The 541,811-nt window shown below is 40.2% G+C and overlaps 81 protein-coding genes and 3 long non-coding RNA genes across 186 annotated transcripts in view; 38 read left to right on the forward strand and 46 right to left on the reverse strand.

The window, feature by feature from the left end:
• Chm (lysine acetyltransferase chameau) overlaps window positions 1-18,419 on the reverse strand; it is a 29,628-nt gene extending 11,209 nt beyond the window's left edge. For 2 of the 5 annotated variants that reach the window (XM_078181519.1, XM_078181523.1), the window contains exons 1-9: window positions 18,214-18,419; window positions 17,610-18,075; window positions 17,286-17,531; window positions 16,954-17,217; window positions 16,689-16,871; window positions 15,467-15,824; window positions 15,096-15,390; window positions 14,782-15,026; window positions 14,515-14,701 (exon numbers count right to left, since the gene is read on the reverse strand). In XM_078181519.1, coding sequence (XP_078037645.1) covers window positions 14,515-14,701; window positions 14,782-15,026; window positions 15,096-15,390; window positions 15,467-15,824; window positions 16,689-16,871; window positions 16,954-17,217; window positions 17,286-17,531; window positions 17,610-18,075; window positions 18,214-18,231 — 2,262 coding nt within the window. In that variant the 5' untranslated portion in view covers window positions 18,232-18,419. The remainder of the gene's footprint in view (window positions 1-14,514; window positions 14,702-14,781; window positions 15,027-15,095; window positions 15,391-15,466; window positions 15,825-16,688; window positions 16,872-16,953; window positions 17,218-17,285; window positions 17,532-17,609; window positions 18,076-18,213) is intronic. The other 3 variants (XM_078181520.1, XM_078181521.1, XM_078181522.1) reach the window with 3 other exon arrangements.
• A 1,740-nt stretch (window positions 18,420-20,159) lies between these two features.
• Window positions 20,160-36,229, forward strand: Bark (C-type lectin domain-containing protein bark beetle). The gene is made up of 25 exons (XM_078181518.1): window positions 20,160-21,905; window positions 24,877-25,046; window positions 25,130-25,323; window positions 25,398-25,572; window positions 25,653-25,822; window positions 25,902-26,390; window positions 26,473-26,858; window positions 26,934-27,586; window positions 27,663-28,119; window positions 28,207-29,025; window positions 29,110-29,355; window positions 29,422-30,362; window positions 30,426-30,883; window positions 30,946-31,142; window positions 31,222-31,620; window positions 31,698-31,975; window positions 32,041-32,294; window positions 32,375-32,586; window positions 32,667-32,791; window positions 32,857-33,087; window positions 33,157-33,282; window positions 33,365-33,623; window positions 33,703-33,904; window positions 33,973-34,220; window positions 34,287-36,229. The coding sequence occupies exons 1-25, from the start codon at window positions 21,531-21,533 to the stop codon at window positions 35,079-35,081; spliced, it is 8,859 nt and encodes a 2,952-aa protein (XP_078037644.1). The 5' UTR covers window positions 20,160-21,530; the 3' UTR covers window positions 35,082-36,229.
• Window positions 36,230-36,276: 47 nt separating this feature from the next.
• On the reverse strand, window positions 36,277-66,211 carry LOC144470426 (RNA-binding protein fusilli-like). 2 transcript variants are annotated; one of them, XM_078181525.1, is made up of 12 exons: window positions 64,632-65,918; window positions 55,776-55,970; window positions 55,173-55,401; window positions 51,701-51,790; window positions 49,968-50,022; window positions 49,780-49,890; window positions 49,075-49,345; window positions 48,771-48,986; window positions 48,453-48,680; window positions 48,135-48,336; window positions 40,029-40,231; window positions 36,277-39,849 (listed from the first exon to the last, which is right to left on the reverse strand). In XM_078181525.1, the coding sequence occupies exons 1-12, from the start codon at window positions 64,773-64,775 to the stop codon at window positions 39,670-39,672; spliced, it is 2,124 nt and encodes a 707-aa protein (XP_078037651.1). In that variant the 5' UTR covers window positions 64,776-65,918; the 3' UTR covers window positions 36,277-39,669. The 2 variants fall into 2 exon arrangements, with proteins under 2 accessions (XP_078037651.1, XP_078037650.1); XM_078181524.1 differs by lacking the exons at window positions 36,277-39,849; window positions 40,029-40,231 and having other exon boundaries at window positions 42,507-48,336; window positions 64,632-66,211.
• Window positions 66,212-67,879: 1,668 nt separating this feature from the next.
• On the forward strand, window positions 67,880-70,890 carry LOC144470433 (uncharacterized). 2 transcript variants are annotated; one of them, XR_013494124.1, is made up of 4 exons: window positions 67,880-67,975; window positions 68,161-69,577; window positions 69,682-69,977; window positions 70,069-70,890. It is a non-coding gene; the product is annotated as an uncharacterized LOC144470433 (long non-coding RNA). The 2 variants fall into 2 exon arrangements; XR_013494123.1 differs by having other exon boundaries at window positions 67,886-69,577; window positions 70,069-70,880.
• Window positions 70,891-70,894: 4 nt separating this feature from the next.
• Pig-b (phosphatidylinositol glycan anchor biosynthesis class B) lies at window positions 70,895-74,460 on the reverse strand. 2 transcript variants are annotated; one of them, XM_078181530.1, is made up of 3 exons: window positions 74,183-74,460; window positions 71,690-74,101; window positions 70,895-71,609 (listed from the first exon to the last, which is right to left on the reverse strand). In XM_078181530.1, the coding sequence occupies exon 2, from the start codon at window positions 74,096-74,098 to the stop codon at window positions 72,629-72,631; it is 1,470 nt and encodes a 489-aa protein (XP_078037656.1). In that variant the 5' UTR covers window positions 74,099-74,101; window positions 74,183-74,460; the 3' UTR covers window positions 70,895-71,609; window positions 71,690-72,628. The 2 variants fall into 2 exon arrangements, with proteins under 2 accessions (XP_078037656.1, XP_078037655.1); XM_078181529.1 differs by having other exon boundaries at window positions 71,690-74,460.
• A 53-nt stretch (window positions 74,461-74,513) lies between these two features.
• On the forward strand, window positions 74,514-78,139 carry LOC144470427 (E3 SUMO-protein ligase ZBED1). 3 transcript variants are annotated; one of them, XM_078181527.1, is made up of 5 exons: window positions 74,528-75,246; window positions 75,355-76,185; window positions 76,279-76,694; window positions 76,772-76,926; window positions 77,007-78,139. In XM_078181527.1, the coding sequence occupies exons 1-5, from the start codon at window positions 74,902-74,904 to the stop codon at window positions 77,327-77,329; spliced, it is 2,070 nt and encodes a 689-aa protein (XP_078037653.1). In that variant the 5' UTR covers window positions 74,528-74,901; the 3' UTR covers window positions 77,330-78,139. The 3 variants fall into 3 exon arrangements, with proteins under 3 accessions (XP_078037654.1, XP_078037653.1, XP_078037652.1); XM_078181526.1 differs by having other exon boundaries at window positions 74,529-76,185; XM_078181528.1 differs by lacking the exon at window positions 77,007-78,139 and having other exon boundaries at window positions 74,514-76,185; window positions 76,750-76,857.
• On the reverse strand, window positions 74,807-79,224 carry LOC144470431 (transmembrane protein 138). 2 transcript variants are annotated; one of them, XM_078181536.1, is made up of 5 exons: window positions 79,043-79,224; window positions 78,900-78,972; window positions 78,627-78,801; window positions 78,418-78,551; window positions 74,807-75,183 (listed from the first exon to the last, which is right to left on the reverse strand). In XM_078181536.1, exons 1-4 carry the CDS (start codon window positions 79,174-79,176, stop codon window positions 78,445-78,447), a joined length of 489 nt encoding a protein of 162 aa, XP_078037662.1. In that variant the 5' UTR covers window positions 79,177-79,224; the 3' UTR covers window positions 74,807-75,183; window positions 78,418-78,444. The 2 variants fall into 2 exon arrangements, with proteins under 2 accessions (XP_078037662.1, XP_078037663.1); XM_078181537.1 differs by lacking the exon at window positions 74,807-75,183 and adding an exon at window positions 78,252-78,353.
• Window positions 79,225-79,428: 204 nt separating this feature from the next.
• On the forward strand, window positions 79,429-81,175 carry LOC144470429 (XK-related protein 6). 2 transcript variants are annotated; one of them, XM_078181532.1, is made up of 4 exons: window positions 79,429-79,969; window positions 80,051-80,372; window positions 80,466-80,621; window positions 80,685-81,175. In XM_078181532.1, the coding sequence occupies exons 1-4, from the start codon at window positions 79,664-79,666 to the stop codon at window positions 81,167-81,169; spliced, it is 1,269 nt and encodes a 422-aa protein (XP_078037658.1). In that variant the 5' UTR covers window positions 79,429-79,663; the 3' UTR covers window positions 81,170-81,175. The 2 variants fall into 2 exon arrangements, with proteins under 2 accessions (XP_078037658.1, XP_078037657.1); XM_078181531.1 differs by having other exon boundaries at window positions 80,051-80,621.
• A 921-nt stretch (window positions 81,176-82,096) lies between these two features.
• Window positions 82,097-83,266, reverse strand: Robl (dynein light chain roadblock). The gene is made up of 4 exons (XM_078181538.1): window positions 83,125-83,266; window positions 82,920-83,018; window positions 82,772-82,850; window positions 82,097-82,697 (listed from the first exon to the last, which is right to left on the reverse strand). Exons 2-4 carry the CDS (start codon window positions 82,920-82,922, stop codon window positions 82,486-82,488), a joined length of 294 nt encoding a protein of 97 aa, XP_078037664.1. The 5' UTR covers window positions 82,923-83,018; window positions 83,125-83,266; the 3' UTR covers window positions 82,097-82,485.
• On the reverse strand, window positions 83,197-87,283 carry Naxe (NAD(P)HX epimerase). 4 transcript variants are annotated; one of them, XR_013494122.1, is made up of 5 exons: window positions 86,257-86,624; window positions 85,722-86,047; window positions 85,278-85,655; window positions 84,238-85,208; window positions 83,578-83,689 (listed from the first exon to the last, which is right to left on the reverse strand). XR_013494122.1 is itself a non-coding variant. In XM_078181533.1 (5 exons), the coding sequence occupies exons 2-5, from the start codon at window positions 86,342-86,344 to the stop codon at window positions 84,843-84,845; spliced, it is 1,158 nt and encodes a 385-aa protein (XP_078037659.1). In that variant the 5' UTR covers window positions 86,345-86,494; window positions 87,266-87,283; the 3' UTR covers window positions 84,076-84,842. The 4 variants fall into 4 exon arrangements, 3 of the variants coding, with proteins under 3 accessions (XP_078037660.1, XP_078037661.1, XP_078037659.1); XM_078181533.1 differs by lacking the exon at window positions 83,578-83,689 and adding an exon at window positions 87,266-87,283 and having other exon boundaries at window positions 84,076-85,208; window positions 86,257-86,494; XM_078181534.1 differs by lacking the exons at window positions 85,278-85,655; window positions 85,722-86,047; window positions 86,257-86,624 and having other exon boundaries at window positions 83,197-84,080; window positions 84,238-84,844.
• A 1,898-nt stretch (window positions 87,284-89,181) lies between these two features.
• LOC144470274 (alkylglycerol monooxygenase) lies at window positions 89,182-95,477 on the forward strand. Its single transcript, XM_078181227.1, has 9 exons — window positions 89,182-89,466; window positions 90,090-90,214; window positions 90,841-90,992; window positions 91,083-91,186; window positions 91,936-92,098; window positions 92,584-92,735; window positions 93,399-93,533; window positions 93,956-94,066; window positions 94,404-95,477. The coding sequence occupies exons 1-9, from the start codon at window positions 89,341-89,343 to the stop codon at window positions 94,662-94,664; spliced, it is 1,329 nt and encodes a 442-aa protein (XP_078037353.1). The 5' UTR covers window positions 89,182-89,340; the 3' UTR covers window positions 94,665-95,477.
• Window positions 95,478-96,439: 962 nt separating this feature from the next.
• Window positions 96,440-122,206, reverse strand: LOC144470273 (uncharacterized). Of its 3 annotated transcripts, none has more exons than XM_078181224.1 (29): window positions 121,975-122,206; window positions 118,512-118,613; window positions 117,962-118,094; window positions 117,733-117,896; window positions 117,460-117,615; window positions 117,248-117,376; window positions 116,893-117,090; window positions 116,465-116,761; window positions 115,763-115,960; window positions 115,207-115,353; window positions 114,231-114,380; window positions 113,924-114,064; window positions 113,701-113,856; window positions 113,346-113,642; window positions 113,085-113,277; window positions 112,902-113,021; window positions 112,741-112,825; window positions 112,614-112,631; window positions 112,316-112,540; window positions 112,101-112,246; window positions 111,824-112,032; window positions 111,542-111,746; window positions 111,284-111,473; window positions 111,068-111,206; window positions 110,265-110,544; window positions 110,004-110,153; window positions 99,202-105,629; window positions 97,488-98,913; window positions 96,440-97,091 (listed from the first exon to the last, which is right to left on the reverse strand). In XM_078181224.1, exons 1-28 carry the CDS (start codon window positions 122,080-122,082, stop codon window positions 97,501-97,503), a joined length of 12,177 nt encoding a protein of 4,058 aa, XP_078037350.1. In that variant the 5' UTR covers window positions 122,083-122,206; the 3' UTR covers window positions 96,440-97,091; window positions 97,488-97,500. The 3 variants fall into 3 exon arrangements, with proteins under 3 accessions (XP_078037350.1, XP_078037352.1, XP_078037351.1); XM_078181226.1 differs by lacking the exon at window positions 121,975-122,206 and adding an exon at window positions 119,638-119,862; XM_078181225.1 differs by lacking the exon at window positions 112,614-112,631.
• Window positions 105,626-109,334, reverse strand: LOC144470277 (uncharacterized). The gene is made up of 2 exons (XM_078181232.1): window positions 109,245-109,334; window positions 105,626-108,799 (listed from the first exon to the last, which is right to left on the reverse strand). Exon 2 carries the CDS (start codon window positions 108,724-108,726, stop codon window positions 107,719-107,721), a length of 1,008 nt encoding a protein of 335 aa, XP_078037358.1. The 5' UTR covers window positions 108,727-108,799; window positions 109,245-109,334; the 3' UTR covers window positions 105,626-107,718.
• Window positions 122,207-122,393: 187 nt separating the features above from the next.
• On the reverse strand, window positions 122,394-125,426 carry LOC144470275 (bifunctional peptidase and arginyl-hydroxylase JMJD5). 4 transcript variants are annotated; one of them, XM_078181228.1, is made up of 9 exons: window positions 125,312-125,426; window positions 125,225-125,240; window positions 124,385-124,547; window positions 124,008-124,152; window positions 123,751-123,928; window positions 123,512-123,676; window positions 123,215-123,432; window positions 122,992-123,144; window positions 122,394-122,826 (listed from the first exon to the last, which is right to left on the reverse strand). In XM_078181228.1, the coding sequence occupies exons 3-9, from the start codon at window positions 124,519-124,521 to the stop codon at window positions 122,569-122,571; spliced, it is 1,254 nt and encodes a 417-aa protein (XP_078037354.1). In that variant the 5' UTR covers window positions 124,522-124,547; window positions 125,225-125,240; window positions 125,312-125,426; the 3' UTR covers window positions 122,394-122,568. The 4 variants fall into 4 exon arrangements, with proteins under 4 accessions (XP_078037354.1, XP_078037355.1, XP_078037356.1 ...); XM_078181229.1 differs by lacking the exon at window positions 125,225-125,240 and having other exon boundaries at window positions 125,312-125,408; XM_078181230.1 differs by lacking the exons at window positions 125,225-125,240; window positions 125,312-125,426 and adding an exon at window positions 125,272-125,283.
• On the reverse strand, window positions 124,108-125,231 carry Alg14 (ALG14, UDP-N-acetylglucosaminyltransferase subunit). The gene is made up of 2 exons (XM_078181233.1): window positions 124,600-125,231; window positions 124,108-124,152 (listed from the first exon to the last, which is right to left on the reverse strand). The coding sequence occupies exons 1-2, from the start codon at window positions 125,224-125,226 to the stop codon at window positions 124,108-124,110; spliced, it is 672 nt and encodes a 223-aa protein (XP_078037359.1). The 5' UTR covers window positions 125,227-125,231.
• Window positions 125,427-126,031: 605 nt separating the features above from the next.
• Window positions 126,032-131,688, forward strand: LOC144469641 (uncharacterized). The gene is made up of 2 exons (XM_078180107.1): window positions 126,032-126,132; window positions 126,284-131,688. Exon 2 carries the CDS (start codon window positions 126,381-126,383, stop codon window positions 131,217-131,219), a length of 4,839 nt encoding a protein of 1,612 aa, XP_078036233.1. The 5' UTR covers window positions 126,032-126,132; window positions 126,284-126,380; the 3' UTR covers window positions 131,220-131,688.
• On the forward strand, window positions 126,401-134,979 carry Tango10 (transport and golgi organization 10). Of its 2 annotated transcripts, none has more exons than XM_078180114.1 (4): window positions 126,401-126,527; window positions 132,658-132,917; window positions 132,987-133,127; window positions 133,238-134,979. In XM_078180114.1, the coding sequence occupies exons 2-4, from the start codon at window positions 132,819-132,821 to the stop codon at window positions 134,495-134,497; spliced, it is 1,500 nt and encodes a 499-aa protein (XP_078036240.1). In that variant the 5' UTR covers window positions 126,401-126,527; window positions 132,658-132,818; the 3' UTR covers window positions 134,498-134,979. The 2 variants fall into 2 exon arrangements, with proteins under 2 accessions (XP_078036240.1, XP_078036239.1); XM_078180113.1 differs by lacking the exon at window positions 126,401-126,527 and adding an exon at window positions 132,144-132,396.
• A 1,026-nt stretch (window positions 134,980-136,005) lies between these two features.
• LOC144469642 (uncharacterized) lies at window positions 136,006-143,761 on the forward strand. Of its 4 annotated transcripts, XM_078180111.1 has the most exons (8): window positions 136,006-136,369; window positions 136,827-137,054; window positions 137,256-137,391; window positions 137,481-139,473; window positions 139,560-139,618; window positions 139,723-139,791; window positions 139,875-139,993; window positions 141,467-143,761. In XM_078180111.1, exons 1-8 carry the CDS (start codon window positions 136,283-136,285, stop codon window positions 141,470-141,472), a joined length of 2,697 nt encoding a protein of 898 aa, XP_078036237.1. In that variant the 5' UTR covers window positions 136,006-136,282; the 3' UTR covers window positions 141,473-143,761. The 4 variants fall into 4 exon arrangements, with proteins under 4 accessions (XP_078036237.1, XP_078036234.1, XP_078036235.1 ...); XM_078180108.1 differs by having other exon boundaries at window positions 139,875-143,761; XM_078180109.1 differs by having other exon boundaries at window positions 139,878-143,761.
• Window positions 143,762-144,446: 685 nt separating this feature from the next.
• On the forward strand, window positions 144,447-158,139 carry LOC144470555 (solute carrier family 35 member F3). Of its 3 annotated transcripts, XM_078181848.1 has the most exons (13): window positions 144,447-144,677; window positions 144,759-144,934; window positions 145,886-146,031; window positions 147,674-147,912; window positions 147,982-148,131; window positions 148,195-148,542; window positions 148,622-148,750; window positions 148,848-149,037; window positions 149,116-149,205; window positions 149,281-149,410; window positions 151,804-151,833; window positions 153,191-153,636; window positions 155,349-158,139. In XM_078181848.1, the coding sequence occupies exons 2-12, from the start codon at window positions 144,870-144,872 to the stop codon at window positions 153,630-153,632; spliced, it is 1,959 nt and encodes a 652-aa protein (XP_078037974.1). In that variant the 5' UTR covers window positions 144,447-144,677; window positions 144,759-144,869; the 3' UTR covers window positions 153,633-153,636; window positions 155,349-158,139. The 3 variants fall into 3 exon arrangements, with proteins under 3 accessions (XP_078037974.1, XP_078037973.1, XP_078037972.1); XM_078181847.1 differs by lacking the exons at window positions 151,804-151,833; window positions 153,191-153,636; XM_078181846.1 differs by lacking the exons at window positions 151,804-151,833; window positions 155,349-158,139 and having other exon boundaries at window positions 153,191-155,194.
• A 52-nt stretch (window positions 158,140-158,191) lies between these two features.
• On the reverse strand, window positions 158,192-159,994 carry Gfzf (GST-containing FLYWCH zinc-finger protein). Its single transcript, XM_078181850.1, has 6 exons — window positions 159,722-159,994; window positions 159,419-159,561; window positions 159,283-159,341; window positions 159,042-159,183; window positions 158,783-158,900; window positions 158,192-158,697 (listed from the first exon to the last, which is right to left on the reverse strand). The coding sequence occupies exons 2-6, from the start codon at window positions 159,551-159,553 to the stop codon at window positions 158,462-158,464; spliced, it is 690 nt and encodes a 229-aa protein (XP_078037976.1). The 5' UTR covers window positions 159,554-159,561; window positions 159,722-159,994; the 3' UTR covers window positions 158,192-158,461.
• A 271-nt stretch (window positions 159,995-160,265) lies between these two features.
• Window positions 160,266-163,158, forward strand: Pit (probable ATP-dependent RNA helicase pitchoune). The gene is made up of 10 exons (XM_078181849.1): window positions 160,266-160,488; window positions 160,574-160,666; window positions 160,730-160,801; window positions 160,877-161,137; window positions 161,201-161,515; window positions 161,589-161,890; window positions 161,958-162,110; window positions 162,200-162,370; window positions 162,483-162,660; window positions 162,893-163,158. The coding sequence occupies exons 1-10, from the start codon at window positions 160,392-160,394 to the stop codon at window positions 163,051-163,053; spliced, it is 1,803 nt and encodes a 600-aa protein (XP_078037975.1). The 5' UTR covers window positions 160,266-160,391; the 3' UTR covers window positions 163,054-163,158.
• Window positions 163,159-167,140: 3,982 nt separating this feature from the next.
• How (protein held out wings) lies at window positions 167,141-198,404 on the forward strand. Of its 9 annotated transcripts, none has more exons than XM_078180958.1 (8): window positions 167,141-168,272; window positions 183,181-183,314; window positions 183,400-183,516; window positions 184,348-184,491; window positions 184,809-184,908; window positions 185,138-185,458; window positions 191,120-191,251; window positions 194,529-198,404. In XM_078180958.1, the coding sequence occupies exons 1-7, from the start codon at window positions 168,146-168,148 to the stop codon at window positions 191,203-191,205; spliced, it is 1,029 nt and encodes a 342-aa protein (XP_078037084.1). In that variant the 5' UTR covers window positions 167,141-168,145; the 3' UTR covers window positions 191,206-191,251; window positions 194,529-198,404. The 9 variants fall into 9 exon arrangements, with proteins under 9 accessions (XP_078037084.1, XP_078037085.1, XP_078037089.1 ...); XM_078180959.1 differs by having other exon boundaries at window positions 184,348-184,488; window positions 184,806-184,908; XM_078180963.1 differs by having other exon boundaries at window positions 184,348-184,488; window positions 184,806-184,908; window positions 185,156-185,458.
• A 378-nt stretch (window positions 198,405-198,782) lies between these two features.
• Window positions 198,783-205,902, reverse strand: Angel (protein angel). 4 transcript variants are annotated; one of them, XM_078180951.1, is made up of 7 exons: window positions 205,790-205,902; window positions 205,494-205,671; window positions 201,143-201,503; window positions 200,863-201,041; window positions 200,291-200,664; window positions 199,941-200,187; window positions 198,783-199,799 (listed from the first exon to the last, which is right to left on the reverse strand). In XM_078180951.1, the coding sequence occupies exons 2-7, from the start codon at window positions 205,575-205,577 to the stop codon at window positions 199,404-199,406; spliced, it is 1,641 nt and encodes a 546-aa protein (XP_078037077.1). In that variant the 5' UTR covers window positions 205,578-205,671; window positions 205,790-205,902; the 3' UTR covers window positions 198,783-199,403. The 4 variants fall into 4 exon arrangements, with proteins under 4 accessions (XP_078037077.1, XP_078037078.1, XP_078037076.1 ...); XM_078180952.1 differs by lacking the exons at window positions 205,494-205,671; window positions 205,790-205,902 and adding exons at window positions 204,833-204,912; window positions 205,251-205,400; XM_078180950.1 differs by having other exon boundaries at window positions 205,494-205,902.
• Window positions 202,520-206,379, forward strand: LOC144470119 (uncharacterized). Of its 5 annotated transcripts, none has more exons than XR_013494074.1 (4): window positions 202,520-202,794; window positions 202,861-202,954; window positions 203,040-203,186; window positions 203,265-204,525. It is a non-coding gene; the product is annotated as an uncharacterized LOC144470119 (long non-coding RNA). The 5 variants fall into 5 exon arrangements; XR_013494076.1 differs by having other exon boundaries at window positions 202,861-202,912; window positions 203,040-203,207; XR_013494077.1 differs by adding an exon at window positions 204,560-206,379 and having other exon boundaries at window positions 202,536-202,794; window positions 202,861-202,912; window positions 203,040-203,430.
• An 86-nt stretch (window positions 206,380-206,465) lies between these two features.
• Lamp1 (lysosome-associated membrane glycoprotein 1) lies at window positions 206,466-209,296 on the reverse strand. 3 transcript variants are annotated; one of them, XM_078180954.1, is made up of 6 exons: window positions 209,010-209,296; window positions 208,647-208,714; window positions 207,695-208,239; window positions 207,392-207,611; window positions 207,121-207,309; window positions 206,466-207,029 (listed from the first exon to the last, which is right to left on the reverse strand). In XM_078180954.1, exons 1-6 carry the CDS (start codon window positions 209,021-209,023, stop codon window positions 206,890-206,892), a joined length of 1,176 nt encoding a protein of 391 aa, XP_078037080.1. In that variant the 5' UTR covers window positions 209,024-209,296; the 3' UTR covers window positions 206,466-206,889. The 3 variants fall into 3 exon arrangements, with proteins under 3 accessions (XP_078037080.1, XP_078037082.1, XP_078037081.1); XM_078180956.1 differs by having other exon boundaries at window positions 209,026-209,295; XM_078180955.1 differs by lacking the exon at window positions 209,010-209,296 and adding an exon at window positions 208,774-208,939.
• Window positions 209,297-209,812: 516 nt separating this feature from the next.
• Window positions 209,813-213,731, forward strand: Th1 (negative elongation factor complex member TH1). 2 transcript variants are annotated; one of them, XM_078181050.1, is made up of 12 exons: window positions 209,813-210,260; window positions 210,530-210,713; window positions 210,800-211,019; window positions 211,111-211,218; window positions 211,297-211,446; window positions 211,523-211,653; window positions 211,727-211,914; window positions 212,001-212,253; window positions 212,330-212,540; window positions 212,617-212,757; window positions 212,822-212,951; window positions 213,026-213,731. In XM_078181050.1, the coding sequence occupies exons 2-12, from the start codon at window positions 210,535-210,537 to the stop codon at window positions 213,058-213,060; spliced, it is 1,746 nt and encodes a 581-aa protein (XP_078037176.1). In that variant the 5' UTR covers window positions 209,813-210,260; window positions 210,530-210,534; the 3' UTR covers window positions 213,061-213,731. The 2 variants fall into 2 exon arrangements, with proteins under 2 accessions (XP_078037176.1, XP_078037175.1); XM_078181049.1 differs by having other exon boundaries at window positions 209,814-210,260; window positions 212,822-213,731.
• LOC144470169 (protein stunted) lies at window positions 213,111-214,274 on the reverse strand. Of its 2 annotated transcripts, XM_078181051.1 has the most exons (4): window positions 214,106-214,274; window positions 213,870-214,000; window positions 213,628-213,653; window positions 213,111-213,279 (listed from the first exon to the last, which is right to left on the reverse strand). In XM_078181051.1, exons 1-3 carry the CDS (start codon window positions 214,132-214,134, stop codon window positions 213,640-213,642), a joined length of 174 nt encoding a protein of 57 aa, XP_078037177.1. In that variant the 5' UTR covers window positions 214,135-214,274; the 3' UTR covers window positions 213,111-213,279; window positions 213,628-213,639. The 2 variants fall into 2 exon arrangements, with proteins under 2 accessions (XP_078037177.1, XP_078037179.1); XM_078181053.1 differs by lacking the exon at window positions 213,628-213,653 and having other exon boundaries at window positions 214,106-214,268.
• Window positions 214,275-214,649: 375 nt separating this feature from the next.
• On the forward strand, window positions 214,650-217,586 carry LOC144470612 (E3 ubiquitin-protein ligase ZNRF2). Of its 2 annotated transcripts, none has more exons than XM_078181966.1 (5): window positions 214,650-214,931; window positions 214,989-215,434; window positions 216,519-216,614; window positions 216,693-216,798; window positions 217,130-217,586. In XM_078181966.1, the coding sequence occupies exons 2-5, from the start codon at window positions 215,056-215,058 to the stop codon at window positions 217,185-217,187; spliced, it is 639 nt and encodes a 212-aa protein (XP_078038092.1). In that variant the 5' UTR covers window positions 214,650-214,931; window positions 214,989-215,055; the 3' UTR covers window positions 217,188-217,586. The 2 variants fall into 2 exon arrangements, with proteins under 2 accessions (XP_078038092.1, XP_078038093.1); XM_078181967.1 differs by having other exon boundaries at window positions 214,650-214,923.
• A 1,790-nt stretch (window positions 217,587-219,376) lies between these two features.
• Crag (DENN domain-containing protein Crag) lies at window positions 219,377-227,993 on the forward strand. Of its 2 annotated transcripts, XM_078181963.1 has the most exons (21): window positions 219,398-219,723; window positions 220,393-220,557; window positions 220,643-220,801; window positions 220,887-221,220; window positions 221,291-221,893; window positions 221,959-222,542; window positions 222,619-222,859; window positions 222,928-223,198; window positions 223,489-223,580; window positions 223,650-223,900; window positions 223,971-224,138; window positions 224,209-224,337; window positions 224,417-224,666; window positions 224,744-224,891; window positions 224,960-225,160; window positions 225,235-225,465; window positions 225,537-225,781; window positions 225,856-226,111; window positions 226,459-226,860; window positions 226,947-227,119; window positions 227,222-227,993. In XM_078181963.1, the coding sequence occupies exons 4-21, from the start codon at window positions 220,893-220,895 to the stop codon at window positions 227,356-227,358; spliced, it is 4,710 nt and encodes a 1,569-aa protein (XP_078038089.1). In that variant the 5' UTR covers window positions 219,398-219,723; window positions 220,393-220,557; window positions 220,643-220,801; window positions 220,887-220,892; the 3' UTR covers window positions 227,359-227,993. The 2 variants fall into 2 exon arrangements, with proteins under 2 accessions (XP_078038090.1, XP_078038089.1); XM_078181964.1 differs by lacking the exons at window positions 226,947-227,119; window positions 227,222-227,993 and having other exon boundaries at window positions 219,377-219,723; window positions 225,856-226,121; window positions 226,459-226,592.
• Window positions 227,994-228,980: 987 nt separating this feature from the next.
• Morula (anaphase promoting complex subunit morula) lies at window positions 228,981-232,152 on the reverse strand. Its single transcript, XM_078181965.1, has 8 exons — window positions 231,792-232,152; window positions 231,272-231,707; window positions 230,958-231,199; window positions 230,700-230,880; window positions 230,406-230,631; window positions 230,144-230,328; window positions 229,531-230,076; window positions 228,981-229,440 (listed from the first exon to the last, which is right to left on the reverse strand). The coding sequence occupies exons 1-8, from the start codon at window positions 231,864-231,866 to the stop codon at window positions 229,001-229,003; spliced, it is 2,331 nt and encodes a 776-aa protein (XP_078038091.1). The 5' UTR covers window positions 231,867-232,152; the 3' UTR covers window positions 228,981-229,000.
• Window positions 232,153-232,316: 164 nt separating this feature from the next.
• On the forward strand, window positions 232,317-233,280 carry Hoip (NHP2-like protein 1 hoip). Its single transcript, XM_078180582.1, has 2 exons — window positions 232,317-232,538; window positions 232,740-233,280. The coding sequence occupies exons 1-2, from the start codon at window positions 232,536-232,538 to the stop codon at window positions 233,118-233,120; spliced, it is 384 nt and encodes a 127-aa protein (XP_078036708.1). The 5' UTR covers window positions 232,317-232,535; the 3' UTR covers window positions 233,121-233,280.
• LOC144469877 (chitobiosyldiphosphodolichol beta-mannosyltransferase) lies at window positions 233,270-235,865 on the reverse strand. Its single transcript, XM_078180580.1, has 6 exons — window positions 234,955-235,865; window positions 234,495-234,837; window positions 234,182-234,429; window positions 233,942-234,115; window positions 233,753-233,867; window positions 233,270-233,667 (listed from the first exon to the last, which is right to left on the reverse strand). The coding sequence occupies exons 1-6, from the start codon at window positions 235,229-235,231 to the stop codon at window positions 233,457-233,459; spliced, it is 1,368 nt and encodes a 455-aa protein (XP_078036706.1). The 5' UTR covers window positions 235,232-235,865; the 3' UTR covers window positions 233,270-233,456.
• On the forward strand, window positions 235,817-236,846 carry LOC144469963 (uncharacterized). Its single transcript, XM_078180716.1, has 3 exons — window positions 235,817-236,145; window positions 236,198-236,573; window positions 236,641-236,846. Exons 1-3 carry the CDS (start codon window positions 235,817-235,819, stop codon window positions 236,821-236,823), a joined length of 888 nt encoding a protein of 295 aa, XP_078036842.1. The 3' UTR covers window positions 236,824-236,846.
• A 405-nt stretch (window positions 236,847-237,251) lies between these two features.
• Window positions 237,252-241,253, reverse strand: LOC144469878 (glucose-induced degradation protein 4 homolog). The gene is made up of 4 exons (XM_078180581.1): window positions 241,009-241,253; window positions 240,257-240,424; window positions 239,939-240,171; window positions 237,252-239,749 (listed from the first exon to the last, which is right to left on the reverse strand). The coding sequence occupies exons 1-4, from the start codon at window positions 241,153-241,155 to the stop codon at window positions 239,686-239,688; spliced, it is 612 nt and encodes a 203-aa protein (XP_078036707.1). The 5' UTR covers window positions 241,156-241,253; the 3' UTR covers window positions 237,252-239,685.
• A 681-nt stretch (window positions 241,254-241,934) lies between these two features.
• Window positions 241,935-247,798, forward strand: Inc (BTB/POZ domain-containing protein inc). 2 transcript variants are annotated; one of them, XM_078180119.1, is made up of 4 exons: window positions 241,935-242,133; window positions 242,317-242,613; window positions 242,750-242,878; window positions 244,289-247,798. In XM_078180119.1, exons 1-4 carry the CDS (start codon window positions 241,942-241,944, stop codon window positions 244,316-244,318), a joined length of 648 nt encoding a protein of 215 aa, XP_078036245.1. In that variant the 5' UTR covers window positions 241,935-241,941; the 3' UTR covers window positions 244,319-247,798. The 2 variants fall into 2 exon arrangements, with proteins under 2 accessions (XP_078036245.1, XP_078036244.1); XM_078180118.1 differs by lacking the exon at window positions 244,289-247,798 and having other exon boundaries at window positions 242,750-243,841.
• Window positions 247,799-248,148: 350 nt separating this feature from the next.
• Window positions 248,149-249,318, reverse strand: Lamtor2 (Late endosomal/lysosomal adaptor, MAPK and MTOR activator 2). Of its 2 annotated transcripts, none has more exons than XM_078180121.1 (4): window positions 249,233-249,318; window positions 248,926-249,003; window positions 248,658-248,820; window positions 248,149-248,431 (listed from the first exon to the last, which is right to left on the reverse strand). In XM_078180121.1, exons 1-4 carry the CDS (start codon window positions 249,280-249,282, stop codon window positions 248,282-248,284), a joined length of 441 nt encoding a protein of 146 aa, XP_078036247.1. In that variant the 5' UTR covers window positions 249,283-249,318; the 3' UTR covers window positions 248,149-248,281. The 2 variants fall into 2 exon arrangements, with proteins under 2 accessions (XP_078036247.1, XP_078036248.1); XM_078180122.1 differs by having other exon boundaries at window positions 249,196-249,241.
• Window positions 249,210-259,427, reverse strand: LOC144469644 (uncharacterized). 3 transcript variants are annotated; one of them, XM_078180115.1, is made up of 8 exons: window positions 258,503-259,427; window positions 257,338-257,592; window positions 257,071-257,263; window positions 256,715-256,928; window positions 256,495-256,649; window positions 253,755-256,376; window positions 249,416-252,941; window positions 249,210-249,332 (listed from the first exon to the last, which is right to left on the reverse strand). In XM_078180115.1, exons 1-6 carry the CDS (start codon window positions 258,841-258,843, stop codon window positions 253,812-253,814), a joined length of 3,723 nt encoding a protein of 1,240 aa, XP_078036241.1. In that variant the 5' UTR covers window positions 258,844-259,427; the 3' UTR covers window positions 249,210-249,332; window positions 249,416-252,941; window positions 253,755-253,811. The 3 variants fall into 3 exon arrangements, with proteins under 3 accessions (XP_078036241.1, XP_078036243.1, XP_078036242.1); XM_078180117.1 differs by having other exon boundaries at window positions 249,328-252,941; window positions 256,495-256,637; XM_078180116.1 differs by lacking the exons at window positions 249,210-249,332; window positions 249,416-252,941 and having other exon boundaries at window positions 252,956-256,376.
• Window positions 259,428-259,866: 439 nt separating this feature from the next.
• LOC144470631 (presequence protease, mitochondrial) lies at window positions 259,867-264,003 on the forward strand. 4 transcript variants are annotated; one of them, XM_078182021.1, is made up of 4 exons: window positions 259,867-260,078; window positions 260,280-260,434; window positions 260,531-263,712; window positions 263,869-264,003. In XM_078182021.1, exon 3 carries the CDS (start codon window positions 260,553-260,555, stop codon window positions 263,661-263,663), a length of 3,111 nt encoding a protein of 1,036 aa, XP_078038147.1. In that variant the 5' UTR covers window positions 259,867-260,078; window positions 260,280-260,434; window positions 260,531-260,552; the 3' UTR covers window positions 263,664-263,712; window positions 263,869-264,003. The 4 variants fall into 4 exon arrangements, with proteins under 4 accessions (XP_078038147.1, XP_078038144.1, XP_078038145.1 ...); XM_078182018.1 differs by lacking the exon at window positions 263,869-264,003 and having other exon boundaries at window positions 260,531-263,842; XM_078182019.1 differs by lacking the exons at window positions 260,280-260,434; window positions 263,869-264,003 and having other exon boundaries at window positions 260,531-263,842.
• LOC144470632 (methyltransferase-like protein 25B) lies at window positions 263,869-265,594 on the forward strand. 2 transcript variants are annotated; one of them, XM_078182022.1, is made up of 5 exons: window positions 263,869-264,075; window positions 264,143-264,361; window positions 264,444-265,026; window positions 265,105-265,239; window positions 265,316-265,594. In XM_078182022.1, the coding sequence occupies exons 1-5, from the start codon at window positions 263,869-263,871 to the stop codon at window positions 265,561-265,563; spliced, it is 1,392 nt and encodes a 463-aa protein (XP_078038148.1). In that variant the 3' UTR covers window positions 265,564-265,594. The 2 variants fall into 2 exon arrangements, with proteins under 2 accessions (XP_078038148.1, XP_078038149.1); XM_078182023.1 differs by having other exon boundaries at window positions 263,909-264,079.
• A 96-nt stretch (window positions 265,595-265,690) lies between these two features.
• Window positions 265,691-268,142, reverse strand: Med8 (mediator complex subunit 8). 2 transcript variants are annotated; one of them, XM_078182028.1, is made up of 6 exons: window positions 267,804-268,142; window positions 267,495-267,666; window positions 267,153-267,398; window positions 266,245-266,415; window positions 266,039-266,156; window positions 265,691-265,952 (listed from the first exon to the last, which is right to left on the reverse strand). In XM_078182028.1, exons 2-6 carry the CDS (start codon window positions 267,657-267,659, stop codon window positions 265,876-265,878), a joined length of 777 nt encoding a protein of 258 aa, XP_078038154.1. In that variant the 5' UTR covers window positions 267,660-267,666; window positions 267,804-268,142; the 3' UTR covers window positions 265,691-265,875. The 2 variants fall into 2 exon arrangements, with proteins under 2 accessions (XP_078038154.1, XP_078038153.1); XM_078182027.1 differs by having other exon boundaries at window positions 267,787-268,140.
• Window positions 268,143-269,167: 1,025 nt separating this feature from the next.
• On the reverse strand, window positions 269,168-271,853 carry Rab40 (RAS oncogene family member Rab40). Its single transcript, XM_078182026.1, has 4 exons — window positions 271,332-271,853; window positions 270,858-271,051; window positions 270,560-270,782; window positions 269,168-270,480 (listed from the first exon to the last, which is right to left on the reverse strand). Exons 1-4 carry the CDS (start codon window positions 271,489-271,491, stop codon window positions 270,179-270,181), a joined length of 879 nt encoding a protein of 292 aa, XP_078038152.1. The 5' UTR covers window positions 271,492-271,853; the 3' UTR covers window positions 269,168-270,178.
• A 417-nt stretch (window positions 271,854-272,270) lies between these two features.
• Window positions 272,271-273,721, forward strand: LOC144470637 (coiled-coil domain-containing protein 25). The gene is made up of 5 exons (XM_078182029.1): window positions 272,271-272,396; window positions 272,513-272,560; window positions 272,629-272,720; window positions 272,921-273,303; window positions 273,371-273,721. The coding sequence occupies exons 1-5, from the start codon at window positions 272,372-272,374 to the stop codon at window positions 273,450-273,452; spliced, it is 630 nt and encodes a 209-aa protein (XP_078038155.1). The 5' UTR covers window positions 272,271-272,371; the 3' UTR covers window positions 273,453-273,721.
• An 83-nt stretch (window positions 273,722-273,804) lies between these two features.
• Window positions 273,805-275,992, reverse strand: Tgt (tRNA-guanine transglycosylase). 2 transcript variants are annotated; one of them, XM_078182025.1, is made up of 8 exons: window positions 275,911-275,992; window positions 275,337-275,517; window positions 275,182-275,271; window positions 274,948-275,104; window positions 274,736-274,868; window positions 274,505-274,666; window positions 274,266-274,434; window positions 273,805-274,170 (listed from the first exon to the last, which is right to left on the reverse strand). In XM_078182025.1, the coding sequence occupies exons 2-8, from the start codon at window positions 275,508-275,510 to the stop codon at window positions 273,826-273,828; spliced, it is 1,230 nt and encodes a 409-aa protein (XP_078038151.1). In that variant the 5' UTR covers window positions 275,511-275,517; window positions 275,911-275,992; the 3' UTR covers window positions 273,805-273,825. The 2 variants fall into 2 exon arrangements, with proteins under 2 accessions (XP_078038151.1, XP_078038150.1); XM_078182024.1 differs by lacking the exon at window positions 275,911-275,992 and adding an exon at window positions 275,644-275,904.
• A 183-nt stretch (window positions 275,993-276,175) lies between these two features.
• On the forward strand, window positions 276,176-280,296 carry Elg1 (enhanced level of genomic instability 1). Its single transcript, XM_078181327.1, has 5 exons — window positions 276,176-277,136; window positions 277,218-277,531; window positions 277,736-278,837; window positions 278,910-279,327; window positions 279,398-280,296. The coding sequence occupies exons 1-5, from the start codon at window positions 276,280-276,282 to the stop codon at window positions 280,145-280,147; spliced, it is 3,441 nt and encodes a 1,146-aa protein (XP_078037453.1). The 5' UTR covers window positions 276,176-276,279; the 3' UTR covers window positions 280,148-280,296.
• A 115-nt stretch (window positions 280,297-280,411) lies between these two features.
• Eif3l (eukaryotic translation initiation factor 3 subunit L) lies at window positions 280,412-282,370 on the reverse strand. The gene is made up of 3 exons (XM_078181330.1): window positions 282,232-282,370; window positions 280,691-282,151; window positions 280,412-280,602 (listed from the first exon to the last, which is right to left on the reverse strand). Exons 1-3 carry the CDS (start codon window positions 282,250-282,252, stop codon window positions 280,468-280,470), a joined length of 1,617 nt encoding a protein of 538 aa, XP_078037456.1. The 5' UTR covers window positions 282,253-282,370; the 3' UTR covers window positions 280,412-280,467.
• Window positions 282,371-282,765: 395 nt separating this feature from the next.
• Window positions 282,766-284,915, forward strand: LOC144470333 (developmentally-regulated GTP-binding protein 2). Its single transcript, XM_078181333.1, has 5 exons — window positions 282,766-282,929; window positions 283,389-283,696; window positions 283,802-284,232; window positions 284,362-284,563; window positions 284,636-284,915. The coding sequence occupies exons 1-5, from the start codon at window positions 282,866-282,868 to the stop codon at window positions 284,720-284,722; spliced, it is 1,092 nt and encodes a 363-aa protein (XP_078037459.1). The 5' UTR covers window positions 282,766-282,865; the 3' UTR covers window positions 284,723-284,915.
• Window positions 284,916-285,203: 288 nt separating this feature from the next.
• On the reverse strand, window positions 285,204-286,705 carry LOC144470334 (glycine N-acyltransferase-like protein 3). Its single transcript, XM_078181334.1, has 4 exons — window positions 286,471-286,705; window positions 286,111-286,227; window positions 285,793-286,043; window positions 285,204-285,721 (listed from the first exon to the last, which is right to left on the reverse strand). The coding sequence occupies exons 1-4, from the start codon at window positions 286,570-286,572 to the stop codon at window positions 285,277-285,279; spliced, it is 915 nt and encodes a 304-aa protein (XP_078037460.1). The 5' UTR covers window positions 286,573-286,705; the 3' UTR covers window positions 285,204-285,276.
• Window positions 286,706-286,984: 279 nt separating this feature from the next.
• LOC144470328 (sorting nexin-14) lies at window positions 286,985-291,077 on the reverse strand. The gene is made up of 10 exons (XM_078181328.1): window positions 290,590-291,077; window positions 290,362-290,513; window positions 290,010-290,253; window positions 289,526-289,915; window positions 289,058-289,370; window positions 288,801-288,956; window positions 288,603-288,727; window positions 288,477-288,538; window positions 287,561-288,405; window positions 286,985-287,477 (listed from the first exon to the last, which is right to left on the reverse strand). Exons 2-10 carry the CDS (start codon window positions 290,466-290,468, stop codon window positions 287,062-287,064), a joined length of 2,658 nt encoding a protein of 885 aa, XP_078037454.1. The 5' UTR covers window positions 290,469-290,513; window positions 290,590-291,077; the 3' UTR covers window positions 286,985-287,061.
• A 172-nt stretch (window positions 291,078-291,249) lies between these two features.
• Window positions 291,250-294,332, forward strand: LOC144470329 (uncharacterized protein KIAA2013 homolog). Its single transcript, XM_078181329.1, has 7 exons — window positions 291,250-292,039; window positions 292,117-292,588; window positions 292,817-293,054; window positions 293,124-293,362; window positions 293,427-293,654; window positions 293,812-294,086; window positions 294,145-294,332. The coding sequence occupies exons 1-7, from the start codon at window positions 291,859-291,861 to the stop codon at window positions 294,330-294,332; spliced, it is 1,821 nt and encodes a 606-aa protein (XP_078037455.1). The 5' UTR covers window positions 291,250-291,858.
• A 35-nt stretch (window positions 294,333-294,367) lies between these two features.
• Window positions 294,368-297,032, reverse strand: Morgue (modifier of rpr and grim, ubiquitously expressed). Of its 2 annotated transcripts, XM_078181332.1 has the most exons (6): window positions 296,831-297,032; window positions 296,429-296,598; window positions 296,162-296,287; window positions 295,017-296,056; window positions 294,772-294,943; window positions 294,368-294,700 (listed from the first exon to the last, which is right to left on the reverse strand). In XM_078181332.1, the coding sequence occupies exons 2-6, from the start codon at window positions 296,573-296,575 to the stop codon at window positions 294,584-294,586; spliced, it is 1,602 nt and encodes a 533-aa protein (XP_078037458.1). In that variant the 5' UTR covers window positions 296,576-296,598; window positions 296,831-297,032; the 3' UTR covers window positions 294,368-294,583. The 2 variants fall into 2 exon arrangements, with proteins under 2 accessions (XP_078037458.1, XP_078037457.1); XM_078181331.1 differs by having other exon boundaries at window positions 296,429-297,032.
• A 521-nt stretch (window positions 297,033-297,553) lies between these two features.
• Window positions 297,554-303,198, forward strand: Reptor (repressed by TOR). 2 transcript variants are annotated; one of them, XM_078181683.1, is made up of 6 exons: window positions 297,554-298,095; window positions 298,170-298,809; window positions 298,940-299,365; window positions 299,446-299,943; window positions 300,031-300,153; window positions 300,354-303,198. In XM_078181683.1, the coding sequence occupies exons 2-6, from the start codon at window positions 298,182-298,184 to the stop codon at window positions 300,446-300,448; spliced, it is 1,770 nt and encodes a 589-aa protein (XP_078037809.1). In that variant the 5' UTR covers window positions 297,554-298,095; window positions 298,170-298,181; the 3' UTR covers window positions 300,449-303,198. The 2 variants fall into 2 exon arrangements, with proteins under 2 accessions (XP_078037809.1, XP_078037810.1); XM_078181684.1 differs by having other exon boundaries at window positions 298,216-298,809.
• A 186-nt stretch (window positions 303,199-303,384) lies between these two features.
• Window positions 303,385-308,435, reverse strand: LOC144470480 (protein SPT2 homolog). 2 transcript variants are annotated; one of them, XM_078181685.1, is made up of 8 exons: window positions 308,152-308,435; window positions 307,535-308,051; window positions 307,289-307,435; window positions 307,064-307,193; window positions 305,000-305,157; window positions 303,956-304,916; window positions 303,662-303,886; window positions 303,385-303,582 (listed from the first exon to the last, which is right to left on the reverse strand). In XM_078181685.1, exons 2-8 carry the CDS (start codon window positions 307,586-307,588, stop codon window positions 303,503-303,505), a joined length of 1,755 nt encoding a protein of 584 aa, XP_078037811.1. In that variant the 5' UTR covers window positions 307,589-308,051; window positions 308,152-308,435; the 3' UTR covers window positions 303,385-303,502. The 2 variants fall into 2 exon arrangements, with proteins under 2 accessions (XP_078037811.1, XP_078037812.1); XM_078181686.1 differs by lacking the exon at window positions 308,152-308,435 and having other exon boundaries at window positions 307,535-308,118.
• A 36-nt stretch (window positions 308,436-308,471) lies between these two features.
• Window positions 308,472-309,624, reverse strand: LOC144470492 (uncharacterized). Its single transcript, XM_078181702.1, has 4 exons — window positions 309,091-309,624; window positions 308,928-309,029; window positions 308,712-308,859; window positions 308,472-308,611 (listed from the first exon to the last, which is right to left on the reverse strand). Exons 2-4 carry the CDS (start codon window positions 308,952-308,954, stop codon window positions 308,601-308,603), a joined length of 186 nt encoding a protein of 61 aa, XP_078037828.1. The 5' UTR covers window positions 308,955-309,029; window positions 309,091-309,624; the 3' UTR covers window positions 308,472-308,600.
• Window positions 309,625-309,696: 72 nt separating this feature from the next.
• Window positions 309,697-313,961, forward strand: LOC144470481 (fatty-acid amide hydrolase 2). 2 transcript variants are annotated; one of them, XM_078181688.1, is made up of 10 exons: window positions 309,697-310,123; window positions 310,252-310,460; window positions 310,539-310,765; window positions 310,887-311,216; window positions 311,283-311,575; window positions 311,663-311,758; window positions 311,827-311,985; window positions 312,062-312,244; window positions 312,322-312,415; window positions 313,821-313,961. In XM_078181688.1, exons 1-9 carry the CDS (start codon window positions 310,100-310,102, stop codon window positions 312,409-312,411), a joined length of 1,611 nt encoding a protein of 536 aa, XP_078037814.1. In that variant the 5' UTR covers window positions 309,697-310,099; the 3' UTR covers window positions 312,412-312,415; window positions 313,821-313,961. The 2 variants fall into 2 exon arrangements, with proteins under 2 accessions (XP_078037814.1, XP_078037813.1); XM_078181687.1 differs by lacking the exon at window positions 313,821-313,961 and having other exon boundaries at window positions 309,698-310,123; window positions 312,322-312,652.
• Regnase-1 (zinc finger CCCH-type containing protein regnase 1) lies at window positions 312,710-318,156 on the reverse strand. 2 transcript variants are annotated; one of them, XM_078181680.1, is made up of 9 exons: window positions 318,020-318,156; window positions 317,712-317,778; window positions 315,590-315,721; window positions 315,400-315,505; window positions 314,871-315,339; window positions 314,499-314,784; window positions 314,109-314,424; window positions 313,778-314,024; window positions 312,710-313,696 (listed from the first exon to the last, which is right to left on the reverse strand). In XM_078181680.1, the coding sequence occupies exons 2-9, from the start codon at window positions 317,727-317,729 to the stop codon at window positions 313,321-313,323; spliced, it is 1,950 nt and encodes a 649-aa protein (XP_078037806.1). In that variant the 5' UTR covers window positions 317,730-317,778; window positions 318,020-318,156; the 3' UTR covers window positions 312,710-313,320. The 2 variants fall into 2 exon arrangements, with proteins under 2 accessions (XP_078037806.1, XP_078037807.1); XM_078181681.1 differs by lacking the exon at window positions 318,020-318,156 and having other exon boundaries at window positions 312,710-312,988; window positions 317,712-317,912.
• Window positions 318,157-318,175: 19 nt separating this feature from the next.
• On the forward strand, window positions 318,176-325,104 carry Usp16-45 (ubiquitin specific protease 16/45). Of its 7 annotated transcripts, none has more exons than XM_078181663.1 (17): window positions 318,176-318,315; window positions 318,696-318,816; window positions 318,991-319,389; window positions 319,493-319,592; window positions 319,866-319,999; window positions 320,076-320,266; window positions 320,376-320,532; window positions 320,598-320,765; window positions 320,841-321,062; window positions 321,177-321,439; window positions 321,572-321,789; window positions 321,868-322,111; window positions 322,205-322,513; window positions 322,599-322,830; window positions 322,905-323,171; window positions 323,377-323,555; window positions 323,873-325,104. In XM_078181663.1, exons 4-17 carry the CDS (start codon window positions 319,505-319,507, stop codon window positions 323,943-323,945), a joined length of 2,745 nt encoding a protein of 914 aa, XP_078037789.1. In that variant the 5' UTR covers window positions 318,176-318,315; window positions 318,696-318,816; window positions 318,991-319,389; window positions 319,493-319,504; the 3' UTR covers window positions 323,946-325,104. The 7 variants fall into 7 exon arrangements, with proteins under 7 accessions (XP_078037789.1, XP_078037791.1, XP_078037792.1 ...); XM_078181665.1 differs by having other exon boundaries at window positions 318,991-319,336; window positions 319,431-319,592; XM_078181666.1 differs by having other exon boundaries at window positions 318,991-319,326; window positions 319,431-319,592.
• On the reverse strand, window positions 325,073-329,008 carry LOC144470482 (protein TAPT1 homolog). Its single transcript, XM_078181690.1, has 7 exons — window positions 328,586-329,008; window positions 328,265-328,419; window positions 328,100-328,197; window positions 327,679-328,010; window positions 327,448-327,545; window positions 327,153-327,368; window positions 325,073-327,079 (listed from the first exon to the last, which is right to left on the reverse strand). The coding sequence occupies exons 1-7, from the start codon at window positions 328,722-328,724 to the stop codon at window positions 326,558-326,560; spliced, it is 1,560 nt and encodes a 519-aa protein (XP_078037816.1). The 5' UTR covers window positions 328,725-329,008; the 3' UTR covers window positions 325,073-326,557.
• A 226-nt stretch (window positions 329,009-329,234) lies between these two features.
• Window positions 329,235-335,732, reverse strand: Retm (real-time). 3 transcript variants are annotated; one of them, XM_078181670.1, is made up of 17 exons: window positions 335,554-335,732; window positions 335,337-335,458; window positions 333,451-333,600; window positions 333,240-333,371; window positions 333,010-333,138; window positions 332,830-332,933; window positions 332,674-332,750; window positions 332,146-332,448; window positions 331,788-331,876; window positions 331,569-331,706; window positions 331,211-331,331; window positions 330,996-331,120; window positions 330,759-330,827; window positions 330,037-330,286; window positions 329,850-329,965; window positions 329,643-329,785; window positions 329,235-329,556 (listed from the first exon to the last, which is right to left on the reverse strand). In XM_078181670.1, the coding sequence occupies exons 2-17, from the start codon at window positions 335,397-335,399 to the stop codon at window positions 329,487-329,489; spliced, it is 2,079 nt and encodes a 692-aa protein (XP_078037796.1). In that variant the 5' UTR covers window positions 335,400-335,458; window positions 335,554-335,732; the 3' UTR covers window positions 329,235-329,486. The 3 variants fall into 3 exon arrangements, with proteins under 3 accessions (XP_078037796.1, XP_078037797.1, XP_078037798.1); XM_078181671.1 differs by having other exon boundaries at window positions 335,337-335,473; XM_078181672.1 differs by lacking the exon at window positions 330,759-330,827 and having other exon boundaries at window positions 335,554-335,729.
• A 180-nt stretch (window positions 335,733-335,912) lies between these two features.
• On the forward strand, window positions 335,913-338,049 carry LOC144470490 (calcium and integrin-binding protein 1). The gene is made up of 6 exons (XM_078181700.1): window positions 335,913-336,195; window positions 336,290-336,511; window positions 336,573-336,607; window positions 336,703-336,950; window positions 337,149-337,347; window positions 337,426-338,049. The coding sequence occupies exons 2-6, from the start codon at window positions 336,461-336,463 to the stop codon at window positions 337,445-337,447; spliced, it is 555 nt and encodes a 184-aa protein (XP_078037826.1). The 5' UTR covers window positions 335,913-336,195; window positions 336,290-336,460; the 3' UTR covers window positions 337,448-338,049.
• A 177-nt stretch (window positions 338,050-338,226) lies between these two features.
• Window positions 338,227-344,313, reverse strand: LOC144470491 (uncharacterized). Its single transcript, XM_078181701.1, has 4 exons — window positions 344,088-344,313; window positions 342,616-342,750; window positions 340,336-340,646; window positions 338,227-339,925 (listed from the first exon to the last, which is right to left on the reverse strand). The coding sequence occupies exons 1-4, from the start codon at window positions 344,169-344,171 to the stop codon at window positions 339,655-339,657; spliced, it is 801 nt and encodes a 266-aa protein (XP_078037827.1). The 5' UTR covers window positions 344,172-344,313; the 3' UTR covers window positions 338,227-339,654.
• Window positions 344,314-366,977: 22,664 nt separating this feature from the next.
• On the reverse strand, window positions 366,978-368,611 carry Ppt1 (Palmitoyl-protein thioesterase 1). The gene is made up of 8 exons (XM_078181705.1): window positions 368,604-368,611; window positions 368,386-368,501; window positions 368,207-368,316; window positions 368,014-368,141; window positions 367,773-367,931; window positions 367,578-367,695; window positions 367,325-367,483; window positions 366,978-367,245 (listed from the first exon to the last, which is right to left on the reverse strand). The coding sequence occupies exons 2-8, from the start codon at window positions 368,489-368,491 to the stop codon at window positions 367,120-367,122; spliced, it is 906 nt and encodes a 301-aa protein (XP_078037831.1). The 5' UTR covers window positions 368,492-368,501; window positions 368,604-368,611; the 3' UTR covers window positions 366,978-367,119.
• A 915-nt stretch (window positions 368,612-369,526) lies between these two features.
• On the forward strand, window positions 369,527-371,383 carry LOC144470485 (alpha-2-macroglobulin receptor-associated protein). The gene is made up of 7 exons (XM_078181695.1): window positions 369,527-369,857; window positions 369,940-370,084; window positions 370,156-370,326; window positions 370,389-370,499; window positions 370,584-370,695; window positions 370,766-370,922; window positions 371,007-371,383. Exons 1-7 carry the CDS (start codon window positions 369,657-369,659, stop codon window positions 371,208-371,210), a joined length of 1,101 nt encoding a protein of 366 aa, XP_078037821.1. The 5' UTR covers window positions 369,527-369,656; the 3' UTR covers window positions 371,211-371,383.
• Window positions 371,384-371,494: 111 nt separating this feature from the next.
• Window positions 371,495-373,331, forward strand: Dnali1 (Putative inner dynein arm light chain, axonemal Dnali1). The gene is made up of 6 exons (XM_078181706.1): window positions 371,495-371,673; window positions 371,752-371,907; window positions 371,979-372,111; window positions 372,201-372,346; window positions 372,404-372,601; window positions 372,661-373,331. The coding sequence occupies exons 1-6, from the start codon at window positions 371,581-371,583 to the stop codon at window positions 372,694-372,696; spliced, it is 762 nt and encodes a 253-aa protein (XP_078037832.1). The 5' UTR covers window positions 371,495-371,580; the 3' UTR covers window positions 372,697-373,331.
• Window positions 373,133-411,568, reverse strand: Scrib (scribble planar cell polarity protein). Of its 4 annotated transcripts, XM_078181653.1 has the most exons (34): window positions 411,137-411,568; window positions 410,084-410,201; window positions 392,566-392,644; window positions 392,387-392,476; window positions 392,160-392,280; window positions 391,561-391,853; window positions 391,337-391,470; window positions 391,151-391,262; window positions 390,899-391,065; window positions 390,707-390,819; window positions 390,374-390,484; window positions 390,088-390,303; window positions 389,771-390,016; window positions 389,598-389,682; window positions 388,972-389,136; window positions 388,705-388,880; window positions 388,501-388,638; window positions 388,258-388,413; window positions 388,093-388,173; window positions 387,144-387,932; window positions 386,078-386,185; window positions 385,842-386,021; window positions 384,886-385,044; window positions 384,441-384,821; window positions 384,206-384,358; window positions 380,111-380,536; window positions 379,555-379,666; window positions 379,420-379,476; window positions 379,224-379,341; window positions 377,504-377,609; window positions 377,073-377,186; window positions 376,798-376,926; window positions 376,342-376,545; window positions 373,134-375,473 (listed from the first exon to the last, which is right to left on the reverse strand). In XM_078181653.1, the coding sequence occupies exons 1-34, from the start codon at window positions 411,296-411,298 to the stop codon at window positions 375,210-375,212; spliced, it is 6,063 nt and encodes a 2,020-aa protein (XP_078037779.1). In that variant the 5' UTR covers window positions 411,299-411,568; the 3' UTR covers window positions 373,134-375,209. The 4 variants fall into 4 exon arrangements, with proteins under 4 accessions (XP_078037778.1, XP_078037781.1, XP_078037780.1 ...); XM_078181652.1 differs by having other exon boundaries at window positions 373,133-375,473; window positions 388,501-388,880; XM_078181655.1 differs by lacking the exon at window positions 411,137-411,568 and adding an exon at window positions 392,832-393,065 and having other exon boundaries at window positions 373,133-375,473; window positions 388,501-388,880; window positions 410,084-410,203.
• Window positions 393,122-399,999, forward strand: LOC144470495 (uncharacterized). 2 transcript variants are annotated; one of them, XR_013494133.1, is made up of 4 exons: window positions 393,122-393,361; window positions 393,463-394,169; window positions 394,874-395,228; window positions 396,328-399,999. It is a non-coding gene; the product is annotated as an uncharacterized LOC144470495 (long non-coding RNA). The 2 variants fall into 2 exon arrangements; XR_013494132.1 differs by having other exon boundaries at window positions 393,122-394,169.
• A 477-nt stretch (window positions 411,569-412,045) lies between the features above and the next one.
• Pex11c (peroxisomal biogenesis factor 11c) lies at window positions 412,046-413,547 on the forward strand. Its single transcript, XM_078181698.1, has 4 exons — window positions 412,046-412,358; window positions 412,474-412,710; window positions 412,811-412,989; window positions 413,055-413,547. The coding sequence occupies exons 2-4, from the start codon at window positions 412,480-412,482 to the stop codon at window positions 413,305-413,307; spliced, it is 663 nt and encodes a 220-aa protein (XP_078037824.1). The 5' UTR covers window positions 412,046-412,358; window positions 412,474-412,479; the 3' UTR covers window positions 413,308-413,547.
• A 1,411-nt stretch (window positions 413,548-414,958) lies between these two features.
• Window positions 414,959-423,236, reverse strand: Orb (polyadenylation element binding protein orb). Of its 4 annotated transcripts, none has more exons than XM_078181677.1 (12): window positions 422,839-423,236; window positions 420,269-420,584; window positions 419,836-419,996; window positions 418,032-418,291; window positions 417,832-417,958; window positions 417,551-417,740; window positions 417,237-417,481; window positions 417,064-417,156; window positions 416,830-416,995; window positions 416,639-416,766; window positions 416,494-416,574; window positions 414,959-416,392 (listed from the first exon to the last, which is right to left on the reverse strand). In XM_078181677.1, exons 1-12 carry the CDS (start codon window positions 422,857-422,859, stop codon window positions 416,219-416,221), a joined length of 1,962 nt encoding a protein of 653 aa, XP_078037803.1. In that variant the 5' UTR covers window positions 422,860-423,236; the 3' UTR covers window positions 414,959-416,218. The 4 variants fall into 4 exon arrangements, with proteins under 4 accessions (XP_078037803.1, XP_078037805.1, XP_078037801.1 ...); XM_078181679.1 differs by lacking the exon at window positions 422,839-423,236 and adding an exon at window positions 421,106-421,197 and having other exon boundaries at window positions 417,868-417,958; XM_078181675.1 differs by lacking the exon at window positions 422,839-423,236 and adding an exon at window positions 421,106-421,197.
• Window positions 423,237-423,516: 280 nt separating this feature from the next.
• Window positions 423,517-426,761, reverse strand: Cdc16 (cell division cycle protein 16). 2 transcript variants are annotated; one of them, XM_078181674.1, is made up of 11 exons: window positions 426,432-426,761; window positions 426,203-426,355; window positions 425,965-426,125; window positions 425,712-425,871; window positions 425,347-425,599; window positions 425,203-425,282; window positions 425,052-425,141; window positions 424,675-424,984; window positions 424,351-424,513; window positions 424,084-424,276; window positions 423,517-424,004 (listed from the first exon to the last, which is right to left on the reverse strand). In XM_078181674.1, the coding sequence occupies exons 2-11, from the start codon at window positions 426,282-426,284 to the stop codon at window positions 423,712-423,714; spliced, it is 1,785 nt and encodes a 594-aa protein (XP_078037800.1). In that variant the 5' UTR covers window positions 426,285-426,355; window positions 426,432-426,761; the 3' UTR covers window positions 423,517-423,711. The 2 variants fall into 2 exon arrangements, with proteins under 2 accessions (XP_078037800.1, XP_078037799.1); XM_078181673.1 differs by having other exon boundaries at window positions 423,518-424,004; window positions 425,965-426,129.
• Window positions 426,762-427,070: 309 nt separating this feature from the next.
• Window positions 427,071-430,922, forward strand: Med17 (mediator complex subunit 17). The gene is made up of 8 exons (XM_078181682.1): window positions 427,071-427,173; window positions 427,355-427,534; window positions 427,607-427,923; window positions 428,003-428,215; window positions 428,284-428,489; window positions 428,548-429,120; window positions 429,195-429,343; window positions 429,419-430,922. Exons 1-8 carry the CDS (start codon window positions 427,085-427,087, stop codon window positions 429,627-429,629), a joined length of 1,938 nt encoding a protein of 645 aa, XP_078037808.1. The 5' UTR covers window positions 427,071-427,084; the 3' UTR covers window positions 429,630-430,922.
• Window positions 430,590-432,108, reverse strand: Aph-1 (gamma-secretase subunit Aph-1). Its single transcript, XM_078181697.1, has 2 exons — window positions 431,415-432,108; window positions 430,590-431,205 (listed from the first exon to the last, which is right to left on the reverse strand). Exons 1-2 carry the CDS (start codon window positions 431,645-431,647, stop codon window positions 430,722-430,724), a joined length of 717 nt encoding a protein of 238 aa, XP_078037823.1. The 5' UTR covers window positions 431,648-432,108; the 3' UTR covers window positions 430,590-430,721.
• Window positions 432,109-432,917: 809 nt separating this feature from the next.
• Window positions 432,918-437,762, reverse strand: Alix (programmed cell death 6-interacting protein-like protein AliX). Its single transcript, XM_078181669.1, has 16 exons — window positions 437,529-437,762; window positions 437,203-437,420; window positions 436,763-436,878; window positions 436,378-436,505; window positions 436,016-436,294; window positions 435,838-435,939; window positions 435,531-435,753; window positions 435,330-435,453; window positions 435,092-435,269; window positions 434,866-435,027; window positions 434,654-434,797; window positions 434,359-434,574; window positions 434,133-434,282; window positions 433,912-434,053; window positions 433,654-433,842; window positions 432,918-433,560 (listed from the first exon to the last, which is right to left on the reverse strand). The coding sequence occupies exons 2-16, from the start codon at window positions 437,406-437,408 to the stop codon at window positions 433,454-433,456; spliced, it is 2,466 nt and encodes an 821-aa protein (XP_078037795.1). The 5' UTR covers window positions 437,409-437,420; window positions 437,529-437,762; the 3' UTR covers window positions 432,918-433,453.
• Window positions 437,763-437,906: 144 nt separating this feature from the next.
• Mdh1 (malate dehydrogenase 1) lies at window positions 437,907-440,300 on the forward strand. The gene is made up of 6 exons (XM_078181696.1): window positions 437,907-437,923; window positions 438,129-438,250; window positions 438,571-438,766; window positions 439,033-439,355; window positions 439,437-439,814; window positions 439,887-440,300. Exons 2-6 carry the CDS (start codon window positions 438,248-438,250, stop codon window positions 439,986-439,988), a joined length of 1,002 nt encoding a protein of 333 aa, XP_078037822.1. The 5' UTR covers window positions 437,907-437,923; window positions 438,129-438,247; the 3' UTR covers window positions 439,989-440,300.
• Window positions 440,208-453,731, reverse strand: Ufd4 (ubiquitin fusion-degradation 4-like). Of its 7 annotated transcripts, XM_078181645.1 has the most exons (23): window positions 453,695-453,731; window positions 453,472-453,565; window positions 453,014-453,337; window positions 452,335-452,380; window positions 452,107-452,246; window positions 451,800-452,034; window positions 451,392-451,732; window positions 450,273-451,326; window positions 448,615-449,011; window positions 448,307-448,342; window positions 447,826-448,089; window positions 446,295-447,755; window positions 445,938-446,224; window positions 445,531-445,791; window positions 445,237-445,435; window positions 444,921-445,121; window positions 444,500-444,756; window positions 444,219-444,383; window positions 443,912-444,127; window positions 443,589-443,833; window positions 442,947-443,517; window positions 441,821-442,863; window positions 440,208-441,753 (listed from the first exon to the last, which is right to left on the reverse strand). In XM_078181645.1, the coding sequence occupies exons 5-23, from the start codon at window positions 452,244-452,246 to the stop codon at window positions 441,471-441,473; spliced, it is 7,656 nt and encodes a 2,551-aa protein (XP_078037771.1). In that variant the 5' UTR covers window positions 452,335-452,380; window positions 453,014-453,337; window positions 453,472-453,565; window positions 453,695-453,731; the 3' UTR covers window positions 440,208-441,470. The 7 variants fall into 7 exon arrangements, with proteins under 7 accessions (XP_078037771.1, XP_078037772.1, XP_078037770.1 ...); XM_078181646.1 differs by having other exon boundaries at window positions 444,500-444,747; window positions 453,472-453,714; XM_078181644.1 differs by having other exon boundaries at window positions 453,472-453,713.
• Window positions 453,732-454,104: 373 nt separating this feature from the next.
• Window positions 454,105-456,575, reverse strand: LOC144470483 (uncharacterized). The gene is made up of 5 exons (XM_078181691.1): window positions 456,441-456,575; window positions 456,105-456,312; window positions 455,171-456,023; window positions 454,665-455,099; window positions 454,105-454,606 (listed from the first exon to the last, which is right to left on the reverse strand). The coding sequence occupies exons 2-5, from the start codon at window positions 456,231-456,233 to the stop codon at window positions 454,569-454,571; spliced, it is 1,455 nt and encodes a 484-aa protein (XP_078037817.1). The 5' UTR covers window positions 456,234-456,312; window positions 456,441-456,575; the 3' UTR covers window positions 454,105-454,568.
• Window positions 456,576-456,601: 26 nt separating this feature from the next.
• On the reverse strand, window positions 456,602-487,384 carry Toc (toucan). Of its 2 annotated transcripts, XM_078181656.1 has the most exons (11): window positions 487,027-487,317; window positions 476,313-476,526; window positions 475,943-476,045; window positions 474,821-475,637; window positions 473,945-474,384; window positions 473,772-473,881; window positions 467,917-468,042; window positions 465,604-465,693; window positions 461,628-461,785; window positions 461,054-461,228; window positions 456,602-460,086 (listed from the first exon to the last, which is right to left on the reverse strand). In XM_078181656.1, exons 1-11 carry the CDS (start codon window positions 487,033-487,035, stop codon window positions 458,912-458,914), a joined length of 3,417 nt encoding a protein of 1,138 aa, XP_078037782.1. In that variant the 5' UTR covers window positions 487,036-487,317; the 3' UTR covers window positions 456,602-458,911. The 2 variants fall into 2 exon arrangements, with proteins under 2 accessions (XP_078037782.1, XP_078037783.1); XM_078181657.1 differs by lacking the exon at window positions 465,604-465,693 and having other exon boundaries at window positions 487,027-487,384.
• A 1,578-nt stretch (window positions 487,385-488,962) lies between these two features.
• Window positions 488,963-495,843, reverse strand: Mad (mothers against decapentaplegic homolog 1). 8 transcript variants are annotated; one of them, XR_013494129.1, is made up of 5 exons: window positions 495,704-495,843; window positions 494,040-495,354; window positions 493,869-493,967; window positions 492,531-493,782; window positions 488,963-492,381 (listed from the first exon to the last, which is right to left on the reverse strand). XR_013494129.1 is itself a non-coding variant. In XM_078181692.1 (4 exons), the coding sequence occupies exons 2-4, from the start codon at window positions 495,284-495,286 to the stop codon at window positions 493,716-493,718; spliced, it is 1,413 nt and encodes a 470-aa protein (XP_078037818.1). In that variant the 5' UTR covers window positions 495,287-495,354; window positions 495,704-495,843; the 3' UTR covers window positions 488,963-493,715. The 8 variants fall into 8 exon arrangements, 3 of the variants coding, with proteins under 3 accessions (XP_078037818.1, XP_078037819.1, XP_078037820.1); XR_013494127.1 differs by having other exon boundaries at window positions 488,964-491,372; window positions 491,990-493,782; XR_013494130.1 differs by having other exon boundaries at window positions 488,965-492,115; window positions 493,666-493,782.
• An 818-nt stretch (window positions 495,844-496,661) lies between these two features.
• Ints8 (integrator complex subunit 8) lies at window positions 496,662-500,806 on the reverse strand. 3 transcript variants are annotated; one of them, XM_078181659.1, is made up of 13 exons: window positions 500,611-500,805; window positions 500,111-500,528; window positions 499,789-500,026; window positions 499,476-499,712; window positions 499,161-499,406; window positions 498,821-499,070; window positions 498,326-498,736; window positions 498,007-498,261; window positions 497,691-497,940; window positions 497,512-497,630; window positions 497,092-497,441; window positions 496,913-497,019; window positions 496,662-496,818 (listed from the first exon to the last, which is right to left on the reverse strand). In XM_078181659.1, exons 1-13 carry the CDS (start codon window positions 500,729-500,731, stop codon window positions 496,806-496,808), a joined length of 3,015 nt encoding a protein of 1,004 aa, XP_078037785.1. In that variant the 5' UTR covers window positions 500,732-500,805; the 3' UTR covers window positions 496,662-496,805. The 3 variants fall into 3 exon arrangements, with proteins under 3 accessions (XP_078037785.1, XP_078037784.1, XP_078037786.1); XM_078181658.1 differs by lacking the exon at window positions 496,662-496,818 and having other exon boundaries at window positions 496,822-497,019; XM_078181660.1 differs by lacking the exons at window positions 496,662-496,818; window positions 496,913-497,019; window positions 497,092-497,441 and having other exon boundaries at window positions 497,528-497,584; window positions 500,611-500,806.
• Window positions 500,807-503,015: 2,209 nt separating this feature from the next.
• Window positions 503,016-506,020, forward strand: Ccdc85 (coiled-coil domain-containing protein 85). Its single transcript, XM_078180576.1, has 4 exons — window positions 503,016-504,586; window positions 504,921-505,293; window positions 505,374-505,639; window positions 505,712-506,020. The coding sequence occupies exons 1-4, from the start codon at window positions 503,999-504,001 to the stop codon at window positions 505,754-505,756; spliced, it is 1,272 nt and encodes a 423-aa protein (XP_078036702.1). The 5' UTR covers window positions 503,016-503,998; the 3' UTR covers window positions 505,757-506,020.
• Window positions 506,021-506,138: 118 nt separating this feature from the next.
• Window positions 506,139-511,409, reverse strand: LOC144470148 (PR domain zinc finger protein 10). Of its 3 annotated transcripts, none has more exons than XM_078181013.1 (11): window positions 511,245-511,409; window positions 510,759-511,161; window positions 510,369-510,698; window positions 509,981-510,307; window positions 509,701-509,910; window positions 509,155-509,643; window positions 508,817-509,081; window positions 508,608-508,749; window positions 508,348-508,539; window positions 508,088-508,279; window positions 506,139-508,017 (listed from the first exon to the last, which is right to left on the reverse strand). In XM_078181013.1, exons 1-11 carry the CDS (start codon window positions 511,407-511,409, stop codon window positions 507,742-507,744), a joined length of 2,991 nt encoding a protein of 996 aa, XP_078037139.1. In that variant the 3' UTR covers window positions 506,139-507,741. The 3 variants fall into 3 exon arrangements, with proteins under 3 accessions (XP_078037139.1, XP_078037140.1, XP_078037141.1); XM_078181014.1 differs by having other exon boundaries at window positions 506,140-508,017; window positions 508,348-508,536; XM_078181015.1 differs by lacking the exon at window positions 511,245-511,409 and having other exon boundaries at window positions 506,140-508,017; window positions 510,759-510,947; window positions 511,013-511,145.
• A 17-nt stretch (window positions 511,410-511,426) lies between these two features.
• On the forward strand, window positions 511,427-514,989 carry LOC144470149 (uncharacterized). 5 transcript variants are annotated; one of them, XM_078181016.1, is made up of 6 exons: window positions 511,427-511,812; window positions 512,057-512,532; window positions 512,594-512,792; window positions 512,851-513,635; window positions 513,692-513,890; window positions 513,964-514,989. In XM_078181016.1, exons 2-6 carry the CDS (start codon window positions 512,327-512,329, stop codon window positions 514,606-514,608), a joined length of 2,034 nt encoding a protein of 677 aa, XP_078037142.1. In that variant the 5' UTR covers window positions 511,427-511,812; window positions 512,057-512,326; the 3' UTR covers window positions 514,609-514,989. The 5 variants fall into 5 exon arrangements, with proteins under 5 accessions (XP_078037142.1, XP_078037144.1, XP_078037145.1 ...); XM_078181018.1 differs by lacking the exon at window positions 511,427-511,812 and having other exon boundaries at window positions 511,900-512,207; window positions 512,390-512,532; XM_078181019.1 differs by lacking the exon at window positions 511,427-511,812 and having other exon boundaries at window positions 511,900-512,207; window positions 512,390-512,532; window positions 512,607-512,792.
• A 104-nt stretch (window positions 514,990-515,093) lies between these two features.
• On the reverse strand, window positions 515,094-517,245 carry Gabpi (zinc finger DHHC-type palmitoyltransferase GABPI). The gene is made up of 4 exons (XM_078181021.1): window positions 516,835-517,245; window positions 515,898-516,760; window positions 515,650-515,826; window positions 515,094-515,296 (listed from the first exon to the last, which is right to left on the reverse strand). The coding sequence occupies exons 2-4, from the start codon at window positions 516,425-516,427 to the stop codon at window positions 515,104-515,106; spliced, it is 900 nt and encodes a 299-aa protein (XP_078037147.1). The 5' UTR covers window positions 516,428-516,760; window positions 516,835-517,245; the 3' UTR covers window positions 515,094-515,103.
• A 3,079-nt stretch (window positions 517,246-520,324) lies between these two features.
• On the forward strand, window positions 520,325-534,149 carry Mv (lysosomal-trafficking regulator mauve). 4 transcript variants are annotated; one of them, XM_078181012.1, is made up of 25 exons: window positions 520,325-520,392; window positions 520,477-520,715; window positions 521,617-521,702; window positions 522,195-524,815; window positions 524,892-524,957; window positions 525,177-525,331; window positions 525,422-525,663; window positions 525,739-525,908; window positions 525,976-526,494; window positions 526,783-526,923; window positions 526,998-527,307; window positions 527,374-527,528; window positions 527,600-527,821; window positions 527,907-528,103; window positions 528,187-528,636; window positions 528,714-529,148; window positions 529,215-529,415; window positions 529,499-529,759; window positions 529,822-532,428; window positions 532,487-532,673; window positions 532,732-532,896; window positions 532,985-533,121; window positions 533,197-533,259; window positions 533,340-533,432; window positions 533,500-533,635. In XM_078181012.1, exons 1-24 carry the CDS (start codon window positions 520,335-520,337, stop codon window positions 533,394-533,396), a joined length of 9,744 nt encoding a protein of 3,247 aa, XP_078037138.1. In that variant the 5' UTR covers window positions 520,325-520,334; the 3' UTR covers window positions 533,397-533,432; window positions 533,500-533,635. The 4 variants fall into 4 exon arrangements, with proteins under 4 accessions (XP_078037138.1, XP_078037135.1, XP_078037136.1 ...); XM_078181009.1 differs by having other exon boundaries at window positions 533,197-533,432; window positions 533,500-534,149; XM_078181010.1 differs by having other exon boundaries at window positions 527,940-528,103; window positions 533,197-533,432; window positions 533,500-534,149.
• Window positions 534,150-534,415: 266 nt separating this feature from the next.
• Window positions 534,416-535,577, reverse strand: LOC144470152 (ankyrin repeat domain-containing protein 49). Its single transcript, XM_078181023.1, has 3 exons — window positions 535,044-535,577; window positions 534,815-534,975; window positions 534,416-534,753 (listed from the first exon to the last, which is right to left on the reverse strand). The coding sequence occupies exons 1-3, from the start codon at window positions 535,189-535,191 to the stop codon at window positions 534,418-534,420; spliced, it is 645 nt and encodes a 214-aa protein (XP_078037149.1). The 5' UTR covers window positions 535,192-535,577; the 3' UTR covers window positions 534,416-534,417.
• The window catches only part of Rsph9 (Radial spoke head protein 9), a 30,996-nt gene continuing 24,540 nt past the window's right edge, over window positions 535,356-541,811 (forward strand). Inside the window, exons 1-4 of the mRNA XM_078181026.1 lie at window positions 535,356-535,582; window positions 535,648-535,813; window positions 535,908-536,196; window positions 536,909-537,127. Of these exons, the coding sequence (XP_078037152.1) occupies window positions 535,356-535,582; window positions 535,648-535,813; window positions 535,908-536,196; window positions 536,909-537,000 (774 nt within the window). The 3' untranslated portion in view covers window positions 537,001-537,127. The remainder of the gene's footprint in view (window positions 535,583-535,647; window positions 535,814-535,907; window positions 536,197-536,908; window positions 537,128-541,811) is intronic.

Below are 541,811 nucleotides of genomic sequence, written 5' to 3' on the forward strand. Positions count from 1 at the left end.
TGATTAAGCGGCGGCTCGGGCCTCGCCAAAATCGAAACATTCGAATTATCGCAGCATCCTCTTGGACCGGCTGCGGTGCAACTTAATTATTCCGTCTACTATACGGGAATAGCTGTGTTCGTCTGTGACGTCGCGCCACCAAATATATATGTATATGAAAACGTATACGAAAACATGAATATGTTGGTAGATTTAATTACCCGGTAAAGCGTTAAACAATATCGTGTACTCTATTTACGATTCTAATCGACTCGTGTGCTGCGATGGATTTTAGTTCTGTTCCCGAATAAATCAATGAATAAAATATAATTCATTTCGGCTCGATCCTCGACCATCGTTGGGACCATAACAGGGAGGAACTCGACATAACTTTCCGTCTTTCGAAACCGACGAATCTCGACGAATCTCGGCGAATCTCGACGAATCTGCGCGAGGCCGAGCAACCATCGATCGTCGTCGGGGCGTCCCTCGGTCCCGCATCGAGAACGGACCCGGCACAACTCGGACACCCGGTATTTCCGGCCGCGGCTGCGAGCTTGCTGCCTTGTTGCTAACTGGCGAGTGGGGCAGCAACGGTCCGAAGGACACACAACCGAGTCCTCGCGAGCGTGTTCGCGCGACCATGTGCGTCTCTCTGTTCGCCGGTGGAAGGAAAACGAGCCGTGGAGAACGCCGAGAACCGAGACCGATCGCTGAGACCCGAAGACAGGCTCTCTCTCTCTCTCTCTCTCTCTCTCTCTCTCTCTTTCTCTCTCTCTCTCTGTCTACCAGTGGAAAAGTCGTGTGCGGTTGCTACGACGCGTCCGCGAATTTGTCCGTCACGCCGATTTTTCGAAAAGTCGTCCGGTCTCGCGACGAGCCGAGAGAAACGAGGGGCAATTGGAAGGTGACCGATGAGAGAGAGAGAGAGAGAGAGAGAGAGAGAGAGAGAGAGAGAGAAGAGAAGAGAATCTGGGCCCCGCGACGTCCTTGGGCCACTAGTCTCCGCTTCGTTCAGGGACGTCTCGACCTCCCCACCTAGCGCGACCAAGAAAGGTCCTCGTGCCTCGCTTTTCCTTGCCGATTACTCCACTTTCTTTTCCACGGTAGACCACATTTATCCGAACCATGTTTACCTAAATTACATTTACCTACACACCATTTATTTGAATGACAATTGCAATTTAATTAAATCGGCAAGTAGCCGATGGAAAGAGCGGCGTCTGTCGCGTTACTTCTTCCCCCCCGCGAGGAAAACGCGCATTGGTCCGGTGTTCCGCGATTCGCTTCGCGTTTTCGCCACGAGTACGTAATTCGAAAATCGGACCTGTCGTCCAGCGACGGACGAAACATCCGGGGCTCTCTCGGCAGATATAGTCGGGCGTAATCGATACCTGGTCTCTCTCGTCGCTGCTCTTGTCTCCTTTCGGCGTAGTTTAACGATCGCGGTAGCCAGCGGCAACCGAGTCGCGCGACAAACGCATCGATCGACTCTCGATTTCGACGAACCGGCGAATGGACCACTGAGAGAAGCTGCCTCCTGTTCGCGGTATCCTCCGCGAGGCAGCGCGAGGCACGGCGAGGCACGGCGAGGCACGGCGAGCCTCTAAAAGAGAGTAGAATAATCGACGGAGCCTCCGAGAGAGCCTCGATCGGCCCGAAAACGATCGTAAAGTCGGTCGTAAAAGGTTCTGGGTGCCGATCGGTCGGCGGCATCCTTTTCCGTGTATCGTCGCGCCATAAAGCTCGCTAGGCGATGATACGCCAACATCTGGCCGAACCGAGCGAGTGCTCTGCTGTAGCTCTCTAGCACAGGCCTCCGTTCTATCTATCTATCTCCTGCGGTCTACACGCTCGCGATTCTTTGCAGCGGCCGTAAATGCGACGAACGAGCGAGGTCGCGGCGGTGTGTGACATTTCGACGAGCTGTAGGAGGACTTCGTTCCGTAATTGAATGTTTTTAGAATGCGTTCAGGCTTTCCCTTCAATTTTAAAGCAATGGAACAAATATTATTCTCAATAGTATTTCGCAGGCCGAGAGATTCTAGTTCGTTTCGTTTTCTATTTCATTAATCGTTAGAATGTCAAGATAATTAGAATGTAGAAAGTTGCGCGGACAATTTTCTTTCGTGTAAAAAGCCGAGCGGAGGCGAACGGGTGTCTTCTTTGGACGACTGCGCGAACAACGCGAATCAATCGTCTCCGGCTCGTTCCGTCGAACGTCTCGACGACGACGATCGACGACGTGTTTCCCCGCTGTCGATCGATTATTACAATAGGCCCCGGTATAATTGGCCACATCGCTGCACGGAAGAGAAAAGCAGCGATAAAATGTCAGGTTTATCGTTTCGCCACAATAATTTCTCTTCCTCGGGTGACACGACATCCTAATATTTCTGCGTTCGTCGAGTCCGACGACGGCGACTTTTGGTCAGCAAAATCGGATAAATGTGCCGTCGCACGGCGTGCACAACTGCGCACGGATTCTCCGGATCGGCTTCGAGAGTCTCGAAGCAGAGGCCGAGCGAGCGGCTCGCGGAGGATTGATCGGAGCGATTCTGATTTGGAACTTTTTCAAAAGTATCAAATATTTCATCGACGATACGTAATCCGAATATAATTATATTGTTACGCGACTCTATTTTCTGCAAGAGGGTGTGTACAGAAAGAACAATTTAGCAGGTAATAGGTTGACTCTGGGCAGTCGTATCCAGTTTACACGTAGGTGTCATGCCCAGAATTAATTTTAAAAAACGTACAGTCACAAGTAATATTTGCAAGATCAATTTTGATTAACTCCTTTGCAGAGTTTAGATGCGTGCAGCGCGATGATCTGGTTCGATGCTGCGTAGAAATGAAAGCAGACAAACAAATGGCTTCGGCAGTCGAGAGAGTAGACATAATACGACCGCGAAGGCTCGACTCCTCGCAATCTTGTCGGATCTCGGCGCGGTGTGAGCGCCGCCTAAAGGTTATACGGCTCCTCGCGCGACGGTCACTTCTATATTTAGATGCACCGAGTTTCCTCCTCCACTTTCTTTCTACCGAACAAAGCGTTCCTCTCGATCTACGGGGTGTCCGGCGAGTTTCTTACGGGTCCGCGGAGACTCGTCCGCCCTCGAGAAGTAGTTCCTCCCGGCGCCGATAATCAGCGTCCGGCACTCTCCTTCCCGGCTCGCCGCCGACCGTATTCTAATAGGAAAGAGCGAAAGAACGAAAGAACGAACGAAAGAACTCGCCCCTCGGAATTCCTGGCTGCGCGTCCAGACGAAGGGCGCGTCTCGAGGGACGCTGGAAATTTATCAATGGCGGGCGTGCTCGAGAACCCGAGAACTTGGGAGGGTCGCGCAAGGATTATCCTCGCGTTTCCCAAAGACTTCCCGAGGCTTCCGAAACTCGGGGAGAAATTGTCACCGGTCCCTCGATCAGTCAGTCTCTCTCGAGCGCCCCGGACCTTCCCGACGCAGACATTTCGACGCGGACTTATCGAACTTCTAACCTGGCCGTATATCATGCGTTCGTATCGGTGATCGATTTCACGCGTTCGCCGACGCGAATTTGGCCTTTTCTTTTTTTTTTCATTGCGTAGCAAAAATAAGTCGATGCTGTTATATTCAAATTTGTAAGCAGAATTGCCATGCTTTGTGGCATGTGTTATATGTACCGAGTTATATGTACTCGGTGTACCTGGTAGCAATTCCCGCGATCATGAACTGTTACACGAACAGTTACGTATTGAACATGATCGCGCGCGCACGTTACTCGGATTCTTCGACTGTTGCTAACGAAATAACTCTCGACTAAGGTTACATTCAAAGTATCGCTCGGCTAAATTTCGATTCGAAGAATTGATTCCACATGTATTACCTCGAATATTGTTTACTAAAATGTTATCCTGAGAACCGACTCGAAATAAATTCCATATAAAATTGTACATCGAAACGTTCTTCGAGCAACGTCCAATCCTGGTTCGAGAGAACGTCGAAACGCTTGCAACGCGTCTAGAAGAAGCCTAGCGGGAGCCGATCGAAACCCTTCGAACATTTGCGTTCTCTAGGATTCCATCTTCCTCTTCGTAGACCGAAGAAATCGTAGACCGATCGAAATGCGGTCTTCCTGGAAGGAGGCTGCAGAATCGCCGGGGAAGCCCTGTCGCGGTCTTCCCACGCGGATCCTGGACACTCCTACCGTAGGATTTCGCGGCTGGCGAACAATAGCCTTTTGTGCATTCGCGTCGCGTCGAGTCGCGTCGCGTCGCGCCACGTCGAAGGGAAACCTCTCTCCGCAGTCGATACATGGGATCGATGGTTACGGCTGGCCACGCATCGTGTGTCCGTTAACTCCGTGTCGTAGACAAAACGCGATCGATGTGTTCGCGTTTTAATCCCATCCGTGCTTGCTAGAACACGGACGTTACCATAGCTACGTTCCCCGCGCGTAATCGACGGACGAGAGAGAGAGAAAGAGAGATGCAGAGGGAGAGAGAGAGAGGGAGAGAGGACTGCGTCGAATTAATAACGAAATCGAGTTTTACGATCGACAGCCCGGATACCCCGTTTCAGCCCTTGGCGGGCCTTGCCGCTCGGGGCGGAGAGAGAAGAGGTCAAGGTCCGTGAAAAGAATCGAGCAGCCCTCTGCGGCTGTTCCCGGTCGGCCGTTCCCCAAGCCGAGAATCGCGAGCTTCTATTCCGTCTTGGTGGCGGAAGGGCGACGAACTCTCTTTCGCCTCGGCTACCATAGCGTAGACTGTAGTTCGTAGACTGTAGACTCTCAACTTCGAGCCGCACCGAGGTTCTCCGAGCCGCTCCGAGCCGGCAGGAAGCTCACCAGCCACGTGGATTTTTCGTGGCCGTGAGGAGTCGCGAGGGGAACGCGATCCTCTCTCTCTCCCTCTCTCTCTCTCTCTCTCTCTATCGCTCTCCGGGCGCGCTCGAGCAACGAAGGTGGCGTCGAGGGAAACTGGAAACCGTCGGTGTACGCTTGCGGCTCTCTGTCACGAGACACGAGACACGGGATAACGAGTCGCCGAGACATCGTGGTCGAGTAGAGCCGGCAGAGAAAGAGAGAGAGAGAGAGAGAGAGCGGAGAGACACGGTCGAGTAAAACTCGCGGGGATTCGTTGGAACGCGCAACGAGTCGGAGCGAGCTGGAGCGAGCCGGAGCGAGCCGCAAGCGGACCGAAGGCCGCGGCTAGGCCGTGGCTTGGGCTAGACGATGATACCCTACCCCAACTTCTACGGAGAGCCTGTGTATTCGGCGGGATTTGCTCGTGTGAACAGGACTGTCTGGCATCGATCGCTCGCCGCCCGCCCGGTCTCGCCGTGCCGAGCTTTTCCAGGGAGGAATCGAGAGGAACGGGGCGCAACGGTTGGGACGGGCCGCGGGGGACGGAACAGGGGATTTAGGGGAAGTTCGACCGGGCGGGGACAAAGGTGGACGGAGGTGGAGAAAGAGAAAGAGAGAGAGAGAGGGGCCAGGGTTGGGCGAGCCTACCCCAACCTCTTCTCCAAGAGGCCGCCGCGTATCGTATCGACGACCTCTACTACTACTACTACTATTACTGCTACTACTGCTACTACTACTACTACTACTGATACTACTACTACGTACTCCGCGTTACTCTACGTCATCCCTTTCCTTTTCTACCCCCCGAACACCCCGCGCCAAAGCTCCCCGACGCCGACGCCGACGCCGACGCCGACGCCGACACCGATGCCGACGTCTCCAACTCCTGCTCTCTTCCACCCTTGCAATCCCTTTCGCGCCGGCTCCCATCCACCGTCTGCACTCTCTCCGTCCTCTCGCCGCTCGCTCGCTCGCTCTGTCGAGCGACGCGTCTGCAGGATATTTTTAAGGAAAATTGACCGACCCTCCCTTCCGACTGCCTTTCTTGCCTCGCAGTTTCCTCTCCGCTCGCCGCTCCGCGCCTGTCTCGAACTTTTCTTCCCTTCATCCTCTGCGCTTCGGCAACCAGCCCGAGGAATTTGTTAATAAATAAATTCGACTTCTCGGAGAGAGACCGTCGCCTCTCTCGTCGACGACCACCACCGAACGAACCATTCTCCTTTCCAAAGAGGGTGGAGACCCGATTTTTCGATCCGCGAGCCACCGAATCCCGGAACTTTGATCTCGGAATGCTCCCGCGGTCCTCTTTCCCTTTTCCCTCTTTCCTCTTGCTCTCGGTGTCGAGAGCTTTGAATCGCAAAAATAGCAGGACGTTTCGAGTCCCGAGAACTCTCGATGCTTTCCGAGTGTCTCGAGGGTTTTTCGAGCGCTCCGTCCCGACTCCTCCTCCTCCCCTTTCCGCGAGATCGCCTCGCCTTTGTCCTCGAGATCGCGTCTCGTTATCCTCCGATGTACGTATCGGGTCCTCGAATTTTTGCCGCGACGATAAATAGATTCATCCCCGAAATCAGATTTCTCCGCGCTCAAAGAGAGGAGATCCCTCCTCCTCCTCCTCCTCGCGACGTCTTTCCACGCGACGCGGCTGAAACGAAACGCCTCGGGGGTTCAACTATTTACGCGACGCGTATGTTGCCCTTTAACGATTTTTAAAAGAACCCCGAGCCAATTCCGCCTCGCTAAATTTCCGTCTTTCAATTCCGCTCACCTCCTCCCCCGCCGTTCTCTCGCTCTTCTTTTTTGTCTACTTGCTCTCGAATATTCGAATTGGTTTATCCAAAGCTCCGGCGCGCGCGCGCGCGCGCGTTCAATCCTTTTTCTCTCGAGTTTTCGGCAGCAAACCCGAGAAGCTCGGGATAAACGGCCGCCATAGAATTTTCAGAACCGGAATTCCTCTCGACGGATCCTCCTGGGTCCCGGTTCCCGGTTGCCGGTGCGTTACCCTTCCCGTCGCCCGAGACCCTCCGCCGCTCTCTGTCTGCTCTCTAACGCTGCCATTCTTCCCTTTTATCCGTCTTGGTGCACGGTTTGCTGGATCCTCCTCGCCTCCTCGCTCTCGGAGATATATAAACGTTCCGTCAGTCCTGCCTATTTATTACGTTACACGCGTATCGGGCCATCGTTCCCCGACTCCTCTCGACCAACCTCGAGATACGCCTCTCTCTCTCTCTCTCTTTCGTCCTCTCGATCCTTTCACGAGTTCTTCTTTTTTTTAACCCCTTGCCGTAGCATTTTCTTTATAGTTACAACAATCAGAAGTTTCTCGACTGCAATTATTTTTAAGAAAAAAAAAAGGACTATATAGATTTATTGCAAGTATACTATATTTGTGTAAATATTTAAATACTAATGACAAGAAATCAGAACTTTATTTAGACTAAAAAGAACGGACGAGTCTTCTTTGTAAAATTGGGGAAAATGCCGCTTGTTGAAAGATGATTTTGCTCGACATTTAATTGCATTTTAACGCGAGTATTACATCGAATTTTTGTACCAATAAATTCCCAAGTGTCTTGGAATTTTGTCCAACAGTCTCTCTCTCTCTCTCTCTATTTTTCTGTCTCTTTCTCTGTTGGTCTCTTCGGCGCTCCCCTCGACACCGCGCTTCGTTCCTGGAAGCCAGGCTCGTTCCATTTCTGCATGCATTATTCAGTAGCATATACAGTGGAACGGTTCGTGACGGGCTAACTGGCGCGGCGCACCACCGGAAGTTAGTCAAACGAGCAGGCCCGAGTGCCCGTGGATCGTCGCGTCTCCACGGATACACCGTCTGCTGATTTCAAACGGCCTTCTCCGATCGAATCATCCTTTGCCTCCCCCTCCTCCCCCTCCTTCTACTCCTTATACTTCTACTCGATTCATCTTCCTGCTCGGCTCGTTTCTTTCGTCGGAACGAGCTCCGCGAAAAATCCCGCCGAGAGGACACGCGGAACAGAGACCGACCCGTCGACAATTATTAACGACTATAACTCGACGATTGTTGCAACTGGATTTATAATGATCGGACTACAATTAATACGATTAAATGGTTTACCGATTTGTAAACCGTTGTACGTTCCTGCGACTAAACTTTAACCAGCTGCAATTATACGATTATATCCCGCCGCGTTTTAATGACGCGACCGTTATACAATCGTTGATCGTTATAATTGTTGCTCACGCACGACCAACACTTTTAATAACACTCTTCTTTTTCTACACATTTTTCATCCAGGCACGCGAACGCTGAGACATCTGCCTTACATTAGAATGCAGCCAATTTTGATTCTACATAAAAAGTCACTGTAGAAAATCTGACCAATATTAACCCTTTGCGTTCGGATGTCTCGCGAGAGAAGACTTTTGCCTCTGATTATTATAATATACATAAATATACCGCTTTCAATCCCAAGAATTATCGTCTTACAAAATCTGTGGCAATTCGATCTATCATCGAATTATACCTAAACAATCGAGTGCGAAGGGTTAAGAAATCCTTTGCATTCCGACTGTTAAAAACGACACGGGAACTCGTTCTGGCCGATTCCCAGGATAAAGTATACTCTTTCATCCGTATCGCTGGAGCAGGAAAAGAGCGGGGCATTGTGGTGTAGGTGCCGGTGTTCGACACGCGTGTCGTGTTCCCCGAGGAATCGCCGTTCCGAGCCGGCCGGCCAGCCGGCAAGCGCTCTTTTCTCGCGGCGCGCGGAGCGGAGGCTCGACGAGTCGACGGGTAGCGGCGCCGCCGCCGCCTCGTTGCATCGTCCTGTGCCCGATTCGACCGGGATCCCCTCTGAAATACTCGCGTAAGAGGATACCCGCTGTCCTCTCGTTCTCTCGCCGAGGAGGAAGGAACTCTCTCGCGGTCGTGTGCCGGGGCCCCACCGATCGAACGAGAGAGAGAGAGAGAGAGAGAGAGAGAGAGACCTTCGTCGTTGGTCGTTGCCGGCAACGAACGGGCACGCCGCCACGCGTCCTCGTCGTCGCCGAGCTAATTGCCGTCGTGCTTTCCTGCTTCGAGGCGGTGTCGAGTTCCCGTTCTCGTTCCCGGTCCCAGATGTTCCCCGGAACCTCTTTGTTCTCCGGCGCTTTCTCCGCAGCCCTTTCCTTGCCCACCGAATCTCGTCTCGGTCTTCTCCTCCGCATCTCTCCGCGAAATCTCTGTTGTCAACGTTGTCAATGAGATTGAGAAAACGTCGAGCATTTTTGCTTAGAAGCCGAGGGACTACTTTCCAGAGAAATGACTGCACGCAGTCGACGTCGTCGTTCGGCCCGCACGCAATCGGATGACGCAACCAATCGGAGGCCATGGTGTCTTTAGATCCTACTTTCGAGGATTCAAATCGATCCTCTCGATCGCCCCGACCGCGATTCCTGATGTCCGACGCGTGTGCGAGAGAAAGAGAGTGGAAGAGGCAGACCGTGACCCGGAGAGCGAGAGAGTCTCGTAAAGGAGCTATCAAAAATTCTGGTTTCGCTATAAACAGGCTCGACGAGGTCCCGATCCTTCGCCCGGGCAGAACGCGCAAGGATTTCAGGAGCAGGACAGGGCACCGTTGTTGGCCGCGTGTCTCGGGCCCGACGGATCCGACGGCCCCGACGGCCCCGAGAACCGGTTCCGGCCGGATTTCACGCGACAAGGCTCCTTCTCCTTTTTCGGGGGAGATCCGAGCGGGACCCGCGGACGGTGTCGCGGTATGATTGCCGGGCCCCCATTATCGGGTCCCGTCGTAAACATCGATTACAAGCGGACGAATCGAACGTATTTCATGCTCGCCGCCGCCAGGACCCGACGCCTGCTGCCCCGGCCGAAGCTGGCACTTACGGTGGAAACGTATTATCAATGTCGCGCAAACAATTTAATCGCATCGTGTTTGAATTGTATCGTAATTTAGTCGCACTGTATTTCAATTGTATTTTTGATTGTTTTTAGAAGCTCCTTCGCCCTGAAGAAATGATATTTTACTTGAATTATATTCTACCTCAATTGCATCGTGTTTGGATTATGTCGCAGATGAATTACACCGCACTCGAAATTATTCCAAAGGAATAAAGCGGCCTCTCGGCCTATGAAAAACGTGCGGAGGCCGCGACCCGCCTCTCGCTCAACCATCCTCTCGCCCCTTTCAACCAGGGCTGCGACTAGGAAATTTGCAAGTCCGATCGCGTCTAATACAGGGGGACAGCCGGGTTGTTCGCGACCAAACTATTTTTCTAGCATACTCTTTTCTAGAGTATGGAAAGCTTCGCGTTTAGTTTCTTTCGCGGGGGGAAAGCATTCCGACTTTTCGAAAGTCGCGGCACTTCCTTCGTGGTTCCCGTTACAAGTCGCACCGGAAGGTGGAAACGTCGTTCACGGTACGTCCTATCCAGGTGTTTGCTCTCACTGGCTTTGAATTGATAAAACTTCTTCGCGAAGAAGAGAGAGAGAGAGAGAGAGAGAGAGGGCGAGAGAGAGAGAGACGGAAATTTTAGAATTACAGGTTATTTGGTACGTGATTTCGTGAGGCTTTCTCGAAAGGACGACTGTCCCCTCGATCTCGTACGGGCGTGGAATCGTTCAAGGTCGCGGCTAGGATCGCTCAAGGTTGCCGTTCGCAGACACACTCTCTCTCTCTCTCTCTCTGCATCTCTCTCTCTCTCTCTCCCTCGTGCGAATATAACGCGCGGCGCTGCCGACGCGACGCGACGCGACGCGTCGCAGGGTGAGCGCCGCGCTCGGGTTCAACGGCCGGATTACTCAAGGTCAACGGCCGCCTCGCCCGGGTCAACGATCTCCAGGCTCAATGCCAACGTCCGGATTATTCGAGGTCAAGCGGAGGAGACCGCAAGACGCGCGAGGAAGCGGCCCCGTGTACGCGTCGATCGATCGGCTGTGCTCCGCGGCGCAACGCGGCGCGTCTCGTCATCCCCTCTGCCGAGAGAGGGAGAGAGAGAGAGAGAGAGAGAGAGAGAGAGAGGGGGGAGCCTTCTGGAACACACCTTCCCGAACGCCAGGAGGTTGCAGCGCTGGGAAAAGATCGTTCGAAGGTTGTCGAAATGATCGATCCTGCCTCCGGCTCCGCCGAAACCCGCGAGAAGAAAGAGCGCCGTCGTTTCCACCCCCGTCGCGGATCAACGGACTCGAGAGGCAGGTCTCGCCCAGATGCCGAGCCTCGGAATAGTAGGAAATATCGGCAAAGACACCCGGTTGGTGTCTCAGGGGTGGAACGGATCCAACAGCGACGCTCTTCCCAGGTCCCCGGGGGTGGGAAGGATCAAAGTAACGCGACGCGGTCTAGTCAAAATTCTCTATACCGCACAATAATTGTTGGAGATCGTTGGGAATATATTTTCTAGATTTCGTCTAGAATTGTTGCGATTCGACTGTGGAGCTTTAAAATAAAAGTTGTCCGCAGCAACTGAATCGTGCAAGGGTGTAACTAATTTTCACATCGTCAAAGCATAAATTGAAAAAATTGTTAGAAACGTTACCATTGCACGACTTGCGAGACGTTGCTTATCTCCGCTTTAACACTTCCCTTCCTATCGCCGTCACCTTTCTTTCGCATTTTATTTAACTATAATTATTGGACAATTTCCGAAAGCGTCGCGTTTTTCCTTATAGTCGCTGATTTATTTCGTCTTTTGATAATCTCTTAACAATCTCTGCTAACGCAAAACTGCGACCTCGGATTCTTGTCGGAAAAATTCTATTCGTTCGCTTCTGTCCCATAAATAAATGTTAATAGCAATGATAATAATAATGATAATTACTATTATTTTAGAAAAACGGCGAGCAAAAAAGACACGGACTGACTCGGCCATTGCCGAGGCATCATCGGCGGCGAGCATGCGGGGGGGTTGAAGAGACGGAGACGAAGGAGCAGAGATCGCGGTCCAAGAAAACCGTCGTCGACGGCAACGGGGAAAAAGACGGGAGAAGACGTGCGCCAGAGGCGGAGCAAGAGGAGTAGGAGGAAATAATAACGACCCCGACGTCGCAGTGCCGCAGAAAGGTTGACGACCCGATATGCCAGGCGACGCCCTCTCTCCCCTGTCGGCCTGCTATCCCCTCCTTCGCGACCTCTGCAACCACCATCCCCTGCAGCAGCCACCGCCACCCTCGCCACCCTCGCCAACTCCCACTCGGTCTAGCCATCCACCTGGCACTGCACGTCGTGAGCGCATAGCGTGCGTACGCTAGACCCACCCCGACTCTCTCTCTCTCTCTCCCTCTCTCTCATTCTATCTCTGCGTCGCCATCGCCACCGCACCACCGCCACCACCACCACCACCACCACCATTGCTAGCAGCAGCAGCAGCAGCAGTACCACCACAGTCACCCCACGACAGTCTGGCCAGGGTCGGGGTCATTGAACGTCTATAAAGATTTTGACTCTGCGTTACCGCTGAAGCCGACGCCACTGCGGATGCAGCCTGCGTCGCCCTCTGAGGGGTACGCCCTTCCTTCCTTCCTTCCTTCCCTCCCTTCCTCCCTCCCACCCATCACGCCCTTCCTTGCTTTCTTCCTTCCGCACGCAAGGTGCGCGCCGGGTTCCCGCCGCCTTCTAAGAAAACGAGAGCCTGGCCCTTCCTGCAAATTCAGAACCGGAGGATCGATATCGAAATTATCGAGTTCTCCTGGATTTTCGAGCGTTCGCAGCGCTGCGGGACGCGCAGCACTCCGCAGGACTCGGGGACGATGAACTCACCACCCCGTTCTCTCTTGCTGCTCGCCACCCCGAATTATTTTGGCGATCGAGCGGAATTTTCCGTTTCCGCGATCTAACGACCGTGCAACCGGTCGATCGCTTCAGCCCCAATGATCGTCACCGTCTTCGAAATCTAAAGTTCGCGAATGCGGTGAGCGTACGCTTTACTGCGGTATCTGTTTAACCCCCGTCGCGTCCGGGCTCTTTCAGAGGCGGCGGGTAATCGCTCTGCAGTTTGTTTGATCATACTAATATAATAGTAATAATAGTAGCAATCGTAATGATAGTAATAGCAACAAGATTTTCGTTCGAGCTGCACCTATACGAAAGGACCCAATTATGGGGCTCCGAGGGAACGCCCAAGCGGGGGTGCTGCGAGGGTTAATCTGATTCGGTGAAATGCCGCAGCGAAGCGTACGCGGCCGCAATAAACGTGTGTACACTCGTGGTAGTAAAGTGCCGTCGCGATGCTTCGAACGCCGGGTGACACGGCCCTGGGAATCGGTTCTCTCTCGCCGTCAGTCGTCCGCCCCGTCGTTCCTCGCGCGAAGAGGCAAAAGCACAGCTCCGTCGTCTCGCCCCTTCCCGAGCGGATAAGAACGCTTTCTCGAAGGAGAGCAAAGTGCCGGGGCGAGGACAAAGGGGCCACGCGGAGGAGGGGGCCGAACGTTTGCCTCGAAACCGACGGAAATTTTCGTCGGCGCCCAACCCCTGGAGCCTGCCCCCTTCTCTTCTCGAGAGAAAGCCGAGGCCCGGCGGGTCTGGATTTGCCGCGTCTTGCGCCAGGGTCAGAGGTCGTTGAACGTCGGTAAAGATTTCGACTCGGGCGATGCTGTTTCGCGGTAAATAGGCGTGTGCGTAAAGGTCTGCCGCGTTTCTCCCACCGGCCGGACCCGCCACCGGAGGGTGGAGAGGACTCGACTCGACTCGACTCGACTCGACTCGGAGATGGAAGACGACGTGCCCTCCGCGCGCACACACACACCCCCCTGTGCCACGTATAGTCTATGTAATCCGGGCACGGCGCGTGGATGCCATTGCCAGCCGCGGTAAACCGCAAAATAGGAGGAAAAATGGCCTTGCGCCCATCCCCCGTGAATATATTGGGTCATCCGGTAACCACGACCCTCTCGAAGGCCACAGGTTCGTTGCGGAACTCGTTCTGTTCGAACGAAAGCCTCACGGACCAGGAATCGTTGATTAGAAATCGATGGAGGATCACCAGAGCCGGATTACTACGGGGAGACCGAGCGCTGTGCTTCTCTGTCCATTTCCAAGCACGATTAATCGTACAGGTAGTCCTACAATTTTCCGGTCGTAAATAGCTCTGCTATATTCATCGGTTAAGACATACTAAATTTTGTCAGTCTTCTATTGCCTTTAACGTATATTCTGTAGTCTCAGATTTATCAACAGAAGGTTTATTCTGTTGGTCAATTTTAAATTGTTCGAAGATCATAAAAAAATGCGCCTAAATATTACTTGTCCCTGCAGAGAGTTTCAACGAGCATTTTTAAAACAGGCTGTTGGCAGGTTTCACAAAATTTCTGAACTGTATGTACGCTATCCCTGTTACGTTCGAATCGCCGAGATTGTCGAGATACTTTCAAACATTTTAACATTATTCTCCAGCGTTGTTCGCGAGACGCCTAGCATGGCGAACGCAGGCCCCGTTTACGCAAGTGCCGGCGAGCGACGCGAGCAAACAAGCGGTCTCGCACGTACGCGCGCGCGTGCCTCGCATTAATATCTCCTCCGCTAGGTTGTCGCAACGAGGACCGCGCCAATAAGAAACGCCCCGAGAAGCCCTTCCTTTGCTTTGCGCCGTCCATCTCGCTCGTTTCTTCTTGGAACCCTTCGGCTCTACGGCGGCCCTGAATTCGAGCGACGTTCCATTCAGGGCCACCCTGGTGTACTCGTCCGCGGTTTGCGAGTCGAAAAAGAAAAGGTCAAGGCTCACCTTGCTGAAATAGCCGACCGTGTGGCATCCCTCGGCGTCCCCGATCGTCATCACGTAGAAAAGGAACGGCTCGACGTCGTAGTACAGCGTTTTGTGATCCAAAAAGAACTTGGCCAGCAAACAGAGATTCTGACAGTATTGTTTGTATCGCTTCCCATCGACCTCCCACACGCCTATCTTGTCTTTCCTGCAACAGGAAATATTTAATAGCGGCGATGATCGCGGGCGAACCCGATGATGTTGGACAACGTACGATTCGACACGAACCTATAGACCTCGTGACCCGGAGGATGCCTCCACAGACACTTCTCTCTGTGCCGCCTCAACACCTGGCGACTCTTCGCGTATCGTAAACAGTACTCGCATAAGTAGAGCTTCGGAGCGCGGCTAAACTCCTCGGGATACGGACTCTGGTACCACACCTCCATCTCCCATTTGCCCATCTCGATCACCCGCGTACCACCGACGTTTCTTCCCTCGCCGTCATAGTCCAGCTCTTTCAGTTCTTTCTCCTGAAAGTTACGCAAAATGTATCATCGCGTGTCCGATGATCGATCGCGCGCGATAGCCTGGATACCTACGATCTTCTCGCTGGCAATCGCCTGCGCCTCCATGAACAATTTCAGGTCGTAGTCCGGCGTGAGATTGGTCAAACGCGGTTGCCGATCCTTCTCGTTTCCTTGGAGGTCGTTCTCGTTGTCTGTTTCGTTGCCGTCGCCGACGCTTCCCTTCCATTTGTTTCTGAGCTCTCTGACTTTCAGCTGATAGTTGCGCTGCTCCGTCGTCTGATGCACACCCTTCGGCGACTTCTTCGCCAGACACGAGACAGCCTTCTTTCGCTCGTCCTCGCGCTTCTTTCTGTCCTTGTAGAACTCCCTGGAAAATACGGGGGCGCGTTTTAAAAGAACCGGTCGTTCGCTCTCTGTAGAAATATTCGAGGTCGGCTACTTACACGCAAGCCTGCGGCGTAGTGTTGTGGTACAAGGGACAAGCCTCCAGAGTAAAGTGTGACTCGAGTTTCCCGGAGAGATGACCTCTGGAGTCGCACGCCGGTGTCAAAGGGCACTCTCTCTCCTTCGTGACCCTTGCACGAGCGTAACTCCCTTGGCCGGATCTGCCGCCGGTGGCATTGTTGGAGCCGCTGTTTTGCGGCGGCCGATTCGTACCGGACGCGTGCCTGGCTTGAGTGCTAGGCCCCGCTCGTTTAACCGGCGATTTGCTGGCACTCCTCTTGCTCTCGGCTACTCTCGATAAATCACACCGGATCAGCGGAATTTGCAGGACACGCTTACACGCTACCGTTTCCGTACCTGAGAACCATACTGCCGCCGTAAGCAAAAAGACTGTATCTGCATCTTAGGACACCTTGGACACATGCTTTTCTGTTCTTTTTTGTTACAATGCCATGGACCACAAGATTCCCTACGGACGTCGATATCACGTGATATATAATTATATATGCGTATGTACATAGTTATTCATACATGTCCAATCCATCCATCCAGAACCGCAAATACTGCTTTTTTGTGTTAAGGAGGCAGCATAGAGTCCTAAATCCGTCGCCTGCAGAAATTTATGTCTCTCTAACCGCCTCTTTTATCGTGAAAACTCGTGTCTATGCCTCTCTATTCTCCAGCGATCTGCAGGATGTCTCGATAAATTTCTGACGCGGCCGTTCGATCTTCAGAAAGCGAGCGCGGAAACTGCGATATTCTCTCCCGTACAAGACTTCGTTCAAGAACGAGCAGCCTGCCTGGTTGCCCTTGTATCCGATCTCAACTATAGTTTCCTCTTGATTTTTTAATTTCTCACAAGGAATCGTCTTTGCTCGGGTTATATCACGATTGTTCGAACATCCTGCATTTCGACCGCAAAACGAACGTGCGCTAATCGCTATGATGAAACGGTGGCATTACAATTTACCTACAGCATCTAAACTAATCAGGTATCACCTCTGTTTCAGCGAAGGGTTGGCAGGAGGGACTGAACTCATTCGAAAAGAACGTCTAACGTCCAAAACAATCTTGTACAGTGTAGAAAAATCAATTCGAAATTAAAAGAAATGTAATAGGTAAATAATAACCAAAGTGTTCAAGTACCATACATAAGTAACAGAAAGAAATGAAATTTCCAAAGGAAGGATTCAGAAGCGAGGTGCTGTATTGCGTTCGTACCTGCGTCGGACTCCGAATCACTGGCAACCTTTGCTTGTAGTTGAAGCAACTTGCTGCCTTTACGAGTTTGCAGTTTCCGCTTGCCTTTCGTTGTCGCCTTCGAAGGGATGGTCGTCTCTCCGTGCTCGTCAATTTCTTTCTCGCTGGCGGACGCATCGGCTTCGTCTTCGCTTTTCACCGTGTCTGCAGTGAAAATACGGGTAAGTATTTTCGAGGCGAATGATTAATTTTCGGCGAACTCCCGAGTAGTCAGAGAAGTCAGTACTTTGCCGTTTCGTACACTTCTGCGGTTTCACAGGTGCAACCGCTGCAGATGGTCGCTTTGGCAAAACGCTGGTCGTTGGAGTCACCGTTGCGCTTGGCTGACTATCTTTCTTCTTTATCTGGGGCTGGGGACTTGCTATACTCTCGGAGGACTCAGAGTCCGTGCTGCTATCCGACGAACCAGAGGAGCCTGATCCCGCGGAACAGCTTTTCGAACTCGCGGAACTATCCGACTTCTGCGGTTGTACAGCTTTCGTCAATAGACCTAAGAAAATAACACTGTTATTTCCGAGAACTATTGTGGAATTGCGATCAACATGTGTTGCTACCGACTAGATCTACTTGGAGCAGGTGTTTTCTGTTTCGCGTCGTTCGCTTTTGCCTTGGGTTGCTGAGCTTTCGTATACTTGGCAGAATTACTCGCCGACTTGGTCACGGTTGTCTTCGCAGGAATACCACTATCGCTTTCACTGCTGTTCTCGGGACTAAAGATACTCTTCTTCTTCAATTTCTTTTGCACGGGTTCGGACGTTGCTTTTGTCGATTTGTCTATCGTTTTTCCATTGGCGTTCGAAGATACTAAAAATTATTATAAGTTTACCAATAATGTGTAATAATATTTTCACAATAGTGGTTCCATTTTAATAGTGTACATACCAGTAGGTTTGTTCGGTTTATTGCCAGCCGGTTTAGGGTTTGGTACATTTTTCTGCTGAATGGAAGCAGCCGTAGGCTTAACAGGTGGTCTTTGCTGTTTAATGACAGGAGCAACCGTAGCTGTAGCTTTAGGTTTGGCTGGTGGCTTCCGCTTTGCTGATTTTACTTTGGATGGCGATTCTTCAGACTCCGAAGAATAGACCACCGATCTACTCTTTGGTAACACCCTCTCCTTGCCTTTTGCTTCGGACGATGCAACAGAAACTGTTTCAGCTTTAGACTTGCCATGTCGGTTCGCAAGAAAGGTTGGTTTTTTCTTTGTTCTTTCTGTGTCGGAAACTTTTTGGCTATTGACAGAGCTACTGGAGTTCTCTGAATCCGATGAGCTAGATTCGCTACCGGAACTGGAGGAACTGCTGGATGATGAACCAGAACTCGTTGTTGAAGTAGATTCTGAACTGGTTGTCTAGCATTAAAATATTAGAATGTAACTTGATAATCATTAAAACATATAGTTCACTTTTGTTATCAGAGTAAGAAGCGCGTTTGAAAGTAGAAACGTCGACGAGTGTTCTATCAAATAACCTGTGTAACGTTTACGTACCTTCCGTTTCGGAGTCATTTTCGTAGTGCTATCTTTTAAAGAAATGCAAAATACTATTTAGTATCATTTCCGTAACAACTTCTGGACTGTTCTACAGCCTGCTTGTTGCAAATTCTACGTAGTGTTTCCAAATCTTTTAAAGAAACGTAACTCCATTTCGTACGATCCCGTATTTAAACACATCAAAACAATAGATCAAGCAAAGACACAATTCTCTGTTTTCACGTTACAAAACATTATGACACAGAAAAATCCCGTGATTAACCGTGTAGAAACTAGAATAAAATCCCCAGGATATCTTCATTCACACTAATGCACTTCATGGACGAGTTGATTCAGCTTTCTGTCAATGGATGACGCCACCAGTCTTTGACCTGTGGTGACTACCTCTACCATTCGCCAGCAGATGGATTTCTTTCCGGCAGCTACCTAAGACCGCATCCCTATTTCTATATACAGTAGATTCTTCTGAACAATCCCATATATTTGGTTTAGCATTTCACGCCCTCATTTTGCTATAATTAATGATTATCGGAGATCCTACATTCTACATTATTGCCATTCAAAAATGTAAGTTTATGGACCGTGGCGCACTAGCACCGCGTTGCGGTAGAATGCCAGAACTAAAACGTACTTTTTATTCAATCTAGGCTTCCAAAAAAACACTGATTGTTGCTAAATGGGTGCACGAAATGATAAACCAAATACATAGGGTTGTTCAGGAGAATGTGCTGCATCGAATTCTATGTAATGAAAACGTATAAAAACTTTGTTAAATATTATAATTTGTTGTTCAAGGTTTACTAATTTCTTTGTTTATTTATTATGTTTTGCAGTACTTTTGTTTATTGTTTTTGTACAGCAACGATGCAGTAGAGTCTCCCGCACAATCCGCTGTTCTTGGTTTGTTTATTTATGTCCTAATTATGGCACAATTAATGTTATTCTGGAATTTTTAGGTCTTTGTTAGGCCCGACGTTGATACGTACTACTTACGAGAAAAATTCCGAAAATTTCCGCCGAGAAGTGCGACAAAAGTATCAGGAGGACATGATGTGCGAGGTGTTTTTCAGGAGGTAATATCTGTCTTGTCGTTGAGTTGTACTACTTGGAATATTTTAAAAATTTTGCCTAGTCTGACGTTGGCTTGTACTAGTTGCGAGAATATTGTAGCAAATTTTCGAGAAACTTTAGTAGTATAAATCAATCACAAGCCAGACAAAGCAATTTGAAATACTTGTCTGCATTTTTTCGTGACACAAGTAGTTTAAATCAATGTAATGTCAGATGGGCTGAGGAAAGGGGTGAGTAGGTATTAAGATAAACGGTGTACTTATATATATAAATAAAAAAACATTAATTTCCTGTTTTATAATACTTTTATTTTATTTTCACACAGTACAGCCCTTATTCTAATTTATAAATAATTTACAATAACGGTTTGTTACATCGAGATCATTTCTTTGCACTTCTTTTCCTGCGTTTAAAGGAAATCTGAAAGTATCTATTTTGTGATAAAAATTCTATATACTTCGTGTGCGTTTTTTCTAAGGCTTAAGCTTATGCTTCAGTCGTGCAAACTATCGCTCGTTAAAGCAACGGTCGGTAAAGTGCACTGCCAACCTAACCGTTTCCTCACAGATGGTGTCACAGGTACTTTGTTTAAAAACCTCAGAGCTGACAATTAAATGATCCAAGTTCTCTCGATCTCTCATATAAAAAACATAACCTGACAAAAATTACATCACTTTTACAAACTGCCATTCCTCTTACATATCAACCACCGAATTGGTCGCGTTAAATATACAAAATACATCCGTTTAGCGTCCAGCAATCGTATCAGATACACAGCCCCCTCATCGATTCTTCGATCGATCACGACATTCTAAAAACGACAGTTCATAGAAAATAATATCGCCGTAGCGTCGACGCACTACGTACACTATCGAAACGAATCGTATACGATCGGAAACGATAAGCCGCCTCGAATTCTACCGCTCCTACTCTCCGAGCGAGTTAGAGAAAAAGAGAGAGGGAGGGAGAGAGAGAGAGAGAGAGAGGAGAGGCAGGTATTCCAGGTCGTACTCACCTGTTTCACAACCTGCGTGACGTATAGCGTGCCCTGTCACGTGACGCGCCTTACCTTCGAGCGTTAGCTGGCAGCGTACAATATACAGCAGCGCAGAGTGTAGAGTAACAATAGCAGTGGCCTGTGGTAGCCACGGTAGTGTGGACGACGCGAGACAAGGCGAAGCAAGGCAAAAGACGATAGGGACGCTAGCCGAGTCAGTGAAACCGCGCCCAACGTGACGCCAGGTGGCTCATTGTGTTCCATCGTATTCACCGCAGCGAGCAACGTCCGTTTTCCGTCCGTTCAACGAGAATTCCGCGGCAGATCTCGGTGACCGTTGGTCATTGCTGTACGAACGATCCGGCGACCATAGTGAACGTTCTCCGATCCTTTGCGCAACGTCCACCGTAAACCGCGAGAGACAGCATCATAGATCGTCGAAGGAACAGCAAGATCCACTGGCGGAACGGGTCCTATACCGAGCGGAGCGTGAAAATGAACGGTGTGTTCGCAATCGCGGTTGCAAGAGGGTCTCCCGACGGAAGAGCAGCAGCAGCAGCAGCAGCAACAGCAACGTTAGCGACGCAGCCGAGTCGCTACAGTCGAGCTGGGATCTCTCGCGCGTGAAACAGCTACGCCAAGAGAGGAAAGGTTAACGTTCGAATTTCAAATAGAGTCTGCAGAACCGCGTCTGCGTACCAATCGTGCGACGCTCCTGGGAAATATCGCGAACGCATCGACACCGTGATCGATGGATCCTCGGTCGACGCTTCGACGGGCTTCGTAACGAGTCGGACGAGTCGTCGAGCGATCGAGCGATCGAGCAACGTGGACAGCACTCTCTCGAATAAACAGAAAGAAGTTATTTTTCTCGTCTCTGTTGTGCCGCGGCGATTCGACCGTTTCGTCGCAGTCAACTGGTCGAGGAAAACTCGTTGGACGCGTCGATGGCAGCGAATGTCGCAGCCGCGACGGGAAGACGTTCAGTGAAAGTGTACGCTCGATCGGTGGTCGCATCGTCGCGTGACGCATCCGAGCAGCCAGCAAGCGAATCGGGATCGCGCGGTCCGATCTCGGGGTTCGCGCTGAAATCGCGTTATCTTTCGCGAACGAAGCCGACCGTAGATTCGATCCAGTAACTAAATGTTGCAGCAAGTGTCACGGGAGTGCGGGAACCTCGCTGGGTGCGCTGGCAGTTCGTTGCTCCTTCGAGGATCGCCGATCCGCGATCCTTGCGCCGCTCTCGATGGCTAAGCGATTCCGGAGGATCGAGCTGCCGTGCGCGGTGGATGCGACGAAAATGATAGGTGCGTGGCTGTTGTTGACCGTCTTCGGTGTCGCCGTCGGACAATCGGGCGAAGGGTTCGATCGGTCTTCCATTTATTATACCGAGCCGACTTTCGTCGACGCCAGCGACGACAATGCGATCGGGGGACTGACAGAGCTAAGAGGCGGCCGCATCGTCAGAGGGCAGCGACTGCTGGAGAGATCCAAGAGCCCTTACCTGGTTCGAGAAGATCTGTTCGTCGAACGGGACGGCGAGCTGGTGATCGAACCCGGGGTCGAGGTCAGATTCGGCCCTATGATTGGAATCACCGTTCGCGGCGTCCTCACCGCGAATGTAAGTAACCGGCGCGAAGTAACGCTGAACGGAATTCGTGACTCGTGCAAAACGAATTACTCATCGGTTCGTGGAACCTACGATTTTCCTGGTGGTAGGAACGATGAAATACGACGAGCGTTGTCGGGGTGAATTCCGCGCGGATCGGGAGCGATAGTTTGGACGAATTTTTAGATACGTTCTCGTCCGGACATTTTTATGCAATTTAACTTAAACGAAAGCTGGAAGTGTCTATTCTAAGATTGGGTATATTATGTTGCGACAGAATTACGATATCTTTTTTGAAAATTGAAAATAATCTGACCTTTAACATCATGGGGTTTACAAGATTTCTCACGCGTGTTCTCGTAGAGCAATTTCTATGCAACTTGGCTCAAATGAAAGCTGAAAGCGTATACTTTAAGAGACAGTCTATGCCGAAGTTGTATATAACGTGTCTTTTACGTCGATGATCACTTTCGACGTTCGACCCGCGTTTCCGAACGATATTAGTAGGTAGATGTACACCCGGAAGTTCGAAGGTGAGCCACGAATTGTATCTTGTGTATCACCGGGGAACAATAGAGAACCGTCGCTGAAAAGAAAGCTGCAATAAAACCCGAGTTGGCGCACAGCGGGGCGGCAATTGGAGCAAAGAGAGCGGGTCTATCGTGGACAGAGTACGAAATATGTACAGATTTCGTTTCCCCAAGAGACGTTTTCGAGCGGGCACAGTCGCTACGATTAACTCGCGGGAAGAGGAGCGGGTTTCGGATACGAGCGGCGGTGTATGCCAACGTTGAATGAACGTGACTCATCCGGACGACGTACGATTGTGCACGTGTTACTACTACGGAGGCATGCCAGAAGCCGAGGAACGACGCCAGCAATATAGCTTTGCGGAATGTTTCGCCACTGCTCTTCCGACTCGACGGAATATTTCGTCGCGACTTACCGCAGAGACAAAGGCCTGGCTTTTTTACGTCCTACCTAATCGTCGTGTCACGATTTCACAATAGTTTCCCAGCGCGACTATGAACCCGCTACGGTATCGCAGCGATGTAAAAGTTTCCTAGGAATCGATATCACCATGGCACCGATAAGCGATAAGACGGCATCTAGCCCGCGCTGACTCGACGCACCTGACTATCCCAAACAAGACAACGCCGCGAGCGAGCGAGCGTTCTACTCTGCGCGACGAGTAACTGCGAGAGGCCAGATTTATCGGAAACGATCCGAGCGACTCGGACGATAATCAAATTTCTCCGGAGCGTGTTCAATTCCCGTGGAAATCTCATCCGGCCGGACCGTCCGCACGGCCCGCGGTAACACAATATTGGCGTTAAAGCCGCATTTCCGGTGGAACCGTAATCACCGCGGCTCTCGAATACCCTTCGGCTCGTTCCGTCTGCCGTTGCGCGCTACTTATCGTTGCTCCCTCGTTCGGACCCGTTCGAAACAGCCGCTTCGAAACCACGGCTGGTCATCTTCCATGGCGTAGGCCGCGGGGCTGGCTCGAGTCGATGCTAAAAAAGGTTGCACGATTTGCAAGCACCGCGAGCGCGGCCAATTAACGCGGTACCGTTGCTCGTTCCGCGATGCCGCGACGCCGCGAATGAAAGTAAACACGCGGTGGGAACGAGCCATGTATCGGCATCGGATCGCCGCGGCGCGCGGTTCTCCTTCCTCCCGCGCTCGACAACGACGCGACCGACGAGACTCCGTGACCGAGGGGGAGAACAACGTTAAACTGTTGGAACGGGATGCGACCCTGCCGGACGAAAAGATACAAAAGGGACTCGCGAAGCGCGTGTTCGAAAGGTGCGTCGAATCACCGGAAATTCCAGGAACACGCAACCCGTTCACCGATGATTGTTGCTTTATCGTGGCCTGCCTGCGCCCTCCGCTGATGTCCGTCTACACGCACCGATGACCACTGCGCGACGCGTGTCATTAATATCCCGATGGTTAACCACCCATGTATGCCACGAATTCATATGTAAAAGCTATTTTCAGGGAACTGTCGTCGGAATGCGCTGGAATCGCGAACTCTCGTGCTACCTGTACGGATCGAATGTAGATTTTCCAAGGGTCGTGTCTCATACGAGGTCGCTGCTTCCATGGACCATGTTACGAAGAAAGAGAGAGAGAGAGAGAGAGAGGGGGGGGAGGGGGAGGGAAGAATAGTAATCGCAGCGGACCGCGAGGGAATTTTCTAATCAGCGAGAGCCCTCTCTTCTTGTCAGGAGCCGGCTAATGACTCGATTAAGAACGGGATGCGAACAACATGCACAGCGTTAAAGCCGTGAACGAGTGAATCAGCTCACGGCGCACCGCCTCCGCTCGCTGAGCTCGGGTCACGGATCAAACGGCGGTTCTTGGCCTGTAACTGTTAACCTTCGACCCCGCTAATCCGCTTACTCTCGGGACGAGACAAGACCTCCTTCCTCGCGGGGAGAAAATTGGAATGATCGTATCATCGTTGGTCGGCTCGCGACTAATTCCGTTTGATGGCCACGGTAGGCCAGGGATGTTCAACTCGCGGCCCTCGGGAGCATCGGGCCATGTCGCAACGGTCCCGGCCCCTTGGAGATGCGCTCCACTTCGCAGAAACCGCGCCGGTGTGCTGCGAACGCTTCGGGGAGTCGGGGGCTAGACCAGCTAGGCCGCTGCCCTCCTCTTGCACGATCATTTACGCGTTCGGCAACGCTGTTAAACTTTTCGACGATCATTCCCCATCGAATGTACAGTGTCCAAACATTTCTGATGTCGCTATAGATATATTAGACGAACGCTACATTGCGCAGAAATGAATTTCAAAGAAGCGAGCAACGTGCGTTGAAAATACATGCTTGGAGCTTTAAAATGGGCCAAGGTAGACTCGTCGATGACAATTCTTGAAAATATAATACAGCGACGATCTCTTTTTACATTCGAGATGATTACATCTGACATAACGTAGGGGTGAAACGTGTCTCGCGTGCGATTTCAGGGACAGCAGCAATCGCCGATCTTGCTGACAGCAGCGGAGGCGAACAATCGGATTCATCCCGTCGAGTCGCCGTCGACGATTCGACTCAGCGATGGCCCTACTCCGTTCGAAGGCCGACTGGAGCTGTTTCATCGGGACGAGTGGCGAGCAGTCTGCACGAATTCGCGAAAGTAATAACGATTCTTCCGCTAGAAGTCCTCTCGACTGCCCTAGCCACCGATTAACTCTATGTACACACTTTTGTCACGCGCAGCTGGACGCGAGCCGATCTAGAGACGGCGTGCAGGCAGCTGGGTTTCCAAGGAGGACGATGGTGGTCCTGGATGGACAGACAATGGCCTGCGAAACCGCGGCTGCTTTACGAGCAGCCCGGTTGCAGGGGCACCGAGAACTCTCTGACGGACTGCGAGAGGTGGTCGGACAGACAACTCGGCGGAGGGGTTTGCGGTATTAAAATTGTTATTCGCGAGCCTTGGTTAAACCTAATCCCGGAAGATCCTAGAGTGTTCGCGTAATTTCAGATTACCACCCTGATCTCGGTATCGCGTGCGCGCCTCGCCACGACGGTGCTACCAAGGCGATCAAACACTGGCGAGGAATTCGCTTCGAGGAGGCGCTCTACGATAATCCTCTGACCCTGGAGAACACTCTCTACGTGCGCAAGTCAAAGTCGTTGCTGCGGAACGTGGTAATCGAGTGAGCATCGATCGAGTAATCGTGTAATCGAGCAACAAAACTCTGCGACATTGTCCGCTAATGTTGTAATTCGTTAAAAGGCAGGCGGGAACAGGCCGGGAGTATAATGTTACCGCCGCGATCGATGTGGTGGGTGTCCCGCCGCAGATGGAGTCGATTTCGGTGCTTCACGCAGCCTTTACCGGCATTAATGTCACCACGCCGAACGCCCCCGTCCTCATAAACAATTGTACCATTCAAAACAATAGAGGTAAACTCCTCGGCTGCCTCACACTATAATTGAGATGGTCCGTCTGTTTTAGAAACGAATGCATCTCGTCCTTTTCTAGGATACGGGATTTACGTGAACAGCTCGTCGGGAATGGCGCATATCCGAGACTGCTCCGTGTTGGAGAACGGCGCCGACGGGATCAAGTACGTTCACTACGACGAGAGGCTCGACGAGAAACTAGATCGTACCGAAGTCTTCGATCTGTGCACGTTCCCAACGACAGCCAGCCAAACGTTCCCCGTTTTAATATCCATGGAGCAGAGCAAATACGCGCCCAACAAAAAACTTTGTCCGCAGCACATATTCACGCGACCGGGACACATACTAACGATGCACTTTCTGCAAATGAAGACCGAGAAGAACAACAGCGCGACCATAGAGGTTTACGACGGTAACAGCGACGCGGAGAAACTGCTGGCCAGAGTGAGAGTAAAGAATGGCACCTTGCCGCAGAGCGTGTCGACCACTCGGCATAATTTGTACGTCAAGTTCATCGCCCAGCCGCGCACCAACTCGCTCATCTTTGTGAGACTGATGTCGGGTCACAGTATGTTTCTCAACGATCTAGTTGCTTTTACTTATTCCGTTGCTGCTGCTTTCTGAGAGGGAGATCGATTTGTTGTTTTCAGAGAAAACGTACGATCTGGATGTGACTGGTAGCGTGGTAGCCAGCAACAATGGCAGAGGAATCGTGGTGGAGAGACTACGATCGGCTCTACATATCCACGAGACTTCTGTGTCCAGCAACAAGCACGTGGCCGGTGTGCACGTGTTGGGCGGTGCCGCGGATGTTAATATCACGGGTAGCCGTATATCCTTCAACGTTGGAGACGGCGTCAACATCACTCACACGGGGGGCAATCATAACGTTTCTCGAACCAGCATTTCCTCCAATCGTGGCTACGGTTTCGCGTTGTGGTTAAACGATAGCTCGACCACCGAGTACATCAACTTCAATCAGACCACCGTGGTGGAGTACTCGCAGATATTTAGGAACAAGGATATCGGTATTCTCGTGAGTATCCACCGCGCGGTAATCCTTTCGTTCGTCCAAGCTGACATTGCGCAATGTAACTTTATCGCCGTGTAGGTTGGCAACGCGACCGGCGATTCCTACGTGAACGTGACGGGCAATTGGTTCAACAACAGCGCCGAGGTGGCTCTGCAAGTGGAATCCAGTTGGAGACAGAACGAGGGACTTCTGCGACTTCAAATCGGTCACAATTCCTTCGTGCAGAACGCAAAGTTCGGTATCAAACTGAGTCCTGCCTTGAACTTGCACGGGACCATCGAGTACAATCACTTCAGAGAGCAGGCTAGCGGCTGTATACTGATCAAGAATCCTCTGTACGAGGAGTTTAATGTCTTGCCCGCCGACATCACCGTGAGGCACAACGAATTTTATTGGAATCGCGGCGCCTTTGTGGTCAGCATCGGTCTCTCGCCGTACAGCGACGCGCAAAAACTATTGTTCACGAGGAACTTCTTGCGCGACAATCGTGTCCGCGAGCTCTACGATAATGGTAACGCTGCGAGGTCGCGATTGATACCGCGGTCTCGGGTAGCAGCTGTTGCGGTTGTCTCGTCCAGCAACGTCCAAGTGTTCAGGAATATTCTGCACAATCCGGAATCTAGGTACGAGATTGGCTCTCACCTGGAAGACCAATCCAAGATCATCAATTGCACGTACAATTGGCTAGGATTCCCGGAAGAGTATAAAATATTCGACAGGCTGTTTCACAGGTCAGTTTTCGTTACACTTACAGGTGTTCGTTTCCATTCGGTCTCCGATATCCAACAGAGTTTCGTCTTATTGCAGGAAAGACAGGTACAACCTCGCCAAGATCGAGTATCTGCCGTACTTGTTGCACAGCAGCAATCCAGGCGCCAACTTTATCATCTCGAACCCGACGTTTGTTCCTCGCTTCGTCACGCCTGGAACAAATTTAGTTGGCGGTGAAGTGGACGGCCAGGAGTTGTTGAGTTCGGGGGAGTACATTGTCGAGCGCGACATCAACATACGGCCCGGTGGAAAATTGGTCCTTCAACCGGGCGTTACCTTGCGGTTCCCTCCGGCTGTAGGAATGATGGTAGCTGGCAGACTGGATGCCCGTGGGAAACGGCCGAGCGATATTTTGTTCACATTGAAGGAGGAGATCGTCGTAGAGGCCGACAACAACGACACGCTAACCGACGGAAGCCCTGTCGAGAAGAACGAGATGGAACCACCCGTGCGACTGCTGGGAGGGAAGACCAGTCTGGAAGGGAGATTACAGGTACATATTATTATATCATCGAAGATTGAGAGGCGCTAGTTCTAAGCTATTGGTGGTGTGTTGATCGCGTACCGTCTGCTTGACAAGGTGAAAGTTGGTGACAAATGGGGAACGGTCTGTAACTATGCCTGGACGATCCGTGACGCAGCACTCGTGTGCCATCAGCTCGGTCTTACTCTGGACCCAGACAATTGGCTCTTGGAACGTTCTCAGATCCCCAACGCGGGGATCAACGAGGACATCGTGCTCAGCAACGTCAGGTGCACCGAAGACGACAACGATATCTCAAAGTGTCGCGCGGAGACTCGGCCAAACTTTGAGAACTCTTGCAGCCATGAAAACGACGTTGGCGTCAAGTGCTCGGAGGCTGCTTGGGCAGGTTTGAGATTGGGTCCCTTGGCTCAGAGAAGCGACCTACAGTTCGTGACCATCGAGAAAGCAGGCTTGCTCGATTACGCGACCAACTCTTTCAAGCCAGCTCTGCAGATTGACTTTGCGAAGCACTCATTGGACAATGTCAGAGTGATCGGGAATCTGCAGGACGGCTTGGGAGTACTCTATTCCGACATTTATTCCGCGGACGCTATCAACACCGTGAGAAACAGCGAGTTCTCTCAGAACGGCGGCAGTGGTATCAGCTTCAAACAGCTGGGGATGAAGGTAGTCAACTCCAGAATGGAGCACAACATGATCGCTGGAATAAGACACAATCCGGCGCTCTCCGCTGTCCAACAAAGAGAATTCGCTGGGTGGTTCTTGCGCGTGCCGGACACGGTCGACTCCTCGTACAATCCGATCACGATACCTGATCAAATGGGAGACATAGAACTAAGCACGGAAGAAACCAAGTACATGATCACGGCTAAGGTCGTCGGGGAACCCGTCAGACAACGCATCAACATCAAAGTAAGCGCGCGCGCGAGAAACGATATTTCGTTGTTTCTTTTTCCTTCCGAGGCTGTCCTAATCCGAATTCTATGATGTTCACAGTGCAGGCCAGGCTACGTGATCGGTATCCAGCTTCTGAATCCGATCGAGAACAGGAGCACCGAACAAATCGTCATACACGATTCCCAGTATGACGATCCGAACAGAGACGTTTGGCATGTGCGAAGAGACTTGGCCGTGTTCCCTGTTACGTCTAGTTCGTTCACCGTCATTCTGAAGTACGATAGCGGAACTAACGCGCTGGGTGGAGCCGTGATGGTTCTCACAGCTCTTCGGGCACCAGTGCAGGTATTTGTTCAAGCACCAAGCGCAGCGTTTCGTCGCGGTAACTAAGTCGTCGTCTTTTATTCGCAGGACATAAAGAGTAGAATCGTGAGAGGGCCGATTCCCACACTTCTAGTCACCAACTCTAAGATCAAGAACAATAAGAGAGGCATCCTCGCGTCGTTCTACAATAGATACTTGGACGAGATCGGCGACCACTTCCTGCGGAAGGCCAACGAATCGATAAACCTGGTCGGATGCGAGATCTCCCATAATCAAGAGGAAGCTATCTACGTTCACACTCCGTATTGGAACATCTATCAGAGCAATCTCTCGGAGATCGCCATCCATATCAACGAGAGCCTGATCACCGACAATGGGAAGGGCATATATCAGTTCAATCGGGACGCGAGATACTCGAACAATCTTTTCCATTGGATCATGCAGGACAGCACCGTCGAAAGGAACCGAAGGGGCGGATTCGAGGTGCTGTTGCCGGACGTCTGGCAGTATAACGAGAACTTTACGCACAGCCTGTATTTCGGCAACAACACCTGGAGAAACAACGACCAGTTCTGCTTCGTGGTGGACGGACATTACGCCACGTTGAACATGTCCCACAATCGATTTCAAGAGAACAGGTGCAAAACCGGGCTGATCTCTGTGCGCGGGATGGAGAAGAAGATGCAGATCGACAATAATCGGATCGAGAGCAACGCCGGGGTGTACATGGTGGAGTTCAAGGCAGTCAGCCAGTCCGAGATCTTGGGAGACGTGGACGCTCGGTTCTATTACAACGAGATCAAACGGAACAGCTACGATTTGGCTGGAATGGGGCCTCGTCGCACGGACGATAGTCCAAGTTACGTGGTTGGGTTCCACGGGATCCAGAAGGTACAGATTAATAGGAACCTGTTCGGTCAGAACTCCCTGGACTACGAGCTACTGGCTGGCATCAGAACGGCCAAGATCAACAACGAAGTCGACGTTACTGAAAATTGGTGGGGAACTTCCGATGATATCGACATAAGGTAAGGAAATCCAACGCTGAGATTAGGAAGGAGAAGTTCAACAACTATGCTGATCATTTTTAGAAAAAGGATATTCGACTTCGACGACTGGAATGACCACGCGGTGGCAAAATATAGACCCTTCCTGACCAGCGACGCCTTCGAGTCCTCCGTCTCTGCTTCCTGGCAGGTTGCCAGGGAAGTTAACCTGGACAACTTGGGCGGTCGCATAGAGGAGAACTTATCTATACACGCGAGAGACAGACCGTACGTGGTAAGGTCGGATATCACAGTGATGCCGGAAGCTACTCTACACATTTATCCAGACGTGGTGATGGAATTTGCGCCCAACGTCGGGATCTTAGTCTTGGGCACCTTGAAGGCTGTAGGTGTGCCCGGTCACGAGATTATAATGAAACCGATGGAGCGGAACGTGACGGACTCCCCGAGGCCGACCACGATGTCCGGAAACGTTGTCTCCATGTCGGAGGAGACTATACGCCTGTGCAAAGATGGACGGTGTTCATCCTTGTACAACGAAGGTAATTAGAACTCGCTTTCGATTGGTAGAACAGTTTACTATTGACTCGAATGATTCTCGTAGGGTTCCTGGAGTTCTTCAACAAGACAACCTTGCAGTGGATACCTCTGTGCGACGCCAGGTTCACCGAGAGGAACGCGCAAGTGGTCTGCCGCCAATTAGGCCACGACACGCTCAACGTTTACGTGTCCTACGATCGCAGATATGAGCTGCATCCTGGATCTCTGATTCGCGTTTGGTCCTGGCCAGAACCGCTTCAGGTAGAACATCGTTAACAAACGATGAAACCGACCATCCGTATTCGGTCCTTCTGGAAGATGACGTCTCTTGTTTTCACAGTGCACCGGCAAAGAGGAGAAACTAGAAGACTGCCAAATCAGATTGAACGGTCAACTGTACGGTCACCGACACGAATGTCCCTGGGACAGCCAATTCGTGTTCATAAGCTGCGGGAAACGAAATCTGGACGATGCCCACGACTACTGGGGTGGCATCCGCATTGCCAACAGCGAATTCGAACATCATTTGTACGAGCACCGAATCCACGATGTTGTCACGCACGAAACGATCAGACGCGTCGAATCTATATTGAGACACGTCAACATCACAGGTGCTGGGATCTTGCATTACGAGAAATCGGCTGCTCTACAAACGATCATGAAGTCGCCGACGATAACGCATATCAACGTCACTCGCAGCGCTTATCACGGCATCAACGTGATATCACCGACTCACACCGTTAGCATTTCAGATCTTACTTTCATTCGACCGATCCGCGATGCGTCTATTTCTTAAACGATCCGTTTCTCTTCCAGGTGGAATTGCTGTTCAATTCCGTGGAGAATGTGCTCGGCAATGGTGTGAACCTGCTCTCTATAACGGGGGAGGGACGCGAGGCCGACGAGAGCTCGTTTACGCCTATCAAGGACTTGAACATACCCTATCATTTGTTCAGCATGATCGACATATGCGACACCACCAAGGAGATCACGTTGGAAGAACGGGTGCTGGTCTATTACAAATATGACAATCATCCTGTGAATTGCGTCAAGATCTTCCGCAGCGCTTACCGAGTGAAACCTTTTGGATTTAGGTTCGTTTCGCTACGAAATCGAACGATGTCAACTTACAGACTCTAGAGTTCCGTCGCTTTCACAGGCTTCTACAGTTCAATCTTTTCAACTCCACCGGGAAACCGGGACGCGTCGATAGAATTACTCTGTACGACGGAGATATCTATAACGTCACTGCCAAGAAAATAGGCCAGCTGGAAGCGAATAGCCCGGACGAGAAAAAGCTGTTCAAGACGCAGGGAACCAGCCTCAGCATAAGACTGTTCGCCAATGGTGCAAGTAGCGTACACGGTTTCATCGCGGAAGTAGTTACCCTGCCCATCTCTGCCATCGGATTTAGTGAGTCGCACGGGAATCAGCTATCAGCAATCCGTTAATCACGTTTATGTTATATTATCAATATCCCTTTCTCTACTCAGATCGCGACGTACAGCACAATATATCTTACTCCGTGATATCAAACTGTCGCGAAGGCGCGATCAAATATGCCAGCGCGGGCGAAGTGAACGCGATAATGACTCTAGAGAGGAATCAATTCGCGAACAACTGCGAGAAACTCTACGGCAACTTTTCCACCTGCAAGTCTGCCCTCTGGCTGGACGTCCAGAACACTCAGTCCTTGTTCTTCAGAGTCAGTAATCGAATATCAAAAACATACCGAACTGTTGTTCAACTGTGTTTGATCATGATTCTAATCGGTTACCTTTCCAGAATAATTTAGTCCGACGAAATCAAGGTGGCCTTTCTATTCGAGCCGATTCGAGAGGCTCGGCGACTTCTCTGAAGGGATGGATACACAATAATCTGTTCGCGGAAAACTTCAACAAACCTGCACTGTATGTAGTAACGAGCAACTCGGTTGTCGAACGAGTATTAAATGCTTGTTATTAAATACTTTTAGATACGTGGAAGGTCGTCAAAGTAGCCCGTACCAAGAGGTCACCATATTCAGAAACTACTTCACAAAGAACAACGCCCCGTACGACAACAATATCGTGTTGAAGCAGGTGGTCAGCAATATGACGCTTAATTATTTGCACGGCAATCTCGGCGCGCATCTTCTAGAAATCTCCGGGTTCGAACGAGTCAGACTGCCCATTTACCAGAGCACGTCTCACAATGGATTCTACAAGTGAGCGTCTCTCAATCAACGTTTCGCGTAAAGTGTTTGGAATTGCTTATCAAACGATCAATGTTTCAGAAATTATGCGGTTGATCGAAATGGACGTAGCACCATAGTGGCCGGCACTCCCGGCCAGCAGTACGTCGACAACGTGTTCTTTAACCCAGACAACGACTACGAGATGCTCACTACGAATCGATCGCAGTTTGTATCATTTTTCACGTATCCTGTATACCGTTCGAACAATTCGATAGACCAACTAAACGCGTCACGTTCGACTGTACAGGCAATTGGAGATGTGGAGGGCTCACGTGGACGCGAGACACAACTGGTGGGGCTACAACGAGTCTCTGCCGGTGGCCGGAAGGATCAGAGATCAAGGAGACTCCCTCGAGTTACTCAAGGTCGATTACCAGCCTTTCCACATGAGCAACAAATCCGTTCTGAACGGAAAGTGCCCGCCAGCCTGGGACCTTGTGGGCGACACTTGCTACATCTATATCGGTGCACCCATGGACTTCTTTAGCGCCCGCGACTTTTGTAGAGTGAGCCTAATATCATTGCAGCACTATTTGCTGAGCGTTTTCGAATTTTTCTAACGTTGACTTCCTCGGAATCCTCCAGTCGGTGAACGCGTCGATGCCGTTCGTTATGGGCGACTACCTTGAACTATGGCAATTCCTCCGGAAGCAACAGGATCGCTACGATTTCTCAGATCGCGCCTGGGTACAACAATTGGATAGAGTGGACCAGTGCACGACATTCACGTATCAGACGATAGAGATCGATCACTGTGCTCAGCCGAGCCCGTTCATTTGTGAGATCGGTGCGTTGTTCGAGACGAGAACACCTTGTATTTGGAAAACCTCTAAACATTCTTGGTAACCATTGTAGATCCGAAAGTGAACATTGATCCTCTATCCTGGAGGAAGGACATCGTGGCTGTAGCTGTACTGGGAGCTGCCGGCGTAGCTCTAGCATTACTAACGGCAGCTATTGCGCTTTGGGTGTCTAAATCGAAGAGAAGAAACATAGAGAGATTAGAGAGGCGAAACTCTATCAGACAGTCCTTACACTCGCTGAGATCGGTTGGCTCTACGTCTGGATTCACCGAGCTTGCCTATCGTCGCAAACCTATTGCGGTAGTAATAATCCTCAGAGTCTCCAATGTCGAAAAATCAAAATCTACTTACTTAATACCTTTTCAGACCAAACACTCTACGGACACCCTGAACTCCAAGTCCTTGGACTACAAGAGAATGCTCAACGGTGGGAGCATAGACTCGATGGACAAGTCCCAGCTGAACTCCTCGATGGAGGACAACCAGAGCTACGACGTCTACGAAGCCCACAACCCAAGATACTCGCCAAGCACCAGCGACTTCAAGACCACTGCCCCAAAGTACGGAATCCCTCAGAGTGGTAGCAATCCGGTATTCGACCTCACTTACCGCAACGAAGGCTTCCGGAATCATTCGACCTTTACCTCGAGAAGCACGAACGACTGGCCCGTAGAGTCTAACACCGAGACAACCACGGACGAGACCCCTGTCGCGGACGCCACTCATGAGAGTTCGTACATGAACAACGCGTCCACCCTGCCGCTGCATTCGAGTCTGGTGCTGACGGACTCTATCAGCGAATTGAAACGAGACATAGAAGCGTCTGCTGCCTACGGCCCCATGGACTACGAAGTCAGACGCAACTATGACAACGCGCCGCTGACACCCAGCCAATCTTCGGAACCTGTGCCTGAATACGCATCGGACTTCAATCCTCCTATACCTCCTCATCCCTACCATCATTACGACGAGAGCAGGCCCCGAAGCGAGGCGCTGTTAGAGACTAATCTGGACAACGGGGAAGAGAAACCGTTGAGGTCGAAGAGCGAGGCATTGCTCGAGACCAATCTAGATTCGTTCATGGCCAACGAGCCCACGGAACTGACGCAACTGTCAGCCACAGCGAGGAGCAAGAGCCAACCCTTAGAGACGGCTATGTAAATTGCTTCTGTTCTACCTATAAGAGACTTGAGGCGGAGACCCACTGTGCTGACTCGGATCACGCAGGAAGAAGACTTAAACAAACCCACCGAGTTACACACTTAAAAACAGTGGACCGTAAAGAGGACAATCGGTGCAATAATAAATTGCCAAGTCTCTGACGTTATGGTACTTGCTTGCACACGACTTACAGCTAGTAGCTTTCTTGGAAACTACATCTCCATGTTCGACTGGCGTGCAATGCCAATGTGAGATTTTTTAAATGAATATAACCGAGCGTATCTGCAAAGTTGTACCTAATTATGTAGTATAATACCGCAAAAGATATCTCGCGTAGACTAGGCAGACTTAGTTCGAGTAACCTGTACAGCAAGCATTGGTAAATGATTTGTCTCGCGGAGCAATTGAAACCGCATAATTTATAGATTTGATGGTTGGCGTAGTCTTAAGGAAATATACTTATCTTTCAATCGAATCGAACGATTTCAGATATTTGTCACAAATGTGTGGTGTTACACTGCCAAACTAGCGGAGAGTTTGTATGCGTTTTGTGAGCTGTACTCACGTTGTGATAGATGTCTAGATTGTGGGTGATCTCACCGAAAACGCCTTGATTAAATACATTACACGTATTCTAACAGATTAATCCGTTCATAATGTGTAAGCTCACGATGCAATCGACAGTGCCTCTTCAGGCCCGCAATATTTGCGTATTTAGCGAACGCAATTTCATACCATAATTTTTATATCAGTGTTAGGAGATAAATTGTAAGGAAAGTTGAGTACGATTGTGATCAGGGAACGATGGCTCAACGAACGCGTGTGTTCTACTGCGAATTTATTCTTCCAAAGAAGGACTGTTCGATCTGTGACAACATTATATTAATTTAATGTATGAATTGCGAATATCTTTATACATACATATATATATATATATATACATAGAAATATATTTATACGTTTTCACAAATCGAAAAACCAGAGAAATCGTTTTTCGTAAATAAATAAAATTGAAATATTCGTTTTTGAAATGTTACACGTCCGTACTGTAAATTGTACATTGTTCGCGACGAAGCTAATAAACGAATCGTATCAATTCGAAAAACCAAAAGTTTCGTAATTATTTCTTTCGAAATGTGTATGTACATAGATTCAACACAACGAAAGGATTCCGCGAATAAATCATAGTAGACTGTTTTAAAACAATATCGAATATATTAATATTAATATCGTTAATAACATTATTAAATATCCGGGTCAGATTACTATTCATCGTAGCCGTGTTTCGTAGATCGGTAAAACGATCCATCGACAACGGAATTTCATCTATATTCACATAGACGAAACATCAGCGTTCTTTATATATATTTTATTTTTTGTAAATAAAGCTCTCTGTGTGGTCGCGACGTGCCTCACGTACATCTAAAACGGCTATGTCGCCGTTACATAAATTTTTCATCTAAATATGCTGAATCTTATAAAAAATAAGCCTGCGGATATGTATATATTTACTATATACAACTTTGTGCGAAAAAAGTCACGCCGAGATCGCATTGCCAGAGACTTCCGTCAACGACGGCATCGTTTCTATTTGATTAGCGGAACACATTCAAATATCTTTTTCAATATTCAAGTTCATCCCGTCATTTAAGGCAGTTTAAACGATTTCGAGACATCGATCGGCAACAATACGCACCGGTTAGAAAACAATGCGAACCATGCTGTATCCCGCTCGCAAAAATTTCGAATAGAAACGACAACCGATTTACCGTATTGTCCCCTTCGATGTTCAATCGTACACGAGAGGCTTGTTTTCGTTTTTGATTCCCCATTGCACACATTATAACAAAAATAAAATGGTCAGGGAGGTTATTATTGCACCAATTGTGCGAAACAGCACATACGATCGTGTTGCTTGTTCGCTCACAGCTTAAACTTCAACGTACGCTTATCGCAGTTAGGAAAGTAACTTGAACGAACGAACGAAATCATCTACTTACTTTCTTCGTCGACGCAATAAGCACATCGAACAGCAGGTCGAACGTGATCGAACGTCGCGGGGTCACTCGGACGATTTTTGGCGCGTACGTTCAACGATATACAACTTCAGGTACGTTTGAATCGAGAATTCAACGATCGCGCGACATACACAGCGTTGTGATCAACTTCAGCGCGCGCAGCTACGTTGGCGCCACTGCAATTAAACGCGCGTCGTTCAAATTTGAAACGTACGGTGACAATCTTGTTTTCATTGTCGCTTTAAACACTTTGCAACTGCGTATCGAACGTGAACGATTCGAAGCTTACTTCGACAACTAACAGTTAATAATATTCTCGGATATCGCGTGTACACGCCGCTGTACACTCACGTTATCTCCTGTATACGTGTAACATGTTCGCAGGAATTCTAATGTACTTTTTACCAGGAGTAGTTCTTATTCTCTATCGATAGAACAACGCCCTGGCTTTTCAGACGCTACGAATTACAGCTAGAAATTGCACCTTTGTACACGAGCGCCTTTTACAGGAACAGAAACAGCGAGACGAGGACATTGTTCACCTCGACTCGATTTTTTAGCTGGAGTACGTTGGACTCGACGACGCCTGTTCGTACTAGATAATTACAGCTAATGATAACTCGTCTCCACCTCCGTATAGAATATTCGAATTTCCTTATTTTTCAACTACAAGACTAGTCTCCGTTATTTAAATAATTGCTCCTGATCTAATAATGAGAACTGAAGACTAAGAATCAACTACATGCATAGCGTGTGAGTATAGCACTAGGAGAGGCGAGAGCGAAGTAACTGACTGAAGAGAAACACGGCGGGAAACGCTCTAGAAACGATCTGTTTTACAATAAGTACTTACAATGTAATTACGTGATTGAGCGATCAGTTAATCTCTGGCGTTCGCACTCGACCTGACAGTTTACCAACCGTAAACACGTCCTAGCAATTTGCGTAGAGTGCTCAACGATTCTTGGCACTGGCATATCGCGAATTATTGAACACCCTGTATCGTACGGTCGCAACTGTTCAAGAACTTGTATCTTGAAACACGTATCGAGATACATAAACGAAATCAATCATCGCAATTACGAACCAACGACAACATCGGATCCACAGAACGGGCCGAAGCAACGAATCTTTTGTTTCCGGGTTCACAATTTTTGTAAAAACTGTTAAATAAATTAATTGCATTAATTCTTGGAAAAACTTACAGATTTGTCGTTTCGGTCGTCCGATAATTCCGGAGTTAAATCGGATTCGCTAGATGAAGTAACACGATAAACGGAAGACGTTCGTAATGTTTGCTGTTAGACGATTCGCAGCCTAAAACATGGAAGCCGACGAACCGGGAGCTAACGGTCGGATGACAATTTACAGTCGAATCGATAGCCCTACATTTAAAATAAAAAGTCTACGTAGATCAAATAGACGATAATAAAAGTACCGTTCGCATAACGATTCGGTCACAATAGGGTATATATTAGATTTCATATTAAAACTTTTTCAGTTAAATTAAGTAAACTTCTTACAGATAAAATCGCTGTCGCGCGTTTATTCGTATCAACGACGACGACTGTACGATTCGAAAGGAGCGATGGCTCGACACTCGGACCGTTTCAAACTGTAACTTTGTACAAATTAAAAGCTAAGTAGTCGCCACGTATGTAAGATTAAGTAATCGAGTACCGAGTACGAGCCGTGTGTGTCGCGTTAATTTAAAAAATTAATCTATCTCTAACGATATTTAAAACTTACGCCGAGCTCATTTGCTACGTTCTACGCTTCTATGAATTTTATACTCCAATAGGCCGGGAACTTTGCGACGTGAACGCACTGCTCTAAAAGTACGATTAATTTCTACTACTGTCTTGTCTACTGTCATGATACCCTTTTCCTGGTTACACCTTCGGTTTGAAGAACGTAGAATCTAGAATCTAGATCCGTCTATGGTGTACAGTGGACATCGTACTGATTTCAATATTAGTCCAACTACTGGTCTTCGAACGAATCAAATGAGCCGAGTATACGCATTATCGATAAGATCACCGCGACGGCCGATCGACTGCCTGCTCGCGTCTCGAATTGAAATCTCGAGGAACGAGGGCGGAGGGGGACCAGGCGCAATAGAGACCCGGAAACAACGACCATCGTGGCGTGTGGGTGTGGGATGCTAAGAAGAAGAAGAACGTGCTGCTTGCGCGTTCCGTTTTAGAACACCCGAAACAAACGAGAAAGAAACAAAGTCACTGCGCGCTATTGTGCTACGTCGACTTGCATCTGTCTCTAGACTAGAAAGAAACGTGCCACCCGGTGACACGGTGGATTTGCATGCAGGGGGTTGCAGCGTTCTTCGAAGACGAGGAAAGTAAAATCATGTCGCGCTGGATACACCTTTCCAGGCCTCGTCAACGATTCTAGCGTACGCTAATTCGGTAGAAAACGAAGAAGAACAGATAAAGTAGGAGACGCAAGTTAAGTTTTTGTCGTGCGAGGCTAAAGGTTTACACGGTTGATTCGACTTGATTCGATGATCGGGAGAGATGTTCCCGCGTCTTGCTAGCCCGACACCGCGATCATCAGACCATGAATACTTCGACGAACGGACTGCACTCCGCTTGCGGGGGCGCAGGAACAGGTATGCGTTTCTCCAGCTCCATTCGTGGAAGGAACGCCTCGATACGCGTTTCCGGCGTGGGCGTGGTAGCTCCAGGAACTGTCGCCCCTGGCCCCAGCTGAAGACACTCGGCAGGAGTCAACTGAAAGTCGAAAATGCTGCTTTAGAAGAGCGAACGGATTCTCGAGAACTTGGATCGCCACTGGGACGTTTTCGATACCTTCGATGATATTTGCCAAGAAATGCTCTAGCAAGCCGCTTGCAGCGAAATCCGAGCAAACCCATAACGAGAACGGAGGAAAGAAATAACGATACACTTACCAACGCTGCCTGCTGCGGAATGGCCGCGATTCCGCCGACATTAGCCGGATTGTAATAATTAGTGGGGCTGACTGGCGGCGAAGGGTATGGCCAATAAAATATCGGTGTCGGATAGGGGGCTGCAAACTGCGGCGGTCCACGTGGTAGCATCGCAGCTGTAGGCGGAAATATCGCGACCGGTGGCGGTGGCAACATCGTGCCCCCTAAAGGGTATAACAAAGAAGACAATCAACCTTCATGGTCCAGCTGAACCACATCGATTCGATTCTAGAACAAGATTCGTCGAAACCAAACCATCCCGAAGGCTCCTCCTCGACCCGATCTTGTTCGCGTCCCGGGGGAACCTTTGGGACTCGGTCAAGAGTTTACGACCACGACGATAAAAAAAGAAAGACAACCCTTTCAAACTTCGAACCCCTCCTCGAGATGCTTCTAATTAGTAACCACGAGCCTTTCATTTATTGACCGAGTATTCTTGACCGAAGGGCGCGCGAACGGAATTTTCCTCTTTCGTATTAATAGACTCCCAAATTACAAAAATAAGGCCTGATGTAATAATAAACACCCATAGATTCTAATGTATGTACAAAACGTAAGAAAAGTGCCCAAACTATGTAACCACACCACGATCCGTGGTCGATGACATCGTGCAGAGAGAATGGAGTAAGAAAAATTCCGAGATCGTACTTGACCGTTTTCTATTTTCCGACCGTGTTCTGTTTCATTCTCCTACCAGTTTTCTTTCTCGTTAGTGATATACAATGTATAGATCGGACGCCATGATCATTCCTTCGCGAGTTCCCGCAACCTGCACGATTTCACGATTAATACGACGGTTTTCTACGGTCCGTGTGAAACCACCCTCGCAAGACGAAGAAAATGAATTCTGCAGTTTTCTGCGAGTCGCGTGTCGTTCTCTTTTGAAAAACAATGTTCCCATAATTTGACGGTCGATGCGTTTTCGGTTCACTCGGATCGTAGAGCAGCCCGTCGTCCAAAGGAATAATGATTTGGACTTGGCCTACCTGGAAGCACAGAAGTTAGTATTTGTAGATCCCGCTACCAAACAGCAATCGACACTGCACCATTGTAACACGATATATACGTATGTTTTATATATAATATATATAAATATGTAGCACCAACTTGCGATTTCGCCCCCTCTGCCAAATCACCAAAAATTCACTCAGACTTTCCCTCTCTCTCCCCCTCTCTCTCTCTCTCTTTCTCCCTATCTCTTTCATTCTCTCATTTCTCTCTCACCTTTCTCTCACTCTCCACCTCTCTCTTTCTCTTGCTCTCTCTCTCTCTTCCCCCCTCCCTCTCTCAGCAGTAATTAAGAGGAAACAGATGCGTGCGTCTCCAGTGCGACATAAAATGAAACAGATCCGAAAATTAGAAGATTTTTGAAAGATCACAAAGATTCGTTTAGACTCGCACGTAGATTCGCAGCATCGATAAAAATTAAAAGACGCGCTGGGGGAGAGGTACAAGCTAGGGAGATCAAGGAGAACCGGTCACGTTCGGTTACAATTGAAATGTTAAGAAAAAAAAATAACAAAAAACAAAGGCAACATAGTCGTTTGAAAGCGGTGTAAACGCGAGCCATCGCAACGAGAGAGACACAACAGAGTACTGATCCGTATAGCCCGGCCGTAAATTAGATGACAATGTGAACTAAATGCTCGGCAACAATGTTAGATCTAATCGCAGGCTTAGCTAGACGCTGTGTTAATGTCGACATAAAAATTGTTAGCTATCCGCGGATCCGTGACCGTTTGTTTGGACGGGGTGGAGGAACTGGAGGAAGATGACGGATCAACCCAACAATCGGGGGAAGGTTTAACATGAAAATAGGCAGTAGGCTGGAAAATACAGCTACAGCAACAAAATAAAAGAGAGAGAGAGAGAGAGAGAGAGAGAGAATGTGTGTTTGTGTGTGTGAGAGAGAGAGAGGTTGAGAGAGCGACAAAGAACCTATAACATGTGAGCAAGAGAAATTGAGACAGAGAGAATTAAAGAGAAAGAGAGAGACTAGAAAAGAGAGACACAGAGATAGTAAGAGAGAGGGAAGCAAGAGTTACGACACAGAAATCTCCAACTTGATCTGTAGACACCAAAGATACCTGCGAGCCCAGTGAAAAAAAAATGTATAGAACGTAACAGGGATACGGTGGTCGTAATTTTCGGACGCCCCATAGGAGATCCCATCCGACGATAGTCGTCTCATCCGTTTCCTCGGGATCTCGATTCTAACCACGAGGTAAAAACACCGTTCCGAAAGGCAGACAGAATGTTCCTGCTATCGAGGGATGTCGAAATATTATCAGCAACAGGAAGAAACAAAACTAAAAATAGAACAACGTTTATCGATCTGCTCGAATAACCGAGATATCGTCGGGAAAATTACCACCACCCAGGCGAGGATAATATAATCAAGGGGTAATAGTCCACCAACCCGGCAAGCAAAAAGATATGTATGTCCACAAGGCACATTTATTAAACATGATCACCATCGAATATAAATCGTCGATATACAGAAAAAAAAGTGTATACAAGGGGTAAAAAAAAAAAGATCAGTAAACATTACTTCTGTACGTGTGTCCGTGTTTTGCGCGTGTAAATATATTGCGTCCGTGTAACATGTATCAGTGTGTCTAAGGTATGCGCGTGTGTGTCAAAGTGTATTTTCTATCAATCCCAGTTGGATGAAACGCAATCGGGGCAGGAGGAAATTTAAAAAAAAAGACATTATCGTATGTATGATTTGAGAGGGAAAAAAAAAAAAAAAAAAACAGAAAAAAGAACAACTAGATAGGCAAAAGGGTGGTTAAGGGGAAAAGTGTCGCACAGAATTGAACCGGTCCCGTTTCACATCGCGGTACGCGAGATCGTTAATTCACTTGCAAAGATTCACTCTCGCCGGGACAGTCGCGATCTGCAGTTGTCGTCGCGGTCCTCTCGGCCCCTTGTCTGACCCGCGATCGACGCACCCTCGAGATTCGATCGAAAGGCTAAACGAGATCAAACGTTCGCGACAGCCTGTGCGGCGGGGGCCCGCGCGAGTGCCTCGAGGGGACGCTCTCGAGCGGGACAAGGGGCCCGTTTCCATTTACCATGCGCGAACAAGTCCCTGACCACGATATACTAAAAAGAAAAGGTGTTCTTCCGATCGACAAATTGAAGATCGCGCCGTCACAGAGCGGTGCCAGCCTCCGAGCAGATATAGCGACAACAACGTAACCGACGAAATCACAGAACCGACGACAATGAGTTAAGAATGTAAATTTGCGAGAGGGACGACACTGTCAGTCACCGAGGTTAGCTGTTCACTATTAATAAAGAGAATAAAATGAAATCAAATCAGATCAAATCGAATAAAATTGAAAATAAAAATGGAGAAAAAAAAAATTAGAGAAACCAGACGACACACATCCCCACGCAATAATAATGGAGGGAGGAGAAAAATGCCACGGCCATCATCGAATGTATCAGCAAATATTTTGGAGTTAGTACGGAGGAGGAGATGCGGTGTACCATCAAATTGCTACTCCGATAATAATCACTCTCCTCCTTTCGTCACCGAGCCACACACACGCGCACACACACTCTTCCCCTTTCTCTCCCTTGATAGCCTGCGGGATACGTGTATAATACGGCTCGTGTGTGTGTGTGAGTGCCCAGCGAAAGCCAATGGCAGGTAGCACACGATCGGACGGTCTTGCGCGACGGTGCGCGAACTTTGGCTAATAGCATTGTGCTTTTATTTTATTTTGTCTTGTTTACTCTTTTTAATATGTTCGCGAACGTACCGTAGCTCGGATGTTCGAGCACCGGCGCATAATCCCGCCCATTCGATGTGTCTCGTTCATCGAGGTAGGCGCGTCTTGCCGTACGGTCCCGCCAGTGATCTGTGACGAAAGTGCAGCGGAGTTCCGTCCACGCGTACACCGACCTATCTTCGCCGATAAACGGAGCTCCGCCGTATTTCGAAGTAAATATCTCGACGCGACGGACGAAGGCGTCGACGATCCACGAACTTACGGAAAAAATGGATCGCGCGACGCCCGCGGTCCAGTCGCGATACATTCGACTCGCGTCCGAAGGACTCACCAATGTACGCCCCAACGCGCAGCACTCTCAAACCGGGCAATTGTTTGCCAAAGAAACAATTTTTCAATCTAAATTTTCATAAAAAAATCTTCTATATCTCGACGTTCAAGCATCAAAGATTTATAAAAGACGGTAGAGTATGATAGATATTAAAATTTCTTTATGACATCACACAAACCTTACAGTTGCAACTTTAAAGTCTATATTAATTTGATCGAATTGAAAGAGACGTTTATAATTTGATTGGCCAAACATTACCGCGTTCTAGAGCACTGCGCAACGGAGGGATGCGAAACGAGGGATCCACGGACCCGACCGTCTGTTATGCTTCGGTACATTTATCACTAGACTGCGGACTTGACGCACTTCTGACACAAAATGAGTAGCACAATTTCAAGCAACAAACAAATAAGCAAATCGTTCTCATTGCACGAGTCTCAAATATCTTACGATCATTGGAAAAAGAAATAAATTCTGACGCGATTTCCGTCCTTTGCGACGAACGCAAACAAATCTTTATCAGGGAGATCCGCAGTCCAATAATCACCGTTATATGGTGTCCGCATATAATTAAGCGGATCCCGCGTCTCGCGTCGCCACCGCGGATCTAGTTTCTAAGATGTCTATTAATGCTAGATGAAGCCGACTCAGGAAGCATAATCCCGACGGTAAATGTATCGGCAGGCATATCCGATTTTCGAGTCGCGTCTGCATGATGGTGGCCGGAGACGGTTGGAGCTTCCGGTTTCGTTGACCGGTTCTCGGAAGTCGCGGCCGCCTCCGTCACTTTTGTAACGACAAAACAGGACCTAGGCTACCAGCTGGAATCGTTCGACGACCGAACATTTCGCTCGAAGAACTCTTTTTGAAAGATTCTCCAACATGGTTGTCCTCGTCGAATTATTGCACTTCTACGAAAGTTGTCGTGTGTCGTCATCGCTACTAGATCGAACATTCGGGAACCGATCGAACGTTTCCGGCTGGTAGAGCGTGTACCAAGGTATACTACTGCTCGACTCTATCTATATGCGATACGCTAATCCCGCATCCTGTCAAACCGAGAGCAGAACTGTAGGTGTGGGTGTGGGTGTACGTGTACGTGTGAGTGTACGTTTGCGGGATCGAGGGATCGGGAGCTGGTGGAAGACGGCTCTGGAGTAGAAGTCTGGAACAGGAGAAAGGATCGTTTCAATAGTCTGGGAGGGGGGGAAGAGACGATCGAGAGATTGGAACGAACGTGTCCAATCCTTTCTCGGATCATCTTCCATCCGGACGATAAACTCGCGTTCGTAAGGACAACGAAGTCCGACGCGCGACGACCGAATACTCGGGCGCCATTCGAGAGCGGGATCGAACGAAACGGAAGACGAAATCGACACAGTCGCGTAATCGTCCGGCAACGGATGACGGTCGACAAAAAGAAAGATTGTTACAGGTACTTGTACGCACGTCCCTCCACAAAACATGCAAATTAGTCATCTCTATACCCGTGGATTTCGGACCGCCGAGGCAACAACGATCGTTCGAACGTTGTTGCCCCGTTGTACGTGTACGAAGTAAAGAGGAGAGACAAACTTGAAGAAGAAAAAAAATAAAAGAGGAGAAGGAAGGAGCACAGGGATACGCGTGGCAAGGAGAAATTGTGATCACCGATAGCACTTCGCTGGTTACGCGATCGCGCCGGAATCGAAACCGATTTTCAAACTCCATCGTCTTGGTTCTCTGACATCGTGGAGGATGTCAGTGCCGAACGCGGGTCTACACAGCCTAGGAAAAGAAGAACGCGGCTGGAAGATCTTCCCGGGCATGGCAGTGTTCGATCGGAACAACATTTAACGAGCTCTTGCCTGTCCACACGCTCGACACCGATTCGTCTTTTATCCGATTTCTCACCAATTATCACAAATTCGAGCCGTGGAGAAGCGTCGCGGGTGAAATGATCCCCCGACACTGATAGGGGAACGTACGGTTACTTAGTAAGTACTTTTTGATAATCGACCGCGACTTGTCGGAGAGTCTCTCAGACCCCAAAGTCGAATCACAATCACGCGTCTGTCGGCGAAACGGAAGGGTTTCTACAAAGTAATGAAAGATGAACTTCGAGCCCTGAATATCCTATTCGTCAAAGTATTACCTGGCTCCTGATCGAGCCTTTCGACGATCTCTGGGTAGAATATAGATCTGTGAAATGGACCGTAAAATTTGTCGATGCCAGGTCGAGTGCCATTACACATCGTCCAAGCTTATCTCCTTTCGTTTCCGTTTGTATATTAAGGCTATGCGTAAAGTAGATGCCGCGTAATTACGGAGAAGCTACCCTCCGTCGGATCGGAGCTTAAAAACTCGTTAACATTGGATGGAATGTCCATTGCTTACTCGCTAATAAAAATATTTCTAGCAAAATATATAAATTGTTCTTATATGTGTACACATACATATGTATAGATAAACATGTGGACATACGTCTTTATATATATGTATATGTATACATATATAGGTGTGTATGTTTCTGTATCTACACTCAGATACTTTGTATATTTATATATAAATTTATATGTATATATTTACATATGCATATAAATCGCGCAACGACCTCCGAAAAAGAAATCTAAAAGAGGAAGAGACCCCCTCGTTCGAGTTTCAAGGCACTTTGTTGCGCATCGCGACGATAAGGCGAGGCAACAAAAAGAAGACAACGAATTTTCGGTCGTCGGAGAACCTTTGGAAACCAGAAAGGAAAAAATATATATATATATAAGAATATAACACGTAAGACACTCTAAGTACTGTTGCTCGTCGATAAGTATCAAAATGGAAAACGAGTATGAGAAAAGAGCAACCGGCGCTCGCGACTACATCGCCTGACAGACAGTTCTACGTATAATTGCATGTAATTAAAATTTTCCAACTTCTAAAGAGACAAATAATGCTCTAGAAAAAGAATCGGTGAGACCGACAGAGGCGTTTGTCAGCGATAAAGTCGACCGAGTCACCGTGCACTTTCCAGTCGCGGTAGGAGAGAGTTCAAAACCTCTTAAACGACAGTATCATGCGGAATGTCTTTAGATAACTACAATGAGTAAAGTTATGTACCGCAAAAACGTATCTATTCTCTGAACATGTTGAACTGCCTGGCTATACGAAACGGGAGACGTTCGACAAACGTCTATTTTTTCGGAGAGAAAGAAATTCTGAAGAAACTAGTCCCGTCAGAGAAAAGAGCCGATCTAGGCGACATTGAACAATATGTATAACGTTAGTATATAAATGAGCACGCGTTCGACGGCTAAGATTTCGGGTGCGATTGGTATCCGCGGATCGATCAAAGCTGCGGATAAAATTGAGCAGGATAAGGCAAGCCCGGCGCGGTGGCCGGTGTTTGGGCAAACGCGGTCGCGGGTGTGTGCCAGGTGGCCCGTTTCGCGACAGTGCCAGGTGAATCCGGTGGGAATGCAGACTCCCAAGTGCGTTTTAGACCCATGATAGCGGCATGATTGATGGGTGCCGCTTGGACGATGGGCGTCAGGAGACTGTGAGGCGTCGGAGCCCTCAGTATTGGGATTCTGGATGGGACATTGAACAAGAGGAACGGCGTGTGCGTCGGCGGTTGAGCGTGGAGTGCGGCCGCGGCCGCGGCGGCGGCTGCTGCGGCCGGGGGAGTCATCGCGTACGCTGGGATTTGATGCTGAGGATTTGGTCCGGGCAAGGCCAGTGTTTTAGTCGTAACCGACGATGTCGGAGACGGAGTGGTGGATGTGGGCGGCGGATTCGAGGCCAAGGCCATCAGCCAAAAGTCCTGATTTCGAATCGCCTGCGCCTGAGCCTGGGCTTGAGCTTGCGCCTGTGCTTGCGCCTGAGCCTGTACTAACGCGTGAATGTCCCACAAGGGAGGCTGCGCCGTCGGCACCGGCACCGGCACCGGCGTCGGCGGTGGTGGATGCGGGTGCGGATGCGGATGCGTCAATGTCGCGGGAGTTTGTGTGGTCAACGTACCGGGTGATAGCAGAGCCTTGGTCGACGGCGGCGTTACCGCGCCTGTCAATACCAGATTCATATCGTCCCCGCTGCACTGGAACACTTCGATGTATCGTTGCTTCTTCCCATAGATCATGTACCGGTGATGTCGCTGCGACGCGCACGCGAACGCCGAGCTCTCGCTGTCCATCTGGATGAACGCCTCGCCGGAAGGCTGACCCTGAAAACCAGATCTATTAGTCGACTCGTCTTCTGCACAGCATCGAAAAACGTTTCACCAGCCCTGAGTGTATGTTATGAAACACTGTCGGTACAGAGGTACATGCATCCACTCACTTGAGCATTGTATACCATATGAACACCTTGGTAGACGATATTTTTTGAATGTTCACCCATGAACTCTAGAATGTGCTCAACCAGAGCCTCGTAAGGAAGGCCGCGCAACCGCACGCAATCCTTGCGCGTGCCAGACGTGATGATATGCTGAGGAAGAATAGGAGGAAGCTGCGGAATCGGCGGGGTTGGTAGCACCACCTGTTTCGGGTCGATCGCCCTGTTCAGAACCTAGAATCGATATGCAAATCAACAGTTATTTTCGCTTCTGTCCGGGCTCTTGATTCACTCTACCCGCATCGTTCGAACCGACGCACACACCTGTTGAACCTCCGCGATTGTGCTTCGAAACAGCTCGATATACCGGGTACCGATGCAATCTCTGTGCTTGCTTAGAGCCTTCACGGCATCCTCTTCTTTCGCAAACAAAACGAACGCGTCGCCGGTCGCTCTGCCGTCGGGTTTTTTCACAAACAGCACTCCGTCTTCGCCATCCAAGACGTGGCATGGCTTTTGTCCGGACAAGAAGAAGTCGAGCTGTGAAAAAGAATCGTGAATCAGTCAAAGATAGAAGAGATAACCACAAGCAAATATTTCATCCACAAGGTATTAACTTTCGACTCACCACTTGCTTGGCGACGCAATCGTACGGCAGGCCTCTCATTCTGACAATGACCTGAGCTCCCCTGGATAAAAATGCGTGAGCTTCTCCGCTCGTGCCGCCAGCGACGCCGACAAAGTCCTCCCCGGAAGCCTTGTACACCTCGATGTACCGTCCTCCCATATGGTGTTTATGTCTCTTCAACGCCATGTCTCTGTGTTCTTTGTTAACGAATCGGATCAACGCTTCACCGTTCCGTCTTCCCATAGGACTCAAACACAACGCTACACCGCCCCTGGAATGCAACAGAACGTTTCAATCGAATGGGAAACACCGCCGTGCGCGCTTCTGGGGATCGTTAAACGACGGATAATCGAAACGAGAGTTACAACCACAACGACCATGGGAGTCGTTACATTATACAGCGAGATCCGTGACCCAAGATTGCGCTTATCATTGCATAAGACATAAACAAGCGAATCTTTTTCGAAAAGATTGTTTACTAATTCTCGGCCAGGGTAAACAACGCAAGCATCTCGTTAAACTTCGCGGCGTTCGCACATCAGGATTCGGCTATGCTAGCAAGGCGGGGGTGGTGACTATTTACACGACAAATATGGATGTTTACCTTTTTGAAACGGATCCCAGTAGCTTGTACACAAATACAGTTGTTACAATTAAATCTTCGATAACGATAACACGGCACAGCCGCGAACAAGTTCTACTTACTTGGCAACATTTAGGCCACGAAAAAATTTTGCTATGTCCTGGTCGGACGATTGCCAAGGTAGACCACGTGCTCTCACTACACAGCCGTTATCCACTTCTTCATCTTTTGAGCTGCAAAGAGAATCGGCCGATTATTATCTCGCAGATCGATTTCGAGTGATTTCAAATTGATCGATAATAAAACTCACCATATACCAGGTTCTAAAACAATGTTAACTACTTCGGGGGTTTGAAAGACGTGACCTACAACAAAAACATCCCAGTATTAATAGTATGGACAGAGATTCCTCGCGAACAATTTTCGCTCGTCTTTCGTTCGATCCTCCCGTTCGAATCGATTCTCCCGCGAAAAGTAACGGTCGTTCCGGTGTATCTCGACTGTGACCGCTTACGCGTTTCCGGTGTAACCGTATACACCCGGTGGTTTCACTCGAATTTCTCGCGACCAAGCGAATTGTAGACGATTTGCCAACTCGTCGCGAAACTCGCGTGTCCTTATACCTTCCGCGGGATCGCGTGGCAGTTGCGTTGCGCGCCACTTATTTTCGCTACACGGCGTCGATGCCGAAAAAAAAGTATAACGAGGCAACATTTAAATTTATCTCGCGTTATCAGATATATTTTATCGGCGGATTAAGAGCGAAAGTAAAACGAAAATCTATCTGGCGTCGACCGTTGCGTCGGCCGGGTTTGAAAACGATGCGCGAGGATGAGCACCGCTGTGATAAGAAGTACATTATGGCCGTCGCTGCTTATAACGTTACACAGCTTGACCCACGACTCATAAACCATGAACACGCATAAGAGACCAATGCGCGGACCCGAGACGTGTCGCCCGTCGTCCTCTCTTTTCTCCCGTTCCGTTCTCTTGTTCCGGCCCTATTCTTTCGTCGATTCGCCTTTCGTTATTCGCGTGCGATAAACGGCAAAGATTCGTATCATCCCGGCGAAAAATGCTCCGCGGAACAGTTAACGTTATCCATACAAGAAAACCGGCTTTCGATCGGACCTGTTCGAACGCGTTCGAATGTTTAGGATATTACGAAAATATTCCAACGGATCGTTAGCATATCCCGTTCGATTACTTTGTCTCGTAAAATGAAATACTTAAAAAGAAATCCGACGATCGAATTAGTCGGGTATCGATACAACATTGTCTGCTTCACTCGACAGACGATTCGAAAAATATTCGAATGCCCCGTACAATGTGCAGAGTGCGAGCTGTAGCTTCCACGAAAAATGTTGCCTTGAAGAGAGTCACGTGACTCGTCGTGCTACGGCTGAAAAAGGACAGATTCATAGTCCATCCACGTGCCGGTCGCGGAGAGCGAAGAAGCTTTACGGACACGGGAGTGAATAATCTAACTTCGGATTCCGTATTCGTACGTTTTACCGTTCGTGCAACAATTTTCAAACAAAACTGTGGAAGCCACGTTGCATAGAATACAGACTGTGGCGCGCAGGTGAAAAGTTATCCATTTACGATCGAAGCGAATCGCCGAACTTACAGTCAGTCACGAAAGTCTTGGTACACCCCTTAAAATTATTATTCCAAATTTACTAGATCTACTCCTTCATATTTTAGTGTACGAACACCTTTGGGACATACATTTTTTTAGAAAAATCATTTTAGGGGGTGTACGAAGACTTTCGTGACAGACTGTATTTTCGTTACACGCGAATCCCGTATTAGCAATGGACCTTAATCTTTCGACAACCGGGCCAGTCGTTTTCTTCTCCAACACACGCCAGAATTTTTTAATTACAAAAGACTCTTGCTATCGGTCGCACGACGTAGATTAGATATCAATTCCTTTTTTTCTTTTCTCTCGCTCGCACTCTTCTCGTTTTCATCACACAGCGTCATTATCACGAAGGAAGATCGTGAATGTATCCATCCCGTTCTCGAAAAGACACCTACCATCTTTAATCATTCTCTGTATCACGCTGATCATGTCCTGCATCTCCTTCACGTGATAATCGTTCTCCGTATCCGACGGCAAACCAAAATCTGATCGTCGCTGGTCAAGGATAAACAAGTGTGTTCGTAAAGCGATCGACGATACCGTGACGAAATAATATTCGATGCCCGGAGATTCTGATAATCGATGAGAATCTTTTACATAAGCGGGCAAGGTGTACCGTGATATCGAACGAGTCTCTAAACATTATCGAGCTCGTTATCGATTCCATGAACATCGATGCTGAAAATTGATCCGGATTCATGGCCCAATCAGAAATTTTATCTCGCCTAGCTGCTAGTTCGAATCAAACGATGATGAGCCGATCGAAATAATTCGCGTGTCGAAAGAAATTGCGCGCGATAAGTCTGCTGAACGTGCAGAAAAATTGTCAAGATGAATGCCAGCTACGCATCAAGGATGAGTAGCTGGAATACCAAGAAATCGAACGAACTTGCTGCGCGCGTAATTATCCGTATATCTCGTTCGGACTGTTACCAATATCTCCGCCGCCAGGTTGACCTTTAAACTGTGTTCCGCGCGTGATAAGACTGCGTTGTCCACTCGTTGGGTCTTTCTTAAGTCAACTTCGATTGATATTCGTGCCGCGAACATTTCAATTTCGCCCAATTTCAATTCTACCCTCGGAATCCTCTCCTGCACTCCGCCAAAATCTCGAAACATTGCACTTTTCCCGTGAACCCTGTCCACGATATTTAAATACTTCCCATAGACGTACAGTGGACTATTATTGTTCGGACAACGACAATGGAAACAGGCTCCGCTAGGAAAATACAAAATACATTTATAGACATTGCCAATATCTCGATAAAGCACAGTTACGGCGTACATTGTATTTGAAAGAATTTCCATTCGAAACTGTCTGCTGGTAATTTGGTTACGAAAGGAGGAACTGAGAACCGCTACTTTAAAAATACCGTTTGGGAAAGTGGCATTATTGTATCATGTATGCATTATTCCCGGTTTGTTTACAATAACCGGGGACATTAACCCTTTATAGGACAGAAAGATTGATACGCGACAAGCATTTATGTAGCCGCTGAGAACACGGTTAATTAAGACGCTAAGAAGGATTAATTGATATTCCATCTTTTCGTCTTAGTCGTGTGCCATGGGTGCACCGGTCAATGGTAACAGACCGACGGGGAGGGGAGCAGGGAGGGTTCAAATTGAATACGAAACTAGAGATTATAGGCCCCGAACAACCACGAGGCAAATCGGGAACTCGACTCGGCATTGGCGTCGATCGATATTCAACGCGTGTTGTATCACAGCGGCCACAGGTGGTTTCGTTTTGTTCACGGCAAATATGATACACACGCGTCGGGGATCGAACGATTATAATACCATATTCTCGACGCGAGAAGTCTGATGTCGCGGTTGGATTTAATCCACGGACAGGTAGCCATTTGCATTCGCGCTAGAGAACGTTTCCTCTTTCGGATGAAATCTCACCCACGGTACACGCACGTTCCATGCAAATGCGAGGATTCAAAAGGTAACGGAGACTGCGTGGACGTTGTCGACGAACGAGTTTGCTCTCTCGACACCTTACCGAGGAAATATTTGTTTGGAGACGATCGTCCTCGCTGTCGCGGCTCACTTTCAGAACCCCTAAACAGGACCACGTCAAGCCGCCCCTGACCCGTTGACACTCGACACTCGAACGGCACTTGGAATTCCGTTCGAATTCGGCCGTTTCCACCAGTTTTCAACGAGGCTCGAAAGTTGCTCTTCCCGCGGGTTACGCAAAGAGAGAAATAAGTCGGGTCGCGTGTCTCCAGAGGTGTGCACCTCTGGAAAGGTTAAGATTCCAGGTGGAAAAGTCGTTTGAAATCTTTGCGCGGCAACGTACACGCGAACGACGGCTCCGCGATGATAACACGTATGCAAAACAGTTGAAACACAAAGGATCGTCGCGGAGCATCGGCCACGACCGGGAAATATTTCCAGTACGAGCGTGTAGCACCGCCTGCCGATCAATTACACCATGTGTGTATGCGGTAACACCAAAATAATATCACGACGACGGAGATTTTTCCAAGAAGGTTACGGGAAGAAAGCCGTTCGCGTGGAAAATCGAACGGAATCGTGCCCTTCGAACGCTTGCGCGTACGTGGTCGAAACGAGAATACGAAAATATGAACATACCTCCGTTCAAGTTGGAATCTGCGCGGCGTTCGAGGTAACGCTGAGAACGCAGGGTGGTTCTCTCGCCGTCCGTTGACGACGAACGTTGTGGAAAGGAACAAAATAGTCGCACAGAGCTCACTCCGGTCCTCGTACTGGGAAACAGACTCGTAAAGGCACGTGACGCGAGTCGGGTCGACGTCGATGTACACGATGTCGCGTACTACTGCGGCGGGAGCGTAATTAACGTGACACGCACACCCTCGGCTCTCGACTCGTCTGCAGACTGACTTTGGATTGTTTGATACGTTGGGATTCGACTTCTGTCGCGCCGCCTAACGGCCGCGCGCGCCTTGGAATTCTCGGTCGGGGCATAGTCGTCGCAACAGCAGACGGCCTTAAGGCGGCCGCGTGCTATCAAAAACCGAAGCTTCGACTTTGATCGGTCGAAACGTAACCCGGCGACGGAGATCCGGCCAAGGGGACGCCGAAAACAGCCACGTTAACAACGACGCGCGCACGCAACGATATTCATCGAATTATTAATCGCGGTACGGTCCTCGTCTTTCCGACGGATTTTTCGGGATCGAGAAACAACGGTATCCACAGGGGGCCCCTCGAGCGGTTTGTCCCTCTAGTACTGTATTCCGGGTGCAGAGGGCACGCGTACCGATGTTTATGGTCGGGGGTGAGACGAGAGTGGGGGCAACGTAGATCGGGCGGAGAAGATCCCTGAATTGACAATCCTATTGTTATGATTCTTTTTATGTTCCCTCCAGTCGAAAAAATGACCCTTCGAGCGACCATCGTCAGCTTCACGTGTACGCGAAGTAACTTATTAAACCTTTGGAGTCGGAGACAGTCCGAAATAATAACGTACGCATCGTTTCTGTTTAACGTACTCGTTCTAGAGTCGGTAGTTTTTTTTTTTTAATACGGAAATTATCAGAAATTAAAACGGTCAAACAATAGTAATTAGTAGACTGCTGATTTATGACATTTACGTATTAGAATTGTATAGTTGCAAGTTAAGACAATAAAATGATTAAGAGAACTCAAAGCTATATTATTTTGACTCCGATAAAACTATTCAAGAAATGCAATTCATGCAGACTATTTTTATCTTTCTGCAGAAAAATCCACAGACTAGTAATTATACTCTGGGTCTCGACAGACCCGAGCATCGCTGTGTTAATGTCGTAAACGATTGCTCGCGTTCCCTTAAAAATTGTTAGTTGTGCACGCGCTCGAAAGCCGAAGCCGAGACTCGTAAAAGGATACATTCCAACATCTCCTGTATTCCAAAGGTCGAGAGCTCCCCGTGGGTGGAATAACAGGCGACGAATTCTTTGCGGAGATCGTGGAACTGGTTGTAGTGTTCCGGCAGCTCGATGTCTTTGTTGCAGGCTTCTGGGTGGAGGCATTGTCTCAGAGGCGCTTGTCCGTCCACGACGAATCGCGGCGAAGAACCGGACGTCACGCAGGACATCGACGACCACCATGCCTCGAACTTTCGTCAAAAATTGTAATCTTTATAGGTCACTTCCTGTTCAAACTTTGAATTATTTGTACGGCCCAAAACGCGACCTTACCGCTGACCAGTTAGGCTACACCGTGGGGCTACCCCCGATGGGACACAGACGTTCGTTTTAACTCGCTGCGTAATTAGCGATGCATATTCCAAACAATATTATACGATCGCTATACGTGATACTTTTTCATTTGAACAAACTTTTTTATAGTTTATTTTGCAGAACTATGAGACGTCAAACTGACGTATGCCGTCAGGGGACACTCGTTTACAAATGAGGAAATAAATGAAGAAATAAATATAGAAATGGGTGAAGAAATAAATAGAGAAAAGAACGTGCTTATAGCGATTACCTGCTCGATGACCTGCTCGAGGGGGATTCCGTATTCCCGAACTGCTTTCTCGGTTAACGCTGGCGCGTGAGCCAGCGCCGCTTCGCTGATGACGCCGCTACTTCCGGCGACCGCCGGATTGTCGCTGCCAGTGCCAGGCGTGCAGCTCTCGTCCATTACCATGGGCCGTACGATAGACTGTTGCCTTCCCAGCACCTGTAATCATCGAAATAAATGGTCAGAAAACGTTCGAACTGATCCGGGAGACGAGGTTCGATCGTGCCACCTCGCAAACATCATTCCGAGGCTTCGGGCAGCCGGTAACGGTTCACATACGGCCGGTAATCGGCTCGCGCCGCGCACCCTACAACCGCGCCGACATCCCAGTCGACGTGGTTGCGCGCCCACAGGGGCAACAGGGGCAAAGCGCACGGAACTCGCGCGTTCATTTCGAACGTATTCGTAGACCATTGCCCGTCGCTTTGCAGCCAATTTACGGAAATTGATATCGTCGAATGAATACACAATACGTCCATTGTATGCAGTAAACGTAGTTTAATTAAAAAATGTAAAAGGGTCTCGCACATAATCCGATTCCAGGATCGCATACCGCGTTCGAGTAGTGTGTAATCACGATGATCTGAATCGCGAGGGACACATGGACGGTCTCTTATTGCTGTCGTGTGCGCGCGCGCACGCTAGACGATGTCGTGCAAGAAACGTTAATAAGCAGGTTCCCTGACGCGGGGTTAACGGATCAAGGTAGTTCAGTAGAGACGAGAGTGCCACCTGCGACGGACTTGAATTATCTTTGGCAACGTGTCGATAAAGTCTCGTGGCGTAACTCGCGGCGTACACACACACACACACACACACACCCGGGACAGTCGGCGCTCCATTACGTAAATTCCGAATGATTGCTCGACAATTTAGCCATGATACTGTTTTGATAACAGTCGAGCGCGCACGAGCCTGTTCGACGATACGTCGCGCGCGGCGTCGTGACACGAAAGGACGCCGAATTTTTCTTCCGGTTTCGAGACCAACGGAATCGTAAAACGATTATCACGGAAACGTGTGCCGAGAGTCGACGGTTTTAGTCGACGTTCCTGGAAAATTGCGGACCGATTGAACGCGCGCTTCGACCGTCGCGGCAACAATCTGGCAACGCGTTACGCGGCGATATTGAAGCGTATCGTTGAATAAAATTTCATCGGAGAAATATCGCGTTGCTAGAATTCGAGAAATCGACAACGAGTCGGGCGTAGAAACGAATTTCCAAATTCGAGAAAATAATTCCGCCGCTTACGTACCGGTGACACGACACAGGTCGAGGTGTTAAATTACCGTGCAGACTGCCAAACGATAATTAAGTACTGCCAAAGGAAATAAAACGTAGCGAACGCTAAGTGACCGTGCACGAACGATACAGGAAAGACAGAGGAACGTTAACGAAGTTTTTCTTCTATTTTACTTTCGATCTAATATAAAGGAGTCTACGGCAGGCGTACCGCGTTTCCGTTTCAGTTCCATGCCTGTAAGTGGCACTGTAAAAACGCGAATTTACATAACGATCGCCGATTTAATAGCAACGGAAGCGGAACGTGCAACTTTATGATTATAATGGCCGAACCGGACATTGCTAGTTGCAAATAAAATTGGTCGGAGCTCGAACTAACACCGTTCGTTGTCGCTCGGAAGCAGAACCTGTCCCTTCGATCGGGCTTCCGCTAACCCGACAACGACAGAAATCGCGGAGTACAGAAATCATTACATTAATTTTCGTGCAACGTCCGAGAAATCGTTGCGCGTCTTGCGGAACTGTTATTATGACTAGACTAAATTATCTAAATTAAATAAACCATATAATAGTTATACTTTAAATAGTATGAATTTTACTAGAATGTTGCAAAGAAGATTGGAAGACTGCAAAGGGTTAATATACCCGGCGAAGTAGGAAATACTGTAACAGACTGTTAAAAACTCTTGGCCGTCTGTTCATTGTTCCGTTACTTCACCTGCTCCTTTTTCTCGTAAACGCATAAAGATTGGCCGCATAATTGCGGGCATCGTCTCGAGTTTCCTACCGAGAAACGGTCCACGGCGCCGAAGAAATAATACCGGAGTCCCTCCGGCTGGCAAACGATCGTCGATACCTGTCCGCGGGTCACTCGGACATCGTCCACGGAGTAAGGACGGGCGGCATGTCGTAAAGCTCTGCCGTGATCGCCCGCTAGGTGGGCGGAGGTGCGACCGAAAGAGCGTCGTAAATTTCCAGGGGGTAGTTCGACCGATTCTCGATCCTCGGAAAGGCGAGGATCGAGAAAGATCGAGGCGGGAGACCGCGCAGTCCGTGTCCGAACCGAAAAAGATCCTTCATCGTCGCCGTCGTCGCCGTCGTCGTCGTTGCCTTCGACATCGTCCGTCCATATTTACTTGAGCTCGTACTTGTGCATATTCATCGAAGAAAACCATTTCGGGCACGGAAGTTTACGCGTGTCGCAGGAAGCGGGTAATCGTTCGCCGTTGCCCGATAAAAAGCCGGACAAAGAAATTGTAGAGCAGGGGGCGCACGAGGAGGGATTAAAATAGTGCGCGGCGGCCACGAAAGTCGTCGGCAAGACGAGCCGGAATGTAAAACGACGAGCTCATAAATTGCAAATCGAAGTCGGACGCAAACACGGGACACGACCAATGGCCAGGAGAACGAGGACTTCCGCGGCGTGCCGAGGAGAGCGGGCCGCGGTAATGCACGGAAGAGGGCAAAGGTCGCGAGTTACGTATCTTGCTCGGTCGCCCTCGTCGAGGACGTCGACAACGACGACGACGACGACGAACGGATAACGCGATCGACGCTACGCTACGTCCAATGTTACAAACTCCTCTGCGATATCCTGAAATTTCGCATTTTTTCACGCTTTTGGCTCTTAGCGTCAGCCGAGAGAGCTCGCCTCTCATTGTCCGATGTTTCCCGTTCATAACTCGTCAACGATTCCTCGTAGACGATTAGTGCAAAGGAGAAAGTCGGTAGAACCGCGCGCTTACCCAAAGCGAACTATGCTCTCGCTCGCGACGTTCTACGGCGAACCGCCGCGGCGCGGAGATGGATGCATGGTTTTTATCGATGGGCTCCCGTATGCGGCCCGCTCCGATACCTTGAAAGTTCATCGTGCCAGTTTCCGCAAGAACTAGAAACAGCTACGTAGTTATGCGTTCCCTTTTTTTTCTTCTCTTTGCGACGATGCAAAAACCTCGCTCAGGATTGCGTCCGTAGTCTCGAGATTTTTCTCGTCGAGAAAACGACGTTCTATACGGTCTGCTGGAATTCTGACGTCGTTAGTTAAATCGTCCCGACCAGCGTCGTCGACGCGGTATAATTTTACGACTCTTCCGTTTTTATTTCAACGTCGAACACCTACCGTGGTGTCGGTCAAGGTACTACCGCTTCCAAATTTCTCGCTGCGATCAAAATAGCAACAAGTCTGGATGACTCGGATCCGGTGATTTTTATGAAGCAACGCGCGTCGGTTGGTTCGGTGTCAAGTGAAAAAAAAGAAGCTAAAAGTTCTGCAAACATCGTGTCACGTGTTGCAATTCGAAACGATTAGATTTAAGAAATTAATTCGAACTATCCTGGAAAGCGGCAAATTAACAGTCAAGGCCGGCAATATTAACCCGGCCTTACGCGTCGCGGGTCCGCCGCAAGGAATTTCTAAAGAATCCCGGGTCCGGCGAAACGGTTCGGTGAAATATCAATTTGCGAGGCTCCATCCGGCTCTTTGATTTCCGTCCCCGAGGCTCGATTCGGTGCATCATGGGCGCAGCGATTTCAAAGCCCGTTGCTCGCGTCGCGACGGCATCCTGAAATCCTTTTCCCACCGAATACATTAAATCCTAGCGGTATCCGAGCCGGCGCGATAGAGGACGGGTGAGCCGCACAAAGAGGGGTGGGGCAGGGGGAGGCACGACGAAAAAGAAAAGACTCCGAATGGACGGGGGAAGGCCGGCATGGGGCGGCCGGACGCGAATAATAGACTGCGCGCGTAATAATCCGAGGCTGCCGAGGAAACCGAAGAAGATGGAAAAGAGGAGCGGAAAGAGAACGAGCCGAGTAATTGGACGGTCGACGTGCGTTACCGTGTCCGCGCCGTGTTTGCGGAACAAAGTGGACGTTCCCGCAAATATTGACTCGTTTCCCCGACGGAATAACATGGCGGCGCGATCGCGAACGTCGCGGACTTCTCCTAGTCGAAAATCGGAGCTTCCGCCACACGACTTGGTCGCGTTTGCACGCTTCTACGAAGCTTTAGTTTTTAATTGCGTGGGAGTCGTCGAGCCGCAGCTCGCCCGCGGCCATTTTACTGGAGGTCCCCGCCCGTAGGAGGCGTCGAGAGCGACGGGGCGTCGAAGCTCGTATTCCCTGCGATTCGGTCGAACCCCGGGGCACGTTTCTCCTTTCGCCGCCGATTTCTCACGCGCATGTGTCTCCAGATGCGACCCTGTCGTCACCGAAATTATTTCACCGTTCCTTCGAAGCTCGAGGCTCGATGCTTTCATTCAATCTCCTGTATTTTATTCCGCTCTACTTCACTTTATTCCCGTCTTTTATTTCTCCCACTTTATTTCATTTGATTTTGTTCCCTCGTTTCATTTTATCTGTTTTATTTTATTGCATGGTGTGGGTTGTACAAAAAGATAGGCCACTCGTGATCCGTAAGGAGATCGAAAAGTTCTTTCCCGACACTCGAAAAAATATTGAGATCATCGGTAGCAGTCTGTAGAAGAAAAGTGTTTATTTCGCAAGTTTCTATGTTCTAACTCGTACCAAAGTGATTACTAGCCAGCTTGTGTTCGAAACAGTTTTCTACCTGGTCGTAGGAAACGTCTGAAAAATCGTGGTTTGTTTTGAAACTGGATACGAGCGGTCAGCGACGAGCGAGCACACCGTTTCGCTGCTTACCCAGGTGTCAAAATACCGATGCCATCTATTTGTTCAAATTATTCTGCACGCCAGGTTTGCAAGAGTTCGCCGCGGCCTCGCAGCCTTCGATTGTTACTTATACGACGCGCTGCTTGCAAACGGCTGAAGAAATTATAGAAATTTTACTAGGAATTCGCTGCAGCCGATATACAAAAAATCATGCTTGAAATATAATGCCTGATATTCTATATAAACGGTGTGTAAAAAGTTCCAATTCGCTTTGGATATCGTAACGTCGCATTTCAATGGGCGTTAAATTTGAGAGATCGAATTTTAGCCAGAGAAAGCGGGTTTCCGGGCCGCACCGTGTGGACCGTCGGACACCTGAGCCGCGTGATCCGATTAAAAGGTGACGACGAACGACGATGCAATTTGTCCACCCTTCTACCCCAAACCGAAGGAGACCGCGGCCGAAAACTGAGAGCTCTCTCCGCAGGGCGCCGATGCGACAAAGGGTGCGCACCCCTCCGACTCTTGAGCAACTTCGGTGGCTCGTAATTCTTTGATACCGGCTCCTCTTCTGGTTCGAGAGAGGATGCCACCAAACGCGAAGACAAAAGCGATGGCAAAAGAGAAGGCAAACGCTTGACGTAGGGTCGCGGCGACGGCCATGTTTCTCGGCCGACGGGACCGCAGAAGCGTTTCGTATCCGGAATTCATTTTCTCCGGCGGCAATTCTCCGTCCTCGGAAATTACTGGCATTATCCGCTCTCGTCGTCGATCCCCGTTTTTCCGCGGTTCGGCGCGACCGAAGCCGCGCCACGTCGCTCGCCGTTTCTCGCGACTTCGACCGCGCGCGGTCTTTTGCTTTCCACGAGTCAACGTCCGTGGTTTTCGCACGCCGAGGAACGTGGATACGCGGAGAGATCTGCGTCGTGCGGAGAAAGAAAACCGGTTGCAATTTGCGTGGCCATTTTCGCAAAATCACCTCGCCGGTTGCTACACCGTGCCGTACTAACAACCACGATCTGGGGAAACGCGTGGCGATAACAACGTAGAGAGACATCGTAGACCGTTGATGTTGTATTTATTTCTGGCGCACGTAGACACCGAATCTACTTTATCAATTTTTATCTCGCTGCTCGATTCGCGTATAACGCAGCTTCCAGAAGGGAAACTCGCGGCGAGACCAAACAACGAATAGAAACGCATTTTCTTTAGAAGGAGTCCGAACGGTATCCGGGAGAGCCAGCGTTCCGTCCGATATTCCGCCGCGAATCTCGTTCATTTCATTATTATCGCAGGGAATTAAAAGTGAAAGCGTTCGGTCGTTCCCAGCGATCGGATCTGTTCCAACGAAAACGAGGAAACGGGAAAATCCGAAGGGAAGGAGCTTCCATGATTTTCCACTCGACGGAACCGGCAAACTGGAAACTTTCGTTAACGCTTCCTGTTTACCTTCCGCGATGCGCATCGATTTTGCCCATAAATTTTCATCGCGTTACAGACCCCAGGCGAACAATCGCGTACATTTTTATTGAATTTCTATACATGGTAATGGGAGGTGGACAAGAGTTTTGTATTCCGCATTAAGAGGTCCGCGCGGTCTGGTGCAAATGTCAGGGTTCGATCGAGTGTGACTGTCACCGGTCGGATCGGCCAGGGATCAATTGACATATTTCTAGTTAAAGTTATTCGGAGACTGGCTACGGTAGGTGAGAACGACGTGGAAGAGAGTACCCCGGTTGTATCGGCGCGATTTCCACGAGATCCTCGCGAGGCGAGAGGAGAGCTCGCCGACGCGGCTCGACTCGGCGGCTCGACTCGGCGGCCATTGTCCCCGATCGGGCTCGATCGGAGATAGTCAGGTATGTGACTCGAGGGGGAAAAGGAAACGACCGTCCAGCTGGAACTCGGGCGCACTCGTGCAAGGCGATTCACAACAAAGAATAAAGAGAAGCCTGGGGGGACGCACCTGTTGCCGCGGCGGACGCTGCGCGATTTAAAGAAACGCGGTAGGAGAACGTCGAGGAGAAAATTCGTATTGTCGCGCGCGCGCGCGCGCGCGGACCTGCCCCGGTATCTTGGAACAACGTAGGACAGCATTTTAGAAACACAGAAATCCGACGGCGAGAGAATCTTTGTTTGCTCGGCCAGAGACAATTCGAGTCCTCTCGCCGCAATTTCACCGGGACTTCCGGGTGAATGCTAGGAGACGTCCTTCTAGAAATGATTTCAGCGAACGCGGTTTTGCTGCCTGTTTGTTTGTCCAGCGTGCGGCCGTACGTAAACGCGTCGGTCCCCCACGATAAGAGTGTCTTCAAGGCTGAGAACCTTCTCCGAAGACACGTCCGAGTCCTTGGAGGATATTGCTGGGTAGCTTATAATTCCCGGTAGATTATACTTTCTGCTAATGACCGGTTGCGGGGTCTAACGCGAGGACTCTGTTCGTAGGTGCGCACGCGAAAACCGAGCGGACAACTCCGGTCGCGTTTACACGAGTATTATTCCGATACAACGAGCGTGTCCCGGGAAAGCGAGATCGCGTCAAAAACTTCATCGAATATGGATTACGCTCGGCGTACACGAGAATAATCTGAATCGTTTACCGACGGCAAACAAATCACTCTTAAACGCTCTCCTCGGAAAAAAGTGCTACGCAATTATGATCAATCAGACGCGCACGTACTTCTCGATCCGTCCGAGATAATCGGACGTCGATCGGTGAATCGGTGCGCAGGAGGACTTCCGTTTAAATAAGTCGTCGAACTGTTCCCCCGAAGGATTTCGCGTCACACGCCGGGACAGCTAACGGCGGAGAACTGGAATGATCGTTGCTCGTTAACGAGGATCATGGAACGCGTTCGGTGAAGAATTTCGACCGTCGTGAATCAACGCGCGCGAGAGAGAGACGCGGCGTCGTCCATGGCGCCGGATAATCTCGTCGGCGAAGCTGGAGGTAATGGACGACCTTTCGAGGGCGCGATGCGCCGCCTCCACCGGACAATTCGAGAAACAATGGCAGCCGGGGACACGCAGAGACAGAGCCAAGCACGCTGTGGCAGCGGGACTCGGCCTCGGATTGACAGCCAACGCTCCTCGCTTCGTTCAATGAATTGCTGGATCGTTCCCGATAGTTTCCATAGTTTCATTGGTTCGACTCCCGGACACGCAACACAACAGCCAACACAATGCGTTTACGCCCGTGAATGGGCATCGGCGATCCTCGACGAGCCATTAACCGTGACTCTAGCGCTGCTTCAGCTCGTTACACCGGAAGTATATTTCGACGCAATTGCTTCGAGCGTGTGCGAGCATCGAAACAAACATCGAAAATGCGAGCATAAAAATCAGCAATAGAATGCACGGTTCACCGGCGTGAATCAAGACTTTTTCCCTGTACTCTGTGCGTGAATCATTTCGCGTGGACATTGCCCCGCGATCGCCGATGGACGCGCGCACGAGCATATTCGTGTCGAAAATCTGGTCGACGATCGGTCGAATTTAATCAACCGATTCGTCGCGGATGCTTCTACGCGTACGCGACCACTCTTGTCACGTGACCGTGATTTCAAAAAACGCGCGATTCCGCGTTCCTTGTTTTCCCTGGGTCGCGCACGAAATTATTACGCGGATTGATATCTTAATAGCTGCTGCTATCCGCGCCTCTAGCGTGACTTTGGAATTAAATCAACAACTACTACGTTCCAGAAAGTAATCCGATTAACGATCAACGATTGCAAGTAATCTATACGGTTATTACAAGCAATCCGTAATGGTTTATAACAACTAACGAGGCGTAATCGTCGATCGTTGATCGAATCACCTGTTCGTCGACTCTGTTCTGTTCTGGAACTTGGTTTTGAATCTCTGAAGGAAGCTCTCTTACTTGCGGAGCGAGCATCGCGATGCTCTCGTTTCGATTATTACTGCGAACTGATTTGAATAGCGTGTACCTTGTTCTGCAAGACATCGACGAGCACGTAGATCAGCAGCGTGATTTCCTCTTCGTCGGAGCCGAGAGCGTTGCCCTGGAGACCGGCGGTGGCCACGTAAAGAGCGACCAGGTGAGTCGGCCCCCTCGCGCCCGTGGTCTGCATCTTGTCCGGCCGAGTTTCGGTACCCGTCGTTCCTCCGTGTCAACACTGAATTATATTCCCACTAGAGCAGCAGCAACGCGACACCAAAAACCGAACGTTTGACGCCCGTTTTCGACAGAGACTTTCTTTTCCAGCACTTTTCACGAACGAGGGGACGAACGGGCCACCGTGTTCTGGATAATACCTGTGTGTGCTCCCACACCGGCTACGCACACTTTCAACAATTCACTGACTCCTGGGGTTCTGTGGGCCGATGCGCGGCATGTCGTGTACACACCTCCGTTCGTTGTCCTGGCGATGATACTGGTCGATTGTTCCTTCTCTTGGAGGTTATGGGTCGGCGAACCGATACCGATACCGATGTCGCATCGACTCCAATTCCGATTCCGAGAGATCCCGACGGTACACCGTGCGAACCGCGCCTGTGTCTAGGAGCAGCACGGATTCCGCGCGCCGCCACGTTCCCGAAGATTTCGCACGTTTAATTCGCGAACGACCAGCACCCGCGAGGCGAATCGTTTCTCCGCGGATCGGATTGTCTTTCTGACGACGGCGAGCCGTCGCGAATGGCTTCGGCTTCGTGCAACACTGGCCAACAACCGGCCGACCGTTGCGCGCACACGTCGTCGTTGCCTCACCTGGCGACTGCGCATCGAACCCGGCCCCTCGTTGGCTAGAGAGACCCCACTCTCCGAAGGTGTCTCTCTTCTACCTCTCTCTCCCTCTTCCTCGTTTACTTTATCTCTCTCGCGCCTCCGTGAACTCGAGCTGTCCCGTGGTTGCGACAAAGACCGTCCGTGTTAGGTTAGGAACGGGCCCGACGAAGAGACAGAGACAGCGGCGGGGAGAGAAAAAACGCGGAAACTCGACGATAACGGCACGAGCACGGGTACCACAGGCACGGTTCTTAAATTCGAGAAACTTCTCTGCTGCACGATCCGACGGATTCGACACCGATAGACCAAGAACGTATGTCCTCACCCGTGTCGCCTCAGTGTCCCGCGTCCTGTCGGTTTCGGTGAAAACGTAACACAGCCAGGTCGAAAGAGGCGAAGGGAAAGGCAGGTCGGAGAGCCGGAGCGGATCGGCGACGCACTGGCCAGGTGCGCAGACATTCCACTCGCCTTGCGGTACGCTCACCCCGCTACCCGACCATTATTTTCCACTCGGAGCGCCACGTTTTACCTCTTCATGGCGGACCCTTCGATCCTCGATACGAATACGCCGCCGACGACGATATCGGCGGACCCTCGTCCCCGGGAAAATGCGTTTTGATTCGAACGCCACAGCCGGATGCATCCGGTCGTCGGGTTAGACGGAGCGCCGTTCGGAATAGAAACTCCACGAAAATATTCTTGTATCCGCAGAACGACCACGACCTGATCTGTTTCACACGGAACCTCCCGGGAACCGTTAGAAATCAGTTGCGCGTGTTTGTCTGGGAAATTCTCGGTCAGAGTGGCGGAGTCGAACAAGGAACAACTGGAACGTTGTCGCCGGGGACGATTGGAACGATTCGATTACGAGGCAGCCCCGTATCGATATCGGAAACGACGTTCCGTTCACGGTTAGTTTAACGCACGCCCGGAACTTCCCTTATTCGAATTAAGTAATTCCGGGACACGGATAAACGCAGCCTTTCGCACGGTTGTGCGTTCACCTTTTCGATACGAGCGTTGAAACGTCCAATCGATAGCGATTCAAAGACGGACGAGTAATTGTAAGGCTGTTCCGTTCATTCGCCGTCGACGAAACAGGAACAGTGACTCTGTTTGTCGATGTGCACGACACATCTGCCATTTCGCAGACGGTCGACCGATCGACAAACTGCTTCGTTACGATTTTAACCTAAATCGTGAAACGCGTGTTCTTACGTGGATCGATTTCTACTTCCGATTCCCGGTGTACACTGTGCGAGGAAGAACGAGCGTACGCTTTGGGTTGCCAACGGCAAATGCTTCCGTTCCGTGTGAAAAGATTCGCGACATTAAAGCGTAAACAGCGTTCAATACGATTGCGGAACGTAAACATCGGTGATTCGGTATTATCGCGTAACGATAAGGACAATGTGTAGGTACCGTTGCATGGTGGCGAGAAACGTCGCACGATTTCAGCGCGTCCAAGGCGGTAGACGCTGCGAGTCTGCGGTTCCCGCACTCTCCGGCTTCACCTGTTACGATAACGCTGATAAGTTCGATCGCTAACCCACGTGAAATGACTCCAATCGCCTTTTATTTCAGCTCGATTCGAGACGATCGCGCGACTTTCTATCAATGATGCCGAGGGTATCCGCGGACCACTTCCGGTTTGCAGAATCAATCAGAAGAGCCGCATCCTCGCGAGCCTAAGAAGAAATTGCTTGTCGGTAGATTCGAGTGCTGTCCTATTGGGCCGATCGATTTCGGGATCGATGATGCTGATGAATTGTTTCAGGTGTCGGAAACGGTCCGCGATATATGCTGGAACAAGGAGTCAACGCCAGGCGTGCGCTGCTGCCGAAGGAAAGGAAAATGGCGACTACCTCGCGCGCTCCCTTTGAACAGAAGGAGGCTCTAACAAGTTGTAAGAGATCACAGGTTCTTACCGTCGCTTGTGCCCCCGTTTCGGTGCTCCCTCCATAACGTGATCACGGCCTTGATAGCGTGCGTGCACGAGCATGCTTGTTCCACTGTTACGTTCCTTTTTCTCTCTCTCTCTCTCTCTTTCTTTCTTTCTTTCTTTCTCTCGTTCCTCCCCATTACGACCGGTCAGCTTTTGGAAAATGCTTCCTGCAGTTAAGCTGCACGCAAAACGAGCAAGGCAGACGATCGCCAGGAAACCGCTTCAATCGCGTTTAACGATTTCGAAGCTGATCGAAGCAATTCCATCCGACTGCACACGCGTGCAAGGTAATACAGCTTCCAGAAATGAACAAAAGAGCAGTGGCGTCGTCGTGAGGTACTAGAGAATACCGGGCTCTCCTTTTATACTTATTGTTAGTCCATTAAACGCGAAGAACTATTTAAATCGTTCGAGCGATTCTCTATGTTGTTTTTCATCCGCAGACTCTTGCTCGCGGTTGCATTCACCGCGGGGCAAAACAACTCATTCGAGGAGCGGAAAGTGGCCCGGTCGTTGGATTGAAATCTCCAGCGAGAAAGGTTTTCAGATGAATAATCGGGCAAGAGAATAGCTTGGACAATCGTGCGCTAAAATTTTGGGTGGGTTTGACTACAAAGAATATACGACGACCATTGCCGGATGGTTGATCCGATGGCGGAACGAAACTGTATCTATCTGTTTTCGAAGAGGAAAATGATTCGGGAGATTTCGAAATAACAGAAATATGGGTACGTCGAGAGCGGTCACCGGGCCTGGTTTGTAATATGCGTTTCATGGTTTTCAGGCGTCTTAGGAAGGAGAGCGAAGGAGGGCGAAAGAGAGCGGAGGAAAGCCGACGAGCAACAGGTTGCCACGATCTTGGGCAAGGTGGGGGGGAGAAACGAGAAGAGAACCCTTCGGAGAGACAGAGAAACTGAAAACAGGCAACCAAGTGGGAAAGCGATCGTCGCCGGGATTTGGTTGGAATATCCGTGAAGCGAAATGCTTAGCGGTACGCAAGAGCCGACGCGCGACGGTGTCACGACAGAGGGACCGGATTGGTCGGTCACCTGTTGCCTGCCAACTGTGATTGGTTGGCCTCGGCGCCGCGTAACGACTGTCGGAGGAGGACAAGTGCATCATCCGCTGGTCTACGATGGACCAAGATCGAGAATGGACATCGTACGGATGCCGATTTCGTCTTTTGGACGCCGCGAAAACATACCGATACAACCGTATACGCAACTGTTCGTGTGACCGCGTACTTACACACGTATCGCATTATTTGTCCTTCCTCGTGATCGGGTTAGCCGCGCAACACGATTATGAAATACGTGTTTACCGTTTTTGTAAGCTCGTTACTCCGCGTTATAATTACCCGACACCCGCAAAGAGCGTAACGTCGGCTTTCGTCAACCGAATGACTTCTCTAGCGACTACATATCGTCAGCTTCCGCGTTGTTCCGTACGACATTTATCAAGCACTCGATATCTTTGAACGCGTGTTCGTTTCGTCGAGACCGTGTACGCTCCCAGAAAAATCTGGTATTGAGATTATCGAGGTGTGTGAAACGCTCATCTTACTTTCACATTCCTTCGAGATTCTAGATTAAAGACTTTAGATTTTAGATTGCGAAGAACCATGCGAAAGATTAACAGGTGACGGCGGTCGCAGGCGTGTGCCAGTTGCGAAATTAGGTGGCTAAGGACCATCCGGGAACAGGTGTAGCTGATAGGGAGAACGGCGAGAAACCGCGCCAACAACCGAGACCAAAGTCTCCGCCGGGAGAGCAAAGTCTGCATCATCGACAGTGTAAGGAAAGCCGGTTTACGATGTCGGACTCTGAACCTTCCGTGTCATATTGATTCTGTATACTGTATAAGTGTATACGTAGGAGCCAGAGTCGCGTTGCTGTAAAGTAGACACGACGACACGAGTCTTTAAGTACCACGCGCATGCATAATGCCTAGCTTTTTATGCCGATCGTTGCTTCCTTTTTTAATTCTCGCAGAAACGAGGAATAATTCGCACGATACCAAAGATATTTGACTTTTCGAGACGCTCTGGATTTTAAAGGGAAACCAAGATGGCGGTTCGAGAGCCACGAAAGCAACGCACGCGTAGAGCCTTCCAACGGGTTTTATCGTGCAACCAATCTGCAAGTTAATAATAAGGATAATGATTGCCATTCGACGGGAAAGATACACGAGATAAGGCGAAGGTAAAGCGATGCGCGTTAAATGAAAAGCACTATACTATACTATAGTATCGAATACGAAGAAAATTCAAACAGAGTAACAGAAAGCAGATTATGATTTCTTGTAGGATTGTAGCTGTTTGTCCAGGAGAAATACGAGAAACAACGAATAAGGAGGATTGCTACGGATGTCGGCAACGTTTCGAAATATATAAGTTGAACGTGCGCGTTTTCTGGGTTCGCCGGAAAGACGATCGTGCATAATCAATGTACGGAATACCAAACAGCCGATTTGGCTGACGATGCAAGGTCACCCGGGAACATCGGCTTCGAAACATGCGAGCGTTCGACGATGTTTCGCTAGGGTCGTCTATCCAGTTGCCGAACACTTCGAGCAGTGTTAATATAACCTGGCCTTCTCAACGTATTGTAGAATGCTTTCGATCTCTCGCTCGCCTTGAGACGGTACCATTGAAAGATGCTCGCGATCGACAAGGTATTATTTTTGATTTCAGGAGACATTTTCTCGTCGAGCGAGGGCGGAAGAGCAAAAGAAGGAAGAGCGCGACGTGAGGACAGAGGGGAGAAACGTTCTTCGAGGTAGAAACACCTGTCGGACACCTGGTTCTCAAGGGATCCCGAAACCGTCTAAAACCACGACCTAGCGCTGAACAATAGAGCAGGATGATCGTTCTAGAACATCGCCGATTTGGAATGCAAAAATTATTTCTAAAGAAGATGTATCGCGTACACGTGCGTAATTGTGGATGCATTAACGTTAAGTTGCTGCATAAATTGACCCACTGGCAATCATCAACATGCAATTATAATATCTGTCACAGGGACGTAAGAACGTACACGGTCAAAGAGGTTCTCTGGCCTTTTTCTTTCGTTTTTTTTCGTACAAAACAGATGATTGTCGTCGTTGACCAAATACTCATGGAAAATAAATGTCACAGGTTCGGCACGGTTTGAGAGCGAGAGAGAGAGAGAATGTTAGATCCGCTGGAATAATTTACAAATATTTCGACGTGTAATGCCGCTCGAGTTCGCGATGAACGATCCGTTTCGGATGCTCTTTCACGATAGAAGGAAGGGGAGCGGATTCACCGTTGCGCAGAACTTTCTCTCGAACGAGGATTATACTCGTGGTGCCTTTCGTGCACGTAGCCATGCTACGTAACTTTCAAACCGTCGCAAATCACGCTGCTCCTTCCGCGAATGGTTTCCATTATGTTCGAATGGTCGCCCGAGTCTAATTTGGTCGATGCTGGAAAACAGAGTGAATTCCTTTATATTTATATCTATTTTTAATTATGCTTGCAACGTCGCAAGGCTTCCACCAAGACAAGGAGCGCAAATCATCTCTGCGTAAATTGTTCCCACAAATCTGCAGTGCGACGTACGGTGGCTTACTTGCGAGGAACAAATGGAAAACTTTGGTAATACGGTTTCGCTAATACGAAAAAACCGGCACCGAGGGAAGACCAGATAGAGGAAGGAACACGGGAGAAGGAAGACGAGAGAGAAGACAAGCTGGTCGCTGACCCGCTCGGAACGTTGACTCCATGTAGCCAGTCCCCTCTTTATATTTCCTTCCATCCCGCTTGCACCATCTCCGCTGTGTACCTTCGATTACAGCCACCAGCCACCAGTTACCTTACCTTACTTTACCTTGCGTTACTTTACCACGTCCGCCTTTCTTTCACCCGACCGATCGCAACCATTATATTCCAGACTTAGCATCTCTCTGGGATCTGTCCGTTGCTTTCCCGTCCCTCTCCACTCTTCATCCGCATTCTCGCCGCATGTTTTTCTCGTTGCAACCAACGCGACGCGTTCGACGATCGGGCATAATTCCATCTACTATTTATTTCGGAGCTCGAAGAGAACCGGAAGCAAGCCGGATTAGAATCTCAATCGGCAAAGCCACAACTTTCTTGTAGACTCTGCCGATCATTCGCCTTTTGATTCCAACTATGTACAGAAAGCAAGGCTTTTTTCCTCGCATTCATTCTCCAACCGGCGAGAATAAATATTGCGTAAAAGTGCACACCTACGAGACAATGGACAACGTTAATAACGATCGCGATTTGATAGATCGGTATTAAGTAGCAGAGTCGGGCGAGTATGTACCGTTAGAATCGCAATCGTTCTCACAGCGTCTCCGAGATCCGAACCTTGGTGATAACGGTACGGGTTCGTTCCTCAACGAATTTTCGCTTCGTAGCAAAGACCATTGCTCGGCATTGTCTATTAATCATTGTCGCCGAAGCTTTCCCGTAGAAATGGAAAATCGACAATGGCCTCGCGAAAGCTCTCGTTCTCTCTACCAGAGAACCGTGTGCGTTTGCTTTTCTCTCATGCGATCTCGAAGTTGATATAGGCATAGCTACGGAAGTATAGAAGTAATGTTAAAGTGTAGACTATAGAGTACGCGCTGCCACCATCGTGGTTGGCCACCACCTCTCTATCGTGTCGGTCTTCCACTCCGCAAACTACCCGACGGGATCTCGACTCCTCCCGCCGCCGTTGCTCAATTATTTCCGTCATTAAGACCGCCTTCTTGAGCCATGTATCTACGAGAGTCACTCCCAATGTACCAATCGATATTTCTCGCGAAAAATTGAAGAAAACGTCTCATTTTCCTTTTCTCGTGGCCTGTTCGCGACGATGAACATTGGTAAATGTAATCTGTGCTCCACAGAAGGTGATATTGCATACCAGAGCGCCTGATTACGTTTTCACAATTAGTTGGATGTATTATCATTACAGATCTTAGTCTTTTCTTGTTTTTAAACGTTTTACCATATCTATCGGTTGATCTTTGAACACGCTAAGATAATGGAACAAAGTTCGTATAAATATGTCACTGGTAGCACATTTAGCGCAGATGCGTTTGCTCGTCAAGGAGATTGCTTTTCAACTAGATTGGGCCAATTGATTTTACTGGTTGGAACAATCGCAGTCGGTGGAAGCTTGGATGATAACATACCGGTAATTCGTGAATGCATTTTTCAAACGAATGAAATGTAGAAAGCGTTTTTTTTTTCTTACAATTCGGATGTGATAGTTTTATTTGCGTTTATATACATGAATATACCTTCCATAATTCGACTGAGGAAAATGTGAATAGAACACCTCGTAAGCGAGTCGATAATTGTCTAAGAATTGTCTTATATCTGACGACACTTTGTCGAATGTTATTACATGACTAGGAATTGATGTATTTTCTTTCTCGTTGTAACGATGACTAAGCCATCGCGTTGGATTAGCGAAAAATAAATCTGCCTCGTCAACGTAGTTTGTCGTATGACGAAAATTCGGCTCACAAGTTAATATTGTTGTTGATACGTTTACATGTAAATGACTGTACAATGGTGTAGCGTGACAGGGTGTTAGAAACAGTATGTCAGTCTTGTCGTTCGTGGCGGTAATTTCTTTGCGAAGAATATTCATTACATCTAACGATCCACGTTGGTGTATCATGGAGAAGTAAAAGCCGGGAACGATATTGCTAATTAGTAACAAAGCAACGAATATTTTTCTCCCTGTCCTGGCAGATTTTTCGTTTAAACGAAATGTACAGGAAGTACATATGTATATTAGCATTGGTAACAGAGGCAATAAAAATCTGAACTCTTTGTGAGGCAGTAAAGAATATACAAGGATCGTCCAACCGATCGTGAATAACATAACCGTCTGACGATGAAAACATGCTGGATGTTTCATTATCTGCCAAATGCATAATAAAAAGACAATGTAATACAATCCCAAAAGTATTGGTAGACCACAGAAAATGTACCAAAGTAAATGATTGGTCCCATAAAAATCTCCTATCTTGTACAGAACGTTTACACGGAAGAACTCCCAAGGAGAAACAACTAAAGTGTTATAGAAGAAACTATCTAGCAGAATTGAGCTTGTGCAACAAATGATGGTTATAGCACTATATTGACCGATCAACGTTAACCTCTTTGAGCTAGTGCAGAAATGATAAATGCACAGAGGTAACCATAAAACAGCTGCAGTGGGTCTCATTGCGCATAAGAACCCAACAATCCATAGAAAGTTTATGTTTCTAATGTAACTGTCACGCCATGGAAACATAGATAATGCTATCATAGTAAACGCAGTTTCTATTGTATTTATAAGTGTTCTTGTGGCGCAATAATACCAATACCAATTTATACATAAGCTATACAAAGTCCATTTGTTTTGTGTCCATTCGTAAAACCTGTACTCTCCGTAAGCACTAACGATTGCTTGGATGATTCGAGGCACTGTTATCAAGATTGTTGCATAATCTAAGGATGCCAGTGCCAATATTCGATAAATAACAGACACCAGAAATGGATATATGTAGTTGCGAATGTTTAAAGTCCACTCCCACGTCAAATATCCATATCCAAATGCTAAGCGATGAGCGACTTCCAGCGATTGCCAATACTCATCCGGTACGTGAGCAGTTTGAACGAGAAAAGTAGAACTTAACCTCCATAGTATTAGCAACGACAATGTTTTATACTTCTTGGGCAAATACATTTCCTATATTTGTAGTAACGTACGTGAATTCTTCCGCTATCCTTGCTTAAAAACCTTTTGTTGATAATTACATAAATTGCATACAAACGATAGTCGGTTCAAAAGTATTTGTATTTCGGCGAGCCAAGACAGGTCGAAGCGTGACAATATATTGTTATTCTTAGATAAGCCATCGATACGAAGAGTCACGTGCAACGCATAAGTTCTTTCTGTTGTACATTCTCGTAATCCTCTAATTCCACGAGACGACTTCTTTTTGTTCGAACAAAATGTTTCACGTTCTATTTAAATAGATATGTGTAGACCGTACGCAGCACAATATGTACATGAAGCGTGTAGCGCGAATTCGAGTAATCGATACAGATGGAGCCACGTCGAAACCGCAACCATTTTGTGGGATCGATTAGTTGAGAGCTCTCCGTAGCGATATTTCTTTGAACAAGTGAACCAAAGTCGATAGCATCGTAACGAGAAGTGGTCGATAACCGATCGTGCATCGTTCTTTTCGAAACGAGAAATTGAAGTTCGATATCTGTGAAATAATTCGTCAAACGCCGCTTTGAGATATCGGATTCTTCGCGGTAAATTCGTTATACCTTAGCAACCACGAGTTAGGCGAAGATATTCTAAAACGCAAGCATGCATCGTTCGAAGCGGTTGCATTTGAAATTATGCAACAAAAATCCACCATTTTGATGAGAAACAAACGCAATGAAGTAGTAAACACAGATGAAATACTGAAATATCTGTACTTTAAGGGTAAGATAAGGCACACCGGCACGTATGTATTTTGATTGACAATCATGGAAAGTAAATCGATTATATTGCCGAGCAACGGAAAATCTAGCATACCAGATGATTCCAAGAGCGAAATGCAAATGGTATTAGCTAAAATGATGGAAGAAAAGCATACTTATACTTACAAGAAATTAGTTGTGCCTATGTCGATGAGGAGTATTTATTGGAAATTCTTTGGGTTTCCAGCTACCGACGACGGAGATATCCTCACTAAAGTTAAAATCGTTTGCATACTATGCAAAACTCAAATCGCGTATAACCGTAACACCAGTAACTTGCGTATGCACCTGCAAAACAAGCATGCACAAGAGCTGTTAGAACTGGAAGCTACTAATCCACCGCGTAGACAGGTACTTTCACAAGAAACTAAAGATCGGAGGGCTCAAAAGAGATTATTAAAGGCAGGTTTAACCTCTGCACAACATATTTACACTACTAATGCCGATGGTACTGTGCAGATAGATGGGGACATTCAGTTTGTTACAGACCCAAATATAAGTTTATCTAATATCGAGGATGACATTGCAATTGGTCAACCATTACGTGTTATGATCAAAAGTGGTTCCAATATTGCAAACAACAGTCAAAATGTGGCCTTTCTTATGCCAGAGGAAAACCCTATTAATCAATCGAGTATCGATGGCAAAACTGTGTCCGATGCTATAGCAGAATTTATTATAATGGATTTACAATTACCAGAGGTCGTGGAAGGTAGGGGGTTTCAAAGACTAGTTGCAACTTTAAGGTCACCTTGCGAAATTCCAAGTAAAAATAAGCTAGAAGAAGAACTTATACCAAAAATTTATGACACCTTCCGCGAATCTGTGGCTGCCACTCTGTCTTGTATTAGTACAGAAGTAGGCTTGACTATTGAGGAATGGAGATCAAATTCAGATGAACGTTTTGTTACTATCTCTGTTTACTATCAGAATTCTGGCGAACCGGTCTTAGAATGTAAAGTCTTGAGTACAGTTCATGCGCCTTTGGATTGGGAAGAATCTCAATGGGGCAGTACAATAGATTCTTTGCTGCTCGACTGGGATTTGAAAATTGAAAGGATAACTGCAGTAGTAATAGCTACATCCAGAACAGAACTATTGTCCGCATTAACAAATCGAGGATTAACGTTAGTTCCTTGTTTGCTTTATACTTTACAAGTATGTGCTCAGGCTTGTTTTGAAAATCCAGATGTTGCTTCTATATTATCTAAATGCAGAGCAGCTATAGGAGCTATCATAAGTCACCCAGCTGCATCTGCAGCTCTAGCTATGCAAGAGCAATTGTTGGAGGTAAATTTCAGATTGTATCACACATAGTTGCTCAAAAAGTAATCGATAATATATGGTAATTTAATTAAAATTTTTTTTCATACATTGTTGCAGTTGGATGAAAATACGATGCTCATGGATTATCCATCCGTTTGGACATCAACGTACAACATGCTCGAGCAAATGGTACTGCGTCGTAATATCGTAACATCGATCTTGGAAAGTTTGGAAGGCGTTGATCAAGAGATGGTCGATCTAACAAATGAACAGTGGAAAATTGTAGAAGATCTTGTAAATGTTCTTGAACCGTTCAAAGTTACTATTATGACGCTCAGTGAGGAGAAAATGCCTTTGATATCTTTACTAAAGCCATTGCTTTGGCAACTCGTATCTTCCCACTTGAAAGTGAAAGAAACTGACAGCGATATAGCGAGATCTTTCAAGGAATCGTTGTCCGACATGCTTTGCGATAGATACGCAGATTACAACGTTACTCTCTTACTTCAAATAGCTACTACACTGGATCCAAGGTTGCTATAAATTTTTACTTACACGTCTTTGTACTGTTAGTTTTACTTTAAATAGTCTTTTTGTTGGTTTACTTTAGGTTTAAACAACTTCCATATGCCACTGAAGAAGACAAGAACTTAGTTGCAACTCCGATTAAGGAAATGCTGACGAAATTAATACAGGAAGAATCTGGTGATGGTGCAAGTATTAAAATCGAAGAAGAGCCACCAAATAAAAAGAGTCGATTGTCCGGTATGTATGATTGTTACAGATAAAATATTAATTTCAATATATCGAATCATCTGTGTAAATAACGACTGAATTATCCGTAGGCATGGAACTTTTACTTGGAGGTTTATGCTCAACAAAAAGTGGAATGCCTGCCGAAGAGAAAGCGGACCTTGAACTTGTACAATACCATTCGGAAGCCACAGCGCCACTCGATTGTTGTCCTCTTCAGTGGTGGGCTAAAATTTCTGCAAAATGTCCAAATTTGGGAAAGTTAGCTTGCAGGTACAACTGTGTGCCCGCATGTTGTGCACCGCCTATTAGAATTCCCGCGGAAGTACAAGTTTTGTATGATACAAGGCGAGCTGCCATACCTTCTCATTTAATAGATAAATTGCTCTTTCTTCATGGCAATCATACAGTTTGAGAAGAATATTAAATTCTGTTGGGACTATCTCTAAAATACCAACATGTGATATATCAAGCAATCATTAAAATGTTGATCATTTTTTGCATGATGAAATTCTAAGCGTACTATGAAAATAACAAACTCAGGCAACCATTAATTTGCAGCATATTTTTTGCTGCTACAATACGTTAAGCTAATTTTATTTTGCATACAATCGATTGAAGTAATCTATCGAGCATTCGTTTTAGAGAAAAAGAGATAACTGGAAGCGATTTTATGAGCATACTTTGTTGCTAAAAAAGTTTTTACCAAAGTTTACAATAGAATTTTGCCATCTATTCTCTGTCTTGTTAAGTTTTCGACTATTAGTTTCTCAAAAGTGTTAGATTCAAAAAGTGTTGTACAGAAATTTAAATGAATTAAAGGGTGTAATAAGTTTATTTAAGGAAATAAACGAATACTTAAAGTATTGGTAAGTTATTGGTATCGTCAATCTAATTGTATATTCAACGATACCTCCTGTTTAAAAACATTATAAAAGTGAGCATTATAACGAGTGAAACTGCAAATACATAGTGAATTACCATAACATTTTATCTTCGCATTACTGCACTAAAAAGATGTTACTAACTTGTATTTAGAAACAAATTATTAGTACAAATGCAGCATTTTATATCATGAATAATAGAAATTATATCATGATCAAAATCTATATTATAATTAATAAATGACTTGCGTTTCAGTACTTGAATGTATGTAATATTGTATATAATGTGTTATCTATGCTTAATATTAATTTAAATATGATATCCATATTTATAAACACTGTATAAAGTTTTAGACTTTATTTTTGTAAAATGTAGACACGATTGTAAAAAGTAATTTACAATAATAATTTTTATACTGTACATACAAACATACATACATGTATATATACATGGATTATTCTTACAATGGATTAAACAATGAACATCATATTTATCAAACAGAATTGTTCTTGCATCATTTTCACTACAACAATTCCATGTTATTCAATAAGTAACTAATCCAGAAAAAAATATTTCAATTATATGCATGTTTCAATGATTTGTATTCTTATTACTTACAATATTGAGCTTAATTACAGAAGCAGATTATGGAAGATTTAATTGGTTTTGCATCCATATGAAAGTCTCGTAGAACCTAGGATCTGCAATTCTGAGAGATGCTCTCTTATAGAAATAGTAATAGAAAACTGCAACTATAAGAGAATTAAATGTAAAATAGCGTTAAAATCGGTATAGTAGATATATTGTTAATAGCATGGTTTAATTACCTCCTCTATGCAACGAATATAGAACATGAAAATTTTTAGTCCAATGATATGTGAGGGATGATGACCAATACATTTTGATATCCCATGTATGAAGAGATATGCTCAATATCATATACATAATACATAGGATTAATGTTATGCGAAATTTTGTGTACAGCAACTGTATTAATCCTACCTGTATCAAATATCGTGTCATTAACCTTTTGTTACAACAATACATTTTTAAAAAATTAAAAATTTATTTTTCATTGTAATTTTCTTTTAAACGATTACCTGGAAGATATAAGTGGAAAAGAAATTAACCAATAGTATCGTCAATGTCACAACAAGGCAAAAATCTTGGACGCTTAAATAAGAAAAAATGTTATACACGTAAAAGAAACGTGATAATAAATTAGACAAGAAAAAATACCTACACATAAAGAATTAATAAAGTAATTGGATTTTGTTGACAGAAGCCAGCGAACGAATTAACGAAAATATCGTAAAACAGTATCAAGTACTGCACAATTACAGTCATCAAATATTTTTTTGTATTTAGTGAACTCATTTATCACAACGAATAAAATTGACTTATATGATATACTTTCGTCATACATGTAGACAAGTAGAGGCACATATCCTTATTGTATCATATATACAGTGTAACTGCTGCTATGACAACGAAAATAATGTTGTTATGATCACACTTAGTGTGATGTTATTGACATATACGTTGTCATTGTGACTGTGACACAAATTCTACATAGGGCAACGCGTGAATCGACAGCTGACATGTTGTTTACGAAACACGATACAACTTGTCTCCTGAAACACAACAAACCGTATCTGGGTGTTAATTAGAAATACACAAGTGTATTTTTCGAAGCCTAGACTATCATGGAATAAATATACAACAGTATGATAGTTACAAGTAAACGTCGAGGTTATGAACGTAAAATTGATAAGTGGTTGATAAGAGCGATCTGTATAAACAATAACTCTTGACGTTTAATTATCATACCCACAATTATTTAATTAGGAAACAACGAGTGACAATGGATATTGGAAATAATAACCGTGTATATACACAACAATTAATCGCTATGTTTCCTGTATTGGAACTAGACAACGACAATGTAGATTTTCCTTTAAAGAATCCAAGTATATCTTGGTTGGACATTGTTTTCCTTGTATCCTCAATTCTTATGCACGTTGTAGACATGGGATTTGATATAAATCTTGTTGTAAGATATTTACTAGCTGGAAAGACAACATACTTTATATGGACAACTACATTTATTTTTGTACCATCGCTTATAAATGTAATAATCAGTAGAAGAATGCAATGCCAAGATGACCAGGTTATTATTATTATTATTACGTTGTGTTATCCACTAAATTTCTATTTTAATAATGTTGAAATAATTATTGTTTTCCCCTAGAAAAATTCTGTCCAAAATCATACTGAATCCAAGTGCATACATTCCATGTTAACAAGAAAGTTGTATTGTATTGTAGTTGTTGCATTTCAATTAGCACCAGTACTTCGTTACTACAGGATACTGATATATACTCTGAAGGCTTATAGATTTCAAAAACAAGGAAACAGAAATGCTCAAAGAAGATACTACATAAAAATGCTCAAAGAAGATCAAGATGTTGCTCTATTGAGAGTATTTGAATGCTTTTTAGAAGCAGCACCGCAACAAGTTTTACAATTGACTATATTATTGAAGGATTACCATAACAAGATTAACTTTGAATGTACTGTTTTGGAAATATTTATACATAAAAAACAGATATCATTTTGGGAAGACCCACATATAAAATTAAAATTTCTCTTTGTATTCATTACAGTTATTCACCAAGTGGCTACTATCCTTAGTTCGCTTGCAAGCATGGGTTGGGCCATGGCTAGTTATCATCGTAGTATTAGATTAGTACAACAAGACAAATTCAATATCGGAATCACAGGAACTGTTTTGCAGTTTCTATGGCACTTTTGCACAACAGGTACTTAAAAGATTGTCGTATAAAAAACCTTTGGAAATCGTCATTTTTAATCAAATGTTTCAGTTTCAAGGATATTATCGCTAACCGTTGCTGCGAGCATTTTGCCAATACATACAGCGATTGCTTGCATTTTACATTGGATAGGTATGAGCTGCTGGATCATCATAGATTCACGTGGTATATTAGAGTTTTGTAGAAACCATAATCGTGCACCGCATTGTCCTCCAAAACTAAAAGAACGCATATACTCTGTGATATTATCCTTTATAATCGGCGTTGTTCACGTGTTTATATATCTACATGCTGTAGACGGCAGCACATTTTTCAAACACGTATTCTTTTATATGATTTGTTTCTTTGAAAATACGACAGCAACCGTTTTCTGGATATACGTGTCGTCAAATGAAGTGAAACAGGCTTGGTATTTCAATGTACTCATTATTTTTTGTATTGTACCATTCTTGGTGGGTATAACGGCCATGATTGTTTATTACTGCGTCTTTCATCCGTCTATAAAACGTTCAAATCCCATAAATACACCACTGTAGCCTAATACTGAGCCATTTGGTAGTATAATTTAATTTTGTTGAAAAAATATGTACCGTGCGTTTGCCAAAAGAAGGCACAGCACGTTTACATTTCCACTTCTGTTGTTGTCGCTTCCCTCCTATGATTGCAGGTAGTAATGGTCTACTGGCCGAAAACAGCAAATCGTGCTGTTGATATTCGACATCATCTTCGGCTAATAGCTAATTACTACCAGCAATCAAAGGGGGGATAGAGGGCTGCAGCAGAAGTGGGAATGTAAACGTGCTGTGCCTTCTTTTGGCGAACGCACAGGACATAACATTTAGTTTATTACTTGTTACCATATTGTACAGAACTGCCTTTTACTTCCAAATAGCATTTGTACAATTTATAATGTAATATTTTTCATCATTTTCACATATTTATATATTCCAATATTAAGCTCAAATTATATTCTTGCCTATTGACATGTAAAAAGCTAAATACTATTTTTTAATAATGCAGTCTAGTAGAATATTATTTGTTTTAGAATACTACATAGAAAAATGAATTCATAAATATTTATACTCATAATTAAAACAAGTCTTTATTTAATACAATGAACTTCTAAACACTGCCACATTTAACGAGGCTGATGAAGTTACCTGACTAGGAAATAAATGGTTTATACTATTCTTACTGTGCTCTCTTGTACATCACTTATATTTTAAAACTCATGAAAATCATAGTTTTTAAGTATCAATCGATAAAAAAAATTTCTAACAATACTGACTAAATATTGTGTTAGTTTCTTCAATTTTTCTATTGTAATATTTATTGTTTTATATACTCTATTAATCAACAGAATTATCTTTATTGCATCTGTATGTATCAATTTCATTAGAAATATATCCCTAATTGTAGTTGTATGAATAATTAGGTAAACTAAATAACTCTACGACTAAAGATACTTTTTAAATAAATATTTAATTATATTCAATTTTCTCGTCATAAAAATTTATTGAGACAAGAAGACGAAGTATTAATTATATAATAGATAAACTTTGTATAACAAACTGTCTGTATTAAATAAAAATTTGAAGCTACTATAAATGTAATTATTTGATAATAACTTCTTTCTTCAATGAATGCACAATGGAGAAATGAATTTGATTAGTCAATAACACGCATAAAGCACATTCTTCAAGGCCATTTTAAAAATAAAAATAAAATATTGTTTTTGCTTAGACAGCAACAAGAAAATAGTTCAAATTAAAATGGAATGTGCTGTATAAAATAATTTAGCAACACGTAGTGAAATATATATTTTGGTATTTGTTAGTTCTTTTTTTATATGTCAATCCACTGGATTTTGTATTACTATAAGTATAAATTCTTTATCCGGTGCAACCATAATTTCATGTTTCTTACTACGAATACGCAGGAATGTTAGGTCATTAGTTGGATCTAGATCCCTTACTACAGACCGTGCTTTGTCTGAGAGTTGGCTTATTAAACCTGCATATTGAACTGTTGTAGTATTATCCAATGTAGACTTGATTGGTATACCTGAGTATTAGAATCACATTAAAAGCTGTCCAACAGTTAAATAGTATAAATTGTTGACACGAGATTATATTTACCTTCTGCATTGACGACAATCGTTCCCACGACTCCTTTATGCGATTGAATACGTTTCATAGTTTCCTCCACCTCTTGTGCCTGAAACAAACATCGCGTATTAGTTCGATAAAGTTTAAGAATGCTGAACATAATTCGTTACTAACGTACCATTTTACAATATTAGTAGTTTATATTTGATACAACGTAGCAATTAGAGTATTTTATGAATTTGGTAGCAGGAAATTGTTAGCTGAATCGTATCGCCTACTAAACATTCATTAAAAATACACGATATTTTATTGTATTCGTACATATGCATGTATTGTGTGTAAAATGACAAGCGTAGAATAACCGGTGTATGGTAGTAACTTACAGTTGTTAAGTTTCAAGCGCCACCTAGGTACACAGAAACATCATGGCGGGGAATTTAAATCGCGCTATTCACTTTTCCATTACGTAACTTGTATATTATACATTACAATACAATCAAAAGTATTGCTTACAAAATTATAAAATAGTTGTACTTATTTTATAAAATGCAAAGGAATAATTAAATCGGTTCCCTGATACTCTGGTAAATTAAGACCGTATTCAATCTCTAACTTTTTGGGTACAAATCGGCCACCTAAATAATGATATTTTCCTTGAAACTTTGTAGCACACATCTTTGGTGCTGTCAATGACACAAGCATTTCTGGTTTTATTCCATCACTTGCGGGTGGTCCATTTTCAACGTCCCAACCTGATGGTATATCTATACTACAAATGGGTATAGTTGTATTTACCATCAGCTGGACAATTGGAACAAACAATTCCCTTACAGGTGGTTTAAAACTGAATCCAAACAAAGCATCTACTATAAGGTCAAATTCAGATAACCTCGTTTGGATAAAATCTTCCAAATTGCTCTCCATCAATGGAATATCATTTTCAGTGCACTGAAACAATAAATTTTGATACAGCGTATTATCTGTTCTTTTAGGATAATAGATCTCTGGATTATATCCAAATTGTTTCAAGTGTCTAGCACAGACAAGTCCATCGCCACCATTATTTCCTGGTCCACAACAGACGAGAATTTTTTTGTCAGAATTTTTTAATGACGTATAATTGTGAGCAATGGCAAATGCACAACTCTGTCCAGCAAGTTCCATTAATTGATCCACGCTGAATTTATACTTTCCAAATAAATCCTTATCAATATTGATACTCTCCTGCTGGTTCAAATACTTAACCATGGTGGTATAAAATACTCTTCCGAAATCAAAAACAAACGTATTGCTGGACAATATGGGCTTTATATAACTTTTAATGCACGATATCATTTATCTGTTTTAATAAACAGAAACGTACAGTCAGTATGGAACCCTTATGGAACTAATGTTATAACCTCTTTCAGTTAGTAACGTTACAACTTATAATCTCTAATAACAAAATGTTATTGAACGATAAAGGTGTTTCTTACAGTATAATAAATGTCTAATACCTCAGCGAAAGTTACGCATGTTTTAATTTATTTTATAATATTTTGGAGTATTTTTATTCTCAATTATTACGTGTTTGTAGACCACTAACGTATCGTGTACAACTGAATCGGCGATCACTCAATGACTTTTTACTTAACTTATTTATGCAAGAAATTTTTTTACACGTAATTATAAGATTATTTAGTATTCTATGTACATATTATGTATTATCAATTTTTCGAAAATTTGTATACAAAATATTATAATTTAATTGCAACCACTATTATAAAAATAATACATATACGTATGTGTGAATTTTTCAAAAATTACATAAAAGAAATTGAATGTTACTAAAGTAATGAGACCTACTCCCGCATACTTTTCTTACTCCCTAAACTGATGATTACTGGATCGTTAGCCAATCAGGGTAAAGAAAATTTTTATATCGACCCTCGCTAACGAACCATGCTGTATGTAGTTGGTAAAGGTACAGGACTAAGATCAATTACTGTAATTTAATTTTTACAATGCGTACTTACATACATAATATGAGGAATAGAACGTCTTATAGTTCATTAAAGCACCTTATGTGCTAACAAATAAACAAGCATTTAAACAAAAATTGTTAAGAACAAAATCCAACAGAATTAGTTTTGAATTTATTAATATATGTCATAAGTTGTTTAAATATTTCTTTTACCATTCTATCCGGTCTCCATTTAGCACTATATGGGAACTCGAAAATTTCACTGTATGGATCACGTGTGTTATTCATATGGTATATTGACACTATAGTTACTATAGGTTTATGTGGAGGAAAACTAGGTGGCAATTTAGTATCTATCATAAAATGAAAGTCCTGGTCAGATAATAATAATGATATAGATTGGAAGCTACAGGCATCGTATTCTATAAGAGAAAATCGTTGATAGTTCAACATTGCTGCAATAAAGAGCCTTCTGCTTTCAAGAATCTGAACCAATGATTTTACCTGAAATAAATATTTATATTAGTAAAAATAGAAGAATGATGTAAAATTTATTCTATAAAAATTGCGTACCTTCTCTTCAATGTACTTCTTTGTCTCTAATACATAATGTGTTAGAGGTTTGTCTATTGGATAATGTGGTAACTCCAAAGTTGATGTTCCATCGAGAACTTGTTCCAAGTATTTAGAAAAATGAATCTGTCGCATAATACGGTTCCAATTTGGTCCATAAAATGTTACAAGGAGCATTGCTATGTCATTTTGCGATTGGAAAGGTCGATCTATCAATTGGGATACATCTATCGACAAGCTTAACAAAAATGTAGCTTCCATAGGTTTGGAACCAAATGGCAGCAACATCACTTCAACATCTTCTTGTGCTATGCTCGGTGAACTCATTAACATATCATATTCTCCTTTTAACCTGTCCTGCTTCTGAAGTAACTGTACCTACAGCAAAAGAGACTTTCAAATATAATTGATACAATGTGTAATCAAGGATGGATTATTACGAACCTGATGCTGCTTATAACATAATAAAAGTTCCATAAGGACATTTAACAATGCATTCTGATCATTGACATTCCATTTTGCAAGACTGGGCAGTCTAGCAGATAAAGTATCAATGTTCATGTCCATTAAGAAAGTATCATCATTGAAGAGAAAATCAGGACCCATTTCAGGACATTGCGAATCAAAAAATACATTCCATGTTAGAGTCTGTTTTGCGTATGGAATAGATAGTTTAAAATGATCTGCTTCTGCTTTGTCGCAACTCGATGATATAGTTTCTATTTGGATTGCCCTAGATAATCTTCTACTGGACTGTTCTCCAGATATTTCTTTAAAAGAAAAATATAAAATGTCAAAATGCATATTATTAGACTGTGAACATTTATGTAAATATAGATATCAATAGACACTGAAATTCAAGAGTGGTTTACTTTATTGACTAAAGAACTAAATAAGGGACTACGAAATGGAAATTTTCATAAATATTTACAATTTAATAACACACGATACAGTTTACTTAATTAAATAATAGACTTACCGAGTTCGTTAGCTTCTAAAACACGTTTCAAAAGCGGCTCAATATATGAATCTATACGGCCTAAAAGCATATACTGTTGGTTCGACATTTTAATATTTGTGAACGATCATAGCAATTGTTACGTATATGTTGCATTCAATTGTCAAATGCAGCCTTAGTCAAAACTGATTATGTATAGGTTACATTTGTTCATAACTGCACCTCTCCTGGCAACTGTGTCCTTCAATTATTCTTAAATCTAACAAAGTTTAACTTTAGGAGACTGAAAATATCAATTTTCTTTAACAAAACATGATCTTTAATTGTTGGTATTACTTTTAACAACACTACTTATTTAAAACTTCTGAAATGAAACACGCCAAGGAGTGGTGGCGCCATCCGTGAGAAAATGCAGAGACTATTCGTCAAGCGTTTGACCAATAGTTTCAGCGCTTTCATCATCGATGGCGTCACAAGGCAAAAGCGGCTGTAACCTGTATTACCATGTTTAATCGTCTGTCGATAAATTTGCCTACCAGTTTGAGCGTTCCGCCCCTACATGAATTGGCACATTGCACACACTCTTATATATGTAGTAAAACGAGTAGGATTAAAAAATTTATTTTCTTTCCAATCGATGTCTCTCGCAGCTTGAATCCACTGACGAAATAAATGTCGTTGAAAGAAGAAGCTTTAAATAACAAATGAACGAATCTATTTGCCGCAATTAAAATCAATATCCGTGTTGAATTTTGACTAACAGAGATAAATTACGATACTATCGATAGAACGTTTTATTTGTTCCTTTCGAATGAAAAATGATTTAGCGAAATGAATGGTGCATTGAGCAAGACGGTAGATAGACGACAACGGATAGGAACAATCGCACAATTACATAATGGACGACAAACTCGATACTACAGCGAAACAATAAATTGTTTGAACATTCGTTAAACGCGAAAAGAAACCGTTTAAGCGCAACAGTGACATGAAAAGCCTATCTTGTGGCGCATTAAGTCGGCTGATTTACATTTTGTTTCTTCTTCTTATCTGGTTTTTTAGGGTCATGCTCTCGTTCCACCAAATAATTCGCCATTAAAACTGATCGCGCGTAACTAGACTGCGGATTTTTATGCGCGTTATGATTTTTAAACATTGTTTTTACCGATCCCAAGATACAGGGGCTACACATAAACGTTGATCTCGTTCTTTGATCATTTTAATGACTCGGAAACGATGCAGCGATATATTTCACAGTTCTTCGAATACTTTATACACTGGAGTACGTTCCGTCTATATTAATTTCTGCCCGAAATGCATAACGATTGGTTTCTATGTATGTGTCGCAGTCGACGAGGAGAATTTTTATTTCGCATGAAGATTCGCGGTCCGACGATAATGTGTGGAAAATAATGTATCAGGACGGAATAACAAAAGCGCGTGGAATAAAGATTTTGGAATCTCATTAGAATTATTTCAATTAGAACAATTAAACGTGTGCGTTATGAAACACCCCGCGTGTGTCCGCCGACAATGCGCTCGCTCTCTGACATACCACGATGCCGAAGGTTCGCACATTTAGCCAGTGGCGTATCACGCCGACACGCGATCCCGCGAACTTCTTGTTCTCTTATCGATCCCATTCGCGGTATAATCGAGCAGCCGGGACGAGAATCAAGAGAAAGAGGGAGAGGGAGAGGGAGAGGGAGAGGCGAACCCGCGCACCTAATCTGCAAGCGATTCAACGTATGAACACGCGCGTTCTTCTTCGCATCGCGCACAAATTTCTTAAGCGAGTTTTCGCACATTCTGCACGCGATTTTTCGAAAATCGATTCGATCGTTCGGGCAGCGTGAAATTATTATTGCATTAGCCCCTTGCACGGTTTCGTTCGAGACTCCACTCGTCTTGCTGCGCCGGACATGTATCCTGGCGGCTATAGCCGGCCGCAACGCGTCGGTTTCGGTCAAATTTTGGGATCGCTAATTTTGGAATTATCTGAAAATTCGCGGCTGTGGCGCGGCTCGATGTACGTAGAAGAACCGTAAATATGAATACACAGTTGTTATCGGTACGACGCAAGAGTGTTATCGATTATTTAACGAAGAAGTTGAGTAACGATAACGCGTTTACTGTATGCCGAGCGATTAAGTCGCTCGCCACAGAAAGATCCACGCCTCGACGAGCTATTAGGTGAGTGCGGAAGATCGACGATCGAAAGCGTACCTTTTTCAACTAGGAGCGATACTCTGTAGCCTAGATCAATTTTCATTCGGCGATGTCACGAATATGGTGCAAATGAAATTGTATTCTCGCTCATCTTTATCTCTCGACTGTTATCCGAATTATTAAATCATTAAATTGAGAAACGAAACACGGTCGTTTCATTGGAAATTAATTCATGACTTGTAGTAATTAGAACGATCACTAGTCGCACGTGTTTTCGGCTCGTATTTTTAGCGCCTTGAATATTACGCCATTAATATTACATTTCAATGAAATATTCGACGATTCGGTAAACTAATTGCAACTCTTTTCCATAAACTGGCAAGATTCCGACTTTTTCAAAAATGCAATGATATTAAATTGGAAAAAATAAAAATTTGCTAGTTGATGGATCAAGCGTAAGATGCTTTTTACAGCGGTGGAGAGACAGCTGTGCCCCCCGGTTAATTAACGAAGAAATTAATCGGACGGCGCGGCATGTTCCCCGTTGACCAGAGATCGTGCAACGACGAGCGACGAGCGACGAGCGACGAGCGACGAGCGTCGCGCGTCGTTGTCATTGCGGTTGTCGTCTTCATTGTCGCGCCATTATCACATACGGCCGTGAAAGAGACATCGCGCGCGCATACTCACGTGTCCTCGAGAGGATCCGACGCGACGCGACGCGAACTCACATATGTATATAAACGATGCGTGAACGGCGTGCACGGATGATTAACAACAGTGTCCGATGGTGTCGGCATAGTACGGCGTGTCCGTAGACGGCTACTCCTCATTGTCTATTTCTTTTGTCGTTGTTTCGCATGATCGCAGGAGAGCAACGGCGGCGCGATCCGAAACCGGCGAGCAGAAACCGCGCGCTTTAGGTCAGTGCAGAAAATGAACGTCTCGCGAGTCGATCTGATCCTCGGCCCACTCTGGAACGCCGGCAAGCTCTTCTACCTTGTCAACCCTTGTGAAACGATATTCGAGTTTCCAGGACAAGTGCCGGACTATCAACCGCAGGTAATTCAACGTGTCTTAATTGGAACGCGACGATCGCTGGACCCCGGATTTTTACGGGGCACAGAATTGAAATACGCGCGCAATGAATTGAAACGAGCTAAGATTACATTGAAATGCTCATTCAAATGATTATTAAAATGTCTGAGAAAAAGAGATTACTCGTCTCTGTGGCTCTTATCGCGGTGTAACGGTTATACATATATACTACGCTCGCGCAGACGAAACATCATCGCGGCGATCGAATAATGTTGTTAAAGAACGATTTTAGATTAGATCACGGTGATCGACGGGCTTGATTAATTATTATGAAGAAAACGTGAAAGTTATTTGTGCCGCGCGACTCGATCAAAGTGACTATTATTTATTCCTGGGCGATTCGCGTGTTTCGTCGCGCGGCTCGACTTTGATCGTTCGCTCGTGCTCCGGAAGACTCCGCGGCGGTCCATCCGTCCCGCCGGCGACGACAATCGCCATTATCTCCGCGCATTTTTCGTTAGATAGCGATGCATTTTGCACCGTTGCGCCTCGCGTTCTTGCATCGGTGCACCGGACTTCGCGCTCGTCTCAAAGTTCGGCGATTCTGATATATCAATCGAGCGAATTGGCCGGACGTTTTGCTGCAGGTATGGCTGCCGTTCTTCGTGCTGATCGTTCTGGAACAGCTGATACTGGCTTCGAAGAGGAAAAAGTTTCGTTTGAACGATCAAGTTACGTCCCTGTCTCATTGGTTGTTTCACGAGAGTGGCCGGTAAGCATAGGTAAATGACCCGGTGAACGTAGCTTCGATATTGCTCGATTTTAATCTGCTATATTGTGCCTAAATCGCATGCATGATTCATCATTGGATCGACGACGACGCACGGCTCGACGCGTTCACGCGGAAATAATACCGATCATCTTGCCGACGATTTTTACGCGAAATCATCTTTTTGATCTTGACGTCTTCCTCGGCGACGCGCTCCACTTACATATTTCTTGGTTGCGCAAGAACACCGTGCATCGCTTATCGGTTTATCGACGCTTTGTCGCAAAAATTGAAATTTCACCGAACCTCGTCGCGACAACGTGCGTGCATCATCGTTCAACGCGAATTGCTGTCTATTTCTGTGCGCGGTTATTTCTTCCGAGTATTTCTAGCCGGTGCAATGCCCCTTGTCTTTCAATTCCTACGCGATAAAAATAGTCGTAGAACGCGAATCTCATCGCAGTTGAAATAGATCGCAGGCCAAATAGATCAATTACGGTCGTCCATCCTCGTCGGAAGGACATTTTGATATACGAAGGATATTTTGATATACGTGTGTATAAAATTTGAGTAATTTGTTTGCGATCTCGAGAGATTTAATGGTATGGTTTCCGGGATGTGGATTGCAGCATCTTGTCCCGCGGCGCCGAGTATTACACGTACATCGTGATCCACGAGAAATACCATTTGTGGAGCTTGCCATGGGACTCGGCGTGGACCTGGTGGATCACCGCGGTCGGCGTGGACTTTTGTTACTATTGGGTTCACCGGAGTAACCACGGTTAAATTCCTATCTCGCAAACCATGTGTGTGAAAGTAGACAGGTGGTTCGTAGGCGACGAATTGATTAGTGTTTCTCGCCCGTTTGCAGAGGTGCACTTTTTATGGAGTCACCATCAGGTGCATCACAGCAGCGAAGAGTTCACTCTCGCGGTTGGTCTGCGGCAGTCCGTTTTGCAACACTGGTGTAATTTCGTGAGTATCGCCTCGTGTTACCGTCCGTTCCATTTATACGTATGTAGTGGTATATATTTATACATATATGTACCGCGATACAGCCGTGTACGCTACGTGTAGACGAGATTACGGCTGCGGGTATCTGCTGCGGCCACCGCAACCCCACAACTGCGGGCGCAATCCTACGCGATCCCCCCTTCGCGCGTCCAATGTTACTTCGACAAAAATGCGATCTTTTAGCGCGGCTTTTCATGTCAATATCGCCAGATTATTTATTCAGCTTCTGTGACCTCGATTACGCAATTTTTTCATTTTTCTTCGTTAACAGCGTAATTTGTAATTTCGAAACGATTTTATCGAGATTTTATCGAGATTTTATCGCGATAATTTTATCGAATTTTCCAGCTGAATTATTTGTTCGACTCGACTAATTAAGCATTCGATTGTCCCGGAAACAGAAATGCCTTTTAGAGATTGGCGGACGTGGAATGCTCGAACGCTCATTAAAACCGCATTTGAATTAACCTCGTTAGTATAATTATCGGTGGCGGGCTTTCGATAGAAAATAATAAGGAGCTCGTTCAATGCAATTGCGTCGTCGGTTAGAAAATTGTCATCTCGATTGATCGTCGAGATCACAATCGGGAGGCCTTTATAAATCCCTAATTGCGCGTCTCGGCCGTAGTAAACGTAAACGTAAACGTAAACGTAAACGAACAAGATTATGGCTACGTAATCTTCCGACGGGATCTGTAAAATGATTACAGATGTTCTACTTACCCCTCGCCTTTGTTCTACCGCCGTCGCATTTCATCGTTCACAACCAATTCAACTTGATTTACCAATTATGGATTCACACGACAGTGATCGACGATCTCGGCCCCTTAGAATTCATATTCAACACCCCGAAACATCATCGTGTGCACCACGGTAAGCGATCCAACCCCGATGATTCTTTGTTACCTGTGCAATGTGTCACGCGCCGCACTCGGCTGCATCTGTTTCCGCGGCTGTCTTCCCACACGATCGCGATTCGTGTATACATATATTTCTATATTTCTGTATTTGAATAGCTTAACATATCATTATTTTTATATTTCTATATTTCTATATTTCTACATTAATATAATGGTATACTGCATAGTTGAAAAAAGACGGCTACCATGCTATGCGTATCTTCACGCATGCGAATTCTTAACGGCGCCGATTAATTAAAAACGATTTCGAACATGTTATAAAATGGCAGGCGCGTCCAGTAAATATCGGTGGTTCCGATTAAATACCACGAGAGCTATTACCTGAAAGGTCGCGGGACGACCACGTTGATCGAACACAAGTTCACGTCGCAACGGATAATTGTAATCAATTATGTAATTCGGTATGGTGTCTAACGATTCATTTCGCTTGGCTTGCAGGCTGCAATTTGTACTGCCTGGACAAGAATTACGGTGGCGTTCTGATCGTATGGGATAAGCTGTTCGGTACGTTCGCGGAGGAGAGGAAAAAGGAGGAGATAATTTACGGGCTGGTTGTCAGTCCTGAATCGTTTAATCCCCTGTATTTGCAGGTGAGCAGCGGCAGCATCCCGGCAACCGTTCTTTCTTATATTAACCTCGCGCATAATGATCGCCATATCGGACCGCCTGTATCCATCCATCCATCCATCCATCCATCCATCCCTCCATCCATCCGCTCGATCGACACGCATAATCGTTCCGTTACATAAAGTTTGAATCGCTTATGCAAATCCCGTCGGGTTTCAATTGACATTAACAACCGAACGGCTCGAGTCGTGTTGTAATCGGGATTCGCCGTTCGATTTGCAATAATTAGCTCGTACATCAAGTGCCTATAGTAGTTACCCGACGCCTCGTTGCATTACAAAATAATTGCATGTTCCCCGCTATTCTCCTCTTTTTCTTCTTCGTCGTCGTCGTTCTTCTTCTTCTTTTGTTTTTCTTCCTCGCGGAACATTCGTTTGAAATTTCTCTGTAAAGGCGGTTCGATGCGATCGATTCCTTTCGAGCCACGATTTCCTGGGTTACTTCGGGTTAACTGTGTAGTTTCTATTTATTATCTTTATATTTTACAATTTTTGCAAATTTTTCTTTTCAATTTTAATTTTTTGCTCATTATTTTGCATTCCATTGTTATCGGACTGAAAATGGCTAGGTCAAATACCGCGCGACGTAAATACCGAATTTGCGCGATTATGCGTATATTTTTGCAGACATTTTACAGCATGCGATTGATAGAGAAAAGCTTGCAAATGGAATCACTTACCGACAAGTTGGCGGTCGTTTGGAAAGGGCCCAGTTGGTTCCCAGGCGGTCCTCGCTTGGGCCTCGACGAGCGTAAGATAAACGTGAGTGTACCTATCTCTTCCTTCGACCATTTACGATCAATTCAAAATAATTACGACAATTGAGGATATAATTTTTATATATAATTTATATAAATGATTTCGTCTAATCGAATTCACATATTCTTACCGCGTCGGCGAATCGTTGGATCACGAACAGCATTGATTCGTCGAAAGGTCGACTAACAGAAAGTGGACAATTGGTTAGACGTTGTCGCTTCGTTGATAACACGGGGGTAAACTTGCGCGTGACAACGAACTCGCGTGAGAAGTGCCGGTTTTAAGTGTCGCGATCGAACAAACCGGTTTCAACCTCGCGAAGCGTCCTTCCCATTATCCGGGAGCGCACTGACTTGTCTCCGCCGCGTCATAATCACCGCTCAGGTATCAGTAATTTTCAACGAACGCGTTTTTGCCCCGTCCAGGTCACGTCCAGGACCCTGTACGATAAGCCCGTGCCTGCCTGGCAGAGTATCTACGCAGTTCTACATTTCTGCGTGGCTCTTTTTTGTCACCTGCAGTTGTACGATGCCGAGGTAAACAATTGAACGTTTCGACACGATTCTTACATCGATCGATAGACTGCGGCGCGGATTTACACATTTATACCTACACGTATTCGGATTTCGAAAATGCAATAGGATGTATAACGTAACAATATCTGATCGCATTTTTATTTTCTTGTTACGTTGAATATATTTTCGAAGATCGAATGCGATACTTTTATCCGAACAATTCAAACAATTTTTCGAAGAACAATTAGCTCCTCGTTGAAAAAGATCTAACGTGTCGAGGAGAAAGGAAAAAAAAAGTGAAACCGGAGGACCGGGGTTTGTATAAAATAGAGTCTAGAGAAGAGCGTGATTTTTCCAGGAATCGACGAAGACAATGTCGACCGGCATGACGATCGCGAATAATCTGGTCGCGTTGACAACGATCGGGCTGCTGTTCGATAAATCGAAGTACGCTGGCGTGATGGAACTGATCCGATGCATCGTTTATTTAAGTTATTCAACGGTATATAATTCAATAAATGTATACATATATTCTGCACACGTTGCATCCTGTTGCGTTTGGGTATTATATTTCCTTAGCGAAATAAGATCGTGCCTAAGAACTGTGAGAACGGAATAGAAATATGCTGCTGTAACCGCTAACACGCCGAACAGAGAACAGTTTCTGTGTAATCGATATATTATTGTCTTCTTGCCGCATAATAATAATTTTACAGAGAATCCGACAAGTATCCGTACATTGTGTTTAACAGTGTCATTGTGCGATCCCGACATGGGATATTGTAAAATGTCAAAATCGGATCCGATCGACTTACCTACCGCATTTACTTACCGATCCTCGGGCAACCCTCGAACAGTTCGTAAATGATCGTAGTCAACCGATCGCAACGAGATCTCCGAGCCGATTTCGACACCGAACACGCGTGTGGACGGTGAACGCGGCGAGCTCCGCAGCGGAGCCGCCATTTTGTCGGGCTCTCGTGGTCGCGACGTTCGCGCTATTCTCAACGAAGAACGATGGACTTTTTAACCCCGAGTAATTTTGCTTTGCTGGATAAATATATACGTATATTCGAATGATCTAGAAACGATTCGTGGTAATCCTCGGTAATCGTGAAATGAAGAATTTCGGATCCGCCATATTGTCGGCCTCGAAGCGGTGTTCTATTTTCCGACGATTCTTAAAAGAACACTATACGGTTGTATATATGTATGTATATATTGTACAACTGGTCGAGGGTTGCCCGGTGAAAGCAAACAAATACGATCAATGACAGGGGCAGCGATAGAACGACGCGTTTGCTTATAAACGTCCCACAGGTGTTTATTAATCAGTAAATGTATTATTTCATGTCGATTTCATCGTTGGAGTGTCTCCGAAACAAATCGATCGAGAAATAGAGCTAATAAATATAGAGTATCGGCTAAACAAGCAATTGACTAGATCTTTGTTATGTGGTACAACAATGTGACCGAATACGATGTTACTCTTGAACAACTTTACACAGTATACGTACACCGGCGTCACCCGTCTCTTAATGTAATCCGAATCGAATTTACGGAATGTCTCTCTCTCTCCTCGCGTTCGAACGGAAACCGCTCTTTTTACTTTTAAATAACAACGAAGCTTTTAACAGAAACGAAATTAGTCGAGCTGGAACCGAACAGCACGCAGCGAGCGTCGATTTCACTTAATATACGGGGCTCGGCTAAAAGAAAACGGCCGGTCTCTCCTCTCGCAGCGAAATCATAAAGCAACGAAAGCTTTCGATCGGAACAATTAATTAACCGTCGTCTCGAAAGAAGCGGAAAGGCACGCGACATCGTTTTCGTGGATTCGTTCGATTCGTGTAGTACGGCGTATTTATTACAGCGAGCGATAAAGAAGTTATTGCCATTCTGAAAAGGGAACCGAAAGGCACGCAACGTCGACAGTATCATTTATCCAGTCATAGTTTTGCCCGGCAATGAAAAACGGAACTGACGGAACCGGAACGAACGCGGCGCGAGGCTCGTCCGCGTAGAAAACGCGCGCGGAATGTCCCCTAACAGTGCGCCACCCTTACATTAAGTACAGAAAAGTTGTGTGACTCCTCCAACTGAACTGTTAGTAGTCGTCGTCGTCGTCGTCGTCTTAAAATCTTAAATATTACAATTTGCGTATAAAATTCTTCTATTCAATTTAATATAAATTTGTTTCCTTTCCTCGTCCCGTGAACACGATCGTAATCAATAATCAACGGATGCTGGGAGAATAGAATCGATACTCGACAAACGTTAACACCCCACGGAAAAGCGTACTCACGAACACACACTGACATTACTTTACTTTACTTTGCGTTACCTTTACTTCGACTCTGCCGAAAACGGAAGAAAACCACTCTCTTTCTTTCTCTCTCTCTCGCTCTCTCTCGCTCTCGATACGTACCACGCGTCACATTCGTTTTTTGCATACCTTTGCCTTTTTCTTCACGTTTTTATATAACACTTCGTTATCATACAAATACGGGATACGCGAGTAACATTGTACAATTCGAGAGAAAAATGTTCAACTTAGACGTAATAACATTCATCGATCGCGACAGATAAAACAGAATAAAACGATCAAGCATGACCGTAGAGATTTTCGTCGATCGATCGAACAAAATCGAATAGAGCAGAGTTGAAACGAGTCGATCCAGAATTTACGAAACACTCGAGCGCTGTTCATTGGGTTCTTCCTTCTTCTTCTCTTCCTCGTTTCTGATTTTCCTCTTCGTCCGTCTTCTCCCCCTTCTCGTTCTTCTCCTCCTCTTCCGTTTGCTTTCTTTTCGATAACAACCTTATACTTTAAGGATTATAAATATCTTACTTAAGCATTAATAAGGTAAACGTCCCTTAGAAGATATATTGCACAAAACGAAGACAAAATGCGTACTCGATATAACTTGTAAAAATTCTCGTATGTATGTTGTACACAGAAAGCAGTTTTAAGGTGTTTCGATAATACGTCTCGTTGTGACCGTAGCCGATCCTGTGACAAATTAACCGTGTGATGGTCCGCTATCTGCAAGCAAACAACCGTCGTTAAAAATATCCCTGCCGGATCTCTTATCTCCGTTCTGTCGTATCTTCCAATCTTCCAAATTAACTTGGCTACTTTAATCAACGAGGATCGAAGTGTCACCCTTCCGAAGCTACACTTCCGATATTTAAATTTACAAATCGATTGTAACATATCTTAGAACATCGTTGTTATATCGTTACTACAATATCGTCGTACAATATAGTACCGAGAATGCTAACCTGTAAAATGCTAATCTTTTAATTACAAGAAAAAGAAATGTTCGATGTTTTAGCCTTTAGATGGTTCTTATGACCAAGGGTTCCCTCCCGTTAATAAATAAATAATAATAACAATAATATTGAGGAAGAATGTGCAATGATCAAGAATATAACCTACCTACGAAAATATCCTATGTCCCAGAACTCGGTGTAGTCCTCGTTTTATCAGTTCTGACGTTGCTGTCGCTGTCCGGTCCCTGATCCAACGAATTATCCGAGGGCGGTTCTTCCGCAGGGTCCGGCTCGACCCTGGCGGCCTCCGCGGTCTGCGGCTCGACGAGAGGCATGTCGAGCGAGTCGGACGAGATGCGCCTGAGATTATTGGCGTAACCGACGACGTCCTGCTGGGTCTCTTTGCCGTCGCGGACGTTGTTCAGCGAATCCGAGCTCAGGGAGGGAAAGTCGAGGGTGGTCTTCATTTCCAACGAGTCGGAGCTTCTGCAGAGCGGATGATGCATCTTGTCCATGTTGTCCTCTAGCTCGAGCGAGTCGGTGCTGGTCTCCATGACGTTCGTTTCTTTAGGATCCTTGGCCTCTTCCTGTTTCAAGGGGAGTTGAGAAGCCGAGGGAAGAGAAGGAGGAGGAGGAGGAGGTCCGGTCTTCTCCGTGTCCATGATCTCGATCTGCGAGATGTCCTCGGTGGTGTCGTCCTGTCTGTCGAATCTCTCAACGTTGGTCTGCGCGATGCGGATGATCTCGTCAATCTCCTTGATTCTCTTCTCGTAGTCGTCCGATCCGGACGTGCTGGGGTTGAAGGAGCCGGCCGTGCTGGTGTCGACCCTAGCTCTGAGGCTCTCCAGCTTGTACTTGTTCTCCGGACTCTCGTGCTCCAGCAGATCCTCCTCCTCCCTGGCCCTAAGCTCTATCAGATGGGCCTCCCTGCAGGCCTTCTCAAGGCCCTCGAAGTCCTTCAACGACGAGAGGGAAACGTCGTCGCCGTGGCCCGACCGACTGGCCGTGTATCTCCTCGGAAGACTGCCATTGTTAACCGAGTCGTGCGAGCCGCACTGCTGCAGTTTCTTCGAGTTCTCCGCGGCCACCGCGCTCTCCAGGTGCTCGAACTCCTGCAGCGAGCTGAGGGAAACGTTATCGTGGTCCGACGGCCTCACGAAGTACTTCTTCCCAGCGAGGACGTCGTAATCCGGCGTGCTCCCGAGGCTGCCGCGCATGCTGCCCACGCTCCCGATCGACTCCTTGTGACTGCCCAGGCTCCCGAATCGGCTGCTGCCCGCCTCGAAGTCCGTAATCTCCTCCTCCTTGATGTCCTCCAACGGGCCCCGGTCGTACTCGATGTCGTAGACCCTCGGGTCCTGGTGGAACTGCATCTCGATCCATTTCTTGCCGCCCTCGTACTGCTCCTCGTCCGAGTACGACTGCGAGTACTGGTCCTCGTTCGACGCCTGCGGAGGACTCTCCTCCGATTCGAAGTCGAACAAATCGTCCTTCTTCACGGGCTGGCTGCTGCTGCTGCTCGATACCTGCCCTTCCTCCTTCGTCTCCGTGATCAGGTGCTCCAACTCACGGTCGAAGTTCTTGCTGGTGACCTGCGGTGGAGTTAGGCGAAACGTAAGTCGGAAGGTTCATCGATGATCGAAGTCGCTCACTACGTATGTTAATGACTCAATGATCGGAAAAGTCTCACAAATGTATTAAATAAATCTGCGCGTAGACAGGATTAAACAAGTTTCGCGGATAGTATTGTATCAACATCATGAATAAATTGAATGAAATTAAACTAGATTCAACCAACTTGGATTAAATTAAATTGAATTAAATTGAATTAAATTAAATTGAATGAAATTAAAATGCAACGATTCGTCTGATCCGCTGACCTGCGGCAAGGAGCTGATCCTGATGCTCTTGCCCTCGGAGTCGAACTCTTCGGCTTCACGGCCGACCTCCTCGACGACGAAAAAGTCGTCGATAATATCCGGCTTGTCGACCACCTCGAACGAGTCGCTGTCGGGGGACCGCCGATCCAGCTTCTCCTTTCCTACCACCGTGCTGATGGACACCCCGGAAGCCGAGGAGGTGGACATGCTGGTCTGATGGGCCATCGACGGGGTCGACGCCTGCATGGAGAGCTCGGGGCTCTCGGTGGACGGTGCTCTCTTCAGCTCGGGAAAGTCGGTCGCCTGACTGTCCGACACGGTCTCCAGGTCCTTCTCCAAGGTGTCCGGGTCGGAGACCTTCCTCTCCGGGGTGATTGCCGGTTGGACAGAGCTGACTTGCGTGCAGACGCTCTGCACGCCGTCCTCGGAGACCCTGGCGGTCATGATGTCGACGGAGATCGGACGGACGTCGGACTGCGGTGCCGTGGCCGTCGACGTGGCGGAGTCCACCACACCTTTGGCCGGGAGTTCTCCATCGTTGGTCGCCGGTTCGGCACGGTCGTCGGGCGCGGCATCTCCTTCGAGCACCTGCGGGAAGATCATCTCCGAGGATCGCTTCATGCGGTAAGGTATGTGGCTGTCGATCTTGTCGGTGGATTCATCGACGGGTATGTTGTCGCTGCTCGAGGAGTCCGACTGTTCCGTCCGCTCGTCCTCGAGGCCGAGCTTCGCGTCGTCGGCGTCCTCCTTGTCGTCGGCCTCGGAGGCCACCAGAGTCTCGGACATCTCGCTGGTGCTGTCGATGCTGCCCAGGTGGCCGGAGCTGAGGGACGCGAGTGACTTCATAGACTCCCTGGAGCTCATGGTGGTGGCCGCGGTGTGGTATTCCTGGGAGGTGGGCTTCGAGGAGGAATCCACCGACATCGCGGCCGTCTCGTACTCGGAGACTGTCGCCGAGGCGACTCCGCCCGAGTGAAGAGCCTCCATGTCCGAGGAGCTGGGCCTGCTGCCGCTGCCCTGTTCGTAGTCGCAGGATTGGTAGTTGCTGCTGTCGCCGGAGCTGGAGCCGATGTCCGCGTCGCTGTCGGAGGTGACCCTCTTCGAGACCCGGCTCGGCTTATGCCGCCTCCTAAGCACAGGCCTTGGCAATGCCAGCGACGAGCTCTCGTCCTTGTTGTCCACGTCGGAGCCGGACCTGCTGGCGAGTAGGGGGCTGGGACGCTCCTCCTCCTCGTCCCTGGAGTCGTCGTGGACGGTTCCCGCCGAGTCCGACCTCTCCGTGACGATCACCGGCGTCGGCTCCCTGCCCAGGATCGGCTCCTCGAAGCTGCTGAACGGCGAGTCGTACACCGATTTCGGCTCCGTCCCGTCCTTCGACTCCGACCGTGCCGGCTCCTCTGGCGGCTGCAGCTGCGACGGTTGCGGCGAATCGCTGCTCTTGGTCGTCTCCTGGTCTCGGTCCGGAGACGGCGGCTTGTACAACAGCGGCAGGTCGTTTTGTATCGACTCTGGCTGCAGCATGAACTGGAACTCGGACGGCGAGTCCTTGATCTGTATCACCGTCTCGCTGTTCTCGCTGAGCTCCTCGATCAGGTCTTGCTTCGCGGCCTCCAGCGACTCCTTCACCTCTGCGATCTCCTTGTTCACTACCTGGTCCAGGACGGTGATCGCGTAACGGGCGCTTAAATCGACGTTAGGGTAATAGTCTTTTTTAATCTTCAAGGCACATGTTGTATCGGAAGGAACTGTGGACGATCTGCCGCCGGACTTGTCGTGCTTCTCCGTCGTCTTTTCTATATGCCTCTTGTACTCGTCGCCGGACGACTTCATCTTCGACACGTACGTCTCCGCCCACTCCTTCAGCTCGTCCTCCTTCGTCTTATCTTCCGGGCCGGTCGTCTCATCGCCAGGCTTCTCTTTCTCTTCGGGCTTCTTCTCCGTCGACTCCATCAACGGCGTCGACTTCTCCAGCTTTAGCTCGACGTCCGGCTTTGGAACCGGTCTGCTGTCTACTACCTTCTTCGGAGCTTCTTCAGACTTGGACTCCTCGATCTCCTCGCTCTTTTGCTCCTTGATCTCCTCGCTCTTTTGCTCCTTCTCGCTGACCTCCTCCGAGCCCTTCTCGGCGCTCTCCTCGACCTTGTCCTCCGCCGCGGGAACCCCCTCCTTCTTCTCCCGCTGACCAGAGGAGTCCTCGTCGATCGTAGCCTTTTCGTCGTTCTCTCGCTGCAGCATGTCGACCAGCTCCTGGAGGCTGACGTCCAGCTTATTCTCCACCATTTCGCTGTCAAAGTCCTGCTCCGATTTGCCGCCGGTCTTCCCATCTGTCTCCTTCGCGGACTCTATCACGCTGACCTCCTCGGAGGACTTGGTGGCGGACTCCTGTTCGAGGTCCACGGAACCGTCCTGCGAGGTCAGCCGCTGCTTCCGCATCGACTCGTACTCCTCCAGCTCCTGGTTGAAGATCTGGGATGGCTGCAGCGTCTCCGAGATCTCGATCTTTTTCTCACCGATCATCCAGCTGACCGGCTTGATCTCCAGCTCTTGGACCTTCAGCTTCGGCGACATCATCGGAGGGCTGTCGATCTCGAAGCTGTCCGTTCTCTTCGGCTCCTTCAGCTTCTCCAGGGAGAGGCCCTCTTGGACCAGCGACGAGTCTACGTTGGTGTCCTCGGACACGGTAACGTCCCGGGACCTGGCCGTCTTCTCGAACGAGTCGATGTCGCGCAGGGAGGATATCCCTCTGCTGGTCTGCTCGGAAATCTTATGCTCGTCGGTCTCCAGAGAAGGAACGTCCACAGAGTCCTGCCTGGACTGACTGTCGGCCGCGGGCTCCAGAATCTCCAACACTCTGGCGCCGGAAGCCTCGCACGCTACCTTGTCGTGCAGCTCCGCGTCTTTCCCGGATCGGTCCTGCTTCTCCGACTGGCTCAAGGTCAACTTGGACAGGTCCTCCAGCTCGTTCGTGTCCACGTCCATGGTCTCCTCGAAGTCGATCTGCTCGGACATGCTGCTCGGGCTCATGGTGATGTCCCTGTCCAGCTGCCTGGCCTGCGAGGACGACAACGGGTAGCTCTCTTCCTTCTCCTCGTCCTTCGAGATCTCCTCGCTGATGCTGTCTCTGGTCGAACTCTTCTCGAACGACTCCTCTTGGAAGGAGGCCCTGGTCCTGTCCGCCTCCTTCTCCGCCTGCTTCTTAAGGATGTTCTCGAATCGCAGCGTCTGCTTGTCGGCCAATTTCTCGTCAACGGTCTCCGGGCCACCCTCGATCATCTCCTCGAGCTGGGTCAGCAAACCTTGTAGCCTGGTCTCGGCCGACTTGGCTGCCGCCTCCTCCTCGATCTCCTGGATCAACGTCTCCGCGATCGTCCGCGCTTCGATCTCCTTGAACTTTTGCATCTGCAGCTCCTCCAGGCTCCGCATCTCCGGCTCCGGCGCGACCGTCTCCTCCCGTTGCTTTTTCGAGGCCTTCGGCTCGAACTCGGTCACCTCGAAGCTCTCCTTGGTCTCCTTGTGCGACTCTGCGTGCGCCAGTTTCTCCACTCGGGGCGACTCCTGCACCGGCTCCTCGATCACTTTCACGTCGTCGCCGGTCGCGTCCGAGACCTCCTTCTTGATCCTGATCGCCACGTCCGCGTCGCTCTCCCTCGTCGAGCTGCTGCCTGCTTCGTGCGTTGTCACTCCCTCCTCGTCGGACAGCTTCTTGAACGTTTTCTCTTCCTTGGTTCTCGCCTGGGACTCCGACGCGGACGCGTCGATCACCTCCTCCTTCTCCGTCAGGTTCATCGACATCCTCTGTACCGCCACCTTGTCCAGCTCCTCCCGCTTGCTTTTCTTCTCCTCCACGGTCTCCGTCGGCGACTCCTTCTTCAACTGGGACTCCGACGACTTCTTCTTCTCGATCTGCTCCTTCTCCTCGTGCGTGATCAGCTTGTCCGTGCCGGTCAGGATCTCCGACGACTTCACCTCCTTCTTCTCGAGCATGCTCGACGACTTCTGGTCGATCTTCGACGTCACCGTCGAATAGTCCGGCTTGCCGTTCCCCTCGAACATACGGAACGCCTCCTGCGCGTCGCCGAACGTCTTCGAGAACGTCTGGGTCTCGCTCTTCGTGCTCGAGTGCTGCTCCAGCTTTGACGTCACCTCCTCGCTCAACTTCTTCTCCGTGATCGTGTACGTGCCGCTCTCCTTCCTCATGTGCGTGTCCTTCCTCTCGCCCGGCTTCGTCTCCACCACTCGCTTTGGAATCTGCGACTCGAACTCCTTCTTCTTCGACGCCACTGCCGCCTCCGGCTTCTCCGGGCTCGCGTCCTTCGTCACCTCCTTGCCGACCGGCTTCGCGTCGACCGGTGACAGCTTCACTTTGGTCTCCTTCTTGCTCTTGTCCATCATCATCGACGTTGAAATCGGAATTCGCGACTCCTTCTTCGTTTGCTTCACCTCCATCACCTCCTCCTCCTCCTCCGCCTCCGCCTCCCCCGTCTTCTCAGGCTCTTTGATCTCGCCAACTGCCACCGCCGCCCTCCCCGCCTCCTCCTGCAACTGCATCGCTCGGATCTCGTCCGCGCTGATCATCTCGAACAGCTCCGTGGCATCCGTCTCCTGGGTCACGTCGCTTATCGTCTGCATCTTCCCAGTCTCGTCGCCTATCTGCACAGACTTCGTCACTTGCTCCTGAACCAGCGACCCGTCCTTCTGCACTTTGTAGATGATCGTCGTCTCCTCCGTGATGATCCGTTTACCTCCGGATCGTGCTTTGATCACTTCTTGCGTCGTTATCGACGGCTCCACGGCTCTCTCCTCCTTCACGATCTTCTCCACTTTGGTCTCCGAAACTACTTCCTCCATCTCCTTCCCCGTTACTTTGTCCTCCGGTTTTCTCGTTTCTTTTATTACCTCTTTCTTCTGATCCACTATTGCTTCCTCTCCCATTTCTACAAATTCCTCCGGTGGTTTCTCTACAATCGATTTCTCTTTCACTTCGTGGACTACCTCTTGCTTCCTTTCTACAGTTACCTCTACAAGTTCCTCTTTCATCATTTCTTTACCTTCTTCTTTCTTTGGAGCTTCCTTTGCTGACTCCTCTTTTACAATTTCTTTAACCTCTTCTTTCTCTGGCGCTTCCTTTGCTGGCTCCTCTTTTACAATTTCTTTCACTTCTTCTTTCTTTGGTGCCTCCTTGTCAGGCTCCCCTTTAACAATTTCTTTCACTTCTTTTTTCTCGGCAACCATCACAGTCTCCATCTTAACAATCTCCTCTTCTTGTTTCCTCTCTACAACCTCCACAGTTTCCTTTTCAACAATCTTCTGTACCTCTTTTTGTTTCTTCTCAGCTTCCTTCACAGACTTCTCCTCGATCTTCGTCACCTCTTCTTCTCGTTCCTTGGAAACTTCCTTCACCACCTGAACAATCTCTTCTACCTTCTCCTGCTTTTTCTCCTCGACTACTGTCGTCCGCTCTTCCATCTCCTCCTGTTTCTTCTTGGATTCCTTCTCAGCATCTTCCTGCCTTTTCCTCGCCGCAGTCTCTAGCTCTATCTTCGCCTCCTCCACCTGTTTCCCCTCCGCCAACGAAGATTCCTCCTTAAAAGCCCTCTCGGCATCCTCCCTTCTCACTGCGACCTCCTTCACCACCTCCAGCTTCTTCCCCACCTCCTCGAGCCTCCTGTCAACCTCTTTCCTCTCCTCCTCCTTCCTTTCCTCCTTCATCTGCTCCTGCAGCTTAGTCGTGACCTGCTCCTCCCTCGACACAGCTATCTCCTTTCGAGTCATCTGGATGTCTCTGTCCTCCTCGACCTTCACAAAATCCTTCGTCAACCTGACAACCTCCCGATCCTCCTTCTCCTCAGCAGTCTTTCGTTTCTCCGGCTGGTCGATCTTCTCTTTGGTCTCGTCGTAGGTCTCGACGTCCTCGGCTGTCTCCTCCTTCTCTGCTGCGTCGTCGTCCGACCTTCCGACGGTCTTCTCCTTCTCGGACTTTCCGGGGAGCTGCTGGGTCTTCGCGGGTATCTTCGAGATCTCCTTCTGTATCTGCTCCTCGAAGTAATGAGCCTTCTCGGCGACGGAGCACTCGGATATGTCCGGAACGTTCAGGTCCTCCATCGTCTCCGATTTCTCGATCTGGGGGACGGCGTCGGTGGTGCCGTCGGTGGCGCCGTCGGTGGGGACGTTCTGCGTCACGTAGAGGCTGTCGCTCTCGTTCACCGTCAGCTCGGACGTCCTCGAGACGTCCGACTCGGACCGCTGGTAGCTCTCGCGCTTCCGCGATATGTCCTCCCAGAACTTCCTCTTCTCCGAGTAGGTCTGCCTCTCGACAGTGGGAGAGAGATCCTGCTCATGGCCGACTACTTTACTGGGATAACTAGCATCTACAGATTCTAGGGGAGAAGCCGCTTTTTGCGCAAGGGATTCATGAATAGTAACAGCATCTAGAACAACCAAGAATTATGCTCACGTTACGATTTTATTCAGCGTCCTCGGTCGGTTACAGAGAATATTTACAATCACAGCTGCGGCGAGCTCGACAGGACTAGGCGGTCGGACTATAGTTATCTGACCGCGGCTCCTCATGCTCTCGCGGCCGTTAATATCCTCTTTACCGAACTCCGCGCGTCGGTAGCCGAACGATTAGGCTGACGGCGACCACAAGTCGAAACGGACTGCAGGATAAACGTGATTAGAGAATTATGCACGGTCGTGCGGAACCTTGATGGACTTTGTTCGATTGTTCGAGAGGTCTTCGTGGTTCGATCTCATAATTCGGGACAAGCGCGAAGATCTCGTTCGAACGGAGGACGGTTGGTCGGTTGCGCCGTCAATACCGATGACACAGCGGTTGTGCCATTGACTGCTACGAGCGCGAACAGCTATGATTACTGGACGTTTAATTTCGCGATCGTACTGAACCACGATGGCCTTGAAACTCAACGATTCTAGTTTTAGTTGAAAATTGTTAGTACACATTCGAGCATGAGGAGACGCAGTACGTTTTCAACGAATACACACACCTCTACCTCCGTTAGAATCTTCGTCAAGTTAACATCGAAGATAAACTCTGTTGCTGTGCACACAACAATTTGCTCTCAGACGACACATTATGTCAAGAAGGTTAATTAATGAGATATATCAATTATCCCTTGAACAGTGTAACATGCATGCGGTAAGTGTAAGCGAAAAATATATATTTATTTTTCTCTCCCTCTCTCTCTATATATATATATATGTATATATATATTTATGTGTGTAAATATATAGACATATATTTGTTATAGATATATATTTTTATATTCATATATCTGCGTGTACGTGTGTGTATGCTGCGTGTGAGCTAAAACATTGTTATCGAGATAGATCTAAGTCCCTTCAGATTCTACGAAGGTTGTTGTTATTTTTATAGTAACGTCCTTAGATTACTCTATATAGTTTCCATCGACATTTATATATTAATATCCCATACGGTTGTCTATGATAATGTTCAGGACGGCAGTTTTCTCTGCAAGTACAAGTACAGAAAATTGTGTTAATCATCAATCGTCGACCATCGGAGCGTGGTTGTTTGTTCTTTAAACAAATATTACGTTCTATTTCCAAATTCTCTGTTTTTGTCGACAGCGACTCTTTTGTTCGTTTTCTGTATATATATATATTTTTAATCGTCTCTTTTGCTCTCCGACGTTCGCTGTCGTTTCCAAATTAGTTTCAAAGAAGAAAACAGACATCTCATTCAAAGCACGGTGCAAAAAGAAAGCAAAAACATATGGCGGTCGATCTGTGGTGGTGGTGGTGGTGGTGGTAGTATGGTAGATCTTGTCGGTGTGTGTCGTAATCGAAACGATTCGTTAGTATTTCAGGTGTGTTAGTTTGCGAGAACTGTGAATGCTCGTCGCAGAGATAAATCATGTTTCACCTTGATAAAATGGCACTGCATCGACGATACTTCCTCTTCGGATTCCAGGCTCCTCTTCCCTTCGTTTCTCAGTATGTATGTCTGAATTAAATCGATACTTACGTGTTCGCATATATTATACTCGGTTTCGCGTAGTCGCTTATTCGAACCGTTTTCAATTAATTAATTAGACTTCCCCTACGCCCCCTGGTATTAGTCTAATAAATAAAACTTGCCTTCAAGCGACTCGATCACTGCTTTAATAGTTTCTACACGGTTCGACTGACAATAGAAAAATATATTCCCCGCGGACTATATATTTAGAAACCTGCCCCCGGCTCTTGCGCGATCCTCTCGACGATCCTCCATCCAGAATGGTCGCGTTCCAAGGAGATAAATCTCGCAGAATAGAAATGAACCTCTCGAGCATTTTTGCGGGATCGTCCGAGCGTAGAGAGAAACAGCTCGAAACAGCCAACAAGCTACCAAATGAAACAACAATCAGCTAACAATAATTACACGTTATCCACCCGCGTTTCAAAGACAGAGTCGTTGTCCAAGCAAGTCTCATCCTGTTGCAACGAAACGCAACTCGATCGATACCCCAACCGTTTCGCGGCGCCCTAAATCGCCTACTCGACCTGTTCAACGTCCTCGACGTCGGTATGGCAGTCGCTAGTCCCGTCGTCACTGACATCCTTAACGACCAACCGATCCGTCTTGCTAATGTTCTTCATAACGATCTGCGAGGCAGCGAGCACGTCGAGGTCGTCCAGAAGCTCTTTCTGATTGCAGCAAGCCTCCTCCATGAGCTCCTCGTCGGACACGACCATGTCCTCCTCGTCAGTGTTCGGCATGACCATGATCTCGGGCGTATTGCTGTGCACCTGTTCCCTGTAATCTTCTTCGAGATACATCCTGTTCCTAACCTCCACCGAAAAAGGTCCGTCTCCCTCCTTGGTGGTGATGGTCTCTCCGCTATACTCGCAGAAGATATCGGATCTGGGCTTCACGAAGATGATCGCCTGGACCTCTTCGTCACCCTCGATGTCCTCCAGGTCCGTCTCGGCCGGATAAGAGTTCTCGACGACCTTCAGATTGCTCAGACTCTCGGCCGCCTCGGTCTCGGTCTCGCTCGGATAGATCTCGTCGACGTCCGTCAGACTCTCGACAAAGTTGTTGCACTGCAGCGTGTCCTTGCCGTCCGTATCCAGGTCCGGTTGAGAGTCCCGACCGAGATCCTGCTTCTCCTCGATCTCCTCCGCCGTGATCGAGATCACGGGGCCCTGCTGAGCCTCGGTCACGTGTCTCGACAATCGTCCCGGCGGTGCTATGGTGGTCAGCTCACCTTCGGAGTCCGTGTCCGAGAAGTGCAGCGACGCGTTGCTTACCATGGCGTTCAACTTCCGGCGAGTCGACCTCGCTTTCCGCTTCGCCTTCGTTCCCGTCGCGCTGTCCTTTGGCTTCGAAGGACTCGCAGGGAGTTGGTTCGAGGGACTGCTCGGGGGTTGCATCGAGGGACTCGGCGTGCGTTGCTTCGCGTTCGAACACTTGCTGCTACAGAGCTCCAACGAGTCCTCGCTCTCCGGAGACTTATCCGGGGCGGTGTCACCGTTCGTTTGTGGATCCTCGCTCTCCATTATAGGGGGTGTTCGCGATTATTAAAAGTTGCCTTTAGCGCAGTCTAGCAAATAATTTAAACAAAACCTGAAACTGAAGAGCCAGACAGAAATAAAGAAACTGAGGAGGCGGGGCAACCTTTTCGCTGCTGAACACAGGAGATCCTGAACAAGTTGTCGACGCAGGATGTCCTTACGGTGAAATTGTTTCGTACGGTTATTAGCTGGTTGGATGTAGAAAGCTTGAAACCATGAGGAGATACCTTGTTTTTATAATAATATTAATTCCCCGTGATCTCGTCCACCAACAAATGACAATTTCGATGGAATGTTTGGACCAAACTGAACCCAGAACCATTCGAAAAGAGACATTAAATCTGCATTTATGTACCTTGAATATTTGGGTAATTCACGTTTAGCGAGGAGTTTGTACAATGGTTCTGCCATAGTGCAATCGGTGCAGCGAAAAGGTTAACGAGAGAAAGCGAAAGTAAACGATAGAGAAACGATAGACTCGGTCCAAAGTAAAAGAAACTCACGTCTGCGTGATAATGGCGGTGCTAACGCTGACAAGGCGACAGCGTTTTGCGGTAGGTTGTGACAGTGTTTTGCGAGAGGATGTCCAGCGAAGGCTCGTAGCGAACTAAACGTGTCAGTCGCATTTCTTTTTCGTTCAGTTCGGCCGTTTGTTGATACTATTATGCGTAATTAAGTTAAAGAAGCCATAGCGAATCGCTCGAGCCGTAAGCAGATTTGTATGTTTTTCATTTCGCCGTTATCGAAAGTCAAATTGCAATGCGATATGTCGACGATGATGATATTCTGATGATAATCGTGTTAGCGATCGTGTTCACGCATGGTGTCGCGTCTAGATCATCGACGATCCGCTGGACCTTATACTATCTTCGTTTCTGTTCACAGTTGTTCGTTACGCAATTATCGATCGGGATTATCGGGGTAATTGATATTCAATATCTGTCGTCGCATGTCTGTGTGCATGGGGTTTTCGTTTTTGCACTCTGTGCTTTGAATTTTTGACTAAACATTAGTGTAGCCGGGGATCGTGTTCGCACGATCGAGACCAAAGACGTTTGCGATTCTCTTGATCGACGCTCTTGTAAATAGTTGACTTGTCTATTTTACTTCTACTAATCGGCTTGGACAGCTTTGCCGGTCGAGCCTTGACCCTTGGTTTACGTTTTATCGCTGCAAATTTCTTTCGGCGTTGGATCGGTTCTTTGGTCACCGCTCGTTCGACAAAGCTGTACATAATTTTGATACATTGATAGACAACATACCTGTTCGTTCCTTTTGCAGAGTGTCCGTAATGAATTTCTTTTCGGATGGTGAGGTCTCTTGAAGGTCATCGGATTTCTCAGTTTGCTCGCCTTTGTACTTTGATTCGTACGTGTCCAGTTTCTGATTTATGATATTCGAATCCTCGTATTCTGCAACAGAGAACGACAACGTTATTTCAGAGTCTGTTCCAGCAGCGATCATGCAACGTGAATTAATGTTCTGAATGGTCAAATGTTAATAGGACAACGGTAGCTATTCACCTTTCAGCTTCTTCGTGTCGTCGAGTTTCGTGGTGCTTTCTGGAAGAACGATATTTAACACGCAAATTGGTTGCTGAGGTGGTTCACCTTTGGCGATCTTGGGCTCTCGCATGAACAGCATTCTAGCCACAGGGTCCAGCATGGGATCCTTAACTTTGACATGGAAGGACAGTCGGTTCTGACGGAAGGCTTTGAAAGTGAACTTCAACTGTACTCCGGACTTTGTCACCGGTACCAGATTACCGCTAAACTCAATGTACAGATCTTTTCCGTCGAGGGCCTGCAAGCACCGCCATTGTTACAATTAATTTTTCAATTAATAAAATGATTACTGATGCGCGAACAGCTCGAACATGAATTTACTGTGGATATTTCAATGAAAATGACCGATTTTTCCACGTTGCATGCGCATAAATATCCGCGGTCTACCACATTAGATCAACTGTTATGTCGTTCCTTGATTCATGCGTGTGATACTCCGATCAGGTTTCATTTGTGTGGTGCAAAACCACGGACATCGGATGATTTCCAGGCGTAAAAACGCACGAAACATATACGAAGATGAACAGGAAGTACATATGTGCGATCGTGATCAGTTACATTTTAATTATAACGATTTGAAAATGACAGAACGTGTGCAGGAATGTCGTGATGGAAATGAACAAGGAACAGAAAAAAAATCATAGTTTCTATTGTAAAAAAAATAAGGATGACGTACTTGAAAGAATAATCGAAACAAAATATCTTTTATTGCATGCTAATAAATGAACCATGGTAAATATTATGTGATAAACAATAATTACTTCGACGTCGCGGCTTTTTACAATTTCGACGAACTCCTCTTGCCTTTCCAAAGTGTGCATGCCTTCTTTCCCGTCTGTCATGCACAGTATTCTGAGCGTTGCCTCGAATATGTCTGTTCGTTTCGTGTAAATTACAAAACTGCAAGGAAACAAATTAGTTTTCAACATAGACACGCGTCTATCTAATCTTGCAATTCGATTGTTGGCGCCACTCACTTGATTATGTACGGCACGTATAAAGACTCCTCGTACAATTCTGTGGCCATTTTTGAAACTGCGCCTATATTTCGACAGTCCATCAACCAAAATCTGGCAGACACTGTCGTGGTGAACGATACTCTGTCGTTCATAAACGTCAATGGTGTTGAACCAGTGACGTCTTCCCACTGTGACTCACTTGTACCACCTGAATTATGTTAATTTAGTCAATGTAGATCTTAATTACCATTCCTATGCATTCCTTCGACAATTTACCTGCAATGCTACAAAGCAAACGCAGCGTCGGCGTCTCGCCCCCGTACTGATTAATCATTCCCTTGTTCGCAGCCTCCGGCACCGGTATAGTGAGGGTGATTGGTTTATGGAATTTACGTCTTCTGGGTTCTATCGTTATAACAGGAGAAACAGCGACACAATTGCCAAGCAGTTTCGCAGTAAGTTCTGCAGGAATCACGTGTGCCTAACGGAGAAGACAAAATTCTATAATAATTGTTTCCACATTGAGATATGCTATTGACCTTACAAAATCATATTTACCTGCAGTCCAACTTTAATTTTCTTGGTCAGTGCCCCAGGTGGAAAGACTGCTTGAACGTGGTTGGCCACGCTAGATATCAAAATGCCACCCTCAGCACCGATTACATGAACTTCCTGTTTAATTCTTGTCACCGTAGCAAAATACTGAGGGAAATCTGTCGTTATTATGCGAGTGATTCTTCCCGAATGGGTGGCACTCATTTGGGTATCTGAGAAATTCAATTTATAGATGCATCGAAAAGATTAATGCGCTTTTGATATTAAAGTATATAATTACCATATGGAGTATTCAACAATGTGTCATCATTGTCGACTGAGTTATCATGCTCTTTCCAAGTTTCTCCATTTTCACTCCTAAGGATGATAATCTCTCTCCCCTTGCCTTGAATAGATGCAAAGTGTGGTATGTCGATCAGAACAGGTCTGAAACAAAAGTTAACCAATTTAGAAAACTTCTTCGTAACATCCGACACAATTAAGAGAATGATTTACCCAAGGAATGTTACGCCGACTGGTCCCATTTCGATTATGCGAGTCGCCAATGCCTCTCCTTCCATCAAAGGAGGAGGATTTGCTACCTTGCTAGGCTTTACCAGTCTACAAGTGACACGGATCGGCATTGTTGCTCTACGAGGTGGAACAATAATGCGCACACCACTGTGTCTGCATCCCCTCATTGCACCTCCACGTGCATCCACCAAGAAGCTAACTAAAAATCTGTGAAATTAACATTTTTAACACAGTGATTTCATTTCCTCAATTATACTCATTCTAAATCCAATTTACTTACGATCTGAAATGCAGTCGGCTAAAAGTAGAAATATTTTTATGTCAATATTAGTTCTCAAGCGAAACGTTATGTTCCTAGCGCAATGCAGAACTTATTAATCGCATTATAATTAGTAGTGTATAGTTACCCCAGATTGTAGCCCTCCGTGTCGAAATTCTCTGCCAAACAGTAGTTATTGCTTTGAGTGAACTCTTGTTTCCCTTCTTTCGTAACTAACGAAACAGCATTCATTAAAATGCGTCCAACTAATCCCAATATCCTCTATTAATTTATCGAAATAAACGTTACCTTGTCTATGGATTGGATCGTCTCTTGTAACATCAATAGGAAGAGAATCATCTCTCAAACTTTTCATTAAGTCCGCAGTTAGGTAGCGATACGGTTGCTCGCTAATTAGTGCATCTGATCCTGGACAAGAAATATACGAATTAATTCAATCTATTGAAATGACAATTAAAAATTTGTTGCTACCTCCTTCGTCGTCGGAATCGGACATAAAGCTGGTTTCCTGTAGACTTTCTGGTGCAATCACTCTGTACTTCTCAACACAATTCACATTGTCTGGTACTTTAATTATCAGAGTATCATATGGCAATCCTTTCAGCACTTCCGTGACAGATATGTATCCCAGTTTCTGAGCTATGTTCAACGCGCTTAAACCGTCCTGAAAATATAATTTTTGTTTCTTTGTGTGCTTTAAAATTGCTATAATTTTCGGAACATTCTACTCACATTAGTCCGTGCTTTGTGAGATGCATTACCCTCTAGCAAAGCGGTAACGATGTGAGCATGACCTTGCTGAGCAGCCTGATGAAGAGGCGTATAGCTCTGATTAGTTTTTACATTAATGTCTGCATTATGTTTCAACAGGAACCGAATCATTGAAAGATTTCCAAAATGCGCAGCTACATGAATTGGCCGGTAGCCAGTTTCAGTTTCACTTTCAACATTTGCGTTATTTTTCACCAGAATTGAAGCCACCCTGATGAAGTCCTCTTGTGCACATAGATGCAGGGCAGTCAGACCATTCTAACAAGAAAGAGCATTAATTACTACAGGTTCTGGCTTCTAACAAATGATAAATTACCTTGGACTTATGATTAGGATCTGCTCCATGTTCAATTAACAAGTTTGTCATGTCATAGTGACCTTTCTGTGCACTAAGATGCAACGGAGTAAATCCAGCCTTTGATTCAGCATTCGCATTGGCTCCATTTTCCAAAAGAGTGGAAGCTATGTCCATCTGAAAATTATGGAATTGATGTATTAACAATTTATTGATACAACTTCATTTGATAAAATTAAATTACCTGGTTTTTATGAGCAGCAATGTGCAAAGGTGTATGTCCATTTTGTGAAGCAATATGCGGCGACGCACCCTTCTCTAGCAACAAATTAGCTACGTTCGGATGATCATAGTGGCACGCCAGGTGTAGAGGTGAGATGTCATTCTGAAACAGTTCGCATCCCCAATTTTAAAATACTAGTTAGTTCAATAGACATATTTTCAGTAATTTCAAAATAAATTGAATCGGACTGCCGTTCTCTTGCAATAGAAGCAGTCATAGTCAGACACGAACGTAAAATTAAAAAAATATATACATGGATTGTACAAACCTTTCCTTGGACATCTAACACGCTATTCCTCTGCAAGAGTATCTTTGCGACACTCATGTTGCCATACTTAGCCGCTATATGCAAAGGAGTAAAACCATTCTTAGTTGTAGCGTTAAGGGAAGCGTCATTCTCCACAAGGATAGCGGCCACCTGCATAGAAAAATATTCATTCAAATATATTTGCACAATTGTTAATAATATAAACAAACAAGGACTCGAGTGAAAATGACAGTCTTTCTTTTTCAAATCGTATCACACCAGAATAATTTCATCGTACTTTCGGGAATACTAATGAGAATTTAACATTACATGGTGTTAGTTTAATTACCCAGTCACTGGAAAAAAATGTTAAGATGTGTTAATGAAATCTACAAGTGAAAGAACTGATTATAAAAAAATATATAGCTTACCTTCGACAGATAAAAATTATAAAGCTCGTGAACACTACTCTTACGTTTTACTTTTTACAGGATACAACGAAATGATAATTAACACACGATTCTCCTACACACAGTTTTCACGAAAGTCGCACAATTAAACTAAGTTTGTTACAAACGTATTATATAAATCATTTTATTTGACCATAAAAGATGGGAAATCATTTGAGGGCACAAATAATAACGAGAGGGTCATTAATTTCAAAAAAACATGCAAAACTGTAAAACGGAAGTAAGGCAACATAAATAGTAATCAATATGACGAAACGTTTTATTAAAATTTCATACATGTAAAGAACTTAAAGGTAAATTATAATGAACGTAAATAAAAACTTCAAGACGTGAGATGATACTGCGAATGATAATGGCGTGAAGGAATTTCACAGGAATAAATAATAATATATGATAACGAGAAAATAATAAACATTTACGTATCGTAGTGGCTATATAAGGTATTCGCGTAGTCTCGTCCAAAATAAATAGATTTCGTTTTGCGTGCAGATATAGGCCGCTATTTCTGAAATTTCTTTGTACATTACCTCCTCCTGGCCCTCCTTCGATGCTATATGTAAAGCTGTGTACATATCTTTCGTGGTGGTGTCGACAACTGCACCATGTTGTAGTAGCAACATAACAATATCAATATTTCCTAATCGCGATGCTATATGCAGTGGCGTTTGTTGCTCCTGAAAATTACATACAACCAGGCTAAATAAAGTCAATGGTATCCTTACTATGAAATAATTACCCTAACTAGGGTAATAAATAAAGCTAAATAAAGACTCAAGTAAGACTGGTTAATAGACTGTACATACGATAAATAACTGGGCAAATGTTTATTCCTATGTGCATATTATTTATAATTGATCAGTAAATGATCAATAAGTGATCTGTAAGGTATTCAATTTTCTAAGGACTGTACAAACATACAAAAATATACCTGGGAATTTGATTGAGAAATTATGTTTGACAATTGAAAAGATATTACAGGTGTTAGATATCAATGGTGTTTTGCAATATTAATTCAACGAAGAATAATGAAACTGTTGACTCAGAGACTCACGTATCTTCTGGCTAGATGGTTCATAGACTTACCCGCGCACGAGCATCGACCTCAGCTCCGTTTCTTAACAAAATTCGAATAATGTCTGTCTGATTAGCCCTAGCTGCCAGGTGCAGTGGTGTCTCGCCCCTAACGGTGGGCACGTCCGGATTGGCTTCGTGTTGCAGCAGAAATATCACGATATTCATACATCCCATAAAACTGGCCACATGCAATGGAGTAAGTCCAGACTGTAAAATATAGACATGTCTCATTAACACAATAGAAAGCAAGATTCCTCCTCCGGAACATATACATCCAGGGAACACAAACACTAAAACATGTACCACACATAAAAATAACCATCTGTTATCGAGCAAGACAGTATTTATTAACCAGTCTTTAAAGAAAGAAAAATAATTCATCGGTGCCTCTTAAGACCATTTAATTGATTTTTTATGTTCCGAGTTATCACATGAGTATTTTAGACAAGCATTTAGTAATGCAATGAAAAATGGTACTTTAAGGGACCCTGAAGGACAGAAAGGAAATTCGCACATGGATACAATGACAATTACACACATGCTCAATGATTATCCTCCACATGCTGATCACACTGTTAGTTACAAAGTAGTTTGAATATCGCCAGATGTGTTTCCTTCAAAGGAGACGCTTTGACAGGATAATGATCAAGAACACATGATCTCATGCAAAACTAAAAGAGACACAGTTTACTGTCTGGTATATCCGATTACCTCGGTCGTAGATTCGATTGAAGCTCCGTGTTTTAATAACAGTTCGACAACCTTGATTTTATTCTTCTTGCACGCGATATGCAACGGTGTGAAGCCGTTTAATGCGCGTGCATTCGGGTCGGCTTTTCGATCGAGGAGCAATTTAGCAACCCTAACATGCCCGCAATGTGCGGCGACATGAAGAGATGTTAAATAATCGATTGTTACTTCGTCCACCGGGGCTCGGTGATACAGTAACACCCTTGCTGCGTCCACATGATCCCCTTGCGATGCCATGTGCAGCGGCGCGAGACCATTCTACCAAAAATATAATTGATAATGTAGTGTCAAGGCTGAGAAGACTAAGCATCAAACTTTTATTACAACAAACTTTCATCGTTTGTCTCCTCGTCTGTCAGTCCGTTAAATCTTGACAATGTTATACTTACTTTCGTACGCGCGCTGATAGGCGCGGAGTGTTCAAGAAGCGTGATGATCACTTGTTCATGTCCAGATCTAGCTGCACAATGAAGCGGCGTTAAGCCGTCCCTAGTTTTCGCATCGATTTGTGCAGAATTTTCTAATAATACTTTAACCATATTGTTTTTGCCCCATTTCGCTGCGACGTGTAACGGGCTTATATTGTGCTATAACAAGAGAAGAGAAAGTCTTTATTATCCAGTCTTGTTTAAGACTGTTGTACAATTTCTACAACCATGTTATCTCTTTGCACTGTAAAACTAAGCTTTACTGACAAAAATATCTGCCATTATTCGTTGAGAATAGGAGTCCATGGGACAATACCTTTGCTAAATAATTCACATCAGCGCCACGCTTAATTAACAAACGAGCTATCTCCTCGTATCCATAATGAGAGGCGATATGTAAAGGTGTGAAACCACTTTTTGAAGTGACGTCTGGTTTGTGGTCATTCTAAGAAGGAAATGGTTTCGTATGAATATTGAAATGACGAGTATTGAAGTGGTAAGACTTCATTGAATGAATTGATTTGTCACCTGTAATAACAAATCCGCGGCTTTGCAATCGTTCTTTTTAGCAGCGATATGCAACGCCGGTAATCTGACTTTTCCTTTCGAATCATTTTCGAGGAGCACGCTGACAACTTTGTCGTGACCTTGCTGCATCGCCACAGCCAGAGGCGTGAATCCATCCTAAAAATAATTCGGAAAGCTTGAAAAATTGTAGAATTTTTATTTGCCGATTCATGAGGCTCGATTGTTTATTTTATCGATGTACCGAGCGCTCCAAACATTCTCAAAAACATTTACCTCGGTGGCGAGGCTCTGATTGGCTCCATTGCTCAGCAAAACTTTGACGACGTGGTCATGATTCTCTTGAGCTGCCATGTACAAAGGCGTGAAACCGTTCTGCGATTGAATATTAACTGCAGCTCCATATTGGATAAGAATATTAACTATTTCCTCTTGGCCAGCTGGAAACGAATCACCCAAAACATTAATTGAATAATTTTTTAATTATTTCTATTATCATAGTTACCTAAGGAAGCTATGTGCAACGCTGTGTTGCCTTTTTTGGTAGCTGCATCAACCTTGGCGCCCCTTTTCAATAATTCGGTTACTATCTCGACATGGCCATCCTTCGATGCTAAATGTAAAGCATTTAAACCGTTCTGAAACATCGAATTCTTATTTAGCTTCTGGTTAGCCCTTTACCATTCTAATACTCAAGATTTATTCAGATGAAGATCCCCCGTGTCCATGGGTATCATTATTCTCCATATATTCCAAAATTGGAACGTTGATAAATATTAATGGCATCGAATAAATTTAAAAAACCTCCCCAAAACTTCTCGGGGCTTTGGTAATTAACAGAGACAGATTACCGCGGTTTTTGATACCGTCGATTCAATTCGATTCAATTGGCTCGCGTGTCTGTCCATCACCGGCTATATCTACTCGACACAAAGTTTCCAGACAACACACGGTAATATTTCACTTAAAACTCGCCTAATAGCACGATACGGAGAAGGAGAATAATAAACGAGTCGGAGCATTTACCCGTTTGATAATTCTCATTTGTTACTCACCGAGTTGGCTGTGTTAATGTCTAGGTCGGTGTCGAGGAATTCGACTACTTTCTCAAGGTTTCCAGACCGAGCAGCGCGAAGGAATGCTGTCGTGTCGTCAGCCTGTGCCGAAAACAAAACGAATTAATCAAGAACCCCAGACTCCCGCAACCCCATTGCATTAAACACCCCGCGTACCATCTTCGATTCAATCCTCCACAGTCCAAACCCTACCCAGCCCTAGAATCAAACCTTCTGTTCCGAATGTGATCGCAGAATTACTGTGAACTCACGCTGGAGGGTTCGAATAAACCACCCCCAAAAATATCGCTTTCAATGTCCCGCTGGACAGAAGGACACCGTGTTCTGCGCCTAGGTTGTTCGCAGAGACGAATAATCTCCTTCTGTTTGCGGATAGGATCGTGTTTATAGACGAGCCATGAAGAGTCGCGATTACGGTGCAACGCTTGAAAACGCGGTATCTACACAGGTCCCGGCAAGTGCAATCTACGCTTAAGAATTTGTCGGAGGGAAGACGGTATAGTTCAGAACGTTTCAACATTAGCACTATCGCGGAGCACTCTGCTGGCTAATCTTGAACAGCACATTACAAAATCATCGATAATATTGCATAGGGTGGTTTTCGTAAACACGTCTCTGCGATAAAAAGAGAAATAATCCACGGTAAGAACCGTACGCATCGTAGCCACGTAATCGCCTCGATTGTTCGCACGAAATCCGCGGTCGAGAGACGATCAATCAGGATCGCGATTTCGAAAATCAGCGGTCGGATCGACGGCGATTGATGATCGCTGCAGCATTCGTACGGCAGCAGCCGGCTTATGAAACCTCGTCTTTCGTGCACTATATCTCGTAATCATCCCCTCCCGCAAGGTACCCGGTCTAGAACGCGACTGGAGAGAGAGATGGCCGGATAGACGGGGTGGTCGATTTATCGAGGAGAAGAAACTCGCCTAACTCCTGTACATCTGACATTTCGTGTGCCGGTGTTCCTGCAGGGAGATCGATAGGGTCTCGGAGACCCTATCCTCTCGTTCTGAGCTCACACCCTTCGATCGGGCCGGGGGAGAGGAAGCGCCGGCTATCAGAAATCCGGCGGAAACCATGCAGAGAATCGCAGGCCTACCTGGCTCGTGTTGTCCGTGACCATCGTGCTATCTGTTCGGCTGGTGGACCACCCGGACCCCTCTTCTCGATTAGGTTCACCTGTCCAGCCACCGCCGGACACGCAGATTGTTACCCGAGTTTTTGTTGTTCCTCTGTCCCTAGGCTCGCACCGCGATAATCACCACCATTCATGCGTTCCTCGAGTAACGCCGAACGCAAACAGGAGTATAGGAGCCGCCCCCGTATGCCGGCCAAGGCGCAGAATCGAGCGGCAACGATTACGAGAAAAACAGGGGTTGTATCGTTGCCTCCTTTACTCGGCCCCTCTCTTCTTTCTCTCTCTCTCTCTCTCTCCCTCTCCTCCCCCGTACGCCCGTCCTATGCACCTGTCCTTATTCCATCGGCAGACCAGCGAACCGGTGCCGCGGTTATCAGAGGGGGTGCGCAAGCGCCTCGCGATCAAAGGGGATGCACGGGGTGCATTCTATTCGTCTGGTGTAGGAACCCCCTTCACCGGAAATCCACGTAAGATTAACCACACCGCACGAAACTTACCGGCGGAGTAAATCAACTATTCTAGGCAAACAAAAAATCGGCTAATGCAACTGCATCAACCTAGACTGCGGAGCTTGTGTAGTCGCGAGTGGACTGTGGGGTTTATGCGGTCTGGAGACCTTCTCCCTTCTGCACCTTGTGCCTTGAACTTTTGAACGAAACACTTCGTGAAAACGGCTCGTCTTCGCATGATCGAGACACCGTGCATTTTAAGCGGTTTCTTGATCGATGCTTTTGCGGATAATTATCTTGGCTCCTCTACTTATTCAATTAAGCCATCGCGCGCCGGAAAGCTCATTGTAAAGGCTTCGTACGCGATTTGCTAAATACGAATTCGTTTCTTGCAAATCCGAACAGATTTTTCAGTGGAAAATTTTTTCCATGAATGGATCTACCATGGATTTGAAGGCTGAAGCTTCCCCTTTACAAAAACGCCTTGAAACTTGGTGTATGATTTTTTTTAGCCATTTTACGGAACAGAAACGAGAAACAACTTTATCGTGTAAAGCCTTGGTGCACCTTTTGTAGCAGTTTTCGTTCGAAATTCGATAAAGCGACGAAAAAAAATCGTAGAAGAAAGTTTAAGTGTTTGTTATAAAGGGGTGGCTTCGTTCTTCAAATACATATCAGATATAGTCGCGAAACAAATTTTCCAACGCTTCTACAGGCGTTTTAGTGCGTAACGTTTTCATGAAACAGCAGGAAAATAAACGATGCGTAGCGAAAATAGAAGCTTCGAGCTTTAATATGAGTTCAGGTTGATTATTTGAATTTTCTTGCTGATGTGCCAATTATCGCAGCCGTTTTATCGGATTTCTATTGTTTATTATTTTTCTATAAAAATACAGATTCGTATAAAGTTCTAGCGATGACCCGGCGCTATTTCTTATCATTAACTTTTCTTCCACCAATGCACAGTGATGTTGGATAAGTCGTGCTGAGCTTGAATTAATTAGTGATCGATTTAATTAATTGATTAATCGATTAAATAGCATAAAGTTGAATTCGTTATTCGAATTGTTAAAGAAAATTGGATTTGAAAGTTTGTCGAACGCGCTCTGATAACTGCAGGTTGAACAGCTGTGGTATAATTGGCAGAAGTTTAGGGGAGGAAATGAGTCAGAAATGCTTCAAGTGTTCAAAGTTGATGTATCTTGAATTTTACTCGAACTCTTTAAAGTCTTCTCAACCCCCTGCTAATTGCAAAAGCTGTATTAAGCCGCGAGTCAAAAGCACGATGGTATTCAATAATTAAATCTCAATTTTCTTGGAAAGTTCTAATTTATTTTATAATTACAGTTGTTTAAAAATTCTAAGCTCCAATTTATCTCGCTTTAAAAGTTGAAACCGGAAGGGCTGCACGATTAAATTAATGTGCTGTTTATGTAAATTTCTAAAAATATTTATGAACTTCTAAAACACTGGAATTTAGCCAATATTACGACATGTGTAAATACTGTATCATAGTAACTGACACTCTATTTTATCGCATTGGATGCACTATCAAATCTCACCCACAAAGTCTATTTAATATTTTCTTGTTATGTCACAGCGTGGAAAAATATTTCGATCACCATAACTTTGTATTCGCGTAGGGACTACACGAGTCGTACAAACTACAACGGTTTTTAAGTTGTAATTTTTGTTCAAAAATTTTCGTTAAATGTTACATTCACTTGACATGACTATAAATGTAGGGAAAAAACATTGTTTTAAATATGTATGCGAGTGTCGATACGAAATCGCGACTCCGCGGATGTATGAGAAATTTTATTCACAATATTATAGCACACATTTTTACCTGGAGCCTAATAATCGGCGGAAATGCTTCCTCTGTCGTCATTCCCAAATAATAACTGTGTGTTTCGTTTGACAGACTTTGCATATACGTATATTTTCTACACCCCATACTGAAAACGTAGGTCAAGTGTTATTTATAGCGTTGTGTTTTATTCTCATACACGCTTTTGTGCTACATTTGCTTTAGCCGTTTGTATATACCCCTACTTTATTTAAATCACCTGAACCCGCTGATAACATTTAATTGTCACCAGAAATTCCTGTTCGATTTCTAATGTCAATTTCATTCTTAAAAGTACCTATTTTTGGAACTGTAATTAATTCTTTATTAAAAAAAAAAAAAAAATAGTTCAAACACGCACAATACAATGATGATCAACAATTCTCAGTGATTAATAACTAAAAGTTAACAAATTTTTTTCAGTAAAAGATTAGATCCCATATGAACGCATTAAATTCACAAATATATTTTATTGTGATATGTTTATTTTAATTATTTTATTTGACCACGGTATCACAGATCACTTACTAAGACTACTTATGTGTAATAATTCTTTATTTATTTACTTCATTTCATTTCATTTACCAACTATGCTTAATTCCACCAAAAGCTTATTGAAAAGCTTGGTGTTAAAGCAGTTACATGATGCCACCATCTTGGAGGAATATAAAGCATTTCTCCAGGTTTTAAGTAACATACAAACCCCATGGATTTTTTAAAATTTGGCCACTGCTTATAGCTCGGATTTAAAGGATCTACTTGAGAAGTATTGTTAAGTAATCGTGTATCGTATGGATACAGATTAGATGAATCTTTTGGATCATACAAGATAACTCTTTTATATCCAAATACCTAAAAAGAATGCAACAATATAAAAAAAGTTTAGCTTCATGCCATGATACTTTTCGTCCACACAAATTTTTGATGTTGTAGATTGTTGAGCATACATAAATGATTAGATGCAAAAATTGATGTAGAAGATTCAATTTAATTTATAGAAAGCTACTAATTTCCTACCTGGCACAGAAGATTATTTTTCGGATCAAAGTGCAATGGTGAGACAGTTCCACTGGGTCCAAACCATGCATTAATGTCTGGTTGTTCCACTTCATCGTTGTCCGTGAAATTACAATACTCAGGTATAGCAAAATCATCTTTCAATTCAGGAATCTGTGATTATCATTGTATGATGTTAGGATTAAGATAGCTTCTCAATAAATTTATAGAAGTATGCAAAAACCTGTTCAAAAAGTTGATGTTGTGCCAAATATCCAATTTTATCGTGTTTCGATAATATATGATTTTGTAAGAATTCAGAAAACAGAACAAGTTGCTGAGTCCAGTCTTCGTCTGTGTAACGTGATCCAATTTCAATTGGTACTGTTCGATGTCCTGCTACTCTACTTAAATAATTGATATTTTGCCATTGTTCCAAAGCTTTCCAATGATTAATGCAATCTGGAATTAAAAGATAACACACCTACTATCAGAACAAAATTATTGTCAATAAATTATTTTAAATACATATGTCAATCACCTTTTAGAAGTGCTGGAACTTTGAATCTAAAGATTTCGTTATAGAATAATTCCATTGATGGTTCATTGTATTCAGGGATACTTTTGAATCCAGGAAGAGTAACATCAACTATACTTTCAAAGCCACCAATTAATTCCTTAAGAGAGGAGTTCTTCAATAATTGTGCTGAAAGTATTACAATGAATAAATATTAATGATTTTATGGCCAATTCATTTTATTAGTTTAGTATAATACTTACATGGACTACAATTATTTAACTGTGATGCAATTGTTGGTAACAAGTCAGGCATATTAAGAAGCGGTGAACCCAACAAAATACCTTTGTCTATTTGTTGAACAATACTTTTTAACAATGTCATGTTATTTGAGAATTTTTTGTCACCATTCTCATGATATTGAATCTCAAGTAGTACAGCCTATTAATTGATAATTTCAACTTGAATCTTAATATATATCGTACAACTATCTTCTACAGAACTTTAACTATTAAAATACCTTTAAAATAGTACATAATGAATAACAATATCGGTATTCTATTGGAACATACTTCCAATAACCAGCATTTAATATTTCCCATGTTTTGTCCAAACATGCTTCAATTAAAATTAGTGAACTGTTTATCCACTTTTTTGATAAATCTCTGTTACAGAAAGAAGTATAATTATGTATACATATCAGCATTTGAAAACCATAATTTTACTAACAAGGGAATTTTTAAATATTTAATATAATGTACAATTTTTCCTATCCTGTCTTTCAAATGATTTTGTTAGAGGCACAGAGAACAGCCGAATGTGTATTCATTATGTATGTAATCTCAAATCTAAAAATTAACTTAATCTCTGTTATACATATATATAAAAAGGCTTTACGTTTTATTCTCACTGAATTCTTTCAGTCTTATTACTATCGGCAATAAATGTATTTTCATTTCAATGGGTAAAGAATCCGTTACACTTTCCATTAACTCCCATGGAACGAGTCTTGCGACAAACATATCTTTATACATGATCCAAAGATAACGAAGGTATAACACTAGACAGAAAAGTGAAAAATAATCTTTATATTAAAATTAGTTTACTCATACATAAATTGTTTTGTTGTACATAGGTTTACTTAATGATGGCCACTGAACAAGTAGATAATCAGCTATATAATACAAAATTTTCCCACTTAAAGATAATGTATGCACCCTGCAAAAACTTTCAATAAATACTATCGTAGTTCGTGTAATAAAAAACACTTTAAATAGAAATATAATGATACACAAAGGGACACAAGTGCCTGGGCCATTGCACAAAAGTAATTCGGGGCGTTCTGTCCACAAAAGTGGTATCGACTCTAATGTTGCCTGCAATGTAGTATAAACCGACGTATAGTACGACTGTTTAATTTCTCTGCTCCTTTGGATCTTTATTATTTTGTAATCTGTATTATCTTTCTCTAAATCCTGCACTTTCTCTACACTTATTACATCCGTATCAGCATGGACATAGATTCTTGGTGAAAAGTTCTTAAACTCCAAGTATCTAAGAATTCTTATCATTTCTGCAGTATGACCACCAGACCCCAATACTATTAATGTTTTCACATTTTTAACAGAAGCAATATGCGTTCGCTCTGTCGTAAATGTCCGAAATATCATGAAACAGATTCTCGTGAGGATCATAAGGCAAATAATTGTAAAAATATAAATACAATGAATTGCATACATTTCTCCAATATAACCTGCAAAAATGACGACGGAACAATAACTTACAGCATTTAAATAATCAACCAACTGAATCGACTGTTCTTACCCGGTGAAACACCTGTGACGTAGTTAATGCGGTAGCGAAATATGGATAATACAATGATGAAATATTAGCAATGAAACATCGAAACGTTCAATTAAATAGATTCTGTTAATTATATTTGATTTTGCGGCACAATTCTTACGTAAAATACATTTTTTTCATACGATACGCATTTAAACTAAATTTCAAAGCACGAAAAGTTATTCCGCCTCTTCTCCGATTGGCTGCTAACACAATATTACGACTACGCGGCTATAAAACAAAATGGATGATGACGAAACAGTGAAGTAGCGCGCGTGCGCATGCGTACGCAAGTTGCCACGTATGAATTCAATTACCCTAATAAAAATACTTTTTCGATTTACCTTAATTATAAAATGTATAAACGATAAATATACTTTAAACTCTAAATACAAATGAATAATTTACCAATAGACGTATATGATTTTAAAAAATATGCTTGATGTCTGCAGCAAAAAAATTTACTCACGAACATACTATGTTTCAATCCTTATTTTATTAATAGAACAATGTAGCTTAAAGAAGTGGCAATAGTTTAATTAAATACAAATCAAAAGCAATTAAATATTGCCTGAAGTTCGCGTGAAAGATCGCGTGGAGGACTTCTGTCTGTGTTAAAATAGATACATAGATGGGATATTGTTTGTCACAGCATTTCATGAATTACATATATAATTTGTACAGCATTATGTGCAATGGCGTGTACGTTCATCTTCTACTATAGGTTCATCCATCTTAATTGTAAAACTCTAACTCATAACCTGTCTGTACAAGCACACAAGCGCATAATATTTCTTTGTGATGTAAGTGTGAATTAGAAGATGTAAAATTTTGATTTTGCAAACAATTACGTATTATATTTATATTACGTTTAAGGAAAATTATGTATTGGTAACTTACATATAATAATATTCATTTATAAGCACTAGTAAAACAACAAATATGTTATTTTAGATTCGTTGTACACAAAGCAGAGGAATCATGTGAATGATTTCTAAGAAATTCAAAGTACTACTACTTAAGTTTGTACACTGTTGATAACAAATTCAGAATGACAAAATTTCTGAAATCGAAATTTGATAACCAATTGGAGGCACATCGAATACATGAGAAGAAGTTGGATTTAGCTAAACATAAGAAGAATTTATATAAACCTACAAATCATACTAGAACCAATATACTTCAAGAACAGGATGCTGTAAGTTTAAATAACAAATTTGTATCGAATGATAACATTATGAACTCAAAGAGAAACAAGAAAGGAGAATCAATTCAAACGGCTATGAGTTTAAGATCAAAACAGAATGAAAATAGTTCAAGACCAATTCAATTATCTAATACAGTTGAGGCTAATTATTGCAAGGATTTTAATTGTTTTTCACAATCTGTAGTTTATTCGTCTCCTTCCCATTGTAATTCAATATTAATTGATAACAATATAAGCACTGATTCATCAAATGACGTTGCTATAAAAACGTTAAAGTTAAGGCAGACACATTTCAATACTTCAATGAAAAAGCAAAGCAGTAGAATTCCACAAAATCAAAGTAACGCTAACATAGTACATACACGAATTGTGGAACCATTACTTGGGTATTCTCAAAAAGGGAAGAATATTACAGCAGCTATGAAGGAGTTTAAAAGTATGAGAATAGCTCATACAACTAATATTTGTGAAGATTTAGAACCTTCATATAGACAGCTCAGAAGTAGTTTAATACAAACAGAGGGTGCATTTCACCAGAAGAATTTACAGACTGATAATACTCAATTAAGTGTCTTCTTAAAACCTTACACATCTGACCTTACACATCTGGAGAATAATTGTAAGGAAAAGACTGACATAATTGTTCCTAATTTCACACATAATAGGGCAGTAGTGCAGACCTATGTCAATATAACAAAACATAATGACGATATAAACTCGTTGTCTGCAAAGAAAGGTTTATTGGAAAATCCACTGGAAAATCGTATGAAAACAAGATCAATGAGACAAGCAAAGAACATAAGGAACCACACTGACCAGAAATCTCAAGAGATCACATCTACATTTTCTTCTGAGAGAAAAAGGAAAAAATCAGACGAAGAGAAACATGTAATCGAAGTTAAAGAAGAAACCATAGTCCAACGGAATTTACAAATGACAACACATTATCATAGTAAATCTGATACATTCTCGTGTAATTTACATGGTAATAACCCTTCCTGTGATAGAGCCATTCAAGGTAACGAAAATCATTCAATATTAAATACAAAGCAACAAAAATTACGTTCCCTTCTGAGGAAAAATAAACGAAAACCACGTTTGGAACTATGTAAAAAAAGGAATATCGAAGAAACTATTTTACAGACTAATTTTCAAAATTTGGTTGATTCCAATTTGAAGGACGATTGTGACTTCTCTATGGAAGTTAACAAGAAAAATGAATGCAAAATTAATAAGTCTATTGAAATTGGGAAAACTAAAACAAACGTCCATAGGAGTATAAAAAGGAAAGAAATAATAAAATCAGAGTGTCATATTGATGTAAAGAAAAAAGGGCAGCATGCATTTAATTCCTCAAACAAATGTGAACATAGTACGTTTGAAACAACGCAAAAAACATTAGTTTCGAGAAAAATAAATAAAGGAAAATTAATAGGATCATTTAAGAATGTTACACAAGCAAGTAATGGTAATATTAAGATAATTAAGAACTTAAAAAATAATAGGGAATTAATAATACCGTTAGTAAAGTTAGAGTACCTCTCTGTTTCTGAAATAACTCGACTAATACGTCCTTCAGGGTGTGCTGAAAATAAAATAAATAATTCAAGAAGAAAAGAAGTGCAATATACAGTAAAAGATATTAGAAAGCAAAGATGCACTATTCGTAAGCAGTATAAAGTTACCAAAGTAAAAAAGAATGATAAATTAAATAAGGTACACAATAGCACGAAAAAATGTAAAGACCAAAGGGCAGATGATTTACATAAGAGTAAAGAAGAAGGCATGTGTCCAGCTCAGGATGATAATAATTTTACTACGATAGATCAACTTACAACAAAAAGATTAGAAGAACAAGTGGGAGGATACAAGGATAATAATACATCAAGTTTGTCTTGTGCAAAGGAGCACTTTACAAGCACAGCAGTGTATCAACCATACATTAAAAATGAATTATCAGTAATTAAAACTAAAAAATCAGTCTTGAATAAGGAGTGTTCATATTTTAATGACTTTATTGGACAAGAAAATAACATAAAGAATCAAAGTTCAGAGTTAGAAGAAAACGAATGTGAGATATCAACAAATAATGAAGTTGATAAAGCAGAAACATTGCAAGATAATAATTCCCATTTACAGACTAATGAGTTATTAGAAAATATTTATAAATTCTATTTAAAAAACAAAATAAAATGTATAAATGATTTAGAGAAAAAAGATTTGGAGAAGTATACAAGGGAAGAATGTCGAATGCCAACCATTATAGCAATTTGTGTGAAATGTAAAGAGGTTCTTAATCTTCTGCAACAGTTTTCAGCTAAAACAAATTTTACAAGGGATGAACCATTACAAATTGAATGTATACTTTGCAATGTGCATATGCATTCTCTATCACATTTTCAACAGCATTTAATGGATATACATTTACAATGCAACAGAAATGAGTTTTTGCACACAAAAAAGCGATATATAGTTGATATCATCCATTTTAATATGGATAAGGAAAACAGTGGATACAAGAAATACAAATGTTGTTGTTGTTTGAAAGTATTTGATCATCGAGGTACTTTCAAGCGACACGTCACCTATATGCATAATACTTCATGCCAATTCTTAGATAAAGTAAAGAAAGGTGAACGTGTAGAAATCAATGTTTTAAACAAAAGTCAAGTAAAAAACAATGTGATACAAGAACAGAAACAATCAGAAGAAGATACTAAATTGTATAAACATTGCTGTGAAATTTGTTCTAAAAGGTATCAGAAAAAACATTCATTGCTCTTACACATGCATAAACATGCAGTGGATTCTAATAATTCTAAGAACGATAGGAAAGAATTAGAAGAAATTTTGCAAGATAACAATATGAGTAGAATCGAAAATAATGTACATCTACTAGGAGCATTTAATAAAGAATTAAATGATCATTCTAACAATACATTAAGTTCAGTTGTCATGAATAAGGACCTAAAGGAAACAAATTGCAACACCACAGTAGAAGAAATCATTCCTGAAAAATTTAACAATTCTAATAATAACAATGCATTTGGATTGTGGAGAACAGGTGGAAAAAGACAAGAATTTATGAAAAAATTAAAAAGGGATACTGTGCAGCAAGAAGAAATACAATGTAAACTATGTAATAAGAAATTTAATACCTTTGACCTATTAAAAGAACACACGTTCCTCCTGCATGATTTTGTTTTGGAGGATCAAGAAGTACCAAATCTGCCTGTCTCCTATTTCAGCGATAGTAACGATGCAGATCAAAATGAATCTATATCAGATGATGAGAATTTAATAAATGGACATAACATTCCTAAACAAAATATACTGGAAATACCTACGAAAGAGGAGAACAAAATATACGAAAACATAATGTGCAAAATGCTTAATGACTGCAGCATAAATAAAAGAAAACAATGGCATTGTAATTTGTGCAAGAAAAACTTTCTATCACATAAAAGCTATGCATGCCACAGATATTACATTCACAAAGATGTATCTGTTATCCATGTCTGTGATAATTGCAACAAAGTTCTTACTTCTGTTAGAATGGTGAACATTCATATATGTACAGGTCGCAAGATCACATCCTGGAATTGCAAAAGATGTAATCAAAACTTTATTAATGGCATACGTCTAATGCAACATAATGTAAGTTATCACTTTGAGACAGCAGGACCATATACATGCAACTCTTGTGAATTAAGTTTTCTTACAAAATATATGCTAGAAAAACATGTGCCAGTACACTCATTGATTAACAGCTGTAATAATGTAAATAATTTTATAGATGCATCTGTGAGTTCACAAAATAATCTACTTCATAACTTAAGTACCACAAGTAGTAATGCTGAAAGCGATATTAGTAATTATTTTGGAAACGATGATGATCATGCTACAGAAAATAATATATCTACTACATCTTATACAAAACACTTAAATGAGTCTACAGAAACAGATGATATATTCACAAACAAGTTTATCAGCTCTTTGGAGTCCAATACAGAAGAAACGTTCAAATGTAAAGAATGCGATATAATGTGTCATACAAAAAAAGAAATGAAGTTCCATTTACAAGAGTTGCATGATATTGATGTAGATGTGTGTGAACTTTGCAACCACCTCTATGTCGCTAATGAACTATTGAAGCATCTAATAAATTTCCACATTGTTACGTGCGATTTTGATTTGAGGAAAAACAATACCAATGTACAATTAATGTACAATAGAGTAGAAGACCTTCAACAAAACATAGTAAAACTTCTAGGGTTAAGACGTCTTATTACTCTTTACGAGTACCAAAGATTTAATAATACTACTAAAGGTGATTGTTTTAATTGTGCAACATGTGTTACGAAATTTACAAGTACACAATCCTACAAAATACATTATTTAAAATGTCATGACACAACATGTTTGATATGTAACATTGAATTCAAACACCAGTATCAAGCATTTGAACATAAAATCAAAATTCATGCATCAGCTGAATCATGTCTTTGGTTAATAGAAAAGCTAACTGCAATTATTTTACAATGTAACAAAAATGGAAGTTCTCTAGACGATGTTATTGTACAATATAGTAAAAAAAGAATACACGATAATGAAATATGCAATAATAAACTCGAAGAATTAAATGATAAACAAGTCGAGTACGAATTAAGTGTAATTATTTAAAATTATTGCTACAAATGTAAATAAAAAAAATATGATTAGAGTATACTTGTGAATGTTGTACAGAAATAACATATCTACTGCATATTTTCACGAGAACGGATATTGAGTTGTTTGATGACAAATTAGATTATAAATTAACAAACTGTTTGTTACTGCATTAGGATGTATTCAATTGATTCGTATACTTATATGTAAAGTCTAAGGAAAATTAAGAGAGGTACTGGATATTATTTATGATTTTTATTTCCTTATATAGTGCCATATGATATATAATTCTTTTTAATTCCTGTCTCTGATGTCGTTTGAAGCATTTACCTCAAAGTGCTCTTTATGCTTTAAGTGGTAACTTAGTACATGGGAAATGCCTTATAAAAAAGTAGGAAGTAACAATTTTAAAATCTTTGATCAGTTTGATACCATATGTATTAAAAGTGTTTTATTTGTGAAATTATTATCTTGTACTGTATCAGTTAAATAATATTACTTATTATTTTTATTTTCAGTGTTTATTAAAAAAATTATCTAATTTATCGTATAATTTAGTTAATATAAGTTCCTAATGATAAATCAAGTATATTGTGACAGTTTGTGACAATTTTCTTTTGAAGTAACCGAGTGTAAATGGATAATAAACTTTTGTAACATTTATAACTCCGTTTGACTTTTTCAATCTTTTATCAACGCCCATTTTTTATCGTAATATATTTCTTACCTTCTTTTAATTTATCTTGAACTTCATCGTATGGATATTGCATATGATATCTGTCGAAACTATTATATGTTCGTCACTATTTCAAATTCAAAACTTCCCGTAATGCGGGAGATTAGGGGTGGTAATAGTCGAAAGAAAGCTGCGCAAAGAGGAAGAGGTCGCCACTTTACGTTTCAAGATTCTATATCGGGAGTCATTGCTACAATGCTAAATGTGTGCTTGCATGTATACTTACACAACTGACTTTCAAATCAGCCCGATTTTTATTTCAAGATAATATAATACATGTATCTGCAGTTTAATTGCTAATTAAAAGATGAAAATAGTATTTAGAAAAATTACGTGATAAAGGAAAGTAGTAGTTCTGTAACAACGAATAATCTTATATTTCCGTTACTGAATATGAGACTACATGATAAGGATCATTTTCCAATTTACTTACATCGTCGAATTTCACATTAATTGGTAAACATATTCTTAATTAATTACAATAAATAATACCTATCATATACACTTCAGAACCATGGCACTTTTTGACATTTTAGACTGTTTTTTTCATTGAAAAAGTTATCATCAACCAAATTTGTCCTACACTTGTCATACACAATTTAATATATCAAATACATAAATTATTAATATTTCTATAATGTTTAACCGATATTTTATTAGCCAGTGGAAAAACATTGATTATACCGTTATTACATATTTATATCTTCTTTATTACAGTTATCCTGTTGTGAAAATTTGATGCATCAATGGAAAGCATGTTAAGGATGTATATTAACATCATATTGTTGGACAGCTCATGCAATTATGTAAAATACTAAATAGCAGCAGTGATAAGCGAAGGAGACATGTGCAAACATAACAAAGTACTTGTTAGGTGAATGACTGATTTTTTTAAAATGGATATATTTAAGAAAACAGAAGAGACAACCACCATACCAGAAAATGTTGAACAAATGGAAAATTCAGATTCAATAGAGGTTTTTATAATGTTTTTAATAAGTTATAGTTTTCTAGGAGAAAGATAATGTAATAATGTGTTTACTTAGGTTGATAACTCGCGTACAGTGCTATTGAAAATAGCAACACTATATGCAGAACGTCTAATGAATGATATTTGTCTTGTTGTGGATGGTATTGAGTATCCAGCACATCGTCTTATACTTTGCGCATCTAGCGATGTTTTCCAAGTAAGTGTCCAAATGTTTTAAATACAACAATGATATCTGTTCTCATAGATTTTCTGTTTCTAAGCTCATACATGTCTTTAATGGGCTGTTTGCTATTTCCTTTAACATAGGTAATGTTAATGAGCCCACAATGGAGTGAATCTCAAGAGAGTAGAGTTACACTCCAAGAAACACCACAGTGTGCATCTATATTTAGCGAATTTTTACGATATTTTTACACTGGTCAAATAAGAATCAATTGTGGAGTTGTTCTACCAATATTGTCCTTAGCAGATAAGTACAACGTCAGAGATTTAATATCACTATGCCTCGATTATATGCAAAATCACATAGCATTAGCTGCCATGCATTGCACTCTAGCATCATGGTTACAGTACACCTCCTACTGTGGTCATTGCAATATTACTCAAGCGTGTCAAAATTTTATTAAATGGAACTTGGAATTGGTGTTCAGGACTGCAGATTTCGGGAACATCGATTTAGATAATTTGGTATTGTTGTTGCATCAAAGTAGTCTAGTGATAAAGGATGAGTTGACATTGTACAAGTGCCTAGAATCTTGGTTGGATCATCAAGCAGCTCGTTTGCAAACGCAAATGTCGAGCAAGGAGTATGAGGTGACGATAAAACAATTAGTGATAGCTGTGATGACTCCTGTTAGATTTCCAATGATGTCTCCTCGACAACTAGCAGAACTATTATTAGCTCCATTGACGCGGAAATATAAAGAATTCTTTGTAGAACGATTATCCATCGGAATGTCGTTTCATTCGAATCAGGTGGATAGAATTAGAGAGGTGTCTTTAAACGAAGAGGACGGTGCATTGCTTTTCGAGCCAAGATTATATACAGTGGATACTTGCAGTTCGTTGCTCACAATAGAAAACTTTCATAGTTTACCATTTTATCACACAAGAACTCTCGTATTCTCAAGTCATTCATGCTTGGCAGAATATGCCGGTGATCGTGTTTGCGAATGGGTCGTCGACATTTATCCGAAAGGTGTTTGGTTTAAGAAATTCTTTTTAATAGTGTGGCAAGGAACGGTCGAGATGCCAGAACACATTAAACGATCAGTTAGATTGTCCTTTACGTGCAAGGAACCACCATTGGACCGCAACATTGACATGCGTGTAAAAATAGGCGTATTAATTTATGGTCTGCAAGACGGTGTCGAACATATTACAAGAGTAACCGAAGTCATACATAGATTTAGTCAAAACGAACGTGTTCTAAACTTAGATGATCTTTTACCATTCGAGGAACTCAATCCACAACTGGGTTCTCTGCCAGATACTTTGTCTCCTTATGTAGTAGGGCCAAACAAAGACATGTTCAAATTACACATTGTAATATCTCCAGCTAATTAAGGGTATCATTTTATTAGTGTTTCTAATATTTAGCTTTACGTTCATTGTTACACTTACTTTCATTTCACTTCTAGTAAACCAAAAATTGTATTATTCCGTATTTGAAAAATCATTAAACTTTTTATAAAAGTTTAAAGAACAATGTTATCTATACAACTGATATTGTTTATAATTTAGTCTTTTTTGTTCGAAAATGAAGTGACTTTCGAACATTACATAAGAATTAAATTTTTTACATGGAATGTTATAAATACATAATAAGCAGAATGTAATAAAGCATTATCTACTACAAAAGAAAAAGAAAGAACACTGTGGAACAACATCGTTTACAGTAGGTACTCTTATGCGGTTGTGCAAATACATTATTTTATTATACGATATTAAATTTAAGATATTTTACTAGTATTGTTACAAAGAAATATTTCCAATTACCATTGTGTACAAGACATCAGTGTAATATATTTGACTTATGCGATTAACAATTTACGACTGAAAGAAAGAATGAAAATGCATTTTTTATGACCAGATGTATTTCTCATCTAAAACAGTAGTTTGACTTGAAGTTTTTCTATTTTTGGTATTTTAAAGTTATTTTATAAGAGAGCCATAAATCTTAATAAAAGATTTTACAATTTATAAAGGCAAATCGAAAATAGTCGTATCTGAACCTTTCCGTTAACGTTTACGTTAATAATATAGAAATCTGTGGGTTTTGGGAAAGTCTGAAAAACATGTATTCGTTTACTAAAAAGTAGTATATAAATTTTAAATGAGGCTGCTTGCTATTTATTGTGGGCGAATGTTTTCTATTTAAATTAATTTGATTTCTGATAGCAATTCATACAAATCGATTACCGATATAACAACCACGTGCACGTGGCGCTGCGATCTGTCTCATTGTGGTCATAGAACTTTGCGTTATAGATAGGACTGTTAGCCATTGCAAGAACGTAGTATACTAATTGCACTACAGGCAGAACTCCTGCAAAACAATGTATTGTTTCTATGAATGTTTAAACCTTGAATTTTAAAGCTTCCCGCGATAAGTACCTATATCTATTTCATTTATTAAAGTTAAAACATCATGCCGATATAATGAACGCACACCATTAGAATAAATTAACAAACTAATATTTGACTAGTCTGACGAGATTTTCCTAATATGTGATGAACAAGTAATAGTTGAATATATTAATTAACTACTAGAGAAAATTCTAAAAATATAACAGATATTAACCACTCATGTTTTTCGGTAACTTTCGGCCCTCTATGAAATGAGTTATGTTCTACCAATCGGATATCTTTAGTGAATGCATCTTTCATCACAGAGGGCGAGATGGCTACTTTATGTCTTTCGGATCTTACGAATAAATGTTATGCTCGCTACTTTAGTCAATTTAAATGATCTTCTAAATTTAGTTATTGATTAATACTGTAACAGACATAATATAATTCGTGAAGAAATATGATTCATCGAAAAAATATATAGGATAGTACGTATTATTTATTATTAAGAAATGTAATATGTACTAATCATAAAACTAGTAATTCGTTGCGCATCTTATGTGACGCTGTAGTTCGAGGACCTTTGATTTTATGGATACCTACGCCATTTTTATTTATGTGTGGTGGGGGGCAACAAAGTGTGCAGCATTATCCGTGAAATTTACAATTATTAAAAACTTGAGCGAAAAAAATACTTGTTTTCTGTAATGTAGCAACAACGTAAAATGTAGTTACCTCTGAGGTAAATCGTATAGTAACGAAATTATAATACAGTTATTCATGCAATTGTTGGACTTTTGTGTTGTTAGTGATAATTACAAGTTTTTATACAATTGTAATTCGGATAAAATGGAATATCGCCAAAAGGTAAGCAAAAACGCAATGTTGCAATACAGAAATCTACGTACATGTTTTATTGCCAAGCGATTAATATAATATCCTATACGTGATATAATGCTGTCACAAATTATGCATAGAATTCGTTTTGAAGTAATCTAAAAATTTGTTTTACATGTTTGTTTTTACAGTGTCCTTAGTTTCTCATGTGATACTATAAAATACCGTTATGTGTTCGTGTAATTATCTTTCTATGAACATTGAAACAAAAAACGCAGTACTATAAACATAAAATTATTTTTTCATTAAAATATTAGACCCGAAGGTCTATTTCAATATAGAATTTCATTTATTTATATAAATCTTACCATATTATTATTCTTTATATTGACTTCTAAATATATCCACCTATTATAGGTGTGTATTATACACAAATTTGTAATCAATAGAAATAGGTCATTTTATTTTCTGTTTTACAATATTACAGCAAAGTACAAAAAATGATGATGAAGATGATGAAGATTTGGAAGCACTAAGGTTGGCTGCTCTTCAATCTTTAAGGGCTAAAGATTCTGTACATTATAAGAAGCAATCTCTATCACAAATACAGAAAGTAATCCCTGAAATTACACAAACATCTCGGTCGCCATTTAAAGGTCAACGAGCTCCAAGGAGAGGATACTTTCCTAATCAATTACAAAAGCGGCAGAATGGTGTAAGTACTCAATAAATTTGTCATTCTGTATATAATTATGTCTAACTCACTTTATTTGTTAACCATTCAAGTGTATTGTGTGTAATTAATGCATTCATTAAGAATTAAATAATGAATGTAAATAGATATTTAAGTAGTGAAATGATAACACGTATGCGCATGCATATGTATATGTATACATATAAACATTTTGAATTACAGAATTTGTATTACCAAAGTCCACGAAATCCAAACTTGATAGCAATAGTTCCTGTAGATGAACCTTCTCTACTCCAACAGACTGATTCAGCCTGTCCTGTAGATGAGGCCACGCCATGTGTTAAATCTCATTCAATAGGTAAGTGGAACATTAAGTTTTCAAACATTATTTGCAATTGTTGTGCTTTTTCAATGTAAAATGATTGCACAATTGAATAATATTTTCAGAAGTATCAAAATTTCATCGCTTCAAAGACAGTGGGAGTGGTTCAGATGATGAGGACAACAAAGATCAAATAAACACAAATTCAATAAAGGTGATCAGTGGAACAACTGACACACAAGTTGAACAATCTTCTACAGCAGTGGAGAGTCCTGTAGAAACTGCGGAAAGCTCGAAGAAAACAGAGGAGGATCAAGATGATACAAATGACGACGACGATGACATTCTATTGATGGCTGATCTTGAAGAGGAGGATAGTTTAGAACGTTTGATGGATGAAATGGAACGAGAAATGAATGTTGATAAACCATCTGAAAGAAAAGAAAAGAAAGGCAACAAAAAGGGAAGCAAGGATGTTTCGAAAAAAGAGGAGGCAAGTAGGATTGTAAATCAGAAAAGCAGGACAGAGGATAGTAACAGTAATAGCAGTAGAAAAGAGTGTTATAGTCCACCTGTACCAATTTCGAGTTTAAAGAATGAGAGACGATCCATGTCTCCTCACACAAACCGAATTTTACAGAAACGTAGATCCTTATCACCGAGGTCACGATCGCGAAAGAAATCACCAAGACGATCACCCAGACGATCGCCTATTAAACAAACAAAGAAATCTCAACGAGAGATAACTAGGTACAGGTCACCGCGAAAGTCACCGGTGCGATACTCACCACGTTCACGTTCGCCAAAGCTATCGCCACGGTCCAGATCACCACGACTGTCTCCTCGTCGATCGCCCAACAGGTCCCCAATAAGAAGGTCACCGATAAAGAAATCATCGTCGAGAGGAAGATCACCGAGACATTCGCCACATTCTAAATCTCCCAGACCGATACGTTCGCCTAAAGCGTCGGTCGCGAAATCACCGAGACTAGCTCGGTCACGCTCTCCTAAATATTCTCCGTTAAAGCTATCTCCGCAATCTAAGTCACCTTTAAGATCAAGATCGCCAAAACTGTCTCCAAGACGATCATCGCCTTGCAGAAGGACGCCGCCCAAATCAAAATCACCTGGACTATCGCCTAGAAGAGGCTTCTCGCGTCTGATGTCGCCAAAGTTATCGCCACGAAGAGTTTCACCGAGGACTAGATCGCCCAGATTGTCGCCGCACACGTCGCCATGGTCATCTCCTAGAAACTCTCCTCGCCTCTCCCCTAGAAGAAGGAGATCTCCCAGATGGTCGCCTAAGGAACCATCTCGCAAACACAGGCCGCGATCAGTCAGTTTAGATGATGCTACTAGCCCGTTATACGCGAAAGAGTCGTCCCCAGCTCTAAAGAGTAGAATATCTCCTGAGATGAATCGTGTAAAGATCAAGCAGAAGGAAGAGTGTCTGGAAAAAGCTGTTGTGGTTGAAAAAGAAACTGTCGAACCGATCAATGATCCTGTACTGGAAGCAAGGCGAAGAAAATTTGAATGCTCGAAGCCTATTGATCCATTACTTGCGAACAAAAAGATTAAATTAAGTAAACAAGAGAACACAATCAAGAAACCAGAACTCCTTGAAGGAGAACAACAGTCTGGGAATTTGAGGAAGGCAAACAAGTCTCCAGAGGATTATGACATGCAGGAGACAGATTTATGTTTAGATACACATTACGATTTCGAAGACTTTGAGGAAAGTATGGAAAATACTTCTCCCATAGCTATCACGAGTACAGTGAATTCGTGTATCGACTTAGAGACACAAAAGATCGAGAAAGAGAGGTCATCAAAAAAGAAGAAGAAACGCGACAAGGAGCTGTATCAAGTAGGAAAATTGAAAAGTGAACTTCCATTGTCTGAACGAATTGGAAAAGACAAAAAGTGTAAAAAACGCAAGGACGTTATCTCAGATGGACCAAGCGATGATATGGATGCAATCTTCGAGGACATCACGGTCGATGAAGAAAGTGATTTAAGAACAGAGCTCAGTAGAAGGCGAGCAGAAAGATTAAACAGAACAGTACCGATTCAGTCTGCGAGATTAGTACAATCTGCTTTTAAAGGCGTTGTTAATGAGTAAGTAATTGAATTTTTTTCATAAAATATTGGTTGTTTGTTTTTAATTTTGTTAAATAAACTGATTATTTTCTTTTATTTTCCAGAGTTGTTAAAAGCAATGCAAAAACGAATCAGCGACACTTAATTAAATCAGATGATAAATGTAAGTAATATATGTATTGAAATATATGTTTTTTATATTTAAATTTGTCTTGATTTTAATTGTGAAGTATTCTTGGATTATCATCATAGAGATTTCTTTTACAGCTAGCCAAAAAGAAGTTCGGAGGGTAACAGTTCTACATCGTTCAATACCTGAATTGCATGATTCAGAAGGTGTGTATATGCTACATTATGTAACTGTAAACTAATTTTAATTAATAGTAATGTCATATGTAATCATTCCTGTTTGCTTACAGAAGAAACTACTCTCGATTCAAAGGTGCCTGTGCGTTTTAGATTGGGACTCGGGAAACAAGTGCAAGATACCAGAGAATCTAAAATCTCACGGAAAGCATCCAAGAGGCAGGGTCGCAAGGTAAAACACAAAGTCAATTTGACTCTAACAAATATTGAAAATGCTTTATAATAATAACGATTGCAACTTACAATGTATACACAATTTACGTATTTTAATTTTCTTATAAGAACAATATGTACATATGGTTCTGATATTGTGATACTTTAAGTAACTAGGAACGTAATTTATCTGAATATTTTTTATTTTATTACACCAATTGCCTACAATAATTTAAACAATTTGAATAATTGTTGAACTCTCGCATACTTAAAAATATATTTTCAAAACGTAAATCAGCTGAGTGTATATAAAAACGCTATTATATAAAAAATAATGAAATTATACTAGAACTTTTCTTGAAGATAAGAAAAATGACAAGAATTATACAATTTTATTTTATATCATATTTAAATGACGATCTAAAACATTATTCCTTTGTCTTTTCTCTTTGGAAATATTGCATAATGTTAGACAATTCTTGGATAATTTTTCAGAGAAATTGTAAGAATGTGTGTTATTGAAATAATCGATTAATGTGTTTAGTCTGCACAAAATAGAAAGCGATTTGGAAATTTTTTCCTTATGGTTCTCATTGCTCATTTATTTCACATTTTTATAGTTACGTATTTTTTTATATTCATTAATTGTGAAGGTATGGATGAGGTACAATTTAAGAGATTAATGCTATACAGACTCTCCCTTGTTATCATAAGTGTTCTTGAAAGATACCCCTATTGATCCACCTTTTATTTTAAACAATCTCAATACTCCATCAGTGAAAAGTCCATAAAAAGTACCATGCAAACAAACTTACTTTCTAACGAATTAGCAATTAACAAATAGTTATCATGGTCTGCTTTGAAGTCTGTAACTTCAAACTATTTCAATTACTATTTTTCTTACAAGGAGAGGGCTGAAGGTGTCACCTTGATTTTTTAATGAACTTTGCACAGACATAGTTAGTAAAACATTGAAACTAGTGATGCATTTTGTTAGGCAAACAATTCATAGTTTAAGGACTGTATAGTTTAAAGTATGGGTTAGGTGAGTGATGATTTTAGGAAACGATCAAAGTTTCTTTGAGGCATAATTTTTTATTTTTCGTTCTTCAATTAGATATGTACAACATCTATTGAAAAATTCTTGTTGCGCTGAAGGACCTCTCTTTGTTAAAGAGAAGTACTGTGTTGACCCATTATTATCTCTAGCATTTATATCCTGAACAATTTTGTTCCAAAGAATTAATTACACCAAATGTGTGCGCGACAGTCGAGAGAACAAAAACGTTCTAGTTTAACGGTGTTTCTTGTGTTCAATGTTCCTACAAAAGGTGTCATAGAAAGTCGAATTCTAACAATTTTATATTAGTTTTAAGTTTGAAAGAGAATAGATGAAACGTAAAACACGTAACAATTACTAGGTTTAGAGTTTTCAAATCAGTATATTAATTGCTAGGAAGGGGGAAACATTATCTGTGTTTTTTTTGTTTAGGAATAGAGTAAACGTGTGTTCTCCAGATTACATACATATTTATACGAAGAGAGTGCATAGCTGTTCATCTTACCTTCTATTTTATTGTCAGCCTAGGAAGATAAAAAGTCCATGAAAATGTGTATTCTATTATGGATTACACGTATATTACATAATATGGAGAAGTATCTATTATTATTTGAAGTGTGACCTAGCAAACAAGGAAAAAAGTAAGATTTTAGAATCCAATATTAAGTAAATTTCAGAAATACTTTATGTATGATTGTATTTAATTATTCATTGTTAAGCGCTGTCGTAGATAGTTAATTACATGTGTTTATATTAAATCATTTGTTGTGTAATTGTAAATAATTTACATCAGTCACTCATTTAATAAATAAGAATCATTAATAATCCCAAAGTTATCTTCTGTAAACCTAAGCATATTTATTGCTTTATGCAGATCTGTATAAACAAAGATCGGTCAAATAGGAATATTATTGTTAACGAATAGGAATATTATTGTTAACGAGCGCATGGAAATCGAAAAGATAAGAGAGATATGTATATTGTGTAAAGTAAATTAATATTATTAAGGCACCGAATATGTACTGTATAAAGTAGACGATAGAGAAAACAAGAGTGATATTACTAAAATATATTTTTTACATTGTACCGTTTAAGAAGTAAGAGGCATCAATTTTTTATGATTATAGACGAACGCAGTGTGCTTTAACAGAACTTTTCGTCGTCTAATTGTTCTATTTGAGATCAGACTCGCATAATGTAAACAATATATTATTGATTCTGACAGAGAGTATAATCGTGCAAAAATTTAGATGCTATATCTACAATTTACAATGGTACAGTTTCTGAGAATTCACTAATCGGGGTCATGTATAATACTAATTTCAGAACATTGTGATAATGTTTTTATTTATTCCTTTTTTTGGGAACCCTTATCAATACTTTTTGTATCTCCTTGTATTTTGATTCATACTTTCTTGATATTTAGGGTTTTATGAAGTAACTACGGACTATAATTAGACCTACATCTACTTTTATTCTTTTAACAAGTAGTCTGTAAAATGCGTATCAAGTACATCACCAATTTATATTACCAATACGTTCGTATAGCAACCAGTACATGAACAAGTATAAACTTAGATTATTTCAAATAATATATTTGATACATACAGTGGTATGCTGCATAGTATTTATGAGAGTGTAAATGTTACTTTTAATTCAATAAAAAAGAAAAACACACACACATATTTATACGAGCTTCTTTTGATAGAAATTTTTATATCAAACAATTACAAAAATATTTTCAACAAATTCGAGATATATGATATATTAATAAATATAGGGAGCTATCTTTTAAATCAAACTATATGCATATTATGATTTATGTTTAGTTCTCATATTGCAGAGATTATCCTTAAGCGTTTATTAGGACAACATTATAATGCTTTGTGTTAGTGAAATTACAATTGCCGTAATTTTTCTCTTATATGCTTTAATGCATCCATTACAAATACCAACTCTGAGAGTTGACCATGCACCACTTTTTAAGTAGACACAATATTGTTGAATAGCTGAAAAGACTTAAAACTGTTGACTTTATCTATCATTAAAAATGTGATATCCAGAAAGACTTTTACTGCCTTATTAAGAATAAGTGTGCCATTTATTATAGAATAACACAGTTTTTTTTAGAAATCGAACGGGATCGAAAATGTAATAAATTTTATAAACTGTTCACAATCTCGGTATAAAATGCACAAAGAAATATACGAAAATATAAACCTCTGTGCTATACTCTTCTACTGGTGTTATTCTATAATAAAACTGGTTATTCCGTACATTTAATAGTTACTGTTATAATGTTTGATTTATTTGAACTAATTTTGTACATAATGCAGTAAATACAGATGGAAGAACAAGTAAGAGAACACAATATTTTTAAGTAGGATACAGGGAGTGTTACAAGGAAAATTGAAACAAATGTTTACATATTTTTATTTCAATATTAGCTGTATTTTTTAGTTAGGCCTGCTATTAATAGTACATAAAATTTATGCAATGCGATTATATTTGACCATCTGTAATTTACTGTGTAAATTATTATTCTGTACAACTGTACTATTTATACGATTGTGTATTTGTACTTAAAATTTTTTTACAAAGTAACACAAATAGGCATAGATCGTGTAGAGATAACGGAACAAGAACCTCAAGTATTAATATGAAACAATTTCAATAATATTTAGTTAGTATATTATTTAAAACAAATAAAATCTCTTATTTCAGAAAAATAAAATATTTTTGTCGTAACCAAGTGGTCTTATTATTTATCGCCCTGATAGTGATCTAGAAACAATTTATTGTGCTTACAAAAATAAATTCTCATTTTTATAGTTATAAGAGATACAAACAGTGTTTTTGTAATAATAAATAGCTGTTATTTTCAGGTAAATTGGTTTAATCATAATCTCATCGTCGCAATATGAAAATAATTCTATTTTCGAAACAGTGGAAGAAAGTCAATAATTTATTACAGTATTGATGCTAATTGGCGTGTACTTGAAGTACACTAACATCTTAAGCTTGTGTAATGGATTTATCCCTACTTTCACCTATTTTACTTGTGCAACCCCTTGCGCCTGTTAATCAACAGCCGATAAAAGAAAAAAAATATTATCAGTTTAATCGAAAAAGTTTCAAATATTCAAACATTACTCTTCAAATATATTCCTCCATTTTGAAAATTTGATTTTTGTGTAGTTTCCGCATAAGAATAACTGAAAATTTCGAAAATAAAACAGGTAGCAGATACAAGGAATGAAGAAAAGAAGCTCCGAATATTTTTAAATATATAATTGCGGTATTTTTAGGCACGTATTCGGGTTATTTAAATATAAATTTACATATTGAACGCTCTTTTGGAATATAATGAAGCAGGTGGAAAACAAATAGGGCGCAGTCGCAACTAGGGCGTTCTAAAAGGTGGTAGTACGAAGTTTACTGGCAATCAATGGCGAAACATGTTACACGTTAAATCACGGGAAATTAGTTAAGAATTCCAATATGTTCGTGATCAATTTTTCACGGAACAATGAGACTCGTGACACGATGTAGTATTTTCACTTTACCGTAGTACAACTGAACAGTTCAAACGAATTGTTGGCACATGAAGAGGCGATGCTTCACCGTGTTTATTTCAAAAGTGGTAATTTTTGTTAACAGTGCTACAGAAATATTATGCTGACAATTATTCCATGAAATTTTAATAACCCGTTGAATTTTGAAGCATTTGAATTTGCAGAACTGATGGGGCGGTGAACGATCGAGTATAGAAATCGAACGACAATAAAATTGCTATGACAGTGCATGTGATGCAAAACTTGGTAAACAGTTAACAATGAATACATCGAATCTGAAGCATGTCGTAACCTTCGACGAAAGATGTAAGGAAGGTAAGTCAAGGTACACAACTTCAACAGCTCATATTCTTATTCGATTAGTTTCTTAATTTGCTTACTTCGTAAAATATACAATTAGAACTTTCACGTTGATCGTTGACAAGAATTGTTGTCATGGCAGGTGTCTGCAGACCAGTACACTTACCATAAAAGCAAAACATTTGAAAATGTTGTATGTCTATTTTGCAGGTGTATTTAACATTCTTTTTATTGTTGCAACCATAGTTCAGTAAAGAAAGTGTTGTAAAATGTAAACACAATGTCTAAAGAATATACTTAGAAATTGACCACTCTGAGAATAAGCTTGAGTAGTTATGGGAACTGCATCTTTTGATTCCTGTGTCCATGATTACTTTTTATACAGTATAGGAAATAATATAAATAACAGTGCTCTAATGATTTGTAAATTGGTATTTTGGTGTTCAAAGGAACTCTCCTATTCTCAGAATAGTCTGATTTTACTGAGATGAATGCTGTTGCTTATATGTGAAAGCTACTCTAGTTGCAGAGCTAAACAATTGATATTTATTAGATATACAGGGTGTCTCAGATAAGTTAGGAATCCCTTAAATATCTGCATTATTTATTCAGACACCCTATACTTGTTGTAATAATTTCATTATCCTGTAGATAATGCAGCATTGTATAATTATTTCTGATTTTCTAAGTATATTAGGTATATTAATCGCTTCAATGCCCTTTAAAAGTACAAGCCTAGGTGAATCACAAAGATCATTTCATTTTCATTAGGCTAAACTCTTAAATTCTTAAATTTGTTTTGATGGTACTTTATATTGAAACAAATGTCTCTGTTCCTATTATGAAATACATTATCAATACTTTATATTGATGCACATTTCTTCTATATTATAAACTTTTTTGCACAGTGTAAAATAGAGCTAAGCTATACATTTGTCCATGTATACTGAAAAAAATGTTACCACATCTTTTAAAGAACAAACTTAAGCATGGGTAGCAGAGGAGTCGGGGACATTCCAACAATATTTCATCCTCAACAAACTCATACTTCAAATATCATTCTTGGTGACAATCAGCAGAACTATGGTCTTCAAAGCGGCCAAGTTACTCATGATAATTCTGGTAAGCATGCGATAATAAGTACTTAAACTCTATACTGAATTATATCAACAATTCGAATTATTTAAACACTAAATACACACACCATTTGATGAAAACAATATTTTAGCATTTATTCATTTTTTAGACATATTTTAAATAATTAAGTCACAAGTATTTTATGGATAGATCTCTACCATACATAAGGTACTTAACACTTCTCCATTGTTCCTTCTTCCAAGATTAGGCCCCATTACACAAAGCACACAGAAGAGGATCACTGCACAAAAGACTGAAGAGAGCACAGTATCTTCTTATGCACTTCTACTATATATATGTACACTTGTCTGTAACAGCATTAACATTGAAGAAGAAAAGCCTATGGATATAGGAAATGGAAAGGCGCACGTTTCTTATCTCCCATCACTCAATTCCATTTTCAGAGTGGGTCTATTATACAGTGAGCCTGTTTGTGTATTCAAGTATATGCTTGGAGGCAACAATTCAGTGAGGCAGACTCATTGTCTAAATTACAATTGAAGATATTGCTGTAGGTTGGTATTCCGACCCTGGAAAATCAGATGGCCTTGCTGACACCTCACTGTATTGTTAACCACGATTATACAAGTAATTATACAAAGCATATGACGCTGTATTCTATACTATAATTTCTCGCTATCAATTTTAGCGCTGGTAATGACAAGTGTCAGCAGTTTTGCCTTTACCTATGATCGAGCGCATCGCAGACCGCCCGTGCTCGCCAGGACTTAATGTCAAATGACCGTACTCATATGATTAAATCTCATTCTACGAACTATTTTCATTTCTTATTATTGTAATATATTGTATAATACGTTGTATAATACTGTTGCTTTTATTACAGACTTGCAAACAAGATCGAAGGATCGCTAAGTCTAGGGTGAAATATTGTCGAAGTTCAATCTGTTCTAACGCATCAAATTTGATAGCATAAGTTATGACAAACTAAATATTGACAATTTCTCACCGACGTCTCAGGGGTCCTTTACCTTTGGCCATTACTCTTTATTGACTTGTTTGTTGTGAATGTAGAGTTTCGTATTCGCATCCGCAGTTTACTAATCTCATTGAATAGTATTATTATAGTATTAATAGTAATATTATGCTTTGACATGTCTATGGGTCGTAGATCAGTCGCAGTAGAGTAATAAACACAATAGCTCAGGTAAAAGACTTTCCGTCCTCCGCAGTTGCGATTTCGCTGTTGAATGTTGTAGAACATTCTTGCCACGTTCGTTGATCTACATTTGCATCCACAGTTCCGCAATTGCCTGCGTAAGTTTCTGTAAATATCTCATCGCTTGCGTGTCGTTTGTTCTGAATTTAAAACCAAAACCTTGTACAGTTTCTGTATAAAACAGAAAATGATTTGTTATCGTCGATCTAACAGTATAAATATTTTCAGCAAGCCGAGTGTAACGTTTGTAAAAATAGATAATGCATTACGTGCGCCTTTTCAACGTTCATTCTTTGAAATTAAAGATGTCGATTATTTGTTTCTTTTATATGTTTTACGATTGACAAACGAAGCGTGCTACAAAGTAATTTTACTCAAGATGTTTCTAAACTATTTGTTATTCCTATCAGTCCTCAAATATCGTCTTGACTAATCGATTTCATTATTTAGGATGTGATCAACAACAAGGATGCAGTGTCAGCAGTGGTTGCGGCGATTCTGCACCGAGTTGTCGTACTTTGGAGACAAGTGGAAGTGGAGGAATCGCTGAAGGAACTGCAAGCAACCAAGGCCACATCAGTCAAATACAAGTGCAGCAGCATATGTCTGCACCTTCTGTTACCTATCAACAAAGATCTAATTCTCTGTCAGCTTGCTATGCTTCCTGTTGCGCAGAGTCCGCGAAAAAGGTTCATCAATTTTTAACCTAACATTAATTTAAACTATTACAGCTACTCACCATGGTATTATGATTACAGATATACTTTGGAGTATGTGTAACCATATGCGTCACAGCAAGCTGGGTCGGTGCGACGCATTGTATTAAATATTTATATTTCAACAAACTTGAGAGTCCCAGCTACCTATTATCCTCGAACTCGTCAGTGACAGGGCTACATCAGCAGCATGTATGTTCGTTCACCCTTTTCTTCTTTCGATTAAACTGTTTCTGATATATTTCATTGCTTCAGACGGTCCCATACAACGCACCCTTCTTCACAACATGGTTCTGCACGAACTGGGAAATCCTCTACTATCCCATTTACTTCATTTGCCAAGCGGCAAGAATCAAATGCAATACTCCATCCGAAATCATCGCAGAAAACTTGCGTGGATTCCGTGACAAAGGGTTCACCGGGGGACGTTTCTTGAGTAGATGTAGCTTATTCTGTGGACTTTGGGTGGTTACCAATTACATGTACATTTATTCACTCAGGATATTGTTAGCTACCGATGTGATGGCTCTTTTTGCGACAAACGTGTCTTGCGTTTATTTGTTATCATGGGTTATTCTTCACGAGCAATTCGTTGGCGTAAGGGTTAGTATCGTTGACTACAAAAGTCTGTTACACAGGTAATGATTACTTTGTATTTAATATGTTCTAAACACGTTTGCAGATAGTAGCAGTAATCTTGTGCAACACTGGGATTGCACTTTTCGCGTACATGGATGGAATAACTGGAAGTCCAACCTTAGGAGGTGTGGTTCTAGCAACGTCCGCAGCAGCTGGTTCTGCTGTTTACAAGGTAGTCATCAGCATTACATTGATATTAATATTACAGTGTTGTCACTGTATTGTGGTTGTGTAATTTATTTAAAAAATTTTAAATAATGATCAATTAGGTGCTGTTCAAGAAAGTTCTAGGAGAAACAACATTTGGACAAATGTCTCTGTTCTTTTCACTTATCGGATTGTGCAACGCGATGCTGTTATGGCCAATTTGTTTGGCTCTGTACTTTACGGGGGTCGAAAGCGTGCATTGGGAACGGCTACCATGGACAGCATTACTTCTAGCTAGCATTCTTCATTTAGGTGCATCTTTAAACAATTTCTTTTAACACTTTCAACATATATTTGCAACTTTTATATTTGATACTTTTATCCTTTCAGTTGCAAATATGCTTGGCAATTTCAGTATTGCGCTGACATATGACCTGTTCATCACCCTGGGTTTAATCACAGCTGTACCTGTATCTGCTGGTATGTAGATTAATAGAAATAATTTAGTTGCTTACTAATAAGAGACAGTAATTGATTAGTGTTTGTATGTTACAGCGCTAGATGTTGTTTTATATGGAGCCCATTTTGTGGGTATGAAACTAGCAGGGATGATTTTCATAGCAGTCGGCTTCTTCCTTGTGATGTTCCCGGACAATTGGCCCGATTATATAACCAGATTACTTCGGTATGTTCTTTGAATACACTTTGCAAATATCTTTTATGGTATGTTTTCTAACTTTAAATTAATTTCTTTCTTAGTCTTTAGTTTCGTAGTAAGTTTGCTAATGTTTTACCTATGACTACGTATAATACACGCGACGTGTAATCGCATCATACGCACGCGAGCGCACATTTACACTTCAACTGGCATCTAAAACCGGCAGCAGTCTTTTTTATCTCGCATAGAAATTGAGATGTAACCTTGACAAAAATTTTATTACAATTAGAGAATGTTTTTATAACAATAGTAAATTATACAATATATTCAGAGTCTAATATTCAGTTTCTATGAATAAAAGTGATATTAGATGGCCGGTTTTAAATGTATGCGTGTACGTATATCTACATAAAGGGTGGGTATCCAGAATGAGTACACTGGGACATCTGCATTGCATTTACAATTCTGAGACTATGTCAGAAATCAATATCGAGAGATTTTCCAACTTGCAGCTTGGACTAGAAAAGATGAAACATGGTATCTTTGCAGTCAAATGTTTGTAACTTGGATTTATTTCCAAAGAAAAAGGAAATATTTTATATTAAATAAGTTTTAATATCAATTCTTCCATGTTTTATCTTTGAGACACTACAACTTTTCTTAATGTTCTCTCTTCGTAAGTTAAAAGTAAAGCATTAAAACTCATACTTCTAGATGCTGCACAATGTATTATATTCACACGAATCTATTACATTTATACCTTCTTCTTTCTACTTTTGCAAGATTACCGAACTACTGTTTATCTTGTTTTGCACTAAATTAGTACTACTGTGTAGCTCACCGACGTAGTATATGCTTGATACACAAGATTCTCCATAAATGTACATATAAATCCTAATACCTGTACATATCATTAACTATAACTTCTTTAAAGTTTTCTAAAGTTGCATATAAGTCTGTAACATGAATTGAAAATATTCTACTTGAACGAGAATACTTGTGGTGGTCTCTAAGATTACAATTAGGATAAAACTATTTAGTAAATATATTGCTATATTTAGAAAAAAAATATTGCCTTCTCTTTTCTAAACTATGTCTTGACCAAAAGCAACGCGTTTAGGTCGATACAAAAAGTTGAAGAGTTAGGATAATAGAAGGGGTTGCTTTTCGCTTTAAAGTACGATAAACATTATTTGTGACTTGTGGTTGTCACTTTTCTGATATTCTGAAATCATTTTTGTGAGGCTAATTTTAGGGAAATTTCGAAATCTTCTTTTTTGTCAGTTAATTAACGTTAATTAGGAAAAGGTGGCAACCCAACTTGTCACAGTTCATTTGAAGTTTTTCTGTTTTTGTTGCATAGAAGGTGTTCAAAGCAGATTGTAGAAATTTTGTTTGGCATTTAGTGATACTTCGTGTGTGTTCCTCTAGGTCGCTAAAATAAAACACCAGCATTCATGTTGTTTTACAGGATGCCTGGAATATGCAAGAAGTTTAAAGTATAGCTAAATGAGTACTGAATAGTTCGAATTGAAAAGAAAAAGATAGCGAGAACACATTCAAAAGTTCTACTATACAGGTCTTTATGAGTCTAAGCTAATTGAACTACATGTTACTAGGATCACAAAATCAATTAAACTATAAACGAGAATCTAGGCAACTTATCTTAATGAGTTTAGTGTAAGAACAAGTTCACATTTGATATTATCATTATTATTCAACGATATCTGCATATTCTTCAAATTGTTCATGATCAGCCATAACCAACATTCAACGCGAGACATTAAATAATTCAGTGCACATTGTTTAAATTCTCTTTTATACAAATTGACTTACATATTCAATTCGTCGTTATGTATCAGTTTAATAGGTAGAACAAAATTTTGTTGAAATATACGATTTTAAACAAACTTTTTGTTATATTATTAGAAGGGTTTCTTATACTTAAGAAGGCAATTAAACAAGTAGTAGATATACATTCCTATTTAGAAATATTAAGGCACCAAGAATTGGATAAAAAGAGAAACAGGTATCCCCATACCAACGAGCAAACAGTGAAAAGTTCACGAAATTGTTCCTAAACATAATCACAGTTCAGTGCATCCACTAAACTGATGAATTCGCATCGATTAAAACATCCTGAGCAAACTCTTGGCAGCATTCTCGAGCTCAAGACTGGTACACAATCTTTTTTTAATTATTGAAATTTCTTGTCTCATTTTGTTAGCCCGAAATCTATTAAAGTTTGACGCGAAATTCAGACGGTATCACAGATATAATTGTGTCTGAGCCTGAAAACCATTAAAATAAATGGGAGAGTAACAAAATTGCTTGAGCTGCTTATTGTGTTGTGTGTGGATCGACGTCAACACTCCATCACTCGCTTCCCAACAATCAGGATGCATTATATGCTGTTACAGAAACATAGTCCTCATGAGTCACAATTCAAGGTAAGAGAATACATCGCTATCCTCTTGTTGGTCGCGTAAAAAATTTATCCATTTTCTTTTTTATCCACTTCAAAAATATTTATACAATTGTTATGGGAAAGAATTACTATTCATTAAGTAGTGGAATAATTTTTATTTTTATGCTTCACAAGTTCCATTCGTACCAAAATTTCTCATTGTTATTTATAATTGGAAAAATCTTTTAAAATGTTTCTATGCTTCATGTTTCAGATAGTCCTAATCAAAATTTTAAACAATTTTCCGAACATTGTTCAGGATGAATTTTTTACGAACGAGAAACAAGAAAGTGTGAAAAAGTTGCATGAATTTCTACTTTGCTGTGTCAATTTTGTGTCTGCGTGGATACACAACGAAACTAAATGTATCAGCTTTGATTCGTGCTAATTAAAACGAGCATGACTTCTCTTGCTTTGGCGCGCGCGTGCGCGCGCACACACACACGAATACACATATCTACACACACCCCGATGTTGATTTAGATTTATAAATAGATGTGCCACAAATTTACGACGGTAATCAATCGTTATTTTCATTTAAGATTAGGGCATTCGATATTTGCATCACGAATTTTTAAAGATTAGTACAAGCCGCTGCAGAATAGCATCGTTCTTCCAATTGATCTTAAAGTAATTATTGTTTAAACGAAGACAGATGTTATATATACGAGTACATGTGCTTTTAGATAGTCGTGGTACAACCACAGGGGATGTGTTTCTTGTAGAAATTGAATTGAGGAATGTGAAATTGAATTTGTTCATACACAGACTAATAATTCTGCAACGAATCAAAATTTCCATTTCAAAAAATTACTGTACATTCGCAAGATGCTCATTCAAAATTCCTCAAAATTGGAAATCTGTATCTTCAATACTTTCTTTTCAAAAAATTCTCAAATGTGATCAGCTCGCCAAAGATTGTAACATTAAAAATTGATTTCTAAAGAATAAGTAGTCTAGTATGAAAAAACAGTATTCCGCATTTCCTTTCAATTTCTTCAGGAATTATCATGCCCTTCGTAGTTGTACCCTAACTATCGAAGAATCCGGAAAAGACGAAGAAACACGTATTGAAGCCGAGAGAAAAGTGTGGGCAGGAATAATAAGAGAGAAACAGGCGCGTTGATTAATTAACGGGCTGATAATAAGCACGGTTAGAGGCGTCGGTTGCTAATTATCAATCCGGCAAGCAATAACGCCTCACGACGCGACGCCGCAGAAAATAAGAGAAAGAAAAAGGAAGCTGCAGAGAGACGGGTCCTTGCGGGGGCACACTAATGATCATCATGGTGATACAACACGGTGATACTTATGAAAGTCCTGGGGTTGATCATATGCAGTACCACGGGCACCCAGCAGCACAGGAGCAATGTTGCTAGAAGTCGGTGTTCCTCGATGCAGCAACGACAATACCGGTTGAGAAGCTACGGGGTATCTTCGGCCCATGGTGACGGGCAAATGCTGCTACCGATTAACAACATTAACAGGAATCAGAGTAACGGGAGCCAAGGTGAACAACCAACTACAACGTCGATGACGACGATGACCACGACCTCGACGACAACCTCCACCACCACCACCACCTTGAACCTAACACACCGGCACAATAACTCGTCCCAACAGAACAACACGGTTTTCGAACCCCAACCTCGACGTCTCCCTAGTTCCATTTCGTTCACGACCACGACCTCGACCCCGATATCGACCCCAATCGCGATCTCAACCTTCACCACGACGAAAAGTCATCAACGTTCCCATCTTCCTGGCCTACAGAGGCAATAACAAGGTATGAGTGTACATTTAGGACAAGATAGAAGCCGACCTCTGCGTACGGTACACAGATGAATCCCGATCTTTACCACTGGAGATTGCTGACTCTTGGAATCGAAACTTTTGTTTTTCGAATTATAGCTACAAGATCTTTCTGCAAATGAATATTGCTCTAAAGAGATCCCTTTCGAAATAGTTTTCACTCCGATTCACGGAAACAGCAATTTCGAACGGTGTAACTTTTTGCTGACTTCGGTGATAATCGAACTTGTTTTCTTTGAACTTGTTGCAGCATTAATGATAAAGCAATGCTTTTCAACCGAAGGAGAACGCTTAAATTTCGTTTTTAACGATCCAAGAAATTGTTTCCGAGTAATGAAGGTGTTTAAGCGTTCTTTTTCATTTTAAATGTTCTTCAGTGAGTAATTATGTTACTACGAATTCGCAACTCTTTCAATGTCTTCGAGATATACAGGTCAGTTCCCCCAAAAAACGATCTTTCTGTTTTTCGTACCATAGATGTACAAATTAATCCGTGTCTTAGTTTGAAGATCTTGTAATGGTGGAGATAATACTGAGTTTAGGTTGAATATCTCTGTGTTTTATACAGATAACGATAACAGAAGTATACATTAGTAACGTTTATTATGACCGATAAACTATATAACGTTGAACGATGGTAGAGTATGTTGAATTGTTGGCGGGTTAATTAACTTTGATTTTCTACAGTAGATCGTACCCAATTATACTTGTAGAAGCAAGAACAATATCGTCAAAATTAATAAATAAAAGTCGGAAAAATAAAAATCGATACAGCAGCATTCGACTGAATTGAAAGATCGCAGCAAAACCGAATTGCTTTTACAAGAGGAACGGAAGTAGTGTACAGAACTAGAAGAGGCCTTCTAAAATTGTACTTAATTTATTATTCTTAGTAGATATACAATCCTTGTGTCTTAGATTCGCCAATATTGAATTGCTGATTTTTAGTGCTACCTTGCGTTTCCGATTTTAATCAAATCGAGTATCTTTTGTACGAAATATACATATATATATTAATTATGCATTTGTTATCGCTAGTACGTATACAGTATGCCTGCGTTTAAGGAATGACTTTAGAAATTGTTTAACGATGTAACTTGACCGACTGTTTATTCGTAGCTTAATCATTAAGTCCGTTTAGCATTCTCCTATTACGTATACCTATATTATACATACATAACTATTCGGGTGTCGAGCAATTATTTTCTATTGATTATTTTCCATTTCGTACTTGGAATGAAGCACTGTGACCAGTGTCATGCTGCTCTGTGTCTCGTCAAATTATGCGTGTTGCTGTACTCGAATCAAAAAAGTGGAAAAACTCTAGAAAGCTACATAGATTCTATACATCTTACTAATCTGGCTCTTCTACTTCTAAGTTATCTCAGTCAAACTACAGTAATTTATTGTCTTCTTTTGATTCGGGAATGGTTTGATTTGTAACTCAAAACGGTCTAAGCAATTTCTGGATTATCGCGTAAATTTAGTAATGAATGGACAATTTATTTATCAATAATCGAAGCCGAATTCTATAATGATATATCCAGAAATTACTGAGGCAGTCTCAGAAGGAATTCCTCTGACTAACACTGAAAATGTGAGGCAATGTGATTATTATCTGCATGCGGTCAAAATTCCACTAGTGGAACATTTGAGTAGCATAATTGACCTGAGATCTAATTGCAGATGGAGTAGAAGACATGGGCACGGTGTATCGGGTGGTACCCAACGTGATGTGATCGATTATCGGACCGGCTACATAAAATCCCATCTTCGTTCACCCTCGGGAAGAGTTAGGTGACTAAGTGACTGGTGGACTATGCAGACAGTCGCGATGCAACATAGAAAATGTCAAAAGAAATTACGGAAGATCAGTAAAACCAGCAAGAAGTCGCGTCAATATGAATGTAGAATCATCCTAAATCTAATTGCGTCACTTCACATATTCGTTCTACAATATACTCATGTCTACTAGTCACAGTTACGCAGAGCATAATTCCACTGGAAACCTGATCACTTTACTTATGACACTGCTGACGGTATTTCAGATCCCTCCTGTCGTGCATTAACACTTTCCTATAACAATATTCTTAACGAGACAGAATAATGCTGTTATATTTTTAACAACATGCAAGTACCAGGCAATTAAAGTGACTCGTTTTTAAACTTTGATTAATGCCAGATTACCAGGGAAGTCAAAATTCTCAATTCAGATTTCTGATCTTGCAAATTTGTTTTTATGAAAATTTATTCAGTAAATTGAGTCATTCTTGTGCAGACTACTTTACAAGTGAATGGAAACCTTAATTTATGTAATACAATCAGACCCAGTCAGTTTGATCTCTTTGTACTTGTAATGTTAGACTATAGTTATAATGTTTTTAACGATATACGAGTCCCGAACAGTTACAGAGACTCGTTTTTAAAATTCTTTATTCTAAGAATACAATATTTACTGAGGGACGCTATTTCAATCAACAATTACAAAATAACAAATTCGAAATGTACAGTAGGTCTAGCATTGAATGTTAAAGTATTTAAAGTAACATGATCTACTATACCTGGCAAAAACTGTGTGTGGTTCAAACTATTTTTTGCCAGAGGTCGTAGTACAGACATTTGATAGGTAAAGTGTTAACACGATTGTTACAGACTTTTCAAACTTTACATAACATTGTCGATCAAAGTAATCTTTCCAAGACACATTACAAAATGGCGACGTACTGTACAATAAAAATCGTCTGATTTAGAGATTAACTATTTTACTCCCGTTAATGTTAAACATATCTTTAGAATCAGGTTCATGCCTGTTTTTAGATTCTCTATTATTGTAAAAATTCGAATCTTTACTATTATTCGTTTTACTTCAGCATTTAATAATATATCAACACTTTAACACTTATATTTTTTAATTACCTAATGCTATGTAGCGTAACAGATTGTTACAACGAATCCTGCATTGTTCGTTGGGGTATGACAAATCCTAGAACCGACTCTATCTAATTAAATGTACTTATTAATTTATTTATTCAACTGAAACAGTTAAAAGTGAATTTTCTTCGAGACGCTATCGCGTACATATAACACGCAATAACTATTATAGATAATCTTTTGAATGGTAGCGAGGCTATATTTCTGTGAGTATTTAAATTATAGGTTGAAAGGGTAGAATTACTTCTGGTGTTCTTTGTATTACGCATATAATTGTACCGAGCGCAATTGTCACCGTTGATAGGGAAATTAAGTTACGAATTTTCTAATTGCGTGACATTTGGACACATTTTTGCCGAACTGTATACTTGGTAGAAGAAATTTTCCTACGATTTCACTAAATTCATGCAACAGAGTCTCCCGTATCCGAATCAATAGTGGAACAAAAGTGTTCGTGATAACAGAACAATCAATTAATTGTCTTTATTCAAATAGAGACAAGTGAAGACTGACCGTTTGTTTGTCTGAGAAGAGTCTGAAAAACTCGTTTAGACTGCAGATGATAGAAAGACAGTCATATGTAAGAAATGCAGTATTATTTTTACTTGGATATTAGTGTGTTTAAGAAATGCATTCTGAAAGTGATTTTTCAAATTCTCTTTTCAGAACGTACCCGAACGTTTTATATGATCCCTGAAGGTACAAAAATATTTTTAAAACAATTACTCCGCGATCATTCGGTTTTTATTTGTATGATTTTATATTTTTAGAAGCCGCGAGAATATTTCGTGAATTTTGTAAACGATTTAGGGGGTACATTATTTTTAATTCGTAAAAAATAGTTAGGATAGTTTGATAGTGCTGGGAAGCTGAGTTCAAAGTTTGAAAAAGTTGCGCTTAAAAATGTATAGATTTATCCTCAAATTTCTTTTATAATCTGTTTCTTGTTAAAATAATCTTTTTCTCTCTATGATATGGTGAAGAAAATTCGTATACTATGAAAGTATACCATGAATTTTAATATGACATTGTTTCAAAGCTTAAAATAATATTCGGATACAAGAGGAGCTTACTAGAATTTTTTTGTACAGTCTTAGATCTCAGGTGCAGGTGTTAATGCTTGGAACTGCCTATCAATCTTTCTATGCTATTAGAATCAATTGTTAAAACTACTCATATCGTAGACTGTAAAAAAATGTTCATCTTCTCATGGCGACACTGTATTTCTACCACCAAGTATACTTTTAACAATCTCGCAAGTCAATTACACACATAGAATCGATTTTCGTTCATCGTGTACCTGTGTCAAACGCTGCTCATCGTGCCCCCGTGCACACACTGTCAAATTTTTTTATAATTTCCAAAGAGGGAGTTGAATGAACCGTGCGTTCCCTTTCTATGGGTACGACACCTGTTCATTCTTTCTTTTAGAGTTACACGTAGAAATATCGCGACTACAGCGACAGACTTTGTTGAGATCGACTTTGAAATTCAATTTCAAAGTGTAATTAAAATAAGGCAATAATATATCACTGATAATCATCAGTATCCTCTTGTTCTTATTGATAATTTATTATCATATTATTTGTATTCATGTATATTTTATTTAGTTTTTTATTTACTTTTTCAGTTCAACAAATAAGTGCATGAATGAAAAATTTTATATGCTATAATATGGAGGTACAAAATGTATGTTTACTTTTTAACTACAGTATTCATCCATATTTTTATTTTTTTTTTTTTTTTTTTTATTTATTGTTTCCTTTTCAATTCTTTACTATACAAATGAAGATTTAAGTGTGCTACGGTATCAAGGTATATACGTTCATGTTTTTTCAAAACATGAAATCTTGCGCGATTAAAAAAGCTTAGCTTTTGCGAACAGGGTGTATCGGATGATCTATATCAGGCATGATTGGTGGATTTTTCTCGAAATCTCGAATCTCTTCCATGCCTGATTCGGCAATCTTCCATAACTCCGGATGCTTTATTTTGAAATTATTGTACCATTTTTGTATACGGGGCCATTGATCCAATTTGAAATCGATTGCTTCTAGACACAGGGTGGCGGTTATCAGTGGGAAATCAGCGATGGTCAATGTGTCTGTAAAAATAGTTATTTGTTCACGTATAGTATACTAGAAAATAATAATTAACATATAGAAATTTCTGTAATTAAGCAAACTGACTTCCTGCAGCATATTGGGAATTTTCACGTTTCAGATACGTTTCGAAAGCATCTATAGCAATTGTCATTTTCTTTAACCCTAAGGGAGTTCTTTTGTAATCGAAAAATATTGGAGCCATCTGTAATAAGACATTTAATAACAATTTGTAAATATTTCTAACAAAATTAAATTAAATGGTCACTGAATATTCTCGAGAAATTATCCAATTTTAAACCATTGTAATCATTTAATTTAATTTATGTTTGTCATAGACACGTACTACATATTCAGAAATGTTGCGATAATACATAGCCAAATTGAAGCACAAACGATGATTGACAATCGCTCTTGCCTTTGCATCTTTTGGATACAGTTTACCATCTGTATCGTACTTATCGCCCAGGTATTGCAAAATAGCATTGCTGATGCGTACATGCACAAAGAAATTGTATAAAATATCATGATTTATTTCAAATTTTATATCATTACTACATCAATGGACTAAAATGTTTTAAAAATACCTTTCACCCATTACCAAATCACCATCAACCAAAACAGGTATTTCCTTTTGCGGATTTAACTGTAAGAGAATCATTATAGAAATTATTGTTATGTGTTACTTTTCAAGTTAGAGAACTTAAATAATGATAGTTATACTTTTTCGTATTCTTCTGTCATGTGTTCGCCTTTACCAAAATCAATAGACACCAATTCATAGTCGATATTTAAAGCTTTTAATGCTTGGCGACATGCTAGAGACGGCGGTCCATCGGAAACTGAATAGAGCTTCATTGTTTAAACTGGAATATTAGAGTTTTCATGTAAAATGTAATTCTGAAGGAAAAAAACATTTTATATGATAGATCGACTTATTTCTCGTATAATATGATATGTTGTGAATTAATTATAAAATATATGTGAGTAAAATTGAATATGATAAAAACTTTATATAGTGCTTACTTATAAGACAAAGATTTTAATATATCTGGCAAGAAACAACTTGTGCAGTGTTCACAATAAGACTGAAACTGAGGTATTTGCCTATCTACCTGAAATATTATCCGATGTTCCTTTCACTTCAGTTATTCCTCAAGGCTTGCTAGTGACCTCGATTTATATGTGCAGTAGATGTGGCGATTCAAACTTATTTGCAGGATAAGATAATGAATATCCGAACTATTATTTTGCGGGATAGCGGTCGATAATATTTCGACTTATCAAAATGATCTTGAATTTGCTTTGAAACCAAAATTGCTTTATCTTATCTTAAAGTAGATACTTTCAGCTTTAATTAAGCTATGTAACGTTAAAAAAATTGGCTTGAAAATGCAATAAAAACTCGACTTGAAATTTTGCTTAAAAATCGCCCTGTAGTTACAATACGCAAAAATTTTAAATTTCCCGCGAGCATGTATTTTCAAATTGATTTGAATTTAAAATGCTTCTCATTTGTTCCACCAGATGGCGAAATTTTTCGTTTTCATTATTTGAATACAATTTTTCATGGATTTCATCTCGCTACTTTGTGTATTGAGGTTAGATCACTGTACCACATGGACGAAACCCGTATTGTTAAGGATTACTTTTGAATTGTTGCGAGTAGTTATATTTGTTTGTAAGTAACATAAGAATGTCTGTGCCTGAGAAAGTTCTGATGCGAAAAATAAGAAAAAGAGAGAAGAGGAAGCTACAGATATTGAAGGACCGAGAAAAGCAAGTGCGAAATGGTAAATTCAAATGTTGTGGGTCTCGTTTTATTATATTTAATCATTTGTTGAAGCAATTTAAATTATTAGCTCATTCTTCTGACAGAAGATGAAAATGAAATGCAGAATGTCACAGAAGATGAATTGGACCTTTCAAATGGATTGGATCAACATTCTACAAATGACGCTCCCATAAAAAGTAAGTCAAAAAGGACCCTTTTAAATCTCAACAATCAAATTACAAGTTCATGTTATATTTTAGAAAAGAGTAAGAAAACCAAGGCTGATGTGCCTTCAAATACAGATGAAAATGAAAATAATAAAACTGTTGATTGTAAGTATAATGCAACTAATATTTAAGTAAAAGACATTAAGCATATGCATAATTCATTTTATTGTTCCTTGTTAGTACCTGGATCAGCAATAGGTTTTGAGGTAACAAATGACACGAATTTCAAAGTATTAGAAACATTGGTATGCGAGAGTACTTTAAAAGCAATCCATGATATGGGTTTCACAAATATGACTGAAATTCAAGCAAAAGCGATACCACCATTGTTAGAAGGCAGGGATTTAGTAGGTGCTGCTAAAACAGGATCTGGAAAGACTTTAGCATTTTTAATACCAGCAATTGAGCTAATTTATAAATTGAAATTCATGCCCCGTAATGGTACGTAAATGATAGAGGCAGCTGAATTATTTTCTATTTATTCAATTGTATCTGTATTTATAGGTACAGGTTGTGTTATTATATCTCCAACGCGAGAACTATCCATGCAAACGTTTGGAGTTTTAAAAGAGTTAATGAAATATCACTATCATACGTATGGTTTGTTAATGGGTGGTGCAAATAGGCAAACTGAAGCTCAGAAACTTTCAAAAGGAATTAACATTGTCGTGGCAACACCAGGTAGATTGTTGGATCACCTGCAGAATACACCAGACTTTTTGTTTAAAAATCTTCAGTGTCTAGTTATTGATGAAGCTGACCGTATTTTGGACATTGGGTTTGAAGAAGAACTCAAGCAAATTATAAATATTTTACCAAGTTAGTTATTATATCACAGCAGAATAAGCAGAATTTTATACTGTTAAGGATTATCAACTTATTATGTTTACAGAAAAGAGGCAAACGATGTTGTTCAGCGCTACACAAACGAAGAAAACAGAAATGTTAACAACTTTAGCACTGAGAAAAGAACCGGTTTATGTTGGCGTTGATGACGATAAGGATAAAGCAACGGTTGAAGGTTTGGAACAAGGATACGTGTGTTGCCCTAGCGAGAAAAGATTCTTGCTATTATTTACTTTCTTGAAAAAGAATCGAAAGAAAAAAGTAATGGTTTTCTTTAGCTCCTGTATGTCAGTCAAGTATCATCACGAGCTTTTGAACTACATCGATTTACCAGTATTAAGTATACATGTAAGTGTATAGAAATGGTTAACAGATATGGAAATGTAAGATATTGCTACGAATTTCTTTTTCTTAGGGAAAACAAAAGCAGACGAAGAGAACGACAACATTCTTCCAATTTTGTAATGCGACTTCCGGTATACTTCTTTGTACTGATGTAGCAGCACGTGGTCTTGATATTCCTGCCGTCGATTGGATCGTTCAGTACGATCCACCTGATGATCCCAAGGTTAATTATCAAAAATAGATCGAAGCTTACAATGGAGAAATGTATTTATAGAATATTTCAGTAATACGTTGTTGTAAATATCATTTCAGGAATATATCCATCGGGTTGGTAGAACTGCCCGAGGTGAAGGCAGCAGTGGACATGCCTTATTAATTTTGAGACCAGAAGAACTCGGTTTTCTTCGTTATCTTAAACAAGCAAAGGTTCCGGTAAACGAATTCGATTTTTCATGGAATAAAATTGCTGATATTCAACTACAGGTAAAATGTTAATTTTTCTTGAAAATTTATTTAGACTGAGATCGCAGGGTATGTTGTTGTTCAATTGTTTTATACAATTTTTATGAATGAATTGTTGATGATTCTCTTTCAGCTTGAAAAATTAATTGCGAAAAATTACTTTTTGAACATGTCAGCGAAAGAGGCATTTAAAGCGTACGTAAGAGCGTACGACTCACATCATTTGAAACAGATTTTCGACATTGAAACATTGGATTTGGCAAAAGTTGCGAAGTCCTTTGGTTTCCTTGTTCCACCAGCCATAGACCTGAGTATCCTTTTTAAAAAAAAGTTTTCTAGATAATCGAGCGGATATCGTTAAGCTTAGAGTTGTCGATCTTCATTTATTCAATATGGCCGATTGGCAAGTGTCGTAGATTGTGTCTATCTCGTTCGTGGATTGATAATTGTTTCCTGTGTAATCTCCTTCGATAAAATCACGTAATGGAGATTAACAATACTGTAAGTACAAGTCTCGTTTTCCTTAACATTATTTTCTCGCAGAAGTGTCAGTGAGCAAGAATTCACGACCTCGGAAGAGAATAACCGGAGGCGGTTATGGTTACTTTAAAGGCATGAATAATCCGGGTTCAGAAAAACAGTTGCATCGCAGCAGGACATTCCGTCAGAAAAAATCATCTGACAATCGACAATTTGCTAGATAATTAAATTTATCACATGTTTAAAGAAGCGAACGTTTTAACATAACAGAAATTGTAAAGTACATTACACAAAAAATAAATTGACTGTGTGCTTATTCTTTCTAACAATCCTGTAGTTATTATTGCTATTGGTGCAGTGCAATCGGAGGCAGATATTAGTTATTAGAAGTTATCAATGGATATCTTACGAATATAACACGCATAATGAAGGTAGTACAATCTATTTCCCTCTAAAACTTCAATTTGAATAATACCGCCGTGATTTTTGTGATAGCGCCATCACGTTTCAAAAGGTTATAATAATCGACAAGTTGTTTCGGCGTTTTGTCGTAGATGGCGGAACAAGTGACTTAAATTACTTTTAGAAAAGTCACATAGTAAGTTTATATTGTGATGCAATTATTACACATAATTATAAATAATATTTAACATTCGATTCTGAAATATTTTAGGTACAAATAAATTCGCGTTATCCTTGAATGATTGAAATAATTTAATATAATTACTATACAGTAATATTCGACATTACATTTTGAGGATACTAACGAAAGCAATCGAAATTCAAAATTGTTGGACTTTAACCGAATATTATCCTCGATCCATCAGGCACACAATACCCACTGCCTAGCCCTCATCAAGAATAGATCGCCGCCAATGAAAATCCAAAAGAGATAAATGAAGCACAGTGTCATTAATCCAATTAAAGTTCAATCCGTCTTCAAAAATACTATAACACATACGATTCGACTAACGAGACAAACACCTCTTAGTTTGAAGGACTTAATAAAAGCCTATTAACCTTTTGAGGACCAACGTCGCCATGTTGACGACATCAGGATCTAATTCACGAAGTAGCGACCAAACAATTTAATTGTCATTAATTATCATTACTAACAAACATCAGTATTTTTGTTTTCATTAAAATTTAGAACCTCGATATATAATCTAGTCCGAGAATACTGTTACATATTTTAAGAAATCCTGGAATGATTAATAGGCTCCTTAGCTTTTAACAATTTTCTTTCGTAGAATAATCAAACGAAAATATCGAAGAAAGTAATCGTAATTTATTGGATAATTAAACAAGTCGTTAGAAAGTTCCAAATTTGATTTATTGCTTAATTATCAGAGGACTGTAGTTAGGGAAAGGTGTGCCGCGAATCGTCTATTAATTGGAAAAACGTATCAAGACGACTACTTTATAGCACGCGACACCTACGTTGCTTCTCTGTAGGACCATGTATGGCGCATGTTGTATGACGTCAACGCTATTTTACATTAACCAATATACGTGGGTAGTCGCGTTGAATATGGCGCGAACGTAAATGTTCGTGGGAGAATACTAAGGCGAGAACCTATAGAATTCGTCGCAGCGTTCGATCGATGTCTTTTCGAGTTCCTATCGGTAGTGTACAAAAATTGATAATGTCTCGAAACCTGTCCAAACATGGTCAAACACCTCCGTAGTGTGTTCGAGTTGCAAAATTACGAATAGTATAAAACTCGCAACGATTTATAATCACATACAATTTTTATTTTCCATTAGAATCGTCATCGATCTCATCCAGTGCAACGATTAAACCGTAGCGATAATTGGTGCAGAAAATTGTAATTTTCTATAAAGATTCGCAATACCGTCGGTATCGAGTTCAACCATGAATAGCAAAGTTAAGAATGTTTACCGTTACGGTACCGTTAATTACCGTCGGTCAAATTTCCGTGATGCGCTGCGGAAGTTATTTCGGACCGAACCCGACCCCGCGAACATATGGTTTTGTAACACCACATAGCCTAATTTTCTGCACAAGCACGCCAAGTTTCGCGCGATTTCTTCCAGTCGTTTTTGCGCAACAACTGAAATTTTCGGCTGATTCGTACGGAAACCTCCCGCGACGAGGTTTCAAAGCGACGACGACGACGACGACGACATCGAAAGTTTCGAAAGAACCGCACGGTTTACGAAGGAAACAGAAGCCACGACTACGAGGCGAAAGCCCACGGCGGAAAAGAATGTGCAACGAACATGCACGTGGGTTTAATCGTTGCACCAAGCGTCGTTCACCGGCAGCGAGTTTGCTTCGAGTTTAGAGGGATCGCGGGTTCTTTCTGAACAAGAACAATTCGAGCGCGATGTGTCTAATTCGTTGCAATATGTTTCGAAAATACTGTCTAAGAATAGTGGGATACTGAAAATAGTAGACCTAACTAGCAGCCTGAAATATGAAATTTTGAGTCATGCACCGGATTATGTCATACGGATTCGCGTTGCAACACCATTTTTCGAATTCGCTTTAGCTTTTCGCGCCGTTTTAAGGAGATGAATTATGTGTTTCCGATCGATAAAAGCGAGTAGTTATTGTATGCATTAGCGTTTGATTATCGTGTATCCTTCGACGCCTGCTTTTAATTTGCAACGCGACACAGAAGGAAAATAAAAGTAGGTGAAATCATCAATTATGCATGCCGAGGCGCGTTGTTTCCAGATCGGAACGAAATTGATTGACGCCAAGTAACAAGAGTATCGTGATTCTTTTTTATTCTTTTTGAATTTCTTTCGAATATCCCCGTCGGGCGGTCGAGCAACTACTAAATTAATAACTGCGATTAGGAGACATATTTTAACCTTCCGCTTATCGAAAATGAGGTTCGCCTAAAAAAAAAGGCAAAGAGAACGCGAGTATGCACCATCTGAATATGTATAAATATCTGCGTTTTACGGACGCTGTTTATTCCTTTTGCTTGTTTCGTGGAAGACGATTTCGTTATCTTTCTTTTGGCGCCGCGATACAGTAACCCGATTGCACAACAATAAATTGAAAATGGAGAATCTTGCTTGTAAAATTAACGCTCATGGTTGAAACGGGGGAAAAATCATTGTTGTCCAGTAATTCGGTTATTTATACCGCGGATGAGTCAGGAATAGAATCGTTTCGTTTCGATATCGGTGATCTCCAAATTCGGTGACGCCGAGCCTATCTCATTATAATTTCGCAAATATTCTCTTGGTCGTTTCTATCGCGACTTCCTCACAGACACGTTCCTCAGTGTTCAGAGATAAATATGTTCTGTGAGTCGCGTAAAAACTGTAATAAAAACTACACTTTGTAGTCGATTTATCGGCAGCAGAATCTCCCCCGCAAGCCATTGTTTCTGTTTATTTATAAGCCAGCCGAGCAACGTCTTTATTAGCGAGTTAGAATGCACGGTGGCATCGGTGCATACGCTTGACAATTCGCGACTCGTTAAAAAGATTCCGACGTCGCTGCAGTGCAAATATAAATCATTACAATTGCGCGTAAAACGTATTATTCAAATTTATTGCAACACCGTAGGCAACCGTAAGCAAACACTGACGACAGAAGCAGTCACGTTATTAGTGGACCAACGGAGAGATTTATCAACTTGCGAATTAGCCGCGTTCGGACGCATTTATTGCGTTTTCCCGTTAAACGTTCGGACGAGTTGATCTCGCCTTGTACGATCTCTGTCCGGTGTACTTTTCGACGCCGATGTTCATTCGGATGATCGATCTCCGAAATTTTGCAAAAGATCGTAGGGCCCGTTTGCCGAAATAAATGTACCAATCCTGCTATTCGCATTTACTGTTACTCTAGAGAAAATAATGCAAAACGATCGCTGATGACTCCTTGATGCGGAGTCAAGGCATCGAGGATAAAAATAATATATTTATTCTGTTCGAAATTCGCCTAACCATTGAAGATGATATAGTCAGCTATAGAGCTAGTCGGATCTCAGGAGTGCGTCGATTTCGTAGATTCTGATCCGCGACGGCCGGGGATCGAGTTGATGGATGTGATTTTCGGCTTCAGGGTGACTCTAAAAATGTAAGATGCAGGGCACGGCTATGGCCTCGCGCGTCCCTGAATTATCCAACTTGTATGCGACGATGGTATGGCGTGTAGCTCCGTATTCGCGCGTACGCAGAGGCCGTATATGGTAGTGGGCGGTAGAAGCGCGCCGATAGAGGCACGCAAGAACTAATACGTGGGAGACGCATGCGCGTTACGAAAGCTGCGCGCTGAGTTCGACGCGGCGTGTCTTCGGGCGGCTTTGTCGCGGCGACACATGCACGGGCGGTGCAGTACAGCCGAGAATCCCGCAGCGCGTGTTTGTTTTTAATTTTCGCGAGCCACGATATCCGATCAAATAGAATTTTCTTCGACAATAGAATTTCCGACTCGTGAGAGAGGCCTGTACCCTCTCTAGTTTTTCTTTTCTCTCCCTCTCTCTTTCTCTTTCTCTCTCTCTTTCTTTCTGTCTTCTATTCTCTCTTCTTCTCTATTTCTCTCTTTCTCTCCGTTTCTTCTCTCTTTCTCAGTTGTCTAATTCTTTTGCCTTTCCCTCTCCCTGTTTGTTTTTTTCCGTTTCTCTTCTCCTCTCTCTCTCTCTCTTCCCTTTCTCTTCTTTTTCCCCATCCTCCTCTCCTTCTCCTTCTCTTCCTCCTCCACCCTCTCCTACTCTGTTGCCAGTCCTTTCTGTTTCTGTCGCTCACGCTTTCCTCTCTCTGTCACTCTTAGCCCGTGTCTCCCCTACTCCCCAGCCCCTCTCTTCCTCTTCCTCCTTCTCCCGATCGTCGTTTTTCTCCTCCTCCTGCCGCTCACACATAGTATACTGACTCCGCTATTTCTAAAAACGTAACGCAATCGTGGCGACGTATGCGAGGAGCGCGCCAGAGAGTAACCACGAGTGAGGAGGCGCGACGTACGAATATATCGAGTTATATATTATATCGAGAAATTGTGCGAGTATACGGGAATCGAAGTGAATAACACGGCAGTGAAGAACGGGGAAGAATCGACGTAAAACGTTGTGCCAAAACTGAACGTGAAAAGAACGAAGAGTTGTATTGGATTTTAATCGCAACGCCGTCTCCCTCTTGCTCATTTACTTTTAACTCACTCTCTCTCTCTTTCTCTTCTCTGTATCTATTTCTTTCTGTCTCACTGTCTATTATATCTCTCACTCTCTGTCTTTCTTCTCGTCTCCCTTGATCTGCGAGAAAATATTTTTGGATCACCTCCAACCTATCTACTATTTTTCGCGTGACCGCCATAGGAGTAATCAAGTAATTGCAATGTGTGATAATACTAACACGACGACGCAGAGTATAGCGGACTACTTGTCACAGTTACTAAAAGACAGAAAGCAGTTAGCTGCTTTCCCTAATGTCTTCATACATGTAGAGCGCCTACTAGACGAAGGTAAGCAACCATTAATCCACTAATCTCTCTCTCTCTCTCTCTATCTATTTATCTATCTATCTAGCTATTTCTTCTCTTCTATTCGCTTCTCTCTATCTATCTCTGTATAATTTTTTCGGAGTAATGCATCTGACTTGGTTCCGTGACACGCCTTAGCGTAGTTTGCATGATTAACGCCTATATAGAGACGCCGTCGAGTCCTCGGTTGAAGCATGTCTCTTCTCTATGACCGCGAAACTTTCGCCACAGTTCGTGGAGATCGCAAGAGTCGACATACGCGTGCACATTCACGCACGAGTGTGTGTGAGTGTGTCTGGTATCTCAAGCGAGCGCACGCGCGCGCGCGCGCGAGAGAGCGGTGCCAGTGAGAAAAAGGGAACGAAACAGAAGCGGAACGTTAAGGAATACCGTGTGTGCTGGTATCACGATGGGAGAGGAGATCTCGTTGCCCTCGTAGTTTGCCATAATCGGCAACGGACTGTCTTCCAGCACGGCCCATGTTCTGTGTTCGCGTCGACGTCGTCTTCTTCGTGTCGACGTTTGTCTGTTTGCCTCTGTGTGTCTCTCTCTTTTTCTCTCTCCCTCTCTCTCTCGGCCTCTCCGTACGTCACGTGCCGCGCGTCCCGGTGCCCACTTCTCTTCTCTCCGAGTTATTTCATATTTCGCGAATATCCCACGCTCCTGCGTCGTCCATGGAAAAAAATTCATTCGACGAATCTCCACACGATATTCGGTTCGACTGCGTCCCGTCGCGTAACGATAGCCCGCCCTCGCGTTGCTCGAAACCTATCCCGTGTACCGAGATTACGTTTCACGGAGATTATTCTGTACACAAGTCTTTACTTTTGTTCTCTTGTAATGTGGGAAGATAGACGGCAATTGTTAGGACATAAACCGTTCACTTAAAACGGTCAGTTCCGGCGGTGGTTAGGTCGAAAAGGGAATCCGTCGTTTAACCCTTCAATCGGTTTCCTATTAACTGTTTTCCTAATCGCCTCGAAACATACAAGATCACTGTAGACACGTTCACTAGAAATTTGAATAGTAATATTTTCATTTGTAAGAGGACAGATTAATAGAGAACAATGGCAATATTAAATGAAAATGGAAACAAATTTATGACATAATGTTAGATACGAAGAAATTGCAAGAGAATGTGTAAGTATTAGAATAATTTCTCTTGTTCAACATTTAGACAAATTTTATACGATCTCCGAACATTTAAATAAATTCTATCTAAATAAATCCAGTTACATTCAATATTCGTTTAAGGTATTAAATGAATTCGGTATCGTCGCCTGCACTGAATTGTAATTGAAGTTCAAGTCAAAGCGTCTTCCCGCCGTTTGTATTCCGTAATACTAACCTTAAGTTACAAGACGAACAACATAACCCTGCGAAACGGTGCGGAACGCGATGGCGTCTGACGAACAACTCATCCGGTGTCGCATTCTTTTCGTCTTCGAAAAAACTTGTAGAGAGTGATTTGGAAAGCACCGGAATGGTATGTCTGTTTCTTCCTTTCTTTTCCCTTTGTTTCGCCATCTTTTAACTCTCGGTAATTTGTTCCGATTGATTTTGTAACGAGTCATGGAGTTTCGTTCGCTCGAAAAACGTGCGTCAATCTCATTAGCTAATGTAGAGAAAATCGTCGGTTTCGAGGGGTATGAGATATTCGGAGGTGATTTTTATCGTTTTGCGGTGAGACATAGACTCGGTTGGAATTGCCGCGTACCGCACGAGGGAACAAGATACGAAACGAAAACGTCGTCGTAATCGGACAGATTGCCGGTGGAACAAATCGGGAGCCGTTGTTCCAACAGAAACAAAATCGCGTTCCAAGCAATCGGCATTGTCCATCTGGTATTCGATGTTTTGTTATTTTTCTCGGTTATTCATAATTCGTCGACGATTCTTTCGCGTCGCCTGTGTTCGCGATAGAGGCATCGCGGGAACCATTTTGCTTTGCCGTCTATTTTTAGGAATATTTGTACATACGAGAGCGCGCGCCGACTCGCTGGCAAAGAAAAATTCCGTATTATCTGTGCGCGGCTCATTAGTAATTGCAGAGATTTAATCATGTTTTTTTTTTACCGGACAATGTGTCTTGCACGAAAAGTATGAACGAAAATTGACTGAAGAGTTTGCTGAACCGGTGCGGCTGACGACGCCGTCGGCACGTGTATGTTTCGATTAATCGAAAGCCAGACAAATTCGCGAACAGATTTCGCATGAATTATCGATGGAGACGAGCGACGATTCTGCTAGCGAATTAATTCGAGGACGTTCGACGAAGCTGAACAAGCTCGTTAACGAATTACTTTAGCAAATGGTATTCTCGGCGGGCGTAAAACTGTTTACGAAGCATCCCGGGTTCTCTTATCGCTGCTAGAATACCTGTTGTTTACATTCGATGACGATAACTTCATTATTCGCGGTACAACGAACGAGGGAAAACACCTACATTGGGGCGAACATGTTCGTCCGGTCTGCGTTAGATTCGATTATTCTTGTTTTTTGGAAATCGGGTGAAAGCTTATTCGTATTTTTGTTGCGTTTGTTATTCGCGATACACGGACCGGGCGGGAGTGGTTTATAGTGTTTCACAAGAAATGTGTCAAATGACGTTTACGAGCGGAACCGGTTTTACGAAAGCTCTCGGACCTCTCGCATTCTTGTGGACATAGTCCTGTTGATGCGATGAATTTTATTTTACCTTTTCTCACCAGTCGAATACGTGGACATCTTGTTGTTTAACAAACGGAACCCGTCGTTGAAAATTGCTCACTTTCGACCACCGCGATTTTCCATGTTAGTTAATCGAACGTTTGCCGGATCATTTTATCCAGTTGAAATCGAAACGGAATTTTCCGCCTTCGCAACAGCCGAAGAGAGACAGACAGAGGGAGAGAGAGAGAGACCGTATGCTTCTTCAACCGAGAGAAAAGCCATAAGCGATCGGGCATTTTCCAGCGACGGTGCACGGTGTTTTGCAATGCGTGCATTCCTGCATAAATACGTTCGTTAGACAGTCCCTTCGAGTCGCGTAAGCGGCATTGAGCGGCTTCGGGAACAATGATGACAGAAAACTTAACGAACGAGCGATGGTGCGTTCGGAAAATAACTTTTGAATTTCCCGCGGCACGCATGCTCTGTAACATTCGCGGTCTCTTTTCAATTTTAAAAATTGCTCGGTCTACGGTGACCCGAAGGGAACAGAAAAGTATGAATTTGAATGTTTACTATTTCATGATTCGCTTGTTTCGACGAGAAACGAGACTCTAGCGTGGGAACAAGGGGGATTATTCATCGCGGCGGCATCGTTGATGATAGTTCGAAGCGTATGCGATTGTGTACGGGCAGGTCTATTTTGAACACGACGTAGCAAGTTTTCTCAGTGACCTAGTAGCGTGAATAGAACTCGTTGTCAAGCACGTCCTTTCGAAACTGTCTAGCGAAAACTTGGACAGACACGAGGTCTAGTTTTCTTCTGCTACTGGGTCGTTGCGCCTAATCGGCTTCGAATTCGAAACGGATTAAATTATGCTCCACGGAGACTCCTCGAAGCTGTTCGTTTATAACTGTTCGAATAGTCATCCGGCATCCTCGATTCAGAATACGCCCTACGAAGTGGCTGCAATGATGCGTGACTGAAGGGGAGGGTCAACGAATGTCCACGGAATTTTAAACCCGTATTCGAACAGTGTTCTTTTATCAGTCTTCTATACTTCATTTTTCCATTAATAGATACTTAAACGACATAAAGTAATAAATACGTAATTAATATGAAATTAATAGGTACCTAAATAACGTAAATTTCTAGCCTCTCTCAAGCAGACACTAATTATTCCAAAATATCTCGAGCGATCTAGGATCAAACATCTCTACAGTCTTTTTCCTCTACGTATATTAATGTGTTATAATCATCGACTTTAAAACAGTACAACGTATGAGATATGAAAAATTGGTCCTTGAGATGCGTGGAGGTTCGATCGGATACGAGTAGAGTCAAGGAATCAACAGGTTCGGCATTAGCATAAACGGACCTGCAGGGATTCTAAAGGTTTCCCTTTTCACTGCGAGCCCTTTATCCCCCTGTCCTTTGTCCTGGAGGGTGCACCTTGCGAAGGGCTGTTCCGAAAGGGCACAGCGAACGTGGTGGGATCATCTGGTGCAGCAGAGGGAGCAGGGAATTCGAGAATGTAACACTAAACATAGCTGTGTTTTTCCTCCCTCGTATTTATAAATCGGTGTCCCTATTGTTTTCACAGTGTCCTCGAATCGGAGACCCATCAGTCATGGTCGGCCAGAGATCGAGTGCGGTCGGGTGCAAGAAATTACGCTGACGCGGGAATGCTATATCAGTAGGAAAAATTGCACTTCTCGCAACCGGAAGTCTTTTGCTACGACAAGTTGTTTTCGAATAGCAAAGCGCAGGAAAATAGAATCGGTAAACCAAGCAAATTTTCATTTATGCAACAGCTTTCTTTTGGCATCGGTCTGTTTCGGGAAATATTAATATATTGATGGCTCGGTTATTGACAAGCTACTCATTATAATGATTCGTGAAAGAATCGAACTCGAATCGTGGGGGGGGGGGGGGCGATAATGATCGCGACTTTTTCGAAAATACCAGAGGAAACCGGCCATCGATTATGGGATTATCGGACACTTCAGCTGATAACTTCAAGTGGAAAACTAGCACTTAACGTCAACTCGAACTCTAATCGATTGAAACATTTCAGATTAACGCAGTAGCTCGAGCTTGTATTCCTTGAAGATTAGATGCAGCGGGGGATTAGGCTGCTTTCCGAATTGCATATTAGAGGGGGGAAACATTGCAAAGCGATTAAGTGGCGTATCAATTAATTGGTAGAATTTGATAATGCATAACTAAAGTATTTGGTGCATAATCCGAGAAAGTATTGTAGCGTCAGCTGCAGGTGCAATATCTGTATGAATCTTAGAACAAACACACGCACGCACGCACACCTGTTCATCGAACAGCTGATATCTCTAGGTCGTGAATCTATTTAAATGCGTCTGCCGTATTATATAATATTTCTGTAGCCGGGCTTCCGCGTGAACGCATTTTTATGTAACACGCTACAAAACTATTTACATCGCTCTTTCTCTCAGCTTTCGTTTTTCATAAAAATCGTCCCACATTGCCAGGCCGTTCGGCGAGACACGCGGCTTGAAAGATCAAATAAAGAAAAGTTGTTCCAACAGAAGTATTAAAAGGATTGTGAAAATAATCCTGGAAACTGTAAAAGTATTCAAAGGATTTATCCGTAGGCAGGAGTGATTATCGAAGCTATTCAATGTCTGAGAAAATTGTCTTCAGGGGCGGAACAGTTGAAGGGGCTACCTGAGAAATTCTTAACTCGCCGAGGATCGTAGAAGATATGAATTATTGATACTAAGAGAGATTTATAAAGTTAGTAGAGTTCTTAGAAAACTGCCCTCGGCGATGTAGTAATTAAAGAAGCTACCTAAAGGAATCATTAAAAAATATAGATTATTTCTGCGAACACGGAACATAATTCTGAAAGTCGCCAGACATTATTCCAGACCATTTGATTCGTAATTGAAAAATATTGTAGATACTAATGTGACGTTCGAGGAAAATATTTTCAACGTTACGAAACGCGGCTTAGGAAAAATGATCGTCGTTCGCGAAGGAAACTATTGTAAGTCGTTGGAGGTGTTGAAAATTCGGATTGTTGGTTCGAGATCATCATTGTGGTTCGGGTTATCGTTTCTGACTGGTATCAGCTTAAGTAGCAAGGCGGCAGCAGCAATAGCGACAGCAGTGACGACAAAGGCGGGTAGCGGCCGCATTCCTTCTTTCCTCTTCATGCCTCTTCGCTTCTCTACCTTTTACTTGACTGGGTTGGTTACACATAGCCGTTAGCGATCAAGCCTGACACTGTATGCGTGGCAGTTACATACACGCTCGCGGATCCGTGTACACACGGACACACCGGTCGGAGTGGTGTATCTACCAGTGATTCTTGCCGTAGCCGACTTACATTACAGCGTAAACGGTAAGAATTAGTGGAATTCTGTTTACTTGCCGTGCGCGAAAGCAAATAATATCTGTTCGAGTGGCTAATAGTTGTTCCCGGTGGAACAGTTATACAGGAAACGCTCGTTTGGAATTGAACGGAGGTGTGTGTACGTGCGACTGTCCTGGCGCGCGAACGCGTAATATTCCACGGTTTTCCTTGCTCGCCGTGAAATCCGCGGAATGAGCCACCGTCGTTGGTTACGATCCTCCATCGATTTTAATAGATCGTTGCTTTTTTTTGACTATTAATTTTGATAAAACGATTCTATTACTTTTTCTTTCTATTCTATATCATACTATTACGTTGAAACAGAACTTTGTTCAAATATTAATTGATATTATTGGCTCGGTATCGAGGAAGTTCTACTTCGTTCAGATTTCATCCGACACGTTTGCCGATTTAATATATTTCGAGAGATTTTCGCGATAGATCGTGGTTCTAGAAAAAATCTGGCACACTGATTGTATCAGGAGAAAATAGTATGTTTAATTGTATATGTGGAATATGTGGAATGAAATATGTAGGCGATGAATAGTTGGTATTCGCCGTAACCACCAGAGGACACGCTAATTCGTTGAATTACCGTGGCTCATTAGTATCGTTACTCACGCAATTTGTAAATTATTGTTGTCACTAAATATTAATTACCGCGCCGAGGTACGTTACACATACACTTTGCATACATGAATTTCTCGGGAGACCTCCTCGCGTAACCTCGAGCACAATTTCGACTTTGGCGATTCGATGCCGCTGATCGTATTTACACGACTCGGATTTGTTTCGCGACATAACAGAGAGATTTACTTGGTATCATCGTTTCAGTTTTTTCCAGAAATTAGAAATGTTAGCGCCTATTAATTAATACTTCGGAAAACGAATCGTTCTTAACATTCATTGGAGGGGTATAAATTAATGACGCATTTCGAGGTGGAAAGAGAACCATTTAAATGGTGAAATATAGAAGAGAATTTAATCTCTACTGTCATAATTAGAACATTCGCAACGTCGTCACCTATTTCTTGGAAACAGTATAAATCGGTAATGCGTATCGTCGTCCCGAAAGGGTCGTTTAATGGTAAATACCGGGGTAGAGGAGAGTCCGATCCTGTCGAATTGTTGTGCAGTGTTGCCCGGTACGTAGTCGGTGCACTAGCAAAGACGTTTCTCTGTTTCTAAATAAGGAAATGCCTTACGCATCCCCACTTCGGTGGTCTCTCTCTCTCTCTCTCTCTCTCTTTTTCTCTTTCTCTTTCTCTTCGCCATGGTCGACACACTGTATGTATGGTTTTCGTCTACGTCGCCACGAGGAGAGGCCTCTGTGATGCCGGCACTCTCACAACGCACACGGACAGCCCACCAAGAGAGGTATCCTGCAAGCAAGGCTGCCATATATAGATTCCTCGGCTAACTGTTAATGTTCAACGTTCCTATATGGACATTAGTCATATGTCGCGGTCATTCCAAATCAATGATGATCCACACACCGTTCGGAGGACTTCGGATTTACATACTTCTTTCTCCCTTTAATATTTGTTTCCTACGGTTGCGTTACCTAAGTCGTGGGCGTCCCTTTACAAATTGCAACTGTATTTACTCGTTCCTTTTTCTCTCTGCTGGGTCAAGATGATCGTCGATCGTTTCGTCAGATGTTTTTCCAACTTATAATGTTTAGTTAATCATAGTGTAGCTACTATACTCAAACATATCTTGCCAGAGTTTTCTGCTTCGTTTTGGAGAAGCAACGACTATTACAGATTTGAAATTTGTCGTAACCCGCTCGATGCGTAGACTGTTGGAAGGAATTTGCTTTTCGGCGAAGCGAGTAGGAAATGTCGCAAGTTTTCACAATTTGGGGATATGCTGGCGATGCATTCGGCACGTAGAAAACGCAGTACGCTGTAGTTTGGAGCGAGGGTAGAAAATGGGAATTTCGAAGCAAGGGAAAAGTGTTACGGGACTTCTTGTGGTGGCCCTTGGGAGCTTATAGGGGCCGTTGACCGGATTGACCTGCAGTTCGCTCCATGCCGCACGGCATCCACCAACGGGCGGGCTCGTGCCACTTCAGCTTCGTTCCATTCTCGTCGTTTTCTCTCTCTCTTTCTCCCTCTCCTTCCCTCTCTCCATCTCTCTTTCTCTCCCTTGCTCGCCCGCCCGCTCTCTCTCTCTCTTTCCCTCTTTCCACCGACCTCTCTCTCACTTTCTTTCCCGTCATCTCTTTCTCCGTGGTCCCGGTGTTTTGCACGGTTGTATCTTCGCATGTCCGCAAACGCCTCGAGAGCCCCGTTGCATAGCGTTGCCATAACGTTGCTATAGCGTTGCACCGCGCGGGCTTTGGGTTTTCTAGCTCTTATGAAAACCTTTCCCGTCGTCGGCCCGGATTCATTTTCTATTTTTCCCGATGCGGCTCATCGGCATTCTGATCACGTCGGCCCTTGGGCTTGTTACCTCCTCAGCAACGCTGACACGCGGTTTCTCTTCGAGTCAGCCGTGACTCTGAAAGACAGAAGACTCGTTCGAACACGCTGCAATCTTTTCCTCTTCCTCACAGATTTAGAAACAATTCTTTCTGCATACTTTCTGAGCAAGCACAGTTAACAATGTTCAATGCGCCCTTTCCTAAAAATGTTCTTTACAAATTGTATTAAATTATAGACGCTTGAAGATAATAAAAGCCACTTCGAGAATGTCTTTCTTTTTTCAATAATTCTGTTAGTAAGAAACAGTTTCCTACAAGTATTAACAATTGCAGCTAACCACTGTTACAGTAAATGCATAAAATCGGCAACCTAGATCTCTCCGGAGCAAGAAATATTTTTAAGGAACGACGCTCAGGATTGCCATGGAAGCCTGAACCTTTCTAATCATAGAAAGCCGAGGGGAGGTCTCGGGCCCACTGCGTTCGAATATTAAAAATATATTTCTGAGAATATCATTGGAAAATATTTAAAATTGCTCTCGTCGAAAAGAAACCCGGAGGATTAATTGTTGTTCTTCTGACTCGGATTCTTCTGTCAGTCTTTATCCTCTTTAGTCCTCGAGCATTTTTACCCCATCCTTTAGTCTCTTCTCCCTTTCTCTCTCTCTCTCTCCCTTTCTTTCTTGTTTCTTTCTCGGTCTCTCCGGTTTGCCTCTCGTTCGGTTTTGAGGCTGACGCTTCAGGCTTCGAAAAGTAAGTAGGGTGAAAGGAATTCTCTCCACCATCCTCCGTTTCCAAGCAGCACCTCTTCTTCTCTTTATCATTCTTTCTGTTTGCCTTGAGTTGGCCGCGCGCTCGCGCACTCCGTAAACCCTCCGCTCATTATACCGGAGCATAGCCGCATATACCCTTATGCTCTTCGACTCGGTTTTACTTGATCGAATTTACTTCAACTTACGACCGGAGAGCCGGTCGGTCGTTCGACTTTCACGGCATCGCAACTTCCACACATCACCCACTGACCGTCATTTCTTTCTGCAAAAATCCGCCAAACCTGTGTCGAGATTCTTCTTGCGATATTGTTCGCTGCATCCAGCAGCTTCGATTTGGCTCTGCTCCTTCGAAAATCGATACAGCGAATTATCAACGGTAAACTTAATAGATCGATCTGCGTCGCCTCAGGAAAGTAATCAGATTAATCCAACGGTTTTACTCAGATTAACGTAGTCTCTCGTTAGTCCGGTTCTAATCTATCGTGACTTCCAACGCTGTGATATGATTATAACGCTAATGCGGCATCGATTAAAATTCGATTGGACTTCTCGAGTGCGGCATTAGATCGCCGCTTAACGTTATCGTCGAAGCAGATTATCGACGCGACAGACAATAAAATCATTTTTCCACGAACGCCGGTGAAAACGAAGATAAGCATCGTTTTGTTTTCACGTTGACGACGTCGCAACCTTATCGTGGACAGACTGCTCTCCTCTTCTGTTCGATCAGAGATCGAGTTTGATTGAAATTATCGATCACGCGCGCAACTGTACATTCGTCCTAATTTATATTCGCCTATTCCCTTACCGTTTCCTGTGATGTGCTGCTTCTAACAGGTTCGTTCGATGTAACCAATTAATTGTTCGCATCGGTTTCGAGAGACGATATAATTCGACCCGGGATTATTTCGAGGAGAAAGAGAAAGAGAGGGAGAGAAAGATAGGGAGATCGCATATGAATGAAAATTGCGATGTCGCGGTTCCGAGTAGCCTAATCGGCAGATCATGGGGGGCGGCTGCATCTAAATTTCCGGCGGATTCGCGGCTATCCTATATTGACGACCGTTGCCAAAAGTGTCGGCTGGTCAGGGTCACTTTCCGGCTTTGAATGACGTCAAAACCGTTTGCCTCCTCTCGTACGGTTAGCTCCGGACCGAGCCGGTGTCGTCTTCGGCCGATGTAGGAACGAAGAAACGATGGTTTACACTCATCAATCCGTTCCGGACGCTCCCCGTGATATCGCGTTTCCAATTTTAGCCGAACGTGCACCCCTCCGGCCCCGAAGCACTGCGCTGAGATCCGAGTGACTCGGCAGACGAGAAATAGACGACGACATTTTTTTCGGTTCCCCTTCGCCTGCCCCGCGTTCACAAAATTAGGGGACCGGTCCTATGGGTGACCTAACCCTCCGCGGCAAGCCTCTGAACTCCGCACGCTTTTCCTGCAGCCTCGATTTTCTTTCCTGATGGCTGCAACACGAAATGCCTACGGCAGAACCTGTGAATCATCTTGCGTAGCTTCTTTCCAGTGTGTGACATGTTCTGACGATTTTTATAAATGACATGATATAAAAGACATGACATCGATTATCTGTTGATAACTTTTTCCAATCGTTTAAACAATTTACAGATCGCATATTAAATGTTAGATTTAAGCGAAAGAAGTAACTTTTATATCAAGATATTTCTCTGTCTTTCGCAATTCGTTAATTATACCAGTAAAGTAAAAGCTAGCTGAATATTTAGGGATTAATTTCCACCCCTTCCGTAAGGAATGTTCGATAATGTTTGTAGGATATCTTCGCGAGTATTGATGCAAGCGATTCAAGTTTTACGCGTATAAAAATGTGGCGCGCGGATAATTGGCTGAATGATAGAGTGTCAAGTAGGTAACTATTCAGCCACGGTGATTCAAGTTAGAATAGGTGAGACGAGGAAGAATCGTTTTGATTCCTCCGACAACTGTCTCGCTGCATAGCTGCATTTCACGTCTCTCTGCCTGCGACGTAACATAAGATGCGTCTCCGCAAGGCCGATCGTTTGTGTTAAATAGATTTGAGTCGTGCAGTTCGCTTTGCGACGATCCTCTTGCCACGCCGCGATAAACATACCAAACGTTATATCTACATAGACATATGCATACACATATCGGCAAACAAAGCGTGGTCGCGTATTAATCCCGCCCCCGAATGTTCCCTAATCTTTCGGGTAAAAAAGTCCGCAGTCTAATTAGGGCCACCGCGGCCCGTTCCCGTTCGATCGGCCACGGGAAACCAGTTTTCAGCATACTTTCCAAAATATACAGTGAGTCAGAAGATCATTGGCAGCGTCGCAAACTCGGCACCGTTTAACTGAGACCGTTCCAACATTTGTTTATCCCTGAACAAGCGCACGAGCTAGAAAGAATGACGGAAAAGTTTATCGCGGGATCGAGAGATACCGACGCAACGAACATGACGAATTAGGCTCGCGACCGAGGCTAACAACAAAATCACTCGACGGTGACGTCGTCCGATTTTAAACGATGACGATTACATTGCCAACATTTATACAAATCGCTAATTACGAATCATAATCACCGTAAACAGCGGCTCGAAGCGATTGGAGCGACACCTCCGAAGTGGTCACTCGACCTTCGGACATTGATAAATCGACACCAAAAAATCGTGGATCGATTTTTAAGGAGTCTCCGTAAACAGGAAGCTTCTGGCTTCGAATTGGCGTAGGTTTTACTTTCGTGAAATATTCCTCGAAGTTTCTGCAGTCGTTCGAATTCCGTCGAGTCCAAACACTTTGAGAAAAGAAAAAACACGGTAACGCGAAGCTACGTAGATACGATAAAAGAAGGAGAGGAACTATACTCTTTGAAACGAGCCTAGTTCGATCGTCTCGCGAGATTTTTTGCCAAGTTACGAGCAGTCGAATATTTGGAATTCTTGGGTGACTTCGTTTGTAAACACGGATGACCTAGAGGGGAAGGCTGATTTTATCTGGAAAATGGATCGCGCCGTAGATAAAGCGATTTACGGCTCAGTCGTATCACGATCGTTGAACCGTGCGTTTCGGAAATTCCGATGTCTCGAGCATTAACGATTGCGTGAAAAATTCTAACGGAGTTGAAATCGCGAATTTGTTGTAAGAACGTTTCGGCCGGCAGTGTTCAATCTTTATAAAGACAGAGTTTACGTTTTCTGGGGTTTTATTCGCGGGAAACGGCGCAGCGCGGCGCGGCGTTTGAAAAATGCCTCGCTGTAGAACGTTCCAATTTCTCGCTATTTTTGACTGTCGTATCGGTGGATGCGTGTAACACAGATTTTAGTAGACACAATTTAACGTTAGTATTAAATTTCTTGGGCACCGCTTTATAAATATATCCATGTGACTCACTGCGTGAAAATAAGTTTTGAATTGCTTAAGAGGCGTGGCCAACGAGCTATAACGTCAATTTATGCCGTATTCGATTAAACAGCAACCTGAAACCGACTTGCGCTTATTCCAGTACATGAATTAACATACTCGTCGCGTACTTCAAACTATTTTTTTTTTGTCTTATTTTTCCATTGTGAGACGGAAGAATGTGTAATCATTTCCTTGGGACGCGCGAGGATTGTCTCCGTCTCATTCTAATTTTCAGTGATTCAGTCGATTAGTTCATTTATCGCTATGCTCGGAGCAGTCTCCTCTAAGAAAATTCTAGAACGATTTGTTTGCTGCAAAAAAAACCGTCCTTGTTGCTTATTTTTTTGCTCTTCCGTTTGTTTTTGTTTTTTACTGTAACCGATTGCCGCGACAAAAAATTGTAAACAGCCAGAAACGATCTCTATATACGCGTTGCATTGAGCGCAGTTCAATGCGGTCAGGCATTGCGATTCAGATTAGTTTACAATATACGGGGACGTTAAAAGAGCTAATTTAAATTGCACGTTTTGTGGAGAGCTCTCGGTAGATCATCGAATGGTATATCAGTCGGCTGGAAAAGGACTGGTTGGTTGGATTTTCGAATCGCAGCGAATCTCGCGTCCGAGCCTCCAAAGAATAAAATCTCTTTCTTCGAGCACGTGATCTATGTCACGGATTGTAGTCTTCGTGATTACGACAGCGGTGATGTCATAAATGCTGCACCTATACTAACCGATCCAACATCATTGCCCATGCTTAGATAGATCTATGTATACCGTTGCGACATAAGCCAGCTTTTTACACCATAGACCCTTAGCTGGCATTTCATCTTATTCCGCTGTGTTTTTGCTCACCGGGGTGCAACCAGGCTACATGTTTTATTTAAATTAATCGAGTGACCACCAGGCCAAGACCTACGATCTTGGTTATTTCCAAGATCCAAACATTAATTTGATCGATTATTTCGATTCGCTCGAATATACACAAAGGATTTTCGTATTATTCGAACAACGTAAAAATGTAATACGATTGTTTATTTAGCTATTTTCACGGAAAATGATAGAAAACGATTTAATCGTACACGCCGTAAAAAGGTGAATCGATGCATCGGCTTCGTTGTAAATATTACTAGATCGATGAGCATTGTTAAGAACTGCGAGTAGAAGCTAAATGATTCATGAAACCGTGATTCATAAATCCATTCAGTCGCTAGGAATGCTGGAGATCTCTTTGATCGATGCATGTTAGATGCTTGAAACAGTTTATCGATCGTAATCGTCGCTAATTATCGTCGGCCGTTCGTAACGAAAACAATTATATTAATGTATATAAAAAAGCCTGCGTTGATAACGGGTTCGAAGTAAAAATAAAAGCGACGCGTGACGAGAAACGATTCAAGAAAGCGAAGAACGCGCAAGACGGCTGATGTCAGCCATAATGAGCAATGTTGCTAAAACTGGACATGAGACTGTGTTCTTTCCGCTCGCGTGAGAGAGAAGGAGAACTTCTCTCTCTCTCTCTCTCTCTCTCTCTCTCTCTCTCTCTTTTCTCTCGTGCGATCATACGAGACAATAATTTCTTTAAGGACACCAGTTTCTTCGTGAAAATAAAACTGGATGGAGTCTTAAGGATTTTTCAGACCCACCAGTCTGTTAGATTAATAATAATGCTGATCGAACCCGCGGTGTTTTAGCAGTCGTGTCAGTGTAAACAAGATTTCTAGACCAGTTTGGCTTGTTTCGAGCGCGCGTTCCATTAATTCATGATTCGATCGCGGCGCTTATGCGATTTTCTAAAACTCTGGCACAGCGAAAACGCGTTTCGCTAAAGGTCTCCTTCGAAGCGAAAATTATCGGGGAAACATCACGGTGAAATGAAACGTAAAATATTCGCAGGGGCAAATAATATCGTCGTCGGATTGCTCGGCGGAGAAGGTCGTAAAAATCGCGAGGGTTTAGAAAGTTAGGCGAACAGGAATCGGCGTCTTCGACTGCCGGAAGTCTACTCGACTATGCCAAGTACTTGAACCATGGCTCCGTTCCCACATTGCTGCCATTTTCTGCGAAACGGAAAGGTTCGACTAGAAACCAGGACATGGTTTATTGTTGCCCGATTCACCGTTTCGAAATTGTAACATATCTTCCACGCACACGAGATTTTCGTTGGCTCTCTTTTTCTCTCTGCGTTCTATCCGACGCTGTACAACCGCCTCGACTACAGAATTTCCGTTCATTTTTTTTGTTGCAGAAATCGCGAAGGTGCGGGCGAGTCTATTTCAAATCAGTGGCGTCAAGAAAGAACCGCTGGTTTTGCCAGAACCGGAGGGCGAGATCACAACGTTGACAGAGAAAGTTTATGTACCTGTTAAAGAACACCCAGACGTAAGTTTCGTACACGTTTCGGGACACGGTTCCCCGTATTACGCTGCAGAGTAAAAGTACAGTTGGTTGATGATTCTGTTTGCAGTTTAACTTTGTCGGGAGAATTCTTGGACCACGCGGGATGACGGCTAAGCAATTGGAGCAAGAAACAGGATGCAAAATTATGGTGCGGGGTAAAGGATCCATGAGGGACAAGAAGAAGGTAAGCCACCGTCGTTGAGGATTCAACGAGATCATCTGAAATATGTAGAAAGCCTAATTGTATGAGAGCATTTCAATTTATTGTGGACGTAAGGTGTTCTTACTTCTCTGTGGAGAATGGTTTCTGCAACGTTCGGGTCTCGGTAATATTTTCTATGCAGTTGTCCCACTTCCAAGAGTTAAGGAATTATTCAAAATTGTTGATGGTCGATCTTATTTTCATTGTTTTTCATGGGAATAGATCCGCGTTTCTTAGGGGTTCATACTGATTACAATCCATCTGGAATTGATGGTCCAGGGTATTTTTAGAGAAGCGAGAGTGCAAGCTGTGGGGGTCGGTTTTTTGTTTCAACAAGCTGCAGGAACATATATGTCGGGGTTACACATTGAATTGCAAGCCACAAAAAGCTCGGTAAATAGGCGATCAAGAATTATTTTGAGAAGCCCGTGGCATACATATTCTTGGGAGAAAGAGAAACATGTATCGAATGATATCTTTTCCTGGTAGATTCCATAACATTTCCATCTATTTTGATTCTTCCCTGTTCTTTTTCAAGCTGCATATGACGAAAGAAAGAAAATGTTATCGTAAGTACATGTGAGAAAAAAAGTTACAATAGTTATTTCTGTGGACAAACGTAGAGAAGATTGTGCTCCTTTCTGTGTACAATCGAGTTCAGTCCCCAGAATGTTGTCGTTGTATGTTTTCCTTTTTTTTTCTTCTAAGTAGGAGAAATGTTAGACACTGTAGTAAACAACTCTATTAAGTCATTTTTTGAGACTATGTATCTATATAATATAGGATACTAATTCATTCGTATTGATTCTCTAGGAGGAGTTAAACCGAGGTAAACCAAACTGGGAGCACCTAACGGATGAACTGCATGTTTTATTAACAGTCGATGATACTGAAAATCGTGCCACATTAAAACTTGCCAGAGCTGTGGAGGAAGTCAAGAAACTCCTTGTTCCCGTGGTGAGAAAGTTCCTATTATTAAATACTATAACCAATTTCCAGTATCGTTCTACGCTTCTCTCAGAATTCTGACGTCCAATGCAAATTGTGTTTTCCGTTTCTTTTTTTTATATTACTAACAATCTTCTTCTCAATTATTGTTATTTGAATTGACAATGTTTAGATTAATCTATTAATAATGTAATGCTCGAAAATTAAAGACTTTAAATAACAACTTTATAGAACAGATTTCAAATAAAGTAGTAGTTTTTGTATTTAAAGGGTTTACACAGTCAGCGTCATATGTATTTCTTACCAATCCTGTTGATTGTTAGCAGGCTGATGGGGAGGATGAACTGAAAAAGCGACAATTGATGGAGCTCGCTATCATAAATGGTACCTACCGGGATTCCAACACGAAAGTGGCTGCTGTTACAGGTACATATCTAAAAGTATATACCCCTGTCTTCGAAGAAAAAATTAGTATATACTTGTCAAAAATGATAGAGATCGACATAACATTTTGCAATTCCTTAAATAAAATATTTCGAAAATCACTTTGTCGTTAACATCCTAAATTGAAACTTTACTTTTAATTTGATCACGCAGTAATTGTTAGGATCTAGTTAGGAGGGCGAATTTTGACAATGGTATAATTTAGGGGTAGACCTATTGAACGTTTCAGCTTGCGACGAGGAATGGAGACGCGTCGCCGCCGCTGCAGCAGAAACGCAGCGGCTTCTACCCGGTTTGGCCACTCCGATGAGGACACCAAGTGCGCCACTGGGTGCCCCATTAATCCTGTCACCACGGATATCGGTGCCAACGACTGCAGCCTCTCTTCTGAACGGTTCGGGTCCACCGGGTTCCCTTCTCTCGGCTGGTGACCCCCATGGATTGATCTACACACCGTACGCTGACTACGCCAACTACGCAGCCCTGGCAGGATCACCTCTGCTCACGGAGTACACAACTGCTGATCATTCTGGTGGGTTGTTTGCTCGCTGATCTTAGTTGCAAGATCGTTCTCCATGAGTATTCTCTCTCTCCTTTTGACAAAACACACACACATTTTTTACCCCCCAATTCTTCTGCTTTTTGATCTCCCCCTTGTTCTTTCAGCACTAAAGAAACAGAAAATCAGAATGTGTGCGAGAAAGAGAGACAAATGAAGCAATTACATGTTCACGGTTCTTTTCTATTGAATGTTTTTTTGTGGAGAAATTAGTTTCTATTAGAATTCCGTGGAGCGATCTTCTTCTCTTTTTTTTTATTTTATACATTCGGTACGTCCGATTGCCCATCATAATTTAAGGGGAAAACAAAATTGTGCAGTTATGCACACACGAGAGTACATTACTTCTGTAGAGAAGCAGAAGGATTTTTCTACAGATGAGCTACTTATTTATTAACGGATTATTAATAAGCAGAAATTTATTTATCATCATGTGATAAAAAGAAAAAAAGAACGTTTGCCAGAGAATCATTATATGATCAAACAGTACGTGGAATGTTGAAGCAGGCTTGAGCATAAATCAAATAATACGACTCATTATTTGGCTGTTTAACCAAACAGTTTCTTTTACTTTTTATTTTGTATTTGAGAGAATTTTTACGTTGCAAATACTTTTTTTTTTTTAAAGAGAAGAAGCTGGGATTTATTAAAAATGGAATGTGCCCAAGCCTGTGTTGCAGTTGATGTTAAAACAAATGTTCTCCACAGTCAAACAGTATCTCGATCTTAATGATAGTCCCAGTGATCTGGTCGCATGTGTGACTGGTTGTTGTTACTGTTATTATTAATATGGATATCATTATTTTTATTATGATAAGGTATTAATTATACTACCGTTATTATTATTGTTTTCGTTGTCATTATCAAGATTATTCGATTCGTTACTTCTTTCGCTATTAGCTTATTGTTTTTTCTATCGAAAGTATCATGATCATCGTCGTCGTCGTTGTCATCGTTGCTCATCCTCATTATCATCACCGTTCTGTCATCGTTATTACTCGAAATTCTTTATTAGAAAAGCATAAAGGCAGAATACCACTTAACATAATAAACTTAATAGTTACTCTTTTGACATTAGATGATTACGATCAAATTCGAATGACTCGATAGTTATTAAAGCAGCAATATTAGTGTTCACTCCGTTTAGTACGATATTATTCTAGTGTCCATATTAAGAGAGTCAGATCAGTCATTTACTAGTCGTGTCAGTGCTGATAATTATTTAATGGTAATTGTAATTGATATTAATATAAATACGTATTTATGAAACAACAAATTTGCACATTAAGAAGTAGAAGTTTTTTGTATAATATAAAAAACGAAAAGGACGATATGTAAATGGGAAAAATCTTATAATTTGAAAGTAAAGAGATTATTTCTTTGTTAGATAAACAAGAAATACCAAACATATCGAATCATTTGTCAATATTACTTATTGTAAATTGAAACGGTATTCGTACAGAAGTATTAGATTTAACTTTCTCTGGTTTGCATTTCTGCAATAAGGTGGCAAATAGAAATTATCGGACCGTAGAGTACATACGAAAGTACTATCGTATATAATAACCTTCAGAAGTATACAAGACAAATCTCTTTATTTCTTGCATAGCTTGGTTACTCTATGATCAATTTTCTCCATACATTTGTTACCATTACTCAGAAAGTATACATTTTTTTCTGTGTTCATCGAATAAGCATGGTATGTTTGAAAAAACAGAGAAATGTTTATGCATCGTTCGTATAAAAAATATAAATATAATGATGAACGCTTTCATAGAAAGATGAATATCTTATCGTAGTAATTTTTTGTATATAAAAAAAGATGAAATGATAGATTTCGTGAAATATAAAATAAATAAACAACTGAATATTTTCTTCGTACATTATGTACAGAAGAGATTCGGATTGTTTGTTACTTAATAATTAACTTTCTCTCTCGAACGTACCATCACTTATTGCATTTTCTTTGGTGCATTCACATGTTAGTACATTTAGTGGCATAAACATTATACGTAATCGTTGTATTTAGTGAATATATCTGCAGGGTAAGAAATAAGGGTTGAAATAAGCTGATTTCTCGCGAAAGCAAACAAGTCTTAATTGTTTAATGTATCTTTTCCTTTTTTTATTTATTTGACTTCTCAGTATTTTATAAATCTATCAAACAGAAATTTTAGGAGATTGAGCAGTATGTACAATTGTTATTATCTCAGGAGTGGAAATTATTACATACAATTTTGGCGGGGTACGCAGCAGTATTCGAATGAGTATTTTATCCACGTTTACTCATTTTTTTTCTGTGGAAAATATTGATATTAATCACGATGGTGCACCATGCTTTCTGTATGTTTTAAAAATATGAGAAATTCGCTTATTTCGAATCGCGGAAAGTAGTGAATTTTCGTAGCAGATTTTAGAATTAGTTGAGACGATGTTCACGTTGAAAAAAAACGAACAATTTTTATGCCATAAGTAAACTCACGCGTTACATTTGCAGTTGGTGTCATATTTATTTATTAAATTTTTCTATTATCGATAAATTTAAGTAAAGCTAAGGCGAGCGCGTAATAAATTTATACAAAGACTTATTGTACGTAAATTTAGTATGGTTTATGATACACATCAATGTGTGTGTGTGTGATTAGATCTTCTTCAATCCGGTCGCAGAAATATTGGGACAGCTTTGTCGCCCGATCATCCTAAAAAATTGTTTAGGAAACGTTTACTTTCTCAACGGTTTCTTGAAAAACAGTTTCAATTATTTTTGGCATTGGTTTTAATGTTCTTTATGATTCAGGTTAAAATTGACTTTAATCGCGGCGTTGATTGATTCTTTGCAGTTCTTTGCGAAATTTCCCATTAATTTATAATTAAACAAAGCTTTCCCGACACTGCGCACGCATATTGTAAATCACCAGTGTCAAATGTAATTTCCTGCTATAAGGAAGGAAATTGTTTAAGTGTCTCTGATATTTTTATATTTTACGATAATTATAAAATTACTCCTCGTATAAATACTCATATTTATAGCAGTATATTTTTTAAATACATAAATTCAGGAATATACAGATCAATATTTTAAAAGAATATATAGTAGAGAATACGAGAAAGCATTGAAATAGTGAACAAATTGAGTATACCTTGACACGTTAGACAAGGATGTCTGTAAAACTGTACAAAAATATTTTCTACGTATCTTTGCCACGAGGAATGAAACGTTAATATATTTAAACTTATCAGTCGTTTCGTTTTCTTTTTTTGTACATCACACGGATAATTTTATAAGTTAAAGATAAATATTTTTATATGCTTTTATCTTCTTGGTACTGTTGTTCAGTGAAAATAGTAGAAAGTCTAGTGGAAAAAGGACGTGCTACTCCTAGCAAATGGTTTCTGTCGTTTCTGTGTCAGTTCTGGTATCAATGTAAGTGTAAAATATTTAATATCAATGTATTAAATCTCGGTGAGGAGGAATAGGCGCCACTGAATGCATAAAGTTTAATTTAACGTTAAAAGTTAACGATAAATAGCCACACGAACAAATAACAAATATTAGAGCAAGACACACAGCCAACGACTACAACAGTCGAGGCTCAGAAATTCATCGAAAAGTAGAAATCGAGAAACCTCATCTGCAAGTCTTGTGCTATTTAATGACAGCTCGAGGTTTATCGAGTCTTAAATATTGTGGAGTCAGTGAAATAAAACATTGCTCTCTCTCTCTCTCCAGACAGCGGTCACAGAACACAGAAGCCATTCTCGTTTCTTCTCGGGACTTATTAATTTATCTCGAAAGACTCTTGAGGGGTTGAACAATTTTCTATTTAGGATTAATTAAATCGAAAGGATTTCTCGAAGGATTTTACAATTAGCTTGGCGAAGATATGTCCGACTAACGAGCTCGTTAGAGTTGTACAGATAGGAAAATCTTTAGGGACCAAGTGGATCATTTTCTTATAGATAAACAATGGCCCACAAATTGTGCGTGCAATGCATTTAATTGCATCAATCTTTCGATTAAATTAAACAAAAAAGGAATACGAAATTGGTGGGTTGTTTAATACAAAAAAAATGACTGGCAGGAACCTTATAGTAATATCCTGCATGTATAATCTTCAAGTCATTTTTTTACATAGCAAATGTTTCATTCGAGTAAAGAAATCATAGCATAGTTTCCTGTGAAAGGAAAATTTGTTGATCACAGAGTTTACTTTAAACGCGTGCAATTATCCGACGTTAAAATAATTACTGGCTGTTAGAAAAAACCTGGTTGCAATGTGCGATCACTATTGTGAGCCATTGTGTCTGCAGCGCTAAGCATTTTACCTCGTATCGAGTATAGTAAGCCACTGGAAACGCAGAATACAATTCTGTATTTTTTCTATTATATCTCTCGTTTAAGTATTAACGACGTTATGAATGTTCATAGTCAGTCACAGGCAAGTTGGAATATTATTCTTCGAACTAGCGTAGAGAAAACAGCAACTGTGTTCTGATATAGAAATATAATTATTTAATTGTTACCGGTAGCGTTTATATCGAAACGGGAATACAATGTACAAAAGAAACATGATCCCCGCGATCTTTTGCTGATACAACGTGCTTAAACGAGTTCGAGATATACGATGAAAGATATTACGAACGATATTAGAATGTAGTTATTTAAGCAAAGTACAGCAGTGAAGAATGAATTGTAAATAATGGCTTACGCACACAGTAGTCCTTAGGAATAGAATTTTAATTTATATAATTTAGTTCGGAACGAAGATTTGTGCGTTTTCGAAAGTCTGAATCTCTTTGATGATTAATCAGTTGTGAAATATATATAATGTGGAAATCGGGAACGGCTGAATCTTTGATCCGATCTACGATGGATGTGTACCGTGTATTTAAATAGTATTATTATGCAAGGTATTCACATTACTGCATCCTTCTCATTATAACTACTTTGTACGACGTTTAGAATTAATATATTACCGATTTCTATACGATTATAAAACTGGTACGTTTAAAAATATTCATAATTATTCCAAGCCTGAAGGGGGGCAGGATTCGAAAATGCGAACTGATAAATGCGGAATAATAAAAATTGTTATTCTACCAACAGACTCTCCACTCTCATTCGAACAATTGACAGCACGATTTAATTATTGTTTTATTGTTTTTTTTCAGTGAATTCGTATAGTGTTTGCATGCGTGAATGTAAGAACAAAAACGCATGGAACCAATATCTCTGTGCTAGGAAAAGTCAGATCTACCTCTGTATACGCGTACGGGTAACCCCCATGTAACATAGCGTTACGTTCGAGTCGATTACCAATCGACAATTAAACATTTTAAATAGTAATCATGTTTCCTCCAGAGTCTGTTTAATAAATTCTATAATTGTTATCAAAATGCAATAAGAATTATGTCGTGAAGGAAAAAAGGGGTTGGTGGGTCGTTTGAGCAGTTGAGGTTTGAACAGGGTGAAAACTGCAAGAGTATGGGGGTTGCCTATACGCTGACTTGTATTAATCGGATCTATTGTTGTTTATAGCGATAGTTAAGTGAGACGTTTCCAAGGAGTGGAAAATTAAATGATACTTGTGGACATGTGCAGATGAGTTATTGACGTTTGTATGTTGGGGACAGGTGCGGCAGCAGCAGCTGCGAAACAGCGTAGGCACCTGGGTCAGATTCGCGAGCACCCTTATCAAAGGGCTGGTGCTTTGTCGTGAATTCGGAGAGCGCAATCACTATACCTGTACGCGCCTCCGCACAGAGGTCAGTTTTCTATAACCATTCAACTTTTTCATTCTTTACAGAGACACTCGGTTGACCGGTAGCTACCGCGTGCCCTTTGTCGTAGGGGTTGCAAACAAAATAACGAAAATCTGCGGTAGCTATGCGAATGCGCAAAGTCTGCGTCAAAGATCTAATTATAACAGCGTTTCGGTTCTCATAAATGGATCCCGGATGTTTATGCATTTCTGGCAACGAGAAGCGCAGGAGACCAAAAATTCTAATAACAGTTAACCCATTACATGTGTTAAATTGTTATTAAAATTTCGTGACTGTTTTTCTTGTTCATAAATTGCTGGCCTAAAATTAGGGATTTGCGTAAACATATGTAGTATAGTTACTAGAGCTGAAACGGTGTTATAATTAGACTGCGGGTCTCGTGCATTCCGCAAAGTCATTTCCATTTTTCTTCAGCATTTCGCAGAAATATATCGTTTATTAATATTTCTTTTATCAGAATATATTTAAATATTTATGATTTTCGGAACCGTTTCAACCCTTGTTCGATTCGAAAACGTCCTCCTTTCGAAATTTGAACATTTGGTTTTTTCCATTTGTGCTTCGAGAACGATGGCTCGACTTGAAAGGGCGAAAGACAACCATGATTTACTTCTCTTTTTACAGATGAATATATGTGTATTGCTTTTCCATATACAAACTATATGGGACAAAGAAATATGTGTATATTTAAATGTAACACTTTAAAATTTCAGTATTGTGTTCACTCCCCGCAATTAGGTGCATCGAAAGTGCATACACACAGTCATTACAACCACGTTTTCTCTCCGTTGGTAGTAAGAGAGTTCTCTTTTTTTCGAACGATCACGCGAAAACGTGAGCTTTTGCAGCAAGAACAAGGTACGGGTGCGCACCTACCTAATTTCGACACGACTCTATTATATAGCCTCTCAATGATACATTAATTATCGAGAGTCACGATTTGCATAACAGAGCTTTTCCAACAATGACGAATGTCGTCTCAATTGGAAAAGTGGAAACAATTTTGTATGCAACGTGTATAAACCCAATAAAATGAAAACAAAGTAAAAAGAACCCATTAAACGATGTATTTAAAATGCAGGAAGATTCGAGTATCTAGAATCTAGATAAACAAAAGGAATTCGTTTAGAATGAAAATTCCTGTTCTCCGTGCAGTATAATGCGCTCTCTCTCTCTCTCTCTCTCTCTCTCTCTCTCTCTCTCTCTCTCTCTCTCTCTCTCACCCTCACTCTCACTCCCTCGAGAGAATTGCATTCGCAGAATTTCTTTTTTAGCAACTTGTGCCTGTGGAACACGTATTTAATTAATTTGCCTTTTTTATGCGTGTAATGTATGCGCGCGTGCGTGATGTATACATATATAAATATATATCTACTTTAAATAAATGCAGCTATTGAAGCATTAAAAACAAGTGTTTTTTTTATTTCAAATAAAAAAAGGTAAACAGGGGTGGTACAGTAATACGATGCGAAGGTTCGAAACAGTGTGTATACATATACATATATATCTTATTTTATATATTATATATATATATATATACACAAATCTATAACAAAATGATTTCCAAACTTCGGATGTCTCTCTTCCATGTGTATCCAGGATTATCATTAGCATAACTCGAAGTACAGTATTAATTTGTCTAAAAAAAAAAGAACAGTAAAAAGAGTTAAACAACTATACCCAGATATTCACATGCATATCGTAATTCAGTTGTGGCTTTCTTCTTAGTATCCATGGAGAGATTAATCAACTAATTTTAATCGTAATTAAAAACATTTCTCTGATCGTTCCGTATGATTTTTCAGGAATTTATTCTCTTTGTTTGTAATGTTCGCTTCTTTTTCACCCAGTAACACAACGTGTTCAAGTTCAAAAAGAGAAAAAGAAAATTGTAAAGTACTTATAAAAATCGTTCCTGAAGTTTCATCCTGTCCTTCTTTATGTATCACCACTAACAATTACCACACACACATAATTTATATAATTGACGCCTTTGTTAAACACGCATTTTATTATCTTTTTTTTACTTATTGTATAACTTGCGTACCTATTGTATTTATTATATAACTATGCATTGTCTTTACGAAACTAACAAAAATGCTCCACATGGCCAAGTTGACACTAACTTAACGTTTCTATAATAATATATACATGTATATTTATATATATATGTATATATATATTGTACACTATATTTAATGTTTCGTCGAGGAATAATAAGAGAAATAATAATAATAATAATAAGTATGCATAAGGGTGACTTTAAGTTAAATGCCTGAAACACATCAAATTAAAACGACAAATAACTTTTTCACGGAGATGTCATTTCGCTTCTATGATCGTTAGGATAATTAATTGTCAAAACTAAACTGATTCCCAGTAATAGCGTTGCCATTAAGTTATGCATTTAATGTTAAGTCAAACGTATGTACAATATCACTTTATATTTAACTCTGCTGTACATGGTGGCAGGTGCACACCCAAGCTATCTAAAAGAACAAGAATGTACTTAACTTTGTTATTATCACTATTTTTAAATCTGCTTGTTTGTACTCATTCGTGTCTTTCGATAACTATTACACATTATACGTATAGTGTTATAGAATTCTGTCCATCTATTCTCGTGGGTATCCTACATGCGGGGAGGATACATAATCTCATGAAACTTTAAATCGGAATAGTTTAACCCTCTAATCATTCAGTTATCATTATATTCACTGATTAACAAGGCTGTGTTAATAGAATTCAAGGATTGTCTTTTCATTAGATTCTTTACTGTAAATTGTTCAATTTACCATAGAAAAACTGCATGGTAAAAAGTGAATCTCTCCGAGAAACCACTTAAACTGTAGCAGAAGGTTAACAATTGATTTCTAATTAGAGGGTTAACGATAGGCTAACGACCACATCAGTCGAAGCCCGAACAATATAAGAAAGAAATATTTCAAAACACTATATTGATAAAACAGGGTGTGAAGCAGTTGCTCAGTGTTCGTTTATTCATCGCGATCTCGGTATTGAATATTTGATTATATCATTGAATCTATATGAAAAATCATACGATTAACTTATCGATCATGTAGTTAAAAATATCAAATGCATTTCTAAGCTAAAGCATTGCTTCCCACTAACTAGGTTTCTCTCGACTATTGTACTATTCAGAGACTTGATATTAACATGAATCAATCATAATTAAATCAACTAACAAACTGTTTTTTTCTTTTCTTTCTTTTTAACATTGGTTGCCCATGGCCTATAGGCTTGGAGTGCTAACAATGGAATCCACTCGCCCAGTGCTAACACCTGGACTCTGGAACAACATCCGCGTTCGATTGATTCACCAACCAGATGACCACCTTCGTCGTTCGCATCACCAGCCCTGTTCGTCAAGTTATTATCCATCCTGTATCCTTTCCGTGCTTTGAGAAATTGTGAATTTCGATTTGCGAATTCTTCCAATTTGGGGCAAAAATATTTTACTCACTGTTCAGGTGAGCAAATCCGTCGTACCAAAATTATTCTATAGAAAGTAAACGAAAGCGATGCGGCGTCACAGTACAGTAAAAGCCGGAAACGTGTTCTCGGAACGATTATTTTAATTGAAAAAAAAAAAAAGAAAATAAAAACAAAAAATAATGGAATTCTCAATTTGTATATGCAACAGTCTCGAGAGAGCCTCGTATTTAAAAGAGATTTATATACATATGTTAACGTTACTCTTTTTAGTTTTACTTGTGTGTTAGTTTGGATATGAAAAAAAACTTTCATAGTATTAACAAGATATCAACATAATTTATTACTATTAATTCTTTTGCCCCCATCACGTGTAACAATTACTTTGGTGTTTTGTAAGTACAGAGTTACTCAAACCGTTTACTTACGTCTAAAGCACTCTTATTGGTTTCTCATAGAATCTTCTTTTGCAACTAAGGAAAATGTTTCGACTTTCTAACATTAGAATGTTAACTTATTTATTGTTCAGATACAAACTTTATTGCCCCTTATATCTCTGTAAGAAAGTGGACTTTTCTCAAGGTGTGATATAATCAGAAAACGCAGCGTATTATCGAGAAACAACAGGAAATCTGTCTTTTGCTATGTGTTGAATACTCATTTAGATGCGAGGTACCCAACGTTGACTAAATAAAAGAATTCTGACAATAAACGAAAGCATAAAAGGATAAGCCAGTCCTTTGGTAAGTTTCATTTTTAAATCGCTGGAACAATTCATTTGACTTGTTTTTCCTCCAGGCTACTTTATTAATCAATTTAGTGTTAAAGTGTGTAAAAAGCAAGTCGTAGCGTTATCGTATTCTACAGTAGTATTCGAAACGGTTCAATTAGTTGAAACAATTCGTTCATTAAATAGATGTTCATACAGTTCAGCAATAGATTATAGCACAGGTACTTATTTTAATACAGGTATAATAACTAGGGTATACATAGCTAAAGATTTATTCTTAAACAAGAGTGGAAAATAGGAGGGTTGCTTTACCAATTAAATTAATTTGTTTCTTTTCTGTTGTATCACACCTTCTGCACTCTGAGTGAGCAAGATTTTAAGATTATGCCAGACTAAGTTCAACGATTTTTACATATATACACATAAATGTATATATCATATATATGATGAAAGTAATTTTGAGTTTGTCTCATTGTGTCTGGACAGATTAATGTTTTTAGTACTTATATTGATAGAAAACATCAGAATGAAGAGGAAATAAGACGAGAAATTAAAATAGTTTAATGTATTTTGTACAATTAATAGAATAACATGTTCATATATGTAATAGGTGCAATATGAAGTTTAAAAAATTGTTTTCATTTTGATATTTTTTATGCGAAAGTGAAATTAATATTAAGTCTATTACCATTTAAGATGGGAAAACAAATAATTAAAAATGATATTTTTCTTCGCAACATTTTTAATGTTACATAAGAGCGAAATATTTACATACAGTTTTATATTTTATGATCGATGAGATAATGTAAAGTAAATATTAAAAATGTTAGATACAAAATTTAAATGTAAGTTATATGATTGGGCAGCAGGTCCAGTCGAGTATAGAATTTTAATAGAATTATAGTAGTGAAATATTGCAATAATTTTATTAAGTTTACAACATATACGAATTCAACACATGCAATCAAATGAATGTTAAACAAATCAAAACCATCGAATTAATTAATTAAGTTTTACATACTTATTCTTTCTTTCTTTTTAACGTATTACATTGTTACATGACTAAAAAGAATCTCTAATCACGTAACAAAGAAATGTCGTTCGAATGTTCTACAATCTGAGAATCTTGTTATACGATAATTATCATGGTGCAATTAACAAACAGAAAAATAAAATCATCCATTGACTATTCTCGATTTTGTTAGTTTAAACGAATTCTTGCAAAAGTTTATTTTTTTATATAAGACATATATGTATAGGATATAAATGGTTATTAATGAACTGTTAACTCAGAAAATTCTATTGCTACGAGATGCAACAATTTCTTTAACACAAATATTTTATTTTTATGTCTCTTGTTGCAAAATCGAGAAGCTATTTGTATTTACTTATTATACATACACTATACATAGAATAATCGTCTAGATCTAATCGAGAATATATGCGAGATTGATTTATTTACAAATGAATATAATAATTAGATATGTTATATACACACACACGCGGGCGCGCGCGCGCGCGCGAAGTTTGTTTTGTTTATTCTCTGAATTCGCCATATGTACATGTAATAATACGGACGATTTTGTTATATCACTTTGTGTATATTTAATAGATCTGTTGAAAGCAATTGTCTGAAAGCAGTTCTTGCTTTTTCAGCAAGCACTATCTAATTATTTCTCTTCGTTATTTAAGGACAGGTAACTATTATTTTATGTACATAAATTGTATCTCATAATATAATTGTATTTAGAATGATCTGAATCTACTTATGTTTGTAGCTTAAAGTAGCGTTAGGCATATTTTAATACCATATATTAGGTTCAAATATATATATAAGAAAAATACAAATATTTATAACGTTTGCAGAAGGGGGAAAGTCAGGAATCTAAGTTAATTTTGTTGAACATTTAGTGCAATAACGATTTATGCAATCTTTCTCGTATATGTAATAAGTTACTTACGGTAGCATACAGATTCCCGTGTGCCCTTCAAAATTAATATAATGTTAATTAAATTTATGAACTTAACACGCGAATCTTGTTCAATTTGATTTAAATTTTTCACGTCAAATAATTAGACTTTTATGATCCGAAAATATAAAAATCCGTTCTTTCAATAAAGTATTAATGAAATACCGTATCAGAGTAGACGATTGTTAACAGATTAATATTTTTACATAAAAATAATATCGCGTTATTGAATAATATACATATATAAAAAAATTTATATTACACATTGCTCTGCCCAATAACGAAATAATTCACAATTTCAACCTGCTAATGATTTCTATGGTAATCAAATTTAATAATCGTACATTGATTCAGAAATTACGAAAAATAATTGCTATACTTGCAGCACAAAGCGTAGTGTTTGAGTTTCAGTGCAACATTTATTAATTGTAACAGATAGATGTATATGTTTGAATAACATACCGTGTATTATATTATAAAATGTAATTTCTCTATGATTTATATATACCAAATATTTTTAATGTGTACCTTAAAGTCTGCAAAATTGACGATCGAGCTTCTGGTTTTCCCTGACGCTAACAAATTATAGCATGAATATTCATGCATAAGGTGATGAATACTCTTCACATTTTTTTGTACTGTACACAAGTTTTAAATACATACTTATAATTTACATGTAATGAAATATACTTAAGTCGATATCAAACTAATTGGGCGCCTGTTGTAGATCATTACGCGGAGCATCTCATTATAGGCAGTTACCTCACAGACACTGTACGCTAGAATCTTCTTCGTATGATATTCAGTATCAGGTAATTAATTTTGACATCGACTTTGAATCAAACTTACAATAACAAACAAATGATAAGAAAGTATAACACAGACTATACTAATGTATTTAATTTTTCAACAATCGATATGCACAGATCATTGTAAAAATGTAATCATAACAATAAAGCAAAATAACTGTTGTTTCATTTCACTCAGAGAGATCACAGATTCGAAAAGGGACTAAGCGTACTTCACATTTGTAACGCTATTATCTTTTAATTAGTGTATACGTATGTGTTAAACGATCAACGTCCGTCTATATTTACATTAATTAAAACTTCGTATAAATACGAGATATAGCAGTACACTTAAAAACAAATGCATGTACTATAAAACATGAGGAACATTTCGTATAAAATCAGAATTGTTTTGCCAAGTATATTAAACGTTTTGTAAACATAAAAGCAGCATTCAAATAAATGTCCCATAATCCATGTTCGCCTTTTCGTGATAGTAAAAAAGTTTTCGTTATAGTTGCCCAAATTTCATTAAACGGAAGATGGAGAATGATAACAAGAAACACGTAGACTCCGTTCTAACCCTTCTACCTTTATTAACTTTCACATCACAGATAATACAAAAAGTTTATTACAATTAATTTTCATCTGTCTAATTACATGTAATGAAAATTTCTTTTGAGCTGTTGAAGTGTAATCTGCTTTTGTAAAGGGAAGAATGCAATCTAATAAATATTCGATGTATGTTAATTTCAAAGTGTATTACAAATCTATTTCTTAAAAATGTCTTCTATATATATATACAATATATATGTATATTACAAGAACGGAAACCTAAATGGGGTATTAAAAACCTATGATTCGTGGAAAGGTAATAGTAACAATTATCATACTTATAGTATAACAACTTTGATTTAAATAATTATCGTCTAAATTTTAAGGCGACAGTTCCATTTATAAATTATATATTATGTAGTCTACGATTGTAAGAGATTGGAAACAGTAATTAACATTTGACAACAATGTTTTCTCTTAAAAAAAAAAAGTGGAGATAATTTCTCATTGCTCTGAAACATAAACTTTGCGTTTTACTTTGATACGATCTGATACAAGAATTCATTGTTATCTGCAACTTATAAGAGATGTTTGTGATTTTTACATTTATATGCAACGTAATCACCGAAATCATTTTTCTAGAGTTTCGACTTGCACACTTTAAAGGTTGCCCCTAAACAAAGATGGTCACTGCCAACTGCGAAATTAGGTATGGTAGGCAACATATTGCATTCCTCCACTGTAGGTAATCGGTAAGTCTCTAACGGCTCCATATTGCTATAGAAAATGTAGTCAACCGTGATCCATGACCCTTGGTTGGTCGTCGCTTCCTGCTCCCCTCGATTATTTCGGTGTTTATATACACTTGAGAAATGAAACGGATGCGTCAAGGTACCGGAAGAGAATTTTGCCTGATAGCCTCGTACAACCTCGATGACTTGATGATCTGATGTGTCAGCGTTCACTTCACCACATACACTGGAACTGTTGCCCATTAAATTCTCTTCCAAGTCCATCTTCTCGCTATTCTCTAACTGCAAACAATTAAAATGGATCATTGCAAAATTGTGAGAGTTACTCAAAGCCTACAGAAAAATAAATGGTCATTCCCTTGCCTGATGGTATGACAAATTAATTGTGATTTCCAGGCAAAGAATGAAACATTACGAACCTACCATAACTTTAGCAGAGCCTTCTCCTCGTAGCCGTTTCTTCAATATATTATAATGTTGGCAATTATCCGTGATGCATAATCGGGATGGTATCAAAGAATTGGATAGCGACCGAAACATCGTATGCTTAAGGTTCTTTCCTTTTCCTTCGTACTCGAAGACCCCTTCTGTAAGAAACTTGTAGACCCCAGAATATGGTACTAAGTTAAAATCTCCTGCCAGTATGATTGGCAAGTATTTAGCACCAGTCCTATGGAACAAATACAATAAACAGTTAAATCGTTTGGAGAACTAATAGTGTGAGCTGAATGTGTATTATTAGCAACTTCGAGCGTCAATGAAGAGACACTTACAGTGTATTTCCCAGAAAAGCTATTCTCTCAATTTCGGAAAGCAATAGTTGCGTTTGTCCCAATCTCACGTCGTTTCTCTTGGGATTATAAAGTAAGTGTGTGGTGGCGATTACAAACTGTGTATCAGGACTATCCTTAACTGCTAGTTTAGCAATGATCCCGACATTGTCTCTGCTCAAGAGCTCTATGCCCGACTGGTAGAGCTCGACTTTCGCGTAATCCAGAAGTACAAACTGATCTGCTCGATACAAAAATAGTAGACCGTCTCTCTTGTCGTTTGTTCTCCTCTTATAAATGTAATTGTAACCCAGATCTTTGAACGGAACCAGGAACTCATCCAGGTGATCCTGTTGCACCTCTTGCAGGCAGATTACCTAAAACAGAGATTCTCATGAAATATTACGGTATATTGTTTGACTGTCACATATAAATTCAACAGAGAACCAACGAGTCAGCTGCCAACGTTCGATATTTCAAACCTCGACATGGAAACAGACTTTTATTCTGATTCGAAAGTACGACGAAGATCTTAGGCGATTAAAACAATAGCGAGTAATCTCTAGAAGACTAACATTAGCCTGAGCTCCTAAAATTTCTTGCAAGAGAAGCTGCCTCCTAATCCTCCAAGATAGTGCCCGTTTGTCGTGGCCCTTGTACAGAAATGGATAAGTTTCCAGCAGACATTGTGCTAAAATGTTGAAAGATAGTAGTCTCAGAATAAAGAACTCCTCGGAATTAGAGGCCAGCTTCTCTGGAAAAAGGGTACACCAAAGAAGATATCAGTCATAACGGGAACAAAAGAAAACAAATGATTAAGATCGAACGAAACAAAGAAGAATGAGGAGAGCTCACCTTTCTTGAATCGCGTCCACTGTCTCATCGCTTTGTACCTTTGCCTGTCCACCCGATACTTATCTTTTAGCGACATTTGCGAGTTGAAGCAAGCCTCCTCTGTTTCGAAACTCTGCGGATCGTCGAAGGCGGTTTCCACATTAAAGTTCAATGACGATTCGCAGCTAGCGTTGGCACTGTAGTAAGCCTCCAATAATGAATCCATCGTCGTTTGATGATTAAATTGATAATTTGCCACGGTTCCCATCAAATTCCGGCCGGGTCGTTCCCTTGGCAACCGGAAGCTGTTTTCATCTCGCAGATGCACTTGTCTGCTGGCTACTCCAACGGCGGTTGTACACGGGACGTTGTCATAGTAACTCTGCAAGCACGATCCTTGGTCAATAAACAGGATCGAATCGTTCGCCAGGCGTACGTCTTTTCTTTAAAAAGAAAACACTAGCACTGTATTATGCCGATGGAGAAGACGAAGAAGAAGAAGAAGAACTAAAAGAGGGAATGACGACGCTCTCGAACGATCGTGAACCGACCGTCGACAGAACAATCGGTGCTCTGCGTACGGAATATTCAACGTATTAATGTGACAATTATAATATATGCTCTACGATGGTAATTTAAGTAGCCTTATGTAACAATGTTCGCACGTCGTGCAGCAATATTACCCGATAAGATGGACTTTTAAATAACTTTTCTTGCTGTAAAGCTTGATTCGCGGAGGATCGTCGTGTTCCAGCGATTTCTGGAAAAATTCTTTTTAGAAATCAGGAACTTTGCCTCTTGCCTCGCACGAGAACAGCTGTGCGATATTGTTCTTTGATAAAGCACGCTGGCAGATCATTTTTAACTATGTATACGCAACGAAGCTGATTCCAGAGACTCTGAACCGTCGATTTTTTTTTGAACGACTCTTAAACCCAGAGAAGGCGCCGACATTTTGTAATTATTTACATTTAATTTCATCGAGTTCCGTGACCCAAAGAATTTATTTTTAAATATAAACAAAGAGTATTTACAACTGACGTGGCCAATTGTTGACGATTGTTCGATTGGATGGAATGGATGACAAAGACTCTCAGAGTGTAATCGATCTGTTTATTGTACCACGCTCTGCTGCCTTGCGCGCACTTACTTAATATTCGCAAAAGAATATTAACATTGGAAGTAATATTTGTCCTCTGTTCTTCCGACTACCGAAAATCATTCTCAATGATGATCTTTCTATTACGTTCTTTGACAATCCCCAGTTACGATGTCCGAAGGTGGATCGGTTCTTACATCAACGTTTACCGTTGTTTGTATCGAGAGTCACACAATCAGGTGATCATGATTTAAATACCACGCTTCTCAGGACTAGGTAATAATCTTTAATCGCACGGTGTCTGGCGATCACGGTGCCAGTAGAAATCAAGGAACCGAGAATCGCGGCGTTTGAAGTGTAACTTTGCCAGATAAACGGAGTCATCCTTGGTGACTAAATGGTTCGAAACCGAGTTACGCAGTTATCTTGGAATGTTCGGATACGAGGACAAACGGGAACAGTACTATTTAGGAATTGATTTGCCATCGAGACCGAGCCAGCCTAATCCGAAAATTCTAATCAACAAATTTGATCGAATTCAAAGAATCTTTCATCCACGATTCCTGCTGAAAAGGTAAGCGAAAATGTACCATTGTTAGTTAAACTTCACTGATTCATTTCTAATTCGTGTACTTTTCAGGTGTATGCTGCAACCAGCCGGGTTTCACCGTTACTGCGAGAAATTCTGTATGGTATGCGAAATGTATCAACTTCAAAACAAGTTCAAACTAAATGTATATACGATGAAAAACGTGAATGAGAACACCGTAATTTGTTACATAAATATCCAAATTTAAATCTAACTTGACAATTGTTTAGGTGTATCTTCCATCTGCAAGAACGAATGTATCTGTGTGCTGGTGAGTCATGAAATTCATGGCCGATGAGACGTCGTGAAAAAATCACGGTACAAAGATAAAGAAGCGGAAGATGAATATTTCAATAACAATGAATTTCAACAGAGCTGTATGAAGCGCCACTTTTCTTGTAAGTTCGATACGATACTTTTTATGTTAATAATCATTGGAAAATTCTGTTTTCAAGGTGGCAGAATTCACTGTGCCTCGAGGAAACGCAACAGATCATTCTCAGAATACAATCACTGGAACTGAAAACAATTTGTTATGTGTAGAAAAAAGTTGTGAAATTACTTTTTTCTTTTGATTGGATTTGAACGTTCGACGACCACATGCCCTTCGAACATTGTTGTGTATGACTATTGTTTACTAGTTCTACTTGAGATCAATATTTATCGTGCTGCATTACTTATTCTACTTAATGTCGAACCACGTAATTGATAGAAATTAATTGGTGAAGCAATTCAAGTATCTTTAATGTTTCTGCGAATACAAATTGTTGTCGCGTAATTAGCAGAAGTAGAATAAAGTAACTTAGTAGAAGTAGATGTTATTAAGTATTCACTGGGAGTTTAAACGCAATGAAAACTTAGTTTGACTGATGATTGTCGGAAAATCCCATAGAAATACCCTAGAATCCAACCAAATGCATCAAAAAGAGATTGTTAATGAAATTTTTCCAAATACTGCGCTACGTACCAAAACGATCTTTTATTTTTATAGTTGTATATCTTATCCGGTATTTGACGGTCGACCTACCGCACTCGTTATGAAAATTAATGAAGATAGTCTTCGACTAATTATCAATTTAACGTCAGGTCACGTGTGTTGTACGAACAGTATTAACAGGGAAAAAAATTTCGACATTGGGTGTGTTGTTTTATCATGCATTCGTCTCCAGTTTACCAAGATAAGATAATGCAGACCACCGAGCGTAAATCATGATTTTATCAATGTTTATGCGGATTATAAATGAAAGAGAGAACCTGCAGAAATATGGGACTATTTGAATCACCAAAATTATCGGAAGCTCGTTTCGAAACGTACAAAAATATCAAAATAGTTGTTCCTAATAATTTTTGGAATTGTTGATGGAAAATCCCAATTAATCCGCGTCTCTTCCCCACTTCAAATTTTTATTTGTCATAGTTTACATTGTTGGAATATCATGTCACCTGAAGGTAGACGAAAAATAATATGTCTGCATTGTCTTTTTAATTATAGGTATGTGAATAAAACATTCAACGAGAAAAAGAGAATAGAAAAATCAAATTACACGAATGTTCAGCCTATTAAAGTCTTTGTGTCGTTAATGGTACAAGGCAATGCTATTTTTATAGCAACAAATCAGCCAATAAATCTTTAGACTTCATTTTTTACAAACTTGTAACATTTTTAATATTGAAGCAAAAATGATTGAACAATTAACGATATTTCACTTTACTAGAACAAATTATGAAACAGATATTTTTCAAATTTCAGATTCTCTAAGTTATTGTTTCGATACTATTGGCGATCCTAACCTCTATTGGAGCTTGCTTGCAATACAGAAATTATTCTGAAGCTGTTATTGTTACGTTTAAAATGATGAACATAAAAAGAAAGAAATAAAGACCTGCACATTCCATTACATAATATTGAAAATGAAAAAAGTCAAACTTGACATAATCACTGTTTCTCGAAGATAATTTTCTGTACAAATATTTTTAACCTAAACTATCAGAAAGTATTAAAGTTCAAGTTAGTAAAACGTACCTTTAGCTTGTAAAATTTGTCAGATGCTGTAAAGACATTCACGTACGCGTCGAATGATTTCAATTTCAGTTTGATCAATTCTATTAAAAAATAACGTTGCACATTTATATTATATTTATAATTTTATCATTTTATACTTGCATAAATTCTTCGTATACTTCATTACTTTATTTAACTATATACTAGGACAATTCAACATTAATTTTGAAGTTCTTCAATTCAACTAGTTTTATTATTATTCATAATTTTCTTTACATGAACGCATTATCAATCGTGCATGATTCCACAATTAACACATAAACAGTCCGCTTGCAAATTTTTAATAAGAGAAGAGATGTTCAAGTATTGAAATATTATATGCAATACATAAAAACTCCAAATCATAAATATACACACGAACACGCAAACACGCACAAACCTGAAATTCACAATTATCCACTATGCAATTAAAAGTATTCACAAGCTACTCGTTAAAATTCGAAACGTAGAACGTAGCGAATTTAAACCATCAAAGTTCATTGCGTATAAATCAACGAGAATGTTTAAAAAAAAAATTGACAAAACTGCGGAGAATTACTATATCAACGTCGTTGCGCAATGTAGAATCACACATGATAAATAAAAAAAAAAGAAAATAAGAAAGGGAATAATTAACGTTTACCTTAGCTTCACGACTGCAGGTTTTAAAAGAGATGTCAAGACTCGTGGTGTGAATTTTCCGTAACAACCTGCTTGCTGTATTCATTTATTTACAAAGCAGTAGAGATATTAATACATGACTGTACGCAGGTGCATAGGTTAGGTTATGTCACCCGTTGTCAGTAAAGGTAGGAACATCCCTGTAACCGAACACAGAGATAACGTCTTCACTATGCACAATAGGCGGTCTCTACAATGATTTGCTAACAAATTCTATAGTCATACGGACGGTCTCGACATTTATAATTTCATAGTTACCTTCGAAACAAACAAATGTCATGGCAGACAACATTACACGCTTATAGTAAAAATAATGTATATGTACATATATCCTTATCAGCAATGAACTAATTTACCAGAAATACTCGATGATCGTGCGTTTAGTATCTGTGAAGTAGATCTTCTCGCGAACACAGTACAAATAAATATTCCGAATTCTTTACGCAGGGAATGAAAACAAAATGTATTCAGGAATGATAATGATTGACATAACTGTTAAATATATTGTAATTTATTAGCAACCAAGCTCTTTATTCATAAAGACAGGCTTATACTTAAAAACCGGACACTATTTTATAGTATAATATTCCTTCTTTCCCTAGAAGTATTAGTGTTATTTACTACTAAAAAAGAAAGATAATGTAAAATATATTATACATATGTTGACGAATAAACGATGCAGTTCATATATATGGAAAGTTGACTTCTTACAAATTAATAGATTTTCAGCAGCGAATTTGATATTTCTCTGAATCGATTTAATTCTCATTAAAGTATTATCACAGTAAAACGTATATACTTTGTTCAGTTTATATATTATATCAATTGTGTCGAATTCGCGAACCGAGGTCAGTATTGAAAAATACAGACAGCAAGTTTAGTCATTCAAAAACGCTTAAACATAACTCATACTAATTATAACTCAATCTACGAATAGTTTCGAATTACAGTGTTTATTTCCTAAAAAATATTTTTATCATGTCCGACGAGCAATCTTATTACACAATATAACATAAATGAAAGAACGTATGTTGCAAACATTAATCACAATCCTAAACGAGAAAGGCATATGGACCGAGAATGCTTTCATTGGATATATCGGGCAACAATATATCAATGTTAAAGTATCATTATTACAAAATTCCCTGTACACATAATTAACTAAAAGAAAGACAAATTCCACGAAACAAAACCGTTGTCGCTGGTACACTCGATTCAAAGTTCTTTCATTCGGAAGAGAAGTCTTAATCGAAACAATTTCATATCAAGAAAAAAGCAGTAATTTGTTTGGTATTAACATGCAGTACATAAACATAGATATCGACGTAATAAAGAAGAGATAAAAAATAATAGAAAAATTACATGCTATGGTATCCGGAACTTTGGTTTCGTCGACGTCCAATCAAGTACGTGATTAACACTCCAATCACTAATAATGCAAGTGCGCAGCCAACCGCTATCGGTATAATGTCGGGTGTGACAAATTCGCAATCCTTAGCTGCAATATGCAAAATTTAATAGAATATTAGTACGTGAATAAATACAATGAAAATTGACCAATTACTTTCCTTTGAGATTTTATAACATACCTAAACCGAAATTTGTGGAATTATCTGTTTTAAACGCCTGGAACTGTAATCCTATTAGTCTAATGATGCCAATGTCTTGGGTGGTATTAGTCAACTTCAACTTCAATTCCTGTTTCTCTAAACATCTATAGGAATTTGTTAATGCAGCTGCATAGGTGGTTGGCTCATGTACCAGGACCATAGACGTATCTGGTAAAAAGAAGAAAATGCATAATGTGTATCTGACAACACACGAGTTCAGTAAATATTCAATAAAGTCATAAGGTCTCACTCAATGTTGAGTCTGGAAAATCTGTCTGTGGAAGAACAACCTCCATACGGCGAAGGGAATAGTGTTTTGTAGTCTCATTTTTGGTGAAGTTCAGCATCAAATTACCAGCAATTTCCTTATTAGACCAAGTCAACTTGAGCACTTGTTCAAGCTTGCCACATGTTCCACTTACTTTGGTGGTTGCATTGTCAACTGGCATATCAAATGATATAGAGGAATTCTGAAATTATTATTGTATATATTGCAGTCACTGCAGACAAGCTTAGTCCACACTAAATAAATAAATTCTCTTTGTGTACAAACCATATTTTTGTTCTTTGGATAAGTAATATTGAACTGTACAGACATCTGAATCACGATGCAGGTTACATTGTTTTCACTTACTACCCATTTTCTAGGATTTAGAGGGGGTGATGGAGTGGTAGGCACCACTGGGTTGACTGTTGTAACTGGTACACTTGTAGTGCTAGTAGTAGTTGGAGTTGTTGGAGTTGGGGTAGTTGTAGTAGTAGTAGAAGAAGTAGTAGAAGAAGAAGTAGTAGTATTTGGAGCTGCAGTTGTGGAAATTGTGGATGGTACAGTAGTTGATTGATTTGTGGTTGGAACAGGTTTAACAGTGGTAGTATCTGTAGGTTTGGCAAGGTTCACAGGAGTTTCAAAAGCAGCTTTAGGTGATTCTTGAGACTTCTTATCAGCATGTACTATGGGTTCTAATACAGGTGTCTCATGTATCAATGCCTTATGGGCCATAAATTCTTCTAAACTCTGTTCACCATTGTTGCTTTGAGATACACCAGCAACAGGAGCAGAGTTATTTTTTATGGTCGTAACATCCCCCTGTTTCTCACCTATTGTAAAGACGACACACGCAAACAATAAACTTAAATTCAGAAATAAGTAATAAGTGACTGGTATACTAACAGCAAGACACTAATCAAAAGGATTTCAAAGATAACTACATTTAAAAAAAACATAAATCGTTGATATATGAATATTTTAACCTTTGTTCCTTTGTGTTAATAAAATTTTTTTAAAACAAAAAAATGTACGATACAGATAAAAAGTGGTTATTAAACAATATAGAGACCAATAAGCAGACTATAAATAATCGAAAAAATACAAAATATGTGAAACCGAAGTTCAGCACGCGTTTACGAATAGAAAGCGTACAGAAGTTTTTGTATATTGCGTCTTATCGGCAGGCTTAGCTGTTATTTAAGAAAGGCAAGGATTTGAAATGTTTGAAAAATCATACCCAAAACGTAAAGCGTTGTAAAGCAGAAGAGTAGTAAAAACTTCGACATCATCGTGAGTTCCGGTTTGCTGGAAACAAGCAGAAATTAACGAAAGCTTTAACTTCGTAATCGTCGTAAAATGCAAACCTCGATTGCAAATTGAGAAAATATTTGCAAGTTCGCCGCGTATGACATAAAACGTAAGGGGAAGTTCAATGAAACTCCGTTCTCTTAAAATGTCGTTCACAAATAGACTTTACTTCAACTGGTACTGGTACTGGTACTGGTCCGATACACCACGATGGAGCACACACACACACACATGCATCTATCTATCCATACGTGCATTCATAGTACATATACACATATATATATATACATACGGATACATATTCATACTTTTCCGCCCCACTCTGCTCCGATATCAAGAGACTCCCAAGAAAAATGAAAGCTTTTTCTTCCGTGAAATGGTAGTGCGCAGCGTTCAGCTCGTATGTGGTAAAGTTAGTAATAAGTTCCTTTGACAGTTGTTCTTTGAATATTTATTGTAACTGTCGGACAAAAAGGAAAAACGATGTAATCATGCAGAGGATGTTTGTAACAAATTGATTAGAATCTTTAAAAAATTAAATTCTCTATCTATCGCTATTCTATGGTATTAAACCATTACGCACGGATTAGCCTCTTTGTGTAATGTTATAGAGGCGAAACTGACGTTTTAAAACAAACTAACAGTGCGCACGCGTCAACGAATAATCTTGTATGATTCAAATGAGTACACGCATACTAGTTTCTATTACTATGAGTATAGCACAGAATCAAACAAATATTTTTACCATCTCTATTAATGTTTAGTTTGTGATATTGGTTTGTAAATTTTGTAAATATTTCAAACTGTATATACTTTGAATTTGGAAATGACTGCAAACGATTGCAACGTTTTTGATGAAAAAGAAATAAAGCTCAGTTTCGTACAGCGCCAATTAAAGCGTGGCAAGACGCTGAAATTGTTTGTAAAACAGCTAAAATCAACTGTTGGTAATTTTGTTAACAGTTTGAACATTTCGCCGCTGCACCAGTTGGCGTTGTACAAACATCGAACTTTAATTTTTTCCCCGAAAGAGGCGCTTCCGTCATTCACATGCATAAAACGAATGGTAAAGCAAAAATTAGCACAGACCTAATTCAACCTTCTATATTACCCACATATATTTATTTGAACGATCCACTTGAGAAATACCTGTCATCAAATCTAGATTTATTTCAGTATATTCATGAATGTCATTACGCTCTGAAAGAAAATTAATTTTAATTGGAATTTAGAGAAATTTCTTTGTTACGTTTATTTTAATGATACATACATGAATGTAATGGATTATTAAATGTATCCAGTTTGCATTTAGATGTATTAATTAGTTAGACGCGACGCAAATGGTACCTACCTATATACATACATTCTAATGAAAAGTGCGGAATGAGAGGTTATAATATCATTGTGTAGTGTAGACAAGCAGAGAGAAGCTTAGCTTCAGTTTGTTATCTTTACATGTTTATGTGACCCATTAAATACAGACAATTTCTAAAACGTAAAATTCTTTTTATTTGTTCATTCAATTTATTAGAAATAAACACAAGTAAGTAACCAATATTACAAAATATTATGGTACAGTTTATCGCAACTTAACCTAATCGTAGGATCTGCTCATAAATACGTCGTAGTACCTGTATTATCTACGTTAATATTTGTTATTCTTTACGTTTACATGAATTTTATGTACATAAAAAAATAAATAAATGTTATTTACTTAAGTAAAAAATAAATTTGATTTGTTTTTAAGTAAAAATTTGTGTGTGTCTTGTACTTGATAAAATGTATGTAGTGTGCAACTGTATAATATTTCAGCAACAATGGAATCTGATTATGATGAAAATCACGGAGGTTGGACAGACGAAATGGCTAGGACAAACGAAGATTGTGGTGGAGAAGATAGCTTCGATAATCCCCAAGAAATTTTGAATGAATGTTTAGATAAATTTAAAACTCCTGATTATATTATGGAACCTGGTATATTTATGCAACTCAAAAGGTATGTCGTATTTTATGAAACATCGTATTTCCTGTAGCGTATTATATATGTATATATTATTTTACATATTTTGTATAATTTTATAGATACTTTCAAGCTGGTGGTAATCCTGAACAAGTAATAGAATTATTATCAAAAAATTACACTGCCTGTGCTCAAATGGCAAATCTCCTAGCAGAATGGCTAATTCTTGCTGGAGTAAAAGTGTCAGATGTTCAAGCAATGGTAGAAAATAATTTGAAGGATATGATATTGAAAACTTTTGATCCTAAAAAGGCAGACAAAATTTTCACAGAGGAGGGTGAAGTATGTATTTATTAATTTGAAACACTTAACTGTAAGCCAATGTTATTATTAAGTCTACAAAACGTTTAAAAACGAATATCGTTTCTGCTAGACTCCTGCCTGGTTGACCGAGATGATTCAGCATCCCACCTGGCGATCCCTTATTTATAGGCTTGCAGAAGAATATCCCGATTGCTTGATGTTGAATTTTACTATAAAGGTGAACACCTTCTATGATAATTTCAATTAAGACTACATTTAATTGTCACCCTTTATCGTTGAATCTTTTGTTTTCTAGCTTATATCTGATGCAGGATTTCAAGGTGAAATTACAAGCATTTCAACAGCAGCACAACAAATCGAAGTATTTTCACGAGTTCTAAAAACTGCAATCGCTGGCTTTCTACAAAATACAGAAGATTGGCAATCCAGCATCCAGGAATGCGCGGTGAGCAATACAGTCGAACAAAGTTATCATTTAGCGATTCTACAAAAATGTCTACATACGATTTTTCTGTTAGTAGAAAATGGTATGTCATGGACAGCATACTTACGTTTATAGCCAAGTATTGTTACAAATTCTGGCGCAAGAATCACGTGGTGGATTCATGATGAAAAGGCTTTCTCAAGAGATCACAAAATGTGCTCAACAAAAGTAAGAAAAAACGATTGAACATAGTAAACTGTAAAAGAGGTAATTATCATATATTTCTCTTGATTAATTACAGCCACCACGATGTTACGCCAATAACAATGGCATTAAATGGAGCTTCGAGTAGTCCTAGCGCGTGTCAAGCATTGGCATCTATGTTATCGCGGAATACTTTAAATCCTGCCGACATTAGTGTATTATATCGAAATTATTCCACTGCCGAACCACCTCCGATAGAATTACTTCGAAATCCACAATTTCTAGGTAAGAATGTACTTTTTCAATTCTACTTGTATTATTAAAAAAAAACATGGAGTACATCATAAAAGATATTTTTCTATTTATTGCAGAATTATTGGTTGACGCCCTTTTCAAACCCAGCGTGAAAATCAATCCTGAACATAAGCCAAAGTATATTTATTTATTGGCTTACGCAGCTAGCGTGTGCGATATACCTGCTAAAAAAGGCCATGCACGCAAATTAAACAAAGATGATTTAAAAACAACTATTCAGGCTATTGAGAAAGTGCATAATATTTGCAACATTAATAAGGGATCCACTGAATTGGTAGCCGAATTACATACTTTATATCAGTGCATAAGGTACGATTAATTAAGGGTTTTGGTATTATTAATATAAGTGTAGGCATAAATTCTTTAACCTTATATTTTTATTTAGATTTCCTGTCGTAAGTGTAGGTGTAATAAGGTGGGTAGAATGCACTGTAACAGAACCATCGTACTTCAAATTATGCACAGAACACTGTCCCGTGCACCTTGCATTGCTAGATGAGGTAGTTGTCTGCCATCCGCTATTGCATCCGAAAGTGCTGCAACTTCTTGTACAGTTGTTTGAAAGTAAACAGGATGAATTAGAGATTCTTGTACAGGTATGAATATTCGAAAAAGGAATTTTTGTCAATTAAGGAATAGTTACCGAGACATTCATATTTTAATTTTACACAGTTGGAAATGAAAAAGATGTTAATTGACAGAATGGTCAATTTATTGAGCAAAGGTTGTGTAGTACCTGTTGTATGTTATATTAAACAATGTTGGCAACGAGGAGATACAGACGTTTCCTTAATTAGATATTTCGTTACAGAGGTATGAATGTCTTTATAATAAATGCACATATATTACAGTTGCATTGACAACATTTTATTTGTAGGTTTTGGAAGCAATTGCTCCACCATATACAGCTGAATTCGTTCACTTGTTTTTACCAATGGTAGAAGATGAAGAAATTACAGGAACAATGCGTGGCGACAGCGATAACGATCTTGTTTCAGAATTTATCGGTAAATGTCGTCTGACTAAATATTACAAATTACAAAACAAAACTGTTTTAAGTCTAACAATGTTTTGTTTTCAGTACACTGTAAAGCACATTGTCCTACCATAAGGTGATGCATCTTAATAGATAAAGGTAGGACGAATTGGAAAAAAGAACTTGCAACTTCAAGAGAAATATTTTTACTTCAGATGAGCATGTCTGGAATTACCATACATATGTTACTACTTTGTTAAACTCCGCTATCTTTTCTTTCATATGTTATGTATGTGGATGTGTGAACCTAGGAAAAGGATGACTTCCTCTCATCTGTGATATCCCAATTTAGACTTTTTCTGCAACAAACACATATAGTGTCAACAAAATGTAATTTGTGTAAATTATTACATTTCCTGCATTTGTTAATAAAGAGAAACTAAAACGGTTTACTTTTTCTAGTGGTACAATATTGTTAAATGACATGCTCTGGCAAAATTGTTAGTTGTCTCACAAAAAATGTTACACTCTCTCTCTCATAGTCAATTATAACTTGACTGTTCTAAAAAAAAAAGCTAAGAATATCAATGATATCTAGACTGTTTTAGTCACATAAAGTTTTCATAAAATAGTAATTATGCACTTCTGCAAACAGAATTAATTTCACACAGTTGTCAATCATCTATCACACAGGACTATAAACTTACAAGTTCTTGTAACTATTGCCTTTCAGCTGTAATAAAACATTTTCTTGTAGTAAATCGCTTATATGAGGAACTAAATTTATTTAAATGGAATGTGTATATAAAAATTAATTCCAAAAGTTGAAAGAAACTTCATTGCTGATTCTTTAAGGTTACCCATGAGGTATATATAATGAATAAACCTCGATTAAAAATTATATACGAAAATGAACTGGGTTCTATAAAATGTTTCCAGTTATACTTACTAACTGGTTTACCATCTTTCCATGCAGTAAATTTTATGTTTGCATCATCGCGTTTCGCAGCTTCTGCCCTAACATCAGACTTCAGGGCTTGCCTAACAAGCCTTGCAGCAATTTGCGAATAATTGATGTAACTACAATAAAAATTTAATAAGAAATACGCGTAGAAGTTATATAACATACTTCTAATAACATTAATATTTCTTAACAGTAAGTGCATTTCAGTAGAATTTTCTTACTTTAAACCTGCTTGTCTCCACGCAGCCATTTCTAAGTTTCGTTTTAATTTGAAACAAAGACAATTTTAATTTATCTTTACCAGAACGTGCTGATAGACAACCCAACTCACTTTGAGTTGCTCCGAGACGGGATGTCTGAAATCTGAAGTTCAACGCAATGAAGTTTTCTACTACACAGAATAATGATCTTTGTAGAAGCGAAACTCCCGTGAAAGTTTGTGTTCATTGTTCGGATGTGCACTGGGCAACTGTCATTTCGTATCGCCTTTAACAAGATATTCTAAGTCTATGGATTAAAATATTTCGAACATAGACGCTTAGCAATACAAGATAGACAATCTTACTTGAATTGTTTCAGATTTAGGCGAGAACATGCGAAGGGTGTTGAACTGGGAAACAATTTTCGATTGGTTGAACACTGCAGCACCCTACGATCAACCAGTTGGAATACTATATTTCTATTTTACTCGACCAATCAGAAAGACATATTAAACGAACTGCTCTCGATGCGCTCGGTGAGTAGTGAACGAATCAAACGAATCGAGACCACGCAGCGTAAATTCATAATGGATATCTAGCAGCTGATTACTGACTTCTAGGAAGTTTTTCACAAGATGTCGGGGGGTATTTTGCGTGACAAGCCGCTGGTATGCTTTCGGACGATATGACTTGCTCATTGTGGTGCATGTCTGCAAAATTCCGGCCTACGTTAAATCCTAGAGTGTTGTAACATTACTGACGTGAAGATTCATAAATTTCGAACCAGCCTTCCGAACGTAAAAACTGAGAAGAACCTGGAGACTGTCTCTGCAAGAATTGTGTCAGTGTGTGTATTACTGCCAACTCCAATATTTGGAATACTAATTTCTCTTCTGATTACCAGGCAGAATTTCCTATTACGCGAGAACTCAGTTCTATTGAAACAAACTATTAAACTATTTCATATTGGGATGGGAGCTAAACCAAGCACTGTAACACAATCCGCTGGAGGCAATGGACAATCCTCTACTGGAGAGAATGAGACAACAATGCAGAGTTATTCTGTGCTGCGCTCTCTACCTGGAGGTGTTACCATGTTGCAACATCAACATCAGCAAGGCAATCAGTCTCAGACTTCTCGAGTATCTGGGGATAGTAGGCAACGTGCTCGTTCATTGAGTTCAGTGCCAGACCTCTCGTCAGGAGAACAAAGTAGTCTTGCTTCCTCCGTTGGTGTTGGAGTTGGCCAAGCACTTGGTCTACCACAACTTGATTCAGATGATGCCGATGAAGATGGTGGACGCGTCTATGCTGCCCATAGCTTGCCTTCTCATATTTGGTCTCTCAACGGTAAGTTTAATAGATCAAACTTACTATGGAACTTAAACTGGTTTATTTATCTTTGTATAAAAAGTTAAATTATACTCAAGAAACATTGTATTCTGTTATGTTTATAAACATATAATGTTTTATTCATATATATATATAGAGAGAGAGAGAGAGAGAGAGAGAAAGAGAGATAGATTGAGAGGGAGATATGGGTATGAAACTTATATACAAAGGCACACATACAATTATAAAAATATAAGAATATATACATGCCGCGCGCGCGTCTATATGTGTATACACGCTCATAAAGTATAAAAATTTACAACATTGATATTACGTATTGATTTTTAATATAGTAATATCAAAGATTTTATTATTGATTACATAACAGTGTTGAGCACGTATATATGTACATTTTAGGGTGTGTGTGCGTGTGTGCGTGTATGTATGTATGCATACATACATGTGTTTTATCTACATATGTACAGATATCATAATAAGATGAAACGTCATTTTCAGTATTTTAAATAGAAAAAAAGGTAGTTCATTTGAATGTTTATCTGCATATATTGTGAATGTTACAATAATTATCGAATCCTTTTAAATTGATTAAGTGCATAGAACAAGTTATATGTAAAAGTACTTTACGAGTCACGTACATAATCGGATTCAGAATGACGAAAAGTTAGGTTATGTTATGATCACGTTTTATTGAAAAGCTTTAAATTAATTGCGAGCAAAAGGCGGCGGACATTTGTTTGGCGCATGTTGTCTTCTAGTTGTCCCGGTAACCACATGTAAATCAATCGTGATCAAACGTAGTTGCGTAAATTTTAAATCACGATCGTGAAAAGTGTAAATTTAAAATAATGACGTTTTAAGATCTAAACAAAATTTTACTATTTGGGATGGAAGGGGTCAAGTTACGCCGATTTTATTATGGGAATTATAATAAGTTCTTGCTTAAATGAGTCTGAGACTGAAGTTGTACCAACTAATCAAGTGAGAAGAATTCTTTATGGTATAGTTCCTACTAATTTTATGATTTATCACTTCTTACCAAGCTTGAAGCTCCTATCTGTGAATAATATGTTTTACTTTAAAGGTCTACAGTGTCCTGTATGCTCCAAATTTATTCTACCGGATGATATAGAATGTCACCTGGTCATGTGCCTGACCAAACCACGTCTTAGTTACAATGGTGAGCTTGTACTTTTATTATTGCAATGTGACATGCAGGAAAGGAAATTAACGTAATGCCTTTTGCATTGTATTGTAGAAGATGTATTGTCTGATGAGAAAGGCGAGTGTGTTATCTGTCTCGAAGATTTACAACCTGGTGATGTTATAGCCCGTTTACCATGCCTTTGTATATATCATAAAAAGTAAGTATAATTGAAATTTTAAACATTGTCAACCTAGATTGTACATATTCCATATATTAGTATACCTACTTTCTTCTCTATCTTTAAAAAAAAAAACACGATAACAGTTTTACTGAAGCCCATAGCTATACAGAAATGTATGTCTGTAGGTAGAAATGTCTCCTCCTTCAGTTTTATAAAGTATTATTAAAATTCTGGCAAGTAGGAGAAACTTTATGTTCTAATATGTATAAACAGGTCTATTGCAAATTCATTTCAATGTTATTCTATAATTAATTATACGATTCTGCGTATATTTTGAAATCAACCATATATAATTGGTATATTTCAGCTGCATTGATAAATGGTTTCAAGTGAATCGTAGTTGCCCTGAGCATCCTGGGGATTGATTTATACCCATTGAATATGGAAGAGCACAATGCAACATGTTGCTGGCCCAGAAGACTCTCATTTTGATGGGAATAAAATGGGAGGAAACAGCAAAGATTTGAAAAAAGCTAGTCAAGATGGCTGCTAGTCCACTGTGGTGGTTGGTGCGTGTGTTTGTTCGACTGAATGACACATACTCAATTTGAATATGAGAACAGACATTTAATTAAATCCTTGATTATATTACTTGTAAGCAGGGGACTTAAAAATCGCCATAAGATTCAACGACACAATGCTATTACTTATACTTATCTGTAATTAATCTATTAGTGCTCTATAAGCTTATTATCAATTGTACCATATTTATAAATTTTACTTAGTTCTACATCTTGAAGTCGAATTAGAGTTAAGCAAGATGATCTGCATTGTTATTGGTTATTTCACCTTTTTTGGAAAAGGGGGTAGAATGAATGTTAGTCGAAGGGCCTGTATAATAATTAGGCAACATCTATTTTAAACGAGTTAATTATATTTTTAATGATTTAATTATGAATCTAATGTTTCATTTTTGTTGTCTGTTGGGGAATGAATACAAGAAAGGATATTTTTGATACTTTCATAAAAGGAAGAGTCGGATATATAAAGGTTTTACGAAATGGACTTTTAATGGTAATGCTGTTGAAGCTGTAACAACAATAAAAGTGTACATTTGAATTTCTTTATTAGAATTTATAGTTTGTGATCAATTTCTTTTACTTTTTTAGAGAAAAAAAATCGACGTTCTCCAATCATGGAATGTATACTTGCTATTAGTTGGAAATTAGTTATTTTATAATTAATATCTTTTTTATATGGTAAGCATTAACATAACTCATGGTAGTTTTTGTAACAGAAATAAACGTGGTCTGTCAATTCTCCAGTAATATACGCATTGTATATATCTGAATTAGACTTGTATTACAGATTACAGATCGTAACAAAAGTCTAATAAAGTGACAAAATTTCAAACCAAATACAACTGCAAAAATGAATCAAGCATTCAATATGTTAAATATAATAATACGATGAAATAAATACATAAATTCTGTATTAATAAAAATATTAAATTTACTACTGTTTTTAAAATTATGAATAGTGAGTGATATTATATTTTTGTTTACAAATCATTTTATTTAAGAACATGAATTCCTATGTAACTAACTACTAATGAAGGTTTTCTCCATTCAGACAGAAAGACTTTTTAGTTAATGGTGTAGGTATCCACGTGATGTTTTTGTTGCTGTGTGGAGTCGTTGATCATCGTGATGCGAGGAGTTGATCACTTACGGCATTTAATTAGGACCTGTAACAGACCGACCAGGAGAGTATGAACGGGATAATCGAGTGTAAGCAAAATAGAGTATCATAAAATAGGCCATTGTTGCCGATGTAAGCGCACAGAATTAGTAATCATTAGTGGAAATAAAAATTTGTCTATGTTTCATTATATTATAAAGATGTGTTAGTTATTGACTACGATCTAAACAAATTCATTACCGCGGTTAACTTGTGTACATTAAAATTTATCTCTCATAATGCAAATAACATAAATCCCTCATATTTTACTTTTACTGTACATTATTATATTTTGCCATCTTTTATCTCTCCAGTGTTACGTTTCATGTAACAATGCGATTATAAAATTTAATTTTTATTGCATTAAAAAGAAAATATCGCAAACCAGAAAGAATGTTACAACGCGTAAGCCTGAATTGTTAGGTAGGAATATTAAACCGGCCCATTAGATATATAGAGACTTGGTTAAACGTGGCCTCTTATCAATATAAACGTTTGAAGTCCCATAAACAAGAATGTTCTCCAAGCCGCCCTTCACGTGCCCTTCAATCAGTATGTTTATCAAGGATAATGCAGAGAACTGTTATATCGAGATTCTCTTGAAATTACTAATACTGTTATTGTCATTTGCGTTCGTATATTTAGATTTATTCTGACATTTTCAATGAGCAAATAAACACAATGTATAGAACAAACGAATTTCATAGGCGTATGTACAATGTATATATATATATATATATGTATATATGCATGGAAGGAGTATACATACATATATGTACGTATATGTATTAATTAAATGCATTCATTTCCATGGTATCCAACATTATAAACTGTTATTCTCTATATTTTTAAAAATTCATAAGCAATAAATAATGTATTAGAGATAAAACAAGTATCCTTACAATAATCTGTATTCATCGAAAAAAAATTATGGTCTTTGTGTTAAAAGTATGCGTAGATTAATTAAAGCACAGTGATCCAAAAACTGATTGTGCACAATGAAATACTAGGTAGGCTATTCATACATTTACTTATTACAAAAATGTCTGAATAATTTATTAGTAATTATGCAATAAACGTTGAAAGTATCACGCGTTATTATACTAGGGAACCGAATGATAAAAACTGATGGAAGTTAAAACAGTTTAAGAAACACGAGTAGACGCGTTACATGTTGCATATGAGAGCTTAACTTTGGAATATGTACATACATATATATAAGTTAGTTATATTTATTTTTTAACTATACGCTTGGTTACAACTTTTTTTAAACTTGATATGTATGGTCATGACATTTACTAATATGTTCTGCAATCGTATTTTTCAAGAGTTAGTATAAGTATAAGGAACAATTATATATGCATCGTGAAAGTTAAAATAATAAATTCAATTTACTTATGGTAGAAAATGTTTAGGCTGTTTATAGTTTGAAAAATTTTCTACTTGCTTAATTTTTAACTGTATACAATGTGCTACATGTTTTATTTTTAACGGAATAGTTTTTATTCTGGTCATGTGAACAAAAAACAGTTAACGACCGAAACACATTGGTTTTCAATTGAGAATATCTGTGACATTTTCATAATGCTGTTCGCGATTGAAGTAAATGCACAGAATATAGTTGGCATGACACATAACCTAGAAACACTTAACTTTCAAAACGATTTGTGGAAAAGGTTTTGATGTCATTATTAAGAGATTTAAACCATCAGTGAATTAGTGCAAGTGATAGTAACGTTGGCTTCGTTTCGTTCGTTTTATTCTACGCTCTCGTACGCTGTCCATTCATTTCCCTTTGAAGAATAACTATTCATCTTATAAGTTTTTCTATTTACAAGAAAAGTTACGAACAATATAAATCACGGTACATGTTTGATTGTGCATTTTCAGAAGGCACACTTTCGGTAAAGTAATCGCGAGGAGTGTAAATATATCGCTGTTGTTGTGAAGAAATTCAGTTTAATGCATCTATCAAATAATAACCTTGATAAGTACGAAATTAAAAAATTCCATTGAGAAGATATTAATGTTTCAGACTAGCTTGTCCTGTCAAAGGTAATTTAATCATGTCTTTATGTTTACCGCTCTGTTTCTTTTCCAAGTGTGTACATAAGTTATACTAATTAAATACGGATTTCAGCTGATTGTAGGATGCTTTTACAAAACAATTTAATTAAGGATTATTATTTTTGTAAAATCGTTAGGAAACGAAAGTAACAGATATTATTTTAAAATATATGAGAGGAGTTTTGCAGAAGATTATTTCAATACCATGTGAAGAAGTTTTTGGTTAAAGTTGGTAATTTTCTTTGTATATTATATGTTATTATATACCGTAAACATTGATTTATTTGTTCTAACACTTATAATTTCTGTATGTCTAGATAGTCATGGATGAAAGGAGGGTAGCAGATTATTTTGTTATTGCTGGTTTGCCCGGTCAAGATAGTGATTTTGAAAATGATAACGAAACTCAAGAGAAATTGGAAGATTGGTACCAAGAGGGAACACATGTCAAAGACATGCACATGAAACCTCCGATCACTGATCTTGCCATTATATTCCCAGCATTAGGTGAACAGTGTCCAGAAGGATATACTTTGTTAGAACATACTGTTTCAGGTTTATCGGCTGATTTAAACCATGGTAGCTTAAGAACAAATGAATGTTATTTATGTTATCGCAGAGGAAGAGACAAACCTCCTTTAGTTGATATAGGTAAGCCAAGAGATACAATATAATAAAATTCAATTCAAAGTATATACTCAACAAGAAATATTAATACCAGGTGTTATATATGATGGCAAAGAACGTATAATGCAAGATGCAAAAATGGTGTTGGAAACTCCTAATGGACATTTAGCAAATGTGAACAATTCAACATCAAAAATTTTTGTCACATATAGACGGGCGAGTCATAAAATGTCCTGCAACTCTTTAGTTGTGACAGATATATGCGTGATCTTGATGAACAAAGGAGAAACACCGCCGCATGCTTTCTGCATTATCAATAAGAACTTGAACAAAGGCATGTTAGGCAGTGATGTATATTTGTGTTACAAAAAGTCCATGAATCGCGCGAATCTGATATCATTTAAGCCGGCCGTGCTTTACAAATATCCGATGTGCGATTACAATAGTTTCGTTTTTCCAAATTCTGTGGCAATGTTCTGCTTACCGATGGGAGCGACAATAGAATGTTGGCCAAAGATGGTCAGCAAACCGAAACCAGTGTTCTCGACATTTGTTTTAACTGTTGCCGATGCGGCGCAGAAAATATACGGTTCGGCAATAACGTTTTACGAGGAGATTGAATTGGAAATGGAAATTTCCAATTCGAAAGAGAATCAACAGTTGCCGGATATCCTCGCGGAGAATATTCAGAATTCTGGTAGGGAAATATACATCCGTTCAATCTGTAAAGTTATGTTTTGTCAACTGTATTTTTTGTTCTAGTTGACCATACAGAAATCGATAAGGAACAGTCGCAAGTAAAAGCGCTTAAGCGGACTGGAATACTTAAGAAGCTTACCCAACTGCAATTGGAGAAGCTGCAGTTGACGGATCCCGCTTCTCAGTCGTTGAATATCAGTAAATCGATATGCATTCTCTCTCACTGGCCATTCTTCGATACCTTCGAGAAATTTTTAGTTTTTCTACATAGCATGGTCAATAACAAACCGCAGAACGTTCCTATTGAGAAATATATAGCATATTTTTTGTACGACATACCGTTCCCGAGCCCGCAGAGACCAAGAATCCTTGTACAATTAAGAAGCACCAACAACAGATTAATTTTAACGCAACCGGAAGACTTAGCGTTGCCTAGGTCCGGCGCTAGTTTCCGGCAATTACTCACTAATTTAGGGCCTGACAATTGCTTACTTATATTGCTGTTAATATTAACCGAGCAGAAGATACTTGTACATTCATTACGTCCTGATGTACTTACATCGGTCAGTGAAGCTATCGCAATGATATTATTTCCATTTAAATGGCAATGTCCGTACATACCATTGTGTCCATTAGGTTTAGCAGAGGTGAATTATATACTTATATCGACAATTTGCAGACAGGTGTTAATGTACAATATAAGAACGTGTTTTGAAATTATAGGTACTGCATGCTCCGTTACCGTTCTTAATCGGTGTGGATTCTAGATTCTTTGATCTATACGATCCACCTTCTGACGTTAATTGCGTTAATCTGGATACGAATAACATAGCAATCTGTGACGACAAGAAATACCTGAACGTGAAATTGCTGCCCAAGAAGGCAGCTAGACAACTTCGAAATTGTCTGGAGCATCTCTATTCAAAACTGATCTCTTTGGGAAAAAGTTATTCATCTATGAAAGGTGTATACATCACTTTCGTACATTCTCTGTTCCTATTGCATTCTCACATGTTTTTCTTTTCCTTTCAGATTTAGATGACGAAGAGTTCAGTGTCGATAAAGAATTTCAACAGAAGCGGAAAGAGCAGGCTTTGGAACTTGAAATCCAAGATGCTTTTTTAAGATTTACAGCGACCATACTAAAAGGATATCGTGCTTTCTTATTGCCCATTACAAAAGCTCCAACGGTTGGCTCAACGGATCCGACTAGTTTATTTAATATACAAGCGTTTCTCAGAAGTCGAGACAAAGCTCACGCGAAATTTTATAGCATGTTAGTGAAGACACAAATGTTTATAAGGTACTACATTTGTTCTTCAATTGTTGAAATACCGGTTTCTTCGTCACGTACTCTTATATTACTGTATCACGCATTGCAAAGTTTGAGACATGAATCAGATGTTGATATTAGTATAAGATATCGTATTCAATTTCTCGTTATTTGTAAAAGTGATGATACTAAATGTAGCCTTAGTGACAACACGATATCTGTGTTACACCGATTAGTAATGTCGATATCTGATTCACACATGTCTAAACATTGCAACGGATGGGAGCATGTAATTGAATTAAAACATGTTACTTTTTTAGGTTTATAGAAGAAACGAGTTTCGTATCCGATATGGATATGGCTGGTTTAGCGTTTTTCGACGAATGCACCGAACGTGTCGAGGATGAAAATGGTAAAAATGAATCCAACACTTTTCTTTGTTTTCTTTCTCGTCGCTTAATATTTTTGTAACAATGTTTAGTACCACTTTTGGAATTGGACGAATCTCAACATAGCGAACGAACAGTATTTATACCTCCACCAGAAGCTGGTCCGAATCAAGCCCCGCTCATTTATCGCACATTCAAATTGAATCCCGACTTAATAAGGCCACAGAAACATTTCAACATGAAGAACGCGAATTTAAGTGCCTTCGGTATAATACCAGGGAGTCCTATGGCACGTAGAACGAAACACGAAATTAAGGTGGCACAGAGGATGGCGCGCAAGCAGGTATGACTTATTTGTTTCATCATTCTCTCACTTTTTAGATTTCATTCACAAATAATATTTGATTTCTTAGGCAGCAAAACCAGATCGGTGGGGCAGATGCCTGCTCGGAACCTGTTACAGTCTTTGGTTTCTACATTTACCCGCAATGTTGCAAGTGTCTACTCAGCCAGCGACAATTTTGCATCAGGCATACGATTTATTAGTTAAAATGAAGTTACACCTTGATCCTATCGAAGAGGTGAGTTTAGCGAGTTTATAAACTATCCTTAAATCTGTTCACAGAACTTTATAAGAAATTTGGGTTGCAGGTCTGTTATAGAGCTATGATGCAACTTTGTGGTGTTTATGGACAGCCTGTCTTAGCTGTAAAATTATTATTTCATATGAAACGCAGCGGTGTTCAGCCAAACGCTCTCACATACGGATTTTATAACAAGGTTCGTTACTGTTATGGACAACGTTGTTTTTGTTTTTCAATTTCATTGATTGATAATAAGTTATCAATACAAATTTTAGGCTGTATTAGAAGCAACTTGGCCATCCGACATGACCAACTCCAGCCAATTGATGTGGAATAAACTTAGAAATGCCATAGTTGGAGCCGCGTTGTTTAAGAGAGCTGGTAAACGTAGTGCCAGACGAAGGTTGAGCTCGAATGCAGATTTGTTAACTGTGGATGGTAAAACCGCGAATATGGAACATGCATTTTCTAGGTCTAGTCTTGACAGTTCTCATTCTCAAGACACAGAAGCTGCACACAGCGACTGTAAGCATCGATTAGTTTGGCCTAATGTGTCTTGTATTGTCAAGACGATTCACTGTATCATTTTACTGTATTCACAGCTACGAAAGGAAGTTCCACTTCGGATTTACCAGAATACGGACCATTTGAAATAAAAAAGCTTCCACGACAGAACAGTATAGTAAAAGACTCTGCGGCGTTAAACGCCATACAAATAGAGGAACTAAATAATTTACCTATGACGCAAAGGTAGCTTTATTGTTCTTTTTTCCCTAATTGCTCGAGACTGTTTAAAACATGGTCTGAATCTACTCCAGGTTGATTCCGAGCTTAGAATCACCATTGAAGAGTCCTATACGCACACCAGTCACCGAAAATGATCCGTTGGGTGCCCTAATTAATGACGAGACGCCGATCGTCTCGCCTTCAGAAGAGAACGATTCGAATTGCTCAACGTGTACTCTAACTGTTTTTAATAATGTCGAAGAGAGACCGGGAGGACCACTTTTATTTCGAAGGTAAGTTTATTCATCGGCTCTCTTTAAATTTAACTTACTTTTCTCCTGAATATAACACGTTGATTTTGTTTTAGCAATGTCTTGCCACGTAGTGCAACATTTCATCAATCTATAGACGAAACAACCGGTGCCGCAATCGGTGGTCATCTACAAAGAAGCGAAACAATGCCCCATTCTGTGGCGCAACAAGGAGAACAAGATAAAGAGAGGGAAAGGCTGGTAGAGTTGAGCAGCCTTTGGTCTCAAAAGGACAGTGTTACCTCCAGTTTATCCAGCCTGGGATCTAGTTTGAAGCTTAGTTTCAAGTATATTACTTCAATCTATAACAATCACGCTGTAATTTAATTTTGGTAGTTTAACAAAACACTCCTTTCAGCACCACAAGTTTAACAGGAAAGAAGTCCAACGAGCTGATACTTGGTGGTTTGAATAGTTTAAAATCGGCCGCCACGACAGTGGTGAAAAAGTTTGACGTAATTAAAGAAGCTATTTCTGCGACCAGCACACCTGTGAAACTTAAAGAACGTGATTATAGAATGACGCATGGAGCGTCGCACGAATCGCTGGATTCAATGACCGATGGATCTGTGCAAGATCGGAATGAAGCCCTGAAAACGGCTGGTCTGTGCAATTTTACACTTTATTAAGAGATAAAAGTATTCAAATAATTAATGAAACGAATTTTCATTAAACAGGTGACGGAAATCTAGATCCTTATGCTTTGGATGACTTGGAATGTTTATATTCGAAAGGGTCAAGAGAGCTCGACGAACGAATCGCTGTTGAACTCGTACTATCTAGCGCAAGCCGATGTCATCAGTGCGCTTCCATACTTTACGACGAAGAGATCATGGCTGGTTGGCAACCGGAGGACTCGAATTTAAACACTGTCTGCCAATATTGTGACAAAGCAACAGTACCTTTGCTGACTATAACGATATTAGATTATAGGTAATGAAAGGTACAGTATAATGTCTCTATAAGTGTCGTAGGTCCTACTTTACTAACTGCCGTGTGTTCGTTACGAATCAAGACTTGTATCAAAGATAGATGACAGTAATTCATTTCTAAATTGTATAACTTTGTTGCAATTTAGTCAGAAACCTGCGACATTTATAGGGGCAATACAGGTATACAGAGTGATTCGTGGTAATAAAAACTACTAAATATATCTGTTGATCGTTGGATCAGACGAACGATGACAGAGCTATTTTATCGTTTTTGTTCATAGCGATTCACTTCATGTATATGCGAATCTATATCGTGCGGTTGTAAAATTTGTGTAAAATTTGTTAAAGATGCGAAGAAAACGAAAGGAAAAACGATCCTCTAATGGGAGCACTAGTTGAACTTTTGGACAAACCAAAAGAATTATTGGAACCCACCACAGTGCCATACTTGAACCCTTTAGTTCTAAGGAAGGAGTTAGAAAGTGTCTTAAGTCAAGAAGGTGATACATGTCTTACAAAGCATAAGTTCATCGAAGAACATCCAATTGTGTATTGGAATCTTATATGGTACTTTGAACGAATTAATTTAACGAGTCACTTGCCAGATCTATGGTTAAGTAACGATAAGAAACACGAACAAATAAACTATGGTGCAGTAGGTGTTAAAACCATGTGGGACAACGAGAGACTTCATATGGATCGTCTACCTATGTACCTCCAATCGAAATCCAACGTTGCAGAGGATAAAACGTAAACTGGACTATTTATGTTTAGGTTTAACATTTAAACATTTCGTTTGAAATGTATACATATCGTTTGATTTTCATTTATAACAGGTTAATACAGTCAGTGATCGCGCACGTTCGTCGAAATGATCTAGCGGATCCGATTAAAAGAGTGGCCTTAGAAAGAAGCAGAAATCAAGCACTTGACCAACCTCTATTTTCTATATATCGTGATATCTTGTTTTTGGCATTTACTGTCTTGGGTAGAGGGAATATTGATCAAGGTATACAATTATTGCTTTTACAATTACTGAATGATGTCCATATAGATTTTTCCTGTCTAGGATTAATTCTGAACAGGTGTTAAAAGTTCGCTTGTGTTACAGGTGTTTTCGACAGAGAATATAATTTATCATTAGAGAGATTATCAGAAGGTGAGGAGAAACTGTTGTGTAAACAAGATGCTCCACCCTCGATGATGTCAGTGTGTTGCAGACATTATTTTAAGCAACTGAGCGTGTAAAAATAAAAGAGTAAAAGGTATAAAAAATGGTGTAATATATTGTGAAAATCAATAGAACATTCTGGAGAAACATTACAGGTTTATCTGTTCAAGTCTGATTTCGATATTCGTAGCGAATCGATTTTCTTTTTTAGACGAACATTTGTGCGATCATTTTCCACGAAAAGTCTCGTGAGGGCACATGATATATCTCATGAATTCGCTTAACAAATACGAATTATACACTTTTTTTCATATTTGAAGTATGCAATTTACTATAAATAATTTTTTTATTTAGAAAGTAGGCTGCGCATATAGTTTCTTATGGCAATATGTGAATACCTACTTAGTTGTATCTATCAACGTGATATTAATTATTTTTCAGTACCAAAGAAACTGACTTGATCATAAAGCTGTATATTCGATTTCTTTTTAATATGAAACATATGAGTGTATGCGGTACACAAGTATCGGAACACGAATATTCTAATTGGTGATAATTCCAATAATGTTCACTTTGTAATTACACGGATTAAATGACTACGGTTGCGTTACGATACACAGAGGGTAGCGACAGGACTATTTACGACTATGTAACATTAACAACAAAAAAAAAGACAATATTCATTTTCTTATATTTTATTTGGAACAATTTAAATAGTTTATGACTAATAGTTAAATGATTTACGCGTTCACGATGAAAAGTGCTTGATACTATAACATCGACACTCGTTTATTACATTGTAGTGCTACGTGTACAAAGAAGATTATATTACAGACTATTTTTACAAATCTGTTGCATTAAAAAAAAGAAATAGTAATTATTCATCTAGTTCTTTATTTTCAATTCATGAATATTCATTTTATTTTTGCAAGCTTTGATATTTAATAACACAAAATCGTATTTCTGTAGGCTAGTCAAACGGAGCAACAATTCAAATGATTTGCATGGGGAAAGGATTCTCTTGAAAAATTTTCGAAAGTATTCTACACTTTAAAATTTAGGAAAATTATATAACAGGAAACTTGATTTGTATAGTACTCGTATTTCTAAAAATGTTTGGTTTGTGGACCGATGTTTGTTAAATTTGTTATTATTGTTGTGTTTAGAATACAATTGCAAATTTTTCCACGGGTGTTTGGCTATACTGTAAAAAAATTCAATGTGATTCAGAGAATTCTAACATTTTATTATTTTCGTACATTTTTAACAGTACCCGCTTGGAAAATAATGTAAAACAATTATCAATTAATAAATGCGATTTTTTAATTATGTACAGACACGAACGCTTACTTTGACTTTAATTTAAGCATCATTAACGATGATCCGACGTTCTCAATTCGCATGATTTGTTACGATGACTGCGGAACAAAAAAAATATTGTTTTTCTGTTGCGTATATAAATTGTACTATAGATCGTTCGTTAAAAATCATAGCAACGAAATATGCATATACAAATTAATGAAACCATGCTATGCACTTTTCACTATGAACTCTGTAAAAAGTGTACTACTGTATATTCGTTCATTATTATATTATGAATATAAGATACAAATAAAAGTCAGTCATGGTATTTTATATAAATGTGTTTCCTTATGTTATGTTTGTTTGTAGAATAGTTCCACAACGGGCACGAAAGAAGATTAGTACGAATAAATTATTCTATGCTTTTGGTAAACGATATAAACCGCCAGAGAACAATAGCTGGTGTTCTCTGACCTTTCTATCAAGAAATTGTCTTAATTCAAGTAAACCACATTCCATCGATCCTGGGCCTTGAGACGCAAACATTTTCAACATTTGATGAATTCTTTCCAAGGGCATCGAGTCTAAGTTGGTCAACATTCCAACGATGTAGGACCAGAATACTTGCAGCTCCTCTTCCCTCTGATCGCTTGCGGATGCCATTACACTTTCAACCTCTTCTTCTTCAACGACGTCTGTTAAAGACCTACTTTTTGTGGAACTTTCCTCTTGCAGTATGAAAACATCGTTTGAACTTTCTTTCAATATTCCCTGGGAAACCCAGAACGTTATTTTCCTTCTGAGCACTGTAGCGGGAGCGTGCATTACTTCTGCCAATTCTTCTAAAGTCCACTCTTCTGTAAAAAAGAGAACAGTTTTGATTGTGCAGTTATAAATATTTTCAAAGAATGAACATTCCAAATTAATAATTAGTTAATATTTCTTACTCTTATCTTGAAAATGTAAGATTATCGTGGCGTGTATCGGTGTCACATTAATTTCTAATTTCCTGTCTTTTAATTCAATCTCTAATGTAACGTTTCCAAGATGAGGCTTCCAACAAAGTGTTCTATTTCCTTTCAAGGTTTCAAACGCCTTCACATATTTGTTTAACTGGGTCTGTACAATTTTCGGCAATTCTAATTTCCAGTTCTCCTTGAACGGCGGCCAAAATTGTGCTGACAATATCAAAGCAGACGTAGGAAACTCTTCCTTCTCCAACGTATAGCTGGTATCCGATTGTATATGCCCGTCTATTCTCTTAGAATCGTATACATCTTTCAACATAACTTCGCAGAAGTGAAGTTGATTCTCTCCGAAACGCCTTTTCAACAATTCTAAGTGGCGGATCTCTCGTTCAGTGTGGTAATTTAATTGAGACAATAATCTGTCTGCTAATAGCGTGCGATATTCGTTCACGAATAAATCCTGACTGCCGTACACGCTCACCAACGTTGAGATTATATCAGAGACTCGACGTTGCGCTGATTTTGCTGTAAAAGTATATCGTTTAGAATTCGATAGAAATGACATAATCTCTCTGTCTATATTTAAATGTACCGGGATCAGCATCGACAGGATCAGGCATCCATTTATCCCAATCTTCATCTTCTTCTTCATCAGAGTAATCGTCTAGCTGTAATGTTTCACCTTTCACTAATTCATCTGCTAGATCGCTCGACGAATCGTCGACCAAGTCGTTTACGACGCAGCGCACAGTATCTTCCCTTGTTCTCAAATAAACTCTGTATCAAATGTAAAATATTTGTTTTCTAAGTTAATTTATTATATAGCTGTGCTACGTAATGCTAACGATAAATACTTGATTGGTTCTGTTATTGTTTCGAGGAGAACTCCTGTAGGATCCAGCTGTTTTAATGCCCTTATAGCTGCGATATAGGCGGTTAATATATCTGGTGTATTCACGCCAGGATGCAATAATCTCGTTGTCAAAGCATCCTGTAAACTGTCGATTAAAACTTTTCTTAAATCGGTTCGTTCCAAGCAAACGCGCAAGTCGTCTATCGCTGGTTGAGAATCAGGATACTCTGAACATAAGGGTAATCTAAGTACATGCATGTAAATTGTATTATGTACGTAATGTATAGAAGAATACCTATTATAATATCAAAAAGCTGCTCAATTCGGAATCTCGTATACGTTTCATACAGAAAGTGAGACAGCTTTTGTTTAAATTTATTTATAGCATTCTGAGTTTGGTCGCTCAAGGAAATGATTTTTGAGAAACCACCAGAGTATACTCTTATCAACCAACTCATAACGATCGTTTCAAGCCACTGTAAATTTAAATTTTAAATAACATGCCTGCTTCAAAGTTTACACACAAGTATTTCACATAGATCATATTTATTACGTTTTCGAGCGACTCTATCTGTGATACATCAAACGTTTTATCGCATGATTGATTCACGTGATTCTTGATGTGTATATGTATCAACGATGTTAGAACATTTCCTGCTAGTCTTTCCAATAATTCTAATTCGATCAACTTTCGATTTGTTTCATGAAACATAATTACTATCTGTTGACAATGACACTTTTCTACTTCCTGGTAGCAGCCAGTACATTGAAGGTAATCACTGCTGGCAGTAGTCACTGAAACAATGGATAATACAGCAACAGAGAACACAGTACTACAATAGATAAATAAATGTATATATTAATTACCTTGCGTTGAATTGTCTGTGCAACAGAATACATTAAATGCAATCTTATAGAATTGTTCTACTACATACTCATAACCAAGTGGAATTTGACTTAATAATGTAGATCTCACAATTAATTTAAATCTACTTGGTACATCGCTTCCTCTTGTTGTGGAACAAATTGATTCTTCTTGTACAAGGTACTCTAATCTTTTTAACAGTGGTAAAAATTCTGTCATATGTGTATACAGTCCATCTACCGCACTTTTGAATCGTTCAAAACCTTCTTGCTTGTCAACATTGCATGTAAATTTTTGCCAAAATGCAGGTGCAATGGTTTGCCGCATGTGATATTTTATTTGAGAAATCACCATATCTTCAACAAAATGCTTCAAGTTTAGCGCTTTTATATCTTCAACTATTTTCGTGAATTCTTCATCCATGCATTCATTTTGAAGCTGTAAAAATGCATTGTTATAATTTTGTTAAATTTCCATTAACATATAATGAATATGACGGAAATTAATAAAGCGTTAGCGAACCTTTTCATTCAGAATGGGAAATGCATACTGTATTTGAGAGATGATCTTAGCTTCATTTCTCTCGCATTTATCCATGTTACCAAAAATAAGTCAACTCTCCGTGAACATAAAAAAATAATCATGATATTTTCAAGACTACCTTTTAAAACATAACCATTACAATGCTGCTTTAGACAGCTACAATAATATCATCATATAGTTTTTCTTGCAATTAATCAGTCATTAACAGTTATTCAGATCTGCCTCATAGAATAACCTGAAATAATTTGACGGGGTTACAGTAAACAATTAATATTTACTTTTTTTCGCTGCTTGCTAATATAACCATTTTTCATTAGCAATCGGTAATGCAGAACATGTCACGACGTGTTTACATATATGGATCCTAACTCTGTGCCAGAACTTTCTCCACGCCCTCTATTAGAATGGACCAGTCAGCTAGGGAACTACGTAAGACCGCAACACGGAAATTTCGTTTTCATTTGACAGCAACACATCATGCCTTTTAGTTCACTTGTTTCACCGTCACGTGGTTATAGTGTTCCGATGCTTGGATCTTCCTGATAAATATTTTTATATATGTACAGTAATGCCGGCATTTTGTACATTCTTCTCCGATCCTCCTAGGCATTAGTGGCCGGACTCCTCCGTGAAGCGATTTTATTAAATAATCGCGGAGAGGTTGCTGATTCTTGTAATAATATAATTTCTTCATTATTCTAGCCGTAATTTTATTTTTCCAGAATGGTAAGTACTAACTGAATAATATAATTATCAATGGGTACTTTTGAGGTTGTGACTTACACGTGGTTTCTTGTTTGTGTATATACTATATATCGTCGTGATAAACAGAAACTCTGATGATACCGAGTTAACCTGAATATTACAGATTTGAACGTTCTAATAAAGAATGAAATTTAATTGCTTTTTTTTTTATTATTTTTATAGACTGATGAAGTCAATCCAAGAGCTTACCCATTGGCGGATGCAACATTAACCGCAAAAATCCTTAATTTGGTACAGCAAGCAATGAATTACAAACAATTGAGAAAAGGAGCAAACGAGGCCACGAAAACATTAAATCGTGGTCTCTCAGAATTCATTGTAATGGCTGCAGATGCTGAACCGTTGGAGATTCTATTGCATTTACCATTGTTGTGTGAAGATAAGAATGTACCATATGTATTTGTAAGAAGCAAACAAGCTTTAGGTCGAGCTTGTGGTGTGTCTAGACCTGTTGTTGCTTGTTCTGTAACTGTTAACGAAGGTTCGCAGTTGAAACCACAAATTCAAGCAGTACAACAAGAAATTGAACGACTTTTAGTTTAAGTTCTTTGTACCTGATTTAAGAACTTTCTTTAAAAATGAACTATATATAGCCTATATTTTCTCATAATTTGAAAATAATCTTAGGGAACTAAACTACATGTAGTTCATGTAATATCATAAATGTAACAAATGAATAAATATAAATATAATTGCAACAAAAGTGAAATTAATTATTATTAATATTTACAACGTTATATACACAATAATAATAAGTAATCGCATTTTAAAATACATAAGAAATAGCTAAAATCCTTATACTATATTTCCATAAATCTATACAATTGTGTATTGTATAAGTATTTTCAAATCTTTTATATAAAACTGTTATTGCATTACTTATTGGAATGAAGGTAACGCATTGAAGATCCAATTATCATGCCATCGATTTTTCTGAAACTCGTGAAGATTTAATTTGAATATTTCGTTTAATCCATTTTGAACGTCACTGTATGGGAAGTTTTCAAACCACGTTTTTAACCGTGTTGCTAATTCCTTATAACTTGAAAAGATCATTCCATTTTCATTATGTTTAACAAGTTCTGATAAACTAAAAATTAAAAACAGTGTCTTTAAAGATATGTTAAAAATTTCATTATATTGTAAATTATAATAATACCACTACAGTTCCACACCTATTGAAATCGTATGCAAAGACTGGTAGTTCACATCCAAACATATCGACAACTTTCATAGGTAAATCCAAACCACTGGACGAAGTATGAAGAGAAATTCCTAAATCTGCACTAGCTGCAACAAACCATATAGTTTCCAAAAAATGTCTACAATGTAAATATTCGAGTACTTGTACCACATTCTATTACCTAACATTTTTGGATAATCTTCAGTTGCAAGCCATGGGGTCAGAATTGTAACATGTTTCCACATCTTCAATTTTATAATGGCCATATAAAATTCTTTCAGCTGCCCTTTGCCAGTTATTACACAAATTAAATCAGGAAGAGTGTAGATGTTTTCTTCAACTGCATTTTCGTACTCTGAAACATAATATAAATGCGTTTCATTAGATATTGTTACCATCTGAGATGCAATATGTAAAATACCTTCTAATGCATTTAGTAATATAGAGAAGTCTTCATCTTCGGTCCAACTTGTGCTAGACACAATTAAGCCAGGCCTTTCAGGTTTCAAATGTACCTCATCCGATCTATATTCTGTAAATATAGTAGAGTTTTCGTCCGGACCTTTAAAAACATTGTATGTTTTGCTTAAGCTTAATAAAAATTGATGTTTCTCTGCTAATGATATGGGATGGAATTTATCTATTGGACGGTCATACAATACTGTAGCCCTAAATAAAAAAAGATGATTAAACAGGATATGTGAAAGTAAAAAATTATAAGTGTAATTACTAACTTGATTCCCCATTTCACTTTTAAATCTTCCTTCAAAGCTCCAGAAACACAAAAGTTATTTTGTGCCTTAGAACCAAAAAATATTTCAATGGCCTTTGCAATCTTTACCAGTAGATGGTCATTTCGTAAATTTAATGCCATTATAGTATAAGCATAATTGTGCCAATCCACAATAAATTGAGAATTTACTGCAACACAATAAAACCAACAAACTGGAATTGTTGGTACTGCGGGTGGATTTTGCATCAATACGTGAGTGGATATAGGTTTTTTAAATAAAACCCAACAGAGAGTGATAGTCTGCCACAAAGTTTTTATCAAGTACCGCACAAGGTTGGGAATATCTGAAATTATAAAATACCTAATTAGAAACTCCTACTATTTTTAAGTAATCATTTTATTGCGCAAGTGCAATCTTGTAGAGAAATATAACTATTAAAGTAAAGTGAAAGATAACATACTGTTGCCCACAGACGGTGGAGGTGGAAGATAATAAATACATGCACGAGGACTTTCTTCGATCTCTTTTAATGGGCTCGCGCCAGAATAACCTACAAAATCTACTGTGAAACCTTCTTTTATCAATGACAGCACATGATATTGCATTCTAGGACTTCTGCCTAAATCTCCAAGAACAACAACACAAATATTTTTGTTTACTTTGTGTTTCTTTATGTATAACTTTCGCATCACAAATAAGGTTAAAGAAAGTGCACACAAAAAATAGATCACAATCATTTTCAGGTCAAGTTACAATTGAAAATGCTATTGTTTGCGGTCACGAAATATATACTTTCTTTCATAAGAAAAGTAAATTTCATACACAAGTTTCCGAATTTGAATTGGACATATTACATAGTGTTGAAATGTTACACGTCGTAAATGCATACGTGGCGCTGTGTTCGTATTTACAAAATATTGTAGTACGGCACAAATTACTGCAATGTTTTTCTCTTTTTAAATAATGTTTCAGCACACATGATCGGGTCGATTAATTTATCGTATGATATGTCTATTATTTACATTTTCATCAACCTAATTTTATAGAAAATTAAGTATTTATAAATATTAAGTTTGTTTAGACGGCGTACGAATATGCTATGTAACTTTTTGTAATATATATATACACGTATTACACTTGAATACATAAATGCACAGGGTATATGACCGAACATTCAATTGTTCAATAACAAAGTATAATATATAGTGAGATGTAAATTTATTTTAACATTACATTTTTTCATGGTTCTTTAATTTTTTTGTATACAATCCCCGCACGAGTTTATTGAATATTTATTGATAAAAATATTTAATTTTAAAAAGATGACAACGATTAACGAAGGATCAATTAATAGCAACGATATTGTTGATTTCTGGCAAGGAAATGTCTGTGTCCCTCAACAGTTGATAGAAGCAAATGAATTATTAAATTCAATTAATAATAGATTAGAAGATTGTGCTTTGGAATGGCAAGCCGAAATATCTCGCAAACAATGGGAAATATTTAATTCTAATACCATTGAATACAATATGCCTGACAAATCATTGTTGAAACGAACATATTTTAATGAAAAAATATTTGATGAAGCTTTTCAGCACGTACTTTCTTCTAATAAAACTTTTACAAAATATTTAAAGGACTTTATTGGCAAGTAAATCGAACGTATAGGAACTATCTGTAGTTACGATAAAAATCTTTGAAAGACGAATTATCGAACCTTTCGTTGTGCTTGTAGCTCTTTTGCGAGGCGAAGAATCGATTTTTAATGCAAAAGAAATTTGGAACGAGCAAAGTCAATCCTGTAACACGGTCGAAAATCGGAACAAGATAAATGATGGAAAGATCGAGCCATTGTATTTTCCTTTATTGAGAAACCAACACTTAAATGGGACAAGGAAAACCAATAATAATCTCGTTGAAAATACATTAATGGTTCAAAATTCGTTTGCTGATGTAATTAAAGCTAAAGTGAATTTTGATACAAAATTCTTAGGGTTTGAAGCTGTATTACATAAGATTATTTCATTAACAACATCAACCAATACATCTTACATCTGTCGATATTGTTTGAAAATTTTGGTAAATAAAATATATATCATTTTGAATTCTATTAATATTATAACAATGCAATCAATTTTACATCTAGAAAAATGGCAGGAGAAAGAAGAGTATGACTCTTGTACAAAGACATCAAACCATTTCAAGATCAGAACGTGTAACTAGATCTGCAAAACCATTATCCGAGAAAAAGGAAATAAAAGAATCCACCCTATCAACTGGTAATACTGATAACCAGCTATCACTTAAAGTAAATACAAACTTTTTCTGAGCGTATACTTGCATTTTTCACAAATAATTATATTTGTATCTTCTTTTCGAGCATTTAGAATTTTTATTAAATAGTATACGTCATCTTGAGTAATTAAAATGTCATATTTTTTCGAAACTTACAGCCATCGACAGATGTAAAATTAACGATAAAGATGCTATCATGAGGTGTATGTAGACTTTCTGTAACATTATTTACCATTAATATATTTGATTCTACCAGTAAAATCTTACAGAACGAATTATTTGTAATACGTCATCGCTTTTTGCATTACAGTTTTGTTAATACCCTACAAAATTGATGTATACAGAAATACAACAATTTTATACATTTCTCACTTTCTTAAAGTTATATTTTTATTTTATTGAAAATAGGTGTAATGGTCGCTTTAATATTGCGAAGTTGTAAATTAAAATATCAACACCGACTGGTATTTACATTACTTTATTATTACATACGACCTTGTAATTCTGGTCACAATGTTTGGTTCTTATATTTTCATGACTCTGACCATTCATAATAAATTTTACAGATTTGTTACATTATGGTGTTTACTATATCCTGCCCGAAAAAACAAACAAATAGGGTACAAATGATTTCGTTCTCAATCTTTTACAGAGAGTCACATTATCTACCGCTATCATTCAGTTGTCTAGAATGAAATTATTAAGTGAACAGATAGAGGAGAAATGTTCATGTTTCGACTGACTGACTGACCACTCACCAATGTTGTTTATTAGTATAATTAAATTTATATGTTAGTCGCGAACTTGATAAAATACGAACAATATAGTTTTATTATCACTGTTTGCTACAAGAAACACAGTGAAAAAATTTTACTCTACGTTTGTTAAGTGTGTAGAATCATTTTATTTTTTGATTGTATAACGATTTTCGCAACACTCCATATATGATATTTAATAAGCAATCAACAACTCAACAGTAGTCCACATAATTCTAGTAGCTATTGTTACTTCATTACTATTAACCCATACTTCATTTTGGTATTAAAGTAACTACAATATACATAACACGTAATAGAAGTATTATTATGAAAGTTTTCAAATATTCTTCTCACTTACATGTTAGAATGGAAGCAAGTATACAAAAAGTATCGATTACTTTTCCTAAAATTTATGTTATGCATGAGGATACTACCAAAAATTAGTCGATACATATGAATTTATATATTAAATTCACCAGGCATTACAAATCCGTATTTTAAAAAGTAATACAATGTACTACAAAAAAGTTACAACAAAGTAATACTATGTACTTTAGTCAAATAAAATGTAGTTCTCACTCGTGTCAATTATAACACATACATAATTGGAACATTTTAATTTAATAAACTACTATTTTATAATTGCATTTTGTTAGGTAAACAAAAATGTAACAGATAATGTTAAGAGATTCAAAGCATCTTAGTACAAAAGTTATTTAATACATACATTATACACAATGTTTATATATTTTAGAATAAATATGTATGCCTGTTCTATACATTATACAATAGACAAAATTAATTTCTAATAATGGACAAGTTCTGCTATATTGGTAACATTAAGTATTTTATAATGATTTTAATTTTAAAATAATGATGTTTATGTTCTTAATAGGAGATTTGTTATAATCCCTTGCAGGAGAGAAAAATAATGTTTAATCTCTTACAATATAAAAATCTTTTAGAGTACATCTATATGTTAATTACACTTTAACTTTCTATGTCAGTTTAGATTAGCCTCGTTCTTAAAATCATTAGACTACTTTATATCAATTACTGATTCAATGTTTCATCGCTGTTACATTGATATTAACAAGTCTATGAACGGTCAACGTTTAAATATTTATAGAATGTTTTTTTAATAACCTGTTAAAAGCATACAGTTCACGAAAAATATTACAGAGGAAAGACTGTTAAGTTTACTGTATTGTTGCGAGCAAGAACTTGTGATAAGAACTTAGTGAATGAAAATAGTGGAGACGAGTTTTCCACTGTGTAACACTCTTCTAAGGCAGAACAAGTTATCATCACCTACGATTTCTTTAATAATTACACTGACATTAGAACGAAACATCAACATCAGATAGAAATATATCATGAAATTATATTAAAATTCCTGTCATGTTTCCATTTGATTATTTTCTCTTATATAATTATACCATTTCATTCGGCATCCTTCTATTTATTAAGGCAGACAGATCTCATAAATTAAAAAATGTTGATTCCCACTAAAAATACCTTATTATGCTTAAATCTATACATATAAAAAATTTACATATGATATAGAATCCAAATTAGTAAATAAACAGAAAATTATTGATTCTTTTCATTTTTACACTTTTGAATTGGAGCGTGTGTAAACTTTGATTATTTCATTCATAAAACTACAAACAATGATATATGTCAAATTATAAAAAGCACAAATATTTCTTGTAAATCTAAAAATCAAATTGCAATTTTACAAAATACAAGAATGTCAAATAATAAACAACATTGATTTTAATTGATAAAAGGCATCAATTAATTTATTTTGATAAAACATCTTACAATGAATACTAATAACTAATTTATAATCAAGCGTATCTTTCTGAGGCACTGCAATCCTCTTCAACCTGTTAACTGTAATTTTTTTTCTTCAAAGCATGTCTAATATGTATAGGAAATAAGCAGCATATCATGGTATCAATGTAAGAAAAATAGGTGAAATACTTTATTGTCAAGTATCTCGATTAAGATGGTCAATTTAAAGAAATATTTAAATTGAGAAACTAATTCGGAGATTAGAATATTTATGAGATCTGTGTGCTAGGAAGAAAAAATATGAATTTCGGGTAACAGTCGGGCAAAGACTATCAGTTTCACCTAAACTCATAGATCTGTATACTATGCTCTGGAACATGTTTTAAATTCAGAGACTGATACCTGAAATAATGAAAATTTTGTTGAAAAATATCTCTAGACATTAAACGAATACATTTCTGTATATAATAAAGTTTTAATATAAACGTAGTTATAGATGAAAATAAATATATGGACATGTGAAAATAATAGATGTTGCAACTGCAAATGTACTTAGTATATTCATTACTGAGTTATATAAAAGAATATTACCATTCGGAACTACGATGATAATAAAAACCATCAATTGTAGCAGCAGATTTTTGGAAGCAAATATAATAAAATCCTGCAAATGAGGCACCACTGATATCTTGAACAGTATGATCGGGAACCAAGAAATGTTCTTTCCATCTCATGAAAACAAAATCGGTTCCTTTCACAGATTCATAATCAAATGTGTCTGAATTAAAAGTTTTGGCATACTGACAAAATGATTCAAATTTGCTCTGGAATTATTAGTAAACAAATCACACATAACGATAATGGAAATTAATAGAAATTTAAAGTGGAACATGTAAAAACGATACAAACCCAATGTTTTTTATCAACATCTTCATCTGCATCCCATTTACGAGTCAGGAAGGGATATTTTTTTGATATAATTTCACCATCAAAAAATGTTGTTAGAGATGGATATTCTTCTGTGAGATTCTTAATTTTAAGATAACCACAGAGATAACTATTTTCCTCGTCAACGTGCTGCAAAAAAAAAACAGGTGTTTTTAATTTTAATTACATATAAACAATATATTTGTACGCGTACAATTTATAATAATAATCTAAACATGACTCAGCTAAACACAACACAAAAGAGTTGACTTAGATCTTTGAAAGCTTTATCATTAGACTTCTTCGCGACTATCGGTATCTTTTGGATAAGAACCTTCAAAAATGTGTGAACAGCAAAATAAATTTTTCGCGATATATTAAAAGGCTGAGAAATCCAAAGTTAATCGCCGAGACGATCAACTGGCATGCTTTTTTTTTTCTTCTCACTAGCATTGCTTTTACATTGATTAAAATGGTAAGGGGTACTTGACCAAGTTTAAACGTTCGGGCTTTAGAGTCGGAAGTAACATTCTGGAAAATGTCTTTGCAGGTTATACGAAACATCGAATAGTTTGTAAGTGCGAACAATGCAATTAATTGTAACATAAATCTATAACGCAATTGGGAAGAAGAAGAACCCGAGATCAATCATCGAACGGTAAAGACAGATGCGGGAGGTACAACAGCAATTTCGGATAGTTATGGTGCAATTTCCAGAATGTCGAGGAACTAACCTGCAAAACTACTTCTACGTCGTAACTGTTGCCTTTCGATGTTTGAGAGCCTTGGAACCGCGAACCGTTGTAAAGCAAAGATTTTGTGACACCCGGCTGCTTCGAGTTTGCGGGCGGTGGGGGGACAACGTCAACTTTCACCGGCATTCTCAGCTCGAGCAAACGTTCTTAAACTTTGCCCTCGTTGGGCGACAAACTCTTCATCACAAGACCTTCGCAATGACTGCCGGTAATTTTCAGGATGTAGATGTATTTATACGAAGCCTCGAATCCAGACACACTCGCACTCCTAATTTCCATGCGAATAATTCATCGAACGGATCTCGAAACAACTCGCTCTGTAATTATATTTACACGACCGAGATCCTATTTCGAAAAATTCGAAGACCACTGTTTCCTCGTCGAATAAACAATAATATTTTTCATTTGTTCCTCATTCGCTCTTTTAATATCGATGCCATGGACATGCGAGACTATCGTTGTATGTATTTTACCGGATATACGGACATTTGTCACTTCAAAAAATTTCAATATTTACTTTCGTCGAATTTTTTTCAAGTTCTTACACTGCGTTTTCATTTCTTCGTTGTCATCGAGCTTCTGCTGTTTGTAGTATACGAATTCAAATGCTTCCGTAATTAGAAAACAGAAATGATCAGAAGTTTTGAACAGCAATCTCTGAATTGGTAATTTTGTTTGCTTTCCCGCCGAACGCGTCATATTTATAACAGTTTCACTAGCTTTCTAAATGAAATTAAAGTATACTAATAGTTGGATTGTATCAATTAAATCCGATCGAAAAGAAACATTGTGAAATCATTTTTTTGTTTGAAAATAGAACATTAAGATATTGATTTGATTCGTTACAGACCCTATAATACTGTTGTAATGCATACAATATATGTACGTATGTAGTGGAGTTTCGAAGCAAGTATGGCGGATGTCACAGGCATGAATTCGTACGAAATGACAGAGAATCATGTTCAAAAGTGGTGTAATAACCAGTGGGTTCGATTGAACGTTGGTGGAACGTATTTTTTAACAGCGAAAACTACACTAGCCAGAGACCCCAATTCGTTTCTTTACAGATTGTGTCAAGAAGATTCTGATCTTATCTCGGACAAGGTTAGTTTGATGTTTCAAGATAACCGCGAAGTTTAAAATTATTACTATTCGTATGCCAGCATTTTTTGTTTACTGCATACCTATATTCTTATTTATGAAGTTAATTGCAATTGAACGTGACAATATTTAAGGGAAAGCAAATACCTTGTAGGAACGTTTATTATCTGATTTATTCCAATGCAGGACGAAACTGGAGCATATTTAATAGACCGTGATCCCACATACTTCAATCCAGTTTTGAACTACTTGCGTCATGGAAAATTAGTGATTAATAAAGATTTAACGGAAGAAGGTGTATTAGAAGAAGCAGAGTTCTATAATATCACAGAATTAATTCGGCTAGTCAAAGAAAGAATTATATTAAGAGATACCAAACCATTAAGAGATTCAAAGAAATATGTTTATAGAGTCCTCCAATGCCAAGAGGATGAATTAACACAAATGGTATCGACAATGTCCGATGGATGGAAATTTGAACAGGTATATTTTCCATTTCTAACTCCAGAAAATGAATACTTTGCAAAATTATTAGATTAATTTGTCTTGTGTCGAATCTATCAATGAATAACTTGTATTTATCTAAAAAATTATAATAATGTAACTTTATCTGTTTTAGTTAATCAACACAGGGTCACATTACAATTATGGAAGTGATATTCAAGATGAGTTTCTATGCGTGGTTAGTCGTGAATATGGGGCCAGTCAACTAAATAGCAAGGAACAAGAATCAACGGATCGTGTTAAGGTATCACTATCGCATTCAAGTCATTCACGTCACTATTTGAACCAAAACAATTATCGATAAGCTTCTTATGATTTGACTAAATACTTATATAGTACTGATTTTATTCCTTTTTTTCTTAATTATATTGTAGTCTCTAATGTAAATTCATGTTAGAAATGTCAATATTTAAATATTCATATTTTTCTTGTATCAGAGGTTCTAATTATAATAATTACATGTAAGAAATCTTATAATGTGTTATCTGTAAAACTCAGAGTTCAGAAATATTTGAATCTTAGATTTTAGGAACCTCCGATACGTATCAGTATTACCATATTTCACCATTATATTTATTTTTATGAATCTCATTGATTCATTTGTAATGAACTGGATTTATATTTTTATCTCAATATAAGTTACAGTCTGTCTCGTTACAAATGAATTGAATGAAATATTACATTAGTATAGATCAAGTCACAAATTGTTAATATTTTATTATTAGTACTACCAAAGATCACTTAGTGAAAGACATAGATCTTAAAATTGTGGTAACGATCTTCTATAAGTCACGCTTCTTTATTCATTTTATTTCCTTGCATACCTGTATGCAAATACTAATTTATATAAACCATGATAAATTACAAATAACATTTTTGTAATTTAAAAAATTAAAAGAGCGCCTTATAGTCGATTCAAAATGCGCACTCAACTATTATTAAGTAATTTACATTGTAGTGTTCAAATCAAACTTACAAGTATTTTTATTTTTCATTTTTTATAACTTTTTGTAATCTGATCCAAACGATACTGTACTATTATCGATAATTAATTCTACTTTAATTATCGAAGCATTTTTATATTAGTTTTGTGTCAATTCAGGGGCCAATTCGCATGAGCATGTTCCGCCTCTGATGTTTGCTATATGTACCATACCGTTATTTTTGTATCGCATGCTGTTCATCGAATAAAGAATTGTTTCTTTCATTGGTTTGGTTACTTTCTACCCTATGTCCTGCATGATTCGTTATTGCATGTTTGAAATACTTCACGTGTATTTCGTCCCTTTGTTCTACAAATATTAGTGATAGTAAAAATTGTAAAGTAATGGACTCTTAAATATTAATAAAAAGGGGACTATGAATGAAATAATGTAGAATTATTTGGAAGTAATAATCTTTGTATAAAAGTGTTCTTATAAGTACAGCGAAAATATTTGAGTATAACATTTATTGAAATAAAAACTATATAACAAAATGCAGAGGCTGGACAATGCTACAATTCGTTCATTTATAGACTTTATGAACAAACTTGTACACAACAGAAAGGAAGAAATAATATACACCGATTAACTTCATAGAACTTAGATATATAATTTTAATATAAAATCTTCGATATATTATTTTAAGTTTCAATCATTAAATTGTATTTTAGGTTCTGCAGCAGAAGGGTTCTCGCATGTAATCTCTAAATCCGTCCTTTTCTTTCCTTACTTCGTTTAATTAAATCAACTGTGCAGCGACAAGATGAAGACTGCTTTTGTTTCTACATTTATGTATTTAAGTTCATATAAATCTTCATTATATCATTTTCCTATACAATGGTAATACAAACAACAGATAATATGCAAAGGTATGATACCTATTGTAGATATGTAGCTATAATGCAAGAACGTGCGATAAAGCTTTAAGAACTGAAAGTACCACATACTAATGCATACGCATCTTTTTTTCTTGGATTTTTTATTAACATTCAACGGAAATAGACGCGGATTGCAGTGGCACAAGTAGTAATTAGTAATTCGATATGGGATCATATACTAAATAATAATGGAGAATCTAATGCTACAAGTAACATTTTCTATCCCATTACAAAAATTTAATGATCATCTTTGTAAGAGAAGTATATATTACACAGAAGTAATAACTTGTACAATTTTCAACATTAACTGCTGTTGTGGGAATTGTTGTTTAAAATGACAAAAGTTATGTTTCAGTTTCATTGAATAGTTTAAGAGACAATAGCATTCATAGGGCAATCTTTTCATACAAATTTCTACACTCAATATATAGATTCTATTTTTAGGAATAAATAGTTTATTATTTTGTATCTAATTGTACAGAAATACGTTTTATTTTAATTCTGTCTTTATCATAATATATAAACTAAATTACTTACCTCCGCACTGCCGTTATAAAACATAAAATAATATTTATATATATGAATAGTATGATAATTTTAATTATCTGGGACGAAACATATAAAATTCATTTTCTACAAAAGCAATTAATTATATTGTTTAAAAAATAACGACAATGTATAAAAGTGAAAAAACATGAATATGAAACTTCTACAAACGATTTACGAATTGTACGAAAGATAATAAGAAGTACTTTGATCTACTTGATAGTAATTTTTTAAATGCATTTGATTTTTGTTGCACTATATTTTGTCATGAAAATGCAATCAGAATAATACATTTTTAAACTATCCGTGGATGTATTTTACTTTCTTTACCTCTATTTCTGTGAATTTGCTTATATACATATCCATGGGGAACATGGTTCATATTCGGATAAGATTTTGTTTTTCTAAATAAATTAAATCAAGTTGTAATATATTTATCGTTTTTGCAGACTCCAAAGTAAAAGTACATTATAATAGACATAACATAGGTTGTCAATTGTTGAAGGCCTATTAAAAAAAGTGTTGTAGACAATATATTCATATTGAAAAGAATTAATTATGAGAGAAAAAATTATATGAGACATTGAATTGTCATAAATGCAGTGAGAATTATATAATATTTAATATATAATATGTTATAATATATGATGTAATACGATTAATATTATATATTATGTATCATATACTATATGTTACATACCGTCTGCACAAGTATGCATGATAATATTGTGGAAAAAATTTTGTTTTTTAAAAACATAAACCACTTTGATGATATTATTAAGAAATTAAATTTTTACACTAGCATAATATACTTTTGAATGAAATTATATTAAGCGAGTAAGTAGAACTCACAGATAGGAACATTAGAATTATATGTATAAATAGAAACGTTCAGTGTGTTAATTGGCATATATTTACCATTTTTTATACCGAAAATCGATAAACATTAAGACCAATATCAATTGTTTCCTGCAATATACAGAGTTACTAATATCAATGAAATACGATATGGTTCTGCATTGTAAATTCGAATTATTAATCTAATTAATACATTAAATAAAATTGTCGTAATTAAGTGTAGAAATGTAATAACTATCTGTATGTGAAAAAATTTGTACTTTCATAGATAAATTTCTAAATTTATTAATTCATTAATATGTATTGTTAATAGGAACAATTAAAATTATACAAGATGTACGAAAAAAAGCTGGTTAAAACATTATACGAGCATATATTATGTACGTGTAAAATTAAAGAATTATATTTTTTACATGGTGTAATTTATTATTTAATTTATTGAGTATGGGTATTCCGATGGAGATCCTTATATTTAGATCGTAATAAATTTCATTTTTTTCAAACATTGTAACAGTTCGTGTTTCGTAATGTATTTCTAAATTTCAAACGGTATCAATTATACTTAATACGTTGAATTCATGCAAAAAGTTTTAGCCAACTTTTTCAAGTTCTTTGTACAAATTCGTAAATAAATTTTTAATACAAATGACATTTTTAAGTCAGATAAAAAAAAGCAAGGATAGCAGGAGGAAATGTATAAAAATGGATGACATAAATGTGAATTTATTATATATATTCTTCATTTATGTAAGAATCCTATTAAAAGAACAATGGCAACTAAGTTGAGTTCAAAACTGGTAGAACTCTCATTTAAAAGATATAATCAATATTGTGTCAATATCAATTTTTTCAAGATGTCCGATATATTCGACTACGATCGTATTTCGGATATCTTTTTTTAACAAAAGGATTCGAATTCAATATTTTATACGTTCCTACAAAGGTCACGTAGCTTTGACGAGGTGTTAGTATTATTTATAAATGGAATGAATAGTATATATTTGTTATTGTTTATATGTATGTAGGTATATGTATTAACGGGAGAAGATAATAATTTGTTATTAAAAGTATACTTATTTTTAGACTTATTTCGAGGACTACGGATGTGTATTACTATTGAATTCTTAAACGTTTATCTATATATATATATATATATATATATATAAACAAACATTTCTTCTACGTATGTATTCTTTTAATAGGCATTTTTTGTAAGACTGTATTATTTATATATATGTACGTACCAGGGAATCGAATTCGAAATAGAAAAAAGATCGGACCAAAATCAGTAATTGTATTCATAGTACTATAATTAATTTGTTTATATATTATAACTCCGTGTGCATAATTCGATTTCCTGCTGATAAATTCATTATCTTTCATAAAAAAAAGTAACAAATGCAAAAAAATTTTAATGAATTTTCTTTTATAATAATGATCAAAATTCCTTGAAATCAAATTTTGATTTTGGTTCTCTAATGTAATATACAATATTTTCTCATATAATATTTTAGTGATCGACAAAGATAATGGATCAAAAGACATTATGTTTAATTAATTTTACAAATAAATTTGGATACTTCCAACTACATGTATAAAGATAAAGGCTATGCTTGAAAAGTATTTAAAACAAAATTTTGACTTGAGTACTATAGAGATATCAAACTTATTATTATTACAGTTACATATAATGATATGCTAATCCAGCTGTTATATAAATATATGTATACATATGTGTGTGAAACTTTATTAATAGTATAAATTTTATAATAATACATAATACACGATATACTATATTATTACAGTGTTTTAGTTCATTTTGTGATAATAAAATACATACGATTGTAATTGATGGACATGTAAATTTTATGTATCAAAGCAAGTTTTGGACGTGAATGAAATAACAGATGTTATTATTACATTTCTCTTCTTTTATTACTGTCTTATTCTTTCTACATTAAATAAATAGAATAAAATTAATTAAGTATGTCATTAACCCTTTCGAAAACACAATGGTGACATCACAGAAATTATAACGTCATCAAGGATATAACGATATACGCCACCTAGAGTAAAACTATATAGCCTAAGTGAAGTTAGGAAACTAGACACTAGGTTAGTTCTTTTTACATTATTTTGTTGACAGCAATAATTTTAAATGCTATCAGATTTGTACTCCTAGACAATCCATCTGATTTATGAGCTTAGAATTCATGATATTCAGGTTTTGAAACCAATAAACGACCCTCTGATTTATTAAAAATATATTATTTCAAGGGTAGTACAAATCATAAATTTTTACAAAAAATTATAAGTGTTAGAATATACAGTTATCATATTATGACACAGTTGATGCAAAATGTTCTTACGTAAGTATGATATTCAAGGCATATTGGCTATTGTTTTTAATGGTTGATCAAGATATCTTGCTAGGGCTTGTGCCTTTTCTCTTAATAAACCAAATCCAACATTTTCTTTGGCGTACAAACATAACAACAAGTTTGCTACTTCAGTGATTACAACTTTTCCCTCCTACAAAACATTTATTTGATTAGTGAGTAATCAACGTAAGTGGATTATATATAATGATCAATATAATTTAATATTCTTCAATTGCAAAAGTTTCTTTGTTGGAAACAATTTTTGAAATGTTGGAATGTATAACTTTAAACAATTACATGAGCTCATTGTAGCACTGTGTCTTACTTAAATAGTTCAATCTATATATTGAGTATGTAGCAAAATATTTAATAATTACCACACAATCCATTAGCACAAATTGCAATTCATCTTCCTTAAATGCATTTCGTCCATTTTTCTCATACGCTGACCAAATATTACTTGTAATTGCAGCTGTTACCCTTGCATCTTTATCCCCATATCCACTATAAGCTAATAAACCACCGTCTCTGTTCAATAAGCTGAAATTATTTCAATAATTATTGAACAGTGCAGAAAAAAGACAAGTTATTTACAATACTTGCAACAATGATCAGAAAAGAGTGTTCGTAACATGTGATACTTACAAAGTATTTTCTACTCCACCTGTATTTGCTTGGCTAAGTACTTGTGTAAGAGCTTTTGGTTTCAACATGATTTCACAGCTAACAGATATAAAACTTCTTTTATTATAAATAACAATTATTATATTGCTCTTGATTAATTCTATTAGGACTTCAATATAAATTGGTTAGAAAACGAGAAGATTGTCGAATACAATAACAATTGTTAAATAGTATTCCAATCTACTCCATGGTATTCTATGGTGCGAAATGCAATTTCACACGCATACGCACCCAAATGTCAAAATAGTTATCAACTCCGTTTCACTACCTGAAAGTTATCAGTCGAAAGCAGATTTCTTTCATGCTATAGTATTCCATGATTGCTTCGCAGCGCCAAATAGTTCACGCATCTAGATGCAAGTACATATCTAGTGTCGATAAAAACAAACACTTTTATTATTTGCCGACAAAAATAATTATAAATAAATAAATTATTTTGCATATATCGAACCTCTTCATTCATTAAAATGTATATAAAAGACATACAATATTTATTTTATACGATCGATCTTACTACTGAAAAAAATTAACAAAAAATTATGATTAATCGATTGATGAAATTAATCGTTGGTCGCAAATATGTATAAACGATGATAATATAAAAACGGATCTGCTTTTAACTATGTATAGGTACTATTTGCAGATTTAGCGAAGCAGAAGAATTCGGAGCAACCGGAGCCATTTTGTTTTTGCCCCTATTTACTGCAACCATTCTTACTTTGCAGTTGCACCATTATGTAATAGCTGGTAGGGGTGTGAACGCGATGTTAAGAGATGATAATTTTTAAATACATTATATAACATGTCGATGCTACCCTTCCTTTATTTTAATTACGTTAAAAAGAACGAATTCTAACTTGCCAAGAAAACTTGCTTTGCGAAAAAGAAATTACATAAATGTATTTCGATTTTATGAAAAATTAAATGGGATCGGTATTAGCACATTTTTAATGTAAAACTTATATCTTCAACAAGATTTTGTTAGTCTATTGAAATTGTTTTCCGTTGGATAAAATGAAAATGATGAGATTTTTATTTTCCATACAATTGTGATTGCAACTAGTCGTCGAACGCTAATACTACTGATTTTCTTATTTTACTCACTTTTATAGTCTGCCGTCGTCATCAATGTCCTTAGCAGAATCTTATTGCAGACAATGTATACGTGATATCAGGCGTATAAATGCATACATGTATAACGGGAAGTCGTTTTAACACGAAAGTTAAGGACATATGAAAAAATTGATACATAAAAATATTCTGTGTGAAAGGGCCGCCTTAAACGTGTAAGAATTTTATCAAATGTCTTCAACTTTCCAGGATAATTGCTTCTACGTTACTTTATACTAATCACACTCTATACATTTACCAAGGACGAATCAGAGGATTTGTTCAAAGGTAAATCGTAATAGTACAGTGCCCCTTTGTTAGCACACGAAATAATGTCGGATCTTTGATGGGCGTCCTACTATGTACCCAGAAACTTAGGGTCGTGACCTAACAAAGAAATACTGTACTGAGACAACCTGCGAAATGAGAAATAGAGAAAAAGTAACAATTTTAAGGGATCTAACCATATTTTATGCAAACTTTGAGCAACATTTTTAATAAATATTTAATGGATATTACTTTCCCGAAAGAATCTTCATTTTCTTGAAATTCTCACGGTAAACATTTCCATGAATATCTCAACGTGTTTCGTAGAGATACTTGGGACACCCTGATACACACACGCAAGCACGTACTGTCGATGCAACAAATACAATGATTCTCGGAAAAATTTAGTCTGATTCGAGGATTAACTTTCAAGCTCTACCTGTCATGAAGGTCACTTTGAACACGACCCTGCAAGCGATATGAACTACATTCTTGAAGCGGTAAGCATTTTCGGCAGTTGTCAACTATGGAAGATGGTAACTATAAGAAAGTCAAGATATTTGTTTCACTGACAGTAGTCACGCACGTACACGCACACTGTTCTTGGCATTTTTATTATGATTAAAACTTTCCTAAAAAGCAACTGTCCTTCAGTTCATCTTATAATTTCGTGATGTACCGGGCTATTGATGTTTATCATAAAAAAAAAGAAAATTTTCTTGCTAAATTTAGTAAATGTCCTCCGAAGATTAGTATGTCTATTCACAGTATCCATTGAAAGATTAATTATGGATATGCTATGAAATTGAAAAGCATTATACATGCTTACCACTATCTAGACTCACGGGGTACTGAATTCATCGGATTCTCACAAATAGTTGCTGATTTAGTTACAGTATGTAAAATGGCAATAAAAAAGTGTTATCAGCAATGTAATGCCTTATGTTTTATATTGTATAGGGAATAGCATGAACCAAATGCCTTCGTAACATTATAGCTCCTCCTATAATGCTAGAGTAACTAGTTAAATATAAATAAGGATTCAATTTTGCAAAAATACAAACGTCAAATGAAGTCGTTTTTATTGTCATAATAATTACTCGCGGAATCTTCTAATTAATGTTATTAATACGAAAACAAGAATTCGATTCATGCCATTTGTACGTCACTAGTAACTGTTTAAAAAAAAAAAAAGAAAGATAAAAGGACAAGATTTCACAAAAATTATACTATGTAACATTTTACATTGTTTTGCGGTAGTTTGGAAGTAAATTACGTTTACTATTCTATATTTTATAAAAATGTAATACTTTACAATGTGAAACGCATCATTAAGACTTCGACCTAAAAAAATAATTTTAAACAAGAAGATATTTCCTATAATGTATCTACCTTTTCTAGCTTCGTTAGGTAGCTAATTATAATGTGTATAAGTAAAAGTCAATTAAATAACTATCCAATTGATAAAATTTCCAATTAAAAGCGCCATAGAAAAATATAAATTGGCGGTATTCTTACAATTTTTAATTTCTTTGATGAACAAAGTACTATGAGCAAAGTAAAAACCACGCTATAGTATTTTATATAACAATTATATAGCACTATTATCGATGTAGAATCCAGTACAAAATCGAAGTATACAACTTAAACGTCTTTAAGTGTATATTTTGTTTAAAGTAAAACAGAAGTTTTCAAACATTTAATTATGTAAGTTCTGCATTCGAACGATGCAGTTAACATGATGCTAAATTTAACAACGTAGAAAGAAATCTACAGCTGTACGAGAACCGAGTCCAAATTTTGAAGAAAATATGACAAAATGTTCACGATTCGATAAATAACGATAAATAATTTTTGTAGTTTGAATACTTCTGATTTAAATGTTGAAACGTTTTGTTAAGCAAACACAAGCTTCACAATTTATTGAGATATAAAATAAAATAAAATATTTACGCACACATATATTCGTAGTTTGACTTTCTGATGTTCAGAAGAGTATTACATACTGGGTTCAATGCCGAATTTGTTATGTAAAAGGAAGCTCACCCATGGCCAGCAGGTGATCAAAGTATTTCTTAGAATAACAAAGTCGCAATAACGCGTTCTCAAATGACTTAGAAACAAATGTTTCAAAACGATGAATATAAAGTATTTCTATAAAATCAACTTCCACTTATTCGAATCTCAAATGCATCTCATAGCAACGACTGCTCCATTTTGAGCAACATCCTCATCATTTGTTTACACTTGCTAACTTAATGTTCCACCAAAGACGCTTATAGCTCCACTGGAGACATTACACATTTTTTTTTTAGTTTTGCTAATGGCAAATTCAAGAAATATATTTCAGAGATTTACATTTACATCACAGTGTTCTTTTTTTTCTTTACTTACTTAAAAAACTTAGCGACACAAATCTGAAGTGAATAAAATTGGCAGTTACTCACTTTGTTTTCTGCTCTTTATAGATTAAATTGAATTGTACACTTATTATCTGCTTCGAAATTATTTATAATTTACTGGTCAAGCTTTGTAATATTTTTTCATTTGTACCTGATTTTTTTCCATCATAAGCTGCTTTCATCATACTTTTTATGGTACTGCAATTAAGATAAATTGATAATATTAGTTTCAAATGACAATTTTCTTTTATATACATATGTATATATGCGTGTACATACAGAATGCTTCATTTACCGTACGCGTCTTCATATCCTCAATAACTTTTGACAAAAGAAAGATATGTTTAAAGCCAATCTTCTTTTGTCAAACGTAACGAAGATGTTGAGGCGAGCAAGATAAATGGAATAAACTGTATAGTAAAACGATTAATATTTTAATTAAATTTAATATTCCGAGGTACAAAGCCATGTAAATTATCATGATTGAAACTACGCACGGAAGAAAGTTATGCTGTTATCAAATTTTGCTGTTACATTCCTAGCGGATATAAAATAAATATTTATTGTAAATAGGTTCAAATCAGTATATGATTATTTAATCGCTGTAATATTAGTTACTCGATTTAAGCACAAGAAAGTAAGACGTATTTGTGAAAGTTATACAGAGTGCGTCGATATAAATAATCATTTTAAATAGCTTGGACAATAAAAAAGTTGTAGATATATTTGTTGAAATAAGAATCACAGTGCGTACGAACGACCGTTGTGATGATATCGATTTATAAAGTCAAAGTCAATATAGCGGTAACGACTTCTTCCTGCGATACGATTTCTACTAAACAAATTGTTCTATCGCTCCAATAATGTCCAAAGACAGAAACTTCATATTGGTTCAGCCTGTACCCCGTTGGCATAACACTTTGCATATTCAACTGCAGTACTTATGCAAAGAATTATATCAGCGTCGAATAAAGTCCTACAAACATACAACTTAAGAGTTATGTTTCCAACCTTTGGTAGATCACTATGTAAATTCTCAAGATCCATGTAATATTTCTGCCTGTGCTTTCAACGATTAGGCTCTGTCACTTCATTAAATAAAGGAGTTAATGAATCATCGTCCTGCAACCCATCGAAATTACCAAGCGGATCCAAATCGTTTGTCTCGGTGTCTGTTTCTCCAAGAAAGTTAGCTTCGAGCAGATCCACAACGTTCCTACACAAACTGCTAGAGGCAGTTTCGTTCACTGTTTCATTATGTAAGTTCAAAGAGTTCAAAGTAGGACTGGAAAGCATCGGTTCATTGGTCTCTTGATAAATTTCTTGCGATTGGACTGTATGCAACGGCGTCGAGGGATATGATCTTGATCCGTTGCTGTCTTCTGTGTAAGATGATGTGTACGTGGATACTGGCACAGGCAATGGTGTGTTAGGATAGGAGCGTGAATGTATCATTTTCTGTAAGTCTCCGCCAACAGGGATATCGTGCACATTAGACGGGTCCAACACATCTTCTTCCGACAAGTTCAAGTTTGAATTTGGTAAAGTATCTAACACAATTGCATTGTTCTCTATCAAGCTCTCTTCGGCAGTTTGGTCTGGTAGAATTTGTAAGCTCTGTGCTCCCTCCTCGTCTAGAATGTTCAATATGTTCGTGATGTTCTCAGGTGTTATCTCTTTGTCACTCATCAAAAAATGTTGATCATCCGACATGAAATTTGGATCTACGTCGTCAAGCAAATACGTCGAAGTTCCTTCCGATGGGCCGATTGACCCAAAGTCGGTAAATTCACTAGGTACTGGTGTAGGCGCTATAGAGCTGTTCGTAGAAGGATTAAAGCTCTGACTTTGAAACGTTGACATGCAATGTTGCGTCGAGATTGGTGACATTAACGCCGGATTGACCATTCTATGTAACGGAACAGACTGCGACCGATACAGTTCATTGGTAAACTGCTTGTTGCCGTGGAACAATTCACTGATTTCCTGGTCGGGTTGATTCTTTTGATACACATTCTTGATCTCTTGCAAGTTTTCTTGACTCGGATAGTTGATGAGTAGTTGCTTTTGCGGTGCTAGATCAGAAGACAAGAATGCGGCACACTGCTGTCCTTGTGTTTCCACTTTCGAAGTAACAGAAATTTGTGGTGTACTGCTGCCGACCTGCACTTCCGAAGATTTCGTCGAAATTAATGGTACTTGCGGTGTGGACGCTTGCCTAACTAATTCTGGACCACTCGTAGGAACAACAAAAGTATCGTTCTTACTAATATAAGGCATGCTGCAAGAGACAGAACGCGACAGCGACTTGTGAACACGAGCTCTAGAACTGCCTGCTTGCAAATTACTTCTCGAGCGTGGCACAGGTGTGTTCCGCGGTGACACAAATGGACTAGCATTCGCGGAATTCGATTTGGAAGTACGGCCATTGATGGGTGAGTGTGGACCAGGCGATATAGGTGTGAAATTAAATATTCTACGACGTGTGTTTGGACTCTGTGGTACCGTATTCATGATAACATTCGAATCTTGTATGTGCTCCACGACATTCGTCTCGAAACTGACCCTACGTCTAGTATTGCTTTGATTCGAATGATTCAGCAGCGTTGGTAGTATTAAATTATGTTTCTGAGTGATCTCACGTTTTTCAACGTTCTGCCGAATAATGGCAGAGGGTATTATATCTAAAGGCGTGTGCAGAGTGCCAGATTTCAAGTTCTGCTGTAATATTAGTCTTAGTTGCGACACTTTATCAGATCTTGATATTTGTTCATCGGTAGCTATAGTATTGGCTTCCACGTCTGAACTTGACGAGCTACTTTGTTGAAAATACTGTAGTAATTCCTCCTCTTGCTCTTGGGAATTGTTACCTCCGTTCAAATAATCGACCAAGGTATCGGAATTCATCGAACGAAGCTTCTCGGTTTTACCTATGAGATTTGTATTTTCCTGCAACAATCGAATTTGATCTTTCGTTAAGATTGTAGATTCTTCGGCTGCATTCGAATTACGTTCAAAACTGCTAGGGCAACCGTTCACTTTAACACAACTCTTTGAACATACTGACAGTTCAATATCACAGTTTTTAGCGGACTGGTTACTAACAGCCTCGCTGACATTAAACTTGCTAGATTTCAGATTACCAGTTACTGTCACCGAGAGTTTCTCAGGCTGTTGTACAGGTGTGAGTTTAGGCAACAACATATTGGAATGTTCGACATTCTCTTGCGTTTGCTGTTCTGTGAGTTTTGTTTGTTTCTCTGGGCTGGTATCTGATTGTTGGTTCAATATAATTGGATTGGCACGCTTTCTGGAATTTTTCGGCTTGACATCTCGCTGTGTATTTACGCAGTTGGTCATCACTACACTAGAGTTGCTATTATTCTGTATGTCTTCGATCGATTGTACCACTACATTATCACAGTTGGATTCCAGGGAGATGTTACATGGCTGACTATTAGTTTTAAGAACCCTTTTCTGCCGGCCGGTTACTACGGCAGACAAATTGAACTTCGCTGATGCATTGTGTCCACTCGATATATTTGTACCTTGTGATGACTGAATGGACTTTGTTTTCTTATTTCCTTTGTTTGCGCCTGATTTATTATCAACAGTCTTCTCTTTGTTCTGATTCTGTAAACATTTATACAGCGTTACAATGGTTCATTGTGTCAAATTTAATCATATTCTGCTAGCCTTTTCAATCGTGTATCAAAAAATATTCAGCTTACTTTCATCAAATATTTTATACCTGGATAACAGCATCAAAACGATGATGTTTTTGATCCCTTATATGCTCCCGCTGCTGTAACTTTCGTTGTAATTGTAATTGTGCTTCCCGAAGTTTTCCAGATTTCGTAGACAAAGGAGTTACATGTACTTCTGTACTGGACTCTAAACGTGTCACTTTATTATTAAATTATGCTCGATATATGATACACTTTTGACAAAGTGAACAATTAATAACACACCTTTATTTGTAGATGCATTGGAGTCTCCTGAAGGACATAATATACATACAGCAGCCAATGATCGTGTATCAACACAAAAATTATCAACAAGATGACGTGCTAAGGCACTCAGAGTTGGAAATTTTAAATTCAACGAGTTTTCTGCCCATTCTCTAATCACTGTAGATGCAGCTCCCAGCATTTCTTCTGTAATGTTTTCATCTACCTCATCACCCTAAAAGTTTAAGCATTTACTTAGAAAGATTTGCTGCTGTAGAAACCTTTGTAAAGTATGTTTTCAATCTACGTAGCAGATCCAATAGGTTTTCCATTACAGGAATTATTTTGTATGTCTTAAGTGTAGTTTTATGCCTTACAGTTTGAGATCCAGCTATGTTAGGCAATGTTGGTGAATCCAATTTAACTCTTTTGCGCATTCCAGCATAACAATAACGTGAATTGCCTCTTGTGCCAAGTCTGCGGGGTCGAACTTGAGGATATACTTGTTTCATTACTTTTCCAAAGTCAGCAGTTGATAAGGGTTTCATAAAATTACGCATACAGTACATGCTGTGAAAAAATTCCAAAATAGGAAGTAACATTACTTGTGCATGTGTAATACAGTTTACTACACTAATACTTACTTATATTCATCATAAACTTCTTGCTTTGGTAAAGAGACATCAGGGTCTTCTTCCAAATGTGTTTTAATCCACATGATTGTTTGATGAATTTCATAACGATTACCCAATGGATTTAATGGTTGTCTCAATGGATCTATAGTTCCCCCAGTATTGGTCAGTGATAGCGGAAGTTTCAGGTACAGTAACAGTTTTTCTTCTATTTTGAGTTGTTCAATTTGTGAAAAGATATTCTGAATGCGTGTTTTCGATTCTTCACTATGTATAAGAACCAATGTACAATTAGGAAAACTGATATTTCACACACCTTTAATAATACATTTATTCTTATAATATAATACATTATAGTGCAACTATTCTTAAAACATAAATTAATTAAAATCATTTATAAAACATATTTCTTTCTTACAATTTAAGGGAACTCGAGATACTTTTAACTCTAAACAATCCTGAAATCTTGCAAAACTTAAAATAAAATGTATGACAGCCATACATTGTTTTACTTGTTGAAGATTGTTATTACATTTTTAATCTTACATATTTACAATTATTATATGTATATATAAGAAACAAACTTTAACAAATAAAGTATTAATGTATTAGTGAAAACAGAGAGAAAATGTTTGAACCATAAGCATTCTAGGTAGAACAGGCATATTGACCAGTTTGCACAGAAGATTATATTAATTTATATTATAACTTTTTGAATTGTTCCTTCAAGTTTCTTTCGTTGCAGAACAACATACATCGACTGTGAACAAGCGATCATCGTAATATCCATTTAAAGATGATCAAATTTCTGAGAAGCAAAACTTTCATTTACAGAGATCTGAATGTTCCCTGAGGTAAAGAAAACTTCTATTTCAATGTATACAGATTTTTTTCTCAGCAAAGTGGAGGGAAATAAAGAAAATCGTTGCCTTCTAGAGGTTTTCCAGTTCTGAAAATTTCCGACATCGAGATTTTATTGCATTATTGTGGGAATAGATTTTTAACAGATGTAGGCACAAATAAATGTGAAAAATCATTTATAATTTTCGTTAGAAAAGCTGACGGAGGCTGCACTGAGCTTTCGAATAGCAGTGTGCATTCGAGTGTCGTTGAAAAGAGGGGGAGAACGAGAGAACGAGAGAAAGCAAATGGAAGAGGGGAATAATTTTAAGCTTACCCGATACTGTCTTCAAGCATAAAACGAATTTTTTCGTGTTTGGCAGTCGTGTCATGATTCGCCAGGGCCGTGAACTTGGCCGCGATGATGTCTTGAAGTGGGTCACCGTCGTGGAAGCCGTTTGAAAGCCTACCGGCAGCCGGGCGCTGGCTTGGCTGTGGTTGCTTGTTATTATCGCCGACACAGACGTTGACGCTGCCGTCACCATTCTCGACACTAACATCGCTCCGTTCCTTTTTGATCCGCCTGCCGTCGAACGCTTTCTCGTCGGCGTTAAACTCAATTCTCGCGGATGGTTTGCTGACGCAGGGCTCCGTTTGGTCATGGTTATCAGTACTCATCGTACTCCGTCACCGGAGGCGTTCGAATTATGTATATAGAAACGTGTTAGCTCCCGCAGGACGCGAGTACCCTACCATTTTGTCAGAGTCAGCTGGACTACTTGTTAGCATTGCACTCCCGGCGATTATACATGAGCGCCATTCGGGGCCTTCCACTCGCGCGAACCGACGAGTTGCCGAAGCGCATACAATAGACGAATAACCACGAATCTGTCATACCGATTTCAAGCGCTACAACTCAACTGTCCCGAATCTTATCGGAATGCACTCACGCGCTGTTCATGGCTAATTGAAATCGTTGGATCTGTGGACGGTCTACCAGTCACAAAAATGCAAGAAGTGCGCGTTCTTCGATCGTCATAGATCTTGCGGCTCGTCTCATGGATGCATCGCTTCGTATCGCTTTCTCGAACGTGTCGTTGACGCGTTTCCACTGGATCGACAGTCTTGAAAAAAATCCGACGATCATTGGTCACCTGCGTATTTTAATCTAAACTGCTTGTAATGCGCTCACTTGGCCATTGAATTACGGCCTCCTTCGTGGCGCTGCCGAAGGTAGCGTTCCCATCTAGGCTGAGATTATTTCGTGGCGCGAACAAATTCAAACTGTCCGAATGTATCTCAGAGTCGTTGTTGAATAACAGAAACTATGCTAATAAACGACGTGAATAATGTTGAATAGTTTTCTATAGCGGAAGTTTTTTAAGATGTTTAATACAAGAAAATGTAGTCAAGTTCATTAACGACTAGACATATGTACACCACGAAATATGATAACATAGATGAGAATACTATACATCAGAATGTCCCACAAAACGAAAGGATAAAGTGGATATTCACGAAAATAATACGCGTATAATTTTGTAATTGCAAAACCATATTTATGTACATGCTTCATTAATGTATAATGATATTGTTGACAAAATTGGACATTAATTTAAAGAATTTCTAAAAATATAATTGTAATACTTTTCACTGTATCAACCAATAATTACACACATTATCGTATCTTCTCGAAGACAATTAAACAGGCAGAATCTCAACGAACGACAACTGAATTTTTTTATTTTATTACACAAGAAGTACACAAAGTATTATAATTATATTTTCAGAAATTCTTTAAATTAATGCAATTGTTTCATATGCGATGATAGTATTATGCGAGTTAAGGAAAAGACATCGCATTCAAAAAACAATTGTTTTCTGTCAAGATAAGTGCACGTGCAATTATATAGGTACAGTGCAAATTTAATTTTTATTATATTGTTTTATAGTTAAGAAATACCACTAGTATTAAATTCTGCAATAATTACTGCTAGTTATTAACAAACTCCAACAAATCTTTATATTTAATATTCATGTTAATGTTCATTAAATATTTGTCCGTGATATAATTATTTACAACGTGACTGAAGTATAAAAGAAAGAAATTACAGGTTCGTATTTCGTAAATATTTTTTAAATATCAATTTCTATAAATGTGCAGAACATATAATTTGTTGATATTTCAATTGGTTACTAAGAACAGCCAAGTATTGATTTGTGTCATCTAGCTGTGTAAAGAAAAAGTTTATACAAAATTCAAATAGAGGTTAGCGGCTAAAAATTTACTATTGAATATATTATCGGATTTATTATAATCACATATTATAATATTATAATCATATTGTTATTTATTTTTTCACAGGTATTATAAAAACTGTAGAACAATGTTGAGGATCCCAAATTTATCTAGAAAGTTTTGTTCCCATCCATTGGGACTACAAACATTTTCAAAATATCGCAACAGTAATTTTGTAAGAAGCATAACAACTGGTTCTACACATTATAAATTAAATACATCTCCTCAAGAATCTAATAAATTTCAAGAAGGGCAGATTATTAACGGTTTCATAGTGGATGAAATTGCAAATGTGGATGAAATACAATTAACTGCAGTGCGATTAACTCATTTGGGTACTGGAGCTGATTATTTGCATTTAGCCAGAGATGATACTAACAATGTCTTTTCTGTTGGATTCCGCACAACTCCAAAGGATTCTACAGGATTACCTCACATTTTGGAACACATCACTCTTTGTGGCAGTGAAAGATATCCATGTAGAGATCCATTCTTTAGAATGCTAAGAAGATCATTAGCTACCTTTATGAATGCTATGACAGGGCCTGATTATACTATATATCCATTCTCTACACAGAACTTGAAGGATTACCAAAATTTACAGTCCGTATATCTGGACTCAGTATTTAAACCAAATTTGCGAGAGCTTGATTTTAGACAAGAAGGTTGGAGATTGGAACATACAGATGTTAATGATAAAAATTCGCCAATAATATTCAAAGGAGTAGTTTTTAATGAGATGAAAGGCGTTTTCAACGAAAATCAATCTATATTAGCCGAACGATTATTGAACAGCATCCTACCTAGTCATACATACTCAGTAATTTCTGGAGGGGACCCTCTTGTAATTCCTCATCTAAGACACATTGATTTGATCAATTTCCACAAAACCTATTATCATCCATCAAATAGTAGATTCTATTCATATGGCAACTTTCCTTTAGAAGATCATTTAAAATTTATTAACGACCGATATTTATTTTTATCAACTAAAATTGATAGATCTATGTCAGTAGTTCCTTCAGAGAAACGTTGGGAACAAGCAAGAAAAGAACATATTTCATGCAGACCAGATCCTATGGCTGCAAATCCTGATCGGCAAGGCACTATAGCTATTGGTTACTTGTGCAATGATATAATTGACATACAACAAACTTTCGAGATGCATGTTTTATCTCAGCTTCTTTTGAGTGGTCCAAATTCGGAATTTTATAAATCGTTGGTGGAATCAAATTTAGGAGTTGCTTTTGGGCCAATGACTGGTTATGATGCTCACTGTAAAGACACAATGTTTGCTTTGAGTTTACTCGGTGTTCAGAAAGAAAATTTTGAAAAAATAGAAAAAGTCTTTCATGAAACTGTGCAAGACGTTGTTGAAAAGGGTTTTGAAAAAAATCGAATCGAAGCTGTTTTACACAGCATTGAACTTCACATAAAACATCAAACTTCTAATTTTGGATTGCAATTACTTTTCAATTTAACACCGCTATGGAATCACGATGGCGATCTAATAAGATCGATGAGAATTAATGAGGCAATTAGAAATTTCCGACAAAAAATGGAAAGAAATCCCAATTATCTTCAAGAATTCGTGAAAACATACTTAGTAGATAACGCTCATAGAATTACTTTAACAATGCTTCCGGATCAACAATACGATCACGAAAAAACGACCGCCGAACGCGAATTGTTAGAATTCAAATTAAAGCAACTTTCCAAGGAAGATTTAGATCGGGTTTACGTTGAGGGACAAGAATTACTTCAAGAACAACAAAAGAAGGAGGATCTAACTGTTCTTCCTACTTTAAAAATTGAGGATATAAAAACGGATGTAGAACGATGTAACTTTAACGATACAATAGTAGCTGATGTTCCATTACAAGTAGCTATTGAACCAACGAATAACGTTTGTTATTATCGTGGAATTCTAAATACACAAGGGCTAAGCGCAGAATTGAAGAGTTTATTACCGATTTTTAATAACATCATCACGAAAATGGGAACAGTAAACTATGATTACAGAAATTTCGATGAGATAATACGATTGAAAACTGGAGGTTTAAATTTTATGAGCCATGTTGTAGAACACAAGAGTCATTTATCACAATACGAGGAAGGGGTAATAATAGAGTCGTATTGTCTAGACCGTAATGTAAATGATATGTGGAAATTATGGTTGGAAGTGTTCAACAATGTGAAATTATCCGATCTCCGGAGATTTGAAACACTTATTAAAACATCTGCAGCAAATTTAGTAAATGGGATTGCGGACTCTGGGCACGCTTATGCTATGAGCACTGCAGCAAGTTTAGTTTCACCAGTTACAAAATTCAAAGAAACCATATCAGGATTACAATATGTTTCTAGAATGAAAAAGATTGCTCAACTGCAGGACTTAAGTTTCATATTCCAGAAAATGCAAGAGATATCTGAACAACTTTTAAATAAACATCACTTACGGTCAGCCATAAATTTATCTGAGACTAACAAGGATGGTATTTTAAATAGTATTGAAGAATTTTATAAATCGTTGAAGGGTACATCTAAGGATCCATATATATACACACATGATCAGAACATCGAAACAGGAGATAGTGCTATTCATTATGTATTACCATATACAGTAAATTACGCAGCAAAAGCAATATTAACTGTGCCATATACAGATTCCGATTATGCACCGTTACAAGTCCTCTCTAAATTAATATCTTCAATTTATTTACATCCAGAGATTCGCGAAAAGGGTGGCGCTTATGGCGGTGGTGCTAAAATATCATCTGATGGAGTCTTTACATTTTACTCTTACAGAGATCCTAATTCTACTCGCACGTTAGACTTATTCGATAAAACGTATGATTTTGTATCAAAGTACTCGATTTCACAAAGTGATATTGATGAAGCAAAATTAGGTGTATTCCAACGTATCGATGTTCCAATTCCTCCAAGTAATCGTGGCATGATTAAATTCACACATAATATTACGGATGATGATATTCAAAACTATCGACAACAACTTAAAGCTGTGACTAAAGATCAACTCATGTACGTTGCCGAAAAATACTTAGAACCTGGTCAAAAGAATATTAGAGTGGGACGCGCATTAATTGGGCCAGATAATCCGGATTTATTGAATAGGCATTCGGAAAATTGGACAATTCAAAATCAAGATGAAGATGCTCAAGCGAGAGCAGTGGAGTGAACATTTTGTGAAGATATTTGTCGATTTATTGTTACGTGTATATTGTAGGGTAATGTTAAGATACGTTAATTGGATAATGTAATTTGCGTACAAAATAAATTATATAAAAATTGAATCGTAATACTGCAAATATTGTATAAATTCCATCTCGAGTTAACATGTAAAAATCGACATAAAAAATTTGTTATTTATTTTTTTATAATAGATGGCGCATGTAGATAAATGCACGGAAAATAAATATTTCCTGGACGCACTGAATTTGTTTTTCGAAACACAATGGCTTCACAATACGCCGGTTACGGACTTATTAACGAAGGGATTAGTTGATTCATTTCCAAAGGAGTGGTTGAATGTTTTAGAAATGTTAGAGAATCAAGAACTTAATGACTTTGTTGTGGAAAAGAAGACAAATGTTGGTAAATAAATAATATTGACACATGAATTTATTTCATCGATATGTCAAGTATTTAATTTTTCAGGCACACTGGCCAAATGAATTGAAAGCCTTCGTCGAAAAATGCAAATGTACTGACCGATTGCCAACCTCGGGTATCGCGTTACTTACAAAATTGCCAAAAGAATTTCAATTAGGGCTTAATAATAAAAAACAACACGAAATAGTACATATGGCACATTTAGTACATATGCAATGTGCACCACTTAAAATCAAAGTGATCGTCGATCTTGGCGCTGGTCTGGTAAGATAGATGTATATTTATAAAATTAATAAAATGTACATATTTATAGCTTTTAGTGTTACGTTTAACATATATATTGCAGGGGTATGTTTGCCAACTTCTCTATCGTCTGTATGGCTACAAAGTTCTGGGATTAGAAAAGAATCAGGAAACTGTTAACAATGCAAAACGCAGACAAGCCAAAATGTATCCTGAATCATTGGAACACGTTAAATATCGTTGTTGCGATTTAACATGCAATTCGATTGTAACGATCGAAACAATTTTAAAAAATGAATTTCAAGAAGACTCGAATGTATGTTTAATTGGTCTGCACGCTTGCGGAGATCTTAGCATCAGTGCATCAAAAATATTTCGTGATATGGATACAGCTCGGATCTTTATTATGATATCCTGCTGCTACCATAAACTTTCAATGTCGGAAGACACAGATACGAATACATTAGCTAAAAAGCAATACTTTAATAACTTTCCATTGTCCACTTGCTTCCAAAGCGTAATTGATGACAGTAATTTTGATATCGGTTGTTTTTTAAGACAACCATTTTTAAGATTGGCATGTCAAGAATCTGCAGAAAGATGGACGAATATGACCACTGAAAGTCATAACAAACACTCCTTCTATGTACTTGCAAGAGCGCTTCTTCAATTATATGCCGCTCAAAGTATACATGTGTACTTTTTTTCTATTAAATTCATTAGTACAACGTACGATAAATATTTATTTATAAAATATTTTTCAGACCGTTTTTCAATTAAAAAACGTACTCAAAAAGGAACAAGAAAGTCACAGTGTTTGAATTTCGAAACTTACGTTAAGGACTCATTGAACAGATATACTTTTCAATCACAAAAGGAAACAAACCTCGAAGAAGAAGGTAATTTGTATATAGATTTTTAAATATTTTTGAATTAGACTACCCTTGAATAATACGAATAATTTACTTTCTATAGATATGCAATTTAGCACAGAAATGCACGAAAAAAATATTATGAAACTATGGGAAATGCATTGCGACAAGCTAAAGATGGTAGAACTTTATACTGCTCTACAATTAGTACTACAAGCATCAGCGGAGTCCCTTCTTCTTCAGGACAGATTATGCTGGATGCGAGAACAGAAATTAGAAGCAACAGTTATTTCAGTTACTAATAAACGACTATCTCCACGATCGTATGCAATCGTTTCGTGGAAAAACTGAGAAATACATTTAAATTTCTTTCACCAGTAAACATATCTTGTTATTTTTCCCAAGAAATGTATAAAATACAAATATTTTTGTAAAATTGACACATTTCTGCCTACAGACAAACAATCTTTATATACGCATATTTGTTTTATTACAAATATTATACATTTCATCTGAAGTATAATTAGAGATGAAAATTTCAATAATACAATAAATATTGTTCAAGAAAAATGTTTTCCGAAGACTTGCAATATTTTGCAGATACAACAAATATTCAAATTATTATAGTTTTAACCATCTGAAGGATAAATTCATTAGAATACATTACCTATATGGATGAATTTGTGATGCTGCTTTAATGTTAGTTTTAATTGCACTTGGAGCTTTATTCATTTGTCCCACTGTAAATACAGAACATGTATTCAGTACCATACAAATGTAACTTATCATCAAGGAAAATTATAGCATGAATTGAATTGTATCTTACTAGGTGGATTTCCTAAAGATCCTTGTCCTGAAGCTTGTTGTTGATTTCCTGGTCTCCCTACCATCATTCCACTGGCTACAGAATTAACACCAGATTGAACCATTTGGACAGTGTCAGACTGTAAAAACGAAAAAATATATTAGAAAAGTTACATATGAATACATAGTTATTTATAAACATAATAAAGAAGTACACACGAGATTTACCTTCAAACTTTTACCCATACCAACTGCTGCTACAAGAGCATGAGTATCTGCTGTACTACTAGTCTGAGCTTGAGTTGCTCTAGATCCAGCTTCGCTTTCCCATTCTTCTCGTGCTTTGTTTGCTATATCCCATATATGGCTAATAACTTTGGTGTATTGTGCCACTTGTTTCTGAAAATTTATACAATTCAAAATATAGCATAAACAACACAAAACATTTTAAGTGTTCCACTCGCTAAATGGACCGATTATAAAATTATTACATTAAAACTACTAGGGGCAATTATTCTTCTGCTGTACAAATATTAGACATAAATATACACAAAATATTCGGCAATTATTTCCTCTAATAGCTTCAAATTAATTGGTACATTCTTTCTGTTGTATTCAAAATAAAGTTATAATTTATAATGGTATGAAAGATAATGTTTCTACTCGATAGAAATTATTTTTCAAGAGAAAATGTATAGTTTATAAATGTAGAACTGTAGGTACAGAACGTATGATCAAGAATAATCTTAAAGTATTGAAACTATTTTATATGGTATGTAAAATGATGTTTTTCTTAGTTTCAGTCCAAAGCGAATGGAACTAATAGAAGCTGAAAGCTAGCTGATAGTAGCTTACATTGCAGTCCTAGTTGTTGTATAGTTAGCACATTAACAGAGAAATAGAACATCTTAAGTTATCCTTAAGCTTCTACAATAAGACAATACAGATGTACAATTGTATCCATGACTCTTAAAAGTGTTTCAAACAAGAGTATTAAAATCTGAATCTAGAGTACATTTTATTGGATCTTTATGGTTAAGTGTGTTATTACGAAAGATAACGAGATTTGTAAAAATTATTTTGATACTTATTTTAATAAATATATAGAATATATACGTAATAGGTGTATTTCTTACATGCGATGTTTCATAATTTAAGTTTGCAGCTTTTGCTTCAAGCTGTAGCATTTTCTGTTCAGCTTGAGGTTCCACTTTTGTTCTCAGATAATCTGGTACTAAATCATGAGCAAATGTAGAAATTCTACCTTCTGTCAATCGAAATAATTCTTCGTCTTTCTCAGGACACAATCTCAGTGGCAAGACTGTTAGATTCCGCAAGTTTGGTGCTTTATCATGTCCAAGAATTTTTGAGAGACTAGTTAACTGCAATTCATTGTGAATACAATTAGTTATTACAAGAATATTAAAGTACAAATTTAGATTATATATATTCGATTTGTTTCTTATAATCTTACTTACATGTCCAGAAATAAGTGCGAAATTATCGAGAAAATTAGGCCAATTTAATGTTTCATACTCATGCTCTAATTTGAATATCATGGAAGCTATGGACGTTTTTAGGTCATTTATCCTTAAAATAATTGCTTCCAGAGCGGAATCTAATTGTTTTTCCTCTCTTTGCATTTTTAACCTAGAAACGTAAACACAGGTATATGCTAATTATATAGCGCAATATATGAACCTAATTAAAGATTTCAATTTATATTAAATTTTGTTTATAAATCTACTTTTGTGAAAATAAAATACATACGTGTTTATGGTACATACACGCTTGTATATCATAAATTCAGTCGTCACTACCACCGGCAATTATAGTCGCAACAGAGGACTATTCAGTGTCGGTACATTCATCATAATCACTAAAACTTAGCAACAGTTTTTAACATTCGAATGATTCGATTATAAACAAATTATTGTAAGATGTTCATTCCACGTTGTAGAATTAATAATGCTACAAAGTATAATATAACAATTTATGTGCGACACGTCCTAATTCTTAACCTAACAAAATTATTAAGACCCTACACACGTCTGTCTTCTCCTCCTGATGTCTCCTGTCATTGCACCACTATACTGTAACGATATTACTATTCCCAACGATACCTCCGGCATATACGAATCAGTTGCGCGTTGCGCAGAAGTATGGGAGACTTGTCGCTACTCGGGTTCAGTGCGCAGGCTCAGAAGATTGTGTTCGTGTGGGGTCACCAATGGAGGCGCGTTTCTAAGAGGTCTAGTGAATTTGGTTTTAGCGAGGAGGGAGGATAAGAGAGGGAGAGCTGTTTCGTCCCGGGCCTACTAGTGGACTCGTCGGTAAAGCTTTTCTAGCGGGCCCTGCCTTAGACAGGGATAAGGCTAAGAAAAGTTTCGTGATATATACAAAAGCAGGGACGGTCTAGGTAACTTTCGGGAAAGGAATCCATCTGTTGGCGAATGGTGGAGGTACTCGCCACAGAAGATATAAAGTAACACCATCTAGCACATCAATATATCCACCAAAATCAAGATAGCACACTGTTGGCGATAGATGTCGCTACCATATATTTTACGCGGTCGTTTTGTAAAAATTTAAAAAAGCAGACATTACATTATTGTGATGTATAATAACGACACTAAAAAGTAGTTTTGAAAATATCATATAACATCTATTATACATTTAATGATACATGTGTTAAACAAATAAATCATTTTTGTCATATTTATGTAAAACAGCATTAATTAATAATAGTCGCCATTATATATTGTATATACAAGAATTATAAATATGTAATAAATATATATTACATATTTTTTCAATGTATAGCCTATTAAAAAAATTTGGCATATAAATTGTGTTCATATTTCAATAAATTTCATTCAAGTGCCTCTAAGCTCGCATAAATAGTTGTCATTTTCAATAGAAGAATAGAAATTATGTGAAAGGAAAGGACTTGAATAATAGCCAAACGAGTGGAGAAAAATGACCAATGTTTACAGGATACAGTAATATTTACCAGCGAAATTTGTTGAAATATTGTATATTAATATATCTTTTTATATTTACACGATACACAACATAGTTGTTATAAGTCTACACTGTACAAATAAAATAATACATAACAAAATTGTTATTTAAATAATATAAAATTAAATAGTATAATTAAATTTTATTGTAGAAAATTTTATTTGAAACAATAAAATTAAATACTTAATACGAACGTTGAATTTAATGTAACAGATACTGACGTACAAATCATTAAGTAATACAACGATATTACTTTCTCCATTCACTATATTATTCAAAATTGAAAATTAGTGTACAAAAATCGATGACTTTTCCAAAAAGTTATAGATATTAATGTTGGGAACTTTATTCTTACATGCTAATGTCCAATTAGCTGCTCTAAATTATTCAACTTATATTATTCCTGGTCTACACCACAACCCGTAGACTTAGCAAACTTGTACTTTTCACTTCAACATTTCTTACTTTCTCCGTTTTAAAACACCTGTGCATCAAAATGTATAACATACTTTGATGCTTCCTAATTAGTTGAAAAACCCAACCGCTCACGAATATATAATAAAATAATGCTAAACATTATAAATCTAAAACGTACTGTTACTTATTCGGTAAAACATCTCGACTGTTTCGAATTTGAAATATTCACGATATTTTCAAAATGGTCATTACGAATATTGTATGAACTGATACGAAATAATATTAAGCAAACTTTCTTGCTTATAGAAAAATTCTAGATGCTAGTTGTAAAATAAATAGAGCACACTCATAGCAATCCACATAGAATTAATTCAGTTTAAGCTCATTATTATTATTTAATGTAGTGCATGTTTGTGTTTTCGAAATTCGAAATAATATAATGTGGAAACTATTATATATAACATAGAATTATTGTTACACATCAAGCATAAAAATTGTGTTGTGGACATATCGAAACTTGTTGATTGTATGACAAATCACATTTCCATTTATGTGGTGAGCGATTCATACTATAGTTATTATTTAAGAAGAAATATTACAAAATTCTTTACCACTTCGGATGGCACACATTTTATCAAAACGTTATACATCAAAACAGGGAGGAAGAACGTTGATACGTGTTGCATGTTCATTTAAGTTAACTGCAACTGGACAATTACCCTCAAGATATCGCGCAAGAATTACGACCGACGCAACTGGTACGGGAATCGGGTATGGGCGAGCTACCTGGCGTCGAAAGTCCATTGTAACCGACCCCAACGAATCTTAATTTTCGATGGTGGGATCCAAGACTTTTACTGGAGCTCAGAGATCTGTTTCCATTGTAACGTAACTGAGACGTTGTTGTCATTGCATAAGATTTAAGATGAGATTTTATAGACTTAGGCAATGGAAGTTGATCGATACCATACACTGTCGTCCTTGCTACTATCGCGCGACAAGCGAGTTCTTGAAGACTGAGAACTAGAAATTAATATAGTCAAATTATTCTACTTACAGCCTAGTACTCTTAGGCTGTAATATAAAGCAATGGGAAAGTTACCTTTGTTAGATCGCCACAATCTCTCCATGCCGTTACGATGTAGCGCCATACGCGATAGCTCCGAGAAACTTTCATGTATGTTAAAGTTACAAAGTGGCGAAACTTCAAAAAATGCCATATGATTTTTAGCTGCATATGCCTTTGCATAGTGCTCCCCTACGCGCCTCTTAAATGCTAAATGAAGACGATTTCCAACAAGTACTTTTGGTACCCCAGGAGCATGCTATAATATTACAAAAAGAAGGATTAGTTGGAATCAATCTCCTCTAACTTATAAAGATGTTTAATTTGAAAGTACCTCTTCAACTTCCTTCAGCCATCTATCAATACCGTCGAAAGACCATTTATTGGTAATGTCGTAGACTAAAATTATACCTTGTGCACCGCGAGAATAAGATCTGATTATTGTACAAAATCTACCTTGACCCGATGTATCCCACAATTGTAACTTTACTCTTTTTCCATCTAATAAAATGGTGGTGGTTTTATACGCTGAAACAAAAATACATATTTATTGTACATTTGTAACAGTAAAAACATTAACTGTGTTGACATAGCATTGAATATCCTAGTAAGTTAGATGTTCATTAACTACAAGCTGTCAAATGCATCATTCATTGTTTACACAGAAAAAGAAAATATTGTATGTTGATGCAACATTTTAAAGGTTAGATAAACTTGTTCATAAAGTCAATGTACTGCTAAAAGTCAACAAACAGAGTAAACATCGAAGTGAAAGGAAAAAAAAAGTTGAAAACATTGAAAAATATACCGCTGCCGCTGCAAAACGGTGATTCGGCAGCACCATCTTCGAGTCCACTCAAGATCTCTTGCTTTCCAACGTCGCTGTCACCCACCAACAAGAATTTAAGGAGATAGTCGTATTGCTTTTCTTGACGAGGCTTTGTTGTGCTGGCCTCACCTGCAGCCATAATATTCCTCTATTGCAAACTGTGAGCATACTGCAGGCAACCCTATAAGCTTCGACTGCCCCGTTAATGTTTTCTGCGTTTAGAATCCGTGAACAAACGAACGTTCTCTAATAAATTTCTTTGACTAATGAAACCATAGTACACTGGACATGAATTCCTTTCTGCAAACGACGCTTTCCCGTGCCGTCTTCTTGGTAACAGTTATTATACTCGCAACAAAAGTCATAACATAACGACGACGGTGTCTGTTTTCCAAAGCATCACCCGTTCTATATTCAATTAATTTGACGAGGTGCTGTCACAAATTTTTCGAAGGTCAAGTACGTTCAACGAATAAGCACAAACTAATAAGGCGATTACAAAATGCACGACAACTGTTTTAAGAAAAAATGCGTTAGAAAAGGAGAGTTCTCATGCTTAAGACGTAGAATAAAACATACACATAGATAGTCATCCGCCCAGCCCTTAATGTCTGTAACTCAGATCGCAGCGCAATCTTCATAAGTGCTTTGTAAATAGTTTGCTAATTTTCGTATGTATAATTTTTGCATAACTGTAATAAAACATTTTTAATTTTTACATTTTAGTATATGCCTTTTTATAGTTCCCAAAATATTTACAAAACGCAAACAAGCAACAGCCTGTGACCCAAGATGAAGCTATTTTTCTCTATTTCAAAAGATTCAAATCAACCGCCAGAATGAGTTCTTCCCGCGACGCTACTGCAATGTTCTACTGTTATAACATTTGTACACACATACATACATTGTGTTGAAAATGTACATATATATATTCTCATCATACCCTCACTTAGCCCTTACTTGAAGATCTGACAGATAACGTTCATAACACGTGTTGATTTGAAATTTTAAAAGTAACAATGGTATACTATTTCATAAGCGAAGGTATTATTATTTAACATACTGCATGTTCGTTGTACTTGTACTAGTTATTATCATACTGAAGAAATAAATGAATAACTAACAATAAGGTTAATGTAACAGTTACTTTCGTATTTCAGTTGTACAACCGCCTGTGACATTATTTATGGGACTTGACAAGCATGAGAGTAAGTGAAAATTTTGAAGTTCGTTTTTTTATCATTTAAGTACTTATTTTAATTTATCTTTTTTCTAGACGAGGATCTTATACGGTGGGGTTGGCCAGAAGATGTTTGGTTTCATGTTGACAAATATTCTTCAGCGCATGTGTATCTTCGCCTTCAATCGGTAAGCGTATCGTAATTGAAAAAATTATTGTTTTGCACACTATAGATTTGATTAAAACATTTATAGAATAATGAAAAAATTCAAGAAACCAATCTTCAGAACTATTAGAACACCCCCTGTCTAACACCAATGATACCTCGAATTTAAACTGTTTTATCATCTTTGTATATTAAATAGTTTTATTTAAATATTGATTATAGGGCCAAACAATAGATGATATACCAACCACGGTTTTAGAAGATGCTGCACAATTAGTAAAAGCAAACAGTATTGAAGGTAACAAAATAAATAGTGTTGATGTTGTATACACAATGTGGTCTAATCTAAAAAAGACTCAAGGTATGGAAGTAGGACAAGTAGGCTTCCACGAAGACAAAGAAGTTCGAAAAATTCATGTCGCTAAACGAAGAAACACAATTGTCAATCGTTTAACTAAAACAAAACGTTCAGAGCAAGTAAATTTTAGAGCAGAAAGGGAACAACGAGATAAGAATGAAAGGGAAGACAAGAAAAAGCTATTGAGGGAACAAAAAGAACTGGAGAAGGCAGAAGAAAAAAGGAAGAAAGAAGAGGCAGAGATCAGGCAAGCTGCTAACATTTTTCGAGTTCTTATGTTAATTTTATGAAACTTTCTAATTAATTATTTTCAGGAGCTACAATTCCTTATTCAATACGTCTAATATGGTATCGAACGCCGAAAATACTGGATACGATTCAGATGACTTTATGTGATGACGTCATGTACAGCATACAATATCTCGTGCCTAACTTACCACAGTCCTGGACAACTGAAATATATGTTTTAAACAGGCAGCATGTGTACATTAAGAATTGAATGTTGATAGTGCTCGACAATGATATTACTAAACACTACAAGAATGAACAGTTTTATTTATAAATAGTAAAGTAAATACGACATAAGTGTAAATTATTCGCGTGCTTTTATCATTGATAATTACAGTTAACTATTGTAAAATATATTAAAGTTTTTAAGAAGCTTATTTCTGTAGTATATAAAAATATTTAATGACCCATTCATCCGCTTATGAAGTTATTAAATATAAACCTGGAACCTTATGGTGATTTCTCACTATAATCATTCTTCTTATAATAATGTAACATTGACAGCATTTAAAGCATTTATTACCCACGTTGGATATTCCTTATTAGGATATAAGTCCAACATAAATTGCTGTATAAATTCTAGAAATTTTTGCTCTTTGATACTCTGTCTAATATCTCGCATTAGTCTCAATTGAAATGCAACATTGTGAATAGATAATAAATGACATGCTGCTGTCTCTATAGTTACAACTTGATGAAGATAGGCGCGCGTATACGTTTTACATGTACTACAATCGCATGTTTCATCTATGGGTCTCATATCTTTCGAGTATTTTAACTGTTTTAAGTTTAATTGTCCTGTACGCATTAACGCGCAACCAAATCTCTGAAAGAGATATATAATGTTAATAAATATTGCTAATAAATGAAATTGCATGTATGTATTTGCTTTTTCCTCAAAGATTTAATCATAAATATTACCGCTGTTCTCGTAGGAAATACACAATCGAACATATCTATCCCCAGCGCACAACAAATTACTAAATCCTCAGCAAATCCAACTCCCATTAAATAACGCGGCTTATCTCTTGGGAGTATGTCAGTAGAAAGGTGTACCATTCTCCAAAATTCGTCTTTACTTTCTCCTCCACTAAGGGAGAATAAAAATTGTATAAGTTTCTCCCATATTGATTTATCAATTGTAATTCAATGATTTCTACCTTAATCCACCCACAGCATAACCATTGACGTTGCGTTTAATCAACTGCTTTGCACATTCTACCCTAAGATCAGGATCAAGGCCACCTTGTACAATTGGAAATATGCTTTGTTCATTTGGTCTCTGATGAGCTTGTAAACATCTATCCAACCATCTATATGTTCTACAAATAATTGATTGTTATTCAATCTCTTCAATGACATATTTGAACAATAAAGAATACAATATTTACCTATGCATTGCTTCTTCTACGCGTGGTCCTGTTGTTGTAGTCTTAACTACATCGTCAAGCTGCATCATTATGTCTGCACCTATTATATTTTGTATTTCTATAGAGTGCTCAGGTGTCAGCATACAATCAGACTCTAAAAAGTATTAAAAAGCTTAGTTATATGTATATTTAATTGTATATCTATCCATTTTGAGTTTATAAATATTAGCTACCATTATTATAGGGTGATTTAAATTGGACACCTTCTTCTGTAATTTTTGCAAGTTCTAATAATGATACCATTTGAAAACCACCAGAATCTGTCAATAATGCTCTTTTCCAATTCATAAAATTATGTAATCCACCAGCTTTTTGCATAACACGAAGACCCTAATTACCATATTAAACCAATTAAAAGTTCTATGTGTATATTTATTGGATTAACGTAGATACCTCAATTAACTCACTGGTCTTGTTCCAAGGTGATAGGTGTTTCCTAGGATAATTTGGCAATCTAAGTTTTCTAATTGCTGCGGCAGTACACCTTTCAAAGTGCCCTGAAACATTAAAATTAAAATGTTATTAATAATAATTCATTATACTATTCTGTAGTTTACCTTACCTGAGTTCCCACTGGCATAAATACTGGAGTATCCACAGGATGATGAATAAGAGTCATTTTTGCAGTTCTAGCTTTCGTTTTTGAACACTTATGAGAAATTTCGAAGAGCAATGGTTTATTCATAGCGTTTGTCATGTTTTGAGAAACTTTCTTTATCAATGCATTGACCGACATAAAATTCCTACAAAATAGTTCTTAAGGTTATGTTGTTGGTCAAATATTATTGTATGTACACTCAATTCCAATTGTTTTATAACAACTATAAAATGTCCACATTTCAGGATTTAAAGGATAAATCATTTCTTACACATGCTTCCATATACTACTGCACATTTAAATATGTATTTAATTCCCGCCAATTCCATATTTAAAACAAGAAAACATGATCATATGTATCTACAATATGGTGCAAAAACCATTTTCTCTAATCTAAATAAATAGTGATTAAAGGTTAAATTATATCACAATTACAATGTTTGAAAATGCATTGCGCATTTAGCGTACTTAAATACATAATAGACCTGCTTTATATTCTAAAATTATATACATAAACAAAATGTGTTTTGTTTTATACCTATACTCTGTGCTATACACGATGTAGTATATATACAATCTTGTATACTTTTCTTACTTTTTAAGCTGACTCACACATCCCCATCATTTTGCGACGCGTCCAATGTACAGTACAGCCTGTCTCAGCAGCGAATCGTCAGCCAATCAAAGCAAAGGAAATGTCTATGCAGACTTTCACTAACAGATCAACCTGCGGCCTGGAGATATGCTGGAATAGGACCTAGTACACAGTAGATGTATATGTAATACATACAGTATCATGGCGCCAAAATGTTACGCTACGTATGCTTGCGAGGAGACAGCATTTTATATCGTTTATTATAAATAGTTTTTCTAAGCATTCATAGTACATTTTACGTAGTAATGAAGAATGAAAAATATTACACAGTATCTTGTGGACACCGTGAAATCTAGCGGAGTAACCGCGAACGTTGAAAAACCAGAAGAAGAATTTAATAATGTCTCGAAAGGAAAACGTAACCGTGTTAAAATTAAAATATCACGAACAAGTACGAAGGAGACGGTATGTGATATTATAGAAAGCAATAATGATATGATCGATAAAACGCCTAGCCCATTTACTAGAGAGAATGTTAAACGTAAAAGTTCGCTTGAAAAACCAAAAAGATCTTCATCGAAATTGCAAACAGTGACGAATGTGAAAAAATTGGAAAATGAAAGTCTAGATATTTTATCTACGGAAACGAATGATAAAAAAGATAAGAAACAAAATAATAAATGTAATTTTGAAAATCCAGTTATAAACAGTAGAAAAACAAGAAAGACATTAAAGGATAAAGAGGGCACAAAAGGCGGTACAAGTCTACGTAGTAGAGTTAAGGATAAAGAACCTGAAGTTATAGATATAGTTAATATTAGCGAAAACGAAGATGATAATCGTGAAGAATCTAACGCTTTCCAAATTCTTATGAACCGTAAAAAGCAAGTTCATAGTTTATCACCAAAAAAGCACGCTCAAACTGATGAAGCGAAGTCTGAAGAATATAAAATCAAATTGAAACAAACAAAAGAAAAGTTGGTAACATTAGCTGATAAAAAAGGATATTCTAAACGAAAATTAACAGAAATTGAAGAAGGTGAAAAGATAGAGTGTACTATTCAAAATCGTATTAAATTTTTTAAAAAAGATGCAACAAGAGAAAGTAACGAGGAAGCAACAGTAGTTAGTCAAAGTCAATCTTGTAGTAATTTGTTAAATTATTTTAGGTAATGTATTACTAGCTTCTTTGAAAAAGAAATGGGACCATTATAATAAAAATCCTATTTGTTTTTTTTTATATGCAACAGCAAAGTTCCAGCGAATTTAACGCATTCAAATGTAGCTAATATGTCTACTATTGTGGTTAAGGCTGATGTACATATGGCAGAAAATTCCACTCAACATAAAATATATAATTCAAACTCAAAGTTTGCTCCACAATTAAATAAACAGAATAAATTGGATATGAAATTTTCTAAAATAGATGATATTAGTATTGTAGATTCTGAGAACATTAATATAACATGTACAACAAAAAAACCTGATTCATGTGGACAAAGCAAACACAGGTGGTCTTTGCGAATTAAACTTCAAAATCATGAAAATGAAAATCTTCTAGCAGGTAACTTGATGCTTCCAAATAATTATAACACATTATATAACTTGTTTATTTGACATGAAGAAACCAAATGCGAGAGTCTCCCACTTTGTGGTTGATGGCAATGAATTTTCACACTTTGATCGCTGATTTTTATGATTGTTACACATAATATTTAAATGTATGTAGCGTCATTATTTAATATTTCTTTTTTTACTTTTAAAACAGATGAAAGTAGCGATGAAGAAATATTTTCAGCACAAAAAAAACCGAAAATAAGAAAAAATTTTAAGAAATTTGATGCAATTAAAGACATTTCTGTAGTAGATAAAAATACGAAAAGAACGTTAAAACAAGTGAACGAAGAAAATGTATTAAAACGTTTACCATTAAAAGATGCTAAAGACGATTTAGCACAGAAAGATAAACGTAAATCGACATTCGGTAATTCCAAGCCTACTTCAATAGACAATAAAAATTTGAACAGTTGCCTTAATTCAAATTTAAACGATTATCTTATTATTAGTGAGAGTAAATTAAAGAGAAAAACAGACGATAAATTGGCTCCTTTGTTCACAAAACGACGAAAACCTGATCCAGAGATTATAGCGGCTCGTCGGTTATTTTTACAACCAAATGTAACTGATAAAAGTAAAAAAGTAGCTCAAAAAGTGTCTGTGAACGGTGCACTACCGTTTCCAATTGTGAGTCATATCACACAATTGAATAACATAAGTTGTAATGAAACGAAAAATTTTCATATTCCGGAAAAACGTTGTATTGAATTCGTTCCAACTATAAATTCAAGCGACTATGCATGTACGATGGACTTTTCTGAAGCAAAATTTGAAGAAAAAGTTAAAAATAAAACAGCAAAAATTTCAGATGTATTAACAGAAATGGAGAAGTTCTGCACAGACACGAGAGAAATGTGGAATGTTATTTCTTTTATTGTCAATGGACAGCCTATTAAAGCAGTATCACCTGGAACGAGAACAAAAAAAAATAAACTTGTTAGGGAAGAAATAATAATAGAAGAGAAGAGTACAGAAAATCAAATTGAGAATTATAATTGGACACACAAGTATAGACCAAGAAGTATAAAAGAAATTGTTGGTAACGAAGAAGCTGGTAGAAAATTGAAAGAATGGTTAACTGGATGGAAAACGACATTTAGAAACGAGTCTAATAGTAGCGGAGACGAATTTTATTCTTCCGATAGCACTGCTTCAGGAATTCGCGAGAATAATCAAATAGCCATACTATTGGGACCACATGGAAGCGGTAAAACCGCCAGCGTTTATGCGGTAGCAGAAGAATTTGGTTACACGTTAGTATACTGTATTAATGATATTTAAGCTTAGTAAATGTGTATCCATTAAATATGTGTTTTTTTGTTTAGCATATTAGAAGTAAATGCATCGTCTAGGAGAACTGGGAAAATACTTTTGAAAGAACTGGAAGAAGCTACTAAATCACATCGAATTAAAAAGAAATCAAATTCGCCCGCATTTTTTAATCAAAATTCAGATGAGACTGTACCAAAGAAAATATTGCAGAAGTCTCTCATTCTTATAGAAGATATTGATCTCATATTCGAAGAGGATGAAGGTTTCATTTCCGCTACTTATCAGTTAGCATCGAATACAAAACGTCCGATTGTCATGACGTGTAGAGATATTTGTCCTCATTTGACTAAAATAGCACCTCAGCAAAATAGAATTTATTTTCAACAAGCAACTGGTAACAGGATTATTGCTTTATTACAATTAATTGCATTATCAGAAACAGGTTACAGTGTTCCCAATGATTATGTAACTGTAAGTATCGTTAATATATGAATTAATCGTAAATAATATTATATTGCAATAAATACTATTCTGTTTGCAGGAATTGGCACAAACAGGAGATCTGCGTAAAGCTATACTTAAATTACAATATTTGATGCTATCTAATCCGACACACGTTGTAGTACAATCTGTCATTTTTAAGAATTCGTTCTGGGAAAGTATGCGATATAATTTGTACAAACCGGCGATGAAAGAAAATAAGAAACAAAAAACAAAAAAGATTGTAGATAGCGAAACAAAAGATTCCAATAAATATACATTGGATAATTTGGCAAATAAATTAGATGACATCGCTTTGATGTCATCTTTAATTCATTTAGAAGACTCTGCTTTAAATTTGTCACAGATAAAAATGCAACCTAGTCTGTCTCTAATAGAAAATACTGATTCATATTCAGCGTCAAATAGTATAGGTTTCGATATAGCGGAATGGCTTAGTAAAAAAGTTATATACAGCAGTCAATTAAATGGTTCCAGTAGAACTTCGTATCAAAATAATATCGCACTAAAGAGACAGATAAATAAAGGTGTAAACTTAGCATTATCGCAAACAACATCTTCTTTACTTGATCATCAAGTTGTATCTACAGATTACCTGCCATGTTTAAGAACGATATGCAGAGCAGAAGAATCAAGAGCTAATATGAATAATAAGAGAGGAAATCGATTTTTCCACTATCTTCATAATTTGAAGGGACCACCGATATCACTTAAGCCTAATATTTTATCTGCTGCGTGTAAAATAATGCGTGACACAGTAAATAATGATGCAAATGAAAGTACTACTTAAGTATAGCAGTTAATTTTTTTACCACTATATATCCTGTAAAAATTTAGAAATCTAAAATATAAGTGAATTATGAATGCATAAAATATTTTCTACATATTTGACAAAAAACATATATTTAAAAAGTAATATTCTATTTGCAGTACCTCGTACTGAATAGTTTTTACGAAAATTGTTACGAATTTTGATGCTTATATTAAAATATTGTACTATAGTGGTCTTAAAGAAATCATCTAAAATTTTTCGATCAAATGTAATAAACACATATTTGTTATAAATTTGTATTTTATTCTTTTCAAGTAAATATGGTTATCGTACAATGATTAGATTTTTATATGATGTAATTTGCGGTTTAATTCCTCAAACTTGAGAATTTTTCGAATAAAGAAGTCACCATAACGATGAGCTACCTTTGTATCTGCGATATGAATCATATCGTGATCAATGTAAAAGTCCAACTGTAATAATATACATTATGATATTAGAGCGTTTTTTATTCTTCTGCAATATTAGATATTGACAATAAATAAAATATGAATATATTACCTCTGAGCCAGATTGAAATTTCCCCTGTAATCCTGACGCACCTTTTGTCCAAACAATGTTCTTCATCTTGTGTTTGAAACATAACAAGTGAATGGTTAATGTGTTCACCTCTTTGTCTAAATCCCAACTTTCATCAGATCTAGTGTTATTATACATAAATGTTGCCAATTTACTTAATGGCAAAGTAGTGTATAATTTTAAATATGAACGAATCGTCGGTAGCATTTTTTGTTGAACAACTTCGTCCATAAAGACTTGAGTTTGATGCTTAATAGCTTCTCTGACATAGTCCTCATTTGGATTGTCAGGATTTGGTGGAGTAAGAGACAAGAATTTTGGACATGCGAATAAAAAGCAGGATTCAAATTCTACCAAATCTCCATACTGCATCTTGTACATTTTTTCATGATAATTTTTATCACGTAGTGCCTGCTGCAATCCTTCATCGATGCACTGTGGATGAAGAACAAGGCAGATTGCTAACAAATGATACATCTGTTCAGTTTGCTTATTAATCTGATCATTTTGATAACTTCTTGTTGCGAACAACTGTTTTGTTCTTTGAATGTACAACAGAATTCCAGAAAATGTTCTGATTGCATCTGCATATCTGCGCATCATCATGTAAGCAAAGCCAACATAATATGCTGTTGATATTTGACAACCAGGTACGTGAGAGTATGCACTTTTCTTATAAAGCTCTACATTTTCCAGAACTTTAATGGCTTGATAATAATCTCCTAAAAGAGAATGCAAACGCAGAAGACCTACAAGAGAAAAGTATCCAAGCATTTTATATAAAGAATGTCTTCCAAATACTCCAGCCACTGAATCAGGATCTCCACCACTAGCATATACCTCTAACTGGCTCTTGATCTTTGATTTATCAACTAAATAATGCAGGACGTTTAAAACACAAAGTACATCCCATATTTTGCCATGCGCATTCAAATGTTCAATTTCTTCTGGTGTTTTATTTGACAGATTAGCACGGTATTGTGTAAAAGATTGGAACTGATATACAAATTCATCAATCAGTTCCCATAACCATTGATCGGGTAGTTCCAATTGAACAGGCGTCTCAGGATGCAATATATAATTAAAAAGATCGCAGTAATTATAAAATGAACCAAGTCGTTGTTCTATTGTTGGTCCTTGCATTCGAGCATAAATATGACGATAATAAAGTTCTTTGTAAAGGGTAAGGAATACTGGATCATTATCAACTATATGCGTGATCGCTTGAGCATCTGGCCAAGATGATTTATCGAACAATTGTTCCGAAATTTTTGGAAACGTTGTTTCATAAAGATTCTGTATCTCGAATATCATTCCTTCGTTTATACAATTCCGCAAAAATACCAGAAAATTTCGTACAACTTCTGGTACTTGACGGTAACTTAATCTGTCATACTGATCGCTATGAACGTCTGTCGAACCGTAATCATCATATGCATCATACTGAAAATTGTGTAAATGTTAATTCGAATGTCCATAATTAGAATGCTTATGTAGAGTTTGATCAAGTAATTATTAAATACCTCGTTGTAATCGTCGTACATGATGATTTAATAGAAATGCTTTTGTATTGATAAACTTTTGGAACTTGTACAGTAAATGAAACAGATACACAAAAGCTAACCAAGGAGTACAACACGTTCGCGTTCCACGAGACGGTTTAGTCGTAGACTATTGCTAGTTATGATTCACCTTTTATATTCTGTTTGTACATAGGCATCTCTAATGGCATCTTGCGGGATTATTTATAATTTTCTGTTCAAACTTCATAATATCTACGCAAAATAAATATCGTATTCTAAATATCGAATATTAAATATGAATAAACATGAAGTTATATATGTGACGTGATAAAAATAATTTTTTAGTATGATTTTCATTTCATGAAATTATGTATAATACTTTACACACATTTTATGGACACAATTTTCTCAGCTGCTGTTTTCTTTTATCCAGAATTTCTTAAATTATGTTGTTTATGGTAGATATCATATTACATGCGCATAGAAATTATAAAATATATTACATACATATACGCACATAGAAACAACCTGCCCATATGCATTAAATTACATACATAGTGTTACGCACACTGTCTGGATAGTGTGCATCTTTTTCACGTAAATGTAAATTTATTGATAGTGTAATACATACAGGATGGGTATATTAGAGAAAATATCAGAAATCGAGAAAGAAATTGCTAGGACTCAGAAAAATAAAGGTTTGTACATATTTGTAAACGTACATTTTTCTTAACCATATTTTGAAACACTTGCATTCGTCTATTTCTTCATAATATATATAAAAGTTATAAAAATAACTCCAAAATTCGTGAGGGTTCTCGTAGTAAATAATTTAAAAATAATTGTATAGAATTTCCTTCGATTTGTAGAATGTAAATGAATTTTTTGTTAAATTTATTCGTGGTTAAATTTCTTCTTTCTTGCTTGTATTTTAATGTATTAATTATACCGGTAACCATATTACAATGTTTATTATTATAATAAATACAATGTTTCACTATTTATGAATCAATGGGTTTATAATAAATTTCAATAAAACAATACTTCATAAGTATATGGGATTATAAAAATAACCTTGTACAGTAAACAAGATGATAGCAATTTTAATACAATTTAATACAAATTTAATGCCAACTAATACATGTATTGATTTTCAGCTACCGAGTATCACCTAGGGTTATTGAAAGCAAAACTTGCAAAGTATAGGTCACAGCTTTTGGAGCCAGGAAAGAAGTCTGAAAAAGGGGAAGGATTTGATGTACTAAAGTCAGGAGATGCTAGAGTAGCCTTAATAGGTTTTCCATCAGTAGGGAAATCTACTTTGTTAAGCACACTGACCCATACAGAATCAGAAGCAGCATCTTACGAATTTACTACATTGACTTGCATTCCTGGTGTTATAGAATATAAAGGAGCTAATATTCAACTCCTTGATCTTCCTGGTATAATTGAGGGTGCAGCTCAGGTAATTTTATTGTTAAGCTTTGTATAGACATTTCTATATTACCTTCAAAAGTATTGCAATATAAGCAATTAACTAAACATTCATACTTCTGAATGAATATTTTAGGGTAAAGGAAGAGGCAGACAGGTGATTGCTGTTGCTAGAACAGCAGACCTAGTACTTATGATGCTGGATGCAACCAAGCAAGATGTACAAAGACAACTATTAGAGAAAGAATTGGAATCAGTTGGCATTCGGTTAAATAAAAAGAAACCAAACATTTATTTTAAAGTGAAGAAGGGAGGTGGATTAGCTTTCAATTCAACGTGTCCATTAACAAAAGTAGACGAGAAACTAGTTCAAATGATTCTGCATGAATACAAGATATTCAACGCGGAAGTTTTGTTTCGTGAAGATTGTACCGCGGACGAGTTAATCGACGTAATTAACGCTAACAGAGTATATTTGCCATGCCTCTATGTACATAACAAAATAGATCAAATATCGATAGAAGAAGTGGACAGAATTGCTAGACAACCTAATAGTGCAGTAGTTAGGTAAAGCTTTTATATGTATTGCTATCTTTCGCGATGGAAAAGAATACTTCTAAGACAAATTTCATATATCCCATATAGACATAGAAGCAGTGACCCAAATAACATATATTCCATGCTTTTATGTTGTAGTTGTAATATGAAATTAAATCTGGATTTCTTACTCGAAACACTCTGGGAATATTTATCTTTAATAAGGGTATATACAAAAAAGCCTGGTCAACCACCAGACTTTGATGATGGTTTAATATTACGAAGAGGTGTTACTGTGGAGCATGTTTGTCATGCTATTCATCGCACGCTTGCTCAACAATTTAAATATGCTCTTGTTTGGGTAAGTAATTCACTTATAGAATAAATATTAATATTATATTACTTGAGCGAAAAATTATTTTCTTTTTTTTAGGGCACGAGTACAAAATATTCACCTCAGAGAGTAGGATTGCAACATGTCATGCACGACGAAGATGTTATCCAAGTAGTTAAAAAATAAATCTTGCAATGTTACAATATGATCTACAAATGATCGAGTGGTAAAGTTAATCTTTACAGTTTCCTTAAAATTTTATACACGTTTGCTTAAAAGATATTCGTATTTAATATTGTTTTAATCTTTTATTTCTATAAGATGAATATAAACACTCAAATTCTACATTTTTAATAATATAAAATTTAGAGTTGTTTATGCAAACTATGTAGTGTAATAAATCTTCATTATATAGTATTTTGTATATTGAAACAATTCTTTCCATTTTGTAATTTAATAAACGATATTAAAACTTTCAAATTTGTGTACAGGGAATTAAGATTTACTCACATAATATTAAAATATTGACATGAAAGATTCATTGTTCTGTATGCTAGCTATTTTAGTTGTTGACAAATGGAAAGATGATTATACTGTAAAATAAGAGTATTACATTAATGATTATACAATCTACTGGACGTAAGATTGAAATAAAATACAAATCGTGTGACTTTTTGGGGAATGTAACTTTTCGATTATTTTTGTTATATATAGTAGAGCCTCTCTTGTCTATAATTTATTTACTCGTTGCTCATTGCCCTCGCTGCTTGACATTCCTGTTCTTGAACACCTATCCAAATAATTGGTGAAATTCGTCTCCAACCAAGGTTTGTAAACATTGTTTCAGATGTCAGATTGCCTTCGACGATAAATAACGTTACTGAAATGTCTTGCAATCCGAGATTTTTTGCTAGAGCTGAAGAAACTGTTTTTGCATACCCCTTTCTTGTATGCTGTGCCAAAGTTTGCACCATTCCTAACCCATGCCAATCATTATGGAGTATCCAAGAAACCAAACTATTGTCTTCTTTCAAATATAATCCTACTCCACAGTTCAGTTCAATCATTGTAGCTAAATATTTTGTAGATTCCTCAGGATAATCCAAACTTTTGTGTGGCCATTCAGAATGTATAAGATGAACATTCGATTTATCTAACGTTTTTAAATAACATTCTTCTGGTACACTAAAGAAAAATAAAATACATAATTAATATTTAAATAATAATGCGTGCAAATATAGAAAAATGGTGCTTACCGAACTTTTAATTCTGCACATTCCTTAGCAGACTGAAAATAATAATTACCTGGTGATTCAAATTTTATCTGTAAGCTGCGTACATTTTTTAAGAATTCTATAGCTGAATATACAGTAGGCTTCAAAAATTCATGAACAGCTGCAAAATAAACTTCTTCTTTCCAATTTATAACATTGGTTTCTGTTAAGGCTTTATACAATAATCCATCATTTGGTTCTAGCGTAAATGTTATCACTATATATATGGAATACTAAACAAATAAATTTACCATATATTTATATAGATGAATGCTGCACATATTTATTTATGGTATTTACCTTGGATATTCCAATAAAAGTACCTTTTTCTAAATCATCATATGGGCAATAGATATCAATTAAAATGTCAGGTTTTTTTTCTTTCCATTTAATAGCATTTTCTATCCAATAGTAATTCTGTAAGGAATTACAAAAAATTTCTGAGAGATACAGGCTAAATAAACAAAATATAAGGTCTATTTAAATAGAAGGTCGCTAATAGCCTTGCAGCTGATGCGACGTAAAACCTCTAAGAAAAAAAAAAAAAAAAATTCTGTAAGAAACAATTTATCATTAATACCATAGCCCAAAAAGAGATTAAAAGTGAGTCTGATGAAAATATGCAATGAGAACTATAGGTTATTCAATGTAGAGACTTACATATGCAAACTGGGGCCAATTTTGCTTTGTTTTGCATTGAAGAAGTCTCCATTTTTCAAAAGACAAGGGTTGCAAAATATCAGTGGTAGTTTCCTCTGACATTATTATGTAAATTATTTAAACTGTTTCAAATAGCTACAATATATATAATGATGTTCCTGACATTGTGATTCTCTTTATATACCTCAACCTTATCATTACATACTATGGATGCAACTGTTTTATCCACTTGAAGAAATGGAGCTGTACTATATCTACTATTTTATCTTCAGTTGCTCACCGAGCAAACTCCAATTATTAACAACTAGACAGTCGCTAACGAATGAAATAATCAAGTCACTACATGTAAAAGTGATTATTGACGACGTCCAATTTTCGCAATGTTTTAATTTCTGGAAATATATTACAATATTCATTTCATACCTTTTATGCATTTTCTATAAAATATACAATAGTAGGTCTATAAATTTTTAATGGTATTACTATTATTTTCAGACGTTCGTTACAAATGGAATAGAAGATGAGTATTTTATATTTTAATGTACACACTTATGTTTACCTACACTATGATATCGATAATTCTTATATAAATTAAAGTACAAGTTCAGGAAACAGACTTATCACAATTTGATCTAAAAGAACGTATGCAATGTGTTTGTTAAGTTGTGCATTTTGTAAAGAATCTAAAACAGAATCCATCAATTCTGTCCACGGCTTATAAAATCCTATTAGCCAGTATGGAAGTAAACCATACAATCCTTTCTTCGCGCGCTCGTAACAGTTCTCACAGTTTTCTGCGGGAATTCTTTCTTTCTTACGACTCTTATCACCCATAACTTTTGTATGCAACAAGTTGACTACAGCAGCTGCACGACCGCTACTCAATATCTTTGTCAATGTGTTATAAAGTAAAATATTGACCAGCGGATCGACTTTTGTACGAGTTGAGAAAGCGAACATCCAAACAGCTCGCGTGACCATCGAAGGTACGTTCAACAATTTGTCCACTAAAGTAAAAAATAGAAAATTGAAGTTTTACTCTACGAAATCGAGAGAAGAATACGTATCGTAGATATAGTAGAAAGTTTACCTGCATCTGCAATGCAGAAACAAGTGCCTTTCACATGAGAGCGCTTCGTCGAAGGACAGAATAAAGTTTTTTGTAAATTGGCATCTAGATTCAAATTATTACCAAATATTCTGTCCATGTGGACATGGTGTCCCTTTTTCTCTGATTCAGCATTATTTGTATCGCTTGAAAGTTCAATTCCAATATCGGTATAATCGTACTTAATATTGGTAGATGCCAGAAACGTTGTCATAAATTTATCCAGATTCTGACCTTTCTCTTTTCGTAATTTATATGCCATACTTTGATATAGTATTCCAATATCCGGCGTGCTGTAATTTGTGAAGTACGGTTTCAAATTTGGCATTGTCAGAAAATTGTACAGTAGCTCGCTGCTTCTGAGTACTGGCTTCGAAAGTAATTTGTCCAAGAAGTCCTCGTACCGCTGGCTATACAGATTGTAAGAGATATGAGGATTCTTTCGAGATGGTAACGGCGAGTCACTCAATTCCTTATCACCGTGGAACTCTATTAATCGCGTACGCAAAGCATAAAAGTCTTGATCACGGCGTAAAACTGTCCAAGACTTTCCTTCGGCTACGTCGTGCACAGATATCATATAAAGTGGATGACTCTCTCCGGATTCAGTGTGCGGAATACTAACTCGCCACGTTGTTAAATCTCTGGAGAATGCACTGTCTGTACATTTAATTTCATTGTACGATCGCAGCGGGTAATCAATTTCTTCGCCTTGGTATATATCTTGGTAAGGCATTCCATCGATTGCCGACGCTCGTAAAATCCCTTCTGTCTTTGGAAAGTGATTCCCAATTTTCGTTGATACATTTGTAAATCCACTTACAGCACTAAAATTATAGATTACTCTATTATTATACAAAGATTGCGCTAATCTATCTTCCAATGTCAATTTACTCACTTTGTACGCGATGATTCTTTAACACGACTTACTGTTGGACATCCGCATAACGAAACGTAAAGCTGAAACAATAAGCATTCTCAATAATCCAATAATTCAAAAGATAAAGTACGTCATATTATTTACCTGATAACTATGATGGAATGACGGTACGTAAGTGGATTCTAATAATGCATGCGCTTCTTGATGTGCTTGATAAAACGGTCGCGATGTTCTTAACTCTTCAATTTTGTTTGAACTTTTTTCAAGAACTAAAAATGTTATCAGAGATCTAAAATGATGTTAAAACTTCTAATTACAAAATATGACATATTTTGTATTTACCTTGTTGTATTCCCACTGATATATCGTTTGGTAAATGCAAATACTCTGGACCATCAGGATCAAGGTATGTTGAGTACATATTTTGTATATCAATATACAAATTATTTTCAGCGTCTGCACTTATCTCCGGATTTAACATTCGTTTACTTAGGTCATCTACAAACAAGTAATGTATTAGAATAAAGATAATAGAATTTTGTTACATGAATATCATAATTACACTAATTGTGAGTAAAACATAGTGAATCGATATTCACCAATATCTAAACAAAATTGTAAAAGGTTCATAGGCCCAGTTTCTTTTACGTGTTGTATAAACATGTATAACAATCTAGCATTGTTCAAAATTTCATCCAAAGAAGGTTTTAAATGATTGTATGAAAAATTTGGCATAACGAGATTAGTTGTCCAACGTTGCAGCATCTGTACATGTAATGTATCTATATGATTGGATAATGCTGCATCACGATGCGTTGATAGCATTACTAACGTATTTATGTTTTCTGGATCGGCGATCGCATCTATAGCCGGTAGTAGAATCCAATTTGATAAAATTTCCCGAAGTATCACCTGAAAATATTTTTTAATAAAACTATTTTGAAAATATCCTTTTGAGTAAAAGAATACTTTTAAGGCGTGCATCAAGCAGCATGTTATTGTATGTAAAAACAATATTACTCTTTGAAAACACAAGGAATATTTTAAAATATTAAGTTAGGTCTCACCTTATTATTAGTGGATATGTGTACAGCAGGAAGTAAATGTGGCAGAATTGCAATGACCAAGCCTCTAAGATAATTTAGTTCAGCCTTTCGAGAGTAAGCTGCTGGATGAATCTCATGACCCAGATATTTAATCACACGGTCATGGAAATAAGAAATATCGCACGACTTTTTAGAATTCGCATTCAACACTTTCCAATCTTGAGAGTGTTGCAAAAGCAAAGGTATTAATTGGTAAAAAACGACGTTGGCTACATCCGTGCGCAATAAACGAACTGCAATATTTTTAGTTGCAGTAGCTGTAGCCAAGCGAAGTTGTTGCACAAAAGCCTCGTTCGTCGACAAATCCGAGTACCATGCACAAACATACTTTTGCAATACATCTTCAAGAAGCTGGGAACAGAAATTATACGCGTCTATCGGGAAATAAATGAAAAATTCTGTTAAATCTCTCTTAATTTTTAATATAATGAAAAAATTTTAATACTTGTTCCAGAGCATAGTCGAAATCCTTTGGTATTTTTACTTTAGTCGAGTGAGGTAATAATTTATGTCTTTTGCAGTCATTACTGTTACACACGCTGCAAGGCTCTTTAACTTCATACGTTGGTTTCAGTGTACCATAAATAGTATTGAACTTGACCAGCATCATATTAACGTATTGTAGTATAAGAAGTCCATAGAAAATGCTGACTATATACAAGCAACTCACGATGATTACCCAAATAATACTAAAATATATTTATGAAGAATTCATCAATAAAAAAAATTAATATATCAAACATTTACGTTTAAAGTATTAAATATAAATATATAGAAAATTTGACACAATTACTTACCTCTTAAATATGATTAAAATAAATGCAATTAATATAAGTACTACTGTTGGAATTACTACATTACAGACATAAAAATCTTGTACTTTCTCAGTAGTAAAAAATGCCATGGTTGTATCAATCCTCTTTATTAGAATTTAATCACTGTGCATTCCCTGAGCAGCATAATAAAAACATTTGATAACACTACGATAGTATATCACGTGACATGTGTAGAAAATAAATACATACGTGGTTATATACGTAGGTTTCTTGACGCATATTCGTTTGCACGCGATCGAAAAAGTAACTGTCCATTTCAAAATGGACATTTTGAAATCTTTAAATAGTAAGTGAATTGTACTGAATTTGCAAGTTTTAACCTCTCTAAAAAGCAAATGTAGTCAGAAATCCAAATCTCTAGTAAGACTATTGACAGCACAGCATTCATACATGTGACACTGTGACCTGTGTTCCTGTAGTCCACATGTTATGACGTAGATACGAATATTTTCGCAGTTTACTTCGAAGTGAAGTTAGACGAAGCCTAACATCTCTTTTTATATCTTGAAATTCGGAATTCGTAAACAGCTTCTATTAGTAAATTTATTATCTTTAGTTGCTTTGCTATCTAATGCTTAAATATAAATAACTAGTAGTACTGAAGGTACAGAGTAACTTCTGAATCTCGAATAAAACCAATGTATTTTGATATATTATTTCGATGAATAACTTGTGTTATTAGTTTCGATGTTTTGTCATTTACTCATTGATGTCGTCTGAACCCTGAACAGAATTCCCCAAATTCATCATAGGTGGCTCCACTGCTTGGCTAAAAGTTTCACCGTTTCGCCATTTACCAATTGGCGCTGTACAAACCCTGGAGAGAGCTTCTTAATTTTACTGTAAGCGGCGCTGTTATTAGCCCTCCTATGATATAAATGATTTCTGCCAAAATTTACATTGTGTTTTACGGTAGAAACGGCAAGAATTATTTACACTCGAATGAAAATTATCTACATACATATAAAGTTGGAAGAATCTACTTCGTGTTCGATACATTTTTAATTAAAAATAATTCTAACAGCACACTGGAAATGTCAACATAACGACGAAGTTTCACGTGAATGTGAACAATCATTATGTATAATTGTGTCTCTATTGGTACACTGTAAATTGCTTGTTCTCACACGTGTTGCCTGCATGTAAATAGTGTTTTCATTCTATATAGTGATCAACGGTGCACAGCTGATTACGTTTAACAAGTAAGAATGAGAAGATTAACGTTGCACTTCATTTCGTATTTTCATACTAATACGATAAAGATACTTCCTAATTCATAAAAATCTACAAAGATATTTGATGTAATTAAACAACGAAGATTATCAAAGGACTGTTTTTAATAAAATCAAAACTTCAAAAAACAAAATCGAGATGTTATGTTTCCGAGTAATCTTCGAAAATCGAAAGAAGGCTTGAAAAAACGCACGTAGACTGAAGTATATAAAACGAATAGTAATTATGAGATCCGGAACGATGTTCGATAGCCGCGAAATTGGGAAACGAATACGTCGTCTACTTGACGGGAATTATTCGTATCGCAAGATCCTAATTATTATTATTATTTGTGGTGGAATACTGCTTTATTTTGGACCACCGTTTGCACAATGGTTGTTTTCTTCAGCAGGAGAATCTATACAAGGTGATACAATTTAATATAATTTTATTCATATAATTAAATTTTTTAATATAATTAAAAAAACAATGTGTATTTTGCAGCATTTGAAGACTATTGTATGAATGAAAGATTGGCTCCGTTTCAGTCTGAAGCTGATGAGTATAATGTAAATATACTTCATAAACCTCCAAGAGAAAATGAACATCAGTATTTACCATATATTGGCAATGGAATATTTGGAGTTCCTATTGCATCAGATGCTTGGATATATATTAAACAAGGGCGAGCACTGTCATTACCAATACAGTTTCAACCATTAATTTCTCATCCTTTGCCCAGTGACAATCTTCATACAGAAGCTACTGTTACTGATTTTATAAATGGAGTTATTTACCACTATCAGTGTCGCAGGGACAAGTATTACATAGAATTTCAATATTATGCTCATAGAATATACGATGCAATAATGGTTCAAGATGTGAAAATTGTAAATCCATTTTCACTCTCCCAAAACGTGCCATTAAAGCCTCAAGGGTCTGCACATTGGAGCAATACTCGTATAGAACTAACTAAGTAATTAATCAAATTAATACATAGTATTATTGAACTGTTGATTTAACAGATCAAGAAGAAAGATTATTCTATTTTATAGTTTGGATGAGCACACTTTACTAATGTCTGTTAAATTTATGGTTCATTGAATTTATATATATGGTTCATTGAATATATATATATATGAGATGAGTAATAAATTTGTGATACTAATTGAAAAGTATTAAGAATATATATTTATATGTGCAGAATTCAGGTAGACGACTTTATTCACGAATATAACTTAATATCTGGCTTTGTTCCACTACCTAACACAAATAAAATTGTTAGTATTTCAATACTTTACAAAGTTCCACCAAGAATGGTACAAGTTAAAGCAAGAAGTACTGTAAAATTCAAGTACATAACGAGTGTACAGTACAGTGAACCTGTATTGATGGAGGAATACCACAATCAGTACGAGATAACAAAAAAGAGAGCTATAGAGGTTTGTACAAATACCCAGATGCAATAATAATTGCACAAACACCATATAGTTTATTATGATTAATTTCAGGCAATGAAAAAGGTATTAAAAATACAGCAACGTAACTTGAAACCTGATCACAGCAGCTTTTGGCAAAGTTATTGGTATACAAGTCTCAGGATAAGTGACTCTAAAGCTGAGGGTGCCATCAATGGTCACAAAATAAATTCCACTGTTTATTATGTACTGTCTCAAATTTCAAAAGGTATTCCAGACGTAGAGAAGAGCGTAACTATGAACGAGGGTTGTTACCGCGGGCATCATACTTTGTGAGTAAAACATTATTTAACAAACACTTCCTTATAAAATTTCTATCTCATCATCATATTTCAGAGACGCGCCACGATTATGGAAAGACACATCCACTATTGCTGGTGTGAACAGTGTTGTGGAAGCATGGTTAATTACCCTGGAAAAGCAAGGGTGTCATCATTTAATGACGGGCGATCCATTGGCAGTTCAACAAGCAATTGTTTTGAGCCTTGGTAGTCTACGATTTAGCAATCAGCATCTTGAGTTCAATACTGACCCACAGTATCTTCATCGAGATTATTTATTCAGGTATTATTACAATAGATGATTGCTAGAAATAAAAAGACATTAATCATACAGAAAAAAAGTAAATTGATAACTTCGATTTAATTTTTTACCTGTTTTATTATATATATATAAACATAAATTACGTTGTGTATACGTTTTGACTTCTTTCTGATTTTAGGAGGATTAGTTACGGTAATGTAACTCATTTAAATATATCAGTAACAGTTGGGGAAGACAATCGTGCAGTTTTGGGAGTGGCTTTGGACAAAAGTGATAGCGTATATTTCGGTTGCGATGCAGGCTGTTTGGATGCGCCTGTTTCATTAAGTCAGTCGTATACAAACTTTCCTGTAAAATTAACAAAACCATTCACTTCTATACTATACATAACGTCTGATCATCAACATATGCAAGATCTGCGAAATGCGTTGCACGTCCATGCAGTAGACGATGGTTAGTATAAAGATCAATTGTTTTATTTATGGTATACACAACGTTGTCATTTTTATAGCTCCAGCACATGATCATGTTGTGATGGCTTTGCACAAACATGGACATCAACTTGGTGGACTACCAACGCTTTTTTGGATCAGTATATGTATCCTTATAATTATATTTCACTTGTTCCTTTGTAAACTTATTGTTAACGAGTATTGTGGTCACCAAGATAAACAGAAAACCAGATACTGTAAACTGTGATTGCTGCATCTAGCTACTTTATTGTGTATATGTATATACTTGTCATATATAATCATACTTAAATAGTAAATAAGCTTTATAAAAATTCTCTTGTGGACTATTTTATTGTACTTGATGATCATTTGTCGGGTCACATCAGGGATTTCTGCCGACTATTTGCAGTACAATTCATTAAATTCATAATGATAAGCCACTGAAAAGGCAATTGAATAGTAGTCACATATTTATCAAATAATTTATTAATCGTTTCTTTATAGTGGTGTCATAACGTCATGCATAGCATATCGCCATGTCCATGCCCTGGCGATTTCGTCAAACCTTTCGCGATCATTCAAATACATTTCACCCAGTTCTGGTTCCATACAAACCTATATATTGTAATTTTTGTTATTAGTAGTTCTTTGTGAAAAAACACAATAATTTAGCGCATATAATATACCTGACAATACGGATCCGTAAGCAAACTCTGCACACTAATAATAACTTTCGATATTGTCAGCGCCAACGACCAATTATGGTGGATTGAATCTATACCAACATCACCATGCCTAGATACATTCGGATGAAGTATTTTTGTAAGAAATCGTACTATCGGCGGATACAGAGGATAACTGAAAAAGTTTAAAATATGTATCAGAAAAGACATGACATGGTATTCTATTTTATAAACAACTGTTTAGATACCTCCTTGGTACTTGCAAATAAAGATAAAACAAGCCTCCTTCGTATGGACTTCCAACAGGTCCAGTTATAGTAGCCTGCCATTGACAGTACATTTGATCCAAAGGTGTAGCTTGGATGCCTTCAGGAGGATCTAATCTCAAATTTTTAAGTTCGCTATTTAACCTTTTCCTCCTCCATGAATTCTCTTCCATTCTTAATTGTCGTGATCTTAAACATATTTGGGCCAAGCACGTTCTGCAAGGTGCCGAGGAAGCTAAGAAATCATAAACTTTGTACCAATTTTTAACCGATCCGATGGGTTTATATAGCGGCCACCGTAATTTAACATTTTGTTGCCATTGTTGGGGTGCTATATGCGTCGACAACAACCCGTACCATCTACGACAAACGTTTGCAGCTGACCAAAGACTAACGTCATCCAAATGCGAGAAAATGAATAGCAACACCTCCGGCGGCAACCGTTCCACCAGTCCTGGTTCGTTAATGGGTTCATGTTCGATGTGTCTATGATTTGTTAACATCACAAGTCGTTCAGATAAGTTGTGTGATCGCGATGACTCTCCAATATTGTCCTGTACTTTGTAATTCCATTGGTAGTGTTGATAATTTTCTAATTCTTGTGCTTGCAATGCCGCGTTATGCAGCTCTTTCTCTACAGCATTTTGGAAATTCACAGTCAATACTTTGTCATTATGATTTTGCGAATGTGTTTTGTCGTTCCCGTTAGCTCTGTCTCGCATTTTATTAGAATGTTCATCATGAAAGTGGTGCACATTTGGTGACAAAACAGCCACACCCTTAGAACTACCACTGTTTATGTTACAAGAAACTCTTTGACAATTTTGCAGAGCTGAAATACTTTTGTTTTGCGAGTGAATATGGGAAGATGTATGAGAATTTGGATTAGAAACATTTGATATGTTTGATAGATTTGAAATTGGATTTTGTGGTGAATTCTGTTGTTGCTGGCTGGCTCTTCTCTCATGACTGTAATATAATTCAGTTGGCTCATCGTTTCCTGAATCTTCATCATCTGTTTTCTAGAACATTGGAAAGAAATTATTTACTATGTACATGCGTGAAATATAATAAATTGAAACAAACTAGATAACATTTTTTATTTGAACAATAACGAATAAACATACTTCACTGAAGATAGGAACTGGTAAAAAACCAATGTCATTAGGGAATAAAAATGCGTGACATGTTGGACAAACAGGTTCTCCAGAACATGGCCCATAATATCCGTTACAGAAACAACAAGCTGCCGTCTGAAGCAATAACTGAATTAGTTAAATTATCAACATTCTATGTGTAGTCTTTGATACTTATGATTCGAAGGACACAATGACAGAAATCTTCACAATAGAAATTATAATCATCATATAAATGATCAAACTATGGAAACTTACTGGAAAAAGAAACTCAGGACAAGGATCGTATTCGAAGTATTCGAGAAATTCGTCTTCCACATTTAAATTCACGTTGCAAGCACTAATTTGATGTACTTTTTCTCCGCTGATGTACGAAGAACCACCGACGACTTTGTCCCCAGCCATATTATTATAACAAATGTTATGCTCTGTTACCAAGGACGCAGTAAATTATTCGATGGACACACACTCGCGATATATTATACTCATTATTTATAATTCGGGATCTATTTTGATCTGAATGGTTAACATTTAAGGCATAAACAAGAGCTGTAACAATCGTTCTTCAACTATGATAACAATGTATGTATTGTGACCGAGAAAAAAAAGTTTTTCTATTCTAGGTCAAATAGTAGAAAATTGTAAGAATATGATTCGTACGTTCTATCAATCGAATATGTATCAACACTGGGAACTTTAAGGTTTAAAAGACTGCTGTAAAATTGAACAGTGTCTACATGTCGCGTTTAGTTATTTCTATGTACATAAGTACACATCGTACACATACGTATGTAGTCCACTTGCTACTCATTCACATTGTATTGTAGATTGTAGACAGCCTACCACATATCAATGGTGGGCTTAGTGCATCACGTGATCACCCTCTTTTAGACCATTTCATTGTAAGCAGGAGCGTGTCTGTATGCAAACATATCTACAAACAGAATTCATTTCGAACAACTGATTGTTCTTTCAAATAAAAATTGCATAACAACTCTTGCTATTAATTATTAACAATTATAATTGAAATATTCGATTATGTATATTATGATTAATTCACAAAAATGATCATACATATCATGTTCATGATGTTGCGCACGTTCCTGCAAAAATCACGTGGTTCTGTTATGACGGGTCAATTCTTGAGGCGAATGAACAACAAATGAGTAATATATAACTGCGATTACATTTTTTTTCCATTCTCTTAACTTTGCATCATCTGTCATAGAAGTTCGTCTATTTAGTGGTCTTTGCACCATCGTGTGAATTTGTCGTTTTATTATGTTAGAAATGTTAATAAACTTGCGAATCATAAATTAGTAACAAGTTAAAGGTTCACTTATGATTGGTTGAATGTTTTGATTGGCCGGACACTCGACTTTTGTCATGTGACCGTTCCCTATTTATGTTAATATCAGTAATATTGTCTCGAAAATTTTGTGGCAAAACAATAACAAACTGTGTTTTGTGATTGGTTTTTACAGATATTTGGTGCACAGCCAAAAAAAGTGACTCACTACTGCAACAGAACATTTGCTTCTCCACTGTAATGTGTTTTTTCGCTTGAACGAAAAATCTTGTGATTTTTTTTCAAGATTAATTTGAGAAAATTTCATCCGAAGCAATGTCGTCGCCTAGGAAAAATATTTGCTGACGAAAGTCATGGTCATCTCGTGTGCGGGTATTGAGTGTACTATGTAAGCGCGTGGATGCACAATTTTTGTTATTAATTTCTACCAACAAGAACTATGCGAACAAAACGACCGTGATCGCACGTTTTGTTATTTACTTCACTTTCACTTTAAATCGAATTGTTTCACACGACTTTACTTGCGTGCAGCAAGTTTGTATGGTTGCATACAATTGATTACTGTTTGGAACTGTTTGATACTTGATTGATTGGTTAATCAAAAGCTAAATAATTGGTAAGTCTCTATCGAATTCTGGATTATCTAAGTTATGTTTGAAAGTAGAAAATTTTAATCTGCTTAATTTTAAGATTTGATTACAAATGGGAGAGTCTGGATATACAGAGATATTTTCAGAGATTAAACCCAGTCCAATGGATGGTATAATAAAGCAAGAACCCAATCAAGAAATGGGTTCGTCCTCTGCATCAGTACCAATACCGGGTGGACATAGGAGTGGCAGAGGCGTATATGATCAGTTCTCTCCATCACCACTAACTATACCATCTGTTTGGCCTAATAGACCAGATCTTATAGAATCTCCATTTAAAATGGATTCAGATCAACTAGACGTATCTTTTAAAATGGAGGACGACGATATATTTCAAGTTGACAAAGCAGACCTTATTCAAGGACCTACCCTTGCTGAACTAAATGCAAACGATGAAACACTTCTAGGCGATTTAAATTTTGATGATCTTCTTTTACCAGAAGAAAGGATTCAACCCTTTAAAGTAGATGTTAATGTCACACAATCGGTTGCTCCACTTTTCAATGATAACAATGGTGGTTTTGCACCAAGCAGTTTTCCACAATCTGGATCAACTTATCGCAATATTTGTCCTGCTTACATGAACACGCATGGATTTAATCTGAATATAAATGTTGGTGATAATTTGGAAACAATCAGTCCTAATGCATTTCCAAGTCCAGGAACCAGCAATGTTGCAGGTTTATTGCATAACAATATTAAATAGTTTCTAATCCTTTTTTTAAATTCATATTAGTTCAAGAAAATTAATAATTGAAATTAAAACAATATTTTAATATTAATAATTGATAATACTATTTTTGTTTAAAGGTAGTTCAACAGCTAGTTCATCTACATCTCCACATCCTATGAATAGGCCTAGTGGTCAGTCAGCGCTTCATGATCTATTAATGAGGCGAGGCGAAAGTTCTTTTGATAATTCCACATGTGGACAGATAGACATTGGTTGTACAACAAACAATAAGCCCAAAGTTTCCAGTTTGTCAATGTCTGCTCCAACCCGAACAATGGGATTTGAGCAGATTTGGACTCGCAGAGAACCACGTCCACATTTATTAAGTACTAGTAGTCTAACTGGTAGCGGCGTCATTGAGGCAGGTTCGACAAGTAGTTTGAGTACTGGGGAAGCACTCAGTCCAGACCCGTGTTACCGGGTTGATCATCTTAGTCACGATGAAGGTTACGAAGATAGCGACGATGATAGTGATCACTATGATGATTACAGCAGCGATAATGGTATTTTATCAGGCACAAGTATTACAATTGTTTTCATAACGTTTATTAGTCTAGCATTATGTAGTATCATACATTTGTAGATACAGGTGGCAGCGATGGTGAAGATCAAAGTACTGGAAGCAGAATAGGAAGTGGGAGCGTTGACTCGAATCGGGAGAGTAAACACAGTAAAAAAGAACGATACTTTTGGCAGTATAATGTACAGGCAAAGGGACCAAAAGGACAAAGACTTGTAGCAAGAACACGACTAGAAGATCCACATATTCTGAACGAAGCCACCGATCCTGTTTTCAGTCCGCATTGTGCGCTCCGTGGTATTAAGCATAGTGGGAAAGCACGGAAAGGAGATGGGAACGATCTGACTCCAAATCCTCGAAAATTGTACAGCATTGGTCGTGAATTAGATAAACTATCCCGTGTTATAAATGACATGACGCCAGTTTCGGAATTACCATTTACGGCAAGGCCAAAAACGCGCAAAGAGAAAAATAAACTCGCTTCCCGGGCATGTCGTCTGAAGAAGAAAGCTCAACACGAAGCAAATAAAATTAAGCTACATGGTCTTGAACAAGAACACAGTTTAGTAATCACAGTATATACATTGTTCGATTGTTTACTGTTCTTTTCACTGGAAACGAATTGTAGTAAATTTTCAATTATTGCAGAGCGACTGATTCACGGCATATCCCAAGCGAAACAAACACTTGCTGCAAAACTAGCGGAGTCCAATCCTGAAAATCAAGAAGAATTAACACGTCAGATGGAAAAATGCTGTAAACTTGCTACGAGTTAGTATTGTAAAATAAATTATATATAATTTAATACAATTACAGCACAAGCCAGTGGAAGTGCTAATGTAATTGTCTTGAATGTCTATATATGGTAAACCTTAAAGTAAATATTTTCTTTAGGGAAAAAGATCATTTCTTAAGTGTGTGGGTAAAAATGATAGATGTATGCATTCTTACATTAAATTTATGTGTTACAGAAGTACGAATTGCAAATCATTCAACCGAGTTTGTCAACAAAGTATTGGATAAAGTTCGTGCTGGCATTCCTGATGGCGGCATCGATGACTTTTAATATACCTGGATTATTTGTTAGAAATTATGCCATTTATATGTATTGATGCGAAACTCCATAGAAGAAGCGACGGATTTATCCACTTTTGTTTAACAATTTTTTACCAAGTCGGAAATCAAAAGTGACTGTTGCTTTTGGCACCGAAATCAGGAACCGAACAATTGTAAAGACGGTTTAAGTTGCTTTATGGAAAAATCATTAGCAATCAATAGATAATTATCATCAGTATGCTAGGTTAAGCGAAGTTGCAGATATTCTTATAGTTTATTTTTATTGTTAATATTAAGTAATATATTTCAGGTTGCTCATTTTTATACAAACAAAATCGTACGCATTATTGAATCACCGGTTCCTGACTTCATTTGTGATAAATAATTTCATTTATTGCTTCTGTTGCCATTATAAACTTGTAAATCTCTCTCTCTCTCTCTCTCTCTCTCTCTCCACATATATATTATATATATATTTGTATGTACAGATATATATAGATTTGACAGAGCTTCTATGCATTGCTTCAAATTGAATGTTACAAAATGTATCATCAATTCTCTGTCTCGTTGAGGCATTGCATTCCTATTTTCCGTTTCTCTGCCTTATTTCTTTCTTTCTTTATCTTGTACATAATTTTTATATTTGCGTGTGTTTGTGTACTTGTGTGTGTATATGTACATAGAACGTTAGAGAAATGCTCCGAATTTCGCAATATTATTCTACATACTATGCGATTACATAAATATAAACGATTGCAGCATATGAAAATGCGATGAATATTGTACATATTAATTTCTCTATTATTCTTTTAAAACATAACAATTCCACGAAGCAATCATTGATATAAAACTGGAGAATTACATTTTATCACGAGAAAAGTAGTGTCTTTATCTGTATCGATAGAAATTGAAAATTTTCATTTTATGGATGTAGAAAAGAGTTGCGAAGCTGTGAGCATTGTTATTTTCTATTCGAAGAAGTCGGGTCTACGAATTACGTTTTACCATATAACTTGTTTGATATACAAAGTAGTTGCTATATTTGAAATTAATTTTATATTATTATTTCTATCTTGTGACTAGCACCATTTGATGCTAACATTTTTAGTAGGCGATACGTAAAAATCATTGATTTAAATAATATGCAATCTGGGACAGCTATTATATAGAATACAATTTAACAGTGATATAATCGGTATAAGATGAGTAATTCTATATAAAAGGGTTATTTTCTTTAAGTTATTTGTAAATAATGTTTGAGATTTAGATTTAAATATATGATTTTTTATGTTAACAGGTCCAGGCATTTTTCTTCCATGTGTCATTGATAGTTTCACAAACTTTTGAAAATTGAAGATAATTGCCTCTTATTGAAAGTTTCTGTAATGGTATAAACGATTTCTATCATTTTTACTACTTAATTACTACTGTCTTTGTAGATTCTGGTGACTTATGTATATAAATATTTGATACAAAGTATTGTATACTACATATTTCAAAAGAATATTATTCGAAATTCATACTTAAGCGATTTTATATAGTTCAATATGTACAGTAATTATAAAATATTTACAAAAATGCATATGAATAATTTTTTTGTTAGTACTTGGTGTAGAATCTATTTTATAAAACATAACTGATACAGAGTTGTCAATTTTCAGTCTATCTTACATTATTATAGATTGTCATTGTAATTTATCTTAAATACTCTGATTAGCATTGAGATTACCAACTGTTAAAATTAATTTTACTGCAGATACATATTTGTAAGATTTTTGTATCACTTAACTGAATTGTATATTTTTATTCGTAACTGTAACACGATGTGATACTGTAATTATTGAAGTATATTCAAGAAAACTAATAATTACGCTGTACGTGTGAAACCATCATGCTACCTTCATATCTTTAATGTTTTCGTGTTGCAAATTATCTCAAGTGAACTCAAAGTGTACACTTTTGAAATTGATTGAGAATGAATGGGTTGTGTTTAAGTACTCTTACTGGATACTTGTAATATTTTCAATGTTTAAAATTAAATATTTTATCTTCAACATAATTGGTTATGGGTATTAAAGAATTTAAATGTTCATAATCTTATAAATATTAAAAAATCATATAATTACTGTTGTCAATATATATTGTTAAAATTTTCAATAATGAATGAATATTGAATTTTCGATTATTCGGGAACAAATAACAAGTTGTAAGGGACTTAATTTAAAAAAAAAAACAACGTTACAAAAAGTTGATACAATTGTTGAAAACTTTGATCATTGTTAGTATGTTAACTGACAGTAGATATCAGAATTTGTTTAATAAGTACAAGGGCAATATACAACGAATAGTAGAATTTATTGAAAGGGAAGATAGTTCGAGGGTAACGTTCTCGTGAATATCTGATTAATTATATCTACCTCAATGCAAATATTATACCTAAGCATAATATTGAAATATATTTATTTTAATATAAATGATATATTGGGTATATTCTGTGTACACACATACGTGTGATGTCTTCTCTAAATATAAAATAATGCGAAAAGGAAGGAAATAGATCTGGTTAACGCTTACTTCACTTTATCAGAGCATTCCTTTCCTATATACAATAAAAATGTAAAATATGTATTTTGAACTGAAAATATTTTTTCTATAATTATTATATCCGTAAATTTTATCACATAAAATGTAAGATAAGCGAGAAATAAAACTATTCGATATCTTTATTTGAATAATCGTTCTTTCTTGTGCAAATGAATTATTCAAAAAGTTATAAAATTCTCATCGTCTCTGACAAACTTTTGTTATTCTTAGCTTCGATTTAATTTTCTCGAAGAATAATTCATGATAATCGTAGAAGCAAAACAATTGTATATAAAAATCAATCATAAAAAGTACAAATTAGAGGCTACTAATGAATCAGTTTGAGATACCATGCAACAGGATCTTTGCAAACGTAAAAATCAATTTGCAAGAACAGAAATAGTAACGATTTCGAACATCGTATAAGTATAGTGTAATTTATTAAACAAAATTTCATAAAAATTTATAAAGAACATAGTAATCAGTGTTTCTTTTTTAACATAGCTTTCCGCTTTTTCTCTAAAGCTTCCATACGCATATCCTCTAAATCCTCCATAATGCCTGAAAGCACATATTAGTTATTAGATTAGGCACACGAAAACAATATAAAGTTTACAAATGAATGAATCGGTATCGTTACCTATTTTAGTAGATACATATTCCTCTTTAAGTTGTTGCGCGAAACTACTTTCCATAGCTCCGTCCTCTTCTTCGTATTTTGTGTCCCTGTATTTATTTTTATCATACCCAAATATTTGACTTATGTATTTACTGTAATCCTCCGTATGTTCTTCTACTTCATCATCTATGAAATCATCCAGTTCTGAATCGTATTCCTCTTCCTCATCATCATCTTGTATACGTCCTGTAAGATAAGTAAGAATTAAACGTCTGTAATATGAAATAGGTAGACATCGAACAAAATCGTTCTCACGTTTGTGTACAACTAATCCTCTCTTGTGATCTCTTGAAGGAATACTTTGTTTAGGCCTGATCGGCCGTAAGTCTGTCGGAGGAAACTGTTTGATTTTGTCATTGAGTACTTGAGTTGCACGAGGTTTCACTACGTTTACTGTTTCTCTTTGCTTCATGCTTGTTGATGGCAACTGTTTGTCCGGAACTTTCGGTTTCGTAGTCAGCTTGTCTGGCTTTACATTCTTCACTTCCTCGGTCTTACTCTTGCTTAACTTCAACTTCTTTTTCTCTTCCTCGATGGCTTGTCGCATTTCTTCCAATTTTCTCTTCTCCAACTCCAATTTTTTTCGCTCTTCCAAAAGCATGTCTCTCTCTGATACCTTTGAGTTATTCGCTTTATTTATGTTAGACTTGTTTTCGACAGTCTTCTTTAAAACTGTAGGTTGTGCCTGGTTCGACGTTTTCGTGAGTGCTTTGCTTAAAATCGAAGATTCAGTTACCTTAGGTATTTTATTCGACTGTTTCACAACACTAGTAGACTCTTGTGGTTTGCTCAATTTATTAGTTGTGGCAGTGGTTCCCTCTTTGTTGCTCGAATAGCCCTGTTTGCTTCGTTGTTCCTTCTTCTCTCGCCACTCCTTCTCCTTCGCGAACTCTTTCATCTGTTTCTTGGTCATTAATCTTTCTGGCTCTTCGACTTTCGTTTTCACCTCGATCACGATTGGCTCATGCTGTTTCTTCTCTGCAATTTTAAGCAATTCATTGAAATCCATTGGAGGAGGCATCGGCCTCTTCTTGGGCTTCGACTTCTCATCTTTCTCTTTTTTCTCTTCGAGTGGGTGCAGATACTTGTCTATTTTTTCTATTTTTTCTACTTTTTCTTCAGGTTCCGTCTCGGTGTCTTTTGCAGATTTTCGTTTGCGCCGGTGTCCTAATGCCTCCTCTTCTTCTTGCTGTTTCAAAGCTTGCTTCACTCTGTCCTGAAATTAAAAACATTTTCATCATCACTTCTATGTCATGTTGTACATATAAGAAATTCAGGATAGCCTATACCGCTTTTTACCTTCGTAGAGGCAATATCTTTTACAGTTCTTTTTCGACTCTCACTGAACACAGGTTTCTGGGGAGGTGCATTATTGTACTTGTTCATTAATTGGTTATAAAATGCAGAGGCTTCTTGTGACACGTAACCATAATCATCTTCGTCCGGTTGAGAAGGACCTAGAAAAAAAAGAGAGAAAATTATGTATTGAACATTAAATACTGTACTTTTACTATTTTGATCACACAGTAATAAATAATTTTAAGTGTGTTCTTGCTTTCGTTTTTAAAAAATTAAATTCTTTTGTAAGACTGTATAAGCTGTATTTTTGTACATTTATCAACCACTTTTTATGTATAAGAAAGTTTAATTCAAGGGTGGTTTGTTAAGAACATGTAAAAATAAAGTGATACTAAAACTGCCTATTTGTTGGAGACTATTACCACATACTCATGCTAAAACACTGTATCTGTGAAATCCCTCTTCATTATATTATTTTTAATTTTGGAATTATTATTTCCACAACAACTAAAGTATTCATACAATAAGATGCAGAAATAAAAAGAGTTATGTATTCCATGTTATTAATTATATTCAAATAGGTATCAGTAGCAGTAATAATTCTTGATCTCATACATTTGTTGCTACAATTATCTTTGTAAGTATGTAAACCACGAACATACATATTTGAGTATAATTAACAATATACAGAATCAACGCTTTTTATTTCAACATTAGCTACCCGAACACCAGCACTCTTTCCCTAAGGAAAGCTTGTTACCTTTCCCATTATCATCATCATCATCATCATCATCATCATCATCATGTCCTGCCGATTTTCGCGAGATTTTTTCTTGACATTCAGTTCCTCATTCGAAAGAAATACAATTCCTTCGTAGCCCTGTAATAGAGAACTTGTATTCGAGAGTTATTCTGCTCATTGTACTCCAAGAAGAGAATTAATGACTAAACTTTTCACGCTGCTTATTCTTTTGACCATGTTCTTCCTATCTTTCTTCTGAGACTTTCAATTCCCGAGAGGACTGGCTAGCTTAGACCATGTACTGCAACGGTTCGGAACACAATGGAATGTTAGTTATATGAATTAAGAAATTCAATTAGTCATAACACTGTTCAATGAATTTCTAATATCCAAAAGAAGTTAAATATATGAATAGGGTCAAAACTTTTTGAACAGCATTATTAGTTGAGAGAAAAGGAAATGATCCTATTCTGTTTACAGAAAGAATGCTGATATATGTGTAGCTATTCCTACTTAATCTATTTAAAGGTAGAAACTTTTATTCCTGATTGACATCTTACTATGTACACCGTACCCAAAATAATTTGTTCAATGATAATAATCAATCTAGAATTTATCCTTTGGACTGCTTGCTCTAGAACTAGATTTACTCTGACCTTAAATTTTTGGAATCCTCTGCCATGTAAATCCATAAAATCCCATTACCCTGTCGGACCATGGAAAAGCAAGAAGGCATTGTGTTGACTGTATATATTCATACTCAATTACCTGTGGGCAAAAATACTGCCCATTATGGATAGAGATTGATACTTCTACATACTCACTAATGAGAATATCATTAATCACATATACCACTCTATTAATTTCCATAAACAATCAAGACTGTGTTTCCTATCAATATATTAGTCAACCAACAAATTTGTGAACAGCTAGTATGTTATATGCAGCATAGTACCAAAAGATAATAGATAATTTTGCTAATCTATGAAATGAGCACAGAACCATATATTTCACAAATCCTGGAAGGTTTTCATGTAGGCATAAGTAAAACTTACATGATATATTCTTAATAATATACTAGAATACTATATACATACTAAAAGTGGTTTTGTTATTTATGAAGGTAAATTTTAATTTTATCATTAAAACTTATACTGCTTACAAAAGTTTTATTCTGTATTGTTTGGAATTTATAATACATTAATTAATAGTAAAAACCATAAATTAATTTTTATTATTACCAAATGAAACAAATAGTAGAACTTTGATTCTGTTGTCAATGCATTAAAAGTATAAAAAAAAGTATACATGGTGAGTCATACCTGCCATTGTAACAGCTGTATTTTCATTGTCAATTGCATCTTCTATTGCAGATTTATTTGCTGCCTTACATACTTTCAAGTGTTTATTTATCCGACTTTGAGCTTTATGATCCCGTAATGCTAACAAATTCTAAATTTAAAAAATTATAATAAGAATAACAAAATTCTATACTTGAACAGAAAATGGATTTATGCAAAACATAACAGGCCTAAATTATACAGTACCTCTTTTTTCTTTTTCTCCTCTTGAACTTTTCGTTTCTCTTCTTCTTCTTTGCGAGCTAAAAATTTTTTGATATTGTCTGAGAGAGCCCTAGCCTGTTTAGTTGGCTTTTTCGGAGGTGCAAATTTTGTCTGATAACACGCGCCCGACTAAAAAGGTATAAAAACGGGGTCAGTATAAAATATCAGATTTCTAAAGCATGTGGAAAACTTCAAATAAGAACGATATAAGTATGTCAACAAAATTACCTGTTTGGCATTCTCATTTTTCTGTGCCACACTCAACAAAGTGCCAAAATCCATTTTGACGAACCGACGAGAAATACAGTAAATGTAAATATCACGATGTGCTTCTTAAATTCATATATTGGCTTCACATTTTATAGTTCAATGTCAGCTGTTTGAGAACGTGTCGTTAATCATTCGTGAGCTTTCAACATCAAATATTTAACAATTATATTTATATCGAAAATATCACATAAATATTTCTTCAAACATTTGCTACAAAAGTAGGTCTTTGAATGGACAAGAAAAGTCAAGATGAGCAGCAGCACAATATCGCCGCCTCATCGCGACCGATCTGTATCTCTTCTTTCCGAGCGTTTCTATCCCCACTATTTTAATGCGCATCCAGCTCCACGCAGTTGAGCTACGTATGAATGTTAACATGGACGATCGGATAGAACTGCATTGGTGGTCGATGCGGCTCTCTGGTTGTTCGCCACTTCCTCTCTTCGTCTAAAACTGCGAGGGCAGCACTGCTAAGCTGTGAAGCGTCAACCAATCAGAGACAAGTAGTTTCTGTGCCCACTTTCTAATTTCTGAACATTTTGACCCCGACAATGCTTAGTATGCAAAAGCATTACCTTATAGCGAAATGCCAAGTGTGAAATTTTAGTACGCGGTATCTTCGATAGATAGCAGTGTGTCGTTTCAAAGGAACGTCAGTACGTTTAATATTGTGGGGACACTTTCATTTAAATCTTCAAGACAAAATTACAATTGGGCACATCAGAAATTATAACTTTATATGACGAAGTTTTATATATTAGATTTTTTTATTGAAACTATAAAATATAAAGTTCATTTATTTAGTAACATTAAATTTTGTCTTTATTACCTTGACATTTTACCTATTGCACAATACTTGTAATTGATCATCTATTATATGATAATAATAATAAATGTTTCAATATTAGATGTCTATCTGAATCTAAATTACCAATACATGTTTTAAATAATTCTGAGATGTTGAATAGACTATTAATATTACCATATAGCGCAAGTATAAAAATGTATCGCCATATTACAGGTTCTATATCAGTGCTGAAATGAAGTAACAATAAAAATAAATTACGTACTTTACTCCAATCTCGTTTATGAACATGAGATTTTAATTCTAAAAGAATCGTATGCTTTGAAAAACCTATGACATGTTGTTTCTCCCGTGTGTTATATTGATGTAAGACTTTACAATGTGAATTAATTTTTCTTAACTTCTCTTCTTCATTCAACTCTGGTTGCCACTTCTCTTTGCTCTTTTTATTTATTCGAAGAAATTCAATCGCTTGATTCTTAAAATAAATTGAATGCCGTGTAAACACGTTTAACGAATAACGTAATTAGAACTTATGTTACATACCACTTTATTTTTACTAATTTTCCTCATCTTTCGAAGATTTCTGAAATTTTTATTGTACCACTACCAAATTTGGACTCAACAAACTAATTATAGTTTATTTTCCTAGAAAAATTCTAAATTATTATTTGACAAAATCAAGACTTATTTTCATATCGTTACTAACCTCAAAATTGAATGCGTGGATATAAAGATATTCTAAAATATATTACTTATAGGATCGATTCATATGTATGACTTTTTTCATGAAATTGCAGCATGAATTGTATGATAAATCCCTTAATATCGTAAATTCTTTTCACGAGTGTAAATAATTATCGTCTAAAAACCTTAAAAGGGTATACAAAGTCCGGAGAAAACACTTATATCTCAGAAGCAAAACTCCCGCGTTTTCTCAGAACCATAGAATTACGATAGACATGCCTAGGGAAGATTTGCGAAATTGACACCAGAAAATTGTAATTATCATTCGTAAATTCGTTTGCAAATGTGATCGATAATTTAACGAAGCGAAAAGTACAAATCGAATATCGTGCCGCGTGTTTCAAATGGAACGCTGTAAATACAGATGCGCAAAAAGAGTGAGACCACAAGCACGGTAAAATGAGAGAAGTTACATTGATTGTCGGTGTGACTGGTTTTGCTTGTTGTCTGGTGTCCTGCTGTTTTGCTCACTCGCTGTTTCCTACCTTTCTCATTGACTATGAAGGCAGCACTATTGAGCTGTAAATCGTCGGCCAATCGGAGCACAGCAATTTGCTTCATTCTCTTAATACAAGAGCCTCGTTGTCCCCGGATATGGTTTTTTAATTAAGAGGGTACTGAATGTACTAATTGTAAAACATTGTAGCTATATTATAGAAACACAATTATTGTACATTTGCGCACTAGAATTTGGCCTTGCAAATGTTAAAGTTTTCATTCTGTAAGACCATATTTGCCGTCAAAATTCAAGATTGAGAACACGAATGTACATATTATACCGATTTGCATTACGTTGCATTAAAATTTCGATTCTGTGTTTGAGCCGAATTTCACATTTTTATTAGTCTGCGATTGGAACGTGTCACGTTCGATTCGACCTATTGCACTCTGAATCTACATAAATAAAAATATGACATTTACGTGAAAGTTGCTGAGTTAATATTCGAAAGTATTTAAAAAGAACTATTAATATGTGTACTACAATTAAAAATAAGGTAATTTCAGATTTCCAGCATTTGCGTATGTACCAAAACAAAAAAGATATGTGTGTAATGAGATTTTCGATGAAATTACTTCTAACTTTCTCTTTAACACAATGATTTAATTACATATTATTTTAAAGGAAGATGATACGTGCAAAGATGTACTGAAAATGTCAAGAAAAGTATCACTGGATTGTTTGAAATGGATCTTTGTGCAGGTGCATATGATATTCGATTTTTTAGTGGATATACTTTTTGGATTTTATTATGATAATAAATCACGAAAAGTGCCACCGGTAAAAAATGATTTACTGTTGCTAAGCGCTACAGAATTAGCTGATAGAATCAGGTATCTAATGAAACTCTGTATCTTAATCTAATTAGTGGAAAAGTTAATGAAACTACAGTTTATATAATATTACTTTAGAACAAAAAAAGTGACATCCTTGGAAGTTGTCACAGCATTTATAGAAAGAGCAAAAGAAGTCAACGGATTAATAAATGCTGTTGTGGAAAACAGATATTCTGATGCGTTAGAAGAGGCTAAAGAAGTAGATAAACGGTTAGAGAAATCTCAGAATGTTGATGAAATAAAGAAAGAGACACCTTTCTTAGGTGTTCCATTTACTACAAAAGAAAGCAATGAAGCCAAAGGTAATTTTATTATTTATTAATTTTATATTATGTATCTAATATTACAAGAATATCTTTCATTGGATTATAGATTATTTTTAGTATAATGTGTGATAATTGTAGTATGCTCCATATAATTTAGGTATGCTTCATACAATGGGTTTAACAACTAGACGTGATTATCGCTCCCCAGAAGATGCAACAGTAGTAAACTTAGTGAAGAAGGCAGGTGGAATTTTGATAGCGAAAACAAATATTCCTGAGTTAAATTTATGGACAGAATCAAGAAATCATTTGTATGGACAAACTTGCAATCCCTATGATACTACCAGGAATGTTGGAGGAAGTAGTGGTGGAGAAGCAGCTATAACTGCTGCTTGTGGAACTGCAATATCTATTGGTAGTGACATTGGTGGTTCCACTAGAATGCCAGCATTTTTCAATGGAGTTTTTGGACACAAACCGACTGAAGGTGTTGATATTTTTTAAACTTCATTCTTTATAAATCTATATAGAGTTCTTATATGAATATTTGTAGGTTTGACACCATTAAAAGGTGTTGGACTTAGGAAAGTGGATTATTCTAATTCAATGGCTGAAGCAGGTCCCATTTGTAAAAAGGCAGAAGATTTAGCACCTTTTTTAAAGGTTTTAATTGGAGAGAAAGTATCCCTTTTACAGCTTGACGCACCAGTAGACATAAAAAAGTTGAAAATTTTTTATCAAGAAAGTTCAGGCGATTTAAGAGCAAGCAAAGTAAACTCTGAAATGAAAACTGCCCTTTTGAAAGCTGTATACCACCTTAAAGAAGTTACTGGCTCTGCAACAAAAGTGAATGTCATATGATTAAGTAAATAGACTGGTACAGTATTTTGATTAATTACATTGCATTAATATCTGACTTTTAATCAATCACAGATTAGACTACCCGGTTCTGAATACAGTTATCGCTTGTGGAGATTTTGGATGTCTCAAGAAAATTTAGATTTCAAATTGAGTATAACGAATGGACAGGTAATTTAGGAAAATATATTAGATATGCACTATATTTAATGATTATATTTAAAAGTGATCTTTTTTAGTACCGTGCACGCGCAATTTCAGAAATCTATAAATTACTAACTGGAAAGTGTGAATTGACACTAGCAGCAATTATGAAATTGATTGATGAAGATTTATTACCAAAAGATAATCCTGTATGGGCAAAGAATGTAACTGCAAACATGAAGAAATTTTTGTTGGTAAGTATTCGTAGTTTGAATACGTTGGTGTATTTAAATACATATATAAAACGATGACTTTCTTGTTTTATTCTAGGACAAATTAGGAGATGATGGAGTTTTTATTTACCCATCTTCACCATTTCCAGCCAGTTATCATTACACTGCTTACTTGAGACCTTTTAATTTCGGATATTGGTGTCTCTTCAATGTCCTGAGACTACCAACCTGTCAAGTACCACTTGGATTAAGCAAAGATGGATTACCTGTTGGGGTACAGGTAAGATATTTACTTTCTTTAATTTAAAAACACTAAGTAAAAGCTGTAAATATAATATTATTGAAATTAATATTTAGGTTGTAGCCGCTCCGTATAAGGATCATTTATGTTTGGCTGTGGCACAAGAGTTGGAGAAATCATTTGGTGGTTGGGTACAGCCTTCTTAGACACGTAAAGTATAAACTTTGTGATTCAGTTTCCTGTATTAAATATACATTGTGGTATCAGATAGGGTGGATAGGCATTATTATTAATGACATAATATTATTAATAACATCGTAATATTACTATTCAGAATTTTTTAAGTTATTTTTTATGTCAGCTAACAGTTTGAAGTAAGCAGCTGTTAACTGTGTAGCCTTAAGGTGTAATTAACTTTTGTAATATATATGAATCCTTAAAAATCTACTTTTGAGTTGCTAATACAGAGGTGTCATAAATAAAATCCTTATGAACTGTATAATATAATAGAAAACACGGGCACTTTATTAAAAATAAATACACCTTATCCTCATATTAAAACATAAACAGTTAATAGTAAATTCGCAGGAAAAAAAACGAATTGGTGTTGTTATTTTCGATTACAGTTTTCATCTTTCGTTAAAAAAAATCGTACCATCTGCTTTGCTCTCTCATAAAGAAGTTAATTATTTTCATCAGATTTATTTGCCATTCTGTCGTAAAAAATCTGTAGGTACATTTTTAGGTAAGAATACCTAATGCTAGAATTGTAGAAAGTTAGTCCTATGATAAAAAATTTTACTTAATACATCAAAAACTCCAATTTGTACATTAGTTTGCAAATATCTGCTCCGTCACTCAAAGTCAATTCATTATCAACTGTTACTACAATTGCATAAAATTGTTAGTTATACATATCCCATTTGATTCCTTGATTTTCTACACATACGCGATTCGAGTGATCCGCGGCATTTACGTACGCGAACTTAACGCAACACTAATATATAATAAAAAAAATTTTCTATTTTCACTTTGTTTCTCTAATAGAATTATTACTTGTTTCGATGTATTTTTGTAATAACATAAATTGAATGAGTAAACAAATATTATAATTCCTACTTATTACGACGCCTACACCACTTCCGCAGAATGATATAAAGTTCTATCGGACAGGTTTCTAAAGGATGCAACAGCATAGCTACTTTTATGTCTCCATCAGAGAACTTATTTCGCAAGAATTGTGCTGCTTGTATTCTTTCTTTCACCATTTCTCTTCTTATATCCTCATCCCACCCCCATGGGATCACCCAGGATCTCAACCCCAAGTAATCCTCTGGATCCGACGTTAATTCCGTTTTCGATCCCAATTCTGAATCCAATCTCGAAGTTGTATTAGAATTGGTGAACGATCGAGCTTGATAGGAATCTGGTGCCGAAGCATTACGTGTTAAGTGTGCGTGACACCAGTTCCTTTTATCTAAGACATCACGACTGTTGCGACATATGAAAATGTGAGAAAAATTCAACTTTCTTTAGAGTAACGGAGCAAGCGGAGAAGTAACAAAAACTTACATTACGCCGTCTCTGTAAGATAATTCGTTACTGTAATGTTTAGTTAAAGGTCTGTGTTGCCATCTGGAAGAGGCCGCTGCTGTTGATTGTAACGGTGTACCAGTCTGAGAAGCTTGTTGACGTTGCATCATCTGACAGAGTCTAGGATCATAGACTGGATTCAAAGTTAACTGCCTCTCAAGCTGTCTATGTAAGTTAGGATGTTCTACGTTCAATTTACTTTCTTGGTTATAGATTCCACTTAAACCTAGCAACCATCAATGATATATTATATTATGGTTGCAATAAAAATATCATAGGTTTAATAAAGATATTCGAAAGAGATTGTTACTTTGTGAATTTGTTGGTAATGCTTGGGTTCCGTGTGATCCAGGAATTACTGGTTGTTCAACAGCAACATTTTCTGCAGATTTACTCTTTGTAACTGATGCTACCGGTTGAACACTACTAGTTACTGTGGATCTACTTTTACAAAGTGGCTGATGAGTTTTAAGAGATCTACTGCTCGGTGAACAAGGATTCGAAATGGAATTTCTCGCCTGGAGATGTTTTCGTACATGTTCTACCAATTTTTCTGTCACAGTTTTCTGAGGGTGGGGACCCCTTTCCGGGTGTTGAAATTTGCATTTATTTCCGTACGTGCACTTCTGTAAGAAATGTTTCATTTTTTCCATTTAATACTACCTTTATCTAACTTAGAGATGTTATTATTTTCACGTACTTTCGCATACGGACAAAGTGGAGCTGGATCCGACTTTTTTGGAAAGGTTCTCAAAAAGTTTTCTAAAGTAGGTCCGTTTCTACCTAATGGATCGTCCGGAGGCATGAAACGATCGTTCACAAATGTGTACATTAAGATTCGTTCTTCGACGACTTTTCGAAATTCGAGATTCTCTTGAGCTAAATCTCTGTAATTATCATTGCTTACGACAATGCCATCAGTTTCTGCTGCCAGCTTCAAAATATAACGATCATCGTAACAAACCATTCTTTTACCGCCAACTAATCTGAAATGAACAGGTAAAAACTCTCTATTAAGAATATTTTGCTCTTATTAGAAATTAATAACTCGCAAACAGTGGTATATATCAACCTAGAGGGCGTGAAAACGAGCAAACGATCCCGTTCTAACTCTCCGAGGATTTCTTGATCGACAATAGGATTATCAATTTTAGAGGCTTCTTTTCTCCATTTCGGTACGAATACGGTAATTTCTCTGTGTCCCCTTGCCTTGAACCAATCCACGCAAATCTTAATTCCTCTGCATGAAAATACTTCTTTGTTTCCATGACTCATTGCCACGTTGCTCCCATCTATCACGATTGGTCTAAGTCTACTCGTACATTTGGCGACTGTTTCCTCGTTTGTCAAATGCATTTCTGGTACAATACCAGATTCCTCCAGCACATCATCCGATTTTTGTAAACTGCTTGCTCCAAGCTTTATCAACTCGGCTAATAGATCATTCTGCTCTGGATCTGGACCTAATTTTTCCATTGCTATTTGCACTAGACGCTCTGTGTATCCCAGTTTTAGTGCAAATTCAACCCTGGCTGTATACCCTGCAAAAATGTTCAGTAGTTTCAGATTAAATTAGTAAGAGAATTATATTAATACCATACCAGGACTTCGATTAGGTGGACTCCCTGTTGTTACATATTCAGCATATTCTGCTGCCAGAGTATCAGAAGAAGTCCTCGATAAATCGGAATGGCTTGATGCAGATACCTATAATGAAAAATTAAATTAAATATTGCAGTTTAATCATCTCGTTGATTTTGTCAAGTTGTGCATAATCCCTTTTTACAACACCTGTAGATCTAGTTTTGAATGTGCCGCCTTAACGGATGGAATTAAATCTTCAACGTCATAGTCGCTGTCATAAGAAGAATCTTCTGCGTCCGCGATGCTTCCGGTTTCCAAAGCCGTGCAGTCCAGGAATCTCTGTAAATTAAAAGTACATGATATTCTATTATATTATATCGTATTATGTTTTCGAACGTTCTTCCGCAATTTTGAAGTCTGTGACGGGGCGTGATAATAATTTTGCAATACTGACGGCAGAGTGAGCCACTTTAGTAGCGTACTATTCAAAAAGATGATATTCGCGAGACAACAACTATACATAGTGACATACAGTGGCTAAGTGTAAGAGGCTGATAAAGTAATCTAATAAGTAGTAAATAAAACTAACTAACCCAGTTATAAACTAACGATGACGCAGAAGCAGGCATACTAGATACACCAAAGAACTACTAGACTACGCGATCTTACCGACATTGATTGCCGTAACACCTTTCGTACCCGTTCCTCGACGCAAGTATAAGTCATTTGAACATTACATAAAACAATACTATGATCGCTGTCTTATTTCATTAAAATATAACGTTGAATATTATTCTTATACAAGGCGCAGATCATTAAATGACATTCCATAGAATTTAGGGCACAAAGTATTAAATATTTGTGCAATATGGCTAAGTGTATTGAGATTAGAAATCGACGCGTTCTACGCACTCTAGATTTTTTTTTTCATTTGTTCGAAGAATTGAATCGTTTATTAGAAACAAATGCTGGTACAAGAAAAATTCGGTTAACGTGTAAACGACATACTTCTCAGGGAAGAACAGTCGGCTTTAGTGGAGAAAGTTTTAAGAACAGCGATTCCTCAGCCGGAAGTGACAAATTTCTAGAAGAAAGTTTGTTATCAACTTTCTCTCGCCGCTGAAATTCAATTGTTTAAACTTTATGCTATGCCAGCTGTGCCGTTTGATTCCGTGCAGAAAAATGAATCGACGGTTTTGTACAGTTATTCGGGATTCCCTTCAGAACATGGCTGAAATTCGAGATGTTCGATAACCTTATGTATATGTTGATTCCAACACTTCTAGAAACATTCTCGATTTTCATGAAAATGTAATACCGACCGAGAGGAGGGTAGTTTTAAAAAAAAGTTTGCCGAAGAAGTTTACCGCCGCATCGCGACGAGGAGGTGCGGTCGAAGAAAAAAATAATCTGTCACGAATCACGGTACAACTGGAAAAGATTTCTCGACGATTGCGAGTCTGAAGATTTTGTTGTTAATGTCAGTAGAACACTTGAATGATTTCGAATAGAGATGGACACGCAACAGGTGTGTAACAAGACTAATCTCGTATCTTCAAATGAAATAGAGAAAGTGACGACGCATTACCCTTTCTTTACAGACTATTTTTATTCTTATGAACTGAATATGGAAATATCTTATTATCGAGAAACGTAAATAATTTGCTATAGAAATTACGTCTATAACCGTTGAACGTTTTCTAGCATTCGTAAAAGTTTGTGCTGCTTTGAAGAATGTGAAAGTTGTTACGCAAAAAAAGTCATTGCTAATAATCCCTTTGAAATGAGAACCGGTGGCATGCGTAACGCCTGGCTAGACTTTGATTGAAAAATTTGTCAAGAACGATACGTATATTCCAAACGAATAAAACACGTCTCTGATCGGTTACGTTACCGAAGATTTAACTATGTATTCTGTCGTAATACTCGCGATCAAACGGAACTTCAAAATCATGATACAATTGGTCCGGAATATCGTCTCGATAATTCTTTACAAACTCTAGCATTCGTACAACATTTTCGACACGTAAAATTGACTGACTGGTCTTTGTATATTGGTAATAGACATTTTTACACCTGACAAGTGTGCGATACAATTCCAGTTGATCCAGAAAATTTATTGTTCCATTTCATTTGACGATTCTCAAAGCATAATACAAATTGAAAAGAAAAGACTGTCGGAAGAACGTTCGTCCTGAAAAATTATCTTTTACATTAGACAAAATGGGAGTACAGTTTCTTTCGATAGAACTATATAAACGCACACGTACTTAACCTCATTTTATCGGGCCTAGTGTATGAGGGAAAAGAATCGATAAAAAGTACTCACCTTTCCGGCGACAGTCATATCTTGTTCCACTAATCGCAATCGATCGTATCCTTTCGCGTCCAAAGACCTTCTCGAATCCGAACAAACACCACTATGTACACAAATCACACATGCATGTGCGCGCACGTACGCATCTACACGCACACATACAGCTGCGGTATGTAAATACGAAGGAGGAGGAGAAGAAGAAAGACAGACTGAGAGCAAGTAGCTTTCACAAATACATTCTAGGTTTCGATCGGGATGCACGCATCAATCGATATCAATTTTCGGAAACGGAACGGCAAACCGGAAGAGTCGATGGTTACCCGATAATGTGTCCGTTTTGGCGGAGAAGATAGGCGAGTCTGAAGCGCACTTCCGGGATATTCCGTTAGATCCTGGAACGGTATCGATGCTCGGAGAAAAGCAGGACAGACTCGTTACGACTACTCGCGACGACGGCCAACCAGTGAATGGAGTGAACGAGAGCTGCGACGTCATTATCCTTACCGATATCGAATACGCTCTCCAAGCAATGTCGTCACACACGGCGATAGCCACGAGTCGACCAACAAACTATGGGCGCATTGCACGCAACTATACTGATGGCTTCAATCACAGGGTAAGTTGTTCTATATCGTTTCGCCTTCGAAATTATTCAATTTAAATATATTTAGTGGTGACAACTGGAACAGAGTTCGTTTTAAACTTATTGGTATTGTGTATTAGTTTTTACCGACGCTCGGTGACTTGAAAAATCGTCGATATTAACGTTATTCGTTAACCAATTTTTATTTTACGATAATACGGTTCAGAGATATACAACATAGAAAGCATAATACGGGACTATGTTGGAACTCGCTTCGTTATGAGACGTTAAATTTCCCGCGCAGTCGTATCGTCTACCGTGACAAATTCCGATCTTTGTTGTCTGTACTTTGTAGCCGTGTTCCGTTGGTAACGTCAGACAAATGGTTGTATGATATTTTTGAAACGTCGTAGGATATGTGAAAGAAAACGACATGGCGAGAAGACCATTATATGTGATGAGACGCAGCGTTTTCATTTATTCTGAGAATTTAGATGGAATTAAAAGATTTTCGCCTCTATAAGCGATTCTATTGTAAGTACAACTTCAGAAATCGCGTGTATTCTGCATTAGTTCGTGAAATCGTCATGGTACGGTGCATGAAAAGATTTGGTTGCATTTAAAATTCGTACCAAAACGTTATCCGGGATTCTCACAATTCAATGCACATGATGTAGTTCCCAGTTTAATGGCCAGATGGCAATTTAGACCAGCAGAAATTCGTGAAGGCTGTAAGACGTTCATGTTTCCAAGGCGTCACGGCATGTGGAGGGAAATGAACCCATGGAACGAACTTACTGTACATACATATTTTGTTCTACGGTGTCGCCCGTAACAATGAATGCAGCACATTGTCAGCCCTGTTTATTCACGATTTCGATGATTCGCGACTGTGTTTGTGACTAACATTACGGAGCACAAGTTCCATAGCCAATAGTAGCATAATTTTTTCATGCATTACTTTTCTTAATTTATTTTATATATTTATTATAGAATTTTGTAATTTCGCTGCGACACTCGTGAAAGTAGTGAAACAAAAGTACAGTAAGTTACAGTACGTACTACCGTCAAGGGGCCGTTTTGGTGAACTCGACACATTTACTGGGAGTATGCTTTATTAAGTTTACGTCTTTCTTTTGTTTACTAAGTCCCTCGGTGGAAAACAGAAAGGCAAGAAACGATTATAACAATTGAATTCGATGCTATTTAGGAACAATTCACAATGAGTAAGAAACGTACTAGACAACCAGACGCAAATGAAGAGCTCGTCGAAGGATCAACCGATTCTTGCGATGAATCCAGCATTACAGGTTAGAAAATCTTTTTATTAAGAATAAATCAATTTTTTAACGAAAATTGCCATTATTAGCACGACAAAATTAGAAAAATATGTTCTAATAAATTTAAACGTATGTTTAGTTATTTTGTCATTACTTTATAATTTCCTCTCACATTCTGCACCATGTGACAACATCAAATTTTTATTTAAATTTATAATATGTTCTTTGCACTGGATTTTTGACAAGTTTGTTACAATTTTCTGATTTTTTAAAGAAAATTTTTTACAGTAAACATTTTTATAGGTAATAAATGTCCACATATTGCAAAAGCAGTAAACTATAACAAAATTAAGAAGCATATTAATAAAGTGGGTATCAGTATGGAGTGCTCAGATTGTAAAAAAAATAAAAGCAACTCATTACAAATAAATGAGGAGGTATTTCAATTATAAATTAAATGATCATATTGTCTTAATATTAGTATATTGTATTGAAGAATGCCAATAATTTCAGGAGTCCACAGGAAGTCCCACAGCATTGATTTGTTTAGTATGTGGTCATCAAGGTTGTAAAGTAGAGGAATATGAACATGCTTTGCAACATTTTAAGAAACCTCATAGTGATTCTCATTGTATTGTTGTTGACACTCATACTTGGAATGTTTGGTGTCATGAATGTGAGGCAAACATTCCTATTAGCCATAGGTATCTATAAAAAGAAATGCATGCATTAGTAGGCATAGTTGTTCATGATATTATTTATGTGTACAAATCAGAATAGGATTGGATTATTGTATAATTGAAAAATTTGTAGGAATAAACTTCAAGAAACAGTGGAACTTATAAAACGGACTACTACGGTGAAACGAGTATCACTGCAAACTAACACAACGTTATCCTACTTACGGGAGGGGGCTGTAAATACAGACGTGCAGGAAGAAAAAGCGTTACATAATCTTCCTAAAGTTGGAGTATGTTTGTTTTGTAATGGCAACTGTAATATATATTTTAGATTAATGAACTTGTATTGTCGTAGGGATTGATGAATTTGGGCAACACTTGTTTCTTCAATGCTATTCTGCAATGTCTAGCACAAACACCATTCTTAGTAAAAGTTCTCAGTGATCTACGTCTTCCTGGACAAAAATTTGTCCTACCAGGAGGAAAACATAAGCCTCCTGGTAGCTCTGAAGAAATTGATATAGTAAGTTAGAATAAAAACTAAATGTTATCAATTTATGAAGAAAATTGCAAGTAAATAATTATATAATTGTTTCAGACACCCATAGAGGGTACCTTAGAAGGTTGGGGCAATTTTACTTCGGTTTTACATGCAACACTAGTAGAAATGCAAAATTCTGATGGACAGAAATGTTATTGTCCATCAGAATTGTTGAACTCGTTTAAAAAGAAACAAATGCAATGCATGGACGGAGGTCAACATGATTCTCATGAACTTCTTAGGCACCTTTTAGAGCTAGTTAGAAATGAAGATCTTAGGGTAAGATTTTTTATATTAAAAAAATATTATTCGACGTCAATGAATGAACTCAACATTTTCTTTGCCCAACAAATTTATATGAGAAAGTAAAAATTTGTTTCCTATAATATTTAGAGATATCAGTCAGTAATTTTGAAAGAAATTGGTTTAAATCAAAAAACGAACCCGGAAGTAGTAGAAAAGTGTCTGAAGTCCCGCATAAAATTCTACGGGAATCAGGCAAGCGCGAGATTACTTGGACCGGAACCAGTTTTTTGTGGAGTGTTGGTTTCTACTTTGGAATGTCTCGACTGTCATCATACTTCGCAGAGTACAGAGCCTTTCCTAGATCTAAGCTTGCCAGTAATGGCAGACAAACCACAACCACCAATTGTAAAGTATGAGGCTTTTTTCGAATATCAATTACATAAATTAACAACACAGAGTTCATAAAATCAAAATCGGTTATTGTCTTGTATTAGATGTACTTACTGCTAGCAGATTGTATGATAATTCTTTTTTCATTTAAGAAGGAAGAACAGTGGTTACGATGATGCCTTTGATATGCTGGGAAATATGATCTCTCGTTCATCTACGAAATCCCAATTAAAGAAGGAACAGAAACTTGCTCGACAATATCGACGAAATAAAAGAGACTATAGCAATGATACATCTTGTGGCTATAGCAATGATACGTCTAACAAAAGTAACATTATTGAAGAAAACAACGGCAGTTTCATTGAACCAGGTATCGTGTAATATTATTGTATTTTATCATTAAATTTTTCTATCTTGACTTCATTAAGAATTTCACATCTCTTTACAGAGCAGGAGAGCGATGCAGATGTAGAAGACAATGTAGAAATAGAAACTTTTCCTCCAGAGATCGGGGAATCTGGTTACAGCTCAGAGAAACAGTCCACCTTAGCTAGTCCCGCTTCTCCTGCGACTGATCCAGTAAAAGCCGACGACACCATAAATGAAATGGCATTAGATAATTCTTTACAATTCAGTCCGATAAACAATCTTCTACCAATACAAGATTTCTATAAAACCAATTCGTCACGTAGGTATGTTAATTGCGAAAAAAGAAATCAAAGATAAGTACTTCTTGCCTTCGGTTAATTTTCTTCAGTTCGACGATATTTACTTTGTGTTTTTAGTCCACAACCGACAGATGTGAGTATAAAAGATCTATCACAGACGAAAGCTCGAGATAGATTAAATAACTGCGATAGTCCAATAAATGAGGCCGAAATTCAGAATGAATATTTTATGTCATCTTCGTTAACGGTGAATCCGGATTTAACCAGTCCAGAAGGACCATCAGTTGTTAGCTTGAGCCCAGCCACGTCAAAAGAAAGTTCCTGTAGTCCCACTCTTGCTGTAAAAAATGCTAGTAAAAATGTTATGGACAATTATTTTGAATCTACTGCTCACAATGAACAGGAAAATGCTGCATGTAATCAGCGGTACGGTTTCCGAAATTATATTTCCTGTTAGTAAAAGTTATGGTAGTAAAATTGTAATAATCATTGATTAATTTTTAAACAATAGCTGGGGAAGAAGAAATGCGGTAGAATATTCGAACGAGGTCTGCAATGGTGTTAATGGCATTTCTTCTGGAATTTCGAAAATGGGTCTTGGTTGTCAATCATCGCCTATCAGATATCCTACCAATGAAGGAGAGTGTTCAATCATGTCATGCTTAAATCAATTTACTGCCTTAGAATTAATGAGGGGCAGCAATAAAGTTAGCTGCGAAGCTTGCACTGCAAGGGAAAGAAAGGTTATATTTTGTTTGTAGTATGAATAATTTTAGGATTTACTATATATACAAGAGAGGGCGTGCTGTTGTTTCAGGTGAAAGAAAACTGTAAAATGATCTGTACACCAAGTACGAAGCAGTACTTGATATCTCGAGTACCTGCAGTGTTAATACTTCATCTGAAACGTTTCCAAGCACAACGAATAGATTTTCGGAAAGTGACAAGGGAAGTTTCGTTTCAAACAACACTAGATCTATCACCCATTTGTAAGAATCATAAGAAACCTAAACTATATTCACTTTATGGAGTCGTAGAACACAGTGGAAATATTAATGGCGGACATTACGTAGCTTATGTAAAGGTAATTATTTAGTTTAGGTATAATAAAATAGCTTAGTGTACTTTTTATGGTTTCAATTTTAGTAAAAATTGAAGTTTGATTTTTGTATGTAATTTTACATATAATTACGTTCACATATACATAGTTGTATTAATTACATTATATTCATGTTTATAACGAGATCAATTTTCCGTAGATTTAGTTCATAAGTACACTATTTTTGCAGTCACGAATGCCATTGGCATCGGATGATCCCAGATGGTCTTTCTTACCAACCAAGGATACACAAGAGACTGATGAGAATTCTGAGAGCGAAGATTCTGCGAGCGAAGACGGCGTAGCTGCGTGTCCCCCAATTTCTGTGGAACCTCCTCCAGGGAAATGGTATTACGTTTCCGATTCTAGGTATGTACCTCTAAAATATTTTTAACTTTAATTTTTTTTTTGTTATAATTTAAGGTACCCATACGCGAACGTAGTGATCAAAATTCACTTACACATATAAATAATCAATTTTTTAAATATCATAATAGTTGCTTTAATGTTGACAATACTTGTTGAAAGGCTAATAATTTTGCCTCGCTTAATATTGTGGGTGCCATGAAATTTTTACTGATAGTGCATCTGCAACAATATTTTAAGTAGTTTACTTAATCTGATAAAATAATATATATCCTATTCTAGCATAAGGGAACGAAAACTTACAAAAATTTCTCTTATAGAGTAACGGAAGTCGACGAAGACACCGTACGGCGAAGTCAAGCTTACCTTCTCTTTTACGAGAGATATTATTGAATTATGTTCTATAAAAATAACTGGAATATCGAGCGTGCAAAATTATAATTTTAGAACAAAGTACAAGATCTCAAGCTAACAAATAGAACCTCAATTATTTGAACTAATTTCGAGCAATGTTATCATTAAAAAAATGAGTATGCAGTATTTTATGTGGCAGTTTTAACTATATTTGTTCATTAGAAATCCAGTTCTCATTGTACAATTTTACAGAGTCTTTTAATTATCTTGATATCTCCATTATCTTGAATTATAATCAACGAAGTTTATTTTTTAGTTTATTATATTACAGTTGGTGTTTCTAATTTTTACTATTAATTTTATCGTATTTAAGGAGACAGATTGAAGAAGATAAAGAGATATGAAAAGAAATGGAGACGTTAAGTTATTGAAATAAAACGATCTATGTCTAAACTAATAATATCACTCCTTTATTTCTTATTTTTTAAAAGACTACTTCGGTCTCTATTTTATAAGTCTACTGTTTGAGACACTACTTGAATGTATTTATTTATAAAATATTTAAAATGTTAGCAGAGATAATATGCTGTAAAATGAAATTGCTTCAAATAAAAGCGGCTACAGATCTAAAGTGAAGTTAACAATACAATGTTTCGACGAAATACTGAATTTTAATGCTTGAAAAGCTTTAAAATTCAAACTACTCGTGATCAAAATGATATCTAAAAGTTTATAGTTTAATAGGGGTCTGAACAAAAAATTCTCATATCATTACTATCGATAAAGTTTTATTGAATTTCATCAACATCAATAATTAGAGTTCACTCTCAGTTACATTATACAAAAATTTGTCTAGAAATATTATTCGATTGATTGAAACTGCTTTTTGTATTCTAATCAATTTTGTATGAATATATTATAACGTAACACTCAAACGTGGCGTTAATTTAAATACACATGAACAATGAAAGTAACAGTAATCATTATTCTAACAAGTAATTAGCAAATAAATATCAGATGTGGGGATTTTTAAATGATTCTTGCGATATATTTTCAGTCGGCGGATTAAAAATTTAATTTCATTGAGGTCGCATTTGAATTTCAAAAAGTATTTATGCTAATGAGATATTATTAGAATGTTCTAACATTTACATGTTCTAATTGCATTTACAGTAATAAATTATCTTGAAGTACAAGACGTTTGAGTTTTTTCATTTCTGAAGATGTTATGCAGGAAAAAAAAACAGATAAAACTAATTAATTTTAACAGGTTGAATCTCGAAAACCCAATTGAAACAGATTTGTACATGGTTTTTGTACATTTTAACCCTTTTATTTACAAATTAAAAAATATAATACAAAGCTGCTTAGTATATATAATTACCAAAAAACACTGTTAAAGGTTTATTAACATTGCTTCCAAAGCTTTTTCCAATTATTCTGGATAGAGATATTAGAAGAAACCTTGAGAGACGTGTTGATTTGTTACATAAATGTAAGTTATGAAGTTACAAAATTTAGTTAAATAGTATATACCATATCTACAACGTATATACATTATCCATGATATTGAGAAAGCCGTTTAATTAATTGAAATGATATGATGTACATTTTATTGTCCAACAAAAAACACAAATCCCTAAAATACAGGATTCTATTAACAAAATTTAGGCGACTTCTAAATCACTTTAAAAACGAGGCAATTAAGTTATATTTTTTATTCTATAAAATTCTATATACACACAACGTAAAATTTTCGTTTCTTGATGAAGTCAATAATTTAAGCAGTAATAGTAAACGGACATGCACTGTTAAATATTTGTATATATATTGTATATACAGAGTATCTGAAAGAGTCCATATAAAATTTATAGCAGTGTAATTTTATTGGCATAAATTAAATTTAGTTAAGTTGTAAGTAATAAAGAAGTTGATATAAACCAATGTTCAAAAAGGCTTTGTTTGAATGGTGTATTAAAATTGAGTCTTCGATGTAGCAGAAATCTAAGCTCTGAAATTTATAAGAACAATATTGAACTTGAAACACTAAGTATAATAACTTAAAACCATCAATAAGTATAGTGAGCAGTATGCGTGCAATTAATAAATATTTTTGAACATGGTTATATGAACTTGTTTTATTTACTTAATCTCCCTCAAACATTTTTACAACCTTTCCATTGGTACATAAAGGTACCCTGTTTCTTTGCTATGTGCACCATATACTTTTAAATTAGCTCCTTATTTTACACAGAGTAAGAGTACAATTGAATTAGCTAAATTAGGATAACATTCATTGTTTTGATTTCTCATAGTTTAGTTGGAATTCACTACTAGTTCAACTATCCACGATTCGTTGAGATAACGATACTATGATAAAGTACAAATCTTCTATACAGCTCAGAAATAATTAATATTTTACTGCATCGTTAGTCGGTATAGTAATGTAACAAAATATGTACTTGAACTTTGCCTTCTTAACAAAGATTACAATAATTATCCCCCTGTAAATATAAGATACTCGTTTATATCACAGTTCTGTATAGACAATACTTACACATATACAGGTCTTTCCTGCGAACATGACAATAAAATCCTTCGACTTTGCACTTAAAAATGTTTTGCTTGAAACAATGAGAAAGACAACATTGTTACTGCGTCGTTCCTTTGTTAACGTCCTCTGAACTTTCTAATATTTCCTCCTTCAATACTGCCTCGTTCAAGCAGACATTGTTCAAGCTTATCGAGCTATTAGAAAACATAGCAGTGGCTAAATTTGTGCTCTTCGATTCGGCGTTGGTTTGCGAACCATCCTTCGAAGATGCAACCGTAATGTCCGTGTCTTTCGAATGCGAGGAAATAATGTCACAGGCCTTGCCAAGAATTATTAAACTAATTAAGATTCTGACGGCTACTAATGTTAGATAGGCCAAAAGCAATAAAATAATATTGGCTGCTTTTAGTGATGGCGTTATGGTCGTAGAAAGCACTCTTCCTATTGCAACACCCAAGGGAAGAGGGATAAAACCCATACGACGAGCTACTAAATCTGATGGATCAGAAAATGCAGTTTCTTGTCGTGGCTGAGCCATATCGTAGGCTAAACTTATTGTATAGTCTCTGTACACGGTAGAAGGAAGTTCATTGAAACGTGTTATGAACGCATGTTTTACCTAAAGATGTTAATTTTAAAGTTAATATAATAGAATACGAATCTTAGAAAAAGGTAAATATATCAGTGTATACCCAATCGACAAGGACTTCTGCTAACAGTAACATTATGCAATCCGGTAAGAGCACTGCAAGACGCTCAGATTTCCAGGCATACTCTTTCATAGTTTGTAGAGTAACAGCAAAGAGAAGCATTAACAGATGAAAACGTTCTCTTATATCTGCGCAGGACAGTTGAAATAGATTATTCTTATCGAATTTCTTGAAGACAGAACCTTTTAGTTCAACAAACTGAAACAGAAAAACATTTTATAGCAACATCAGTTAGTTTATCTTTCATTTTTAACTTATATTGTTTCTTTACACTTACATTATTTGACATCATTATAGTAAGCAGAGCTTTGTTGCTACTATTTATTGCTACATTGAGAGTGGTTGCTTGGAAGAGTACCAATATGCTGTGCAATACTATAGAAATAATGTTTAGAAAAATATTTATCAATTATGAATGTAAATGTCTAATGGTCTCTGGTTTCAAGAAAGAGATTGTAGTACTGGGAATACTTCTTAAGTAGTTAATTTCTTATTGCATAAAGGATACAAACGTAGGCAACAGCAAACAGTAAATGTGGCAGAGTACCCAAATGCTGTGATCCTGTTTGTGTCTTTGAACCAGGTTCTGTAGCTGTCCACAAGAGGGCATCTATTGTGTCCTGACCAAAGGCACTGAACAGTCGATCTCCAACTTCCAGCATATTATAAAATATATATAGTTTGATTACTGACTGACTCTTCACCAAATGATACATTATGGAAGTGTCCACTTTCCAAGTAACTATCCAGCAGCAAATCACGAGGAACCCTTTCAGAAGATCACAGATCTCTGCTGGCCTCAAGCGTCTCTCTCCAGTTCTTGAGTTATCTCTTTTCTTGCTGGTTTACAAGTAATTTCATATTTAATATACATTATGAGTAGTTTACATAATAGAAGGTAAAGTAATGATACAGTGATATGAATTTACCCAAAGCAGTGCCACAGGAGTCTTGTAATTACCGTCCATAAGGCCATTGTAAATCGTAATGGTAAAAATGTATAAACAAACAGGAAGGAATCTGCACACTGATATAGAGAGTTTATAATGGAATATAAAAAATATAAAATAAAAATCTATGAACATTACTCTTACTTGTAGGAATCCATAGGCCAAGAACTTCTCAACTTCCCTCGGAATTTTCATAAAAGAATAAATCTTTTCTCTTCTTGCAGAAAATCTTTCCTCATCATACTCTAATTGATATCCTCGTGTTAATTCGGTTTGTAAAAATTGTATGAGAGGCACACCTAAAAATTAAGAAAAATGTAATCACTTGTTTGAACTTTACGAAAAAAATCGTAGCTTACTAGCAATCAGCAAAGTGTGGTATAATAAATTAAAAATAGATAACAACATTGACTTGTTGAGTTTATGTCAAGAAGATATTATTGGTTTGTCTCAAATTTAATTTACCTTGTTTTTTTTGTCGTCGTTTTCCATCGCGTGGTTGATTTTTTACATCTTCAACTTTACTTTTAACAGATTGTTTCGTTGCTTTGAATTCCGTATACTTTTTCTCGCTGTAATTTTGCCAATTTGCGTTGGTACTCATAGTTTATGTTTATTTCTTTCGTTCTCGTTACCACATAACGTCTACTTCGTCGTTTCATCAACAACAATTTTATCTTTCGTTTTTGCATGAAAACAATTTTGCTTATTTAAATTTCATTCATTAATATCCTTGAAATTTTTTACTGTGCACATACATATTTAATTTATGATCTACACCAGTCTACACGCTATTAACTGTCATGTAACCTAAACGTAGAAAACAGAAGGTATATTTTAGACCGGTCTATGAACAACAAGTACACTGACCACCTGATCACTGACCGTCAAAATATTGTTCAGTTAGCTTAGTCATTTTAATTGCACCTGTGCTGTGTCGTAACTGAAGTGGATCAAAGCAAGGATGGCGAAAGTCGACATTCCCATCTATGCAATGCTACATTCTATGTAATTGTTCGTGGCGCTACATTTGAATTGAAAAATTTAAAGTGGAAATCCAGACTTGTTTATTGATTATTACTTCTAGAACGTTTCAGGTTTTCGTTGTACACACTTTATAAATTTAACATGTCTTTATTTTACATTTGCCTTTAAATTAAAATATCGTGCTCTCTACTTACAATACTCGGAATGATATGCTCGATGCAAATATAGAGTAGAAACTACAATCTATAAATTTAAGTAACATACAGTGAATTGTATTTCGGTATCGTATAAACTAATTAACTTGTCATAAGTATAACACTATGTTTTCTTTGCGTAATCTCAATCATTGACTATTGTCGAATGTCGCGCATGTAGCTCGTCATCTTGATAAAGCTGAACTTGCCTCTGACTTTCCACTTATTGCCGACTGTAAACTCATCATTGACCCTCTAAAATATTAGAAAAAAAAAGGGAGAAGAAACAGTGACATTCATTCTTTAGATTGTTGCATAATTCATTCAAATTTAAAATATACCTGTAGTGAACCGACGGCAATGTTTCGTAGAAGTACATCAATTGCGCTTTGTGGCCACTTATGGATGGAAGAAACTCTCCCAATTCTTCTTGATTATACCACTGCAATACGTATATTCCTGCTCCCTGCATTATATGAGATCCCTAAAATAAAGTATTGTTTAAGAATAGTTAACTTCAAAAGTAATTTAATTTTTAATTCAATTACCTGAATACTTTCACCATCATGACAAACGATGCTTGGTTGCACTTTAACAAAGTGACCTGTGACTTCTTCCGTTTCTAGAACTTCGGCAGCCTCATTTGACAGAAATTCTGATGAACCTGCGGTTACAGATTATCAGGAATTTTACCTGCTTTATATATAGCGCAGTAATAATTTGTGATTAACATACCAGAAGAAGTGTTATGTTTATTGTCAGTGCTGGCTTGATATAATACAGTAAATATCACATTGTGTCGCATTACGTCGAAGTCCCATGTCAAAACTGATCCCGGATCATTGGAATGTATTATTATGCGGTGTATTTGGCCACGACTAAGGCTAATGGAATGGTACAAACTTTGTTCCTGTTCAGAGGACGGGTTTTCTAATTCCATCTTATAAAGATGCTTCGGTACAAGTCCTCCTTCATTAATATACACCTAATATCGAAAGAAGAAAATAGTTACATTTTCGATACGATAATCGAACGTAATAATAATAATAACAACAATAATATTGGAGCCGAAAATATCATCTGTATCCTTATAGCGGGTTGATATGGACGAACGATCTCTGTAATATAAGTGTCTGTGATGGTATGTCCGCAAAGTGTTAACAATATTTTCAGGAACTTTACAATATATTTAGTGTTTCATTAAATTGTAAGTGCTATGATGAACATACAAAAATATTAAATGTCTTTTGTACATCAGAGTGATTATACATAAAATATTCACAAAATGTGCAACAATAGTTGTACTTTTATAATATCTCAATAGCTCCACAGCTTGCAAATTTCATTATTTACTATTTCACTAAAGTGTTTATTAATTTCCGTTGTCACGAAATAGAACAAATTGCATAATATCACTACAATTCGCACACATAAAACAAAGATAGAAAAATCCTTACGTCAGTAGCAGTTGCGTCGAAAATATAAAATCTTCGAGGTACCATACCATAAACCTCACAGATATTGCCCTATTCGTTAAAATACATAATTGTTGAATATAGAATTCAGTCTGTACAACAGTATACGTTTTTCTACTCGAGAAGTAAATGCAACTATCATATTAATTACTGGTTTCCACGTTGCTAGATCCATAAGTTTCATACAAACGATACACTACCGACAATTGTTACACTTACCTCGCACGATCCTCCCAAAAAGTCAGGTATAATTTTGGGATTAATGTATTCCTTGAGACTGCCTGGCCCATCATCTTGGTAATTAGTACCACAGTAAAATATAAATTTCTTTCTCGTATTTTCATCTGTGTGATAGAAAATTAAGCACGTTTAGACAAAATTATTCCCCTTCGAATATTATCTAAATTTGTAGAGAAACGTTGGTGCACTCTTACTTATAAATGTGCTAATGAGTGTCCACAGAATGGGGAAGCATCTTGGTGCTCGCATAAATAGAACTCTCCCCATCGTTTCTGGATAATTTATTTCAACAATTTCAATAATACGCAGTAACGCCTGTGGGAAATAATTATTAGAAAGAATTTATGTTTTCCATGAAAATCTTCTTGGATTAGATAAAAACTGCGGTCATTTCTAAAAGTGCATTGTAGATATTACAGTATTAAAATGCGTTACATTAATATGTACCTGTCGTTCTTAATTATATCGTAGCCGATTAGGTTTGAGTCATGTGTCAGTATTATAGATGTGTGATATGATATGTGTTTCTATTTTCTAAATAACAGCTTGTACCTTTATGCCTGGTCTCCATAAATGACGCATATTCAATCCATCTAAATCAAGTAATAAAGTCCATTCAGAAATTGGATGACCGGAAGAGTTGGTTGCCTCCTCCATAAGAAGGAGGCCTTCCTCACAAACGTGTAGTGCCTATAAATATTACAGATTACTAGTCTCATTAAATGTTCTGTAATTAATGACTTTGGGACGATTAAGAACAATTCATCTTACTAATAACAATAAATCGTCTTCTCCAATGGACTTTAATAGACCTTTCATGTCCATTTGGCCCACTCTTAAAATATATAAAGGGCGTCCATCTAAAAATTAATGACGAAACATTTTAATTCTTTAAATACATATGTAAGAACATATAAATATTGTGCAGTATATTTATCGACTATTGCAATTCTGAAAAACATCATTGATAAGAATACAATCTCAGTCAATCATATCATAGAATGCGTGCACATATCTTATATCACGTGATAGAAGACGGCCAAACTGTAGTATTTTAAGTATTGGCTGATACCAATATTAGACATTCTATAAAAGTACAGTGTTGAAAAGACAGTGACCGTGCCATTACCTTTGTCAAAATGATGCCAGCCTCCAGGGAAGTAATCTTTGACTACTTGTGGCATCTCATAGTCTTCAAGGAGTTTGTCAATTTGATGTTTTTTTCGCCAGTGGAGGGATTGCGTCAACATATCCTTTGCTTTATCAACTGAGAATTCTGTCGCTCTTAAAAACCTCAAAAGCGTCGCATCTCCAGGTACAGAGCTTCCCCTTAATTCTTTTATACTTTGCGATAGCTGGACGAGTTTGCTTTCTTGAATCATGTCTAATTTTCCTAAATACCTTTCTATGTAATCTGAAGAAAGTTGCATTTCTGGAACGTGATGTGTAAATGGCTTGAGTAAATTCAATTCAGCGTTCAGATTATGAGCAACTGTCACAATACATGTCAGTAATCTTACAAATAATGGCACAATCGTTCTTATCTACCAAGCGTCATACTAGCAGATATAGAGCAAATACTTAAAATTGTGCGCGCAACATTGAAAATTAAATATCTCATTAGTTATAATAAGTCTTTAAAACAATATTTAAGCACCTCTGGTTTGTAAATTTTCTGTATATGAATAAGTGTCGCTCCCACTGTGTGATGCTTGATTTTCTGTATCCTTGTCCCTACATAAAGTGAAACAATGTGGTCAGAATGATTGTATTGTATTTGACGTTCAATAGCCTTTAATATAAATTAATTTACCCATCTGTTTTCTCAGAACTCTTGCTTGGATTCGTCCATGGCGCTACATATACAATACCCTCTTGCTTTAATTCGTCTATAAAATATTCTATTATTTCTTTACCCTACAATAAATTGTTAGGTGAACTCGATTTCTGTTGTATGATAAATAAAAACCATTACAGTTGCCAGCGCATATACCTTCGCGATATTTTGAGCATACTGTTTCATAGCCAATTTCTCCATTGAATTTTCGAATCCGAAGAAATTCTTTATATCCAAACTTGCTATCTGTTCAAAACACGTCCAGTCCTGATTTTCGGGATGGACCTAAACACATTTCAGATTCATTGAAGACATTCTTTGCATCATCCAAATACTTCTCTTCATTATAATATAAATTATATAAGTAGCAAGTCATAGATACTAACGAAGTATCTACATTTTTCAAGGACTGTCACCCTTGAAGAAAAGCTTTCATTGTATGCTTCTATTTCCAAAATACAATTTTCTCTGTCCAAAACATTCTTTTGAATGAAGTACACAAAGTCCACGCCAATTATCTGTGGAGATGGACATGAAATACACATTAATTCTTTGCAAGTAACTCCAATGGTAGATGGTAGATTCCATGGTACCAACCTTCTTCAAGATATATGGTGCATCGACATTGAGTTTGCATCTTCGCTCTGTAATTCGAATCGCCCCATTGTTATTCTCCTCATCTGAAACTATCTCGCAACCAACAAAGACGGGAATTTGAGGACATGTCGGAAACCTACGTTCATATGCCTATAAACAAAATCAGAATTTATAAGTAACAGCCTGTTGGTATTATTGTTAGCCACGGAACGGAAGTAGAGGGTGTTGAAAATAATGAATTCTGAAGGACCTCATGAAAAATATCCATGAAATTACCCAAACACGGCTTTTTTAAACATTTGCTGCTTCTCTATAAAATAATGCTATGTTACACTAATGATCTTTAAATTTTGCATGAAGGTTCCTAATAAGATTCCCATCTATTCAGGAAGCCTTTCTTTAATCCCATTTGCTATTTTATAGTTACAAACAGAGAAAGCCAATTTCTTCTTCAAGAACATAATATTTTCCATAATATGTTACCTCTTATATTTTTTATCTTGTTTCTCCAACTTGTTTATAAAAAAAAAAACAATAAATGATAGGACACATAAGAGGACTACAATAAAAAGTGCGTGAAAGTATCAAGGAGATTTAGAGGTCATTAAGTATTATTCCTAAAAGAACTCATGTGTACACCAATGTTTTATAGCTGTCCAATCAAATTGATCTACCTTCATCATTTAGAATTGGTCAAGGTTTTGGATCTGGACATAACATTTATTGAAGTTCAATTACATCTATCTTATTAATTGGTCCAGGTCTGTAAAGTTGTAATCTTGAACACTTAATAGAAAATATTCAGGATGTAGTATCTTGATGTGGTGTTGCATATCTTGCAGTAGCTACTGATGTTATAATTATCGATATAAAGTAATGCCATAATGATCAAAGTGACAACAATTAAAACCAACTGGTACAGATCTCTAAAATGACTCTTACAAATGAAAGCAAATTAGTGCATTTGCTATGATGCTATCTTCTATATTTGCTCAACTTGGGTTTAGCTATAAATTGCACAATATTCCAATGTAGATGATCTGTTTCCAATCTGTAAAAAGTATTATCTATGAGTTAGGACATCAAGCTATGCATTATTCAAAGTATATGAGAAATATTCCTATAACTTTTTCAATGTGTCTTTTATATTGTAAACAACAAAAATTACAAATTTCTCACAAATCATAATTACAGAATGTTTATAAATCGAATAATACAAAGTTGAAATCAAAGAAATCAAAGGAAATATAATTGAAACAATATTACTATTCTCTATTTACAATTGTCCAACTTTGGGAGGTTGAAATCACCTCATTGATCACACCAATATCTTGTGATCATGCACATAGAAAAACACATGAGTCTGTTCAAACAATTAAATTATTTTTAAATCTCCTTGATGTACAATGATGGAAATTTATCCCAGAAAAGAAAAAGCCTATATATAGAATAACAAACATTTATTGTAGGCATTAATAGACATGTTTGCCGAGCCTTTAATGTTTCGGATGATCTAGGTCATGAAGCCTGTTTACAGATATGAATTTGCAACTAAGCCAAATTCAACAATGAAACCAACGATCTAGATGTAACAACTGTACAAATGCAAAGTCAATTAAGCATATATTTGGAAAACTTTGTATACAATGTTGTAACAGGTGAAAGAAGTCTGCTTCCATATAATTAGGACTTAACATGACAGTACTATTTTCGAGGTCACAAACAAATTCTTGAAAACTTTTCAGTGGCATGAATATACCTTGCTTTGCGGTTATTTAGTTATGCATAAATAATAAGAAGATGAATATTCAAACAAATGTAAGTGAAAAGAAAGGTGCAGATTAATTACTACAATTCAAATAAGTAAGTAATATGTGTAAACGCACCATCATCACAAGTGGAAACGGATGTTTGTACACCCGTACGGGTGACTTATATTGTTGAACCATGATTAAATAAACTCTTCTTATAATTCCGTTGCTAACCTAGATGTCAGCGTGTTAAGGAACTAAAACAATACAAACTAATTGAATTTATTGAAATCCATTACGTGTGCGGTAATGGTATATACAAACACTGGTATAAACAAAGTTCATAGGTTACCATAAGTCAGTCTTGCATCTGCGTTTTATCGTGATCCCAGTGTTGTGACACCACGCGTGGAAAATATTTTAACACAAAACTATTCAAGGTTACGTAAATTATCGAATGAAACACGGCATAATCAGGTTTATACGCTGTGCTATACACCAATCTGGAATTTAACTTAAATGTCATCTATCGAACTATGGTTATAAATATTATTTGCTTGTAGATGCCGTTGCAGGTCAAGTTTCCATGGTGGATATGTATGAGAAATTAAACTGTGTTTCAATTTTTCACGTCCATAACTTCCAAATATTCCTGCAACATGGCGCCACTTATGCGTCTGCGCAGTTTGCTAGAGTTTTAGATTCTATAACTATCAGCCGTGGAACGGTAGAAAGTGGAACGTCGCGGTAGCGTTATGTTGTTCGATGGTGGCATCTTAAACTCTCATAAAATTGTAACAAGAGTTTTAATCCAATAAAATTTGTTCATTTCGTAATTATAATAACGATTCTGTAACATATATTTACATTATATAAGAAAGGTTATTCGCAAACTACAATAGTATTACGGAAAGTTTCTGGCGCGCATTTGTCTCTATCGTGATGATAAAAAATATCTTTTGATATTAAACAACTACGATTGCCGTTCTCCAAGGTATGTGCGTTCTAATAAATGTGACCTCACATTTTCTTACGCATGATCTGTTGTTAAAAGTGATAAAAATACCGGTGCGTGTCCTTGTTTACAGATGTCATCTTAGATTTATCTTCAGATGAGAGATGCAGACGAGTTTATCGATTTTTGTCGAGCGCGAAATCAAGAATGTTGTCCACGACATAAATTTCGTGTTTTGAAACGAAATATCATGGTGTCGTAAAGTAATTTCAAATCTACAGCGTGATATTCCAGATAATTAAAAATGGGAATCGGTAAAAGTCAATTTACCGAGGAGGAACTGCAAGATTATCAGGTATTTGACAGAATCGTAATTATTTTGCGTCGATCTTTTCTAATATTACTTGATGTTTCAGGATTTAACGTATTTCTCGAAAAAAGAAGTTTTACAGTGAGTGCGCTTATATTTAATTTTTCAATGCATAAATCTTACAGACATTACTTTATTATTACTAACTTGTATTTTTATGATTATTTATGTTGCAGTGCGCACCAAAAGTTCAAGGCTCTTGCGCCAGAGAAAGTTGGTCATAATAGAAATGCCAAGCTACCAATGTCCAAGATATTACAATATCCAGAATTGAAAGTAAATCCTTTTGGTGATAGGATTTGCAAAGTATTCAGTTCTAGCCAAGATGGGGATTGCACCTTCGAAGACTTCTTGGACATGATGTCAGTTTTCAGTGATGGAGCTCCAAAAGCTGTGAAAGCGGAGCATGCTTTTAGAATATTTGGTAATTTTTTTGTACTTAAGTGTCTAATAACTCTTTTTATTTTGGTCTGAAATTTTTTTATTTTTTGACTCTTCTTTTTTACTTTTCTAGAACACAACAACGTTACTCATTGCCAGCCCCTGTTCTTTCCTTCTTTCCTGTAGCCTGACTTCCTAATTTTCCTGTTAATCAGGTAAATACATTTACTTGTTATTATAGATTTTGATGGTGACGATATGCTTGGTATTGGGGATTTGAGACAAGTAGTAGATAGACTTACTGCTCCTCAAAGATTAAACGAAACAGATATGCAACAAGTTCTTCAGTATATACTCGATGAAGCAGACTTAGATGACGATGGTGCACTAAGTTTTGCAGAATTCGAACATATTATAGAAAAGAGCAACGATTTCTCCAAGTAAAGATCTGAATTTTATCACAGCTGTAATTATACCTGTCAATTTTGACAAAGCATTATACGCGTTTATATTTTCAGGAGTTTTCGTATACGTTTGTGAAATACCAAACGTTATATGTGAATGACTAACATAAGACTGAACGTTACGTTAGTGTAAAGATCATATTAACATAATGATAGAGGCCTAATCATTTCCATTCTGTAGGTAAACTTAAGAATTTAGAAAGTATATATGCATACGTCATTGACTTTATAAGGCCTAAAAAATAATACAAACTCTGTAAGTCGATCTTCTTCATTTGAAGGATATTATACAATTTTACGAAGAGTATCTAGATATGTTAAGTAGTCGAATTTAATTCAAATACTTAACGAACCTGTTAATTGTGACTTGTATTTTTATGATTGTAATGTTACTACGCCAAAGTGTTCTTTATATCTTATACAACTTTATTTATTTAAAATGTTATCATTTTTTATCACTTATTAAAGAAATGTAATACGCACGAACATTAAATATCTTTCCACTCGAATAAAAGGATTTTCAATGGGAATAGCGCGCGTCTCGTGAGAGCCTCATAATAATAAGCATGATAAAAGATTATTACATTTTTTTTTTAGGATAACCTATTTCCAGTTTAAAAAATGAAGGATCAAGTGTGAATCATCTTTGAACAGTTTATTTCTAACTAACTTACTGAAAAATCATTAAGCATACATTATTTTTCATTTTATTATCATTAGATTTACAGTGAAATAAAGTCGATTCGTAAATGATTGAAATTATGATATAGTTAACTTGAATCGCACCTTTTCATCGTGGTTCTCTTTCTTTAGTGTATAATTCGTGTGAACAATCACAGAGATTACAAAGGCATTAACTTCTTTACAATTATTATAGTCTGCGGTTATAATTATCGAAATTTCCTGTTCGAAAGACGTAATCGTGGTAACGTGAAAATTAAATGGATTATTCGTTTAATAGATCAATTAACAGCTTTAGGCGTTAGAATTAAGTGAATATCACAATCAATTTTTATTTAATATAATTATATATAATGTTAATGCAACTATACCAATTGGATTTATAAATAATCTCGGGAACAGTAATGAAAGGAGTAAACCGAAGAAATTATTGCGTTACATTCTCATTGTTCTAACGAGGAGAACCGGAAATTTCTGATTTCTCATCAATTCCCGACAAAAATTGTACAATATTTCTTGATATAGATATTTACACAATCCGCACATGAGATATGAATTAGAAAGCTGTTTCTCATAAGTACTTGTTGCCTTCTGTATTTTTATGAAGGTCGTTTACGATATTATTGCAGTTCTTTATGTAAGCCATTGTTCAGCTTTACGCGTTTTGTTGAATACATATATAATTTGAAATCAATACAGGGTAATAATCGATGATTGCCCATTTCCCGTGAAATTACAAAATCCCATTCTCTCGGTATTAAGAATACTGTACAACTTTCGTGAAAATCGTCTCAACGTTGATTGTTCTATTAATTAATTAACAAACAATTGGTAGATAATAAACGCTATGGTATTTACAACGATTTTCTCTTGGTAAGAGAAATCGGTAGCCGAGAAAAAAAAATCAGTGGAAAAAAAAGGCAAATGATTGGTTATATAATTCATCGAATCTGATCGACACGTTCAATTTGTCGGATTATCATCAAAGGGACCGTCCGCGCAATTGATAACCAAAACTCTTGAAATTATATCGGCTAGGTTGTTACATTCGAAGTGGCGGATTTCGCAAAAACAAAGAAGTCTCGCTAATTCTTTCGGCCGCTCGTTGAGTCTTAAACAAAGGCGAAAAAGAACATTTTGACTAGATTCCTCTCGCGCGTGTTCACGATTATTTTGAAATAAACGATAACCATTAAAGATTAAGCTACCTTAACGAGCAGAGGAAATATAGCCGTAAACAAAAGCTTCTCGTTTCCAAGCTTCTTCTGAGAACGTTCTGAATTCACTCACCGGTTCAGGTCGAAATAAATATCTGTGTCGTGTCGTCGCATAGAAAATCAAGCGGTCACGAAAAAAATTCGCCACTTTACGTGCAACAAACTATTAACTACTTACGTTACTTGCTCTCCTCTTTCATCCCTTTGTCTTTCTAATCAAAGTTTTAATTACCTGTTTAAGTAGTCTACACACACGTTGAACAATCCGCTCTTTCTTTCATTCTCTCTCTCTCTCTCTTTCTATTTCGTATACACGGTGTGTTCGTTCGTCTGTTGCGAGTAATAATAAAAATAAACGATAACTAGGAAACGGTGTCGTAACAGCTTAATTGTTCTTGTTAGTGTTCAGCGTAACGTCCAGGGGCTCGTCGACGTTTTGCGGAGGACTAAGCTCTTGTTGAGGCAATTGGTGAAATAACGTTGAGATCGGCGCGTGTCGGGGTGGACCTTTCACGGTCAAATCCATCTCGGCTTCCTGAGGTGTGTCTCTCACGGTCAGGCTCGTTTCTCTTTCAACAGGACTCGCACATATCCGGGGCGGCGAGCCGCAGCCACATTTCAGTCTGTCCGGCGATTTCTCGCAAGACAGTGAGTATCTGGAACAGTCGTTTCGATCCGCTGTTAAACGTTTCCGCGAATTAACGCCCGTCGTAAATTATAGAATCGAAAATGTTTCTGTAATTTTTTTATTCATCGATTCGCTTAGTTATAATTATGAACGCGGTTGTCAGGGCGCTTTCATCCCAATGGAACACACAGCTTGGGACAGTGTATTTTATTTATCTCGTTACGATTCGGTTGTTCTGATCGATGACAAGTCGCGCTGCTTTAATTTATTAGAAATTACGACGGTATTATTTAGTTTAGACCGTGCGAACGAAGAACGTTTCAATAAATAGTTTTTAGTACGCGTCTGTAGAATGCATTTTCTCATTTTTCATTATTCAAGTTTCGATATAAAATAGTTACAAAGGGTTTTGGTAGCGTGTTGTTCGGCGATAGTTACCCATGAGGGGGCGGTAGGATCCTGTAGTCCCTGCAGACGGACAAAGGCGGTGTGGCGGGTATTTTGTCAGTGTTGGCGGACGTCAGGGGCGGTGGGTTGCCAACAGCAGCGGCGGCAGTGGATGGCGGCGGAGGAGGCGGTGGCGGTGGCGGCGTCACTACGTCTGGCCGCTCCAAGGATGCAGTTGGGGGCGGCCTTAGAAGCAACGGCGCCGCACTCCCTAATCCCAAACATCGCATTCTCCATGCGTCCTGCAGCAGCTGCAGGCGCGCCTGCTTCCGCCATTTTGCACGCCGATTTTGAAACCAGACCTGCGATCGTATAACACATTCTCGCTCTTTAGGAACCTTGTAAAGCGTTAACTAGAGATTTATTCGATCACTAAAACCAGCTGTTTTATATTAGTTTATGTAAAAGCAACAACAACATATATATATTCCGATTTTGAATCGAGTTAGTTAGTGACCCATCATTTTCACGGGCTCGCCGTAGATTTCGAATAGTTGAGCTGATTATTTGTTTATTGGAGAAATCGGTAAAGATTTCGTCGATTAGAGAAAAGAGATTCGTCGCTTGCTTAGTAACGTACGAGTCGTAACTGTCTGGTGAATTATCGTGTACGGTAGATTTAAGTCGAGATTAAAACGAGCTTACGTGACCGACCCGTTATATCAATCGCGCTGCAACGTCGCGACGGCATTGAAATTCGCGATAATAGTCCACCGCGTTCTTTTGTCTGAAACGAAGTAATGGGACCACTGAAGAAATCTATTCGCCAGCGTAGACGGTTCGCTGCATTACAAAGATTGGACGAGCGCGAAAAGAGTTTCCCGATGGGTTCTGGTGCACGCGAGCAACGGACCCGCGTTGGGTTGCTAAAAACATTTAATATTAAAATCAGGGTTTCCGCGCGATGATTGGAAGCGCGTCGGTAAAAGGGACGGAAACTTTCCGGAAGATATCTTCGAGCTTCCCTGGTTTGATTCGTGCCTAATAATACGGTGTTCGAGATGCGTGTCGTTTCGCGGCCCCAGGGACTGCGGTAACCGCATTAATTATTCGTTCAGTTCGCATAAAGGATTTATATCGCGCTAGGAATGCGCCAAGCATCCGCAATATGATTCGACGAATGCGTCGCGAGATTTCTGCAGCGCCGACGCCGCGTAAATGCATGTCTGCTGCCGCGATACGATAGAATCGATTTGTAATTAGTTATATCGGCTAACAATTAATGATTACAACTCGTTAGTTGTCCCAATCAATTTAGAATATCTTATAGTAATTTCTGATATAACAGTTGCAATCGTCAATCGCTAATCATATAATACTTTGCCGAATTAATTGTGAATAAGTTACAAGAACTAACGAGTTAGCCGCGAGTTAATCATCGATCAGCAGATTACGTTGCTGCGTAAATTAATTTATTTTTTTTAAATATAATTTCGCGATGCTCGCTGCTTAATTTTCCGTCCGTCGAACGTTTCAACAAATTGTACGCGATTTTGCGGAATGCCCGCGATTCAGGATTTTTCCTGCGGTCAAATTGTTTCGCCACCGAACGAAATCATGTTCCATCGATCCGCGTGTATACGGGTTACGCGAGGAACGGTGGTTTCTTCACCGCGATACAACCAGCTTCCGTCTATTAAATAATCGTAATCAAGGGCCGCGGTGTGCAGGTTGCCAGTGTGTGAAGACGGGCGCGTTTTGTTCGGCGCCCGAATACCCGTCGAACTGATTAGCGGTTGATTACTTACCCGGCTTAACCAACGTGAATTACCATTAACGAGACATCCCTAATTAACCTGTTCAACTAAACGGATCCGCTAAAAAGCCCAGGCTAACCCGATGTCGTACGGAAAAGACGACGGCTTTTTTCATCGAGATATATGCGGGACCATCGACGAACAAAAAAAATCGCACGATCATCGACCGTGGCTCGTTCGACAAAATTAGGCTTTCCTCCGTCGAATCGTCGCGACCAGGATCTCGACGGAAACGCTTTGAACTCTGTACACCGTCGATTAAATTACCAAAGTTCTCGGCAACGAATCGCCGAGAGTTCAGGAGCGTTCCTTATCGAGAAATCATGTTGGAAAAAAATTGAGTTCAGAGATGCAAAAGTACGGAGATTTTACTATTTAAAACGAGCCTAGGTAGATCGTCGTACGATGTTTCTTCGCAAAGTCGCAGCAGTTCGAAGATAATAAAGTACGTGTTAGGGAAATTTTTGCGACCCCGAGAGGTGAAAATCATTGGACAAACATGTTGCATATTAACCTGAACACGGGCTTCCGAGAGAGAGATTCGAAGGGCGACTTCCTCCCTCAGGAACACGTCCGGATAATGTGTCTTCTGGAAGAGGGACTCCAGTTCCTGCAGTTGTTGAGGCGTAAAGGTCGTCCGGTTGCGTCTCTGCTTGAACAGAATCCGCGATAATTAATGACAACGTGTTCGCGCTAGCCGAACGGATTATTATTTACGGCAGTCGATCGCGTAGTTATTGCATAATTACCGCGGAGAAAATTGCAGCAGTAACGCGCGCTGTAACGTTATCGTTTGATAAATCGCGGCCGAGACGACGTCGAACGAAGCGCGTTCGCAGGTATGAATGAATGAATATTTGCGACGCAATTTCGCGTTAATTGACGCCGATATTCCATGCATTCTGGCTTCCAGCACACGTTTTCACAGCCGTGGTGTATCTTTTGAGAACACGATCAGCATCGAATCAATAAATTCCTCGAATAGCGTCACGGTTCCGCTGCAACTTTCTCAGACAAGTTTTGCGAACTCGGCGACATCGTTTGGAATCATCCAGGAATCTTAATTGGTTCGAGAACATTACATTGATCGGCACTGTTTCTATCGGTATCGTTTAAACCATTTTTCCCCGGAGACAATCGCAGGACGACCCAATTTCTGCCACGATTCGTTCAATCGGCTAAGAAATTTCGTTACGAAGAAATAGATTTGTTAATACTAGAATCACCGAACCAGCCCAATCTTTTCTTTTACGATTCTTATTAACCAGAAAAAATGGTTTTGTTATCAAATTTTTATTAGAACTTCGAGCACGTATTACGATAAAAAACGTAAGAAATTCGAATGAATCCAATCTCGTCGTTGTTATGAAACAATGTACATTAACCACGTTTAGGGCTCGATAATTTTATCGTTAATATAGTCGCTGTCGGCGAAATGATCAATCAAACGGACTAAATATCAACTCCTACATTTCATATACGTTTCTATCGATTAGCCCGCGTAGATATTCTCGAGAAACGAAAAAGACCAATAACAGATGCACGTCACCGCCACTTCACCGATTTTACTTGAAAATTCTCGGTCACTCGTCGAGGACAGAAATCGAATGATCTCTCAAGCATGCTCTGCTCGCTGGCTACTCCGTTAGCGTCTCTATGACTCCCTCATAGCTTACAGAAACGAACGATCATTTTTAGGGGTAAAGAGCGCGCGCTACCCCTGCTTTATAGACTTACGAGAGTCGTTCGAAATTACTTAATTACTTCGAGGGCTGGGAAACAACAGATTTTGGCTAAACAATACCTCGACGTTCGAGCAGTAAACACAAAAAAAGGCCTTTGGATAGCGGGGTGCGAAAAAATCGTGGAAACGACATCAGCGCGACGATCCAAATTTTTCATAGCGATTCGACCACGGAGATTCGCGGAGATTCGCGGACGGAGAAACGACAAGAGAAACGAAAAAGATACGAGAGGGAAACGTACACTGACCTGACGACGTCTTCCGAACATGTATTCGGTGAGGAGGTCAGCCTGGGGACCCAGAGGCGATAGATACGGGCCTGCCATCCCTTCGAAGACCTGAGGGTGCTGCGTCGTTCCTCGATACCGCGTCCCCTGATTCGACGAGATCCCGATCCGCTTTCTTGATCCTCGATGATTTTTCCCGCTGTATTCGTCACCGTCGCAGACTAGGCTGGATCGTTCGAACGTTCCCGGTAGGACGACGCCGAGGATACTGAAGCCTCCTTTCCCGTAGTTCACCCTCGATCAGCCCCGTGGTCCACGGCGGAACGGGGGTCGGATTCCCCGGTCGGGATTGGTCGGTCGGTTTTAGGGGCGGCGCTACCTCCATGGAGATAAGTACACACCCCTCTTGTGGAAAATTCACTAAATCGTACCGCGCAGAATTTTTCCTCCGGAGAGGGATGGTACTTAATTTTCGGCTGCTCCCAAGATTTTCCCTCGCTTTCGAGCCCGCTCTAGAGCCAGCGCGCGCGCTACCACGCTCTTCCTAATTCCTGCGCTTTCTTTTCTCTCCCTTTTCAACTTGATTTTTATACTAATTCGTTTCCTCGCGCTGTCGACGCTACTCTTCTTTACACTTTTACTTGTTGTTCACCTCACGGGGGCGAGGCTCCCGCGTCAGACAACGTAATTTTCGAGATCGTTGAAAACGAAAAAAATCAAGTCGCAACTTCGCGTTAGATTTTCAGTCGCAACTCCGTTGGAATTTTTATTTAACTTTGTCGGCCTCGATTTGTAGCTTGAACAGTCCGCTTCGAGACAGGGTAGTTTTACTTTCTGAGAAAATGTTTAGATCGTTTCGAAAAATTGAAAATTCCAGACTACTCGCTGACAGAACAGTGAACTGAACCCGAAATGCGATTTTAGGTTAATTTATAGTTACATTCCTGTAGGAATTTTTATACATTCTTCCTCTCAAATTAAAGGTAGGATAACTATGATTTCAAAGAAGTTTCGGATTAATTTCGAATTTTAAGTATCGCGTGACCGATGCACAGATAATTACATAGACGAATTTTCTACATCCTTGACCGGCCCACCGGGTTAACGAAAATTTCATTCTTCACGTTTTTCGACATTTTAGATACTAGAAAGATATACCTTGGACGTCTGAAATACTGCGTTATTTTATTTATTTGCAGATTTAAAAAAAAATCCAAGAGAAATAAAAAATTGAATTTTATCGATCTCCTTCGCGTTACGTATCGTGCGATAGAATCATATAGGTAAAAAATAGAATAAAATACAGGAAAATAGGGTAACAGAAAATACAACCAATTAAACTCGAAGAAAATGGAATAAAATGGGATAGAATCGGATATGATAAATTAAGCTCAAATAATGTGGAATCAAGAAGACTAGAATAAAAGAGGTTGCATGAGAGGACCTGGCGGAAGAGGAAGAGTAAAACGAGGATTGCAGGAAGCAGAAGAGACGCCTTAGAAGAAGGGCCAGGACAAGAAATCGAGATTGCGGGCTTACAAAAAAAAAGGAACTAGCGGGAAAGGAGAATGAGGAGGAGAAAGAAGACGAAGAAGACGAAGAAGAAGGAGATGGTGTAGGGGTAGCGTAGCGTAAGGCAGAAAGTGATGCTTGGTATTCGTATAGCGCATCAGACAGAGGCACATACCCCGAAGCCATGTAATTCATTACTAAAGCAATCTCACCCTGCCCTATCTCTGCCCCGTTCCCCTCCTCGCTTCGGGTCCCCTCGTCCCCGTGCAACCCCCGCGAAGCCTATCCACCGGGGTTGCAGAGAGTGAGTGCGCGGGCGCGTTCGCGTTATAATATAAAAAAAAAAGAAGAAAAAAGAAAGAGAAGCAGCGAGAGCGGGAGCGAGACGGGCGGAGAGAGCGCGAAATAGAGAGACAGAGGCGGAGAGCGTAGAGCGAGGAAGATAGGGCGGGCGAGAGAGAAGGAGGGAGGAGGGAAAAAAAGGAAGAGGCAGCCGGATGAGGAAGGAGAAGGGCCCGAATAGAATAGCGCCCCTGACGACAAAACAAAATGAAACACAAAGCCGTGTTTTCATAATTAAAAAGATTGCATGCACTGAGTACAGTTCTCTCTTGCTCTCGCTTTTTCTACCGTTGCCGTTCTATGCTCGTCTCCTCTACGGAGCCTTTCTCTTCGCTACGCTGTATTTCTCTTTTTCCCTTTCCATCTGATTTTCTCTGTGATTGTCCGACCAGCCTTTCTTCCTGGACGACGCTTTCTCTCTCTCTCTCTCTCTCTCTCTTTCTTTCTCTTTGCGTCTCTCCCTCTGTGTATCTGCTCCTCTCTCGCTTCGTATCCCTCTACAACCCCTTCTCTCTCCTGCCCTCTCTCTCTCCCTCTCTCTCTCTTTTTCTATTTCTCTCGCCACGTCGCCCCTTCTTTTCACTCACGCGATTTTAATGATCTAGATACAAGCCAAGTATTTTTCGTTTCCGCCGCTGACCGAGCTTAATCGCGTTTAGAATTCATCCTCGCGGCTCTGTCCTCGGTCTTGCCGCAGCTCGCGGATTTCACGCGGCCGGGCATGCTTGTCCTTCGTCCGGGAAATATTATTGTTGACACGGACTGCTCAGGATTTTTCGCGATCGATCCGTGACATTCCTTGAAAGATCGTATTACCGCGCGTCGCTCGCGCTGTTTTTCTTTTCGTTTCGATGTCTCATTGGATTTCGCCGCGACGATGACAACAAACAACGCGGACAGGAGGCTAATGGGTTTTCTTTCGTCGAACACCACTCCTGCTGAAAGCGTTCCGACAAAGAATCGCGCGAAATGAATATGCGCCCGGACGTATATTAGAATGCATTAGAGAAATGGGTTAATTACCGCTTACTCTTTGAAACATCTACTGTTTTGTTTTTGCTTCTCTCGGAGCGGGGCCGAGGGGGGAGGCGCGCGGGGAGACGGGCCAGAGGTCTGCATACGTTACATTCGTTGAAAATATAGTTCCACGCGAAATTATACTTCTGATCCACCTATTCATTAGCCCTCTAGATCACGTGAGCACCGCGCGCGGTTCCATACGCGCGCCGGTATGCACACGCAAATATTTCAAATGCGAGTACATACAATTCCTTTTCATTCTTTCACAGTCTATGCGGAATAAATTCCACTCCGAAATGAACGTCGCCAAGTGGTGAACGAACATTTCCCGTGTTCACCGGCTTGGGACTCGACGACCTGGCATGCCGATCTTGTTCGTCGCGTCGCGGAGATCGTTGCACGACCATCGGCGAAATCATAGCGAATCGCGAATGATCGACGGCTCGAGTCGAAGCTGAGAGGGATATCTTTTTCAGACAGGCTAATTTCGCTTTTAGAAAAATTTCGATGCCAATTTGGAAAATCGAAAATTCCAGACCGATATTCGGTGATCCTGGATGGAAAGCGACACGATTTTGAAGAGTAAAGTCGAGACGACTTTACATAGGATTCTCATTGGAATCTTTTAACGCTATTAGTCTCAAATCGATGCTCGAAGAGCCCGCTTTAAGATGGGGTAGTTATAATTTTAACAAAAAATTCAGAGTCGTTTGAAAAATTCAAATAATCCAGATGATTCGATTACCAAATGGTATATTTAGATCGATTTTAAGTTGAATTACGGAGGAAATTTTTCAACGCTATTGTTTTTAAATTAAAGCTTGAAGATTCCACTTTAGAACGTGGTAATTCGAACTCGAGGATAATTCGGAAATTGCGTCGAATAATTGAGAAATTGGGGCCACCGATTTCGGGAGAAATTCTAGGATTTTAGACAGCGTGTTCGAATAGATTTTGCAACGCGTCCCGATTATTTGGTATTGCGCACCAGGCGAAGTTTCGAAACGTTGAACGACAGTGAACGCATCGGACGTGGCGATACTTAAACGACGCGATGGCCAGTGGCCACGCGCGCATTCAGCGACGATTTATGGGGTTGAAAGGATCGCTTTACCTACAAGGGTGCTTCTTTTCTGTTTATCCCGCGGTCTTTTATTGGCCCCTTTGATTTCGACCTTTCATTTTCTTCTGAAAACTCGGTATGCCGATTTTCTGTCAATCCATTGTGCGTAAGTGGAACGATTTTCCTTTGTCTATTCCCGACATGGGATCGATCGATCCCATGCGCTCAGGGACAGCTTTATAAGAACGACCGGACAAGTATCATCGATTTAAAGCTACGTGTCGCGGACACTTGCGTGAATTATCAAAATCTCCATCGATGTATCCGCGCTCCGTTAGAGGCGGCATCGATAAACATCGCATTCCACTTTATTAAACATTTCGCCGCGTCGAGGTCTCGACCGGCGGATACGCGATAACCGTTGGAAATCCGCAGTCAATTTATAATTTATCGGGACCGATTTTCTGTCGAATTTCTCGATAAAACCGATAAATGACACTCGATACTCGGGCGGAGCGTACAAATATGTAAGCACTTATTTCCGTTTGAAATTAATCGCGTTCGATGCCCGTCAATGAAAACGCGTGCGGTGGTGTGGGGGCGAGGGTGCAACTTGAATGGAGGGTGTGAACGCGTAAACGGACGCGAGAACGTTTACAAAACATTAACGGAGACCGTAGCATGGGCGTGAAGTAATATTTATCGCGGAAATGAATTTCGCAGAACCAATGGACACGCGTTAAACATGATTTGCGTAAACGCAAGCTGATTAGAAAACAATCGATCGCTATATGATCGGTAGTATCGGGGCGAATTCGTCGGAACAGTGTCACGCAGCGGGACAGGGTCCACGCAAGAACCATTAGCTTCTATTATTACGGTCCTTCTGTCAAAGTCACCATACCGTCCTCCATTTTCTTCTTTGTATTCACGTAGCGGGCAAGGACCCTCGATCCCTTCGCTTCACTTTCGATCCTTTATTCTTTTCTTTGGATCTGTGAACCTGAGGCGTGTCGCCCTTATTATTTTTGTTTCCACTGCCGCATTTGCCGAATTAATCAACTTCTCCTCAACGCGAAATGTCCGCGGAGTTCCGCATTTGCAATTTGCGGGATTAACTTTTTTTTACGCTCGAAGCTATTTCGACGAGAAAAGTTCGATATCGTTTTACAAAATGAATGAAGTTCGTATACCGATTCAAAAGAAAATGATTCGATTTGAAGTGGCAATGATCGGTCAATTCTAAGTTGCATACACGACGGTCTTTTTAAATACAATTCATCTTAAAATAAAGCTTAAAGAGTCCTCTTCTAGACAGGATAATCTTAGTTTCAACAAAAAATTCGTAATCTTCGAAATAATCGATAAATCCGGATCATCGGGTCGGACAAAAATGGCTTCTACTTAAAGAACGAGTTTAAACGAATTTTAAGTTCTATTTTCGTGAGAATATTTTAACGTTATTGGTCCGATATTGAAGCTTGAAATGTCCACTTTGAGATAGGGTAATCACGATTTCGACAAAGATTTTTGTTAATTTTTTATTTAAAAGAATTCGGGCCGATGAATACGGAAGACGCGAGTAAAAAAACGTCGGCAATGGTTCGCGAAAGTATAGAACTCGAGGTCAGGATTTAATAACAAACCGAAATGAAAAAGTTTCGTTCCGATTTAATCCGGTTGAACGGATGACCTGTAGATCCGTGGCCCCCGGCCTCCCCCCGGCCCGGTTCTCGGCCCCAGTTCCATCTCTCCTTTCGCCCCCTGCCCCTTCTGTCCGATGCCCTTGTCATGACGGTTTCCTAAGCCAGACGATTACTCATCATCCCCCGACTAGTTGTACAACAGAACGACTACACTGACGAGGTTATTTTAATCAACGAAACCGCGTCCTCTCTCCCCTTACCGCCTCCGCTCTGCCCCGCCTGCCCCGCGACCCCCTTGAACGCCACCTACAACTCCAGCCTCCAACCCCCTTACAACAAGAGTGCACATGAAACCATAGTGCTACCAGGGAGATCAACAGGACGAGCCAGACAACCGAATGTTATCATTTCAACAACATTTCCATTGTGCACGGCTCCTCCCACCCTCTCTTTCTCTCTTTCTTTCTTTCTCTTGTCTCGCGCCCGACAACGTTACATCCATCTTTGCTTCTTTAATTGCGTAACCAAGACCCAGAAATTGTTCGGAAACTCGGTTACATAATAATTTATACAAACAACTGACGAGAATATCGGTGGTGACATAAATTCATTTTTATTTAACAAATAGTAACAAGAGTGTATAATGAGTTAGAACACATTATTGTGTTACACGAATACGCTTACTGCATATTCAAAGTCGATTTTCTCGCCACCGGAGCCTCGACCGAAAAAAACTTTGATTTCGCATTTTCGACTTTCCTTTTCGCGTAGAGTACCACCCCCTCGCCGGTCGTACCACCGACGCTGTTACACCCTGTACATCGGCGCTGGGACGTAGATAGAACCGTGGGCTACTGCGTATCGTGCAAACGTTAGTTGCGGACAGTCTTAGCGCGGAGAGCAAAAGGTCGTCGATTTGCGCAGGGAAAGCAGGTTGGCATCGGCGCTGGCATGTTTAGTGTTAAGGGAATTAAGGATGGGCTACGGCGGTGCGGCGCGGCGGCGTGGCGGTGTGCTCGCGGGTGCGAGTCCTGCGGAGGCTCATCCAATCTTTGTCAGGCAAATCACAAAGGTTTTTTAACTCGTCCCTGCCGAGCTTTATCCGTCTCTGTGTACACGGTAGCGGTAGGTAGCGCCGCTGCTACCAAACGCACCACCACCGACCACTACCACTACCACCACCACCGCCGCCACCGATGCCACCACCACCACCGCGACCAATACCACCACCAGTGCCGCCGCCGCCGTCGCCGCCGCGCCGGTGCCACCACCACCACCACCACCACCACCACCGCCACAACCATTTTACCACCGCCACCCGGAGCTACCCTCTGGAAGAGTAAGAAGAGGCCAGTAGAGGGAATAGCAGCACTGGTACTCTATTCATTTATACATTACGTAGAGCCTCGTGCAGAAGGGCTGCGCAGGCTCGCTTGGCGTCGCGGGTGCCGCGGGGGTGGGACAAGCGGGGGCCGGCAGAGGACGGGGGTGGACACGGCAGGCAGACTCTCGTTGAGAATCGAATATAATGCAGCCTCGGTCCGCCGTTTTTATGAAATGCATAAATAAACGAAGGCGAGGGACGATTCTTCGTTTTCACGGCAAAAGGAGATTAAAAATCTCCGCCTTTTGTCCCGACGGCTGCCACCCCCGCAGTCATCCCCTTGTCTTCTCTCTCTCTCTCTCTCTCTCTCCCTCTGTATCTAGCCTTCTCGCGCGCGCTCACCGCCTCCTTCTATCTCTTTCTCTTTCTCTCTCGCGCTCGGTCCCACCACACCGGCCAAGAAATGTTTTTTCTTCCCCGTGAATACCACCCCTCGATATTACAATTTTACCGACGTATATTCTCCTCACCTCTCGTCACTGGCCATTATTGTTGTCTACGGACAGGAAGGAGCCGCCGCCTTTGTCTACGGAGATGTAACGAAAATTATTTGGACCTCGTGTCTGGGGGACGACGCAGGAACCGGTTTGCGGCCTCCAAGATGTCTGCGGGGTGGTCAGGATTGATCACGAGGAATTCCCGGTTAATCGTTTTCTTCCCAGGGCTGCGTAGGATTTTCACGATAGCGACTAGGCTACGAATATCTTCGGCATCTTATTTGATGCAAGAATTGACAAATTAATTCTTTTTTTAGTTACTACATGTACATATTGTACACTCTCTATTATATTATAGTTTATTATCAGAATTCTCGTTGTATGAGAACAGCAAAAATACTTCTATTCCATTTAGCGTCTCAAAAACTTCTCAGGCCCCGATATAATTCGTCTCCGCGTTCTGCCTCGTCTCTCGAAGTAACGTCCAAGAACGATACAAATTTTGTTCGCAGACGAGGCGAACATTCATCCGATCGGGAACACGGGAGGTTCGCATAACTGTCGAGGGCGGCGTTCGATTTTTCCGCTTGTAGTAAATTCAAAAAAAAAAGAAAAAAAAGAAAAAAGAGAGCGGGGGACATTATCTAAAGTGATTCTCGGGCAAAGGAGAATGTCAGCTGTCGATTCTCGTTGTTATTGTCATAAGGAAATCACTTTTCCCGTGTCGAAGTGTACCGAGAGGAAGCCATTTTCATTAAGTATACTTTTGTGTGCGGAGTAGCTGATAAAAAAAGGAGGGACAGGGGCCGCGCGGGGGTGGCCGAGGGCAAGATAGAGACCGTGTGTGTGTGTGAGAGAGAGAAAGAGAGTGAAGAAAAGTGGAGGAGAGGAAAAAAAGCGAGGGAAAAGAGGCAGGAAGCCTTTTTCTTCGTGATGCGACAATGCAGCCCGTTTATCGAGTCTCCTTTTAACGTCATCGAGGCGATTCCGAGCTGCGTCTACGGGAGTGTCGACGCGAAAATCCACGCATGGACACCTCTCATTCTCCCTCCCACCCTCTCTTCCTCTCTCTCTCTCTATCTCTTTCTCTCTCTCTCTCTTTCTGTCTGTCTGTCTTCATCTCTCTCTCTCTCTCTTTCTCCCTTTCTCTCTCCCACTGTTTACCTCTGATTTGCAATAAAAAAGGAGCAGGTCGTGAAGAAGAGAACGGGAATGGAAAACCGTGGAGCACAGGCGAGAAGGCCAGGAACCAAGCCAAGAGCGGAAGAAAGGCGACGAAGAGGTTGCGTTCTTCATCCTCGTTATTCCACGCTCGCAAGAAGAACCTATATGGTCATTGTTGTATAACACAAGGGGAAATATACGCACATTCGGAGCCTGATTTTCCTCTCTACACCGTTGTCCCGCCGCGCCGTTGCGCCGGTTTCTCCCGTGTTCAAGATAGGCTCGACCCGAGAGAGATCGTTCCATTTTCGCGTTCCACGAAAGTCCCGCGATGCCCCTTTGTAATTAATTAATTATGTCGCACGACTGACGCCACGGAGGAAGAGACGGTTCCCCGGGGGAACGACACGATAACACGGTTCAATCGTTTAACCATTAGTTTAACATAACCTGACATAACCATTAGTTTCTTTCTTTAACGTTTCGAATGATTTTCAGGCGAAGATGCACCGGTGACGACATGGACGACTGGTTCGCAGAAGGGTGCAGCCGCAAGGGTTGAAGAAGGACACGCGAGCACGCCGATCAAATATATGGGTGTGCACGTAGATTGCGAAAAATAGAGGAAATGGAGGAAGCTTCGATGAGGATAGAAATGGAATTCATGGATCGAATCGTCCTACCGCATTAATTCGTAGACATCCGGGTCAATCCGACTTAAAGATCCGCTTGGACGAAGTAAGCAATGGTCAAGGCTGGTCGAATCAGATCGTGTATTAACATTCCCTGTGTCTCTGGGCGCGGGCGACAACATGGAGGGTCGGTTCGGAGAAAGGTGCAGGTGTAAGGGATGAAAGAAGACACGTAAATGCACCGGGTAAACACGTAACTATATGTACATGTACATTTGTATATAATACGCGTATACACAGGTATACACGGTGCATACGTTCGTACATACATATACATGTATATCTTTAGTTAGGAAAGATAGAGGAAGAGGAAGAGGAGACAGAAATGTGGAAAGGGGTTGACGTCGAAACGAACATTGTGCGCACGCCATAACGTAGCAATAACAGTGTTCCATTATATGTAGGTAGACAGGAGGGAGGGCCGGGAGGTGGGCAGAGGAAGAGAGGAACCGGTGTGTGGGGAGAGAGAGGGGGAGAGGTAGAGGGGTGGCTGGTGGTGGTGAGATTGCAAAACATGCCTAGATTAATGTTTTCTCATTCCACCGACCGCTTGTACAACGGGTACACCTCCATTCCCCCTCGCTACTGTGATTCGTTCGCCAACCACTACCCTTCCTAAGCCACGTTTCCACCCCGGAATTACGCTAGCTCTGTCGCGTGACAATGAAAACTAGGAATTGCATTGCGTTTCTACCTTTCCATAACTACCCCTCCCCTTCGTCCTCCTCCTCTCACCCGCCCACGGTCCTCGAGTCACAACGCAACTACCACTCATTTTCTTCCTTCCGCCTTCCCCCCCTCGACACCAACCCCCTCGATTCTTACCCCTTACGGGCTTCGCTATTTCGGCAACGTCTTGTTTTTAATTAATTAGAGCGATCGCGGGAAGAATTAACTCACCATTCGGTTTCTATCTCTTACAACTGATGCGAACAATTTTTATTTCGCATCAAAGTTTGCAATAACATTGGCTCCTCGAGTTTTAATTAAATGTAAATTAAACACACAAGTGGGAGAAGATTATTAACAGCAGCTCAAATTGTAGTATCAGATAGTTGCGTAGGGAATGTTACAGTGTCCCCAGTTTTAATCAAGAGCATAGAGTTAAGTGTAGCACAGAGTCCGCGGTATTGTAACGTGAAGTATGCTATTCGAGGAGGCTCTTTTGCGAAACGTTAGAAACGTTTCAATCGAATTTGTATCAGATAGGACGACGCACTCTCTCTCTCTCCACGAGTTCTAATTAACTGCGTAAAGTTAAGGGTAGCGTGCTGTGCACGGCTATTGTTGAATACATACTATTCGGAGAGACAGGCTGTTCCGCTCCCTATAAAACGAATATGGACAGCCAGAAAAATATTTGTCCGGCATTTTTCGATTCTCCGGCTTTGTAAAAAAGTTTGATTAAAATCCGCGCCTATCAATTGAATGATGTCCCTTGTAAAGCAAAAGCGCACCAATAGGGAAACGAACGGCGGCCGCAGGAGGAATACTCGTGTGAATATCGACTGGCGTGTGCAACTAACGTTCGATTCAACATGCGGCTCTGTCTTTGCGATAAATCCTGTTGTCGAAATGCCTTGCGACGTGCTTCCGCTCCGACACGTTGTCGCGTTAAACGGGACCAAAGCGATTACAAAAATATACATACTCGGCAACGCGAAGCAGATCAATTCGTTCGATTTACAATTTAGAGTACACTTTGGTATGCATTTTCGCGTGCATTTTAGTTTACATTTCAGTGTAAATTGCGCAAGCCTTTATTTAGGACCGCGCTGTCACGTGACCAATTAGAGTCATTAGCAGGTATCCGACGTTCGGCGGGCCAGTTTTCGCAGTATCCAGAGCCAGCAAGTAGAGATTTCATTAGGTTTAATGAGAGGCGGAGGGTGGGGTCGAGAGACGGGGCTATATTTTTCTTTATTTGACATCGGTGAGCACAAGCTGGCAGAAACATTGTTCGAAGGTACGAATAGCGACTAACTTTTCTCTAGAGAGTTTCTCGACGAATACAAGCTCAGTCTAGGGGGGCGTAATCAATGAATGGACCAGGCGGACAATCCTTCTGTTACAAAAGCCTGACATTTTTCGGCTTTTCAGTGTCATTACCATAATAATGCGAATAAAAGGGAATTCTCGGAGTCCAGACTAGTCTCCTTCGCCCCCGCCGAGCTCCGCCCCTCGTCCACCACTATTCCCGACCGTCCCCGTTCACCTTCAGCCCCCGGGAAACGATGGGACTAACGAATAGATTTTGTCTAGCTTAGCCATGGCTTCGCTCGCCGATCAGAAAAATCACCTTCGCTCGTAGCGGAACGATATCGACGAATTCAAACGTAAGAACGTCGATCGGGAATTTTCGAAATAAATTCTCGAATTTAGGTCAGGATTATTTCGATTCGCCGGCCCCGAGGAACGGATCGACTTTGAATTTGCGTGTTAACAATCTTCGGATAAACACCGTCGACCTGTTCCGACGTTGTTACGCAGCGAGGGTGGGGACAAGAGCAACGTTATTATGTTTTGTAAACACGAAGCGCGTCTCCCTGCAGTAGTTTCTCCGTCATTGGCAATGGGACGGCCGTCGCGCGAACAAATTGCCGGAAACCGAGTAGTCTGAACCAGAATTTTTTCGGAAGTATGAAACTCGGTCGCGCGGGCAGCGAGAAACTTTGAAACTGCGGCGAAGAGGGAAAAGAGGCGTAAAAAATCGGCGAAAATTGGAGAATTCGTTGAGCAGTCTGATTAGCTAGAATTTCGAGGGAAAGCTGTGCATGTATGTATATATATATATGTATGTATGTATGTATGTATGTATGTATATTTATATGGCGTGATGATGGCGGTGTACAGCAGTCGCGATACAGACTCTGGGTGAACGGGCGAGGCGGGGAGAGGCGGAGTAAAATACCGCGTATCTCGTCTAATTACGGTAAGAATGTGGTCGCGGGAAAGAGCGGGGAAGGCTGTTTATCGAAAACTGAGGAGATATTGAGATACGCCTCGGCGTGCAGCACAATGTGAATGGCTGCGGCAAAAGAGAGAGAAAGGTCCCGGGGGACGTGAATAAGCGTGTCGACTCGATCGTATGAGCCAGTAAATGAATTACCGATAATTAGAGGACGGTTTTACGAAGAATGGGGAAATTGGATGCGCGCCTTTCTGAATCTTTGTTAATCAGTTCCATTTTGCAAAGCATCACTGCCGCAGTTCCCTCGACGACTGAATCGAGAATTCCAGGGCCGCCATTGCTGCCAGAATTTCTTCCCTGTCCGCGTCCTTTCCTTCGACGTTGCACGCTGAAAAATACTGTAAATCATTTTCCGATCATTTTTAGGCGCACGATAACCGATTATTAAACTCGCGAAACAATCGCCTCAATGCGCGCCATTTTGTCGGACGATCCGCCATATTGTGATTATGCTATAGAATTTTTCATCGCAATTGTCGCAATTCCTTTTGCTATTTTTGCGATTCTTTTTTCGTATTTTTTCATCGTCGCCGTTCTTTCGAACAATTAAAACAAAAGGCTCGATCACGTTTTACAAAGTAAGCTTTGCAACATCGCTTGGAATCCAGTTGTTCCAACTTTTTTTTTGAACCATCGATCGATGTAGGAGATTTATATTTCGCGTAAAATCGTCCGGCCATTATTTAAACTGAAGCAGATGCTTAACAAATTCCAATCAACGTTTAAAAAATACTATTCAACGAAAATATCGGTTCGTTTATTAAAAAAAATTTTCATTTGCTCGCAGTGTCGCGAAAAACGGCGAGTATATCTGTTCGTTTAATTAAAACAAGCGATCCACACTCGGTCGCGATTAATCAAAAATCATAATTTCACTTAGAAAAATTGGTTTTTCATATTTCAAACGAAAAGGAGAGAGAGAGAGAGAGAGAGAGAGAGGCAGAGGGAGAGTGAAAAATCGAGAGCCATTTTGTCGGTTTCAGACAGGGAATGATAGGTGAATTGTTAGGACGTTCACAGCCGATGCTGAAACGAATGGATAAAAATACTGGAGAAATTAATTAGCGCCGGTGGTCCGCGCGGATTAAACGGATAAAAACTCATCGGCGAATAATTTTAGTTTATCGTGGGATTGCGGCCCTGGTGAGAGTAGATCTAGCTCGGTCCGCATCCGCAGAAGGGTGGTTTTAATTACCCCTTCCATTACTGCAAAACCAACCCCGTTAGTGGATTCATTTAGTCACATTACCAGACCTCCCATTCCTCTCCCTACCAATCCCCCCCCTCTTTCTCCTTTCTCCTTCCCTGGGTCTCGCTCTTTCTCTTTCATTCATTCAGCACCAGCGGTTGCCTGCATGTTTCAAACCAATATTCTGTTTCTCTTTTCGTCTTCTTAATACAACTTTCTGTCTTCGTATGCGTTCGCTGCTCCACTCAATGCAACCTTCCTCTCTCTCTCTCTCTTTTTCTTTTTTTCTTCTCTCTTTTTCTCTCTCCTATCTCCTGTCCCTAGATTTTATTACATTCCCTTATCGCTGCTTCGCGAAAGTATTCTCCAGATATTAATCATCAGGATCTCTATGAATTTGCGACAAGAATAAGTATTATGAACCTTATTGATTTCATTACGGTTTATACAAGCGTTCCATCTCCTTGCGCATCGTGTATCGTGCAATAAAATAAAATAGGATAGAATGAGATGCAATGAATTAAACTCGGATAGACAGAAAAATGTAGATAAAGCAAGAAACCGTTTCGATTAATAAAGAGAGTAACGAAAATGCAAGAAATAATATAATGAAATACGATAAGCCAGAAAATTATTGTAGATTTATAATCGAAATAGTCTTGAGCGCAAATGGTTAAAATGTATTTCGTAGCGGTGGATCGGCGGTCTGCTCGTCAACGACGTCTTCCCGTCGCGTTACGCGGGTCTAATAAACGGCGGAAGTTCGGACGAAGTTTGACCGTTAATTGGAAGAAAATGAACCGCAGCTGCTGATAAACAGGAATCGGACTCCGGCGAACGCATAATTCCTAGAATATATCGGATGGTGGATCTTGAGACGACACGGAGCACCGGCGGCGTCGGCGGCGGCGGCGCCGGAGGCTGCGGTGCCCGTTCGCATTCAGAAGTTGTTCGAACGCATTCAGAAGTGGTCGGCAAAGTGAATAAGCGGAAATGCATTGGTTAATAGGGAAGCAACTGTGCGCTCTTTTCGCGGAAATACATAAAGTAGATTGGAGAATATCGGAGAGAGAGCGAGCGAGGAAGAGAGAGAGAGAGAGAGAGAAATAGAGAGAGAGAGAGAGAGAGGGAGAGAGAAGCAGAAGGAAGCAAACGAGAGGAGAGAGAGTACGAGATGAAAAGCGGAGCCATTGAAATAATGAGGACAAAGGAGGAGGAATCCGTGTTCGGTAGATCTCGTGGCTAGGTGGATCGGTGGATCAGTGGATCGGCGGATCACTGGATCTGGGAAGAGATAGATAGGATAGAGATTGAGAGAGAGTAAGAGAGAGAGAGAGGGAGAGTTTCCGGAAGGAACAAGGAAATTCGTGTGTTTCGGGAACTTGTAACCGTGCTCCCGAAGTTGCTCGGAGGCCGAGTAATTAACGATATTTCAGGGGTAATTAAACGCATCCAATCTAGCTGAAGGGTTGGCTGGTAAAGGCCTTCGGCTTCAGAAGTTCGAAGATGGTACTGCTCCCGCTTCGGTTCCCGGGCTATGTACGTTGTTCGAACGAAATTGTGGCACGGAAAAATGGGTGGATAACAAATCGGTCAACTTCGATCGACGATAACTCCGCGAAAGAAAAAAAAAAACGTAGAACAGCGACTCTTCCATTTAGTTAAAATTTGAAATGTCTATTTTACGATCATGTTTCTGGATTTTAGATACGATGCAATCGCAACATTGTGACACCAAGTATGAAGCCACGTTCGTCGCATTGAAGATCGTCAAGTTCGACGAGCTGCCCAGACTTTGTGAAATTTTTTTCGGACACGCCGTTCACGCTGGAGTAAAGATCGATCCTTCTCCTTTAATTTAAAAAAAAAAACGGAACGTGGCTGCGATTTTTTTTCGCGAGGTTACGGCGCTTTAAGGTGAGCCTTGTATCTTGTCGATAATGAGTTTGATATTGAATATCTTGGAAATTATAAAACGTTCGCATCCGGAAACGGGTATCGTTAGATTCAGCTTTTCGAGATCCGCCACTGTGCAAAATTATATAAAAAAGTGGGTGTCGCGCCTTGGCACCTCTCCTTGTAATTACAGCTAGGTCATAGTTCACTGATCGCCGCTTTTCTCGGCGACACATGCGACCCTAAATAATTTTCTATAATCGATTCCAGGAGAACGGCGGAGGCGGTACATCGAGGCGGAGAGCAACCGAAATTATGGCACACGTTGACGATTAAGGGCACGTGGCCGAGTGTGCGCTATGCTCGAGAAGGACAATGCTGGAAGTCCTTCGTAGGCGTGCAGCGGCGAAGTATACAAGAATCAAAGCACGATATCGACAACGTTATTACCGGACTGCGGATTTTATGCAATTATGGTAAAAACGGGGGTGTCTAATCTAAAAAAAAAATATTAAAGAAAGCCCTAAACGTTTTATTTTCATTTTGCATAAAAATCTGCCGTCTAGTTATTCGAAATAATCGATAATTACCAATCGGAATCTGGTAATATTATTATATCATTCCTTCTCAATTTATCGCAATCTTTGTAACGAAGGCAGCGAACTGTCGCTTAATTATACTGGTTATAAATAATTTTCAAGAAGCAGGAACAGGGCACTTTCTTAATTTTTATTAAACGCATAATGACGCGTACGATGATCGGTAACTTGTACAAACATTCTTACGAATAATTTGTTGATGCGTGGCGGCTGTTGCGTGACGTGAATATCCGTTCGGTATTTCCCTCGGTGTATTTGCGCGGAATATAACCTATTGTGAATGACCGAACGAACAAACATCGGTTCCGTAATCAAGGATTACGAAACACTGGTTAGATTGATCAGGACTGAAAATCTATTCAGTGGCTTATATTAAAAAATCAAAGATGCGAAGTAGACAGAACCCGGGGGGAGGGAGGGAGGGAGGGAGGGAGGGGGTGCAGTCACCGAGCCGCAACGAATCATTATTTCCACCTCAATTAATATTTTAATCAAGCCTCTCTACATTGTGTTGTTCTATTTACGGTCTCGTTAACGTTTAACAGCCGTCTCAGGCCACACGCCACCAGTTATCATTTACGCGTTGCCCAAGAATCGTTCCTTTGTGCACGGACGAATAACGGGGATCGGCCACATTTTTTACGTCGTTGTTTAAACAATCGTTCGGTTTTCCAGAAACGCGGCTGAATTTGTCCAGCGAGTCTTTTCGAAAAGAACACATTTTCTGCTTCGTAGACAATTTCCAGTTACGAGGAACATTATTAGAAACCCTCGGGTCTCGAAATTTAAGTCCGACAACTTTTATCTTGCGCAAAGATTAATTCATTGGCATTTCTCACTGCTCGTCTTCATCGTCAAAATTCTCCAATTAGTAAAATATCGAAGCACATTGGCGATGTCTGTGATCTTTATGGTTTATAACTATGGATATAGAATACGAGTATATCTATAAATAATTAATCAGAATACTTTCTCGTTTTAAAAATGAGCTCTTCCATTAGAAATTCGTTGAATATGTTTCCTCGTCGACGCCGCGCGTTGTTACAAAAATTCTGAAGAATTGGTATAAATTCTATAGTCTCGTAAGGCGACATTTGTTGTTGATCCCTTTTAGATCTCGGTAGGCGCGCAGTGTCAAAAGTTGGGCGGGCCGGGAAAGTGTGTGTAGTTGGTTAATCGTAGTGTAGCCGGCGACGACGAGAGGCATAATGGAAATTAAAACGTGTACAGAGGAGCGGGTCGAGAGAGGAATAAAAAAAAGGAAGCGAAGGGAAGAAGAAGCCGCGCAGATCGCATCAGATTCTCGATTACAGTCCGAAAATACGAAATAATAAAGCCCGCGGCGAGAGGCCCGGGGCGCAATGATGCGCCCCGTAAGTCAGCGGAGCATGTGCAGCGTATGCGATTAGTTTTCATAAAAGGTGATTTTAATGGAAGCCCAACTGTTCCCCTGAGTTTTCAACAAGCCCCCATGTCAATGACTCCCTTTTCAATTGTTTACCCTTGCGCCACCAGCCCCTCTATTCACCTACACAATGGCTTATAGATTACATCAGGAGATTACTATTCAAATTCTGTTTTCGTTCGGCGGTCTTTTATGCGAGGCCTCGGTTAAAAAAAAAAAAAAAATAGGACGCCTGCAATTAATCGTTACCCCGATCCATTAAAAGTCAATCCAATTTCGTCCCGCGGGCCTGCACAATGGATCCGCGACCATACGACAGGTTTACCATTTCGTTCTTTGTCCCTGTCTTCGCTCGAATAACGTGTCCGGAAAATTTATTTAATCCCGCGCGTTCGACGGCCCGCGTTTATTGCGCGAACCCTTTGCATTGCGACGCGTCAATGTTTTTTCGACGATGGCATCCTGCGCCCAGTAGTTGTCAGTGTGCGTCGAAATTAGACGAACACTGCGGCGACGTTTACAGTTTGCTTCGGTCGTCTTTAAAATAATCAGAAATCCGAAAATAATATTGTCACTTTTCCAAGCTATTTTCTGCGAGCACTGCGGTATTATTTGTATTGCCGTATTGCCACGGGTCGCGGGACTGGATCAGTGAAATTAGATAATTACCAGTGAAACGGGACAATGCGATGTCTCGTATCTATCTCGATCCGATGACGCGATTATCACAAGCGAACGGGACACCCCCATGGCAAGATGATTAAATGAGCCACGCCACAAGTGGTCTGACGGGAACCGTCTGCTATTGGTCCCCCTGTTTGCAGTAGCTTATGGTGTTACGCTAGCAATGTATCGTGCCAATCGTTGCAGTCTCTCCGGCGCGAATCAACTAAACCAATCATACAGCACTATTATGAAAGTTCTAAAAAATTCAAATAAACTCCAGATTCTAATTATTATAGAATTAAAGGTTGAAGCAATATTGTTAGTCGCTCGTAGACGTACGAGAGAGACACAACCGTCGGCCAATCGTTACGCGGAGAATTTCGATCGAAATAAAAAAAAGAACCATCCGCGAGCATCCGGACCGACCTGTTATCATTAATCGTCGCGCGAATTTCGTGGAAATAGGTAATTTCCGAGACCCGGCGGTCCAACGAGGAACGGGCACAATGGATTGATCGAGCTGCCTAAAAAATTGATAGTCGGCCAGGCATTTTTAGGCAATTGTTCCCCGGATCCGCAACAGCTTTAGTTGACCATTTGCATCCGGCACGTTTGATTAATTCCAAATGTGAGCGTTCGAATGCGTCCGTGGGCCACGGTATACTTGCTGCAGACTATTGTCTTGACCACTTTGCTTTGGACGGCTCCGCGCATTGTTCCATTTTCCGAGAGCACTCCCGCCTCGAAACCATAAATGCTCGAATTGTTCATTTATTCGTGCATTGTGCAATTAGTTATAGCTTTTTCGCCGCGTTGTTCCTCGCCCCGGGGCAGCCATCTTTATTTCCCCTCCGATTTCGACCTGCTTCTCTCGTTAGCCTGATTTTCTCCCCTCTCCCCCCACCCACCCGATCGCTCGGCTAATCACGAGATTACCGATCTACCACGGAACACGGTCTCCGCGAAATTCGTTCGAACCGTGTCCGCTTGGAATTTCTTTCGTAAGCAAATGACGCGGCCGTACTATGATCGCTCGATGCGACATTCTTCGGAAACGGTGATCGATTTATCATTTATCGATTGCGTTTTGTCTGGACCGCAGATTTCGACAACCAAAACGTGTCGGATTCCACGGAGCGCTAGTCGACGAATCATACTGCGGATTTTTTACCCGTTTGTAAGAAAAATACAAAACTGTAATGACCATGATTCCAATTCGAAGATACACTCGCGTTAATTATAACTTATTGAAACTATTAAAGGGGGGTGGAATAATTTCGTCGCGACGAACCTCGACAATTATTATTCGACATAGAGATCCGTGGTTCGGTTATGATTTATCGATCGCGTGCTGTCTGTACCGGTGAATTTCTGAGCAAAACGTAGAAGTCTGCTATAGGCAGACCAGCCGTACCTAATATATCGAAATGACTGTAAAAGGCGCTAAACTGTATCCACGATGCGAAATCGTACGCCTGAGGAGAAACGAAGGAACAGGCTGCAACTTATATCGTTTACGGTTGTTCTGATCTCGATCGTCTCCGGCGAGGAAGGATGATCAAAAACCATCATCGAACGTGTGTATCGAAAGTGTGCACGCGGGCAGGCGGAAACGAAGAAAGAGAGAGAGAGAGAGGAGAGGGGGGATGAGGGCTGGACGCGCGTAGCCGCGGCTGCAAAATAGATTTTTGCAAACAGGATGGAAGATTGAAAAGCTGATAAAAAAATGGATTGTTCGAGGATGACGAATCTCCGCGTCGATAGGCGTCGAGGATGAGAAACAAAAGGCATTGTGTTCGTTTCATCCGCTCGAGCGGTCTACCAAAGAGAAACGAGAAGGTGCTGGTATCGCAGCGGTAGTGAAAATCGAGGAACGATATTCATCGGTAGCTCCGAACGAAGTCTTCCTCGGTTGAAAGTCGACCGATGGAAAATCGTGAAAATGATATGCTGGACAATGGGTATTGTTCGAACCGATCGCCACGTCTGCCCTCCCACCATCGGCGGGCCTATGCTACTACCTTGCCTGCCTGCCGTAGGCCGTAGGCTTGCCTCAGCCTTTGCTTTTCGTCTCTCTGGCTAGATCTACTCGAATCGGTTCGGCATGCGGCCGTTGCAGTTGCTTCTTCCTTCCCCGGATTCGCGAACCGTTCTTCCAGAAAACGACAGTCCAATAGGAGTTTGCCTTGGTCCCCTTCACCCACGCCTTCGACCATTCCTCCCACTCATCTCTTCGGCAAACCCGACCAAACCTCCGCGAACACATCTAATTAATCGTCGCGTTTGCAACCATGTGCCTCGTCCTCGTTCCGATCAATTTCTCCACCCACTCTTCGCTCCCCACCCTCGTAAAATGATTTGCTCGTGTTTGCAACATTGTTGGCGTGATTGTCCTTGTTTTAATCGATGTTATTTTTCTCGTAATTTGTGAACGATTGAATTCGAGAACGCTGTTCCCAGATTTGGTGCTTTGCGAATGTCTCGTTCTATCGGTCGTTCGCGGTAACGATCTCCAAAAGGATGGTAGCTCCTTAAAACCCAGTTGCAACCAAATTCTTGGTCTCGCAACTATGCGAGCGCTAAATCAATTTCCCAATTCTCCAAACGAATCTCTCGTTTAGTCTTCGTGTCGCCGCTCCGCTCCTAGGTCGGCAAGCTAGCGATCGCTGCGTTCTCAGTCGAGAGACACGCATGCATCTGCGACAAATGTTTCCGTTGCGTCGTGGTTCGTCTAAACGTCGGTTCGCCTAAACGACCGCGATCAGGCTGTGGAGCCGGCGATCGACGGAATTTCACGGGGAGGGTGTCTAGGGTGTCGTGTATCGAGTACGACGCAGGTGGATAGGGGGTGGAGATAAAGGAGAGGTAAAGAACGAAGGGCGGGCGGAGATGAGAGGAGAGGAGAGGCAAGGGAGGCGGGGGAGAAGGTGGGTCTGGGGGGATTCGTTTTTCCCCCGAAACTCTGGAGTGACGGGTAATCATAATTTCGACAGAGTCGTTCGTATTCAGAGATTGAGATATATAATAAGCCCGAGGCTGCGTTCACATCACAGAGAGACAGTCCGATACGAGTGAGTAGGTACATTATACAAACGGAATACCTACCCCAACCTATGCCAACCTACTCGTTCATTGGCATCAAACCAACTACTACTACTAGCATCGCCACCGCCACTACTCACCCTCTTATTGCGTGACTCTATCCTTGAAAGGTATTCTCACTATCTACTGGGTGATACCCGGCAACTATTGCCATCGAATTAACACGCGAGCCCCGTTTCATCCTCCAACAATTTTCTTCCCCGATTTCGCATCTCTCCGCGCGTTCACCGATCCCCGCGAAAGTCCCGAGCTGTTCGTCGTCGGCAGATTTTTATGCGAAGCGAGAGCGCCGGTTCCGTGTCGATTACTATTTTCCCTAGAGAAATGATGTCACGATTTAACGATTAAATTAATCAACGATTGAATTAATCGACGATTAAAAACATGCGATCGAAGTACGCGACGCAGTTTATGCGACAAAGAATTCTCTCCGGTGAAAATTGTTGATCGAAGGATCGACGTTGTTTTTAGCGTTTCCATTGAACGGGCGTTTAATTCGCTCGAAACCGCATCGATAAGAATGCTTCGGCGATGGACGGGATTAATTAATCGACAGACAATTGGCAGCGGTGGAGACGGGTAATAGTGATTCTCAAGCGACGCCACCCGTTAGACGAGCCTACAGATATTCTGATGCGACAAAGAATTGATACGTTCCTTTCGTAAACGTCTCTCTTTTTTTCTTTCTCTTTCTTCTTTTGGAGCAAAAGTACCGATGGACCGACAATGGAGCACATCTGTAGGTACCACGAAACAATGGCTACCGAGATTGTGGAACCTATTGCGGATAGTATTCCATAATATACCCTGTTGTTTCCGCTCCCTCGGATAGAACTAGCAGCACGCTCGATGAAAATATATGGCCCCCTTTCGAAGGTCTATCCCGACTGACACTAGCATAGCTCGTTATTTCTCCGTGAATTTTCCTTCCTCGCCCCCTCTCCTCTTTCCTTTCAATTCTCCTAAAGTCGCTCCTCTTCGCTCGCGACGCGGCCACCATCATTTATTTATCCTTGGTTTATTCGTTTCTATTCTAACGCCGACAATAAGACTAACGAGCTCGCTATAAATGACGTATAAAATCATCCCGCGCTTCGAGAAATTATTCTCCAATTAGTTGAAACCTTATTACGTTAAATACAGTATTATAGTTTGTTCTACTTACACGCGAGATCTTCGTAAACTTTATTTGTTGCACACATTATTTTATTTGTACAAGGTGTTCATTAGAGGGGATGATGCATATGTAATTGAATGTACATATATATCGTTTCCAAAAGTCCGTGGTTTCCAGCTGAATATTTCAGAAGATGATTATATAATCGTGCTTTTAGATGATTGTTAAGTAGATATCGTTCTGATTGTTTTCATTGAAATATTTCTCATATCCGTGATACGGATTTATCAGATGAGGTGAAATGAAACCTCCCTGCCATCTGTCAGTAGAAAAGCGTTCTTTTACGGTTCTAATTAGCTTTGCGTTCACGTCGGAATTAATTAATTATTATTCTTAAATTAGCGAGACTATTATTCAATGTGTCCTTCCGCAACGATTTTTTGGATCTAGCAATAGACTTTGTTGCTTGGTATGTGTCTGTTTTATCGACTGGACGATCGAAGAATGATAGCAGGATTTCTTTATCATTCACCACGGGTAGTTACAGATGTATTTGCGTTAGTATCGACAGAAAAAGGGATTTAATGAAACGAACACTTTTTTACGTATTCTGAAAGACTTGTATTCCCAAAAATTCTGATTATTGTACAGAATAAGACGATAGTTATGATAATTTTTTTCTAGAAATTCTTTGAAACAGTTCTTTGGCAATGTATAATAACAGAATAGAATTTATTCAGATACAGAATAATTTTAAGAATGCTTGTAACGCTTAAATTTATGTAGTATAAAAAATATATTACAAAGGCATTTTCTTCTGGATGTTTCACGGCGTATCTTTGTTACGATAAATACTTGTTTATCACGTTATTGACGAACCATTTCTCAGTAAACTGCAAATGATTCCCAGGAAGTGCGAGAAAGTGAATTTTTCTTGCGTCGTATAACGCTTGCAGTCCTAAACGATCCTAGAAATAGAATACATTGTTCATTCGTTTACTAGTGACTCTGTAAGCGATAAGAAATTATAAATTATACATTATTTACCTGGATAAACAAATCGGTCTGTTCGAAAGTTTGAATCATCCGATCTTGTCCAGGCTTAAAGAATCCAAACCATTCGGATTCCCGTGGTGTAACCATAGTATCATTATTGAATCTCACCAACACCATCGCATTTAATTTTCGAATATTATCCTTGTATGTCTGAAACATAATTTGAATGCTTACACTGACACGTTTCTACTTTATTTGCATCATTTTCACGGAAATAAAGTTAATAGACTATATGGTAACTTACCTCGTTAATGACTAATTCATTGTTAATGTCAGCCATGAGTATACTCTTATGTTTGTACTCCTCTTCCTGATTGGGATCGTGCCAATAAGTGGCCTGTATAACTTTATCTTGGACATAACTAAAAGAAAATAGAGTAGTGTTATTGCAAAGCTTATAAAGACAAAGATTGAAAAATTTAATGCAACAATCAAATACCTCAAGTATGCTCCATATTTAATCGCATGAGCAATGCGCTGGCAGATTCCATTCCTTAAACTTACACAGTTTGGCAATCCAAAAACACCTTGGTGTTGACCACCCATGGAAATAAAATTCTTAACTGGCGGATTAGGACACCTTTGAATAACAGCTCTCCTGTAATCAAATTACACTCTTGCTCTCGTTTGAAGTTAGAAAGTCTCAAAACGAATGACGGATATTTAACAATTGTATGTACAGAAATTGAGCACCCTGTGAGAACCCAATAGCATTGTAACCATTTTTCAATTGCTCGTCCTTAGATAACAAATCACACACTTCTGATATTTGTTGATTTATGTTTCCAAGATAACTGTGTTCCACATCCTGAAACATTATTATTGTCTTAGTAGTAACAGAAGTTGTTTTAACGATCCATTTTCTATACTTACCTCCACAACATTATTCCCTATACGGATAGAATAAACATAGACACCAGGCAATGTATCCTCTATTAGTTTCTTTATTGATCCTAAGCTGAACGAAAAGCAACAGCTATCGCCTGAAATATAGCCTTGTAATAAACATTAAAACGATAAACTTAAATTACATAAAAATAAAATAATCTCACCCATTCCATGCCATAAAACAACTGGAGTGTAACAGTTAACATTGTTCGTTACACAAATGCATAAGAGTATTGGTAACAACAATGTGTATTTTCTTAATGAAATCATTATGCGTTTCCTGTAAGATAATAAGTAGTAATCGATATTAATTTATTTATTTTATTATCCCGTGTGCTCCATTCTCGACCGATCACTTGCCTGAATACGAATTTGATGTTACCTAAACAAATAATTAACTTCGCAGTCAAACTTCGTTATATTACACTGTTGCATACATGTATTGAAAAATGCATATTGTCAATTATTACAATATTTCATGCTCCTATAGTCATATCATGCAATGCAAACTGAGGCAAGAATCATTTGTTTACTTTGATCTTCGATCAGCGCCAATTCTTCGGGCGGTAAAATGCTCAAACTGGTAAACATGGAACAACAATATCATTAATAAAATCAGAGTCTACATTCGCTATACACGATTGATCTCTGAGAAAATATTTTTCTCCAAAAATTTTACGCGTGCAGAATAAATAGTAAATTCTTATATTTTAAACATTTAGTTTATGAACTTTAACATCATAGGGTAAGAGTCACATGCTACAGTCTTGCGGGTAACATGTCGATCAACTTTCGCCTACCAGTTACAGTGTTTCGCCACAGATGGACCCACATGTTACGGCGATAGATTTTGATTATACCAACCAAAGAATTGGAGAATAAGAAATCAACCACATTAAATTTATATTGTTCTTGTTAAAAATATTGTCATTTATGTAAACATATTTCATTTGCCAGTTCGAATATTTATGTTTTTTTGGAAGCCTAGATTGAATATAAAGTGCGTTTTAGTTCGGGCGTTCTACCGCAACGCGGCGCTAGTGAGCCACGGTCCATAAATTCACATTTTTGAATATCAAAAATGCAGAATGTAGGGTCTCCGATAAACATTAATTATAGTGAGATAAGAACAATCTTATGCTTTTTTTATCACTTTATACTCCCATTTAGCAACAATTAGTGTTTTTAGGGGAGCCTGCATTGTACGGAAACTTTATTGAGTACGATGTTCCATCGTTCGCCACCAACTGAACACATTTCCAACTGGACAACTTTCTACACAGAAAGTTGTGTTTCTATGGAAGTTGTCACGTGATTGAACCTGTCACTGTCACCACAATTTATGTTAAGTATTGTTCCAAGTTTGAGTCGAACTGTATGTCGCCAGGTTGAAATTGTTCGAATTAGTTTTGTGTAGACAATTTGTTAATTAATAATGGCCTCTTTAGCTATTATTTGTTTGCCATTGACTTTATGTATTTTATTGTTTCACACGAGTAGTGCCGTTAATAAATACTCTGCGTCAGCAAATGATGTGAAAAGTGATGATCCTTTGGAAATTCTGACTTCACTTCGTGATTTGGACAAGCCATTTCGGATGGCAAAACTAAATATATTATGGATTAAAGCGAAAAACGTATGTATCGTTTCGTTGTGATATACGAATTATTCCTATACATTTTACAGAAATATATTAATACGTAATGATCGTTTCGCAGCGATTGAAGAATGATAGAAAACTCCAAGCAATCTTTAGTGACTTAAAAATTCACGATAAAGAAGAAATTACGTATAAACATTTGAAAGCGGAAGGTAGAGATCCAAATGGCGAAGCAGAAGCGCGATTAAGGAAAAAGCTTATAGGTAATTTAAAATAAATAACTATATTATCGTTTTTTAATTGCATTGGCCTAATGACATGTTTTCTTTTCAAGGAATTATGAGCACATATGGAATTTTGGAGCATTTTAATGATACAGAGGATCCTGAATTGTTAAAGAAACATAAAGCATTAAATGATGGAAGCAATTATGTCTCCAGGGATTTATTCAAGGACCGAAGATTAAATAATCTGTGGACTAAAGCCGAATTAGCTGGTTTTACTTGTCAGTATATGCTTTTGAGTATATTTTATAACTTTGTAATGTCATAATCTTTATATTGTTAGCTGAAGAACTAGAAACTTTGAAAGAAGAATTCAATCATCATCAAGATAAAGTTGACGAATACATGAGTCTCTTGAAAGATGTGAAAACTGGTGATAAAGATAAACATGAAAGTGGGTAATCCTGAACTCACGGATATTATCTATGTATACAATGTAAATTGCATTTAATTTTGATAATATATGTTATTTGCGCAGATAGTTTGGATAACAAGCCAGACAAATGGAATCTCATAGAGGAAGAAGAAGAAATGACTAATGATGTTCCCATGAAGAAATTAGACCACTTGGAGAAAGCAAAACTACTTAGGTATATTATAATAATAGTTGAACATTTATATAATGGTTCACAGAGTTTGTGAATAATTTTATATTTTTAGGGATAGACATTTGGAAATTCAGACTGGTTTTGATAGATTGGATAAACTGACTGCTACAGGTCCAAACCACAGAGACTTCGTCGAACCTAAAGTACAAGGATTGTGGAAGATGGTACTAGAAGGTCAATTTTCTCCTGAGGAACGTGCTTCTTTAAAAGTAAACTATATGTCGAATTTTTGTCTGATTTGTCTCTTACATGTAGAATGCAAAAATATATGTATGTTTCCTTGTTTTATACAGGAAGAACTTCTTCACTATGAAGGCAGATTACTAAAACTGCGTCACCTACACACGGAGGCTGCTCTGGAATCCACACGTAAAAAGAAACCTCACGATGTTGATAATTCCACCAGAGATCAGCACATTAAGAAGCATGCTAGAACAGTTCAAAAACTTCATATGGATCTAGAAACAAGAATCATGCAAAAGCACACTGAACTTTAAATTACAATGAGTGTAACCAAATGAATATATACAATTTCCATAGATTATTTTATATCGTCTTTACACGTTTATATGAATTTTATGTTAAACGAATCATGTATAGATATAAAACAAGTTTCAAACGTTTAACAATTTTATTTTGTTTGTTATAATAAAACGTTCCTTGTACAGTACTCGACTTTTCTCATGAAATCATTCATTGGTCCATACTTGGTAACGCATGCTACATCAATGTTGCTATGACGACTATCAAACTAGCTACTGTTTTAAATCTACTTCACAGTACATGGCATTCTTATCATTTGATACATTAAAAAACGTACGTGACAAGTAAAATATATTTCGTACTACCTAAGTGAAGAAAGAAATAATGGCGACAGCAATAAAGGATAGGACTATACCTACTTTGGACACTTTGGTGAAATACGATAACCCAGTGCTAGACGTCACCCGTCCAGAAAAGGTTCAATGATTATAAATTTACTTACAGAACAATTTAACGAAAGATAATCTTTAACTTTATGTTTGATTATCGAGTTAGGTCAGCAAGGAGGCAGGCCTCAAAATTGGAGCAACAGTTTGCAAAGTACAAACTACTACTCCTATTGTTGAGGCACGACATGAGACCATTGAAGTCTTGAATAGGATTCTACCACCCAAACAGTGGGAAGAGGATGGACAGATATGGAAACAACAAGTACAAATACTTGATGAAGTACCTTAATGCAATAGTATGTTTACTCAGTTTGACGTATATGATTTGCACAGGTTTCAAGTATACCTGCAACAAGATTGGATGTTATTAATCTACAGGAGCAACTTGACATGAAACTGCAGCAGAGACAGGCAAGAGAAACTGGCTTGTGTCCAGTTCGCAGGGAGCTTTACACCCAATGTTTTGGTAAAAGTTTCTCATACTGTTTCCTGGCTGATTGTCAATTATCTATCTCTGCATACATGTAAACTGGAAAAGTGGATATTATTTTGTAGACGAAATAATACGTCAGGTTACTGTAAATTGCGCTGAACGTGGTATACTATTACTTAGGATACGAGATGAACTTAAAATGACATTGGCTGCGTATCAGATATTGTATCAAAGCAGTATTGCCTTTGGTATGCGCAAGGCTCTACAAGTAGGTGTTTGAAATAGTCTATAAAATGAGAAAGGATTTTATGAAAATTCCTTGTAGGCCGAGCAAGGAAAAGAAGACTTAATAGCAGCTGCAGATGAACTCAGGGTGCAGAAAGCAGAATTGGAAAAAACTGTGGCGGAACTGAAACAAAAATATGATCAAGCTCAAAGGAGGTCATCTGAACTGAGAGAAGCTGAAGAGAAAAAGCACGCAGAAGAAATACAATTTCTTAAAAAGACAAATCAACAGCTGAAGGTATTAACTGGATGAAATTAAATATGTTATAAATCTACTTTTGCGAATGATTCTTTCAGACCCAATTGGAAGGTATCATTGCACCTAAAAGATAAAATGAAGATACAATCGCGGGTTGTGATCTGCAACAGAACATACAAATACACATCGATCTATATAAATACATTTCTACAATTTATTTACTTTAATACAATATGAGGATCGGTATAAAAAATTCTCGGAAGTTATATCCACTTTCTCACTTATTTAAAGCATCGAAATCAATTGTAACATTTTCCACAGTTGTACATCATTCAAGGTAAATTTGCACTTAACTGTACGTTTACAAATTTATGTGTGTAACATTGTCAAAAGTATAAATATTGCTTAATAGAAAACAGATATATGTATATATATAATATATAAACATATATATTATTTTTCATCCTATAGTACCAGTATTTTTTGCTTTAATATTCCATGGTTGATTTATCACTAACATTTAGCAATCAGTTGTTCGCTTCAAGAATGGATACGAAGCGTTAGATGTCCATACAAGTTATTATCATTACTATATTTAGTGTTGATGTAAAGTACCTCAGTGTATGTAAGACAGGTTTAAAAACTGTAAAATTAAATGATAATAAAGCAATACAAAACACGATACTATAACATGACGTTATAGTGTTAACAACTTTGACAATAAAAAATTAAATACTCCAATAAAATTCAATGAAGTTTGCATAGAAAATGAGCGCGTTCAAAAATTCTTAACACTGTAACTATTACAAATTTTTTTCTAGTTATAATATTTTATATCGTATATCCCACAATTATAATAATGGCGACGTGTATTTCAAATACGTGACGACTTCCTTGTCGTATACAGCTTTTCTAACACTCATTTTGTAAATAAGTCTTTCCTTTTATATTCTACAGAAATATAATTAATATTGGCACTTCACCATTTTCTTTTAAATAATTTTGACAACGTTAATGTTAGATTTATTTCTAATAGTGTTACGTGGACACGGTATATGAACTTACATTTAACGGACATATAAAGAAATGTAGACTGCTTTCTCTTTCTCTTTAATGTAGCATTACAAATAATGTAGTGATTGGTCCCGCTCCCTTAATCGCACTTTACAACGTAATTAGTTAGTGTACTTGTTTTTAGTTATAACATTGATTACACGCTATATGTATACTTCTAAAGACTTTTAACAATACGGCCTGGTTCAGTTCAAACAAAATGTTACTTTATATTGCATTTTCGTATCAGACAAAGATTTTTAGACAGGCATAAGATTACAAATACTATTACTTAATGATGTGAAACATGCTCTTATTTAACATATATTATGCCGAACTGAATGCAAATTATTTAAATCATTAAATTCATTCCTATTCATTCATGCATTGTAAAATAAAATATGCCAATGAGAAAATATAACAAGCGTTAGCATATAAATAATATAAGATTAATAGAAATCATTAAAATAAAATCTTGAATAGTATGGTATACATAAAACATTTTGGAAGTTAAATAGCCGCATTTATTACAAGAGTGGCGAAGTTTGCATTAAACCAAATTATTGAATTATTTAAATTAATGATATTCCTTCTTGAAACATGAATAATTAAGAACTGTTGGAACTCAATAATGAGATTAAATATAATGTGCTTTTAAAATGAGTCTCAGTGAATTAAAACAGTATTATTACATATAACATATATATTAATTTACTTAGTTCTAAAGAAAAATAAATAAAATACTTTACAAACCGCAGTTAGATGCGGTTCACGTTATTAATATAATTTTGATGCTAACTAAATATAATGTATGTTACAATTGTATGAAGCCAATTAAATAATTAAACTGAACTTTAAGAAAATATTGTTTTCTTCTATTTTTTCCTATGTTGTTCTTGTTGGTACCGCTTATATTATTTAAATACGACGGTACCGTCTAAATTAGTACCAATTCAAGATGAAAGGGAATGTGCATCGTTTTACATAGATTAGCGTAATGTTGAATCAGACGATACTATAAATATATTTCATAAAGTAATTATAATGGTACTAATGATAGTAAAAATACTATTCTCGATATTTGATACTCGTTTCACTAGCGATTTCGTTTTCATATAGAAACACTTCCACGATCAAGACTTACATGCAGATCCAATTTGCAATTAATGTTACTGTAAAATAAGCTCTATAAAATATGAAACATGAAAACTGATAATCGATTAAGATACTGCACCAGTCCACGGATAATACGACACTAATATTAATAGAAACAGTACGTTTATATCAAAATTATAGCACGGTCATGTGAAAAATAAATGTAGTCTCGACTGCACCCTAATTAGCTGCATAAACAATGGGTAGAAAATTGTATCTTACGCGCGCACGTGTATACCTCGATTCAGCAATGCACAATGAAGGATCCATAATACTATATGCACCAATACAGTAAGGTTGTTCAACTATGAAGTGGATGTAACAAAAAATATTTATCAATGGAATACATATTCGCGACATCGTTGTCGGTAGGAATTTTTTCACTAATTTTCCTTGCATTTATCTTTTAATTCCTGCACCGCGATACCTGTACCTTTGGTCAGTGACGACCTTTCTTTGACCGTTTTCTTTTCTTTTTCTTCGGCGTGATGACAGTGTTTGCATTGATTTTAGGAGCGGCACCTTCAGTGGCACTTGTAGTTATAATCGTTTCGGTTTTCTCTTGCGGAGTACTCACGGCAGAAGATTTTTCTGTAATCTCTTCGCTCTCGCTTTCGCTGGCTCCTGTTCCAGTTATGCTTTCTATCTCATCTTCCGCATTACTTAATTCCAGTGAAATAATCTTTTCTCGCAGAGTTTCAACCTAGTTGCATAAATGGAACGTGTTGTCAATTACACACACCAACGCTATGCGTAACGATAAAGTAAAAAATACTTTACATATACAGTCGCTAAATAGTTGTACATCGAATTAACATATGTATATACATGTATATATACATGTGTGTGTATGAATATATATTGTAAAACGAGCTCAATTAAAAGAAATTACAGTAGTGTTATCCCGTTAATTAATTGTCTACACCATTACCACCGAAACATCTACAACAAAGTATTTGCTCAAAAGAATATATACTTACGCATGCTTAGAAAACTATTAGATAAGAAAAACCAATAGTAGTAGCATTTACCAATAGTGTGAGTAGAGTTTGTTAGTGATCAGTGGAAATGAAATCAATTGCTCAAGGTGGTGCAGCTTGCACTTCCATGGTCAATGTTGGATTCTTGGAACAACAAACGTAATCATTGAAACTAATTTGTCTCCGTTGTATCGTGTGCGATGAAGCAAAATTCTTTTTAACAGTGGCATGCACACTCTCTCACACCCAAAACACATACACGCAAAGTGGACATGGAATCGCAGATATAATGCAACACGTGTATAGACAAGGTATGAACACACGGAAACGAATGCAAAAATCAATCTGTAATTCTGTACAAAGTATTTGATAAAAGCGTCATTGCTTCGTGATCCAATTTCAATTGTACTTCAAGAGTTTGAAGGTTTTATAGCTAAGGTGAAAGGATACTCGGATAGCTATCGAACTAGCTATCAGACCATCTTCTGTGCGCCGCTCACTCAAACCCGCTTCTAATTGGTGATACGTGATAATCAAGAGGAGAATGCCTGGTGCTTATATTCTGTGCAACAATTTTAGAATCTATAGTACCTGTCGCTCAATTAGCTTCTCGACGTACTCGACTGTTCGCACACGACGTTCACCCGTCACCTCATCCACATACTCTTCGGTACGTCGAGTGACCTTCTCGTCCACTACTTTTTCCGATTCGCGTATCTCTTTAGGGGGACCCACCTTGCTGCGTACAGCAAGTTTGGGGAAATCTGCGCTAGACGGCCGTAACGTAGTAGTGAACTATGGTAGCAAGACAAAGAAGGCGGTGTTGTAGTTACTTAACATCAGGTAATCAACAGAACAAACACTAAAAGTTAGGTACCACAAGGACGAGCAAAGAAGTAATTAGTAAATTAAATGATCTGGTTAAATCGACCGGGTATCATCGGTAATGCTGGTTAATTCGACTTTCAGACCGCATAACGTTAGATTTACGTGGGTTACTGATGATATGAATCAGTGGATGCGAGAATGATCCCCGCATATGCTTACATCGGCTGGCTTTTCCGGCTCCTGATCAGGACTGACATCGTCTCCAGAATCAACCGATGTATCTGTCTTATGCGTGGTATCCATCATTTCGCTCATTTTCTTTATTACTATCTGCGCTTGAAGAACGTCCTATAAACAAAGTTTCCAATTAATCCAAAGACTTTTTAAACGATAGCTGAAAGCATTGATCTTTATTTTATCACGATTACAAGTGACCAGTAATAGGGTACTTGTTATATTAATGAATAACGTAGAAAAGAATATGTATACTTTACTTGTTCGAGAGACTTTAAACGCGCTTGTCTCCATGCCGCTCGTTTCTCTGCTCTGAGTGCCCTTTGTTCAGCAGGACTCAGATGACTCTCTTCATCCTCGTCCGATATGGTGCCCTACAGATGAACAAGGTCGTTGAAAAGACAATGTGGCTTCGTAATAAAGATTTCTTTACTATTCACAGATTAAAATATATCTATCTATTTCCGACGTTTCGCATTGAATCATTTCAATCGATTCCTATACACCACATCAATACAATGTAGACTCGTTGGGATCGTTTGGATGTTTCGTTGAAAAGATTTATTTAGAAAGCGAGTCTCAACTTGTCCAATTCTGTTCGAAACACGCTTTTAATACGTTTACACGATGATTGATTTATACGTATCGTTTACGAATTGCAATGATTAAAAAGATTCAATAAAATCAATACCTCCTGTACCAATCTCTCCTTCAAGCGACGTTCTGCTTTCGCTGTCCTTACACTGCTTGGAAGGTTCTGCAGAATGGGGATCGAACTTCGCGAGCTCAGTCGGCTACTGCAAGGTAACGAGCATGCACACTGACAAATCATATACATGTGCCAAATGTTTGAATATTTATTCGTTTGAAGAAAAAAAAAACGAGGTACAAAAAGCGACGTTGAGGTGTGTGTACAAAGGCGGAAGAAAAAAAAGGATATTACATGAATTATATACAAACGGTAAAAATTACAAAAAAAATCAGACTACACTACATACATCTAAATCTATGGCGTGTAAATAATATAGGTAGGTGCTAAGGGATTCTAAGAAGTAATTCTAATGCGCAATGACAATGCCTTGTTCAGTGGATGAGCTTTGCGGTTCTTCCAAGTAATACCATAAATAGATGTTAGTGTTAAATAAATAACGATGCGAATCACGGATTGTATATGCATTTACAGACATAATTCTATTGAAACTGGAAAGTTTTTCCTCGCGCGAGAAAGAAAGCGTAAATTTGCATATAGATCCGCGGTCAAGCAATAATTAATAATATTTATAATTTTTTTTTAGATGCGCTTGCTTGCAGTGCGTGTGATAAACATGTGCTGAAGCATACGTTCTTATTTCTTGTGCGGGTGGAAAAGTATATTTCAGTACATATAATCCTTGCGAACCTATCACCTTGCCTTACTTAAGTGAGATATGTAATTTTAGTTTGCATTAAATATATATATATATGTGTGTGTAAGCATAACCACAACCATAACTGCAAGGTACAATGTGAATCTCATCAGTCTATGTACAAATATACGTTATTCCATTTAAAAAAGCAATCGCTAACACATAAAAATCATTTGTACGCTGAATCTAATAAGCATGCATAACATAATCAAATAATAGTCAAAACAAGAAGCACCCGTTTACAAGATATATATATATACATCTAGGAATTTGAAATTATCGCAGATATAAAAAAAAATACTGGTATGTACACGGTGTTCAGCCTATCTGTATATGACATTTCATTTCTCTTTCCACGTATAAAGTCGTCTATAAAATAATATCTTCCGTATCAGGTTCTGCAGCATATCGAACGACGATCGATTTCACAATCTTTTCAGCAAAATGAATTTAACTACGTATTTTAAGTTAAAAAAAACAGCTGCCTCGCAAAATACTTCTATGTAATTAACAAAAAGGAGTCTAGATTGAACACCTTACAATTGAAAAGTGTAGCTCGTATAATTACATTTCATAGTTCTATGTACAAAAGTACGTGACAAACTACCAACGTGTATTAAGTAAAGAAGTGCTGTAATACTCATGTAAATACACTAACGTAAATCGTTTCTCTTATAGTTTTTGTCAGAAGTGACCGAGATCCATTGAGATTCCAGCTCGCTATGATAACAAGTTTCAATGGTACATCTTACGTAAATGAATTAAACTTATTCATGTTCTTTTAGAATTAAAACAATGAACGTGTTATCTCTATGAAGTTCCTTGTATGAATTTTGTTCTCTCTCTATAGTTTGAAATAATCATATTCTTTTCTGTACCCTTTTGATTCTGCTTACTGAATATGGTATGCAAATGTAAAGAGATCCAAACGAAGAAAGAAAAATAGGGTAAAAAGAATTTTAATCACCACACTGTCAAATGCAGAATGAGTACAACTTAGCTTACTTAGGCCGTCGATTATCCCGATCTTCTAGAGTTTCCTCCAAATCTTCTAGACCTTCGTTTTCATCGAGCTGTGCCCACGATTTTAATTCATCCCGCGTTAATGTAGCAATTTTCTTCTCTAAATACACATAATAATAATTAACAAATGAGCATATTGTGAACACGATTTTGAAAACAGTCAAAAATTAATATTCACCTTCTTCCTGTTTCATCTTCTCTACTTCGTCTTGACTGAGGAAGCTGAATACTTTGTCTAAAATAAGAAACAAGAATGATTTAATATTCCCATTCCATACGGTGGGTTAATCGAATGCTTCAGTCAATATCAAACCTGTTTTAGGGGAAGGCTTCAAATGTTCCTCCATGGCACTTTCAAACAATTTCTTCTTATCGCTAACCGACATTTTCACTAACGGTGGGGTTGGCGACGTTGTTGGCGAAAGCTGCATTTTAAAATACTATGTTATCAACAGAGACCAATAAATTTCTCTAAACAATATCAAACAGTTTCAACAGAAGTGCATGCATTAATCTTATTTGCTACAGTGTATCGTCTCATTCTAATGTTAACAACCGACAATGTGTCACCCCATACTACCACCTGTTACATGCTTGGTAATGCATAGATAACTCCCAGTATATACCTAAGTGTTACAATGTTGCTTTAAGAGATATCAATGGAATTATCTCATTAAAAAAACTGTTCAATCTTTGACACTGTAAAGTTCATCATAATAAAAACAATTCCATTGGTTGCTCTTGTTGTGGCGAGTGTGGTGTCGAATACAATGAGAGATTCAATGCCTGAAACGTACCAGCATTCTCACTGCTGTGTGTCGAGTAAAAATATTTTGTTAGCGCTAGTTAAACATGCTTGTTGCACCCACCTCAACCTGAATATTCCCACCAACAGAGCGTGCGTTCTGTCGTTTGCTAAAGGAGGTCGAAGTGCCAAGATGCCTCGCGAATTCGGGAGCAGTCAGAGGCGTTGGAGGAAGTTTGAAACGCATGGGAGTCTCTATGGGATTCTGATAAGAAACCCTTTTCTGAGAAGAGACTCCGCTCGGCAGAGGAGGATCGGTGGGAAAAGATTCAGATATGAGTTTCTCATGCGGAGAGGAAGCTTGTTTCTCTTTGGTTCTAATGGGAGGACTATGGTCGGTAGTCTCTTTAGAAATAGGAGGAAGATCAGCGAAGGTAATGCTACGTTTTGGTATAGAACTTTTTTTCCTTGGCGAAGGTAAGGTAGCAGAGACTGCAGACTTGCTTGTTGGATAATCCACTGGTGTCACAGTTCTTTCTTTCCTTAGCGACTGAGTAAATAACACCAAGAATTACATTAGTAATATTAACGACACGCCTAATGAATAACTAATTTGTACAAGAAAAATCTAAGCGATGGTAAAACTACGTTATTACGCTGTTGAAGCTCAAACTTCTGCGTTAATAAATTTGCCACGGTTCTCTTCTAACTCTGCGAAGGACTAGCGATTATACTTTAAAAACAGATTTATTTTCAGTACTACATTTCATACAAAATCTATATCAGAATGAAAAATGAATCAGTTTTGAACTTATTTATGCAACCATCTTTTTTCTTTTGTTTTTTCTTGCCCTTTTTACCATCTATACATTCAGTATTATATCAATTGTACTATTATTGCAACAATTCATGCAGCTTCGCGCATAATCTTGTTTGTTTATTCCCTTCCTTTATTCTTTATAAAGTTACTTCACATTTGTACCCTATCTTCATTCCTCCACAACTGTATCAATGCATCTCAAGAAATTCTGAAATGACGCTACTACGGATGAACCCTTTCTCCAAATAACTGCGCGACCGATTAACAGGAACTGTGTGTGATCTCTTTCTGCGTCATTAAATATGAACATGAAAAAACGTACTTTTCCCGCAGTTAATAATAATTATATGATAAAGATAATAATAATATATATATATATTTATATATAACTATTTTCAGAAGAACCTGGCGCATTGACACATCCGTCGAATAATAAAGCACTGCATGTATCTTTCGTGATTACGTCGGTCAACTGGAACTTCAACATTAACATTTTTTAATATTTTTCTTTCTTTTCTTCAATTTTCTTTTTTTAGTTAGATAAATACTATCTTACTCTCGTACTTTGTAATAATATATAAACATCTGGTCCATTAGATTTATGTCAACATGTAACATTTATAGAAAATTTGTAGAATACAGTACATTGATTTATATTTCAATAATGATATGAGTTTACTGCAGCCAGTGACCATTCAATGAGTGCTAGCATTTGTAACTCAGAAAGTATGCTAGACGTATAGACACCTTATCAAATGATAATTTCACGTCTTTGCGGACGTTTCGTTCACCTTTCTTAGTTCAACTGTACAACTTTATATAATAAGGTAAGTAATTAAAACCAAATTTTCTTGAGTACCAACACTTCTTCTTCCTCTTCTTCTTCTTTCAGTACCATTTTCACTTCAAATTATATTATATAAAATAATGTAAAAAGGACATTTATTTCTCTATAACGTAAACTCTTAATCTCTCAGCTGCTGTGCCATGTATCACAAAAGGGAACATTAACAACAATGAACTATTTCTTGCGTGGAATGTAAGTCTCAGGTATATTAGATATAGTAACGGTTTAAAAGTACATTAATATACTACAACTTGACATTCACGCATTCAAGATACCATTACTCGCATCAGTGAGTATACAAAAATTGAGATAATATCTGTAAAGAGTGTTCTTCTCTAACAAATATCCAAAGTCAATTTAATTGATTATGCGTAGCCTCAACTGTGTGAGTAACAATACCAACTGTCCAATATCATCGTAGTTCCCCTTTTTTTTTTGGTAACTGTTACTGTAGTACCCAATAGAAGTTTACATAATATTCTTTTAAGCTCAATACATTTTACAACAGTCATCCGTCGTACATATTTTTCTAACATTTTTCATCAGATAGACTGCAAAACAATTCTAAGAATCAATGTACAAATATAGCTAAAAAATATCCGTTAAACACGCGGGAACGTTTATGTCTATTCGACTTCTGTCTACCTATCACAGAAATATTTTCTCTCATGTTCTTCATCTTTCAACCGATATGATATATATACATACATATATATATATATCATATATTCACAAACGAAAGAGGCAACGATATACATACATACATATATGTACACGAGAGTTTTGTAGCTAAGGAAGATATATCACATTTTCTGTGACGATCGATAATCTTATCCCTTATCTCGGGCCAAAAGCAAGAAACCAATCACAGAACCAATCCAGCCAGTCAGCGTGTTCGCAATAATACACTTAACATTATAATGGCAGTTTCAGTAACAAACGGAGTAACGATAGTTAAAATTGTATAATAGTGATGCCCATGGAACGCAATAAACAATGATTATATGCAAGGTTAAAGGGTCTTCCTACTTTAGCTCAAAAAAGTCAGTCTAGAACTTGCAACTCACCTCCGACAGACATTTTCATTTGTTTCTTGCGTTTCAATCTCTAATCTCATCGATATAGTACCATCTGGGAGGAGTTAATGAAATACTGAATTATGAAGTCGCGATTCTAGTTTCATATGGAACAAGAATTTGGAAGAATAGTAGAGTTTCTCTTGTAGTAGGGCGAATTTAAACGTGAAATGGTACTAAGATGTAAATGATTTCGTATTTTTCAACACAGTATAGTAGAAAGACCTCTTAACGATATGACTATTCCTTAGGATAATTTATTATAGCACAGTCCTGCGGATTCAGAGGTATGGACGTAGACACAGGGGAAATGAGTAGAGGGTCGAACGACTCACTCCTGTTAGAGGGCAGCCAAAGTAGCGCTATCACCTTCCACTGTCTGTAAACATGTGAAATATCTCTTGTTTTGCTGCTCAGGAGAGCATGCGACGCTAAAGAACACTGACAAAATGTACACTTTCATGCGTCACATATGAACAAATAAGTAACGAGTCTTGTGTGTAAAACGTTACACGATACAGGGAAAATAATACGAGATTTGGTTCTAGCGATGAAGAATCGGGAGAAACTGAACTAACATTTATTGCGAGTGTGAATTCAACGTGTAGTTGAAGAGCTAATATATCTCGGTGTTTCTTTCAAGATAACTGCACTCATCCTCTCTTTTTCTTTATCGTTTTTTCAATTCTTATTATTCGATGCATTATGAACACATAGATCGATAGATTTTAATGAGAAGTAACAAAATACATTTAGATGAGAAAACTACTACTTGTTCATGCTTACGCGGAACACGTATAGAGATGCCACAAATGCATAATTTACAGTCCATTGGTGTGGGATAGAATTGTTGATACTATGAGTTGTTGAGGAAGAAGCTGAGAGTTATAATTGGTGCCATTGTACTATAATAATTTTATAAGGCTCGCTTTCGTAGAATGAAATATTTTAACGTGTCCCTCCTTTTGTCCTAATGCCATTAATAAAGAGTGTAATCATTTCTGTTAATAAATTATACATATATGTATCCGCAGCATACACGCGCATTCACAGTATGATGAGATCAATGTATGTTATCTAGTTGTTAATCAAATATAAGGGTCATGCACTCTCCTTGGAACCAAACTTAAAATAAAATGCAACACCAATAATTGATTTACTAAGAAAATATAAAATATTAACGAGAGAAAAAAAGGAAATCAGTTCTACAAAATAAAAATTGAATTTTGAGAACACGTCAAGCACCTACGTACAGAGATTACGTACATATTACAAATACATCTTTTAAAAAAAAAATAATATCAGATGAAAACCATCTAAGCATATTCTAAATTTGAAACTATAAACTCAAAATACTATATTCGCATAAACCACGACGACCTGTTAGTAAAATTAACCATTGCTTCAATATTAATCGATGCTATCAATACCATGCACATAATATATATTTCAGTATAAAATATCAAAGCTACTTACATTTGTATTTTGTGGTGCTAAAGTGTGTTTACTCATCACAATTGTAGTTGTTTTGAGATCCTTTGTGCCACCCGGTGATTTTGGTGGCACCATGTCCACAGGACTATTTGATTTGCTGACTAATGATTCAGCTGCTCTTACTACGTCTAATACCTAGGCAATTAAATCATGTTAATAATTAATTTTCCACCAACTTGTTTCATTCACTTCATATACGCGAGAACAAAACTTTTACTTTTTCAGGTGTAGATTTTTCTCTTTGCTCGATCAGAGCACGCTCCCTCTCTTCTTGCTCCCACGCAACAAGTTCTGCCTTCATTTCCTGTTCCTGTCTAAGAGTTGCTGCCTCTTCGTCATCTCGATCCAAGCTGGACACACTCTGCGATAAAGATTTATTGCCATCCGCTGTGGGATCCTTTGAGTCTCTGGACGACTTCGACTCTTTTGATTCCCTTCCGTCTGTCATCGGGAAATGAGGCTCAACCTCGCCCTTGTCATATCCTTTACAAACTACTAGCGTGATCGTGTTTCCTGAACACCGAAGTATGTTTACTGCTTCCTGGTGGGTCGCACCCAATAATGACGTACCATTCACCTCTAACAGTCTCATCCCCACCTGTAATTATCAACGGTATAGAAACCGGCAAATTAATAACAGGTAGACTCATAAAAAATATTACCTTCAGTCTTCCGTCTCTTTTAGCTGCACCACCGGAATTAATTTTAGATATAAAAACTCCTTCATCCGTGTGATCAAGGGGATTACCCTTTTGTCCTCTGAGCCCACCTTTGATGTGCATACCGAGCTTCTCGCCTGGCTCTTTTGTGATGATCAATTCCTAAAATTTAGAAAACAGTGAGCATTGACTCGTTACAGGTATACGGGGCGGTCCGATTACCCGTAGCAGCTAATTTAAGAGAACCTTTATCTATTGGCTCATAAATATCAGCTACACGCAATCGAACAGCTTGTACACCTGTTAGTTTAATTCGCAAACGAGTAGTATATTACAACTGCTATTTAAATGGCAATTAGAAAGTTCTATGTTATCTCAGCCTAAGCATAAAAGCGTTTGTTCGTGATTCGGTGGTAAGCTTGCTTGCAAAAGCTAAACTGAAGGAATAAACGCAACACCGAGAAATCAAAAACATAGGTCAAGTAAATTGAGTACTTACTGTCACAGGGATGTACTCTATTTCGACCAGCTTGTGGGATAAATTATAGACAATGGCATTAAGTGTAGTAATCGATGAGAATGAAGCACCGAGTGCCACTATTTTGCAGACAGTCAAAACCGATTGGTTAACAGAAAAATATATTTGTCTATCAGTGTCTAATAAATTTAAAGTGCATGTGAAAAATCAATAGACTTTGCTCTATTTTCGTTTCATCTAACTATGATTATTATTCAGCCTACATTTTCAAATATAGAACACGAAACTGTTCGTCGTTTAACTTGAAATTTTGATATCCGTATGAAGCTGTGATACACAGTACACATTCCTTGTGAATTCGTGGTCTATAGAATTGCACTCTGAAGCGTGTACGAACTATAGAAGCCCTCTCATAGTTAAAAAGCAGAACTGTTGTGCAATGTTAGCAAGCGTTAAATAGACCTATTAAAAATATAATTACCTGATAATTGTCTGGTAATGGATCGTGTTGAACAGTAAGCACGATTTGATCTCCCGGCCGTAGAAGTTCCATTACAGCTTCTTGGTGCGTCGCTTTTGTTACATCTGTACCGTTGACTTTTAATATTCTATCGCCCATTCTTAACTTCCCTGACTTTGCAGCTATACCGCCAGGAACGACCTAATTAAAAAGCAAATTAGTACATGCTGATACGAATGAAAAATTCTCATACTTACATGAGATATAAAAATTCCAGGTTCCTTTGCACCAAACGGTGTGCAAGAATGATCCGTACCTCCAATGATACTGAATCCTAGAGATCCTTCTTTGACAAGGACTACATCCTGAATAATTAAAGTATCAGTATATGAATCACTTGGACGAATCGTTTTCACAGTAGAATCATATTTTATGAATTTTGTATTGAAATTAAATATGATAATGACGATTACAATGGATTAGTTCGAAAGAATATTCTAGAATTCTAGAACGAATGGAGTAAAAAAAGGATTGTAATTTTATACAATTTTGTAAACTGTATTTACATGCATATTGGTTCAGCCTGTGAGAGAGGTAGAAGAGGAGAATATACTTAGTTTATACTACTTACCTATTTCCATGCCAGAGGATAAGCAATCAGTATCAAACAAACAAAACATCCCATGTAACCAAGTCTCTAACAAATCTTTTTAACACATCAAAATGATACCAATCAATTTAGCATGCAATAGGAACACAACTTTTAAGAATAAATTAATAGAAATCATTTATAAAACAATTTTCAATCTCTCAACCAATTTTCTCAATGAAATCAAATTTTAGTAAAACGTTCTACTGGATCTCATTTCACATGATAACGAAAGTAATCAAAAATTATAATTTTTCCTTTTTATCCATGCAAAACAATGCAGACCGCATTACCACCAATGTTTTCAATTGTTTGGAACAAACAATGAGATATTCTTTGGGAAAATTCCTGCCATCGTCGTAACTGAATCTCGCAATTAACAACCCGAGAGGTACAATCCAATTGAACAACATTTTACCATTATCGTGTTTATCATCCAAGCATGGAAATAAGTTATTGAACTGCACATGTTAGTATTGATGTTTTTTTCTTGAAGATGTGCGTGTTATTTCCATATTAAAAATAAAAATAATTCCGATAAAGATCGTGAACCACATATTATAATCAAATGTGTCTGTGAATTCTTTTAACCGAAAGTTTAAAAATTTAAAGAAAAACAATCCCCAAACTGCATAGTACGATAGAACTCATGCATCTAACTACCAAGCACATACCTCGATGATCACCGGTTGTACCAACTGGTTGTCGGTCACTCTAGTAACGACGGTCTCGGTGAGAGTGCTCTTTGTGATGGTCTCAGTAACTTTACCAAGTGTGGTGGGAGCCGGAGGAAAGTTAACGTCTCCGGGTAAATTATCAGGCTGCTTTATTGTCACTGTCACGATAGGGCCTTGATGGAAATCTGGCGATGGCGAGGATGTGGGAGGACGTAGGAAATGAGCGGGAATCATAGCCTGAAATTCTTCGTTGGTGATTGGCTTCGGTACCTGTATGTCCTCCTGAGGCGAGGTCGGCCTAGGCTCTGTGGTGGACGTGGGCGACGTGCTCGAGGCCGTAATCGTCGGCTGTGAAATGCTATGCCTCGGGGCGGGTTGTGGATGAGGTTGGCTATTTGTTGGGCTTGGCGATATCGAAGAGGCATGCTTAATATTCCCTGAATCTGTGACACCGTTCATTTTCGGCACTTCAGTGGTCTCGATTCTCATAGGCGGCGGTGTCTTCGCTGTGGGGCTAGGCGACAGAGCTCTATCGGCATCGATGGAACGCCTTATAGTGTAGCCTGGCCTATTTGCTATGTAACTATTGGCATTGTACAACCCGGTGTATGGTTTCGGTGCACCAATCACGCGCGGCGATTTTTCCGAGGGTGTTACCACTATGGTCGCGTTTGCCTGGGAAAGCGGAATCTCCCGCTCGACTACCAGGCGAACGAATCTCTCCAGGCCTGTCAACAGAGTCACCGCCTGCTCGTGTTTAGCACCTTTCATCTCCACTCCATTTATCTGGAAGAGACAAATCATTCAGATACCAGAAATCGGTAATGTGTTAACCATGCGAAGTCAGATTGTCGCCTCAAACGCCAATGTTTTTAAATATTATTTCTAGCGTTTGGGAGACTTAAGTGTGCAGTATTAATTTAGGATTAAAAAGGGGTAAACTCACAGATATTACTTTATCTCCAACCAACAGTTTACCATCCTTCTGTGCTACACCGCCATCCGTTATTCTCGAGATGTATATTGCCTAAAAATTGCACAAACATTTTAAAAATATGAATACAGAAAAGTGTATTATAACATGATAGGATATTAATTATTTGCCCCTTACATCGCTATTATCTTTTAACGGCGGGGAACCTTCTCCGCCAGCAATACTGAATCCCAGGCCATTCTGATCCCGTATCAATGTTGTATGAACAAGAACCGACACCATTGGTTCGCTACCTGATTTGACAGGCGGTAGAGGTTCCGGAATTTTCTTGGACTAATTAAAGAAACAAGTAATATTATTATTATTAGAATGTATGAATTGATACGTTTGCAAGCTCATCGGCCAACATTGTACATATACCTTAATTCCATCGTGGGGTAAAGAAGCGTCGCCATTTTCTAAATTATGCGGTAAGCCTGTAGATGATACGTGAGAGGTTGCGCTTGGAGCTCTGCTTGTGCTCAGACTAGAGCACACCGAGTCCTTCCTCGACGATGTCTGTGGAACGACACCATAGAAAATGTTAGATATCCAACGGGGAATGTACATCTCTAAATATAGTACCTGTTCGTACGGCGGTACTATCCTTGTCACTTCTCTTTGAACTACTAGTACAAGAACATTTCCGCATGCTTTTAGAACTTCTACAGCGTCATAGTGGCCTACGTTCACTACTGAAACTCCATTTACAGATAACACTTTATCCTCTACTTCCAAACCTGCTAAATCTGCGGGTCCACCTGAAAATATTGAATCGTGTTCGTGTGAGAATGTTAAATCAAATGAACGACGTTCGTTTTTATTGAGTTCTATGGACTGAACGTAGTTTACCTTCGGTAACTCTGGAAATAAAAATGCCTTCGTCGTCACCCTTGAAAGGGGTTGAACCGATACCACCGGCTATTGACAGTCCAAGACCGCCCGTTGTTCTCTCGATATGAATTTCATATTGTTCTTCTCGTACTTCTATCGTCGGCTCAGCGTCAGATGTCGCACCTGTACAAAAACTCAATTTACTTCAATGTCCAAAGCGGAATTAATTTCGCGTGTCTATCGCTTTGTCGATTGATCCGTAACTTTTCCTTTTCCTTACGTAACATCTGTACTTCCTAGGCATTTTTAAAACTGATATCGGCATAAACAATATCACGCAACACCGAGGCGTTTTCTTTTTTCAAAACGCGATCACCGAGTAATTCTGCACGCCAGAACAGATTTGCCACAACTATGAAGTAGATTGATAATCACACGGGAGATAAGATAGTTGATAAAAAAAGCAGAGTATCTTATCGTCGAATTTCTGTTTGCCGTTGATGATTAAAGGGGCGATGGCGTCAGTTCGCAAGAGTTAGACACTCGATGTGGTTCATAAGTAACAAATTTACCGAGATCTTTATGAAATTATTTGAAAAATGTTTCTGCAATGGATGGTTGTTCTCCGAGTCTAATTATTTTACCTTGACTATGAGTGTCGTAAATTTCAGTAGATTCTGTTGGTGCGGGTGTGGGTGCTGGAGCGTCGTCCGGTTTCTTCATAAGTGCCTGTCACATATTAAAAACGTCAACGTAAATACACCGTTATTGCCACGCTTAATCAGTGAAAATTTCTGTTTTAGATGACTAAGCATACCTGCGCAATAATCGAGGCAACTTTGTCCTTGTCCACGGCTGTATGAATGCGTTTATTTTTTAAGTGATGCGGAGTATCTCTACGATGAAGTCTATTCGGCCTGTTCGCATCGCCAGTAGCTTCGTAATCGGTACCTTCGGCTATTGAAAATTCTACGTGTCTCTGTCCCTCCTCGCTTCCGGACTCGTCATCTTCCTTATCATTCCTATCCTTCGATTCTGATATAGAACCATCGTTTCTCATTTCCTGCAGAGAGAATACCAATTGTACAATAAATAAATCAATAAACTGGCCTCACTGATGCAACTATTATTTACCATGTTTGACTCTGTAGCATATTGATTAGGAATCACTTCTGGCTCGACGTTCGACTGAATGTCCCCGCTTTCCGCTCCAGGTACATTTTGTGTTTGTTCATTTTCTACTGATTTAGGTTTCGCTGGCTCCTGTTCTACGGCATCTAGATCCAATTCGTTGGCTTGTGCAAATATATCGTTCTCGGCTTTATCCAGGCCGAACGTCTGAGACACGTCCTGAAAAACGATCTCTACATTAGAGTGAGCGATATAGGGAAGACAGTCTAAAGTCTCATGCGAAGATTACCTGTTCGTCAGTTGATGCTGACCGGCTATCGCTCTTCCCTTTACTGAATAGTTTATGAGCTTTGGCTTTCAGTTCTTTCGGATGCGGCGTGTTCTGCCGCACAAACGGTGTCTGAAATGATGATAAAACGATGTTCTATGAGCGTGCCGGTGATAGAATGAAAATTCGCTTGGTTCTGGGTGTGAATAAGACACTTTGGTTTCGTTTTCAGTTGATGTTATTCTCATACAACGAATCATAGAAATAAGTACGTCTCCAACACATCAGATACCCCAGCAGCGCCCGAAACTTGGATCTAACGAATCTAGGAGCGCTAATTAGCATGTTGCTCACCTCCTTATCAGTTTCCGGAGCTTCGTCCGTGAACTTAACCGAATGGGTTCTCGATGCTTCTTTTTCTTGCCAACCCTCGTCATCGCTACTGCGAAAATCGCCGGCCTCGATAGCTGTAAAGATATGCAATGATTACACATCAAATATACACGCGTACACGTAACCATAACGCAAGAGAATCGATGCACTAACCATCGGGATGGACTTCTAATTGTGGCAGCAGGAAACAGGTTAACACTTCCTGTTCCGTTTCCTCATCGATATCGGTTTGGAACTTGAGCATCGGCTGAGCTTGATTCTCGCTTAACCATACCGCCTTTAGGCTTAGATTGATTAAGGAATATGGCAAGTATTGTAATCTGCAAGAGAGGAACGTTGTTAACACATGTTTAAGCAACACAAACAAAGAAACGGTGGCCATCAATTTCAAGAAGAATCACGTACTTGTTACCGGATACGTCCAGGACATGCAGAGCTGTGCACTGTCCAATTTCGGACGGAAGATATTGCAATTTGTTGTTCCTTAAAAATAGTACACCCAACTTCTTCAAGTTCCCTGGAAATAAAACATGAATTTCGCATTCTGCTAGGAACGATTTTCTGAAATCTAATCCACCGAATTTTCCTTACCAATTTCCGAGGGCAACGACTTCAACTTATTTTCATCGACATTCAAATTATTTAAATTATGAAGTCTCCCTATAGTTACAGGCAGTTCTAATAGATAGTTTATAGTAAGAATTAATTCCTGCAGATTCTCGCACCTGAAGAACGAGAAGATATCGTTAAATCTTTCTTTTTAATTTCGTGGAAAAAACTTTTGAGAACGAGAGATACAATGATACTTGTCTCACCTGCCTATATTCGAATTTAAAGTAGATAGCCTATTCTGATCAACCTTGAGAATGGTAAGCTTTTTAAGCTGTCCCAGGCCGTCAGGTAACTTCTCGATAATGTTCTGCGACAAATACAGGTCCGTTAACGACTCCAGGCCACCGATCTCCTCCGGCAGGTCTTCCAGACGGTTCTCGGAGACGTCCAGGCACGCTAACGTCTTCAATTCGCCGATCTCCGGCGGCAAGTGTTGCAACCCGTTATGATCCAACCATAATTCTTGCAACGCCGGCAAGTTTCCTATGTGCGGCGACTGAAATAGAAGCAAGAAGATGTCGATAGAGATCCCTCTCGTAGAACATTTAATTCATTATTTCCTTGACACAGGAAACACCTAGCTGGTCGCAATGACTGGTTTCTACCACGTTAATTTCTCAAGCTGCATTTACACTGTTCGTTCTTTCTATATAAATTCACAAGAAACCCGGGCTACCAAACAATCTCTTATCCTCAAATACAAGTCCTCAACTACGAAATGTTATTACTAATTGTGGAAGTACAGATCTGAACTGGGTCATTTCGACTCCGCAGCTAGTTCCAGTATTAGAACTCGTTGTACCAGTTCGTCGATCTCATTGTAGCCAAGATCCAGCCGCTCCAATTTATAAAGTTGCGACAGCGATTCCGGCAACGATTTCAGATAGTTCTCCCTGAGCTCCAACGACTGCAACGCCTCCAGACTGTGAACAACAACGAGAACAAGCGCGGGGCGAGAGAGCCGAATCAGCATCGTGACAATCGAATTCGATTAAACAATCGCAGAACGTAATTATAGGGTCTCGTTACCATCCGATGTCAGACGGCAGATTCGCTAGGGACATGTCATTGAGTCCTAGAACGGTTAGATTCCTCAGTTGCACGAAGCCTGCCGGGAGCCTGGAGGAGAAAACATACGGATTCGTGAAACGTGCGTTTTCCTATTTTACGCGCCGGAAAGAAACTTTAAGAATTACGAAATAACTCACCTCAATATTGGATTGCTGCTGAAGTCCGCGACCTGCAAAGCCCGTAGATTCTTGATGTTCTCGGGAATATCTTCTATATCTGCAACAAACAAAAATAAATCGTCTCCATCGATTTCGGTCGCGAGCAGATGGCGCCGCAGATTATGTTTATTTATTTGATCATTTTATAAAGTCATCGACTTGCAATTCGCCGGGTATCGATTCCACGATGAAGCTATAATCGCGTGATGATTTCGTCCGGAGAATTTCTATCAACGAATACGAACGAGCTATGCGGCGACCCTAATCGCTCTCTCCAGCGATCGAGAAAAACTCTCTCTCCCCATTCTGCAGCTTTATTCATTAAATTCCTGTGCCTCGCAGGGAACGCTGGAATGCGGTGTGATCTCATACAACAGCAGCAGCGCGTCCTGCATTCTTATGCAATGGCGGTGTTTAGGCCGGGCATTTTTTTCTCGAAACCATTCGTCATCTGTTGCCAAAGCGACAAACGCGGCTTCCTGTAATGAGTTAATCGCTGCATTTTCGTTGCGTGATTAATTACGCAATCCGAGGAGGGGTGTCGAATCGACGAGTTGCGCCGCTACTTCCGGTCGTTTCGTTCCGGCGCGACCGTTCTCGATCGAGTGTGGATCGATTGGTGCCGGATCGAGACGTTCCTTGTGGGAGAAATCGATACCAGAGCAAAAGATTGTCTGCGAGGAATCCTGTGGGTCGCGAGACCGTCCACCACTTTCGAACAATGGGACACGGGAGCAACGAAACGAATGGCCCCCTTCGGTCTGCCGGAATCACGGTTAGTTTGTAATTGCTTCGCGTCGCTGTCGTTACGCTCGCCGTGCGTGCGTTCGTGACACGGTGGCGCGTGGATACGTGTGTAAGATGCATCCGTTCCAGAGACACGTGCCCCGGAGAACGTTTCTCTATGCGATGGGTCTGTCAATGATTCAATGATCGAACTCTGTTTCCACGCAGCAAGAACCCTGATCGAAGCAGCTGAACCGGGGAGAGCAGTCCGCGAACTTGGTCCCGATTCATAGAGGTTAAATCCAGGATGAGTCCGAAGGATCTGGACAGAGAGTAAAGCAGAGCGAAGCGCTATGCGTTTATCGATCGAGAGAGCTCGAAGGCGAACCAGTTTGCGGTTACGCCATCTAATGGTTTTAAGGAGAAGATATCCGATCGAGCGAGCGATAAGAAAACAACGATATTACACGCGGATGTCAGCGTGCTTGCACACGGCGTAGATATTTTTAATGCGTTTCTCCTCTATCTTTCTCTCTCTGTTCGCAGAGAGCAAGCAGAATCGGAAGATCGGCGGCGGCGCAGGCGTGGCCACGCGAGCGAGCGACCGAGTCCCCCGATCGCGTTGGTTCTTCTCGTTTCAAGTGCGTTTACATGCACGCGATACACAATGATTGATTCAAAGTGTATCGAGGTCACGTTATAAAAGATCCCCGGCGACGAAAGGCGACGCGAGGCGTCGGGAAAATGTGTTACGAGGAGGAGGAAACCGCGGGCTGAAATAATCGGGGAACCGCAGCGCGCGCGATTCTTCTTTTCGTGGAAACCTTACTTCAGCGAACTCATAAGCGTTCCCGCCGGTATGTTCTGCCCATTGTACGACGAATCGAGTGTGTCCGCCCCGTCGTTGTCGTCGTCGTTCTTTCCCCCGTGAACGATCGATCTCGGGAAGCATTCTTTCATCTTTCATTTTACCGCGACCCTACTTCTATTCGAAGTCAAGGCTCGCGACGAACCCCGCGCGCGCGCGCGCCCCTTCTTCTCCCTACTATAATCGAGAGCCTCTCAAAGTTAAATGTTCACGGATGGAAGAAAAAGTTGCGGAAAATTTGTCCCGTTCTCGCCTTGTGAAAACGCCGAGGGTGTCTTCGGGTCGCGGAAGGGTCGCGCGTTGAAGGGTGAAAAAAAAAGTTCAAATGAAATCGATTCGTTTCCGCTGGGAATCATTTGCCGCGCGGCCAGGCAAATTGTGCGGAATCGTCGGTGAGTAAAAGGTAGTGGTGCTCGCAACGCTTCCCCCCCTAGAACGCTCATGGGTTTTCCCATTCGCCGGGACAGGACGGGACGGTATGGGATCCGGTGCGTGTTCACGTATCGGTGAACGTGTCGCCCCCCCGGCCACCCCCGCGCGCAACGGAGTCCTCCAGCTCTGTCCAACCCAAGGTAAATCGCAAAGGCCGAGGGTGGATGTGTTTCGCGCTATTTATAATGTTTACGGTGGCGGACGCGTTCCACGTCGAACAGAGGTGCTATTTTGTGTTATTTACTGGTTGCTTAATTACAGGTTGCCACGGTCGACCATGGGCGCCTGTATGTGTATGTGTGGCCGCGCGGCAATCGACCGCGATTCCGTGGCCACGGAAAATCGGCGACGCACATGTTCGAGGACGCACACTGGAAAAAAAGATAGGCGTGACCGACGAATTATTGCGGGGGTGCGGTAGGAAACGATTCCGCAATAAAAAAAGAAAGACCGACGTAATTCTTCCACGAACCGGCGTCGTTTCTCGTCCACCGTGCTGCTCCTAATTCTCTCTTCGATGGCGAATTCGATCAGCCCCTGTTATCGAGACGCAAAGTGCTCCCGTAAACGTTTCTATTCGCGAAAATGAGCGAGCCACCCTAAATTCCATTACTCGGTGAGCGGAAAGCGGCGGAACTCGACTGTAACTCGTTCGTTACATCCCTCCTCGAGGGGAAAAATGCGATGGGAAAACGCGGAACTCTGCAATCTTCTGCTACGTCAACTGTAACTGCAAATGTCTAATATACAGTTTATGCCCATTTGATTATACAGAAATGCAGAATTACATCGGTACGAGGTCAGAAGTAGCCAGGAGATAAATCGGATTAGAAAATTTGATCGACGCAAGAAGACAACGAACGAATAAATCGTAAAATGATCGCAACTATAGCTGGACAACAATTGCAACTGAACTGCAGCTGAGCTGCAATTGTGGCCACAACTGTGCTGCAATTGCAACTACAACTAAAACGTAATTGAAACTGTGCTGGAACTGCGCTTCTCCGTGGCGGACACGCAACGGGTGGAGGGGGGGGGGGGGGGGGGGAAGGGGGGAAAAAAGGGCGAAAGATTGCAGGCGTTCGCTTTTCCTTTTCGTTTAGAAAATACGTGTGCGTATCACGCCGCGGATCGACGATCCGTCGATCGATCAGTTCGATTCGCCGAAATAATATCGCGTCCGCCGGAACACGTATTTATTTATCTCTCTACACGCCTAATAATAGTACCGGCGATACGGATTTATCGGATCTCGGCCGGCGTGCGATCGACGCGAAGGGAGGCGCGCTGCCGAGTAAAAAAAAAAGGAAAGGGTGAGACGAGCGATGGCGACAGGGGTGAAAAGCTTGGCGGCGGGACGAGTCGAGCGGATCTTACGTAACGCGTGCAACACGTGAACAAGCGCCGGATACGAGACTGGGGGACAGTAAATCCGATTTCTCGGCGAAACTTCCGTCGCACCCGCGAGGTTTACCACGCGTGAATATTTTAAAAATGATTTAGAGGAGAAAGGATGTCTGGGGGCCTCGGAATGCAACGGTGTAACCCTCCGGATTAATTAAATGGAGCACGCGCGTCCCTTTCGCGACTATTGGAGTCGTTGAGATTATATTCTCTACATAAAAATATTATTAATAGTATTTTCTAAAAATATATCTCGCGGCTATTTAATTATAACTGAACATATTAAAATAGTAATGATTCCGTCGTTGCAGGACAAAAGCTGACAACATACGGCTGAAACGATCGCGTCCATCGGCAGAAGAATGGCACGGAAAACGGTCGAAAAGTCGCAAGCGAGATTCCCAGAGAGTCGGAAAGTGTTCTACAGATTCTCAGAGGTTTTCGGCGGATTCCCGGAGGTCGCGAGAGATTCCTGGAAGGCCAGAGAAATCCAAAGCGGCCGATATTCCCGGCGAAGAGGTTCCTGCGACTTCGGCTGGCAATGGTCCGCGAATATTTAGCAAATCATCGATCGCATAGACAAGCCGGCCGCCGGACGCGGCGATGTGCTCTTGGATTAGGTTAAGTTAACGGGGCCACAGGAAACATCATTTTCCCGACATGCGTCCCGTCTAGCATAATCCGATCTTGGGCGACGGAGCAGGAAATCGCGCTGGATCGGCAACAATAAAAGAAACCGGAGGCCGCGGATGAAGACGAGAGGGAACGGGAGCGAGAGAGAGAGAGAGAAAGGCTGTTGCTCGGTGCATTCCGATCGCTCGTGCTCGGTGCGTTGCACCTACACGGCCGCGAGTGCAACGTCTTTCGTTAATGGGGTGGGTTTGCCTGAACCTGTTGCTACAGCAAACTTAGATTTCTTGCACGCAACGAGTTTTCACTGTCAACCGGCCCCAGACCATCTCGGACAGTCGTTCTACACGTTGGGAAACGTGTTGCCCGATAATTACGATCGTCCGGGCTCGATTCATCTCTCGACCACTTCTCATCCTCGGACTCAAAAGAAATTCTCCGTATCTATAATGCGGTGATAAGTTGCACGGATTTGTGTTAGAGAAAACCGTGACTCACGAGGATCGTTTTATGACACGAATAACTATTTCCGACGCGAGAGAACATTCTTTTTCCTCGCCAATTCGGCAAAGGAAATAATCGAATAAGTTCTTTATGCCGTTACACGATGACTCGATGACGAAAATAATTCGGTGACTCGATGAAACGGAAGAATCCACGATTTAGTTTCATTTAACTACACAGGTATCTTGAAGTTGCCGCAAGGAACTACTCTTCTTTCGCATAAAGAACTGCAGTCGAGAACTCTGCAATTAATCGAGACACTTTGCAAATCGCCAGCGACTCGAGAGTGCGCTTCGCTCCCTCGAGCCCATCAATATTTATTCGACTCTCGAGCTGGCTTAAACTTTTCGACAATGAAATCGCGACGATCGATGGAAGAGATCGCGCGGGTGAAATCACGGAATCGCGAATCCGAATCCGGGTAGACACGCGACGGGATCTCCTCTCGACACGGTTCGCCAAGCCTTTGATCGCCGATAATCAAGAAAAATTACGCGCTCCTCGTCTCGATTAAAGTTAATTGAAGGTCTCCGGCTGGAACACGGACCGGGTGGTGGTCTGAAAAATCCGCGAGGATCTCAATGTTCCCCCGAGGCTGGCTCTCTCTCTCGGTGTCGATCGAATTTGGAGCGCGGAGACGACGCCCGCGTGCGGATTCGCACGCAAGTTGCGTGGGTGGCTCTCGACCGACGGGACAGAGTTTCCTGAACCCGAACCTGTTGCGGTCGTCGCGGTTTATCAACGGCGATGATCGCGGCGACGAGAGTTTCCACGGGATCGTGTTTGCCCCGGGATTTTTTTCGATCCCTGTGGGATTCGATTGAGCGAGCAATGAACACCGGGGCGAAGGGTGAATCTTCCAACCCTCAAAGACATTCACGGCAGATCCTTACCGTAGTATGCAATATAATCGTAATATACACCGCGACATAAATAAAATCAAAGTATAGCATTTTTGTATACACTTTTTATAGATTTATGAATAAATTTATAATCGTAACATTCGTTGAAAAAAAAAAATGAAACGGTAAGGACAACATTAACCATCAGATCCGGCTAAGACCCCTTTACGTTCTCAACTCCCAGCGAACGTTCCCGATTCGGATCTGAATAGAACAGAGCAAACGCGTCCCATTCCCACGTAATTGAATCGCTACTTTCTCTAGTTTTTCGTGACGGTCAATGAACTGTCTCGCTCGAGCGTGCCCGCGCTAATTGAAACAAGTGAAAACGATGGCACCGCGCGCGTTCTGCATCTGACTTCCACGCAAATGAGATGCATTTTTCATTCCGACCTGGTCTCTTGCGAGAGTTCCAGAAGAGTCGTGAGAAAGAGAGAGAGAGAGAGAGAGAGTTAAACGTAGAGATCCCCGGTCGTTTCGACGAGTCCGACCGTTACACGCCGTCACGGGAAACCAATATTCCTAGAAGCGGCACCCGCCGTTCGTTTCCTGCGAAACCGGGAAGAAGCTCGCCAAAGAGTCAAGATCAGCATCGAAATTGTTTATTGTTCCCTTCACGCTCAATTCACAAGAACAGTCAGCGATTGACCGAACACCGCCCCCTCGCCCAGATCTAACCTCTGACCCGAGCGCGTTGCGCAACGCAGATAGCCAGAATTATGCAATGACTTGTTATCTGCAATTTCTCACGGCGCCGGTGCATCGCGCCCCTTCCTCGAGCCCGTGGCGTTCCGATCTATTTAGAACTGGCCCCGAGTTCGATCTTCCGTAAACGATCGTAGAATCGAACGAATCTTTTTCATTAAAATACCCTGCCGAAAGGAATTCCAGCATGGACGAACTTTGGAGAAAAATTGGCCAACTTTGATGGACTCCGCGGAAAGTCATCGTAGGAGGACAACGGCCCTTTCAAACGAACGCTTGGAACCTCTGCTCGAAGACGAACGATCGTCGAAGGTCGGCACACACGTCACCGGGAAGGAATTCGTGTTTCTTTCGCGAAGACATTATCGCGGGGGGTCCCGTCTGATAATTCTAATTACCGCTCGGCTGCGTCCATTCATTGCTAATCGACGCAGCTTGTCGTTCCTCCGCGGATAACGTTGACGCTTTAATAATCGCTTTGTGCCGCTATTAGCGTCCCGCGAACGCACGTTCTGCCCGAGAGCCGGACAATGAACGAGGAAGCGACGACGTCTTGGGCGCAGACAAACGGCTGGCAAGTTCGACTGCAACGAAAGAAAAGAACGCCGTCTGCGATAATGTCGCCGAAGCGGAGAACTCGTTACGCTAATGAGAGGCCGATACGAATTAACAAATGTTCCTCGCGTTCGCGTTCCCAGGAATTCCAGACCCTACGTTTCGACAAATGGATCGTCGTCTTTGCCACTTTCTAGGGGCGTCTTCCAACGTCGTTAGAATTCCATTCGAACATTCGAGAGCATTACTTCACTCGAACAATTCGTAGAATTACTCTGAACGAAACGAATGGATTATTTTCTAAATTTCTGCTCGTATAAATATAGCGAGAATCGCAACACCCGTGAAATTCGTTGGAAAAATCGTCCGAGCGGCTGAGGATTGATAAAACTGGCCTCCACAGGTCCTGATTCATCGTGGCAGCCTTGGCGAATCGAACCCGTGCAGCCCGTGGGAAATCATACCGGGCGATCGATAGCGACGCAACGGTTAAAGATGCTATTGTTTTTAAAGGAATTACGCTAAGTAGATACGCGAGTTCGGCGAGGGGACGCTAATAGGTTTTTCTAAATACCCGTACAGCCCCAGAAGTGTCCGGGCAAGGTAGACACACACAGTTTTTCGATGTCGAATAAACACGATCCACGGTATCTGGGCCGGTGATTGATATCTCGGGTGTCGCTTTTGAGAGGCTGTTGAGGGTGGCGGTGGGTGGGGAACGCGGGGGTGGGGAGGGGTGGGGGGTGGCCAGGCACAAAAGTGTCCCACTTTTCGAGCCGGCCTAGCGTGCGCGCGTTCTATAGCAGCTTCGATCGGAGCCGCTTTGTCCCGACCACCGAAGGATCCATCCGTCGAAAGAGCACGTCTCCTACACGTATATACATGTGTGTGTATATCATATTTTCGCATACGGGTCTACCATGGGAGAGGAAACGCGAGCGCGCGCGCAAGGCGAAAATAAACGGGAGAGGACGACGCGAGACAGCACACCTTGCACCGGACGCTGCTCCGCGGCCACTTAACGAGACCGTGAAATCGTTCGAGCATACATCGCGAGGCCATAGCTCGTCCACGTGCCATCCACATCGAACGGTATCCCCGCGATCCAATTCGAACGCGAAACCGCGCTGAAAATCCGACGAGGATGATCTCCGGTCCACCGAAGAATCGCTGCGGAGAGTCTTGTCTGGCTATTGCTGGACGATTCTACTTGAATCGCGGGCGACTTTGCCGACTCGGCGAAACCATCCTTTTACTCTTCAAGGTATAATTTTCTTCATAGTTACGATGTAATTAGAAGATTCTCGATTGTTTTAACCGACCCTTGATCTCAGAATTAACGTCTTCCAAAAAAAACGCGTGTCTCGCAGCAAACATCGATCGTACAAAAGATTTACACCTTGCCCGAGAATCTAGCCATCGAACGGATGCAAAGAGAGTATATATGTATACTGCGATCGGGTTAAAACGGTCCCCAGCGACGAACAAACTTCGCGTTGCGGCGGATTGATTTCACAGGAAAGTTCCCTTTTTTTTCTTCTGCCGGTCGCCGCAGAGTCTATGGAGAAATCTCGCGCGGGAATAATGATTCGCGAACTGCTACGGCCACGGGGAAACTTTGGTAACGCAACAACGCGAAGTTCGAACGGGTTCGTCGACGAGAATGGACGGTTAGAGAACAAGCGTCGCCCGTTACGAATTTCGCGGGCGCGCGTTTCCTTCCGCGCCTCGGGACCGACCTCGTTCACGGAGGAGAGGGGGACGACACCAGTTTCGAACGGGAGCGAGTCTGAGAAACAATCAATTGGAAAACTGGTCGAGCTCCATTTCGCAATTGTTATTAGCGGCGCGCGATCGTCGCATTATTTTCTCTGCTTTTCTCCTCGTCTTCCCAAGCCGCTCCCGCGACATATTGTCGTATTATAACAAACGCGGACTCTTCTCTCGTTGAAACACTGTTAACGCGTCATCAGTGTCGTCGCTATTTCGTACGAACGGCAATATTAGAATGTCTTTTTTTTTTCTTCATTCAATATATCGAATAAAATATCAAAGGAATTATGCGAATAAAGTTTTGTTCGAACAACGCTTCAAGTAAATTGTTCGAATAAAAGTTTGTTCGTGTGATGTGCAATGCGGGATCGCGTTTCGATCCCGAGAAAGAAAAACGTCGTGGATCGGTCGAGTAACAGATTCCCGAATTAGAAGGGCCGTATTACGTGTATCGTCGCCGAGTAACCGAATTCGAATCAATGAGGATGCGAACGTGTTCCGAACACATTCCGCGGAGTGAGTCACGGCACTGACTAACTGCTCGCCGTCTTTTCAATTCTTGTCTCCTGTTTCTTTTCGCTCACCGCGAGAAGGAACTGTGACTGTGCGCGGCGGTCGCGTGTGCGGCCAGGTTGTTGTGCAATAATCGCGTTAGAAAATGATACGGTAGCCCCAGGAAGGATCAGCCGACGAAATTGGTGCAAGCCGCGGGGTCCCTGGCGGCGCCCGATTCGATTTCTTCGCGTTCGTCGACGGACAGAAACTAATTGCCCAGGCTTTATGCATTTACCGATCGGGGTGGGGTGGATCATCGGTGTGACCTAAAACCAGCGGACACGAATCGAGTCTCTTGCGATCGACTAGAATTCGAGATTGGAAAAAAAAAGACAAAATTGTCGTCGAAACCTGCATAATTAGCGAGCGGAGGTCGGCGCGATTCCAGCGCGGTGAATCATTAATCCCACGCGAAGGAAAAGAAAGGGAAGAGAAAAGAAAGAGAACATGTGCAGCATCGATATAATTCCATCGATGACTCGCCGAACACAGTATCGGATTTTCAGCTCGTCAACGATTACGGGAAATTTCACGGAGAATCGAATCAACAGTGTCGCCTCGGTCGATGAAGCAACAATTGTGACAGCGTGTCCAGCGTGCGCAACATTTGAAGCCAGATAAATTAGCAGCCCCTCCATTGAAACGCCAAAAGAGAAGCGGACCTTCGACGATAAATATCTTAGCTGGTAATTACGTGGGTGCCGTCTAAACAACGTGCCAATTCGAAATGCTGCGCATGCCAGGCCCCGGCTTCAACAATAAACCACGATCTATCGGCGTGTGCGTGTCTCTCTCTCTCTCTCTCTCTCTCTCTTTCTCTCTCTTTCTCGATCGCAGAGTGAAATACATCAATACACCTGAAAATACATGTATCTCTTGTTATTTTTACACCTATTGAAAATTAGTCCGATGGAAACGCGCCAGTTTTCGGCCAGTGACATATTCATTTCGAATTGAATTGAATTTGTTTCGACAAAGTTACAGAGACACACAGTGCCCACGCGATAATCGTAGAAAAATCGAGTTCCGACCGATCCACGTTTTGGATCACGGAACAGAGAATACGGCGCGCTTTGGCAACAGGTGAGAGAACAACGTTCGAGCAGCCACGATGCCGCGGCGTTCCGTGTAAAGAGCGAACGATCGAAGGATCGTAAAGGATCGACTCGTTCGAATTTGAATCGCGATCGCGTGACTGCATCTCCGATCCCAACCACGACCCCTCGTGATATAGTCCTAATACATGGCACACCGGTCAAGCTCGGTGATGCAATCGACGTCCATCTCAATCACGCGTAATGGAGGCGAGTTACGCTGATCGATATTCATTTTATCGATGGCTCGGAGCGACAAGGATCAAATCTCGGCCGAGCGTTGTTTCGCGTGTTTTTCCGAGCGACGGCCTTCGAACGCGTTTCGTTCGCCATTTTGCCGCGGCCGATTTCCTTCTGCTGTTACGCGAGGGATAGTATCTCGGAGTCTCAATTATGCTTATCGCCAAATTCTTCATTTCCGACAGAAAATTTAGAGATTTTGCTTGATCGAAGTTCTAACGCGTGTCTGCAACGTATAATGATCGGAGGCAGGGGCGTCGACTTCGAGAGTACTTTCTCCGGTGGCGATTAATGGCTCCATTTCGACAAACCGAACGTGACGGCACGCGTCCATCAACGTGCGAACGAAAATCGTTCTACAGTACCGTCACGCGTTAATCCGAACGTGACACGGTTCGTTTCCGCGAAAAGGAATTTTTAATCGACCGACGGGGCACGGTGGTGTGTATTTATCTGTTCGCGGATGCTGTACGGAATTGTAATGAATTATATGAAACGGGCTTTAAGGTGTCTCAAATTGTCTTATCCGGTCCGAAACGATTCCGGACAGTCGGAAGTGATCGCGAACGAGTCGGAAACGGTTTAAAAATGTTGACCAAGCGGAGCTAACTTGAACGGACAGATCAAAGGAAGCAGGAAGATTGATCGCAGCACGGAAATCGCGAGCGGCGTTGCATCAACCGACAATTTATTGAATATAACGCGCGCGCGTGAAATTTAAAGGCAACGGCGTCCATTAAGCGGCAATTAAGCACGGCGATCTGACATGAAATTCCATTTCACGGTGGCCGCGTTAACGCAGAGACCGATCAATTCCGATGCTCGTTCCCCCGGCGAAATTTATGCCCGCGGTTTAGCAAAAGAACGACCGACGACCGACACGAGGCCCCGGCTATCTCGATCGCGAGAGGTCTTCAAGTACAATTGCATTTTCAATCCAATTTATGCGACTCGAATAGCCGGAGAGCCAGCGGCAATCATTATTCTGCCTCCTCGGCACGATTTTCCGTTCCCAACTAATTTATGTGTTTGAACGCGAGCCGAGAGTTGCTATTCCGTTATTACGTTTCGCGGGCAGAATTTCGTTTTCGCCTTCGACGGCGGGCCCCACTGTGTTTCGTCTATTCTTTCGTCCCTCTTTCTTCGCGGTTGCAACGAAGGGATCGACTCGAGCTCGAGAAATATCCGCTTATACAGAAAACTCGTGTTTTACGGAACAATTTTTGCAACTCGTAGAAATCTCTGCGCCCGTTCGGGAAAAAGGGAAGCATCGCTTTTCTCGGGATTAATTCGTGCTCTCGAGGAGTTCACTTCCTCGAGAATCCTCCGCCTTGTTTCTCGAACGCCTCGCGACCGCCACTTCACCCACATACAGGTGACACGATTTCTGGCGAGCCCGTCGCCGCGAGATATTCGGTCGCAGCACGCGAAATCCCCCGAGGTTTCGCAACGCTTCCTTTCCGCTCGATCGTCTCTCGAACTCTAAAGGGTCGTCTTCGCGACGCCGCGTTTTCAAATGGCGCGAGGCCATCGTGTTCTCGGTCGTATCGGGAATCGACCAGTTCGACGAGATGCACGGGCTATGTGAAATTTTTTTCGTGGACGCCGTTCATGGTCGAGCGAAGCTCGTTCCTTCCCCAATAAATTAAAAAAAAAAAAACAGAAACGCGACTGCGATTTTTTCCCACGGAGTTGTGGCGCTTTGAAAATAATCCTTGCGCCGGCATCGACGTTATCGAATGTGCACCGTAGGGAGGCTCTGACGTCCGGATTTGACCGCGAAACTTAAAATACAAGAAACATGGCGTTAAAATAGAAACTTCAAGCTTTAATTTAAAGAAAAAGTCATCGTCCTACGACTGTTCCTCGCGGAGTTATCATCGGTGAATGTTGGCCGACTTTTATCGAAAGCTTTCTCACGGTGCAATTGATTTCAGCGATACGATTGAATGAATGAACGTTGAACGAGAACAGATTCCCCCGGTTCGACGAAGAAAGGCCCTTATCTCGCAGAAAGATCCGCAGACTAATTATTGCAGTAAGTTTCGGCGAGAGGGTGTGCTTCGGTTACTAAATTCAGGCTCGCGTTTGCCATGCAAGGCAACCCAATTTCCCAACGAAGAAAAGGGGTTTCCGTGGATTCCGTGGACGGGCGACGGCGGCGTGTGGTTCGGCACGCTCGACGCATTCGAACGAGATAAGACACGACACGTTTGCTCCGCCGCGCGATAAGATCCCTCGCAAACTCGTGGCGAGACGCGCCGCGAAGGCGGAACTGATTAAGGAGAGGATTAGAGAATTAAAAGTAATCGGGACTAATATCGGTTCTCGTTTGAAAGGCGTTGTCGGAAGACGGTGTCGTGTGTCCTGGATTCGTCGGTCAGCCACGCGAGCGAAAAAAACCCACCCGGCAAAAAGCGAACGCGCGCGACGCCCGTGATTTCCACGGACGGTTTTAATAAGCGTTTTAATACGGTACACTGTCATCATCCTCGGTGTCGTTAGAGCTGGCAGAGTACCGGTACGATAAACTAACTGGAACCAGGAAGTGGCCGATGTCGTGACAAGTCGGCGTACGTCCACCGAATCCTTCAGGAAGGACCCGCCGGCAGGATGTCGTTCTTTAACCGGCACCATGCGAAGCAGCAACGACGGGAAAAATCGATTCAAGGTCGTCCAGAATTTCTCGCATTTTTAGCGTCTTGAATCTCGTCTGCTTTGAATAAATTGCCAATCGTGCTATTGTTATTATCAATTTTATTACGCTTCTCCTTTCATTGTATTTTCGGAATAAAGATCCGATCGCGCATCAACGTTGTATCATTATTCTAATTTATACCGAGCAAATCGAACCCTTCGACACCCCTGTGACAAGTTCACCATTCCGAAACGAAAATGTTCCTTATTACTTTTGGAAATGTTATTCGAAATGAAGAAAATTCCATTTTCGGTCGGCCGACCCACATAATAGCGACGATGATTGTCGACGCGGAATTAAGGAAGAGCGTGCGCGCGCCACGGATCCAATAGAGACCTCATTGTGGCGACGCGTGACAAAAGATCGTCCTTCGAAAGGGACAATCGTAATAACGTTTGATAAGAATCGTGCCTGGTTTCCCCTGAATAAAGGAAACTGGCAGAGAATTGTCAGGCCGCCGCGCTGTTCCTTTATTGTTCTTAGACCAACAGAAGCGACAACTTCCGAGTTTCGAGGAGCGGCATCGATCGACCGACCGAAACGGAAACAGATCGGAAGGATAACCGTGTAAAACGATCTATCGATTTGCTATCCGGAAGAACCGCGAATCCACACCCCGACGTCGCCGAACGCTGCTCGAAAAAAATTACATATCTCGCTACGAACTATCTCACGACGGATTACCTCACGACAAAATATCTCATGACGAACCGTCTCATGACAAATTACCTCGCAACGATTTCTGTTATCTAGCGGCGATTGCTTAATAGTATTCGAAAATTGTCGAGAATCAAGAACTCAAATATCATAACATAACTTGATCGAGCACAATTATTTGAAATAGAAGACGACAGAAGTAATGATGTTTTAATGGAGGCTATAGGCGCATCGCGTATTTCGTTACGAGAGAATTATTCGGCCTGTCTCGAGACGATTCCGTCGGGTCCGTTCCATTTCTAGAAACCAGAGACGCGACGACACCAGCCCGACAAAGGAAAATCATGGAAGACGGCTGTTAATGGGGAAGCGTTATCGATGAAACGGTCCTGTTATCGGTGTCAGAATGATGGTCACTCGGAAACAATTGAGTGACGCGGGGATCGATACAGGCCGACGAAAATTTCGACGGCAATCGATTTCCCCTTATCCCCCTATGTGCGCGACACCCTCCATAAATGTTTCCCTCCTTCGCACCGAGACCCTGAGGATTATCGAGCATTTTTATGGCCGTCATAAATGGACAAAACGACACCGTTCCGTTCTGCGTGGGCTTCGACGACGGACACATTTAAATATTGAAACGAATACAGGAAGCTTCACAATCGCTAATCTTCGATAAATTCGCGTAATATTTTCTCAGCCAGGCCATAAGGATTGCAATCCTTCTGCGAACTCGAGAAATAGCGGGCGAAGATGCGAGAGAGAAATAGGGAGAGGGAGGAGAGCGCTTGGCATTCGTTTCGGTGACCTTTCGAATTGCCGAGCTTTAAACTGCTGTAATTATATATTCCTTTCAGCATTAAAAAAAAACTAAGCTGTGATCCCTCGTAATCGCTCGCGCAAACATCAAGCCTCCTTATTGATTTAATTACCCGCTCGCTATAAATAGATATACGATCTCCAATCATCTTTGCGGACGTGATCTTTCCATTGAAAAGAAACCGCGAAAATCCTTTGCAGGCGTCGTCCTCGATACCACGCCAATTACGAACCGGAATCGCCATCTCGATTTCTTGTAGGGCCCGATAAAATATTCGAACAAAAGAAACCGAGAAAGGGACTTCGAAAAAGTCACATGTCTAGGGCGAGCAAAATGGACGAGCCGCGCTTTAGCCGGCCGGAACACCGGCTCTCGACTTTATTGCGAACAAAAGAATTCATTTCCAGCCTGTACAATACGCCGCCGCTTATTATACACTTCTGCATTGTTCGAAAAAACATTTTTTTCAGCCGATCGTTTCAGTGGACGACATCGGTCACATCGACGATTCCCGCCGTTCAACGTTCCGTCGGCCATCCTCGAATCGTTCACGCGGTCGTGCAAACAATGAAAAATTATCCTGAAACGATAATATAGGTACACCTCGGTCTAAAGCTGTTTGTAATATCGATTCTCCCGTCGATTTACGAGAAAGAGCAAGCGATCGTTCCGTCGGAAAATTATTATTCCCAAGTTTGCACTGGCAACGGCAAATCGAACATTTCGCGTCCTCGGTAGAAGAACAGCGCGTTTGGATCGCGACGCGATGAATGGGGGGCGAAAAGAACTTTTTATCTCGCGCACCGAACGATCGTAGATAAAACGTAGGCACGCGTGACGACACGGTGTGCACGCACGGCTCCGGACCCAATTACACCGTGGAACATGTGTCACAGACGGCCGTCCCCGAGAAAGAATGCGCGCGGAGCGTTTATTGATAACGAGCAGGCGAGCATCAGGAAGCAGTAATTACGAGAGGGAATTATTTATAGCCCGGATTTTCGTAGCACCTTTCGCAGAGGGACACGCCCGAACGGAACCGGCGTGTTCTTTTTACTCGTCGTCGCCTGCGCGCGACCGGTACATCCTGAGAAATTACGGAAACGCTAGTCCGGTCTAACCCAATTACAGTGCCTTTTACAGTAACGTGCAAGCTCCCGGATGCTCTAGATGCATTAAGATCCACCAGCAGGTTCCCGTAAAAGCCACCGTCCGTGCTTGCGTACCTGACGCAAGACCGGTCGAAATTCGAAAAATAACAAAGACGGCTATAATTCGCGTAACACGCCTCGATAAATCGTCTTGCGACTGGCGCCCCGTAAACGACGACGCCTTTTCCGACGTGAGCGTTCATGTCGGAACTTTCCGAGTCCCGTTCGCGCACAGCTAACATTCCCGCGAAAAGTATCCGAACGAGAAACAAGATGACGTCCAAGCTGTAGCGTCCGTTGAAAAGAGAACGTCCAGTGAAGCGCGTCTAACATTCGTTTGCTAGTGTTGCCGGGTATTTTGCGGCCGGTGAGGCATTCCATTAGAGAATGGCGGTGGAGGAGAAGGAAGGCAGACGGCCGAGTCTCATGGCAAAACGAGGCATCCGCGCGCGCGACTATGGGTTGCATTCCTTCTTCCTTGGCCGTGCTGCATGCGAAGTAACAAAGTTCAGCGTGCATGTGGCAACGGAGCGCGGGTGGCGAGGGACGAGCACAAGGTAAACAGAAAAACGGCGAAGTGGAACGTTAAGTAAATCCAACGGCCGCGACGAGAAAGGAAAAGGCTTCCCTTGCGGGGACAACGGTGGTTAAGAACGTTCCGACGTGGCTTTCGTTGCGACAGGGTGGAGAACCTTCTGCGTCGACGTCAGAAACTGTCCCAACAATCCCCGACGATCGCGATTGATTTAAACGATATTGAACACGTCTTGTTCGATCAATCTAAAAACGTAAATGTCTTTTAATGTATGAACGGCGTATCGATTAATACGTATATCGATGAGATTATAATAAAAACTACCGGAATTCGGATTTTTCAACGCACGAAACCTCGCCGGCAGGATAAATACAGTCGTCTACCTGTTAGATCATCGCGGTTGATATGCTGCTCGCTACACAGCCAGCTGTACGTTAAAAAAGATGGTGTAGCGTTAACGGTAACGCGACCACAAGAAGACGCGCGTCTTTTTATTAATACTTGACGCTAGGTCCGACTATCCTCGACCTCTATCGAAGTCGAACGACCAACCTAAGGTCCTCCCGTTAATGGTCTGCCTCGCTTAACAACGGTCTGTGTTCTTTATCCCCGACGCCTTTTGTACGCGCGTTATTACGCTCGAGCTTTCTCGTTGACTTCGCCTTCGAAACGCGTACACGTGCTTCTATCGTTCGAGGCCGTGCAGTAGCCGCTGACTGACAACGAGAGGGCATCTCGTGGTTGTGCACGCCTCTTTCCTCCAAAGTCCAGAAATTCCCACATTAGAATCACGGTAACCGCGTATGCGAGTAAACGGAACATGTTGCACAGTCGAACAAAACACTTAACTTATAGGACATCAACGACCATGATTGATTGTTAAAATTTTATTTTATAACTTTATTAAATCTTTAATAGGTAATCGTAGCAGAAGCGAAGTTGTTCCACTTTAGATAATTATTGTCCAAGAAACTATGTATATGTTCCGTTCGACCGTGCGCCGTCGCTTGACGTTCAACAGAGAATTTTATGCGAGTTCTAAGGGGAGATCGGCTGCGACGTCCGCGCCCGAAAAAGACAGACCCGACGACCGGAAGTTGAAGGAGGAAAGATCAAAACGCACCGTTCCCTGTCTACGTTGAAACGATGGGAACGTCGCGTCTGGGACTTTGTCGCGGTCGGTGACCACGAAAACCGCGCGCTCGAGACCGGTCAAATGGAATAATGAAAGAACCGCGCACTCACTGTTCCTAGAGACGTCCAGCTCCACGAGGCTCTCGAAGTTCTGGATATGCGGTGGCAACACTCTGATCTCGTTGTCGCTCAAGCCGAGCTTTCGTAGCCTTTGTAGCCGGAAAAAGTTCTGAAAACAATGGAAAATAATGAATAAACTATCGGCCCGTTTCCTACCTGGTTTCTTCCGAGAAGGTCTGTTCGATTTCTCGGTTGCCGATTCACCGACTTAACCTATTGACCACCACCGGTATCCTGTTACGATGGGATACTTTGCTTACACTCCTTGTCCCGATTATATCCCACGAATGTAGCAAAAAATCAGAACGCAAATGTCCCCCCCCCGCGATAAGCAGATTTCTCGGGAAAGAAAAGACGAGCTACAATTGCGTCAAGTTTCTCGTATCGAAAATTCTACATTGATATTGACACGATCGCACGCGTATCTCGGAAGTAGAATTTTTTGAAATTCTACGCTCGCGTTTGTAGGTTAGGGGACGCTATCAATGCAAAAGCTTACGCGGTTATCAAAACAGAACACACTGGGCGTTAATGGGTTCGATATGACAGTTTTGTTTGAAGAGGTTTCCCAGCAGTTACGAGAAATGGGCAGAACAAGTTGAAACAAATAATTTGATGGTCAAATTGACGGTTGTTTGCAACAGATCTGAAAAGAACTCGACGCATCTCGGAGGGATTCGTTTCGGGACATATCGAGAGAAGAAGAATCGACGTACAAGACGATGTGGGATATAGGCGGTTATCGTCTGTATACGGTTGTCGAAAACCGTCTGGTTCTCGAGGGCTAATAAGAGAAGACGATTAAGAAGGTTCGCAACCCTATCGAGTATGCCGTGCGCGTACCTCATCGTCGTATTATAGCCGATGGAATGATACGTCATGGACACAATAGAAAGAGGAGGAGAGAATGAGAAAGAACGAAGTAGAGAAAGAAAGAGAGGGCATAATAGGGCGGGAGGGGAAAGAGGAGAGAAGGTAAAAAGAAAAAAGAGAGAGATACACGGTCGTAAGACGGAAAGTTGGCATGTAGCGGTATTTGCTTACCTCGGGGAGATCACAGATGTGATTCGCGTCCAACAGAAGCTCCTCCAAGGTTCTCGAGTATCGTAAAATATCATCGGGGATGCTCGCCAGTGAACAGTGACGCTTGTCAATGTATTCCACCTGCCTGTTACACCCTTTAAACATCGGAATGCAGCGGAACATGGTATCCCTTTTCACTATCAATCACGTTGGAACAGCACCGAACATAATTATCCCGTATATACGGCACGGAGGACACCGACTGCTCTGCTATTTCCACATATTCCTGAAGATGAGGGATTTTTGGTTAAGAGAACACACGGAGGGAACACGGAGCGGCACGAATCACACACTTTCACGCCCTACTCGGCTGCTTTAAACGCGCTCACGGCTTGTGCCTCCAAGTCTGACGTCATCACGTCCACGAACCACTGATCACGTTGCTCGAAAGCGACGCACAACAGTGAACGAATGCGACGCTTCAAGCAACCAACTCCCCACTACTTCCGCACGTTTCGCCGCAGACCTAATGCCTTTATAGAAGGGGAACCCGATGGTTCAGTGGTAGAGGGGGGCACCGCCATTCAAATCGCAAGGACCCGATATTTGTTTACGTTTACGTTGTCGAATCCCAGAGCGTCGTTTCAAAAATTCCTTCTGGTTCCAGCAAGTGAAAGACACAAAGAAAATAAAAATGATTTCATTTTATGCATGTGTACATGCAATATTACTGGATAGTAGATTTTGTTCCTGTGTATGTTATGCCAACATAAATCAACACAAATCACAATGAGAACTAATCACGTTGCAATAGTATTACATAAATCATAGCCAATTAGATTCAATTTCTAAACATCGCCATCTACGACGAAACGTCCAAGTTGGTAGCCAGTCAATACTCTATACGTTTTGTTGTCAGATGGCGTGGATATATATTTTTTTTTTGAATCTGCAGCACCACGCATTTGGAAATATGAAAATGAAGTTTTATTTACTTCTTGACGTTACATTTCAACTTAATCGTCATGCAATAAAAATGCATCCGTAAAAATTGAATTATCTGTCACTTTCTTATGTTGAATATGTCTACGAAAAAAAATCATTTTGTAACCTACTTTTTCCATTTGAAGCAAAGAATCATGATGAGATGTCATGTTTAGATGACATCTGCAAAAGAGATTAAATACATATATGTATGTATATTCGCATGATTACATTGATGCTTTGAGTACCGTTATTTAAGGTAAGCAGTGATTTCTCTTAAAGAATTCTTTAATCAGCAAATTGTCCTATAGTATTTTTGGTTAATGTAAATATAAACTTTGTTTGCTGTCATTTATTGATTAATAATATTGCAGTTCACAATGGATATAGAATTGTTATCAAGATATTTGGAGACTTATTCTGGCAGAGATAAATTGTTGAAGACATTGTCTTATATGGCCAAGTTAGCCACATTGGGTACAACTTCCAAGGAAACTGAGAAGAAGTTTAAAATACTTAGCAGTCAATTAAGTGCTTGCAGAGTAACATTAAGGTTACTCGATGATATACCAGTGATTCACTATGCTATGTCATACGGATGGGGAAAAAAGGTATATTAATATTTATAAGAACGTTTTGTTTTGCTGTCAGTAAAAGTATGTATAGATTGGTACTGTCTTTCTAGAGGCATGTAAATTTCATATGTAACAGGAGCCCGATTGGTTGTTGAGACTGACAGAATTGTTACAAATTGGAGTTGATATTATATTTTGTCCAGTGGAGCATGTATGTTGGGCAGCAGAGCATAAACTAATTAATATCAATGTTGAAAAATGGGACATTGCATCCACATGGTTTTGGATCATTTCTCTGCACTTGTCACTGATAAAGTAAGTTTAAAAAATTATAAAATCAATGACTTAAAATTGTCTAAAATGTGATAATTTTTCAACAGATCTATGAGAAAATTGAAAAAATTGAACAACCGTAGGACGCAGTTTGCTGTGGCCAAACAAAAAAATAATGAATTATTAACCAGCTTTCGAATAATACTAGATATCAGTTATGCGGTAAATTATCTACCACCTAGTTTACTTTGGGGAGGACAGTTAAAAACTTGGCAAGTTGGAGCTCTTGGAACTTTATCCTCTTTAATTAGCCTTTATCAAGTTCTAAGCAGATTATCAGAAAGAAGAACTTATTCGTAATATAAATATTTTGTATAAGATTGCTGTGAATTAGAAGCAATTCTTATATTAATGTAAATACGGTCTTCCACTTTTCCACAGATGTTGTACGATAATTGTAAGGAGAGAAATATAGCATAAAAATTGGAAGAAAATCAGTCTTTGTGGTACAGTTATTTCATACACTGTAAAGTATAATTTTACTTATTCCAAAGCAATACAGTCTTGTTAACATAATAAAGAACAATTTATTATTTTTCATATACTAGTTTTGTGTTACAAAGTATGCTTCAACAAGGATATATGTAATAGGAGGAAAGCTAAAGCAATACAAATTATTGACACGAGAGTCAAGCCTATTCAATCTCACGCTAATGCGTAAAATCGGATATACATATACTAATGTTCGAATTATTACATATATACTACGTCTTCCTTCTTCGAGTGTTATTATTTGTAAATGATAGACTTAGGTTTTATTATTCAATAAAAAGTGAAAGAATAGGAGGCACTTCCGTATTAACATAAAAAAAATATCTTTGCTACCTATGGCGGCGATGTGATCATTGCCTCGCGATCGGTTAAATCTCTTAAAAGTTTTAAGAAAGCTTGACGTTATGCGTACCCAGTAGCAGTCTTGTTTCACTTTAATAGTAGATCACCCTGTATCGCATGGTTTATCAATGATTTTAAAAATAATTTGTGTTTACCACATTCGAATAAAATCTATGGAGATTACATTAAAAGGCACGACTCATTAAAAGTTTGTAAACAAGATAGTTCCGATAAAAGAGCATTTTTTAAAATTTCCATCGATTCATTATCCGCCGTTGATTCATCAAATTTCTTTTTTAGTCTAAGAGAATTGTTTTCCTATTTAGAATCACCCTCAGGCATATAGCAAACCGATTTCTTTTTCCTTTCGTTGACTAAAAACGTTATGGATATATTTCAAGCCTTCATAGAATATATATGTATTATATGTGTGTTGGTATTTTGTATGTTGGTATTAAAGCACTTCATGTTAGTATTTTTCTTATACATATAATAACCGTATTACTTGTTCATTGCATTTGATGTAACGCGATATATTATTTGTTTGTTCCATTTTCTCGAATCAAGCTAAATTTTTATGTCTCGAAAACATGATAAGTTCACCTCAGCCGTTTATAATTTGACGAGACCAGTGTAATAGCAGATTAATGTCTGCAATTGATTATATGCATCCTCAATCATAAACCTTAATTCTATATAACAATTTCTTCTTTGGAACATTTACCAGTAATAACTTATAGTCTATAGCTATCCGATTATAGTAAAATAGGGAGGCCCTATTCTAATACATATAATGAATTATTACTTTGAAAAACGGAGTACTCAAATTTTGATCGACTTACAGACAATGGAACTAATTGGAACACGAATCAGCGACATGATTGATTACCAAATCATTAGAATTCGTGATTACCATGCACCTATCGATTTTTTGTTGTTGTGTATAATTACATTCAATGATTAGTACTTTGCACAAGCACACATTTCAATCAGGCTCGGAGGATTCAAGAATGAGGAAAGGTTGAATGATTCGTCTGGAAAACAAACATTCTTCCGAACATTAAAAGGAACAGAATCATGAAACAGAGAAGAACACAGGGAAAAACGACAATATAAGTCTATTTGCAAAAAAATGTGACTTTTAATTGACTCAACAAAATGATATCAAAACATCAGAAACGCGATGAGAAGACCACGAAAATCTTGTTGAAAGAAAATACATAACTTAATATCGTAACAAAAAATAAAAACAGAATCAATTCACTACAATCCGCTCCAGAATCGTAGACCGTGTACTACCTCCATTTCGTCAACAGTTAAACAGTCCCTGTAAACGAAAGTTTGCGACGCTTACCGTTTTCTTCGACGAAGAATATAAATTATGAATACAGTGGCCACTTCTTTTTGGCAATACTCTTACATTGTACGATCTAACGTAAAACTACAACGACGGGCAGTAATCGCCGACGAACGCCGGAATAGAATAACGTCTCACGAGGGGGAAATGGGTTTGTTAGAACTCGATGAAAAGTCATCACACACATGTTCTATAAAATGAAAACACGTTCACCGCGGAAAATAATAATAAATCGTTCGATTTAAATTCCCCTGGTTGTTTCGAAAACTACAATAATCTAATATCCCCGCATAAATTACGATTAAGCGTAACATTTTCGCCGATGTATCATTATAGCGGCGCGTTGTATTTTACGAATATATTTCTGAACACCACCGAACATAGCACTTGTATCTTTTTCTATTTCGATCTTCTTTTTGTAGCAGTCGAGTGGCTTTCCAATTGGTATCGCATAAAAATTATTGTCACTATAAAAGCCACAATTGAGCCCACATGAATACAATACTAAATGCACACTCAGTTACGCGTCTGACTGCTGTACGTAAGTTCTACAACGTGCCGACGTTCGTTGTTGTTCAATGGCATGATTACCATTTTATTCGCAATAAAACGATTAACACGAGAACCCGTCTCTAAGTAAATGTACGAAATAAAAGTATCATTTTTGTTGAACGTAGGTGATAACTATGTTCGTAAATATAGGAACTCTTTATGAAGCGCGATTTTTCTTTTCATTACTCTCTCTTCCTCTGAATCATCTCAATTAGTCTTTGTACCGTGGACGTGTACGATAACAACAATAATAAACAATTCGTTTGAATCTTTGCCGATCAGCTGGTATATCCGGTATTTCTCTGCTTGGTATATCGTCAAACCAACCGCCTGCAGCCCAGCGATTAAAACTAAGTTTGCACCCTGTCAGTAAGTCAGCTAGCGCGACGTCCGTGCAAAAACAAATAGTCAAAAAAGAAAAAGAATTTGAGTATGATATCGCGGAAGGGAAACTTTGGTAAACTGTACTTAAATCGCGGCGTTGTTCATCAGTGCACGGTGGTATTCCGGTAAGTTAAAGGATGGCGACAATCCGACCACATGATGAGTCTTTGAGTCACGCATCAACGGCTCGTGATGCCACATCGTCTCCATCCAGTGCTGCCATTGCCAGCAGATACGACAAAAATGGCGCAAGCACATCTTGAATCATTAAATATTGTTCAAGCAATCGCAATAGTACCAAAAATTATAAAATTTCTTAATATTAAGAAAATAATAATAATAATAATAGTTGTTCTCACCGCATCACGGCAAAAATAGGGCCCTTGCTGCACTGAACATTCAGAGCACATGGAATCTTCAAGATACGGATCAACTTGTACCTGGTGAAGATAGTTATCATTTAAGATTTTAACATACTTTCTTATTTTGTAGGACCATACCAACCTTCTTTGTGAATTTCGGAGTTTTTATCTCAACAAAAGCCGTTGCGACTGCTTTCATGTACGAATGTTTTGTCTTAAATGTAACACGACCGGATCCTATTGGATACTTATGTTTGTCAGTATCAATGCCTAAAATAAAAATACAGATTTAATAGTAGATTATGGAGATGAATGATGACATAGAATCTTTACCTGCGTAAATAACTCCATGGAACAAATCATCCATAATTTTGGCTAAGTCACTAGCAGTTAGCATGCCATGAAGTGCGCCAACATATACTGTTTTATCAGCGTCAAGCTTGTTCGATCTGGATCTTACAAAGTTACTGTATTCGAAGGCCCAAGGTATCACTTGTACCTATGTTACAATGTTTTAGGATTATAGAAATCATAACGGAAGTAACGAGTAGCGCTAACAATACACACCTCTTTTGCTTTCATTCGTTTTGATGACACCTTATAATACCAACTACCTCCATTGGTAAAATCATGTGTACAACATTGCAACAAGTTTCTCACCTATGAAGAGCAATTTCTCATTAAAACTCAAAGCTGCATATATTTCATTCTTAACGTTCCACGAGCATTTTATTAATTACCTGTTTTTCAGACTCAAATATGATATATACGTGTCCTTTAGGTTGCGGTGCGGATTGATCTTTTCCTGGCCAATCAACGCGTACCTGCCCAAACTGCTTGAAAGTGGCGATTAAGAGGGATTCCGTGATGTCCCATGGCACACCTCCAAGAAATACTTTTGACGAGTAACCAGAATGATACTGAGTACGCGGTGGCAACACACCTCTCCAGGTGCATGTTGGATTACACAGTGCTGAAACAATATCTATGTTTCAACGGGATAGAGACTTATTCTAATTCGTATCTAATTGAATTAATTATTTATTCTATATACCAGCAGCGTTTTGATGAGATCGCACTAAACGATCCGTGGTGTAGCGCGGATCTAAATCGTAACGGTTCACAAAATATTTTCTCATTCTCTGCAACGCAATCGCCCTATTCTTTTCTAGTACATCCTCCGGTGACATTCGCGAAACAAGCGACTGAGAGAAACATCCTGATGAGTTCATCGACTGACAATTCTGTTAAAAAGTTTTGTCAAATTAAACTTACATCAATAAAACTGTACGGTTTAAAACATAGAAATGGAGGTCATCTTTGACAAAAGACTACCATGATGTCAGATAGAGAACCATCCATGCTGCTTACGCCACTGGCTTCCGAATCCGCAGGTGAATTTGATCTCGAACCGTTGCACTTTAATCCATGACCGTAATCGAATGTAGGACTGCTGCATTCGCTAGAAATAAAAGAAAAATGATTAGTGCTTATTCTGTTACAATCACAATCACTTAAAGATCAGCTGAGAATACCTGTAGGGTGTAGAGCCACGAATGGCTCTTCCAAAGTAAGGAGATTGAATGGGAGATGTTGGAGAACCTATGTGCTGCATAGATCCTCGATTTGTCGGTGATGTTGCCGTCTGATTATTATTATTCGTAGAAGTGAATGAATAGGGGTTCGAGTACAGACTACTTGTGGTACTGGGGCTGCTGGGTGTGGTGATAGAGTTCGGTGAACTTGGAACGTCCAACATCGATGAGTTCGAATAGAGACTGTTTGTGTCCTCGCACTGTGTTAACAAAAAAATCAAGATTAGTAGTTGCAATTCAGATAGAGTCTTCGCGAAATCCCATAAATTCCAGATAGGGTAGAAAAGGGTTTCGATTCAATCTAACTTTACCCAAATGCAAGTTTCTCGGAGGATAGATCCGATTTAATCGACGAAAGGACAGCATCTTTTCACGGTGTTTCTTTCCACGAAACTCGCAACACTGTAGTTGGAACGTATCCAAAGGAATGTTACAAAATAAGGGGGTAGGAACACAGAGCATGATTACAAGTTCACAGGGAGAGGTCGTAGGCCGCCGAGCGAGTCGAGAAAAGGGGATGAGGCGGCGAGAAAAGTGAGGGGGCTGTGATAGAGCCGTTTGGCTCGGGCTTGTAAATTCTTTGGCCATACTAGAATCCGGGTCGCAGTAACGCGGCCCGCTATGCGTAATTTATTTTGCTGAACGTATTATACGTCGCTTCTAACACGCGGGTTTCGACGACCCATCGGCCCTTTATGTACAGATGCATCCAGCAAATGGAGAGGGTAATAACGTTAAAGGCGTCGAGAAGAGCCTGATAAAATGTCCATTAAACCGTCTGGTCGATAAGCCGCGGCTTTCGCATGCTGTTCTCCTCCTACTACCGTGGAATCAGCGCAGATTATTTTACTGAAAAAATCCAACTTTCAAACAGCAACGTTCACTTCTAGTACAGACTTAAAATCAACGTTTCAACTATTGTTTAAGCTTTTAAACAAATCCTTAACACACAGCTTTGTCTGGACGGTTACATTTATTTCGGTTTTAATGACAATTTTAATCGTTTCCGGTCGCTATGCTTATCCCGGAGAAAATTTGTAAAGACGTCTGCCGTGGTTACAAGAATAAGGGAGAGAGAGAGAGTCCGAGAACAGCTTCAGGAGCTTGTCGAGGACAAAGTGTGCGTATCGCGATCCGTTATCGTTACATGTACTATCATAAATTGATGTTAGGCCTCTGTCGCAACAAATATATTGAAAATCGATACACCCGGTAGCCGGGTGGTCTATTGTGACCAAAAAATTAGCCGCGACTGGCTGACTGAAGAAGGAACCTCGAGGAGCAGTTGGAGTCGCTCCAATGAGGATAATCATTGTTCTGGTTATTGCGTTGGCAGCAGGCATACGTTTCATAATACTGCCTCTGCTTCAACGGTCGCGATTCTCCCTAACACGTGACCGTCGCTGCCATTACAACAACATTAACATTATATATGTTCGTGGTAACAACTAATAATAATATTCTGTGATCAAATAAATAATCCTCGTGTATGTAGTCAAGTATATTAGGTATATTTTCAGTTACCTATACTAGGGTTAATATTGAAGGTCCATAGGGGTGAAAAAAAACGAGAAAGGAAGAAAGAGAAGAGAGTAAATTCCAAAGAAGAGCCAGGGAAACAGATTCCCGGGTACTGTGACTGGGAATAACGAAGCTGGTTGACCTAAATGAGAAAGTTAGAGAAATTTGAGAGGAGGCTTGTGGTCTGTTATAAATGCATGCACGAATTAAAAGTATCTATTACCTGGTAATGCTGAGAAAATCCCGGATTACGATTCTGGTGCTGATGATTTCGAAAACCAGGTGATCCGGACGTCGATTGATTATTCATGAACGAAGGCATCCCCAGGCCTTGAGACAATCCCCAAGGCATTCCAAGCCCAAACAGATCCGTGATCGACATGTCTGTTGGCGTGGATGGGAAAAGACGAAAGATAATAACAGCGTTTACAAAAATCACAGCAAAAACGAGACGAGCGAGAATTGTCCATTGACAAATGACGATCGGTCTCGCTCATTAGTTTCGAATCGAAGCAGAAGAGTTCAGAACGTATTTCAAATCATTCATCGGGTGTCTGTCGAAATAGGGCAGGTTTTTTAAACACGGATTGACTTTGAAATCGACTGATCAACGCGCAGCTTTACGAAACGACTGAAGAAGGCAAGACAAATTTTACCATTAACATTGTTACTTTTCTTCGTGTCCTGGGAGTATCCTTGGAAGCTGGCTGGGGATGGCAGGTCCAGTAACAAGTTGCTGATCGATTGAAACTTATTCAGCTTCTCCCGTTCACGATCGCGATCCCATTGCTGTTTCATCTTGTCACGATTCAATTGCTCCTTGTCATGTAGCTGGTGCAGCAACTGGTCCCTGTCCCATGGCTGATGCACAATGTCCTGGTCGTGGGTTGTTTGCGGATTTTGCCCGTGAGAAGGCTTTTCATTATTTAAGCCCGATAAATCCGCTACTTTTGCACCGCCAATTTGCGCCTGCTAATAAGTCAAGCACAATTGATTAGACATCATCGTTAATCGATAACAATTATTCTTCTCTATCGATTCAACTGGTGGATCCGCTACGAAATGTATTAAATTTCTTCACGCGAACACGCTTCAACACAGAACACGCGAACCAAAGTTTCCATGCACATTCCTGATTTAACATCGAACAGTGTTCGATAGCATCTAGATAAGATGCAATTACGAACGATGATAATGATAGATGATAATGATATGGTAATGATAGATGATAATGATATGGTAACGATAGATGAACAACATGTTTCGTTAAAGGCGTCAATGTTATTTGAATCTCATGTACCGCACGGAAAGGACCAATCACTGTTCAAATCGTTCGTTCTTGTTCGTCACCGCAACGGAACTGTTCGTGTGATTTCCGGTGAACACGATAGAAGATTTGAAAAGCTAGGCGATAAGATGCGCGGTGCCAGTGTACCCGAAGAATGTATGAAATGCGATTAATAGTTAATGATAATTCTATGTGGATCACCTACCGCTGGTATGTTCCTCGTTGAGGACATAGCTGCGAGCGGAACTAATAGACTGAGCTCTCGTCAAGAGCTTTCAGAACAGAACAACGAAAACAGGTGACTGAAGGACGCCACTCCCAGCTCGCGTTCGTGGAATTCGGAAAAAAAATTTTGCAGGGTCGAAGTAAGATATCAAGGCATTCAGGGGACCCAACAGGAATTCGATACTTCGTGGAATTCAACGTCGTCGAATTCGAACGCGTTTGTCGCTAAGGACGTCTTCCGGACACACGCAGTACATGGTTTAGGGGTGAAATTCAATTCCGAGAAGTAAATAGTAAATAATCTGTTCTACAATATTTGAAATTGCTCGTACAACTGCGAACATTAAATCTGTATGCGGAATACCGAAAATTAAAAGATTTCACTTTGTATCTCGGATTATTTAAATTAAAACGATCTTGATCGTATACCGGCACCGGCTAATGCTTCAATAATATTTGAAATACATTGTCTCAAAATTTCGCCCGGCTTTGGCAACACATAACGTTCTATAGTTGAATGTTGCGTCTTATGCTAATATAGATCTGTCTTTCTCGCTCCCTCTGTCGGCAACGTACGTTACAATGTAATCATTTGCGTTCCGATTAATTTATGCTAGTGAATACATTTTCGTCAAAATTGTTAGAAAAGAAATATTTATACGTCGACATTAATTAGTTTTTAACCGATATTTTATGAATATTGGGGATGACACGTTTCCTTTCCCGATGTAACCCTTTGAGTCATCGAATTATGCGTGGGTTACACCGATATCGATTGTCCTTACTAAAGTCCTCGACATATAACTCAAGACGACGTATACATATATGTATACCATATACATACATGGTGTGTATACGTCAATAATGATTTCGAGAAAATTCAAATTCAAGACATAAGTATTGCCGAATAATTAACGTTAAGAAGAATATTATATGCTGCGATAATAATGGAATACTTGTAATTCAATACTATACTGTTATCATTTTTATATTCCCGGTACGAATGCTACAATGTGTTTTAGTTACAATATCGTACAATCGGAGAAAAAAGTTTCTTCACACCATTCACAAAAATGATTTCAGCCACATTGTAAGAATTTACTTTGTACGAAAACAGTGTAGGCTTACGTATGTAAATCGACGTATTCAAAATTGTATCGTTGATGGCAATTAGAACCATACATTACGATTACATACTTTCCTTTCTTGCTCTACAGAGTATCGTATGGTCCTGTAGAACATTGATATTAGAATCAAAGACCAAATAAATTCAAATGCAATAAATCTTTGCTTTATCTCTCCTTGCCCGATGTGGTATAGATGATAAGGGGGTAAGGGCGATTTCAGAGGGCGCAGTGCACATATTTAATCATACATGTATATACATACAGATATATAATATATATAGATAAAGGGCAGGTCTATCGGTGTACGAAACGCAACGTGTTTTGCACGTGGACGCGTTGCGGTTCAAACGTACGATTCCCGTGTTTATTTACACGTGAGGACACGCACGACATTCCATCATATCCATTACATTAGATACTTTACACCACCGTTTCCCCGATTCGAAACAGCACCACAGCAAAAAAAATGATAAAGTAGGTTAGCGATCGACCGTACGAGGACTCGAAAAACAGGGGCCACGCGAAAATTGACACTAGCTCGTAGCACAGTCGTAGTCGAATAGCTAATAAAAAATGAACAACTTACTGATTGCATTAACATGGGCATGCTGATCCTCCGTTGAACTACCACTGACTTCAATCGTTCGAGCCGACGTTCCTTGGACACGTTTTGACGTATGCACAGATTCGAATGATCCTCGGATGAATTACGCGAATTTGAAACAATCAGCGAATAATCTCGTTACATTAAACGTTCCCTTCCGTCTACTCGATGATCCCGCCGGGTTCTCGATCGTTCGCCGGGGGATGACTTTTGAATTGGTTCAACTCCCAGAATCGCCCATTTATAATCGATTGAATTAGTTCTATCGGAAATGAAAACTTTTTTCCTCTTAGTTTCCTCGATTTTAACGTTGATGCAACAACGATGGAGACGAAACGCCCATTCTTCTCCACGTTGCTCTACACAGCAGACTGAATTGAATTGTCCTCCCATTTTCGACAACGAATCCTATCTTCGATAAACGCCGGCGCGGATCGCGACGCACCCTTGTGGAATTTTATATACATTGTGCCCCTTAATAAATACAAATTCAAATTTCTTCATACGCCATTAGCGAATAATAAACATGAAAATTGATGTGTTCTTCCAGGTAAATATTTAACAGTCCCATTAATAATACCAAATTCTTTAATAAATTATTCCACTTTGAAAAAGATTAAATTGAACAATATTATTCGATAACTTCTTTTAAGGCTGTTATTAAAAGATATTAACACGAGCAATTGCATTATGCCATATTATATTATAATAAATAAAATATCTGTATAACTGTAATATTTAAAGAATGGATCTACAAACAATACGAGGAGATTTTCTTATGAAACTGTGTTTCAAGCAAATTTATTGCTTTATTAGGTAAACAAATCAATTTAAAGGATAAAAAATTTGTTTATTTTATTTATATTCTATGTGCGCCGTCGACGAGTCTAACATCTCAACTTCCGAGCTAATATCACTAGAATAATTCACTACCACATCTCGTGAATTGCTTTCTTCCTTGTCAGCAGCATTATCTTCAGCTTTGACCGACTCCTCCCCCCATCCAGAAAACAAATTTACTCGTAATTTATCGATATCTTGATTACCTGGCTCAGTTATGGTGTTTGTCGTATCCAAAGCTTCTGTAGTTTCTGTATCTTGAAGTCTGACTTCCGGAAATTTATATTTCGGAATATCGACACGTGCGTCTACAAAATAATAATCTCGTAATAAAATGATTCAATTAATTATGATCCTACGAGGATCAGATAACAGTACGCATTCTACCAGGGTATGGAGGTGATTCCTCTATCAGCTGTTCCATTACGTATGTTAGCATGGTTGTTATAAAAGTATCGTCTCTTTTGAGACCCAATGCTCGGTGAAAAGCATCGACAGCGTCTTGGGTGTTTCCCATCAAGGCGTGATTAAAACCTATCGCTGAATATGTTGATGGATTCAATGGATTCAATACTAATGCCTACGATAATAAAATACAAGTTTTCCTAAACAACCTTGCCTTCGAATTATACTTTTAAATAGAAACTGTTTAACCTGCTGATGATATTCCAAAGCTTCTTCGTATTTCTTCATTTTCCTACAAGTATGACCCAAATTATTCAGAAGCGCCTCCCATTTACTAGGCAAGATAACATCCTTTAGACCTCCTTGAATTCTTTTAATGGCTTCTTTAAACTGCCGTTCCGCAGTCTTGTAACTGTATTCGATGAAACGACAACTCTTGATAAATTAGGTAGAATTCCAAAACCGTGGAAGGATGGAAGTACACTAATCAGGTTTCAGAGTAAATTTTGAACTTCTCTACATATTAGAGTCATCTTTTGTGAACAATATGATAACGAATACAATGTTACTTACTCTAAATTGTAAAAAGATATAACACCCATCTCGTGTATAACGAACGGATCATTGGGAGCTATGCCTTGAGCCTGCCGGAAAAACTTGTCAGCCAGTCTAAGATTATTTGTTAAGCCACATTCAAGTCCAATGTATAAAAGTGGCAGATGACAACCTTTCATTAATTGCGAAGCTTTAAAGTAAGCAGCCATTGCATGATCATGTTCGCTTTCTACTGCAAAAGAGTGTCCATAGGCCAGCCAGGCAGGACCAAACAGTCTGTCCAAAGCAGTTGCTTTAGCCAAGTATCTTCTCGCAGGATCGCTTTTACCTACAATAGAAATATGTTTATAAAAGCTCGTTTTCTCAACAATTGAACTTATTCTCTATTAATTTACCTATACTGTAATAATAACATCCGACTGAAAACCATGCTAAGGCCATGTCTGGATACAAGTCAACCAATTTATGTGCTAAATAAAATAAAGCTAAAAATCGTAAAAAATATCAATTATAGATTTTACACCCATAAAGTAATTTACTATTTACCATTTGTCTTTTTTAACTCTACTAAACAGGCTATGTGTACTGGTAGGCACGAATTATGGTATGGATCCTTTTTTAATATTCTACAACATATAGTAAGTAATATAGATCGAATTTATAGCGTAATAATGGAAAAACTTGTGTTACCTTTCTGTAAGGGAGAAACATTTCTGATAGTCACAATTATAGTACAATCTCTCCGCTTCGGACACTTCCATGTCCAGGTTACCTAGTAATCTATCGCTAACGAGAACTCCCATCACGTTACATGTTGTCAGAGTCTGTTTTTCATTCGGTTCCTGATACTTTTTCAATTTACTCTCATATAGCAAACGTAGAAGCTCTGCTTCAGATTCTGTGCATTGTTCAGTGAATGGAAGAGACTCCAAAAGCTCCTTTTCTAAAATGAAATATGCTATGAAAATATTCGTGATTCTTAAGAAAAGATCGACAAATTAATATTTTTTCATAAAGATTAAGTATGAATGCCACTTGTCCAATAATCCTAATACCTTCAGAGGCAGAAAGCATTTGATTTTGAACTAGGGCTTCAAATGCTTGATATGAATAAACGTCACAATGTAAAGCCTGTTTGTAGCAATCAGTTGCCACTGCTCTGTTATCCATAGCTTCGTATACGCGTCCTTTCACATACAATATTGAACTCTGCACCTGTTATAAAATTTATAAACAGTATTAAAACGTGAATAATGATGACAAATCTCATTCAGGATGGACTATCAAAAATTATTTATACTTAATCACATTTTTTGGAGCATCTTCCAGAACGTGTGTACGATCAGTATAATTGATAACTGACTGCGTTATGTTTGTACATATTTCTGATTCGTTAATGACTTGCAATGCTTCATTATATTCTTTTGCTTCAAGAAGGCTTCTTACAGTTAGATAGTGACACATTACATCTGTCTGAAACGAAGTAGTGATATATTGTGTACCACTACGAATAACTTAATTGAAAACAGTTGCCATAATATTATACCTTCTCGAGTCCACGACTTTTGATGACATGAGCAGCTCTGTGGTATTGTTTCATAAGGAACATGCAATGAGCCAAAGTGCATATGTCTTTAGGGTTCTCGTTACTCAACGAAACAACTTTATCTGCCCAGAATAAAGCAGCACTGTACAGATGCTGTAAAAAACAAAACAGACAGATTCAAAACAATTTCATAACCTTTACAAGCTCTTGATAGACCACCGAATCTTACCAATTCGATATACGATTTAATTAATTTCCTATAATTGTCTAAGTCAATATTTTTGTTGCCTATCATATTATGCATTTTTTCAGTGTCAGTATTAATACTTTGACGCGCCATGTCTCATTTAAATTCGAAAGGTTATGTTTCTTCCCTCTCCTAAGATCGTCGCCCTTACTCCAAAATGTCTCACTTCGCTAACCTATTGTATTCCAACAAATATTATTTTTTCAGTTTCGCATCACTTATAAAAATCTTCGAAAATTATATGTTCCAACAATCATTATGCATTAACTACAAATGTATTGTACAATATAATAATTAATAATTTGTATCTGAGTTATAGAATATATGGTAGAAATAGCCTGTGGTGCTATCTACGGTAAAATGCCTAAGCGATTACCTGACATTAATCTAGCGAGGTTTTTGAATTATTCTCGCCTATTTTTTTATTCCAATATCTAAGCATAGCTCATTTAATAATCCAGTAATTTATGTTAACTAAAAATAAAAAGAAAGCATTTTATTATTGAAATTGGTAACTATTTATGTATTTATATATTATTGAGTCTTTAAAATGGCGTGAATAGTGAACAGTTATTTCGAGGGAATGTAACAATTCATCTTTGAAGGCGCTGTAATCGTGACGCAGGAAAACAATAATGGCGTATTCGGTGAACATCTCTGTGGAAGCACCGATCGAGAATCAGATCCAAGAAATTACGTACGATGGTCAGGAAATTTATCAGGCGTACGTATTATCTTTTGTTACTGTTCTTCCTTATGAAAGCAATAAATCTACTGTCCATTTAATTCAGTTTTAAAGGATTCATTCTACTTGTTTCGCCTAACCTAATGTCAATATAACATATTTACGTTTACGAATGCAGCATTATTCAAAGATCTAAGTAAAATAAGGCTTCTATTTTCAGACCCCTTACATTGTCGGAAAATCTGGCAAAAATCGCACAAAAGATCGACTTTAGTAAAACCAATGGAGAGGATGTTAAAAAGGAGTCCGAAAGTGGTGAGAAAGGAGAGGATGATACAAAGGATTCGGCATCCTTCCAGTCCTCTTTATGGCCATGGGACAGCGTTAGAAATAAACTGAGGTAGCGTGTTGTACTCTATATAATACAAGATTTATGTGACCATATGTTGAACATGTTTGCTTTTGTTTCTAGAAATGCGTTAACAGAAGTATGTGTGCTAGCAGATGTGCTTGCCATAGCAAAAGAGAAACACTATATGGTTCTAGATCCGGTATCCCAAGAACCAGCTGAAGTAAAACCCATGATACAAGTATATGCTAGAAAAAAAGCATTGGCTGGTGCTGCTTCTGTGATTATGATGGGTGCAGATAGATTAAAAAATTGTCAGAATGAGCTAGCTAGAAATAGATCGACACCCGATTTCCACATCGAATTACTAAGGCTAAGACAAAATTGGCGTTTGAAAAAAGTTTCCAATTCGATTATCGGCGATCTTAGTTATAGAACAGGTTCTAAGTCAGATTCCTTTTGTTATTCTATAATAATTGGTATCTTGATATACTATACTAATGTAAGAATAATTTCAAGCTGGTTCCAAGTTTCCTCAAACGGGTATGTTTGAAGTAACAAAGGCAGAAGAGGAAGAAAAGAGTAATACCAGTCCCCCAGCCTCTCCCAGTGCTGGTAACAATACATCTGGACAAGCTCATCATCCTTCGAATCCAAAAGCTTCTGCGTTGCGTGTTACTATTCCTAGTGAATTGCAAGGTGTTGCTTATATAGAAGTATTATGCCAGAAAGGTAAAGATATAGTTGACGTATCGTTTACAGTATTGGAGTTAAATGTCTAATGTAATTTATCGTTTTAGATCAAGAAGATCTCTGTAGTGCGAATATTAGTTTACTTAACAATAGTGCTCACAGTTCGAATGCAGATATGCATTGGCAACAGAAATTAGAGGCTGCTCAGAACGTTCTTTTCTGCAAAGAATTATTCAGTCAATTGGCAAGAGAGGCGGTACATTTGCGTGCACCTATACCTCATATGGTTGTTGGAAATCAAATCATGGCAACGGTAATTAATTAATGAAATTTCTATTTAAAAATAGTATTAAAGAAGATCTTTGTTTCAGGTACTTCCTGGAATTCAGTTGATCATAGGTCTTTGCCATAGTACCGGAAACGATAAAAAACCGACTGCTCCCCCACCTCATAAAAGCGATCACGATCATGTGCTTGAACATTCGTTGCATCAATTGCTCCGCGAAGTGCATCATAAGAACACTCACCATCCATTTCCGCATCCTTCGTCGGGACCCCTCGGACCTAGCAAACGAAGATGTTTGGCTGGTCCAACAGCAGCTGATAGATACGAACTTCTAGAAATGACAAAAAGCCAGACTCTGTTAGAACAAATAATTCAACAAGCTCAACATTTTTTCATGCGTCTGCGTACAGAATATGTTTTAGATACGATAGCAAAGGAAGTGAAAGATCCTCTGATCGTTTCCCACTGGAATGCATTGAACTCTCCGACGCAGTCCTGTGTTAAAATAAACATTCTAACACATGGATACGATAGCGTATGTAGAACATCGCTTGTTGTCCACGTTGGGGAGAAGTCATTAAAATGCGTTTGCAGAGACGGTAGAGTGATGCACATGAGCTATGAACCTCAAGAACTAAGGGATCTAATTTTCTGTCAAGTATAGATCATTTCTTAGCATAGTTTCAATGTTGGACATTTCTAAAAAATGCTGTAATTATTATAATTTTACAGATATATCAGCATCAAATAACTGCAGTACAAGCGCTAGCTAAATGTATGGGTTGGCAATTCTTAGCAAACAGTTCACATCTTGGTTTAGGTGCCGTGGAACCTTTAGGAAATGCTAGTAGTTGTATTTTAGCATCGCCTATAGGCGACAGGTATCCAAATTTAGTTCTGAAATAAAATTTATTGTCTGTAGCGCACTCTTCAGTACTGACTAAATCTGTTTTCAGGATGATTGCAGTGAGGTGTGAGCCACAGACAGGAGTACAAGTAGCAATAGCCCATTCCCCAAGGAAAGATTTCTTTCCTGGACAATTAGTTAGAGAAAGAAAATGGGAAAATCTTGGCGGCTCGTTCAAAGAAGTGCGATGGGATAAAATGGAAGGAAAGAACTTTTTAAATAAAATGGAACTATTGATGGCTTCATTGACAAGCTCGTAAATTTAATAGATGACTGATTAGGAATCCATTTGCTCCACAGGGTGAAAGGTCATGAACGTACTTTTAGATTTTTATCACAAAACTGATATGCAAAATACATTTCTTAATTGTACACTTGAATGTTGCACTTGTCGAATGAGATCTCTCCTGTCTGTGATCAATATCATTTTCCATCTTGATATATTTTTACTGGTTCAAGTATTTTTCTCCCAACCTTTTTTCTTATTTTTTTTTTTTTATAATAAAGTAATATTTAAAATATGTTTACATTTCGATGTATTGCTTTCAGTACTAACGGTTCTTGTCCTATTCATTTAATTTTATCCCCCAGCGTTTGTTTCAATGAGGGACGACATTAATTATATCTAATTTCACAAAAATGTTTTTATTTGAATGACATACGAAATGTAATACGAATCGAGTAATAAACCATCGTGAAATGGTAAGTGAAACGGAATGCCAAATATATGGATGTGTAGTAAACGCCTAAAAGTACAATGAATTTTCGTATATACAAAAACTAATGAACAATTTCTTATATATATAATCGTCAAGTGTATACTCTTATTCACTGTTAATCGTAAAATTCGAACTGTTACAATAACTATTCTCTCTCTCTCTCTCTCTCGCCATTCGCGAATATTATATTATTTTGACGATACATTCGGTTCGATCAGTTAAACGGGACGGACTAGCAGCTTGACCAAAGCATTCTGTGCTAGAACGTATTACAGACACGATGTAATAAATAGTTCTTTGAAACGGGATCAAACCACACGCTTTTAAAAACGTGAATAATTTTTAAATTTTATGCAACAAATATTACTGTCACACATAATGGATTTTCTACAGATCTTGGTCAAGTATAAGAGTTCTTTGAATTTTGATAACCTTTGAATTTTCACCAATGCATCTTATTCAATGGTATAAAAAAATAAGGTATAGTTTACTAAATTAATGTTGTACAATTTCACAATCAGTGTATATTAAAGTATTGAACAACTTTCATAGACTAATACCTAAGGAACAAAAAATGAAATTGTCATTCTGCAATGTTCATTTCTGTCGATGCACATCCACTTATTCGCACTTTCATTTTCTTGTAATACAATGAGTTATACTTTGAACTCTACCACCAGCCACTTTGAATGCTATTGATGTTGTTACCATTAAAATTCCATACGCAGATAACAGGCTAGCCATATAAAGTTGGTACACATTGAGCAGAGTCATGCCTGAGACAAACATGTGTGAGCCAACCACCCAAATAATTTGTCCCCAATTCTTCCTGTCCAGCGCGGAGAAAAATATCACGCCCCAGAATGTATGCAACAGGATAAAGCACAGAGTTGTGGCAGCTGATATTATAAAAAAGTATTCTGTGCCTTGTTTAAGTCCCATTGTTCCAGGCCCAACCGAATCTGCCAGGACGTTGACTAGGGCAAAGGCACCGCTCATAATACCAAAACCTAAACCGCACACATACGCAAACACGTGTCTGCTTTCCGCTACAGGCATTGTCGTTATTTTTGCCAAGCCTTTTTCAGCTTTCCTCAACACCCAATATAAAAGATACCTAAATTAAAAGGAAAAAACGATTAAAAATACTTGATTATGAGTAAGAAATACACAACTCGATCTTTAAGTTTCTATAGCAAGAAACAAAGTTCATAGAACAGGTACACATTCGAATTATTTATAGTACATCTTTCCATAATATAACTATTACATGTTTCTTGCTATACGAAACTAAAGATATTACGCAAAGGAATCTAATTTAGTCACCTGAATGCTTCTTGAAATAGTACAGAGAAAACCAGTCCGAATGCCAACTGATTTCTTAGCGGCACTACAGCATACCAAAGCACCGATGACAATAATAATGAAATGAACCAGAAAAAGGTGCTGGCAATCAGTATAATAATACGAATAGGTTCAGTCGCAACGGTAAAGGTAAACATGGCCAGCGGTGGACCAAAAGCCAGGAAGGCACAACCAAAAAAATCCATAACTGTCATTTTTGTTGTGGTTAAGTGGTTACTTCACTTTCTCTTATTTATTATCACACTATAATAGCTCTTTATTGAATACTAAATATTCATAACCTTCTGAAGCCCTTACACGGCTTCTACGGTACCGTTTGACAAATACATTTATTATCTATACTCATCTGAACAATTCAAAAGTGACATTAATGCAATCCTGGCTTGAATGAATCACGTCAATGATGAAATCACTTGGCACAACTTCGGAAGGTCTTCGTAAAAAAAATGTAAACCTCTCGACACAAGGTCTCGATTCGATGTATCGATAGCATACCATAGACAAACGTGAAAGAAGCGAATCAAGCTGTCTTTCGAAACCAATTTCTCCTGCGCATGACTCTACGTAATAATTTATGGAACGGTAAAATATTATGAAAAATGTAGCAAATATGCAATAAAGAATATATCACACAATTTTACGTTTATTATCTCGAAGCCCAGAATATGAGATCTCTAGCGCCATCCATGGCAAAACGCTGAAATTGCTGACCAAATATTTGGCTAATAGTTTCAGCATTTTGTCACGGATGGCGTCACCAGTTCCCGGTAAGTAGTTTCAGCGTTCTGTCACGGATGGTGCCACCAGTCGTCTATCGTTATCCTTGTCGCACAATTGGCAACCTCTGTCTTACACAGTAGACAATATAGGGAAATAAATATGTCTATGATTATCGTTAACAATTAATTAATTAGGATTCAAATGTGTATGAAATCATACTAGATATGCAGCTAAGACTTCCATCTAAAGTTTTCAATCATAAAAGTGCATATATTATGTATCTAAAATTAAATATTAATTATTCACTGTCTGACAGTTATTCTCTTATTTCACAGGTGTGCCGATGAGAGCCCTATTTGTCTCTTTCTCTCTCGCACCGAAAAATGCATAAGTACGTTCTTGTCATGTACATACCTCCTCCATGCTAATCTTGATGCCACGACTCTATTTTTGTCTTATCCATTACATGATAGGATGTAGATGCTGGATGACGCGTTGACCTATTTTTAAAAATTGCCTAGGTTAGATTAGTATACTTTGACAATTTAGAAAGATACTTTGAACTCTTGCAAACGTTGACATAATACGTCCAAAGAAAATTCGTCGTAAATTAATTAATCTTCTTTGTTGAACGTTTTTTTAACTTTTCTGTTTACCACAAACACCTGTTTTAAATGACGCTGCGACGAAAATTTAAGCTTCTTCTGCATGTAGAATGCAACAATTTAAAATAAAAAAATGATATTAAAGAGAACATTCTAATTTATTACAAAAAATATATAATATACATTTCGAAACGAAAGCGCAGTTGCAAACAGTGGTACATAGCATAGAATCAGTAATATATATATATAAAAATTGTTCATCTATAAATACAAAGTGATCGCAATAACCATACAGCATTATAATTTGATGAAGTTATTAATAATCGTGTACTGTACGTTGTTCTGTTAAAAAATATATTTTTATGTTGCCAGAGCTTTAAAACTTCCATCTCATTTTATGAAGCATTATTTAAAGCATAACTTACATCACGTATTGATAAATATCGAATGCATCAAAATTCAACTGGATAAAATGCAACAATAATCAAGGAGAGATTTGTCGTCTAAATTGATCTTAAAAGTTATTTTATTCATATTGGACAAGATGAGGTGCCGTTGAAATATATTTTGCTTTAAATTCTGCGACATTATTACATGTAAGCTTTTCTTAGCTGCTTTCGTATGCTCACGTGTCTATAATTACAATCGTAATACATGTGACATACAATCTACACTTCAAAATGGATTATGGCCAGGTGGTGGTTGGTTTCCACCATAGCGTGGCATAGTCGCGTATCCACCATAGGGAGTTGGTGGTATACCCTGATACGGATTGTAATTTCCTGAAAATCGAATAATTAGTAGAAATATGTCCCAACGTGCATAGTTTTGTAAACTTTATCATTTAAAACTTTATCATTGATTATGCAGTAGACCTTGCGAAGGATAAGGCATTGTGGCATATGGGTTATACGCTGCAGGCATGGGGGGTGGAATATATGCAGGGTACGGTGTCGCAGCACTAGGTCCGTATGGTATAGGCATTCCTCCTTGAAAATGTGTAGGGTACGGCAATTGTGACCGTGGGGTTTGTTCGGCCCCAGACTGATTTTGGCCAGGTATTCCTGCATACACATAGATCTTTAAAATCAAGTAGAAGAAAGAAGTCTACTATTATTATCTATTATCCACACCACTGTGATGAGTTGGAATGGTAGGAGTAGTAGCTGGACCAGTATGGCTCAAATTTGTTGTTAAATCTTTCAGTAACTCCTCTTTCTCGGTTTTCCGAGCGAAGCAAAAGTCAGATATTTTATTTTGAAAGACCACCAGCAACTGCAAAATCAAGTTACTTTTTAATGGCAGCAATATTACGGTTTTGTCATGTCCTGACAATCTAACGAAGTGACTGTACTTGTGTTAAATCATTATAGAACTTTGCGCCTTCGTTTAAATTGCCTTTTAATTCCTTATACGAATCATAAGCAGCTGCCAGTTTACACATCATAGCTTCTCTCGAACTACCACTGCCAGATTGTTCATTCGTAAATTCGGCATGACACCTCTGCGAAGTTTTATAAAAAAAAAATTAATAGTGCACGCATCATTTGACGTGTAATAAATAAATGATTTATAAATACTTGAATGTCGGCAATCAACTGCTCCTGTCGCATAATACTGTTTCTCACTTGCTTTTGCAAAGGTCCGTATGTTTGGCCTATATTTTCCACAGACAAGTTCGGCTCATCAATCGCACCATCTTTAGCAAGCGCTGACAAAAATGTCGTTTTCATATCGTTAGCAGCGGACTGTAATTCACTTTCTATAACATCGCGTTCTGCTTTCAACGTTTCCACCTTAAAAGCAAATAATCTTAATATAAAGTAATTATAGCATTGAATGTGAACAAACAACAAATAACTATAAACAGCTTACAGTTTCCATAAGTTTCCTAAGTTGACCAACTGTATGGCTTTCTCGTACAGCTGATCCAGTTGGTACTACATTGATCATAGCACTATCGTCTAAACTTAAAATTTCCATACCTTCCTTGTGGTCTTCGTATTTTTCACGAACAGTCTATAATATCATATAAGTATCTGAACATATGTACAAATACTAATACAATCAATTCCCGCCTAATTTACCTTATCAGCTGTTACTGCGTTATTAATAATTTCACGGTATTTTCGTAAAACAACATTAAACTGGTCTTGTAGACGAGAGCTAGGTGTTCTTGTCCAGCGTTCCTTGAATTGTTCTCTCAACTGATCATCAGATTGTCGTTCTTCTTGAAGCATTCTTTCCGACTAGAAATACATTACAAAGCAATGATTATTTCCAAATATCATTATCATTTATACTTCTACGAACCTCATCTAAGAGTTCTTTATTCCTTTGCAAAAGATCAGGCAATTCGGTCATAGCGTTTTCTAGAGCTTTGATTCCACCTGCTTCTTTCACGTATTGGGCTTTCTCTAATAATGACTGTGGTAATTCAGTACCACTTGTATCCTCAATAGCGGCAGGCAGGTTCAAACTCGCCAGAACACTAAAATAACAAAATGATTAGATTAAAAATTTCTTAAACGAGTTTCAATTTTTTTAGTACCTATTCAAAACCTGTGTCATCTCCCTTAGTTTCGAGATCTCTGAATTTACCAATTCGTTGCGACGGAGCTCATAAGATGACATTGCTTGGTGAACAGTAACAGGCAACAGATCATCGAAAAGATCTGCAACGTGGAGCACAAGATTATATATAAAATGTAATCGAAGTAAATACATTATTTAACGATAAAATATGCCAAACCTTTAAAATGTGTACTGAACACGTCCGGCATGGGTAGTAATTTAGCAACATTGGCTTTACCCACAGGCTCCAAAGATTTTACATCTGGTATCCTTTCGTGGTAAATGAAGTCGTTGTCCTTCTTCACTTCCGTAAGATTCCTTTGAGCTCGGTTCGCATACTCTTCGAACAAGGAAGGCTTGTTTGAGCGTTGTTGTGCTGCACTGAACAATTTTACGGCATGCTAAGAACAAACGCTTCAATTATTCTCCCAATACACAAAAGTTGCAACATGAATGAATTTTATTTTACACAGAATAAGGTTTACCTCTAGTCTAGCAATTTCTTCTCCAATGTTCTTATTATTTTTACATACTAACGATTGATAAAATTCAGACATTGCTCGGTATCCAGCTTGCTTTCCAGCTATCTATAATAAAATATTAAATGTAGCTATTTAATCAGAACGTCGTTGAAATACTAAATATAATAGAATATACGCGTACTAAAGGAACCCATTCTTTGTCCCAAAATGCCCTAAAAATTTCTTTTTGGAACAATTTCAACGCGTCCACGTATAATTCCTCAGCTTGTGCGGCTAGTTTAGCTACAATTCCATCTTTCATGGCATCGTGAATTGCCTTATGTACAAATATTTCTTGGGCTTGAGCGAGCATCAGTGTTGACAGTGCACTCAATGTTTCTGGACTAATGTCAGGCGTTGGTTCTTGTTGAATTGCCATCATAACATTTCCTTTAAGATAATTGAAGATGCCTGCAGATTGCTGAAACATGTACGATAACATGAAATATACAAATATTTGTAATTCCTAACATTATACAGAATTGCCTTAATTCAAGTAGTTACCTGAAATAATTTAGCTGCTAATTTTAATCCCTCATCACTATCTAATGACTGAGTTGCAGCTACTGAACTTTGTAGGGCAGCTATATTGAATAATACACATACTTTTTCATAAGCCAATGTACTAATAGCTGAAACAGCAAATAATATTATGATATTGATATTATACTGTAATATAGTATATAATTATCGTAAGATCATAACATAAGAATGTCTAATTCGTGATTAAAGTGTTTTCTATATGATGTTAAAAGTATGATTAAAATACTGATATGCTTGATAACAGCTTTATCTTATCCAGTTTGAATCGAGTGCAAAAGTGAAACTAATCTATGGCGTCTTACATTATTATTTATGAAACTTTTCTGCATATTTAGTAAAATCTTACTTAAACTAAGCTTTCCTCCAAATATGGTACGATCAAATGCATCTTTCCATTTGAATGGGATCTGTAATTCATGAGCAGGTATCTTTCCCTCTAATGCGCACAATTGATCATAGTAACTGGAATAAAAAAAAAATTATAATTTATCATTAAAAATGCAGAGGTCTCTACTACCTATATATCTGTCTAGCTAAACTACAATATCATCTTCACATAGTGTAATATATCTTCTATTATATCATTTTTTCTGATTCATATCAGAATTCGAAAACGTCATGTCGGGTAACAAGTATGGAATTTCATTGTAACAAGTTTCTTTATATCACTTGAACGTCGACGATAAACATATAATTAATGACGCGGTATATATCGAAAGGCATATTGTTCAAGAAATTAACATAATTATTATCGAAATAGTACTTAATTAAAAAGATGACTCATACCCGTATATAACCTCCAAACAGCTTTCATACTTCTCGAATGCTCGCCACAATGCGTTGTTCCTTAATTTGCTAAAATCAGCGATTGCTTCCGTATAATCTTTTTGATTTCCCGCACCGCTGTACGTCGATTTAATGATGTTCGTTAACGGTTTAATAACATCGACATCGGACGGCTTCTTTAAAGGTACCGCAATCAGCTCGGCCATTTTGACGTATGTCTGAAATCGTATTAACAATGAGTACCACTGACATCCGGTGTCAGTGTACAGTCGCAAAATACATAACTGGATAGTACAGTCGTAACAAAATTTACCGAGAACACTTACAATTACGCTATAAAATAGCGCTGGATATTCGAAGACACAATAACGAACCTTCGATTAACAGGCAAATCGGAAAATACAATACATTTCAATGTTCAAGTTTGATAACTATTTGACCACTTGTGAGAAGTGAAAGTATTTTTTTGGCCCTCTAGTTGCAACTATTCGAAACATCGTGATTCCCTCGGATTGGATACGTACATATGTTTAAATAAATTTTTGAAATATCTGTAAATATTATGCAACAATATCGTGCTTGTTAAATATACAGGGTCAAATACGACCAGTAAACATCAAAATTTAAACGTTTCAACAAATCCTATTCAAATTAAATTTTTCTCGTGCGAGATATATTAAAAAAGACTGCCTGAAAAACAAACAGTTGCTCAACTACACAAGTACGTATAATTTTTCCGAAAATATCGATTACCCTTCGTCATACTAACACCGTGAACGTGCATGGACGTCTCCTCCGTCTCGTGGTTGTAGTCGTCGATAAATTAATTAAATATTACTATGCTTTAATCAATAGAAAACGCGAAGTCAGTTCACTAAAATATTTTGCCTCCCGCGCGAACATTCGAATTCAAATCTATCTTCCAGACCAGTCGCTGTCAATGTTATTACACCAATCAGTTTGACCTCAGCACTTCTGGAAGATTCTATCGCTCTCGTCGAGATTGTCTTCGAACTGGTCCGATCATACTAAACGCCGGTGGAACATGGTAAGTACCAGCCATCTTCTACGTATTATTTCGTTTTATTAAACAATTTACGATGTTGTTGCATATTCTATACTGTAAAACTACGGCTTAACCTACATTTGACCTTCGTATGTCATTCAAAATATTACAATCATTTTTTGATAGTTATTGTTATTAAATCGTGAATAGGGCATTCATTTAACCACCTGCACCCCGAATCATTTCTATCTGACTATTATTGTTTCAGCAAGGGCTATAATGTCCGAACAATTTAAAATATAAATGCAATTTAAATTAAAATTTTATGCTGCCAGGATTAATTTGTTCCTTTACATTTCCAGGCAGAACCAATTAATGTAGTGGTTACAGGAGCAGCAGGGCAGATTGCCTATTCCCTGCTGTACCAGCTTGCTGCTGGGTCAGTTTTTGGACCAAACCAACCAGTCAATCTTCGTTTATTAGATATTCCAGTCATGATGAAGGTGCTGGATGGGGTGGTTATGGAATTACAGGACTTGGCCCTTCCTCTTTTGAGAGGTAAAGACACTAGGTCTTGAGCAAACAATGGAAAAGTCGATCAATAAATATTCTTTGACCAGTGGTTGGAATTAAACATATGTAGAATGAATATGATCATATGTAGAAAGGAAATGAAATTTCTAAAAAGTCCCCTTATGTAACATATGCAAAAACTACTTGTTACATAACATACAAGTGGATTATGTAACATGTTGAATCCATTGGAACATAGATATGGTTTTACGATTGGATTCATAAATATATATGGATGTTTTGTTTTGTAGATGTTGTACCAACTGCTGATCCAGCTGTTGCTTTTAAGGATGTTGCTGCTGCATTTCTTGTTGGAGCAATGCCCCGAAAAGAGGGAATGGAGCGCAAAGATTTGTTAGCTGCCAATGTAGAAATTTTTAAAGTCCAAGGGGAGGCTCTGGATAAATTTGCCAAGAAGGATGTTAAGGTGCTGGTGGTTGGAAATCCTGCCAACACGAATGCATTGATTTGCTCTCACTATGCGCCATCCATACCAAAAGAAAATTTTACTGCCATGACCAGATTAGACCAAAATCGTGCTCAAGCAGCTTTAGCAGCACGATTGGGTGTGCAGGTATACTTAATATTACAATATATTTGTATATAGAATACATTATGAGTTATGATTTATACTTAAATTTACGAATGCAAACAGGTTGACAAAGTAAAAAAAGTCATTATCTGGGGTAACCATAGTTCGACTCAATATCCTGATGCAGCGCATGCTACTTTAGCTGGTGCATGTGGCAACAATTCGGTAGCTTCAGCTGTGAACGACGAACAATGGTTAAATACTACTTTCGTGGAGACAATTCAGAAACGCGGTGCAGCTGTGATTGCTGCAAGAAAAATGTCTTCTGCGATGTCAGCTGCCAAAGCGGCTGGTGATCATATGAGAGATTGGTGGATGGGTACTAATCCAGGAGAATGGGTTAGCATGGGTGTCCTGTCTGACGGCAGTTATGGAATTCCAAAAGATATTGTATTCTCTTTTCCAGTAACCATACAAAATAAGCAATACAAAATCGTTCAAGTAAGCATTCGATACACCTTATTATTCTAGATAATATTTATCAGATAGATAATAATTATCGTAATTTTCCAGGGACTTCCAATCAGCGATTTTGCAAGAGCCAAGTTAAATGTTACTGCTAATGAATTGGAAAAAGAACGCGCGGAAGCGAATACTGTTTTACAAAAAAAGTGACTAGGATCGCAACACTGTAATTATGAAGATCCCACACCCCGTTCAGCGAAATTGTAAAGATTAAATTTTTCTTTATGGTATATGTAATGTAATGCGACACCATGGTCCTAAAAAGCCTTCAAAAAGGACACCACTGGACCTGTGTAAATTATATTAGTGATATATACGTAGTTCGTACATTATACAGGACATAGTGATATGCATATTTTTTCTAAAGGGCAATGGAATTGTTAAACACATACGTTTATATTCATAGACTGTATAAAACATGTAACAAATTATGTTGAAGAACATGTTATACTTTATAACGTTTTTTTTTTTGTTCTCTTTTATTCTTTTCCCCAAGAATCAATAATAATTTATATTACAGTAATAGTAACTATTCCATCATATCGATATCATTAATCAATCTTTTTTCACATTTATATTATTTTCATATCTTTTCTTCTAGACACTATTATTACAGGTATATTGATTTCCGCCTATAATTATAATTATCGAGTGAGCATTAAGTAGCATATTGTACAAAGATGCAGAGTGCTCAGCTTGCATAGTCTTGTGAACGGTTTCGTTCATTAAAACGTTTTCCATCGTTCTCTTCTTTAAGTTTTGTCTGTTTGTTAATGATGCTGGTACATTCGGTTAAAAGGGACAAACATTTGAAGCTGTGAAACTTGGTCTCGATGCTAAAATACATCGTCTTCATAGTGACCAATAAAAAAAACTTAGCACTTTGCACAGGATAATTTTGATTTTCACTGTTCTCGTGCATTTCAATAATGACAATGTGGATTACGGTACCGTAGAGGCATGCTAACAAAGAAAATAGAAATTTTTATCGAGGGTGCCTCTCTTTCCTTACAATACGAATCACTTTCAAGCATAACAATACTCTACAAAGAAGACAGTACGAACATTCGTTCTATATCGAGGAACTGTAAAGTTCTTGTTCCACAAGGACAGCAAATATACTTGAAAACACTCGCGTGTATTACATTTCTTTCTGAGAAAATACAATTTCTATTGTATCGGACAAAACTTATTATCGCAACGTATGATCATCTGGAACGGATAACCTGCGACAATCGTTTGCTTTTTATTTGTTCAATTAATAAGTTGAATCCTGTTCCTTATTCGCATTATTAGATATCGTATAAATCAGAATGTAATTACGTAGCAAATATTGTGTCTTAGAATAGTCGCGTTACGCAGATAGCTATTATTTTATTTAAGCGAGTCTAAACACCTTGTTTGTTACGCATTTCCGTTCCAGGCCACGTATTAAATCTTTTAAACTGATTCCTATTGGACAATTATTTCCGGTTTTCTTTTTCGAATAATATCAAGGCCAGACTTTTTGCTTTCGCGTGTAGATCACACAGTTCGTTCTTTGAAGCAAAAGTCGATTTGCACGCTTTAAGAGCGTGTACCTTTTTCTGGTTCTATTCGCCACAGCAGATTGTTGCCTAACCAGAAACAAAATTAATTTAAATGGAACCCTCTTTCCCTAGTTGCGGCCAAGAGTCTCTCCTTAAGTGTCTCTTCAGTAGGATACTCTGGTAATTTTAAGTAATGAACACAGGTGTTAACGGAGGGATAACCACCTGAGCCAGCGTCCACTTTTCTCACCACAGTTAATCTAGGATGTAAATTACATAATCCACCGGGAGGCAGCGCTGAACACCCGGTCGCGAACTGTAAGAAAGCCTTCCTTTCTGGGCCGGTTAACGAAACTAAAACGTTCACGAATCTCTGGAATCCAGGACTGCAACAAGAAAAAGAAGTTCGTTTCAGTTACGATTACAACGTACACAATTAACATGCCTACTTACCTCTCTCTCGTATAACCCAACTTAGGCTCAGTGTAGTTGAGCAAATCTTCTCTAGTCCACTGTGGATTTTGTTCACCGCAAAGCATTGCCCTTATCTCTTCTGGACTGAAAGCATGGAGTTTCTCCATTGGGAAGACCTTTGAGAAACCAGATCTAAACGATTCCAGCTGTTTCGAGATTCCTCGGTCGAGACAGTAATTAACTGTCAGTTCCGCATATTCCCTTGCATTTTCCATGGTAACCGTCATATCAGCACTACCCTCAACCAATTCCACCTGATCGTGTCCAAATATTTTTGAGCTGGGAGAGTAGGTCATCGTTAAAGCCAGATCCTCGATGGGCACAGACATTCCAGACGGATGGGTGATGTTCAGTGACGTTTCCTCGTCCGCTGAATTGCGACCGTCCGAGAATGTTCTGTCGCGTTTAGCGGTTGCTGTTTGGATCTCTTTAAGGAACTCGCCTCTTACTGGGTCCACATGCACGAGATCCTCTATGTCCAAAAGACCCGCGTACCATGGAGAGGGTACGAATGAAGAATACGCAGCATCCGCTTCACCCTCTTCCGATATAAAGCTGCTGGACATACTCGACGACATGCTTTCCTGGGTGACGCCGGATAAGCCGATCTTTTCGTTCACATTGTTCGTGATGTCTCCGTGACACATTAACTTTAAGAAAGGACGGGATAGCGGTAAGTCTACTAATCTATTATCTTGCAGAACCTTCGCCAAGAATACACCCAGGAACCAGAAGTATCGTGCAGCCCGCTCGCAAGCGGCTGAATCCTGTGGTAAGGGAGCAGGGAACAAACCGCTTGGTCGTGTCACGTAATATCCTGCCGGTCGAACCTGGTCGCTAGAAACGCGAATCTGTCCCTCCGAATCCTCTTGTGATTCCTCGTCGTCGCACAGCCACAGACCTAGGTCTTTGCGCTGCAATTCCGCTGCTACCAGGGCAAAGAACTCTAATGTTGGTCCGAGACCAGTTCCTTCCTCACCAACAAACTCAACTTCTAATATGCTTTTCCGACTCGCGTGCACCTGTAATGGAAAATAATTGTGTGAGTACCGAGAATGATTGATTACAAGCGATGCTCGACTTCACGGAACTACAAATTTCGCACCTTTAGCACTTGTTCTGCCCAGTCTAATAATTTCTCTCCCCTAGGTACGCTCACTCTTTCGTGCTTGAGTCTGCCAACACGGAATTCGTGGCTATCGTCGCGTCGCGGACTCAATCCTGGCGCTCTTTGTCTTTCCAGAACAGCGTCCCTCTGTGTTTGAAGCCATACGATAGACCTAGATGCCCCGAACGCGGTGCAACTGAAGTACAATCGTCTGGTTTCAAAAGGCAGCAGGAACGGACAACTCCTGGCTAATTCCTCGCACCAATTTGGCAACGCTCCGGCAGCTAGGGCCAACGGATCTTGAATTTGTTGCACGATTTTGTTCGTGATCTTCTTCGAGGTGAAGTCGTCAGGGTGAACACAACACGTAGATTCCTCGAACTCGTCGTAGTCAATATGTTTGCCATCATCGCGAGTCGTACTCAATACATAAACGTGCCTAAGAAGTTGTAACACGTCCTCGACGGTGCACGCTGAAGAATTTTGAGTGGCATTGCGGGAGTACAGCGTCACGATCGGTGTGGCTCTTCCGGATGATTCCTCGTCTCTAGATTCTTTATATATTATACTGTAAACAAAATACAAGTTACATACACGACTAAGAAACAGTTTCTTTGTATACATATTAATGTGCATTACGTATAATTTGGTTCCCATATTCTTCTTAATTTCTCCTGCCGACTTCCTAGTTCGGTAAGCTGCATCAACTCCTGCACAGCTTGGAAAATGCTAGCGTGCGGTTCAGTGAGCGGTAATTCAACATCCGGTACACCTGGAAGGCCTGGGCCCTTTAATGTCAACGATAGTCTTGGCATAGGCAGCGACCCTACGCGAGCACTGGACTGTGTTTCACTACCAGGTGGTGGAACTTCCAGATCTGTCGTCTATCAACGAAAATTATGTAATAAGAATAAGAGAATTATTGTGCGCGTTATCTAGATCAACCGTTCGTCTTTACTTACTTGATTAATGTTTGTTCGGCCAGGTCGAGGATCGAAAGCGGGTATCAGAGCTGAGAATTGACGTTTCAACACGAATTCGTCATCCCAAGCACGACTCTTGCTACTCTGAGAAGCCTCCTCTTCCATAAACGTTGCCAATAAATTACGGCTCACCATCACTTCTTCGTAATCTCCTTCACAGCCATCACCTTCGTCTTCATTTTCCTCATCGTCCTCCTATTGAAAGTGAAGGAAAAGGAAACATTACACTGTGTTACGAAATCATTAATTTACAAGACTGACTTTATATATGGTTCTCGAGACTCACTTCTTGATCATGCTCGTCATTATCCTCTTCCTCCTCGAGGACAACATCCTCGTCATCTTCCAATTCCGTCACGAGGGTTGGTCTGTTAATAATCCTGGCACCACTGGCACTCGCAACACCCGCACAAGATTCCAAAAAGTCCTCGAGACTCACCTGTAGCAATAACTGCTTATTACATTATATAAAATCATACACTCGATGATCAATATTATACATACACATTTACATATGAGAACAGGTATTCGAACAACATGTTGGTCCGAATAGTCATCGATTCTTACCTGTTCGCTATCGCTGCTTGTACTGGTAAGAGACATTGTCAACGCTTGTCCTAATCCAGCACCTGTCGTTGTCGTAACACCGCTGCCTGCGACTTGACCGCTGCTGGTTAAACTTGGATAACTTTGCGCGGTGCTTAGTAAACCACCAGGGAAATTAGGATTCAAGGCAAGACGAACTAAGCTTGACACAGAATTAGGTCCGCGGGAATTTGAACCAGTATTGGAATTAGAAGCGATGTGTTGTCCACCTGTAGGTCCTACGAGGGAACATTTTGTTAGTGGATTATGAAAATGTTTCGTTGCGTTCCGATGACAAGTAGACAATTATTGTTCGTCGGAACACAAAGCTAGTGTTGAACAGTGCAAATGATATATGGAAAGATATGTAGATAGTGTCTAGCAATATTTCATGAACACTAACCAAACGTTCGTCTTCGAGTCATTGCGGTAAAAGTTCCCAACAAACCGGTAGCTGTTGTTGGTTCCAAAGTATTGCTAGTATCTGAACAAGCAAGGTTAGGGACAGACACAGACATAGGATTGGTCACGACAACAGGACATCCTCCAGTTGTGTTTTGCGTAGATGAGCTAGCTTCTTTGTCCCGACTGCATTCTTTGGTAGCTAGTTCAGAGGAAACGTAATGTCTAAGTAACGCTTTTTACGGGACAACGATTAGTCTTTACTGAGATTATATGAACAATGAAGAAGAGAATAGGGAATAGCGCTGTTCTCATACCATCGGCGATTCCAGAGTGTCTTTGTACAGGTTTTATCCTTAACGAATTATCCTCAGACTCGCCTGACACGCTAATTCTAACAGGCACTATGCTAAGTAACTCTCCGCTTAAAAAGCTGTTAGTATTGTTGCGTAGCCTGTCGGCTCCTTCTCTGACACGATCAAGTGCTTCGGCTGCCTCAAGTAAGTTTGCCACTGGCTGTAAACGTATTTCAACATAAAATTAGTACAAATGCTATGCACACCAATGTGATAGATGTATATGTTAGATCAATGATTATGCGAGCATCACACCTTGTTCCCTCGCACAGTAGCAAGCAACGGTTTCGAACTACTAGATGCACGATTGCTGTTACTATTGCTGGAACAGTCAGTGTTAAGGGCAAGACTCTCAACAATCGTTGCCAGATCACTTGTCACGGTAGTGTCGGGTCTTGGGTGTAACACAACCGACAATTCACTCGTCGAGTTTGCTCCACCTTCACCGGTTACAGCAACAACAGCCTCAGCACGAGCAACCGACAATACACTTTCTGCTAGCGATTCAGCCGCTTGCTGCTTGCAACAAACACAAAATTTAAGCTACTTTGAAACCAGTGTGAGATTCCCTACTCTAGTTCGAACATATTTCACTGCGTTTAAGTGTACAGTAATTCAAAGAACACGCCCGCAATTCTGATGCAAAAGGATATTGATCATACCTTAGCCGCCAAGTTGTCTGCGCTTGCTGCTTGATCGGTAGACGCTACCGAACCACGCATCACAGTATCGGTGCAATCTGGCAAACTGGGAGTACTGCTGGATTTTCGTCCTGTTAGCACACCGGTACCAGTTTTACCTTTTGTTCCATTATCAGAGTCTAAACCCGCACCAACTAGTCTTAAGTCGTATTTTCCTTCTGCGCCCATTCTATAAGAATTGGAACCACCGTGATCCCACGTTACGTCTATCCAACCATTATGCAACTCTCCTGTTACGGTACCTTCGCCTGAAATAATAAATATTTTGATAAACCATTATCAGTATACATGTGGATGTGAAGTAAAAGATTCGCGTACCTGGCGGTATGCCGTCCTGATCCCTCCATTTCCAGTCTAGGCCTCTAGCAACTCTAGCACCAGCGACCAAATGGCGAAGTACTTGGGATTTAATTAATCTTCTCAATCTTCGGATTCCAGCCTCAGCTTCTTTAGCAGCACGACCCAAGTCCTCGCACACGCCAGTAACTTCACCATAAACTTCAAATCCAGATACGGACAAGTAATGCGTGTGGCCAGACGAGTTCTTTCCAATCTGTTGCAACCGCAAGTGACGCCAACCTTGCGTCTCTTCTGTCGTCAATTCTAACGTCCACGTAGCTGTATTACCAGGTTCATTCAACGATGTGTCGTCGACGTGAGCATAGAGATGCGTCCAATTGACTCCGTCTTTGGATGCCTGGAATAACCAGTTTCGCAGAGCACTTCTACCATAGCCTTTCGCGTGCCTCAACGTGTAAGCAGTCGGAATGATCCAGACCCCCAAGTCAATCGAGAACCATGCCCGCTTGTCGTCGTTCGTGTGACAATTCAACGCTGACGGATCACGGCTCAAAATATCTTCAAGTTGTCCGTAGGGCAGATTCCTCCCATCACTAGATGTGACAACGACCAAACCGTATTGGCCTGGATTCACCCACTCAGTGCATGATTTTGCATTTGTACCGATCCAATACAACAAACCATTTTCATCGAAATCGTACTGATACTTGAATGTCATCTTACTACCCTCTTTCAATTTCTTCACAAACGTGAACGTAGATCTGTCATGATCGTACCACTGTTTTGCTACCATTCGCAACAAATGGTTCTCCAACTGTTGTATGGTGCTCAAAGGCTCCATTTTCAAGCTACGACCAGACCTATCTATCAGAGAGCTCTCACCAGCAGCCTTTTCCAAGCGGAAGCGCAGTCTTCTGGTCAGAATTTGCAAACCGTAGCCGGAGCCTGGTGTATCGTACAAGTAGACCGGTAACTTCTCAATGGATTCCAGTACAGAGACCAATTTGTGGACTAGAATTTTCGCAGAGTTGTGTACCTTGTTCACATCTGCCACGTGGAAACAACTTTTAAATACTACTATTCGCTGCATTCGGAGCTTTGTCGCTCTTAATGTCGGTGGCTGTGGTCCTGGCGGAGCTGCCAACAGGGTAAGCAACGCCTGAACTAGGCCGCTGGAATGCAGCTCGTACGCGGACACCTTTCCTTCCTCGTTCAATAAAAGTTTCAGTTCTTCTAATGTACTTTGCAGTATGTTACGCCATTCTCTGTTCCCAGATTGTTGCTTCTGACAAGCCTTCTCTATCTGACTGACGATAACACCTAACTTGGCGACCACTCCACGTGGTTGAGCCTGGGCAGCTTTAAAATAACGCTCGTAAATATCTTGAGCTTGCATTTTCACCTTCTGCTTGATGGCTTCTATTTTGGATCTCAATCTTTTGCCTCTTTTACCGGCCCAGCCTGCAGAAAACTCTGGCCCTAAAATATAAGAAATAGCAAAGAGTAACAGGGACTGTACTGTACAATCACATAAAACACCATCACTCACCTAAACTAGTTTCCGCCGTAAAGGAATGCTTTGTGCCTCGATTCGACTCAAAAATAAATCCAGGCAAGTCCTCTCTCAAAATAGTCACCTGCAAGCTATCGCTATTATGAATGCCCAACATGCTTTCCCTTCTGCTGGATAATGCCCAATTTCCTACGATTAGCCGGGTTGTGCCAGGACGCGATAAAACAGGCTGGCTGACAGAGTTTGGTTTTACTTGGCTACGAGCTCTCTGTAATTTCTCCAAGAATTCGCCGCGGTTCTCTGCAATGCACATAATCCAGTAATTGATACGGTCTGGCCAATCAAGCAGGCGGTGGTGATGTTATTTTCAATGAACCGAATAATGTTGTGGTAGAAGAAGAATGTTCAGGTCATGCATGCAGCAGAAATAAAGGAATTGTCATGCGGCTGATGATTTAACACTGAAGGGTCTAGGAGATCGTGTGCAACTAGGAGAGTCGAACATGTATGTACCTACCTTCGGTGGTAAGCGACTCTGTGTTCCTCCCTTTTCCTGTAGGCAGTTAGTAAAACCAGTTATTTACTAAACTATTCCCCTCGCGAATAGGAAGTTAATCACAAATGAAAAAATAAGAAAAAATAAGATATACATAATATAAATATATGTATATATGAAACGTAAAATAAAAAGTGATTCGAACAGGACTAATAAAATTGGCGCGAAAGGCGTAAGGAAGTGAAGGGAACACTTCAACAAGAAAGACAATGGCAAGATAGACGAAACATGAGAATTTGATGTTGATGTTATAGGAAAGAGAAACGAACCTGACGTATCTGTTCCACCCTCCGGGCTTCCACTGGAATACATTGTCGCCAGTTTTCCATCGAGTATAAATCTGAACCATCCGTTGCTTCCATTCGATAGTTCTAAGGCAGCTGCATCTGACCAGACATACAGGCAATCACGTCCTCTGCAGATACACCAATCTCTCCAATGATATGCTCTTCCTACTAAAAGCTCTCTTGCGTCTTCCATTCTTTGTTCTTCCCCAGACTGATTCGATTCCGCTTCTGGATCCGGTGCACTCTCTTTTGGTCCGGCCAATGCGGCGACTTTTGAAAAGACTCCCAAACGAGCGAAATGTTCTAGAAACTCATCTTTGCTTTTTATCATCAAATCTTGTATCATTTGCAAAACCACTAAGTGCCCGGCCTCGTCCTCCTATTCAGATGAAAATAGAAAAAGAAAAGAACAGTTTAAATGGCGTTCAGAGATGCTATTGTTAAAATCAGTATCGAATTTTTAATTTAAAGAGATATTTCTGGTCCTTTGTTCTTTTTTAAAATTTATTTTGTTTCTTCATTTAATTACGTGAAGTAAGTACTACACAAGTTTCTACGAATTGTCTGCTGTTGTCACGTTGACTGTGTGTAACATCAATGGAACGGCACAATCTGATTTGTGAGCAAAACAATTACGCGATTCAATGAAATCACAAGCAAATAATGCCCAGTAATCCCATCAGCAGCAGGCAGACAGTCGACAGAAGTGGACAACCAGCTTTGCATCTAATCCTTCATATTCATCTGTATATCATAGAAAAAAAACTTCCACTCTCCATTCACCGAAAAGGTCTTTGAACATCATTCTTTTTCTTGACTCAACTTTTTCGAAAGTTCTTGCCCTAACTGTCCTCTTATGTCACGTTCTGTGCTAAAATATATGTTGCTCATTGGGCCATGTGTACATTAATGCGTATAACAGTAGTTAAAGAGAAAAGAAAAGTATGTCTCCACTCCATGTTGTAGATATATTTTATAGTATTGCAAAATATATATACATAGACGAACGTTCTCTCAGAATAGAAGTAAGACATGCTTACGTATATATGTTAGATATCACGCTTTATAGAAATTATAGAACGAACGCAATAATGTTAATGAAATATTTGCGTAGTTATTAATGAAAAAACCCAGTGAAGAAAAAAAAATAAAAAATATTTGGGAGCGTCACGTATAGCAAATAGGGGACACAAGGGGTCTTCCAACTAGCGATTGGCAAATATAGAATTAGACGTTACCGTCTTATCAACAATGTAGTTCAGGGAACTGGAAGACTTGCACGATGAGAGGCAACGCAATTTTGGGCCAATATACGGCTTGAGAGGCGGAGGTGGTGGTGATGGTGTTTTTAACTCAAGCTCCTGTGAACAGTCTTTACTAAATCACTAGAATTGTCTGTTTGGCTGCCTGCCTGCCTGCATGACTACTAACATGTTCAAAATATATTATCAACTAATCCTGCAATAATATTAACTTGTTCATAGGACCTAAAGAAATAGAGAAAGAAAGAAAGAAAGAAAGAAAGAAAGAGAGAGAGAGAAAGAGAGAGAGAGAGAGAGAGAGAGAGAGAGAGAGAGAGGGGGAGAGAAAGAAAGAAAATATAAGTTTGATCATAGAAAGATCCGATCTTCCAAGCTTACCTCGTTGTCGAGTACATTGGCAATCACCTCTACAAGCATAGCGCCGCAATCTCCAGTTCTATCGGAACCGCACGTTTCAACAAGCAGATCAGGTTGAATATAATGCACCATCTTTCTAATTAGACTTAGACTGGCTTTTCTAACGCTTGGCAACATTGATGATTGAAATGTTGCACAAAATACCGGTAGCAGTCGCTTTAAATAAACCGGTGCCATTTCAGGGTCGCCTTTCGGTTCTGTGAACTCTGACTCCGTCTCTGGTTTTCTGTGCTCTTGGTTCGGTAACATCCATTCTCCAGGAGACTGCAATATAGCTGCCACTTCTCTATGACCCTCATCCACCCGTTCTCTGGCTTTATCTAGTGGAGTTTTCCCATCTTCGTCCCTTAAATCAGGATTCGCACCGTGCTTAAGCAACACCTTAGCGATAGCTGGTCTCCCGAAGCAAGCTGCATAATGCAAACTAGAGGATCGTTGCCCTTTATTGACATCCGCTCCCCTATCGCATAAGAATTCGACCATCTCCTGAGTACCAAAAGCAGATGCCCAATTGAGCAACGTTTGACCAACATCATCCATAAAATTCACTTCGATGCCGCCTGAATCTATAGCCTCTATTAATGCGTCTGTATCCTTTGATCGAATACAATCAATCAGTTGTCTGTGAGACTTTTCCCCGGCGCTGTCCAAACGTCTCAATCGTGGTAACAATGGTCCAGATGGGCCACCGGTTGTATTACGATTTAAAGCTGATCGTCCTTCAAACAGCAGAACCAATAGTAAATCAACTAATCTCATAGAATCAAGGGCGCATCGCTCGTCGCCTTTCAAAGCTTTCTCGATTGCATCCGGCAGTTCAGAACGTAAAAGATCATGGGTTATAGAAGGCGATCCTCTGCAAAGCGTCGATAGTAGGCTGATTATAGTCGACACAGAAGCGCACGATTTCGCTTCTGGAGTCGGAATCGTTGATGCTGTGCTAGAAGGTGGCGGCGTCTTTGGATTTCCAGAAGTCGTTGCTATTGCTGTACCAGGCCCTGCTGCATTCGACAACCTGAGATCAAGAGAAGTTAGATATGTGTATTGTTCCATTGTATCCCAGATATTTTAAAGACGTACCTGTGCAAAAGTTCAGAAACTAATCCATTTGATGCTAAAGGAGCGGGATCTGTGTTTCGTCGTGAATATCTATCGGCGAGCGATGCGAAACAACGAAGCGCTCCATCGGCAACGTGTGCATCCTCGTGTCTGAGTAATGTTGATAACGCCTCGACGCAATCCGGCAATGATTTGTCTTGAGGCTCTACTTTCCCGCACAGGCGGGTCACTACGGCCATTGCGGAATGCAGGGTGTCTCGGTGGACACGAGCTCCATGCTCTCGGATAAAGCACAAGGCACATGGAAGGCCACCAGCTTCGAATACAGCACCAGCTTCCCTTGCACAAACGAGTTCCAACACCTGTGGCAATGATATCGTTAGAAATGATTCTCAAATTACATTATATAGAAAATTCATTTTTTGGTACCTTTATGCACTGCTCGGCCAAGTCCCGACTAGTTCTGGAACCTAATCCAGCTCCAGATAGGCGACTGCAAATAGCTTTTACAGCCCCCTCCATTGCTACTACTCTGCGTGTACATTCTGCAGAAACGTCCAAGTAATATGTGATGGCCCGAGCAGTCACTTCTAAAACACTATCCGGTGCAAGCTCATCCAAAAAAATTCTACATAATGCAGGGAGAAATGTGCGTGGAGGACAGCTGCAGTCAAAATAATGGTTTTAGTATAACCGGTTGATATACAGAACTTATACCTAACATTTCATGATTTACCATTCAAAGCATCGATCAACATTATCAGACATGAGCAGCAACATGCATAATTGTTCTAGAGCAATTAACTGCATGTCCCTTTCATCTCCTTGGCCCATACTAAGCCACTCTAGTAGCGTCTCCGGATCAACATCAGCCATCTGTTTACAGATTACAAAACAAATTAATACCATAAATATTTTTGTTAGATCATTATTTTAAGATTAAAACAATAATACTGGAACTCACATTGTAAGATTAATAGCACCAATTGAATGTATTTTAAACTGACAATCTGAAAACAAAAGAAAGTTAATGATGGTGAAAATGATTTACAGAGTATTCTTCTAGTACTTGTTAATCTATTAAACAAAAATACAATTTTTCTGTTTCTAATAAACGTTGATAAAAATCATGTATAATTCATAGAAAAGAAGATGTTGGAATAGGTGAAACAAATGAACAAGAATATCTATAGAACCTCATGAAACATCCAGAAAAGTATAGTCAACGTCTACAATTAAGAATTCCATTGACAGTAGTGTTCTCTCTCCCATGTTTCATTATTCCCAGCTAAACATGAATTCTGAGAAATCCAGAGCATGTAAATAATCATCGACAGTAGAGATTACATTCATGAACCTGTTCGAAAACGTTCACGAATATGATATATGAAGACACGTGGATTCAAATTCGATATTGTAAAAGTATGTGCTGTCGTCGAGGAAGCACAAAGACAGGTGTAAAAAAATTTGTCATGACGACGGTCGAAAGCGTGATAGTGTCTTTAATAACATCTCGTGTAACCTTCGGCAAGTTACGGAGAAACAGTTGTTATCGCGCATTTGCACTGCGAGACGTAACAAATGATTCGAAGAAATGATCGCATACAGCCACGGTAAATAAGGTTCATTCGAGAGTAACGTACCGTTGTGCACAGTATTCCATTATTCGGAAGGGGTCAGGTCGCCATCCTTCCAAAGTCGTGTCGTTTTCCCACCGAGAGAAACAACGTAACCGTATCGTCAGGCTTGGTCCGTCAGCGACACAAAAATCTGATCGAACCAACGGACCAACAAACCACTCCACGGAACGAAAAGATTTCACTTTACCCTAGTGTCGTCGTATATTGTATTTCGCCATTTACGCGACGTTCAGGCTATAGTTCGATGTCACAACCATAGACAATTGTAAACGAAAAATCTCACTGTAAAAGCATTCAACGGTTCGCAGCGTCACTAGTGCCAATCCTCTAGAATTAATTGTAAAAGAGGGAAATCTGTACATCATTTGAATTAGCGCAGGTTCGTTACAATTGTTCGGAATTAGAATTTACTATTTTCTAGATATTATAGATAATAAACTGATCACTTTTAAAAAACATACCTTCTGTGCAATACTATGAATGTAATACGTAGCACTGATGATGAAAGTCTCAAATTCTATAAATTGACGTCACAGCAAAATGTCTCGCTTAAAGCTATGAAAGTTAACATATATTGTTTAGTGTTATGTTAATAAATTACAATGATTTAAACAACGAATCACACAACTTTCCACTCTACGCAAAGCTGTATGTATTCTTGTAAATGGAATTTGTAATCCTAACCTTTTCAAAAGTCGTGTTTCTAATAGAGATTACGTATTACTTAATAGTCGCTTACCACGGACCGACTACCTTAAAGTAACAAAACAAACTGAAAGCTCTCTCTAACGTCGCCATACTTTATGTTCGAATTGCAGCACCATCTACAGTCGTCTCTCAATTCAAGAATTCTAACTGCGCATCTACTTTGTCTTTGTCATTCATTATGAGGGTTTTACTAATCAGAAATGAATCGTCAGCCAATCAGAGCACAGCAATTCGCTGCATGTTCTTAATTCAAGAGCTCGTTGCCCTCGGATATGGTTCTTGAATTGGGAGACTACTGTAATTTGCATTGCATACATAATTAATAATACAGGGAGAAGATATGAGATCCACATACGTACATATTGTTACCGAAAAACCTACAAATGCATGTTTCGTTGATTATTTTAATGAATAAAAAATATATTATTTAGATGTAAGAACCTTAAATATTGTACAAGGCGTGTAACAAAATAAGAAAAGTAAAAAATTTTATACATGAAATGTTATTTATACACAGAAGAATTTTTTCAACAGATGGCACTTTGTTCTTCTACTTGTTACCGTACAATTTGAATGTAATTTGAATTTAATACTTTTCCGAATAGAATACTGTACGAGATAATAAATATAAATTATTATACTATTGTAATATATTAATTATACTATTGTAATCTTCGAAAAATGAAATTTATGCGTTCCAACTGATTGTATTTTACATTAATTATATTATTAGCAAAATATCCTTATATTAACGCTATGAGTATTTATTAAAAAATATGAAATCATACTGAAATAAAGTATTTTGAACATCAACAGGAATCACACTTGTACTCTTCTCCAGGCCAAAGCGTTAACGAATCTTCCTTTTACGTTGTACAACTGAAATTGCTGTAAAACGTTTGTGAACATAGAGAAACATAAGGCTATCATTTACTTGAATGGTTACCTTTTTCCCTTTCTTCTATAAGTTCTTTTCTCCTTTCTTTTAACTCTGTAGGTAAATTCTCCAGCATCCTTTCAATAAAATTGTCAAGAACTAACGATATATTCATAGATGCTATTGGTGTTCTGCAGATTGGACAATCATTTCTTTTCTCACTCCATCTAGCAATACAATAATGACAAAACGTGTGCATACAATTCAGAGTTGTTGCCTTCACAAACAACTCAGAGCACACGTTACAAGTCAATTGTTCATCCATTATATTGGTAACATTATTGATTACACTTTCTTTTTGATCCTCTCTATTTATAGTAATTTGAGTGGGTAGAGTTAAGTCTATGGTATCGAAGATTTGAATTCCCGATAGATCGTTTACAAATTCTAAAAATATGCAACTATCTTCCATAACGGTGCGCCTCAACTCGGAAGGACCAGCAACTAGAAATAAAAAATTTAGATCATTGTATCCTATCTAACAATTTCACCCTATTATAAACTACAGTTTTTACCATCCGCTTGTGCTGCTTCAACTTTAGCTTCTTTCTCTTTTAAAGCTTCTTCTATCTTCTTTAACTTTTCTTCTAAGACTGTTTTTTCATTTAACAATTGAGCCTGTATACTTTTTTCCTCTTTAACTCTGTTTTCCATAACACTTTTCCATTCAATCTGTTGTTCTTTTCTCCACTTCTCCATTTGTTCCCTCATTTTGATTTCCAGTTCTTCTTTCTCCTGTTTACTTACATCCAATGCTTCTTGCCACTTCTGCTTCTCATCATTCAATCTCTTTTCAAATTTCACTCGTTCGTTTTCTAGTTTTTCTAGCAAGTCAGCATATATCTTATGTAAATGCTGTTCTTGGATGTTACCGCATTCTATTTTACTTTCCAAAATGTTAATTTGTTTTTTTAAATCTTCTGTGTTTTTTTCAGCAGTACATTGTTGCACCAAAAGCTGTTCCAACTCTTGCTTCAATGTGTCTTGTTCTTTTTGCTTTGTCTGTAATTTTTCTTTAAGAGCTCTTTTCTGACATTCTTGGTTTTCTGAAAACGTTTTTTGCTCTATAAGTACATTATCTAAAATTTGTTCGTCTGTCCTAGGTTTCTTGGTTCTGCGTTCCTCTTTGCCAACAAGAATGAACTTATATTTATACCAATCTAACAGGCTGAATTGTATAATATCTCCTTCATAGAGTCTTTTGTTCTCTCCTGATACAAGAGGGACATCATTGACAAATGTAGTGGAAGAACTAGTATCTTTAATAGTCCACTCTTCGTTTCCTTCACATCTGAAAATACATTGTCTTCTAGATATCGCTGCATCCAGTATGATTTCATCATTGTTTCTACCACGACCTATCTTGAACTGTTGAAAATGATAAATTTTATTAATAGAAACTATGAAATAATAATCATAAATAATTCTGGGAAAATGTTTATTCGATACCTCGTTTTTATCAATGAGTATATTTTGAACAGCACAATTGTCTGTGCGAAGTCGTATCAAAATAGGCATAAGTGGTTTGGTATCAGAATCATCCAATGTTATTCCCTTTTCTCTCTTTGAAGATTCCATATTACTGTTTTACACTTTTCGAAATAAGCGGGCTAAGAACCAATGTCGAATGACGTTCTTTCCTCTTCTACGTATTAACCTATTAATGAAATCTTTTGAATATATGAGATAATGATAAATAGAAGACGATAAAAATACAAGAAGTAGAAAGATAAAATTTCGCGTGGTTTGTCAACAGGAAAATAGGAAATGTATACATCAATATACCATGAGTCGGATCGATGGCGACCTCTTACGGCATGTCCTCCTTCTAACATGAGAAACCGTGACGATGGATAGGTCTATTTTATCGGCAGCTGGATACAAATATGAACAAACATAAACGTGACAAATTTACTATACGTATATTATCTATCGTTTATTATTAAAAGACTCTACGGGATTTATCTTAATTCAGATAATATTTATTTGATAGGTATATAATACATTGAATTTGCCAGCACATGTGAGAGAAACACACACTTCTCGGCGAATAATACTTGCTGTTTCCTTATAATTCGACACCCTCCAATTATTCCTATACTACTGCTACCGAACATACTGTTTTCTTCCCCAGGTTATCCGTGGAACAGAGTGTTTCAATTCATTCCGAATTGACATATGCACGTTCGATCGACTATTTATCAACGCACGGCAGTCGACACGACAAAAGTGATGTCTGTATTATCAACTGTAAATACGATGTCGCAGCGAAAAACGGGGCGGTTAAAATCGAATCGCGTGGTCTAATGTCGACAATAAAATGCTTAATTTGCTAACAACAAGAGTTCGCGAACTCTTCGTTTCCTGAAGGTACATCTAGGTACTATTACGAAATACCGCTATAAACCAAACATATTTAAATTTTTCTAGGATTCGGTCTAATTTAAAAAACCATTCGCAATCAAAATAAGTAAACTGCCTAGAAAAAAGATACCGCTATACAACGAAAAATAATACGATACAAGATATAATGGGTCCAAGAATCGTATAATCAGCGAACTCCTGCTGGAAGTAAACATTGTTCATCGCAACGTACTTTTTTCCATCTGTGAAAGAGTGTCGCGAATGTTACATCTGCCTTGATAAAATGTCAAAACGTTATAAAAACTCATTGTTTGCGAAGAGTCACAAATACGAGACTCGTGATGATCGACACGTGGGCTGTAGTAGGCAAGAAGAAAAATTATTGAATCGATCCGAATGCGAAGAACCACGATAATCGTACTGTTCGGTAAGCTGCACATGTATATTACATATGCGAAATATACTCGTGTATATGTCTCAACGACGAGTTAGTATTGGTCGTGAGCGCACAAATATTCGTTTCCCTCTTTCGTTTCGTCTCGCTATTCATATTTGCTCTTTCCTTTTCTCTTTTCATCGAGGATCATCGCTTTGACTGACGGTCGTTGTCTATGTACAATGTCTGCGATAAAGACTAATTAATTTATAAACATCGTTGTTGTTTATGTACAGACGAAATATAAACGCATTATACATTATAAAACGGACATGTGTAAAAGTGTCGCGAATCAAACAAAGACAGTGTACAGTTCTCAGGGTCGAGGCTGTCGAATTACGCGCCGGTTTTTCAGCCAGAACCGGCGCAAGCGTTTCGCGGATAATTAAGCTAGATGCTTTGCCAGCGAAACGATTGTACGAACAATCATTACAACGAGAGTTCTTGGCACCCTCGAGTCCCTCGATAAGACTCGAGGTCTCTGATTGAACTCATGCGCACTCATGTGTAACCCGATTCAATTCGGTTCTACAAAACGCGTGGCTTCGCGAATCGCCATCGGTAGCCTGTGGACATCCTACCACTGATCAATCTTCCAACGAAATCGATTCGATAATCTTTACGCGCACTTTTCTCTATTTTAAAGGAGACTTCTCTCTCTCTCTCTGAACTCTCTTTCGGCAAATACAGGGTTCGCCTAAGCGTCCATCGATACAACAACGACAATTCAAAACTTGCCTACAGTCCTAACTCGATAAAATTACACAGAACCATAACTTTGCAAATTAGGGATGATTGTTACGGACTCGAACGAACCCTGTACCCCGAATAGATCATTCACCGATCTATTCCACAAACAATGTCATCTCACCTATCCCGTTGGTTATCGGGACAACAAAATACCAAGTTGCTGCGGAACCGGTCAACGAATACATCCCGAGATCCGTTCACGCGTCGAAGCAATCGGAAACCATGGACTAATTACGAACATGGACACGGAAGGCGGCCGTGTAGAGAAACAAAGATACATGTCGAAGAAAGGTCAGCTCGGCGAGAAGAGTCACTGTTTGGAAAAGAGCACACTCGCACACTGTAAAAATTGTCTCTAATCTAAACGCTCGTGCTCGTGGTTTCCAGGAGACGATCACCAGCAATCAAAGCATGCTGAAGCTATCGCGTTTTAAGCTCTCGTAACAGCAAACTCATTGGACCTCCTCGCTGGGGTCGAGTATAGTAAACGCGTGTCCGACTCGATTCCTCACGGATCTACGCCTACGCTGATCGCGATCGGATACATACAAGTATAACAGGTACAGACGGTAATAGAAAAAGGTGCGCGTACATAGAACGAGTTCCGGCGACGAGGATGATCGAGCGATCACCGAGCGGATGATCTATACGCGGCGTTTGCGTTTGGGGCTCTGTATCGTGACAAATCAAAACGTTCACGAGAACGTTACTTGATTGGTTTTCCCCAGGCGAACTGTATGGGCAGCTGCGTAATGTTGCTGCTGGTCGACGACTCGTCCTCGCTGCTGGTTGCTGATGCTTCCTCGATCATCGCCTCGCCGCCGGCCTCCTGCGGCCTTTGTCCTCCGCCGCAGTCGTCGGCGACAGCGGCAGCGGCTGCGGCTGCTGCAACCGCGACAGCGACCGCGCAATTCGACGAGGACGAGGAGGACGAGGACGAGGAGGTCGACGAGGACGAGGACGAGGGGTCGCTCCTGGGTCTTCGCCGGGGGATCGGCGTAGAGTTGCAAGACGGTGACCACGCGGACTCTTCGACTCGTGCGGAATCGGTTACAGAGATGCTCTTTGACCTAGCTCTCATATCCACTGATGATCTTCTGGGTGTCAATCGTAGCGATCCTTGCCTAGATACGGATGCGGAGTCCGGCCTGCTGATCTTCGAGGGCATGGTCAGCGATCCGTCCGTGCTACTACCGCTTTTCATCATCTCGTCGTCGATTTCCAGTGTCCAGGAGACCGAGTCGCCCTTCTCCACCAAGAATTTCACCATCGAGGACGACTGGGGACCGTTCTTGTCCGGCGAGAGAGTGTGCTCGACCTGCTCCGGTCCCAGGGACCGCGACAACCTAGGTGTCAGATTCGCAAGAACGGTCACCACCTCGTTTTTTTGACGCAGCCTCCATTGCAGCTCTTCGTTCCGCTGCGCCAGGCGCTTGTTTTGCTTCGAGATCTGATGAATCGACTCGTGCAGCACTTCGTTGTCGTGGGCTATCTGTCTCTCCAGAGACTCTTTGCACTGGATTTGTGCCTTCAAGTCCTCGCACCGAGCCTCCAGTGTGTCCACCCGCTGTTGCAACGCGTCTTTGTCTTCGATCTCGCGCCTGCTGTTGTCCAGCTCGGATCGTAACAATGCGATCTCTTGGCTGCGGATCTCCAGCACCGATCGCAAAGATTCGACTTCCGCCGTCAACGTGACTCCTTGATCGTGCACCACCGACCGCCGCTTCAAGTCCGCTTCCCTGCGGGCGTATTCCGCCTCCTGTTCTGCTCGCAACTTTGTTAAAGCGGCTCGATGTTCCTTTGCGGCCTCGCTCATTTTCCGTCTCTCCTCCTGCAACGCCGCCTCCAGCATCGTCACCTGATCCGCGTGTCGAGCTTCCACTGAAAATGAAAAGCGCATGTAGGCGTCTTTACATGATCCTTTCTAATTAATCATATCCTGGAACTCTTCCATAGGATGATAACGAGAATACCTTCACAGGTGTGTCTGAGATGTTGTTCGGATAAAAGAAACGGGAAGAAAAACAGAGATAAACTGGGGGAGAGAAGCTAGGACGAATTCGTCGAACGTGCCAACCTATAATTAACCTCGATGAACGTTACGTGGCCACTAAATCGAGAGAGAGAGAGAGAGAGAGAGAGAGAGAGAGAGAGAGAGAGAGAGAAGTGTTTGTGATGGAGCGTGTGCGTGGCCGCTTTTGAAAATTCTTCGAGCCGGGCCGAGTCGGATGGTGCGTGGGCCGCCGGCCGTCACGCGGATTTTAATTAACAATTGCTCCACTTTAAACCTCTGCCACCGACATCGGAACCATTAAATTTGTTACCAGGAGAATATCATTATCATATATATGACACGAAAGGATGAACGGTTGGCACAAAGCGGATGAAACGTTGCTGCCGATTCTAATGCGAAACGTCCACAAATTAACTCTTCACCCTGTCCCCGAACGTCATTCATTTCTTAGCAACTTGAAATTCGAAATCACTAGACTGCGGATTTCTGTGCAAAATGAAATTGTCTATGTTCGTTTGAAAGTTACATAGACATCTATTTCTATTTTGAATAATTTTTTAAGTAATTGTTAAAAGCTGCAAAGATCTTGGATCTAGTCGGTCTTCAACGAGTAATCAAAAAACTCTCCGCTCGTTGAACCTTTCCGAGGAGAGCCGAAGTAATTCGTGGCAACAGAAACGGAAAGAAAACAATGTGAAAACAATTGTTAGAAATAGTTTCGAAGGGTAGTGGAGTAACGGGCTGCGTAAATTACATCACGAGGAGTGTGTTCCGCGCGGTGACGAGCCAGAAGTCTGAGAAAGAAAGACAAATAAAACTGCTGGCAAGACTTACGATCTTCGCGAAGCTGGTCCAAGGCTCTGCGATGATTCTCCCTCTCCGACTCGAGCCTCTCTTCAATGCCGAGGTTTCTAGTCCTCAGCTCCTCGATTTCCGTGCAGCTCGACATCCATTCTTTTTTCATGTTCTCCAATTCCTTTTTGAGCTTCGGGGTAGAAAATGCGTCCAACTGTATGCGACAAGCAACGATATACCGGTTAAACGAATTAAAAGTGTCCGCCGGAATGCAGGAGGCTTCTCGGATTCTATTTGGTACGATCTAGGCGAACTAGTTTTCTGCGTATACCGCATGCTTCGCGCAGATTGCAAATTCAGTTCGAATAAGGCGGGTTAACAATTAACCCTTCGGCGATGACGTCGGTGTCAAGTACTTTGAAACGTATTAGAGTCAAATTGTCAATTCTTTCTACTATACAACTAGTTACAGTAGTGGAGAGATGTAGAATGTGGACGCCTTTCAACGATGAATAACATTTTTTAAATTGCACCAGGGGGTATATTTTTTACCTGACAAACGTTCGTCGTCCTGGATAAGTTAACAAACAGATAAAGGACGAAGGCAACCTACCTCACAGGCCAAGTACTGCACGGTGACGGACAGGGCTTGAACGATTTGCTCGGCCCTCTGGTTCCTGGTGTTGAAGAGGCCGTCGGTTTGCGCGGCCTGGTCCCGGGTCTCCAGGGACGCCCTGCTCACCACATAGCCGTGATCTTTGGTCTCCCGATCTGCAATTAAGGTCACAGGTCCCATCACCATCGGGATCGACTCTCAAGCCCTTGGTTTCGACTTCGCCGATGTAAACTTGATGATCTCCGGTTGGCCTCGCATCGCTCGCACAGCGCAACCCTGTCAGGTGTTGGGTCAGGGGGTCATCGTCGAGTTTCGTCGAGCGGGCCCGGACCGGTGAAACGCGACGAGAGTCCCCGAGGAGTCGGGCTCACTGTCCCCGGTCATGTTCGCGGCCCGGCGAAGAAAGTCGAGCGCGCGAGCGGAAAACTCGTTTGCGAACAAGCGGTAAGGGAGAAAGAGAGAGAGAGAGGAGCACGGTTGGAAAGTCGGGCTACCTGTTTCTCCCAGAGATCCTCGTTCTCAAGGTGCCGCGAGCGAATAGGAGAAAACCCGGTTGCGCCCCGCGGGAAAATTCTCGGCAGGACCAGCGTCACCGGAGGAGGACTACCACCATCCTCCTACCGAGTTCGCACCGACGTGAAAGCACGCGACGGAAAACGAAGCCAGGGAACGCGTTCAAGACCGGCCCGGTTCAGTCTCTGGGTTAAGGTCGAGTGCACGAGACCGCCGCACGGGAAATCCAAGGTGCGTGCACCTCGACCCGACACCCTAATGGGAACATCGAAGTATCCTGTAATCTCTCGTCCTTTGACACTCTCTCTCTCTCTCTCCTCACGGCGTTTCCGACGATGCCCAACCGCCGCCTGTTCCAATCCTCGGAACACACGCCGACAAACTCCACGCACACATCGCTACTGTCTCGACACTTTGCGATTTTCCTCGATGTTGCACGGAGAAGCGGGAACAATCCGGGAGCGAAGCGGGTGCCCCGACGAAGCCGTTTTTCGTCCAATTGAAATATATTTTTAGCCGATCGAGTAGATTCTCGGTTCTTTAGGACGGTCGTCGGATGTCTAGACGCGAGAACGTCCGATCCAGCGATACCTCGGCGAGAGATCTAATCGAGTCCGTCATTTGTAGCGATTTGCCGAGCAAGTCCGCACTTCGACTGAATTAGCACGAGCCACAGGCTGCCTCGCGGACCGACGTATCCCTCCTTCCGTCTCTGCGACGGCCACTCCTACCACCACCTTGAAACGAGGTGTGTGCTACCTCGTCGGAGGAGGACGAAGACGTCGGGCACACGAGGAAAACCGTGTCCGACCCACAACTGGCTCCACGTTTCCAGAACTGTGTCCAAGGCGGTTTCACTCGATGGATTGGAGCCGATTTCGCGGGACACGTGCGCCTTTTCAGGCAGGTGCGCCGACGCTGAGGACATGCACCGGCTCGACGACAACTTCGCAGATTGAGAAGGACTTGTAGGTTACAGTGCGAACGGTATAGTCAAGTAGCAACTAAAGTAACGAGTCGGCCAACTAGCCGGGTAAGCGAACCTGAAGAAACTCGACTAATCAAAGTGGAATATGAAGGAGCTAAATACAGAAGAATTGCATAAGACGGCAAGAAGAATTTGTGTGCCTTAGTCCCTAATCTGGAAAGCCTGTGCTTACCGCGCTTTGGAAATTGCTGCTCGCTAAAACCGAAATCGCAGCCGTGATTATCTCGTTGGAATAACGAATCTCGAGTAAAAGCGTAAACAACGGTGGCAGGCGTGGTAAATGGTTTTCTAGTTTTATGGGAAAAGAGTCTGGTATCTAGACTGGAGTACCCCGTTAGCGGCTGTTTCTCTTATTGTTCCCGACTCGAGAAAGTCCTCCGAGGTTCGGATTTCTATCGCTCGCGCTCGCTCGCGAGGAACAAAAGAAGAAGCTGGATGGGACGAGGGAGAGAAGGAAGAAAGGTGGTGGCTTCATTTCACTGGAAAATTAACCGACAAACGCCACTTAATATCCGACCGGCACACGGCGACCCTATCGTTGGCCGCGCGCCGCGGCGAGTTTTATTGGCTCGTAAAGTTCCCTCGGATCGGCGTGTTTCGTCTGCCCGGAGTAGAATAAATCGGCTCGGCTCGACTCGGCGCCCAGAGGCCGATGAATTATTCCTCGGTGCCGTGCTCCGAATAAATTCACTTTTCCATTTGGAATCGCTCGACCCTAGATGGTCGCCCGGGCCCGTAATCGTGCGAGACAATACGTGGCCGGGGCCCGGCCGGCCGAGGATAATGATCGACGATCGGATAACGCTCTTCCGTCGCGCAGGACCTCGAAACCGATTGCCGATTCCGCACGCGGCCAACCCTCGGCGATCATTTCGTCAGAGCGCGCGGAGTCGCGCGAGGAATCTAATTGCCGATGCTTTTACAATCACCAAAGAGGATTCGCGGATATCTCGCAGATCCTTCGCAGCCGGCTCGGCTCGTTCATGAATGATTAATGGGGACACTAAATTAAAACGAAAGGAAGTAGAAGACCGTGAAGAGCCTCGTAGAAACTCGACCTGATACGGGATAACCGGGCTTTCTAGGACGCGGACGGTCATTGATAATGATCTTCGCTTCGGTAATTTGTTCCAGATAACACTCTCGCGTGCTAGACCTAGACCACCTCGGAACATTTCGGAAGACCGTCTCTTATTTCCATTGTTCGCCGAGGGCAAGCTTCTACGCCTCGACGCAACGACCAATCGGAATTTACGTGTATACACCTGCGATGGTTCGACTAGCTGAACCGGGATTGCTTCGAGCTGCATGAAAGTAGGCGAGATGAAATTCTAAAAACGAGTACCAGTTTGGCCAATACCACTGTGAGATTCTAATTATTATTATTACTATTATTACTACCACTGTTATTTATTATGCGCGAAACGTAAATGAGCGAAAGAAATAAAAGATAAACTATAAAAATATATAAGGTAGGTGTCTAAAAATTGTTGGAAATGTGCAAATTTCGACGCTCGACGAAGAAGCGAGGTCCAAGAGACACGTCCGCAGAGTTTCGGGGTCGGTTAGGGCATTTGCCACACGACCTATAGAGGCTCTTCGGCTCGACGAGCCGATCGCGTGACTGAGCCTGCATAATCTTGTAGCGAACGCGTAAATTCCGTCGATTACCAAAGAGTTGACCGGTCGAGGGATTACTTTCGCCGGTGTAGGTGGCGTCGGGGCTTCCCTACCTGTCCGAGAACGATTTAGCCGCGGCTTTTTCATAAACTCCCGGGACCTTAATACGGGTGCACCGTTTTGGCCCGGGCCTGATCAGGGCCCAGTGAAAGCAACTTTCTTCTATAGGACGCCACGCGTGCGAGACTCGAAGAGCACGCGGTGAAACGACGGAGGATCCGTGTTCCACGGCGTACACGCACCGTGAAACAACCGTGGGACCTTTTTAGAAACCAGCCGGTTGCCGGCCGATCAATTAGAAAGCTCGTCCGGACGTTTCCTCCAACTATTATCATCGCGGGAACGCGATAGGCGTTCGCGGATGCAAGCCGGTTGTCGTCGCTCAGGGGCTACGCGCCCGGCAATGTGGATGTCTTTGCGGGAATGTCGAACGGTTTGCAGTCGTTCAGGGGCTGCGCTCGACCAGTACAAACACAATCGATGTTTAAACTTTAGAATACAATGAGCTTCTATAGTCTTTCTAACGGGATTAATCAATCAGCGTGATCGAATATCTGGTATATGACATAATAATAGCGTAATCGTTTCTAGCAGCTATTGGTCATACTTTACTGAATCTGACCGCTAAGTATAAACAACAGATGTTCAATCTCTTTCAAGGAATATACACATATGAAAGACTCGTATCGTTAGGCAGACTATAGACAGAAGACCGAGCACGATTCCTCAATTCAGCAATAGAGAAGAACGTTGCAAGATTGTGATGATCGCGCGAAATTATCAATGTAATACCTTTCGACACTGTAGTGGAACCGTGCTTCGTCGGGACGGTGCTCGTTAATCTTCTTGTAGCCGGCTTTCGCGTCGCTGACGGACTCTTCTCTGAAATAATAAAAAAAAAGAATAGACACTATCCGTCTTAACGAGTCAAGAGAGAGAGAGAGAGAGACAGAGAGAGAAAGAGAGAGAGAGAGGCGAGGAGAGCGCGAGTACCGTTTCCCGTAAACCGTTTTGCTGTCCGCGTGAGATAATGCGAACCAGCCCCGGAACCTGTTACGTGGAAACTTCGACCGAGACAGCGACCGTCTTCTAGGGGAATAATAATGAAGCAAATCGGCGGAGGAGACGAGCGATTGAAAACGCAAAGTTACATTTCTATACCACCGAAAAGTTGCAGTTCTTGCATCAAGAAATATTTGACGATGCGAATTACACACAAGTCAATGTCCATGCATCGCTACCCGGGTTTGAAAATGTCGCTGACAATTCTAATAAGTAACGCAAAGTTGACCAAATGTCGAAAATAGTTATTAACCTATAAATACCGTGGAATTTGCAATAGCTAGAGGCCACCATGATTGCAGCAACTAATCCTTAGGGCTCGATTGCCCTGATTAACGACGCACAGTCACTGGTCGCTGCTAACGATGTCGATCACGAAGACCACACTCCCGTAACAGAATATTATGTTCAAAGAACGTGTTCAACGTTCCACTGAACGAGTGAGTTTGAAATGGAGAAAATCAAGAACACCGTACTAGACGAAGGTCTAGCAAAAACTGAACGACGGGGTTGTTCGTGGAGGGGTTTAAGTCACATAATGGCTGTGGCAGGGAGCGCATACCGTTACGATTCTGACCTGTGCCGAGGGACAAACAGCGGTGGCGACAACGACCCACGCCAACGGTTAATTACCCTAGCTACGTCACAATCATCGCTCCGCCGCGACATCAATGTCCGCAAATTTCTATGGGATCCATAAAAGAATTAATGTTCCTTTGATTCCAGATTCCTTAAAAAGAATGACTCACACGCAGGCAACTCTTAACGCTACAATATATAAAATTATGTCAGAATACTTCTAACGATTTTGTTGCTCGATTCATCCTACATACTACGAAGCTTGCAAGCGTAACATTTGCCACCAACTGAATTAGCATAAGTTGGGGTTACATTTAGAGCGTAACTATTGTCCTGGCTATTTGATTAGACGCGCAAGTCCCTTGTCAATTGTGTTTATCTGCCATACACAGCATGGAAAGGTATTCTCCCATGATACCGTTTTAAAGGCTTCGCGAGTAAACCAGAAAACGATAAGACGCAATAGATCGACTCGCCGAAACCGGCGTGGCCGGTTGCCAACAATACTTTTCAATGCTATGCTTTCCACTGAAAATAGATCCCTCCTGGTGGTTCGCTATCGACGCGCCGATAAACTATCGAATGCCTGGCTCTCTCTACTCCGATAGACAGGCGTTACACGGTTGCATAGGGGCACGCGTTCAAGGAAAAGCTACATTCTATCCTGGTCGCATTGGGTCACCAACCGGAAACACGCAGCGGTGCCCTCGACCTTTCGTTTCCTCCGTTCAATCAACGAGAGGAGACATTTTAATACAGCGGCTGTTATTGCACTGCTTGTGGCCTGATCGCTCGCGAACCATTTCAGAGGCCGGTCTCTCTGTCCAACGCCCCTCTCTGGCTCTATTACCGAACTTCTAATTTCACAATCATCGAGGAAGCTCTCTATATATACATACTAGAAATTTCTGTGATCAACACTAGTCCTATCGCTTTGACGGTATTAATACAATGTGCCAGAGACCTCGCAAACTATAAAGAAAAATTTCGCATATGCTCAAGTTCTTTTATAGAAAGACACTACATATCGGTGAGTGAATTTTACATAGACTCTACGCATACGCAGTTTACAGTTGTAAAATGTATTAAAACATCTGATATTCCATATTGCGCAGTCTACCACATTGTATACAGAATCTATATAAACATAGTTTGCAACTCTAAAAAGTACAAGAGCGCCTCTTTATGGAGGTCAGTGCATTTTCATGCATACACGTTGGACAGAGAGCTATCTATGCACGATTTGCAGCACGTCCACGTCGATTGGCAGAGGACCGAGTATTACGCCAATGAATGGGGCCCCATCGATATGCCTGCATAGTTTCAGCCACATTAGCCTAGAACGCTAGCAGCGTGCCGTCGCGTGCGAGGAACGTGTCTGCGTGTGAGCGGGGTCGCGTGATTCGGGCCCCAACAGGCCTCTCGCAGGTCTGCGGCGGTCTCTCCCGGTCCCTCGAAACTCACCGAGGCTGACGGTCGAGATCTCCACGCAGCTCTTCTTATTGTCGAAGCTGTTGACGCGATTCTGCAGGCTACCGCGTCCGTTCGCAACCATTCTTCTGGGCGGAGTCGTCGACGTTGGTGACCTCTCTGCAATGGACAAGAACAGAGAAAGAGGTGTCAGAAAAAGCTTGTGATACGCGGGAGGGACAAATGAACCGCTGCCTTTTTATACGGCCGGCTTCCCTTTGTGACTATATTTATACCACGGCGAAAACAACGAGGATGGTGCGCGTCGCCGTTACGTGTCTTTTTCTCCCGCGATTACAAACCGAATGAAAACGGCGAGGAAAACGTCGCCAGGACCGAGGGGTCGAGGTGTGTCTCTAGTACGGATCGCAATATTTCCATTATTTCTACTCTCCCGCGGTTCATCGACCTGTTTGGTCTCGTCTAATAGCGTTTCCCGCATCATCGGAATTCGCACTCCGCCGGCCGGAGCGGATCCCCCGCGTCATCGGGAGCTAAGTTTGAACGTGCTCCCGATTACGCCGACGGGCAAAAGAAAACGTTCATTGTGTACACCGAGGAGCGCGGCGAACGGTGAAAGGAAAAACGCGACGCCTCGCATTCTCGTTAGCGCCTACCCGGGAACGAGACCGCTAAACGATCAAGCCTAGGAGCACGAACATTGCATCCGCTCGGCACCGATGCTTTGACGATCGATCGACCATTAATACGTTGCGCGAGCGACGATTGTTCCACCGGGTTGAACCTGGGTCGCCGTGGACCAGGGACAAAAGGGTCATCGGGCCGATCGAGAGTAAAGAAGTCGAACACATGTAACGCGCGGTTGGAGACTAGAATGGGTGCGAGTTTTCTGATTGCTTTCCAGGGGTCAATGTTGACCCTCGGGGGTAATCATCGTGATATTCATTGGAAAGCATAGAGAAGACGTGCTTTTTGTATGTTATCTACAAGATTCTACGCACACCAAGAACCATGGGTTACCCAACCGACTCCAACGATTCGCTGCTGACTCTGCAGTTGCTCAAACGATTTTTACTCGCGGACATCCTCTAACGGAATATCGTGATTGCTGCTAATGGCTCCTAGCGTTAATACATTATCTCGGACAAGACCGCGTGGTGGTCCATCGCTAATCCCTCCTGTTCTCGATCGCGCGCGAGCTAACAAGTCGAGCCACTTTCCGCAGGCAGGACCGGCCCAGCCAACAATGATCGATGGCTACCGTGAAAGAGAAATCCCTGGTCCAAGAGGTGCGCGTAAGTAGGGTACCTTTGATCCTTCTCCGTAACGTTTTAGACTCGGTCAAGAGAAACCGTTCGACCTATCTACCTTTTCGAATGCAGCTGCCGAGTGTCGAGAGCCGGTCGACCGTTCGTGTTCGTGTTGCCGGCAACTTTCTAGCGTTAAATGAACCACGAAGAAAAGGACAGGTGGCTTGATAGCGACCTCTCCTCCGTTTTCTCTCCCCCTCACTTCTCTAGGTAGACGCGAGATTAGAGGATTAGCCGGGGACCGCATCGTAACCTGCGTATATTCTGAACGAGAAGCATCGGCGAGCCGAAAGTTGGAACAATGAGCCGAGGATTCCTCGACAAAAGGCGACTTCGAGGCGCGGAAAGTCCAGGTCCCCGCGTTGTAAATTCCGAGGCATCGTAAACCGTCGATGGAGAGTAGGTATCGGGAGGTAAAGCTAGACGTGGAAGATGGCTGCCGCGCCACGGTCTACAGACTCTACCTCGCTTGAAGCTGCCGAGCCGCATTTTCGCCGAGTCTCTGACGAAATCCGCCCGGAGAGCCGGCCTACCCTTCGATCCCTGTTGCCCCATTTTCAAGATCCGGCTTTCACCGTCGATCCGTGGCCGGTCCGGCAAAGGAGCTCATGTTCTCGGTGCCTCCTGGGCCTTCGTCGGAGACCTCTTCACCCCATGCTGTCCGCGAACAATCCTCTCCACATCGTCGTGTCCACGATCAAGCGACATCCTCCTGTTCCATCGAGCGAGCTGATCGCGGCACTCCGGAGATCGAGAGCACTGCGTACCGACGAGACACCGCGAGTATACTGATAGGGGACACGTAGGAGATATATCTCGACACACGGCGCACGGAGATCGACGCGGAGCGGCTTGACCCGATTCCTGGTCCTCCTCTGCGGCGTGTCTTTCACCGGCTGGATCGACGCGCGTCCTCAGCCATGCGGACTGCTCGACAACATCTGATTCCGTTGCGTAAGGTGGCGGAGAGAGACCGGGTGCTCCGGGACCAGTGGTCGTCGGCCTTGGACGAGGCGCACGTGGTCTCGCGGCCAGGTCTGCACCTGTCTAAAACGGGTGGGGAGCCGTCGAAGGACGTGAACACACCGAGCACAGGCCGGAGATAGGTGGCCCGAAGAAAGGCAATGCCGGAAATAAACCGACCGGTGCCGTTGACCCGCGGACAGAAACCACGGTGAACGAGTCGAGAACGATCCGAAGAGCCCGGAAAACTTGAGGATGCCGGGAGTATGGGAGCGAGCACGGACGACGGCCGGTTTCTAGGAGAACGAGACGCTGGGGGACCACGAGGCCGAGAGGTACCCGCGATAACGGTACCTCGGGGAACTTTCATTGGGGGCCGTCGAGAGGGGGGCAGGTGATCCGGTCCCGGAGCACAGATTCCACCTCCGAGTGCACCGAGTGCAGCGGCGCGCCAGCATGCTGCGAGTCCTGCTCCCTTTCGATCCTCGGGATCTGACAAGCTGGAATCAGGTCACGTCGGCACGGTACATTCGCGCTGGCGCAGTCCTTCTTCCTCGAAGACCGAACGACAAGTTCAAGATTTTCGCGACGGCTAAGGCAACGATTACGACGACGCCGAAAGACGGGAGAACCCGAGAGGAGATTACGGAAGATCTCGCAGTCCGCTCGTGATGCACTTTGCACCGTCACCTTGCGGCATTCACTGACGACGATGCACCGGCCGCGCTCAGCCTCGCTCTTGCCTCTGTCCTCCTCTAGCGGACCGCGTACGCTTCTCTCCGACGCATCTACGCTCCCTCGATGAAATCGGTCAGTCCCACGAATAGGGCACACGGAGAGCGAAAGAGAAAGAGCGCGCGTGACAATGAGAGAGAGAGAGAGAGAGAGAGAGAGAAACCGGAGGACGGAGAGACAACGTGAGGCGGAAACGGCGAAGGGAGGAGAAGCAGCAGCACCGGAAATGCAACGCGCGTGCATGAGCCGCCGTACGAACGATCACGACGCTCGCCGAGGACTGCCGAGCCGATTCACGACGACGGTGCCGTCGTTGCGGCTGCTCCAAGAGAGATCCAATGGAAACGGAGACGTTCAGTGGCGCCGGAGCGCCGCGACGCCCTCGGATGCCATCGAACGCCGCTGCCGATGCCGCCGGAACGGCCGAGTTTCGCGCCCGCCTATTCTCTCACCCCCGGTCGATAGAAAAACACCCTCCCGCTCGCGCTACGGCCACCACCCCGACCCGCTTTCGCTAACACATTGTCAGATCTTTCCACGAGCAAACGCGACCCTCCGAAATTCCTTTCTGCAACTTTGAAGATCGCCCTTCGAGCTTGGACCTTCGTCTTCGAGGCGTTCTCAACCCGGTTTCATTGATTTTCGGTTGCACAACTTCGCGACTGTTCGGTGCACGCTGTAATATTTCGGCTCCCTCGCTACTTTGTAAACAGCCTTTTAGGACAAGACCTCTATCAACGACGCGTTTTCAACCTAGTTTCATTGATTTTTAGCCAAGCTACCTCGTCGATGTTCTTTTAGCCTCTTTCTGCTGATGTCGCTTCGTGCAACTTCGGATATCACCAATCACGGTCAATCCTTTATCTACGATAACGTATTTTTAACCCTGCTGCGCCCCTATTTCATTGATCAGCGGATGAGAGAATTCGAGACCCTCCGCGATTGCTGTGTCAGCAGACAGCCCTTCGAAGTTCCTGCGTGCAACTTTTCAGATCGTCCTTCAGAGTTTGGCCATTCTCTCCCCTATACATTTTCAACCCTGTTTCATTGATCAAACTCCGCGACAGTTTCACTGGATCTAGACTTCGAACGACGACATCGTCGACGATGCTTGGCATCGTTTGCTTTGATCAAGTTTCCATTTGATTAACCCTCCTCGGACTGGGGTTATCAGGTCATGCTAATTCAGTGTATTTGAACCGTCGCATAATTACTCCATTTTCAGCAATCGAACCCATCGCTACCAGTTTTTGCAACTTGTCGATAATCAATTCCAACGCCAGACAGCATATGTAATATATTTGTTATGTCTACAATAATTGTATGTTCGAAATATCGACGACAGAAACGTTGAGCTATATTTCCATTAAAAGGAAGCCGAAAATCATGTCTTGAAAAATTAATGAACAGAGCTGAGAATACTAGTAAACATTTTGAATTGTACGTCTATGAAAATGGTCCACAGTTTAGTACGGCAGCGTCTCGGATGCTCGTCGGGGATGGGGCTCCTACTATGGGTGACAAAGGCCGAAGACGCGTGCGTGCACATCCCGAGAACGAAATAAATTGATCCGGAGGACGCTGAGGGGTATACTTGTAATGGGGTGTCCACCCCTGGTAGCGACCTTCGGGAACGTGCCAGGGGAATCGACGTAGCAATGCCCGCGGATCAATCGCGTTTAGAAGACTCCTATCTCGTGACCCTGATAACGACCAGTCGATGAATCCGCGGAGGGGGTAGTCAGCTGACGGGGAGAGTTTAGGGCTGGGCGTGCAGAAGTAGCTTGGCTTTTCGGACGGCTATCCGTCGCAAAACCGTGTTGGTTAATTTCGAATCGGCTTTTCTTTGGATTAACGGAGGTAATAAGGATACGAATCATTAAGAGACGCCGCACGGTCGGCAATTAGCCGTCGCGAGGCTAATTTATAGTCCAAGGATTACATAAGCTAATGATCCCCGGGATGAACAATGCGGCTTTCGAGTTCGACGAACCTATCGATTGCAGAAATTTTCGAATCCTTAATTTCTGTCCTTTTACCACGCTTTCAGAATCTTTATTCGACCCTTGCTATCAAAAGTTTTCTAACGCATTCCGCAATATAGTGGTTGCAACATATAATGAAATTCTGGATACAATATGTTAATTAGAGTAAAGAATCTATTTTTGTAGCGTCAGAACCGATTAGGAAAAATTGGGGAGAGCTTGTTAGGGTAAAAAAAAATTGTCGAACGAAGCCCCGAATGGAGTTGCATTGAACGTGCAGAAGTGCAAGCCTCGCGCAACACGCGACCGCCAGGTTTGCCGACCTTTGTGGTCCGGAGTTTTTCCCATTGATAAAAACGCGTGGCATGCGGTCGAGCATAATTCGATATCGCAAAATCGGCCGGCATCATGTTTGCCGAAGCCCTGCTCCGTTCTCCGCAAGGTCCGCCCGTCGCCACTACCACTCTGTGCAGCAGCCTTCCTTCCTTCCTCTCCGTTCTTCTTAGAGACTACACCTTACTATAGGCTGGCAAGTACAATGAATGCTTTGCGAAACGGGCACAGCATTCTCACGATCGAAATGCGGTTGAAAGAAAAAGTCCTGTCGCTGAACAAGGAAATGCCGGGCGACCTTGTGTACGAGAACGGGTCTGTCTTTCAAATTTAAAGACTGCTCACTAAGTCAGTGGCAAGTTTAAGTCTTTCTTTCGTTACGAATGCAAGACCGATCGATTCTAAACGCAAGCATGCCTTGCTGATATGTATTGATATGTATAAAGCACAAAGTACCCAAAAAGATTCGCGAAAACACACCTTGATTGGCTGCCGTTTAGCAATTAGGGCATTTCGATTGGACTAACCCGGTGGATCGTATAAAAAGAGATGATCTACTTACTCGAGGTGTCCTTGTTAGGCCCGGTGCTAAGGTCGCTCATGGAGCTGCGAACGGAGCTCCTCGCAGTCTCCTCCGTCGGTGATTTCATCTCCTGGCGACCCCTCAGTCTCCTGTGGACCAAAGAAATCATCAGAAAATCGCCGCGTGGGATCATCGATCAATCAATGATTTACCTTTTATCCTTATTATTATTTGCATCGCCGGCTTTCTTCTGTTTGGTGCCAGCGGGCGGAGGTTGGCCGATGCTTTGAAGGACCCTCGACTTTACCTCTTTCCTTGGTGGCCTGGTCCTCTGCTCGTTCTTTCCAGCCTCTATCTTGCTCATCACGGCGTCCCAGCGGCCTCCGTTCTTTCTGGAAGACCTCTGCGATCGCCTTGCCTCCTTCTCGCCCTCGTCCTTCGGTCCAGACTCGATCATCGCTTTGATCTTTGACACGACGTTTCTCTTCGGCATTTTGTACTTCTTCAGAGGGACCGCATCAGGCTTATTATTCTGTGACTTCGCCGACGATCTTAAGTTGTCGTTATTCCTCTTCACCTCGATCACAGTCACCTCCGACGCGTGCACCGACCCGCTGGAGTCACCCGACGTTTCCAACGGAGTCACTGGCACCTGGACATTACCGACCAACGTTAATCATCATTCACAAATAATAAAACATTTGTCTAACGGCGAACACTACTCCGATAAACTTTACAGGATAATAAGTTTGTAAAATTTCATACAGATTGACGAAAACGCGGTGCATCTCCTTGTAGGATCAACATTGATACTCGTCCAGCAAATATAACAAGAACAATTGAAACGAGACGAAAGAGCTAACAAATTCATTTTACAAGACAAGAAGTTCGCATAATTTTGAGAGTTTCATAAATACGCTGTGTGTGAACTCAATTGAAAAGAATTTAAATACTTGTCCTAACTTGTCTAATTTTGTACAATGAAAACGCTGGATGTCTGTTGCTAGGAGATCCTAAAACCGTGAGAGTTTAATCCCTATATTTCATGAGATAACGTTGATCGTCGCTACTACAGCCGGAGGACTCGCCTGCAGCAGGTTAGTGATAACGTCTGGTTTCACAGGAGAAGGTTGGCTCCTCTGAGAGACTTCCGTGTCCATGGTGTCAGGGGTGCGATCCTCGTTCTCCTCAGGGGTCTCTTCAGGCGCGTGTAGTTCGTCCTGTCGCTTATCAAGGTCCGAGTAGATCCCGCTCGAGTCCATCTCCTCGCCAGTGAAGCTGGGACATCTTCGTCCACCTGGCGCGCAGAACAAGGTCCCATCGATCACCTGAGCCTTCCTATCCCCACGCACGATTTCTTCGTAGGCGTCCGCGTCGCTCTCCGTGAAGAAGTCTGAATCAGTCATGGGATCTTGTCTGCAAGGTGCTGGCAGGTTCGCCGGAGGTGCAACGGAAGGTGGATCAGCTCCACGGCTCGCTGGTCTCGAGTTCTCGCCGTCTCCCTGGTAGCCAGCCTCCAGACTGGTAATGCTGGTCACCGATGTAACGAAACTGATGGGATCAGAAGCTCTGACCGGCTCCGGTGGCTTCGGATCGAGAGGAAGCTCTTCCGGCGATGGTGTTGAGGCGGACGCGCGTGTCAACGCCAGTCTTGAGGCCGCTGAACCGGACAGGTTCTCGCAGGATGGCGTCCTGGAGCACTCCAACGCGACTGTGAAGTCGGTCATCTGGTCCGGGGTTAGGATACCGAGACTCTCGTCGTGCTCGAACGAGTTCTGCTTGTTCAACATCAAATAGTGCGGTGTTCCTGTCGGCACATTGTCATTGTACGACCCCGTAGACGTGTCCAGCAGGCAGCTCTCAGCGGCGTCTTCGATCATATTCAGCTGAGAGTTCTCGAGCAAGCTGAAAAGCAAAGTCAGATATCAGGCAACACCTTGGAAACAATTTAAAAAATACAATAGATTCATTCCTTATATGGTACAATGATTTTTACGAAGACTTAATTTATAGTATAAAATGAAATGAAAGTTTGATGCTAGGACAATTGTCAGATATCCCGACAACCGTCTAGTTCGTTTTTAGCACAGTTAACAGATTGTGATCCACGATTTTCGTCAGAGATTGCTGCTGCTAAGGTGAAAACAAATCCAGGCGGTGTTCAAAAGTCGCATAGACAGGACTCTAGGCATGCGAAACACGCGCTCTACCTGAAAAAGTTGCTCTTCTCCTCGGTGAAGTGAACCAACTGTTGCACGTCATCTTTCTCGATGTCCCAGACCGGCGATATTGCGAACGTCTTGTTTCTCGGATCTGCGAATGAAAAGCTTCCAATTAGTTTCATTCCCGGTCGCATTCTCTGCTCGAATAAAACAATTAACTAGGAAAAAGTGTGCTGGAATCTCTGCCAGCTAGACCTTGCTACATTTTCTGTCTTACTAGCGTTTTCCTTTCATAGGAGTCGACTTGACTTTTACAATTTTCGTTTCTTTAAGAAGTTACTTCAGGAGAGCCCCGAAATGACCCGAACGTTTCCAGGACAATTAGTCTTCGAACAAGTTGACCCATAAAACTGTGTACCTTCAATCGGTGGAGACGACACCGTTCCCAGCGGACCACGCTTAATTTTGGGAGTGGTAGGCTCGGTGTCCGCATCCACGAACTGCAAACAGCTTGACAGGATCGGGGAGCGTCGGTGTCCCGGCACCAACGTCGAGGCGCCCAGCAACCTTGACTTGAGGAAGAAGGAGGGACGAGCCGCCCTTGGAACTGGTATCCGACTCTCCCCTACGTTCTGCAATCAAAGAGAAACAAGGAATGATGAGTATGCGCTCGCTCTTCAAGATACCGACAAATTCCTCCATTAATCTCCTAATCATTGCCCTCAAGCTACCATTGTTGATTCAACAAATCTAGATCGTAGAAGCGGACACTAGAATCAAAATCGTCGGGCCAATCGCGCAGAAGTCTCGTTAGTTAAAAGACGGTTCGGTTTTTTCTTTTCAAGGTCGAAGCGCAACGCTTGACCCGCAAATCCACGAAGAGAGTCCGTTGCCCTTGGCCCATCTCCAAATAAAACCCTTCGGCCCGAGGTGAATCAGAAGTGTCTCTCTGGTAGTCGGCTAACTTAATTTTAGCCAGCCTAACTTCTCGTCGCTACCTTTAAACGACGCCATCGTGTGCTGCTTCCTCGCTCTCTCTTTCTCTCTGTCTGTTTCTTTGCGGAGTAAGAACACATGTAACAAGGAGACCCTTCGCAGTCTCTGCGACGACAAACGCTGCTGTTTCGTACCTGCCTACCGGCGGACCGCAGGTAACGACTGATCGACCACCTCGAACCCGATCAAACGTCACCATTGCAAATGACTTTTCCCCACCTATCAGATTTGTTTATATTTAAAAAGCATGCGTTAGTTATGAGAGACGCCAGGATACCATTATAGGGTTAACACCGTTGCGAAAACGTCACATTCATTCGGACAAGAGTTTGGATCGTTGCCTAGATTGGCCAATTTACAACAGCCAGACTGCTAGACGATCGCAGTACCACTGGTAATAATATTGCAATTTTCGTCCCGAACAATAAGACGTGCTAAGACTGCGGAACTTTACGAATAACAGAAATAGTTGTTCCGGTTTGGAGCATGGTTGTTCGCGCCCGTGTCGAGTCGATTGAAAATTTCACCAAACTCGATCGATGTTACCGAGCTGTTCGCGGACAGGCGAGCGTGTCACAAGCGCATAAAATCCGCAGTCTAATCGCGAGAAACGCGCCCGTCCTTCACGGAGTACCGTTGCACATTGTACTTTGAACAATGAGCGCACTCGCCACACTTTACATACAGGTGTTTCGGACCTCGTGATCTCGTTTCGATTATTAAGCGCACCGAGCGCAGCGGAATCCTTCGTCGCCTTCTTTTCACACATCTCGCCGATAATTCGCACCGCAAATAATGGAACGCCTCGAATTTGTCTACTCGCGCGAACGACGTCTTTCCTCGTGAATACGGAAAATCGGCGAATCAACGTGTCAAGCAACGGACATCGATTCGGACGAAAGCAAGTGTCCGGCGCTTGGTACATTCCGTCAGGCCCATTTTATCATGGATACGTAAAATCCGCAGTCTAATCGTACGCTACAAAACTATGCGTGCGGTGTGAACAATCCCATAATCCGTTTGACACAGGTCAGCCGGCGTGCCGCCCACGCAACGCCGGCCACTCGAGAAGCGACCGAAGAATTTTCCCGGCGTTGTTTCGCGGCAGAAGAAATTGCATTCGAATCAATCGTTAGCCGCGGAGCGCTCGTTATCGATCTAGGGAAATGTCAGGGTCGCCGGGCATCGCCGGAACCGATGCTGTCGCGTTAATATTACAAAGAAGAGCGATCGGCGCGCGAATTTTCGTTTGCTCTGCTTCCTCGATTCGTTTGTAATCGATTCGCACGTGGAGGTGTACGAGTTCGGAACGGGACGAGAAAACCTGTGACGGCTTGGATGGTAATTTTAAGAAATCTGCACATTCCCAGGAAACCTGTACATATTTAGAAAACCTGAGATTATTAAAGTCTCGTCCCGATCCAAAAATTATTTCCGTTCCCGACCTGACTCATTCTCGCACATACCTCTATTCAGACATTCAATAACCAATGTTTCGAGCTACGTATAGATTTCGAACGACACTGTCTCAGCTCCGACTCCACAGGTGTAATAAAAAGTCCGAGTTCCATACTGCGATAGTCACCGTCTGGCTCGTTTACGACAGGCCCCAACAGTTTTTGAGCAAAACATTCATTTCTCCTTGCGACTATAGTGACCTTTAAAATCTGTTTACACCTGAACAGTTAATTGCATACAATAAATATGAATTGTCCAAAGGGTCTTTAAAGGGATTCTAAGGTCATCGAACAGGTAACAGCTGCACTATACGAATAATTCCGTTTTGCTGAAATTTTAAGTAATGGACAGATGCACAGTATTGGCGTACTATTAATAGATTGAAACAACTAAAGAGAAAATTGAATGTAAATATGGCCTTTGCAATTGACGCGAAACACTTTCATTTAGCATAAAGAACGGTCTGTTAGCGAATCTGAAGACGAATATCTCTCCTCTGGAACGATCAAACGATGCAAACTGCGAGCGGAGGCAGCATCGGCGATTCTTCTTGCCCTAAATTCGCTAGGCAAAGGCGGCGTCCAGAATCGACAGGGGACGTCGCCGAGCAAAGGCCATAACTTGATTCCATTAGGCCTTAATTCGCGGCAATTCGAGCCGCCTACTCTTCTTGCTACCCGCTTCTCTCGTTATCCGTTTCCACGCGAGACAAGGCAACTGTGTTAATTGCTAGCACACGTTGGTCGCCGCCGTCACCGTCGACGTCTACGCTCGTTTTCTTTTTTTTCAACGCGGCCTAACGGAATCACGGCGGATCCTTGAATCCGTACACGAGTGCCGACCACGGTCTCTGCACCGTGATACAATGGTTGGCATTGTGGCAACGCGCGGAAAACCGCTCCCGTAATCCGATTACGTTCGTCTTTCGTCGCTGTCAGCCGTGAATCCGCGTGCCTTGCCCAAGTCGTCGTCTCGCGTTCCCGATCAGCGAAACCGACGTTTCAAATTGATAAAAAGCCCCCCTGCGGAACGCTTTCTAAAACTAGAAAGACTTTCTAAACGGCTTGGTCGTAAATCGCAGAGCCGCGAGCGGTTCGCGCTGTCGCTCGCAGGATGTCGTTGCCGCGCGGTTCTTCGAAATCGGTACCTCGCGATACGCCAGCAAATTTTTTTCCTCATTCAAATCGATACCAGTTTAAAGATCGAAGTCTTCTCTTTACAACGACATCTTAGAAATCGATGTATAATTTTTTTTTCGACTGAATTGACGAACGTTAACCGAGCCGTACGTTCGATCCTGCGAGTTGCGTAAAGATGGCGGTACGCCATTCGTTCGAAACCCGATAAAATGGCCAAAGAAAAATCGTAGGTGGAGATTCAGGGGTTCTCTGGATAGAGGAAGCTTCAATCTACAAGCCCATGATAGTTTCGACGAAGAAAAAAATTTGCTAGACAATTTGCAGCAGAACTTCAGATAGTTTCGTAAAAATCGGTCGCGGTAAATCGCAAACATAATTTCGCGGTGACGCGAGTCGCCGTTGTCGGAACCGTGGATCATCAATTTGCACGCGCGTTTAGCAATTTCGGTAGACCTTCGAGCACGGAAATGTTTTTCACCGTCTGCGAGCGTGCAAACACCAGGGCCGTGCAAACAGGAGAACGTCCTCGATTCCAAGGGGAACGTTTTCCGAAATTCTTTCGCGACGTATTTTTTTCGAACGGAAGCTGACAACGTCGATCCACGATTTACGCGAGCCATTATGCTTGTCCACGTAAGCGAGCAGGACACGTAACGGACGGTTATAATCCTGGCCGCATAATTCTCGTGATTAGAATCGACGCGATTAACTACCGACCGATTTGCAATTTCTTCCGCGAGTGTCACGGCTCATTGAGACCTCGCGAGACTTTGGAATTAAAAGCGAAGCCTATTACCCGAGCCCGAACTTAATCTACAATCGAACGATCGTCAACACCGATGGATCTTTCTATCGGCGCGGATTTACGTAACTTCATTACGATAAAACACATTCGTTTTTCCCAATAGTAGCCCGGCGACGTTTCACGACCTCGACGAATATTATCGTCGCCGCGGATTATACTAAACATTCCTCACCGATATCAACAAGTCTTCGCACTGAAGGTCGGTCCGCGATATTCCACGGCGACTCGTTCTCGCTAGATTTTCGTGCAACCGCGACATACGTTTCCGCGGCAACTTGTTCGCAAGGCACGCTAACTATCGTTACACAGACTGTTCAAATTTCCCCTTGAATCACCGTGGTTGTTGTGCGCAGTAGTCGCACGATACTAGGAAACCCAAGGGGACGGTAAAAGTTTTGTCAGATCATCCCTTAAACGCTCGCGCTCTATTTACATAACAATCGATTTCCACAACGTAAATCACTAAATCAAATGGCTGACTGTAAACACAGCTATAAATGAGTTTCAAAACGTGTTGCCACAAGCAAAACAGAATTATTGGTAACTTCGTCGTGTGCTACGACTCTAAAGTAATAACGCGCATATGATTTACATTAATTTTACAGAATGATCGACATTGCTAACTTGGAAACCGGGCTCTGGACGCACCTGTGATCCAGTATCGCTAACCTAATCGATCGCCGTTGAACCCGCGAGGTCGGGTTCCGCGGTTTGAACGGCTCTCGATAAGATTACGACGCGAAGGTCCCTAGACATTAAATAAATCGAATGGTGGAACAGCGTTCGCCTAACCGCGGCGCGGGTGCGATGGTAGTAGCTTGCGTAACCGTTCACAATCGCGAATCGACCGGGAAATGGGATCGTTCGGTCGGCGCAAAACAAAAGCGAGAACGAACAATCTCTCTCACCGTAGCTGTTCCCGGTGGGTCATGCTAGCTTGGCGTAATCCATCGGTCATAATTCGATTCCCCCGATTCCCGGGGGCACCAGCGGAACACACGCGGAACACACTGGTCCGCTTCGACTATTAATAAATTTGCACTCGTGAGTCAGCCCGTGTGGATTCACCCCGTTCGTCGATCCTACGGGGTTCGTCGATCCTAGGCGATCTCCAGGAAGCCCGCGGGTATCCGGTAAGCGAATTTTCGTGCCGCGGTTCGCCGGGAACGATGTTTCGAAGCCGCGACTCGCGACTGACTGCGAGCGGATCGATAGCGAGCGATCGCGATGCGCCCGCCGCGTACACGACAATGAAACGTTCCGGATTCGCTCTGTGATCCTCTTGGTGGTGTGCCCACCTATGCCGCCGAACATCCGCGAGACCACGTTTACTATAGCCGAGCGACAACGAAGCGACGCACGCAGCGAACGCTCCCTCTGCCACGAACACCGCCGTCGCCACGGACACTCCGCAACAGCGATTACTATTCTACGGAAAACGCACGGCTTCTGCATTCACCGGCCCGTGAATCCGTACGCAACGCACAGACGGGGAGCCCGAGCGAGAGAGCGGTCAACGTCATTGCGGGATTCGTTTTGCTCGATGACCGTTCCCTCGCGTACATTCGCGCAGGTGCTAGACACTATGACATCGATTCTTTAATTGATCGCTGATCTTTATGCACCGAGGATCGACGCACAAGTTGATATCGGTGCCATTCGGACGTTTGAAGAACTATTCTGAAGTCGCGTTGTATACATTGCTCGTCGCGTACTTAATATTACAACGACGCTCTTTAATTGTTTCAGTCTTTCTGCTGTACAATGGAACAATAGCAAGTTGCTTTAGAAACCGTGCCGGTGCCATTTATTCCTTCAGAGAACAATTCTGAACTCTGTGTATTGGTCATTACGGATATAATCAATGGCCTTACATTCTTTTAATTCCTCTGCCATTCCAGATTGCACCAACTTGCTGTTGTTATAAATACACAATACCCGTAACCTACAGTGCCATTTACTTCATCAGAGAGTTGTTCTGTGGTCACATTTTTACGCATTATGACAAATGAATACTGCTACGTTATTCTAAACTTAATAAAATAATTAATAGAAGAGCACACAATTTTTATTTTAAAAATCGTCTGCAAGAAAAAATAAACGCGTCCACAGAACTTGCCTCAGATGTCTAATCGACACTTTCAAATTCTTTTTTCGTACCGTTCCAAACTGTACCGGCTCTTGTCATAAATGTACAACATCCGGGGTATTCAAAGCTCACGTCAGCAGAAATTTCAATTGAATAGGGCTGCTATAAGCGCCGACATTAAACGCACGCAACGAGCAAATCCTGGTACTTTTACGCATTCAACAGAACCGAGGAAGACTTTCCTCATTGCATTTTCTGAAAGTGTGAAGCCCTGTCGGCGTTGAAGCAACAACCGGGAACTTTCTGTCGCCTCTTCCTAACCGCAAAAACAACTCGTTAACGGTTCAGGGTTTTACGAATTTGCAGAGCAACGATCGCAGTTTGGAACAGTTGACGAATTAGGATACGTTTAAATTTTAGCTATTGCAATTTCGCCAATTATTTCAGGTATAAACGCATCGTTGGCAGAATTTTTAGCGGAACGCGGAAGAATTCTAAGATCCGCGAACGAACGCGTACGCACAATTTCAGCGGAACATCGATTTCGAAGGCGAATAATAGAAACGAAGGAGAGAGCCGAAGAGTATAATTCGATTAAGCCTTGCATGCCCATCTCCCCGGATGTCGTTCACCCCGGGAACAAAGAGCCGCGCGTTTCAGTTTCCTTTCTATTTCTTTCGGGTTTCCATGATTGCGGACGTGTTCTTTGGACGGAGATCGAAATCGATTTTCGACGGCTTAAATAGAAAGTGGTAGCGAGAGTGGAAGCGTCGGCCACGTTGAAAGAGGAATACTTCTCGAAACACGTTCGATCTAAACCGAAACTTTCGCTGAAACGGTTCGCCGATGGTGGAAGACACCGTTGAAAACTCGAGCGACCTTGAGACGCTACCGACAACGGGACCAAGAGCGACGCGTACTACCGGCGAGCCTCGATCGATTAGTTGCGCTTTGATTAGTTCTCGCGAGAAATGAATGGTCCCTTATGCATCGTTAACGATCCTTGAAACTTTCCACGTCCGGATATCTCGGTTACGTTTTCTGAATAATTTGCTAAACGCTGCCCTTTACTCTTTCGTCTCTCCACGGCCCTGTTGTCGACGCGAGAAACTTCTGCTCGCCGAAGTAAATCAGATTCGAGATAGAGATCGTGTTAAGTGTCATTCGCAAATAGAATACACAATTGTTCTCCCCCGCGAAAGTAAGAAGAGTAATTGATAGCGTTTCTACGTTATTACTGCGACGAGTCCGATAGTCGGTTTCAACGGTGAAATTGACAACGGACAAATTGTTCTCCTGAATTTCAGTGACGCGATGCTGTTCCACAGTTAAGCGATCCCTTTGTTCCCGCCAGGTTTATCGATTTTCGGATCGAATTCGTTCTGTAGCTACGCGACCGGTCCTCGTCGACCTTTATACGCATCCGTTCCTACTTCCCGCCTTGTAAAAATCCCCGGGGACCTTGACAGGCCTCTCCCTAGCCTCGACGTGCCCCGACTGGCCGAGTCGCTACGTTTTTCAATAAGACGACTCGCGTGTGTAAATGCATGCACGCACAGACACCTCTATGCAGTCGTGTGCTGGAAGCTCCTTCACGCGGCTCCCAGAGATAGTCTCTGTTGCAGCAAAAATTCTTACACTTGCGGCGCCTTTCGCGATTACGTCAGAAACGATACCATTGCGCCTGGGAACGTGCGACGGCTTCTCTAATCCGCTTTCCATCAATTTCCATGGAGCATCGTTAGCTGCCAGTCGATATTTAACTCTTACTGATATCATATTTATATAAAATACCATTCTTGAAATATAACTTAAGACGCGAATATTCGCGAGAAGTTAAAGCAACTCTAAAATTTTCTTAAAGTCATGAGATACTACTAGACTACGATTAGCTATATAGACTAACGAAGAGATAAGCTTACATATCGCTAAGGTGTCAGGAATTTTCTAGAATCGTTTTCAGTCACGTAGCAATTACATTCGACGGAAAAGATCTAATACATCGCAAAGTAGCGTAAAGAATACTGAAACACTTTCGAGAGTTAAATATCGGGTTGCCTCAAGAGCTTGTTTCTTTTCTCAGAATTGTTTGGAAAATAATCATCGTTATTTTGCGAGCAAGTGAGAAACTTGATTGCGTTAGTGAAAGTTTGAGAAGTAATAAAATTTTAACGAAAAGAATTTCGGACAACCTGGTTATATTCGGATTGCCGAGCTGATGAAGTTTGATAACGACGACTGCTTAGTATAGCGTGTGCGTGGAGCTCGAAAATCGAAAGACGATCGAACGAACGTTCTTGTAATTAAACGCGAGCAACGGGTGTATCGTTCTCTACGGTGGCCGGCGTTCGTTTCCGCTTTCGCGTTATTGATCCAGCTGTTCAAGCATGGATCGGTCCGCGTGCATGGTCCTCCGATGCGAGAGAGATCCGCGACGGAAAATAAAAACGTCTGGATGATCGTTATCGGTTCAACCACCCCGATATCGTCCATGAACATTCCGAACGCACATCGGACAGAAATATAATACAGTTGGCCGCGATTCGCCGTGTTTTCGTGCCAACTATTATATACAGGGTGGACCACCGTGCGACAACTTGTAAATTATATTGGTGATAACAAACAACCGAGGATCAGCTAATTAAAGAAATTCGCGGAATCGCATTGTTGTTACGACCGGCGCTCCCGCGATTCCCTAGTTAGCGAATTCGCATGCGTATGCCGGCTCGTACGAGCACGTCTACGGAGGACCGTTAAACACGGTGAAAATTTCACGAGGAAACCACCTCGGACTAACGGGGAATGGGTCAGTCGTCTTCGCAAGCTGCTCGCGTGTCTTTTCGCGCTCGGCAGGTTGTCAGTCGCGCGCTTTACTACTATGCTCTACGCTCTAACGCGGCCTATTATTACTCCGATGACGTTTAAAAATTCACGATTCGGAGGGAAATCGTTACAGGACGGCGTTTACGCGTCGTTCGTGAGAACGTTACAGCCTTACGTGTGCCTGGGCGCCATCCTATTTTATATAATATCAACAAGCTACACCGAATTCATCGTAATCTGTATCGGTTTACGTAAACACGATATTCGTAGGCGTCTTTTTGGAACACTGAGACGTTCTAGGATGGGCCTCTAGCATTTGTGAAGCTATGCTTCTATTCTTAGGCGGTGTGACCGAATAACTTCGACCAGAGGGAAACTCAATGCAGTAATAATTAAAACGTAGCGACCACAAAATGTCTGAGAAATTCCGCAAGACTGGTGATTAAACGCGATTTCAACCCCCGGCGTCTTCGACCGTTCATCTTTGATGGCCGGTTAACTTATCTACAGCGTGTTGTTCGTTTATCTTTGCCGTGACTTCCGCGACGCGTTCCAGGTCAGACCGCCGGCGAAAATCGAGCGTGCGTTGACCATACGAGGCACGTACGTCGATCGATCACGAAAACCCGCGTCCTGGCTGACACAAACGTACGTGCATCGGGTTGAACGTGACACACGGACACCCCGCATCGTTCCGGAATCGACTCTAGACAAGATCGATCCGTTGGAAAAACGGGGAAACGGTCGGGTCGGTTCCTTTGCCAGACGTTCACGCGAATCGGTACGCATCGCGATCAAGATAAATATGTTTCATTTATAAATAGGTTACTGCTAGGAAATTTCTTAAACGCACAAATAAACGCCCGGTATCAGATCTCGTCACAGTTTCTGCACTACTGCTAGTAAATAAGTGTTTACGGTTTTCACGCGTTCCGTGGCCGACCGACTATCGAGACTCTTACTCCGGCGTTCCAGGCCGCGTACACTTAAATTAGGCGGCCCTCGAACTCGGACCTTTCGATAAGCCCTTGTCTGACCTCGCTCTCGCTTTCTCTCTCTCTCTCTCTCTCGCCAATCACTAAAATTAGAGAGCATTAATTCCACGTGTACCGTGGCCCGCGTATTTATACATTCATTTGCCCTGGAGCACGTTCAACGACCAACAATAATCCAATCGATGGACGGACCCTATAATGTTCCCCTAACGTTTACGTTTCCTCCCAAGTTCATTCTACATTTAATGTTCTCTCTACAGTTCCTTGAAAGGAACTGAATGAATATAGTTCCTATAGTCATTTAACCCTCACGTCCTCATTTCTTTAGTATCATTTCGGTTTTACAACATTCTTTCATCTACTTGAACCTGAAACCTTTTGTGTTTCCGAAGATCACAGCAGGTTTTTGGCTACCGTGATTCTCGCTCCACAAAAACGGACTATAGCGTACAACTATCGCGATGTTTAGCCCTGTGGCCTTCCATCGGTTCAACTGTGTGTCGCAGCGAGTCCGGCTGATCATGACGGCGCCAAACTACTTTCCCTGCCGAAACAGCCTGCGACTTCCATCCGCGCACACAATCAACCCACCGATCTCACTCTATCAACCCGTTCAAACAGTTCCGCGGAGTTGGACCGAGCCGATCGTGACGTTAGGGGATGCTTTCGAAGAATCCAGCAACAGTTGTTGACAGAGCAACGATACCGCGTTTTCACAGTTGCACACAGATTCATCCTAATGCTTAACGAGGCGATCCGGCTCGGTCGCGAGTATTGCGCTAGTACAATTCCCAATCGACTAGGTATTAACTTCGACCAAAACTCACTTTGGCCATCGCGTCGGTCGTGGGTGGGTCCTAGAGATCTCCCCAAGCCGAAACACTCGGATTCCAGTGGCAGCCGCGACGATTCTGGCCTCTTGACATCAGTCGCGTTTCGGTGAACAGCGGCGGACGAGGCGACGCTCGCATTCCCAGACGGTTTAGCAGTCCGCGCAACAAACGCCTCCTTTTCGTACGCGGACGTCTACAACATTCGTCGCCGCGGACACGTCGATCGCTTGCGGATGCGAGGCACCTCCACGCAGCGACGCCTCCCGACGCCGGCGTCGCCGAGAACGACGTTATTGATCGGCGCCGTGCGGAGGCGTCGCTCGCCCGCAAAACGGAGAAGGGGGTGGAAATTGCCGGTGACGGAGACAGTGCTCTCTTCCGTGGCCGAAGACGGGAATCACAAACTGCCGAAAATCATTCCGGAAGCATAACTAACTGTCTCCTCTGTAGCACCTTCCTCCATCCTCTTCTCAGTCCCCGATCGGGTATCGAATCAAACTGTTACAATTTCCAGTCGGTTGTTCACAATTTTATGATCCCTTCTGTTCCAAGAACTATTACAACATGCAATTGAAACTTTTAATCCGTGTAGTTCCTTTTTCCTCGAACTTGTGACAAGCTAAAGATTCTTACAACAAAGTTCAGAGTTATAAAGTTAATTTGAAACAAAAAAGATTTACAAGATGTTCAGGAACGTTAACAGTTCCATTCGATTTCCGCATGTAAATGGATATATCTCTGACAGTAAACAAGCCATCTTCCAACAACGTGGTAACGTTGTTGGAAGTTGAAAGGCAATGGCACTTGATAATTTGTTAAAACTAATTAATATGTCCTGCTAGTTATTTAATACAAAAACATCGCATTGCGATAATTTTCGAATCCTCTGGCGCTTACTATGAGCGTCTTGAAGAATTGTCCTCTAAATAGCAGTTCCGGAAAAATAGCGGTCCTTTTGACAAAATGTCCAGAGAACTTGACATATTAAGTGGCTGTTTCTGCAAATGTTTTCCGACTTCGGTTACGTCCATGTCATTATGTATGAACTAGCAATCCTCGTTTCAGCATTTTATCCTGCAGAGACGTGATGATATTTAGTAAAATAGATCTTGCAAAACATTTAAGAGAATTTTACTCGGATACAAACTTGATGTTCGTTCTTGTCGATCGATTCATCGTTGAAGAGTTCGTAACATCTAGCAGCGAGTTGAAAATTATTAAATTTTCAAATACACTCCCGGCTTTGTATAAAAAACTATTTAATTTTTTAATAACCTATTCCCTCTGAAATGTCATACTAAAATTTCGTGAAAAAAATGTTCAAAAGAAGACGAGGCTATGGTCCTACCATTGCGAGGTTAAAAGTCCAAGAGTAGTACTTTCGAAGACATCGCTAATATAAATAGCAAAACATGCATGACACGAAATCATTTCTAAGCGGCACAGAAACATTTGAATTGTAAAATTCGTCACAATTCTTCACGGTTCAAGTACACGTAGTCGTAAATTTCAAGGCGTGCGTGAGGTCGCGACAATGCCGATTAAATAAACATATTTTGTAATTCCTTCATGTTAATAGTGTTGATCAAGACTCACCATGCTGTCATTCATATTTCGCCCAGCAAACGATCGCTCGTACAGTACAAAACACCATAACTGCGATTATAACAGCATTCGAGTGCAATAACGAGACGTACGTTAATGTTTTGAAATTAGTGTATCCCATTTGTTTGCGCGGTAAACGGACTGATGACCTTAGAGGGCGCGGCGGCCAATGGAATCGTTCGGGAAAAGCGCGGTAATTTTGTTGCAATTTAAACTGAAACTGCTAAACGATTTCGGCGCCAGTAGCTTAATCTTCGAATTCTATTTCGACGTTACTGAAATAAAACGACACAGAAATGAATGGTAACGAAAAGAAACACACAAGGATTGAACGAGAAATAACGACAATCGTGTTTCGTTGCACATAGATACACAGATAGGAAATAGTTTTTATTTATATTCGGTAGCTGCACAACACTGTGATTTCCAGAAATGCAGATACAGTAGCACATAAATGAAGATTTCGTAGTGTTACCGACCTTTCGTCGTCTCATGTGACAGTCGTGGGAAACGAAGAACTAACCTTTAAAACATATTCTAACGTATTTGAAGAGCATCGATGTTAACGATTCTCGTAATCTTATAAAGATAATAAAGTCATACCATATTGTAACACCCAATGCTTCGCAAAACTGTACCTGCCCTGACGTAGATCACCGATCGTGCGAAACAATGTGATCATTTTACGTTGCAGTTGTCATTTTCGTCATGTTGCACATCGGAAGCGCTCCCGATATGTTACACTGACTTTGGAACAAGCATCAATCTGTCGGAGATTCATCGACAAGTTAGCGTAACACACCGTGTAGACAATTCTCGGTAGATCCTCCGCCGATAATCCTGACGATTTTACAATAAAAATCACGTCACGCGATACCGTAGCTCGCCTCGCGACAGATAACCACGGTCTCTTATCTAGAGCAATTACAGAGTGACACTGACATCCCGAGAAACGTAAAGTTAGTTGGCAAAGAGAAAACTCTTAGCTATCGGCTTTAAATGATAACGTGGAATGGATTCTGAAGATGTACTTGTTCCTCTTTTTATACAGCTAAAAAAATTGATTTATTTACATTGACTCACATCTAGAACGATCACGTATCCCCTTTTCAAATCGCCTGTTCCAAATCATTTGACATACGTCTGTGTTTTTAACGGATAAACGTTTCCGAGATACTACTATTAACTCCTATTAATTTTCGGCGCGCACAATAATGTGTCTAAAATTCATAGGATCGCAAGCGAACAACAGAGTCTGCGCAAAGCGTGGCGCGAAACGTTCAAATTCGTCATCTTGTTACGTTGCATGTAGAAATTCTTATATCTTTGTACATCATATATTATGCGAATTAATATTAAGTTTATCGTAGGCTAGACTGTTTTAAATAGCCATCATCCACTTTCAGTCGAATCTATGCATAGCGATAAAAGTATTTGTACGTTTTTGTTGTTTGCAATCAATTGTTAATACTGTTTTTCAGTACAAACATTATTGTAAACGATGCACCGAGTTGTCTGGTTACATGTACAGTAACGCTTAATTTTATAGTAATATTTATGTATATATATATCTATAAGGCATGTATAGAATGTAAAAGGCATCCAAGGCACGAAACTTAGGCGGCACTTACTCAACTGAACAGCATGTTACATTAACCATGACCGGCACAAAATGATGTTACAAAATAGTATTATTCTTAACACGTGTACTTCTAATTGGACGAGAACCGGTGAAACTGTACATCTGTTTAATTGAGGACGTTGCTTCTGACAATATTTCGTACACGGTCAAGTTAAATTAAACATCCTGTATACAATTACTGTGTAATGTTAACTAGGCTTTCTCTTAATTAGCAGTCGGAAAAACTGTATGCAATTAAGGCTGCGTCAGGCGATTTGGGAACGGGAATCGTGACGCACGGTGCTTCCATTAACAAAGAAATCAAGAAACGATACCAACGAAGAGTAAAAGCTCTAGTATAGTTATTACATATGTAACTATTCATACATACATTTTGCGACAAAGCTTTGTGCTCGTTACGTGTGCGACAAGCTCTATATACCTAAACAACGTTTAAAATTCGGTATACATTGATTCAAAAGAAAAAAAGAAGAAAAGTAGAAACTTTAACACCAATTACATTGTAGATAGGTATGAAAAATATTCTTCAGTTTGTTCTGGCTAAACGATTTCACACGCAGGTGATCACGAAGAAACATTAAATGGAAATCCTCGATACTCGTGACTGAATTGGCTTTTATTCGTTGTGCAAATGATAGTCTTCTCTCTTTCTCAGCAATGAGTTATTGTCGTTCGTTCTTCTCTCTTTCTCTCTCTCTTTCCTTCTCTCTCTTGAATTCAAATATTTGTTACAATTTGATAAAGAGCATTTAAGTCATCGTTGATTACCCACACGCAATTTGCTAAATTTGGTAGCAAAGAATCACAGCTAGGTACATCGACAAATCTAAATAATAGCAAGCGGCAGTGACTTTTGTTTCAGTTCAGTTCTGTTCTCTTCTTGGACAGCGTTTATGTACTTAATGTTGAAACATACGTAGGATATAAATGAAAGAAACAACAGTAATTCGTTGAATATTAATGAGTCGTTCGGCAAGCCAGAAGATCGTTGGAATATATATATTATGTAAATTGGATATTGCAGTCTATGAACGTGTCACAGGTATCGCAGTCTATAAACATTCGGTCGAGATTCGTGCTTCATCGGTAATACCTGTGTATCATAACGCAGAAATTAGGAGAAGTGTTGTTGGTGTGCGTGTATGCAACGTGTACATCACAATGTCTCATAATGAATACATAAAATGACAGACAGTAATTTTTATTTCGCCTTAATCTCAATGAAAATATTCATATGACCTTTCTAGCTCTTTACCGAATGTATGTGACATGCAATTCTCATACTCAGCATTGTTTATACGAAATAGTTTTCACATAGATTCTGTGGTCGTTCTTGTAAATGGGATGTTATTTGTCGATGATTTCAAGTTTCAATAGAACTGATCGTGGCCTTAAATAAAAAGCGTTCACATACAAACGATTTTGGCACTTTTCAGAAATCTACTCATTAAATTTCCACTTTTTGCATCAGGTATAATACCAATAATTTGAATTGCACGCAACACAATATAATTAGTATACTTTGCGATATATACATCAACGTTCATTGAAGTTTGAAATTCACGAATACGTCTGAAAAGTGCTGGGAGATAGGGGGGCCACTATATAATCCCTTACTGTAGTACTTTCAAAATCGGACGAGTAGTGAGTAAATGACGCTATGTTAATTGTCACAGTAGTTTTCTTATAAGGCTACATCCAAAGACTTACATTACACGAATGTTAGGGAACGTTGCACAAAAAATATCCTTTATACGCATTACCGGAGTTAATATTCCAATACGTCATCGGATGCAGTTAACTTCCAAACGTCAACGTGAGATCAGCATCTGATGTCTATATTGAAATATTAATTGCATTAGTAAAATCGAAATTAATTACACTTACAATATAGTCTTTATATAGTAATAAATTTGAATAGTCTAAGTCTTGTTTAGGCATAAATCAGATGCTTTCATAGCACGCGTACTGTTCTTTAAAACTGTAAACCTTAAAAATGTTACATAGCTGAAAATCTGTAGCGTTTTATCTCTGACGATTGGTAATCGCTTTCCTTTTGCTTTGTAGCAGTTGTTTTGTTCAACTGTGAATCTCAAAACAATCTAGTAAAGCGTTCATGGTACAGCATTAGCAAGTATCTCCACAACAATTGTCCATATATAAAATAAGATATTACAATTAATTGAATAGATTTGAAAAATATGATTTCTCATATACACATACGTTACCGCTCAAAAGGAAGTATACACACCTCTGCTATGTCTTCATTTTAGAAGCAAATACTATGCAATGAGATAGCTGTTTTTAATAAAACCAATAACCGTATTTTAAACATATTCGAAGCATATATATTTTGCCAGACAAGTTATCATGGGCAGTGATGAGGACGATTCATCAGTCTTGGCTGAAATCTGCAAAAGCATAATTCAAGAGTATCGCTAATAAAAATGGATAGTACCAAAAAACTGAGGTGTACAAATTAAAACATCAAGACTGGAGATAGTTATGGAAAACATGTGGACAAAAATTCATTTTTTAATGACCAAAAACACACATCAATGTTATATAGGAACTATTTAGAGAAGGACAAAGGCCTTGAGATCCTGAAAGCGTTTATAGGAACTTCTGTAAGATAGTTAATACATTCAGCAAGAAGAATTCAAAAGATTAGTATTCGTAGTACCAAAAAGAGGCCTTTTACTTTATATTTATATATTGAGAATAGACACCGAAAATTCTAACTGTTCTACAATACCTAGATTTAACAAAAATGTATTTTCGACAGACTGTACTAACTTTTGAGCGGTAATGCATATATATATATATATATGTATATATATATATGTATGTACATATATGTATATATGTAAGAGTAGCATTACTTTAGGTCAGAAAGTTATATTGCGTAATATTTCAAATTTTAAACGGCTGCACTGTGCATAGCTCATTAATAATCTTTTTGAAGATAAAAATACGCCATTATCACGAGCTTTTAATTATGTCGTTTGAATTTTGACCTCAGTCTACTTTCTTAATTTATTATTTTATAGTAAATCTTTGGAATATACGAGGGTAATAATTTCAAAGATCACTTCTTACATATGTATATACATATATACATATATGAATGAATATATATATATATTATATTTATATATGTACGACATTATACTTTTACTAAAATTCTCTCCCTATGTAACAGCCGAAAATTGTACAACTTTTTGTGTGTACTCTGTATTCTCTGAAATTTTTTCATACTAAGGATCACATTCAATTCTTATTGACTTCTGCAATCCTTTATTTTCATAAGTATTATACTATCAACTAATTTTCCATTGTGCTGACATGAGACAAGTCTCGCGTTTGGACAGCATTGTTTCACTTACCACTCTTGTTATTCTTTCTTAAATCTCTTACAGTCTATATTATTATAGCACTATGTAATATTAAAAACTGCTCCCAAATCATCAGGTTTCTTTCTACATTTCACTATATCTTTTCTCCTAGCAATAAAACACAAAGCACAAATTATGACACAGAACTTATAGCATTATGGGGAGAACCCATCTGCGTTAACACTTTATCCAACCACTGTAAGGGTCCATGTAAATGTGCTTCTATCCAACAGGGAGTTGAAGTGACGTCTTGTCGATGGTATTCAGCACCCCATCCTTTAACAAAGGACATTCTGAAAATAATAAAATATACGTTACCAATTTCATTGGAAATACCAGTCTCTCTATCGTGATATAAAGTTTACCTTATAGTACACATTTTTGTTAACTCGTAAACGGCTTCAAAGCCGTGGTTCACGCTTTGCGAGAGCAGCTGCGCAAACTCCTGGTTATTAAATATCTTTAATGAACATCCTGGTGGAATCTTACAAACTGTACTAGGATGAAATCCATGATGGTGATTACAATTTCTAGATTGCACGAATATAGCAGAATCGGAGAGACATTCCGCGTATACTTCGCCACCTACATAATATAGATGCACTCCTTTGCCTATGTGTCTTCTTGTATTCTCGATAGTAGAATTCCGATTTACATTAGATAATTGTCCAAGGCAAAAACGGTCGGAATTGTTGCTTGGATTTGTGAAGCCATCCACTATTACAGAGTGAGAGTGACAATGAAAAACTTCTCCCACTCTGCAGTTTAGCTCGTAATAAGCGATCGAGGCCCAATAGGGTGGTTCCTGGTAACACACTGGAGCTACTTCAGATGAACCAGTTGTATCCATTGCTACTGGATCAGGTGGTGGTGACTGTCCAGGTTGTGACCCATCTTCGGGTGGAGAATAAGCTGGAGGAGGAGTTTCTGGTAATCCATTGGTACCATAAGGACTCTGCGGATTCGGTGATGTTGTACTTCCTGGACTGGGAACTGAACCAACTGAAGACATAGGTGAAGTTGGGTTTACACCCCCAGTGGATCCAGCATTAAATCCACTGGAAGAATATGATACATTATGGGGCATTGTTGGTTCAGCTATCTGGTGAAATGGTAGCAAAGAATGTCCAGGAGGATATTCTGAATGTCTAGGCACCAGTACCGGTGGAAGTACCGGACTCTCCACTCTTTTGTAATGATAGGGATTGATACAAACTTCCTTTTGTTTTGCAGAGAAAGGATATTGACATAATTCTAATGGCTTTAATTCATGATGAGATTGTAAATCTGGCCATCTCCACACCCGACAATAAATAACATGTGGTAAACCTTTACGATGCGATACTTGTAGCCTGCCATCTAAACTTCTTGGTATTGTCACGCACTTGCTAGGTGTACCAGGACAACTCAAGGCACGTTCTAGTTCTTCTATTGCACCCTTTCTTTTTTTCAATTTTTTTACCAGCGAATCAACCGCCTTTTCAGCCCATTTCTCCTCTTCATCACCCTGCTTCCAGCCGAGTAACTTTTTCACAGCAGGACTAGTGAATGAAAATAAACTATTCAAAGAAGACATAGGTCCAGAGCTCGAGGATCCCTCTTCATCGTCCATGTTAAAAATACTGTAGTATTCAAACTATATCTACGATTTTTCTTATGGTATTCCTGTTCCTGAACAACCTGTAATTCAAGACAGTCTGTCAAGTTCCCTGAATTTAGAATTTCTTAATATAGTTGACACAAATATTTCTTCTACGTACGCTACCGTTGCAAAAACAAGAAATTCTACAGAACATATTACGTGTCTCCGAAAATCTCTCTGATTCAGCTCATAAAGATATCAGTAATGCTAGTCAAGTATTGAAACAAATATTGTGTTACACGTGAGGTTAGATGTTACCAAAATTCGATACACCTATTGCGCTTCGGCGCGCAATATACACGAAACGTAACAGAAATAATATGCGTTTCAGACTTGTTATATGCAAACGAGATGAAAGTTGAAAAGAAACAAATTGGCCACACTTACACGGAATTGCTTAGCGATCCAGCATTGTTTTTACTACAATCTCCCACTGTTACCACATTCTTGACGCCAACCTCTCGCCATCACGATCGAAGAGAAATATTCGTCAATTTATCGATTCCACACCTTGACTTTATCGTGTTCTTAATAACAACAATTCTACGAACACGATAAACATCTAAGCAAATTTTCTTGTAACACAGTATAGCCACTCGCAGCGTTCATAATCTTTCCTCCTCTCTCTCTCTCTCTCTTTCTTCTTCTTTCTCTCTCTCTCTTCCCCTCCCTTGCTCTCTCTCTCTCTCCCCCTCTCTTCTTTCTTATCTCTTCTATCGTCTGTCTTTCAATCTTTATCCCTTTTGCTCTTTTCGGTGGCGGAGAGTCAGGGTACAATTCGCAATAAGTAATATGTATGTAGTTAACAGAGAACGTACAGAATTTCAGGAAGTATTCGGATGTTTCTTTTCGTACTCACCGACATCAAGCTGCATAGAAATAATTTCGATGCAGTGAAATCGTTCGATAGGACTCTATTCTTTTAGTATGTCACGTGCAGTTCCAACTACAAAATATTTATCCATGGAAGGAACGAAACGTCGTATACATAGCAGTATTATGGCGTTGCAAGAACATCATGGCGCCGTGTTTATGTAGACCGAACGCACTGCGAGAACTGTACACACTAACCATGTCGATTCATCTTGCTTATTCACAGACTTCGCAGACATTTAATACTCCCATCGACGATTAATTTTTCTTATGCGCTTTATTTCGCGTGTGCAAACATCGCTTATGCGTGCGTTCACATACGGCAATAATATGCACTCGTCGCGCTACGCATCGACAATGTATTCAACGATAAGGGCTGATCGTAGATGACTCACTTGAAAAAAATGATACGTTAGAAATTCATTGTTAAATAAAGATCGAAGGTGCAATTAAAAAAATTTCAATTACGTTTTTTTCGTACTTATTGTTAAGTTTTTCGATCGATTGATGTAATTAATCAAATTTACATTTTGTTATTTCGATCAGAGAATGAAATCAAAAAGCCATGATTGGTACAGTCTGAACACAGGAATGGAGGGAGATTTGATTGTTTCAATTATCTGGTGTAACTATAAATATAAAAAACAGTATATTTGAGCGATAAAAAGATATTATACAGTCGTACAAATTTTCGTACGTATAATCTCTCATTAATAAACGTACTGTTTCGCCAATGCTCTCAAAAATTTTGCCTTTCGAATGTTCGCTGCTTCTCGTTGTATCTCCTCGTTATTATTGGAATTTAATTCCAATAAACCGATCACTTTGATCTACAATAATAATTCTGTATTAATTGATTTCATTTGTTTAAAATGTAAAGAAATGTGTAGGGCGTTACTAACTGCTAGCTGTTTCCTATGATGCTCGCCGCGTTTTGTATGCAAATGTATTAGATACTCAAGGATTGTCGTGTCCCAAATGCAATGATAATATGCGTCCATAGCGTCAGCTGGAGCGCAACTTTTCTGATCGCTCGCTGCCATTTTAAACGCTAAAGAATAATCGACTTCCTCTAAGAACTGGCATAGGACAGCGGCTTGAGTATAACATTGTAAATGAGCGCAGCATTTGATCATGCGTCTATAAACAAGATCGTCGATCTGCGATCGTGGTACTGGTTGGCTAAACAAGTCACTGGCTACCATAATAGCTTCTAAATAATACTTCATAGCACTCTCGTAATATCCTAAAACTAAATATGTTGCATTAGCGTAATATGGTTATTGTAGAAACCTTGTATTGCTTAGAATTTCGAAACAAACCAAAATTAAGGTCTCCCATTAATCTCAACCAAGGAACATTACTCGGATAATATTTCAGAGCTTGTGTCAGTAGCTGAAACAGCAATTCTCCTATAGTCCTAATGTTGTAAGAGTTCGCGCTGTAAAATGTAAACGTGTAATTAATGGTAACGCGACTGTTCATGTACATGGAAACTTACTTTGGTACACCAGCTGGCCAAAGAGAAAGATACTGTGTGTGCAATTCAAGGCTGGATTCGTCACGCAAAACGTTGCGTAAACGTGCCAATAATGAAATAACGACTGTAAGAACCATAGGTTCACGTAATCTGCCTAGAGTATTCCCAATGCTAGCAATAACGTCTCTCGAAGCGCTACCAGAAGTGCCACTATTACCACTATTGCTCCGCTTTTGTGGTTGGTCTCTGCTAGGTCCGAACGCGGCTAAAACTATAAAAGAATTTGTTTAATATAGGCAGGAACGATATGCATCGTTAAAGAACTTATAAAACAGACCCATATCCCAGGCTTCTCTTGGGAACTTCCGACCGCTCTTATACTTTACAATGTCCTGACAAACGCTGCTGACAGCTGCTGCAAATTCTGTATAGCTCCAACGTTTCTCTAAGCTAGTAAGGTAATCCCATTCAGCCATATTTAAAAGAAAGACCGTGCAATATTCGATAATCTCTTGCCGCGGTATAACTTGATCCGTTGCTTGTAATGCTCCGAGACATTGCTTGGATCTTGTAACCAAGCTTTGCACGTCGCCTAGAATATTTCTATTATTTTATCGCTGATGGTAATAAATTACGTTGGAATTAATAATCCTTACAGATATTCGTTGCTGGCCAAGCATGAAGACACCTCCATATCTCAACGAGAAGACACTCCCAATTTACTAATTTACATAACTTAAATATCACCGTGTTTCCAGTTTGTGAATGTTGCTGTGCTTCTTTTTCGAGTACAGTCAATATCTCGATTGCGCCTTCGAAATCTTTAGACATTACTAATTCTCTGCTTTTAGCAAGTAACACGTACGAGTAATCTTGAAGGAAACCTCGCGGAAGAGACATTACAACGCTCTGTAACGGAATAGGTAATTCCCAACAGCTGTTCACGTGCCACAACGGTTTCATTCGGTGCTTCCCATCTAAATGTAATAATATTTCATGGATTTCACTGGTGTTGTAAGATTGTATTAACTTCTGTTCCAATTCAAACATTTCGACTCTTGTGCTCTCTGAAATCAAAAGTGTTGGTCACAAAGCCGTCTTGCTATGTTAAAGGTATACTATAAATTATAACGATTAACACTTGTACTAACTTGTAAATGTTACCAATGGTATACCCCAATCGTTTTTCAGTAATAGATCTGGTAATTCCAGTTCTTCAACTGCGACTGATTTCCGAATTTCATCCAACACCCTTTCATTAAATAATGCTACGTATGCAGGATCATCAAGTATTTTAGAAGCAACTCCATCGATATTGCTGGTATGTACAAGGTAAAGAAGAAAGTGAGATATACGTTTTTTATCAATCACAGAGGTCTTTTCTAAAACATTGCCAAGAGCCTAAAACAAACGTTGCATAGAATCAGGAATAGAGTAATATGTATTTATGTAGATAAAAGCATTCGAAGTAAAAACACAGATTTATCTTACCCAAAAGAAAACATCAACTCCTTTGGGACCAGCTGCTTTTATTTCTGTCACATAATCACCGAGAATGATACTACCATCTAAGATTTTTCTTACTAAATTTAAACATTGAATTTGAAGTAAAAGATCGCGAGCTACTACGATCTTCCTGTTCACAGATCCTCCTTGTATATCGAGTTCCAAATTGTCTCTATAAACTTGAGGGATCTCTCTTGTAACATTGTCAGCCTGTAAAATCTGTAGTATGTTCTAAAAAAAATATATATATTATTACTAAATTCATGAACATTCTTTCCACGTACTTCTTAAAATGCCTACATTATATTGATCTTTAATTGATGCTTGTAACTGTTGAGTAAGACTTGTTGTAACTCCTTCTACAGACACATCACATGCTAAGCAACAACCGTCCAAAAAATCTTTTTGTACTTTACAATATAGCCAGCTTTCAGGATTCTTAAGCCTATAAAACAGTTCTTTTGCTCCTATAATATGTCGTTTTGCTTCCTGATATTCTTCTTTCAGCAAATGGAACTTTGCCAGATCATAATGTATCTAAAAAAGAAGTCAAATATTAAAGGAATTGTTCATGATTGAATTACATCGGTTTAATGTTTTCTAAAAGAGATACCTGACATTTAAATTCATCTATACTTATAGGAAACATATTTTCCCAATTCTGTTTAATTTCTGTGCTATCTTCAGTCAGCATTTGGAAAGTATCGAAAGATAAAATCTTTGGGCTCAAATCTTTAGCTTCCAAAACATTGTTCAAAACATTTACACTGGTAGGTATGTGAACTTCCAATTTTCTAATCATATCATCAACTATCCCAGGTGGAAAATATGTTGATTCTTGAATACCTGGACTAATACGCAATTAAAAATGTGAGTATGAAAACCAAAATCCACCACATATTATGCATAATTATATGGGAAGTCTATAGTCTCACATATGAAGAAACTGTTGCTTCGACTGTTTATTATACAATGCTCTGTATGTAATCGCTCTAATGTGCCACCTAAGATATAAAACCATTGTGAACAGAACTTGGTCGGGTATAGCGTGTATGGAAAATTCAGGTACAGCAGGTATTTCAACACTCATATCGGATGTCACATAAATAAGATCTTGAAGCAACGTCATTTGTATTGGCAGAGGTAATTTTCTCTCTAGAACGTCTAAATCCCATTTTAATTGAGTGGCTACTTTTAGAGATAAAATTTTCAAAGCAAGATTTCTATGGCTCCATTTGTGTGTGGCATTGGGTTTTGTTTCGTTAGTTTCAGCATCAACGATCTTTACTTCATTCTCCTTCTGCTCAGAATTTATAGTCATAAACTTTATTATCAAATCTGTAGCCGAAGGATCTACAACAACGAAAATGTAATTAAAGCTTTCATTAAGTATCCTTTGCTGTTCGGTTTATCGTAAGGTTAGCTTATTATTTACCAGGAAAGGGTTTCGATAAATGTTGCTGTAATAAAGAAGGATTTAATAAAAATTCAAACCAAAGGATCGTGTCAGGTGATATTGGCACTGTGCCTGGTCTTAATAAATCCACATCCATCATAGCATTGTTTCGAACGCGAGTACAATATTCACAATTGTATAAGCCACTATGATAATTAAGTGGCTTTTAAAACATGCAATGCCGCATCGAAAATTGTGTTGGGATAGAGGTCGCTGAAATCAATAGATACTTTTTGTAATTGTGTACAGTTAAAAAAAGTAACTAGTCCAAAATGTTTTACAGAGAAATACACGAAGGTTCATTTGATCTATTTTCATTGTCTAGCACACTTTTAATGCTTGAACTGTTAGCAATTCTATTAAAGAAAATAGACTTTGTCGGAAGTGCGTGTTGCGCCATCCGTGACGAAACGCTGAAACTGATGGCCAAATATTTGGCTAAAAGTTTCTGCGTTTTGCCGTAGATATCGCCACTAGACGGATTTCTCGTTATCATTATAGGCATTAGTGAATTAATTAATAATTAATTGATGCAAGTAAAATTCTATTTGAAATTATTACCACAAGTTACGTTTGGCTTTGTATTATGCCCTTCGTTTGCAAAATTGTATTAATTAGTATCAGAAATAACCAAAATAATTAAGTATTTGATGTATTACATCTAATACTTTCGCCCATACCATCGTTTTCAAAATTGTTGCTAACTAAATAATCGGCAATCAAATGTGTATAAAATTGTACTAGGATTGTAGCTAAGACTTTAATCTACATTTTTCAATCATAAAAGTGCATATATTATGTCCCCGAAATTAAATAATAATTATTTAGCGTGTATCTGTCAAATTATGTGAACTTATTCTATGACACAGGTCTGCATAATTGTTAATAACTACTTAATCGGTCACATAATCTGACTAAAAACTATGCGAGAAAATAGCTGAAGGTTCGCACTATATTCTTCAATAGTTAATATTTGTTGACAAGCGATTTATTAACAAATTATTTGTTGAATACGCGTGTCTCTCTTTCACACCGAAAAGTGCATAAGTTTATCGTTGTCGGATACCTCCATGCTCATCATGTGACCCTACCATTTACCAGGGAATTCGAAGCGCGGCTAAAAAGTTGGTGGCACGACCTCTGGTAGCTCAAGAATACGCCACACAGTAGATGGTGCCACATGTATCCTAAACTTTGACAATTTTGGGAGGATACTTTGAACTATTGCGCGCACCGATACAATATATTTTAACAGAATTCTAACAGATGTACTACATTTAAAAAGAATTTAATTAGGTCTAACTGTAGCAATCATGGATACAAGTCAGATTCACAGAATCATAGGGAGATTTCCTCGTTGCGATTATCATTATGTTTTACACTAAAAACTTCGTCAAAATTAATTTTAAATTTATGCTTTTTAGTTGCGCTAACTAAAGGAAAGAGAGAACGATCGCAAGCGTTCAGAACAAAAGAAACTAAGGAAAGGACAAGCATAAATGAAGCAAAGGGTCTAGCAAAGGGGAATAACTGGTAAGAACAACGGAAGAGGAAAGATCCATGAATACTTACTCTTGTAATGTAAACTTATCTTTGATTGATAGCTCTGTGATATCCTCAAATTGCAACGCGTAAAAGAACGGTACAAGTATGATATTATTAGTAATTTTAGTAATATCGTCTGCTGGAGTAGAATGTCAGGATGATACAAAAGGAAAAGAGCAGGTGAACCGGAAATGAAGTGCATTCCAGAGGTTTCTACCTGTCCCAAAGTTGGTGGAGGTGCCCAGAAAACACAGGTGCCGCGTAAGCGAATACTGAGCACAGCGGATAGAATGTTTTCGGCGCACCTGGCGCCTCCGACTGTCCGAGCAAGCATTCCAATAAAATCGTCTGCGTTCATAGATATTATTTCGCGGTGAATAACGTTGAAGGCATCCAGCCGCTACGTTAATCATGCGTATCGATCGGTCAAGCATTATCAGGAAGATATAATCTGCAGAAAATAGCCTTCGATTTCTGCATAAAACAGTCTTCGGCTACGCAAACGGCTCGGATGATCTCGAACGTCTGAAACGAACGTTTACGCGAGAGTCGAGCCAACACCCGCCGACTCGGCATCTCAGGGGCCCGTGCGGCCCGTTGGGATCGGGGCCCCTTGCGACCACAAGCATCATTCTGCTCCTCGGAGCCTCCCACGAGGTAAAACGCGGCGTTAAATCCCCACCCGAAAGAGGACAACGGTCCAATCGGACGAGCGCCTTGTGTTCCCGCGTCGCGTCGCGACCTTAAAGTCCGAGCTTCGTCGGCGATCGCTTCTGGGTTCGCAGACCCCGGTCGTCGCCATATTGGCAGTGCTTGAATTTCACGCGAATCTCCTCGAAAGCCTCGTCACCGCGATCCTCCAGAACTTCACAGAAACAGTTGCGATTAAACGCGAGAACCGTGAGCGAGTGCGTCGCAATCGAACGGGCCCCGGTAACGCTTCTGGTAGTACAGCGAGACCTAGAAGGGCCCGATCTCAGTGGCTCGAGGCTCCTCGGCGTCGGAGCGATTAGGCGAAGTGCGTGAAAGTCTAGCAGTGTGCGGTGCGCGGTCACGGACGACGAGGTTTCACCGCGGAATGCCCCACTCGGTGTTACGGCACTGAGCGGCTTGTGAAATGCGGCGGCGACGGCCCAGCAGCGAGAAAAACGGGGGGCCGATCGAGCGCATTAGCTCTCGAGAGTGCAATATCGTCGGTGTCGTCAGGATCCTGTGAGAGGCTGGCGTACAGAAGCTGTTCCCGGCCAGTCAGAACCTTGGGACCGTCGTCCAGGTACTGGGGACTCCAGGAGCCTGAAGCCAGGTCACTATGCTCGGCCTTGTCGACCGCTTGACCGTCGCCGCCGCTGACAGATGGAACGCGGGTATAATCTGCTGGGTGCCTAAGCGTGACGCGAGGACGACGACTCTTTAATCCCGCGGGGAAGCCAAGGCTGTTCCTATCGACTCTCCCGCCGAGCGGTGAAAGAGCTGTCGGATAGACACGACGAAGTCGGTGAACACAAGTTTCGCAGCGGAGTGATTCGATCTGGTTGCAACAGTCGCGGTAACGGCGGTGATCTCGCGCGAAGGGACGTTCGAGAAGTCGGGTCACAGGGCCCTGGAGTAAGGCGAGGCACGAGGGGCCAGCTGCCGAGCAGCGGAGTCGATCATTTCGCGGGAACGAACGAGTGTAGCGGACAGTAGCAAAGAGAGAAAGAGGGACCGCAACGGTGACCCAGATCTTGGCAAGTTCTCGTGAGACGAGCCGGGCTACGAGGAAGCCGCAGTGGTGGACTTTTTGAAATGGGACACGATACTGCCCGAAGCTAAATTAGCCGCGATGTCCAATAAGAGTAAGTCCCAGCCGCAGCAGCAGCAGCAGCAACAGCAGCAGCAGCAGCAGCCGTCGCACGTGATCAAGCCAGCGACAGTGGAGCAAGTGCCACCGCGATATCAGCCACCGCCGCAGCCGACCACCGGGATTCTTAAGAACCATCCTCACTTCGGCACTGGACCATCTTCCGTGCCAACCGGCGTGTCGACCGGCGTGCAAGGTCCTCCGGTGATCTTGAATCATCACCAATCATCGCAGCCGCGACCGGTCCCGCAGCAGAAGGATGCGCAGGGCAAGTACTCGCCTCGAATAGAGCACCGGCATCATCCTCAAGGCGGTAACGCTGCCCTGACAGCAGCGGCCGTGCCGAAAACCGGCTATCTTCAGGCCAAGGTCGGCCAAAGTCAGTACCTGCCGCCTAACGGTCAGTATCCTCCCACGGTAAACACTGCACAAACGCCGCCCATCAGACAGAGGATCACCGACGACGAGTTCCTCCGACTCGGACCCGTGGAGATGCTCAAGTTCGTCCGCAAGACCGAGACCGACATCGCGAGGCTCGCTGCTGAGCAGAATCGACAGATACAGAGCTTGGTGAGTGATGATCAACCTAAAAGCCGAGTCGAAGTTAGGTGCGTGGATAAACAGGTCTAGTCGCTGGAAATAGAAAGTGATCTCGCGCTTCGTGAAAACTCTAGCATATCTTTACCTACTATTCTCTTTCTCTAGTCTTTGGTCCCAGGTTTTCGGGTTTCTTCTAGGTCACGCGGGTCGCACACGTGTGCCCGTCTGTGATCGAGTCGCAGTGGTAAGACGCGACAGGCCGATGCATTTAATGCCCCGAGATCACGCAACGCATAATCCCCGTTAACCGAGATGCTGATTGAATATATCAGCACCGGATTGAAAGAAACACGTTTTCCCACAGCTCAGTGAACTGCGCGCGCTGAAGGAAGCGAACCAAAGACTGAGCGACGATAACCAGGAGCTGAGGGATCTTTGTTGCTTCCTGGACGACGACCGACAAAAGGGCCGCAAGCTGGCCAGGGAATGGCAGAGGTTCGGGAGGTACACAGCGAGCGTGATGCGACAGGAGGTCTCCGCCTACCAAAACAAATTGCGTCAGTTGGACAATAAACAGCAGGAATTAATCAAGGACAATCTGGAGCTCAAGGAGCTCTGCCTCTACCTGGACGAAGAGCGAGGCGGCGGTCAGAGGGATGACGGAGACGGGTCCAGCTCAAGCACGAATGCCGAGGAGAGCGCGCCTCCTCGACCTCGGCACGCGTCCACCTTCAATGGTAATTTGAAAGAGGTTCCATGATTATTTGTTCACGGTAAATGGACTTTGGGTTTACCTGACACCGGAGAACTGTTCCAGATCAAACAATGCAGTACGTGAGAAGTTTGGAGCAGCGAGTAAAGCAGCTGGAGGAGGACAAAAGCGTGTTGCAAGCACGGGCACAAGGGTGGGAGGTGCCTCCCGGTGAGATTTGGGAGAATCCGAATAGTCCCGGTGAGAATCCTCATCTGGGAGGTCGGCCGGAAGCTGTGGTGCGAGCTCTTCAGGTTCTCGAGGTCAGGGAACAGCTTGAAAGAGAGGGCGGTCACGACGGGGAGAAGGCTCTAGTTAGGGAAATGTGTAACGTTAGTACTTTGCTGTCTCAGTAGTCTGTCACTGTCTGATAGTAGCATAATTCACCTTACGATTCGCTACAGGTTGTCTGGCGTAAGTTGGAAGAGGGCCCGCAGACAAGACACTGAAGAACACTGTACCATAAGCGCGGTCTCTCCCGATCGCCATGCGAAACGTTATCGCGCGACCTGGTCGCTCGGGTGCCGCAACTAATAAGTATTATAGTCGTTGCCGCGAATGTTGTGGATTTCATAGATTTATACGCATGTACCTACGAATACTTCGATGTAAGAGTCAGCGTGTCGTATTTTCACAGTATTTATATAAAAAGATCGTAGCGTCGTTAGAACTCTTCATACGAACTGTTAACAAACGTTTTATTTTTATTACGAGCCGACATCGTTTGATTTCGCTGATCCTGAACCGATCCCATCCCTATTATTCGGAGGGCAATACCCTCGTCAGCGAACGGGTCCCGTTCCGCACGCCGACTCGATCTCTATTTTTAGCAAGTCAAAGGACCTTTTCTTTGCTGACCTACATCCGCGACCCGGTCCACGAGGAATTTAGTTTACAGTTTGTCCGCACGGCCGACAACCCAAGCAAGGATGCTATAAGCCGAAGATACAATACGCCTGGTTTGACAATGATCTCGGCAGGCGGCCGATATGTTTTAGGCTTACAATATGGTACAGTGAATCGGGCGCGTGCATCAGTCATCGAGTAACTTTATTTAAGTCATGTTTACAATACAGTTCTCCATGTACTCAACAACATTAACGAACATGCACTTTTTTGTCTTCGCTTCGGCACGACATGCGCGACAATCGCGTGGAAAATAAAATTTTGTTGTATGTATTCGTTCCGGCCGATATGTTAGTCGACGATGGATGTGTTTCTACATGCATCGCGAGGGATTCGCACAGACAAAAGCATTTCTCGCCTAAGTAACTATTGAATACCTTTCGATTCATCAACCTTGTTTAGTTCAATTCGATGAGTGTGTGATGGATGCGAGCTCGCGTGGCGATCCTCGTGAAAATGGACCCGCATTCGATTGAAGATCCAAGGTCACCGGAAGTACAGAATTACGAAAAGATCGCGCGACGAAACTGTGTGTTTATGGTGTGCGTGTGTGTGTGTTTCAATTACGAGAGAGGTAAAACGCGAACAATCCATCAAGGACTAGAACATTCTCATGTGTAAACTACAGACAATTGTTTTATTATGAAAGCCGAACGCGACACGTAGATAATACCTATTAATCGGGTCTATAAAAAAAGGTATCGTATTGCATAGACGGTTCATCACACCGATCTAAGATTCAGCGGACCACTGTCCTCTTCAAATCCAAGCCGAGTTTAAATTTCACTTTAAACCAGGCTCGTGTTGTCAACAGTTTGACCAGCCTAACATCCATAATTGAATCACATCGAATTGAAGCATTTTTCTCATTAAATTTCTCAAAGTAAACTACTAGGAGTTAATGTCAGAGAAATAGAGAGAGAGAGAGAGAGAGAGAGAGAGAGAGAACGAGATAGAAAGAGAGACAGGATAGAGATGTGCTGACAGTACAAGGATTTCTCTTGTTCTACCTTAGTTTTTTGTTTTGCGCTCTGTACTCGTAACAGCTTGAGCAAAGGATCTCAACAACTACATGTTTCCCTGTTGTGTTTTTAGTCTTAAATCTCCATGTTTCTGTGTGTGTATGTTCACCCGTTTTGTGTACGTGTTCATGTGCGTGTAGCATTAGGCGTTAAATCATTTTTGTTATTCATTTCTGTTTTGCCCCGTTAGGCTGAAAGATTTGTTGTCCAGAAAATAGTGCGTGTATACTCCGTTTCCAACAAAGTTTTCCAATACTTCTTCCAAGGCCGCAACGACTTCGTTGACGGCAACCGTCTAACAACCAACAAATGGGCGCTGAGTGTTTCGCACTTGCGCCCACGACAAAGCTGCGGAGCCGAAATTGCATACCCGGCCAACCACGATGGCCTCCGTGTTTCGGCAACCACAGCAAAAAGCACAGTGTTCCTCTACCGTGCACAAATTTCATGAGATTCATATCTCAGTAAATTGACAAGACCCCGTGTCGAGGCTGCCACGGCTCGTTTCAACGTATATCGCGCATACGGACAAACTGTTGACCGACCAGTTCCAACCCGTTGCTTATCAGATCAACGTCATCGGACAGTTTGATTATTTTCGGTTTGAAAAACTCGGAGCTTGTGTCGCACGCCTGAATGTAATCTGACAACACGAAATGATCCTCGATAAGCACCGGCGGTTGGTTCTGGTTCTGTGGCTGCCGATTCCGGGAACGTGGCACTTGATCTGCTGGTTCCATCAGATTCGAGTGTTTTTTCCGTTGGTGTTGCAACAGCTTCGCCTACGATAATTATTTCCTTTGATTTTCTCTTCAAATCGGTACGAATTGATTCGCTGATTACGGTACACACCTTGCTAGCGTATTGTTTGTGGCACCATTGACAACCCTGAGGAGTGGTGGTGATGCTACCGACAGTTTGGCTAAACGTTGGGTTCGGTAAATCAGAATAATCGGACTCCTTTTGTCTGTTACTCGGTGGTAAAGCAGCTCCCGGATGGTTCTTCATGATATGTGCTTTACGTTTGCTGCTGCTTTTATAGACCTACAACGCGATAGAACAGTGTTATTTAAATACGAACCGACTCGCTTTTGAGATGAACCGTATCCAACCTTGTCACAATATTGACAGTAATAGTCCCTCGTCTGTCGTAAAATCGGTAAGTTTAATTCTGGGACAGATTCCGGTGCAACGTCAGGATGACGTTTCGCTAGATGGTTTACGAGCATTCCTCTTCGTTTAAAGCCCACTAGGCATTGATGACATTTGTAAATGAAGCGATTGTAGTCGTTCGGATTCACCTGCTCGTATAATATAAAATTATTAATGAACGCCATATTAAACATTACATGTGTCAAGTTAATAGTAATACCTTTGGAACGAATTTCTTGGTCTGTGTAACTTGAGTCATTTGTTCTTCGGTAGCTGTTTGCGAATTGTGCAGTTTGGTCATGTGTTCCTTCAGTTTATCTTTCCTCTTGAATTGTTTGCCGCAATTAGCGCAGTGAAACTCTCTGTGGGAAAAGCATTGTTAAGTACCCATAATATTTCTCCATCTACGATACATAAATTGAAATGTACCTGTGATCGGAATGCTTCAGCAGGTGCATCTGCAGTTTGTCCACCGTCGCGAATCGTTTAGCGCAGACCTGACACTTGTGCTTTCTTTCACAATGATGCGCTCTAATGTGCTTACGAATTACAGAATATTTCATAAATATTCTTTGGCAGTAAGGACAGCAAAAAGTGCCATCCTCCTTTTTATGAGACTCAATGTGATCTTTCAACGTAATACTCTGGCTGAACAGCTGCCGGCACATAGGACACTCGAACACTTGCTTGTTCTCTAAACATCGATGAAATGGACATCAAGATTCGAACCCTTTCGAGAATTCTTACTAGATGCATGCACGATTTACCTCGGTGAGTTTTTAGATGACACGACAGCGCCGAATTGTTCATGAATCTTTTAAAGCAAATATTGCATGGCAGTGGTTTTTGGTCTTCGGCGCCATGTACCAAACAATGCTGTTGCAGCCGTACTTTTGTGGCGAATCTCTTGTAGCACATTGAACACTTGTACGTGGACAAATGAGCCAATCTCTTTGCCGATAATCGTCCGTGTTGATAAACGTGACTGACCAACTGCTTTTGTTTCTGGAACCGCAGTCCGCACTGCGGACAAGTTATGTTTTGTATCTTCGTTTTAATTTTTTCTGTACCGTGAGCAAGGCTGTGTATATTAAGCAACACCGGTTTTCGAAAGATTAACCCGCAAACCAAACATTTCCATTCCTTTGAATTGTTTTGCCTCGAATTTTCTTTCTCCTTTAAGTTTCTGTGGAATACTTTCACGCGACGAGAATGATTGTCCTCCAACCGTGGCCAGGACAATTGACTCTTGGAATCTGTAATTAATACGTGTTATTTATTACTATTAATTTGTACACGAATGTTTTACATGCCTTTATCGTCCTTAGTCTCTTGCACGGGTTTCAACGACGTTAAATTTCGGCGAATCGCGTAATCGGTACTGGGACCAGCCTTGAGTTCCTCTTTTGGTAAGATGTGTCTCGTCGTCAGAAATATTATTCTATCGCGTTGTTGACAAATTACTAAGTTCTGTTCTTTATACGTCAATGCAGGCCTAACGAAACGCATCCAATTCGATGCATCTATAACGTACGTGAAACATTTTCAATAATCATTTAAATTGCATTGTTCATTTAAGTATCAGATACACACTTTCGTTTGAAACGTCTACTTTGAGTAGTTCCTCGTTCTCGGTTTCATAGAGCAACGGCAACTCGTTTTTAAAGGGGGTACCATCGTAGGGATACAAGATGCCTTCTATAGGTCCAAATTGGGTACGTTTCTGTATGTAACGTTTCGCGAATACTCCATAATCTGAACCGCCCGATACGACATCAGAGCTGGATAGCTTATTTATGGAGAGGTATGATCCTGGCAGTGTTGCAATAGCACGAGCTGGTACAGGTTGATCCGCTATGGTGCACACATTGTGCGATGGACAATTGTCTCCGGTACAGACGTCGTCGCTTTCGTCGCAGCCTGCAGTAATAAATAAGATCAGTAATACGTGAATACAATTGGGAAAGCGTTGCTTACGTACAGGCATTTTTCTTATCGTTTATGCGACGCTTGGAACGTCTAACGTTCTGTTTCTCGCTTTCTTTCTTTTCCTTAGTGTTTAGCAAAATTTCGTTCATGTCTTGATCTTTCGGTACTGGTAAAGTATCTGCCTTATTTTCTTTGTTCGAATTCTCTGCAGCAGAAGACAAAGTGGTATCGTCCACGTCGATGTTTTGAGCTTTGAACGAGTTCATAACGTTCATTTGATCGTCTTGCATCACGAGAAAATCTCTGCTTAATGTAAAGTCTGTGCTAGGCATTCCTGCTAGCATCAATGGTGCTGCTGGAGATTCTAATCCAGAATTGGTTTCTGCAATACATTTTCGAATTTGAATAGAAGGTTCTTTGAAAATAATAACAAGAAATTTACCTTGCATCAAAATCAATTCGCTACCAACACTGGAGACCAATTGCTCTTCATTTTCATTGGCAACAAAGTCAGGTGTATTGTCTGTTTGCTGTACAGTCTGTGTATCAATTGGATGACTCAACTGAGAGACATAGTTGACATTGGTTCTCTCATTAGACTCTGGTGGGGATATTAGAGGAGAAGATGGACCTTGCAGAACAACAACAGAATTATGAAAAGGAGATGGTGGAAGCTGTACAGGAGTAGGAGAATACCTAGCTGCCGAACTCATATTGGGATCAAGGGGACTGACACGGTGTTCAAAATCAGAGAGTGGAGAAGTAGCTCTAGGGGAGAAGGAGACCTGTTCGTAAGTTGGAAATAGTCGAGGATATTCTCTGGACTGATCTTCCACATACTCCACCTGATAAAAAAAAAAAGGTGCAAACATTACGCTGGTTCTCTGAAGGAAGAGCTTACAGGTGATAATAGTATGTGTTTACTTACAGTCAAAAATAACAACTTGTTACTCATCTTTTTGGATTGGTCGCACACCGACGAGTGGAGGGAATGATCTGCAGGCCAATTTACCGAAGTGTCAGACACTTTCTCAATGTTTGGAATCTCAAAGGAACTAACAGGGGCCCCCTCAGGAGGGCCCCTTTGATTCATTTTAGTTTTCGTCTTGCACCAGGGATTTCGTAACGTCCATTACCTGCTGGAAACGTACTTTGAAAATGCTATCGCAATACGAATGGAGGCAATGAAATCGGAGATCTTTAACCACAACGATTGCATTCGAGCGACTTTCGGGACAGCTGATAAGTCACGGCAACGCCATCGATCATTTCAACAATAACCGCGAAACGATTTATTGTTTGTCTTAGGAAGAGAAAAACTTACCATCCTCAATGCATAAATTTTCGAAGTCGACGCACTTTTTGCCCTCTGATATGATGCACCTGCTGCAGGCACACTAGCTCGTCAACAATCGACGTTATCAGTTTCATAATGTTGGCTGAGCACCGCTGCTATGGCGGGAAAACTTCGAATCGCTGAGCAAGATCAGTAACGAGTTCGTCTTTCGAAGAATTTTGAATTCATTTCCATTCCATTTCCAAATAGTCATTAATCAGTTAACAATTATCTATTATATTTCCCGAGAGCCCTATTAATATATTTTATATGTCAGCATACGTTAAATCTCCCTATATATACGTTTATTTAAATATAAAAGAATCGTTGCATTCGAAAATGCATAGAATCGTTTTATGCAAGACATATTTAAAGTTACTAACGAATGAAATATTTTGTTCTAGGCTCTAATATATACACGAGCGGTAGTAAAATAATAATGAAGCGTAAAGAATAGATTTCCGAAGACAATGTAAATGATGGCGTTTTCGATCGCTCGCCTCCACCCCCTGACTTATGAATGGGGATGGGGAGGCACAGCTGCGTGTACAGGGGGTATCTTTCATAACTTTCCTTAACAACGAAACAACAACGCGTCAACACGAAACCCGTACAGCGTTACGATACAAGCATATATTGTGCTCGCGAATTATAACGTTAAAAATAAACCTGCCATGAGTCGCGCAAACCAGGTAACCGATTTGATGGATCGGATGATAAACGTGGACATTTTCCAGCCTTCGGAGAAGCACCGAATGACACAGGATGAGAGAAAGACGTTCCTCGATCCGAACTTGATCATGGATGCGAGACATCGGATCCTCCGTGAGGATCTTTCCGCTTCGCCCACGAAATGCTCGGTCTTCGCGGAGGCAAAGAGGTATGGACATTCCCTAATTAAAATATTAAGCGTGGATTTAAAAAAGCCATCGAATTCTCAGATTATTGGCACAGGAGGAGGAGACGCAGTCGTTCCTGAAGAAACAGCAACGATTTCTGGAAAGGGAACTGAGGAGATTCGAATCGGAAGTGCTCAGATCCCGGCCGAAGTTCTCCGACCCTTACGCCTGCAAGAGAAGGAGTTTCGCGCCCTCGGACGACGATGAGTTCTGGGATTCTTGTATGAAGACCCGACGCAAGGTAGGTTCAAAAATAATAATTCCATTGAATCCACAAGTTATAGAAAATTAATACTTAGCGGCTCGTTTTCGAGAAGAGCACAGAAAGGAGGTGTAGTTTAGAGAGCACTATAAATTTCGTTCCAAAAACTGATGAGATTGATGACTCCTCAACGAAGATACAGAGGAGGGAGGGTCCGGAGACGACGGAGCGAGAATTATTGCACTTCGGGAATATCAAGGTGATGATCACGGATAAGCCCAACTCTGAGAGTGAACTGCATCGTTTAGATATCCTGAGAAAATGCTTCGATGTTCTGCGGGAGAACGCGAAGGAGGAGTGTCGATTGCGGGAAATCAGGACGAAGATTCGAGAGAACATGACTTTCAAGCTGAGAAGGAAGTATTTCGACGCCTGGAGAATGCAAGCGAGAAACGCGAGAATGCTTGAGAAGCTACAAGAGGATCCAGGAGTCTCGGACGAGAGGAAGATCGACTTGTTTATAAGCGCGATCACGGAGCGTCAAAGGGATTTGATGAAGATTAAGAAGTCTAGGAACAGGGAAGACGATGTAGTCACAAGAGAGATTAGTGGTACGAAAAAGAAGAGCGTCTTTTTAAGGCCTGTTGTGATCGAGTCACCGGCTCAAAGCCGACTAATCGCCCAGAAGAAGATCATAGATGAGCAGAGAGCCAAATTGGCAGAGCAGAGCAGGGTTATTGAGGAACTGAAGTTGAAGGAAGCACAGAAAGTGATCTACAAGGCCGAGAGAGAGACGATCGACACGGCTAAAACGGCGCTGACCCTCTGCGGGAAGATGACCAGAAGGACGTTGATCCAGTTGATGCAACAAGCTGGTTACAGGTAACTATTCAGTAATTATTCATGAGAGTCAATCGATGGTGTCTTCCTCCTACAAGGGACGAAAGTCTGACGGTGCCTCACAAAGCGCCGGATCCGCCTAAATTCTTGTCGAGGATGGAAGCCCGTGCAGAGGCCAGGCGAGAGAGGATAAAACTGGCGGAGGAGACCCGCAGGATAAGACTCGAGGAGCAGAAGAAGCGGGAGGAGACTGCTCGATTAGAGGAGGAACAGATGAAGAGGAGATTGCAACAAGAGGTCAGATAGTGCGAGGGATCAGATGGTGTGTTGGCATGAATTTCACCTCGAGATTTTTGCGCGTTTGTCACAGGCTGCAGCTGAGGCGAGGAGACTCCGACGAGAACAAGAGCAGAACAGGCTTCGAGAAATCGAGAGGCAGAAGAAGCTGAACAATGTCGCGGACCAATTTCATCGCAAGTATCTGCTGCGCCGGTACCTGATCGACCCGTTGTACATCCTTGTCGAGCAGAAGAAGAGCAACGCGAAGAAGGCGGACATTTGGTACAGGCGCAACCTGGTCAGGAGGATGTTTGTGCTCTGGAAAACGGAGACTGAGACGGTGTGTGAAACGAAGATCGCGGTCGCAGAGTCCTTCTACTACAGGAGCTTGATGATCAGTACGTTTAGGGAATGGAAGCGGATGGCGAAGGAGGTAAACTCGAAACACCAGGTCGCTGCGGACTTCTGCGACATGAAGCTGTTGGATAGGTACTTCGATTCATGGCGGACAGTAATTTTGGAACTGAAAGCAGAACGTAAACGCAATGAGGAGTTAGCTAACGATTGTTATGAACAAAAATTGAAGGCAAGACATTTCTCCATGTGGAGAAAGTATCTCACGATCGCCGTGGATATTGCAGAAAGCGAGAGAAGAAAAGAAGAATTGAGGCAATTGGTGCAAACGGTGATACCTGACTTTGATCCCAAACTGAGGGGCGTAGCATTAGAAGATTGAAATTACAATGGTAATGTTTAATAGAAGAAATACGAACGTTTATGACTCTTACTTTATCCTTTCTCGTTTTCGTGTTTGAATGTACCATACATAATTGATTGATACAATTTATTGCGATGATCGTACAATGGCCGCTTTATCACAGTTACAATAGATATATAAATAATGTGCACAATGGTAAAATAAAAGTTAAGTGGTATGCCAACCGAGATCAATTGTTTCATATTTGAATGTGTCTTGTTACGGAGCAACGACTTTTGTATGAATCGTTTTTAGCTATTAAAACGAAAGATTCCAAATGAGCGTTAAAGGATGTTGATAGAGAAAAGTGTGCTTGAACTAATTATTGGAATACACATTATGATTCACATACCGCCCAAGCGCCCGACGTTTCAGCCTCATTGTTTGACATTTACTTTTAACGTCCTCCGCGTAACGTAAAACATCATCCACCAAGTAAGAACTAAATTTAATAATCTAGTCTAAATTAAATATCTAAGTTTTGCAGCAAAACAATCGGGACACGATTTTCAGTATCCCATTATCATATTGGCTTCCGGCATCGAGGAGACGTCGTTCGTTTGATGTTGTGCCAAGGTATATTAGCCAGACGTGGTATATTAAATAGAAAAGTACCACGGTGCCAACCAGCAAGCTGTACAGCGCCGAGATGAAGCAGAGGGCAATGCTGGAACAATATATAAGCTATTATATATTGATTGGGTATTTGAAGCAAACACAGTTGCGCGACACGTTATCTATTCAACTTTTATATTTGTCGGAAAGCAAATAAGAGATATTACAATATTTACGACGAGTTAACGCGAGTCTCGACAATTATCACTATCTGACGATTTTTGAAGTTTGTATTGTAGATCCTCGGTATCTTTCCAGTTTAATTTTGAGAATCTCAATAATGACAAGTATTGTGCTCCCCCTCAAGAATAATCTCGCATCCCGTATTATAATTAATTTCAGCAGATTGTGTGCCCTCGATTAATTACAATAACTCAATGAAAAACCATCCAAAGAAATGCTTACTCCAACTGATGATACACGTCACTGCAGTCATCTGGTAAAAGGACAGTACCGATAAGTATGAACGGATGGCAGACACTGGTCATGGTTAAATTGGAGCCATAGATAAAAGCAACTGCAGAGAAGAACAGGCATCCCATGTACCATTTCAAGTTACTGGAGCCTATGCAACAATCCAACCTATGGTAGAAAATTAAGTTTGCATCATTCCATTAGATAAAGATTAATTTCTGTACAATGAAAAAATATACCATTTACAATGATATTCCCTATTCAGAATACATGTCTGACACATTCGACAATGATGAGCTTTTGGAGGTGCTCTCCTTCTACAAGTTACGCAAAGTTCCCCACTGCCTTCTCCTAACTCCAAACCTTGAGTTAATGCGCTCTCCTGAGTGACAGAGTCTGCATTTAATCTGGTTTTATAACCACAGACCATACCTCCTACGACACAGATTATAAATACTAGGTTTTCCTCAGGCAGGATCTCTAACAAAGGTACCACACTGATCTCAAAGATCAGCATCAGCATGACCACGCTGGTGATTGTCCACATTAAAAAGAATTTTGTGCGCAGCAAGAACCTCAGAAAATTATGGTGCAAATAATACACCAACAATGGAGTGGTCACGAAAATAATGACAGTCCATAGTACTGTTTGAGCAGCTATCACTGCCAATGTGGGGACCACAAAGATGGGTATTATGGCATCGACGGAAATTTGCTTGGCACCGGACCTCCAACCGCAGGGATTCCGTAATCTCTCCCAGACGGTCATATTTTCCCAATAAACGATTTACCGTCTATTTATTTACACTTTCATGAAGAATCCTGCATGCATCGAGGTTAGGAACACTTTCTATGAAATACACCTGGCCATCAGTCCAATTTCGATGTCTGACGGTTCGAAGGAGTGTCTCGGACGAGACCAGATGGCACCATTCGTGGTACTCGCAGTTAATTAAATTAACAATTACATGAAATTACGAATCTATCTTGTCGGCGTCCCTGAAAAGTCTTGTCCGTCAACGTGCTATTGTTTCGATGGAAATCAATACTCCTCTTTCGTCGAAGATCTTTTCGTGGCAGCGACGCCGAACAACGGACCGTTCTATTTACATAAAGAATCATTAAGGTTAACAACGTGCACCGCTTCCCTTCGGGTTAAAAGTATCTATATTTTACCCGGTTTATTCGTCGGTGTCGAAGTAAAAAATCTCGCGCAAGTGCATGGACTAGCGAGTACTTTAAAAGTGGCGCAAAAATCGCGGCCAGGGTGAGAATAACAATTCCTGCTTCTAGTGCCCAATCACGATCACCGCACGCGCTTCGAACAGTACGAAGAGGAACAATGGTGACTGTTGTTGTTATCCTGATTATCTATGAATCGTGACGTAACGTTTCTGGTTCCCGCATCGAATCTAGATCTGCCGACACAATTCAGGTAACGAAAGTTCCGTGGGAGTAGAGATTCGGTCGTGCTTCTCGAAAAATCATTGCCATCTTGGGTCAAAGTCGAAGTGCTTCCGTTCCTACCTCCCGTGTGACATTCGCCGTAATTGGCGTTTGCGCACGTTCACTACGCACAGCAACACCAACGGCGGGAACCGTTCTGCAATTTCAAAAAGCACGATCGAATCACGCTCCCAGAGAAAACGTTTTAATAGAGAGAGATAGAGATTAATAGATAGATAGATAGAGAGAGGGAGAGAGAGTGGGAGAGAGGGAGAAAAGTCCGGGCGTATATCTTAATGATCAGCTACGTAACGAGAGGATCGAAGGTCAACCACTATCTTGGTTGACTGTTTGTTGCGAGGTCTACATCTCGATCGATACTCGAGAAAAAGTTCGGAGAAAATTTTAAACACAGACTAAGTAGGCGCCACTCTCGCGCCTTTTTTTAGGCTGATCGATTCGATTGATCGATCGACAAAGTCGTTCGAATATCGTTCGAGACGATTGTTCGATTCGAGTTCAAAAATCAAGGCCGAGATTACACGACAGTCTAATCTCTCTTCCACCCGTTGATAATTGAACTTTAACGAAATACAACGGCCATAGTGCCATCGAAATGTGGTAGTCTTAGGAACCAATCGGTTAACAGTAAACTTTCCGTGCCGATCAAAATGGACGGTCGCGCATTGTTTATTTTTAAAGTCTTGAAATTTTGAAGACCCTTTCCCAAGAAACGATTGAATCGATTCTATTATTCAAGGGTCACATTATAACAGGAGCGGCGTAAGATCTGAATAAATTTAGTCTTGTTATTCTTATAAAGCAACACATATTAGTTACTTTTAGAGCTCGGTAGCTTCGGTGTTAATCAATTACACAAGCACTATCCGTGTATGTACACAATGCAGCGCGTTCGAGTATTTACTGTTCTAGATAAAGTCAACGTTTGAACAGTCCATTATTTCACAGCTTTTGAAAATCTGTAATCCATGATCGCATTCATCTTTTCACAGGAATTTCAATCACGAATCAACTTAGTCCCAAAAAAACAATAATTTAGGATTCGTAAATTATTTTAATGTAGAGTTATTCAGCCCCTATGTAGGTAACCAAAATGTATATATGACGAGGTTTGTCTTACGTCTTTTCTTATCCTTTTGATCAAATCAAACGGACGAATCCTGGGGATCCGAGAACGTGAGAGATAGTTTACAATCTACTTCTTTTTGCCGACATACGCGAGAAGTATCCGCACCGGGACAAACATTGACGATGTCGTTTTTCGCGAACACGCGGTCGAGCGTCATTATCGCGAGTCGTCTCGTTGCCGAGAGAGAGGAGGCTAATTAAAGAAACAATGGGGTAGAACTCCGTCCAGATAATCGCGGTGGCGCACACAACAACGGGCCAAGCACTGTGGTGTGTACGAGTCAAAGATTGATCGGCAATTACGACCAAGCGACCGCTCCGCCGCTTGAAACTGAATGTTTTCAATTGTTTGCACGTGTTCGGCCGATGTTATCGGTTGTTTGACGGGGCCGTGGCAGGAATGACCGATAATTAGAATCATGGGCGACACCCCGTACGTTTCTCTCGTACCGCTGGCCAACCGCGAAACAATACGGTGGTCGTCACATTCGGTGACAACCTTCGTTCAATTAAGAAGTCATTTGCAGAATTCCCCCAAAAAATTACAACTCTAAAGAACAATAGTTTAACACTAAACCTATCAAGCTGTATTAACATGTGCTGTATTATGAGAATGAGAAGGCTGCCACTTCAGGTGGCAGCGTTACCAATTAGTTAAACTGTCGTGGTTGTACACGGGGTTGTTGGCTAGCCGTCACATTTTTATCGTTGATTTCGTAACGATTAATCACGATATCCGACGAAATAATTATACAAGAAGTTTGCTCTCAGACTTCCAGATGGTTTATGTGATCATAGTCACGAATGCGACCAATTTGCCTACCTGTCTCGACACCCCCAGTAACAACTGTACCCCTGGTCCTATTACTCCGATTTCGACAGTCTTCTCTGTTGTCTCATGAATCATAAGAGCTTCCGTCGAGGAAGGAAGCGGATTGGAGGGCCGGATGCGAGCGGCGGGGGCTCGTCTGCCCCCTTCCTCCAGGGAATCCCGATGCCGAAGAGTCACCGCGATCAGCCGGCAGCCGAACTAGCAGTCGTTTACCACCGCGTGTTCCGTATCTCTCGGCGCTTGCGAGCGACTCGAATTGAGTCGGGAGTTTTCCTCGCCGTCAGCCAGTGCCCCTTGTTCCCAGCTGGTGATTACATGGCGTTGAGAACGACCTTCGTGTGTCGGGCCCTGTTCCCGCAGTTCACCCGTTGGTCCACCTCGTTTTTATCTTCGAGGAGTTAGGAAAGCCTAGGATCAATGACCACCGTTCTCGCGAGTCGCGGTAAAAAGTTCTGCTAGAAGACACGGTCATAAATCATTGTCGCTTGACCGGCACGATAGCCGATCACTCAAAGGGGTCGTGATCTCCCCGAGCAAACGAGCTCGCGGAAAGGAATATCTGCTGCGAGATAGGCGACCAGTATCCACCGAGGGCATTGACAGCGGTGGTCCTTTCCGGTGGACTAGGCTAGTTCGTGTTCGGCGATCACGAGAAATAAAGAAGTATCGTCGCTGTATTGCAGTGATAAAGCATTCGAGGAAGAACGGAGGTTGATAAGTCGGTAGACTCGAGCTTCCGAACACCAACGAACTGTGTCAGCTGATCCAATTAGAAGAAATTGTAGACCGATTAGAGCAATCAACTAAAAATTAACAACAAATATTTTACTACACAATACGCAAAATCCTCCGTCATCGACTGATAATTATTAGCTTGTTGCACTCGTGCAACCATGCATTCACACTTACCTTCTTACAACCACATTCATACAACCACAGTCATAGTCGACGACGGCGGTCGTAGTGATGCTTACGAGAGCCCGAGGTTACCGATCTTGTTTCTTTCTCTCTTGCTCCCTCCCTCCAGCTCTCGTGGGCTCTCCACTGCCTTGTGCTTCGCGGGTCGAGAAGCTTGCAGGCTTCCCGCGAACGCTGGAAACTGGTCTGCCGTGGACTCGTAGGGATGTTATGTAAGCTGCGTGCAGTTGATCGACAGAGACGCATGCACCAAGCGATCGCGTCGTGGTAACGCGAACTTGTTCGCGTTTCGCGTCCAAGAAGGAGGAGGCACAACGCCGTTACTGTGTGGATGCGGGAGCTAGTCGAAGCCGAGGAGATCCGACTCGGGGAGGATCGGCTAGCCATCTGTCAGTGACAAGGATCGCGTCCGAGCGTCTCAAAGATCACGGACGCGGTTGTCTCTACAAAGATCTCTCTCTGATCGTTTACAGGTGATCGGATTACGTGCGCCACCGGTGCTCCTCGCAACCTGTCCGAGGCCACCCTGTGCCCGTGGTTCACCTCCGACGAGCTGATGAGCTATGAAGAGGACACCAGACTGAGGACCGAGGATCGCGAGGAGGAAGACGACAAAGAGTACGAGGAACGTCTCGGTATGTCTTCGGCTTCCACCAACAGGCTGCAAATTTTCTGGGACCACTTCATCCATGCGGAACCGCAGAGTTACGAGGTACTCCGGCTTCTTCCAGTTCTTCTTCCCGTACTTTCTCTAATCCACGTTCTTCCAGACTCAGTTTCGCGTTGCGCGCACGTAACGTCACCTTTACCTTGGCATTCTTTCATCTCGACGTTTCTAATCGCGAAGATTTCCCGCTCGGTTCGCGCATCCTTTACCTGACTCCGTTTCGTAATCGTGATGAATCGTTCCAATACCCCCGCCATTAAGTGGCACTTTAGCCTCGCGCGACGCTGCATCGGGATGACATACAAGTCGCGCTCGATGGCAGCCAGCGTGCCGATACTTTGGCTGTAAGTAGCGAAACACAGGGCGCGTGATCTCCGTCTCGTGTAACGTAAACAGTATCGATTTCGCATTGCGCTGTTATGCGAGAGAACCGGCGAATATGAATTCGTGACCACTTCTAGTTTCTGAGTAGAATCGTTATCTAGGATCGTAGGCACGGAATTTACACCGAGATTTACTGCGTATTACCTAGGATCTACAATGGCTCTCCACAGGGTTCTTTCCTTTGTGAATCATGTGTTTATGGTCGGTTCACCGATCGATATTTGAAATTCGCAATTAAAAAAAATTCGAAATTAAAAACAATGTACAATAGTATCTGAGATTTAGTATTTTGAAGAATATATCAAAGATCAGCAACCTTGCTGCGTTGCGGTACTGTTGCGCAGCGCGGTTGCGGCGTGGTCTCAGTTGTTTGATTTATTTCATCATCCGGCTGATATCTCTATTTTGCCCGGCAGCCGAATTTCGGCGAGAGACCGGATTATTTATATACCTCACGATTGCGGTAATTAGTAGTTCGTTAACGTTATCAACCTGATAAAGCCGGCTTCGATTCGCGACGAATGACGCACGAGCGGTCAGTAATATATCTTCCTCATTTCAGAAATCATCCTGGCTGGACGTGTTCCTCTCCGAACTGCTCGCACAAGTTCGAGAAGGCCGCGACGTCAAAGATGCCCTATCGTTTTGGTAAGATCCGATCGGTCGATAACGAATGCGCGTATTCTGACACGATAGATCCCTGTCGATCGTGTTGGTGATACTTGAGTTCCCACAATATCGGGCGCGCATCCGATGAAACTAAAGGAGAAGGACTGACTATTTTTACGATTTAGTCACGAGCATCGGTAACCGCGGAGGGAAAATCTGATCCTGACACGCGATCTCCTTCGCGTTCAAATGTTGTCTCCGGCTCGCCGCGTGCGGTCACTTTCTCACACGTGCACTCGCCGCACAGATCACTTCTTCCCCAGAGAGAGAGATCGGTATGCGCACCCGAAATGTTCAGCGATTCCAAGCGGAAAACATTCTTCGTAGATACTGCATGTCCCACTGAAAATAGATTACACACAACGGATGAACAATAGGCGTATCTTGGCGATATATATGTGATAACGGCACCTTGTTTCCGATGGATAAGATTAGGATATATAAGACGTAGCATGGAAATACCCATTTCAGTTCTGTCGGCGGTGGTGGAGTCTCCACTCTGATTGCCTGCGAGCTGCTCTCGGACGTGCACGAGCTCTGCGCGAAGAGGGTTGATGGGAACGAGCTGGTCGACTTGAAGAAGTACTTGTCACAGGACCGTGGCTGGCGTTGCCTGGCGATCCTGCATCTGTTAGGAGTGAGAGGTCTCTCCTGTGGACGAGAACTGGTGGCACTGCTGGTGGCTCTATATCCGGTTGCCCTTCAGGAAGAAATCAACAAGGACGGAAAGAAGGATGAGAACAAGGGCCTTGGGAAACCTTTAAGGATTTGCGAGCCCAACCCATATTTGAAGTTCCACAGTAACGACGACACTGTCGACACTATAGTCATAGTTCCGCACGCGAAGCGCAAGCCGACCAGATCCAGCCGGAACGGCGCCTGCCACGAAGGCAATGCCGCGTCAAGGAGAAGAGCTGGTCGGAGGCAAAGCAGCGCAGCCAAGGTGCCGGTCTACCATAAACAGAGATCATTGTTTGGGACGTTCGAGACGCGGCGAAACACGCCGGAAACCGCCAGCAGCGAGTCCGAGCTACTGACGGACGGCGTGGATCAGTCGCGCTCACTTACCCTCAAGATACGCCTGAATCCCATGGACTTTGAGTATTTTACCTCGGTCGTCCGGGACGATGAAGACCAGAAGTGGCAAGCCGCTCTCTACGAGCTGCCGATCCGACCAGCGAAAAAGACGCCTCGGGATTATATCGATGACAAGATCAAAGCCGTCTTGGACGCTAGAATCAGTAACTTTGAGACCAGCCTGCTAATCATTCAGCTGTTGCAAGGCCTGAGGGACTACGACACCCCGGCGGAACAGACTCCGGCCGTACAGGTGCTGAAGTTTGCCTTGGATACTTTGTGGTCTCTTCAGTTTGGCATAGACGGAACTGGCTTGTCCGGGACCGACTGTGCAACTCTGAAAGCAGCAGCCGCGAGGCTTATGCTGACAGCGTTGGAACGCGTTCTGAGAGCCAACGAGCCTACCACCACTGTCATACACAATGGACTCCTGCCGATGACTCTGAGGCTGCTGGAGGACGCCTGCAGTAAGCCAGTGAACGTCTTCTCGCCGGAGGAGGGCTCGTTGTTGCAGGAGTTCATCTTTGCCACCATCTATGGGATCGTGACCTTCCTTTACTGTCTATTGGACCAGCATGGTGCCGCTGTGGAGAAGTTCTCGGACTTTCTCGAGCTGTTCCAGTTGTTCACAGAGAGCCAGGACGGCAAGCTCGTCGAGAGGACCATATTAGCGATCGTCGAGCTGCCAAGCGTTGACGTTGCCAAGTCGATAACTCGTGCTAGAAAAGTGATAGATGTGATAGGCGCGCTAGCCAGTGCCTTGAAGTCCGTGCGACGTGACATCTCGCACGCGGAGAACTGCAGCCGGTCGAAACACAAATCTTGCGTCAACAATGTTCCCAGTCATCATCACACCAACGTGTTCGGCACCACGTACGCGCAACCGATCGTCGGTGCTGTGAGCAAACAAGCCTGCTGTATCTCTTCTCTCTTCATGATTCTTACCAACCTTCTTAGAGAATCCCACACTTTCGCGAGCGAACTACAGGTGCGGATAATTGAGGTCTGCGCTTCAACAGGCACCTGTTGCTGTTTTCCGCCTAGGATACTCCTGTCTAACGTCTCATCCTTATTGAAGAGACGCGATCCAGCGACCTACTCACCGGCTGTCACACTCCTAGAGCGCACCTTCTTCAAAGAATTAGGTGCCTACTCCGAGTCCGACATCTGTCCCACCTGCGATAGATCGACCACCAGGTCATGGGACTTCCTGGAACTGTACAGTGATCTGCTGACCCCTGACGAGCCAAAGCTTTGTTATGTTATGATGGCTCATCTTCTCAAAATAGGACCCAGTTCAAGATTCCAAATTAGGCGCGAGCTGCTGAAATCCGTGTTCTATCCGACCTTCCTTAAAGCTAAGTCCTGCTACGTAGCCGACAAGAGCAACGCGGCTGCCAAGTTCCTCGTCCAGTCCTGTCTCTCTGCCATATCCTGCCTGATCGTTAACACCCAGATTTGCGAGTGGTTCACAGAAGCGAACGGGTTGGAGGAAGTGTTGACGTTACTATCGGACACCATCTTCACCAGAAGTGTGTACGCACTGCTGGAAGTCGTTGTCATCATTGAAATCTGGAGATCGAGTTCTGCGGTCTCGAGTCCTGTGACATTCGAGAGGTTCGCGCTAAATTCTCTTCTCAGATCTCTTCAGCATGAAACTGAAAAGCTACTGCGATCTCTAGAAGATCTGAACAGAATCGAACTTGGTCGAAGCGACAAAGAATCAGTCGTAGAACAGGGCGAAGCGGAGGAGGACCCCGTTAGCACGATCTCCTATTTTCCAGAAGTACAGGATCTTCCCGAGGCAACGGCAGCTACTTCGGTACCGGACAATGGTGTAGATCTGTACAGCAAGTTGAATCTGTATCTGGCGAGCGCCGTTTGGAGGGCCGTGGCCGGTGTTGCCCTCAGCAGTCCAAAGTTCCGACAGGAGCTGTCTGCGCATCCATTATCGGAGAAGTCCCTGCGGCTGTTTAGAATGTTGGCCGTGCGTATTTGCACGGACAGTATTATAGGTATGTTTCTGGAACGGACTAAGGCCAATGAAAGATGCTTTGATCTGGATTATTAGCGCCTTTGTCCCTGTTTCAGATACGAACAAATCTGCGCACAGACTCTTTGAGGCTTTGCTGACGTGCTGCCTAACGTCCCCGTTGTGTAAGTAGCGTTTTATATAACGAGTTTAATGAATCACAAATACGTTCCTGCCATGCGTAGCTTGGCACGTCGAACGCAGCTGTGGATTAAAATCCCAATAAACAGTTCATAGAACGTTCAACACCTGATAACTCCATCCTCCCCTCCTGGCAGAATCGCGGTGCAGCAATTTATTTGTCAGAATTTTACGGTAATACAGAGGTGTGTTTTGCAATGCAGGTGGTCGCGACGTGGTCATGGAGCTGAGAAAATCGCTAATCGAGATGGGTGTTCAGTTGCGCCGGGGATTGGCTGTGATTGTTGAGGCCTTGCTCAAAATTTCGTTGTTAAAGCCTGCCCAAGAAGAAACTATACCGCAATACACGCGGCACAGAGTGTGTTACTTTCTACGTATTCACTACGATAATTATCAGACCTTCTAAATACAGCTTGTTGCAATCGAACAATCTTACTACCTGCTACAGCTGCCAACCATGACAATGGACGCGATGCCGGATTGCGTCGCAGATGACAGCAGCACTGGTGAATATATAACTGCGGACGACGGGTATGAAGCTGATATCGAAATACCCGGTAGGAGTCCTCGTGCCAACACCATCAAAAGAGGTAACTCCCATGGGCCAATGGTTGAGCCCAGAGGGAACGCAAACGCACATCCCGCTCTGTGTTCCTTAGCAGTCGACCTGTTGATCCATTTCAGTGAACAGTGAGTGTTTGAACGCTTTTAACCAAGACCTGAAATTGACAGATAAAGATTTAACACCATCTGTTACTTACGCAGAGGTTTGGATGACGAAAGGGGAGCCATCATAACAGCAGGGTTGAGAAAGGTCGCTGCCACTTGCAGAGAAAGTGCCTCTAGTTGCGCTACTCTGGCGGGTTCTGGGGTGATCACGAAGTTGTTGGCCGGTTTTCGGGACATATTCACCAGCAGAGATGCCAAATACCAAGGTATCATTGACGTAGGAGTGAGGTTTGTTCTCATTGTTAATCGTGAATGTTGCTCAACTCGTTTCAGACTTGCGACACGCCGTGCTGGAGGTGTTCACTTTGTTAGCGACACAGTCGATTTCGCCATCTGAGCTGGTCGTCTATCTCTCCCTGTTCAAAGTCGACACAGCTCCTCTTTTATCGCTGCTCGAGTCACTTTTCCACCTGGTGGTGGTTGCTCGACCACAGCCGAACTTTATTCTATCCTTCCCCGTGCTGGCTGAAACAAAGATATCGTTGAAAACCCAGCCGGAGGAGCATAAGAATCTGGAGAAGGCAGAAAATCTCGTGAGGAACTTCCGGGAAAGACACCTCGCATCCGGTGTCTGTAGTCCATGGTCCGTTCACGCATCCTGTTTACCGATTGGTCCTGAACTTGCTTGGCCAGTCTGGTTGCACGGCTGTTCGGTATCCATGTGGTTGAGGGTCGAGAGGGGATCGGTTGCATCTGGAAAAGCGGCGGTGATCAGCTCGTCGCCTTTACTGGATTCGGATAACGAAAGCTTGTCCGATTGGGGCATCCTATCTGATAACTGGAGCCGCGAAGGTTGGTTAAGTAATGATCGTTTATTCATTTTACTAATCCTTACACCCCTATTCCCTGATTTCCCGTATATACCGTAGACATCAGATTGCAATCTACTGGGGGTACTCTAACATTTTTATGGCCCGTCATAGATGGCAACTAGGCGTACGTATACGGGAAATCATGGAGGTCCATCTTCGCATCTAATGAATTAACATAGAATAAACCTCGAATAACATCTATCCATACATGTGCAATAAGTGGGATGTTTTTCTATTTAATGCATTCTTTCTGAATTATCGTGGAAAGACCAAACGATGTCTGATATTTTCTCGGGTACGTCAGTCGTAGCAGGTTCGACATCACCACCCACACCAACGTCAATCATACATTTGATGTCGATCGGATTCGAATCTCTGGTTCTCGAGACCTGGTTAGATCTGCGATCAGGTAACAACGCGATTCAAACCATCATAGATCATTGTAGAAGTATTTTATTCATTGATCATTTTTCGATCCTCCAGATAACCTGATCTTACGATTAACACGACCAGATGACAAGACGAATCGAACGGTCTCGGAGACATCCTTACCGGGTTTGCTTTCTTCTGGTCGATGGCACCATTTAGCACTCAATGTTAAGGATACTGTTTTAAACAAACGTTGCGCGGCAATGGACGTGTCCCTTTGGTTAGACGGTTGGAAAGGCATGAACGCGCTGCTGCCGTTCGACGGACTGTTAGTGAGAAAACCAGGAACTACGTGCGTTTTGTTGGGTCAGATCGGGTCCAGCAATATCGGCGCCTGGTATCTCAGCAACTTGATGGTGTTCAGGTAACTATCATCGCATAACTATGTTATCGGGTATCTTAAATACTTAGCAAACGTAATTGTGCACAGATGCCCAGTGTTTACGAAAGAAAGAGCCTTGTACTTAGCAAACCTTGGGCCTAACTACACTAACCTTGCCGAATGTATATTAAACACTGAAAAGCCAGATTTCGCGCCATTGATCGCGTCTGGAGCATTGGACGGAGTCCGAGAAATTCGATTTGGTAAGCAACTTGATTTCTCCGATTCGATGCCAAAGTTCATTCATTAATCGTCTTATCCATGGTTTACACAGAAGGCGGCAAGTTCGATGCGAACCGCAGGAAGTCTTATGGGGGCACCTACTTGAGACACGCAGTGGAGACCAAGGTGTCCGATACGAAGATCGACTGGGACGCGGTAATGGACGCCACGAACTCTCACCTGAGTGAACTGCAAAACAACTTGTTGCTTAGCTACGAGGCTCAGAATCCGAACATCGTGCATCTGTATCCCCAAGCTATCGCCAATCCGGCTGGTAGGTGTTATGGCTTATGTATGCATGAATCTCCTAGAGGCAGTTGTTAGTTTTAAGCATATAAATATCGTGTACTCGTTTCTAGCCGTGGTAAGAAATCTATTTCCGGGTCAACCAGGTTTCAGGGTTGTCTCCGCGCCGGAACACAGGGTGTCGCAACAGCCGCCATTGTCTGTGTCGCCTATCCTCTCCGTACGGTTGGAATGCCAACAGTACAGAGGACTGATACCCGCGGCCATCCTGGTAGGCGGCGTGCCTATATTCCTCTACCTGTTTGCTAGAGTAAATACAAAAATCTAAATAATTTGTTAATTAAGAAGTTTCTTGCTAACCTAATTCTGATGCATAATCATGCCTATTCGTAGGTCGTCGAGCTGAACTCCACCGAGGAGGAACAAGCGTTGGCGCTCTCGATAGTCCTGCACTTAATACGAAACGATTCCGAACTATTGAATCAGTACCGTGCAGAAGGCGGAACATCGTTAATTCTACGGGTTCTGGAATCACCACGATGCCACGCGGGTAGACAGATGTTGAAAGCAATGTTAGACGCAGCTTGCGATAGCTCAATCTTAATCAAAGATATCAGCAGTGGTAATCATGTGATCTCGCAAAACTGTGAGGCTGTTATCACTGATCCTGAACTAATCAAAGGTGTGCTTACTGCCTGGAGAACATGGGCAAGATATGACGCCTTGAACTTGCTGCTGCAGGCATTGCTCCTGTTGCTGAGGGACCAGCACTCACAGCGTGAGTTCAACGCGTCGCAGTTAAACAGGGTCGAGATCGTCGACACGATCCTGACGCTGTGCAAGGTAATTTCGAGTTTCAACTTTCTCTTTGATGAATTGAACCTGTTCCAAGTATAGGCGTTCATGTTCTAACTTTCCAGGAACATTTTTTGTACGAGGAATTGGGCGCTGTAATCGATTCCAGGACGGCAACTGCGGTCGTAGAGTTGATTAGAGCTTTGATGGGAGCACCACCGGAATTTGCTCACCTGGTGGCTATCACAGACTTCTTGGTCCTTGTTCATCAGGCTTCGGAAACTTATATTACCCATTCGAGACACAACATTTACTTCTTGTTACCATCACTTGGCCAGAAGGAGCTAGTCAAGGTCACGAATATAGCGACCAATAGTTCATCGGAGGAGTCAATTGGGACCTTGGAGAACAGTAAATTGAACAAAGGCTTAACGAACGCGCAGATCCAAAAAAACAAGGTGCCAAAAAGGAAGGAACGTCGGAACGGTTCGTCCCAGGATACTAGCGCTGGAGAAGACTCCGGCATTGCGGCCAGTGATGGCTCCAATCCCCTTAGCAACGTAATATTTTGTTCTTCTATTTTCTTTTGAGCTATTAACAAATTTTTATCGGGAGATTTTACACAGGAGAAACAGGCGACGTGGACAGATGAGAAGAAAATTTGTCAAGGTTTGGTTTGCGAAGGTCTTTTGTTGTTACTTCGGGATGCGGTTCGAGTTCTACCTGACAGTCAAGTTGGCTCAGTGTTGAAACATGTTTTGAGGGCCGAACTGCTGCTGGTGTTGGCCAATAACCCCGATGCTAGAGTTCGCACGGCGCTGATCAAGGTACCCTAAGAACCGTAATGAATTTCTAATGACTGTACCATATCGAAAAGTATGTATGCAATATAACAACGATCTTTTTGCAGGTGGTGCAGATTTACTTGCAACGTGCCAGCGACGAAGAAGTGAACAAATTCATCAAGCAGAAATATTTCATGCATTTGGCTAATCAGATAGCATTGTATCCTGGCAGCGAGCCGCTAGTCGTGGCTCTAGAAAACCTAGTCTTAACAGGACCAACAGTCGCAGCGATGCCACCACTGATGGCCATCATCGCCAAGGCGTCAGCCAGTGAGCCGAATGTGGCCAGACCAGCGGTGTCATTCATCACCGACGTGATTGCAAAAGTAAGTTGGCAAAGATCTGAAGTTACCCGACGCTAAAGTAAAAGATTTTACTTTCGGTTTAGAATCCAAATTCTCTACGAATGCTACTCGAACAAGGATTAATCGAGTCGCTGGTACAAGCGTTGGTTGGTAGCGCCCACAAGGGCGGCTCGGCATCCCTGAACCGGGACATCATAGTGTTACTAGTGGCTGTTGCGTCGAAATTGTTGGAGTCCCCGGGTAGTCATCAGATGCAGGCAATTCTTGGTCTTCATCTGATCCTAAACCACATGGAGTTGAAAGAGAAATCGCATTGCACGAAGACCAAGAACTGCGTATCTGTGGTGAGGGACGCGCAAGTCGCCCTCTTCGACGGCGAGCTAGACATTTTAATGGCCAAAGTCTCGAATCAGTCAGGCTTTCGATTGCGAAGCACCGCGTCGTATCTAGCTTCGGCATCGCATATCGCTTCGGTGTTCACGACATCTAGCGAACAGAGCGATCATGGCTCCAGATCCTCCAGCTTCACAAGTTTGCATGCACAGTCGACAATGACAACGATGCGAGAGCCGGGTAAAGGAGAGCTTCTGGACAGGTTTCGCATCGTCTTAACTCGCGCAGTTGAATTCATCTCGGCAGCAGATGAATCACCGTCCGCTAATGAACTTCAATTAACCAAGAGGCTGTTCTCGATCCTGTTGCACGGCCTGTGCAATCCTCTTGAGAAGCGGAACCACTGGAGTAGCGGTTGGTCGGCTCGACACGCCCTCAGAAAGTACACGGCGAAGATAATGGTGTGGCTGCTTGCTCCCCATCAGAGTAACAACACAAGGGTATTCGCTGTAAGATCGCTGATGGAGGAGCCGAAGACACGTGACGTGCTATCCTCACTATTAGAAGTCCATCCGCAAGTGGAGCAGAAGTTCACCGTATTTTTCTGGGATCTGCTGCAAAGATGGGACGAGATGCCCAGCGCCGATATGAGAATTTGCGCCGAGTTCAGGGAGGCCTTGAAGATATGGAACCTGGCAAAGGGTATAGAGCAGGCCAGCCCTAGTGTTTGGAACGAGGAGCTAGCACTGCTTAGACGTGAGTTGATGAGAGACCGAGACATTTGGATCGATAGCAACCTGCCAGCGATACAGAGAATCGGCCATAGCTTCGACTTGGTCGGGAAATTGTTAATGGAGAGTGCGATGACAATCACACGGACAGTCGTCGACGAACAAAACCAAGAACGGAAAGTATTAATGGAAAGACTGAAGCATTCGAGAGCGATGGAGGCACAGGCGGTCGCCAAGTGGAGAGATCTAGCAAGACGTTTAACACACGAAAGAGCCGCCTGGCACTTTGAGAAAAGTTATCCAAGAAGCTGGGAGCTCGACCCCACTGAAGGACCAGCCAGAGTAAGAATTCGGCTGCAACGCTGCCATCTAAACATCGACAAGAGATTCTTCATGGCTGATCACCAGGATAAACTACAAGCAGCTAAAATTGAAGCCCCGTTATCTTATTTATTCATGACTGATCGCCAAGACGCGAATGCCTCGGCACTAATCGAGCGACTACATACCAGTGAAAGGATACGCAAGATGTCTCAGGCGAAAGTGGTTACACCTAGAGCTGAGATGGCCGGCGAGGTCCTGATCGGCGAGACTTGTCTCTACTTCGTACCTGACAACCCTGATGTACCCTTGCACACCGACATAGCTCTAGGAGGTCTCGACCTAGCGATGGTAGGCGGAACAGCCTGGCGTCTCGAAGACATCCGAGAACTACACCGGAGGAGGTATCAGTTGCAAGAGAGGGCCATTGAGATATTCTTGATCACCGGCAGAACTTATCTTCTGGCTTTCAACTCATCGAAGCAACGGGACGAGTTTGCAAACGAGTTGAACGCTTGCAATCTGCCTAGACGAGTACCCGGCGATGACCTCAACGAAGCTATTACACTTTGGCGAAGCGGAGCGTTGACCAACTGGGAATATATCACTTGCCTGAACAAGCTGGCTGGTCGCTCTTACAACGACTTGATGCAATATCCTGTATTCCCATTTGTCCTGGCTGATTACACAAGCGAGAAGATCGATCTGAACAAACCGAAAATTTATCGGAATTTCAGCCGGCCTATGGCTGTGCAGGATAAGAAGAACGAGCAGCATTACATCAATAACTATAACTATTTGAAGCAAGCGTTGTCAGAGGGACTAAATCTGATCGCGTTAAATCAAGAACCGTTTCATTACGGATCACATTACAGCAATTCTGGCACAGTGCTGCACTTTCTTGTAAGATTACCACCATTCACCAGCATGTTCCTCTGCTATCAAGATGACAACTTCGACATCCCCGATCGGACGTTCCATGCATTGGCCACCACCTGGAGACTAACCAGTTGTGATTCCACCACTGACGTAAAGGAATTGATACCCGAATTCTTTTACCTACCGGAGTTTCTTTTAAATTACGAGGGATTCAATTTTGGAGTCCGACAAAATGGCAGTAGGGTAGGCGACGTTGAGCTGCCTAAGTGGTGCGGTGGAGACGCCAGGCTGTTCGTTCTCGCTCACAGAGCAGCATTAGAGGCAGACCTTGTCAGAGAGGTGTTGCCCTATTGGATAGATCTTGTCTTCGGTTTCAGGCAGACCGGTAAACCAGCCGTCGAGGCTATAAATGTATTCCACCCTGCGGTAAGTTTTCTGATAAATCAAAATACAAGGTGCAAAGCTCATAGATCAACGCTTTCAGACTTATTACGGATTCAACGTTGAACAAATAGCAGATCCTTTGGAGCGTCGAGCGTGGGAAACTATGGTGCGCACTTATGGTCAAACGCCAGCGCAATTGTTTACGTCTGCTCACCTGTTGCCAATCCAAAACATTGGGAACACCATTATGCATACGTCTTTGCCACAAGTTATCGAGGGTGTCGATGGTAAGCTCCAAATGTTCGATCCTTTATTGTAGTGCTCATTTTTGTAAAATAATTGCAGGTATTAAATGGGGAAACTATGTGGGCGCGCCCGGAAATGAACCGGTTCTTTGCTGGAAGCATAAACATAGGGCACCACTAGCAAGTTTGGTTCCTTTAATGACGGGGGACGTCTTCGGATTGCCCAGTTATACCACCCTTCTACTCGGTTACACGAAAGAGAAAAGTATATCGTATTTCGATAATCGATAAAACGATCATGATTTAGCTCTCTAAAGGAAATGTTTGTAATATTTTTCAAAATCTTTGTGCAGGTGCAAGCATGTTAAGCGGGACATCTGTCCTAGGAGCTGCCCTGGTATCGTGGAGCGGCACGGATGGTATCGCAAGACTGAAATGTAAAAAGGAACAACCACCGAGACCTTTGATCAAATCGTCAGGCCTCGACCCGGTAAACGATTTGCAATTGAAGATGATATCTATTCGGTTCCTATCGGATCTTGTAACATCAACGTATTTCGTCTAGATCACTATACTAGGATCAGCGCCAGATTGTGGACAATTATGGGCAGGCCACCTATCCGGCAAGGTAACGGTTTATACGTACACCGTCGTTCCAGGAAAAATTGACTTTAGTTCCACGCCACCATGCGTCCTTTTGGCACACAGGAGCAGAATCACGACAATATCGCTTTCACGAGCGTTCAGTATATCGGTTACTGGTGATGCGAGCGGAGTCATAGTTATCTGGGACTTGAACAGGTACCCACATACTACATACACATTCTATGAAAAATCCTACTACTACATGTGAAAATTTCTTTTCTAGTTTGACCTATGTAAGGTCAATATCCTGCGAGGAAAATTATCCTATTCGTTTGCTTGGGATCAGTGAGACCCTCGGTGATATTGCAGTCACTTACGAGACCAGCAAGACGGCAGAGAACGCGTCTTCGAGCCAGTCAGAATTGAAAGTATTCACCATAAATGCTAGACCGGTCGGTTCCGTTTTGTCTAGGAGAAAGATCACATCCCTTTGCTATAGTAACGCTCCTGAAGGAGTGTCCGTGAACGTTATCGCGACAGGATTAGTTAACGGTGTGATAAGATTGTGGAGCAGTTGGGACTTGAGATTAGTAAGGGAAATTCTGAATGGTATCAAGGGCTGTGGAGCGGTGATCGCAATCGCATGGGCGCTGGATCAACATCATTTGTATGCGGTCACGGAGGATTCGACAGTTTTGATATGGGAGGGGTCCAAACGCCTGAGCAACGGTACCCCGAAGTTCGTTAACTTAACTTCCCTCTAATGTAAATAAACGAAACCAAAATGCCTTTCGAAATCATCAACGAAACGAACGTATTGAACACGTTCATGTTCGTATTTTTATAATCGATTTACCGTCTCATTTCTAGCCACAGAACAAAAGAATGACACGTTCAAGTATTATTTTATCGAAATGTTCACTAGGATGTTGCTTTTTCTCGTTATATTTCTAGTAACGCATTCACATCAACGTTTTTATATTTTGTTGTATCAGAGCATATATTTCACATAATTAGGAGGTATATGTTTTCTTATTGACGTATTTGTATACAGAGCAGTGGTAAACCAAACATATACACTCACATCGAATTGTTACACATCCATAGATTTTTTATGTTCATAACATTGCAACATTTATATATATGTAAAGATATTAAGAAAATTTATAAAATATGAAATCAGAATCAATATGAACCTACTTTAAATTACGTTTAAACAGTCCTCGATAATCTCAAACATTGGGTAGTATTTTCCTGTTCGCCTAGCAATTTGTTCTGCAGTATCTTGGCCAGAATTTACCAACTTGGGATTTGTATCTGGATGTAGAAGTAAAAGTTGCAATGCCTGAGAATTATGAGAGCTTGCGCATACTAAATGCAAAGGAGTTTGATCCCCTGCACTTTTAGCATTAATGTCTGCTCCGTTTGCAATTAGGACTGCAGCACATTCCACATTATTCCAACAACAAGCCGAATGCAGTGGTTCCCAATTGTCCATAGTTTTAGAACTTGTACTCGCGCCGGCTTGTAGTAGGTACTGTAAATAAAACATGAAAAATTAAAAACAGATGTTACGAACCATAAAAGAAAATACGTACCTCCACAATATCTACATGACCAGCGTAGGAAGCTCTATGTAAAGGAGTGTAACCATCCTTATCCCTGCACTCCAACAAGTGTTTGTTTTTTGCTATTAATTTTCTCAGGTTGTCGAGGTTACCATTCTCGGCAGCTTCAAGAACACTTTTCTCATCGGGGTCTAAAAGTAAAGAGCAGTCACTCGTTGTGAAAACAAATACGACGGTTGACAATATTTTCATACCTAACCTTTTGCATTCCGCTCAGCCTCTATTCCGTCATCGTCGTCATCCCAAGCGCTGACTTGCATGCGTTCGCTTCGAGGCATGTTCAACATATAATCGCGAACCTCTGCTATAGATGCTAAATTGTCACTTTCTTCATCGGACGATGACATTTTAATTCTTGTAAGAAATCGAACGGATATACACTAACTTTTTACACCGACCGTCTATGCGCATTTGCTGTAAGAAACTGTTATACCCGAGAGATATTTCTTATTCTCGTTTGTTTTGCAAACTGTCACAACAAAGTTATTGACACTTCCATATTTCTTGAAAAATGGATTGCATCAAGTTGTTGGAGAGTTTGGATATCCAAGGCTATGCTGGCATTTGCATTAGTACCGAGCATTCGCAATTGCTACAAAATTCGTTGACGATACTTCAGAAAGAGAATCATTTTCGGAAATGTTACTACTGGGGCAAAATCTATGGGACTCGGAACGATTATCATATCGCTTATGGATTTAAGAGGGATTGTATGGACGGGCAAATGTATTATTATAGGTAAGAAAATGTCACAGCGGTTCTCAATTTGCAGTCGTTTTTAAACGAACATTTCTTTAATTCAGCATTGACGGTTTCGATTGGTTTCTTTTACCCAACGCGGACAAATGTGCCCAATTTTTAACTCCCCTCGCAATTAACAAATTCGAAGGTGATCCATCGATAGTTACAAACGTTTATAACGTGAATCCTCCATTCCCGCCAAACGAGGATCCGAAGAAGTATTATGAAGTAAGGTGGCGCCACTGTTTATGTTAACATGTTTTCAAACTTGAAAAAAGAAGGTACTGTTCAGAAAGTCAACGGAGTTTGATGTGTACACTAGGGCCCTATACCGAAAGAATTAAAAGAAGAAGACAGGCTAGCAGCTACGGTGTATTTTATTCGAGAAGACGCTGCGGTGATTCCACGTGGTGCATGGTTCAAATGTTCCAACGGCGACGTAATTGAAAATCCAAGTTTCGAAGGACTCGATTCTGGAGATTGTACTTACTTGAAGTCCTTTCTGCATGCGCGTCTTCCGCAACAAAAATGGAACACCAATTTGTTGACCAGGCCTGATTATAACTACGCAGTGGATTTTTTGGATACCATCGATCTGGACGTTCCGCAAGGTATCGTGTAACGGCAATATAATACGAGGTATCAGTTTAAACACTTGCTTGTTCGGTATTGCATGTTTTCACAGAATGCTGGAGCCTACAATTACTGCACGAAAAGAACATGGTATTATTGCATAGCCTGTATTGGCCCGGCATGGTTTTCTATCATAAAATAAGCAGCCCGCATTACGGGTTTCTCTATTTCGGGCACGGGAAAAAGAATATGGACGTGGTGTTTATGGTTTAAGGATAATCCCCGCGAAAATAACCTAAGGCCTCCTGGATCCTGGATAACATTTATTATTCGTTGGGTGGGCTGTATTACGTTCTATTAAATAGCGCGGGAGGGAGAGGGCGGGGGAATCCTTAACCACGCTTTCCTTTCGTAGGTCAAAGGACTGACATTTCGGCAATTTCTACGTCGTATCATGTTTTGTTATTAATCATTGACTGTGACTTATGCAATAGTACGCCGTACTTTGGATAATTGAAACTGAATCATTTGACTGTTAATTTTACAATTTATTTCCTATGCAATAAAAGAATTGTCGATTAAAAAACTTGCAATAGATTATCGTAGATTAATCGTATTATTGTTTGTTTTTACTTCCATTAACTACGCGGTCGTTAACTATGCTATTCGTTGAAGTAATGATCGCAGTTTTATCATTCTTACAGCAAATTGCAATAAACATTTTTTCTAATCGATATTTCATGCGTGCAGGACGTAAAGCCCGCAGAAGAATTTGCGACTGTTGTGAATCCGGCTTGTCGGCAGCGAATCTGTTGTCGGAGAATCGCGCGAGATGGCAGTAGGGTTGCGCCGGTGGACGATGAATTTGAACGCACAAGCGCAGTGACCGGCGTACTCGAGTGAAGTGTTGTTGCAAGTGCTTGGGATCCGTATTCCGACGCAATTCTTCAGGATATATCGGCGTTAACGGTGAGTCGAACCCACTCCATCTTTTCCAGCGTTCTTTCTTCGCCGATCGATCGTTTAAACGACCATCGGATCACTGTACTTTGCCTGTTAATTCGATAATTTTATAACGGCGTATCGCCGGGTGACGCCGGCTTCGCGAGAACGTATTTCCTAGCACGTGGATCCTAGCGGTGCCTGGACGAACGTTTCAGGCCCCCGTTTCGATTGTTCTCGGTTTTTGGTTCGACACCAAAGGAGAATATTCGGTGTTCAAATCGTCGAGATCCGCGATTCCGTTCTTTTTCCGTTTGCTCGTTGACAGGCAGGCGGCGTCAAGATTTCGGCTTCTACACGAATTGCGGGTCACCTGACGTTGCCGAATTCTTTGCGTTCGTTTCTTTTTCGGCGAGTCAACGGCGAGCCGCATGCAATCGATACAAGGCCGATGTCCGATCGATGCAAACGACTCTCCAAGATGGATGTATGCTAAAACGCGGATTTTCAGCGAGACGAAAATCGTTTCGGTTACCGTTGTAACGGTCGCGAAGAGTTAGGTTACAAGCCGCCCCTGTAGCACATGCATCGAAAGAATGCAATTCGATGATTCGTTGTTAAAAATCGCTCGTAGAGAATCATCGATGTGCTCCCACAGTTTCATTTCCATTTCGTTCTATCGCGACGATGCGATTCAAGGTTAGCCGGGTTAAAGGGAGGGGTCACTAGTTCGCCGTTATTGGGCAACATTTTCCCCTAGCCAGTGAACGCGAGAACTGCGGTTCCTTTTTTTTTTCTTCCGACTCGAAAAATCTGAACACTGCCGGAGGATCTTGTTCAAACTGGAAAATCTCGTGAACCGATAATCCATGCTCGATGCTGAAAATCTTTACAAGCGTGTAGCATACGTAGATTTCGGTCGCGTTTCGGGGCAATTTCGGGGCAGCCGAGTTTAGCGCATGCGCGATGTATGGAAAACCATAAAACCGAAATTTGCATGAATCCGCAATCCGCTAATGAACGAAACAGAAACCGGGCTATATCCCTACCTCGTTCGCGGTTTCTATCTGAATCCAATGTTCGTGCCCCTATTTCCGACACTCTATCGAATTAATCGGTCCCGGTCACTCTGGTGCATCGTGTTCGAATCTGCTGATTAGACTAGTTCGTGTAACGGTTATTTAACCCGCAATAGGCTTCCCGTTTTTTAACGTTAAACCCGGCGCGCTGCCCAAGCTGATATTTCTTTTAAAGTTATTAAAACCAGAAGGACTCTTAGGTCAATAAAAGACAATCCCATTAAATTCGATTCTATAATTCTTACAAAACAATACACACATATTAGTCCGCGTTCAGAACTTCAGCGTTGAACGTAAATATTAGGATAACTGTTCTCATTCTCTGGCGAGAAAAATATGTAAAAACTTTTTCGATTGAGACAAGTACTTGGGCGCGCAGAGTTTCTCGAGATTTCACCGTGAAAAAGCGGAACAACAGGGTTACGGCGGTCGTAACTTTCTATCCGGCACGATCGCGCAGTCGAATTTTCGTTTCTATTTGGAAAGGGAAAGAGAGAAAAGCATTCGCTGGAACGAAAAGCTGGCGTGAAGGCGGCCTTAGCGATCCCCGTGGATCACGGCCGGCTAGACGGAAAATCTCTGGCGTTAATCCTTCGGTTTGAACGACCACGTATCCCTAACTCGCGGGTGCTCGTGTTCTGCCATTTTCGAGGCGACCCTGCGGTTTTGAAAGCGTTCGGTTTCAGCGTGGCCTGTTCCGTTTCTCTCCTCTTCTCTCCTCTCGGACACGCCGAGATTTATTCTCAGTGCGACGGGGAAATCAATGACGGAGCCGATAACTTTCCCTCTTCCTCTCCGTTCCTCTCGCGCGGATAGAAAACCCTCCCGGCTCTCTTTTATCTGATTCATATGCACAACCGTACATGTGCAATCGTGTAGTCAATTCCGAGCACGGATTCTGAGTTCCGGTTCCTATTCAAACGGTGTATCCTCTCTCTCTCTCTCTCTCTCTCTCTCTCTCTCTCTCTTACTCTTACTCTTACTCTTACTCTCTCGCTCTTTCTCCATTCGACTGCCGTCTTTCTCCTATTCGCCTTCATCGAACACTCGAACACCATCGTCCCCAGGACATACATACATACTTACCGTTCCGTGGCCCGATAGCTTCTTAGGAGGCCATTCGAATCGCCGATTCCTCGAAAGAACCGTTTCCGTCGAACATTAACCTGTTTCCATCCGAGGACCCGCCGTCGCGTCGATAAAATGAGAAGAGACGTCCCGTCTGCGAGAACCGGGACGGCTAAAATTAATATTAGGTCATCACGTCGACCGTTACACTTCTTCTCGTCCCAAAATCTGCAGTCGAAGCACCTCGAGCCCGTTTCTCGTTTGAAATTTACGACAACGTTAGGGGGACTATTCAATTCGCGAAACGCACTTCCTTCGGGAATTTTTTCGTTCGTAGACGATGCAATATAAATTAGATAGTGTTTCTACACAACAATTTTTCTTCGAGAGTTTTCCATTAGTTCACAGTTGAACGTAATATCGTAAAGCTTTTCCGCGAATCTTTTTCGTCAGGCTGGTGAATGAATTTTCGTTAGACTTGCGAACTGTAACTGGATCGAAGACACAATTCCGAAACGATTGGGACCTAAAGAGATATGGTTAGGGCGATAGTAGTGCAATAAACTTGCTGTCCCCGATTGTAAACGGCGCGCGGACTGAGCTCCTAAAATCTGAAACGATCGAACGGTCGACCGGCGTTCCCCTGTTCCTGGAAAATTGAAACGGTGTCAGTCGCCGTTGAGATCGGTTTGGAAATCGGATGGAAAGGAAGTTGTTCGCTGCAGGCGACGTTCGCGGGATCGAGCTTGGGTTATCGACCTCGGTGCTCGGTCTTCCGGTTCGCTTTGTCGCTCTTTTTTAATACTGTACGCTGTACGACGATCGCGGCGTAACGGGACCTAGAGTAAACCGTAAAAACCTCGTGAAAACGTCATGGCATTGACTTTCTTTGTTCCGACTGCGCGAGCCTCGAGCCGAGCCGATTTAAGACAGAGAGGGGGTGGGAGAGGGAGAAAGAGAGAGGGGGCGTAATTTTGCTCGTCAGCGCCGGTTTCGCTCTAAGCCGATCGCGAGCAAGCAATTAGGAACCAGATACGTGTCAAACACGGCCTCTCGAATGACTCATTAACGTTGGAATCGGGCCGAGTGTGCCGCCTTCCTTCCTTCGGGCCGTTACGATCGCATTATCGATCACTCGACCCGATCCTATCGGTGCCCAGCAATTCTCAACCGGCCTTACGCACGCGTTTCCCCGTCGAAACGGAATGTCGCTCGAGTGCGGTTAATTGGTCGTAACTGGTTCGGTTCTAATTTTCTCGGTGCGCACAAATTTTGGAGACGTACCTGAAACCTGTCGAAGACCCGTATCAATCGGTCTCGTAATTTCGTTACAGAAAAAGCACGGAATCGGCTTAAAATATAACCACCCCTTTAGCGGCTCACTTACAAGAGTACGCTTAATCGTATACGGTCAACGTAATTTTCCTTCTATCCGTGTGGAAAAATTTGACGACTCCGGACGAAACCTACTCGAATCCGTTGCGGCAAAGTCCCACAGCAATTCGTTCTGCAGTTCCGTTGCGGAAAAATCGCGAAATCAGCCTAAAATAGAATCGGCGTTTCGCCCCGGTAAGTTATAGAGTGCTACAAATGCATAAAATCCAGGGTCTAATTGCGGGCTAAAAACGATCATTTGTTGCAGCGGCCGGTGTGCCGCGAGTGTATTGAAAAAAGCCGCGGAGACAGGCCGCAATTAGCGTGTCGGTTGCTCGTTGGCTCGAGTTATAATGACCGTGCGTGTTTTGCTGGGGGATCTCGGGAGGGATGTCCGAGTCGCGCGAGCCTTCCCGCGAGTTTTTCCTTCGGCGCGGGAACCTTCTCGCGTGTTTTTCTTTCGGGCCGAATCGCCGGGGCGGATTCTAATTTGCGAGGAAAACTGTTGCCGATCCGCGGAAGAGAGGCGGTGCGCGTGTGGTGGTCAGTGGTTCTCAAGGGAGACGGTTCCGTGGCAATTAGGTCGCGCTGGGAACGCGGAACGTGATGAAGGGCCGTGAGGCGTGAGAACCGTCCGTTTAAGGCGCGAGAACTGGTTCTGGGTTGATCGCGGGCATCTTCTTCCCAAGGCCCTCTCCTCTCCTCTCCTCTTCTCGATGTTAAACACGGCAGAGATGTTACGAGCTCCTTTCGACTGGCTGAAATTAAACGTCGGGGACAAGGAGCCGAGGAGACCGCCTTTTCTCGGGCCTCTGCCTTCGCCGGTTCCAAACGCGCGCTCCTCCTCGGGCCTCTCTTACCTTCTCTTACCCTTCTCGTACCTACCTCTTGTCTTTTCTTACCTTCTCTTGCCTCCTATGTACACCTCCGGCCCTCCCGCGGCCACCCCAGCTCCTCCTTTTTCTCAATTTGCTTTCTTTCTTCGCCGTCTTCTTCCTCTTCTTGTTCCACGGTTGCCTACCTGGTCAAACGTTACGAAACGTTTCGCCCCGATCGTTTTAGATCCGAGCTGGAATTTCATCGATCGGAGAAAAAAAATCCACGAGAATTACGAAAAACGAGATGCCAATACTGTCGCCCGTACCGCCGCAACGATCGACTCGTTCTCCTCCAATTTTTTTGCGAAATTT

The sequence above is a fragment of the Augochlora pura genome, chromosome 5, assembly GCF_028453695.1.
Source record: "Augochlora pura isolate Apur16 chromosome 5, APUR_v2.2.1, whole genome shotgun sequence".
Classification (NCBI taxonomy): domain Eukaryota; kingdom Metazoa; phylum Arthropoda; class Insecta; order Hymenoptera; family Halictidae; genus Augochlora; species Augochlora pura.

Bases quoted from the DNA above. Each gene is read 5' to 3' on its own strand.
- LOC144470482 (XM_078181690.1), bottom strand. From the start codon at position 328,724: ATGAGTACCAACGCAAATTGGCAAAATTACAGCGAGAAAAAGTATACG. The intron at 328,198-328,264 runs GTAAGAGTAATG...TCTCTATATCAG, and splicing joins TGGCCTATGGATTCCTACAA to TGTGCAGATTCCTTCCTGTT. The intron at 327,080-327,152 runs GTATACACTGAT...TAACATCTTTAG, and splicing joins CAGAAGTCCTTGTCGATTGG to GTAAAACATGCGTTCATAAC.
- Tango10 (XM_078180114.1), top strand. From the start codon at position 132,819: ATGACTGATTTTTTTAAAATGGATATATTTAAGAAAACAGAAGAGACA. The intron at 132,918-132,986 runs GTTTTTATAATG...GTGTTTACTTAG, and splicing joins AAAATTCAGATTCAATAGAG to GTTGATAACTCGCGTACAGT. The intron at 133,128-133,237 runs GTAAGTGTCCAA...CCTTTAACATAG, and splicing joins CATCTAGCGATGTTTTCCAA to GTAATGTTAATGAGCCCACA.
- LOC144470490 (XM_078181700.1), top strand. From the start codon at position 336,461: ATGGGAATCGGTAAAAGTCAATTTACCGAGGAGGAACTGCAAGATTAT. The intron at 336,951-337,148 runs GTAATTTTTTTG...TTGTTATTATAG, and splicing joins GCATGCTTTTAGAATATTTG to ATTTTGATGGTGACGATATG. The intron at 337,348-337,425 runs GTAAAGATCTGA...TTATATTTTCAG, and splicing joins AAGAGCAACGATTTCTCCAA to GAGTTTTCGTATACGTTTGT.
- Usp16-45 (XM_078181663.1), top strand. From the start codon at position 319,505: ATGAGTAAGAAACGTACTAGACAACCAGACGCAAATGAAGAGCTCGTC. The intron at 322,112-322,204 runs GTATGTTAATTG...TTGTGTTTTTAG, and splicing joins AAAACCAATTCGTCACGTAG to TCCACAACCGACAGATGTGA. The intron at 323,556-323,872 runs GTATGTACCTCT...TTTCTCTTATAG, and splicing joins TATTACGTTTCCGATTCTAG to AGTAACGGAAGTCGACGAAG.
- LOC144470274 (XM_078181227.1), top strand. From the start codon at position 89,341: ATGAACGTCTCGCGAGTCGATCTGATCCTCGGCCCACTCTGGAACGCC. The intron at 92,099-92,583 runs GTAAGCGATCCA...CTTGGCTTGCAG, and splicing joins ACATCATCGTGTGCACCACG to GCTGCAATTTGTACTGCCTG. The intron at 93,534-93,955 runs GTGAGTGTACCT...TGCCCCGTCCAG, and splicing joins TCGACGAGCGTAAGATAAAC to GTCACGTCCAGGACCCTGTA.
- LOC144469644 (XM_078180115.1), bottom strand. From the start codon at position 258,843: ATGAGTACTGATAACCATGACCAAACGGAGCCCTGCGTCAGCAAACCA. The intron at 256,929-257,070 runs GTAAGGCATAAA...TTAAACTTTTAG, and splicing joins ACATAGCTGGATCTCAAACT to GGTGATGAGGTAGATGAAAA. The intron at 256,650-256,714 runs GTGTGTTATTAA...TTAATAATAAAG, and splicing joins CAATGCATCTACAAATAAAG to TGACACGTTTAGAGTCCAGT.
- Alg14 (XM_078181233.1), bottom strand. From the start codon at position 125,226: ATGTATGCAATTCATTGTATTTATATTTTTACAATTATTTGCCTTATG. The intron at 124,153-124,599 runs GTATGAGTAAAC...TTTCTGTAACAG, and splicing joins TGTACAACAAAACAATTTAT to AGATTTATCAAAAAAGTGGA.
- LOC144470328 (XM_078181328.1), bottom strand. From the start codon at position 290,468: ATGGCATTTTTTACTACTGAGAAAGTACAAGATTTTTATGTCTGTAAT. The intron at 289,916-290,009 runs GTATTAAAATTT...TTCTGTTCCCAG, and splicing joins TCGACTATGCTCTGGAACAA to CTTCTTGAAGATGTATTGCA. The intron at 288,957-289,057 runs GTGAATATCGAT...ACTTGTTTGTAG, and splicing joins ACAATTTTGTTTAGATATTG to ATGACCTAAGTAAACGAATG.
- Robl (XM_078181538.1), bottom strand. The intron at 82,698-82,771 runs GTAAATATAATC...TCTAATACTCAG, and splicing joins GATTGTCGTCAATGCAGAAG to GTATACCAATCAAGTCTACA.
- Naxe (XM_078181533.1), bottom strand. From the start codon at position 86,344: ATGTCGAACCAACAGTATATGCTTTTAGGCCGTATAGATTCATATATT. The intron at 86,048-86,256 runs GTAAGTCTATTA...TTTCTTTTAAAG, and splicing joins TTTAGAAGCTAACGAACTCG to AAATATCTGGAGAACAGTCC. The intron at 85,209-85,277 runs GTACGCAATTTT...TATTTATTTCAG, and splicing joins AGAAGTACATTGAAGAGAAG to GTAAAATCATTGGTTCAGAT.
- LOC144470555 (XM_078181848.1), top strand. From the start codon at position 144,870: ATGAATACATCGAATCTGAAGCATGTCGTAACCTTCGACGAAAGATGT. The intron at 149,038-149,115 runs GTGCATCTTTAA...TTATCCTTTCAG, and splicing joins AGCTAGCATTCTTCATTTAG to TTGCAAATATGCTTGGCAAT. The intron at 149,206-149,280 runs GTATGTAGATTA...TGTATGTTACAG, and splicing joins AGCTGTACCTGTATCTGCTG to CGCTAGATGTTGTTTTATAT.
- How (XM_078180957.1), top strand. From the start codon at position 168,146: ATGTGTGATAATACTAACACGACGACGCAGAGTATAGCGGACTACTTG. The intron at 168,273-183,180 runs GTAAGCAACCAT...TTTTTGTTGCAG, and splicing joins AGAGCGCCTACTAGACGAAG to AAATCGCGAAGGTGCGGGCG. The intron at 184,909-185,137 runs GTACATATCTAA...ATTTAGGGGTAG, and splicing joins GAAAGTGGCTGCTGTTACAG to ACCTATTGAACGTTTCAGCT.
- LOC144470275 (XM_078181228.1), bottom strand. From the start codon at position 124,521: ATGTATAAAGATATGTTTGTCGCAAGACTCGTTCCATGGGAGTTAATG. The intron at 123,929-124,007 runs GTATTTTAATAG...ATCAATTAATAG, and splicing joins CATTATGTACTATTTTAAAG to GCTGTACTACTTGAGATTCA. The intron at 123,677-123,750 runs GTAAGTATTATA...TAATACTTTCAG, and splicing joins GTTAAATAATTGTAGTCCAT to CACAATTATTGAAGAACTCC.
- LOC144469963 (XM_078180716.1), top strand. From the start codon at position 235,817: ATGACAACGATTAACGAAGGATCAATTAATAGCAACGATATTGTTGAT. The intron at 236,146-236,197 runs GTAAATCGAACG...AATCTTTGAAAG, and splicing joins TTAAAGGACTTTATTGGCAA to ACGAATTATCGAACCTTTCG. The intron at 236,574-236,640 runs GTAAATAAAATA...TTTTACATCTAG, and splicing joins GATATTGTTTGAAAATTTTG to AAAAATGGCAGGAGAAAGAA.
- Scrib (XM_078181652.1), bottom strand. From the start codon at position 411,298: ATGTTCCGCTGCATTCCGATGTTTAAAGGGTGTAACAGGCAGGTGGAA. The intron at 385,045-385,841 runs GTAATTATATTT...TCTAAATTTTAG, and splicing joins CATTACCAGACAATTATCAG to GAATTGATCATCACAAAAGA. The intron at 377,610-379,223 runs GTAAGCTAAGTT...GTTACCTTGCAG, and splicing joins CGGGATAATCGACGGCCTAA to TAGCCGACTGAGCTCGCGAA.
- LOC144470637 (XM_078182029.1), top strand. From the start codon at position 272,372: ATGGTATACTATTTCATAAGCGAAG. The intron at 272,561-272,628 runs GTAAGTGAAAAT...TCTTTTTTCTAG, and splicing joins GGGACTTGACAAGCATGAGA to ACGAGGATCTTATACGGTGG. The intron at 272,721-272,920 runs GTAAGCGTATCG...TATTGATTATAG, and splicing joins TGTATCTTCGCCTTCAATCG to GGCCAAACAATAGATGATAT.
- Aph-1 (XM_078181697.1), bottom strand. From the start codon at position 431,647: ATGACAGTTATGGATTTTTTTGGTTGTGCCTTCCTGGCTTTTGGTCCA. The intron at 431,206-431,414 runs GTGACTAAATTA...CTTTTAATTTAG, and splicing joins CTATTTCAAGAAGCATTCAG to GTATCTTTTATATTGGGTGT.
- Morgue (XM_078181332.1), bottom strand. From the start codon at position 296,575: ATGGCTGGGGACAAAGTCGTCGGTGGTTCTTCGTACATCAGCGGAGAA. The intron at 294,944-295,016 runs GTATCTAAACAG...AAACTTTTTCAG, and splicing joins TATTTGCAAGTACCAAGGAG to TTATCCTCTGTATCCGCCGA. The intron at 294,701-294,771 runs GTATATTATATG...TACAATATATAG, and splicing joins TTACGGATCCGTATTGTCAG to GTTTGTATGGAACCAGAACT.
- LOC144470277 (XM_078181232.1), bottom strand. From the start codon at position 108,726: ATGGAGAGCGAGGATCCACAAACGAACGGTGACACCGCCCCGGATAAG.
- LOC144470426 (XM_078181524.1), bottom strand. From the start codon at position 64,775: ATGCAGACCACGGGCGCGAGGGGGCCGACTCACCTGGTCGCTCTTTAC. The intron at 55,971-64,631 runs GTACACGCTATT...CGATGATTACAG, and splicing joins TCGATGTCTTGCAGAACAAG to GTGCTGGGAAGGCAACAGTC. The intron at 49,891-49,967 runs GTGAGTTTTATT...TTCTCTTTGCAG, and splicing joins GTTTTAGAACCTGGTATATG to CTCAAAAGATGAAGAAGTGG.
- Pig-b (XM_078181530.1), bottom strand. From the start codon at position 74,098: ATGTATTTGCCCAAGAAGTATAAAACATTGTCGTTGCTAATACTATGG.
- Inc (XM_078180118.1), top strand. From the start codon at position 241,942: ATGGCGGATGTCACAGGCATGAATTCGTACGAAATGACAGAGAATCAT. The intron at 242,134-242,316 runs GTTAGTTTGATG...ATTCCAATGCAG, and splicing joins CTGATCTTATCTCGGACAAG to GACGAAACTGGAGCATATTT. The intron at 242,614-242,749 runs GTATATTTTCCA...TATCTGTTTTAG, and splicing joins ATGGATGGAAATTTGAACAG to TTAATCAACACAGGGTCACA.
- LOC144470329 (XM_078181329.1), top strand. From the start codon at position 291,859: ATGAGATCCGGAACGATGTTCGATAGCCGCGAAATTGGGAAACGAATA. The intron at 292,589-292,816 runs GTAATTAATCAA...TTATATGTGCAG, and splicing joins ACTCGTATAGAACTAACTAA to AATTCAGGTAGACGACTTTA. The intron at 293,055-293,123 runs GTTTGTACAAAT...GATTAATTTCAG, and splicing joins CAAAAAAGAGAGCTATAGAG to GCAATGAAAAAGGTATTAAA.
- Gfzf (XM_078181850.1), bottom strand. From the start codon at position 159,553: ATGAAGCTCTATTCAGTTTCCGATGGACCGCCGTCTCTAGCATGTCGC. The intron at 159,184-159,282 runs GTATTTTTAAAA...TGTACGCATCAG, and splicing joins GATTTGGTAATGGGTGAAAG to CAATGCTATTTTGCAATACC. The intron at 158,698-158,782 runs GTCAGTTTGCTT...CTATTTTTACAG, and splicing joins TTCCCAATATGCTGCAGGAA to ACACATTGACCATCGCTGAT.
- Bark (XM_078181518.1), top strand. From the start codon at position 21,531: ATGGCTAAGCGATTCCGGAGGATCGAGCTGCCGTGCGCGGTGGATGCG. The intron at 25,047-25,129 runs GTAATAACGATT...TGTCACGCGCAG, and splicing joins GTCTGCACGAATTCGCGAAA to CTGGACGCGAGCCGATCTAG. The intron at 30,884-30,945 runs GTAATTAGAACT...TGATTCTCGTAG, and splicing joins TTCATCCTTGTACAACGAAG to GGTTCCTGGAGTTCTTCAAC.
- Regnase-1 (XM_078181680.1), bottom strand. The intron at 315,506-315,589 runs GTGTTGTAAAAA...TTTTCATTATAG, and splicing joins ATTCAAAACTAGATCTACAG to GTATCTGCATCAAGCCATTC. The intron at 314,425-314,498 runs GTACGTGAAAAT...CATTTCTTACAG, and splicing joins CACTTTGTCCGTATGCGAAA to AAGTGCACGTACGGAAATAA.
- Angel (XM_078180951.1), bottom strand. From the start codon at position 205,577: ATGAATACAGCAAGCAGGTTGTTACGGAAAATTCACACCACGAGTCTT. The intron at 201,042-201,142 runs GTGAGCTCTCCT...CCCTTTTTCCAG, and splicing joins GTGGACGCGATTCAAGAAAG to AGAAGCTGGCCTCTAATTCC. The intron at 200,665-200,862 runs GTTAGTCTTCTA...TCTCTGTTTTAG, and splicing joins TTTTAGGAGCTCAGGCTAAT to GTAATCTGCCTGCAAGAGGT.
- LOC144470612 (XM_078181966.1), top strand. From the start codon at position 215,056: ATGGGAGCTAAACCAAGCACTGTAACACAATCCGCTGGAGGCAATGGA. The intron at 215,435-216,518 runs GTAAGTTTAATA...TTTACTTTAAAG, and splicing joins TCATATTTGGTCTCTCAACG to GTCTACAGTGTCCTGTATGC. The intron at 216,615-216,692 runs GTGAGCTTGTAC...ATTGTATTGTAG, and splicing joins ACCACGTCTTAGTTACAATG to AAGATGTATTGTCTGATGAG.
- Eif3l (XM_078181330.1), bottom strand. From the start codon at position 282,252: ATGTACGACGATTACAACGAG. The intron at 282,152-282,231 runs GTATTTAATAAT...CACAATTTTCAG, and splicing joins TGTACGACGATTACAACGAG to TATGATGCATATGATGATTA. The intron at 280,603-280,690 runs GTAATATATTCA...ATATTATTACAG, and splicing joins AATTTCAATCTGGCTCAGAG to TTGGACTTTTACATTGATCA.
- Lamtor2 (XM_078180121.1), bottom strand. From the start codon at position 249,282: ATGGAATACTATAGCATGAAAGAAATCTGCTTTCGACTGATAACTTTC. The intron at 249,004-249,232 runs GTAGTGAAACGG...TATATCTGTTAG, and splicing joins TTTCGACTGATAACTTTCAG to CTGTGAAATCATGTTGAAAC. The intron at 248,432-248,657 runs GTAATTATTAAA...AATGTTTTGTAG, and splicing joins TTGTGCTAATGGATTGTGTG to GAGGGAAAAGTTGTAATCAC.
- LOC144469642 (XM_078180108.1), top strand. From the start codon at position 136,283: ATGCAATTGTTGGACTTTTGTGTTGTTAGTGATAATTACAAGTTTTTA. The intron at 137,055-137,255 runs GTAAGTACTCAA...TTTGAATTACAG, and splicing joins TACAAAAGCGGCAGAATGGT to AATTTGTATTACCAAAGTCC. The intron at 139,474-139,559 runs GTAAGTAATTGA...TTTATTTTCCAG, and splicing joins TTTAAAGGCGTTGTTAATGA to AGTTGTTAAAAGCAATGCAA.
- Pex11c (XM_078181698.1), top strand. From the start codon at position 412,480: ATGGATATAGAATTGTTATCAAGATATTTGGAGACTTATTCTGGCAGA. The intron at 412,711-412,810 runs GTATATTAATAT...CATATGTAACAG, and splicing joins CATACGGATGGGGAAAAAAG to GAGCCCGATTGGTTGTTGAG. The intron at 412,990-413,054 runs GTAAGTTTAAAA...ATTTTTCAACAG, and splicing joins CTGCACTTGTCACTGATAAA to ATCTATGAGAAAATTGAAAA.
- LOC144470481 (XM_078181688.1), top strand. From the start codon at position 310,100: ATGTGTACTACAATTAAAAATAAG. The intron at 310,461-310,538 runs GTATCTAATGAA...ATATTACTTTAG, and splicing joins GAATTAGCTGATAGAATCAG to AACAAAAAAAGTGACATCCT. The intron at 310,766-310,886 runs GTAATTTTATTA...CATATAATTTAG, and splicing joins AGAAAGCAATGAAGCCAAAG to GTATGCTTCATACAATGGGT.
- Med17 (XM_078181682.1), top strand. From the start codon at position 427,085: ATGGCGTATTCGGTGAACATCTCTGTGGAAGCACCGATCGAGAATCAG. The intron at 429,121-429,194 runs GTATAGATCATT...ATAATTTTACAG, and splicing joins GGGATCTAATTTTCTGTCAA to ATATATCAGCATCAAATAAC. The intron at 429,344-429,418 runs GTATCCAAATTT...ATCTGTTTTCAG, and splicing joins GCATCGCCTATAGGCGACAG to GATGATTGCAGTGAGGTGTG.
- Rab40 (XM_078182026.1), bottom strand. From the start codon at position 271,491: ATGGCTGCAGGTGAGGCCAGCACAACAAAGCCTCGTCAAGAAAAGCAA. The intron at 271,052-271,331 runs GTATATTTTTCA...TTTTTGTTTCAG, and splicing joins ACCGTTTTGCAGCGGCAGCG to CGTATAAAACCACCACCATT. The intron at 270,783-270,857 runs GTACTTTCAAAT...GTAATATTATAG, and splicing joins GGCTGAAGGAAGTTGAAGAG to CATGCTCCTGGGGTACCAAA.
- Cdc16 (XM_078181673.1), bottom strand. From the start codon at position 426,542: ATGGCGCGTCAAAGTATTAATACTGACACTGAAAAAATGCATAATATG. The intron at 425,283-425,346 runs GTAACACAAGTT...TATATGTTGTAG, and splicing joins TGTTTCTCCCTTACAGAAAG to AATATTAAAAAAGGATCCAT. The intron at 424,277-424,350 runs GTTAAACAGTTT...TTATTATCGTAG, and splicing joins CTTTGGAATATCATCAGCAG to GCATTAGTATTGAATCCATT.
- LOC144470334 (XM_078181334.1), bottom strand. From the start codon at position 286,572: ATGTCAGAGGAAACTACCACTGATATTTTGCAACCCTTGTCTTTTGAA. The intron at 286,228-286,470 runs GTAAGTCTCTAC...AATTCCTTACAG, and splicing joins ATTGGCCCCAGTTTGCATAT to AATTACTATTGGATAGAAAA. The intron at 285,722-285,792 runs GTAAGCACCATT...ATTTTTCTTTAG, and splicing joins TGTGCAGAATTAAAAGTTCG to TGTACCAGAAGAATGTTATT.
- LOC144470427 (XM_078181526.1), top strand. From the start codon at position 74,902: ATGGAAAGTAAATCGATTATATTGCCGAGCAACGGAAAATCTAGCATA. The intron at 76,186-76,278 runs GTAAATTTCAGA...ACATTGTTGCAG, and splicing joins TGCAAGAGCAATTGTTGGAG to TTGGATGAAAATACGATGCT. The intron at 76,695-76,771 runs GTTGCTATAAAT...GGTTTACTTTAG, and splicing joins GCTACTACACTGGATCCAAG to GTTTAAACAACTTCCATATG.
- Elg1 (XM_078181327.1), top strand. From the start codon at position 276,280: ATGAAAAATATTACACAGTATCTTGTGGACACCGTGAAATCTAGCGGA. The intron at 277,137-277,217 runs GTAATGTATTAC...TATATGCAACAG, and splicing joins AATTTGTTAAATTATTTTAG to CAAAGTTCCAGCGAATTTAA. The intron at 277,532-277,735 runs GTAACTTGATGC...CTTTTAAAACAG, and splicing joins AAATGAAAATCTTCTAGCAG to ATGAAAGTAGCGATGAAGAA.
- LOC144470152 (XM_078181023.1), bottom strand. From the start codon at position 535,191: ATGTCATCGTCCGATGAAGAAAGTGACAATTTAGCATCTATAGCAGAG. The intron at 534,976-535,043 runs GTTAGGTATGAA...CTTTACTTTTAG, and splicing joins GGCTGAGCGGAATGCAAAAG to ACCCCGATGAGAAAAGTGTT. The intron at 534,754-534,814 runs GTACGTATTTTC...TTTTATTTACAG, and splicing joins GTCATGTAGATATTGTGGAG to TACCTACTACAAGCCGGCGC.
- LOC144470485 (XM_078181695.1), top strand. From the start codon at position 369,657: ATGGCCTCTTTAGCTATTATTTGTTTGCCATTGACTTTATGTATTTTA. The intron at 369,858-369,939 runs GTATGTATCGTT...ATCGTTTCGCAG, and splicing joins TATGGATTAAAGCGAAAAAC to CGATTGAAGAATGATAGAAA. The intron at 370,327-370,388 runs GTCAGTATATGC...TTATATTGTTAG, and splicing joins CGAATTAGCTGGTTTTACTT to CTGAAGAACTAGAAACTTTG.
- Gabpi (XM_078181021.1), bottom strand. From the start codon at position 516,427: ATGACCGTCTGGGAGAGATTACGGAATCCCTGCGGTTGGAGGTCCGGT. The intron at 515,827-515,897 runs GTATATTTTTTC...TTTCTACCATAG, and splicing joins AGGGAATATCATTGTAAATG to GTTGGATTGTTGCATAGGCT. The intron at 515,297-515,649 runs GTAAGCATTTCT...ATATTGTTCCAG, and splicing joins GACGTGTATCATCAGTTGGA to CATTGCCCTCTGCTTCATCT.
- Med8 (XM_078182027.1), bottom strand. From the start codon at position 267,818: ATGATATACAAGCGTGTATGTACCATAAACAC. The intron at 267,399-267,494 runs GTAAGTAAGATT...AATGAATTGCAG, and splicing joins TCGCACTTATTTCTGGACAT to TTAACTAGTCTCTCAAAAAT. The intron at 265,953-266,038 runs GTAAGATACAAT...CTGTATTTACAG, and splicing joins ATCTTTAGGAAATCCACCTA to TGGGACAAATGAATAAAGCT.
- LOC144470632 (XM_078182022.1), top strand. From the start codon at position 263,869: ATGGCGCATGTAGATAAATGCACGGAAAATAAATATTTCCTGGACGCA. The intron at 264,076-264,142 runs GTTGGTAAATAA...TTAATTTTTCAG, and splicing joins TTGTGGAAAAGAAGACAAAT to GCACACTGGCCAAATGAATT. The intron at 265,027-265,104 runs GTATACATGTGT...AATATTTTTCAG, and splicing joins TCAATTATATGCCGCTCAAA to ACCGTTTTTCAATTAAAAAA.
- LOC144470480 (XM_078181685.1), bottom strand. From the start codon at position 307,588: ATGGATTTTGGCACTTTGTTGAGTGTGGCACAGAAAAATGAGAATGCC. The intron at 305,158-307,063 runs GTATGACTCACC...TTTTTTTTCTAG, and splicing joins TACAGCTGTTACAATGGCAG to GTCCTTCTCAACCGGACGAA. The intron at 303,887-303,955 runs GTGAGAACGATT...CTTATCTTACAG, and splicing joins AGGATTAGTTGTACACAAAC to GACGTATACAAGATGATGAT.
- LOC144469641 (XM_078180107.1), top strand. From the start codon at position 126,381: ATGACAAAATTTCTGAAATCGAAATTTGATAACCAATTGGAGGCACAT.
- Ppt1 (XM_078181705.1), bottom strand. From the start codon at position 368,491: ATGATTTCATTAAGAAAATACACATTGTTGTTACCAATACTCTTATGC. The intron at 368,317-368,385 runs GTGAGATTATTT...GCTATATTTCAG, and splicing joins TGTTTTATGGCATGGAATGG to GCGATAGCTGTTGCTTTTCG. The intron at 367,696-367,772 runs GTATTTGATTGT...ATTTTCTTTTAG, and splicing joins AAATATGGAGCATACTTGAG to TTATGTCCAAGATAAAGTTA.
- Ufd4 (XM_078181645.1), bottom strand. From the start codon at position 452,246: ATGGCTGATGTTGATCCGGAGACGCTACTAGAGTGGCTTAGTATGGGC. The intron at 448,090-448,306 runs GTAGGTACATAC...TGTGCATTGCAG, and splicing joins AGAGTCGCTTACCACCGAAG to AGAACCGCGGCGAATTCTTG. The intron at 444,757-444,920 runs GTTAGTGTTCAT...GTTCCCTCGTAG, and splicing joins GACTCGAAGACGAACGTTTG to GACCTACAGGTGGACAACAC.
- Orb (XM_078181675.1), bottom strand. From the start codon at position 421,132: ATGTCCTCAACGAGGAACATACCAGCG. The intron at 419,997-420,268 runs GTAAAATTTGTC...CCACGCCAACAG, and splicing joins GAAAAGTAACAATGTTAATG to ACATGTCGATCACGGATCTG. The intron at 416,996-417,063 runs GTGTGTATTGTT...ATTGTAACATAG, and splicing joins AACGAATGAAAGCAAAAGAG to GTACAAGTGATACCTTGGGC.
- Mdh1 (XM_078181696.1), top strand. The intron at 438,767-439,032 runs GTAAAGACACTA...TTTGTTTTGTAG, and splicing joins GGCCCTTCCTCTTTTGAGAG to ATGTTGTACCAACTGCTGAT. The intron at 439,356-439,436 runs GTATACTTAATA...GAATGCAAACAG, and splicing joins CAGCACGATTGGGTGTGCAG to GTTGACAAAGTAAAAAAAGT.
- LOC144469877 (XM_078180580.1), bottom strand. From the start codon at position 235,231: ATGATTGTGATCTATTTTTTGTGTGCACTTTCTTTAACCTTATTTGTG. The intron at 234,838-234,954 runs GTATGTTATCTT...TTATAATTTCAG, and splicing joins TCCACCGTCTGTGGGCAACA to ATATTCCCAACCTTGTGCGG. The intron at 233,868-233,941 runs GTAATAGAATGT...GGTTTGTTGCAG, and splicing joins AGATTATCCAAAAATGTTAG to CTAGTGCAGATTTAGGAATT.
- Mv (XM_078181009.1), top strand. From the start codon at position 520,335: ATGCGGGAGCTAGTCGAAGCCGAGGAGATCCGACTCGGGGAGGATCGG. The intron at 527,308-527,373 runs GTAACTATCATC...AATTGTGCACAG, and splicing joins AGCAACTTGATGGTGTTCAG to ATGCCCAGTGTTTACGAAAG. The intron at 527,822-527,906 runs GTAGGTGTTATG...ACTCGTTTCTAG, and splicing joins AGCTATCGCCAATCCGGCTG to CCGTGGTAAGAAATCTATTT.
- LOC144470429 (XM_078181531.1), top strand. From the start codon at position 79,664: ATGGATATTGGAAATAATAACCGTGTATATACACAACAATTAATCGCT. The intron at 79,970-80,050 runs GTTATTATTATT...GTTTTCCCCTAG, and splicing joins TGCAATGCCAAGATGACCAG to AAAAATTCTGTCCAAAATCA. The intron at 80,622-80,684 runs GTACTTAAAAGA...CAAATGTTTCAG, and splicing joins ATGGCACTTTTGCACAACAG to TTTCAAGGATATTATCGCTA.
- LOC144470169 (XM_078181051.1), bottom strand. From the start codon at position 214,134: ATGGCTGCGTGGAGACAAGCAGGTTTAAA. The intron at 214,001-214,105 runs GTAAGAAAATTC...TTTTTATTGTAG, and splicing joins TGGAGACAAGCAGGTTTAAA to TTACATCAATTATTCGCAAA.
- LOC144470149 (XM_078181016.1), top strand. From the start codon at position 512,327: ATGAGTCGCGCAAACCAGGTAACCGATTTGATGGATCGGATGATAAAC. The intron at 512,533-512,593 runs GTATGGACATTC...TCGAATTCTCAG, and splicing joins GTCTTCGCGGAGGCAAAGAG to ATTATTGGCACAGGAGGAGG. The intron at 513,891-513,963 runs GTCAGATAGTGC...CGTTTGTCACAG, and splicing joins AGAGGAGATTGCAACAAGAG to GCTGCAGCTGAGGCGAGGAG.
- Ccdc85 (XM_078180576.1), top strand. From the start codon at position 503,999: ATGTCCAATAAGAGTAAGTCCCAGCCGCAGCAGCAGCAGCAGCAACAG. The intron at 504,587-504,920 runs GTGAGTGATGAT...GTTTTCCCACAG, and splicing joins ATCGACAGATACAGAGCTTG to CTCAGTGAACTGCGCGCGCT. The intron at 505,294-505,373 runs GTAATTTGAAAG...GAACTGTTCCAG, and splicing joins GCACGCGTCCACCTTCAATG to ATCAAACAATGCAGTACGTG.
- Pit (XM_078181849.1), top strand. From the start codon at position 160,392: ATGTCTGTGCCTGAGAAAGTTCTGATGCGAAAAATAAGAAAAAGAGAG. The intron at 161,138-161,200 runs GTACGTAAATGA...CTGTATTTATAG, and splicing joins GAAATTCATGCCCCGTAATG to GTACAGGTTGTGTTATTATA. The intron at 162,111-162,199 runs GTTAATTATCAA...ATATCATTTCAG, and splicing joins ATCCACCTGATGATCCCAAG to GAATATATCCATCGGGTTGG.
- LOC144470148 (XM_078181013.1), bottom strand. From the start codon at position 511,409: ATGAATCAAAGGGGCCCTCCTGAGGGGGCCCCTGTTAGTTCCTTTGAG. The intron at 511,162-511,244 runs GTAAGTAAACAC...TTTTTTTATCAG, and splicing joins ACAAGTTGTTATTTTTGACT to GTGGAGTATGTGGAAGATCA. The intron at 509,911-509,980 runs GTGTGTATCTGA...CGTACGTTATAG, and splicing joins AGTAGACGTTTCAAACGAAA to ATGCATCGAATTGGATGCGT.
- Morula (XM_078181965.1), bottom strand. From the start codon at position 231,866: ATGGATAAATGCGAGAGAAATGAAGCTAAGATCATCTCTCAAATACAG. The intron at 231,200-231,271 runs GTAATTAATATA...CCATTGTTTCAG, and splicing joins CACAGACAATTCAACGCAAG to TGACTACTGCCAGCAGTGAT. The intron at 229,441-229,530 runs GTAAGAAATATT...TCTTTTTTACAG, and splicing joins CTTACATTTTCAAGATAAGA to AAGAGTGGACTTTAGAAGAA.
- Reptor (XM_078181683.1), top strand. From the start codon at position 298,182: ATGGGAGAGTCTGGATATACAGAGATATTTTCAGAGATTAAACCCAGT. The intron at 299,944-300,030 runs GTTTAGTAATCA...CAATTATTGCAG, and splicing joins TGGTCTTGAACAAGAACACA to AGCGACTGATTCACGGCATA. The intron at 300,154-300,353 runs GTTAGTATTGTA...TATGTGTTACAG, and splicing joins ATGCTGTAAACTTGCTACGA to AAGTACGAATTGCAAATCAT.
- Retm (XM_078181670.1), bottom strand. From the start codon at position 335,399: ATGGTTCAACAATATAAGTCACCCGTACGGGTGTACAAACATCCGTTT. The intron at 332,934-333,009 runs GTATATGCGCTG...AATTTATTGTAG, and splicing joins ATGCTCAAAATATCGCGAAG to GGTAAAGAAATAATAGAATA. The intron at 331,332-331,568 runs GTACAAGCTGTT...TATTTCCCACAG, and splicing joins TATGGAGACCAGGCATAAAG to GCGTTACTGCGTATTATTGA.
- Tgt (XM_078182024.1), bottom strand. From the start codon at position 275,669: ATGTGCAGTAGTATATGGAAGCATGT. The intron at 274,869-274,947 runs GTAGCTAATATT...AATACTTTTTAG, and splicing joins TAAATCACCCTATAATAATG to AGTCTGATTGTATGCTGACA. The intron at 274,171-274,265 runs GTAATATTTATG...TATCTCTTTCAG, and splicing joins TATTTCCTACGAGAACAGCG to AGATTTGGTTGCGCGTTAAT.
- LOC144470333 (XM_078181333.1), top strand. From the start codon at position 282,866: ATGGGTATATTAGAGAAAATATCAGAAATCGAGAAAGAAATTGCTAGG. The intron at 283,697-283,801 runs GTAATTTTATTG...TGAATATTTTAG, and splicing joins TAATTGAGGGTGCAGCTCAG to GGTAAAGGAAGAGGCAGACA. The intron at 284,564-284,635 runs GTAAGTAATTCA...TCTTTTTTTTAG, and splicing joins TTAAATATGCTCTTGTTTGG to GGCACGAGTACAAAATATTC.
- LOC144470491 (XM_078181701.1), bottom strand. From the start codon at position 344,171: ATGGCAGGCCCGTATCTATCGCCTCTGGGTCCCCAGGCTGACCTCCTC. The intron at 342,751-344,087 runs GTACGTTTCCCT...CTGTTCAAGCAG, and splicing joins GAAGACGTCGTCAGGTCAGT to AGACGCAACCGGACGACCTT. The intron at 339,926-340,335 runs GTAACTATCGCC...CGACTGTTCCAG, and splicing joins ATCCTACCGCCCCCTCATGG to ATACTCACTGTCTTGCGAGA.
- Crag (XM_078181963.1), top strand. From the start codon at position 220,893: ATGGATGAAAGGAGGGTAGCAGATTATTTTGTTATTGCTGGTTTGCCC. The intron at 224,338-224,416 runs GTTCGTTACTGT...TACAAATTTTAG, and splicing joins CATACGGATTTTATAACAAG to GCTGTATTAGAAGCAACTTG. The intron at 226,861-226,946 runs GTAAACTGGACT...CATTTATAACAG, and splicing joins AACGTTGCAGAGGATAAAAC to GTTAATACAGTCAGTGATCG.
- LOC144469878 (XM_078180581.1), bottom strand. From the start codon at position 241,155: ATGCCGGTGAAAGTTGACGTTGTCCCCCCACCGCCCGCAAACTCGAAG. The intron at 240,425-241,008 runs GTTAGTTCCTCG...TTTTTTTTGCAG, and splicing joins ACGTAGAAGTAGTTTTGCAG to CACGTTGACGAGGAAAATAG. The intron at 239,750-239,938 runs GTAATATTCTTT...TCATTATTTCAG, and splicing joins TATCATCGTAGTTCCGAATG to GTATCAGTCTCTGAATTTAA.
- Dnali1 (XM_078181706.1), top strand. From the start codon at position 371,581: ATGGCGACAGCAATAAAGGATAGGACTATACCTACTTTGGACACTTTG. The intron at 372,112-372,200 runs GTAAAAGTTTCT...ATTATTTTGTAG, and splicing joins GCTTTACACCCAATGTTTTG to ACGAAATAATACGTCAGGTT. The intron at 372,347-372,403 runs GTAGGTGTTTGA...AATTCCTTGTAG, and splicing joins GTATGCGCAAGGCTCTACAA to GCCGAGCAAGGAAAAGAAGA.
- Ints8 (XM_078181659.1), bottom strand. From the start codon at position 500,731: ATGATGGATGTGGATTTATTAAGACCAGGCACAGTGCCAATATCACCT. The intron at 500,529-500,610 runs GTAAATAATAAG...TCGTTGTTGTAG, and splicing joins TTTATCGAAACCCTTTCCTG to ATCCTTCGGCTACAGATTTG. The intron at 499,713-499,788 runs GTATCTCTTTTA...CTTCTTTTTTAG, and splicing joins TAGATGAATTTAAATGTCAG to ATACATTATGATCTGGCAAA.
- LOC144470431 (XM_078181536.1), bottom strand. From the start codon at position 79,176: ATGAGTTCACTAAATACAAAAAAATATTTGATGACTGTAATTGTGCAG. The intron at 78,973-79,042 runs GTAGGTATTTTT...TTCTTATTTAAG, and splicing joins ACTTTATTAATTCTTTATGT to CGTCCAAGATTTTTGCCTTG. The intron at 78,552-78,626 runs GTAATTAAACCA...ATTCTCTTATAG, and splicing joins ATATTCGTTGCATAGAGGAG to TTGCAGTTTTCTATTACTAT.
- Lamp1 (XM_078180954.1), bottom strand. The intron at 208,240-208,646 runs GTATGATTTTTC...TCTTTACAATAG, and splicing joins TACAACGCTTTACGTTTTGG to GTGAGAAACAGGGGGATGTT. The intron at 207,310-207,391 runs GTGAGACCTTAT...TCTTTTTACCAG, and splicing joins TTTTCCAGACTCAACATTGA to ATACGTCTATGGTCCTGGTA.
- Th1 (XM_078181049.1), top strand. From the start codon at position 210,535: ATGGAATCTGATTATGATGAAAATCACGGAGGTTGGACAGACGAAATG. The intron at 211,020-211,110 runs GTATGTATTTAT...CGTTTCTGCTAG, and splicing joins TTTTCACAGAGGAGGGTGAA to ACTCCTGCCTGGTTGACCGA. The intron at 211,654-211,726 runs GTAAGAAAAAAC...GATTAATTACAG, and splicing joins ACAAAATGTGCTCAACAAAA to CCACCACGATGTTACGCCAA.
- Toc (XM_078181656.1), bottom strand. The intron at 468,043-473,771 runs GTAAGTAGATCA...TGTCCATTGCAG, and splicing joins GCCTAACAAGGACACCTCGA to AGAGGTCACCAACGTCGACG. The intron at 460,087-461,053 runs GTAAGTCTTGCC...TTTCATTTTCAG, and splicing joins GGACCAGCTTCGCGAAGATC to TGGAAGCTCGACACGCGGAT.
- LOC144470492 (XM_078181702.1), bottom strand. From the start codon at position 308,954: ATGAGGAAAATTAGTAAAAATAAAGTG. The intron at 308,860-308,927 runs GTATGTAACATA...ATTTATTTTAAG, and splicing joins AAATTAGTAAAAATAAAGTG to AATCAAGCGATTGAATTTCT.
- LOC144470483 (XM_078181691.1), bottom strand. From the start codon at position 456,233: ATGGAATCTTCAAAGAGAGAAAAGGGAATAACATTGGATGATTCTGAT. The intron at 456,024-456,104 runs GTATCGAATAAA...CATTTTCAACAG, and splicing joins TACTCATTGATAAAAACGAG to TTCAAGATAGGTCGTGGTAG. The intron at 455,100-455,170 runs GTAAAAACTGTA...TTTTATTTCTAG, and splicing joins TGAAGCAGCACAAGCGGATG to TTGCTGGTCCTTCCGAGTTG.
- Alix (XM_078181669.1), bottom strand. From the start codon at position 437,408: ATGGCCGAGCTGATTGCGGTACCTTTAAAGAAGCCGTCCGATGTCGAT. The intron at 434,798-434,865 runs GTAAATTAGGCG...ATGATATTATAG, and splicing joins ACGCAGTAACAGCTGATAAG to ACTGTTCGTGAAAAATACGA. The intron at 433,843-433,911 runs GTGTGGATAATA...ATGTGTATGCAG, and splicing joins CATTCCAACTCATCACAGTG to GAATACCTGGCCAAAATCAG.
- Mad (XM_078181692.1), bottom strand. From the start codon at position 495,286: ATGGACGATGAAGAGGGATCCTCGAGCTCTGGACCTATGTCTTCTTTG. The intron at 493,968-494,039 runs GTAAACTTTATA...TATTATTTTCAG, and splicing joins ACAAAAATGTGTACTATAAG to AATGTCCTTTGTTAAAGGAT. The intron at 493,783-493,868 runs GTTGGATAAAGT...TTTTATTGCTAG, and splicing joins TTACATGGACCCTTACAGTG to GAGAAAAGATATAGTGAAAT.
- LOC144470273 (XM_078181224.1), bottom strand. From the start codon at position 122,082: ATGGGGTGTAGAAAATATACGTATATGCAAAGTCTGTCAAACGAAACA. The intron at 114,381-115,206 runs GTAATGTACAAA...TTTTCTATGCAG, and splicing joins CGAAGGAGGGCCAGGAGGAG to GTGGCCGCTATCCTTGTGGA. The intron at 111,207-111,283 runs GTGAGTGGCGCC...GTTTCCTTGCAG, and splicing joins TACGTGCCGTACATAATCAA to TTTTGTAATTTACACGAAAC.
- LOC144470631 (XM_078182021.1), top strand. From the start codon at position 260,553: ATGTTGAGGATCCCAAATTTATCTAGAAAGTTTTGTTCCCATCCATTG.